We start from the raw sequence: 576,716 nt of genomic DNA on the forward strand, positions 1-576,716 counted from the left end.
TACTCATGGTTATCATGCAAACTGGACCGCACAGATCGTCATTTAAATTGTCTGTACTAGTGTTCGCCATCTGTTTGCATGTGACTTAACGCCGCTGAAATTTCATTTGTTCTGGGTGAAAACCATTCCCCAAATTCGTTAGATAAGCTGATCACCCTTTAACAGGCGTCTTGCTTGATACATTGCTTCCTACCAGACACCTTTGATACTTTCCAAATGACACCTCTAAACAAAGCCAGTCGGCTCCGATGGATTTATAATTTCTACTGGAGAGGACACTAGACATTGCCCACACTTAATTCCCCGAATTGCGAATCTATGCAATTGTTCATTTTTAGCAGGTAATACGCCCCTTCTAGCTATAGTACATTATGGCCCAATGGTCCCTAATAGGGAGGAAACCACATTCAGAGTAGAGGGAAACGAAAGAGACCCAGGAGTAATTGTCTAGCCCAACAGTGTTTCAATCTGTTTGCATTTCTCGGGGGAATGCAGACAGGTCAAGGAGGTGATAATCTCATTGTATAAGGCAGTAGTTAGTCTGCATCTTGCTAGTTCAATTTCCGATATTTTGTAGCTAGGAGAGCCGCCTCCTTTTTATACCTTACTCTCCTTCCATAATCATCTGCAAAATACAGTACAGAGTTTCTGATTATGTGTTCCAGATATACAGTTTTCCTCTTCTGTCCAAAATTTTCGGAGTATTTCTTAAAAAAAACAACGTTTCAAGAGCTTCCAATTTGTGTATTATGTCCGTTTTTAAGAGTTGGCCTCGTACAGTAACATTGATCAGACATCTGACAAAGCTGAATACAATTTCAAGGCTTAGATTTCTGGCGCCTGGCATCGATCAAAATTTGATGAAGGCCCTTCCAGGAATTTTTGTTATTGATTTCTGAGTTTAGCCAGTAACTGACACATTTAAACATTTCAACCCTTTCTTTTAGTTTAGCGTTAGCTGTGGTTGGTTTAATGGAACTTTACTTGTAATCATTCGGTTTTTTCCTTCATGCTCATTTTAAGTACCATATTCTCACGGTCTGCATTGATCCTCTACAGGAGACTTTGGTTGAATTGACCTCTGTCAAGATAGCGGTGTCGTCAGCATATTTGATATTAATAACCGTTCTATTTACTTTCACTTCTGATTTCTCCCCAGGGCTCTTTAACATATAGGAACTACATCATCTTAAAAAAGTAACATTTGTATGAAACGTGTAAGATATTGTTTGATTACAGTCATTTTGTTTGTCGCAAAGCAAACGTATTGCATCAGATAACGCTTCTATTGTATCAGCCAGTAATTGCAAGGATTGCATTAGCCGTTTATATAAATACGGAGTTGGAAGAATATACACGCTCATTAGTATCCTGTTTTGCGGAGGTGTAAGCATGGCTCCATATGTTCAATTGACCAAGAAAAAAAAATCGTAGCAGTTGTTCTGTCCCAGGAAGGGCTTTCTACACGTGCTATCGCTGATAAAATAGGCTGCCACCAGTCAACATTATCCCGGCTGCTGAAATTAAAGCGTGAAACCGGTGATATGAAGAGAAGACCTGGAGCAGGCCGTAAGAGAGTGACTACACTTTCCCAAGATCGATATTTGAAACGGCTATGCCTTCGTAATCGCCATGCTAGTGCTCCTGATCTAAAACTGCACTTTGAGATGGCCTCTGGTGTTGAAACAAGTGCACGAACTATCCAAAGACGGCTTTCGAAATGTGGTCTGCTTGCCTAGCGGCCCAAGAAGAAGCCTTTGTTGACCCAACAAATGAGGAAGAAGAGACTTGCTTGGGTTAAAACGCATGTTTCATGTACAAAAGAGCAATGGGACACCGTCATCTTTTCTGACGAATCGAAATTCAACCTGCATGGCTCGGATGGGAATCGATATGTCAGAAGCATACCATCCTGACTGCATAACACCGACTGTAAAGTTCCCCGCCGGTAAGATGGTCTGGGGATGCATAACAGGCAAAGGGGTGGGACGAATTAAGGTTATTAACGGAACGGTGAATGCAGAAACCTACATTGCTATCTTGGGGAAGTGCCCGAAACCCGTTATTAAGGATCCCCACAGAGACGTCCAAAATTGCATTTTTAAACGGGACTCATCACCTTGCGACACAGTAAAATTATTAAGTGTTATTCTATTTAGATTTAATGATGAGTTTGTCTTCTTGTCTCACAAGTTTAAAAACATACTTACACAAATGTTTTCCCTCGTTTTTCTCCCTTAAGGTGCAGTCATACCTCAGAAATGCTGGCATTAGTGTTGGACTGACCCGGCAACATACAGATTTGAATCCTATTGAAAATTGCTGGTACGTAATGTCGTCTAAAATTGCTCAGAAGAAGCCAACAAGTAAGATTTAGCTGCAGGAGAGCATTGTTAAGGGTGTGGTACCACGAAATTGGGCAACAATTTATCCAGAAGTTGATTAATTCTATGCCAGATTGTTGCAAGGCTGTAATTGCAGCTCGAGGAGGAACAAAATATTGAGCACTTATTTTGCTGATTTACAGTACATTTGTTACGTTAACTTGTCATTTCAGTTTGTACACGTAAATGCAGTACAATGTGTTTGGTTATCATGATTGCGATTTGCATGATTTCTCATATTTCCATTAGTTACGCATTGTATCCTTTGGGAAGATATTTATGGCAGTTAGGTATATCAGGTGAAGTCGTTTTATTGGATTTCCTTCACAGAGATATATATTCCATCTCATCTAACAAATGCATTTCGAACATTTCTGCAACCCACAATGCAGCGCAAAACACTTATTTGAAAAATTCACAAGTGATGCAGTTTTTTTGTCCACCACTGTATGTAATATGCATAAAGGATAACAATTTTTTTGATTTCTATTGGTTCTATTTTAGAGAAATTCGGGATGGCTTTACAAAACGCTGTAAAAGAACGAAATACAAAATTAATGAGAATCCATCTGATGGAGGTTGAGTTATTATATGGGGAAGGATGGACAAAAGAATAATAATTGCGGTCTAATTTCAATGAAATTTAAGATGGCAGAACATAACTTTTTTTAAAAGGGCCCAAACATAATTTCTGAGAAAGTTAGTTTTCCACTAACTTCCCACCAAGCTTCCATTTGGTGGAAAGTTAGTTTATCTTATTGGAACATTGTTTAACAATTACTGTTTTTTGTTTAAAAAATCATAAAAAAACTTGAAAATATGATTAAAAGTCTCAAACGATTTATCGATCAATCTATCGCTTTCTAGATACGGATGGACATAGTAAGGACATTAGCGCATTATGCACATATACTAACGCCGCTAAAAACGTTGAGGGATAACCCTTGCTCACAACAAAATTTGGACTCCCTAAAAGGAATGTTCCCATGTAACACCATTGAACACTTCAACACCTCCATTGATCCGGTAAAGTTTGAAGTCAATAAAACCTACAGAAGCCAAATTATAGACTAAATCACCAGGACTGGTGTAAAAAATTGAGCAGATTTTATCAGAAAGTTTATGACATGAACAATTAAATTCAATAATATAATGAAAAATAAATAAATCTGTTATGTTAGTTGTTGAAGAAAAGATAAATCTTCAATTATTAAGGTCTATGTTATTTCAAAGTGAATACAATTAAGTAAATGTATGTATCTATTTAATAATTATTACGATACAATGATTATATTGTAAAGACCCGAAAATTTTTATAAAAGTGTATAATGTATATTTAAAAATTTCTGTACACCCTCTTAGCCCACTACTGTACAGGGGGTGAACCTTGAGTTAATAAACTGATAATAATAATCACACAGATTCCAAAGAAAATGTTTTCTTTGTGCCAGTATTCCTGTCATTTTTGAAATTGCTTATAAAACTCTCTTCTCTTTGTTCTCGCCTTCTTCCCACGTTCATATGGGGTCGGCAGAGGAAGCCCTGGTTAGAAAGGAATTTTCCTCCATTCCTTTCTAACCAGGGCTTCCTCTCTCCTCCATCCTCTCTCTTTCAAATCCTCTGCCACCTTGTCCTTCCATCTCAGCTTAGGTCTTCCCCTCTTCCTCTTTCCTATCACCTCCAGCTTTTTACACCTCTTCCCTATATAGTCCTCACTACTTCATTCCACATGACCAAGCCACCTCAAATTAGATTCCTGTATTTTTTTACCCAGAGGCCCCCCACCTTAACCGTACCTCTAATGTAGTCATTTGTTAACCCGTCCTTCCTCGTCACACCACACATCCATCTTAGCATCTTCATCTCTGCCACTTCCATCTTCTTTTGGGCCTTTAATCGCCCATGTCTCAGAACCGTACATCAATGCGGGTTTAACCACAGTTTTATACACTCTTCCCTTATAAATTGCTTATAAAACTAAATTGGGTTAATCCTTCTTCGTTTCTGATTTGTTAAACAAGACTAAATCGTATTGGGATTTTACGACAGTAAAATACCAATAAAATTTTGTTGATCGTATTTTACGATCAACAAAAACAGGCATTGTGTGCATAATAACCAGTTGATAACCACTCTTAACCAGTTGGATCTATTACAAAATTTGCGGCTTCCAAGGTAGTAAGGATATCATCAATATCGAAAACCTGGTGGAACTCTAGCCTAACTGCATTGTTTAAACTAAAGAAAACTTTGCACAGAATATGGAAACTGTCTAATGATACACTAAATAGAATTACCTACTCGACGGCCAAAGCAATATTTAATAGGGAAAAATCTAGAGCAATCAACCACTATATGAAAGACACACTTGACAGGGGAAAGCTACCTCGTTGCACACATAAAAGTGACACAAATCAGGGACTTGACAAAGAAGCGTGGATAGACCACATCAGCAGTTCCCCCAGCATATATCATGAGTCTGAAGTCAGGGAGTTTGAGTTGGATCAATTAGTTGACAATGAGATGGAGTCTTCGTATCAGTAAAGAAGCACTAATGCAGAGTATTAACTCCCTCAGGGCAACTAAGGCAGCTGGAGTTGGAGTCCCCCACTTCATGGTAAAGTGTCTCAGCACTTCCTAGTTGAACCACTCCAAGCAATTTATAGCTCTATCCTTGCTTGCCGAGCTTTCCCCGAGAACTGGAATAAGTACGCTGTAATTCCAATACCGAAAATTACAAAGTCTAACCTTGTGGAGCACTATAGGCCTATATCTACTGAATCTACCCTGTTAAAAGTACTGGAGAAAGCTCTATTGCCAAAGTTTTCAAATCAGATACTGGCCGGGCAACCTCAACAAATTCATTATTCAACAATTACTAACCACCTGACAGTTAAAGCCGCGATATTAAATGCTTTACAAGCCAGAAAGGAAATTGCAATAATTTATGCTGATATAAAAGCAGCCTTCGATAGTCTGGATGTACATGCCTTACTTCATCTGCTCCAACACGCCTTCCAAATAAAAGGAAATTTGTTGAAGTTCCTATAGGCCTTACTTACTTGTCGGTCCATTTATTACCATACAGACAGTCGGATCGTCCAACGACAACTCCATGCAGGAGTTCCATAGGGTGGAGTCTTATCTGGACTCCTCTTTCCCGCTATGATGATCCCATTATGCAAGGGTAGGGATGATGTATGCACTTACGCAGACGATATTAAGATCCTAACACCCATCCAACCGTCCATGACCAATAGTGCGTTGTGTGACCAGATTAATTAAAAGCTTCTGAGCTTATTCGTATACTTAGATAAATTTGGCTTGGCTCTAAATCCGCAGAAGACTGTAATCATGGTGTACTCGCTCAAAAAATCGTCTACGCTCGTAGGCGATTTTTTGAGCGAGTACACCATGAGAATGAAGACCAACAGACAGGTTTATACCCGACACTGCGTTAGAATCAATTCAGTGCCTAACACATATCGGAATTGACCTACTAAGGCTCATAGATCTGAAATATAGGAAACAAACCGCAGTGTGGTTCGCTGAGGCTACTGTTGCCTAGTAGGTGTGTGAATTTTTGTCAAGAATTTCTGGCAAGTTGATTCAGTGGATGTGATGTTAAGATGAACGTTTGTACTACAATTGCCAGAACTGTAGACAGAAATGTAGTGATGATTAATAATAAATGCAGTTTATATTTCATATTTTCGTGTATATTTTACCTTTATTGTATATTTTAGCCATTCTTTATTTTTCATTTTATGGTAATCTCCTGGCATTTTCTGCCGTGAAGGGAATTTGTCAGTTACTAATTGTACACCTATATTTTATATTTGGTAGGACAAATAAAGATTTATTTAATAGTCAATAGCAACCCTTGAGGAAACGAGCAAATATTTCGACTCCGACCCACAACCAAGTTAGAGCACGTGAACGTATTTTGCTTAAAATGCTTAGGTGTAAGTGGGTGATTGTTAAATACATGAAATTTAAATAAACATTTAAAGTACGGGTATAGCGACGTTATTCAGTAACATGGTTTGTAATCCCGTGTACAGTGAGTCGAAAATAATGACACACTCGAGGCTCAAAATTGCATAGAATTATTTTAAAAAAAAACGAAAAAATTGACCTTTCACTTTCTGTTTACTTGTAAACTTTCCTTCAGACCAGGAATTCTAATGTGTATAGACCGCTGAAAGCTTACTCTTTTCCAGTTATCTTGATCAATGGAATTTATATGAAATTTTGCAATCATCTTTGGCTAAAAAGAATTCAAGTAGGTTTATGTATTCATTTATTCATTAGTTCTAAGAAATTACTTTGGGAAGGGAAATGAAGTCCACCCACCCATTCATTTTGCGGCTCTGGTCTGTCTGCGTGTTCTAAAGACTATTTTGAAATTTTAACTTCAGTGTAATAGGTAATCCAAGATTTTCTCTGGACATTCCAGTAGCACTTAGCCTAAAGGGGATAATCCGTCTTGCATGGTTAACGGCATTGGTGCTAAGACTAATAAAATTATTCCTGAAGGCAAACAAAAACAGTTGGGATTTTCTTAGTGTTAAAACCGCATCTTCGTTGCAACCTGTAACGGATAGGTCCCTGTGGCCCCATAACTGCCACGTGGTGTATGTGATGTGTGTTATGGAATACCACTGGAGACGGAAAGAGGTATACAATTTTGCAACTTTTCAACATATTTATATGGACTTTTTGCTAGATTATTTCGGAATTAGGTCTTCTTTAATGCATTGCGCAAGCGAAAGGATGCTTGTGTTTCAGCGTTTCGAGTTTCGTTTATTAGCCTTAATAATAAATGGAGTAAAACTTGTTCGGTCATGAGAAAAAATGGGACAGTGGTAGAAAGAACGTAAAACAGATGAGGAGGAGGAGGAGTAGTATTGAAGCTGTTTATAATAAGAAAAGGAGAGAGGTGAAATAATTCATCACGCAGGTAAAGCAAGAAAATGGGCACTGGGATAAGAACATATATGGGAAGTAACCTACAGAAAAAAAAACAAAACAAATACAACATGCCGTAGGACATATTTGTCAGTTGAATTTCATATTTAAATTGTTTTTAAATAATTAAGTTTGAAGCAAATTACAAATCGTTGGTTCCGTGAGGTTTTTCATATAGGACTCCTACTCTTTAACAACTGTACCAAATCATACCGTTTACCCCGTTACTTTCGGGATCCCTGCTGTGGACGACCTCGCGCAATGGTAGTTACCACACTAACTTTTTAAGATGGGTTCTCGGAATAAGGAGTACAATTTGGAGCGAAGTAAAGGGGTGCGCATAGCAGAGTCATTTTCTTAATATAATGCGGTTTTTAAACATAATCCTAACATTATTTTCTTAACATTTAATCAAGTAATTTTCTTAACATAAGGTTGCTGTTCTTGAGTTTGGGCCTGGGAACGAAGTCTATGAAGCGTCAATGTATTTTCTATAAATGGTGCGACTTCTACGACTGGTTCCGATGTATTTTCGGTGAAAATTCAGGAGAAACCCCATGAATCCAGCAGCCAACCCAGTCTGGTTTCTCCGTTGAGAGTGCGTTCGAACCGAAACATTTTCCCATGGATGCGGGAGGACAGTGATTGACTACTGAACTAGCCTTAAGAAATCATCCGATTGTAGAGTGCCAAAGGCAGCATGGAAATTTTTTGCCTTGTAGGGCCAACAACACTTCCTGAATAGGAAAAAAAAATAGTATTATAATACTGGTTCGGTGCAATGCATCTAAAATGTAACAAATCAAAAGACAACGCTATTTTCTAGGATAGAAACTTAAAAATTCAGCAGATTATTTGTCAGACACGATCTTTTGAAATCGTCTACAACAAGCTTCAGGTCTTCCCAGAAAGGAGAGAGAGATGATCAGGTCCGCCCATTATTGCCTCACCCTGGATGTAGTGATCGTTGCTGTTGTCGAAAAACGAGGCCGTTCTAAAATTCAATTTTGCTCAGACAACACCATATCACATATAGAGCTCTGAGTCTAGTAATGATGCAGATGGTGTGGAAGTTTTGGTACATCCATCGAATGGTCGAGACGCATCTCCTAGCACTGTCACCTCTTTGAGTCCCTGAAACGACATATGGGGGAGGGGATGATGAAGATGTACATGCGGCGATGGCTTAGCAGTAGCTTTAGTGCGATATCGTAGCTGGTTTTATACACCACTTCTGGTTGGAGAGGTACCTAACTTATGGTTGTACGTAAGTACGAGGGTGTTTCAATTATGAATGAGAATTTTTTAAACTAAATTTTATTGGCACCATTTATCAGTGATACACACATTGTTGCTTCTCGAAATATACTCTCTCTGGCTGTCGTTAATTAAACATTTCTACTGTCTTTCTGCTAATTTCCGAATGAATTGTTCTGAAGGACCCGGTTGTTGTCGAAACTAGAGTTACACGGCATTGACGACTTCCTTCTTATTGTTAAATTATTTTTACGCCTTAGTTCTTTTAATGGTCCAGATAAATGATAATCGAAAGGTGCTAATGTCAGCGTATGAGGGGAGAAAGGATTACCTTCCATTTCAGATTCTTCAGTGTATCCATTTTAGTCGCGACTGCCAGAGGCTGTTTGTTTCATTTTTGAGCCAAGGCAATGAGATACCTCTTTGGTTTATTTGTTTTTCTGGATAAAACTTCCGACATTACGGGGGGGGTGACCGTGTTACACATTCATGAGACGACTCATGAATGTGTCGTGAAAAAAGTCCATAATTCTTCCTACCTTGATGCGATTCGAACCCAAGATTTTTACAGATTATGTGGAAATACAGCAATCGTTTCCACTATATTAAGGCGCCTCCGTAGCCAGGTGGGAAGGAGCAGTAGTGCGAAGCACACGCTTCTTGATTAGACCGGGGTTCGAGCCCGTCACCACCAAATACGGAGGATGCGGAAAAGTCAGGGAATGACCACCGCATATCCCGGAGCAATATGGCCTTAGTTGCTAATGCTCCTAAAAACCAAATAACAAACAAACAAACCACTATATTACTGCAAGTGTGAATGGTGAGGTCTAGCGATGTTTTGGTGTCAATAGACGGAACTTCGAAATTATAAAAAAGCTATTCTGTTTGAAAATTATGATATGTAGGACTTCTTCTAATGTTTAAATATGCTGATCAAGAACATAGAGCATGGAAGAGTGGAAGTCCTATTTTTTTTTATAAGTTGTAAACGCGTGTCTTTGGACTTTAAATGTCTATGGTTTTACAATATTGCCAAAGCATCCGAGTTACTTAGTTTTTTTTTTTTTTTTTTTTTTGTCCTGCACAACATTCAAATTGGCACGATGAATGCATTCTTGTGCAGACATAATACACAATAAAGATCATATGAAGTAGCGTAACAAATAACTGGTGCATTATGACCGAAATAGTCGCTGTGAAAATCCCTCTGCCCTCAACAAAAGCAACTTGCAATAGAAATTTGAATTAGTGTTCTGCCTCTAAAGAACGTAAATGAAGATGGCAACTTTTTCTTTCCCGAAAACAACTACTCATTAAAGTGCTCATATTTACACAACCATCATTGAAGGTTGATGCATTTGTCTTTGTGATAATCATTTATCTATGGTATGGTAAAAAAATATTCGTCCACTTTCAGATTTTCTTTTCACAGGAACTTAATGACAAGTGCTAGGCAACAGAAATTGACAATTCCTTTTCAGGTAGACAGTGAATAGAGCAGAAAGAGTGTAGAGTGTGTTTAGTGTCAAACGGCGCCAGGGGGTTCCCCCATCTCATTGTGGGTGTGAAACAGAACATTGTCAATGCCAGAGGTTTAAAAGTGTGTGGATTTTGTACATGTATAGTGTCGTGTACCGTTGTTCCTCTGGTAATTTAGCCGCTGAGCCCCCTAATGGGACCCAAAGTTGTCCACACTCTGTCCCGTCGAGGCACACCAGGTACACCAGTATTATAGTTCTGGTAGGTCCTGCCACCTAATTTCCTCAGATTTCAGTAAACAGTGAATACTGGTTAAGCCGTTCTTGCCATGCCTACTATAGATAGTGGTTACTCCTTTACTTGGTTATGTCAGTATACTGTAATTGCTCTGAAGCCATACGTTTCTTACACTGGTGTGCAAAATTTAGGGACCAGCCAGGTTTTCACCTGTAGCTTCTCATAGGAATGGCCTGGATATGGGAAAAGCATACCAAAGGAACCTCGTGAGGTACAGACATCATGAAGAAAACAACACCGATACAAAAACCGAAACTAAACGTTACAGAGGGACTTTATTGAAAAATGGCAACATAGCACTGGCTGCCATGATACAGATGCATCACTGCCAAAGATGGAATAAAGGGAAGAGGTGGTCCTCAGTAATGGCCACTCCTAATGTCTATGCAGGTTTTGCACCGCATGTCCATACTTAGAACAATGTTGTTGATAAGTTCTTGCAGTAACATCGTCTATTCCTCTGTCAGCGTCATCTTCAGCTGGTGAAAATTTTCTGGTGGGTGTGGACGTGCCGCTAGGCCTCTCTTCAGAGCGTCCACTGTATCTTCGATGGGATTTAGACCGAAGGAACGGGCAGGCCTATCCATACGAACAATGTCCTCACTTTCCAAAAGCATATCAACAGCTGCAGTGCGATGGAGTGTGGTGTTATCATCCATAATCACGAACTCGGGGCCAATGGTACCTCGGAACAGACGCACATGGAGAAGGATTTTACCTCAGTACCGTAGGGCACACCGGTTACAGTACCGCCTTCCAGTATCTGGAGTTGTGTACATACATCCAAGATAACGACTTCCCAGACGAGAACACCTCGACTGCCATATCGATCCCTTTCAGTGATGTTTGCTGGGTGATACCGTGTGCCAACCTCTCGTTAGATTAGCTGACGTCCAGAATCGCTGCTGAGACTGAATCTTTTCTCATCAGTGAAGAGTACCTTAAGTAAAGATTTTGTGGTTGTAACTTTTAGAAATAGTGTTGGTCCCTACGTTTTGCACACCAGTGTAATAAACTGGCAATGGAAAGAAATTTCATTCATATTTTAATCACGGATAGAAATACACTGAGTGATCACTGAATTATGACCACCTGTATGAAAACTGATGCGACCCGTTGACGGCATGAGAGTGAGGAGTTAGTCGACCTGCGTAGCATAGATAAGGTGTCAGTGGTTCAGTAGGTAGTAAAATTCCCAGCGTTGATGGGTAAAAGGAAGGATTTATCGGGCTATGATAAAGGACAGATTGTCGGTGCTTGATGAGCACCAGCTCGTCAAGTGTACCAGGACTGGCGTCAAAACAGCAAACAACGACCAGACGGCAAAACTGCAAAGGTCAGCGAAAGATTGATGTTAGAAGTAAGCGAAGGGTCCGACGACTCCTACAGGCGAACAGGTGCAGCACTGTTGAAGAGTTGACAAACCAATATAACATGGGCCAACTCTGAACAATATCTGGCATGACCATGCGTCGCACGCTCGCACTTATCGGCTATACCAGCTGACGACCCCTACGGCATCCTCTCCTAACCAAGGTTCATCGGTAAAAGAATCGCCTGGTGAAAATAGCATGCAAGTTGGACGTTAGAAGATTGGAAGAAGGTGTGCTGGTCGAATGAGTCACGTTATTTACTCCAACCGTGTGATCGTGTATGGATTGGGCGTCAACAACATAAGACTCTTCATCCATCATGCATGATATCAAAAGTGCAGGCCGGTGGAGGCGGTTGTAAGTTGTGGGGCCTGTTTCACTAGCAGGAACTTGGACCCCTGGTCATGTGGAACAACGTATCAGTGGTCTCCGCTATCGTCACCTGCTTGCTGACTGTGTACACCCCGCTATGTTACACTTTTTCCCGAATGGCGATGGTGTCTTCCAAGATGATCATTCGCCGAGCCATCGGACACTAGGTGTACAGGAATGGAATTGTTTGAAGAACTCAGTTCTGACTTCCAGCATATCGATTGGCCTCCGAACTCCACTGATATGAAGTCATATCAGGCGTCTGGATACACCAATCACCTCTGTACCTGCATTGCTGACCGCATTACACACAGCTTGATTGGCCATATCTGCCGAACGCTTCCGACATCTTGTTGATTCCATGCCACGTCGGATAGCTGCTGTACTGAGGGAAAAAGGAGAACATACGAAGTATTAGGCAGGTGGTCATAATTCAGTGATTACTCAGTGTATAGTGCTATGATATCCTGAACCCTTAATTACAGTAATCTTTTCCTGTGTCTGAGAGAACGGCCTCGTGTACCTTGCTCTCCGGATGCCCAAGAATTATATGTGCGTATATTGTTGACATGGAAGAGCTTTAATTCCGAAGGTTTTTCTTCCAGTTTGTTAGCGAAGTGCTTGTTCTTATTACTTCCTCGCGTGTTCGGTTTCCTTCGTGCAGTTATCACCACTCCCCAGATGACCACGAATTGTCATCGCGGCTCTGTTATTTGATGATAATTTTTCTCACTGACCCTTGCTGGTACCACGTATAACTTAATTGTATCTGCTTTTGGTGTTCAAGCACTCTTAACTGCACAAGAAGCTGTTCCCCGCTGCAGTAAGTGAAGGAATTTTAGTGGTTCAGGGAACCTGTGCTTTTCGCGTCGACAGATGTATTGACTGGAAAAGCACCAGAGAGCGAGAGAAGAGGAAGTGCACAGAGCTGAACATAACGCGCTAATTAATGACAAAAAAGAAAAAAAGAAAAAGAAAAATCCTCGATCCGGGTGGCGTGAGAAAATGGTACCTTATCTTCTACAGGAACTCGTCGATGGAGTCCGTTTTATATTTAATGTCGAACTCAAGACGGCTTCGTTACCTAAAAGATCGTGAATGCCTCGAACGGGCCAGCAGTAAGTTCCAGTTGGTGGAAAGTTAGTTTACGTTATTGGAACATCGTTTAACAATTACTGTTTTTGTTTAAAACACAAAAAAACTTGAAAATATGATTAAAAATCTCAAACGATTTATCGATCAATCTATCGCTTTCTAGAACGGTTGTGGCCAACCTTTGTTCTTCCGAAATTTCTCATTTTTTTGTACCTCTTCAGTAATACTGGCATCTCCCGATAATCGTCTCAATGGAGTTAAATTGTCGGTTTCTTCATTCTTGTTTATGAAAATACACATGACATCTACACCTTAATTCTAGAGGTATCTTTTATGGATTTATCGTTTAAATCATTGCATATTCATTTCGCTGCTCCAGGTTGTACGGTTTTTAGGAACACCAGTACTTAGATCATATTGCGCCGTATATATATATTGTCTGTAAATTGCGTGTATTCAGTGGTCGATGTATGTTTTATTGATGAAAAATCGAATTTCCGGGAGAAAAACCATGCTACCCTCATGAGATCGACTTAACTCAGCCGTTGTGAATAGGCCCAAAAAATTCTTGGTCATTGAGAGCTGCAGTGCTCCAAACTTACTTCTAAAGCTGTTCTCACTCCAAAACGTGCTCAAATTTCAAATAGTGCTCGTTGAGATAGAGATTTTTAAACGACAGAAATGATCGCCAGAAATATCTCATTTCATTTCCTTCCAAAAATGTAGTAATTTTTTTAATAAATTGAATTTTTAATAAAAAAAAAAAATAAAGGCACTTGCCTCCGTGGATTATCAACAACGATCCCACTTGTGTTTTTCACGGGAGGTACTTCATACGTGGAATTTTCATACGAATGCTCCAGTTGTCACAGACTGCAAAACCAACGTTTAGAACGCACACAATGCGTTATGATTCAACTTAGTCTTGCTCTCAACTAAACATGCCTGTCACACGCACCCAATTAAGACAAGGTGTTTTTCCTAATATTTGGGCTGAATATTTCCATTTTTGCACCGATGCTCTTTAGATATAATTTTAAATATTGTTAAAATTGTCTGAATTGAACATCGTAATTCTGTTTAGAATTCTGACAGTTTTTATTCATTTCAGTTTAAACTTTAACCATTTAAAATTTAAATTGGGGGAAAAAAACGATAAAATAGACGGAAAGCTTTAATAATTTTATTTTGCAAAATGCAGGCGTATGGAAGACAATCATGATGATGCACAGTGGCCTTAGATGCCTTTACCCTTATCCTAAGCATGCTAACCCAACATCTCGTCTGCTGTTTGTTCTTTGAGGTGATGCCAAACCATTTTCTGTTGACCCACTGCTATAAATTTGCGACATAGGAACTACTACAATGAGGCCATTATTATTATCCTCTTTCTTCTCCTGATGGTTGTTTTACCACCCCACGACGGGTTCTAGAACCAAGTGCCTGGGGTGGTTGTTCTATCCGGAACTATTATTGAGTAGCAAAGTTGGTAGAATCGCCGTCCTTCCCATAACGGGTGGTAAAGACCTTACTTAGAATCCAGTCGATGATGTGAGAAAAATTTATGGGCTGTTTTCTCATGTGGTGGAGTTTTTCAGTTGAGGGGAGCATGGTCTCTCCTCTCGGAAACTCGGGTTTTTCGTCTAGCAAAGAGAAAGTCACAGAATACAAGCAATTTACAGACAATGCATACTGCGCAATATGGCTTTATTCGCTGATGCGCCTAAAACTCTATAACAACAATATTTTTGGGTGAGGAAGTCTCTAACTGTCCTCCAGGTAATAGGAGCGCGGCTTTCTGCAGTTCCATGGAAGTGTTCTCTGCGAGGCCTCTTTTTTCTAGGTTCTTTTGCAAGCTCTTTGGGACATGTTGGTGGTTGACATGGTGATTTGTATGGTCATTACTTGTTCCATATGCCACATTTATTTGACTTTCTGGCTTAGATCTGAGTATTTTCCGATCTTTTCTTCATTTTTCTGAGATTGCTAGTGTTAGTCATAGGTAGCCATTCCCTTTTTGTCAGTGCCGGTTATGTGTGGTCTGTTGTACGGGATCATCTTGTTCTTTATTATGACACAGCCTAGAATAGTTTGTGAGTAGGGGTCTCTAGTACAGCCTGAGGTTCGTACTTAATTAATCTTCATTGTACGTAAAGGTACGATACAATGTACCCATCAGGCATGGTACTAGGGGTTTCACATGGATAATTATAATAAGATATGGTAACAAAATAATAACAATGATTATAATAAAATATCAAAATTGAATCAATAAAGTCCAGTCCAGGAACAGATACCATATGAACCAATCCTCCATACATCTAGATTACGGGAATTCGTGGTTCACTGAATAGAGTGACACAGATCGAGTTTTTCACAGTTTAGAGATAGTTTATAAAACTTCGTCCCCCTGCTGGGTGGGGAAGAGATCACATGCTTTTATTAAGATCCTTCTCCTGTACTGTTTGTCGCAGGTAAACCGGTACAGATCAACGTCCAGCGATTGTATAATCGTCAACATTTGTATGGGAAGAAATCTTTCAGTTATGTGCAGTCTCACATGTGACTTTGCTCTCTGCGCAGGAGGAGAAATTCTCCAAAAATCACGTCCCAGATGTTAGAGGCGGAGATCTTTCCGGTGAGCAATTTCACATTTGTAATAGGGTACAAACTTTTTTTGATCAACTGGTATTTTTGAGCTAGATTCTGATGTATTATCATGGCAACCTGATCGTGTCTGCGACTTTAATTCGTCTAGGTGATCATTCTGCAGTGACGTGCTGAATTATTTCTGAAATAGATGGCATCGTCGACATTTGTCATCTGTCACTCCAGAAGCCTTAGCGATGTAGTTCCTGGTGTTGATCATCTGGTCTTGAATGACGAGCATGAATTATTCGATCTCCCGGAATAGCCTTCCCTTCATGAACCAAGCATTGGAAGCTATCTTTTCTATGTACTCTTGGCAGATTAGTGCTTTCCTTGAAGTAATCCCGCAAGTTCTTAATGACCTTCTTCTCTTGTTAAATGAGGTCAGTCAATCCTTTCCATCTTTCTTTCCGGGCTATAGTCAGTCTCTCAATGGCAGACTTCGGGTGGTGTTGGCGGCTCTTTGCCATCACTATCCTGGTCGATCTCATAATATCCTCCAGCTCTGTGTTGGTCCAATCTATGATTCTGAAGGACTACGTTAGTAGTGGGATTGCGTAAGTGTTTACTGCTGTAACCACGTTCCGCACTCAGCTTTGATTTTAGCAGGCTTCTCAGCCTCTGATGGTGTTTCTCCGTCAGGCGGGCCTTGATCTCCTTTTGTTCTAACTGGTGGGCCTGCATCATCCCTAGATATTTGTAGGTCTCTCCTTCTGTCATGGCTTCAACCTCTTTCCGGTCTTCAGCTGGTAGTTTTGGCAGACTGTCTTTGTTGTAACCATTGGCCTTGCATTTATCTAGATCAAATTGCATCCTGAGTCACTGACGAACTCTTTGTTGATCTGGAGTAGCTGGTGGAGTCGATTCTCGGTTGGGCATAGAGTTTAATGCCATGTCATCCATGTACATCAGGTGAGGGGATGTACAGTTTCTTCTTGCTTTCTTTTAGGGCATATCCGTACTTGCTGTTATTGAGCACGGTGGACAGTGGGTTGAGTGCTAAACAGAACCATTGTGGGCTCATAGTGGCCTTGGTTACTTCTAGGTAGTTTGTCAGTATCGGGTTGAATTTGTAGATCTTCAGTGTCTCTATTAGGGCGCCTCCGTAGCCAGGTGGGCAGGAGCAGCAGTGCGTAGCACACGCTTCTTGATTAGATCGGGGTTCGAGCCCATCACCACCAAATACGGAGGATGCGGAAAGGTCAGGGAATGACCACCGCATATCCCCGGAGCAATATGGCCTTAGTTGCTAATGCTCTTAAAAAAATCAAATAACAAATTAATAACAAGTCTATTAGCCAGCTATGGGGCACGGAGTCGAAGGCCTTGCGGTAGTTGATGTAGGCCGTGTACACGTTGCGGTGTTTCACGTTGGCTTGCTCCATAACTGCCTCGTCAATGGTCAATTGTTCCTTGCATCCTTTGCTCATCTGCTTACATCCTTTCTACTGCTCTGCCGTGATGTTTCTGCTCTCCAAGTTGTTTGATATCTTTTTAGTTATGTAGCTGGTCAGGATCTTGCACATTGTTGGGAGACAGGTGAACGTTCTGTACTTCGCTGGGTCTGTGGTACTGTCTTTCTTTAGCCATCAGGTAGGTAATTCTTTGAGTCAGGGTGCCTTATCTTGGTGAACTGCTCTGCTATGTGCCTTTCTGTCATCTCTTGTGCGTCCTTGGTTTCCTTCTGTCCTGGACTCTAGGGGGAACAGCTGTTCTGGCTAATTTTGCTGCTCCACAGGTTTCCCCATAACTCCTCGAGTGCCTTTTGGTTGGGGGAGGGGGGAAGTCCGTTGCTTTGCTTTTCCTGTTGTCCAATATTCCTGTAGCAGGCTCTCTGGTTTTCTTCAAATATCTGATTGTCTGAATTCCTCTGGGTGCTCTCCCTATATCAGTGAAGTCTCTTACTAAGTGCAAGGAGGCTCTGCTTGAGAATATCCAGGTATTCTTCGATTCTCTGATTATGGATCTCATGTTTGCAGTGGATGTTGTCTTTCTTAAGGATAATCTTCACTTTTATGATCAGCTTCTTACTTCTGTTACACAATTGGTACTGGGTCAGTTGGCCTATGTTCACTCTTAGCTCCTCTATCTTGTGCTGTAGCCTCCTTTCCCAAGCTGGTGATTCGTTGTCTTTGCCTTTAGTTTTCTGGTTTTCCTTCCGTTCATCCTGATGGCTGTTACTGCGCACATTAACTGGCGTTGTTGAGATAATCCGATATTATTCACCATTTGAAGTGGCCTGTGACTTGCCACAGGATTCTGTTGGGTCTCTGCTTCGGTATGGTGTGGATTTTTGTTGGGTCCATTCCTTCGAATTCTGCTAGAGCATTCATCCATTCTTCTTCTATTCTGGATATCGTGACCTCGTTTGTTTCCATTTCAGCTGTTTCAGTTTGTAGTTCTTGTATTTGGTGTTCTTCCTCCAGTTCTAGTTTGGTTGTGCTTGTATTCTTTGTAGTTTGGCGGGGCGCTCACATCATGCTTGATTTTTTTTCAAGATTGCTGAAGCTATCAGGTTCTTCGTGACGATGGTCTGTCTGTGGTCTGCTATTCGTTCACCTGGAACCTTTCCAACCACGTGACGCGTATCTCGTCCTGTACATTGTCATGTCGGTCTCTATCTTCGTTACTTCATAGTATACTCGCATGATGAACATATTCATTTCGATGCCCCACTTCATGCGTTTGATTTTTCTTTCTTCATTTCTTCCTGGGTGGTTACTAATGTAGTTGCACAGGAAGTACTACCAGTTGGTTGGGCTGGATGGTGTTCTATTTCCTTATGGTAGCCATAATGGTGACAGCGCTACTTGCTCTTCCTCGGAGATTGTCTCCGACTTGTCGTACCGACCCCTCTCCCTAAGGCATGAATGCAAGTAACTTTATCCTGAGCCACCCTCGATGCAGTATTTTCAATATTTCTACTTCTCATCGTCATCCAGCTATGGAGATGGTCCTCTTTAGCTTTTGCATCCAGTGGTGGATGGTAGTTATTTGAATCAACACCAGATGGCGCCACTCTCAGCCTCGGCCATCACTTCTACTTTTGGGAGGTTGGTCCGATGAAGCGACGTTCGGGATTTCGTCTTTTTCTTTAGCGATTTTTTTCTCTTCATCGGGATTCCAATTCGGGTCCCTGATATTGTTGGTCCGGCATCATAACCACTGAGTTAATTGTGTCCCTTTTTATTATTATAGTTAGCCATTATCGTTCTTCTTCTAATGGGTTTCCCTTCCTGTGACGGGTACTGGTATCAGACGTGTGAAGTGGTTATGTCCGGTTACTCTATTATTGGCTGAGCATCTATCTGGCTATTCTACAGGTGTTCAGAATCGCGGCTTTCTGATGTTTTTTATAGTTGTTCTTTGGGAGGTCTGTCGCTATTAAGCTGATATGTAACCTCTTTGGCACCATACCGGTAGTTTATACCGTATGATTGCAAATATTATAACGATAATCGTTATTATTATTATCGGTTTACTGATCAAACATCTCTGTACATAAATTTTATCTAGTAGCGTGGTACACCTACAACCTCCAATAATTAATAAAATCGATAAATACTTTTATAAATACAGCTATATACGATATTAGATGACCCACAACGATTAAATCTGTAATAGCCTTTTTCATAAATATTTTAAGATTCTTTTCAGACACTTTAATCACATTAATCAATGTTCTTTAGAGAGTTTATAGAAAGGTGGATTCTTTTCTTGTTTTTTATATTAAGTTCGTAGATTGATATACATTTCAACTGTGTATGATTCCTGGGGGTATTTTTATGGCAATACCTGGTCGAGTCAATTTTTAAGTCTCTAAAAGGTTCCAGTATGTTAGCAGAGATTGGTTTCCTTAATCTCTCTGTTTTATGTACATAAACTATGAGGACGATTATTCCTACCTTCATAACGAGGTCTGACTAAAAGGTTCTCAGTCTGGGGGACATCTTGTTGCTTGGACTACTTAGATCATCGTGAGCCAGTTCTTGTGGTACAGTACTTCATTTTAAAAGGTTTGAGGTGCATTATGCCTGTATATGTGTGTGCGCACGAGCACCAGCCGATTAGCCATATTGTATGGATCGAAAATTCTTGAACATTTCAGGCCGGGCGGGGATAAATCTTTATTTGCATAAATATTATATTTTGGGAGAAAACAAACGCCCTTCAGGGCACATACCCTATAATCAGCGTAAAACCGGGGATTTTATGCTCATTACAAGGTATAGGGGAATATTTGAACATATTTCATACGCAATATTTAAAACAAAAATGTTCAACATTCGTACTAGACGTATTTATGATTCTTTAGCACAGATTTATTATTGATCATCGCAGACCGAAATCATATATGAATAAGTATTCGCGTAAACAAATAAATTAAAAAAAAATAAGTTATTTTCAAGTCAGTTGAACTTATTTACTCTCAAAATACAAGTAATATTCCCTATTATCCGAGGTAAATGAGAATTAATTTTTTCCAGCTAACTCGATAAATGAAAGAAAAAATTTTAAATGTGACAAAAGCATGATTTTGTTTATATACGATACTGCGTTCGTACTTATAAAAGTATGCCACAGCGTGGTGGGAAGATATGACATAAAATTTAATATGTATATATTATTTTTTGGGGGGGAAAATAACAGTTTAGTTCGCTTCTTTGGTCTTGTTTTCCTTCCCTCGAATGGTACTGTTTAAATTTATAAGCATCATTATCAGCGAGAGCGGCTTCTCGTTGTTGTTCCATCCATTCGCGTAGATATCCATTAAAGTTGACACTTTAGCGCCTTTTTCATGTTTACTGATGAGCTGCACTTTTTTGCTCAATAGAAACAACAGCCCTTTCCTGTTTTAACGTATTAGATGCACGCGGACACAAAAGGAAAAAAAAAATCTGAGAAAAACTCTGAAATTAACCATACTGTAATAAAACTGAAGGATCATGAAATACGATTGGGTTAGCTATTATGCAAAAAGCAAAGGTGGAGATGCAGTTTCGGAGAAATTCGATTCGAGGGTCTTTTGTAGAGGAAAAAAAGTAAACAAACTACACCTGCAACGGATTTCACTGATTTCTTTTTGTTATTCATCTTGCACTGATTTAGACTTTCACGGGCCCTAGAGTTCACAGTTAATACGCATTCCGGATAATCGAGTATCTGCTGTATGAGTATTCTGAGAAAGTTCTATCAGCATAAGTGGGGGATGACTAATAATTTCATTTTGTTCACATTGACATTTACTAAAAATGCTGTCAATTGGAGAAGGCCTAAAACGAGGGCAAAGCAAATACTTAAGGCTGACAGATAATTATAATCAAAAATTAATCGATAGACATTGTGGGAAGACACTATTTTTCTCGATTTGAGCCAACTTACACATGTTAATCGACATTATCTGGTAGCCGTGTGTGCCAGTTACACTTCACCATCTTTGCTTTTACGACTTTAATTTTTTGAACCACGTCTCTTTTACCATTATCAGTCACTCCCAAAGACGGTTGTCTGATGGTTTAGTGGCGCGAAAAATGTTTGTAGAATTAAGTTTGTGTAAAAGTTTCTTTAAAGAAAAAGAGATGACAAAAGGTGTCACTTAGTTCCGGGGGAATTTGGTCATTTTAAACCCGTTATCCAAGAGTGTGAAGGAGGAAATCGTCTTGCCTAATAGAGATGTGGGACTAGTGATTCCCTGTCGTGATAGAAAGTTAAATGTTTCTGCTGACAATTTGTAAAGTAATAGACCCTGTGTTCGGTACTGGCGCTAATAGTGTCGGAGATACCAAAGTGTACCTGGTCGAAGCGAAGTGATGGAAAGATCTCGGAGGACTGCAGAATCAAGTTAGTTCTTGCAAGCCGGTTGGAAGCACAGTAAGTGAGATAACGGCACTCATTATGCGTACATTATTAGAGACATTCGTGTGGCCTCGGTGCACTCATTATGTTTCGGAGTACTGAATAATGTCCCGAAATCTCCTGGGATGTTATTTTTTAAAATAAATTTCAAATTTTCAGAGTTTGAAGGGAAACGTTTTCGTGACATTTTTGCGAGAAAAATTATTCTCTTGTTTCCTTTAAGCTAATAAATACCTCTTTTTAATGAATAAATGACTGCAACTTAATGAAAGGCTTAAATGTTGAATAACGAGACCCGATAGCACGCATCCAAACTTTCCAGGATAATTTAGTCCATTCTAATAAAACTTTTGATTTCTGGAAATCCAAGATTCCAACCCAAGCACGGTACTAAGTACTATAGGTTCTAAGTACTGTTTGGGGTTTTCATAAAAAAAAAAATCAAAAAACATCTGGGATTCTTGTTAACTATACCTGCACCTTGCGTGCTAAGCGTCTTAACCACATCTCATATTCGCAGTCATCACATGCTCTTAGTAACGGAGAAACTTCACTAAGAGCACATATCAGATCGTCTGAAATGCTTCTAGCGAATGTGCATGCCGAACTCGATCAACCTCTATAACAACTTTCACAGTAACAGCGAGCAGCTTTGCGCAGGCAATACATGGAATTACAGAAGATGAGGCTACTGAAGTATGCTGACGAATAGCACGTTCCAGCTATATAAATTGTAAAACTGCTTTTTATTTTTGTAAAGTTCTCTTTACCTTACCTCTTGGAACGACTTACGATTCCAGAAGGAAGATGCCAACTTAAAATTGATTTAAATAAATAATAAAAAAAAAAGATTAGACATTTCACGTAGATGAATATCTACAAAAATTGAACCACAGGGTAGCGATACAAGACTCTTTAAATTTATATAAAGATTTTTATATGTATATAAAGAAATGTCCTTTTACAGCTATGCAGCTAGAGGACACGCGTTACATACAGAGACTAAATAAAAAAATGACAGAAAAATGCATTGTGTACAGAACCCAGATACAATACACGGCCTTAATGGAAAATCTGTAGGTTCTGTCCTTGCAGAGCTTCTCAACGTATATGGCTAATCTGTTCAATATTTGGAAGGAGTTATGTGGAAACATGTTGTCCATGGGGGACATGCTACGCAGCTTCGATCTGTATGGGGATGTGTTGGTCTGGTGTCTTCTCCTGTCTGACGGTCTGGCGATGATATCCCATATATCAGGTGAGCTCAGTTTTCCGGATAGAAGCTGAGAGAGGGTAAGAAGTTTCCTAGAGATGATGTGATACCTCCAAGGAAGCGTGTTAAGATTAGTGACTAGAATAGGGTTAGCTCGGCAACCCTACTTAATATATCTTCCCAAAATCTAGTATTCCAGCGATAGGAACCTGGTTTGGTATGATGAGGGTGCTGAAGACCATATAGTCGTGGCATATAAAGGAATTGGGATTAAGCATCGAAGAATGTATTTGATGATAAGGTGCGGGTTATGGAAGTTGGATATCTCCTGTTTTACCGCCCATAAAGCCGAATAAGTTTTCGTTCGAGTGGCATTAAAGTGAGGCAAGAAGGTGAGGTCGTTGTCCCAGGTGACACCCAAATCCTTATGTTTGGCGACTTTTTAAACTGGGGAGTTCTCATCTGCTGTGAGTGTCTAAAGGGTTATTGTTTGAGGACTACAAAGGTCCAGATTTCTACTGAATTGAAGAGGGATGGTTAAATGAAGATATGAATATACTTTTGGTCGTTGTACCGCCAGTGTAATTTGCGGTGGCAAACCATGCCGACCACGCACAACAACATGGAAATGATTTTGTGGATGTCGCCGTAGACCATCATGGCACGCAGGTGATTTAGCTGATGCTGGAATGTAAGTTTAAGGTCGAAAACAATCTTAAGGGTCAGTATGAGTATTGACCCCTAGAATGAGGAAGCTTGCAATGTTGGCTGAAGATTTGTTGGTATCATTTTGTAAAATGATTCTGTTGGATCCATAATTGTTTTTTGTTGCTACTTTTGATAGCTAGAACAATTTGTGAGATTCTAATATAATGGATATTTTATTAAATGTTTATTATCCAAATGCTTAAGGGCGTTATTTTTTCAAAAAACTTGTATCCTTAGTCTGAGATGTATCCTGAAATGTACGAAAACTGCTAGAAACGTATTCCGAATTTATGACATTAAGTGTACAAAAAATGTCCTCTTTAAGCTCTTATTTCGAATAACACATTATATTGAGTTTAAGGTGGGGATCATAGTAATTAGCATCGTTGAACAGAACATGAGGGCACGATCTTAGTAGAGTGGTCTGTGAAAAAAAAGATTACCATCGCGTATTCAAATCCACTATACCATGGAATATGATAAAAATATTGTCGCTGTCTTGTAAACTGAACTCTTGTAGAGGCTGACATGGAATATAAAGAGAAAAAAAAAAATTGGAATTTCGTATGCAGCGCTCCAAGCACTGAATTTATTTGGGGTAGCGTTTTTCTTTTGTGTTTTTACCTCGAATTCGACACCATCATGACTAATTGGTTTGGCGATGCAATTAGATATAAAAGGCGCTTCCCTCTCGGTAAGTATTGTGATCTTTTATTTGTAGTGCAATACCTAGACATATGTAGTTGTGCTGCTGCTGCCTTGGGAGTTAGGGTGATGGAAATATGTTTTGCCTCCTGAAACTTCTGTTTTGTTTTTTTCTAAATTATTCCCTAAAGTAGGCTCGCCTTCTGAGACAGAAATATTGTTGAAACAGAAATCAGGATGGTTCCACTGTATTACGAATAAAAGACAATTCATAAAGGCAACTCTGGTTATAGTGCCGCTTATGAGAGATCAGTGCCATTTACGAATATATCGGATGGCGAAAGACAATTTCAGTTCGTGTAATGTAAACAGTGGTTCACATTCTTGAAGTACACGAGGACGGAATGGCATCATCATCATGAACTTTTGTTTGCAATACCGCCGACCACACATTTTTGCCTTCATATTCAAAGCTCAGTACATCGATTTTAAGAACTACGCTGATTTGCCCCGCTTCATCTCCAACCTTTTCCATTATAAGATCGCTCGCCCGGGACACCTTGAGAAGATGTATTGCAGTTCGCCCAGCAGTTCGTTACCGACTACATGCATGGCGATGGTACTACACTGTGGGAAGAACAATTGCTTGATGGACTTAATGCGTCATACGTATGAGACATGCGTAAGAGAATGAAGAAATCAGGCGCCTTATTAACTGAAGACGTCAGGCTTACCTAAGCTAATCTGCGTTGGAAATGTTAAGTTGTTATCAAAAATTAGGTTTATTAGTTTGTCTTTATTTCTCTTAAGAGACATCCTGTCACTCTTGCTGACAAGGGGGAGTGTATGTACAATAGAATGCAATACTTGTATTTTTTAAGACTTCGATGAATGGTGTATAATACAGTACTTATCATTATTACATTTAAAGCTAAATTTAACTATTGGAAATTTAACTATTTTTACATGTACAGAAAGACAGTATAAAACAACCTTATTGCAGGTACAGTAACAATACAATATAATACGAAGCCAGTTTATTTTTCTGTTTTCAGCAGCTGAATCTCTTCTGTGGTATCTCTTAATCGCACAAACATTGTATTTGAAAATACACATTTTGAAAACCTTCCGTGCTGTAGTTTTTGCTGTGCATAATCTTTCTGGGTGCACTTAGAAATTATTGTAGATCCTGATAGTGTTGGCCAGAAAAAAAATTGTAAACTTTCCTGTTGTATGGACGCACTTTTGAGTGGTTGTGGTTCTTTATGCTTGTGTCACGCAGGGCAGATTCAGCAAGTCCTCGATCTTCAGCTAGTCGGGCCTTCCAGTTTGCAGTTTTCCGAGTATTATGATATTTGCGTTACAATAATCTGCCTCCAAGACATAAAATTCAGGTTAGCTTATAAAATAGCCATTGAGATGGCAAATGGCCGTGTTGTGATTCTGTTTAACCGTTCAGGATATAGTACTGTAATCCTAGGCATGCTTCCACAGTAGTTACCTAAGTACAGTACCGAAGATACACGAGTGCCTAAAGGTATTATGACTCGCATATGAATCTAAGGTACTTAAGTACCCTAGATACTTTCCAACTCGATGATTGCGCATGTCTATTTTCTGATTGTTCCAGGTGGCGTACATTCAAAGTCATTAGCATAAACGACAAATCGCTTTTGATTCTGAGCTAGGAAAGGGTGTAGTGATGCAGCAAAAAGCATGGCAGAGAAGACTCCATCTTGTGGAAATCTCCTATTAACTTGGTAGGTTGCTTTAGAAGTTTCATTGACGGTAGTATCTTGACTCTCTCTCTCTCTCTCTCTCTCAGTATGGTTGTAATTATTGCCAAGATGTGTCCAGTCATGTGGAAATGTTCCTTTAGACGATATTAATGGCACAGATGTAAATATTTTCAAACGTGGATGCAATGTTGATCTCTCGGTGATTATTGAATGCAGGTACGCAAGTCTATACTCGAAGCAGCAATGGTTGATAGTATTTAAAATTGATTTTTTGGAAAGAGTTTCCAATAGCTGGAGACCTAGTTTTCGGCAGATATGAAATTGTTAATTTTGAAAATAGGTTTGATGTAGTGTGTTTTCCAAATCTTTGGAAAGGTGTTTTTTTTTTTTTTTTTTTCCCCTCTTAAGATGTTGTGGGGGCGATAATATAATGTTATTAACTGCAATTCACAGAAGATTACTATATTTAGAGATAATTTCAGATCTTGAAGAGCATCTTAAAATTTTCAAAAAGAGAATCTCTTATTTCTAAAAATTCATTTTTGATGAATTGACCATCAGAAAATGATTTGCATTTTTTTTCAAGAAGATGACTCACTTTAAATGATGCTACAGTTACTGTTTTAGATTGTCAATTAGGTGTCATGAAGAAATTTTGTTGCGCGAATAATCTAGATTTAAGTTCTAATTTATTTTTTCTAAGGTCACTATTCGGCGGAAAATCCGATTGGTATTTACTATGGAGTGCGTTGAAGTGCCTTTCAGATTTCCTTTTTTGGGTATAGCCACGGAAGCATTGCATATCAAACAGCTACATTTTTCTTTCACCATTACAAAAAAGTATTCTAGTTCCCACTATTCGTGAAAATGATACGTTTTTACTCTTTTTCGTAGTATTAATTTTAAATCAAAAGGTATTAAATTAATATATAAGTACTGTTCAGTTATTAAATCAGCAAAAGCAATGCTTACCGATTAAAACACTTTAAGTTGCCAGAACCGGAAAAATATTCTGTCTGAACAGCTAACGTAGGATAATTGATGAAGAGGATTCCCGAATGAGGAAGTTGTTTCCAAAATAACCGGACAAACACATCATCGTGTTTGTCCGGTTATTTTGGTTAAAAAAAAAATCAAGAGTATTCTGTTTGGTTATATCGTTATAAGAATCAGTTTTGAATGCCTTTGTGATATTTCTCTAAAGCTATTCCAGGAGGCCACGACCATAAAACAATTTGCACTTTTTCTGTTAGCTGATTTTAAACAAGTGATTTTAATGATTTTAAACAACTTTTATCGCTTTTAATTTTATATATTTTATTGAATTTTATTCTTGTTATACAACATTTATTTTATTTTGTTTTAATATTTTGACATATTTTAACATATAGTTATACGATCAGCACGCATGTATTGTATTTTATTTTATTTTATCATAATATAAAATAAAATATCACGTTTTACAGATTTGAGTCAGTATTATTTAATAGCATTGCAGATGAACTGCAGAGTTCCTGACTCCAGAGGCCTTTTCAATGTATTACTGCGACCCGTAATCCAATCTGGATCGTAAAAGAACATCCAATCTCAAATGGTGCATTGGTCCACACTCCTGAATATTCTCTGCTCTCTCCTGGGTGGCGAATATTCAAGCCTCTCGTGCACTTTGTACGAGTCAACTTTGTTGACGGATGTGATCCAGAAAGGTCAGCAAGAATTTTGTGCCTGCAATAGCATTTTTTTCCAAGACGTTCAACAAAAGTGTTGCAGTTGTGTAAGCGTAATCATCTAATTACACATTAGATGACGATTAACATGTAGATGGAGGTGTCACTTAGTAGATTACGATGTACTGTGCAAATGACACACATTAGATTACGATTTAACTTGCACTTGACGATGCAGATGATGGCTTAGATGACGATTTAACGATCTTAGATGTCGATCTAACATGCAGACTAGGATCGGACTGAAATCTCAGTTTCAATGAAACAACCCTAGCTACTGAAATCAGTTCAGTGAATTCCACTCCTACTCTGTGTCCAGAGGAGAAATATAAAAAGATTTCTTGCCCACGTGTTAGAGAGCAGTTTTGAATGATTACGAAAGATTTTTTTCTGTGCAGAGGCTGTTGATTTTTCAGTTCTGTCAGCTTTTTCGTTTCATTTTATTCCTTTGTGTCCTGGTATATTTGTGTCCCAGCACAAAAGTATTTCTTGTTTTTCTTGTTGATTTTGCAGTTCTGTCAGCTTTGTTTCATTTTATTCCTTTGTAACCTGTATCCAGTACAAAAGTATTTATTGTTTTTCTTTAGTATGTTTAATTTGCCCAAGACAGTTCTTGGGCAATATATCTCATCCAGTGATGGGATATATTGTTTGTGGTTTGTATGGCTTTTATTACACTTAATGAATCACAGTATATTATTGTTCTCAAACGATATGTGGTTTTTAAGTTCTCTAGTATTCGAACTTCTACTAATAATTCAATGTAGACACTGCATTCTTTTGGAAGTTGGGTTGACAGTGTAATGTCTGGGAAAACTGCTGATGCTCTTACATGGTTCTCTGATTTTGATCAAATTGTGGAATATTGAGTTCTATTAAAGTTGATGACTGACAAAGTATTTTTATTCCAGATTTGTGTGGAAAGTTGAAAACCTGTTCACTCATGATGGTGTTACGTGCTCTTCTGTAGTTGAATCATTATAAGAAGAAGAAATCTTTATTGTAGAGTAATGCGTTACTTATTCGATGTAGTGCAATACCATGGCAACTCGTTGTGAAGGAAGAGCACAATATGAGACACAGAGAAATGATGCCTACTAAAACAACTACTGTCGTAGTTTCTTAAGAGTTATCTATGGTGCATCTACACCGATATTATGAAATCCTAGGCTTTGATATTATATCAAAGCTTAGGATTTCAGCTAATGAATCATGACGAGAGTAACTTTTTTGGTCTTAGTTCCATTGCAGAGTCGCTACTAATTTCAGTCTTAGTGTGGCGCGGGGGAGAAACTTTTAGGGAGGATTAGAGAGAGAAGCTAAGTGATTGTCTCCCTGCCTTCAATCAAAGTTTGTCTACGTCTGTACCAAATATAGTGCTTGTACATTAAAATATTGATTAATGACTACAATTTATGAGGAGTTTTTTTCTTCTGTCTGGTTATTCGGAAAAAGGCACTTCTCACCTTTCGAACAGTATTAACTGTAACTAGTTTGTGATTGATAATTAAACTGAAATTGGAAAAAACACGGAGCACGAAACTCAGACTGCTGGTAAGGATGAAACGTACTCACATATCTGCAAAGTTTTAAGAATTATTTTGACTTTTTTTCTAGTGTTTGACTTTTTGATACGAAATATAACGTCCGTAATATTTGACACACATTTCTTCGTACTCTGTAAGAGACGGGTGCTTTTGATATTACGGTGCCTCAGCTCTTCCACATGTGGTAATTATCCACAGGAGGGGTATCCCGTAATCTGTAAATGTCCCAAACCCGGAGATATCATCATCATTCTCTTCAGTAGTCATACGCATATGTGTATATAATGTACGCGTGAAATGCTTGTGGGAATAAAGTTTCGCAATGCAGATGTTCAGGGACGCATAAAAATTGCTTTATTTTCCATAGATACTGGTGTTTGAATATTTGTTTCTTGTATGCCAGTTTAAAGGAGAAATTAATCTAAAAATTTAAATCCAAATTTCCACTCAAATGTTTTTCATAGAAAATGTTCAACGAATAAACCTATTTCGTTATTTATAACAACTGTTCGTTTGTACTGTGAGACTTCTAATCTTTCAAGTATTATTTTCACGCAGGAGAAACGAATGAGAAGATATAATAATTTTATTATTTTTATTATGCACATTTAATGTACTTTGAACTATAAAGTAAGGATTTAGCTTTAAGAAAAATAAACAGCCAAGAACGGAAGCGGGTGGTTTAAAACTTTAAAATGGAATACACACAGGATTAGGTAGGGAACAAAACAGAACCACTTTTAAAAGCTGTTAGACGGCTAGATATAGCTCTCTTAGGAATAGGTATAAGCCGACAGGTGAAAAATCTGGAATTACGGATATAGCGGTGGCGTACATAAAACGAGGGCTGTTTGAGGGAATGGCTTTAGAACAGGCGACTTGGCTGGGAAATCAAACCGGGCGTCGTGGGTACAGAGTGAGAAGACAGGCTAAAAGGAAGTAAACATGAAAAAAGACTTTCGGTAAACAAAAAGGGGCAGTAAAGACAATTTGAATAATTGTGATACTGAACGTAGATAAACAGAATTGGGATTGATGATGACAGTTGTCATTGGACAATTTATAATCGGTAAGGGAAGAGCTATGATATTCGAAAGAGATGCAAATTTTCCAGTGCAAATCCGTGGGTGGAGCTTCGTTTATCAAAGTGGAAAAAGGTAATTTAAGAGAGTAGAATATTGAGGTCTTAAAGTATACCTGTCCTGTTTCGGCCGAGCTTGAAATAAAGTAATTGAGCATTGATGAAGTAAAAAAAAAAAAAAAAAAAAAAAAGTTTATGGAGATGGAAGCGGCATGCAGTATTTTATAGGCTCCAGCGCGATTTGTCGTTTACTGCTTTTACTACTAATAAAAAACCTAAATAAAATGTAAAGTCAGCAGAGCTCTCACTAAATTGATGTACAGATTGTTTCAATTAAAAAGCACCGGGAACTATCTCGCTCATTTTTAGTTTTATTTTATTTGTAATGTGAACCTGTTTGTACATTTGTGTAGTGTAATAAGGACTTAAAAGAATTACACGTGCAAGCTTATTCACATTTGTTTATAAGGCATTTTATTTGTAAGAGAGCATTATTTAAAGAGAATTATATTGTAAAGATTTGACAGGTTATAGGGGGTAAAGTTTAAATTGAAAATATACTGGTTGTAATTATCATTAAGAATTGCGGATATTGAGAAATGGCATTCCGTGAAAGCTTGAATGATAGATATCAATGTCATAGGTTTGGTTGGATTTCGCCTCATTAATTAGGAGGTAATTTGTATATTGAAATTAAGGTAACAAAGGTGAATTTTGAGAATCCTCATTCTACGTGCGTAAGGTTGACTGATGTTGTATTGTAGCCTTGATTAAGAGAATTTTAAATGATGAAAGAACGTTAATTTATACTGTAGTCGACGCAGAGGGAAGGCAGTATTCTACAGACTTCAGTCCGATCTTGTTATTTAGTAAATAGTCCACAGCATAAACGAAGATTTCAGACCAGAATTTGCGTAGCTGCACTATTATGCAGTTAATTTATTCCCCGAAATTTTATTTTGTTTTTCGTCCCACAGAAGAGGGAAACTCCCACTGAATACATGAAATTTACAGACATGATGAGTGCATACTGATTATTCATAGCCCAAATTGTTTTAGTTCAAATATGAAATAACCTAATACAAAAAAAAAAAAAAATCCAAAACCAACTAATTTTGAAACTGAGTTTAGATTGTTTAAGGTGGAATTAGAATTTCAAAATTGAAGAAAATGAATATAATATGGAGCAGGTTTTCGTATTCTGAAATGTTTCCTGATAAAAAAGGTTCAATTGAAAAGGGTTAGAATATTCCATAACCGATTCTTCTGTGAAACTTCTGATATTGAAATACAAAATTGCCCTAATAGCTTGCGGAATAAGTACAACTATAAAAATTCGGGGAAGCACCACAAACATTGATATGCCCTTCGCGAGAGTACGATGAGTTCACTATTTGCCTCTAGGTTTACAGAAGCTTGGTTTCGAATCCTGTCTGAAACTGACGGAATTCTTAATCTTCAGTAATCTTAAGCTGTAATTGGTCGATCTTAGATGGAAGGTACAGTAAGATTTTAATCTCCTGTTGTTCGATACTTTAAGACAGTATGCAAATTACGTGAACACTCACTTATACAGATATACTGTATAATCAAAGAGATGACATCTATCATATCAATCAGCACACCATGGCCTAAAATTATTGAGGTTTAGAGAAATAATCTGCGCAAAAACATGTAAATCGAAATGGTCACATGGTGCGTGGCATGGTAGTAAAGAGCTACGTAATAAAGAGCTACATGGTAGTAAAGAGCAATTAGCTCCAAGATCAGCTCACGGACAATGAGAAAAGAGATACATCTTACGGTCTTCCAAAGAAATATGACTGATCATTCCTTTAGCAGGTACTGCCGCACAAAGTGCTGAATTTGTCGGGTGTTCAAAGAATAGTGCTGTTCCAGTCATTAACGAGTAGAAAAAACGCCCGGAAGAAATCCGCGAATAATAGACAACTGCACCCGAAAATTTAAGCTGACGGAGCGAGGTACTGGATGTCTGAAGCGAATTATTAAGTGACATCGTGCTAAACGATGGAAATCGACCTTTATATTTAATGTGTGGGAACATCAGAAAGCATTAGCACCCGCACCTTAGGAACAACGCTGTAAAGAATGCGATGTGAGAGTAGGAGACCTTCACGGAAGCCACTGGACATCAACCCGAAAACACGGCTACATTGCTGCGAAAAACGCAGGAGGATTGGAAACAAGCTGTGGTTCGACGAGTACCGATATATGCTTTTCAGCGCTGATGGAGAATTACTCTTGTGGAGGAAACCGAATGAACCATGGAAACAGTCCCTCGTGTACGGGCTGGCGTGGAGGAAGTGTAATAGTGTGGGGCATAGTTTTGGTTCCCTTAACCCACTCAGAGGGAACCGTGAATGGCGGAGTGTATCTGAACATCGTTGTCGGTTACATACACCCGGAAATGCTTCATATTTACCCCTATGTATAGATATTTTCAAGATGAGAGTGCAACCATCCGCCGCATCGAATGAGTGAAAGAGCGATTTAAAGAAGACTCTCTGAGAGTCTGTCCTGGTCAGCCCAATTTCTGGATCTTCATGCCGTTAACGTCTGTGGGATGAACTGGAGAGGCGTGTTTGTCAGTAACTGTCCTCAACCCAGGTCACTCTAAGAATTCAGAATGGTCTTGTTACATTATTGATCCAATATGCCTTGTGTAGCCCTTAGATGCTTTGATTCCATAACACGTCGTGTTGTAGCGGTGATTTTGGCCAACTACTGTCCAACACGCTATCAGCTCATCTTTCTAACACGCTATCAGCTCATCTTTCTATATGAATAGATGAGGCAAAGTTAAAAGCTTATATGAAAAAGGCATTCTTTTTTATATGGCATTGAATTTAGAGGATATCACAACGAATTGCCCCAGTACTACCTACAAATAGGTAACAGGTCCCCAAAGAGAGGTATAATCTTACTATATTAATTACTCGTATAATAATAATTATAGTTACTATAATAAGCATTGAAATAATTGACGTATGGAAAGTGGGTGATAATCACATATAATTATCGTTCTGTACTTTTTCTTTGGGGAAGTATGAAACTAATATAACAGAAGTACACTTCTATAATATTAGTTTCAGCAATTTTGTGTTTTTATATTTTAGTTTTTCACCATGGATTCATTCTCCACATTTGTTAATTTATAGCAAAGAAATAGGTGGTTGATTTAATGTTAATTTAAGTTAATAAAATGAATAATAAATGTCAGTCACGTTATTTCTTTATTCACTTTTCACTCCGAAAGATGAGTATATTTCGACGTTTGGAATATAAAGTTAATTACTCGTTGGCAAACTTCCGAATATCTATTTTGGAATTATCTTTTCTCAATTTAAATTTATATCTCAACGAAAGAGTAATGATCCCCTCACTCTCTAGTCTTCTCAACCCTTTTGAAGTCTTAAATACATAACTCAGGTCACCACTCAGATGTTCGTTTCCACCATTTAAATAGTAACCATGATTTAACCAGTTGTGCATTATAAATAACGCAACAGTATGCCATTAACTGTTCAACATTTACTAATCAGTTATAAACCAGATACATAAAAACTAGTTTTTATGTATCTGGTTTATAACTGATTAGTACTGGATAAAGTTCAACACCCCATTCTCCATACGTAGTCCTTTTTAAGCAGTGTATTCTATATACATGAGGAATACATATAGAGTGAATATGTACAAATGTTATGGGAAAATTTGTGTGTTATGTTGTGTGTCCGTTAAACGCTAGAGCAACAAATACAATAAGGCAGGAGTCTATCCTTCGGTCGGTTTTCTGGACGAAAAACTCGAGTTTTCAGGAATAATCACACAATCCTCCCCTGAGACAGACTAACTCAACCACGTTGTGAGCTTATTAAAATTCCTGGCGTCAATGACGAGACATATCCACGTGATACTTGTGAGGGTGCTCACAAAGTGCACCTAGTTACGTATTTTTATATATTCTCACGATTCATAAAATAGATTTTCCTTTCTCCCTTCTAAACAGTTTGTTTAGGAGTATAATTCCCACTTTCCGTGTTATTTAACTTTTACTAGCAAGTTTTTTGTATGCTCCATCATAAACAAGGAGGAGATAATATGTACAAATATTCTTCTGATACAAAACTCATTTCTTTTCAGTGAAAACAGATTTCTGACTGTTGGATAGCAAGCTAATTGTCTATTGTACTCATAACCTTCGTCGGGAATTCAAGTAAACTTCAATAGTGCTTATCTGAAGGTGAAATATCATAAAGAGTTCGGAATGCATGTCCATAACTATCTACAAAATGGACGTTTTCGTCTTGGGTATGTACTGCATCTTCATCGGTAGAGACGTATCCTCACCACATCGGTTGGAACAGTCCAGATATCGAATTCCCATAATGACATGGTGAACAATTTATTATTATTGTTCCATCACTCCATGATTTAATTGGTCTCAGATGAGTATAAAAAAGTTTTTTCTTCTTTTTTTTTTTTTTTAATTCCCTAAAACTTTTTTTTTTTTTTTTTTTTTTCCGACAAAACAGGCTAACCAACCGGAGGATGCATGCATTCATGTACTTAATACAGACGGATGAATTGTTATTGGTTAACCCGAATATGACAAGTTTTTTTTTGGATAAATACACTGCCCTACCATTTAATATCCGGACACCCCTCCATGGATGGGGAAACAGGCCCTATGCGTGCAACACGTCACAGAAACTGCTATAAATATGCACACTATCACAGGCAGTGGCTCTTGACATCTCAAAGGCTTTCGATCGTGTTTGGCATAAAGGTCTTCTAAACAGGCTTCCACCTTTTGGTTTGCCAACTGCTTTTGTAATTGGTTATCCAGTTTTCTCTCTGATCGCTCACTGAGGGTGATGTTAGATGGTTCTCTGTCTTCTAACTTCTCTAGTAATGCTGATATTCCCCAAGGTTCAGTTCTTTCCCCCACTATTTTCCTCTTGTATATTAATGACCTTCTTCCATTGACTGGAAATCCTATCCATAGTTTTGCCGATGATAGCACATTGCATTCAACTTTCCATTTTGAGAAACCTTGTCCTGCTCAATCAGCTTCAACTTCTCGAATATCCGCTACCAATTCCTTAAATGCCGATCTTCAGGTAATTCTCCAGTGGGGCAAAGACAACTTAGTTGATTTTAATCCTTCTAAAACTCAGTACTGTCTTATATCTCGCAAACAGGATTCTTCTGCTTCTGCTTACCTTTGGTGACACTCCGATTTCTAGGCAAAATGATATATCTCTTTTGGAGATTACCCTGACTTCTAATCTCTCTTGGCACAAGCACATTACAAATACTGCTTCCTCTGCATCTAAAAAACTTGTTTTTCTCCTTCGCTCTCTGCGTTACTTTTCTTCCGAACAGCTGTTCACTCTGTAAAAATCGCTCTACTATGGAATATTGTTCCCACATCTGGGGCGGTGCCCCCAAAACCTCTCTCAGGCTTCTAGATTCCATTCAGAATAGCGCAGTTAAGTTAATGAATGACTTATGTCTAACAGAGTATCTCCACTATCTGTCTCATAGACGTACTGTTTCTGCTGCATGCCTTTTCTACAGATCCTTCCTTGGGCACTGTTCTCCTGAATTGGCTTCTTTAATTCCCGCCCTCTCTTTCAAAACAGTCCGAACAAGTGCCGCCACCAGCGAACATCCAATTACTGTTCAAATTCACAGAATCAACTTTTCATCTTCCTCGTTTATTCATTCAACTGCCGTTTTCTGGAACAACCTTCCTTCATACGTATTTCCTGTAAATTACAATCTACAGAAGTTCAAGTCTAATGTCAAAAAATATCTTCTTTCGTCTTCTCAACCTCCAACCCATGCTCAGTACTAAGTACTCTAGGCTCTAACACCTCGTGTTTGGGGTTTTCATAAAAAAAAAAAAAAAAACACTGGGCTTTGAACAGACAATTGCAAAAGTGGGCATGCAAGATGATATGTTCAATAGAATTATCTCAACAGTTCAACAGAATTGACCACTTCAACAAATGCTGGACGCCAATTAACATGGTGTGAGGAGTGCGAATCCTGGACTGTAGAGCAGTGGAAAACAGTCCTATGGACAGACGAATCGAGGTTCGCACTCTACTAGTCCGACGGCCGTTCCTGGGTGTGGCGATGACAGGGGAACAGTTCCTTCCTGATTGTATCTTCCCAACAATGAAGTTTGGTGGAGGCAGTGTCATGGTATGGGGCTCCTTTCAAGGTTTGACTTGGGCCCATTAGTCGTTATCGACAAAACTTTGAATGCTGTGTAATACCAGGACAGCCTGGAAAATTATGCATTTCCAACATTATGGCAATACCTCGGGGAAGGCACATACCTGTATCAGCAAGACAACGCGCCATGCCACAGTGCTCCGCTCGTAACAGAGTGGTTTGAGGACATGGGTATGAAAAAGTTGGATTGGCTAGCCCAGAACTCTGATCTGAACTCTATCGAGTATCTTTGGGATATATTGGATTGTCGGGAACGTGCCCGTCGAGATCGCCCAAAGAACAAGGCCGAACTGGTGGCTTGCGTTAAAGGCTGAGTGGTGGAACATATCACCTAGCATTTACAAAAAGCAGGTTGAGAGTATGCTGCGAAGATTCTGCTGTCATAAAGACCGTTATGACAGCAAAATGTTTCAGCACAAAATATTAAATGACACAATAAAAGCTCTTTTTTTTGTCTAAAGTCGAGTGTCCGGATATTAATGGTCGGACAGTGGATATTGTATGTAAATACCACCATTTGGATTCAGTTTCTCCATTCTTGAACTTGTCGACGATTTCAGCTTGCAATGTTTCTGACAAGAAAACTACAACGTGTGTGTTATAATTTAGTAAGCATTCCTGTGATGATATTATATATCAGCAGAGAGGGGGGTATCCATAAGAAATACAATTTTACCGATAAATGCTACTGAGAAGGTCTTTAAGAAAATTTTATCCTTTGCCGAAAACTGAAACTCCGCGTGCTTGCATTCCATTTTAACTTTTATATCCATCTCCATTCCCACATTTTCTGACATTTCGCTCTACCAGAATTTCCAAGACTTATGCATGAATTTTGGCGAGTCCTAACTGAGCGTTTTTATGCGATCTTGTTTTCGATCCTTCCAATTAACAGTCGTTCATTCAGTTTTTGCATTTCACTTGTTGGTAGTTAACGGAGAACTTCGAGCTAAAATCTTGGATTTTAGCTCGAAGAGTCCATGTTATTACACAAAGGGAAAAAAAACAAACTCTAACGCCTTGAACCTTAGGACAAGAAAAACCCTTCGAAAGTGTCGATACAGCCATTTGTGATTATACTTTCGAGAATAACCCAATTTATCTCCGCTTTGGAATCACTTACCTCAATCTTCCCAGGAGTACTGTGGGTGGAGTTAAAAGACAAGCATCCAGAAGGAGCTTGAAATGAAAAGGCTTATGCTCCGGAAATGGAAAAACAAATCCAAGTCTTTTTATAACTGGGGCTTTCAACACACTCGTAGTTTGCGATACTTGGGAAGTAGAAAACACCGGAATCTGAGTAGAAACATCGATTTAGAATCTCTCACACACGTGCTGTGAAGTATTACGTTTTCTTTCGATTCCGATGCGCACTGTGTAACATTCAATAGCTGTTATCTGAATCCTTTCGTCCTCACAATTCCAGACAACGAGGAATTTGAAACGGAAAAACACTTACGTCAGTGATTTAAGACTGACGTAGATGTTAATAATTAGCTACTGCAGAGTCAGTTTCAACATTCTTCTGTAATAACAACAGGACATAAAACGAATTGCCGTCACCCTCGCTTTCTTTCAAGTGTTTAATTCTCTTTTGTGATTTTCTCTTCTAATCTACCGAAGTTCCGCTGGAACAAGATCCAGTTAATTCTTTTTCAATTATTTAACGTAGTTTTTTGCTCATTAGTCTTCTGTTCATAGTTTAAAATGCTATTTATTACACTGTTTTATTCGATCCGTTGTACTGTCGCATGGTTATCCCGAATGCATGGAATTGTGAACAGGAAGGCTGATTTTAAAATTAGCGGGCAGTAGGAATTCTTTTCTTAAAAGTAGCTCAAAATCGTTCCCTCATGAGTTTTTAACAGATGCAGAATGCATGTTTATATGAGAGCCTTTCAAAAAGTTTATATTTGGATAACAGGATTTAAGATATTGACTTTAAATAGTATGAATAGTTGAATAGACAGATCTGGGATTATGTACTAATTCTAGCTTTCTTTATTGGGCGTTTCTTTTATATGGACACTAACAGATGACTATGAAATGTAACTATGCTTAACACAAGTTTGCATTTGTTTCAAAAACTCTGAGGACTTTTTATAGTTGATTATCATCATGGATGAAATAAGAGTTCATCATTTTGACCAAACAACACAGCATGGATTGGAAAAGTGCCTCATCTTGGCCTCCAAAGAAATTTCTTGCTGTTGCTTTACCAAAGCGATACTAATGATTTTCTAGAATGCTGAGAGAGTTGTGCTCCTTAATTTCCTCAGGAGAGGAAATTCTGTCACAGACAGCTATTAGGCATAGTTATCCGGAAGAGTGCACTAAGCTATAAAGATGAAAAATCATAAATTGCGACGTGGTGTGCTTTTTCACCAAGAACTAAATTTCTTCAAGGATGAAACGGCACTTTTTCGTTTTCTCAGAGTCAAATTCTCTGCACAATGGACATAGCCACCGTCCTCCTACACTCCGGACCAGAGGGAATTTTATAGGCATTTTCGCAACGTAGATGAGTTAGTCAGGGAAGGATTGCTTGGTTTTATCAAGGAAACTGGAGTTTTTCTTACAGCAAAATCAGATGGACCGAAGACTGCCTTGCCGCTTAACGCACGCACACTTAACCCGCTCGATGCCCATCGAAATATGGTTTATTCCCGCTACGGTAAAGCCAAGTTTATCTCAAGCGAGAGTGCGTGTTTTTTTGTTTTTTTTTTGTTAGCGAACAGAATACGCTCAATTTACATAATTTCTACAAAATATACAATAACGCCTCATGGTGTGGTAGTAGTAGTAGTGGCATGTGATGCAAGGAAGCAGGTGAATGAGCTTATGCAGCATCAGCCAAAAAAAAAAAAAAAAAACACACCATTCCCTCCAAATGCCTGTTCAGTTCCTCCTTAAATTTATTCAACCTATCAACTTCCACAACGACAGATGGAAGTTTGTTCCAGCAATTAACCACCCGCTGGCTAAAGGCAAATTTCCGCACGTCTATTCTACATTTGTCCTTTCTTAATTTGAATTTATGCCCCCTTAGGTTCGTAATCTGAACAAGTGGAAGGATCCCATCAGAATTCAGCGTGCTCAACCCATTCAAGGCCTTGTCTTGTCTGCCTTTTATGCTTACTTTAAATCCAGTGGTACATTGAGCTAGAAATCGTTAGAGAACAAAAGTCTTACCTTGTTATCTCCTCAAAAATATATACCAAAAGACAATCTGTTGCAACGAAGCACATTCAAAAACATTGTATCCAAATTTCGAATCTAAGTGTTGTAATTAACTTTTCGGTCATCCAGAAAAATGCGACTTGAACTTCATCAATCTTAAATATTTGGAGATTAGCGAGGATATTCACCATTAAATTTGAAAAAGTCGTTCGAAACTACTAGTAGTTCAAAAATAACGCATTGTTCATTTAAAACGAATACTCAGTAACGCTTTCTATCTATTACAAGTCATGTATATGCTTGCAGCGCTAACAACACTAGTGGAAAAAAATTGAAACTTTCCAAGAGTGTTCTGCCTTGAGAGTAATTGCAGCAAATATAAATGTAAATTAGGTGGCTATGTTGGAAATACGGGCTTTACAAAACATATATAAAAACTAAAAGTCTAAAAGTCTGGAAGACACAAAGATGAAACTTAGTTTCTGACCTGTGTAAGAAAGAAAGAAATCCAATCCTGAATGGTTACAATACAACGGTTAAATTTGCGCGATAATCATTTGCTAATTTATAAAAACTTAAATACCTACATATATTTGGGCGCAGTCAATTTTCTAGAACCTGTTGATCATTTTTTGTACCTGTTCTCTGTAAATGGTGCCCCTCTGTTTCATGCGTTGATTTTCAGAAGTAGAGACAAAAAACAACTAATTGTCAGCTGTGCCGTTGCAGATTATTTTTGTTAAGAAAGAAGGGAAACCAAACTGGATATTTCTCTCATTTTATTTCGTTTGGAATCGTTGTGGATTTGAATTTGATTTAAGGACCACAAGTATTTGGTAACGACGCTCAGTCTTACTCGGTAATTTTCAATTGTTTTCTTGATGGTCGTAAGGATCTAGAAGAAGACGAGCTCTATGGAAAACAATGCTTCGAACTCCAGAAAGAAAAGGCAGATAAAGTTCGTACATTGATTGCGTTTTTTCAAGTCGAAAAGCCATTCGTTCGAATGACTTCTCGAATAATTAAAGAACAAGTTCACATTAACAGAACAAATTCCGACAATTCTGTCAGAAGATTTGAGCAAATGGAAGACGCTTGGTTCGTTCCGCGCTGTTTGAGGATAAACAAAAGCTGTTCAGACTTGAAGCGTGCGAATAATTTATTTAAGCTGTTGACCTTTCCTTGCTCGAAGCTAGCAAAGTTAACCAGAGTGAACTGAAAACATCCATAGTCCTTACTTTTCAGTTTTCAGTTCACACTATTTACCTTCGTGCATCCAAACTTATTCATACGCAGTTCGTATGAAATTTATTTTCACTCAGAGTTTTGTGCTCTTTTTATTCGTATGTTGCGGTGAGTCTATTTTTATATTCTTGGTTTATTTTTCCCTGTGGTATCTCTTCTTTCCATAGTATTTATGGTACGATATTTTACAGTATAAAAGCTATAACCATTGAGATAAGTTACATAGGTTCTCGGCTCTGACCGTCGAAATATTGCTTGTCAGTTTATGGATTAGCATTTTTCTGAAGGAATTTCATTCAAGACTTCACAATCCTTTTTTTTTTCTTTTTTGACGTTTCTGTTTATACCCAGGTATGACCATTAAGTAAGATAAGATTACAGTTAGTCATTTGGACAATGAATTATTTTTTAACCGAATTTAGCAGTAAGGCTTGAACGATTCATTCGAACACACCTGCTTCTGCACTCGCGCTTCACCACTCCACTACATCATTGTGATATTCCGCTTTCAAGACTCTTACTTTTGTGTTCCGTAGTCCTGTTATTTTAGCCAGGTTGGTCATTATTAAAATTTCAAAATTCAATTCTTTCCGCTGTAAATTCTACTTGCCTATGGCATTGATGTTCTCGCTACCCTCGGATTTACCTATTTAACACACTCTCTTTATCCTGAGTGAAGTACCACACAGTTAATATGTTGATTTGGGATTACTATGCAGATGCAGTACTTTGATTTGTCAATATTAAACTTCAATTGCAATTTCTCAGCTCATTTGCCTAATTTTCCGAGATCTAGAGCCACCCTACCAACCTTTGTGTCATCTGCAAACTTATACATTAAGCCTGATATACTTTCATCAATATCATTAATAAAGGAAGAAAACAACAATATTTATATTTTTATATAATTTTTTATATTTTGACGTTCTGGCAATTATTTTTCTGGCATTGGTCTCTGCTGCTTTGCACGTCTTCATCCCTGCTAGGTACTTAGTTTTGCTTACAGTTTAACTTAAGATATTATTCTTTCATTTATTCTTATCTCGTATATGTATGCTCTTTGAAAATGGATATTGAGTTCGTTGTATAAGTTGCCATGCTTAGAAGATGCTAGTAAATTAGCGAAGATGAAAAATAGAAGACCGCAAAGAATGCAGCTTAAAAAACAAACACCTGAAGCAAAATTTATGTAATAATTAAAATACGAAAATTAAAAATTCAAATAGTTAAAAGTAATAGATGAACAGTAGCGTTAATGTGTTAAGAGGGTCAAGAGTTTAATAAGCATGGCTAATGTACACCAGACTAATAGCGACATGAAATTTTAGGAAGGTCTAAAGAATGAGAATGCCATAAAACATTGATATTAGAAATGATTAATATCATGGAGACTGTCATAGTCGACATCACCAGGGGGACTACAGCCATTAGTCTATCCAGAACGCGGCTTACGCACACGCTGTGATGTAAACCACTGTTTATTGGTAGTTGCAAATGTTAAAATTTCGCGAGAAGTATATTTAATTTACTTCACACCTCTCTTTTCAAGGTTTAATGAACGAAATCGAGAGAATATCGCCAATAAAAGCCAAAAAAAAAAAAAAAAAAAAAAACCTACATTCACGAAGCGGACCATTCAATAAGAAAGGGAAGATAAAGGGGGAGGGTCTCTGTTTCCGTCAACATTACAAGACGAGATGCTTACGTTCAGGACATTAGAATGGGAAATGCGAAGAGTTTCATCTGTTCGCATCATTTATCCATGATAAAATGCTTATCGCATACAGTAGATTACATTGCTGCAATATCTGTCAGAATGTGCCACGTAATTGATTGTACACTTCATCATGGAACGCCGAGCTCGTGGCCCGTTTCATCTTCCTTTGTTAGCATTATTAATTGAATCCAGTTACGCATGATTCATGCGTGTGATAATTCACGCGCATTTTCTGCGAGTGTTTTCAAGTTTTGAGTAAAAGATTCCATTATTAACAGCGCCACGTGTAAACAGCAGGAAAACTTTTGACATGTGCGACTTTATTGTTTTAATTAAAATATAACGGTTCTCTTGGAAGAGGGGGATGTTTCTCTGTTAGTTACAAGGATTACAGAATCAGTTGCGAACACAGACGTCATTTAAGAAACGCTTTATATTTCTTATTGCTTAATGTACACCCATCATTCTATCTAATAAACTAAATATGTTAAAGAAAAAAAGAGAAGTGCACAAATTATTGCAACTGTTCGGGTTTGTAAGTGTCTTGCGCCATATGATTCTAAGTTAATATGTAATCTGTACAGAGTAATCAGAAATCCTAGAGCAGCAGTTGCAAGAGAAAAACATTAGAAAAATGAACCGATAAATAACTGTAAGTTCAATTTAAAGAAATATAAAATTTAAAAAATACATATTTTTAAAATTTTATTAAACATTTTTAAAAATTGAAAAAATAAAATAATAATACAAACAGCAGCTAACAGAATCTGAATTAGAGTTAGTTAAAGCTTATTAAAATTCCGATTAAAATTCATTCTTGAAATTCTTATTTCCTAGGTTTCTCGCGAATTAATGGAATTTTTCCTATTTGAGTGGGCATTAACTTTAACAGATTAGCAAACGATATAAGGGCTGTTCGAAAAGTAAAGCAGCAGATGCTTTCGGGGAAAAGTCGTACCTTTCCTCAAACGATATTGTATATAATATAAGGTTTTCCTCCTTGTTACAGGATGCTTTGCGCCATCGTTGACGTTAAGCAATAAAATCAAAATGGCTGCCTTTCGTGAAATGAGGATGAATGAAGAAATACGCATAGGTCCAGAGTCTCGACCATAAATTCCGAACGAAGTTGTCACACCCTTGAAAAATTATTGGCTTTGTAAAAGTGTCTGAAGACTCAGAGGAGGGGTGCTCTTGTTTTATGAAAATGCCACACCAAACAGTACGCTACGGTTTGTAGGCGACAGTGGTTACCAAGGCCGGAATTTTTGAGGTGCAGCAACTCGGTTGCTCTCTGACCCTAACGTCTTGGGGGATCCGGAACAAGGCAATTACTGTTAGCTGGGTTTCGGTGACCTTATCTTTAGAACCTCTAAAATATGTGCGCCAGGACGTTTGAAAAACATCTACCAGGGAATTAATTCAGAAATGAGGATGAAGTTAAACGGTGTGTTGAGACTTGGTTGAAAAGAACTGCATTCGTGACACAGTGGGGAAATGCTTCAATGCAATGGGCGATATCTGTTGTGTAGCAGAGTCAATCGAGGTCTGGCGATGGATGCGTATTCTTCCCTCTACACCTAAAACTCGAGACTTTTATCTAGTAAAACAAGTATACCGAACATGGGCATATACGAGGTTTGCAGGAAGAATACGCTGGCGCCTCATAGTCAAAAAAACTATATACGTGGAAAGGTATTTCAATAGTGCTAGTTTGATTGCGTTACTAACCGTGGCGATCTCCTGGGCTTACCCAAGAGCAGATTCAAAAATGTCTAGAGGAATTCGAAAATGAGTCTGGAGAGTGGACATGAATTTAGAGAAGAACAAAGTGACGAATGGATTCCTAATGAAAGAGGCAAAGAATCTAGTATGTAGTAGTGAAAGTAATACTTCTGATCCTTACATCAAGTAATACTGCTCATGATAGTACACGGCATCATAATCGTAAAAAAAACCTGTTTATCAGTGGGCAGCAAACATTTAACAACTTTGTGAAATTACGTGGTTCATAAGATTCGACGTACGCTCCTTCAACGAAGGAGCGTTTAAGAAATGATAAATTGGCTTTAGCTTCAGAAATATGGAGTAGATTTATTTCCAACTGTAAAGATTGCTATATACCTGGAGCAAACATTACAATATAGATGAGCAGCTATTTCCAACTAAATCTAGATACCGATTTACCAGTATATGGCCAAAAAAAACCCAGACAAATTTGGTATAAAGTTTTGGTTGGTAGCTGACACAACTTCAAAATATGTACTGAATGGCTTTAATTATTTGGGGAAAGACGATATGCGCTCAGAGCTAGTCAACCATTTTCTGAATATGTCGTCCTAAAAGTAATGGAACCATTTTTGAATCGAGATGAACTCGGTTCAAAAATGGTATTTTTGCTGGTCTTGCTCTTATAGGGTTAAACTTATTTAAACAAATCTTGCAGCTTTCCTCATTAGTTTCAAGTTGCGTTGTGATTGTTCAAAGAGTTTTATTGTGCATTTGACCATCATAGATAATCTTGAAGGGAGATGTACTTGTCGGGATAATAATAACGTTGTTGTAATAACGGCTGTAACGTTGATTGTAGCTTGGATTCATTTTTATGCAATCGTCGGCTGGATTTTTTTGTAAGAGGCAGAGGACATTTTTCATCAATAATAAATGATGTTGAGTTAATTTGAGGTATTTTGATTCGCTCAAGTGCTGCATTTATTTTATTTTATTTTATTTTATTATTATTATTTTGTTTTTGAACAAGTAACTCCATACCAAAAAGAGTAAGTTTATCCCAGAATAAATAAATAATTACGTAAATGAATAATCTTTATTGAGTTGGTAATCTATTAAACATTGAAAACTCATTAATTCTTCTCAGACTGAGAAAATATGTTAGGTTACAGTCCATTACCGAGAGGTGCACTGTCCTTCCAAAATTCGTGGGACGTGTGTAATTATGTTCAGGAGTGTTTATTTGGTTGTCAAAACGTTTCTGCTGACGAAAAATATTGAAAACTAGACTGAGAGCATGTAGAATTATTCTTTTAATATGTGCACTTTGAACTATTGATGGGCAGTAACATTCGCCGATGTTTTAGGTGATCTAACAACTCTTGAGTACTTGTATTCAACTAATTTGTTGATTGGCTAAGGTCTTGGGGTAACGTACGTGCTCATTGGATGTTAACCAAGGGGCTGCTGTATTAACCTCAGTAATGGTAAATACAACATGGTGGCTCTACGAAATATTAAAAATGTTTTTAATTTTTCATTAATTTAACTTGATAAGTAGATAAGCGTACTTATAGACGTTTTTTGTGTATAGCTTCATGAAAAATATTTCGCTTCATGCCCTTATAGTCTTCATTTCTTTGGCATTTGAGGTTTGCTGGAAATATCTTTTATCTTCACTTTAAACTAACGAATGACAAGGGCGTGACGTAGTTGCTCCTGTTTCTTAAGGTCCCATTGTTTCTCGAACATTAGTATAAACGACTACTTAAGTGACAGCTGCTTGATAACTTATCGTACGGCTATGGTCCGCCTGTTTTCGTTTATAATAAAAAAGCGTCATCTTACTTGAACTTATGCATGCGTTATTATGAGTAGTGGATCTCTTGCGTTTATGTGGTCCTACGTTGACAATATATCCATTTCTTCCTTTCTAAAAGGTTTCTAAAATGATGAAGAGGAAAGAAAAGAAAAAAAAAACCCACGAAGAATTAAAAAATGCTCTCCACGCAAAGAGAAAGAGGGTGTATTAGTCTCTCTCTTAACCTCTACAAATCTTCATCAATAACAGCTAGTGAGCTTTAATGGAAGTAGTCTAATGACTAATTTTGTGTTTCTTCCGTCTCATCATTAAAAAGAAACGAACAAAATACAGTTCCAGGTCGTTCTGAATCGATAAATCATAGGTTACTTACTTGTTGTGGGGTGTGTCAACGAGTGCATTACTTGGCGGCTGGTGGAGCTGGGTTTTCAGTTTAGTAGCGATAGTTCTTGAAAGGATGAACTTATTTATCCACTTACGCTCAACACAAGAAGGCAGCTTAATTTAATATCTTTTCCAAGATTTATTGAGTTCTATTTGTGTTAATGGTTTTCATCTGCAGCGTTGGAGAAATGTAATATTTGTTTGTTGCAAATGTTTTTGTATTTAATATGGTAATCCGGCTATTTGGAAAATGACCAGGAAATCGCTGTTTCGTGAGAGGTGCATAAAATCCCTCTTAAAAGAATGCAAAATTTCGAATTCTGCGGGTAATATTTCTATTTAAGTCGGTATTCTAAGATCTGGATTGTCGCTGAAGTATAGAAAGAGTAATATCCATGGAGAATAATGTTTTCATTTTGCTCACAAAATTGTCTAGAAAATTGGGTTATTGTTATTCAAGTAGTGCCAAAGACATTTCTGGTATCTCTAACTATTACGCATTCCGCGATAATATAGTGACTTCGCCACTTTTCTCTCATTTACAGAGGTCTGGGTTCGTGCCGTGTTGTAGACTGTGTGTGTGTGGGGGGGGGGGAGATATTTGAATTTTATTATTATTATTTTATCCTTTTTATCTTAATAGCTTATTCTTTATTTTATTTGCAATTCTCTTATTAACTTAACTAAAAATTTGCAATTCGCTGAACACCCTACTGAAGTCTTTAACACCCCCACATACGCAAATCTGACTACAATTTTCAGAAAAGTTTCAATTTCTAGGGTGTGCAAACCGGTTGTTAGCGGAACATTAAGGCCACACATTTATTTACAAAAATTTACAAAACCTTTAATGAGAATACAACACAACAACACTTACATAAATACAGCATTTACATAAAAGAAACAAATAATTACATACAAGCATACCAATTTCCATATACATATGTAAACAATGCTACAATACACTACACACACACTCTCTCTCTCTCTCTCTCTCTCTCTCTCTCTCTCTCTCTCTCTCTCTCTCTCTCCCCAATTATTCTCAATATGCGAATTATTAACATCAGTTTGTATCAGTTGTATTTTACATAAATTTGACTCCACAATGATCACTCAATCATTTTCTTACCTTACCAATTTCTTTCTTTTCTGTCTTTCTCTTACATCAATAATATTTACTTCAGCTCTTATTACTCCTTTAGAATCTTTGTTTCTAGCCTCTAACACATGAAACGTATTACATCTGGTACCCTCTTATCTCAATAACATTCCCTATAGGTCACCCATTCCGCCTTAATTAATATCTTAGACCCCCTAGTTATCATCTTGGTCATCCCTCTTTACTCATGAGATTTATCTATTAATAAAATTTATTTCTCTTTGCACCTCATCTGATATGTTACCTTGTTTGGCACTTGGCCTAATTTAATGACATAGGTTACCTATCCTTACAGTACTACCCTTATAAATATAATTTCTTTGCTAATTCCTTTATATTATTACTTTGATTTTGCTATTCCTGAACCACCCTTACATTTATTCATAATCATTAACAACAGGAATGTTCCTTTCTTTTACATGGACTATCACTCAATTCCTTACAGAGCTAGGTTATGAATCCTTGAGTTCAGGATTCAATAGAGAAACAAGGAACAGACTTACAATCCGACATTGCCGCTACTTCCAATGTCCTTGCGTTCAGGTTTCCCACGTGACTGACAGGCTTACTTCAGTTTCTTGGGCACTCCGGTTTTACTTCGAGGCAGACAGGCATGCTTTCACTTCTGGGGCACTCTTGACATGATGCACCTTCTTGTATAGACGATATATTCACAGGAGTACAAACTTGGCTCATTCTCTGCGGTCGGCACTAGAACCCATGAGCAGTTCCTTCGCGAGATTTCCTTCAGACTCTTCACAAGGGCCTACATTACCAAACTCGCCTACCTCCACTTCAACCCGCACTCACAACCTTCTTCCCTTTGACCACAGCACACCGAAGTCAAACACAGAATGCTCCTCTCTCCCCTTAGATCACACCATGCAGAGGTCAGACACAGAATGCTCTCTCTCCCAATTTTTCTCTCCCCGAACGTCACCCTTCCCTTCAAGTTTGGCACGCCTCTCCCAAGGACTCCAACCAATCTTCTTTTTCTGTTTAAATTTCCGTTCCTTCCTATTTGCTAACACAATTCTCCCAAGCTGTCTCCCCAGTGCACAAACCAACCCTTTTCTAGAACTTTCTTATTTTTTTCTCACAGGTAGCATGACCCTTTGAAATCCACCGGCAACCTCCAAAAACACTCATTTCGTTTCACGCCTTTCTCTCTAAATGTATCTGAACACCCAAAAAATCAGTCTGCCTGACGCGGTTTTATTTTGACGCGAACACTGGACGTCCACTCATTTCCTGTTTTGGTTCTAACGGTGTCATAGATCAAAGGAGGAGCTTCGTATAATCCCGTTTCACTTCCTATTGTTCTTCATTAAGCAACCCCTTCACGCCTATTCTCAAATGGCATCCCTTTACCTAGTCCTGCTGTCCCTGTTTGCTCTCTCGTATTATTTGAATTACTTGTTTACCCCTTTGCTACTATTCTTAATTCTCACGCTTAAAACTGTCCATTATTAAATCTAGCGTTCTTCAAACTTTAATCTTACTTTTAGCAAAAACAAATATTCTTATTTAAATTTGTGAGATCTTACAAGTGAAGGACTTTGGATAAAATAAATTATGAAAATTGAGGCGCAATTAGCCGATCTCAGGGAAGGGGGTGGATTGAATAGGGTTTTCGCTGAGAATTATTCTGGGTATTTTTTATATTGCACAATATGCAAATCGGCCCACGAATACTATGCTTTTATAGTCAGATCATATCATGGCATTGTGGATTATAAGTCGCAGATTTATACAATACCTTGTCTTCAAATACAATATAAATAAATTTGTCATAAATTATAAGCAGAATTACATTTATAATAGTTAAAGAAAAATTGCACAATCTACGATACTTTTATGTTTCTATTGCAGAAGGCTTGAGAAAAGATAGATTCACAAAACAAGCGAGTTTAAGAGTTCTGGTTTTTTATAAGAATGACTTCATGCGCTAAGGGTTCATTGAAGTTTTGCAGAAGGAGCTGCAGTGAACTTCTGAAGCTAATTACATTGCGAGAAGGCCATTATGTTGTATCAGTGTGTAGCTTTTTTTTCACCTGGAAGCATTACAAGTCGCCGAGAGAAATGAGCAGTTCACTGTGAACTGTGAGCACCTTGTGTGTGTGGCTGTCACAACAAGGAAGTTGTTAATACTCCTCTTGAAGTATAGCTTGCCCTGGAGTATAAAGTGAAAGTTTTGAATTTTTTTTATTTTTTTATTTACGTGTTTTGTTATCAGTGCTTGATAACGCTGGGGCTTATATCGTCAAGCGTTTACTGATAACGCCCGTCAATTTTCTAAGAGAAAACAAGTCAACATTAACGATTCTTTATTCTGAAATTGCGGGCTTTTTTCTTGCAGTTTTGTTCTTTCCACTTTTATAATTGCTTAAAGGAGTTTCAGGGGCTAACTTCAATTAGCCACACAATCTATTCCAAGTTAAAGTTTTGATTCTATTAATTAACATAGCGTTTCCAATCATTTTTCCAGTTCTTTGACAAAATGACTACTATTGCCATCAAGCAAGCCAGATACCCGCCCCCCCCTTCCCCACACATTCATGAGAAATAAACCCGCTCCCTCCGTTTATGATCAATTAACTGCAGCCCTAAATGACGAGGTCTTTAAGAATTTATCTATTCTTCGAAGGGAATGGAACCTATACCGCTGGGGGGGGAGGGACACTCATCCCAACAACAATTAAGAAATTACCATTCGCTTAATTTGTCCATCGTTAAATTCCAATTATTGCTTCTTTAAGTGTCTTAATTTAAGTAATAATCCATAACGTAATGCTTTCTGAGAATCAGATGAAATAATTTCTGTTATTATCGGTTCTTAAGTGAATCAAAGAAAGTTACAGCATATGGAGTCAACGAGTGACACCCCTGGGACATATTTTATTACGGCATTTAAAGCTATATTAATGAAACGCTGCTTCGGTAGACTCTAGTTATCAGAGGTACTTGCTTCATCAAAGAAGCAGTTCATCTCTGGAAACACCAATGTTCCTCTTCTGTGATCACACAGCTTGCTTGGTCTATAGGATGAATAATTTAAATATACCATACAGACTACACTTCTCTTTTTGACCCCTTACTGAATGCTGTTTGTACTCAATTTTTAATTTATTCCATTGTACGTGTAGTGTGTAATTCAGAGTTTCTTACCAAGCGGAATGGTGATAATCCGAAGAGTATTTTTTGAGATTATTCCCATTTTTTAATATTTTTCATTTCAGTGATTATTCTCAACTCACATCATTAGTCCGGATAACTTCCCTTTCGAAATAGGAACGAGCGTACTAACGAATTTCGCCACGAGGTAATTTCGGAAAACCGCAGTTGGAATGGTAGCCCATCCGCATTTTACAATTTCAAAAATAAAAGTTTGTTGTTTTCTCGAAATTATAAACATAGTGAGCCGAGCGAGAGAATTCCACCAGTTCGCTTGTAATAACAAAGTAATTTGAATTGGCTACAGAATGTTCACAGTGAAAGTATTGGTTTTGACGCTCTCCACTCTTTTGAAACGGTCAGATTGAAATTCGTCAAAGGTGGAAGAATTTCGTGAAGGCCTTTTCACTCAGGGCTGCTGTTCGCCAACCTAGAGAGAAAGGGTACAGTCTCTTATCAAGGAAAGTCCCCATCCTTGGATTGCCATCCCGCAAATTTGTAAACTGATAGCAAGATACATACTTCTACAGATGTAAGACGCAGTTCCAGTTAGAGATGCATCTGAGAGACCGCAAACAGGACACTGTGTAGCAGTACCCGTCCTCAACGTGAGGGGGAGAGATTGTTATACAATTAATTCTATATTTTAAATTTTAAAATGGATTTATTTGAATTATTTGGAGGCTTTCGGCTACAGTTTCTGTTTTGTTACGCCTTCTCTACCCTCCCAATTACGATTAATTGTTAGATTTATGTTAAATTTTCGCTCTATAGTTTTTCCATGCTACGGGCATTTGTATTAACTTTTCAATTTCAGTAATATATATACATAACACACTATTTTCTGATATATATTGGTACGCCTCACTCCTGGGAAGTAATGTTGTTGTTGTTGTTTGGTTTTTAGGAGCATTAGCAACTAAGGCCATATTGCTCCGGGATATGCGGTGGTCATTCCCTGACCTTTCCGCATTTTTCGTATTTGGTGGTGACGGGCTCGAACCCCGGTCTAATCAAGAAGGTGTGCTACGCACTGCTGCTCCTGCCCACCTGGCTACGGAGGCGCCTGGGAAGTAATGGTTAATTCCAGTGGCTACATGACAGGTAGATATCAGTACCATTAATAGGAGTACGCACTCAATGTGACAGGTAGATGGAGGAGAATGGGAAGAAGAATGGACCTGTACGCCTTCACAATAGTTGTGATTGTAGGTTTTCAAACAATAGGCATGTTTGATCACCAGATGGCAGAACGAGTGGGACAACCATCATTAACTGTTGTTTGGTTGTAGTGTTTTAGGCACATCAGCAACTTAAGTCATTTTGCGCTGTATATAATGTCTGTAAATTGCGTGTGATCTGTGGTCGATTTTCTGTTTGGTGGACGAAAAACCCGACTTTCCGGGAGAAAACCACGAAACTTTGCGGCTTTCTAGCCGAAAATTTTCAAAATTCGTGCATAACACGTGTCTACAGCACATGCTCCTTAGCATACAGAACATGTCGGAAACAGAAGCAAGTACATCGCGGTCTTCCTAATAATTTTGGTGGATTATCTCTGACGAAGACACTGAAATTGTGAAAAACACTGCAATGTATTCTTATTTTGGATCGCCTTTTCATTTCTTATTTTAAGTTTTTGCCAACTATCTGCCCCGTTTTCATATCTTACTTGGTCTCTTCATCCTAGCATATATCGCTACATTTCTTTTCCTTTTCGCCAAATTCACTTCTCGTGTATACCGTAGATTCAATAGGATTAAACAATATATCTTTTTCACACTATATATATAACACCAATTTGTAGCGTAGTCAGTTGAATTTGAGATAGCGTGCACGCTCTTCCTCCCGGCAAAGACATCGGTAGTAAAAGTCTGCAGGGACGATAGGCTTGCGATGTCTGAATCAGCTAATCCACCAGGTTAGGAGAGACGTTGGGTATTGCTCTCCCTTGGTACTCTCTGAAGTGTTCATACAAAATGCAGTTCAAAAGTGATGCCAGTTTTACCCCATAGTAGCATAAGTCAGTTGTTAGGAGACTCAGTTGATATAATTTTTCATAAAGTGCTCCGTGCCCTAATAATTTTGAAATGGATATTGAGAGGATATCGCGAAGGCACCCTTAATAAGCTGACTTCAGAGACAGTTTTCAGAAGTTGTACCAGAAAGTCTCTTCCAGCAGTTCAAGTCACCGCCTATCCGGGTTCGGAGAACAGAAGCATTGCGCATCACAGCAATGGCATAACGTGATGTGGATTGAGGAATCATGCCACACAGTCTAGACATCAGAGGGGTGCACATACGTGTGGTGAATGTCAAAGAGTTGTTTCACCCAGGCTGTAATTTCATTTTCACCCTGGGTGTAAATGAAAATAAAGGTCTGTGGCGTTAATGTGATAGTACGGGTCCATTCTGTATAATTTGGAAACACTGGTTGTTATAGATGAAATGAAATCAATCACGAATGCAATTGTTTATTGTGATATTATGAACTATTTTTCCCTTGCTGGATTTGTGGTAATTCTTTTTAGAAGAGAGAGTATTTGTCAGCCAAACAATGCTCCGTGTCAGATCAGTACAACAGTGATTTGAAAAGAATAATATGGAGAACCTGCGATTTGTAGCCCATATCTGAATACAAGTGAATATTTTTGGATGTTTTGAAATAAGAATTGAGAGCCAGAACAATATATTATACTCAAGATATCTTAGGGTTAATTTCAGCCTGAAGCAAGGTTCCAATCATCACATTCGAAAATCTTGTAGAAAGTATATCCCAGAGGATTATTGATGCCATTAAAGTCCTTTGTGGTTACTAGATAATTTTTTTTCTGGCCTGTACATACATGTTTTTGGAGTATAATGAATATGCCAATGGTACGAGTTTCCAGGCATTAGGAGGTTCCGGGATTGATTTCACAAGTTCATTTAAATCGAAGTAATTAATTAATTTGGTTTTGAATTCTTTAAATTAGCTTCGTCTGGAAGTCCACATGAAGGATTCCTTTCTGCCACAAGTGGAAGAATTTCTGTAAAAGGTTTCTGTTTATGCTCATTCTAAGCTGCTGAACCTCTCCAAAACCAAAAGTGTGACTTTCAGAAAAATTTTGATTCTTGGGAATAGAAATAAGTCAAATGCGCCAAAGTACGGATGATGTGCTGTCTGAAGGATCCATTTTCTCTTCAGAAATCGCCTCGCAGATAATGCCGCGTGATTGTTATGTTGCAACACCCAGTTTTTGGCTGTCTTTTCTCTCAGACGTTTCAGATTTCAACTTTAATGTCTGATCGACCGTCTTTTCTTGAGGAAGGCATCCTGAGTGGAAAATATTTTTATAAAAAATAAAACTATGAGAATAGTGTCGAATTTTGATTTTCTCACAGTTGGTTTATTTCGGTTTTAGAGAACTCGCCGTCGGCTACTGTTTTCTCTGTATTTTTATTACAAGATGAAATATTATATTTGTTTCTGCAGTTATGTTAACCAGAAAGTTTGTTTTGCTTTAATTTTATCCAAAGGTCCATGCAAACCTGTCCTCGCCCCCAAGTCATATGTTATGGTATTTTAAAAACATCTTTGCATATATCTAAACATTTTAATGTAAATTAACGTTCCGAAACGCACAATAAACGCTGCAACGATGGATTAAGAAACATGTACAACATCTGGAAGAGTTATGTTGGTCGCAATAGCAGCGCCCCACTCTGGCCATTGCTGGATATTTCAAGGCACATCTCTTTTTGTGCATACACAAGCATGAACTATATCCCGTATATGGTTATTATAAACGATAACAGCCGTTAGGAAAATTTACTCCAGTGAAAGCACAGATGCTGCAACAACGCATATACCATGTTAGGTGAGCGAAAGGCGGGAAGTTTTCTTTACACACACCTAAAAATTCTGTATAAGAGTGCTTATACTCGGCCCAGCCATAAAACTGGATGAATGCGAACGCCACTTTTAAAAAGGCACACTTGGCTTTCAATTTACAATGAACTTGACATTTTTTATGACTCCGTGCCGATGATTATCATATACAATGTCCATAATTTCGAACAAGCACGCTATCACATGGTTATGGCTGAACGAAGATGCTGGGTCACTAAAGAATTTGAGAAGTTCCTTGTGTGAATTTGGCAGTGTGCATTTCTTCATATTAATAAACATTTGTGGCAGCACTAAGGTGGTTAAAGAACCACCTTACGACATAACGTAGAGTCAGTCAGAAGACAGTGGGAACACCTTTAAATGGACGTCCCGTTGTAAACCGCATTCTTTCCCTCTTGATTAAGGAATAATTTAGGTTCCAGTAATAGAAAACATGGAATATCTTCGTATTGCTGAAACTTTTGTGTGTTTTTAGGAAATCTTCCAATTGTTTTAAGCTGATTTCTAACACATCAGAATAACGCTTGACCACAGTTACATTTTCAGTATTTAGAGATGGCTGGAGCGCGATCTAATAGTGGAAATACAGCAAAATTTGGCACATGTCTTCTTTGGAGGATGCAGGAGAGAACTAGAAAAAAAAATTAGTTTTAAAAATCACCACCAGAGGGAAATTTTGTGCTGAGAATGATTCGCATATTACACTCCACTCGAACATAAATACAGAATGAATGGGATAACATGGTACAGATGAGGATATAGTGTTAGGAGCAAAGTGGCTCTTAACAGAACGTGCTTTTATTGTAAAACTACTACTAGAATGGAAGCAATGCAGCAGAAGCGAAACAGGATTACAGACGTTAAAAGCACTGGCATAGATGACACCATGCTATGTCAGAAACCGGTTGTACGATACATTGTGTCTTGGGGCATGGTTCTATAAAAATGCGAGGTAGTGCTCAATTAAATTATATTTGTGTTAGAAGAAAGGCGTTATTGAGGATGTCACAGCATCGCTCTTTCAACAGAATATCATCCAACCGGAAGTGTGGGAGTGGATACAGGAATAAGAGGCAAATCTCTTAACCAAGAGAGTGCTGAGGATATTGCTTGGAAAGATTCATGGACAGTAATGTACCGATATTAGTACCGAAAAGCAAAACTAGTGGTCATAGGAAAACAGCACAGTTGGATTTCCCGTATGCGAGAGTAAGGCAAGTTTGCATAAGGGTTTGCTGTGCTACCCATTACAAACTCATTGCAACGTCTACAAGCGGTTGATATCGAAACTTACATATCTGGAGATCTGTACAAGAAATTCCGAGAGAGAATTTTGTTATTGGAAGGGTTATACGCACACGGAGTGCGGAAAAAAGTAATGAGACTGAATTTAAAAAAAAAATCTAACGCGAGTATCGCTCTGGGGGAGGGCGCTAGAGAAGTATAGGATATGACTTTGGCAATCCTATTAACCCAAACCAGTTAGCCTTTAGCGGTTTTTTTTTTATTATGGCTGTTCTTTGTGCATCGTGTCTAAGGACACTGTTAGAAACCACCAAAGACTGGAACAATCGATCAACAACAAATTTTGTGTAAAGTTGGGGAAAAGTCCCACTGAAATATACGAAATGTGACTACAGCTTATCGGGATGAGGATCTGTTCGGAGCACAAACATTTCCTTGGTTTAAGCGTTTTAAAGAGGGCAGTGAGGATGTAGCAAATAATTACTGAAGTGGACGAGAGAAAACGATCTGTAGCAGCTTCGAATTGGTGAAAAAAGTACGCAATTTACTAGTAGATGACCGCCGATTAACACTGTGAATGTTAGCAAGCGAGTTAAATATGAAAAGCAATTGATAAGGTTCATAATTACCACAGACTTGAGAAAAAGACACATTTGCGTGGTTGGTTTGTTCACTCTGCTTGCATGAAGATGAACTCAGACAGTTGGATGCCAGTAAACATTTTGTTCAAATAGCTAATAGTGAATAAAAGCCTTGACACAACAAACAGATTTGTTTCTGTTTCCTAAGTTTCATACAGTAGATAAGTTTTCCAAATCTTTCAAAAGCTTGTATGACCATTTTAACAAATATTTGATCCCTTGGGGACTATATTTGGAGAGAGAAGAGTAAGAAAATATTTTCCGTATTCATATTTTACCTTACTACACTCGTATCCAGATGTGAGCTTTTGACACGGTGGTTATCATAATTTCTGCCATGTTAACTCGAGAACTGTAGCCCTTCATAGTCATATTGCGATGCATTCGTTGTTGCAATGAAGATTTCTAAACTTGATAATACCTATCCAAGTTACGTACGAGAAATAAGTTAGACTTATTTCTCGTAGTTGTCTTTTCTGACTTTCTATTCCTAAAGAATATGTAATTATAAAACTGAGGTCGCGGTAAATTTATTTAAAAAGTTTCGGTACTTCAACTTTTAATAATAAAATTTACGTTTTATTCTCTTAATTTTAATAATTGATGAACATAATCGGTTCTGTAATTTAAATAAGATTAGTCATTATAATGAAACTCAGCTAACTGTAGTCCTTTAAATTTAAAAATATTAAATTAGATATTTTAAGTTAATGGAAAAGTGCTTTTTTATGAACAACTTTGTTTATACGATAACACAGACAAATTTATTCTTTAAACTATTTTTTAAATAATAAAAAAAGAAAACTAAATAACGTTATTTAATTTGAAACTGGTTTTTTGGCACGAAGAATTTTTTTTTGTACACTTACTAATGTAAACTGGTGCTCTGCGTCTACAATTGTAGAAAATTTAAGAAACTACGCATAATGAATTAATCCTATGAGTATATTATTACTGTGTTCGCTTTATTTGCTAAGATAGCTTTAGAGATAAAAGGCTATTATTTGCAGAAAGGTGCAAATTTTTCCCGCATAAATTGGTGTGGGACTAAACCTGCCTTTAAATACGGAGACCAATTACACTGAAGCATGGCTGAAAATGTGACGACTGTTGCGGTTAATTATGGCTCCCCGTGCTCTTCTTTTCCTTATCTCGCTTCTTCATTTCTAATCTTTATTCTCGGCTGTTAAGTCACCTGCTTGTGTACAGCAAGCCTCCCTTTCTCTATTAACTTTTATGAAGTTGTCCCAAATATACAGCTGTCGTACGAAAAGGATATCACTATATGAGAAACTGTTAAAAGCTTGGCGTATCCTGTTCGAGTTCTGAGCATGCGCTTTGCTATCTTACCTCTGCACATATGTTCCTGTGTACCTGCCTCCGTTTTTTTCACCAGATGCACGCTTTTCTCTCTTTCAGAGTAGCACTCTTGCTGGTACCGTTTGTATAGGCATGAAGCGTGCCTCGAGGAGAAATCTCTGGCCAATGACGGACATGTATCGACCTGTTCCACTGTAAGTGTGCCTCTGGCTTGCGAACATAACAAGCCCATTCGGGCTGTGGTGGCCAAGGAGCGCGTGCCGATAGTGTGACACTCTTGGTAGTTTATAGCCTTCTTTATTGTGGTGCACTATAAAAAAATATTTTTTATTTTTTTTCCAAACCTGCATACAAAGTTTGTGTATGGGGTGAATGGTCTATTTTATTGGGGAATATTTCTGTGTGTATGCGCGTAGGAAAATCATCAAGACAGGGTTCCGTGGTTTCTCAAGTGTGATTATTTTTATTAGTAGGGAAACTGTTAATAACAAGTCTGAAGTAAGGAAATAAAAGCAGATCACGTTTCGGAAAGTTTGTGGCTGAATAAGTGATGAATTATTTAAAGTAAATGTAGCTTGGTGTGATGGTTGGTATCTATAAAGAGAAGAAATTTGTAAAAGTTTGGTATCTAAAGAAATGACTACTAGGCCAGTACTGTAAGAAATTTCTTAAGTAATTATATAGTTTTGGTAACTTGATTTCAGTAATTAATAACAATTTCCGTACTATATGAGGAACATCTGTGAGTGATTTTGCGATATTTGCTTTGTGTTTTAGACCTATTTTACGACCGCTTTAGTGGGATGTCATTGCTCATTAGTATGTCGAAGTTATATTGAAAATGTTTATCCAGAAGGAGAGAGCTAATTAGCTGGTAATCGAGAAAGGAAAACATATATTCTTTTGTATAATGTCCATTCATAGCTACGAATATACAGCTCCTGTAAAGGTCGCTTCTCAGCATTCACAGAAGCATTGTGGTGAAGACAACAATGATAAATATTACAAAAACGCAATAAAATACCGATACCTACATTTCGCCATTTATCTCTGCTCGTTGTTTATCCTTTACACTGGAAAGAGTACAAAATCCTGAGAACCCGTGTTCTGTGATTGATTCTTTCTGTTTGTTTTAAAGCTAGACCGAATTCATTCACGACAACGAGTCCGAATGGAAAGTCCACAGATGGATGTCATAAATTGGAACTTAAGAAAAGGACGAACACGTGACATGAAAGAAAAACCTCGTATCTGTCCGAGAACCATCACCGAAGCCTTTTAAGAAACGAATGCGTCCCGCTAATTTTATATTATCGAAGAATTTTTCGCGCTCGAACTTAGCTGTCTAAAAGAAAGTTTGGCGACTGCACTGTTATGACTAGCGAGGGGATAATGCACACCCGTCCGCGGTTGCCCGCTCTCCGCGTGACCAAACCCTGTCAGCCGCCTGCTGTGGTGATCACGGATGATTCTGATGCTTGCAACAAAGAGGTCGACAATACGTCGGAAAGTAGCGGGAACAAGACTCCGTTGACAGACGTGGTGCTAGCCGCTGCGGTAATGGGGGGTGTGCAGAATCTGTGTGATGGAAGTGTTAAGCCTAACGGTGTGTGTGCAACCGGTATGCCTAGCAGTGGCGGGAACTCGAGTGAGGATACAGTTACCAATCCCAACTCTCCGACCGATGTGCCAGCGGATACAAATCAGTCCACTACCCCTGCAGGTAAGCTGTAATAATAATAATAATAATTATTATTATTTTTATTGAGATGTTGTCACGGCTGTGGAGACAGAAACATGACCTTGTTATAACCCTTTTATATTCCTTAAACGGTGAATATGCAAAGCTGATCAAAATTTGATAGAAACATCAAATATCCATAAACTTAAATACAAGGTAAGCATCAGAGCAAATAAATAGAATGACCAGACTCATTTCTGTTATTTGAATTTCATCAGTTTTTTATTTGTATTATTTTTTCAATTTCATGGGATTGATTTAGTTCAGCACTAATCCAGAAGAAAATACAAACAGTAAAATCTTCAGTTTTCTTTGAATTAAATGTTTCTTTTAAATAAAAGATGACCACATTTTATGGGAATAAAATGAATGATTGTCCTGGCAAGTATTGTGCATGCGTTTGGAGAATTTGATAAAAGGGATTAGTTACATATTAATTACTCAAAAGCTGATTGAAATAATATGCACTAAACGCAGGGCTTGAATATTCCACATCCTTCTAACTGAAATAGCGTATATAAATATTATTATTGTATTCAGAGTGTTTCAAATTTTTCAGTGAAAAGAATTCCAATAGCTAGTCTGTTGAGATCATTGAACTCAGTCAGAGACGAAGAATAAAGAAACCATTAGGACAAAGTGACCACTCCCTGGGTGGGAATCCAAAGTGTGGATTATAAACTACTTGACGGGACATACGAAAGTTATCCGGATCTTAGGACTGCGAGGGGAAGTAACCAATCATTATATCGGGTATTTCAAAATGTGTGCAAAAATTCTAAAGTGTTTTCCAGCATCCAAAATACGTCAAGATTTAGAATCGGACATATGCTGATATGACTTTTTATTCTTATTTTAGACCATAGAATACGTCTGAGGATATTTTGCACATGATTTTGAAACAACCTTGGGATATCAAGTTTTTGATTTGACATTGGCTTCTTGATGAGAATCGTGTTTTTGCGTTCATTACTTTCTGAATTTTTTTAAATAATAATATGGCTTAGAGAGAATACCTCGCTAAGAAAACAGACGCATCATGAATACTTTTTGGTGACATATCACTGGTGCACAGAAGAACAGAAGGAAACGAAATCATTATTGGGTAGTTGAAAGGCATTTCTTCTCTAAAGTTTCTAGAATTTAAAGTGAGCAGATTATTTCTTTTTTAATGCGCAATTTTAATTAAATTATTATATATTAAAATGACAAATAGAGTTGCAAATTTAATAAAATGCATTTCTTTAGATACTACGCGAATAATGCTTTACAAGCAGAACTGGACAATTTTTAATACAACGGTTTTCTAAAATTAACTCGGAGAATATTCTTGGAGTAGGCAAAGTAGATCAATGCACGTTTGAGGTCAGCGACGATGATAAGTAAAAATCAGCATCCTAGCAGTAGTGATGCTCAGTGAGCCATGATATAACTATAATGATTATCCTTAAAAGATAATTAATCACATCATTAATTTGCGGCCATGATTCATCGTGCATTTCCTGTCTCGCTTGTTTTGCTGGGAGCGTTAGCTGACGGATTATGCAAAGAAAACAAAGATCTGTCCACGAAGAATTTAATATGGCAATGTAATAACTAATGATGCAAGAGGGATTAAATACGCTTGAACTCTCCGCGTTCACCTGATTTATTATTCATGCAAAACTCTGCTTTCTGTGCAAATATCTGCATCATAAGTATTACGGGAACTCAAATCCTTTAAACATAGATACACGTGTATGACCGTTTTGTAAGCGCAGTAAAAGAGGAATTATTACAGTTAATTGAAGGATATTAATTTAATGTAAACTGTTCGAGAAGTGTCTAGGAAGGAGAGGTAATAATATCGGTTTTTGTGAGTACTTATCCAACTATCATTTATGTGTAATATAATCATTTATGAATTATGGTTCGCTGTAGTTCGCCCAATAGGAATACCAAATTTGGGTTTCATTTATGTCAGAGAAAATTACTCCCACATTAATACTCTGTCATAATTGGAAAAATAGTATTAAACTATGGTTGTTTAATATGTCACGTATATCACTTTCGATTTTAAATCATTCCTGGATTTCGTTTAGTTAATAAATCTTTCCGAGTCGTGAAATGTGGAGGGAGAGGATGCAATTCTTTCTAGAACAGAAAATTAGCTATAAACCCCGGTCATGTAGTACCCAGCAGTTGTTTGTGATAGAGAGTAACTTATGCGTACCACGCTTAAAATGTTTCCAGTTAGTCATTGCTTCATGAAACATTGCATGCGTCAATGTAACCAGCAATAATTTTAATTTGATATTTCATGCTGTTAATGTGTCAAAGTTTTTGTCTTTGCTTTGACAGCCGTACAGTGACGGGAGTGCGTATCCGCGAACAAACACGCTACCACACAATTACCTGTTATTGAATATTAAACCACGGAAACAATAACAACTTAATGGTGGGTATTTTTGTTACGTAAGATATCTTCTCACAATAAAAATTAGCCTACTGATTAATGATTCTGAGGCCGAAGATGTTTAAAATTATCGTTATCGTTAGTTCAACTATACTAGCCCGGTACAAAGTACAGCACAGAGCATTTTCCCTAACGAAATAAACTTTGTCATAATTTAATTCTTGCTTATATCTTATTACATTCCAATTTACGTCAAAATCTTCAGAATATTTCTGCGATAAGAATCTGCATTTATATTGGATTTTATATTTAAGGTATTTCAGGGAGAAGTGGTGGAAAGAACTTTGGAGTGTTAAACTAAACACGCCGTTATGATGAAATGCATCTTAATGTGTAAACAAATACACTACCCTTCCATTAATATCCAGTTACTTTACGTGGATATTAATGGCTGGTACTTGGCACACATTCTGTTACTTGGTCAGACACAACTAAAAATATGCATTCACAATCGCCTAGTATTACAATTAAGTACAAGATGTTGCGATCGATGAAGTTGACAGACTTCCAGCGCGGAATGATAATGCCAATATAAGCAATCGCCCTGCTTGTCACATTTCAATGGCTTGAATATCCTAACTTAGCGTTTGGTGATGTGATTTGCAAATGGAACGCACTAATGTGCTGTCACGAAACGATCCGAAAAACCTCAGAAGCTTACGGAACGTGACAGAATACCCTTGAAAAGAATAGTCCTTTCGGAAAGCAGGTCGGCATTGTCGCAGCACACAGGCATTTGAGACGATCAAGTGTCAGCACTAGAACAGTGCGCAGGGCGCTGCATAATATGGATTACTATGGTTGTGCAACCGTCCACAAGCTATTAGTCACCGACTAATTCCACACGTCATCTAGCTTGGTTTAAGGCCGACTATTCTGGGACTGTCGACCAATGGAAAGCAGTGCTTTTAAGTGGTACATGGTCTACTAGTCCGAAGGTCTTGGCGAACACCCGAGGAAGCTACCTGTCAGAGTGTATCGAACTGACAATGTAGTTTGGCAGAGGCAGCGTGATAGTCTCGGGCTGTTTATCTTGGTTTGGCTTGGTACCATTAGTTGTTTTGAAAACAAATCCATGAACTGAGGTCTCTGTGGATGTCCTGGAAAATAACGCGTTATCGCTGTTGTGACAGAGAACGTTGGTGAAGGCCCATATCAGTATCAGAGGACAACGCTCCATGTCGTACTGTTCGCTTTGTGAGACTGGTTTGAGAACATGAGCATCGAACAGTGGGACTGGCCAGCCCAAAGTCCTGACCTCAGTACTAAATTGAGCTTCTGGGATGAACTGGATAGTCGGGTGCGTGTGAGAAGAGACTGCCCAAAAACAGAGCTTAACTGGTCGCCGTTTAGAAGACCTAATGGCGGAAATTATAGGAATGTATTTATTAAAAAAAAAACTGGTAGAAAGTGTTCCATAGAGACTAAATTCCATCATACAGGTTAAAGGTTTCAGTGTACTTGTTGATTTTCCTCTAAAGATTATTTGTAGATATGCAGGTCCGGATATTATTAGTAGGGCAGTATATTTTAAACAGGTGACGAAGAAACTCGTTAGCAAGTGGAAGAAACTTAAGCACATTGTAAACTAGAGGAAATTGTACGAAATTTCTGTTAGTGTCTGAGGAAGCTGAATTTTAAATAAAATAAGATTAATATAATAAAATTAGATAAGAAAAAAAAATGAGTGTCAGCCACTAAATTTTTCCATAAATCTTTTTAACATTAATTATTTCTCTTATAGAGAAAATATTAACTAATATTTTTGTCTCAGACTGAGTCCTCGTTAATCATGCGTGCCAAGCTGTACTTGAAACGATAACTGACTACAAGCCAAAGATGAGGAGTAAAAATTAATTTTCATCCTCTTTGGAATGAGTTGTACAACTTCAGTTCTGTTTGACTAATTCGTGACTTTAATTATTCCAATGAAGAATTTCTATACATTTCTCCGTATAGATCTAAACTGTCGAATTTCAAAATAACGATTTCCATTTCAAGTGTGGATGTGTGTATTTCGTAATACTGAGGTATGAGGTCCACTTTTTCGATTGTTTCGTCGTATATTTCATCCCGAGAGTGCGAAATTCAGAAAAAGTTTCCAGATCACACTAACGTCTCTCGGAGGATGCAGTAGTGGGGACACTCCAGTGTAGACTTACGAATCAAATAGAATAAAATATTTTAGCTGATTGAATCTTGAGAAAGACTGAAATTCATAAATCAAATCCTTTGATTTATGAATTTTTATTGAGATTTAGTAAAAGTTAATGTATTTCTATTATGTACCAACATTTTTATATGAATACAATGATAACGATTTGAAAAAAGTTTGGGAGCAACTGGAAAGCATTCTGATCGCATGTTTGAACCTCTTCTTAGTCTATACGGCATTACAGAGAGGAGAAACTGTCCTTGCATATTTGCATTTGAGGTGAAGAAGCTACAATTTTGACCTTCCCTCGCCCCGTCTCCAAGCCTGGCGCAGTTCGTTTCGTCAAGCGTTTCTGAAAACATGGCATCACGACAGTCGCTTAATTTGAACGCGTCATTTTTGAATTTAACGAAAGCGTATGTTCTCCAAGACAACTTAATTGTATTCCCCTGGTTAAGCGAAGAACCAGACCACCCGGTCTAATAATGCTCCCAAGTGTTGGCAAGGGTATGAAAGTAAAGTTATGCAAATAATTACTAAGGCGGCAACGCTGGAGTTTAAAGTTAATGGAACTGTTTATTTTAAAAACTGGGTCTGCTGGTCGATGACATCATTAGTGTTGTCATAAGGAAGCAACCCCATTATTATTTTTGCGTTGCTTCATAAATCAGATCAAAAGGGTCGCAGTATTATGGGCAAAGTACTTTTCTTAATTGCATTTGTTCTCCGTCTTAAATAGAGTTTTTCTTTTTCTATAAAAATTGTAGTTTTTCTTGTTCTCTATGATAAGCACTCGATATTAGTCCATTTTCTATTTAAGTCGTCTGAACCGCACAGCTTGTACAGTTTTCACGATCGCTATCCTTCCTACCGTGAGGAAAAGCAATGAGTTCAAATTCCATCAATGACTTGAGGAATTTTTAATGGTCTTTTGTTTTTACAACGTGGCTCAGTTAGTCGGTCTAAGGCGAGGATTGCATGGTTTTCACTCCCGGACTTGTAGCGTGTGCTGGTTTAAGGTTGAGAAGACAGAAACTACTTGTTACCGTTAGACTTGGATTTTTATAAATTAAGATTTTCAGGGAATGCCTAAGAAGGAAGGTTGTTCCAAAGAACAAAAGTAGAAGAAGAAATAACGAAGAAGAAAAGTTAATTCAATGAATTTGGAACTGAACTGTGAATAGATGCTGATTACATGGTGCATATGCCCGGACTGGCTTGAAAGAGAGAGGTGGAAATAAAGATGCTAATTCAGAAGAAGAATGCCCATGGAAGGATCTGTAGAAAAAGCGCGTGAGCAGAAACTGAGTTTGATTGGGAGTGGAATTAATTTGTGTGTGTGTGAGAGAGAGAGCGAGAGCGAGCTCATTAATTAACCCGAGTGCTCTTTTGGATAGTGTCTACAAGTTTGAGAGGTATTGGTGAAATGATGTGGAAACAATATTTCGTGGTAAGGCGGATTTGATACTTGTGATGTCAGTAGCTGCTCAAGAAAAAAGTGATGAGAGAGAGTTTTGATCTAGAAAAAGTAGTATTTGTCATGTGTGCCAAGAAAGGTCATAAAGCAGGTAGGTTATCTCATTAAACGAATTCGGCAAGCGTGGGGAAACGTCTCGCACGATATCGTTCACTACTGTTTTGACTTTACTATGATGGAAACTAGTCTATGTGATTATCCTTGGAAATCATATAGAATCGTTACTCTTTATTTTTTCCTAAACACTTAATTTCATCCTTATGCAATAATTTCTTCGTGAGAAAGAAATTGAGCTAAACTTGAATCAAATATTTAACTTCTCTTTGGGAGAGTAAATTTCAGTGAAGGGCAATGCACATTAATGCAACATATATTCATTAGCTTCGTTTTGACTGCTCCAGATGACAGGAACATTCCTCTGGTAGATTCATTTTCCTCAATTCCTGGAAAGCAGATGAAAGAGGGTGGATACAACCCAAAAATTCTTTATTTGTGCTTTAGCTGTGCTGGTTAGGGTATAAAATCATTATTAACATGCTTCTGGAATGCCTTTTACATGACACAGACTCGATGATACAGTAAGTATATCAACCTTGATTACACTTAGAATCATAAACATTAAGGTCTTCCTTAACAGTCTGGGCAAGTTCACGTGGCAGTTCTTTGGTGCCAACCATGAAACATTATCCTGTTTGTTTCAACAGAATTATGCCTCATGCCATACCGCCGGTGTTATTCAAGAATGGTTCATGGACATAAACTAAGTACAAAAGTTGGATGGCCAGGCATAGTTCCGATTTGAATCCTATGGAAAACCTATGAGATGAACGGGAACGTCGGATAAGAATCAGAACAACACATACCAAATCTGTAGTTAAATTGGTCGCAGGCCACCGTTCTGCAGCAGGAGTAGAGAATAGTGATCAGTTGCTAGAAACCCTACCCAACAGGATGGAGTGTCTCATCTTTCGAAGATTGCACTGACATGCTGTTATTGTAAGTGGCAATAACGTCAATGTGAAACCGAAGTGTGTTCATATACTTTTTGGAGGATACTGTATCATTGAGTTAAAAGGTATTTTTATTTAGTGATACGCTTTTATCGTTTTGAAACATTTATTATTAAAACTGATCAAAAGAATTTCTTTTCCGCTAACACAATTCCGTGGAGAGGCACTTCATTGTGGGCAGAAAGTTTTGATTCAAATAACCTTGAACTTCCGGATGAAAGTGGAAGTTAATTAGAAGAACCAACAGTAGGTAGTGATCCAGCAATTATTTCAAATAAAATTGTACTAAATTCGCACCCTTCAGGAGTCGATTTTGGAAACAGTCTTTGACCTTTTCTTGGTTGAAAGAAGAGATCACAAAGTTTTATTGCACTGGCTACTATAAGGCCACAAAACAAAAACAAATCGCTGACAGACAAACTTCCCAAATTATATATTCAAAGATAATTATTTCAATTCATATTTTGATTATGTGATACCGTGAGGCATCATGAAAAGTTAACAAAAGGAACTGTGATAGAAGCCGAGTTTAATAACCGGGATAGAGAATGAGGCTTTGAAAGTTCAAATCTATTCACCGGTGACAAATACATGTTTATAAATAGTCTTTGCGGATGACGTTTTATTCATGTTACGCTGTGAATGCAGTGGGAGTGGCTGGAGCGTTTATTTCAAAGGGATTGACGGCTTCAAAGATAAATGGGAGCGGCTATTTGAAGGCAATGATCGTTACATCAAAAAACGAAGAAGTCTTTTTTGTGTTCAGTTTGAAAAAGTTTTTGATCATTTTCGTTAATACACGATGACATCATAGCTTCAATGCGTACCTCGTGACATTAGTGGACGACATCGCAAGAACGAAAATTAACGATGTTTCTGCACTTTATATTAGCCCTATCTGCTAGTAATAAAGATTGCATACTGTTTTCCTACACTGTTGTGGAATTCCATAATGTTTGGATTGAGATGCCTTCAGGGCGGAGGGAGCATTGATGGACTTTTTTTTTATTACGGTAGCAAAGTTAGTTTTTTTACACCGCAACGCTGATACTGTTGCACATGGAAGACGGCGGTACAAATTGGAGAGGTATGGCATTAAGGGCAAGTTGCTGCAATGGATTAAGGGACGGTTCAGTGGGAGACGGCAGAGAGTGATAATAAATGGACACTGCTCAACGTGGACTAATGTTATTAGTGGAGACCCCCAGGGTTCGTTGCTGGGCCCATTTTATTTTTTGTATATTTATCAATGATATCGATGAAAGTATATCAGGCTTAATGTCCAAGTTTGCAGATGATAAAAAAGGTTGGCAGGGTTGTTAATGACAGTAAAGACAGTATGCTACTGCAACAGGATCTAAAAAAGTTGAGCAGATGGGCTGAGAAGAGGCAACTGAAGTACTGCACATGGGTAACAGTAACCAAAGAAAAATATACTAACTGTGTGATAACAAACTCAGGGAGGTGGAGAATGAAAAAAGACCTGGGGGTAATTGTGCAGTCAGATATGAAGTTTTCTGAGCAGTGCAGACGAGCTGCGAGAACAGATCATGGAGTTTTGTCAATGATATCTAGGAATTTTGCTACCAGAGACAAGGAGGTGATTATACCTTTGTATAAGGCAATGGTCAGGACACACCTCAAGTACTGCCTACAGGTCTGGAGGCTTCATTTTAGGAAGGAGGTAGATTCGCTTGAGCGTGCACAGAGAAGGGCAACAAGATTGGTGAGAAGAACAAAGGGGTGCGCATACGAAGAAATGCTTAAGTTCTACAAGTTGCAGCATCTGGAGACTAGGCACCTGCGAGGTGATCTGATTGAGGTGTGTAAGGCCTTGAATGGATTGAGCAGGCCCAATGCTGACGGGATACTTCTACTTGCTCAGACTAAGAACCTGAGGGGGCATAGATTCAAATTGAGGAAAGACAGTTGTAGAATAGATGTGCAGAAGTTTGCCTTTAGCCAGCGGGTAGTTGATTGCTGGAACAAACTTCCTGTTGTTGTGAAGTTGATAGCTTAAATAAATTTAAGACAAATATTTGGAGCGAATGGATGGGTGAAATGGGTAGTTTATTATTTATTTTTTTGTTTTGGCTGATGCTATATCAGCTTGTTTTCTTTCATCATATGCCTCAACTAATGCTGATCTCGGGTTTTTTATCCAGGAAAACAAGCAAACCGAATACACATTAGACCTTTGCGATGAGCACAGCGGTTACTATTACTGTATATCTTGGGGAAAAGGCCTCTGTTCGAATACCTCTCGATGACTGAAAAAACTTTTATAGAATTTTTTTCACAGCGTGGCCGAGTTAGTGATTTTCACATAGGTTTATCTTCCATAAAGTCGGGACTTTCATCCCAAAAAAAAAGGGCAAACTGACAGAAGACGTTCTGTTACAGACAAAATGTACTGAGGTTTTTTTTTTTTTTTTTTTTTGATTTGGTAGTTGTTGGCGCATCGGCTTCTGTGGCCATATTGCACCTTCCAAGGTTTTTGCAGTACTTTGATCCAAGCCCGAGGCGGGAATCGAACCCGCGACCTTTGGGTTGCCGGGCAGGTACTTTACCCACTCGGCTAGCCCGGTCGGCTGTACTGAGGCCTCATGGCTTTAGTTACATTGGCCAACACGAACAAAGAAAACATTGAAGTGAAAACATGCTGGTGTATTTTCTGGGTCTTTTGACTAGGTGAAGAACTTGGTTGTGTATGAGTTTAACTTCAAATACGGCACCTTCGTCTGTTCTATATTCGAGGGCCGATATTTTATTTTCACGAGTTCTGAATGGGGCGTTTCTTACATTATAGTTTTAAAAATCCGTACTGGAAGGAAAGACATGTTTTTTATTAACTGTAATCCCACAAGTCTTGATACGAAGTAAGCTCCGTAGAAAACGTTTCTTCTGAAACAGTCCTAAGTAGAGGAACACAAAGGCATTTCATTTAAACCTTGTTGCAGGAAAGTCAACACCAACATAATGTGCTCAACGTTGCTATTTCTATTGATGCACTATAACTCAGCCTTTGGGAAATAAATGGCACTTCTCTGTTGTTGTTGGGAAAGATTGATGCACAACTGTGTTCCTGCAGTAATTTAAGAGTAATTGTTTACGAAGCCACGCTTTTCACATGTTTATCATGATAGTATTTATTTAGAGCCCCTGAAAACCGATAAGCTGGCATTGTTAGAGTAATGACATGAGCGATGTGTTTGGATCAGCCCAAGTCAATACTCGTCCACTTACTCATCTTTGTGAGATGGCTTGAAGTGGTTGCCACGTTTTGTGTATTCGTTCAAATAGTTTCAATTTTAAGCTTTTTATGTATGTTAGCTCAATTAGATATTTTTGAATGTCCAATATTGTAATTACTAATTAATTACCGTGGAGTTGTCTGGTTATTATCTTAACGCCAACTATAAAACCTCTGTTATGGTGAACTGTTTAGAGCAGAGACTGCTTAAAGCTTTGCTGGATATTGTGTAATAAATTCTCAGTGTGTATTCTAAAGCTTATTCCTTTTTTTACCCCGTTTCTCGTTTTAGATCTAACACCAGTACTAATTCAGCACCCTTAATAAAGAACATTAATAAAACTGTAGAGTTTTAAGTGTTCTATAATGTTATACTCTTTGTAATTGATAAAGAGATAATCATATGTGCTTTTAGCTTTTATTAATCACAGAAAAATAAAAAAATCTATTAATTTAATTTAAAAATTGGAATGCGGCTGAAATTTAACGCGCTGCTTATATTGACTAACTTGTTATCAAATAATCTCTATGAGAAAACTGCAAATGACGTTATAGGAGGGTTCACTTGAAGAAAAGTATGGAAGTTTGTTTTCCAGTTTTTTGAATGAATCATATGCGATGGGCACAGCAGGTAAGGTTTCACAAAAAAGAAAGAAAAAAATCAATTCGTAATTACTGTGTGTAATTATGAATTTCGGTACCTGTAGTTGCTTTTCCCCCCCTTCATTTTGTAGAGTAAATTTAAAAAAACTCTGAAATCGAAGAAAACTTTGGAAAAACAAATTGAAGCAGCTACGAAACGTGCCTCGTTTTTTCCTCATTTCAGGCTTTTCCGCTTGCATTCACGTCGGCGTTCACTGGATTTGCAAAAACGTATCAGAATTAGTAATCGGATTCTGCTGTGCGCCAGTTGAACCCTCATACTTTCGATTGCTCTGAAGTTTAATTCCCACATTAATGCAGGGATAAAAAGTTTCGACATTAAAATCGAAAACTGACTTATTAATATGTGAAAAGTAATAATAAGTTGTCTACTCCTCCTGAATGTGTGACATTTCTTATAAATGAAGCGTTTTCAACGATATGTTCTCTCAAAATATATTTTTCAGAGAATTATTTAAATAATAAAATATATATGAAATTATAAAATTAATAAATTATTCATTATATTATAAAATATATGTTAGATCAATTTATTATTAATTTGAAAGATCGATATTTAAGTAAACTAAAGCAGAATTTCTAATTCTACATTCTTTATTACGTATAACCGTGCTGCAAAGCCCAACAGAATTCATTCGATAAAATAGATTATTTTGTATGTTTTTATTCATTAGAACGAAACGGTTTGCCCCCACGTGAAGTTCGTTATAACAGGATTTTGTTATATTTTCATTCTAAATTCGCCTCGCTTAGCTTACATTAAAGATGGTATGAAAGTGATACCATCTTTTGGTCTTATTGAATACTCTTCGTTCTCTCTGAAATAGTCCTGTTTTATTACCATTTCCAACCGTCCTGTCATTTCATTCAAATTAGCCTATTTGTCCGCTCTCTTTTGGAATGGACTTCCACTGTTTACAACTTTAAAGTTTAATGTACAGGCAAGTTTAGATAAAATGGAAAGCGTTTTATTCTGAAACCCTTTCAAATAGGAGAGCACGAAGACGTTTCAGTTAAAAATTGTTGAAAGAAAGCCCACACCAACACAACTCTTTGATATTTTCTTAAAAAAAAATAATAAATATATTTATAAACATGACGTGGATATTCGAAATGTATGGTTCATTGTGGCTGTCAGCTATCCAGGGGATGTGGAATCACAACCATGAGTACGAAGATTTCAGTTGGTGCGCGTGCGAAGGGCCTGCACAAGAACCAGTGTCCGGAGTGGAGAAACCTATGGTTCTGAAACGATTATCGGTACAATCAGAGAAGATTTAGTCGGAAACAGCACGAGAGAAATGATAAGGCGAAAAGGAGCATCAAAAAGACAAGGAATAGCCATGTTATGACAGAACTGAGGCAAGACCTGTGTTCTGTCTTACCACAAAATCTTGAGTAAAATCTTGAGGTAAAAGAAAAAACGAATCGTCAGAAAAGAATACTAATATTTAACAAAGTCTGCAACTTCCAGTAATGATGTGACATCACTTCGAGATTTTCTTCTTCACCGAGTTCCGCTGTTATGTCTCGATTTCGAGACTAATAGCTTCCAATCATAGCCCAGATAGCCGTGGCTCTTATCTAACAAATCTATTCCATGCTCCTTTTCATTGCCCACTGTATCATTTATGGGCAATTTAAAGTTAACTGCACAGTAAAGTGTGCTGAAAAAATTAATTAGAAGAAAAAGCGCACAAATTTTATGACCATCAGTGCAATTTCGCTTGTTGGCGAGGCTTGCGCTGGGACTAAAGCAATTGCCTAAAAACAAAAGCACCCAGTTAAATGTTCTAATGTTGCATGCGATTAATTTATTTCTGCTGCCCTCTTTGCCCGCGTGTGTGCGAGAATTTAACAATTAACGACCACTGCATCACTCATCAACGAGCCATTTGTCATCGGATAGAAAAATCACACGGAAAACTGATATGCGTTTATTCCCCAAGAAGATAAAGGGACTTTAATTGGCTCATTATTCTTGTTTAGAGAGAGAGATTTTCAGTATTGTGATATCTTTGTAATGACTTCATACAAGTTACAGGGAATGTAATACGAAACCTTAATAAGATATTCCGCGGGTACAAAAACATTTTCGCATGCAACTGCTCTCAGATATACTGCGTATTAATCTAATATGCATTTTATGTACAATTGAGTGATAATTTCTTGCTAATTTTCAACACGCAGGGGCTTCAAACCTCAATAATAATTACCAGAATTTACTGTTTAACTATTGAATTTTAGTCCTTAACTTTTAACAAATTTTTAAATAAAATTAATAATACATTTAAAAGACCCGTTAATACGGAACAAGCTGCATTTAATTCAAATTTATATAAAATAGTATTTAAATCACATTTTAAAATCAGATCTGTTGCCGTTCTCAGTAATAAACATCGAATGACCTAGTTCGAGGTCCACTTTTTTTCGGTTAAATTTTCTCCTAATCTTTTAAATAGGTTGCGAACAGATGGTAGAGCCTGCACCTTGAGCGTACTGATAACTTCTATGTTTTGTGGCCGATATGTCTGATCCTGCCATTGTCCTTTCAATTCCCTTCTGGTCATTGACACAAGACTCAAAATGCGCAGTGAATAGCACACGAAAGCATTGCCCTCGTGGGCAGCACAGTTGGTGGAATCGCCGTCCTCCTCACACCGGGTGGAAAAGACCTGGGTTCTAGTCCCGTTGATGGCGTCAGGAATTTTCATGGACCTTTTTCACAATGTTTTTCTCCCTGAAACTCTGGTTTTTCGTCCAGCAAACAGAAAATGGACCACAGAACGCAATTTACAGGCACTATACAAGGAGAAATATGGCCTTAGTCGCCGATGTTCCTAAAACCCAACAACAACGAAAGCATTCTGTAGTTAATATTTTTCTTTTAGCTGGCTATTAAGGTAGCCTTGTATTAGCGAAATTGAGATATATCATATTAATGATCCTATATAACTCACTATTGGTGTATTTCTGTATCGAGAGGAAGTACTTCGAAATACAAAACATAAAAAGACCCTTTGTTTCTAAAGTTTATTATACTGGCCATTTATTTTCAACGTCTATTTTAGATCGTGCCTCGGAAGTCTACGTTGCGAATAAAGAAATATCTTGGTGGAGTCTTCAGGCAATAAAACGCTGAATTCTGTCCAAGAAAGCGAGTTCTAAAATTGCCAAGGACATTGGAAATGTGTAACACGATGTTTTTCAACGATTACTTTATGTCACAAACTTTCTTGTTTTGAAACGAGTTGTTCGCGCCCAATAAGAAGCTTTGGAAAATAAATGGGCTGTCAGATCTGTGCATGACTACACAGAGAGAGCAAGATCTGTTAAATTGTGGCCTCTTTGATCGAAAAGTTGTGTTTCTAAATGAAAAAAAAAAAAAAAAACTACAAGAAACCTGAAGTAAATGTGCACATTTTAGTAAAGAAACAAGTTGTTCGACTGGCAACTTTATCTCTGAAGATGGATGAAAGACTGATGTAGACTTTATGGGTTGGTTATTTTTTGTGATCTGCGTGTAGCTTCTGAAGTGTGAGATTTCTTGGGCAGACAAAAACCATTGCAAACAGATGCTCACTCTTCTTTTATTGGACCAGTTGATTGTCTTGTTTTTATCCTTGGATTATCATCGCCGAGATGTTTGGTCTGTCTGCTCCATTTCTGTTTATACGCCTCAGCTACCTGACTGCATGCGAAGCGAAAAGCATTTAACGGCTAAAGATTTGCGAGGGTGGAATCGCATTTTCACAAATATACTTAAAAGCTAAGAAATCAACGGTCTCAAGACAAATCCTTGCCAACTGTAAGAGCATCCGAGTGATATTACAAGAAAAACGACACAGAATTTTCACTGGAAGATGTTTTGAAACATTTTTCGGCCTTTAAAAATTGTTTAAAGTTCGTTATCCTCTCTCTGTCCTCCTAGGTGTATCAAAGCACCTGAATTCTAGGAGGTCGATATTGCAATCAAACGAACACAGACGTTGGTTTTAGTAAAAATTACAATTATTTTTTACTAAAACCAACCAACGTTAATTAAAGCGGTGAAAATCTAGAGGTTATATTTTAATGCGCGCTTGGAATAATTTGAAAATTGTAGGCATTTTTGCTTTGTCTTGAAGTTACTTTAGTCTCTCCAGTGAGAGGGATGTACAATTATTAGAAATGACACCGTTATGGATCGTTATGGATTGTTAATATCTTTTTAATATAAATGTCATCACCAAAGAGGTGAATCAGAGTTGGTGCGTTATTTTAATGTATAGCTGATTAATCGATTTTGGCGATGCTATTTATATTAAAAGGATATTAACAATTTAAGTTGGCACGTGGCTAATTGTGTGGTCTCTAATGTATGCATAAGCCTAAGCATAAAAAAACAGTCAGTCTCAGTTACTGAAGGAACCAAATTGTCCTCAAGCCGGAAATTGAAACTAGAAATGTGTGTAATTTTCAAATTATTGGTTAATTAGTGTCCATAAACTATTTTTAATTTAATTTCAGTTATTGTTTTTATAGGCGCATTAACGACTTAGACCATATCGAGCCGTATATATTATGTCTGTGTTATGTGGTCGATTTACCTGTTTGCTGTGTACGAAAAATTCGAATTTCCGGAAGAAAAACCCTGTAGCCCTCACCTGAGACCGGCTAACGCCACCACGTTGGAAACAAAACCACCATTAAAAATTCCTCGCATAATGACGGGATTGGAATTCAGGTCTTTTCCATTGGTTTTGAAAAGGACGGTAATTATATCAACTGTGCTACCGAACCCTAGAATATAATTCTGTAATTTCCTCGAAACTTTAATTACTTAAAGTTTGCTTACAAAAAAAAAAAAAAAAAAAAAATCTACTTTGCAATTTCCGAGTCTTCTCTAACTTCTGATAATCGTATGCTAACATAATTAAAATTTGCTTATATGATTATAATAATGATTTAATTTCGTGAAAATAAGATTATAAATCGGTTTTTTACACCCCTTGATTTTAAACATAAAATATCTACTTTCGACTAAAAAGGAACAAATTTTTATTGGCCTTGCTTTGACAAAATCCAAATATGAAGTTAATGTATTTTCATCTAGCAAATTGGAAACAAGAAAGGTGCTCCATGAATACTGGACCATGTGGGTACGCACCCAGCCGCTAACTATAAAAATGAGGCTAATTTAAATTTTATTTATATATATATATATATATATATATATATATATATAAAACCGAAAAACACACAAGCCAACATATATACACCGTCCAGTCAAAACATTATGACCACCTACCTAATAGTGGGTATATCCTCTTCTTGCCACCTTTATCACCGCCACGTGGCTTGGCAGAGACTCTATAAGGCCTCTGAACATTGCGTGAGGCATGTTGTATCATCGCCAGGATTGTGTTCAAGATTGATTCTCCACCATGGACTATTGCGATAGTTCATGGTGGAGGATCCGTCAATTCACGTAATCCCAAAGATATTCTGTGGAATTTTTGTATTCGGCGCCAAGGTAGCACCAAAGGAAATTTTGTGTTCGGCGAACAACTCTCGAACAATACTGGAAACGTAACAGGGCGCAGTTCGAACACACCTTTGCCCTCTGGGACGACACCATGAAGGGGTGTACCTGACCAGCAACAATAGATAGACAGACAGATTTTAGCAGTCAGAGTGCGATCTAGCGGTCTATGGATATCAGGGCTCCAAGAGATGTTGAAGAAAACTTCACCTATACCAAAACGCTGCCCCCCCCCCACTTTCCTGTTTCTGTTGGTCCAGAATATCTCAACGATTCCTGTTCGCAGTATGTTGCCGTACACTCCACTTACCATCCACACGGCATGGCAGCAAATGTGATTCATTGGAAAAGGCACCTTTTTTTTTTTTTTCCCAGTCGTTAATGGGACCAATAATGCAGTTCAGATGCAAACTTCAGGTGGTGATGGGTGTTCTAAAAATAGGCACCTTGAGCGAGCGCCTACTATGGTAGCACTATGGCAGCTCATACGGAGGAAGGTTCGTTAGATCGTGGTCTGGGGATCCCGCTAGTCGTTCCCTGGTCAAAAAAAAGCAGCTCAAGTCCATGGTAAAAAAAAAAACAAAACAAAACTGTCATATTAGGGCTACCGAGCGCCAACTCCTCTACCCATGTGTATTATTATGTCCATAAATTGCGTGTGTTCTCTAGTCGATTTGTCTGTTTTGCTGCACGAAAACTTCGTGTGTCCGGGGGTGGCCCTTGCTATCTACCCCTGACGCCGACTAACTCAGCAAGGAGTGAAAAAAAAAGTCAAAAGTTTCTCGCATCATTGACGCGATTCGAATTTGGGCCTATTCCACCCACTGTTGAGGAGGATGAACGTAGATTTATTGCCTACGTTCACTACTGTCATCGATGAAGCGTGATCAACCGCCATTGGCCTGGCGACTGCTGCACTGTCCGCTAACCGTCCACCCTTGGAACACGTTAAGAACTTTGCCAACAGCACACGAGATTCGCAGTGTCCGTAATACTGCCACCCTTCAAACCGGTATCCAACAATCATCTCCTTTTAGATATCTGTTAGATCACGTTCCTTGCCCATGTCAATCAAATATTTCGTAAGAACCACATGCCACAAACCTACAGTATCACATTTACCGGTTCTCACTGTGACACGTGTGCCATCCAGACGGAGAGGAACGGTCGATTACTAAAACACTGGGGTGATCATAATGTTTTGACAGGAAGTGCATGTATTGTTTCTGTTTTATGCTTTTTACATTGATCACTGAAAAATGCAAATACTCTTAGATATTCATGTTTCAAATGTTTCAGGTTGTGTGACGATTGCTGTTCTTTCACGCTGCACGGAAAAGGAGTCAGTTTGAATCCAGTAAGGATTTTTTATGAGTTAAGTTTCTGCTTCAAGGCATCTTAGTTGCTTTTGCGCAAAAGCAAACAAACAAAACGGTAGGATTATAAATTACGAAATCGGATTGGTGCAGGATTTTCGGATTGTTAGCATTAAGGATGAAGTATATAAAGGCGTTTTAATCGTATAGGGATATGCCAGTCTTGACCACCGACTACACAACAGTTGTAATTAAATGAACACTTCAGCACCGGAATGTGCGCTCGGTTTATATCTATTTATACCCATGAAGGAACTTAATATTGAAATGAAGAAGAAAACTTTATAAACCTTACAATACTGTGAGTTGCCAGTTTTGGTTTTTCTTTTAACTTTTTTACGTTTTATTATTTTTTAATTAATAATTTAATGTCTCTTGTTGATATTGCAATTGTTTATGGCAAAAATTTAAAGCAGAACAACAAGTATAACTCTGACCAGATCTTGTTCTTTAGTTTTGTTTTAATGCCTACAACGTGGATTATTTTCATTTATAAGTCTTTTTTAAAAATTCCTATTCATTTATTATTAAATTTTGATTTAAGTTAGGGATTTATACAATTTTACCTTGATCTTTTCTCATTAGTAATTCATTCAAAATTCCACACTCAGAAAAACTGCTGTTGCTATGCCAAGGTAGAAATTTCCATATTTCAGTATTTATTTTAATTTTCACGTGTCCTCAGTTCTCAGTTGTGTCTAGATAACTTGCACCTATCCTGATTTATCATTCGGTTTTTTTTATCTGTTTTTGGTTTACTCCCTTTTTAATTTTTAAAAATGCCTTTCCTTTCAGTTGTTTTTGTTTATATTCTTAATTTTCACCCTGTCATTTTCATCGTGCTTCATTTATTAGAACCACATGAGTTATTCCCGATATTTCAGTCCACAAACATCAAAATTTCTCGTAAACATACAGACATAAACACTCATAAACATACAGACACTATAAACACTAAATGAACTGGCGCTCTACGACCAAAGTATTTGGTGCACTAGAAAATCCTTTCACCCTCCCTCCCCCCGGCCGAAAAAGTATTCTTTGTGCGGAAGAACTTTTACTTCTAACGCTCTCGATTTTATCTCTCTGCTCCACTATGGACTTCGGTTCAATTTCCTGTCTTTTTGTTTTCTACTACCTTTTTTTTTTATTCTCAACTAAAGTTTTTATTTCCTCTGCTCTCTTTATCTGATAAGGTCGACTCCAGGATCGCGAGCGATACCTCCACCAATCTCTTCTAGAGCGTTACATAAATACAAGGCCAATACTTTAACACTTTCTGCACTGATTACGTTAGCTAGTGTATGCCCAACTTCCTGCAAATTTCTATAATTTCTCTAAGAAAAAATGGACAAATGTCTCAACTGATAACATCAAACATACGTCTCCCTCCTATCTGAAATTTTCAATAACTTTATGGTACCCTTTAACTGAAAAGTTTGGACTGCTGTAATCTATGTACCCTCAGCTCTATTTGCTCTATGGTTTTGGTGATTTTTCCCTGTGAAAGTTGTGCTAAAAACTTTTCCATACTTGGGTAATCCTTCATTATTCAGATATCAGACAAATCTGCAAAACATACAGACTGATTATCTGTAGCTTAGATGAATATTGAGGGCAGAGTACCCTTAAACTGGAATCTATTCATATTTTCCGGAGAATTTTGCAAATAGAAGAACAGCTTGGAAACACTTCAGGATATCTGAAGATGGATTCGTAATCGTGAGATGAATTTCGAAATGAAATAAAATGGCTCTTCCCACAATAATAGTAAAAACGATTAGAAATAAATAACATTAATTTAAACATTTTATACAGATATGGAACGAATGTATTCTCTTTCTTTAAACCAACTCTAAACAAAAATATTTACATTTCTTTAAAGTTGGTTTTCCGAAGGGAAACTTCAGAACTAAAACTGAATCTTCAGTCAGACTTTTCTTCTATTTTCTTAAACTGTATGTGCTCAGCATTTATTAATTGCAAGTCCATTTTAATTCGTTATTCGTCGTGTGTGTGGTTTCACGCGATGTATCGTAATGCACTAGAATAGGTTAAGAACGAGAATTGATATTTATTAGGGGTACTTTATGAAGGAAACACGAAAGGATAAAGTTAACTGATAGAAGACAACATGGGGAATTAAGGCGATTGTCAGAATGCCCAACACAAATACTGAATGATGAAAAGCTTATTTAAATATTTCATGCAGAAAAAAAAACCCCAGTTTTTATTTCCAGTAATTACTACAGTGAATCATTTTGATATGAATCATTTTGCGAGAGAGAGAGAGAGAGAGAGAGAGAGAGCTGCATATCCCAAAGAATAAGACATTCGGAGTTAAGACAAAGACGATTGAAAAAGGATAATTAAAATTAGAGAAAGAGCAATTCTCCTTTATGTAGCTATCAGTCGTTGTCGTTTATATTCTTGTGAGACTATGGCAGAGATGAATTAGCAGAAATATAGAACTCGGCGAGTTCGATTCTAATTAGACATGTGTAATGTATTTCAGCAACAGCTAGTAGAACATTTCGAGGTGGCACCCAAAATTATTTCATCAGAGCAATGGAAGCGTCTTTATTCATCTTCAAAAGGTTAAGGTATTGTGTCGTTAGTAGGAGAGATAATAATGACTGCTTTCTGGGATTGTCATGGGGTGTATTTTGTGCTTTTCAAGTCTGAAAATTTTGTGTATGCTTCGTCATATTGCACACTTCTGACCAAACTTTGAATCTCAATTTACAGAAAACCGCCCGGGGGCTATTGAGACGTGGAATACTGCTGTTGCATAAAAACGCGAGGTCTTATAAACGTGTACAACCCGAGATACAATTAATGATTTGGGGTGGAAACGTCTTGATCATTCTCCGTATAGTCTTTTATTTTGTCTGCTCCACTTAAGCAATAACTTGGGCAGACGTTTTTCCGGTTGAAAAGATGTACGTCACTATTTACGACGAAAGCTGAAGTATCACTATGCAGCAGTTTTTCAAAATTTGGTAAAGGGATGGGACAAGTGTATAAATGTCTTTTTGGTAATTACGTTGACAAATAACTGATATATTCAGTTCAATTTCTGCTTGCTTTTTTTCATGTCTCGTGACTTAATTGCTGACTTCTCGTATTTATGAAGAATAATCCAGTGCAGAGTAGGCAGGAATGCAACAGCGCGGTCCAGTGTCCTCCTTTTTATATAATATATTCAAATATTTCATGCAGAAAAAAACTTCAGTTTTTATTTCCTGTAATAACTACGATGAATCATTTATCTTCTTCCATTTTCTTAAGTGTTTGTTCCTTCCGTATCAAGTGCTAAAAGGCTACCTCTAAAGAAAAATGTGCCAGACAAGATGCTCATCTAACACTACCACGTAACACTGTTATCGATTGTCTTCTTAAATTATTTTGACTGAAAGACGCACGTGATTGATGTTTTCTTTTGGCTGTATCATGCGTCTTTGTGCCGGAATATGCATAATGAATGGCGGTGTCAAGTACAACAATAATGCGCATCAAATAAGAACTGGTCAGCCAAGACAACAGTTTCTTGGGCTTCTACTTTTGGATTAATGAGCCCCTTAATACGTAATCCTATTTTCATCACACTAAACTATCAATTTCAATCCTCCCACTCTGGAAGATGGAAATCGAAGCATATTATTTTTTTAATAAAATTAATTAATAATTGTGAATTACAGTTCTCATCACGGACATCTCATTCTTTTTATTTCAGTCTGCAGCTCGCTAAGGTTAAAAATTCAGCGAAATGCGAGAGCATCTTAAACAGTATGGTAATAGATACCGAACAACAGAGACCAATAAAGTATATCATAGCATAACATTAGTTCTACAGTGGTGAAGCTTATTCCCTCGTGAGCTGTACAGTTAGATAATCGCCATCCTCTCTACACAGGATAGAAAAGACCTGAGTTCGAGTCCTTCGATGAAGTGGAGAATTTTTATGGCCTTTTTCATAACGTGGCTAAGTTAGCGAGGATAGCATGGCTTTTCATCCAGCTTTTGTAAGAACCGACAACAGAACACCCGCAATATCGCCTAAGTTGCCGATACGCCTAAAATCCTACAACAACCAACCAATCAAACAACCGATAAGATGTAATATTTTAACAGCCTTCAGGTAAAACGTTTAGAAATTACGATACTTTCAAGAAACAGAAATTCAGTATCACAGATATTTTTAAGAAATAGAAATTCATTGTTAATCTAAGAATTACTTCTTAGATTAACTGATAAGAATTACTGATAACATCATAAATTATTTAATAACATGAGAGGTGTTATTAGGATAAGGACAAAGGGATTCATAATTAATGTTTTGTTTCCTATCTAAGAACGGCACTCATCAATTATACTAAGGTTAATTAGCGTTATACTTTAATATTAATAACAGCGGCTAGCTAATTTTTTATATTTCTTTGACGCGTCCCAAGAGTTGGGGGGAAGGGTGCGTAAGTTCCGAAGCGTCAGTATATTGTCTCTATATTGTGAGTGTATTCTTCGGTGGGCTTGCTCGTCTGAGACCGATTAACTCTGCCAAGCTGTGAAAAAAAAAGGCTATAAAAATTCCACACGCTATTGTCGGAGAAGCCAGAGATAACACAATCGTAAAACACTGAACTAGTCTCAGCCTTCGCAATAGGAAAGTTTTATGGAATATTGCTCTATTTTTGTTGAAGGTAACCTTCCTGACATTGTTAGCTAGTTGGTCCTTGAAAAATATGTGGATAACTTTAAGAATTTAGCATGTTTACGAAGACCGTGATACTGATCAGTATCACGATGTTTTCCGCTGCAGATCCTTTTGTTTTTGTTATTAGTGTGACCCGACAGCTGGTGAATTCAATCTTCGTTCATGTAAGAATTATAAAAATTTGCGGTACTTCCAAATTTCCTTCAACTTGACGATGAGATTATCATGAGAGAATCTTATCTTCATCTAGAGAAAAACAAACAACTTGAAAGGGTAAATGAAACAAAGTTTCTCGGAATCTGGCTAGATGATAAGCTAAGTTGGGTAAAACAAATGATAACCCTACGAAAGAAAACTTCGTCACTCACGGGAATACTCGCCAGGGCCTCTACCTAGGTGTCTCCTTCCCTTCTCAGACTAGTATTCCTCACCTATGGAATCATCTCATGGGGTACCACCTGCCAAGAAAACCTTGCAAGAATCAACTCCATTCTCAATCGATGCGTTCGTTCAATTTTAGGCCTTCCCTGGAACGCATCGGTTAGTTCCAGATACAAGGAAGTGAGACGACTAAGCATCTACCAGCTGTTGCAGAAAGCCGAGGCGGCCTTTTTTACAATGCTTTGAAGACACCAGACTTTCCCTTCCTCTCTTCAGATCTTTTTTAATAACCATAGAAGAAAAAGAAATATCATACAATCTAAAACATGAAGCCAACCTGAAGGTTCCGCTTTTCAGAAATGCCACAGGTCAGAAAAATATAAAATACAGAGGCGCTAAAACCTGGAACAATCTTCCTGAAAATTTTAAAAAATGCCACTTCACTAAACCGATTCAAGAAACTACTAATTGAACACATCATCACGGATGTCTGATTCAAATCACCTTTTGCTCAACTCCTGGATTTTAAAAACAGATGAAATTATTACCAATGTAGAAATAATGTACAAGTTTATAAAATTCTGCGCAGATATCGCATCATTTTTCTCTCATCACGTAATTGTAAAAATGTCCACAATGCAATTATAAGTAGAAATGGTTTACGAAGTCTTCTGTAAAGAAACGTACAAAAAATTCAAATTTATTTATGCCTTATCTGTTGAACATTACCCCTACCATTTCAGAACTGTATATTTGTATTCATATCGTTTTCTAAGGGAACAGCCCTCAAAAGTCATTGGCTTATGTGTTCTCCCTTCCTTTTTGCTGTTATCTCCCAAAAATGTAACATAAGATAGGGATAAATAAATCATTATTATCATTTAGCTGTTTCAACATGTGGGCAGTACTTCTGTAGAAGGAAAAAAATTTTCATCTTTCTTCTTTTTAGCAAGCTGTACACTTATGCCTTCTGCTGTTATGGAAGTTTTAAATTACATTTTTCATTTCCTTAAAACGTTCCTTACCCTATCGTATGTAATAAATAGACTTCAGGTTTTCTGTCTTTAGGGCTCACAAATATCGCTCCATGGACAATTCTAAGAGAGAATTTTGGAGAAATAAATACAAGTAGTTTCTCAATGTTTTAGCGGAATCGAGAGGTTGCCAATGGGTGGGTACTACTTTCTCATGTTATAGAAATTATGGAATTTTATTTATCAAACAAACGTCGTACGCTTTATTCTGTTCGATTTCCGATCGCCGAGAATTTTTGCTTTCACTGATGACCGAGGACGAGAATCAGTGTTATGGCTTAGGCTTATTTTCAACTGAAGACAAATACCTTTTATCCACGGTTCTGCCCAACAACGTTTGATAAAATCTTTAAATTGCACAGCATCGCCACAATAGCTGAATTCCCTATAGATTTAAAAATCAGAGACTTCGCCAGGGCAGCTGTTTTAATTTTGGGATAAAAACAATTACAAATTCCAAAAAGGGCCTCTGATAGATGTAAACAAAAAAAATTGAGGACTGGAAAGAAGATATAGCATAATAAAACTGTCTAGATGCCAAAATTATATCAGAAACTCAGCGTGTTTCAAAGCTCACTGGTTTTTCATCAACTGCCGGGTGGGCTCTGTTAACATATATATGTTGGTCTGTGAATAATGTATTTTATTTAAGCGAATAGCCAAGCGGTATATGACAATAAAACTTATATATAAACCCACAACTGTTATGTCTACCTTTTTAACCCCTGTAACTCTGCCGTGTTCACCCTACGCAGTAAGCAGCAGCCGTTATCAATACACTGTAGGATGGAAGCCTCCTCAACGATTCATGTTGAGGGAAATGGACCATAATCTGCCACGCTGGTCCAGTGCGGGTTGGCAGATCGACCTATTTAGCAGTCAGGGGCTTGAACCCCGGTCTACTCAAAGAGCATGTGCTACTGCATTCCCGCTCCTGGCCACTCGGCTACGGAGGACCCCACACAGTATTTTACTATAAGATTTCAGGAGGTGGATATTTAAACTCAGCAGATGAAATCAAATAAAATTCATACGATTTGTTGTGTTCGATTTTCGATCATGGTATCATTCCGTTCTCATTTATAGCACAGTACTTGGCTTTTGCGTATGGAAAGCGTAATCACGTTTTCAGGTGAGGCTACATAATTTAAAAAGATATTAATAATTTAGATGGAACCGTGGATAAGGCTTCAACTTCTCTAATTTAACATAAGTCGAAGCCAGAACGCTGAGTACTGGGCCTTTGACTTTGGTTGGAGTAAAATGTCACCGTGATCGAAAATCGAACAAAGCAAAGCTTAGGAATTTTGATTTCAGCTGCTGTGTCGAAATATCCGGTCGCAGTCCTATAGTATTATTTAGTTTACTACAGAACCAAACATTTGTAGACTAATTGAATCATATAAAGTCCAGAGACCTCATTGAAATTTTATATAATAAATATAATACATTTATATAATAAATGATTTTTCTGTAGATATGATATAAACATTGATAAACGTAATAAATCTGTAACACAGTAAATTTCTTAAGAAGTTTGGAAATAGAATAAATAGAATAATCAATAGTTCTTAGATGAATATAGTTATAATGCTTTCTCCGGCAAATAAACCTTATAAATTCTTGAATACACTCTCGGAATATTCGTAAATTTGTATAAACGATAAATATATATATTAAAATTGAATGGTCAGTATTCCAATACTAATAGATGATAATCTCACAACACACAAGATTGGCTTGTCTTAGTAGAGCTTCTCAGAGACACCTCGGCGGATATGCGGCCTCACCCATCTCCCCAGAACCACTTAGACAGACACAATACAAACTCTTCTCACTGCATTTTGCTGATATGCCACTAATATGCCCCACTCATTTTTCTTTCATAACTTTGCTTTCACAAACAACCAAAACTGTTACAATATCCACTATTGGCTGTTTAAGTGGCGATATGCAGATTTCTCTAACAGTGTGGGAGGCAAACGTAAATTAAATGCTAACGAAACTTAACTCTGTATTATTTATAGCAAAAGAGTTTTCTTTAAACTCAGGAATACTAAAATTTCTAGAAATGATGGGATTTCTTTAGTAGGAATAACCACGGCAGTCGCAGCCGAGGGTGCATATTTGTATTGACCGTTGTTCAAGCCTGCATGACTGCTAAATAAGATGATGTTCTTGTATTCTGCCAATTATATGAACTCTTTTGACATTGTGTAGTCGTTCCGGAGTATGAAGAGAAAATTTATATTTATTTATAATCTCTTTTGTTGGAACAAAAATATCGCTTCCTTAGTTTTCCCGACATTATTCAACGTTATATGTTATTCAATCTTAAAACTTCTTTGTTAAGACCTTCAGACGTGAAAGGTTAAATTGCGAGATATACATTAGTATAAAAACAACAAGGATTCTCTCTAGTCTCCCTCCACATGCAGTTCAACTGAGGAGTCACCGACCTGTCTTTTCATCCTCTGTTCATCCCTTGCATTTCTTTTACTTAAAACTACCTTTTATCTTCTGCATTTCCTGAAATGCCCAGTTCGGTGTCAGCAAGGTCTGGCCCCCAGTAGTTAACTAATTTACTGCACTTGCTGCACATTTCAACAACTTTTTACTGTGGCCTAATTTACCATAACACATTAGACCAAATGGCATCCAAGCATTCCCTTCTGTTCCCTTTGTCTATTTCTCAGACCCGTTTGCCTATTTACGAGATGATAATCCACGGGAAACCTTACACTTTATCTTGAGACCAGCTAATTCATCCGTGCTCCGAAAGGCCATATCACATTTCTTTCCTCTTCGATGGAATTCGAATCCGTATTACTTTAACCGAGTGTCATAAGATTATAGTCACTGTACTGCTACAAAGACAAGAAGAAAAGCAAACGCTTTGGCCTTTCGAAATACAGAACTTTTAGAACTGTATCCAGGCCTCCAAGGACGGGAAGTTTTGTTTTCATAGTGAAACAGTTTGATTTCAACACTGAAACCAAGAAAAGCATTTACATGTAACAAAGTTTAATAGATGGTATATCAAATTCCATTAATGTCAGATTAATGGAATTTTATTTGAGAGGGAGTTTCAATTTCATTCAGAAATAGTTCTATTCGGTTAATCCCCATACAGTTGAAGCGCAGAATACAATACGCATATTTTAGATTTTCTTTTATATGTAAAACTTTCTTAACTTATCTAAGATGAAAATTACTTCTTTTCGTATTTATTTATTGATCATACTTAAAATGATTATATTTTCTTTGTACGCCCACAACAGTGAATAAAATGCCTTGCTGTCTGATTATTTTCATCTTTTATCTTTCTTATCCCAATTCTTTATACTGTAATACATTCTCTGCTGGTATTAACTTTGTATTATACGTGTAGATGGAGTACAGTTCCAGAAAGCCTGAAAAGCCCAAATGCATTCAGAAGTGAACTGAAAACAAATTTCGCTCTTACTAAGTAGATAATTCTGAAATTCATGTGATGGACCGCGATGGATTCTTACAGAAGACGTAGCCTTGATATGGAAGAAGCTTAGACATCGATATCCAGCAGTACTTTCCAAAAATAGAAGAAAATTCTTGTAAGATTCGATGAATCAAAAAGCGAAAAATAATAAGATATTGCAATATTCGATCACAGCACTCGGATATCGACAGGTTTCTTGTGATCCATCGATTCTTTCACGCGAAAACAATACGGCACAGAAAACATCAGTTTCAAGTCTTCTGTATGCACCCAGAAACAAACATACTGTCATTCCTGAGATCGTTTTCAGATATTTTCTAGAGCAGAAAGATTGGAGATGAAAAAAGTTTTTCCAAGCCTAGAAATGAAATGAGACCGATGCGAAATAATTTGTTTGCATGGTGCCTTTGTAATGAGGAAGGTGGACGAATTATACTAATCATGCGATGTCTTCACATCGATTTAGAGTTGGTTCGTGATAAGTTATACTTAATTTAAAGAAGAAAATATGTTTCTTGTACGTAGACAGCCAAAAAACCAAAGACAGAGTAAGAAAAAAAAAAGAAATTCAAATTATTATTTTAATGGCACCGGAGCTTGTTGCTCATATTTGTATTGTATACTTTTGTGTAGAAGTGCACGTTAAGGGGCCGATTTACATGTTGAGCGAACTGAGAAGCTCTAAATAATTTATGGAGAAAAAATCCTACTCCCTCTGCCTCAGATTGGCCAACTAGAGCTTCTGTAGAAGAGGAATTCCTCCAGTCTTCGATGCAATTGAACGCAGACCTCTCTAAAAGAGTGGCAGACGCTGATGTTTCATGCTGACTGCTGCCATGGAAGTTGAGAGAGAGATCCCACGACCTTATATCCAGTGTCTGTATATCGGTCCATAGTGGTCTATGTATTCCTTATTGGGCACCATCAGTTTAATATACAGCAGAATAAACTTTGATTTATCAAACTTCTCACTGAACAGTGGGATTATATCATAGTTTCCGAAGATTAACGCTGTCGGAAAAATGTACAATTTCGGGAAAATCTCTGCATTATCCCAATACCTTGAGAATCGGGTCGTGCCAGCAATTTGCTCACTCCCGAAACTTCCAGTTCTGATCATCTGCCGTTCCACATACTATATAGTGTTTAGGGTCAGGTAGCACCAATGGTTTCCCACAACTCCGCGATCTCGTCTTTTGTATTCAATAGAGTACCCTGTAAAGGTCAAACAATGTTAGTAATATGTGGTTTGTGTAAAGTGTGGTGATGTCTAGCGGCACCAGGGATTTCTCCCATCTCCGCTTTGCTTACATTTTGGGTGTTCCAGTTCACTGGGAATGCCAGAGATTTAGTGTGTGGGTATTGTATAAGTTTTGTACCGTTGTTCATCTGGTCATTTAGCCGCTGGACCCCTGCTGAGGCCCCACATATTGCCCCACTTTCTCCCCGTGGGGGGAAAATAGGAACACCCAGTAGACTTGATAGTGTAATGTAGGGTTATGTTGTTTGTCTGTGGAACACCATGGCTGGTACTAGTTACTGTACCAGGCGCGGGGAACCGGGCCAGGTAGTAGGTATTAGATGCTTTGGAGGGACGAACCCTGGCATCGCCAGAGCTTACCAGGGAAGCCCCCCCAAATAAAAGTTTTTGTTGGAAGTGAGCGCGTGGGGGTGAGGAATTTAAGTATTAAATGATAGGTGAAGGCGAAGAAGGTGGATGATAGAAAGAATTCGAAAACGATTTAGGGCAGCAGAAAGTGTTTAGGGTGGTAGGGCCCACCAAGCGAAGTTTTGGGGTAAGGAGGTAGAGGAGAGGTGGGACATCCTATGCTCGGCCATGACCTTCGATTAGAGCCTTGGCGTACGCTAATGGTTCGGTCGGCGATTGCCACTCTTGTAACTCCTTAATAACAGCACTCTGCGAAGAGCCCACAAGACAGTTTTCATAATACACTCACTCTTCAACTGATACCAGACAATCGTCTGCGCGGTAGCACAGTGATATCGTCACCGTCCTCCCCACACCAGGTGGAAAAGGCCCAGGTTCGAATCCCGTCGATGGCGCGAAGAACTTTAATGGGCTTTTTTCACTCAGTGGCTGAGTTAGTGGGTCTCAGGCGTAGATAGCAAGGTTTTTCCCCAGAAAATGGAGTTTTTCATCCAGCAAACAGACAAATCGACCATAGAACACACGCAATTAACGGACATAAGACACAGCACGACAGATGAATTTAATTATTCGGGTGGCCTAAATATATAATAGTTTGGTACCAGACAATCATCACTTTTTTCGAAGTCCGTCAGAACACGTTCCTTGCCCATATCGATTAAGTACTTCGTATGAACTGATTAGAACGAACCTGCAGTATCACATTTAGGTTACCGGTTCTCACAACGACATGCGTGCCACCAGGCGGGGAGGAACGGCCGATTGCTTAAACACGGAGGGGTGGTTAAAATGTTTTGACTGGACAGTGCATTTCGGGGAACTTTGTGTTGAAAAAGTCATGTTCCCAAATACTAAAATGTGCAAGTATTTTTTCATTATTCATTTGCATCATTTTAAAACAAAATCAACAGTATTTCATAATTATTCGTATCAGTTTTATTCTACCGGGCAATATTTCAAACTCGTATTAGGGAAAACGAATAAAGTAAAACAGATTGGTGAAGGGCAACGAAATGAAGCTTTTGCGCATTTCCTTCCAGCGACAAATAAATGTCGATGGGCGGAAGGTTGCCGGAATCGTAGAGTCTGTGTTTGCGGTGGAAGAATAAACAGAAGATTCCACCAGCAAACATCTCCCTAAACTTCCTGCATTCTGAGTATTCTTTTATTGCTAGAACAAGCGGTAAAGGTTGTTATAAAACCTGCGGAAGACTACTTCAAGTAGAAGGAATTGAATACGACATCGTCAACTGTGAACGAGAATGCTTAGCGGCCACGGCGTCTACATCAGCAAATAGAATGCACTTAGCATATTAATTTTGGGGAAGACAGTGATCCTGACGGTACTAATCCCTTAATTGGTTTACCCTCCTAAAATGGACGTTGGTATTCCAGCCAGTGCAATGGTTCTGTATTAGGAATTGCGGGTTTAATCACTACAAGGACTTCAAGAGGCAGTCGATGTTGAGAAATGAAGACTGTGGAGTCATAACGATGAAGAATTTCCATTAGATATGATTAAACCTGAAGGACGAGGTCTCTACATTCGAATTACACGTATTTCTGAGCGATTTTACAGCGCAATATGGTGTTAGATGTTTTTGTGCAATGTAAATCACAATAACACGTTAATATAATAAAGGATAACATAAAAATTATTAATACTGTCCACTCCAGATGATGAATTCATATTAAAATCAAAGTTAGTGAAAGGATCGACTAGTTTGTCGTTTTAAAAATTTTTATTGGTACCTGACGCTCGACGCCCTTTTTTATTACCATGCGCTGAATTTCTATATAAAAAAAAAAAAACTACGTACGCGCGTTTAGTAATCGTTTTTTAACTGCTTAAAACCACTTTCGGGGTTGAAGAACGAATGTTCGAACGTAAATTCTACAGGGGTTCAACCGCCACGTGAAATATAAAGTCACTATCAATCTGACATGTCCATAACATCAGAGAAGTTCACTGCGTAGTTATTGGAACACCTTGTAGACATTGCCATTAATGTTCTTCGATGTTTCATGTTGAACGCTATAAACCCTTCAGTATTTAGAGCACGAAAGGAGGAAATTTTGAATATTTTTGTCGTGTCAACTTTGACCAAATGAAGCTTACAGTTCTTCAAGCTGTATAAGGGTCCATTAGGTCCCCCCCCCCCCCGCTGTCTCTGATTATTGATCGTTTCCCCGCCCAACGTTCTTGTGCCCCTAATAATCTTTTTTAGGTAAGATTTCATTTCACATTAAAATGCAAATTTATTTAAGGCCCTAACTAAATCATCAATTACTTATTCTGCCATAATGACCGCCATGCATTTCAGACAACTTTGAAGACGCCATTCCTCAATATACTGATAGAACATTAAAAATATTTATTGGGCTGATAAAAATTAAATTGGAGCAAGGATTCAACAAATAGAAATTTTAAGCGATTGAGATCGCTGTTATACATCAGATTGCTATAAAAACAGATTTAATGGGCTGGGTTGTTTGTTTGGTTTCTTTTTTTTAAGGAGCATTAGCAACTAAGGCCATATTGCTCCGGGTTATGCGGTGGTCATTCCCTGACTTTTCCGCATCCTCCGTATTTGGTGGTGACGGGCTCGAACCCCGGTTTAATCAAGAAGCGTGTGCTACACACTGCTGCTCCTTCCCACCTGGCTACGGAGACGCCAATGGGTTGGGGAATGCAACGAAAGTTTGTCTCAGCTTTATGGTAGTCGTAGGAGATTGATCAGTCATTCAAGAAAGAAGAGATGAAGAAACTTAACTCTCAAAACAATGGTAACTCCTCGGAGATTTGTACGTTTATTTTTTTTCAGGTAGCATAAGGTAGGCACTGTAATACCGTGACTACCTCATGCTACCTGAATGAACATCAGGTACCTTACGCTACATAATAATAAATATAAACTAAACCGCAAATGAAACGCTAAAGGGAATAATCTAATAAATTTAATTTAGTTATTGAAGCGGATTGTGCATATTTCTTTGGATGCGCTTTTGTGTTAAGCTCCAAAGCAACAAGACTAGTATATTGTCTATAAATTGCGTATTTCTGTGGTTGATTTGGCTGTTTGCTGGTCGAAAAACTCGAGTTTCTGGGAGAAAAAAAACAATGCACCCCTCGCTTGAGACCAACTAACTCAGCCACGTTGTGAAAAAAGCCCATAAAAATTGGTTTCATCAGTGACGGGATTCCAACTCGGGTCTTTCCACCTGGTGTAGGAAGGGCAATGCTTATATTCACTGTGCAACAGCAACGGCTGTTGCTTCGGATAACCCTCGTGGGTAGCACAGATGGTAGGATAACCGTCCTCCCCACACCGAGTGGAAAAGATCTGAGTTCGAGTCCCACCGATGAGGTGAGGAATTTTTATGGGCCTTTTTCACAACGTTACGAAGTTATTTGGTCTCAGGCGAGGTTTTCTCCCGGAACTTGGATTTTTCGCCCAGAAAAACAGAAAATCTACATCGGAAGAGACGCAATTTACAAACAATATACATTAGCAATATGACCTTAGTTGCTGATGCTCCTAATGCTGCTGCTGCTGCTTAGGATAAGTTTAATGAAGTAATGCAGTGCGTTGAAACTTTCTGGTTGTATTCATATTCAAAAGTTTTACAAGGCCTGTTCATTCTCTAGTACGAAATCACTTTCCTACACCTTCACGCTTATAGGTCTGCTAGTAACAAAGATGACACAGCGTATTGTACCTTTAGAAGAGGACCAGATAATCAGTGTGTCACACAGCCAGTGAATTGTGACCCGGTATAGGCAGCGATTGAAAATGGCACATACATAGGTTTTTATTTTCTTGCATGGATCATGAACAAGTGCCTGCCATACTATCATACTAAGAAATATTTATTGATAGATTATTTTCATTGTAAAAGATGATGTCAGTCGTTTTGAAAACTGGATGCTCAAAGAAGCTGCAGTCATGTTTGGACTCGAGAGAAAAAAATTGTGTGAGAGAGAGAGAGAGAGAGAGAGAACGAATCCATGAAATAAAAGGCTTGTTCTTTCAAACATGGTACAGACTTTCCGTTTCCTCATTCGGAAACTAAATCATTAGTTTCCTCCTGCGCCAGCTATCTCAGAAAGGATTTAGAATTCTTCATTTGTAAACGATATGTATATAAATCTGATATTTTGCCAATAGACATTGCCAACTGTCTCTTTGTCCTTGAATAGAAAAGAGATGCTGCATTTCCACTAATGGTGCAATATTGCAGTTAAGGCTAAAAGTGTTGTCATATATATTTAATAATTTCCTTATTTATTTCACTCTTCCTGTAGAATAACTGATTAGCCTGCACGTGTAGCACAGTGGTTATAATCACCGTCCTCTCCACAGTGAATGAAAAAGGCTTGAATCCCGTAAAGGACCAAGGAAACGTTTTTGGACTTTTTCACTCCTTGATTGAGTTATTCGGTCTCAGGCATGGATAATAAGATTCCCCCATCCCCTGGAAACTTGTTTTTCGTCCAGAAAAACAAGCAAATCGACCATAGAACGCATGCAATTTATGGACGCTGGTCATATTACACAGGCAGGGAGATGAGTTAGTTCTCTTGTGGCCTTGTATTGCGTTTCAATTAAAACTAGAAACACTTTTTTCATCAGCAAGATCGAACTGAATCTGAAGATATCGAGACAAATATCGGTAGGTGGAGGTGGTACTTCCCCTGAGGCTTCTGTACGGGCCTCGGTACACTGTCAGTTAATCGGTCTTAGATGGTCTGACCTAAGAATACTCACAAAATGCAAAAATAATACGTTGACGCCTCAAGTCATTGATTCCTTAGAGTTTAACACAATCTCGTTAAACTGAATGACAGATCCTCAAATAAGAATGGTTTTATTTTCTTGCAGCTTTTTTTTTTCCCCCCCCGATGATTTCTTACCCTGATTTTTTTTTTTTTTTTTTTTTTTATCGCTGATGCTAAGATTATCATTTTAACTCGTAGACAGCACTTGAAAATGAGTTTTTTTTTTTTTTTTTTTTTTTTTTCGCAATCTAATCTTATATAAATCTCTCCTGCTCTATACCCTCAAAGTTTGCCGAATCGTATTAAAATCTAAACGAATATACCTTATTAGGTAAGAAGTTACGAAAGTTTAAAAGACATTTTAACGAAGAAGAACAGTAATTCATTTTCTTAACTCAAGAGCATGCTTTCTTGCACACCTTTCTGTGTGGAAGTCAGCAGTTGCTTCTATTATTAGAACCACAATGGGATTGAGGGTTAATTTCCCTTGGTGCCTAACACGCTAACTAATTTTTATATTGCTGGTTCTATTTTGGTACTTAATGCACGCGAGATGTCTCATTTGTGAACAAGGACAGAATAGAAGACCCCATTTTAGAAAAATAATTTACGAGCACTTAGAAAACATCCCAACAGATAGTAGTCGGAAACGTATATTCAGCTGGCGAGTTCGAACGTGCTGAACTTGCATTAGCAATGCTTTGTATTCATTATATGCGACGATTGTTTGATAGAATGAGGTACAGTGACGGAGAAAGGCGCGTTCAAATGGTGCAGGGGTCGGTTGCCTGGGACGTTGAAGCAAGGGAAGCCACAAAGCCAGTTGGAGAGTAAGCACAACGCCTTGATTACATGTCCTTGTGCACACATCAGTTTTGGGAGTATTTGAATGATACCTCAAGCTCAACTGAAAATCCAGACGTGCGCGTCATGAATTTTTGTGTTCAAATCTTAGGAGGATTTCCAAAGTCCCCCCCCCCATTTAAAGGGGCTTTTTGGGGACCCTGAGCTATTTGTAGTTTATCAGTCTGCCACATTCATGGAAATCAACCTATATAGATACTTATACGGGGATAATATATGATGGCACCTCGTGGTTTGCACAGTTGGTAGAATCGCCGTTTTTCGTACACCAGGTGAATAAGACCTGAGTTCGAATCCCGTCCATGAGGTGAGAATCTCTTATGGCCCTTTTTTCCACAACGTGGCTGAGCTAGTCGGTCTCAGGCGAGAGTAGCATGGATTTTTCTCCCGGAAACTCGGATTTTTCGTTTAACAAACAGGCAAATCGATTACAGAACACACGCAATTTACAGATAATATTTTATATATACGGTACAATATGGCCTACACCGCTGACGCGCCTAACACTCTACAAACAAACAAGCAAACAATGCATGGAATATCAGCATTTGTTTTTTATAAGCGTCTTTTGCCTCTAGTAAACATTTTTTGAATGCTGCTTAACTTCAATGGATTTTTATTTTTTAAAATAAATAGTAGTTTTTGTATTGATTCTGTGATATTGATGGTTCAACAGTTGATCCTGCTCAGGTAGCTAACAAACTGAATGAGTATTTTGCATCAACATTAACACATGAGGAGTTATCTCAGAGGTGTATTAAACTCTGGCAGTGAGCTAAATGATTCTGTAATAACTGAGAGCAAAGTGGAGCAGAAATTGTTGAAAATAAACATAAGAAAGACACCCGAAGTGGATGGTATCTGTCCAGTTATATTGATGGAGGCAGCAAATGAAGTAAGCAAACCATTAGCCATAATTATGAGAGTTTCCTTGGACTCAGGGGAAGTCTCATGGACTGGAGATGTGCAAATGTGACCCCAAATCACAAAGGAGGATCAAAAATAATTAGATACCTCTTAATTTAACTTTTGTTCCGGGGAAGTTAATGTACGCCCTGGTTAAAAAAACATTACAGGATCATCTAGACAAGACTTCAGTTATATCTCGGACACAGTATGGGTTTATTAAGGGGAAGTCTTGTCTGACCAATTTGATTGGGTAGTATAAAGAGGTCACAAAGGAACTAGATGCAAAGAATAATTTTGATATCATATACGCGGATCTTAGGAAGGCTTTTGATTAATACTGTTGCCCATGAAAGACTGCTGTACAAATTGAAGCAGTGTGGTATTAAGGGCAAGTTGCTGCTATGGATAAAGGGATGCTTGAGTGGGAGAAGACAGAGTGGTAATCAATGGACACTACTCTTCTTGGTTATTAGTGGGGTCCCTCAGAGTATTGGGTCCATTGTTGTTTTCTGTATTTATTAATGATATTGATGATGGTATATCAGGCTTAATGTCTAAGTTTGCAGACGATACGACGGTTGACAGGGTTATTAATGGTAGTATGCTACTGCAACAGGATCTAGAAAATTCTAGCAGATGGGCTGAGAGGTGGCAACTGAAGTTTAAAATTGGCAAACATAAATGGGGAGGTGATTATCCCCTTGTATAAGGCAATGGTCAGGCTACACCTTGATCACTGTATAAAGATCTGGAAGCCTCATTTTAGGAAGGGTGTAGAGTTGCTAGAACGAGTACAGAGAAGGGCAACAAGATTAGTGAATGGAACAAAGGGTTGCTCTTACGAAGAAAGGCTTAAGTTTTGCAACTTAGTGTCTGGAGACTAGGCACTTGCGAGGTGATCTGATAGATGTGTATAAGGCCTTGAATGGATTGAGCAGGCTCAATGCTAATGGGATTCTTCGTTTTGTCCAGATTAATCACTTGAGGGGACAAATTCAAATTGAAGAAACGCAGTTGTAGAATAGATGAGGAAATTTGCCTTTAGCCAGAGGGTGGTTGATTGCTGGAACAAACTTCATCTGTCGTTTTAGAAGTTGACAGATTCAAGGCAGAACTAGACAAATATTTATAGCGAATGGATGGGTGAAATGGGAAGGTTTTTCTTTTTTGGCTGATGCTGTATAAGCTTGCTTCCTTGCATCATATACCTCTACTAATGCTAATGTATTACAAATTATAATCCATGTATTACAAATCTTCTCAGAAGGATATTTTCAGGAAGGAATATATAGAGTGAATTAAATTGGGAAGTGAAAATATTTTTTTCCTAGTTTTATTACAGATAAAACTGAAAAAAAAAAAAAAAAAAAAACAACAAAAAAAAAATAAGTGTTAGTCCGAGAACCTTTAAACGGGTAACCATTAAAATACCGAAAGCTTAACCTGCTGGATATCCAGAAAAGTTGCAGACGCGTGCTTTATGAATTTTTGAAAACTACAGTAGTAGGCACCTTGTGGTCACTGAAAGAAATCCCTTGTTATTATTTTTTAAGAAAGGAAAAGAACTATTGGTAGCTAGTCAGTTATTATTTTTCTTTTTTACATTCAAACACGTACGACACGGATATATCGGTCTATGGAATCTTATCTTGCGAGTTTCAGTTCATTTCAATGATATATGAAATACTTAGCGTATATGGTTTTCTTTTTTCTTTTGTTGGACAACCTTTGTGGAGCAATGTTTCGCAAAATACAACGTAAACAAAGACGGACACAGGGCTATAGTGGGGAGGACGGCGATCCTACCAACTATGCTACTCACAAGGGCCTAACGCTTTGTGTTTACCAGCATACATAATACGATACTTTTGAATATAACTCTTTCAAAACCATTTTATTACCAAATTGAATATACGAGTAATTTTATTAATCAATAAAAGAAATTACACAGTTAATACTTTAACGATTATTAATTAAATAATAATAGCAAGAGCTCCTGGTGTGCGGGTGTTACTCATAATATGGTTGGTTTAAACTGATATTATCACTAAACAGTGACATGATAGGGGATTGATTTCTGAGCCAAGATCCGATGTACAACTGTTTATAGAAACTGAATTCAAGGATTGTGAGAACTATGATTTTATAAAAGATGACAGCATATCTGTAGTTTTTGAACCTATAGGTGTTCCGTTTGATAAATCCCAGTGTTTTGAATGCTTTTGATGCCCATGAAGGACATGGGCATCAAAATTAGCACTGCTGGAGAAGAAAATCCCCAAGTCGTCAACCTGGTCACACCTTTCAATGATCACAGAATCAACAGTGTACTCTGTATTTATTAGTTGTGGAGATCTGTAGGACGAGAAGTAGATTACTTTGCACTTCGAGGGGTCAGCAGACAACCCATTCAGAGATAGCCACAGAGAGAATTTATTAAGGGCGCATTGAAGTTGTTGAGAATCGGTTATCTCCTTTACTGCTGAATAGATCTTAAAGTTATCTGCATAGAGAGCAACTTGAACATTGGTGGCGCAGATGAAAGAAGGAAGATCATTTATGAACACAATGAAAAGTAGAGGACCCCCTAGGTCCTCTAATTTTCATTGTGTTCATAAATGATCTTGAGGTACTCCACTTAGTGGCATGAAATGATCCGAGTTCACTTGATTGAAGATAACGCTCAAGGAACGATGCGTAATATAGCTCCGTAGCCATGAGAGCAAAGCATCACGGATACCATATAGCTTAAGTTTTCCCGAAATTATTTCTGCGGGACTTTATCAAATGCCTTGGATATAGCTGTGTAAATTGCATCAAATTGAAGGTGGTTTTCAAGAACTTCAGAGGTGTATTGTCAGAAAGGAAATTGAATGCATGAATGTAATGGAAAGTATGTAAACACACTTTAATATGTAAACTTAGAATATATATATTAAGATATTGATCCTAGCTACTAACAACATCATCAACATACCCACGGCTACCTCTCTGACATGCAAACTTGCAGCCAGGACTGCACCCCAACTGAATAGCAATAGTAAGTTGATGGGCCTGGGGTAGCAGTGGAGAGAGAGAGAATGGAGATGAAAATACCTCAACGGAATATTTGTAAGAATGAGTGAAAGCATGGGTATGAGTGAGAAAGAACAAAGTTAATTCCTGTTATTGCTGTAAATACTAACCCTCATTTAGTTGTATTTAAACTTTTTAATTTTATATCTAATTATTTTATCTGTAAACTAACATATTTACAATAACACTATACACCACTGTATTCTCCTCGTGGAGTGAGAAAGAAGATGAATACATGGGAAAAAATTCATAAATTAAAAGAAAATGTGAGAAAACAAAAGAGCATAAAATAGTAATGAAATGTAAGAAAAAAGTACAAAACAGAAAGGAAGCAGTATGAACGAGGATTAAGTGAATTAAATTGTCTCTCTACCACTCCCTCCCCTGGATAGAATGTTGGGCGAATGGGTATATAGTTCCCCGCCCATCCAAGCAGACACAATGCCGTAGCAATTTAGCCGGCGTGGTGTGGGACGCGCATACTGGTCAGCAAGATTAACCCCTGACTGGTGTGCGAATGAGCAGCAAACAGGCCCTCCAACATAAGGATCCCTATTCCTATGTACTGTACTTTCACTCCTACCACTTGGGTTGGTTGTTCTCTCACTCCCCCAACCTGGATGACACCCCCTTCTCCTGGTGGGTATCCCCCCCTGCCACCTGTCAACTCCCATCCCCGAAGCAGAATGAGCATTCTGTCCCGAGGGGACCCTCTTCTGTCGCCCCTTTCATATTGTCAACTGCTCGGCCCGCCTCCTCGCGAAGCTGGACTGTAAACTAGAGGTTTTTGGGTAAAAACACCGGCCCCTAGGCTAAGAGGCCGGATGAACAACACAACTCCACACTAATACTACACGAACACTCACTAACATACATAAATCTGGCCTTTACAGAGTTTTGTATTAATTTTATTTATTTTTTTTAAAATTTTTATTTAATTCAGATAAATTAAAAGTTACATTCACCCCTAGATAGCAATCAAATGCTAGGAGGGTAAACAAAACCATAATAGCAATATAAAATCTATATTGGGTAGTATAAAATATATAAAGATACAAGGCGAAGACAGATTATGCTTGACAAACGCTTGGACAGTCAGCGTCTGTCCAAGCAGAGTGCGGGGATGCTGGTAGGATGGTGTATAGGCTGATTGGAACAGGAGAAGGTCTAAAATTGGAAGATAGCGTAGGTATCTGCAAAAACTTTTGTTCTGTAGGCCTTGTGAACACAAATTGCCTCAGGGTTGATGTTTAAGCCGTTAAGAAGTCCAATCATGTTTGCTGGGAACATGACTGAGCGAGCTGATTTGGTTGAGGGCAGGTCGGATCACAGATGTTTACCGATTACTTATTCTTCTGTTATTCTTGGGCAGGATGATGAGGCTATCGATGCTGGGAGCGTCTAGTTAACCGGAAATTAGCTTAGAGAAGGTAATTATGTTGCGAGTGATGATGATTCGCTTCCACGGGCCATTCCATGCAGCGAATGTAGTATACCCCTAGAGATAGTAAGCGGATGTCCTGACATCCTATTGAGGGATCGAAGAAGATACTCAATCCCCAAGAACTGCCGCCGCAGGTAGGTTGGAGGAGCAGAGGACCAGATTTCTGATGCGCAGAGAGCCACCGGTACTACACAAGATCGGATATACTTAGTTGTCAGCTTGATATTGCGGTAGCCCACCAGTTCCTGTCGAGCTGACCAAAGGGCTGAGAAGAATTTTGTTTCTAGTTTCCTTGAAGTGCGCTTGAAAAGACAGGTTGAATCCCACACCTAGCCTGTGAGAGTTGACAAGTTTAATTTGATGTCCATTTATAGAGATGTGCATTATTCTTCTCCTTTTTTGTAAACGGCAGATTTTTCGGCATTTAGTTCAAGACCAGTATATTGAAGAACGGTGCTTATCTCAGAGATTTGTTTTGCTTCAACTCTTTGGATAGAGAGCGCTTGCTCCGACTGATCCGAAAGAATGAAAGCTTCAGATCGTCGGCATACGATGTCATGTTTTGGAAATTTGCTAGCAGAGGTTCCAAAGCTGCTTCGAACAGAGCTTCTGACAAAACGCTATCCTGTGGAACCCCTCTGAAGAGAGTAAAGGATCGTGAGAGACCATTGTGCTCAACAAGGAGTCGTCTTTCCTGCAAAATTTTTTTGAGTAAAGAGAGGAGGTTATCGGAGATCTTGAAGTAGTTCTTCAGGATGTTAAGCAAAGATGTGATGGAAATCCTATCATATGCAGATTTAACGTCAAGATAAATTATGTCGAGCTGCTTCCTGTATGTGAAACAATGTTTGAAGGAGATGCTGGTAGTAGATCTCCTAGGGATAACGCTGTGAAGGTGGCAAGGTCTGTGATGAAAACAGTGCTCAATAAGTTGCGCTAGGATCGCAGTTTTAGGGCTCGAATTCTTTGGAATAGGTTTAACGCAGTAGTGTATCCAAATTTCAGGTACAGCAGCAGATGTTCGAAAACTTTCCTTGAAGGCATGTAAAAGAAAATATCTTGTGTATTCATCCACAATGAAGACACAGGATATTTTAATGATGATCAAGGGTAATCCATCAGGCCCAACGATAGCTTTGTTTGGTAGTTGGTTGTAACTTTCATCAGATTTTCCTTCGTGCTATTTAGAGTAGACAGGGGAGTCACATAACGTAAAGGGATGGAGAGGGGATGATTAGATTCCTCCTTTACCCAGCTCTCACCAAAAGTATTGTCCGCCCATTTGATGAAGAGGCTCTCATCCATCTGAATATCCCTGTGGTGCTTTGCAAATGGCCGCTTCGAGCACCATAATTTGTTAGCTATATATCTATTGTTGGCGTGTCGTTTCTGCTTCAGAAAAAATGCACGTTTCTTTTTAAAATTAATAATTGCCTGATGCTGATGCGGAGTTTGGGGAAAACCCCTGGACCTGCATTAAAATTAACACCATGCATGTTATTACTGATAATAAAATTCATGTCTTATAGTATAAGACATGAATGCTCGATGGTATAAGACTTATACCATCGAGCAACGTTCTTTTTTTTAGTGGAATCTTATTTGGAAACGAAGTCTTATAGTGAATGTCAACAAATTTTCCACTAACGTCCCATGCATAGTTGCAGTTTTAAAGATAATAAAGAAAGTTTCCTGTTGTTTACCAAAGCATCCTTATGCAGTTTATTGCATTGCTAGAGGAAAATGAATGAGACATTTGACTCGAATAGGATGGAGTCATACCAGATGCTCAACCACTGAAATGTTTCAAGATTTTTTGGGGATCGAATCATATCAAAAGGACTCTGGACATCTAGGTTTCCTGATTTAACATCCCAGTCTTCATTTAATGTGGTTTATTAAAGAAGATAGCTAAGGAGAAACCACGAACCATTAATCAGCTCAAAGAGACCATTGAAAATTACATTCAGGAGTATATTCGACACAAGCTTTGTCGCGTCGCTCACAACATGATCAAAAGAGAGAATTTATGTATTCTAACAACAGAGGACACTTCCAGCGTTGGTTATAAACTATTAATTTGTTTTATTGAATATTTCCCCTTATTCAAGTACAAATATTCAAGAACGGTTTTGTGTAATTCGAAAATTCAAAGACGTTCTTGCTTAATTATTAGCTTCCGTCTAAAAAATATGTGCGCGTGAGTTTGTATAAACACCCACGCACACATAGAGGAAGTGAGTCTACAAGTGCACCGATATCTTCAGTAAATAAAAACTGTTTCAGTCATGGACACCTGTGCGACACTGCGACCGAATTCGCATCAGTACTAAGCACATTTAACGTGCGAGTATTTTGGCTGATAGTCAGTGTTAAACCCACTCTCTTTCCGTCTCCAAAGGAGACTTCGTATGAAGGGTATTCTTCGATATACTGTGCTGATTTTCAATCAAATAGTAATGAAATGAAGTTATATTGAAACGTTTTATTTTGTCTCAAAAAGAATTTTTAGAAATGTGAAATTTTTAGTTTTGTAAGGATACCTGTGACATCCTGAAGATGTACAGTTTACTTATTCAACAAATATCGATTATACCTGGAACGTACAATCAATAAGCCTGTCTAATAAAGGTTCAGCAGTTGAAATATCCTTAGTTCTTTATTCGGATTTATCTTCTGTCTTCAGTTGGATGCCGAGCTTTCCTGGATATTTCTTTACCCTTTTCACATCATGCTTGACTGTTAAAAAAACAAAAAAAAAGTGCTTTCTTTAACCCACACGATGCTCTAGAATGACAGTCGTATTCAGAGGTGCCGCAGCTGGATTTTAAGCGGAGAAGTATTTACTCATCTGCTGTAAAGGTACTCACTTTTGTGTGGTATTTGTTTAATAGTTAGCAACCCTCACTGAATATCAGCACTCAGACTTCTAACTGGAAATTTTCTTTTGATACTTAGCTGCTCTTTAATTATTCATGTTTACCGACGTCTGCTTTATCGGGCTGTCTGGACTCTGTCAGCGAGCTCTTATTGGTGTCAGTCTGCTCTCTTGTTCTCTAAGACGATGATCTCGTTAGAGGTGGGTAGAAGTAAAGATTATTACAGAGAAGGAAAGAAACACCAAAGTTATGGATCGTTGCTAACTTTAACTTTGTGTGTGGCATCTCATTTGAATTTGCACCTCATTTGCATACTGCCAGCAGCAATACGAGCTTAGCTCATCAGCGTGCTTTCCTTTATAATCATTCCGTTTGAGTTTCGCAATTATAGGTCTTTTTCTTTGCGTCCTGATCCGTTTACCGTTCCGTTTAGAACAAAAGTAATCGGAATTTTTCTCACGTATTTGTTGATATAATAAATAATAGGTAGTAATTCCTTTTGTTAGTACTATGAATTTGTTGATTGCTTTTGGATAGGCCTTGAAAATTTTAGGTCTACTTGAAAAGGACTACACTTGTAATTAGCTAAGTATCTAATCCCTTTCTGTACTTGTTAAAGATCATCTTGTCCTAATAAATCTTGATGAGTGGCAGATGTTTTAAAAGCTGGATAACCAACTGCAGAATATTTATTCAAAAGTTGTGTCGAAAACTGAAATGTTTAAATAATTGATTTCCAGTCGACATCATTGACTCACCATTCAGTTAGCATTCTGCTATATTGTAGTCATAAGTAAGGACTAAACCTTCCGTTCATCAGCAATTTAAATTCTATCTCTGCCTTTAGGCTTGATCAGTGTGTCGTCTGCATGAGATCTGAATTTTGTCATTTTACCATTAGCAGTGGCAAATGATGCAAGAAATCAATAGTTTGTCTAGTTCTTTCTTGAATTTATTTAAACTATCAACTTCCCCAACAACAGATTGCAGTTTGTTCCAACAATAAACCACCCGTTGGCTAAAGGCAAACTTTCGCACTTCTATTCTGCAACTGTCTTTCTTTAATTTGAATTTGTGCCCTCATGTGTGTGGACTCAGCGAGAAGAAGAATCCCATCAGCACTGAGCTTGCTCAACTCATTAAGCGCCTTAAAAATCTCAATCAGATTACCTCGCAGGTGCCTAATCTCCAGATGCTTCAATTTGCAGAACTGAATCCTTTCTTGGTAAGAGCATCCCTTTGTTCCGCTCACCAATCTCGCTGCCCTTCTCTATATTCGTTCCAGCAGCTCCAAATACTTCCTAAAATGAGACCTCTAGACAGTACCCAAGATACTGCCCTGTACAATGGGATAATCACCTCCTTATGCCTGCTAGCAAAATTCCTGTATATCATTGACAAAACCCCGTGAGCTGCCCTGGCAGCCTGTCTGCATTCCTCAGGGAACTTCTTATCTGCCTGAACAATTACCCCCAGGTTTGTTTTTCATTTTTCATTTTCCACTAACCTGGGTGTAGTACCACACAGTTGGTACGTTACTCTGGGGTTACTCCATATGCAGCACTTTGTTTTATCGGTGTTAAACTTCAATTTCTATTTCTCAGTCCATCTACCTAACGTTTCTAGATCCAGTTGCAGTAGCATACTGTCATTAACCACCCTGCCAATTTTTGTATCATTGCAAACATGGACATTAAGCCTGATACATTGCTAAATAGAGAAAACAACAATGGTCCCAACACTGAACCCTGGAGGACTCCAATAATAACATTAGTCCATGAAGAACAATGTTCATTGATTACCACTTTGTTCTCTCCCACTTAACCATCCCTCTATCCTTATCGGAAAGTTGCCCTTAATAACACACTGCTCCAAATTGTATACAGAAGTCTTATATGTGCAACAATATCAAAAGATTTCCTGAAATCAAAGTATATCGTATCAGAATTATTTTTTTGCATCGAGTATCTTTGTGACCACATAGTAGTAACAGATCAAATTGGTCACACAAGATTTCTCCTTAAGAACCCCATGCTGTGTTTGAAGTATAATGGCTGCCTTTTATAGATGATCCTGCATTACTTCTTTTACTAATGACTATTATTTTCCCTGGTAGATAAGTTAAAACAACTAGCCTGTAATTACTCCTGTCACCCTTGATTCCCCTTTGTGAATTTGGGTTACATTCGCACATCTCCAGTCCGCGGAGACCTCCCCTGAGTCCAAAGATGCTCTCATAATTATGGTTAAGGGTTTGCTTACTACCTTCGCTGCCTCCCTTAATATAAGTGGACAGATCCCATCCACTCCAGAAGCCTTCCTTATGTTTAACTTCAAAAATTTCTCTTCCACTTTCCTCTCAGTTATTACAAAATCATATAGCTCTGTGTTAGAACTTGATAAACGTCTGGCGTGCCCTTCCCTAAAGAATTCCCCATGTGTTAATGTGGATGCGAAATTCAGTTTGTCAGAAACCTGAGCAGGTTCATGAACAGTCGAACCATCGATATCAAGTGGACCAATCTGCTTCATCTCATTACGTTTAGAGTTTACATACTTAAAGAAGTCTGCTGTTTTTTATTATTTTTTTTTTTTTTGCATCCTTTGCCAAAGATTTCTCGTAATTGTGCCTTCGCTTGCCTTGACTCCCTTTGTGACTTGATTACAGACTAGTTTATATGTACCATATGCTTTTGTCGCCCGATAATTTATATACATTCCATGCACTTTTTTTTCTGCCGAGTTTCATCTGATATCCATTTTGGCCTATATCTTGAAGAGTAATTCTTAGTTGGTATGAAAGATTAGTAGCTTCTATGATCAATTACTTGAACGCCTCCCATTTAGAATTTGCTGATAGCAACATCATCAGTTGGTCCCACTGTATAGAATTTACAGAATTTAAAAACTGTATGAGACCACTGTATTCATCTTTCACAAAAGCAGAAATCCCTCCCTTTACCCTTGATGATAGTTATATCTTGAAGTAAATCCCACTGTGATTACTGCCACCTAGCTGTTCCTTTATCTGCAAATTCTTAATACATGAATAATCAATGTTGATAAGCAGATGAAAAGTATTGCACCCTCTTGTTGCGTCTCTAATACGTTGCTGTAGCAAACAGTCATCCAGTAAATCCACAGCAGTCTTGCTAGTCTGCGAGTGACCAACCCTCAAGTTCCAATCAATATCTGGAAAGTTAATTTTCCATTATAAGACATTTTGATTTACTGGCCCACTCTGTTTCTCTGTACATTAGCAGTTGAGTTCCGGGATCGAATCCCGGAACTCAACTGCTACAGAGTTGGATCCTTTGACTGCAATGAACTGTTCACACGTTGGTCATTTCTCATTGTTGACACTAATGGATATCTTGCGGTCACGTGAGTGGGAAATGCTTTTGATATTAACACGCCGCAGTCGACACCCATTCAAAGATAAATAATGCTTAGTAAATTAAATCGTGACATCCAGCCAGCAGTAATTCTCATCAGGTGTGGTGGGATTAATCCCCGAAGCAACACCACACTGCATCTGACGTCAAAGAGTTGTTGCATGCGTCTGGCACATAGCGGAAGATACATTTCTTTTACAAATATTGGACCAAGTGAGGCATCGAAATTTCCACATGGATTATTTCCTTTTCATCGTCTGTTGAAAGAATGCAGCAAAAGTCTCCACTTGAGACATTCGTCTGTGTCAACAAATGAAAGAGGCTGCAGTTGTGCGGAATGCTTTTTACTCCGTTAACCTTTCGGTTGTTCTTACTCAATGTCTGTAAACATAAGACAGATTGCATCAAAAGCAGACAAGAAAAGAAGAACGAAATACATTTTGCTATTTATTTAAAAGTATGAACAGAATGATTGCCTAAAATGAAAGCTTAGTTATTAGTAGAATATTATAATAACCGAGGTATATTTGTATAATCTTTATTTCGGTTTGGCATGTTTAACGGCAGATGCTTTTTAGCATGGAAAATCACAGTTCTCTCTCTCTTCCCATATGACGTTGTATATAACTTCTTAACTAGTAACAGATTATCGTTTTTATTGTCCTGGCAATCGACTGCTTGTCTCCTGAGACCGTGCATAGCATAATTATTAGTAGTATCGTGACCATCGTGTCGGTTTGTAGACTGTGCTAGTTTCACGATACTTTTTTGCTCTGCTGTCAATCCATTGCCCTTCTTATTCATTAAATAATAAATGTGTCCTCAATATCATTTCAAACTAGTCATTGAGATAGCTTGAATTTGAGTTCTGCAGTAGATGGTTAATTAGTATTAAGTAAGGTCACAAAATACAAGGAAGCGGACTTTCCTTGCATCAGCTAAATAATAATAAAATGAAACTGAATATTCGTACTATTTCCATTCACAAAAAATAACCATTCAATTCTGAATTTGGACTTATTCAGACTGCGACATTGGAGAGCAACTTGTCCCAGTGTTTGACAACTCGCTATCCATAGGTCAAAGTGAACTTCATTACATCTAGTCATCTGTTATTCCCGAGATTTTATATTTATGCTGCCTGATTCTTTTTCTAACCTATGAGGGAGAACAGACTTTTCTCATTCATTTTAATCAACTCCTTCAGCTCCTTACACAATTAATTCAGATTTCGCCTTAGATGTCTAGTGGTCAAAATTTGCAGTCCGTACCTTCTAAACCGTTCTTCATATGTGCATACATTTTCACTCATTACCACTCTGGATACCACTCTTCGCTCAATTAAACCATTAACCTCACCTACCATCCAGTTTGGTATGGTACATTTATGGATAAGATCAGATCTTCAGTATACGGCTGATTATTGAAAAATGCAAAGAATTCAATGTTCCAGTCGTTTTGTGTGTTATTGATTATTCAAAAGCATTTGATTGTGTTCAACATGAGAAACTATGGGAACGATGACTAATATATTATTCCCGATCCAGATAATTCAACTGATTAAGCTACTATACCAGGAACAGGATGGGACTGTAAGAACCAACATGGGAAACACAGACAATTTCAAAATTGTTAATGGTGTTAGCCATTTTGTCACCTCGCATTTTTAATCTTTAAGCTAAAGATATCATAGGTGAATCTTTGGAAGATTTAGACTCTGACATCAAAATTGGAAGACTGAAGATAAACAACCTTCGTTAGCAGGTGATACTGTGCTGATTTGAAATTCATCTTAAAGAAACTCTGAGAAGAGCATGTGAAGCAAGTAAGAAAAAGAGGACGGTTTCTGAATGTGAGTAAGACTAAAATTATGGTGATCAGTGATAATCTTGGTTCTGTAAAGTGTAGGGAAGGTTAATGAGCAAGATATCGAAGAAGTTGACGTATTCGATTACTCAGGGTCAAGAATAAATAAAAATGACGACTGCTCAAATGGTGTAAGGAGACGACAGACAGTTGCTAAAATGTTGGTCACTGATCTGACAAAATTATGAAGAGATCAAGATCTATCAGCAAAGACGAAACTAAGAATCATTAATTAGTTGTTTTTTTTTTTTTTTCCAATTGCCACTTATGGATGTGAAGGATGGAATCTGAAAAGAGTTGACAGGAAGAAAATTGAGGCATTTGAAGTGTGGTGTTACAGGAGAATGCTGCGCGTTTCTTACTTTGATCGAAGAACCAATGAGTGGGTATTGAATAAAATTGGCAGGCCTAAAATTCTTCTTTAGAGCATCAACAGAAGAAAATTCAAATTTTTTGGACACGTAGCAAGGAGGAAAAAACTTTGAAGAATATAATGGAAGGAAAAATCGAGGGGAAGAGGAGCAGAGGAAGACCTGCAACCAGGTGGAAGTATGGGATCAGTCAACTTCTGAGCATGACAATTTGCAGTGCCGCTCGTACAAGATCAATGCAATTGGAGGAATTTGTTGGTGGCCACAACGGCTCCTCAGAGAGCTACGTGACTGGAAGGAAGACGTTTATGGAACTTGGCCGTTGTACGAATTCATTTGTAGCTTCGAGCGTAAAGCCCTCGAATATCCCTATAGTATATTTGTATCCGACATCGTACTGTAGACACTAGTTAACTGAGCCCAAGAAATGTCGTGTTCTATTATAGGTTTCTTTAGCTACAACAGATTTTTTGTATTCTGGTCACTGCCTGCTATTGGTTACAATACTGTAAAATTTTTGATACAGTTAGGCTCCTTAGTTCAGAACCATATCTAGGATATTAGAGACGTTTGTAATCTTTCAACATGTTGGGATAAGTAGCAATTGCCCTGGAATGTTGTTCGAACAGGCATCCCAGTTTTTTTGCTTTCTTGCTTTTGACAACCATAATACGCCTCCTTTTAGTTCTGAATGTTTTTCCATGTGGTTTTATATAGCTGGTGGGTTTGCTTCTAAACAGTTTTCTTTAGTGTTTACGGTTATTAACTGATGTTGCAGACATGCCCTCTCAGAAAGAGGGGTGCAAGTGTTTTGTCCCGTTCCACTGACCTGAGTCTATCGTGTGGCGACTTCTGCTATTCTCGCTTCTCCCCCCACCGAACTAGCAATTTCTTTGAGCGGTTAATATCTCCTCAACAGCATTATCAAATACCCTTGAATCGTCTCTGTTTAACTGAAAAAAAATTGACTGATAGTTTTTAGTTTCTTACGTGTGGTTTTATTGACTTGGAACCGCGTTAATTTTTCATTAAATTTATTTCATGCAAATATAAATTGTCACTGCTGATAGCAAGCCCTTATACAGTATATGAAAGAGAGAGAAGCTGTTGAAGTTATTAGCTGTGGAAGTTTCTTTGTTCTTCTTTTGGAGGAAGGACAACTCGAATAATTAGTGGCTGAACAGTACAACGAACATGCAAAGCTTTGGTGTCGAGGTATACTACAATTAGGTGATCATTCTTTGTTGTCACGCGAATGAAGATTTCCTTGAATATAAAAAAAAAAGACAGTGATGGCCGCTGGAATTTTGATTTCCAGCACGTGCACTCTAAATGCCATTTGTTCTTGTAGGGTAACTGAATTTTATTGCAGTACTTCAGCAGTTTCCTTCACTGCCATAGCGATGAACTAATTTAAATGGTCTAATTATATTCCTAATTTTAATCTGTATCATCGAACTCTTTCAAACTCAATGGTGTCCGCAAAGAATTCGTACAACATTACATTTAAAAAAAAAAAAAAGCCTCTGCTTATTCGAGGGAATAATTATGTCAGATTAACCAGAGAAAGCAGATGGCAATTTACTTCACTCCCTTCAAAGCAGTTGTCAACTGCACTCTCGAATGAGACGTCCTGCTCTTATTTGGCTGTTGATTGATTTTTTGAGCCAGAGCAACGGTAGCAATGAGGAGTCAGTATCTTGCGTCTCTAAATTGTGGGCATTATATAGTTGATTTCTTGTTTTTCAAGATGAAATACCCGATATGTTCTGGGTAAAAAGCCATGGTTCTGGGTAAGTTCTGGGTAAAAACCTTCACTCATCATCATCGACTATTTTGGCCACAATGTGAATAAATCACAAACACACTTCAGGCTAGCCCGAATTCGAGTTGTTTTACATGGTGTGGAAGAGCAGCAATCGTAAGAACTGTGCTAGCCGAGGACACCTGATCTGTATTACCAACTTATCCAAGATATTTCAGAGGTTTCAACTAGGAATCCAGTGCTGGCCTGCTAATCGACACCATTTTTCTCTCATATAAAATGCCGAATAGTCCAAATTTATGGTACGAAGATTTACCATGCGGGATACATCATTGTTAAAATTTAATAGTACCTCCAGGGGTCTCAAACACGTGGTCCATATGCTGCCCTGAATCATACATGGATATTCTTTAGAAAATATATCATTCAAAAGACCTACAACGGAAATCCTGTACAAGTTTCTCCATTTTGCCGTTGCGAATTGATTTGTGTGTTGATTTGGACATTCAAATAGAAATTGACATTTTTAATTTCTTTAAAGTTTCTTCAGAGATTTTCAGCTTGAAAGCCGTAGGTTTCAAATATGAACAGAGAATTTTGATGGAAAAAGAAATTTAAGAAAATTTCTGCTTATAATGCTGAATGGCAATATTGGATCAGAGGAGTTCACGAGATCGGGACTGCAAGGCTATTAACCAACAGTATTTTATGACATATTTATTCGAACACGCAGAGTATTTAAATCTGTACTTCACTCTGGCCACTAGGGCACGGCCATGCCTATGGAAACAACTGGAGATCCTGGTGCAATCTCCTCTTCATTCTGATACTTGTCTCTGCTGACAACTTCGTGAATATTTTAAGATCTTATTGCAGTACATATCTTACTGTTTCGAGTATTACGATTGAAGACTTCATGCAGATGTGCTGTGGGTACTTACCAGTGCCCACCGCTAGAAGTGTTGATGCAGCAGTAAGTATGTATTTATTAGTTTCAGACTTCGTGTTGGCAGTGCAGAATTGAGAAAGATGTCGATGTATGACATGGTCTTTAGGCTACCCCGCATTACGTTATTTCAAAACATGAAGAGTGCGCCGATATTAGCCTCCTTGCTAATTACAATGTATGGAAATTGTAATGAGGTCTGTCGTACATTGCATCCAATACAGTGTAGGATGGACATTCACTAAGCTACACTCGATTGTTCGATCTGAACAGCGTTCGACTGATAAGACTTCCGTCTTCGTTACAGTTAGTTTTAGTGCATAGCGTATCACTCTGAAACATCTTTGAGAATCATAATTACATCGAAAGTATTGAATATGAGCAAATGAATATTAAAATTGTACTTTCCCTCTTTCATTGTTTCAGATCAGCAATAACTTTTTGCACATGTCCTCAGAGTTTCTAGAAAAGGTATAGAAAACATGTTTGTAGTCTACGTTATCATTATGGATGCTTGTGTTCTTAGATAAGTGGCCAGATAATTTCAGTTGAGTTCTAATGACGATCGTTATTACATCTGATTAGTTTGGCGTTACACGACGCACTGATGAATTACCCGTCAGGAGTACTTAGTGGTCACGCATTGGACACGTTTCCATCTCATCAGCATCAAATATTTACTACGTTTTCTTGTCAGTTAATTGATCTGAAGGTTACCGAATATCGAATTATTTTAAAACTTCATTTTCCGTTGCACAAAAGATTTATTAAAGGAAAAAAAAAACTTGGGATTTTGATGAGAGACTTTTCAGGCAGTTCATTCTTAGATTATTTAGGAGGAGGGGAGCTCTTTTCTAACCATGACCAGTGTATTTTTATGACGGCTATCTCTTCCCCTTCTCCCCCTGTCTAGCGCGCATGTGCACACATCTATCAGCGGGTAAGAACAACCGATTATAAAGGAATATGCAATGGCCTGTGCTAGCAAATCTTTCATATACGTGTTGGGAACAAACAACAACATGGAGCACTGAACTGCATATGATTGCGTGAATTGTTGATAATAAGAATCGGACCAAAACAGAAAGGAAGAGCAAACAAAACAGCGAATTAATAGAAATACAAAAAAAGGAGTAGAAGACAGTGTAAGTTCATCTACCGATTTATTCTGTGAAGAAATCAGTAGATTGTGGTAAGATGTATCTGCAAAGATGGCGAAATTTGGGACTACCAAACAGTAACGAACGCAGAACGAGGGTGCAGATGTTAAGGATAATGGATGAAGGCATCGAGAGAGTTGGACCATCTCCAGGGAAAGATTGAAACCGTGACTGTGGCACGTGACGAATTAGCACATAAGAAGGTGGCGCTAATTTCGCTCGCTACCTTTGTTTCGCTGCTCAGGTAGCAGATGTTGGCGGAGTGATAGCACAACCGCCAGGAACTCAGTCCATCAATTTTACCCCTTGTACGTAAAATTTATGTGGAGTACCTTCGCGAAGGAGGGAGGGGGGGGTGACAAAACTACGTGCTGTTACCTAATCTGAGGACAGGGACATGGGTTCACTTGTCTTGGTTCGGACTGATTGATAACACTGCTTAATCGAAGGCCGAGAGCATTTCAGATGTCATTTCTCATTAACAAATCAGCCGTTAGAGGTCGCTGCACTACGTCTCATTAATCATTTCTCTCCCAGGAAGGCCCGGCTAAATCCGTTATGTCCATATGTTGCCGTACGTGATGTACGTTAGTGATCCCTGAGTGAGCTGAACCAAATTGAAGAAGACGTGAGGTAATAGGTCGATGAATCACCACGAGATCATCCGTGTGTCGGCGAAACTTTGAGAAATGAATGCCGGATTCATTTCTTGAATATCATTAATTTTAGATTGAAGAGGTCTTATGACATATGGCTTGTTTGGAGAAATATTTGAATAAAATATGGCACGTTTCCCTTTAGTAGCCGGGCATTTCGTAGAATGATCTGATAAAATTATGGGCATACATTTATTCGTGCTTGTAATTCAGATAATAAAACGACGAATGAACAATTTTATACACACGTATAAAACAGATTAAAACTCAACTCAATATTTCATCAAAAGAAAATAAAATTTTCTTTAATTTTGTTTGGTTATATATTTTTAAAATCCAGTTAACACCAAATGCTGTTACTTTTAGAACAGCTCAAATAGTTTGTGGCATTAATTTTCAGTTAAAAATTGTAAGAGCTGTTTAAAACTAGAGTAAAAAGGATTTTTTTCAAATGTCTCAAAGCCTGTTCTGAAATGCACGAAGAGCATGTTGTGCTCACCATAACAATCAGTACACATGTAACGACTCGACCCAATGGACACATTTTTCCTGAAAAATAAGCCCATCTAGTCGGATCGTTATGGGTATGCTGAGAAATTTTTCTTTGAAGAATGTACACCTCATGTCCCACTCCCGTAAGGTGTACGGTACTGCGCTCTTCAAGAAAGGCAATGCTTGGAGACCGTAGGGTTCATGCAAGATGGTGCCCCTCCCCACATTGGTCGACAAGTAAAGGAACTGCTCCGTTCAATATTCGGAAGTCATTTCTAAAGACTTTCCGCAGTTCTGGCCAACCCGAACAGCAGATCTGAATGTGATCTGATTGTGGAAATCGTTCATTAAGAACGCATCGTTCTTAATAGCTTGCGCATCGCAAGCTATTTTAGAGATAATTGTAATAATAGTTCACCAATAACTAGCATAAAGACAAATTTTGTTAAAGTTTTCTTTTATATATATATATATATATATATATATGAAAATAATTCAAACTGAATTTAACCCTGGATTACTTAACAGCAAGTTATTACTGACCTTTAATCCGGTAGGCTGCGATGATTAAAATCATAAAAAGAAACTTGAAATTAAATAAAAATTGTTATCGAAATATGATGTCGCGCGATGTGATGTCACGCGATGCTCGCAGCACCCAGCTCGCTCCCAGCGGTAGCAACTGAATCATGTGATTTGGTATTTTTTTTAATAGGACAGAAGACGCGTGATTTAGCTTCTTTTTATCTCGAAAATGGCAAATTTATATAAATATATAACTTCAAACATCAAATATTCGGAATCTTAGTTCAATCCCAATTAATTTTATTTCCTTTTTTAAAATAAAATTAGGGCATCGTCTGCTGGATGAATGGTATTCTTGGGTTAGTCAAGAAGTGCTAGATTATAAATGTCAGCGTACAGGTTTTGATATGTCCCATTTGACTTCATACGAGTAAATAAATCCTTTCTATTTCTTTCGTTTTTAGAATCTCAGAACTCCTGAGAAGTAGATGTGTGAAAGCTCTCAGCAGTTCTTTCCCTTTCTTGTCTTTATTTTTTTCTTTTGACGTTTGCATTTCACTGCCAAAGCGAAAACATAGTTATTTCATCTGCTCGTAGAGCCGTGACCGAGTGGGATGGTTACGCAGGGGAATTTCGTCCATTTCTTGTATACGGATGTTGGGTAAATATATCATTATATGGCAGTATAGCGCACTGCCTGCCACGTACTTCAACATGTACGGATTGCTGATAGAATTCGAGCTGAGGACAACCGGACGAATTCATTTCATATACGTATAAGTTATTCATGTTTGATCCATATTTAAAGACACAACGAGAATCGCTACAAAAATACATAAGCCCAGTAAGCCTCAAACACAGTGTCCTTCTCTACGATTAGGTATTACATGCATAAGTAGTGGGCACGTTGTTAATATAAACGCGTGTTATATTAACGTAGGAACACTACCACTGCAACGCACAGTAGTGGTAATTGTTCCTTGTATTTAAATTTGTTGAAAGACATGAAGTGGTTTTCTATGGCCCAATTCTCTCCTAGATTGTGTTTAGGTTTAGGGGTTGAAATCCAATCGACGACCAAAAGTGGCTGAAAAAATAGTCTTTGGTGTGACCTATGATAAAAATATAACTGGATTCCGTAAGGTTTTAAATTTTTGTTGTAATTTTTCTGATTTAATTGTTCAGTTTTCTTTTCTTCTTATTTTTTCGATTTTTCCTTAATTTTCATTTATTACTGATGTTTTAATAAACAAAAGCCATAAAAAAAGTTTGAAACAACAGTTTTATGTTCCGAAAATTGTAATAAACAATTTTATGACGTATAAGAACTTATGAAGATTACAAACCTCCAAGGCTGAATTCCCAGCAAAACAGAATCTCACCACCTTGGGGTTCCTCGATCTGAATACTACAGTGGTGCTCAAAAAATCGCATCACAAAAATTTACCGAATTTCTGTGAAATTTGGCAATATATCGTGTGTTTTGTAATAGCATTATTTTATTGCATCATCCATCTCTAACAAGCTCTCTTAAATTATGTCACGTGCCATATATGATTGCATCATCCTAGCGGCAGTATAAATATGCATATGCCACAAGTCCAGTATTCTGTGTTATTGTAATGGGTTTTTACAATTAACACCATGTAGGAAAAGTGTTGCTGTTGAATGCAGAGGGATATTCTACGCGTGAAATAGCTAAAAGGAACAACTGTAACAGCCAACAGTGGCACGTTTATTATGAAAATTATCAGAAACTGGCAGTCTAAACAGAAGGAAAGGAAGCGGACGTCCACGAATATCTTCTTCAGCGCAGGACAGATTTCTGGTTAGTCTGTGTCCGAAACAGAAGGTCCTCATCGCCAGATTTCAAAACAGCATGGCAGGAAGATACTACTGGTAGGTACAGTAAGGAAAGTACTGGTACACTACGTAGATTCCTTTTCTGATCGGGATTAGTAGCACGTCGCCCAAGGGGAAAAAAAAAGCCACTTTTAACTCAAAAAATGAAAGTTCAGCGTCTAAAGTGGATAAAAGAGCATACTAGTTGGTCTGAGGATCAGTGGAAATGTGTTATTTTCTCTGATGGAACAAAATTCAACTTGCATGGCTCGGACAGCCAGCAGACTGTTAGACGAAAGAGAAGAGGAGAATCATGACGGTATCGTCACCACAATGAAACATTTTCTGCGTCTCAAGTGTGATATGGGGCTATATTTCACATAGAGGAGTTGGTAGTCTGTTAAATGTGGAAGATGACTTGAAGAGCCGACGTCTCGACCTTAACCAGGCCAGGACTGAAGCCATGGATCGTAAGGTATGGAAGAACATCACTGAGCAAGTCCGAAACCCTGCGGCACCTACAGCAGCATACTGGTTGCGTGGCCAACCGCCTCCCCCAGCTGCCAGCTAAGGACCAAAGAAGAAGAAGAAGTCTGTTAAATATGTGAATGGTGTACAAGGACATTCCTGAGACAAAATTACTTTCCACAATTAGAGATCACTGAGGATATTGCCAATTGCATTTTTCAGGATGACTCTGCTCTATAGACCCAAAGCCGTAAAATTAGCAAACGTTTAAAACTTATGAAACGTCACACTCATGCTTAAATGTAATTTATTTCGCTGTCTTTACTGTCCACATGTGCAAAAATGGTTGAAGGATAAATCAACTCGTACTATAACATGGTCTGAGAACAGTCCAGGCCTCAAATACAATTGAAAGTTGTTGGAACAAAATGGAAGTTTCAACAATGCAAAATGAAACTAAAAACACTTAGAGCTGCACACGTGGAAGACATTAATCCATGTTTGGTACCACGAGATTTCCCATGAATACATTCTGAACCTTGTCCAGTCGATGCTACGACGATGTGCAGCAGTAATCAAAGCAAGAGGCGCACCAACGAAATATTAGGTGGGCATTTTGTTGTGTTTTTGGTTATATAGCTGCCTATCGTCCTAGTCGACCTAAAAAAACGAGGTGATTAAATTTTTTTGAGCACCACTGTATCTAAACTATCTTATAGAACCTTTGTATTAGGCTAAACACATCCCCACCAAAAAATTGCTCTTAGAATTTCAGTTCGCTTGATTAAGTATTTTATAACTCGTATTTCAAATTATATTAATCATAGAATACCATGCATCATTAAATGTCATTCCCAAGAAAAGTTTCTTTAGTTGCCACATTCTTCTTTTTAACCTCTAAATATTTCCCTCTATTCTGTGCAGCAAGGTTTCCTCTTAAGTTAAATCGGCGTTTTATCAGTGCTGATTTTTAACACGCAACGGATGCAGTTCAAATGCCCTTATTTGAAGAGTATTTGATTCGGGAACTGTAAGGATGAAGTTGAGTCTCAAACACAAACTTCTTATAATGTTAGGTACGATGGGTGTATTTTCTGAATATTATCTTTAGAATTGCGTTTCTAAGGTACGAAACAGAGCGGAACAGTGACTGTTCGATGGCTTTCTATCTCGAGACGATAATATTGCTGTGGTCTTTACGACACTGGGAAAAGGAAAGTTTGTTTCAAATGTGTCTTTCTCTCTCTCGTCCCATATATTACAGGATCTCTTCCGCTTGTGCTGGCAGACAACTGATCAACGTTCTTCAGAAACCGATGAATATTTTATGAGAAGAGTAATGGTTTATTCGTCGAATGGCACAGAATCTTTCCTAACTTTTCTTTTTATTTGTCAATTTGGTGTTTACGAAGCACTTTCAGAGGTTAACTCAGAGATAAAATGATTTATTGTTTATAAATTTCATAAATGTGTCTGTTTTAGTGCTTGTGGCGATGGTTTTATATACCTTCTGCTTATTGCGCGTGAAATGAGTTTTTGAAAGATTATTTATGTAGAACGTTGGTTATTGCTGACCCAGTCACAGAATTTACTCGGATATGAGCCAGCTCTTTCGAAATAATACCCCAAACTGATTTCATAACAGAGTTTATGCGCTAATGCAACAAGAAAGTCTGTCTACAATTGCGGATTATTTGATTTCTCTATTTAAGAAAAAAAAAAAACTATTTCGACCTCGGAGACTGTTTTGCTCTTAAGTCATACACACAAAATACATTTTAAAGAACTGAAATGTTCCAACTGGTCTCTAGAATACTAACGGTGAAGCGTAATCGCTGTATACCAGCGATGCCTGACGATCTAAAATGTGTCATGGATTAATATATATTTACATTTCCGATTCAGTGATCTGAACATTACATCTCTAACTCACAGGAGAAACCCTACTCCGAGCTTGGCTAACTACAGCCTCAATTGAAGAGGACCGTTGAAATTCCTGCGATCAACGACCGGACTCGAACCCAGACATCTTCCAGTGAGTGGCAGATGGCGATGTATCGCGCCGACTAAGTTGCCATTGGTGAAGGATAACATATCCGATTACCCCCACTATTGCGCATTGGTGTGAATGTCAGTGGCATAACTAGAGTATGGAAAATGTCGTCCTCCAGTTACGCTACTTTAACCAAGGTAAAGTATATGTGGTCTATATGTAGGCCATAGGTGAAAATGAAGTTCACAGAACGGTTTGGATTAACAGAATTTGTTTATTTCAAAAATATGACCACGATGTTTAACTAAATTAGTTATTATAAAATCTATAGTCTTTTGGACACTAATAATTATTTTATTTTAATTTATAATTTAATTAATATTATAATTAAATATTAATTGGTACTTAAATATAGTAACTTCACTTAGTTATTAATTATAAATTTATAATTTCGTTTTTTAATAATAATTATTATTACATAATTCTGCCCCAAGAAATCCCAAATGGTATACTTTTAATTATTACATTATTTTTTTGTTTGAAGCTATTTTTTCCTGGATTTGGTTCCTGGAAAAGAAAATTCGCTCATTGGTCCATTGAAAGCGCCACCATTTCCTGGAAACAGAGCCTCTCACTTGACACAATAATTCAGGATATCATGTTGCTGTGACAGCATTACTGCAGCTGTGAAAATGGGAAAAATCTAGGCATCTTCCAGACACATGCCCTTATGACTTTTGTTTTGATTCACAAGACGAATGGGCAACGCAGAAGTCCAGACTTTCGGACAACACAAGACATAATCCAAGTAGTATGTCGGTTCCACGAAGCACTCTTCAATGATACCAGGTCACTGATTGTATCAGACGCCTCCCGCATTTTCGGAACGTGCGAAATGGATTACAGGAGATCTGGTAATTACTTTGAGGGAGTATAACCGTAAAATACTTGAAATAACGCCTTGATATAGCGAATTTTTCGCACCATGTTTTTGGGTGCAACTTTGTTGTTAAAAATACTATATTTTCCAGATTATTAGACACATCGGACCAAAAGATACACCTAGATGTCAGAAGAAGAATTTTGGAAAAAAAAAAAATTCACGAGCTCCTGCTCAAGGAAATGTCAGTGTATAATGAATTTACTCGTAGAATCTCTGAAACATGCTTCTGTCACTCTCGTCATTACTGACGTCCGGGAAATACGGTAAATAAATCGCTGTTCGTCTGCAGATTTTTCTGATTAATTCATTTGATTCCACGAAAAGTTTCTCTTCTGGAGGTTCAATAGTCTAAATATTTTTAAATAACAGCTAGGGCCATCCATATTTTTATCATCGAGCGAGTACACTGAGAATCTTCAGGAGGTTAAATCAAGAAAATGTGCAGCGTGCCATGTCTAGATTTAACCACTTGTCACATCGTAAATTGTACGCTGTTGTAAGAATTCTTACGTGATTCTGCTCATAGAAGGAATAAAGTTGGGTGTAAGAGTGGAGGAGGAAACCTGTGTCACTTCACAGGCTTCGTCAAATAGTTTCGGAAAGCGAACACTCCTCTTCTTCGACAAGAAATGCTAACTTTCCTGAACTCCTTGACAGAGTGTGCGAAAATATACAGAATCATTCCTGGAGTTGTTTTTTTTTTCAACTCGCTACAACCATCCTAAACCATGCCCTTATACAGGCAACACTGGTGAATCTCACGAAAAGTGCTCTGTCACAAGAAGAGACATTTTATCTCCAATTGTGGTGCAAAAGGAAATCCGTTCTCTGTAAAACTTCTTAATGTAAAACTACATTTTTTGTTATTCATTGAACTTCTGTCTTTAGTAAAGCATATACATTTATGTCCATTTGCAGCAATCCTTCCATATTTTAATTTTATTATTCGCCAACCCAAAGCACCAAACTATATTGTTCTAGGCAAATTTTTCATTATTTTCTTAATCTAATCTTAAATTCTCCGTTACACTGATATTGCTTGGATTCCTGCAGTGAAAGACATTATGCACCTTTCATTTGGTACTTTTAGGCTATAAAGGCAGGGTTAGCAAAATCAATAAGTTAAAATAAGTATTTCAACGTATTTACTATGATAATCGCACAGTGGTTAACTATAAAATAGTGCCTAGGCAGATTAAATCATGAGGCGAATTGTATGGAAACTGAAACTAAGAATAGTATTAGGACGAAAAGACATGGTATTCTGAATAAAAAATTATACTACAGAATAACAATGCAATGCCACCGCCTTTAGCTAGTATAATGGTTAGCATTGCCATCTTTTCACACTGCCAGGATAAATTCTTTGGTTCTAATCCCGCAAAGGTAGGAGGAATACGTATGTGCGTTTCACATTGTGGCCAAGTTATTCGATCTAAGATAATGGTTGCTTGTTTCTCCCGAAAAGTAGTTTGTATCCAAAGATCAGTTAAACCTATTATAGAATATATATCCTTTAGACTTTTAATTGGTCCTTAAATTAGTAAACTTCAGACCATCTTTTTCCCGAGACCGACTAAGTCAGTCATATTTGAAAACGACAATAGGAAATTCTCTCCCATTGGCGAGATTCGAACCCAGGCCTTTCTTCGCGGAAGGACAACGATCCTCACATTGTACTAGCCAAACGCCAAGGAATGGCACTGTCATGCTACAATATTTATTCAGAATGCAAACGTATTTTCGTCGTGATACTAGTCTTAAGTTCATTTCGAGGAAGTTCATTGCAATAAAAGTCACTATTCACTAAATTCAGACATCTAGGGGCGTTACTATCGCTCTCACGGGAAGCACAGTTGATAGAATCCCGTCTTCCCCACACTAGCTGGAAAAGATCTGAGTTCGAATCCCGTCGATGACGTGAGGAAATTATATGGACTTTTTTCATAAAGTGGCTGAGTTTAGTTGGTCACAGGCAAACGTTTCATGGGTTTATCTCCCGGAAACTCGAGTTTTTCTTCCAGGAAACATGTAAATCGACCACAAAATACATTCAATTTATAGATTGAATGTGTTTCAATATAGCCGAAGTCACGGATGTGCACATAACAAACAAACAGCGTTACTACCTTAGCTTATCCAAAAAATCATCCGACTATCTGAGCGCATGCGTGTTTGGACACATTGTGGATTGAAACCATTGCAAAAATTCGAATTTGAAATCTTACAACATCCCTTCCTTACAGCATGATCTGGTTGTTAGCTTTTTAAGACACACATTTGAACCATCGAATTGAAAGGAATGGATATTTACTTTGCCAGTTAATACAAAAAAATTCCTATCTAGTATTGTTTTTAGTAAAATTGCCTTTACTTTTGGAATCACTCTTCATTTGTGACAAAAGAGAGTTCCTCTCGTAATAGCCCATTTGCAGCTTTACTACTTTTGTTTTATATTCTGAGATTCACTTTGCCTGCTCTGAATGTCGCGCTTCTCAGCATATTGCAAACCGTGAAAGTATCTGTGGAGCACCAAATCGGAAACGTGTGCACTCCAAATCAAAGTACAAGCATATCCTTAGCCCTCAACTACCAGCCCTCTGATTTCTTCTCGAATGAGCTAATATCACGTAACCGTGAAATATCCGGAAGTTTATAGAATGGCATCTGCCATCTACAAAAGGGAGTATACAAGTACTGAGGTAACGGGCTGCATTTCGAAACCGGCGACTGATACGTCCAGGGATTCACTTATCAGACAAACACTTCCATTCTTTTGTTGCGCTCGTTTTTTTTTTTTTTATTCTTTTCTAGGAGCTTGCGTGGATTTTCTCTTGAGACGTTTTTGTAAGCAGTTCACGCTGTGTCTTGAGGACTTTATTGTTTAGGTGGATTAAAGAAAAAGTAGATTTTGCTGTCTGCCGATACCCCGATGTGACTTTTTTTTTAAGTCCGCTATTTACTCGAAATTGTTTCAGTTCAGATTATGTCCATTGTGGTTTTAAACTTTATTTGTTGACAGTTCTACGGAAAACTGAACTAGAAGGATAAATTTAAAGTCCCATTGTTTAGAGAAAAGAGTTTCATTAAAGAACAAAAGATTGAAACGGGGAAAAGGACAAGTAATGACAAATGCGCAACGAGTTGACTGGAGTAAATTCAGCCGCATTCAGTGCCCTGGAGATTTGAACAGGCCTAACTCATTTCGAACATTCGAAGAAAAAGAACTGCACGTGCACACACACACACCCATTTCCGTTTGAAAAGCAACAGTGTGCAGAGAATAATATCTGATAAATCTCATTGTGGTTTTATTGAGTAATTTATATCATGAGAAATGGAAACTGTTTGTTTTAAGACTTATTTTTTTATAGTTTACGTGAAACTAAACAGCTATGATGAACAATTTAATCCGCTACGATGTGCTATTACAGAATGGTATAGCGATGAATAGGATATATTAAAAAGTTACTTAAGATTTTTAAATTTACATTTTATTACTGATTTAAGCGGATTTGTGAATAGGAAGATAATTTGCAACATTGGACTGTGATTAAAAAAAAAAAATGGCATTTAGTTTTTGACAACTTTAAACATTTCTTTATAGAAAAATGCTTAAAGAAGGTGACCCCCGTAGAAAACAGTAAATATACTGTTTATTATATTGTTTTATCCGTGGTTAAAATGTAGAGAATGCACTCCAAGTTGTTGATACTAGAATTATTAATTAGCTAAATAATTATATAAATTATTTAATTTATAATTATAAATAATTTAATTATTAGTTAACTTAATTTATTTAATTAATAATAGCTAATCATAAATAATTTAATATTGAAATTTAAAAAAAATATTTATTTAAATTATTACTTAAATCTATTTATAAAATTAATAAATAAGTTAAATAATTATATAAATGAACTTATTTATTATATAAATTATTTAACTCCAGTTAATTTAATTCAGATCCGACCACCCTTCACTCTTCGTAAGGGTTCAATAAAAGACAAAGATGGAAATGAACTGAATGATCAACAAGGAATTAGGAAAAGATCGCAGGAATGCACGAAAGAACTGTATGCAAATAAAAACAAACATCAATAGATTGAAGCGGAAGGATTACTATTAACTAGAACCGGATATTTTAGAGGAAGAGGTAGTATGGGCGCTGCAAAAACTACAAAAGAGAAAAGCCCCTGGAATTGATGGAGTATCATCAAAATTATTAACACTTTTGCCAATTACAGTTATCACAGCTTTGTGCCGGAAGATTCGGAAAAGCAATCTGTGGGCAAAAGACTGGAAGAAATCAGTGTTTATTCCAATCCCGAAGAAGGGAGACACCCGAAATTGATCGAACTACCGTGCAATAGACTTTATCACATGCAAGCAAAATTCTATTGAAAATCATTCAAGCAAGATTGGTATAGAATAATGGAAACAGAACTGCATGATGTTCAAGCTGGTTGCCGTAAAGGAAGAAGCACTTGTGATAACATCCCAAACATCAGTTGAATCATGGGAAAAACCCATGAATTTCAGAAAGATGTATACATGTGCTTCGTCGAATATATCAAAGCATTTGATTGTGTTGAACACGGAAAATTGTGGAATTCTTTGATAGAATTGGTGATACTGGCACAATTGGAATTCACCCATAGCCAGGGCAAATTTTTGCTGCATAGAACCTCCTCTGTAAGAAATTATAACATAGTTGCACTAACTTGGATACATCGGTCACTGTGAACGCCATATTGTTTCTGCTTATGCGTGCCATTCTGCGCGCTTACAGGATATATAATGTAAGGCAAAGTGTTCAAGGGAAGACTTTAAACGCTTAATCCCCCATGAGTGTATTACCAGTTCCTTTTCAGTCTCTAGTTGTTCGCTTGTATTATGATGTTTTATAGCCCATTGTAGTTGTTTTCTTCCTGTTGTGTACAGATGGAAATTGTGTCTACTGCTGTGGCTTACATGGTGCAATGACAGACGCATCTATGCACAATTGCCTACCGTTGTATCATCTGATTGGATCGAGACGTTATTTTCCCTGACAGTGATAGATCTATTGGACCGTGCAATTCTGGAAATCTAGTTCTCCCCCAGAATGCCAATACTGGTTTTCAGGTACCGTTCGTGTCTTGTCTCGAACCTTTGTTTCCCTTGTCCGTCATTTTTTGTTCTTCCTTGTCTCTATTCGGGGAGATCACATCATTTGCATATATACTAACACACACACACACACACACACACACACACACACACACACACACACATATTAACCACGCACATATCCAGTATAGGGCTGCAGACATGCATCCAAAAACATATACACAATATCACAGTTAGACCTAATTGTGCTCATGTATTCACACTCGTGTGTTCATTTATATACTCAGGGTGTACAGAAAGGACAGGAGGAAAGTTGGAGTTATGCTCATAGTTAAAAAGAATATGAAATCTAAGGCAATGCACTCAGTCGACATGAGTGGGCAGTACAATGTTGAGTCAGTTTGGTGTGAAATAAACACTGGGAAATCGAAAAAAAAAAAGAACAGGATTGTGCCATAGGTCTAATGAAAGTGATGAATTAAATTTCTTGGATGACTGTTTTCTTCAGCAGCATGTTGCAGAGGCGAAAGAGGAAACAATACTCTTGATCAGATTTTATCAGCAGCGATTCTTCGTGCATTAGGAATCTGCAGGTAAAATACCTCCTGAGCAGCAATAATCACAGTGGGCTGGTGTGGGATTTACTTTAAAGACATTGCTGTCAAGGGTAAAGTGAAGGGTTTTTGCTTTTGAAAGGGTAACTACAGTGATGTCAAGCAGTTTTTAAATTCTACCCAGTGAGACCATCTGATAATATTACCAGAAGCAAATTCTAAATGGGAAGCATTCAGAGAAGTAAGCTTAGAAGCTATTAGGCTTTTCATTCCAACTAAGAAATAGCGTTCCAGGCCTACATCGATGATAGACGAATTGAAGAGAATTGTGGCAGAGAAAAAAAATGCGTGAAATGTATATAAAGTATCACGTGATCAGATGCCTATGCTAGATATAAACTGGTCTACAATCAAGTCACAAAGGAGGTTAGGCAAGCCAAAGCAGATTATGAGAAGTCTCTGGCAAAGAATGCCAAGAAAAGCAGCAAAGACTTTTTTACTTACAGTATATGAACATCAGAAGAAAGGGGTTGAATCGTATTCATCCCCAATGGTTTAACCGTTGATGATTATGCTCAGGTTGCTGACAAACTGATAGGTGTTTTTCTTCTACATTCGGAGCAGTGCAGATAGGCTGCCAGGAGAGCTCCTCGATTTTTTGTTTGTCCAGGATATACTGGAATTTTGCTAGTAAGGATAAGGAGATGATTATCCCATTGTACAAGGCAGTAGTTAGTTTTCATGTTGAGTACTGTATACAGCTCTGGAGGTCACATTTAGAAATTATGGATATCAGTTGGAACAGGTATAGAGAACAACAATGAAATTGGTGAAGGAAACGAAAGGTTGGTCTTACCAAGAAAGGCTTATGTTCTGCAAATTTCACATCTTAAGACTAGGCACCTGCGATGTGATCTGATTGAGGTGTTTAATGCCTTGAATGGTTTTATCAAGCTCAGTACTGATGGCATTGTTCCTCTTGCTCAGACTACACACGTGAGTAGGTATAAATTCAAACTGAGGAAGGATGTCCACGGGATAGATGTGCCATAGTTTGCACTTCGTGATTGATTATTTGAACAAACTTTCATCTGTTGTTGTGGAAGTTGGTAGTTTGAATGACTTCATGGAAGAACTAGACATTATTGGAGGGGATGGACAGGTGACGCGTTGGTTTTTTGGATGACGGTTTCTAAGCTTGCTGTTTTGTATGATATGCCACTACCACCTAATAATAATATTATCTGCCGTCAAAAACCTGCAATCATTCCAGGTTCAAAGCTCATGAGATCACGTTGTTTGCGCGTTGCGTCGTTTATGTTGCTTTCTTCATGACTACTAGGGATGCTTCAATTCACCTTGACTATATAGCTCGAATTACGTGTCACAATCACGTGCCGTATCCTCCAATTTTTACGCGACCTTCTGATGTACCTAATTTTAAACAATGCAAGTTGGTATCATGTCGGAGCGCGGATAGAGCACTTCAAAAGTAGGAATGTTTCACTTTTTTTGAGAAAATGTCAGCTTTCCAGGCAGCTAAACCCTTATGATTTCAGCAAAATTTGGCCTTATCCTAACGTGCTACATAAATAACAATAATCTTATAATGTGTAATAAAGACAGTTCATTTAGCACCGAATTTTTATAATTTTATCTTTTCAGTTATGTTTTAGTAACTTTTCAATGGCGAATGTGCATAAATCATAAAACGCATTTTACGTAGCAAGCGATTCGCTTCTGTAGACTTGTGCTCGCAAATCTGTTGAACTTTATATCTGACAACGAATTAGATCGTGTGCTGAGAACCAGCAATCATTAAAGTGAAATAAACCGACAACGCAAAGTTTAACGATGTTTCTGGTTTAAAGCTTTGCTGTGTTGTAAATGAAACTTCTTTGAAAGCGAGAAGTTATCATTTCGCTCGTTCATGAATATTTGATACAGCTTCAGCATCCTGATGAATTGACACAAACGGTCGACAAGTAATTACCGTGTGGAAATTTTAGAGAATAAGTGCATGAAATCTGTCCCGATTGTTCAGCAAAACAATGCATGAAGCCATATTTCCCTGTTCAAGTGTTTAAAACTTAGCTTGGCGCTGTTCCAGTTACCATTCCGGTGCCGGTCAGGAAATTCTCTTCTCCTGCACTCGGCAGTCAACCAACTTTATAAGCCTCTCCAGTGGGAACGCGATTCAAGTAACTGAGTTAACGGCAATGGCCTAGTCTGCTTCTAATGGCTGTATTCTCCTTAGTGCTATTTTCATATTAAAATGGATACAATTCTTGGGCAAGGAGCTTTCTTCTATTTGCATATTGTCACAGTCTACAGCAGAAAAACATGCGAGTTTCGAAGAGAAGTGCGAGTGTCTTGCATCATTTATCCGTGATATCCATCAATTATTTAACATTTGTTGGATTTCTTATTCTTCGGTTATTTACGAATTTGATGCCGCATTGCGCAGAATTTCTTAGAAGTTTGTATTTAAACTTCTCTTCTATTTAAAGATTTGGTAAGTTATTCATACTCCCATTCATTGCAGTTTCTTTTGTAGGGAGGGTGTTTCTGCTGTTTGATCTCGAAGGGAGAGTACGGTTTCCTTTTGAGTTACTCTGAGTGAGTTACCTTTTGAGTCACCCAGCAACAACCCAACAAAAAGGAAAAATATTAGCGATAACATAATAGGAATCGGCGTAATGTGATCAAAATAGATACACCAAGGAAATCCGCCCCCCCCCACCTTAATGCGCGTTCTTTGATACATCCGTATCATCATACTGGCTCAACGATTATGATTCGGTGAGTAGGGCGCGGTGCCTCTTAATTAGGGAGGGAAAATTGAGACGGCTTTAAAACGGAGTATTATATACTGTTTTTCAGATCTTTTATATTGCTCTCTTCCCAATTTGAGCTTGCAGAAACTGCTATTTTGCTACTGTCAAAATCTGGAAAGTGATCCCATAGCTGGAAAATGTTCTGTTTAAAACGTACTCCACCCTGGTAATGTAGTATTATGTAGCAAAATTTATGCTATAAGGAGTCATTATCTGACTTCAACTGCCACTTCCTGTCCCTTATGAAACGTTCTTCTACGCAGGCATGGGAAAATCGACAAATTTTAACTTGCAGAGATTTGGATTTCTCAGTTTAAAGCAGTTTCAGTCGCTTTAAATGTTCGTCCTTCTAGTCCCCCTAAACCTTATACGAGTTATAAGACTAGGCTGTTCACGCAGTCTTCAGGTCTACCTCATGGATAAAAAAGTTGAATATAACTAAATACTGGATTCTGAGATAGCTTGACCAGTATGGAACGCATAACGTTCATTACCTCATGATCTATTATGCGCAGTAACCCAGACGTCAATCTATGGCGACACATTCTGTACGTACCCGACTGAAGTCTGTAAACAAAAACACATGCATTATTCTACTTGTCAATGGTCCTCGCAAGTATCACAGTTGGTATAATCGCCGCACACCCTGACACCAACTTGAAAAGACCTGAGTTCGAATCCCATCGATGACCTGAGTTAGTCATCTGAGGAGGGGGTTTATTCAAACAGAAACTAGAGTTTTTCGTCCATAAAACAGGAAAATAAGCTACAGAGCACGTGTAATTTATGGACATAATGTTATACAGCGCAGTATGGTCTAAGTTGCTGATGCGCCTGAAACCCTACTTCAACTTCACCATGATTGTCCTCATGTAATAGCTCGACTCTCAGTGGATGTATTTTCATGAAATTTTATATTTGGGCTTTGTAAAAAGATTTATCGAGTTGTCGCAAATTTCATTAAAATGAGACCAATAAAAATCGGACAATTATTATATATATTTTTTCAAGCATGTCACATAGATTATGCATATATTGCATATCATAGTTGTAGCACTGGATATTATGTTTTTCGCCACGCGTTGATTGTAAAAATGAATGGACAATGTGGTAGATGCGCAGAAATGAAATCTTCTAAGTTTTGCCTAAAACTGCTTGCTTTTTATCCTTTTTGAATAAATAATGAATTATTACAATTTGCTAACGCGCCTGAAATGCAACTCACCGTGTACGTTAACTTGTTTTCCTAACCTATGACCAAAACGTTTCTAAGAAAGTCAACTCACCAATTGTCATTATTTAGTTAATTCATCGGTAATGTTGATGAATTAAGAAGAAATCTAGGTGGTCTCCTTTTGGTCCTTAGGGATAAAAGGGCTATAACATTCCTGCGAAGCGAATTCAATAAAACTAACAATCGTTCATTATACCTCTAAACTGGAAGAATAATATATCGTCCATTAATGGAAGATATCTAAGTAATAACTTTCAGTTTTAGTAGGACAGAGGGGTATGGGAAAGGAGTTAGTCTGTGGTACAGTAATTGCATGTTTTTGGCACAGAAGAAATTAAAGAAAAGTATATTAGCGGGCTGGTTATTGTTGTTGCCTCAATAACTTTTGTGGAAGCGTTACTTCTGCGGTAAAAACTCGTTTAGATCGTTTTGTTCGGAGCAGCGAAGCGAGAATCTGTTATCGGACGAAATAATTCATTTTAGCTCCAAAAGTTTAAATGTGAAGAAAGCCATTGAACATTTGGACCGGAGGCATCTGTATTTCTTTTGTCTTTACCATTAACAAGTAATGTGTTGGTGGTAGCTTATTAGATATATAATGGATTTTTTTACTCACGTAGTTCAATAAGTGAAGGATATGGGATTGCTGATCAAGGCTGAAAGAGATCCACCTTGAGGGATTTCTACATGTCCACTTTAGATTGTACTGTTATTATCCGAGAAGTTGTTGTTGTTGTTATTTGGTTTTTAGGAGCATTAGCAACTAAGGCCATATTGCTCCGGTGGTCATTTCCTGACCTTTCTGCATCCTCCGTATTTGGTGGTGACGGGCTCGAACCCCGGTCTAATCAAGAAGCGTGTGCTACGCACTACTGCTCCTTCCCACCTGGCTACGGAGGCGCCTATCCGAGAAGTGATATCTCCTGGAAAAAGATTTTTGAGGAGCTTGAAAATATTGCCCGATATCCCGTAGAATCTCTTAAGTGAAGCAGTGTGATTTAGACGGAATCAAATACAGATTTTAGGCCAAGAAATATAGTATGAAAAGCGTCATTGGAATTCCGAGCGTGAAGTATTTTTATATGTTAGAGACTGCAGGCAGGTTACTGTAGATCTGTTTGAGATATATAGTAGTCTGTAGATCTCAAACAGTTACAGTAACATGGCATAATGGGTGTGCTCAGGCCTATGAGTGAAGATTTCGAGCACAACATCAGGGAGGGAGAATCGTCAAGCTTTCGAGGCATTTCAGGGAGGAAGAAGCCATTGATATTGGCCTTAAATCCGAGAGTGTTTTGAATTGGGCTGTTTTGCTACTGGCACTATTCTGTACTACAACCAACTTGACGGTATTTGCGCACCTTGAATTACTTTATTGTAGAGATAAGTGAGCTATGCTGATTCATTGAAAAATATACATTTAATAAGTATTACAACCCATTATTAAAAGGTAAAACATTGGTATAATCTAAGCACCACCACTTCCGGGTATTAATAATTACAGCTTTCCTATCCAAACGTCACCACATGCTACTTACTGGCGGGAATCAAATTCCAGCCTTTTTCACTCAATGTGGATGAATATCGACTGAGTCCGCTGTTCCAGTCGTTATCGTTTCTGTTAGTTTTAGCTTTCCAAGAGAAGGTTCTCTCGTCTACCCTACCATATTTCCAGACCTTGTTTGCAGTGAGCTCCTGTACGTTGGATCTTGCTTTTGTTTCAAGGTGAATAAAAATAAGTGCTTTTATTTATACATTTAACTATTTTTTGCAATTTTTTGAACTGTCTTTTCATTATAGGACGGCTCGATTTCCAATCATTCTGAAGTTTCTTCTGAAGTAGTTGTGGCGCGCTCGATGTTCCAGCGATCTAAGGAGATTCATAAAATACCAACCGCAATATTCAGCTTGTCTGAAATCAGATTCGCAGTTATTTGCCGGACGTGATGAATCATTTGAGTAACTTCCTGTTGGTTTCCTTCAGGAATTTTAAGATTGTCAGGAACTTGGTTATTTTTCTAGACTCCTATTATGACATGAAAGAGTTTGTTTTGTCCTCCCTCAAACTAACTCTGACCTCATTGACCGGAATCTACACATCCTCTGTGAAAGGATGTGTAGAATCAAATTAACAGTTCCTTTCGGAGATTCTGGTTTCATGGGTAGAGGGAAGGACACCGGAAAATAAATGTCAACATTTGTCCTAATTTCTAAAACCAGTCATTTGACTGATGAAAGCTTTACTTCTAACTACCGGAAAACGAATTCTGTTATCGAACCTAAAAAGCTAACGGTTAGTAAAATTTTATGCATGCTGTTAATATTTAGTTGAAAACCAGGTGGATTCAGAACCATCTGACAGACGTGATCGACGCTAGCTGAGGTTTTAATGCTTGTCTATGCGGAAAGCAAGGCGGAACAATTTGCCATTAATCTTTGGATTCATAACTCGATGTGAACGATTCTGAAATTGTTCAAAATTGTACGAGGGCGTTTTATTTTTCTTAATTGGCACCGTTCTGCCACTTTCTGGCAGTCATCCAGTCTTCGTGGGATGTATTACAAAGAAGGAGGGAGGGGAAGGATAAATAGAACATTTTAGTATGCAAAATCTGTTAAGACAGCTACACCCAGTTCACACCACAGATTCATTACACACAGACACGAAAGTCGTGCCACTACAGTATATATTCACAACAGCCATCTGCTACCCACGTCGAATGGCATGAATATTCATAGACTTCCAGATACCCGTACATGCCTAAAGGTTAACATTAAACTTGCAAAAATACACATGCACAGAATTTAGGGCAGAATCGCACTACTAATGTTGCCTTATTCTGCATTTTTATTGGATCTTGTTCTAGATTAAATGCTATCAATTCTCTTTCGTGTTCTCTGTGAAGGATGTGTGGAACCAATTATCAGATTGTTCATGGTGTTCACCTCCTTTCTTCGATGTTGATTTCTTAAGGGTGGGGCACCGGAAAATAAATTTTGCTTTCTCTAATTTAATTAAGAAAACTGAGCAACTAACTTGTATTGTATGCTATCAATAACCGGTAAAGACAGCAAATGAGTTAGTAACTCAAACACGGAGTGAAAAACGCCCATAAGTACCTCGCCTTATTGATGGGTTTCGAACTCGGGCCCTTTTCACACGCTGTTGGGAGGACGGTGATTATAACTATGGTGCTACCGCGCAGACTCTGAAACTGAGGCGCATGCGTTAAACGAATCATATCAAGAAATGAAGGGAAAAGAATTTTAAAGTATGGGACTTGCACCCATCAAGAACAGCTGTTATCATGCTTGATTCCATCTAGCCAAAGAAAGAACTTGTGAAAAGCATTTGTAACGCTCTTGTAATGAAAAGTTATTTGGAAAATGAACCAAAGTTGAGCTGTTTGCCTTTTCAAGTACTCAATGAAAGTAACCAAGGTTTTGTTGACTTATTGACCTTCATGTTTCCAATTATTACGTTATTAACGTATCTTTCCACAGCATAAACTGTCTCGTCAATCGAAATATAAACGTATATTTATATTGACGAGACAATAAAAATATAAACATATTCTTTTGTTTATAGAATGTAGAACTCTGTGTTCACATTCCGACTTTCATGTTGTGCAGGCTAAAAAGGCAGAAATAATTTGGGGCGGGGGACTCTACTCCCTCCTGCTGAGATCGGCTAACTACAGCCTTGAATGAAGAGGACTTTAGAAATTTCTTCATTTGTGTACGGGAATCGAACCCTGACCTCTCGAAACCATCGGCAGGTGGCGATGTACAATATACTTTTGTGTGTATGTATATTTTTTAAAAACCCTTCAACGAGGTCTTTCCAATTTGCATCAATAAAACGAAAAGTGAGACTACTTTCGGGAGACTGTGGAACTCCATGGTAAGTAGCCTTCTTGACATAAATCTTGGATAACACAGCTGCTTTGTGCTTAGAAGATTGTGAAGCAAAGTGCTTCTTATAATTCACTGCTCTTCCGAGCACTTTACAGAACAACACTGCCATCAGTAGATAATGCATTACCAACTACGCAGCTGGCCGCGAGGGAGTTCCGATATGTCCTGCTAATAACATGGCAGAAAGTACTTTCATTTGTTCTCGACAATTTTTCTTCACTCAGCACGATATTATTTTTCAAAAAAAACAAAACAAAAACAACTAAACTCTTGTAGTATTCATTTTCCAACTCCCTGATTCCGTTAATGAGTCAATTTAACATTCACTACCAATCAACCAGACGACTTTTAATGGCTCTTCCTGTGAAATGAGTAAAAAATAAATAAAAATAAAATACAATTTGTTTGTATTCTGAGAAGGCAAAATGGGTCAAAGGAGTTTACAAGTCAGCGAGAATGCAAGAACACCACAGTATTTAACTGTTACGCAGGCTAGATCCAGTTACTCCTCTACCCTCACCTTCGACCACTCAAGTATAGTGACTGAGAGTAGTGCTAGAGGAAGAAGGTTAAGTATTATTTCGGTGTTTCTTCTGTAAAATGAAAAATCAGCCACAGATTGGTCACCTTCTCGCACAAGTTTTCTTGAATTTCCTTGGACCTAAATAAAATAGCAGAGTGTTAATTACCTTCTAAAAACAGACTTTTTAACTGATCACCTCATTTCGAATGAGAGCGTGTATACATTTGTCTATTTATAAGTATCTCCCACTTCCCTCTTATTTATACTGTTTCCTCTAACATTAAAACAAAACGTATCCCGAGCGGTTTGTGTTATGCAAATTAACAATCCTCTTTTTGTCGATGAATTCTCTAAGAAACGATTCTTTTTCGCACCGTAAACTAATTTTGAAGCTAATCAATTATTCTTGTCTGCGCTAAGACACGCCACAATTTAAAAAAAATTAAAAGCGTTAAACTACTTGAGTCATCAGCTTTCGATTTTCGAGATAGAAGAAAAATTCACTTTCTTTCTTTGGTTTTCTTTTTTCTTCTCTAATGTACCTCTATCAAAGTCCATTTTCTTAAACTATAACATATTTAAGTTTTGTGAGAGACTTCGTGAGTTTTTCTTAGGACTGCTGAATGCTTTTCATCCAGTACTTCACGAATGAGGTGCGTGTGTGTAGAGATACATTGCACCCTCGGTCCTTTCTATTAATCGAGAAGAAAACCAGGGCTCCTTAAACAGTTTTAAAAAAAGTACAACAGTACTTTTGTTGGTGCATTAAGTAAACCAAACTATGTAAAGAATTATCTCTGCATTTTACCCAGAAATTTTCTAATTTCGTTGTACTCGTTCACAACGAAAAATTTGTGAGGAATACTGTTGTAGGTTGTCATGACGTATTTACTAAAATAGCGAAGTTTCAAATATGCCAGTATACACCATATTGTCAAAAAGCCACCAGATATCCATGCGATTTTCAAGAATGAACCATACCATCCACCTATTTGTGTCAGGAATAAGTATAAAATCAACACCGTTTACGCCAGAAGGAATCAGGTCAAAAGACATAGAAGATGGATCGAGGCGTTGAGCTAAGTGATTTACAACGGGGAATCATCATAGTGTTGTGTTAGCAATCAATCTACCCGTGTCATTGCATAAAAACTAAAAAAACTCTATATCGACGGTTGCTGACGTAATTGCCAAATGGAACGTCGTAGTGCTGTTAGAGCTGAGAAACTTTCGGATGGGCTGCAGAAACTGATAGGAAGAGATCGAAGGGGTCTCAGAAGAGTGGTACGTAGATTCTGTCAGTCCACATTCTGTCAAGCAGGAGTGCAAGGAGGCCAGGAACTGATTTTTTGTACAAGGATAATACAAAAGGAGCTGCATTGGAGCGGATTTTTCGAAACGGTTGCAGCACACAAATCAAACATCACAGCATGCAATGCACACAGCCCATCGTAATTATCCCTGGAAAGTTGGAACACTGTATGTATTATGGAGTTATGAATCACACTACACGGTTTTTTTTTAACATGATGGCCGTGTTTCTGTTTGGAGGATGCCCGATGGATGTTATTTTACGAGTGAGTGTGTCGTTTAAACTGTGACATTCTGCGGAGGTACTGTACCATCTGAGATTGTTTCTCATTGATTAGACTTAGACTGTTGGCCATCGTTCCTGGGAAACTGAATGCCATGTGGGACATTGATATTCCGGACAATTATGCTTTTCCTACACTGTAGAAGCAGTATGGGAGGACTGATTTCAGTATTAGAATGCAGCATGCCATAGTGCATGTTACTATATAACTTTATTTGAAGATATGAGCATGCTAAAGCGTGATTAAAATGCCCAAAGCTCAACCTTAACTCCACTGAACACCGTTGGGATGAATTGGAACGTGGGCTTCGGAGCAGTACAGGTTTCCACAATGACATAACTGAATTGACCTCTGTGTTGAAGGAAGAATGCACAAAATATTACCGTCCTATTATCAAAAAATGTTTGGGTCTACCGAAGAAACTGTAATGTGCAGTCAAGACCAAAAGTGGGCTTATATTTCATTTAATATTGTATCAATGAAAGGTTCTTCGAAACATGGTAGATATGCGGTTTTGGCAATATAATAGTATACATTGCACATATTTACTTATTCATTTAAATTTTCAGTTGCGAGAATGCAGATTAGAAAAATATATGCACCTGAAATAATTAAAATGAATAAAAAATAACTCAGTGCGTTTGAATTCAGGCAAGGGTCTCAAATCAAATTGAGTCTCAAATCAAAGACAATCAAATTGAGTCTGCCCTCTTCAGTGGTGGATAACCAGTAGCCTTATTGGTTATATTTTATATTTTCACATGACATCTATGGATCTGTTGGAAGTAAAAGAAAAATTCCGATTGCAAGTTGCAATTCTCGAACAGACAAATTTTCATTCGGATCATGATATTTATATAGTTGTCTGTCTGCCTATATAATGTTATCTTATTCGATCCAACTTTCTGTCTTTTAGGTTAAAATGCATTGAAAATTTCTGTAATCTGTACATGTCCTAGTATCAATGAACCCCAGATATTTAAAGCAACCTCTTTATCGTAAGTTTGCGGTACACTGTAGGCTGACTTAGCACTATTCATATTCTCACGGAATGTGTATATCCCAATAGAGTCACTGGTTATTCATCGATAGAAAAGGACAGCCTCGATTTGAATTCATTTTTTACCATCGTCATCCTAAATATCATCTTCGAGGAGACTTTTTGCCTGATTAAAATCACCTCCCTGTGCATATAGACAGCGATATTTCATTCATTGAACTATTAATCTAGCTCCTACGGAACGTGAACTCAAAGAGTACTAATTCTGTATTTGTACCTGAAGCGAGAGGTGCTCTTCACTTTGTGGAAAAGTGAAGGAAACTTTGTGGAAAAACCACAATATAAGTAGTTCGTTAAGAAGAATGATTTTTTTTCGTACACCCTGTACATACTGATAGCATGCGGACTCTTTTTTTTTTCCGCCATCTTTTAATTCTTCTTTGACCAAACGAAGTTATTTTCCACACGCAAGTTTGCCAAGTACCAAACATAAACGTACATTCTACCCTGCTAGAGGCTAGATTAAGCAGTTTATGAAACATTACGAACGAGCTTTTAGACATTCATAACGCTCGTGCAAAACATGAAGTTTAAAAACAGAAAAACTGCGAATTTTTATTAATTTCTTTCGGACGTCAGCCATGCAGTAGACAGCTTGACAGGATAAACAGCGAAACCCTTATTAATTGCACTACAGAAGGTGGTTTGTATTTATGACTGGGGCGAGGTAATTTGGGAGTACAATTTGCCCTAATGAAAATGTATGCGTTGTGTATTAAGCGAAAAACTGTTTCGGCAAAAACACATTCTATGTTCGTGATTGTGTGAGAAGGCCGCAAACTTAAATAAACCCGCTCGAGGTTGGGAAAACAGAAAGCAATTACAGTTCTATTTATTATATTTGCTACGTTAATTTAATTACATTATGCTAAAGCATGAACAAAAACAACGGGAGGTATGCGCGTCGTTTGAAAAATATCTCGCGGAGGAAAGGATAAAAATTAAAACCGAGTGAAAGAGAAAAAATATCAAAAGTGACACGACACACATAATGGATCTAAACTCCCTAAGCCCAAAACCATCTCCCTAAATAAATATTTCCGAAAACAACGAGCGCAGAACGCGTCTGTGAAAGCCGATCATAGCGTGAGCAACGGTCTGCTCTTATTTTACATAAACTGATTAGTCTCAGGATAATAGAGAAGCTTTCCTCCAGGATCTCCGGTTTTAACTCAAAATGGTTATTAGCAGATTACCTGCACTAGTAACGGGAATTGGTCTGGGGATTTGTATAAAGAGGAACAAGTTGCAATTATCTATAGGCGAGTAACGCACTTTAAAATAAAGGATTAACTTTAAAATTTCACTCGATACCATGAAGAAAACTACAGATATATCAACCAGGCCACCTTATGTTACATAGGGAGCTAAACTGCCACTCATGTATATAAAAGGTTCGATTAGAACCATGCTTTTAGGTGGAACTGACTAGAAGGAAGGCGTACAATGAGTGGAATCGACCATCAAGGACCCGAAGTATCCTCAAGGACAGTACTTCTCAACTTTCTTCTTGCTACACCTTTTTGAGCAAACTCAAAATCGGCGACCGTTTATCTATCCCCTTACAGGTTTTAATTTGCCGGTCTCCTTTACTGATTTTAATTTTATTAAATTAAATTATCCCAACCCACCGGCTGAGAGACCCAATACTTTGCACTAATCCTTGTAATCTTAGAACGGGAATGATCATTTACTGTTATGACACGCTTTCCATGTAAAAGTGGTGACTGAATTTTTTATGGTTTAGTGTGGGTTCGTACTAGCCGACCTGATCATTGTTCCACTCATTAGGATTCATGGGTTGCGAGATTGAATAGACCAATATCAGTTATCGTAATCTAAAAATGAGTTCCAAATGGTATTTTCAGCAACCGTAATAGCGGTAAATACTGTCCCAGCAACTTAATTGACACTATCTTCCTCAACTTCATAAATGATTACAAAACAGATAGCAGGAGATGGACTGAATTGGATCGGCTGTTTGACTGGATCAACGAAAAATCCATATAATTTAAAATTTCAGTAGCTATCTGGTAAGGAGAGTTTGTTGGTTTTAATCACCACAACTTCCCTTATTAGTTTCATTTTAGTCGAAGAAGAAACTTGGCAAGATGGAAAATAAATGTTGACCAGACTTGATCTAATTTTAAACTGCGGTATAATTTTTAAAATGGCGATTCGTAAAATGGTGATGGATTACCTCAAATGGACAAGTTTGGTTTTCTTAGATTCCATAGAGCCTCAGTGGATGAAGGCCAAAAGGAGTTCAATTATTGCAAAATGCAATCATAATTTTACATATTTTAATGAAGTTTTTTTTATTAGTTATATAAATAATTACTTACTGGTAATATATTAATTTGTTAACATAAAGTAAGTTTTTGAAAAGAAATTTATGTGAATTCGGGTTTAAACTGATAGGATACATTACAATAAGGGTAGCAAAATACGCTGGAAATTTTAAATTTGCAAATTCTTATTATTTACGTTGATAAGAAATATTTTGCGTGAATAAATGAAAATTTAGGATATTAAGATGATAAGGGTATTAGTGTGTGGCCTTGGTCAGTTTTCGCAATTAATCCACTCAAAGATTGGTTCAAATTCATTAAAAGTTTGAATAAAATTAGAGTATTTTTCAATACTGAAAAAAAGTTATTATTTAATAACTAAAGTTATTTGCTTTAAAGTTGTTATTGTACTAGATGGATACCTAATTACTGAGATCGGCTAATTAATTAGCTCTTTGATCTCCCTTTTTGAATTATAAAGCAACTTCATTTTAAAGCATTCTCCCAGGACAAGAAGCCCATGGAAGGTATCACCAGTCCAGATATTGATAAAATACGAAAGCCCAGAGTAGTCACAAGGATGGCTCTATCTGTGTTTCTTTCTGTATTGAGAACGTTTCTGGCTGTCTCTGAATAGTTTTCAAATGACACTGAAATTGGAAGGAGTGTGAAATAAGAACATTAGCCAAAAAATATTTGATGTGGCCACTTGCCAAATGATTCCATATCTGCTCCAAGATGCAAGATTTTTAAAAGTACTAACTTCTTATTGTCCATTGTATAATATCACACACAGTACAGTCAGATATACCTTGGACTTTCATGCAGGATGCCATTTTCCCCAAAGATAATATTTAAGAACAACAGATTTGACCTAAAAATGAATTTTATTAGGACACTCATTTCAAAACTTAAAATTGTTCTTTGGTTAGACCTCGAAGAGCAAATACTGTATACTCCTGCTTATAAGTCGGTCTTTGAGGTATTAAAAAAACAAAATTTTAAGGTCTACTTATAAGTCGAGTATGAAATCTTAAACTTGATTTCAAGATAAGTTGTTGAGGTTAAAAAGACACGAATTAATACTAGTATATTTACAATTTATTACTTCTATATTTTTGCCCTAATATACATTATTGCTCACCATTTAAGATACATAATCAAAGCCTCCCTTATAGAATCCATTAGAGCGATGTTACGTTGGCACACATGCCTGTAATTTTTGGTTTCGTGACCTGCTATCTAAGGGAGTACTGTATCCGCTTTCTTTGCAGTTTACTGAAATCAGTCTCTCGGGTGCAACCGATCTATATCACTACTGCACTTTGTCGTCACTGTCCACTAGAAAAATTCTGTGTTCAGAATCTTAGGAAGTTGAAAAGACTTTGCAAGACTAGTCAATAATATGGAGCAGTAATAGTTAAAATAGTCTTAAGTTCATCAGAAGATTCTTTTCTATGTTTTCATAACAAGACAAACGTAATCTATACGTAGTTTCTCTTTTGCCTTATTATAGTGTAATACTTGTTTCTTTGAAAGATTTTTTCCCCACTTCTTCAATATTTTAAGAGCTAAGATTCTTTTAAACTAGCTTCGTACTCGTAAATAACGTAAAGAAGTACCTTTCACCAGTCTTTTTTTGACTCACTGAGGCAATCTGAAGTCGTTGTACAAAATTGCCTCCGATATCGATTGGATTAGATAAGTCATAAAGAGGTACAGCCAACAGAAATCCCGTGGGGCAATCCAGTAGTGTAGCACTAACATGTTTCGATATTTGCTATTATATTTAATACGAAATTAGAGGATTAGCCCAGGACAACGTTCAATCCGTTGCAACCGGGATTTCGAACAGGATCCGATATGCCTGTTTCATGACAGCGGTGATTAATCTCCATGCGGTTCTTCGCTCGGCAATGTGGTGCTCACACACGCTGCAGCCAGACTCATTCGAATTCACTTAGCAGCGCAATAAGTGCGCGCGCGCGTGGACTCTCCGCGTAACAGATTGTGAAACAAGGTCCGTTGTCATTAGATGCCATCTGAACTGCATCCTTGACCTTACTGTTAACGCTTTATCCCTAACTGTAAATTAATTGGTTGCGGAGTAACACCATTGCATGAGAGAGAGAGAGAGAGAGAGAGAGAGAGAGAGAGAGAGAGAGAGAGAGAGAGAGTTTGTCGAATCTGTTTACTAAACATCTCCGTAGGCTATTCTTGATGTAGTGCAGGCTTAACTGCATAAGGTTGGACCATAAGCGGTCCAAGGTGTTCTAGGACGTTTAACGTTATTATTTAATCAGGTAAAGAATTTGATTGTTGTCAAGGGGTGGTTACATCCACCCCTTGACAACAATCAAATGCTAGGAGGGTAACTGAATTATAAAAGTGAATACAATATTGGGTAAATAAAATAAACAGAGGTCAAATCAATAATTAATTACAGAAGTTAAGACAGATTAGGTCCGACGTATTTAAAGTAATCACTTTAAATACGTTCAGCGTCTGTCCAAGAAGACTGAAGGGAAGATGCTGCAGGCTCTCAGGAATAGAAGGAGCGCAGATGCCGAGAAGATGCTGCAGGCTGTCAGGTACAGGAGAAGGAGCGCATATCATCCTCCAACACAGTAGCCACGTAAAGCGATGGTGATATGAAAGATCTAAAATTGCGGGACTGTGTAGGTATCAGCTAAAACTTTTGATCTCTAGGCTTTGTCGACGCAAATCGTGTCAGGGTTGATATTCAGGTCGTTGAGGAGTCCAATTGTGTTTGCTGGGAACATATGGCTGAGCGAACTGATTTCGTTGAGGGCAGGTCTGATCAAAAATGCTTGCCGGTTAGTTATTCTGGCGTTCTTCGTGGGCAGGATGATAAGGCTATCGATGTTAGAAGCATCCAGTCTACTCGAAATGAGTTTGGAGAGGGTAATTATGTTGCGAGTGTTGACGATTTGTTTCCAAGGGATCATTCCATGCAGCGAATGTAATATACCCCTAGAGATAGTAAGGGGATGTCCTACTGAGGGATCGCAGAAGCCAATATTCAGTTCGCAAGAACTGTCGCAGGTAGGTCGGAGGACCAGTTTTCCGATGCGTAGAGCACCACCGGTACCGCACAAGTTCGGATAAACTTTGTTATTAGTTTCTTATTGCCGAAACCAACCAGTTACTGTCGAGCAGACCAAAGGGCTGCGAAGAATTTGTTTCTTGCTTCCTTGAAGTGCTCCAAAAAAAACAGGTTCGAATCCCCGACCAAACCTAGGTCCTTGTGACAGTTGACAAGTTTAATTTGGCGTCCACTTATAGAGATGTGCATTGAATTTATTCGTCTCCTCTTTGTAATCATCTGGGCAGATTTTTCGGCATTTAGCTCAAGACTAATGTATTGAAGGAATGTGCTTATCTGAGATATTTTTGTTGCAGCTCTTTGGACAGACAGCGCTTGCTCCGGCTGATCTGAATGAATGAAGAGCTTCAGATTATCAGCGTACGATATCCTGTTTTGGAAACTTGCTAGCAGAGGTTCCAAAGTCGCTGCGAACAGCGGTGCTGACAAAACGCCATCCTGTGTAACCCCTCTGAAGACAGTAAAGGATCGTGAGAGACCGTTGTGCCCAACAAGGAGCCGTCTTTCCTGCACAATGTTTTTGAATACAGTGAGGAGTTTATCGGAGATCCTGAAGTAGTTCTTCAAGATGTGATAGAAATCCTGTCATATGCAGATTTAACGTCAAGAAAAATATGTCGAGCTGCGCTCCAGAATTCAAAGCTTCCTCTATTGTGAAACAGCGTTTGAAGGAGATTGGTGGTAGCACATCTCCCATGGACAACGTTATGAAGGTGACATGGTCTGTACTGAAAACAGTGCTCAATTGGACGAAAATCCTTCCCAGTTTTAGGCCTCGAATTCTTCTGAGAATAATTTCTTCTGGAATAATTGAAGAAGATGAAAGTTATTTGATAATCTTTTGGCCCCTGCGCTTCCATTTATGAAAATTGAACAATCCGACTTCCGGTTCTTTGTGTAGGGTTCACATTTTCAAGTTAGTGAATGTGGACGCCAATTTTTCCCCACTTTCATCCTATATGATGCCACCATGGAACTGCTTCCTAGTCATCTCATCTGATAGTTGTATCCAGATAAAATCACGCTTGATATTTTTCATTTTTGTCTTATTGATTATTTCCATATCAGAATATTATTGGCTACTGCCTTTAGATTATTTCGATAATTACCTCATGATCGTAGTGATAAAAGTTAAGTCAATAAAAGGATAATTATAAGAGAAAAGTTAGCGATTTTGAATTTAAAGTATTTGGCAACCTTCGTAATTATTCTCCTAAAATATGAGTCAATAAAGGAACTGCGCAGAAAATGTTTAATATTCTAAACCCATAAAAACATTGTTAGTCCTCAACTTTTGTTCGTTGTCTGAATAATAAGCAGAGTAAACCGTTTCCTATATACTCGTTTATAGCAAATTGCCATTAGTTTAACTTCCTGTTATATGGGTCAACTCATTCTTTCATGTCCATCTACTTTTTAAAAATATTAATATCGTTTCTTTATTAAGTTCCGTGACTTAATGTGGTAGATAACATTAGCACAGAACATGCATGTTTTATGTGTACACTGTTGCGTTATTAGTCCTCCCCGTACCAGGTGGAGAAAGATGGGAGTCCAAATCCCTTCAATGACAAGAATTTTTATGAGCTCTTTTCACAACGCAGCTGAGTTAGTCGGTTTCAGAGGAGGGTTGCAAGCTTTTTTCTCACCGTGAACTCAGTTTTTCGTCAAGCAAACAAATTGACCACAGAACACGCAATTTACAGACATATTATATATGGCAAAATATGGTTTAAGTCGCGGATGCCCTTAAAACCCTAAGACAACAATTTTCTTATTTTTTAACGAAATTCTTTCAAAATATTTCGGAGTTTTCTTAAAGGGAACCGTATATATTGTGGCTTGTCAGAGATAACATTATGTTTTGCCTACTTTAAAAAAGAAAATGGAAAGCGGGCTTATGACATAACGATCTATACGTGTATCTTCCTGTTCGTATTCCCCATCCATCTATCCATAATAACCTTCGTGTTTATAGTCCGATCCAAACCAAATATATATTACATGTGAGAGAGAGGGGGGACCCTGTTTTATTCAGAAGAAAGTACTCTCATTTCGATTCACCATCTAGCTCTGTGGTTAAGATGACCATCTTTCCACGTCCTGTGCAAAAGCCTGGGTTCAACCTGTCTAGATGGGAGAAACATATATTAGATGTGGGTCGCCTTTCTCTGAAAATTGTATTTGGATGCGATATTGACAAAGAAATAAAAGTAGATATAAAGGAAGAGTTTCAGTGTGATGCCACTAAGCTAACTGAAGCCACACACACACGTCTTTGCTGTGCAGATTATGTAGTTAATCTTTATCTCTGGTGACGTGTTGTTTATATAAGTCTTCACATGTCTTTTATTACTTATTTGTCTTCATTTTTGTTGCTGACATAAGTTTTCCCTCTGCAACTCTGCTTCACAAAGAGGTTTGCCAGTTTTTCTATAGCATCGCGAACTCTTAAATCATGTTTAAGACAGAAATTGTTCGTTAAATCATCGCTCGTGAAAAATTAAAATGAAATAATGCTTGTTATTAATAGTGAAAAAAAAATGTTTTAGATATTACTGTGTATTAACAACATAAGTGCCTTGGCATTAAATTTATGGCGGCATCCTACAAAATTGGAGCTCTCTTCAATGAAACTTGTCCAGTTGAATTGTAACATAACGTTTTCGTTTTTCACGTTCTTTCAAATAGTCAAATTCCTTTAAATATGGCCTTAAATTCTTCCTCGGTATTTTGAACAATTATTTTCAAAATAAGCTAACAAATATCTACCACTGAAGCAAGTTCTTCCTTTCGCCTTCGGCCATCAGACTCAAAGTATTAAATGGGGTGTAAATTTTGCATTTCCAGCAGTTGTTTAGGATTTTTAACATGTTTAGCCCAAACGAATTAATGTTTGATGGTACTGTTATGGAGTTCAGTGCATGACCCTGTTTTACTTTCATTCTCATTTAACGATTCTCAAAATAGCCACATGGAACAGATGGACTGTGGCACGCATGTTCTGATTTTTATCTGATAACGGAAATCGTTCGACTCACGATGTTAATAGGATACGAAGGAAAAACAAGATAACTCTCTCTGTAGGCTACCTTTAACTTCGTCTTGGTATTAAATCTGGTACTAACAGAATAATTGAATTGCATTCTTTCTGTAGGTTATGTTTTGTTTTTGTAAACTAAGAATAGGAAGATTATTCTTTCATCTGCTCATTGGTAGCCCTTGTGGTAGAACAGTTGGTAGAATCGCCGTACTCCCCGCACCGGGTGGAAAAGAACTAGTTGGAATCTCGTCGATGAAGGGAGGAATTTTTATGGATATTATGCACGGAGCAATATGGCTTTAGTCGCTAATTTCCTAAAACAACAACAGCTCACTGGTGTTGTAGATACATTTCGATAACTGGATGACCTCGTTTCGAAGCACTTGCGAAAATCACAATCTCACCTGTACAGAGATATTTTTGACTACTCTTTAGTTATTGATGAGATAGAAATGTCCATTATAGAAGTATAGGGCGACACTTTTTACTGAAGATTGTGGCACCTCTAGTTAGAAAGGATTTACAATTTAGCATTAATAGAAGAAACTACCTTTATCAGAAAGTAAAATTCAGTAAACTTTTCAGCTGTTACAGCGAATATTTATTGTTTCTTTCACGAAGGACTGTATTGACTTTTTTTGTTGAAGTTTGCACCATAGAGGATAGGAGAAACACTGAAATCATAGGGTAATGTGCTGTGAAATCCAAGTAAGAGAAAATCACTTTGAGTGCAAGAAAATTATTACCAATGTTTGAGAAATGGTTGGGAAATTTACTGCTACAGCGGTGTCCACTGACAATCTTGCACTCTGTAACATTAAAAACTTGCTTCCCTTGCAAGACCCATCTGGTGTCCATGTAGTAGGTGGACAGCGTCACTGCTTTCTCATAATGCTTGAAAAAGCCTGAATTCGATTTCTGATTCCAGTCGAAGTTGAGAAATATTCTCAACTTCGTTGAACAGTCCCTTCGAGGAACAGTCCCTCCTGTTCCTCGGAACAGGAGGAACTTTTTTTTCCCTTTTGTTTCGCAACATGGTCAAGTTGTTTTGTCTAGGTGAGTTGCATGATGTTTTTTTGACCGAAATTCATTTTTTATTCTACAAAGCGTCCTTTGTAGAATGGTATTCTACAAAATAGACAACCTAAAGTGAGAAAAGTTTTTAAAATGTTCTTGTTTACACTCGGCACTCTGTTGAATTTAAGTTTTAAACTCTCTACGAACATTATATATGTGTTTTATTAAAACTTTTGTTTTGGTTACAGGAATTGAAAATTTAACTATAAATTGTTGTAAACGTTTCTATCGGAATCATTTACTTTTTATTAATTATTTTTTAGTAATTCATTGCGAGCTTCTCGGTCTATAAAAGCTATTCTCCATTTATGTTATTTGAAAAATATTGAACCATAAATCGTTTTACGTTTTGTTATTTTAGTGAAAATGCTATCAAAAATGCCACGGTTTTGTGTCATAACACAGAACAGAAGGATTGAATTAGATAATATTGCAATATTAATTATTTCCTCTCTAACAAGCTTTATCTGAAATATTTATTGGGAAAACAGTTCCATCATGACCTTTTCTGTATTTGGAGACTACTGAATGGCAAAATCGACGATTTTTGTCCACTATTGGAAATCAATTTCGCTGTCCATTGCAAAGATCAGATTTCAGCCCTTAATTTTTATATTCTTTAAATGTCACACGATCAATTTCCTGTTCTTTCAGAAAAACCTTGGCTAAAGTATACAAGTAATGTTCGTACTCGTAATGTTTAGTAACAGTTCGATTACTCGCTTCGGTCACTTTTTTCGGTCACTAGACATTTTATCTGACCCTGTCCTTCTGCTTGAGATACGTAATTTATAATGGCCTCTCAGATGTTTTCTTATAATAATACTATATTCTTGTAACTGTAATTTTACCAGCGTAATTTCACCCTTGTAATAATAATTGCTCTGCCTTTATACTCGCATTCCATCATCTATAACAGGGCGCTATGATCGATCGATAAGAAAAAATAAAACAAGGATTTACTTATTTCGAATATTACATATATTATTTTTGGCAGGAATAAAGGAAATTTTAGTGTACGAGGTCAGTGCACCTGCACCACTGAAACTGAATCTCAGATACCAGAAACATCCTCTTTGATCCTTATTTTTAAGTCTGGTAAATTTATTGCGAGTGATAGATTGAACATAACGACTTTTACAAATTCCGGCATTAAAAATATCCATTGGTTGAAGTCGAAAGAATTAAACTGTCAACCGTTCGGTGCACACCGGCCGATCCATGGACCGGAAAGTGTTAACTCAACCAGGTTGTCATAATTTGTCAGTAAAGAAGAGGTGCTTCAGATTGGTGGAACACTTCATTTCCCTCTGGTTAGTCTTTGTAATTCTGGGGAAGAAGAAAGTTCTCCAGCCTATCAAAATACGTAGTGTTCTTTAACAGTGTTTTCGATAAACAAGAAGAGGCTACAAAGTTTGTTTGCGCAAAATTTATTGACTTCAATACTATCATTAACATCGTCCTGAATAATGTGCTGGTTTTCGGAGTCTGTAAACCTTATACTATGTTTATAAATTTTGCCACTTACACGTAGCTGCAGTCATCACTGATGATGATACCCAGAGTGATGTCTTCGGCTTCTTAATATCGACGGAGGGTCTTTACAGAATTCATTGCCGTAGTACCTTATTATTGATTTTTTGTAACACATGTCATTATTGCAGCTTGAAGGCCAAACGTTTCCTTAACACTCGCCACACCGTGTCTGTGCCACTACAAGGTCTCGACTAACGGAATAAGTTGATTTGGGTGAGCAACGGCCAAAATTCCTTCCATTCTTTCAACGCTTAGTTTGAACCTTTCTTGTCATGATTTAAACAGCAGCCGGTCGTCAACAAAAGTTATGTGCCACGCAGTCATTGAGTATTGGAAGAGTCCGTGTATACTATTTGTAAATTGCGTGTTCTAGATCAATTTTCTGTTTTTTCGACGAAAAACCAGTTTCCAATGGAGAAAAAACCATGCTACCCTCTCCTGAGACCCACTAACTCAGCTACGTTGTGAAAAAGACCCATAAAATTCCTCTCTTCATCGACAGGACTGTCACTCAGATCTTTTCCATCAGTGTGAAGAGGATGGCGATTCTACCAACTGTGCTACCCACGAGTGCAAGTATTGGAGAAGACTGGAACAGATTGTAATACGAGTCCGTTGTAATACTCAAATTTCTTGCTTTTTTAGTTGGTATTGTGGCCAAGAGATTATCGAGCAATGCACCAACATGTTTCGGACTATGGAACGGAGGGGGGGGGGGTTGCTTTTAGTCGCGATTTGTGTGCGTTGCGACAGATTGTAAGATTGTTTTTCCCAACAACAAAGTAAATTTCTGTTTCTTGTACTATATTATTTGCTATACTGCAGATAATGGTCTGTTATGGCACCATAATTATATTAAAACATAGTGGTTTATTCCTCTTTTAGTATTTAGCAATTTTAATTATTATTATTATTACTGGTTTATAAGTATTTTGTCATTCATTGTGTCGTAGGAACAGTTGTAACATTGCAAATAGATGGTTATGATTTGTTGCAACGGTGATATTGTACTAGAAGACACATTTAGAGATATTTTTCGTAATTAATTTGAGAACACTTCGAAGAATCTAGAAACAAGTTGAAAGTTGCTATTGTTCAATCGGAGAGAGAGAGAATGAATGAAGTCATAACTCTGTAAAGTTTCAGATTGCATGCGTACAGCTTTCAATCGATGTTATCAGATTATAACACGATTGGCAGATCATTTAGTTATTGTATAACCAGATGAGGAGTTCAAGGCGAACCCAGTGAAATTAAAAAAAAAAAATAAAGCCTTTAGATGAATACTTGAAAATGAAAGTTTCAACGGATTTGGGTAACAGCTTTTGATAAATTGCAAAGAGCAATTTCTTGTTATTAGACAGGTAGTTCCAAAGGACGGCAATAGAACGGATAAATCTAGGTGTTAATTTTCAACTGTGGCTGCCCTGAAAAATTGTCCTAGAGTCGATTTAAGAACAACCTTGCTGTAGTTGAAATGACCTTGGCCATCCTCATTTGTCCGCTTTCATTCCGAGGTAGTTCTGCCATATCAGCTAAATGGTATGCGCTGCGTATGATTTACTTTTTGTGTTTTCCATTATAAGGAAACTTTCTGTCGTCCAGCAATTCTTATAAGATAGATTCTCATCTAAGTAGCACGTGCCGATGGCAGTACGTGCCACATTGGACTTCGTGATCAAATGCGAACAGCCATCTAGAAACTGCTCAACTTCCTGAAAGTGTGGTTTCATATATTTAGGATTTATTCACGCGGGTAACCACTGTAGTTAACAAATGAAGTAAAACACGAAAGTCCTGTGTTGCTTGCTGTACTTTACTTCTGGTTTCACGGCTGGTTTCGTACATCCAGTAATTGAACAAAACTAGTCAGCTACTCATAATGGCAAAGCGACGTCAATGTTATGTGCCTGGGCGCGATAAGAATTAAATTATTAAGATGTGTGAAATGATGAATGCAAACGTGTCTTATAAGATTGACACGTTTATCAGATAAAGGTGTCTAAGTAGCAGGTACCATTTAAAATTATTTTGACGCAATTTAAAGTTAAGAACCATTTGATTCCCTTGGCGCGTGGAATGTATCGATTCGATGATTTAATTGGACACACTGATAAGATTTACATCTACCAACTGGTGTTGCCAGGGAATCTGCTTTAAACTGCATAAACCGTGAGATCTTGATTTCAAGTATTGAGAAGCGGACCCCAGGGTTTTCCCATTAGCCGATGTTATTCGTCTTGTGGTGGAACGCCAAAGCCGGCCATTTTATGTAGAGTGTTGTAGTGTGAATGTGTAATGTTTGTTCTGTTGTTGTAGCCACCGGCACATGGCTAATAGTAGATGAGAAACGGAAACATCCGGTCGCCGCGTATCACCTTCCATCCCTGCCACGAGGAGACGCCCAGGATCTACTAATCATCTTGCCCACATTCATTTAGGAAACCCAAGTGAATGGTAATAGAATAAAAAGGATAGTGGACCTTGATTATAGCAGATTCTCTGGCAACACCAGTTGGTAGATGTAAATCTTAGTGTGTCCAATTAAATCTTCGAAACAATACGTTCTACGCCCCAAGGAAATCAAATGGATTTCCTTGTGAAGTAGCATACACATACGTGTGCATATGAGAATACTATACCAGTTTATTTTATTTTAGCTAAAATATCTTAACAGTAAAGTAAATTTATATTAATTAAAGATAATACTGACTAAGGCTGAACTTACTTTCGCTCAGCCAAAGCTGGTGCCAAACCCAAATCTGAAGTTTTTTAATTCTCATTAAAATCAGTGACGAAAGTTTTTGGAATACTGTATTGTATATTAAGTTGTATTTGCAGTTCATTCTGTTTGCGTGTAATCCATTTCTGTCTTGGAAAGTTTTGCGATGTTCGGAACTCTGGGTGAAACTTCTGCATGGGATTCGAAATTTTGCTTTGGAAAACTTGGCTATAATAATAATGAATGCAATTTTTTTTTATTGTCTTCAACTTTAAGTGAGTCGGTGTTAAGTGACTGCTTCATATACGGTAATTTTCTAACGCATCCAGTTGTCAACTTAACTACAAAACACAAACCGATACCATTTAAAAAAAAAAAAAAAAAAAAAAAAATGAAGAGTTGTTAATCGTACCAATTTGGTAACCGAATATGGAAATCAATTTCAGACATTAAAATTAACAATTTTATTTCAAAATTTGCTTCTGAACAACCGTTGCTATTCCCATTCGTAATGTGGTAAATTTCTGTATTCGATTTCCGTGGTCTGCTAAAGATGTAACTTTCATGGCCTTTTTTCAAATAGTGGTGAGTTAACTGGTGAACGTAAGCAAGACACCTAGTTCGCAATATCTTTTCCCCATATTACAAGCATGAAATAAAGGAATAATAACATGCCCTAAACAAATCAACGTGTCTGACTCCACGACGATATAGCGTATACACTAACCGCCCATTATAAAGAAGAGGATCCTCGAGAAGCGTGGTCCTCGCGGTATGTACAGTAGTTACTATCACCATCCTTCTACGTCATGCAGGAGGCTGGTGAGTCCCAAGGATATGTAGCTGGATGGGTCAGTGTTGATCGGGCTGTCATCCACAAATATTTGGAGAAGGTCACGAGAGTTTGGGACTGGATCAAATCATTGATCAGGTAATTGCTATAGGTCTATCTCCTGGTGACGGTAGATCTACAGTAATGGCCTTGAATGAAGAAATTTGAGTGATAGCACGAATGTACAGCGTACACGAATCTTGATTGCTTTCAGAATAATGTCCACCACAGAAACGTCTGTGCCTGATTTTTACCACACGGAAGACATCGATAAGGCTCCAGCCTCCCATGTAAACATTCCTCACTTCTATATCACGGAGGGGGCACCTCAGTTTTTAGACAGTATGTTACATGGATTTGAGGACAATGTCTACCAGTGGGTCCGTATTTGCTCTAAAAAGTGATTCTAAACATGCACTCAGCTGAAGAGAATCGGGAATATGGCGTTTCCTTGCTAACTTCATTGAAAGGTAAGAGAAGTCTGAGTGAGTGTGCTGGTTTGGGTAGGTACCCCTTTGGGGGGGGGACATGCTTACATCAGGCATAGTAATTGTATAGAGATGACATCCTATCTTGAAAGTCTGTTAGACTTTAATCAGGTGGGATAAAGGACAATAATGCTTAACCATATCGCTACTGGACTGACCACTGGGGGGGGGACATCATTATCAGTACGGTATGGCCAGTGTGATCTCTCACTCAGTCACTTAGAGCACATGTATGAGGTGCTCTTGAGAAAGCTCTCAAGCTTGCTCTATAATCCCCTCCACTTACAAAATCTCCCGAAGAAGTTACACGGTTGCCTGTGTGGATCTAAGGGCGTCGTTATCTCTTGATTTTTCAGCAGCATGCAGTCATTGGGTCTAATAGGCCTAAACCCTATTGATAATTCATCCTTCACTCTTGACTAGCATGCTACCCACTGTGAGTTGTGTGCGCGTGTTCTTCCATATTACTATTAGCTGTTGTGAATGAAATTAAATCAATTACATTTCCTTTTGTACTTATTGAAAACCAAATACTTGCAAAATATTTCAAGTATGTGCGATATGCTCCGGTTTGTAACTCCGGTGCTATTCGCTTTGATATTCTACGGTTTGTAACCGTTGTAAGTTTTGGAAGACAGTGTAGGCGTTTCTACATTCATCAGTATAAAGGATCACTGGGTATATTTCACTCTCGCTTCTCGATCTTTCTTTGAATTCATTCACAGGTCACTATGAAAACTAAAAATCGATAATTCAAAGTGGCTAAAACTGACACGCCAGGCTGTCTTCAACATAACCACACTTTAGTCCAAACCAATAATCATCTAGTAATATTACACAATGAGTTCGCTGATTTAACCACTTGATTATATGCTATTCTAAAGGAAGCAACATTTATCTCTTGAATAAAATCATCAAGACTTAATTCTTCAAGCATAATCAAATTTTATGAAATTCATATTGCAATATTTATTAACTACTTACTAAGGAGTAGAAAATACCAATAACTTCTCATCACAACTTTCCACAATCATAAATGACAATAGACCACATTTTATCTTCAAAATCGATTTCGAATATCAGTCTGATTTATCTAATTTCTTTAGTTAGAAAAAATCTGATATTTGTTATAAAAACTTAATAGTTATGGCTTTAGTCTTGTACTTAAATGAGCTGTTTTCTTCCAAGGTTAGATCCATCAAATACTCAAGTCGAAATTATGCATTATTCCACAATGTAATTGCTAACTAATTTATTTTTCAAAAAAAAAACAAGTTCACCTTAAATTTTACATTTATTAGGGATAGTGACTGCTTGATCACAAATAATCACCATCCCTACTAACACATTAAGCCTTTTATATGAAAATTTGGACTAAAACTGCACTTGGCTATCTTACGAGTTCCATCGGTGGTCTCATGTACCAAGGAAGTGCAAATATCAAAGAAAAGAATTAACTCCATCAACGTGTACAGAACTTGTGCGACCTGAGCTACAATACAAGGTTATATCAACTTTTGAGGAGGGAGGCTTACTTATGTTTTAATATTTAATATAAATGGGGCTTAGAGGGGAACAGGTATCCTGTGTGTTATCAGACACTCAGCCTAAAACACTGGATCCAATATCTCTCTATTACAGAAGATTTAGGAGAAGTCCGGTTGGCCTGCCTCCCTAAAATCCACTCATGCACACCTTCTCGATGGTAAGCCCTGTTACGTCACTTAGGTGGCAACAAATGTGTAGAGTGGTTCTCTTCAAGACGCCTGGTCAGCGTGAAGAGGAAAAGACCAAACCTTCCAGCGATGAGAGCACAACAATACAAATGGCCCTCAGTCCCCAGCAGCTTTCACTCTCCCTCTTACAGCAGCGAGAGGATCAGAGTGGAAGCAGAGGGTGCTAAGAATCTCTGGGTACGACCAGGCTGCCATGCGCGAAAATTGAACTTGGCCTGTTATAACGTACGATCACTCATCGGTGAAGACAGGATATTAGAGCTGGAAAAGGAATTAGAAAATGTGAATTGGAATATCATCGGTTTGGCTGAAACAAGAAGAAGAAATGAATCACTTATAAGTTTATCAAGTGGAAATCTGCTGTACACCAATGGAAACAGTGAAAGGAGTGAAGGTAGAGTTCGGTTTCTGGTCCATAAAGATTTTAAAAACAACATTTTGTAATTCAAAAGTACATCACCAAGGGTGTCAAGACTAATACTCAAGATTTCTAAGAGGTACAAGCTAAAGATTATAATGATTTATGCACCAACATCGAGCCATGATGATGAAGAGGTTGAAGAAATGTACACTGAAATTGAGAGTCTTCTAGATGAGCAGAAAACCCACTACACTATTATTATGGGGGACTTCAATGCTAAGGTTGGAAAAAGGCAAAACAGCGCAGAAAGAGGAACTATAGGAAATTTTGGAATTGGTGAAAGAAATAAAAGAGGTGAAAGACTTGTGGAATTTGCAGAATCTCAAGGAATGTCAGTAATGAACACTTTTTTCAAGAAAAGGGTGAACAGAAAGTGGACATGGAAGAGTCCAAATGGATTAACAACTAATGAAATCGACTTCATCCTCACTAACAGAAGATATATTGTGAATGATGTTACCGTCCTGAATAAGGTAAATGTTGGAAGTGATCACAGAATGGTAAGATGTACACTTGATATAGATGTAGGAAAGGAAAGGAAAAAACTGACTCGAGTAAATAATACAAAGGTCTTTGAAATAACAGAGGAGGAGAAAAAGCAGTATGTACTGGAACTTAAGAACAAGTTTGAGCTTCTGCAGACTGCTCAGGACCAAGATATCGACGAAGAATATTACAACTTTCTGAAAGTGATAAAGCCCAAGAAACCTATAGGGAAACAGAAATCCAAAGAAGAAAAAAATAGTCAAGAAACACTTGTCGTGATGAACCAAAGACGACAAATGAAGAGCAAGAAAAACACTGACAGGGCGAAAATTGATTATACTGAGTTATGCAAAGCCATTAGAAAGAGACTCAGAGAGGACATAAGAAGATTTAACACAAGGATTTAAATCAGCAGCCATGAGCTGCTGATTTAAAACAAAGGATTTAAATCAGCAGCCATGAGCAGTAATACAGAAAGACAAATGATACTGAAACTGAAGAATAGCGATGGTGTAATTATAAACAGCAGAGAAGGCATAATTCAAATAGCAGAAGACTACTATAGGGAATTATACAAGCAGCGAGGGAATGATAACAGCAGTGGGGAAGATGGATTGCAAAGTAGCAGCACATACGACATACCCGATATTCTTCCTGATGAGGTAGAACATGCATTGAAGAAAATGAAGAATCGGAAAGCCCCGGGGGAAGATGAAGTTACTGTAGAGTTCTTAAAATTGGGAGGAAGAGACATAACACAAAAACTGGCAAGGCTCTTCACAAAGTGCATTAGAAAAAGTGTGATGCCTAAGCAGTGGAATAATGCAATTATAGTTTTGCTGCATAAGAAAGGAGATAAATCAGAAATTGGAAATTATAGACCAATTAGCTTGTTATCCCATATCTACAAGTTGTTCACAAGGGTCATTACTAACAGATTAGAAAGAATACTTGATGAGAATCAACCGAAAGAGCAAGCTGGCTTTAGGACAGGATTCTCAACTATGGATCACCTTCACGTAATATCACAGCTAATGGAGAAAGCAAATGAATATAAAACACCATTATGCCTGGCATTTGTGGATTATGAAAAGGCATTTGACTCTATACATAAGGCAATGTTTCGGGCACTGGAAAGACAAGGCATAGATACTCCATATATTATGATTTTGAAGAAAATATATGAGAGTGCTACATCCTTTATTAGACTAGACAAAGACAGTAGGAAATTTAAAATCGAGAAAGGAGTTCGACAAGGAGACACAATATCTCCGAAGCTGTTTACTGCTGCCCTTGAGGAAGCTTTCAGAAGATTAGACTGGTCGCAGAAAGGAGTCAATGTGAACGGAGAGTACCTAAACCATTTACGATTTGCAGATGACATTGTGGTCATAAGCCACGATCCCAAAGAATTAGAGGAAAATCTTAATCAGTTATGCACAGTTAGTAAGGATTTTGGACTAAAGATGAATATGGCTAAAACAAAAGTAATGATGAACAAGTATGCCACGGAAAGGGAAATAATGATTGAAGGAGCAGTAATTGAAAAGGTGGAGTCATATACTTATCTGGGACAAGTTATTAGCTGGAATAATGATAAATGGCTGGAAGTCAAGAGAAGAATAAATTTTGGATGGATAGCATTCAGGAAATATAGTCACATACTGAAGAGCAATATCCCAGTTTGTCTGAAACGTAAAATAATGAATCAATGTATACTCCCCACCATGACTTATGGAAGTAAAACTTGGGCACTCACCAAAAGAATGGAAGAGAAGCTAAGAACTACACAGCGAAGAATGGAACGAATTATATTGGGAATCAGACTGTTAGATAAGAAGAGAAACACATGGATTAGGCAGCAAACTCAAGTAAAGGACATTCTTATCAAAACTAAAGAACTAAAATGGTCTTGGGCAGGACACATAGCTCGAAGACTTGATGACAGATGGACTAAGAAAATAACAGAATGGTACCCAAGAGGAGCTAGAAGAAAACCTGGAAGACAAAGGCGGAGATGGATAGATGAAATTCATGAGTTTTTGAGTAGTAATTGGATGGCCAGTGCTCAAAACAGAAGGAACTGGAAAGTTGCTGGGGAGGCCTTCATCCTGCAGTGGATTGAAAATGGCTGATGATGATTTAATATAATGTCCGTTTTAAGGAACATTAAGAATATTGATGATGCAGTAATTAACCCTTTTGTCATTGACATCACCTCCATCATCAGTAATAAATAATGATGTCAACATTATGGTTCAGTTTTAAATATTTAAACCCTTGGTTTAACTCTCTTTTCCTTTGTAGTAGTGAAATAGCTGTCACGAGTATAAGCATTACAACAACTGCAACTGGGTAACCAACATGCTGTTTGTTCATCTATTCTTTTCCTTTTCTATATGGATGAATTTCTTACTTTTACTAGCAGCTCTTCACATAGTACGACGATGATCTCCCTTGAATAACAAATCTTGTTGTGCATAAACAAGCCGAGCAATCGATTATCCATTATTAGCTTCTTAAATTACGGTTAGCAAATCCTTCTGTAGTTTAGTGATTAGGTGTATGCGTATTAAGCGCCAAAGCAAGTAAGGCTTTTGCACTTAACATAAACAAATAAATCACCAAAAACAAACAGCAACGCGATAGAAGAATATAAGCTGTTTCGAGATGAAAAACCCGAATTTCCGAAAAAAAAAAAAAAAAAACGCAACCGTCACCTGATATCGACTAATTCAGCCATGTTGAAGAAAATCCTAAAAGATTTCTTGCTACTATCATGGATAACATATGCTATTCATGCACATCTGCTGTGGATAACCGTTCCCTCATCTGGAGAGAGTTTCCTCTTTCAAATCATCGATTCTATCAAAAGTAAAAATCAAGGTAATCAATGGTTCCTTTAATACAAACTCACCTCCCTTCCTATCACAAGGACATTCTGTTTCTCTCGTATGCCTTTTTTTAAATATTTCCACAAGCAAATGATATAATCAGTCCTACTTATACAGAATGGAAAAGACCTCGGTTCGAATCCCGTCAATGTTGTGAGAAATTTTTTGGGACCTTTTTCACAACCTGGTTGAATTAATTGGTCTCAGACGACAGTAGCATGATTTTTCTTCTAGAAAACAGCAAAGCGACAACAGATTACACGAAATGTACAGACATATATTATATACGGCGCGATATATATGGCCAAAATTTCTGATGAGCCCAAAAGCCTACAAATACAATTAAATCCCCTGCTGCTTTCCAAACTTACCGAACTAATTTTTCTTGCATTTCCTTTATTTCCTCTACTTCAATTCTCTGGAACAGTCTTCCACTGTATTTACTTTCTGAAATAATTCTCAACCCTCACCCGTTCAGGATACTACAGTGGTATTCGAAGTGCTGTCCACTGATCAGTGTTGGTCCACGAAGATTCTTCAAGTTCTCCACTGTAAAGAAATTTAAAAAGGTAAATTTCTTTGCACTGTAATGCGGGAGTGAATGAGTATGTGGTCCCGAAGCCTTTTCTCAAAATTACCTCAAATTTCTTCCAGATCAGCTCTCAACTGAAGTCATCTGAGTAACAGTTTGAGGAACACTACACCAGAAAATTGTAGGTTTCGAGAAGCTTTCATATTTGAGATCACCATAAAAATCGCCCTCAATAGTAGAAGACTTAAGATTTTTCTTAAGGTCATAATTTATATAGTGGAGAAATTTTGCTTTTCGTTTTACAGGATTGAACTGTATACTTTTTAAGGTACAACGAAAGAAGCAATAATTGCAATCCTCCAGTGTAAATAATTGAAATCCATCTGTCTTCACTTGAGTACTTTAAAGTTTCTAAACAGAATGAAGATTATCCCCCAGCGAGAAACATAATGGGACAATGGCTTTTCTCTGTAAATGGCTTGTCTGCAGAGAACGTATTGTATCTTATTTGATCACTCTTTCCGGTCGTGTCCCGGTATACAAAGCAGTCTAAGCACAAGGAGTGAAAGCGAGAAAAAAATAAATAAAAATGATTTTCTTCGAGGAATCGATTTGGAGATTGTGATATGCATCAGACGAAATTTTACGTTACATCGTATTCTCTAGCAGTATCTATCTTCCAATAATGTAAGAAATCTAGAGGCAGAAATGTCTCAAAATAGAACCACATCCTGTGTCGTGTTCATATGATAGGCTGAGAACAGAGTGGGAGGTCGAGATCAATTTCTCTTTTGCATATTTCGTTGATACATACCCTTCCAGCAATAATAGTAAAACACACACGGTTCTGACATATTAGGAAGCAGATAACGCTTACTAATAACTCCTCGGCTACGACATCTCTTATTTAAATCGGCTGTTTAATATTCAGGTTAGCGTAGACGCGAACGCCTGTGTTCCAAAGATAATGCACTTGTTTGCATACCTGATGTCATCTACAGGCAAGGAATGTACTTCTGGAAGATAAATGCATACAGATGTCTGTGTCTGGGTTCAGCTGTGGGCTTTCCCATCGATAATACCGCTTGTCCTGACGTAACATCGTTTCCTAAGCAACGGACGTCTTGGCACATATTTGGATTGCCTCCTTCATGTCAAAAGTTACCCGCCTGCAGTTTATCTGGTTATAGAATGAAAAAAAGTAATTCGATTTCGTTCAGCGAACATTATTTTATTCCAGTAATAAGTACTATTTGATTTTTTCTTATTTTTGTTTATTGCAAAGTTGGAATGCCGGATGGGGGCTGTTCTTAATTTTCTGTGGGTAAGTGACAAAAAAAAAAAGTTCCTTTTGTGCACAGGAACAGTTCACAATTTCATTGCTATGTTTGATAACACAATACTTAGGCAACACTTGAGAATGCAATTTTTGTGGGGAGGGACGATTGGAATGCATGGTTGACTTTTATTGGATGTTGAATAGGAGTTCCTGGTACACCATGCTACTCGAGCTATGTATAAAGGACAGCCTTCGCTTAATCCCTTTCTTCCTGTCAACGGTTCCTCTTTGTTGACGGGATTCGAACCAGGCCTTTCCCAAATCTGATAGTGAGTGACAAATACACCGAATCACTGCTAATTTGTCACTTGTAATAATTGTTGAAGGTTACCTGAATCTCGCCAATGTTAGCATTGGATTTGTGTAGTTCAATCACTCTTTTCAACGCATTGCAGAATTTAAATATTCATTAGTAGCTATGTTGAAGAGTTTGTGCTGATTCAACCCTTTTGTGCTGAAAGAAGCTGACGCTTACTGGAAGTACAATTAACAATTTCTCTCGCTGATCGAAGCACAAAATGAGACTTATTAGTCATGTGGTGTTTAGGGGGAGACCAATCTGAACTCTGTTAGCACTAATATCGTTTACTCTTATCTACGCCAGAGTTATATTATGTTGTATTACATTTATTTTATCACTATAGTCTATTTTAAGGAGGAATTATAATCTTGCGCTGATAATAATTTTAAACTAATTATTATGAATATGGCCACCTACAATTGCATGATCTCAAAGAAACTGACCGAAATTAGTGAATTTTTCATTTCTATTAGTCTGAAACTGCGAAAATTCTGACTAAAAATCAGCGAATATTAATTCCCATTCTCTATTTATTCTTATCAATTTCTTATCACAATTTTCGAGCGTGGATTTTAAGTAAGCGCCAGTCCTAATGCAGAAATAAAGGAACAGTGCGAATAAATGAGATTCCTAGAGACTGTTATGCAAGGCTCCAACTAACGGGAGGAAGTTTCCGGTTGATGGTTAATCATTATAAAGAAAAGATCATCAAGCACAAATCGCTTCGGACTGTTTCACGATGAAGATGGAAATGAAAACGCAATTTCCAAATGGAAATTTAGGGCTCGTTGCTTCGTATGAGAAAAACATTTTATTCTAATAGAATGACTGCAGCATAAGGGTAGCCTTTAATTCTTGAATAAACTTAAAGGAGACTTCGTAATAAGATAAACAAATAAGATAATCTGCATAATATGCATAAGTAATTCCCAGAAGATAATGAATTCTCATAATATTAAAAATAATCTGTTGCTCTAAATATATAATGTATTTCAGTGCATTGTAAAATTACACAACTTAGTGATAATAACTTATTGTTTCTTACTATTTAGTCTCAAGAGCTTTCGTGATTAGTTTATGTGATACAGATGAAGTTCGGTAGGTGATTTGAGTATTAATGAATTATGAGTATTACGCGGATTTAAAATTATCAAAAATTCCTGCCAAGTTCATTAAAATCATCAAAGTTCAAAACTTAACTTTTTCTTAAATCTTGTCCATTAGCAAATACGTCTCCTTGACAGTTAAAAGCATGAAATGGAAAAATGACAAAGTTTATTAAAAGGGAAGAAATTGTGAGATCGATAAGTGTCTTAAGAACACCGAAGAACAACTTCTGAAATGAAAAGTGTGCTGATCGATATGAGTAAACATCAGCAGCTAAAATTAGCCCACTTTCTCCCTCTCTCTCTCTTTCCACATATCTAGATTGGCTGGAAAGAAAAAAATAGTTAGTCTACGTAAAGATTTTTAATGTAAATCGCCCCCCTCCCAAATCCCCGATGTGTATGATCGTTCCGTGCCTTTCAAAATGTTTCTTCTCCATGCATTAGCCTGAATGCCCTTTAATTACTTGAAACAATCAATAAAGCATTATGTTCTCGTTCGTTTAACTAAATCGAAAAACAGTCCGCAGCAGTAATGAGGTAAATTATGTTACTCAGTTTAATTAATGCCTATCACAGCAACTTCCAGGCTGTCATTATTTCACACAGACTGCGTCAAAGCTAAACAAAAATATCGAACTGGAAAAAAACACAGCGCATATGCATTAACGAGAAAAGAAGTTGGTGAACAGCCACGGATGCTGCTGGATGCACAGCAATCATGCGTTGTTAATTGTCTTCACATAGTCGTCTTCAGATAAGATTCAAAGTAAAGTTAGATTTCCTCGTGGACATTCCTTTCAAAGATGGTTATTTTATTAATATTATAAATCTGTAGATGATTTTATTTTTGTATTAATGCAGCAAAGAAACTCCATGGGGTCAAGAACCATTCCTCTAGTTTTAAGCAGCTTTTATCTCCCAACAATAATGTGAATGTACTTATAACCTACTATATATATTCATTTGTTTATAAAATCTCGTTTGTGTCTCAGCAAAATGCATTAGCTGCCAGTATGTTTTAGGTTGTTGTATTTTGATTTAATTCGTATTTAAAGATATTGCTCTTGTTTTTCTCATTGCTGTTTTCTGCTAGCTGTACCAGATATATGAACATTATTCAATTAGAAGTAAGCAATGGCCGAAAGAAAATTATAGACAACCCTAAAGGATAAGGGGTAGAGAGAAAATCGCAGCTTCCTGTTGGGTTTCCCATGACAGCATAGTGAACTCGCTGTTTGTAATTCACATGGAGAGGTTCGGATTTAAATTCCATCGGAAAATGGAAGAATTCTTAGATTGAGGCTAGACGTTCAACTGAGGTTAGACGATCTCAGGTGGAAGGGGTAGGGTGTTTTTCCGCGTGAGTTACAGTGGTTTATCAGTCCGCACAATATGCAAGTCAGCCTGTGAACACACACTTGCAGATATTCAATGCGCTAAAAACCCGCAAACAACAACTCATCTGGTGGAAGAGACAGCGACCCGAAAGAAAAAAAAAAAAGATGGAAGGAAAACAGTGTTGACCAGACAATGCCAAGTAAACAAATGCTTTCTTGGATATGTCTGGTTTACTACTTCTCGTGTTCATAGGAGCTCCTGAAATATTCAACGTGCTCGGAGGTACCCAAGTAAATTGCTTTTATTATATTTCACATGAATGAAACGGTGTTTAGAAATCTGAAAGTATAAAGAAGACATTATTATACTTTCAGATTTCTAGGCACTGTTTCCCATTTTTTTGTTATTGGAAGAACACTCGAGCAGATCAACTTTCCATCGGAAGAAAACGTCCTCCAGTGCTTGAATCCCACCTAGTCAAGTAAGATATTTAATTATTTAACAAGAAGTTAGTCATCCAGTCTTATCCAATCAGCAAAAATCTGATGTACGAACAACTTTTATTTTATCCTGAAAAGGTGAAGCCTTGTTTGGAACTTAATATATTTTTTTATTATTTTATTTCCTTTATCAGTCAGCTGTTCTGTAGCTTTCTGTTCTTGAATAGCATCCAGACACCATTATTGCCAACGCTGATAAAAATCATTCTTTCAGATTATAAGCATGTAACATATTGGCGCTTTCTCTCTACAACTAAGAAAAGAAATCTTTTCTGAGAAATGAACTGACAATTTCAAACATTTTTCTAAATTAGGTTCTTTATCCAGATTGCTTTGATCCCACTGCAGCCTCTCCGTATTTTTCTAAACAATCATTTTATGTCATATTTCTAGAAAGAAGATTAAATTTCTTCAAGAATATTTCATTTATTAGCATTAAGTAGGAATATTGGGCGACTGTATATATCGTTAAATATCAAGTTTTAAGAAGATTGGACAGTCTGCTAGTGTCGATTGGTGGGTCCAATTTCCCTCATAATATTAAAAAAAAAGAATTATTAAATCAGTTTTTTCTGCTTACTGTAAATTAAAATTGCCCTTATTGATTCCGGACAGTATTTCCACAGAACTTTCATATTTATGACTCGATGTTGAGGCTGGTGGCTGATTGAGGGGTAGCAAAAGAAATCCTAAATGTCGGGATGGAACGAACTCATATTCAGGAGTCTCCGAATGCAACCCTCAGGATTTAATCTCGTTGTGAAATACGACGTTAGATGCGACTGTGAGGTTTTTTTAGCTGTTATTTTCTTTTGAATCACAAATTGACTTTACTTGATAAGTAGTTTCCCAAATTACCATGAATTCGAGGCTACACTGTTTTCATTTCCTTTAATGCAAAAAGAAAATACCAGAAAGTAAATGAGAAAGAAAATAATAAAATTTAAAAGCTAGTTTTAATAATAAGAGCCAGAAGTGCATTAAAGTTAATTGATGAACCTTTCCTTCCGTTGATATGAACGGGTTAGGTCACTGGCAATTAGCACAAGTTTCTTGGGTGCAACTGTACGTACAATCGCACTGGTATATTTCTCTATTAAGGTTGTTGAGTGTTGTAATCTACACTCACTAGCCAAAAAATTAGAAGCCTTTGCAAATTGGCGTCAGAGTATTTATTAAACGTACGATATGCAAATATGTTTTCACATAATATGATCACAAGTTCCTTGTTTTATCCACCTGGGGCTTCTTGGTCGATTCGGTTCATTTCCAACGAAACTGAGACAACAGTTGAAGAACCTCGAGTTTTTTAGTCGTGTGCCTATGCGAAAGCTATTTCTTTCTGTAAAAAAATTAAAAGATTCGAGTGGAGTGGTATCGCGTTGGCGATACCACTCCATTGAACGGGACCATGGAACAGTTGAAGAAGATCATGTGATCTGACGAGTCTGATTTATATATGTATCTTTATTGCAACCGTATTTATGTGGTGGGGACACTGAGGAAGATGCAATACCAATAACAGACATAATGCCCGGATTACACGTTTTACACTTTTTTGCACCAATTTTTCACTTTTTGCACCAAATAGGGTGAAAGTGAAGCATGAAGCCATGCTCCAGACAGTCTCGTGTCCGCCACTCAAGCAACTGGAGGTGGTATCATGGTATGAGGTTTTCTGGGTCAGCTCATACCGTTAGAAGGTCGTCAATAGATATCTTTTTTTTTTTTTTTTTTTTTTTTTTTGTATCGGACCAATTTCACTCTAAAATGCTCATTTTTACTCGGATTGCGATGGATTCTTCCAAGACGATAACGAAACTATCCACCATGCAAATATTCTATCTGAATAGTTCCAGGAACATTCCCAAGGTTTCCAATATCTACCTTGATATTGGAAATCAGGATATTTTGGAAAGAGGAGTTCGACTTCACAGTTCTCTACCGACCACAGTACAACAGCTAACAAATTTCCTGACGGAAGAATGCTCAAATTTGGAGCTAGACACCCTCAGATACCTAGTGGAATTCGTGCCACTACGTGTACGGGCTGTAATTCGGGATAGAGGTAGCCCTACTACATTTTTAAAAATGTTTTCCAATATTTTAGTTCTTTTTGTGTACTTTTTTTTTCTGCGAAATAACAAAACTCTGGAGAAACCTCACGAACAGATTTAGTTCCACCCAGCAAACGAAAAGAAAATCCTAAATATTTGAATCACAGAAACTGTTTCTGTGATTCAAATCCACATTTGAATTTAATCTACCATTCCTCTGAACTCTTGATTCAGTTCTACTTTTCATTATTGAGTTGATGATTTTTTTTCCATTGGATAGCTCTACTCTATCGTATGCAAGACAAACACATGGATTTCTTACAGGATTTCCTTTCTTTAAAAAAAAAAAAAAAAAAAAAAAACTAACTGATATTTTTAAACCAAACCGCAAAATATTTTTTGACGTTCAACCAGTGCAAACTATTCAGAAGTGTCATTTTACCATGCAGTAAACTGTATGTAGGAAGGATAGATTGCAATTACAAGGGCTTTTATGGGGATGAACCAACATGCAGGCGTTCCCATATGTTCGGCGGCTTAAACCCATTCATTCAGGAAATGTAGCGTGCAAGTTGACCCATTAGACGAATATAAGAGGCAACTCTAACTAGGCCAAACCTTACTTAAGGAAAATATATTGTTCCAGGCACTACTTTCTATTAGATAATCCTTGTTTCTCTCGTTCCCTTTCTCTGTGGGAATATGTCTGTATCTTAACATGCATTCACTATCGTAAAGCTTTTAGGATGGTCTTCGTGAAACTTTAAGAGTTTTATCTCGTAAAAGTTAGAAGTTCTCTTCATGGGAGGATAATGTTACTCGGTTTATAGGCTGATCTCTGCGTGCTTCTTTATTCCGGGGGCATCTACGTTCTAGAGTGGGTAGTGCATTCCTGAAAATGCTGAGTTGGCACCATGACTTTATTTCGCTCTCTGCATTTTATATTGTTCTATGTTCATCGCACTATTTTGCTACCTGCCTTCTAGTTGTCGTGGTTTCTTCTTCTTTGAGATTGGATACAGATATTGTTTTGAATATTGAGATCTCTAATCAATGGAAGCGCGTAACTGGTTCCTGGATCGTGGTCAGAGACCAAAGTTCGGAAAAAAATCTTTCTTTAGTAGTTGAAAAGCAAATGCGTTGAATTAAAACAGGTGCGAGACTATTTCTTAACCACAAGTTGTTGATTCAATTATCCCAAAGTTAATTTTTATTACAAAAGGCAGAAAATTGAATTTTTTAGAAAACCTTTTTGGAATCTGAGATTACCAAGTAAAATTATAATAGGGTTGAACATAAAAGTACAAGTCATTGTCCTTTTTGGCTATCAGAGACCCAAATTGCAGGGCGAAGGTCGAAAATAAGCGGTTCCGTATAATTTTGTGGTCTTTTGGCCTAAGAAACATAAAGGTTTGCCGAGTATGGTAATATAAAGCGGAGTTAGTACTGTTTTCAGGGTAATTTCAATGAGTGGCGAATTGCGCTTTCTCAGTTCGTTTATTTTATGTAGTTTCGCTCTGCATCTTTAAAATTTTACAGCACTTAAAATTTTAGAGATGAAGCTCGTAACTATGAGAAGGACTAGCCACTGTCTTCGTTGAGAACGGAGAACCCTTTTTAGGTGCATTTTTAAAGCTCTGTGTAGTTTTATTATGCGCATCGATCTTTGACTTAGATATTGATATTGAAAATGAATAAAAGGTAAAGTCACCCGGGAAACGGACTGATCCACCTTGGAGAGTGTAGCGTGGCGCTGCTTGAGTTCAGCGAAGTTTCCGAATTAGAGTTTAAAAATGTAGCAGTGAAGCTTGAATTGATAAATTTCTTCATACTGAGCAGACAACGCTAATGGCCTAAGGCAACTACATTTCATTGGAGTAAAGTAAAATAGGAGCAGTACTAGAGGAGTAAGGAATATAGTCAGCATCATCTCACAGCTGGCGCCTCCGTAGCCAGGTGGGAAGGAGCAGCAGTGCGTAGCACACGCTTCTTGATTAGACCGGGGTTCGAGCCCGTCACCACCAGATACGGAAAGGTCAGGGAATGACCACCGCATATCCCGGCGCAATATGGCCTTAGTTGCTAATGCTCACCAAATAACAACAACAATCTCACAGCTTTCTTGGCTGGTAATTTGTAGTAATGAGATCTAAACTCATTCAATAGATTCTTTTTACAGTCTTCATCATTATAAAAGGAAATTGAAGAACCTCGAAGGTGTAGCCGAGTGGTCAAGCGTAAATGCAGTAGTACGCGCTTTTTAAGTGGACTGGAGTTCAAGCCCGTGACTGCTAAATACGATTAACATTTGTATCGATGATTTATTGTAAACGCCACTGATCTGGTGGTCGTGCCGGAGTATAAACAAGAACATTATTGCAGTGTCTCAGGCTTATTGAGATTTAGCATCACCTTTCTTCTATACGATGGCAAGAGTTTATTTCGATTTGAATTAAACGAAACATTCTGAATGTTTTGTTTTCAACTCAACCCAGCAAAAACTTTTGTGAATTAGAAGCTGTGAGTGTAGTATAAACGGACGTTAATCAATGTTAACAGCCAGTTAAGTGATGGACAAATACTCTTCCATTTCGTTAGAAGGGTTGGGATGAGTTATTTTGGAAAATCGCCGAGGACACTGAGTTGGTGCCCTCGGCGATTTTCCAAATGAGGCGCCATTTTGACTTCTATATAAATTCTGTATATCAGTTCGCCTTAAATGAACTTAGTCAGTTCGCCTTAAATGAACTTGCACTCAGATTAACTCGGCAGCAAAACCTTTTAGACGTTCTTGCACTCACGGATGGCAAGTGAACGAGAGACAAAATTTTGTTGAATAAAAAAATTGCGAATTAAACTGCTTTTACTTAGGTCGTTTTTTGATGAGCTTTTTGTTGGACATGTTACAAAATATCTGCAGCAATAAAGGGGAAATTGTCTACTAGCTATGATGCCAAGAATAAATGGTCAAAAAGGAGGTCACTCCTGTTTTTAACATTAACAAAAACAACAATGCGTTTGTGACCCAGAATTATTTTTGCTCTAAATCCAAGTGACTTCTTAAATACAATTGCGCCATCTTGGATTGGGGTATAAAATACTCCTAGATTTAAGATCGAAAGTGATTAAAGATCTCGAATAATAATAAATAAATTTTATTCATTTAGAGAAATGGTAAATCTGGACGTTACAGGAGAGTGGGAAGGGTAGCGCTGGATGATGAGCAGCTCATTTAGACGATCAATGAGAATTAGCTATCGGGTACAAGAGAGGTCAAAATACGATACAGACAGAACTGTCCGCTTTTAGGGATATTTAATTATTAACCGTATTCGTATGGTTGGAAGATTGCCAGTGCCGTTATTGGTTCGTGTCGATTACTGACCCAAAGTGTTCTTCGCAACATTTTAGTATAATTGCAATTACGGATCGGCTTTACGAATGGGAAGTTTCCAAATTAACTTCGACATTCCCTCTCTTTCTGTGAACGGGCACTTTAACGGGGGTACTGTTTGGTCTAAGTAAAGAAAGGCTCGGCTAAACTTGGATAATTAACTTCCTTAAAGTCGCGCATTAATTAAACGCGCTAGGTAAACAGATTTTAGTCTTAAGATGATACGACAGCTTGGCGATACGATAATAAACAGATACACACACCAGCAGAGACACAGTCTCTTTTATTCATTATGTATGACGACATTAATTAGGTGATGTGTGAGCAAAGAATATAATGAGCTAGTTCACAAGAGGCTATTTTTTTTTCTCTCGTTCGTTCATGCTGTTCTTATTATTTTACCCACGTTCTCAAAGTAATAAAATTCAAGATATTAGTGGCTGACACACGGTAACACAAGAAGTAAAATGCTTCTATTTGTGAAGCGTCTTTTAAGATCGTTCGTATTCTTCAGATTTTGATAGGAGCCGCTTTCCAATTGCACCATCTTAGTTATGCTGCCGGATACCGTATTTACCTTTTGTGAGGACTTCTTGTGCAAGTAACTCAGATGTTAGCAGCTTTTCCTAAAGTACTCGAAGCTCCATCTAGTGAAGGCATGTGTCACGTCATGCGCTTCAATCTGGTTATGAATAATTCCATGTCCAAGCGCTGTATACTGTGATTTAACACGTAAAAGACATTAATCAAGTCATTATTCTCCTCTGCTACTTAAGACCCGCCTAACATAAGTGCAGACACAATTTTCACTCACACGGAATATGCTTAATGGCCTGAATGCGTAGTTTGCGAATTAGAATGATAGAGAAGAAGTAATTTGAGTTTCAGTCCACCACTGAGTCAATTAGTGGTGTTTGAAAGCCATTTTCTTATCTTTGATAATCACGTTTTCAGCGCAGACATTTTTATAAACTTTATACAGAGTTGTATTGGTCATGTGACAGTGTTCCACTTCGTGATTCTTCTCTTTCGCGAAGTCTGGAAGAAAAGAAAACGCGGCTGTTCTGAAAGCAGATAATCTGCATACAATGTTTGGTTCTCTCCCAGAATGAAAGCTGAAGTTGAATAGAATGATGAAACTGGAAATGTTTAATTGAGGAAGATTAAAATAGTAACGCGCAAATATCTGAACAAAGATTTTAAAATGATTTTGATTAATATCCCAGATAATTAGGATACAGAGTTCTGGAAACAAAGGTCTGTTTTAAAGGTCACCTAATAGTTAAACGACAGCGCTAATTTGGGATATGAATGACAATAAAATCAGAAACGCAACGATTTAGAAGGCATTAGTTTGTTGTTCTTTTTTAGGAGCATCAGCAACTGAAGCCATATTGCTCCATGTGTTCTGAGGTCGATTTTTGTATGCTGGATGAAAAACCTCCTGAGTTTCCGAGAGAAAACCATGCTACTTTCGTATGAGACCGACTAATTCAGCCACATCGTGAAAAAGGCCCAAAAAATCCTCCAGTCATCGATGGGATTCAAACTTGGATTTTTTCCACTCGATGTGGGGGAGGACAGTGATCCTACCAACTGCACTACCACGAGGGCTAGGCATTAGTTTACCGTGTCTGTAAATTGCGTGCATTTTGCCTAGTTTGCATGTATGTAGACGCAAATACCAATTTTCTTCCAGTTTGAGACTGGAATCGAAACTAAACCTTTTCTCAACCACTTGTTAGGGAAATATAGCTATGCTACAGAGCGGAAATGGGAAGAGAATAATACCTGTACCCTTTCCAAGTGCTCATTCCATGGGTTCACGGAAAATATTTCTTTATTGCAATTATTAGAATGAAAGGCGTATAGAACTACTAATCCTCATGGACATAAGGCCAATGGTTTAACATGAACTGTAAATTAAGTTTTACAACTAATAATGATAATAATAAATATAATAATAATTGGAGTAAGATATGGCTATATATTCAGCAGATAGCACAATTAGTGGGTTGCTTCAAATCAACTGTTAGAAACATCCTAAGCGGTGGATGTAGGTAATATGCAAGGAACTTTTGATCAAACCCTCATAGGCGACTGTTAATGCCTCCCACTGTCGGCAGCTGAAATATGTTCAGCAGGAAATCGTACAGCTACCTTTTGACAAACTTAATATGTATTGATGTATAGCATCTTTGCAGAAGTATTGCGAAAACTAAGTGGAGACACTCTAAATGAGCCGATGACAGATGATCTCTAGAACCTTTGTGAACTATTCGTGAATTTTCCTCTGAATAGATATCAACAACAGTTATCTGCCGTGTTAGTAAGGCCACTGAATGAGAGCCATTTCCTTTGACTTATTCATGACTAATGAGTACCTCTGTTGGAGTGTTTCCAGGACTATTTTCTAAGTTCTAACGTGTATGAAACTTACTGATCTGTTTCTGCTGAATACTGATCCATATCTGTCCATAGAGTCAGCTAGAAAGGAACGATCCTTTCCTTATATTTATCTTTCTTTTTTTCTGTCCAAGGGCTCTTCAAGAACCATTTCAGATCGTCTTCTCGTGATGCAATGACGTTGCTAAGTAAGTGCAGTAAGAGCCCCCTCTTCAGTGTTCCGTAAATCGTTGGTCAGAAGACAGAAAGTATGCCGTCACTGGAGTTGATGCTGAACGCATTGATTGGCTTCACATTCCTGATGGCGCCTGTCACAACGCTCCCTCCTTCGCTAATATACCGATGTATTGATTGCCCTTGACCTCTGACTTGCGGGATCATTTATCTCAAAGATTCGCCTGTGTTCCTATTAGAAATATTAGATCCACATTTACGTTCAAAGGAAGGTGTCACTTTGTCGCGATATTCAGGCGCTTTTGCTAACATTCTCGCCAGTGTATTCGCTTAGTTAAATGACAAAATAACCCCGTTGCTTAGGAGACCCCTTATCGTTCTTGGTACTCCGCAAGCATTATGAGATAATTTACCTGTATATTGCTTTTTGTTATAGCCACAAGCCTTTAACCGAGATCATATCTGTTAGCTCCGGTGTCTTCATAAATAAAAAAAAATTAATTTTGCAAGATATTTGCGAAGAATATTGTGGTCTCTTCTGTGGTATGGGATTGAAGCACCCACTGGTTTCTGTGCTTCTATCTTGTGTTGAGGATTTTATTTATTTTTTATCAATGTTTTTTTTATTTAATTCTTCATTTTACTTTTCATTCTTGTGCAGGAGCGGAGTCCTTTCCTGTACCATTTAACCCAAATGATACGGGAGAAAGCACAATACGTGTTCGTAGATGTGGTCCGCTTCCTCCTGGCGTGGACGGGTATTGGGAAGCAGTCTTCCTGGATCGCTGCTTCCCAATTAGAAAATGGCCAGAAACAAAAGCATAGTACTACGCTCATTTCTGGCCATTGTGCAGAGATTTGTATATCATCACAGAGTAACAAGGAGGAATTGAACTAACGTTAAGGGCCCCCTACATAAAACACGCACACACGTCTTCTTATTAGTGCATTTTATCAAGAGTTTGTGAACAGCATTCTTCCAATAATTGCACAATACTTGGAGCTAATTAATGGCGATAGATTGGATTTCTCTATCCTTTTCTCTATGGAGGTCAGAACAGAACAAATCTGCATTTTTAAGCAACTGTTGCCATTGGGTGTTATGGATGTACAAGTGTCTGTTCACTGGTCGATTTGCATATTATACGGGTTGAAAACAGGAATGATTCACTGAGAAAAATCCAACCCCTTCTGAGAAAGTGCTAAATACACCCCTGATGAAGAAGACTTTAAGAATTCCCACAGTCTCCGATGGAATTCGAACCGAAAACTTTCCAAACGAGTGATAGGTGGCGAACCCGCTGTGCTGCCTGACAAGGATGAAGAAAGTGCATTGTTTATCTTTTTATTTTATGCTAACATCGACGGAATTCTTTATTCTCTTGGTATTAAATAGTTTACATCCGTCTACTGTTTATTCTGCTTGTGATATCCTGGGCATAATGATTACTTCCAAGCGCTTGTTATTTAATAGGCGTCTGCTATTTCAAAATATTAATATCAACATTAATACAATGCATCGATGAGCCCCTTTCTTTTGGTGGAGCAGAGTCCCGCTAATTATTGCAGAACAGTGTACCCATATTGATACTTCTTGTTGACTTCTTATAAACATAGTAATAAGCGTTAGCTACCATAATACCTCGGCTTCTTTGTGCAGCGAGAAAAGTCATAACATTTTGAGAACCGTGGGCTTATAGAATACAGCACGTTACTAATAGTTATGCTTGAAGAAATTACGAGCGTCCTTACGAGACTTGCCAAGAATGTAAAGTTCACTTCTGCCGCAGTCCACGTGTTGTTAGTGCCTCTCTCAGTGGAAGGATGCCAGATGATTAAACTTGTTTTAGTAGTAGAAGAAATAAATACACTCCAGAGATTTGGTGGCAGCCATTCCGACGCCTTTGTAACGCCTACATTACGTATATTGAAGAGGAAGAACTGCATGGTTGTTCTTATAACTCGGACTCCTTGATACAGAGACTCTCTTTGGATTTTTCTTCAAATAAACTGTCTATTGCCACATTGTCCCGCTTATAAATAAACCTAAGAGTTCTGTATCCTTTGAGAGAATTTGCTGGCTGTACGTTTGGAGGTTACATCCGGATTGGTCGTATAATAAACACTGAAGTATTAACCGGAGTGCCCGGCAGCAGTAGTGATCCGCAGATGGTTTTTTACGAGGTTTATTTCACACCAAATTAGATTTCTGCTTTAGGTTTATTTATTTATTTACAACTTCGCGTGTCCTTTCGGTTATCCCGCTTCTGTTATAAACTCGGAAGACCCGCAAACAAATTTGACACACGTCGGAATGTACTTTGTACGCTGCCTTTATGAAGAAGTGTATTTGTCCACAAAGAATATGTAATTTTTTGAGAAATAAATTTCAAAGCGAATTTTAATGGAGAAAATGAACATCACAAATCCCAACCTTAAGTAATATTTCCCTTGCTAGTATGAGATAAAGTACATTATATAATATATGTCTCTATTACTTTATTATGAAAAACACACACAATTAAAATGGTAACGCCAACGCATTTCCACAGAGGGGTTTAGATGTCAGAGTAGGACTGGCAGGCATCTGTGATAGAAACAAAGTCCAAATTAAAAAGTACGTTTTGATTTGTAAAATTAACTTGTTTAAAAGTAATTAAAATTGATAAACTTGTGCAATATAATAATAATCAATTGTTAACTTCTACGTCATGCAACTAAGTGTTAAATAGATGAACATTTTGTTAACAGAACAGCATTGTGTGTGTGCAATTATTGGACAAGTCAGATGGATTCCACTGTTGAGTGCTATCCGGATTGTTTTAGAAGCTTTTAGTAATTCTTTTGTTGTGGTCCAGTCCTTCACAGTTTTAGTGTACGTATTACATCTGTGAATTTCTACGTAGTAAAGGTTATCTTTAATCTATCTGACTGGTGTAACGTCCCTTAAAATTATGGTTAATCTGAGATCCTCTGTACCTCTTGGTGCCATAGAACTATTTGCAAGAACGTTGAATAATTCGTTTTACAAGCTTCATTATTTCCAGAGGGAGCAAAGAAATCGCCGAAATTTTACTTCTCATAAGGGGTAAGTAAATATTGAACGTTTAATTTAGTTAATTTATTGAAGGCATAGTGTATTCTGTAGAATTAACTAAACTTCATAATATGCAGTCTGTACGTCTGGACTCTACTTAAAAGTTACAGCTGACAGTTACAGGCTCCGCAAAAACGATAAGTGTTTGCCTTTTATTTACATGATTGTTGTTTTATATTGTACTTAATACGTAGTCATATAGTTATAGTTACGCTGGTTATTTTTTATTTTAATTTAGATAAAGAGTTTTTGTGGATTTTACTTACGATAGGTAAAACCGTTATTTTTGTTCGATTTTTGTAGCCATTGTTTTTGTATATAGGGAATTCAAAGTTTTTGTAGGGAATTCAAATTTTTTAATTGCGGTAGCTCTAACGCATAATTATATAGTAATACGCTTCACTGTTTCTATTTCATAGTTTCTATTCAAATACTACTGACATTTAATTTATTGATTTTATTAATTTAAACTACCATGCCCCAAACTAGAGCAGCAAAGCAACGGGCACAAAGTGGCAGGAGTGTTGTGACTCGGGGGAGAACTGAGGGGGGCGATTCTCCAACGCGTCACAGCCTAAAAAAATGTGCAACTTGTGAAATGTTTGCCGAACTCTCTGGAACGGAACATGATATTGCCATGGGGGATGTCTTTGTGTGTGCGCGATGTAAGGAGTGTAAGGAAATCAGGCGACAACTCAGCGTTGTTATGGGCCTATATGAGAGTTTGAAGGACAGGGTGGATGCCCTCGAAGGAAATAAATTGAGGGGCCCATCAAGCTCTCAGCTGCCCACATCAACGCCAGAGCTTGCACTTGGTCATCACGCAACACAGCGGCAGCCCCCAAGGCAGAATGCGCTGGTCCCACAGGAACTATTAGTTGTTGGTGACTCTATTGTCAGGGAAACGGGGAACATGCTATGTAAAAAGGATAGGTGGAACAGGACCAGGGTATGTCTGCCAGGGGCAAAGGTTGATGACGTTGTAGAGCGGATATCATCTTTCAAGGGCACAAAAGGTGATATAGTTGTACACGTTGGCACTAATGATATTAAGAGTAGGAGACCGGCAGAATTACTCAACAAGTACAGGTCACTGTTGAAAAAAAGCCGAGAATTAGGGTTGAATTTAAAAGTGTCTGCAATTCTGCCCAGACACGATAGGAGGGAGTATATGATGAGAGCCTTGTCGATCAATTCGGCCCTGGAAAGATTGTGCAAGGCTCAAGGGGTAGAATTTTTTTCAGCCTGGACTGTACTTGTTAACAGGAGAGATTGCTTCTACAGGGATGGGATACACTTAAATAGAAAGGGTGCAAGAATATTTGCTGATGCTATCGAGGCAGTGTTAGGTGGGTCGGAAAACTGCTAGCTTGGGGGGATACAAAGACTAATAGTTTAACAGTAACCGCAGGCAGAGGTGAAGGTGATTCTTGCACAACTTCTATTAGAATAAGAAGCGACCTGGAGCGAGGGGTGTTGGGGGTTTCAGGGACGGATGGCAGTCATCCTGGAATAGTTGGGTATATGGGATGTGTTAGGGTAATAAGGAATAGGCATAGGAGCATGTATGCTTGCATGTATACCAATGCTAGAAGTATAGTAAATAAATTTGATGAATTTGAAGTGTTGGTCAAGACATCAAAGGCGGATATTGTTGGGATAGCAGAGACGTGGTGTCACAAAGATATAAGGAATGCAGAACTGGAATTTGGGGAGTACAATGTGTACAGAAAGGATAGACAGGACAGAAAGGGAGGAGGTGTTATGCTGTTAATTAAGAAAAACATAAAATCAAAAGAAGTGCATCCAGTTGATATAGATGGACAGTGCACTGTTGAGTCAGTTTGGTGTGAGATAAGCACTGCGAAAGCAAAAATAAGAGTAGGAGTGTGTTATAGACCTAATGACTCGAATGAGTACAATGAACAATTGTACGGAGAAATAGAGTGGGCCAGTAAATCAGAATGTCTTATAATGGGGGATTTTAACTTCCCAGATATTGACTGGAACTTGTGGGTTGGTCACTCACACACTAGTCAGACTTTTGTGGATTTATTGGATGATTGTTTTCTGCAGCAGCATGTTCGAGAGGCAACCAGAGAAAGTAATACTCTTGATCTGGTTATCAGCAGTGATCATTCGTGTATTAAGAATTTGCAGATAAAGGAACCACTAGGTGGCAGTGATCACAGTGTGCTGAAGTGGGATTTACTCAAAGAGGTAACTACCGTCAGGGGTAAAGGAAAGGGTTTTTGCTTCCGTAAAGGGGAGTACAGTGGTCTCAGACAGTTTTTAAATTCTGTACAGTGGGATCGACTGACGATGTTACAAACAGTAAATTCTAAGTGGGAAGCATTCAAGGAATTAATCGTGGAAGCTACTAGACTTTTCATACCGATGAAGAAATATTGTTCAAGGTTTAGGCCTAAATGGTTATCAAATGAACTAATGAGACTCGTGACAGAGAAGAAAAATGCATGGGATGCATATAAATTATCAGGCGACGCAGAAGCCTGTAGCAGATATAAGCTAGTCTGTAATCAGGTCACAAAGGAGGTTCGGCAGGCAAAGGCGGATTACGAGAAATCTTTGGCAAAAGATGCTAAGAAAAACAGCAAGGATTTCTTTACTTATATAAACTCTAAAAGGAAGGGGCTGAATATGATTGGTCCACTTGACATCGATGGTTCGACTGTTGATGATCCTGCTCAGATAGCAAACAAACTGAATGAGTATTTTGCATCTACATTCACACGTGAGGAATCATTACAGTTTGAAAATGGAAGAAGGTTATCAAATTGTAGCAGTGTGCTTAATGATTTTGTAATAACTGAGAGCAAAGTGGAGGAGAAATTGTTGAAGTTAAACATAAGAAAGGCACCTGGGGCGGATGGGATCTATCCAGTTATATTAAAGGAGGCGGCAAAGCAACTAAGCAAACCCTTAGCCATAATTATGAGAGCATCCTTGGATTCAGGGGAGGTTCCCACGGACTGGAGATGTGCAAATGTATCCCCAATTCACAAAGGAGGTTCGAAGGGTGACACGAATAATTACAGACCAGTTAGTTTAACTTCTGTTCCGGGTAAAATAATGGAGTCACTGGTTAAAGATGCATTGCAGGATCATCTAGACAAGACTGCAGCAATAATTCAGACACAGCATGGGTTTGTTAAGGGAAAGTCTTGTCTGACAAATTTGATTGGTTATTATAATGTGGTCACAAAGGAACTGGATGCAAAAAATAATTTTGATATCATATACTTGGATTTCAGGAAAGCTTTTGACACTGTTGCGCATGGAAGACTACTGTACAAATTGGAGCAGAATGGTATTAAGGGTAAGTTGCTACAATGGATAAAAGGATGGTTAAGTGGGAGAAGACAGAGGGTGGTAATCAATGGGTGCTGCTCTTCGTGGACTAATGTTATTAGTGGAGTCCCACAGGGTTCGGTGTTGGGGCCACTGTTGTTTTGTATATTTATCAATGATATTGATGAAGGTATATCAAGCTTAATGTCGAAGTTTGCAGATGACACGAAGGTTGGCAGGGTTGTTAATGACAGTAATGGCAGTGTGCTACTGCAACAGGATCTAGATAATTTGGGCAGATGGGCTAAGAAGTGGCAACTGAAGTTTAACCTTGACAAATGCAAAGTACTGCATATGGGTAGAAGTAACCCCAGAGAAACGTACCAACTGTGTGGTACTACACTTAAGGTGGTAGAAAATGAAAAAGACCTGGGAGTAATTGTGCAGTCAGATATGAAGTTTTCTGAGCAATGTAGACAGGCTGCTAGGGCAGGTCATGGGGTTTTGTCAATGATATATAGGAATTTTGCTAGCAGGGAAAAGGAGGTGATTGTCCCTCTGTATAAGGCAATGGTCAGGCCACGCCTTGAGTACTGCGTACAGGTCTGGAGGCCTCATTTTAGGAAGGATGTAGATTTGCTTGAGCGTGTACAGAGAAGAGCAATACGATTGGTGAGGGGAATGAAGGGATCCTCTTACCAAGAGAGGCTTAAGTTCTGCAAATTGCAGTGGCTGGAGACTAGGCACCTGCGCGGTGATCTGATTGAGGTCTATAAGGCCTTGAATGGGTTGAGCACGCTGAATTCTGATGGGATCCTCCCACTTGTTCAGAATACGAACCTACGGGGACATAAGTTCAAATTAAGAAAGGATAGATGTAGAATAGATGTGCGGAAATTTGCCTTTAGCCAGCGGGTGGTTAATTGCTGGAACAAACTTCCATCTGTCGTTGTGGAAGTTGATAGGTTAAATAAATTTAAGGAGGAACTGGACAGGCAATTGGAGGGTATGGTGTGATTTTTTTTTTTTTTTTTTTTTTTGGCTGATGCTGCATAAGCTCCTACACTGCTTTCTTGCATCAAGTGCCACTACTACTACTACTACTACTACGTTAATCTGTCGTCCCTTATATTGCATTACATTGATCCCGGTATTTTTGAACATGTACTTAAGAACAGGAAATATTGAGGAAGGTAATGCAATTTGCCACATTTCAAAATACGCCAATTTTTGAATTAAAGCATTCTAATCAAATCGTGTTAAACAACTATTATTATTTAACGTTATACAGGACTCTGATTCATCATTTCAGTTTTGGATTGTTTTATAAGCTCATATTTTTGTTTAATAGGGATTGAAATCCATTTTTAAGCATAATTTAAGGGCCGATTTGCACGTTGAGCGGGATGAAAATCACAAAATAAATCATGGTAAAACTCTACACCATTGTTTGAGTTCGATAACTACATTCCCGATTGAACAGGCCTTTTAAGAATTCCTCTAGTCTACTGGATTACCAGACCATTACCAACGAGAAAAGTTTACAAAATAAGTGTAAGAAATTACCTGACAATTAATTGCATGAATTACTTTTAGTATTTATAGAAGGAAAAGGAATATTATTGACAAAATCTAAACTATTCTGAGATGACTTGTGTCCTCTTTTTTACGTCCCCTATTTAGGCATACGTCCTCTTTTATCCGGATTTGTTCTTTTTTTTTAATTTTGCGTCCGTGCCTGATTTTTCACAAATTCACAAAATGTCCCGGTTTTTTCTATTTCAATGATTAATCGACTGCTTAAACTTAAAATGTGTCTAAATCGATAAAGTCTCCCTTTATTAATATAAGTTAAATACTGTAATGAATATTCTACGATTTCCATTTATACTAACAGTTGTCTGTATAAAGTACCAACAGAATATCGCCAGAATTCAGTGGAAAACGCAAGTGGTTATTAGTTATGTTCCAAGGAAAGTCAATCGTAAGAGCAAATAGGTATGCTGGTTGAAAGCTGAATAAGATAAATGGATTTCTGTGCAGGCATAATCACAAAAGAGCACGGAGAATGCAGCAGTCATGAAACAACGAGGGAAAGAACTATTAATGAGGAAAGATAAAAGAAGAACTTAGTGCAGTACCGCACCAGAGTCGCGAAGAAACAAAATTTGCAGTCTTTTTTGTTGTACGCCACAGAGCATTTTCATAAACAAGGATTGCATGAGATGAAATTAGAAAACCGTGTAGAAAACGGAGAGAGAGTAGAGAACTGAAATAATTAATGCCAGTTGTTATAAAAAAATTGTAGAAGATTTGCTAAATTCATATTCAATTTCAATATATATACTATACTACCAAAAGTTATTTCATCCCTCTGAATGCAGGAAACTGTATGTATGTATTTCATCGAAATGTACACTGCCCTACTATTAATATCCGGGAACCTGCCTTTAGACAAAAGAAGAGCTTTTATTGTGTCATTTAATATTTTGTTCTGAAACCTTTTTTGCTTTTATGACAGCCTTCAATCATCGCGGCATACTCTCAATCAGTTTTTTTTTTTTATAAATTTCAGGTGATATGTGCTCCACTCGGCCTTTAACGCAGCCACCAGTTTGGCCTTGTTCTTTGGGCGATCTCGATGTGCACATACTCAACGATCCAATGCATCCCAAAGATGCTCAATAGAGTTCAAATCAGAACTCTGGGCTGGCCAATCCAACTTTTCCACACCCATGTTCTCATACCACTCTGTTACGACCCGAGAAGTATGGCATGGCGCGTTGTCTTGCTGGTACAGCTATAGGCTTTCCCCAAAGTATTACCTTAATGTTGGAAGTGCATAATTGTCCAGGTGGTCCTGGTATTGCACAGCATTCGTGGTTTTTTCCATAATGACTAGTGGGCCCAAGCCAAACCATGAAAAGCAGTCCCATACCATGACACTGTCTCCCCTAAACTTCATTGTTGGGAGGATATAATCAGGAATGAACTGCTCTCCTGGCATTCGCCACAATCAGGAACGGCCATCGGACTAGTAGAGTGCAAACCTCGACTCGTCTGTCAATAGGACTGTTTTCCACCGCTCTACATTCCAGGATTCGCGCTCCTTACACCATGGTAATCGGCGCATAGCATTTGTTGAGGTGATCAATGGCTTGTGAACATCTGCACGACCATTGTAACCCACATCATGGAATGTCCTTCGTATTATACTAGTGCTGACATTAGTCCCAATACTGTCACAGAGGGTTTGTGTGACTTGACACAATGCCAAATTACGATTTGCGCGCACAGTTCTTCGCAGAATTCTCTTGTCCCGTACTGTTAGTTTTCGTGGTGTACCAGACCATTTGGCAGATTCAGTCCCATTCCTCTTTCATTTGCATATGACGTCACTAACCGTTGATCTAGGGATACCCAGAGTGACTGCGATGTCTCGTACAGAACGCTTGGTTATGTGGCATCCTACTATCATTTCATATTGGAAGTCTGTTAATTCTGTTGAACGTGTCATCTTGCATGCTCACATTTGCAATTGTCTGTTCGAAGTCCAGTGTGCATATTTATAGCAGGTTCTGTGACGTAGTGCATGCATAGGAGTTGTTTCGCCATCCGTGGAGGGTTGTCCGGATATTAATGGTAGGGCAGTGTATATGCCGACTTATAAGCACGCGGAAAGAGAACGCAGTTTCAGAGGAGAATGGTGCTGGAATCAGTCCTGCTTAGTGACGAATCACGCTCTGCAGTCTTCCAGTTTGCGTGTGAAGTATGTCTGAAGAACGCTTAATACGCGAGTGTTTTACCAAATGTGAAATAAGGAGGGTGCCACAGTCTTGGGTGTCTCTCGTGGTATAGACTAGGTTCGCTAGTCACAGTGCATGTAACCAGGAATGCTGCATTCTACATTTATGTCGTGAACAATTCTGTCTAACGTTGTTAACAATTATGAATAACATTTTTACAGATTTATGGAACCGGCCCTTATGCCCCAAACACGCTCCATATTATAACAAGAATCGCGACGTGTATTTTCGAGAGAATAACATCAAACATTGCATTGGCCATCACAGATTTACATCACATCATGCAAATACTGATATAATGTAACCACACCTTCTAGCCACGTGCTGTCTATGGGTGTCTCGAAAGAGAAATAAACAGATAATAAGAAAAAAAGAAAAGATAGCAGAGCTCAACTAAATCAGAAAATCTTTGTAATAAACTGGAACGCAGAATTAGGGCAAGGCCCATTTCGTTAATGGAGCTCAGGAATGCTTTAAAAGAATGGATCCAATACCATAAACTATTTGTAGAAAGTTAGTAGGAAGTTTTCCATGACTGGAAGCAGTAATTACAGCCAAAGGTGAGATAACACGCTATTAATTGCTTTGAATGATACCTTTCGTTCATACCCAAAAGTCTCTCATGACGTTTGGCAGGATAGTGTATATAGAGATCAACTTGCTGAGCAGGTAAGCCAGGAGTGTAAATTTTAATCTGAGAAATTTTTTATTTATTTGCCCTGGTACTTGATTGGACTAGTTAGAAACTGTTGAAAATTTGTAAAGTAAAAGATAGTTTTGCTTTAGATTTAAGATACTCAAACTACAACACTTTGTATAACACAATTTATGCTAAAGCTAATAACAAACTATAATAAGTGTGATACATTCATAGCAGAATGAGCCATGGTTTGTAACTGCTGTTCAGGTTAGCAGAGAATGAATGTAAACTTAAATTCATCTATTATTAATATTGTTTTGTTAAATAAATATATATATAATCTACACTGTTGCCAAAAGTAGCCAAGTGCCCGCTTTGAGAAAATGAACCATCGCTTTCATCCGCGTGACAGGCATTAGATAAAAAAGAGAAATCGTTTTCACGCTAGAAGTAATCAGATAAACGCAATCAGTAAATGGGTCAAGACTTTGAGTTTAGTAACATTCAATGGAAAGTCATCATTGCACGCCATATTAAATTTCACTCTGTTCGTTCCATTTAAGTAAAACTGCAACACCCTTGATCAATGGTGGCTGAAGTAATCGCCAAGTGCTCAGAACAGTGGGTCATAGAGCCAATCAGCCCTTATCGAATACTGTTAATAGGAGTTCAATGAAACCACAGGAACTGATTATTAGTAAAACGACAAAACTCGGGGAACTGCATACCATCCAGTTTTGCGGAAGGATTGTACCACAGAGACCAAACGTCACGGCACCGAATGCCCTGTGTTAACTCGCCCTAGAACATTGGAAAGTTGTATTATGGAGTAACGAATCACGATACGATTTTTACGGAATGATGGCCCTTTTTTTTGGTCTGGCGGATTTCCTAAGAACATTATTATCAGTTTGTCCCAACTTTGAAGTTTACTGCTGGTACTGTCACCATCTGGGATTGTTGCTTGTGCTTTGGAGCTGGACCAATGGTCGTGTCGTCGTTCCTCTGAGAAGGAGTTTTCATGGTTTACATTGACATTCTGGACGGTTCCGCTCTTCTTATAATGTGGAAAGCATTATGGGGATGACTTTTTTATTTCAGCAAGACAGTACAATATGCCATACTGTACATTTTAGTGACTTGGCTTGAAGACATCAGTGTGCAAAAGCCTCATTAGCCTGCCCAGTGTTCCAACCTTAACTCCTATTGAATATCTTTGGAATAAAATGGAACGTCAGCATCGAGTCAGACTAACATTCCCTACTAAGTAGTTGAATTGAAACACTGTGTTGAAGGAAGAATTGGCCCAAATGCGTACTACCTTCCTCTTATCAAAATCGATTCGGAGTCTACCTAGAAGGATAAAATGCTCAATAACGTCAAATGTAGGCTGACACCTTATTAAATATTTGACCAGTAAAAGGTTCTCTGAATCATGCAGGTTGCTGTTGTTGTGTTTCAGGCAAATTGGCGAGATTGCGATGTTGTGTCTTATGCCTGTAAAAGTGTTCTCCGGTCGACTTGCATGCAGAGAGAGAGCTGTGCAATCTACTGCCGCCTGAGATCGGCTAAGTACTGCTGCGATTGAAGAGGACTTTAGAAAGCCCTTCAGTCGTCGATGAGACTCTAATCCAGACTTCTCTAATAGAGTGACAGGTTGTGAAACCACTATACTGTCACGGAGGAAAAATTCAGGTACCTGGTTATTTTTGGCAATACAGTGCGCCCTAACTTTGGTTAGTTTTGTGAAAAGATAAAGAAAGGTCATCAAGAAAAAAAAAACCTGCATATGCTTCGGAACTCTGCTCTGGTTGTTTCATTTGGCGAGTTACTTTTTTGCTATTTCGATGCCTCTTATAATGATTTATGGATAATTACTTAATGCTTCTGTAATAGAAACATTACTGCCTGCAATCTTAATGGCAATGGCAGACAGCACGCGTTCTTTCATGCAGTGACACGCCCTCGACCATGGTCATCGACCTTGGTGGAAGGTTGACGACATTCCTAAGGTAGCATTGAAGTAGTGCCAATTACCGTGGCAGAATATTCGAGAACGATTTTCGAAAATTCTTTCACTTCACAAGAAGAAATAAAACATGGGGCGTCCATTGGGTGCACCATTTTCTTTGATTCTTTTGTCGGCCTCGCGACATCACGATGAATATGATCACTCTCCGCTCCCAACTGCCGGAAAGAAAAAAATGACCGGGTTTGAGTCCCGTTGATTACGCTAGGAATTTTTATGATCTTTTTCACAAAGTGACTGAGTTAGTCGGTCTCAGCAGAGAGCTGCATGTTTATTTTTAGCCCGGAAACTCGAGATTTTCCTCCAGCAAATAGCCAAAAAAATCAACCACAGAAATACGCCCTTGGGGTAATACAGTTGCTATAATCGCCATCCTCCCCACACTGCGTGGAAAAGACCCGAGTTCGATATCCTGTCAATGAATTTTTATGAGCTTTTCACACCGTGGCTGAGTTAGTCGCCCTCAAGCGAGAGTCGCATGGTTTTTTCGCCTGGAAACTCGGGTTTTTCGTCCAGCAAACATTCAAATCGACCGAAGAATACACACGCAATTTACAGACAGTATATATACTGCGCAAAATGGCTGACTTATACACACATATACTGGGTGGTTATAAAATCAGTTTCCCTATTCAGAAGACCGGCGCCTCTGTAGCCAGGTGGGAAGGAGCAGCAGTGCGTAGCACACGCTTCTTGATTAGACCGGGGTTCGAGCCCTTCACTACCAAATACGGAGGTGCGGAAAGGTCAGGGAATGACCACCGCATATTCCCGGAGCAATATGGCCTTAGTCGCTAATGCTCCTAAAAAAACCAAAATAACTAACTAACTATTCAGGAAACTAGTGGATGAAGTTGCGGTTGCAATGATCAGAATGCGAAACACTACCAGCCAGTAGTGCCAGAAGTATGTCAAGAGACTTGAACCTTCCTTGGTCTACTGTACGTAAAGTGCTTCGAATAATTTTACGCTGGTCCCGTACAAGATTCACGTAGAGCAAGAACTAAAGTCTTGTGATCAGCAACAACGAATAGATTTTGCTCTACGATTTCTGGCTCGTATGGAACTTGACGATACATGGACTCGAAGGATCTTGTGGTCTGATGATGCACATTTCACTCTTCGTGGGGCTGTAGATGCACAAAACTGCCGAATATTATCGTCCATCTGCTGTGCATGAAAGACAGTCCATATGTTACAGTATGGTATAGATTCACAGCAGTGTTTATAATCGGACTATTTTTCTTTGAAGAATCTACACCTCATGTCCCCCCTTCCCTTAAGGTGTACGGTAACTAGTACACGGTACTGGGCTCTTCTTTATTTCCGCTCTGCAAGAAAGGCAATGATTGGAGACCGTAGTGTTCATGCAAGATGGTGCCCCTCCCCACGTTGGTCGACAAGTGAAGGAACTGCTCCGTTTAACATTCGGAAAATGATCCCATCATTTCTAGAGACTTTCCGCAGTTCTGGCCATCCTGATCAGCAGATCTCAATCTCTGTTATTTCTGGCTAGGGGGATACCTGAAAGACAGAGTTTAACTTGGTGGCATACAGACGCTTTTCGATGTAAAAGCAAGCATTAAACAGAGTTGTGGGGGTGGGTCTTCGTTTATTGTGGGGGTGTTGTGGGTATTATTGTTTTTCTTGGTTGCCCTAATTTTCTTTATATTTTAATTATTATAATTTATCCCCTTTTTTATATGTATATCCCCGTAGTCCAATCCTCCCACTTAGCATCTGACTTGTTTGTTCTCAGAAGATTACCTGACTCGTAGGGGACCTTAATTATTTTAAGTATTTCTCCACAGGATTGGCTGAGTTTCGGAATGACAGACTCCAACACATGAATGTAAAATAAAACAATGTTTATTAACATATCATACAGAAATTAGCAATAGTATTGGTCAAACTATATTTGGCTGGTGACTTGTTAATTCATTAACCTTTATATGTGTAAATATCTTGTTCAAACTCAATTGTTTCATCATCTGATATTCTACTCTAATACACATTATTATTCATTATGACATGGTGTCTCTTCATGTTCTTTACAGGGACTTCAATAGGTCGTGTCATACACTTTACATAGATTCTTCCCACTCTTCTTCTGAACAGTCTGTATAATAAATCAACAACTACCAGCCAATGAACTGGCTCACAAAAACCTTCAGAGTTCGTGTCTCAATTTGTAAGAAAAATTGCATTTATTCAATCAGACACCCTTTCTGCAATTAGGTCAACAGGAAATATTAATCAATTGAATTTAACATTACCCTTCAGAACAGATAATCCTCTATACCGTTATATTTCACTTATTAATTAGCCCCTACTTAAATCAGAAATACTCTCCACACATCTACTCATAATAAATTGAAATTTAAACCTTCAATTTCGTACATATTATAAAAACATTTCCCAACATTAATCAATTCTCAGTTATCTGTTATACCCTCTCCTTCCAGCAAGCATATATATGAGGAGCTTCACTTCAAATTATAGGCTACGTCCGTCTTAAATACCTTACACTTTTATTCATATATTCATTACTTAAACCTCCCTCCTTTCTATATATATCTATTTCTCCTAAAGTCCTCTCCTTAATAAATTAAGTACACCTATGTCGATAAACTCTCTAGCACTTACGTGTTTGGCCTGGAACTTTCCTCCCTGCTCGGCTTCCTTTCATATCGGTCATTCAGGTACTGGAATGCGGGGGCGCTCATATGGGGGTCTCGGTGATTACGGTGTTTCCCTACCGGATACTGTACGGCTGGAATCAATCAGTGTCGCATACTCTTTACCGGTCAGCATTTCTTCTTCCGTGGATAGAGGGGTTTTCGAGTAGGTCAATGGTTCGACCACTCATTCGACTGGCTTTGCCTATATTTCTCAGGGTGTGATTCTTCCTTCTTCCTCACTACGGCTTCCATGTTTACAGGTGAACATTCCTACGGGCTGTCGGGATACGCAGAATTTCTATCACTGCTTCTATCTACCTCAGGTCTGCAGCTATCACCCAAACTAGACTGCTGCTCTGCTTTGTATCGCTCTCCAGCTCCTTCAAATCATTCTCCAGACCGCTCCGAGAACTTCTTCCGACTCCTCCGAAAACTTCTTCTCAATCTCACGAAAACTTCTTCCGAATGCCACGAAAAACTTTACCCGAATGCTCCCTCTCAAAATTCCCTCTATTTTCTTCCTGGCCAATAGGAGATCTGCACATTCTTTTTCCTGTGTTCTCATTTGTCTCCTCTCCTCTTCCGTGGGCGGGTCTTCTTTTTCTTTGTGTCCCAACTTCCGCGGACCTCGAACATACCAGAACAATCCAGAAAGAGAAGCGGAAGTTCAGGTCAACTGAGAAGCGTCACAGCTCCTCCCGTGACCTCACGCGCGCATACCTGGTGACGTCGCCTACCTCTAATAGCGTTTCACCGTGAAATCTTTAGGAGGGCCAGCTTAAGCACTCTTGGCCCTTTCTATGGTGCATCTGCCTCTGTCTTAATGGGGGATTTGTCATGGTATATTACTTTCACTCACTCGTCAAAGAACTTCCATACAAACAAGCTACTACTAAACAGAGAGTGACTGGAAGGTATTTTTGAATTCCAGTGTTTCTTAATCCATGTTGTTTGTACCAGAAAACCACTATTCGTACTACAGTTAAATTCTCATAATATTTAACCATTTTTATTAATTAATGTAAGGACGGGTCCTTACATAGCATTCCTCTTCCCCTAAAAAAATTTATATTCCATATATAAATTTTTTTTTCCTTTCTGTCCTCAGACGGATATGACCTTATCCCAGATCCACTTTATCGACAGCCAATCTCCTCTAATTGCCTTTCTATATTTTCTAATTACACTTATATACCAGACATTACTTAAACTTATATTAAGCTTCATTAACTACTCCCATCCCATATTTTCGTCGAATACTGCTCCTAGATACATTTGCTGCATCCTGTTTATTTCCTTTATACACGGCTACTTATGGTACATTATCCTCTGACACCAAACTCACCTTGGTGAAGTCTCCTATAGTCCGCCCTTGGGGTATTTCGCAACTGGTACCTTTCCTCCTCCCCCCTTCGTCCAGTGGTTATTTCTCTTGACCGTGTTTGCACACATCTCCTCCCTCTTCCTTCCAAAATGCAATCATTTATTATTGGTTTCACTTGGAAGTGATACCTTTTTAACCTATCTTCGTGTTCAACCCGTTCGTTTCGGGGGTTATTTACCTGTCTCAACTTATAAGTTACGGGGGAAAGTTTCGCTATCACCCTGAACGGCCCCTTAGCTTGTTTAAGCCATTTTTTTTTCTTTTTGTCCCTCATTTTTAATTAAAACCCAGTCTCCTTCATTAATCTGCTTATGTATCCGTCCCTTATTGGCCATATCCCTCCTCCTAGCACTATTTCGTAGGCTGGCTTCCTTGGCCATCTCTCTAGCGGTCTCGAATCGATCGATTAGCTCTCTCTTGAAATCCTGAATGTCATTATATTTCGGCCGGGTGCTGTCATCCGACAAATCCCACGGGAACCTAGGATCGAACCCGAGTAGTAGAAAGGATGGCTTCTCCAAGACACTGCGGTGGATGGCTGTCCTAACAGCGAATAATGCATAGGGAATTTGCTCATCCCAGTTGTCTCCCACTCTATTACTAAGATGAGACAGTGCTTTCTTTAATGTTCTATTTAGTCTCTCACACATCCCGTTGCATTGTGCCCTATAAGGTGCCGTGAATATTCGCTTTATCTTTAGTAACTCGCATACCTGCAACATTAATTCTGACTGGAAATTCGGCCCGCGGTCAGTTAATATTGTGTCACTGCACCCGTATCTACACACCACGTGTTCTAAGTATGCTTTGGCGATAGTTGAAGCTGCCTGATCCTTCAAGGGAATGGCTTCCGGATACCTGGTGAGCATGTCAATCACCGTAAGAAGGTACCGATTTCCATTCCTAGTGATGGGCAATGGTCCCACAATATCCATAGAGATCGCCTCAAAAGCTTGATTAGGACTCAGGTGTGCTTGAAGGGGGACTCTACCCGTGAAGGTGTTCAGCACCTGACATTCGTGACAACAACGGCAAAACTCCCTTACATCCCGATCCAAACACTTCCAATAGTACCGGGTTTCAATCCTCTCCTTTGTTTTTCGGTAGCCCATATGCCCAGCCATAGGATGAGAATGGTACCGTCTTAATATCCACTCTATCATTTTCCTGGGGGCTACGAGCCTTCCCCCCTTTCCTTTCTCCCTTGACCCAGTCGTTTCATAACGGAGGATGCCTTCGCCATCCAACTTCAAACGATTGTTTTCCCCCTCCCTTTCCTTGCTGCTACCACCACTCTCTAGTTCCAGGTTTCGTATGATGGCCTTTAGGTCGGGATCTTCCCTTTGTGCCTTGCGTACGCGAACCCTTTCCCAATCGTCCTCTCCACAGATCTCGGCGTCTCCCTCGTGAGTTACCCCTAATACGTGTACCTGTTGCGTGCCCCCTAGTTCCCTCCCCTGATGGTCATATTCGGCTCTACTCAAAAAATCCGCCACCACATTTTGTGACCCCGGTATGTACTGCACCTCCAGGTCGTACTCCTGCAGTGCTATGCTCCACCGGACCAGCCTGTCATTCTTGTCCCTTATGTCCCGCAGAATTCTTAGAGGTTGGTGATCAGACAGAACGATTACCTTACGTCCATATAGGAGAAATCTAAATTTCTTCACCGCAAACACGATTGCTAGTGCCTCCTTCTCACAGGTGGCATAGTTCTTCTCATGTCTATTCAGCGGCCGACTACAGTAGCCTATAGGCTGCCTGCCCCCATCCGTTTCTTGCTCCAACACCCCCGCTATAGTCTCCCTAGAGGCATCACAAACCAAAAAAAATGGTTCTGAGGGGTTTGGGTGTGCCAGCAGAGGTCGCTGTGTTAGGGCCCCCTTTAAGGTTCTGAAGGCCTGAGCTGCCTGCTCATCCCATACGAACCTCTGCCCCTTTTTGGTTAAAGCGGTTAGCGGCCTCATTATCTCAGCACCGTTTCTTATGTGTCGCCTGTAATAATTTGCCATACCGAGCACTCTCCTCACTTCCTTCACAGTGCGAGGGGGCTTCAAATTCTGAATTGCTTCTATATTTTTTTGGTTTGGCTTTATACCTTCTGTGGAGATGGTGTACCCCAAATATTCTATCTCAGGGATCAAAAACTTGCACTTTGATGTTTTCAGGGATAGGTTGGCCTCAGTCAGTCTCTGGAAAACATCCCGTAACAGCTCTCTGTGCTCCTCCAACGTGGGGGAATAAACCAGAACGTCGTCTATGAAGCACATTACCCCTCTGTCTAGCAGGTCTGCAAAAATAGTGCTCATAACGCATTGAAAAGAGGCTGCAGAATTTCGGGCTCCCTGTGGCATTCTGGCCATCTGATATTTTCCAAAAGGGGTTTGAAAAGCAAAGTATTTCTTGTGCTCAGGGTGGAGAGGTATCTGGTAGTAACCTGAGTTTAGATCCAGTTTAGAGAAATACGTAGCTCCCTTTAGACTGCTCAGAATCTCTGACACATTTGGCATGGGGAAATCGATAGGTTTTGTGACTTGATTAATTTTCCTGAGGTCCAGCACTATTCTAATTCCCCCTTCAGCTTTTTTCACGACTAGCAGTGGACTATTCCACTTGGATTGCGACCTTTCTATAATTCCGGCCCTTTCCATCAGCGAGATCTCTTCCCTTAGTTTTGGGATTTGGGCTTGGGGAATACGGTACTGCGGAGTGAAAATGGGGTTGTCCTGGGTTACATGGACCTCGTGCTCGGTTAAATTCGTAGAGCCCAGCTCGGACACCCTTTCGGTAAACAAATGCCCATATTCGTTTATCAGATTCCTTACTTCCGCAGGCCAATTTGGTCCTTCCGGCACCCTATTTTCTTGAGTCACACATGTCTCAATCTCTCCAGTGGTTCTCGTGATACCTGAGACCGGTGAACTGACCCCTTGGTCGAACAATAACTTATTTTTCTTCAGGTCTATAACGCATCCAGCCTCCCTTAATAGGTCTATCCCCACTATCACATCGTATCCAGCGCCCATTATCCCCGGAGCTACTAGAAACTGGTATCTCACTACTTCGCTTCCCTTTCCTAATGCTGCATCCTCTGTTACTAAATACTTTGTCGGCCAATCGCCCCGGCCTATACCCTTCAATGTATATTCCTCGCAGGCCTGTACATTGTTTTCTCCCCGGATGTCCCTGTACTTTAAATAGAAATTCCAGGTCATTAGTGACCGGGTAGCCCCGCTGTCGATGAGCATCCGGCTATCCACCCCGCCGATGCTGCCGTCTACGTAAAATAAGGTATCGTTGCTTGCATTGCTTCTTACCGACTCTATGTGTATGCCCTTTCTTGGATAATGCTTCCCTATATGCCCACTTGGTCCCCCGGTGACGGACTTTTTTTGTATTAAGGCTGGCCTATCTCCTCTGTAGCCCTGCAAATAGCTGCCCTTCTTATCCGTAGTGTGTCTTTCCCCCATCCGTTGGTCCGAGTGTATAGGCCTACTCACGTGGTGATTTCTATTTTGGTGGCAATATTCTCCCCTTTCCCAGTTATCTTTGGTACCCCGTTTCACTTTGCAGTTGCGGGTCCAATGGTCTGAGTTCTGGCACTTATAACACCATTTACGACCGCCATCCTTGTCTCCCCCCTCGTTTGTTCGTGAAACTATACCCAATCTTTGTTTCACTTCCGTTTGTTGCTGAATTTCTGTAGCATCATTGCTTAAGGAGAGCCTTTCCATCATCCACTCCATCTTTCTTTCGATGCTATTTAAATGTTTAGCTAACCCTTCGATTTCGCTTCCCCACTCCCTCGATTCCTTCCCTGTTTCTGCTAGTTTTTTGTCGGTTATCGCGTTTATTTCCTTTTCTCCCGTATTTCTACTAAAGTTTTCAAGTCTTTCCTCCTCTAATGAGAGGTTGTATGCGTCTGTTAATGTTTCTGGGTTTTTTCTTAGTACTTCTTTTTTAAAATTGTGCCTGAGCCCTGTGATGAACTGCCCAGTTAGTATTTTTTCGAATGCCTGTTTCTCCGATTCTGATGTTTCTGTGTTCAGTTTTAAATTTAGGAGGCGCTGGTGGAATTCGCTTACTGTTTCGCGAGTGGTTTGCGTGTATCCTCCCAATTTTCCCACGCTTGTTAACAAGTCATTCTTTTTCCCAAATAATTTTCTTAACGTCTCAGTGAATCTGTGGACCGTTACTATTTCTTCTGCCACTGTAGCCTGCCTGTATTTTTCCAATGCCTGTCCTTCTAATTTAAATTCCCCTATAGTTATGACATCCATATCGCTTAACTCTTCCTTATCCTTAATTAGCTTTAATTTATTAATAAATTTTTCCACTCTTTCACCTGATTCCCCCTTAAATGGTTTCAAATACTTGCTGTATTTGATTTGTCCTGACCCCTTTGCTACCCCGCTTACCATTCTCACCTCTGGTTTTTCTTGGCCTTCCTGTTCGTCACTGTGGCCCCCAAAATTTTCGCAGTCCTCGCCGCGTTTCCTACCCTTTCTTGGCATTTTTATTTTATTTATTTATTTTTTTTTTCTTATTAATCTCTAGCTATCAACTTTAACTAATTAATATGTCTGCCGATTAATCTTTCTACAATTCTTTAACTATATTAGATAATCTAATTCAATTTACCATTAACATTTACCTGCTTGATCAATAATCAATTAGTAAAATTTCAACACCCAATAATTATAAAACTTATTAATTTTTTACCTATCTATCCTTGAGGTTTCCCTGTCCGGTCTCACTAATTAATTCAATTATACATAAATAATAATTTCCAGTTCAACGCTAAATCAATACTTGTCTCTAAAATCCACCGTTATTTACCTGTTCCATCTAAAATTCATTCAACAATAATCAACTCAGTAATACATATATAATTCTAACTTACGCTTTCTGGCTCGCCAGCTGAATTTTTTCTATCAGTTTCAGCAACTGGATTGCATGTATATATACATGTATATATATTTTCCTGTCGTTCTGAACTCAGCCTTCCGTTGTGCAGAATTATCCTGGCATACGCTCGCCAATTGTGGGGGTGGGACTTGTTTATTGTGGGGGTGTTGTGGGTATTATTGTTTTTCTTGGTTGCCCTAATTTTCTTTATATTTTAATTATTATAATTTATCCCCTTTTTTATATGTATATCCCCCTAGTCCAATCCTCCCACTTAGCATCTGACTTGTTTGTTCTCAGAAGATTACCTGACTCGTAGGGGACCTTAATTATTTTAAGTATTTCTCCACAGGATTGGCTGAGTTTCGGAATGACAGACTCCAACACATGAATGTAAAATAAAACAATGTTTATTAACATATCATACAGAAATTAGCAATAGTATTGGTCAAACTATATTTGGCTGGTGACTTGTTAATTCATTAACCTTTATATGTGTAAATATCTTGTTCAAACTCAATTGTTTCATCATCTGATATCCTATTCTAATACACATTATTATTCATTATGACATGGTGTCTCTTCATGTTCTTTACAGGGACTTCAATAGGTCGTGTCATACACTTTACATAGATTCTTCCCACTCTTCTTCTGAACAGTCTGTATAATAAATCAACAACTACCAGCCAATGAGCTGGCTCACAAAAACCTTCAGAGTTCGTGTCTCAATTTGTAAGAAAATTGCATTTATTCAATCAGACACCCTTTCTGCAATTAGGTCAACAGGAAATATTAATCAATTCAATTTAACATTACCCTTCAGAACAGATAATCCTCTATACCGTTATATTTCACTTATTAATTAGCCCCTACTTAAATCAGAAATACTCTCCACACATCTACTCATAATAAATTGAAATTTAAACCTTCAATTTCGTACATATTATAAAAATATTTCCCAACATTAATCAATTCTCAGTTATCTGTTATACCCTCTCCTTCCAGCAAGCATTAATATGAGGAGCTTCACTTCAAATTATAGGCTACGTCCGTCTTAAATACCTTACACTTTTATTCATATATTCATTACTTAAACCTCCCTCCTTTCTATATATATCTATTTCTCCTAAAGTCCTCTCCTTAATAAATTAAGTACACCTATGTCGATAAACTCTCTAGCACTTACGTGTTTGGCCTGGAACTTTCCTCCCTGCTCGGCTTCCTTTCATATCGGTCATTCAGGTACTGGAATGCGGGGGCGCTCATATGGGGGTCTCGGTGATTACGGTGTTTCCCTACCGGATACTGTACGGCTGGAATCAATCAGTGTCGCATACTCTTTACCGGTCAGCATTTCTTCTTCCGTGGATAGAGGGGTTTTCGAGTAGGTCAATGGTTCGACCACTCATTCGACTGGCTTTGCCTATATTTCTCAGGGTGTGATTCTTCCTTCTTCCTCACTACGGCTTCCATGTTTACAGGTGAACATTCCTACTGGCAGTCGGGATATGCAGAATTTCTATCACTGCTTCCATCTACCTCAGGTCTGCAGCTATCACCCAAACTAGACTGCTGCTCTGCTTTGTATCGCTCTCCAGCTCCTTCAAATCATTCTCCAGACCGCGCCGAGAACTTCTTCCGACTCCTCCGAAAACTTCTTCTCAATCTCACGAAAACTTCTTCCGAATGCCACGAAAAACTTTACCCGAATGCTCCCTCTCAAAATTCCCTCTATTTTCTTCCTGGCCAATAGGAGATCTGCACATTCTTTTTCCTGTGTTCTCATTTGTCTCCTCTCCTCTTCCGTGGGCGGGTCTTCTTTTTCTTTGTGTCCCAACTTCCGTGGACCTCGAACATACCAGAACAATCCAGAAAGAGAAGCGGAAGTTCAGGTCAACTGAGAAGCGTCACAGCTCCTCCCGTGACCTCACGCGCGCACACCTGGTGACGTCGCCTACCTCTAATAGCGTTTCACCGTGAAATCTTTAGGAGGGCCAGCTTAAGCACTCTTGGCCCTTTCTATGGTGCATCTGCCTCTGTCTTAATGGGGGATTTGTCATGGTATATTACTTTCACTCACTCGTCAAAGAACTTCCATACAAACAAGCTACTACTAAACAGAGAGTGACTGGAAGGTATTTTTGAATTCCAGTGTTTCTTAATCCATGTTGTTTGTACCAGAAAACCACTATTCGTACTACAGTTAAATTCTCATAATATTTAACCATTTTTATTAATTAATGTAAGGACGGGTCCTTACAGAGTGCAGCCAACATCCTCAATGTCATCAGAATGTGAAGGAAAGCACATAGAACAATATCTGTAGATTTCTAAGTTCAGATATTAAAATCTAATCCTAAGTTAAGTATTCCATCTCATGTTTACAGTGTCACTTTCTCCTCTGGTGGCGGAAATTATTAAAAACGTATAACAAACAAATACACAAATACGCAGAAAAATGCATGGCTAAAGCTTCTAAACTGTTCTTGATAATCGCGTATCATGGCAAAGTGTTAATCATATCTTTAATGTACATAGATAAAATTACGAATTTTAAAAAAAAATGTCTTCGCTGTACTTGAGGTAAAAAACACAACGCCTGGAACAAATTTCCAGAAATGAAAAAAAAAAAAAAAAAACAATGTGTTCTTCAGATCAACCTAAGCTTTTTATTTTGCATATGTGACTTTCATCGTATTCAGCCATGATAGAAATCGAATCTTTTGTAATTGGAATACTTTTGCGACGCCAATAGGGGCAATCCTTACGGATAACACCCACTCGAATCCCTTAGTGATGGATTGGAAGAGGAATTTTGGGTCTTAATTATTTATTTTGTCTATTAGGTCACTGGAATTCATAGGTGACAATATTTGTTTAAAAGTACGAGAGAGTTTCCGAGAGTCTATAATTAGGTTAAGTTAGCGGCCAAATAAGACGTGAGAGTTACCATGGAAACCAAGTTTGGACCAGTTAATAATGCTCACTGGCTTTTATCGATGCTGATGCATTCTAGGAGACTGAGACATCCTCTGCAATAACTACGAAGCCCTTTCATTCTCGAATAGCGGGCTCCGTCAAAAGGCGGTTTTGGTGGGCAAATGTGGAATGGATCTTAAGTATTCTATTTACAAAATAAATGCGATAACATTAACTTTTTGGAAATAAGTTTGGATAAATTTCTTTCCTTTTAGATTTTGTATCCAATTTTTAGATCCAATTCCACGAGGAGAAGAGTTGGCGTACATTTTGAATGAAATACCAACTTTGTTAGATATCTCAAATGGCAGTTCCTGTTATTATCTTTGTAAAATGGATTTTTTTTTTGTACTGCGATTAAGTGCAGAGAAATTAAATATTTAATGACCGTAAAGGCGCCAACAAGGCACCGTGAGAGGAAGTTAATGTACAGCATCTCGCAGTCAAACCGCTTAATGCGGTCAAGTGCAATTAATGGATAGAAAGTTTGGGTCACCGACTCCTAAATATGCGAACAATCTTGTGGTTACCATGCCAACCGCCTTATTAATTGCTACGAAGCTAATCTAAAGAACAGTGACTTTACCGGTACTATTTCTACTTGAATGCAGATGGATCCTATGATCCTTTTTTTTTTCTATCTCATTCAATGTAGTTTAAAAAAAAGGTTTCTTCCTCCCCCATACTCCATTTTTAAGTAAACTTATTTGTTAGATATGTAATGTGATTCCTGTACAATGAAGTTCGAGTTTCCATCATTCCCAATAAATTAGGAACGTGCCAAAATCGAATCTAACGTTGCGTTCTTCCAATGTCACATGTCCAAAGTTGTGCGCGTAAGCTGACAGCGGACATTCTCAGTGGCTCTTTACGGAACATCTGCGAAAGGGAAAGAGGCACGCGACATCACCGAATGATTTCGAAGGTGGACAGATTACTTGGAATCGAAGTGCGAATATCAGCAATCATTGGAGGAGCGGTCCTGGTGGCGTAGTTATGCAGAATAGTAGTAACCCTCTTATGATTAGATGTGACCCGGAATTGACCCAGTCAAATATTTTTGTTTGCTGTGGTGTTATTTTTCCCGCTAAATTTTATCGATTTAGCAGCCGGGGTCACATCCATAAAACAACCAAAACATGATTTTTATTGCTTCATACTTCACAGTATGAAGGTTTGTGTGTTCTTAGAAAGTTTTATTATCCCTTCGCAAATATTTAATGGAGAACCGATGGCAGTTCAGCTGTTCATTACACGTATTGTGAAAATGGTCGAAAAGTAGAAACGTTAAGGCCGATTTCGAAAAACTTGCTGATAATTTCTATGAAGTTGCATTTTCTGATGACAGTAGAGATGAATATTTCATTGAAACGTTCCATCCGTGTTTGCAAAGTTGTATCGTGGTTATATTTTGGTCTGTTTTGTTTTATGGTTATGGGACCACCAGAGATTACAGTCTATTTCGTTATGTATATGAGATTATTAATGATTACGAGGTCTGTAATCATTATCTTTACATCCCACATAGTAAGGTGTTCAGTCGTTTGCAGTAAGAGAAGTGCATTATGGCCACAGAAGTCGATGCGCCAACAACTAATAAATAATAACACTCGTTTGCAGCATTCTGTTATTGTCAGGCGATAAGGAAGACTGTTTTTGCATCCTGTCCTGTTTCAAAATGTTGGAGTACAGTGAACAACTTTTGTTTTAAATTTTACTTTAAAATCGGAAAAATTGCAAGTGAATCTTCTTGCTATTTTAAGATCAACATTTAATCTTCTTAAAATATATGAGGCCACTGTAAATGGTCGTGTATAAGTTTCCGACTAGCCCCATCGTTTCGTAGAAGATAGGGAGACTATAGAAAATTATCCACGATATGGACGGCCCACTACTTAAGCAAAACATGGAATCATTTCTAAGCGCAAGTTTGGTTAGAAATGACCGAAGATTAACTGCTCGTGAAATCGTTGAAGATGTTTGCATTTCTATCAGATCATGTGTCATTCCATTTCAATGAAAATTTTGAACTGAAGGCCCATTTTCACAAAGCTTGTGACGTTATAAGAGGAAAAACGTGAACGCAGCTATCGGATATTATCCCAAACAGCAGCCATTCCAGTGGAATACTCTTCCCCCAACGATGAAAAAAAGTGTGGAAAATGTGAAGCTAAACAAAACTCACTTTGTTCGGATTTTCTGACTATAAGGGCGTTCCTAACCACAAATATGATCCAGAGGGATAATCAATTAATAAAGTTCTACGTTGAAGTTCTGAGATGCAGTTCGAAGAAGACCAACCAGAAAAGTACAACTCTAAAGATTGGTTGTTTCACCACAATAATGCTCTGTCGCATTTGTTTCCTGAAAAGTGGCTCACTTGTGGTCCTAGAATACACAAAACACGTGAACTGGATCATATAAAGCTACTGGATATTTCATTACGAAATGTTAAAAGAGCGTTTCCTAAATACACGCAATAATCAACCTCAAGATCCACCACAGCAGGATCTATTATGAAAGCCAGCACCAGTCCTAAAAACTATTCCCAAGAACAGACCATTCTAATTACATTCCGGAAAGTGGGTTCATCGAGGAACAAGCTCCATTCGCTTTAACTATTTCTCTTCTACCAATTAATTGATGTACTGGGCCTTTCCGAGGGGTGGTTAATTACCGACCAAAATTCTCTTACTTGCGCAATGTTCTTGTGAACTTCCAAAGAGGACCACAGTCCGTATTTTACAACCAATATTAAAATATGAAAGTGTTTCCATTTTTCCACATCTAACCTCTGTTAGCTGAGGTGATCGATGATCACAGCAATCACGCCTAGTGTGAGTGTCTGTTCTTAAGCAATCTTGGAGCAATTGAGATTCTACAGTATAGTGGCTCGCTAAGCACGTGATAACCATCTAAGTGAACATGGACAGATACATTCTCTGATATGAACTACGTCTTGATGGAGTTATAAGCTGGATTTGGCCACTCCTCCAAATTATAGAGGAATCATCATGGCTACATTCCGGAACAAAGTCCTCTCTAACATGATGTTTAATTCTGTAGATGTTGCTTGTATTTTTATTCCTTTGTTTTATCTATTTTAATTCTTGTCTTCCAAATGCCTTAATAATATTTACAAGCATTTTGAATTCTAAAAATAAAACTCGTAACCTCTTGCGATGAAGGGTTGTTGTTCTTGCCCTCTTGTACAACAGAAAGAGTAGAATTTATTTATGTATGTAAAACAACGTCAAGGTGGGTGCTAGACTTGCATAAATGAAAAATTGATGGGTGTGCTTTTACACGTTCTGCAGCTGCAGTGCTGAGAGCAGATATTATTCGTTGTTTGGGTCACGGAAAAATTGGAGCTAAGAAACACGATGATTGCATTGCTTTCGCCCGCACAAGGACGAAAGCAATGCAATCATCGTTCGGGACGTCCTTTCAAATTATGGCAGCTCACAATTTATCTACGCAGTTGTTGGCACGAAACTGGGATACGTTACGGAAAACTTTCAGACAGCAAAGGCAGTGATGACTTCCTCCTAATGGGACCTTCACAGATCTCAACAAATTACGCATATTGGGAATTCGTGTTTGCATTGAGAAAACCGCAATTTCGTATTCAAGACTGCTGCAGTAAACTACTGAGCACTCCGATAGGCTCGTGTGTAATATCTGCCTCTATTGTGTGCTTCATTTTTCTGTTCACGTGAATCTTAGTGTATACTGGAGGAGATTCTTGGCAATAGAAATTCTCATGACAAGAACGTATTAATAGAGTTGGTCATTTTGTTTTCTTTCTTTTATTTTCAAGACGACCCATAGATATTAATGTGAAAATGACCTTCTCAACGAGTAGCTTCATAGGCATTTCCATATCACTTTTGGAAAGAGGGCATAGGAGGTGTTACAAGCTCACATGATTTACGGGCGTTACAGGATCCACTGTATTATTTTAATTTTCTTTCTGCATTGCGTCTAAGAGCAGCTTCATTATTGGATAGGATAAACTTAGGAACACGATAACAAACAGTGTCAGGTACAGTAAACACCCAAGTTATTATCGAGCAGAAAATTTCTCCTAAGAATGTACTTCCAGATGTGATATACGTAAGAGCATATTCGCTGCGTGTCTTTTCTTTTTTTAATGACAGAAATGGTTACAAATAATGCGCATGTGCGAACGATTTTCGTCTCTGTCCGCGAAGTATATTTTCAACTATATACAATAATAATAATGTATTGAGGTTTGTTTACACCTCGTTTCCATGCGCAACATTCTGCTAGGATACCGTAGCTGGTCTCGTTGTCTCCGAAGGTGTACAAAGTGGCACAACCGATTTTCGAGTGTCGCGTTATCAGTCTCCTTTCCATTTATCTTTATAAAGCTCCACAGCCCCGCATATCTGAGTTTTCAATTTCGGCATAGTTGAATTCTGTATTCCGATTTGCCCACTCTTCGATGCTACTCAGTCGCATATTTATATAGGCATACAGGGATGATTTTATTCACGGAAATATCTATGGATATTGGAAAAATTTCCAATATCCAGAAAATAAAGACTGTCAAGACAGAAAATTGAAAATGAAGACTGCCAATTTGTTTTTGGCTTACTATTTGATACTATTTTAGACGTGTACATTCTTCTGCAGTTTTCAGTTGATTGGCTTATTGTAATAAGGACATGAAGCGAGGTCCCAGACATATCTATTCGTTGGTCAAACTCAACCAGCCAACGGACTACTATGGGATGACTGCTGTGCAGTGTTGTAGTTTCTGAAAGAATATATAAAGGATTTCTTTCCGATGCTAATTAAATATCATTTTAATTATTTAATATCTGTTTTCAGTGAATCCTATTAAATTAAGAAACACATCTAGCGATATGTTAATATGTATATTTCCTTTTTCATATGAAAACATCTATAGCGGCGCCTAACAATGGAATGTAACGAAAATGCGAGACGAAAAAAGAAATTGTTGCAGTCATATGACAAATATTTGTATTGTTGCAATCATACTTCTTGCGGTAGTAACTGAAGAAAGCTGCTTGCGACGTAATACTATTAAACAAATGGCTACAATCAAATGGCTAATTAGGCTATTGACTTGGATTTCGCTAACTTCTTCCAAGCCAAGGACGTTTTCACATAAAATAAAACATTTTTCTTGCATACAAGGTACACACGCGTTTTTTTTTTTTTTTTTGTGTGTGTATATATGGAGGGGGGTGGATTATTTCTTGGCGAGCACTTATGCCATCTGGAGGATGATTTACAGATTTTATTTTAAGTGGGTATCTGTGCTTTGTACCTAACATGTACTTCCTCCCTCCTCGCGGTAGTACATGTTATAATCAACGGTTATAATCACCGTCCTGCCGATACTGTGGAAAAGGCTAGGGTTCGAATCCCTCCAATGAGGCGAGAAACTTTTTCTGGGATTGTTTTCACTACGTGGCCAAGTTAGTCGGTCTCAGGCGTGGATAAAAGATTTTTTCCCAAAAATTCAGGGAATTCGTTCAGCAAAACAGGAATATCAACCAGCGAATGCGCGAAATTTACGGGTGGCCTTCGTAAATTTGTTCTTGGATGACCTCAATATGATTTTTTAAAACATATATTTCATTATTTGAATGTTTAACGGTTGGTGAGCGAAGGAAAAAAGTTGTTTATAGATATTCACGACTTCAAATCTAAAATTTGACTTCCTCCTTAATATTCGGATGTATTCTGATATTTAGATAACAGAGCTAGATTCGCAACCTACTTCCTTTATTTTATTAATAGAGCTACCATTTATAATAAATAATCGGAGTTATGGAAAGTACTCGTTATGAAAGCCGAATTGTAGCTTCGTTATTTGAATGTTTAACTATACTTTGAGGAGATTTATGTAGCGATGGGCATAATAGAAGGGTCATAATTGAAATACTAGATTATAGTATTTCCATAATTGATTATTGAAATCGTAGTACTAAAACTTTTGTTTTGATAACATCAGTTCGAGTTCCTCCACACTCGTTTTTATTTTTAACTATTGTTTTCTATTTCATAATCGAATGATTTGCATAATCGGTTAAATTTGACTATTTAAATTTTTTTTTTTTTTTTTTTTGATTTGGTAGTTGTTGGCGCATCGGCTTCTGTGGCCATATTGCACCTCCCAAGGTTTTTGCAGTACTATGATCCAAGCCCGAGGCGAGAATCGAACCCGCGACCTTTGGGTTGCCGGGCAGGTACTTTACCCACTCGGCTAACTATTTAAATAACTGATTATTAATCATTTGTTTGTGCTCATCACTAGATCTATGCGAGATGCATATGGAATATTCAAATTGTAAATATAATTAGCCGCCATCCTCATCTTCCTTTGTGCAGTTTCCTTCAGTCAGATTTTTTAATAAATAAGCCATGAAAGGTTACAGGGTTGTGGTTTCCTCTTTATTCCAAGAATCTTCGACTCCTTATCATCAAGTTCCATGACCTCTTCCACAAGCAACAAAGTATAAGTTGAAATATAACCCTCTTAGAAGATTCGCAGCTTGTAATCCCTTTTTCAAGAGATGAGACAGGTAACATATCTAGTTTACTTTTCACTGCCAAGAAAAATTACTTGGCGAACTTTCATCACATAGAACAAATATTTCATCATAGAAACAGGAAAAAATGTTTGAAATCATCGTTTTACGTCAGATTTTTCGACTCCCACTGCGGGTTTTCTTATCACCTCTCTTCAAATCCAGGTGAATGGTTATCAGTATTTCATCCTTGTAGGCGTTGAAAAGGTGAATAATGGATGCGATAATTATACACACAACCACCCAGGCGTAAACGTGTAGAAAAAAAAAAATAGGCTTGCCCATCGAAGCGGTGATAATGGATTATTTTTTCTTGAGTGCCGTGTCACAAGCTATTAAAGTTACTTGGATTACGCAAAAGTTTTGAAGAATATTAATTCTCAAATATAATTTGAAGATTTAATGAGGTAAATTCCGCATTTAGTTTTTAATCAAACGAGCTGCATCTAAAAATAGAAAGCTCATAAAGAATAAAACGGGAAACTAAAGTACACTGTAGTTTTAAGTGATTGATTTGTTTCCTCTGGATAATCGTTGTCATCATTCATTTATTACATAGATTAACTGATATTTAAACTAATTATAAAAACTAGTCAGTTTAAGGCGAAATCTAGGGAAGAAGTCAAATGCAAATACTGTCCACACACGAAATTATTCAAATGCAAAAACAGATCAAGATCCAAATGACAATATACAAGATCTGTGTCTAAAACAATGATTTATTTTACTACACCGAAGTAAAGTAATGTATGGAAGTTATATTATTATACAAGAATAAGAAATAAGTTTGAAATAAAAATAAGAGTTACCTAAAGTTTAGATTGTCTTCTCCGATTATTTATGTCATATTTGTGCTGAAATTTTGATTTTATGTTAAAATTGGACTAGCATTTTTATGTTCGCTTTTCAGTACGCCCTTTTAGCTGGGTTTTAGAGCTGGCTCTAGAGGGGTAATAAAAATAAATACCATAAAAATAATAAAAAAAAATAATTTAAAAAATTTCATATTGGTGTTACCCGAGAACAAGTAGTTCATCCACCCCTGTGCATTATGTCCATAAGTTGAGTGTTTTCTCTGGGAGAGTTGCCACTTTTGCTGGACATAAACTCGAGTTTCTGAGAGGTTGTATAAGAAGTTTTTGGAAGAGGTGATGGTTGTTTTGGAAGAAGCAGAAGAAGATACAAGAGGGACTAGGACACAGCAAAATTTACATACATACAACATCAGATCTACTATCTTCAACTTAACAGCTGCTTGAAACCTTGGCCAATGCTTGGAAGATGTTCTTGTACGACGTAGAACCTGAATTGGACTTTGAGAGAGCTGAAGCGTCTAATTTTCGGGATACCCTTCTGAGGGCCGGCAACAAAAATGCAACTGAGAATGCTGTGGGACAGTGGTGAAGGTGATACGGACTATCAATTTTTTTTTTTTTTTGAGGGAGAGATTGCGAAAATCTTCTTCATGGAGAACAAGAGGATGATGATGACAAAGACGAAGAATCAGTTGCACCTCATTTTAAATTGTCTGATATAAGACAACATATAGATGACATCATACATTATATTGAATCATCATCAGACCTTGATGTGCTTCCTTATTATGAACATTTTACAGAATTTCGATCTACGGTAATAAGGAAGCAGCACCAAGGCAACTGTAGCTTGATGATTTCTTCAAGACCACTTCATCAACTGGACCTGTATCACCAGAACCCTCTACCAGCAAGGAATTAACCTCTCCCTCCATATGACAGTTGTTTCTGAATCTGAAAATTGTGATTCTTTCAATTAAGTTAATATCAATATTGAATATTATGTATCTTTTTTAACGTTTTTTGTATATTTTTATTCAATGGAGTTTTAAGAATTTTAAAGTATTTTTCCCCTCTGAAATGGATTTAAGTAAAAAAAAAAAAAAACTAATGTTCACATTGAAAACAACTTTATATGAGCTTTAAGGGAAAAAATGGTGGAAACACTCCATTATATAGACTGTATAGTTTTTGACGTTTTTAATTAAAATAAAGTTTGGTTCCTGTCGTAAATTTATTTTTATATTTCTAACAGAAGTTTTAGTGGCGTTATAATAGCATTTTAATACATCCTGTACATTGTAAGCTCGTTATTAATATATGTTTTTAAAATACATTCGATTTAACCGACTTTCGGCAACAGCGGGCACCCCTTCCCACAATTAGTTCGTTTAGTCTACAGTCTACCTCAAGATGAATTTCCAAAAGGCACCCAGGGATCCTTGAACCAATTATTCCAGAAATGCAGTAATACCTCGCTGTATATTACCAATAACGCTACGTATTGTGTGGATGTGATCTGCATTTTTTTCCAGATCTCATTTGGTCTTTAAATAAATAATACTCTTCCTAATTATCTGAACTTAAACACAACACACAAAGATATCAACGCTGAGAAAGCGAAGCATTCTTATTAGTCTTTATTCTTAGCGTTATTTTAAACTTCTCCTCAGTATCAACACTCCTTCCTGGCGTTATCTGGCAGATCGACATTCCACGAGTTCCTCGCGGCACTGTTTCTTTCCCTTTTATTTCTTTATGAAAACATTTCATTAAAATTCTTCCGTGAATACCCCAAATACCCACACACGTCACATATGGAAAGTGAATGGAAATGCGGTGCAATTTCCTTACATTATAAAAATGGCTTTAATTTTTGTTGTGCTGATAGAAAGTGTTCCACTTCAGCAACGGGAATGGATAATGACATCCCCAGAAAGCAGAGAGTGCCGGAGAAAAACATTGGGCGTATCACTTCTTTCTGAAGAAAATACAGATGCAATTAAGTGAGAAATTGATTTAATTCGAGGCGCTATGTGGTTAGTACTGTCACGTGAATAAGGCTTCCGCCTTCTTATTGCACATTTGCCAAGAGCAGTCGTCGGAGCTAAAATACCACGGCGAGCCAGTGTCTTATCATTTTAAGGAGAACAGAATCACCAGAGCAAAACATCACTTCTCCACTAAAGAATACACAGATTTTTCTCTTACTTCATTGGTTAAAAGTTCCATTATGTTGCCAAAGATTTCTAAGACCTTGGCAATTCCAGGTCGAAGAACAAGGACAAAATATTTTTTCCCCCTTTATATCATTTTGGACTGGTGGTTTCTTTCCCATTAGTTGTTCAATAGGGTGGCATCGTCGGTTGCGAAATCTTTCCGTATTCCTCACGAAGGGGACAGGTAATGATCTCAGAATACGAAAGTAACGGAGCCTTGATATTTGCCAATACTTCATTTTGCGTGTCAGTTATGTTCCGTCTTTGAAGAAAGACTTCTAAGTGACTGCGGTAACGAGGAGTCCATTAAATCACTGCGGAGGCCCGATTTCCGTCGTTTGAATGAAGCATTTCGCGATGCTCTCTCTCTCTCTCTCTCTCTCTCTCTCTCTCTCTCTCTCTCTCTCTCTCTCTCTCTCCCCCCCCCACTTCGCAGGCAACTACGGCTCATTAACGCTCCACTAGGTGTAAAATGAAAACTGTGGCGTTAGTCTCGGATAACTTTTATTAAATGGTTAAGTAAAAAACGTCTTATGTTTGGCTAATTACTGAGAGAATTATAGAATGGTGGTACTGATGAATACGGCAAACAGTTCCCGTTTGCTAACTAATTTACGACTCCTTACTTCGCTTTCAACCATAATTATTTTGCAACTCATACAAAGGTGTCTTCGTGCATTATAATTGATCTCTTTTGTCTGACTGAATTGATTTCCGCTGCTTCTTTCCTTCTCCAAGATTCTTATTTACTTAGGCGTTCTTTCATCATTAACGCGCTTTTCTCTGGCCACTTCTCGGTATACCCACAATCGTAGCGAAATAAAAGTTCACCGAATTTGAGAGATGAAATGCTGTTTCTTAAAGAACAACTGTAGTGGAAGGTTCATTTGGAATAGAAATGCTTGATGGCTTCTCACGATCTCACTGTTGCATAAAAATTTGTTTCAATAGGAAATTAATCTGCTAATTCTAACTTAGGAAATGGCTGTTCAAACCACTCCACCACATCTATTAAAAGGTGCTTAAAATTTACGTATACCCTAGCTTTCATTAATGCAGTCTCTTTATTAAATGACAGAGAAATACATGCTCTTGAAGTATACCTTCGGGCTCTTCAAGGAGAGACATGAATTGCACCAGCAGAGACGCAAGTATACTAGCCCAGCCATGGCTGTTGCAAAGGAACCAGGGTCTAAAGCAGAGAAAAAATTGTTTTCACTTGTCCCCACATCTCTTGAATGTAAAGTGTATTCGTGTTAAACGGCACCAGGGGTTTCCCCCATCTCCGCGTAGTATACATTGTCATGTGGAACAGAACACTGTTGAGGCCAAAGATTTAAAAGTGTATGGATATTGTGCATGTGTAATGTCGTATACCATTGTTCATCTGGTCATTTAACCGCTGGACTCCTACTGAGGCCCAACGTTGCCCACACTTAGCCCCGTGGAGGCAGACCAGGCCTTGGATGGCGCACCGAAACCAATTATTTGTTTTCTTTGTTCAGTTGCGCAGTAGTGTATACCTGTTTCTCACCTGATGCAAATCAAGAACACGCTGAAGATTTTGGCTCCTACCATCAAAGAAGACACAAAGGCCCCTACGATTTCTGCCAATTCGCAACTACATTTGGTGCTGTTTCCACGACCTGCCGTAAGATGAGGGAAAAACTACATCTACTTCAATGGATATCATCATGTAGGTGTGCGAGGATATTATATTACATCTTTTAACTCCAAGTGTGACCAAAATTTGGGAATCACTCAATTAGAAACATCTTACGTGCATTGGCTACATTACTCATCGTACGCCATTTCAATTGGTTTTAATGGACGACAACGTTTTCTATTTGCGTTTTCATGAGCAGCTATATGAGACGAATAGCGCGAACATGTCTACTTTTCTATAGCTCTCTTGGAGGAATTATTGTTTTAACCAGCAAATTATCGGGGTTTTTCAGCTCGTACAAAATGCAAAACGATCCCATACTGGTACAGACTTAACACGCTGCAAACATATGAATTAGTATAGCGTAGCATAGGGAATGATCAAAATTTTCTAAACAGAAATTAAATAAAGTTACCTAATTCCTCTAAAATATTTTGTTTAGTAGTTCAGATGGTTTCTTTCAGAAAAATGCCCAACTGTTAAGCATTATGTATACATGGAAACTAGCACAATGGTTGATATCTGAGTCCGTGAACGCCCTGTGGAAATGGCCAGTGTTCCCTTGACAGGAGGAATTTTTGTGGACTTCTATCACACTGTAGTCCATTTAGTTGGTCTCGATCGGAGTCGAATGGAGTTTCTTATCAAAAAACTGTATTTTCATCCTGCAAGCTGACTATAGAATCCACGCAATTTACAGACTCAATATGCTGACGTCTCATGGTCTTAGTTGCTTGGCGCATATTCAAACAGTCCATCTATATGATATCCCCAAAATTGACCTTAACGAGATTTGCTTTGATTAACTTGTCTTTTGTCGTGTTACAGAAAATATACTCTTTGCTGAAATAACAAACTCTTTGCTGAATCCTTCAGAACGGACGATGCGTGTCTTATGTTAACAGACACCGATTTACTGTTTGTCTGTCTTAGTGTTATGGAGATGAACGGCACTAAAGAGACAAAATGCCAACTTCTTCTTCTGGAGAGAATCATTGCTGTTGATGGATACTTGCATCCGGAGTGATATGCCTCTATAATCAGATTAGGGTATCCATTTTACTCAATTATAGACTAACCAAACCAGTTTTGATTTCCTGCTTCAGAAATCGCCGATCGAACTTGATGTGAATTGCTTTCCAGACGACACTGAGGCAAAACACACAACAGTTTCGTTGACGGTCGAAGGGAACTTTTTTATTACAGTCACGTCCATTTTAATAACATAGTCCACCGCATATAAAATCAATATGAACTCGAATGCTTGCTGCAAGAAATTTTCTGGAAAGATTGCTGCTCTTCCAGGGAATTACTCGTTGGAAGGAAACGTTCAGTATTTTATTAACGCTGCTTGATTATTTCTAGAAATTTAATTAGTTAAGTCATGATTGCTTCTTCGGAGGTCAGAAGTTCATTTAGTTGGTGTACTGAGATTGAGATTAAATTTTAAGGTGATTAACGGTTTATTTACTTGTTTCTTTTTGAGGAGATAAAGAGAAATGGTGAAAAAAGAACAATTTGTTCTAACTCCTGATGAGAAAGGAAGTAATTACGGATTCGGGAGGTTAAAGAAGATTAACAAACAATGGGGGGAATATTTATGAGTAGAGTAATTTCTTGTTAATCTTTTACACTAATCCGTCATACTTCTATCTTGGACTCGGGAACAGCATAAACGAAGTGCATCAGGTGGTTGGTTATATCTTTTTACTTTCCACTGCTTCTAAGGATTCTTTAACTAGAAATTTATCCAAACTGTCTTTCAGAATAAGCAAAGGTAGACGATAGGAGAGGTAATTTTCGATTTGCAGTCAGAATTTAATGTTATTTGTGCGAATATTTGCCTTATTACGGAACTTTCTGATCTCTTTTTGTATTTGTGAAATAAACTTTAACGTATAATGGAATGTGGCGTAGAACTCGTGTATAATAAAGTTAAAATCAGTTGTTTATTAAAAAATCGACATTTCATATCCGCACAGAACTCGCCAAGTGTGATTTTTTGAGTCTCTGTACTCCCGATGGAGATTAGCTCAATACTTTATTCACAAAAATGCATTCTGCATGAAGATCGAATTTGAGTTTTTTTGAACTTCAAACATTCGTAAAACCCCTAACATTAAGAGACGAAATGTACAAAACAAAAGCTGAATAATCGCTTCCCATTTTACATCATAAACTTTCAAACACTGCAAAAAAAACAATATTAGTTTATATGCTTCTAAGTCACTTTTTCTTTTCATAAATATCGAATGATAAAATCAATTTAACTACATTTCTCCCTGAGCATGCGACGCTTCGTGAGTTCCAGGGAATTAAGATATTTGGTTTCAAACTATTTCGTTTTCTTTCTTTTTTTTTAACAGCTCAGATATCGAATAACGACTGTACACCCAGTTCGGAAAATTGTCTACTCCAAATCATAAACAGTATTGAGAAATATCTGCTACTTCCCAATAATGTTGACAAAAACATCTGCGTAGTCGCATTCTGAAAAACACACGTTTTTTATGATACTTTTATTTTGCAAAACGGTTTATTCTCTAAGTTTTTTTACTGACTCAACGGGTGTGAAATCTGTTGGGAAATGGTTGAGAAAACAACACATACAAGAGCCTTATTAGAATAAAATGAGCATCCTAGGAGTTTCCTAGGATGCAAACTGGATTTATAAACTAACGTTTTCTCAGAATTCATTTTTATATAGCCAAAATTTTAATTCCTTATATATCACAATGCATTAGAGTGATAATACATAAATTTCACTGTTTGGAAAGGAAAGAAATGTTTTTTTATGGAAATTTCTTAATAAAACTGTTCCTTAAAATCTTACACCTGCTTTATTATGCTTCTTCCATTCGGCCAGTTAATCGAATCTGTCTTTTGTACATTCCCCCAATCCCCCCTCAGCATGCCTCTGCCATTTCACTTTACGACATGAACAGACACGTCTGTTTATGCTATATTCCTTTGTGCATATGAACAGATTTGGAATTATAATTAGTAATTGTCTTCCGTTAAAATGAATTGCAAGAATTTAGAGTAATATTTAAATGATTTACGTTATGGTGAAAGTGTTAATCCATTTCTAATTCCATTTAAACTAATTAACATTGTTTATTAGACTAAGATCCTTGTTCAATGTTCTTCACGCACTAAGAACGAATCTTGTCTTGAAACCAGTTAAATTCAGGAGGTATGGGGGGAGAGCCGCAATCTGTGTCTCATCTTAGTTACTTTATATCGGCCACCTTTACCCGACTAGTGAACATTATTGAAGATTGCTGTTGGCCACGCCATTGATTCCGTCTCATTTGTGATATTAATTGCAAGTTGCATACCCGAACTCATTATTCATTCTCCCTAATCATATCTGAGGTTTTTTCCAATTGCAGACTTCTTGTTTGTTCTTTCAATTATATTAATTTATTCTTCTTCATGCTCTTTCAATTATAATTATTTATTAATTTTTATTTGTTAGGTCTTGTTCGAACTCCGTTTAATTCATTCCAGTCATTTTCCTGGTCTCGGTTCGTTTTAGCTCAGTTGCGTGCTGTCTGCATGTTGCATCTCGCATCCATTAACCACAATCTTGTTGTCGTTTCCAACACCGGTGGCTAATTTATTTCTTAATTGGTTACTTTACTTTGAGTCCGCTTAAGGCCATTAGCGTGTTGTGTATGCGTGCTAACTAAACACTTAGAAAATCCTCCAAAACTTTAGATTACTTAGTTTTCCTTCTAGCTATCGATACTTTGCTGCTGTTAGCGATCCCAAAATATTTCGCTTTCAAATTTTACATGTTAAACATCCCCACTTTGGTTTCGCCCACAACAATTTATTAGTTTAGGCCACGTAATGAAGAAAAACCAGCCTTAGAAAAGGCTAACCTTAAAAATATATTGTTGCAAATCATAGCCATACACACACACATCGAGTGTCATCAAATCCACCAACCCTATCACATTTATTCATGTCCATTCCAAGCTTGATGTGTGAAACAAGACAGTTACAATAATATATACAAGGACAGTATTGATTTACAAAAATATTTACAATTGTTATTTGATACCTACCTAAAATGTACAGAAGATAAAATACAAACAGAATTGGATAGTTGGGACTTTAGGCCGGTGAATACTAGAAATCTTGTAAGTTGAAGATGGATTACTAAAGTGCAGTACTGAGCAGTTATACAAAATGAACTTCACTGCCGCCTCGGGTTAAGTGAGATTACCCAGTTTGTTCTTTCTTGCTAGGTATCCTCATGAGTTGAGGCACTCAAGCAAGATTGCGATACAAGTTCTCCTGGATTACTTTTTTGTATGTCTTATTTTCTGTTATTTCGTGAGGGAAACAGCGAATCCCAGTATCGCTACTTCGTGTGTTATCAGATCAGTTGGTCTGCCCATTACAACCCCCATCCTACCAAAGTATTCTCCTTCACAATGGATATCGGTTTTCACAGCTGCTTTTCGCAAATGGCAGCCCATCGTGCGTTCCTCGTACTATGCTGCCATTCGCAAAGTGTGATAAATTTGAAAGAGTTATTGTTCTTTTCTTAAATGTTACTTCTGATGTGAACGATGTATCCATTGCGCTTTTTGTTTTAAAAGTGTCATATTAGGGCCAGCCAACTGAGTTGGTCAGCCTCACACAAGTTCCTTGTATGAGGCTGACCAACTCAGTTATGAAGTAAAAATGGCCATAAGTTCCTCGCGCCATCGACGGGATTCGAACCTGGCCCTATTTCCACTAGGTGTTGGATGTCTCTGCAAGAAAATGTTAAATTCGTATCAAAATATTCCTGTTATTGGTATGTATACTGTAGGCTTGTGCCGATCGTAAAGTTCATTTTCTAGTGACACGCGATCTCTGCAGTGCGGCACACTAAAGGAACGTAATAACCCTGTTAAGGTTTACTGTAATGACTTTCTCAGAATTCAATTTTTCGGGAGGAAAAAACACCAAGTGTCTAAACAGTAAGCTCTACAAGGATGAAGATCCTTCTTTTTCGCTTCCTTGAGAGAGACGTCTTCACCGACAGAGAGCTTATTCTTTCTTTGAGACAACGTCATTTGTCTCGAAGAAACTTCGCTTTCTGAAGCCACCCCTGATTTTATTTTACCTAACTTTGCCGTTTCTGTGTGTTCCTTAATAATAGGAGTTGCAAAATATGTGGTGGTCGTACGCTTATGAGTCCAGAATTTAATGCTTTAAAACTTCGGAGAATTTTGAATATATTTCAGCTGAATTTAAATTTAATCAGTTTCATTTTAATTACTCTTTAATAATATTAACTTGTATATTTTTCCATTAGCAGAAGTGAAAAGTTCTGAATGCACCATGCGAATAATTTCTGTAACTCTAAACAGCTCCAAATAATTGATATTTGGGGAAAAGTTGACTTAGACATCAAAAATATTATTTCGCCCAATCTGATTATCTGTGAGGATCATAACAGTATAGTGGTTTCGCTATTTGTCTCTCGTTTAGAGAGGTCGGCTCGATCAATGAGGAGGCACTCAAGAATTCCTCCAATTTTCAACAGGAGATTGGGAGAATTCTTGAGGGCCCTTCCATGGCGATTATAGTTAGATAATCTTAGGGAGAAGAATAGCGTTTTTCGCTTCCGCAGAATGCAAATTAATCGCTAAACAAGTTATTAAGAACTTGTTGTGAAAACGGATATTATTAGCGTGAGCAGTACAAATCATTTTGACTTAATTCCATTCTACGTGATTTAGTGTCAGCTAAAATATGCTCTGAAAATTTTTCTGTTATGCTTCGAGACGATGACACACAGTGGAGTCTGTTTTTGGAGTCTCCACATTACGAACTCCTATCGCCCAATATAGTTGTTTAGGGTCCCAAACGTTTTTTTTTTTTTATATCTTGATAACGCTGCTGCCTTTGACTTCATTAATTGTACTTCTCCATCCTGCAGTAATCCACTTAACCCTTTCTCTTTTCAGCACTTATTCAGAGAGGGGGGAAACTGCCTATCATTACATGTGCTAATAAACACAAACTGTGTACATTTCCAATGCAGCTGATGAAAAGACTAAAGGCAAATATACTATTAGAAGCTGTTGATCAATTCGTCTTATCTCTTGGGCCGTAAATAAACCCTCAGAAATCTGGCCCCTTACCTATGACAGAAAGATTAAGCCCTTCTCTTTCTTTCTTAATATACACTGAGTGATCACTCAATTATGACCACCTACCTAAAATCATGTTGGGCCATTCGTTCGCGCGGATAATAGCCACTATTTGCATAGGCATTGACTCCACTAGATGTCTGAAGGTGTCCGTATGGATCTTCAGCCATGTTGCTTGAAGGTATTCCACAGTGCCGGAGTAGATGACGGTTACGTGTCCATACGCCTCACTTCCCGCTTTAAAACATCCCACAGGTGTTCAATTGGATACATGTCAGGCGAATTTGGAGGCTAATCTAGATGGGTGATATCTTCACTGCGTTCCTCGAACCACTTGTGTACATTGGGGACCAATTGACATGGCGCATTGTCACCTTGGAAGCTCCGTTTCTGTCTGGGAATAAATGTAAACATCGTCTCCTAAGAGCTGTCAGTTGATATCACCAGTGAAACGTTAGTCCATACACACCAGGGGTACTAGTTCTTGCCAGCAAAGCATGCCCAATATGAAGCAACCACTGCCACCTCCCTGGATAGTGGACAAAATGCACGATGGGTCCGTGGACTCGTACTGATTGCACCAGACATAAAAGCGTCCATCGGCATGTTGCACCAGGTATTTGGACTCATCCAACCAGCACACTTGTTTCACGTCCTCCATTTCCAACCAGCGTGTTATTGTAACCACAGCATTCGACGATGATCAGCGATGAGGAGAGGGTGTTTCTTGGGTCGTCTGCTGTGGAACTCCATACGTCTCAGTGTGCGGCGCATCATAATTTGGAATATTTCTCTTGCATTCCGCATATTGTATTGCGATGTCAACTCTCGCACTGAGACCTGCCGTTGAGCTCGTACAATGCGTTACACTCTTTGCTTACCACGAGCATCTACCTTGCATAATGCTTTACAGTTCTATGGGCGGAGGAAGTTTGACCGTTCGACACCATTCTTTTTTTCACTTGTGTAAATCAGATAACATGTATTTTAATGTTGTTTATAGTATTACATTCTGTAGCATAATTGAATATGTATCTTCACCTTCTGGTCAGTAGCTGTAACTGGGTGTCTCCTAGGAGAAATAAAGATTATAATGATAATTAACCACAGTGGCCGTGAGCAACCGACTAGACGTGCCGTTTCCTGTGTAGAAGCACGAGTTGCTGCGACCATTCCCTTTTGAAACTCCGTGATATCTCTACTACGTCCCGCAACTGCTACTTTATAAAGCATATGAAGCTGTTTGGCTTTTTATGGAGGACTATGGAGCTACGCACCATAGTCCATTGCGGATGGGATGGTCATAATTCAGTGGTCACTGAGTGTACGTGTTCTCCAAATTAAATCAGTTGAGATACAAAAATATGTTAATTTGGATTTGCATTATTTTGGAATAATTTACATATTATCAAGTAATTGAAATTTCTATTCCTTAGCTGATTGCTGTATTTGAACCAGCGTTTAGTGCTAATAAAATTTTCTCTTCTTCTTATAAGCCCTTCCCAGCAGCCTAATCGGCACGATATATCGCCATCTGCCACTTGGTTGGAGAGGTCTGGGTTCAATTCCTTCGACAACTGAAGGAACTTTTGAAGTCTTCTTCATTCCAGGTTGCAATTAGCCGATCATTGCCAATACAACCGATTAATACCAATATAACTTTATCTATATTAGTACAAGATTGGTAGCTTTCAAATGTCGTCACATGCCTAGCTTATGGTAATCCTTTTCGCTGTCCAAGTCCTTACTGTTAAACTATTCGGTACCATAAAGGATGCAACGCTGTTCTGAAGACGAAAACAAATAAAAAACGGGGCATTCAGTTTGCGCATATCTTTTCATTTATTTGAATTCTCTTTGTAATTACTTGTGGACAGGATCGTATCTCACTCGTTATGAGAGTATCGTTGGGAATAGCGATGAATGTTATTCTGTTGAGTTTAATTGCCTTGGCCTCCGACAACAGAGAAGCGAAACCGGAACGGTGTTTTTTTGCTTCTCCGTTTCTATTAAGTTTCATTTCTTATTGGCGACAAACAGATTAAACCTTACCTGAATATTGAGAAGTGCATCCAGAACTACTGGAAGGAATGCGCGCCCTTTTCTGATTTTCTTTCAAAGGCGGACATTTCTCTTGAATTATAAGGTGGTCTCACGAACACCTTATTAACATCTAACTGCCTCGCAGCCAGAACTGTGTGGCCAATCTCATTATCTTTCCCGAGTGTTTAATTACTTAAATAAGTTAATGTTTATTACGTTATTAAGTGTAATTAAGAAGATTAAGGAATTTTTCTTAAGAGTTCGTTCGAAAACGGTAATCTCAATAAATGCATTTAAGAAAAAATGAGGATGGCGAGATTATTTCGAGTCGTAACTGGGAATTAAGTCTCGTCGATGTAACGAGACACTCTCTGAGAATCTCCTTTAATTTATTCTGTTAGATAATGAATGAGAAGATTAAAAGGAAATCGATGAACGTATTAGAAAATATAATAGTTAATCGGAGAGAAGTATTTCCATTACCGCAAGAACTTCGGCGGCTGCAGTTCAAAAAATTGTGAGAAAATACAAATATTTATGGCTTCACTTTCAAAGTGTTCTTTCGTAATCGCAAAAACAGAGAAGCTGGTTACAAATACATGCATTTTACAGCAACGATATGTTAATGCCTCGTGGTCTTAGTGTTTATTCCAACCAATACAACTCAACAAAGATTTTTACGGTGAGAAATATAAAAGCGGATCAAATAATACTTTTAAAAACAGGGTGTGCTCTTCTTGGGTAGTCTTTGTAAACCGTAGTACTGTCTCGCCACGCAAATATTCATTAATGAATTCAAGTCTGTTAAATACTGTTAAACTAGATTTTCAACAGCTAAAAGTAGAAAATTTGTTTCTTATCCAAAATGGTAGTCGAGCATTCTGATCTCTTTCCAAAGCTGTTGACATAAATCTTGCCCGTCTCTACTCGCAATTCTGTTAAAATCTATTGGTTCTATTGCCACCTAAGCTAAAGAAAAAGCCATCATACTAGCTACTTTACTTCTAATTCTAGTATGAGCAATCTTGGTAAAATCACCTCCTGTCATTTCGAGGATACTCCACTAAGTGCCTCTTCTGTCAAAGGGATGTCAGAAGAATTTTGAACAGCCTTGATGCCAAGAAAGCGCCCAGTCCTGATGGTATTTCTCCATTGTTCTCAATTCCTGTGCTCTTGAGCTTACTCTTATTCTTTGTCGCCATTCTACACTTCCTTATTCCGCTGGTGTTTTTCCTTGTGCTTGGAAATTTGCTCTTATCCAGCCAGTTCCTAAAAAGGGTGACAAATCCCTCCCATCCAATTATCTTCCCACTGTACTGATGACTTTTATACTTTCTAAGGAAATTGAACAATCCGTTAAAAACTCTTAACGTGTCTAGAAACCTTCCATCTGATCAATGATCACCAGTTAGGATTTCACCAGCGTCGATCACTGGTGATATTCTGGCTTATGTTACCAATCTATGGACAATTCAATGGAAAAGCCTGGTGAAACTGAGGCAGTTGCTCTTGACATTTCAAAGGCTTTCGATCGTGTTTCGCATAAAGGTCTTCTAAATAAACTTCCATCTTATCGTTTGCCATTTGTCTTTTTTGTAATTGGTTATTCAGTTTTCTGTTTGACCGCTCACTGCGTAATGTTAGACGGCTCTCTGTCTTTCAACTTCTCCACTAATGCTCGTGTCCCCTACGATTTAGTTTTTCCCCCACTCTTTTCCTCTTGTTTATTAATGGCCTTCTTCCATTGAATGGAAATCCTATCCATAGTTTAGCTGACGATAGCACGTTGCATTACACCTTCCACTTTGAGAAAACTTACCCTGCACAAATAGCTAAAACTTCTCGAATATCCACTATCAATTACTTAAATACTGACCCCCAGTTAATTCTATATTGAGGCAAAGATAGCAGTTAATTTCGGTCCTAAAATTCATTCCTGCCTGAAATATCAAAAAAATTATTCTTCTGTTTCTGTGACCATCTTCAACGACACACAGATTTCTAGAAAATTACAATCTGCAGAAATTTAAGTCTAATGTCAGCATCATCTTTCATCTCCTCAACGTCCATACCATCCACGGTACTAAGTATTACAGGTTCTAATACCTTTCGTGTTTGAGGTTTTCATAAAAAATTGTAAAATTATAAGTTAAAATGAAAATAAAAGTGTTTTTATGGTACTTATGTGTATTGGTCCTTTGCACTTGTTTGTAAAGCTCTCAGTTCCAATCTTGTCAGAGAACAGAGAAACTCTTAGAGGCCTCTTCAGAAATGGTTATGGTTAACGGTTTTTTTCCATAGTTATTCCACAATTTTTAGCGCACGCGCGCACACAGTATTGGAGAGTGTCCGATTTCAATTCCTGCCAACGCCTTCCTAGATTGCGAAAGCCTGGCCAAAATGCTCGATATACCTACTCAGACATTCATAGAAAAGTGCATTCATTTTCTCGGAATTTTTTCTAGTCCGACATTTTAGTTTTTACTCTACAGTGGAGCTCTTTTGAGTTAAGAAACCATCTTTTATATTTCTTACCCTTCTAAGTAGGATAAATTATAGCTAACCGTAATTTGAAAGCAAACTTATTGATCAGAGGAAGAATTTACCGCAGCTGCAACCCCCCCCCCAAAAAAAGAAACTTATTATGAATAGTGCAGATTTAGCGATGCTGTTCATCAAGCAATTTTTGTGGATATGCAACAGTCGGATAATTACAGCCGATTTCAAAGAGACAGAACTTCTTCCTTCATTGTTTGCATGCTGTAAACCACAGCCCTTCGATTACACTGACATAACCGCGGATCCATATTTTTCAGAAAGAAAGAAAAAGCTTTAAATTGCCATTGTTCGAATGCACTGATACATCACGCGACCGCGTGGCCTGCGTGATCAGAAAGGAAAACTGAGATTGCCTTCTGTACCTGCCCAGATAATGATGGCTGCTCTTAGGGAATCGGCTCTGTGCTGCACCCAAGTTTCCGGAAGCGTCTGTAGTTTGATCTGTTTGGAAGGTCGCCTTCAGAGAACCTGCGTTAAAAATAAATCGCCATTCCTTCCTTTTACGTTGTTTAACAAGAGCCAACAATTTCGCGTTAAAATTATTAATACCAATAACATAATATACTTCGGAAAGGTTCTAGAAAACGAATAGCTCTGCTGAATGTTTTTTTGTTTATTCTGAAACCAAATATCTCTTAGGGTTTTCGTGTTAAAGTGGAGTTACGATAATTGCAGTAGGCTTTCCTGTTCTCAGCCTTTCTTAGACATTTCGATAAATGGGGCCCGATCAAGTTACTGTCAGTTTCAAAGAGAAAATCCAATACTTTGATTTGAAGCTGGAAAGACGTTGTGAAATTTCGTGTTTTATATTTACATAATGCTCAAGTTTGACATAATTTTTGGAAAAGACTTCGTTGACATAACGAAAAGCTTTTTTTTTTCACATTCTTGAAAATTGCGCAAGTTTTTAAATCTTATCTTTACGAGAAACATCCTGGAATACTTCGAGATTCTAATGTTTCCCTTTTCGTTCGAGTGGCTCTAAAATCTTTTGAATTTTTGTCTGAGTCTTAATTGGAACTGATCATCTTTAGTCATATTGGATTATTCAAAAATTGGTGGGGATATAAACAAACTTTCATCAGTGGGGAAAGCCATAAAATTTCTCCTGCCCAGAAGAAAATCGAACTGAGGCCTTTTTCAGGAGATTTGGAAGAACAGAGGTAGTAACCATTGTGCTAACTGTCGCCGAGGACTAGTGCATTGTCATCAAAAAGCGATTTGAGGTTGTTGTTGTGGTTAGCCTCTGGAATTCCACTATTGGGCAAAGGCCTCCCCTGACTTTCTCCATTCATCTCTGTTCAATGCCCGCCTCGTCCAAGTGGGGCCCATAAGAGATGTTAACTAATTTCTTTGTTTAATTTTTTTCTCTTCCTCTATTTCTTTTTCCTTCTCTTGGTCACCAATCAGTTGTGAGCTTGTCCCACGAGTCCTCTTGTTTTCTGCCGAGATGTACTGCCCACTTATATTTTAAGGACTTCGATGTCTTGATGGCGTCATTGATTTTAGTTTTTTTGTCTGGTGGAAGTTGATTTTTTTTTTTTTTCATATTTCTGCTCGCCACCAGTCAATTTCACCTACGGCCAAATATTCTAAAGAAATTGTTCTTACTGTCTGCTTGAAGCTATTAAGAAAACAAGATCTGCAAGCAGTTTACCTACAACAAGAGTTCCAAGCATTCGCTCTACCATCGAATCTCAAGTGTTTGTTGTGCGACTCAAGTGTTGTCCGTTTTTACAGTTTCATAATGCTATACCTACACTGGTGCTTAAAAGTTAAGGAATAAACAAAAAACTTTAAATAAATCAAAGATGTTTTGCTCTATTATGACAAAACATTATTGCAGCATTTCCTTTAATTTTTTTTTTTAAATAAAATCATTAAAAGTTCACAAAGGCTGGACTGGGCAGATTTCGATCCGAAGTTAGAGAGGTATTTGCTTAACTCTCTAACTTCAGATCAAAAGCAAATAAGTCAGAGTTGTCCGAAAATAGCATATGGAGAATCCATGGAAATATACTTAATAAGGTATGAGATCTCCGTGGATAGCAATTCGGGCGTGACATCGACATCTCTGCTGAGAATGAGATGAGACCGTTAATAAGCTGAAGATGTGGTTTCTGAGAAGGAACATGTGACTGGCAACCTTCTTGCCATCTCAAACATAGTCTACTGGCTGAGGTCAGGGATCTAATCTGATTGTCCGTTTCATGTGGGTTTAGTTCTCACTATAAACGTTTGTTTCACTAGGAGAGCTTTCTAACGATATGCATCTCGTCCATTAAAAGAATCGCTGGCCAATATTTTGATAAAGAGCGAACATAAAGATAATCGATCGCATCTAGATAGATTACAGCAGTGAGATTCTCCATGAGAATATAGAGATTTCGTTATCTGTTACTCATTGGGGAGGTCTGGGTTCGAATCCTGCCGCCGGAGACTAGATGACTTCTTCCAGGCTTCTTCAATCAGGGCTGCTCTAATTACACACACACACACACACACACACACACACACACACACACAGTGCAAAATTGTTTTACATGCTAATGAGTTACATAAATAATAACATCATTAGAGTTCTTTGCAACGAGAATCTGTACGGCCATTTCTAGTAAGTCCAGCCCATCCGATTAAACCATCATTGCCTTTAAGAGAATCTCTTTCCACGATGTTAGCGGGATGAACTTCAACTCTAGTTTATTGTTACCACTAGATGAAAATATATTGAGAATTAACTGTATTTAAACTCATCAGAGTAGAGCACAATGGCCCTTCCTCTTGGATCCATTCGACATTTCTAACGGCTCTTTCGAGGGAAAAAAAAGACAGATGGTCATCCATGAAGCTCTTTCCCCCATAAATCTTTCTAGAGATTGTATGCCTGGACACAATACTTCCTGTTGGTCCAGCAGTTTTCCGCGCAGTGGTGCTTCTACAGTGTAATGTTTTTAATGCTGGGATCAGATAACGATTATTTTACGTGTAGACGATACACAATAGGCCTTTCAGAAAGAGTTTTCGTGTTTTGGAGCTGACTTTGCAGTCTGGGTATTATTCAAACACTTGGTCACTCTGAATTGACTTTATGCTTTCCCCATTCTCCCAGTTGCTGACCACCTCAAAGAATCATTCGCAGCTTATGTTTATGGCAATTTAACAACGACAGATATCTTGGAATCGATAGTGTGAAAGACAAACCCAGAGGTTCCGGAAATAGACTGGTTTATCTGGTCACCCGATTTGCTAATTTATCTTTTCACATCTGTTTAAAATGTATTCTTTTGTTTTGTCTTTGTTTCTTAATCAAAATTCATATACATCTTCACGAAATCATGTAGTTACGAGATTACGCATCCTTTATCAACTGTTATTGTACTAAAATATTTGGTAAATTTATTTTCACAAATATGACTGATGTGATACTGCTTCAGCCTACATAGCCGTTCCACACCGATTGGAAAAGGCCTGGATTCGAATTCTTTTAATGACGCGAGGAATTTTTATGTGATTTCTTTTTTTTTTTCGCAAACTAGCTGATCTTCTTGGTCTCAGGTACGGGTTCCATGGCTTTATTCTCCTGGAAGCTCAAGTGCAGCAGTGAATTAAACAATGAAGTTGTGAAACAATGAATGAAACAATGAGTTTTTTTAACTCATAATAGCGATTGAGAATTCACACAAGAACAAGCATTCATCTCCAGGAGCATGGCAGAATCAGGCAAGGTAGGAATATAAATAATTTAATATACTTTAATATAGTGGGAATTTAATAGCTTTGAATATCGAAGGTTAAACGAGTGAGACTCAAATAATTCTAGAGAATATCATTGAAAGGACGAAAGGGAACGCTTAATGGATTGGGGTTGAGAGAGATATTGTGCTGAGTCAACTTTGAGGAACATAGAGAAGGAAATCTGCATAGCAGTCAGAAACATTTTGAGAAAGAGAAAATCGCTAATAAACGTGGCGGTCATAAAGTTTTTTGTGCTGGGATGTCTGCTTTTGCGATTTCTAGTTTATTCATGGACTAGGACAAAGAATAATGGTAGCAGTTATAATTCTGTGATTTCTGGGATACCACATACATAAGAAATCTGCCTTTATCTGAGGACCGAAAGCCTTTTTCTGTTTCTTTTGAAGTGAACAGAACAAAGTTAAAGAAAATTCTGGGGAAGACTGAATTCTAACTCTTTGTATTTCGACGTGATGTCTTTAGCACTTATCACCATAGCAACCAGACAATGTCCGCTTCGTCTAACAACTTCTTACAGTTCTAAACAAGAAAGAGATCTACGACGTATGAATAATTTTTGTTTCGGTTAAAATGTCATTTCTAATGTAAACTTTGTCAAAAACTATATTATTCCATCAATAGCAAATATCATGAGCTTTCGAATGGCTAAATCCGCTAAAATTCCTTGAACAGCGTCATGGACAGGCGGATGATAAAGATATTTTTCATAGCTAGGGAGTTCTCTTAACAGGGGACGAGTCTCGAATTTTGAATGGTGATTTTCATTGAGTTGTTCTTTAACAAGATGTGCTATTTGATAAACTGATAACTTCTGTCAAAAATTATGATTATTTTACTTATTTATGCTCATATATTGTAATAAGGTGCGTTCAGATGACAGCCTAAACTTTTCAATGTTTATATTTTTTTCTGGATTTTGAGGTAATGTTTGACCTCATTTTGAGGAGAAAAATGTTCACAGCTGACTAATATTTTTTCCTTTCCACTTAACCTCGTTGTGGAACATATTCGCTATTAATTGTTGGCTGAGTTTCAAATCGCTATGATCGGACTTTGAAATGAGGACATTTCTGTGATCCACATAGTTCTTTTTATGGCCGAATGATGGCTGAGCTGTTGGTTTTGGCATAACATTTCATCAGATTGATAAAACACGCTTAAGAAGAGTAATATTAATACGAGTAATAGAACAAACATATAAAAATAAATTGCATTTTTGTTTATCTGTTTTACCCAATATAAATGAAAACAGGCAAACCTCACACGAGGCAATATATTGGGGTCACCTTTATGTAGGCTAGCCTGATCGTAGTCCCTTTGTTACCACAGCGAAAGCCCGCTATGAACAGAGATGAGAAAGTAGAATAAGATACTCGAAAATCAGATAATACAATTAATTGGATATAAAAATAGTGATGAAAAAATTGGTGGAATTGCTGCTGCTGATAATGGTATCTCGAATAGTTGGTACAACAATAAAAAACATATGAAAAAGAAAAGTAGGATGGAAGAATTATTTCTGATTGAATCTGCGATTTAAACGCAAAGAGACAAAAGGTTTTTCATCCCGTAACTCGGATTTTTATCAAAAAAACAGGAAAAATCTCAGTTAATTACAGGAAAATTATAGACACAATACACTTCCTCTTCTTGGCTTTAGTTGCCTCAAAGCAAATGCTAAATAAAGTTATATAAAGAAGACCACGAATATCTTAAACACGTATTGGAAGTAAAAGTAAACTGCAGCCATTATTAATCCACTACAAGATGGAAAATTCCTCAACGATTCATATCGAGGGAAATCGACCATAATCTGCCACGCTGGTCCAGTGCTGATTGGCAGATCGACCCTATTTAGCAGACAGGGGCTTGAACCCCGATCTACTCAAAGAGCGTGTCGCATTCTGCTTACGGTGGTCGTCCCGATTGGGAGTACCAGCACTGAACTCTAACGAAACGATAGTAACTATTAGATTTACAAATTTAGAAAGCGCAGAAAACAGGAAAAATAAATAAAATGAAACGTACTGTTGACTCCATCCGAGGATGTGGTCTGATGGCGATGCGTTTAGAGAAAGACTTAATCAAAATAAGTGGTTGCAGAAGAAGGGTTACCAAAACGTTTCCTGTAGCTTAAAGGGATTTCATAAAAATTCCTTCTAATGTACATAAGAGGAAAATTACTTGCGGACGTCCGGTGTTAACGCCAGTAGTGTCCCACTAATGGGCAATCGTTACAGGAAAACCCGACTGTTTGTTTACCCTCGATGATATTTTTCTCTTTCTTTAAACCGAAGATAATGACCCGTTTCTGTGGAACGTGACGTAAGAGGCACAGTGACAGCATTATTTAACGCCGTTTGACAGGTTGTTTTGATCGTGTACCGAGCTACAAGAACAACATAAATTGTGTCGCAATTTTGGGGAACATTGCATCTCCTGAAAACAATATCAGAACTGTTATAGGTTTTTTCCAAAGGATTTAATATCGGTGTGATTTATGAGTTGAGCTGTTACTTTATAGAAAAACTACAGTCTGAGTATATCGATTTAACTTTTAATTTATTTATTTAATTGAGATTGATTATATCTTTTATGGTTTGTAAGGAGTTTTGTTAAAAGTATTAAAGTGTTGCCAATCCTTGCATTTCTGTGAATATATGAGAATGGTTTAGAAACCTGTTCGAGAGCACTTAACTGAGATCTGTTAGGCTCGTTAAATCGAACCAATCTTTAAAGACATACCTCCCGTTGTTTCATTCAGAATGGAAAACCAATCTCGTGAATTTCTTTGGTTGCCGATGAAGACAATCGCAAGACAGCCTGCTATACTTCACCGTTCGACTAGAATCGGCATTCATCGCCATTTTCAGAAATTAGAAAACATCGAAATCGCGGTGAAAATAATTTAACTTGATTTTAATTGTAATATTATTAAATATGGTGTTTTTATTCTTTTTAAATTTGATAATGAAGCTTTAAAGATACATTGGTGTGCAAAACTTAAGGCCAAATACTATTTCTAAAGATTACAACCACAAAATGTTTACTTAAGGTATTCTTTATTGATGAGAGTAAATTCAGTCTTAGCAGCGATTCTGGACGTCAGCTAATCTGGCGAGAGGTTGGCACACATGTATCATCCCGCAAGCATCACTGAAAGGGATCGATATGGCGGTCGAGGTGTTCTCGTCTGAGGAGGCGTTATCTTGGATGGACGTACACAACTCCAGATACCGGAAGGCGGTACTGTAACCGGTGCACGCTACTGTACTGAGGTAATCCTTCCCATGTGCGTCTGTTCCGAGGTGCCATTGGCCTCGAGTTCGTGTTTATGGATGATAACGCCACACCCCATCGCACTGCAGCTGTTGATATGCTTTTGCAAAGTGAGGACATTGTTCTTATGGAGTGGCCTGCCAGTTCCCATCGATCTAAATCCCATCGAACACATATGGGACGCTCTGGGGAGATGCCTAGCGGCACGTCCACACCCACCAGAAAATGTTTACCAGGTGAAGATGGCGTTGACAGAGGAATGGACGATGTTACCGCAAGAAATTATCAACAACATTGTTCTAAGTATGGACAGGCGGTGCAAAGCCTGCGTCGACATTAGGGGTGGCCATATCTGCTACTGAGGACCACCTCTTCCCTTTGCTCCATCTGTATCATGTCAGCCAGTGCTATGTTGTCATTTTTGAATAGTCTCTCTGTACCTTTTTGTTTCCGTTGTTGTGTTGGTGTTGTTTCTTTCATCATTTCTGTACCTCACGAGTTTCCTTTGGTATGGTTTTTCCATATCCAGGCCACTCCTATGAGAAGTTACAGGTGAAAACCTGACTGGCCCTTAAATTTTGCACGCCAATGTACTTATATACGTATAAGTTAACTTAAGTACTAGTGTTATTTTTTCATATATTTTTAGAATGCATAGAGTAATTTTTGCCACTGTGCGCTGAAATATTACGAAATTTTGTGTTATTTTTAGTTTTGAACTTTAACATTAGCGTTTTAAACAAAACATGTTGCCGTTATATTTTTTCTTGGGTATAAAATTGGTATATTTAAATGAATTTTTTGTTGGATCATTTGTTGCTATGACCCAATGTAGACAAAGTGATATTTTGGTTTTAGAGTTTTTTCTAAATTATAATAAAATCTATTTTAGCCAGGTCTGGAACGTTATGTTATAAATTCATTTTTATCTTGAAATACTCTTGTAATTAATTTAAAATTAGTTCTTAATGGAAATAACCACGAAGAAAAGGTCTCTTTTTAACAGTGTTAGGAAATATATAAACGACGTCAATCTTTAAGGGTGGAGCAGAAAACAACGCAGAGAAAAAGTCATCTTGCACGAGACCAAGAGACCGGAATGGCCACTGGAACATTACGCTTTGGAATAAATTTGCTTTATTATTGGAATACTCATGTATTAAGTTCTTGTTTAGCCTGCTTTCAATCGTAATTTTAGTAATGTTATTTTTAAATTTACTCTTATTTTATTGTTTAAATTTAATGTTAAATTTATCGTTAGTTAGCATATAGCTAACCAAAATGGAATTTTTTATGCTCATTGGTGTCGCGTGTCAAAGTACAAGAATTGTCTTTTTGATCTTATGTGGAATGTAACAAAAGTAATCTAGGTTTTGTTATGTCATTATCGTTGGTATAATTAAAGCGTTTCACTTCAGCTGGCTTTAGGTAGAAAAACGTTTAATGGTAGAAAGATAAAGCTTGGAATGAACACCATCCGACGCGTAAGGAAATGGAAAAATACTAAAGTTCCAAAAAATGATGCTGCTATACGAAACTGGTAGAGGAATGTTTGGATGGACTATTAGGTATGAAGACTGAGATGTTCAGTACGGTGACCATTTGTGTCCACTACATGCGGGAAGCGGATAATGGAATGGTCAACTGTTACTCGAAGCATGTCACAGTGAATGATAGCAACATGCCTTGAAATGCTTTCTTTCAAATCGGCCAGAATTTGGATATGTTCTTAATACACCCTGTCCTTGAAACATCTCCATAACCAAAATCACAAAAATGTGCCCCTAGCGTAATTCCCTAAAGGGAACCTGTACCTACCATTTGTATTTATCCATACTTTTAAGGTACGTTGAATAACGATCATTTATTTATTTACTGAGGTCCACAGATCGCGGTGGATAAACGTGCCTGAAGTGACGATGAATTATGTGGTCATCATCGAGCGTGCTACGAATCAGCTGATTTATTTGCCGACCGATGAGAAGAATTGGTTAAATACTCCCTCCTGAAGAGAAGGCATTAGAGAATAATGAAAAAGATCTCAGTAACGCTTGACCGTTACGGCACACGTCTTTGTACCGTGATTCGAACCTCCTTGAATTACATGGTCCACTTAAGAAATTCACTCTGAACGCACACCAAGTAGTGGAGAGGCACTTCGTTGATTGTACCTGGAGATGATGATCCCCCACCAGACAATTATGGACAGTTACACTGCCACTTAATTGAAAATGAGCCGCATCAGACTATGTGATGTTTCCCAGCCACATGTCATCGACGTCCATCGTTGCCTAAAACCATGAAGCAAAGTTCTTACGTTGATGTGGAACAGTTCATGTTAGCTGTTGTACCACATGGATCTGGTGGGGATACCAATGAGTGATGTTTCTAAGAACTTTACAGATCGTGATACGGCCCTGGCGCTAACGGATGAATGTTCTTTTAGCGCTACACCATCGGCCACGTCAACGGCGATCTCTACAACAAAAATAGCCACTGTTTGGGGGACGCCTTCTGTTGTGAGCTATAGATAACACAACCCTTTCTTCAAATTCTCTTATTACTTTAGGTGATAAGAGAATTGTTTTTAATTCTTTTAAATTTCGGTATTCTTTAAGCGCAGTCATGGAGCTGCTGTTGTTCTAGAAAAAAGAGCTTACCAACAAAGCAGGAACATTCTTTTGGAGTATCATTTCCATTCGAGATCTGCTGGCTGCATTCTCCGTCCCTGTTTTTAAAACCTCTGAGAAGCGTCAGTGATGGTGATAAGGTTACATTTTCGTACAGAAGCATATAGTGCTAATTTTCCTCTGGTGAAAGTTTCTACATTAACAGTTTTTCACCTATAACCAGTGAATTAAAGAAATTTATTATAACCACAATGTAAATACTATACACGTGGTGTAATCCAAAAGCTCGTTAACTGACTTTATATCTTGCGAACTAGTCGAAACATGTTTGGGACTCATGTAGGCAATTAGCGCGCTTTGATTATGTTTCGTGTTTTCCATCGCATGTTTAAATTAAGTGATTTTACTGATTGTTTCATAGAACGTGCAATGGAAGCTCAAACTGTTAAAAACACCTTTTGGATATTGTGTCGTTCTTAGACTTTTCAGTGGTTCTCACAGTTTACTTGAATTTACAAGAATCACTATAACAGTGATTCTTGCTCTGGCCACCCTTCAACTTAAAAAAACCAATGATTTGATCGTTCGTGATCTGATTAAGAGTGATTAACAATTGATCATCCGTAACGTGGCTAGTGAAATTGGTACTTCTCACGGGACATATCAATCAATTTGAACTTTGTAAATGTGACGCGTATCGAATACTCACTGATGTTCACAGAGGGCGGCCAGTTCTCTCATGTCAGGTTTTTTCCCAACGTGCTGTTACTGCTGACCCACACTGTTTTCTTCTATCGTTACTTGTCACGAATCGTAGGTTTAGCTCTGTTTTCGGCTATAACCCGGAAACAGAGGCCCGGCTCCTCTTACTTGAAGATTGTTTTCTCCACGGTCCCCCAAAAAAGCGAGACAGTCGTTCAAATGTGAATATCATACTTATGTTAAATAACCCTATTCACATACTTACTTTCATCTTAAAATTAACCTATTCATTATAAATTTTCTCCACGTGGTCAAAAAGTGAACCAGCATTATTGCAGAGCACTTTTAACACGATTGGGCATCGTTGTTTGGAGAAAATGGCCAGAAAATTGGACTTCAGGGAATTAACGTGTGAATCATTACAATGTCCTTGTGCGCTCAGCTCTTTCCGTTCGAGAATTTCTTGTCGAGCACTCCATCACTATGTCTTCTCCCATCTGCCATATTTGCTGGATTTAACTACGTGGGTTTTTTTTCTACTTTCCAAGCTTACAGCACCCTTGAAAGTTGACAGATTTCCAACGACTGAAGAAATTATTGAGAACATGACATAGGAACTATTAGGAATTCCGAAAGAAGCCTATCAGGAATGCTTCCAGAAGAATATTAATCGAAAGAGTAATTAAGCTTCATTTCCCAAATAAATTGGAGCAATGTGGCATTAAGGGCAAGCTACTGTTATGGATAAAGGGATGGTTAAGTGGATGACAACAGAAAGTATTCATCAATAGGCACTACTGTTCGTGGACTAATGTTACTTGTGGAGTTCCCCAGGGTTCAGTGCTGGGCCCGCTGTTGTTCTCAGTATTTATCAATGATATTGATGAAGGTATATCAAGCTTAATGTCTAAATTTGCAGACAATACAAGGGTTGGCAGGATGGTTAACGATAGTCATCAAGATGAGCTACTGCAACAAGATCTAGGAAAATTGGGTCGATGGGCAGAGAAATGGCAGTTTAAGTTTAACATTGACAAATGTAAGGTATTGCATATCAGTAGCAGAAACCCCAGAGTAACATCAACTGTGTGGTACTACATTCAGGGTAGTAGAGAATGAAAAATACGTGGGGGTAATTGTGCAGTCAAACATGAAATTCTTTGAGCAGTGCAGACAGGCTGCCTGGATAGCCTATGGGGTTTGTCAATGATTTACAGAAACTTTACTAGCAAGGATAAGGAGCTGATTATCCCATTGTATAAGGCCATGGTTAGGCTACATCGTGAATAGCGTATACAGGTCTGGAGGCCTCACTTTAGGAAGGATGTAGACTTGCTGGAACGGGTGCAGAGAAGGGTAACCAGACTAGTGGAGTAGTGGAGGGAACGAAGAAAAAGGTGCTCTTACCTAGAAAGGCCTCAGTTCTGCAAATTGCATCGTCTCGAGACTGGGCACCTGCTGGGAGATCATCTGACTGAGGTGTTTAAAGCCTTGACTGGATTGAATAAGCTGAATGCTAATGGAAATCTTCCATTTTCTGAGATTACACATATGACGGGCATAAATTCAAGTTGAGAAAAATGGTTTCAGGATGGATGTGTGGAAATTTTCCTTCACCCACAAGGTGATTGATTGTTGGAACAGGCTTCCATCTGTTGTTGTGGAAGTGAATGAGTTGAATAAATTCAAAAGAGAATTTATTCAACTAGACAAATTCTTGGAAGGTATGGTTGGATGAACTGTGTAGATTTTTTTTTTTTTTTTTGACTGATGCTAATAAGTTCGTTTTCCTGCATCATTTGCCATTATTACTGTTGCTACTAGTAGTTCAGCCCCCGAACTTTTTGATTACACCTCTTATATATAATTTTATTTTATATAAAGTGTAAATTATAATAAAACATATGTAAATAAAATTATTGTATAATAAAATAAAATTTTGTTTTGTTATTCGGATTTTTTCTGTGTATACTAAAAATTTCCATGCAGTGTATACTAAAGGTGGTTGGAGAAAAGGCCTCGAGTTTCGGGTTGCATAATCATTCATTAAATATTATTTGCCTCAACTGAAATTTCGGTTGAGGCAATTATATTTAATGAATGACTAAAGGTGGTGTTATTTTCTTGTATGCATGAAATTTAACAACATTTAAAAGCTGATGTTTGCAGAGGGTCTATTTTACGGGCATTAGCCATATTACTGAATCTATTAAAATGAGTTTTTATGTTCTGTAATGATTTCTATGAATTAACGAAGAAGCGACATGGTTTTGGTTTGTTTCTTTCTTAAAGAATGGAGAGAAATTATTTTAGCTCGATTTTGTTTGAATAATAATTTTGTTTCTTATTATATTTTTTGTAGTATTTTATAGAATATAACAGACTTTCTTTGACATGGCAAAGAATGTTTGTAATGTTGGTGCTATTTTATTGTTTATTTTTAATTTCGGCAGTGGCATTTGGTTAGGATTCGTTGTGATATTCATGAAGTTGGTGTTATATTCTTATCGATTTCTCTGAACAAAAGTGAAAATTTTTTTCTATAGAAATATGGGGAACTCAGTGTATTTTTAACTCTGGTTTAGAATATGTGGCCTGTCCTTTCCTAGCACCTTCAGTTTGAAAGAGATTTTTTATTTAATTATTCCCAAATCGATCTGTTCAGAATATTAGTTATAATGCTGATTGAGAAGCTCATGAGTGAGGAATTTTCTAGATTTTCTTGCAGTGGTTAGATTTCGGCAGTTCCAAACCGTTCTACCCCCATTTGCTCCCTACTTTTCATATAGTATATAAGCAAACCTCCCAGACACGTCTGTCAGGCGCAATTATCAGAATGTCAGTTAAAGCTGTTAAAGATTTTTAATGTCACTCCAGTTGAAAGTGCTTTTAAAATGTCATTATCAGTGCGTTAATTCGCCAGATATCTCTTGTTATGAGTGCGGTGCTTATTCAATTATACCGCACAGACAGTCTGAAACGCTTCTATGAAAAAGCACGTGAACTTTATTTTGGCTGCGTAGTAGACGGTAAGGACAAAAATGTGGGATCCTCATGTAAATTGCACTTTGCATCTCAAGGCATAAACGTCAAGAAATAAACGTCAATTTTCGCTACTACTCCTGTTCTCGTGGCATGGAGGGAGGAAGTCAATCATGTAAACGACTGCTATTTTTGCATTTCGCAGTTTTAATGGAAGGAAGAAAATGGAAAGAAAGAATTGAGTGTCCGAATATCTCGTCAGGCTATTAGAACAGAAAATTGCAGTGATCCTTCAGAAATGTAGTCATTAGAAAAGATAAACAGAGATAGCCCAATGGAAAGCGCCCATACGAGCCATGAATCAGAATACGAATGCACAGAGTATAGTGAACATATAAAAACAAACATACAAAAACAAACTTCATCTTATAACTCCAAGTGAATTAAACCACCTTGTGCGAGAACATGAAACTCTTCTTAAGGAAAGTATAGTAAGATAAATGCAAGTGGTACATCTTCCGAACTTTCAGAGTTATCGGAATCTTTTTAGGTCTGCCATCTGGATAAAAGATATTGTAGCTTTCAGTGCGAGTGGGACAGTCGAACCAAAAACCATTCGCTACCAAACTAAGATTAGGCTTTCCCTCATGAATCTTGTACCTGGAAAGAAAAATGGCACCTGTAAGCCCCTAGTTGATCGAATAAGCATATTTTTACCACTGCTTTACTTAAGGTTAAGCTTAAGGAAGAATTTCTTAAAAACTACGAACAGAAGCGGAGAGGGCTTTCAATATTTAAAACTAAAGTTTCCACTCATTAAGGATGCCATAATCAAAGGTGTCTCTGGGCCCCAAATCATAGAATTACTAAATAAAGAACATTTCTAAAAAGTTTTGAATTTTCGAGCTTCAAGTTGCTTTGGAACCAGGGGCTTGGAGATCATTCATAAACCTTTTTCAACAATTCTTGGGCAAAAATAGAGCAAAAAAACAATAAAATTTTGATCGAAAACTTATTACAAGCTTACCAAAATCCCATGCCTAAATGGAGAAAAACCCGGTACCTTATTTGTTTCTGACACAGCCATAGCTGTGAAATACGTGTTGAGTATCCCCCGGCTACTTTATACTGCTGAGTACTGGGCATTAGCATACCGGCGACCATCAGAAGAATGATTTTTTCAGTAAGGTACTAGTCCCTCAGGTGGATGATCCACTAACATAAAATCTGGCCCAGCCCTGCGCTAAAACGATTGTCTTGACCATAAGTGTCATAGGTTCTCCTCTCTCATAGAAGAAAGACTATTCATCATTACAACAAAGATGCTGATTGTCTTCATCGCACCTCCCTAGTTCTGAGATCTCTGCGGCTATCGGATTCTCCTTGACCGGCTCAGAAAAACCCTAGAAATCTGCTCTCTGAATTCCGCCGGCACGTTTCAAATCGCTTTGTCCCTTCTAGAATGAATCCAGATAATCGATGCCGATTTCAGTAAATTTTTCACTGACTGCCCTTACAGGAAGAATATCCTCAGAACGTAAGCAGGACATTAATCCACAGTACGATATGTATGAACGATAAGTACGAAGGTGATGTTCCAATGTCACGCCTCGGCCACAATAATCTGAACACCATAGGACCAGACCATGAGTGTGCAACAACAATATTAGCGTCCCAGAGGATCTCAACTACTATGCAGACCTCAGGGTTTCCTTCTCCTCAGTATGCATAAGTTGTAAACTCCGTCAATGCTTCCATTCGTTCTCCAGGAGTAGTGTATATTGATGTTGAATTCCCCTCGGATGTCCTTCTCCTGATCTTTAATCCCACTCTCATTTTCAATGCTATATTTATTGTTCATTCTTCTTTCAACTATAATGTAAGCCATTATTTTTTATATGCTAGTTAAGTATAATATGTATACCGTATTTGCAATCCCATATTTCCAAAGTTTGATGAAACGTTACAAAGGAAATGGAAGTCCCATACGTTGGCTGACCGTTGCCGGACATTGATGTCATAATACTTGTTAAAATTCTTATAAACTTGATCTGCATTCTTCTCTTAATCTGTGGGTGCCAGGAAATATCTGTCTTCAAATTTGGATTCAGCTCATCAAAATTCATGAGATGTACTATATTTTGGAAAGGAGAAAATCGATAACTTAAAAAAAATGCAGCTGGTAGTCCAGTGTTTTTAAAGTTATTGATTTTAAAGAAATTGTGCTCAACCTATATTTCTATTACATGTGATCGTATGTTTAAATACATTTTTATGTTCATTTGTTTCACGAATCAATAAAAGATAGTTTTGTAATATCTTATGAAATTAATTTAGCATAATAATTTGCATTGTTATGTCCTTTTATTTTTGAACTTTATGCATGTGTTCAACCAAAAATTGATTGAAAACCACTTCTGGTGACTTTTATTAATTATAATATAGTAATTGTTAATTATAATGACAATGAAGTCAATTTTATTGCTCATTCGCTATCACGTATTATCATCGAAGAATGAGATGGAATGTAGTAAGGGTAATTTAACCATGTTTCTTGTTTGTTATTAACTTCAAACTTGTAGTAAAGCGTTCGTTGCGAATTTCTTAGCTATAAAATTAATTATATCGAAAGATTTGTTGTTGTGATTGGACATGTTTAAACTCAGAAGAAATGAGTTAGTTTTAAGTAAGCTTAGAAAATAGCTTTACCACGTAAAATGTTTAATTAGTTTATTGGAAAGAAAGGACGATTATTGCAATAGACTTAAACAGTCCCAACAACTAAATAAATTGGCTACATTTCGGATTTCTGTGTTGAAATTGTCCTCTCCTTCCAATAAAGTAATTAAATACTTCACGTGGTAAAGTGTCTTTATTAAATCTACTTAGTAGTACATTCCAGGCAATGTCCTAAAGTTTAATTAGAGTTAGTTTGTTATTTGAATTAAGAAAGCTATTTATTCTGATTTTCATTTAATATTGTCAAATCTTGAGTAATGTTTTTCTTTTCTCTCTTAAAGGTAACTTGTTTAACTGTATTTTGAAGGTTTATAATACTTGTGAGGGCAAATCCAAAAGTAAAGGGAATTTATGTTAACCGACTTTCAAATGATGACAAAGCCACCATTTGAAAATCGACATCCGCGTGTTTTTTCAGAGGTCTAGTTAGTGTGAGGGGCGCCGATAGTCTTTCTATCATTTCATCGGTGTTGCAGCGGCTGAATAAGGTAGAGCATTGTCATGCTGACACAGAAACACCTATTGACAGAAAACCCTTGAGCTTACTATGAATAACTAGTTTAAACTCATCTTTCATTATGGCACAATAACTTGAGCCCTATTGATAGTCTTTCCATGGTTCCGATGATGTTTCAGAAGAGGCCCATTCAAATTCATAAAATGACGTCATGACTTTCCATGGTTCTGATGTTTCAGAAGAGGCCCATTCAAATTCATAAAATGACGTCATGACTTTCCATGGTTCTGATGTTTTAGAAGAGGCCCATTCAAATCCATAAAATAATGTCAACATGGCTTTCCTCTGGAACAGTTTGAATTTTTAGGTTGTTGGAGATTAAGTGCATTTCCACTCCATGCTCTGCCGCATGCCAATTTTAGGCTTGTATGGCCATATGCCCATTTTACTTCTCAGTTACTTAATAATTCGCGACTGGAATGCTTCTTCCTCACCTGCTTCTAAGCCTTTTCACCCATTGATATACCTTTCTTTGATTAACACAATTTTCTCCATATTCTGCTAACGATTTTCTCCAAATATGGCTGGGTTTGACCCCTTCTAAATTCAAAAATCTGATCATAGTGCGTTGTTCACTAATATTAAAACTGGAATGCGGAGCCGACATGATTACACCTCATCTGTATAAAACAGATTCAGTGCAGTAACTAGCGAAACTCGAAGACTTGTTTAACCGCATAGTAGGGGGTATGTTCTGACATGATGTTAATACACATGATGCCATTACTTTTTGATTTTCCTACTTATAGTATAAAGTATATTTGTGTTGTTCATTATCATGAATGAAAGAATATTAAAATACCGTATATTCCGATGTATAAATCGACATCTATCGACTTCTATTCTAATCGAAATTGACAATCTTGAAAGTTTACTTTCAGTGAAGTAAATAAAGTTTTAAGCGGAGGTGGTTGGGTTAACGTCCACTAAAAAAAGTTAGATGGATGAAAGAGTCGATATTAATTTTGAATGAATCTTTAGTGCTTGAAGTATCGACTTATACGCTGGAGCATACAGTATATAATATTTCATTAAGTATATATGAATTTAAGGTCTTAATTTTGTACTCGGAGTCACGTCGATTGATGGTTTTAGAAATTTATTTTTGGAACCTAAGTCGACTTATACGCCAGAAATACTCTAGTTTTGTTGTTAGTTTTTCATCATGAATCAGGAAATTATTTGTTTGTTATAAATAGTTACTAATACTTGTTAGTTTACTGAATCAAAGAGTGTAAAATACAAAGGTCATTCAAATGAAAATGGAAACAAACAACAAGGAAACTATGCATATAGTCTTTAGGGTAGTTCATATTTCTTTAGATGTACGATGTCTGTATTCCACGAGAGAAGAAGATTTGGTTGATGTTTAACCATTCTTGTACCATTGTATTGACTTCTTCATCTGACGAAAAGTGACGTCCTCTGAGTGCGTCTTTTAGTGGCTTTTTAACCACTAAAAGACGCACTCAGAGGACGTCACTTTTTTGCTGGTCTGCAATATTTTTGTTGGTTGGTGAGTCCATAACATCGTGTCTTCCAGTTATAAGTTTAGCGAGAGCAAACGATGTTTCCGTCGTAGTAATAAACATCCATGAATTGTTTCGATTTTATTTGATTAAGCTATCTTAATATCCTGTACTCCAGCTCGATGTACTTTTTCACACATGCTTGTGGGACCATGACCAAATCTCTGAAGCATAAAGCGGCGCGACCGGTGTGATGGAACTCTATTTATTTTGTGGCTAATTTTATATTTCGAAGTCCAGCTAGCTCTTATCATGGAATTTACAGATCAGCAAGACATTTTTTCTTTGTTTCCCAAAAGATGTTGCGAGAAGGAAGTGTTTCTGTCTTATACCAAAATGTGGTCTTTGTGATAATCGATGTTCCGATTTAAGATGGCACTTATAGTAAAAGGTAATGGGATCTTTCTCCTCTTTTTTAGTGTAGCTCATCTGCACCGATCTGGGCGGATTTATTTCAATCTTATTGACTGTAGTTAACCTTTGATGTCAGAAAATTTCCTTAATTGCTTTCGGAAAGACTGAGTGCTTCATCAGTTGCTTATAGGTAATGAATTTTTTTAAGGTTGTCTGCATATGATAATATATTACGGCTACTGGTGAGAAGAGTTTGGAACGCTACCGCAAAAAGGGAACTGACAACATTCTCCTCTGTGGGTCTCCTCCGGAGGTGGTAGAGTAGAATTGAATTCTTGATGAACGACAATGAGGCGTCTCTTTTGAAAGATTTTTCTCGGCAATGTGAGAAGAGAGCCTCTTATTCCGAGGTAATTCGATACTATTATTAACAAAGCAGGCAAAAGAGTTACCAAATGCAGACGTTACATCAAGGAAGTTTATATCCGGTCGTATTTTATTGTTAAGGGCTGCTTCTATGAGGCTGCTTCTAATATCAGTTAAGAGTTTTTGATTCTTGGGCTAGCGCCATCTCAGGCTAGCCATCTTTGCAGATATTACTACTGATGATTATAACTCATATCATCCAGTTCGGCCTGATTAGAGACGTTGCTCCTCTTTCTTCCATAGTAATTACCATAGAGAGCCTCATTAAGTTATTAATGGGCTGTCACCCACCTAAATCTACCGTCGGGCCCAATGGCTTCCCGGTGTTCTTGATAAAAATCATCAGTGTTTTCAGTGTTGATGTCTTTTCTGAATCTTTAACGAGGTATAAGGACCAGCCTCCTGTCTCACACCTGGACACAATAACTTCTGAAATCTATCTAGGAGTGAAAACGGAAGACTTCTCACTTATCTCCAGGATTTCATCCTTAAACTTTTTGAAAAGGAAATTCCTGTACAGATAATTGAACACTGCTTCCGCATCTAAGCTAAGTGATTCCCGAGCCGTATTGGATTAAACGAATAAATCTTTATTGTGAAATACAGAATTACATACAACACAATGTCCCATCACGGGACCAGCGCCAGAGGAGCTGGCGCCTATATAGGAGCTTGAATAAACAGACTACAAAATATAGCATACAAATACAAAAAAGTTCAGCATACAAAAACAAAATAATGAATACATTAAGGAGTATAGAAAACTGATAAATATCAGTTTGATTTATGTTCATGGAGCCTAGGGATAGAAAACGGAAGCATCGTAATCTTCTTCTAGAAGGTTAGGGATCATAAGCGACGAAGGCCTTAATGAAGTTGTATCTGTGTTTCTTGTTCTTTATCAGGCTATCAAAGTTAGCATCTACACAGTTCGGGGGGGGGGGGGCGAGCATCTGCTTGAGGAGAAACCTGCCAGTGAGTGCAAGACTATTGTGGTTAGCTACACCCACAAGCGCAGGTGACGATCTTAGGCTTGTTTGTGGAATCCTCCAAGAGCAGCCATTCCAAATATTTGGAGATGATATCTGGCCAGTGAGGAGTTTAGCCGTGAAGACCAGCCTCTTTTCTATGATCAGGGACTTCACTCTCGGGATTTCCAGTGCTTGTGCCATCTTCGTTGTTTTGGTGGCGGGCGACAGGCAAAAAAAGCTTGGTACTGGCCCATTTCAGTAGCCAGTATTCAGCGGTGTACACTCGCTTAAGGTTTGTGGACCTGGCTGAGGCACATACAATGAGTGATCACTGAATTATGACCAACTACCTAATACTTCGTAGATCCTCCTTTTGCCCTCAGTACAGAAGCTATCCGACGTAACATTGATTCAACAAGATGTCGGAAGCGTTCAGGAGGTATAGGCAACCAAGCTGTGTGCAATGCGGTCAGCAATGCAGATATGGAGGTAACTGGTGTATCCAAACGCCTGATATACCTTTCCATAGTTTTCCACAAGTGCTCTATGGGATTGATATTGGTGGAGTTCGGAGGCCAATCAATATGCTGGAACTCAGAACTGTATTCCTCAAACCATTCCTGCACAACAAGTGCCCGATGGCTCGGCGCATTGTCATCTTGGAAGACACCATCGCCATTCGGGAAAAAGTGTAACATAGCGGAGTATACACAGTCAGCAAGCAGTTGACGATAGCGTAGACCACTGATACGTTGTTACACATGCACCAGGGATCCAAGTTCCTGCCAGTGAAACATGGCCCACACCATACAACCGCCTCCGCCGGCCTGCACTTTTGATACCATGCATGATGGATGAAGAGCCTATTGTTGTTGACGCCAAATCCGTACACGACCATCCACGGTGTGGAGTAAATAACATGACTCATCCAACCAGCACACCTTCTTCCAGTCTTTTAACGTCCAACTTGCATGCTCTTTGCACCAGGTGACTCTTTTACGCCAATGAACCTTGGTTAGGAGAGGTTGTCGTAGAGGTCGTCTGCTGGTATAGCACGTATGTGCGACTCATGCCAGATATTGTTCCGGGTTGGCCCATGTTGTATTGTGTAGTCAACTCTTCAACAGTGCTGCGCCTGTCCACCTCTACGAGTCGTCGGATCTGGCGCTCACCTCTAACATCAACCTTTCGCTGACCTTTGCAGTTTTGCCGCCGGGTCGTTGTTCGACCATTTTCATGCCAGCCCTGGGACACTTTAACTACGGCGGTTGTCAAACACCCCACCAGTCCAGCCGGTCGGGAAATCGAGACACCAGCTCGTCGAGCACCCGCAATCTGTCCTTTATCAAATCTACAATCTGTCTTTTATGATAAATCCTTCCTTTTGACCCATCACGCTCGGAATTTTACTACCTACTGAACCACTGGCACCTTATCTATGCTACGTAGGTCGACTAACTCCGCACTCTTGTACCCACGTGGTCAGCTGGTCGCATTCAGTTTTCATAGGGGTTGTCATAATTCAGTGATCACTCAGTGTATTTCTGCACCATAGAGAATGGCGCGGTAGAGCGTGGAGATGATGAATATTTTAACAATGAGGGAATGTCGAACGTGTAGCAGCTGCTGCTTTGAGATCCACCTAAGGCGAGAAAATTTGGTATTGATTTTGTCGATCTCGTTTACAAAGGACATCTGTTGGTCAAATAGAACCCCAAGGTCTGTGTGCTAGAGCACGTTTGGTATTGGTAATCCTCCTAGTGAAACGTTGAGTAGTGTTTGCACGGATTTCAGGGAAAATATAACCTGAGCAGACTTCTGTGGGTTGATTTGAAGGTTGAATCTTGCAAGGTACAATTCAAGATTCGTAAGCTGCGAATTGATCCTGTTGCTGAGCTGAGCAGAGTTTCCGCCAGGGTTAACTTGCGTCAGCAGTTTGAGGTCCTTAGCATAGCGTAGTATAAGAGGCCATTCATGGAGGCAGTGATGGGCAGCAGATAGGATATCCCCCTGCAGAACTCCAGTAGTAATGTCACAGGATAGGGTGTGTTGTTCCCGACGGAGAATAAGTATTCTGTGACAGAGCAGAGATTCGAGAAAGCATAACATATCACCTCGAATGTGAAATGTTTCTTTAAGCAAGTGGAGAAAGACAGAAATTACTGTAATTAATTTAAAAAAAAATCCAATAATCCAAGCTTCCATCTGCAAAACAGAAAAGATTTTTGAAGTAAATTCTGAAAGGCTGCGGTTTTTCCATTTTATTTGTGCTAGTTGCTTGTTGATGAAGACTGTCTTAAGGTAGGCTGAAAGCCTTGGTTTCGTCTATTTGTTGATTCAAATCTTTTTGGAAGCTCCTTGAAGTGCTAAAGCCTTGAGATGCATAGCAAAGCCATGAACAGCTTCATCAGTTTTTGTATTAATATGCGTTTTATGTTGACTTTGCAGATTTATTTGCTTGATCTGTGTAGTTTGTGGTTGTTTAAAATTGTTTTGTTGTTGGCTTATTATAATGAATTAAATTAAAATCGTAATGAATCAAAGATACTAATATAGATTATTGATTTGCTATGATAAATCGTAGGTTAAAATAATTGGTCGTTTGTTATAAGGAATAAAAGAAGATTGTTTGTTTGTAATGAATCAAAAAACTTGAAATAGTTTCTTGTGGATTGAAATAGTATATTATAATGAATCAAAGAAAATTAAATATTTGGTTATAATGATTAAAGAAAGATGAAAATATTATGATGGAAATAGTTTGTTATATTGAGTAATACAAGATTACATAGTCTGTTGTGGATTGAAATAGTTTGCTAAAACATTACATAGTTTGTTGTGGATCAAAACACTTTGTTATTATCCCCAAAGAAGATAAAAAATTGTTTGTTGTGGATTGAAATATTTTGTTACAAGATTAAATTGTTTGTTGTGAAATGATATAGTTTGTTTCAAGATTAAAATAGTATGTTGTGAATTTGAAACAGTCTATTATAAAGACTTAAATAAGATAAAAAAAATAGTTCGTTGTGGATTGAAATTGTTTTTTCTGGAATGATATAGCGTGGTTCAAGATCAAATAGTTTGTTGTGGATTGAAAAGTTTGTTACAAGGCTAAAAAGTTTTTTTTTATCATAGCTCAAAGAAGATTAAAGTATTTTGTAGATTGAAATAGCTTTATAATGAATCAAAGAAAATTTAAATAATTTGTTGACTCAAAAAATAAAAATAAAAAAGGTTTGCTTTTTGTTATAACTCAAAAAAACCATTAAAATAGTATGTTGTTAATGAAAATAGTTTGTTATAATAACTCAAAGAAGATTGAAATATTTTTATTGTTAATTTTCTGTAATAAATGAAGACGATTAAAGTATTTATTCGTTTGTTATAAGGAATTAAAGAATATTTTTATTATACAATGAGTGATCACTGCATTATGACCACCCCTATGAAAACTTAATGCGACCCGATGACCACGTGAGGTACGAGGTGTGGAGTTAGTCGACCTGTGTAGCATAGATAAGGTGTCAGTGGTTCAGTAGGTAGTAAAATTCCGAGCGTGATGGGTAAAAGGAAGAATTTATCAGACTTTGATAAAGAACAGATTGTGGGTGCTCGATTTCCCAAACGGCTGAATTGGTGGGGGTCTTCGAGAGCCGCCGTTGTTAAAGTGTAACAGAACTGGCGTCAAAATGGTCAAACAACGACCCGACGACAAAACTGCAAAGGTTAGAGGTGAGCGCCGGGTCCTACGACGCGAACAGGCGCAGCACTGTTGAACTGTTGACTACCTAATACAACATGGGCCAACCCGGAACAATATCTGGCATGACCATACATCGCACGCATGGGCTATACCAGCAAACGATCCCCTACGGTATCCTCTCCTAATCAAGATTCATCGGCGTCAAAGACTCGCCTGGTGCGAAGAGTATGCAAGTTGGACGTTAGAAGACTGGAAGAAGGTGTGCTGGTCGGATGAGTCAAGTTATTTACACCACACTGTGGATGATCGTCTACGTATTTGGCGTCAACAACATGAGGCTCTTCATCCATCATGCTTGGTATCAAAGATGGAGGCGGTTGTATGGTGTGGGGAATGTTTCACTGGCAGGAACTTGTACCCCTGGGGCCTGTGGAACAACGTATTAGTGGTTTCCGCTATCGTCATCTGCATGCTGACTGTGTAAACCCCACAATGGTGCACTTTTTCCCGAATGGCTATGGTGTCTTCCAAAATGACAATGCGCCCAGCCATCGGGCACTTGATGTGCAGGAATGGCTTGAGGAACACAGTTCTGAGTTCCAGCATATCGATTGGCCTCCGAACTCCACTGATATCAATCTCATAGAGCACTTGCGAGACACTATGGAAAGGCATGTCAGGCGTCTGGCTACACCAATCACCTCCATACCTGCATTGCTAGCCGCATTACACACAATTTGGTTGGCCATACCTCCCGAACGCTTCCGACATCTTGTTGAATCAATGCCACGTCGGATAGCTGCTGTACTGAGGGCAAAAGGAGGATCTACGAAGTATTAGGTAGGTGGTTATAATTCAGTGATCACTCAGTGTATATTTTTTTTGTTTGGCATATGACTCAAGTAAGATTAAAATAGTTTATTGTTCATTTGCTGTAATGAATCGAAGAAAAATTGAAAAATAGTTTTGTCTTTCGTTCTTTATCATGAATCAAGAAGGAATAGAACATTGTTTTTTGTTATTTTTGTAGAATAGTTGGAAAATAATTAATTTATCCTTCAATTCCTTGTCGTATTATTATTCCGTTTAGTTATATCAATGGAGTTTTAAAGCTGTTGTGTTTAACATATACTTGTATTTTTATTAGCAGTAATAGTGGTATATATGGTAAAACGAGATCACTTTATTTCTGTTTATTGGTTATCTTGATTCAGCTTTGCCTTTTTCATCCAGATTTTTCCTACAACGCATTGAAGGCAGTTTTCATTAATGCTCCTCTATAAAGTTCGTATTATTTTTAACATTCGCTACGAAGTTTTGTAGATATCGTGTTAAACTTCTTTTTTATTAGTCTATTTGTCTATTGGAGAGTTAAAAAAATCGGGATTTAATAAAAAAATGAAAGTTACGCCAAAATGGTAATCGAATGTTTCGGGGCGCAAATACTTTCCCTGTCTCCATATTTTATTCTAATTGAGAACATACAGAGCCAAGGTCGTGATTGAACCAGCCATCAGCCAGACTATCACTTCAGTACCAGCAGAAAAAAAATAACGAATTCGCCTACTTTTAAGGACTGACTTCCCAGGACTTTGCAATATGTACAGACTGTGTCCTGTCTCATCTCTCCCATTCATAAATCAGTTTAGGATCGACTGTTTTCACCACCTCATCAATATGCGTATACAATTTAACTGATGAAGAAGAATACATAAAGAAATGAGCAACCAACTAGGATCCAAAGCAGCAAATGATCCAGACCTGCAGGCAGATATTAAGTTCGGAAGGATCCTTAACGTCGTGTCATGCAATTGTCTTCTCTAAACCTTGAAAGGCTTCACTGTATCTTTTCAATAAATTATTAAATAACAAAATATTATTTATTTATTTCGACGCTTTCATCAGAGAGTAATAATCGCTGTCAACGTCTATAAATACCAGTGCACGTCTTGTGGAATCAATACCAACGATGACTGCATCTGTTATTGACAGTAGTCAAAGCCACTATTCGTCTTCTGTAGTATTTCGAAACGGCAGTGTTTACCACCAGAAAACTTTACGCTGATTCATAATCAATTGTATATCCTGATTCTACCAATCCGCATGGGATCCTCTTGCTCATTTATTTCGCCTGTGAATATATACGAAGAAAGGAATGATCAAGAGGAACACGGTAGAATCGTACAGTTTTTTAAACGCTATAAACAGCTCCAGAGTGACCCAGTGCCTCTGCGCACCTTCATGTACTAGTATGCGCACTCAGGATCATGAATGAAGAGACCTATCTAGTTATTGTATGTGAGCTCAGTCACTTTATTGGGAGAAAGAGGGGTAAACGTGTTTACATTATTTGTGGGTGTGTGTTGCTCATGTATCAGGGGCAAACTGTGGGTGATGCCTGAGCTTGCCTTTTTTCACTTTCCAGAGGGTGAGGGGAACTCTAGAAAGTGGAAAAGGGAGTGGAGGAGATAGGGAAGGAACAGATGAAGATAGAGGTGGATGCTAGGAAGAATTTCCACTCGGAAATAGGAAGTTATGCCGAAACAACTAGAGCCAAGAGGCGTTAGTGTATTGTGTCTGTAAATTTCGAGTCTCGAGAGGGAAGGGTGAACCTGAAACAAACAAACAAAAAAGCCTATAAAACCTCTTGACCGAATTGGAATCTGGTGTTTCCCATATGGTGTGAAGGTCAGCGATCGTACACTTCGCTTTTCACGAAATCCATGCTTAAAAATGGAAATTCTTAAACAAAATGAGACCAGAATCATTCGGTTCATCCACGAAGTGTTCATAGCTGTGTGCCTTCCCCGTTTCACAGTGTGGTTACGGTTGAATCCTTCCATACCTCATGAAAAAGGCATAGGTTCTAATACCGTTCGAATGGGAGTAATATTTATGGATTATTTCACACCGTAGCTCGTTTAGTTTTGAGCAGGTTGGAAACTCTCAATTTTATTGTACAAAATGACAAAACAACCACCGCAGAATGCACGCAATGTACGAACATCAACGCCTGGTTGCCTTTAAAAACTAAAACAAACAAAAATCATGTTCGATATCATGGAGGAATGCGATACATTTCTGCAGCCTTACGTTGATATAAACATGAAATTTAACAGTAACATTCCTTTAGAATTTTCTGAGTTAGCCGCTGACCCTTACTGGCATTGTTGTATCTGCATTTATAATCTTTCTCTTTATGATACAAGAAAGTAAAGAACATTTTTTAATTTATTCCAAAGGTTGAAAACGGTTATCAACGACAACGCGAAACTTTTATCTTAAACCCCCCCTCCTCCCAATCTTATTCTATCGATTCTATCAGATTGGATATTCTATCGAATATCCAATCTGATTCATGAGGAAAACCACGTAACCCAGAAAGAAGTGAACGTGAATAAATGCGATGCATATTTGACGTAATTATCGCCGATAAATACTTCGTAGTCCCTTGGTAACCCACTGAACGGATTTTCGTATTACGGCATTGATAAACCGGAACAATTATTATCCCTTTCTGTACAGTAGAAAACCCAATTATTGTGACAGTGAAGAGTGGTCTCCTTAAAATTGTCGCGTGCTCCTCATTCACGACGTCATTAGAACTGAGTAATGGGCCGAACTTTTGCTGATCACAAACACCTCACGTTTCTGAGAAATGTCCAACCCAGCGAGTACTACTTCGAGAGGATGCATCACGAACATGATGTGCGCGAGATTTTTGCTTATCCACAAGACGCCGAGGTTTATACCATCATTCGACGTTAAAAGACGCTGTTTTGAATAACGACTCGTGTAGTGCCTGCAGGTTTCCGGTCCTTGATCGTATATTTCCCACAGTAATATTTTTAATGTTTTCATTCCAGTAAATCAAAGGACATTTGCAGAAGTCTCGTGTGTTTAAAAATCTCTTCTTGATTGATCGATAAGTTGATGTCTTCCTTTTTATTATCATCTCTCTTTATTATATTCGTCTTAAATGGGCATATCAAAAGTCCGTGGTGTCTGTCAGTGCCAGCTAGTCTGTGTTATGGGACTAGTAACTGTTATTCCATGTTTGATGATTTCAAAGTTAACAGAAAAAAATCTATTGCCGTATGAAAAAGACCTCTAATAGCAGCCCAATTAATTGAAGGCTTAGGAACATTGCTCTGTGACCGCTAGTATCCTTACAATCACCTTTTGGAGACGAAACCGAGGGTAGTTAGATAATACGGATAATTTTAAGATTTTCTATGTTTATAACCAGTCTTTACTACAATTAAGTTTATTGTAAATAAACTACAATTAAGTTTATTTAAACTTAATTACGCCTTACTGTAAAATTTAATTAATGTGAAATCTTATTTCCATCTGATCACAATGTCTTCACAAGTTCTGTTAATATAAAAAGCGTCATTCTGTCATCTAACTTCCATTGAGTTTGTGCACAAGATCTTGATTGTAACAATACCGGCACAATAAACCTTCGCTTTAGCGAACTATATGGTGGTATTGAAGGCCTGTCCACTAAATTTGATTGTCCCTTGAACTCGATATACATATATAAATGTATAGCCGTCGAAGTTGCTGGAATGTTATGAAAATTTTGGTTATTGTAAGCATATGTAGCAGTTTATTCAAGGACAGTGTTAGGATGCCTTTGTTTTTGCAGTAAGAGTTGGAATGGCTGATAAAAATTAAACACAGAAACGCACACTCAGTCAAATAAGTGATTCTGACCAAGTTGTACAGAAACTGAAACAGTTCAGCCTTAAACTCACAAGCGATTCCTCAGTGCCATCTCCATTTTAGAATGGAGATGGCACTGAGGAATCGCTTACAGCTTTCAACATTTCAGAAGGAACCAGGTTCTTTGGAAATGACTTCCGATTGGTCACGCGTTGTTTCCAGATTCTGTAAAGTTATTTGGTGGGGGGGGGGGGAGTTGGAAACAACTGCACAGAGTCAGAAAGACGATATAGATGAGATTAATTTTCTTTAAAGTGACAGAAAAATGAAAAGGCTGAGATTTAACTCAGACTTTTTCATTTGACAAATAGACGAAACATTTTTAGAACACACGAATTTTATAGAAGTGTAAACACCGACCTAAAGAACTCAATCCACCCCTTTCTCACCGTAAAGAATTGGGAATGCGACTCCAACAGGACGGCATGTGCTACTAGTAAATAAAGAAATAATCTTTGTTTACTGTACCATATCCTGTGAGTTAATAACGAAAGCTGCATAGTATCTGTTATGACAAGAAGCCAGCGATGTACACTAATTAGAATAACAATTATTAATTAGACTGTTAGTCTAATTAATTATCCATAATTAGATTCACAGAATCCATTTAATAATTAGACTGAGCCACCTAACAAAAAATTATAATATAGGTTGGTTTCGCAAACTTTGATACCTTTCAGACTCGTGGACTTGCTTTTGTCGGTCCACTTGTCCGAAAGCTTCTAGAACACGTGAAACACCTAAAATATTTGATACAAAATGAATATTTGTGAAAACTAGATACACAAAGTAGTTCATTTAATATAGAATTAGAAGCCTTGCATAACTTAAAACTTAATTTCGTGCTTTGAATGTGCACTTCGTTGTGTTCCTTAAGTGGCAAGGTAGCTAACAGAAGCGTCAGCGTATTGTGTTTATAAATTTCATGTATTCTTTGATTGCTTTTAAGTCTTTTGCTGAACAAAACTTTCGAGTTTTTAAATTATCAACAAATAAAATTAAATTATAAGAATTCCAACCTGAGTTTAAACAAGATTATCAAAGATTATCAAAGATAACATGTTATCAAAGATAACAAAGATTATCCCCCACAAGGGGATGACGTTTGATCAGATATCGGTCATCTACTGGTGCTATAGTCCTTGGTCAACCTTGTTCAGCAGTATGGGACACTACTGCTGTCTTCTGGAGCCTCCACTGTTGAAAAATCATATTTGACATTCCGGATTCGTGATACCTTCGCCTGCGATTGGCCTACTTCCATCGCGATGTTTTTTTTTTTTTTTGCTCAAAATGAACTGAGGCTATGAGGGGTCATTGTGGTTTGCAAATTGTATATATATCCTGTGGTCGGTTTGCCTGTTTTTCTTGATAATAAACACGAATTTCCAGGTGAGGGTATCGAGACAGACTAACTTGGCCATGGTGTGAAAGATGGCCGTAAGTTCCTCCCATCTTAATAGAATTCGCACACAGGCCTGTTCCACTCGATATGCAAGGTGTCTCAAAAATACACGGCATAACTTAAGGAATGAGTTCCTCATATGTAGACAATAAAAATATTTTATATCAACATAGTTCCGGAAATGCTTGGTTCCCGAGTTATTAACCAGAATGTCATATCTCCAGCACGTGATTTCCTTCATCACAAGGTACTGACAGAATCTGGTAGTTTTCCCTTCCGACCATGTACTCAAATCATGAGCAAGCGGGTATGCACTTTATGTACGGTTTGGTGGACGGCAATGCTCTGGAGGCTCGTCGTTTGCACCACGAAAGGTTCCCAGAACGAAGATGTCCAGACAGGAAAACGTTTGAAGGTATCCATCGCTGCCTTTGTGAACATTGGACCTTTACACCTTGTGCTGCCGACAGAGAACGTCCAAGATCTACGACTCCTGAAGTAGAGGAGGAGATTTTGGATGTTGTGCATGCCACTCCTGGAATCAGCACACGCAGAATAGCAATGACACTGGCTGTTCAACGTTCGACCATTTGGAGAGTGTTCACAAAGGCGCGATCCATCGCCGCTTTTGTGAACATGGGACCTTTACAACTCGTGCTTCTGGTCGGTGGATAGGTAGAGGTGGACCAACTGCCTGGCCTCCACGCTCATTGATTTAAACCCACTAGATTTCTTCTTGTGGGGGCCATTTAAAGTCATTGGTATATTCGACTCCGGTAGATGATGTGGAAATTCTCCGCAATCGAATTGTGGCAGGTTGTGAGACAATACGAAACATGCCAGGAATTTGGCATCGTCTTCGGGAGTCCATGAGACGTCGATGTGAGGCCTGTATTCAGGCAGAAGGTGGACATTTTGATCAATTACTATAAACTGTATTACTATAAGGTGATGTGAACAGTTAAGTGTCATAGACAGACCTTCAAAACTCGGAAACCAAGCATTTCCGGAACTATGTTGATATAAAATATTTTTATTGTCTACATATGAGGAACTCATTCCTGAAGTTATTCCGTGTATTTTTGAGACACCCTATAGATGGAGAGAGATCGTCACCACTGTGCTATCGGCGAGGATGCACCTCGGCGAATACTCTTACAGTGTGCCTGTGGCATCGAACCATGAAACTTTACTGAGACGTGCTTGATATTCGAAGTGAGTGGCAAACGGTCAGACCATCCTGTTTAAAGCTACTCACATTTAGGTTAAAGAATGGTGTGCACGTGAGTACCTGAACAAACTTGCATTCGTCACTTGATCTGTGTTCGCTGTTTCAGTTTGATTTAAGTGTGTAAGCTTGACTTACATTTTGGGCTCCAATGAATATAGTTAGTTAGTTATTTGGTTTTTAGGAGCATTAGCAACTAAGGCCATATTGCTCCGGGATATGCGGTGGTCATTCCCTGACCTTTCCACATCCTCTGTATTTGGTGGTGACGGGCTCGAACCCCGGTCTAATCAAGAAGCATGTGCTATGCACCTGCTGCTCCTTCCCACCTGGCTACGGAGGCGCCGAATGAATATAGACAAGACTATTTTTTTGTTATGATTACTTTTTATTAAGTGTTTTGCTGCTTGCTAATTAATTTTGAATAGTTAAATTAAATTTACTATCCGAATAATTTGAATGATATTGTGCGTTTTGTTGGATATGTTGATGTACTAACTCCTAAGAAGCTGGTGAGGTGAGTGTCATCTTATTTACCTTCATTCGCTGGTTTTTATCTCAGTTTTTACTGTTTATTCAATGTTTTTTTTCTTTATTTCACTGTTTTGTACCATTTGTGTAACTTGAAATAAATGGAATTTGTGTTTAATTTTAATTTCATTTACTGTATGTAATATTTTAAGGTCTCACTCGTGGTATTTTTAAGACCGTGGCGCGCTTCCTTGCTTGAGTTTTGAACTGTTGAATCTTTTCATAATTCTTTATTTTACTTTATATAGTAACAGTTCGCGTACTTTTACAGCCTTGCACAGCAATATCAAATTTAACTAATTTTAAATGCATACACTTGACGGATATCAAAATGTGTTATGTTCCGATGTACAGGATCTTCAGGGTGGTTTGTTCATTAGCAACTTCACAAAGACTGCACCGACGATACAAAGTGTACACTTTTCATATGCCTAGTGAACCCTGAAGACCACTGGGGATAAAAGAATATATTTCTCAAATATAGTCTTTGGAACATGGTGCAAATATTGAAGTGTTAGGGATAGGCCTAGGTTCTGTAATTTGGTGGAATCCATGAACGGAGATTCCTTCATAACAAAATTTAAAAAAAAAAAATGGTAATAAATGAATTATATATTTTGAGAATATAGATTGCGATGGCTTTATCCCTAGAATTTAATGGCAATTTATTTTATTATTTTATATATATATATATATATATATATATATATATATATATATATATATGTGATGTAATATTTATTTACCAAAGTTTTATACTTATTTTTTTATTATCTTTCGTTGAAATAGGGTTCTCATTAATAATTTTTGCCAGAAGGATACATCCAATACTGGCCCTAGCTATGGGTGTTGTAATAAATAATTATTGTTTATAGATTATAGTATTATTTAGAGTGAAATGAATCTCTAAGTAATAATTTCCATATCTAATTAAGTTTAATCTAGAGCGTCAATTGATGCAAAGAAGCGGACTTTTTCTAAATCTGTCAAAAAAAAAAAAAAAAAAAAAAAGAGGAAAAATGTAATCATTCACACTTACCCTATCGTCAAAATGTGATCATCCTATTTCGTTTTGGATTTAACCAAAATCTCCAATTGGACCACCTTGGCAGGTAATTTATTTAGATAATCTACAGCACCACTAGCTGAAAGCTGTTCAAGGCTGAAGCAATCTGCAATAAATTAATTGAATAATAAATATAATAACAGGCAGCACTCTGTCCAAAGATAAACTTTTAGACCCAGCCTTCTGTTACTCCATAAGGGTTTTCCCTTGTTCTTGTCTCTCCTACAATGAAAATATACCTTCCTTCATTTTATCGATCCCTTCAGGAACTTATATACCTCAACATCAGGTTCCTCTGAGATGCCTTGTTGCCAATTATTTGCAATCCGCACATTCTAAGACGTTCTTCAAATTCACATCAATTAAGACGTCTCGCCACTTTGGATGTTATCTGTATTAAACTCTTTTTTTAGGTGTTACCTTCAGATCTGAATACAATACTCCAAATGCCTCCACACCATCTTATACAGAAAGATAATAACATCCCTCTCCCTTCTTACAAATGCCGTATAAATCCTTGACAGGACTTGTACTTTCGTATTTGGCTCTTTATACAGCATGTAAAATTTCATAACTGAATGCATCATTATCCCTAAGTTTTTTTTTTTTTGTTTTTTTTTTTTCTTTCTTAAACCACTTTCAACTCCCCTCTAACTTATAACTCCTGGATTTCTGTTTATAGGTGTTAAGACCTTAGATTTAGAAGCATTAAACTCTGGTTGCCATTTTTCAAATCATACCTCCAACCGATTCAATTCGAGATGAAGTCAAATCATCCAAATCATTAGTCTACTTCTGTTTGTCAATTACCCTTCCTACCTTCAGATATTCAGCACATTTTGTTAGCTTTCTCTGTACTACTTGATCAATGAAAGAAGATTAGAAGCAGAAGGAACCCAGAATTGATCCCTGAGAAACTCCATCTACTAACATTGGTCCACTCTGAAGAATGTCTATTTATGATTATCCACTGTATTATGTCTTTCAACCTACCTTTGATTCAACAAGGGTTCTTATCAGTAAACTAGATTTTTCCCAATTAAATGAAGTTGCTACTCGAAACCAATTCTTAGATATCTTTTAGCATTAGTAGAGGCATATGATGCAAGAAAGAAAGCTTATGCAGCGTCAGCCAAAAAAAAAAAAAAGACGCTCCCATTTCAGCCCTCCGTTCGTTCTAAATGCCTGTTCAGCCTTAAATTTATTTAGGCTATCAGCTTCCACAACAAAGGATGGAAGTCTGTTCCACCAACCAACTACCCGCTGGCTAAAGGCAAACTTCCGCACATCTATCATACATCTGTCTTTCCTCAATTTGAATTTATGCCCTCTCAGGTGATTATTCTGAGCAAGAGGAAGAATCCCATCAGCATTGAGCATGCTCAAACCATTCAAGGCTTTATACACCTCTATCAGATCACCTCGCCGGTGTCTAGTCTCCAGACACTGTAATTTGTAAAACTTAAGCCTTTCTTCGTAAGAGCACCCCTTTGTTCCATTCACTAATCTTGTTGCCCTTCTCTGTACTCGTCCCAACAGTTCTACATCCTACTTAAAATGAGGCCGCCAGACTTGTATACAGTACTCAAGGTGTGGCTTGACCATTGCCTTATACAAGGGGTAATCACTTCCTTATCCCTGCTAGAAAAATTCCTGTATATCATTGACAAGACACCATGAACTCTTGCAGACCGTCTGCACTGCTCAAAAAACTTCATATCTGCCTGCACAATTACCCCCAGGTCATTTTTTTTCTCTACCACTGTCAGTGTAGTACCACAGGGTTCATACGTTACTCTGGGGTTACTGTTTCCCATATGTACTACTTTACATTTGTCAGTGTTAAACTTAATTTGTCACCTCTCAGCCCATCTACTCAACTTTTCTAGATCCTGTTGCAGCAACGTACTCTCATTAGTGTCCTTAACAACCCTGCCAACCTTCGTATCGTCTGCAAACTTGGACATTAAGCTTGATATACCATCATCAATATCATTTATAAATAGAGAAAACAGCAATGGACCCAACACTGAACCCTGAGGGACTCCACTAATAACAATTAGTCCACGATGAGCAGTGTCCATTGATTACCACTCTCTGTCTTTTCCCCCTCAACCATCCCTTTATCCATAGCAGAAATTTGCCTCCAATGCCACAAGTTTCAATTTGTGCAGCAGTCTTCTATGTGAAACAGTATTAAAAGCATTTCTAAGATCCAATAATATATGATATCAAAGTTATTCCACGCATCCAGTTCTTTTGTGACTGCATCAGAGTATCCAATCAAATTGGTCAGGCAAGACTTCCCCTTAACAAAACCATGCTGTGTCCTAGCTATAACTGAAGTCTTGTCTAGATGATCCTGCAGTGCTTCTTTAACCAGTGCCTCCATTAATTTTCCGGGAACAGTAGTTAAACTAATAGGTCTATAATTACTTTTGTCGCCCTTTGATCCTCTTTTGTGAATTGGAGTGGCATTTGCACATCTCCAGTCCATGGGTACCTCCCCTGAGTCCAAAGAAGCTCTCATAATTATGGCTAAGGGTTTGCTTACTTCCTTTGCTGCCTCCTTTAATATAACTGGATAGATCCCATCCACCCCAGGTGCCTTTCTTGTGTTTATCTTCAACAATTTCTCCTCCACTTTCCTCTCAGTTATTACAAGATTCTCTAGCTTACTGCCAGAGTTGAATACACCTCTGCCATTCCCCTCCCTGAATTTCTTGTGTGAATGTAGATGCAAAATACTCATTTAGTTTGTTAGCCACCTGAGCAGGATAATCAACAGTTGAACCATCAATATCCAGTGGACCAATCTGATTCATCCCTTTCTTTCTAGAGTTTACATACGTAAAGAACTCTTTGCTGTTTTTCTTTGCCAAAGATTTCTCATAATCTGCCTTTGCCTGCCTAATCTCCTTTGTGACTTGGTTACAGACCAGCTTATATCTATCATAGGCTTCTGTGTCACATGTTAATTTATATGTATCCCATGCATTTTTCTACTCTGCCATATGTCTCATTAGTTCATCTGACATCCATTTTGGCCTAAACCTTGAACAATATTTCTTAGTTGGTATGTAAAGCCTAGTAGCTTCCAAGATAAATTATTTGAATACCTCCCATTTTGAATTTGCTGTTGGTAAGAAGCTTGGACCATTAAGTAGCCACGCTATAATTGTAGGAAGTTTCATAATTATGATTTCAGAAGATGGTTTTGTACATTATTTTATTATATTGTCTACCAAGAGTTTTATCTTAACCATCTACCAAAAATTAATTTATACTGAACCTTACTTTTAGCATTAATGGTAAAAGGAATTTACTTATTTTTATTAAATTTATCTTTTCCTTCTAATAAGAACACCAAGAGGCAGAGCTTAGATGCATCAAGCACATATCTTGTGGGATTAAGTTACATTACATCACTTCATTTCATCCAACGCTCTTGTTAAGTCTCTGTTAACTTTCCATATTTGACATTTCGCTCGTTCTTCCCACTTTTTCTCTCTATAACAATAAGTACTAAATGAATAATACCATAGCTTATACTACTTGAAGCACTTTAAAAGTGTATTAGAGAATACATGGAATTTCCTTTAACTAATTACCCGAAAAATATTTATCTCATTCAAAAGTATTTTAACTGCACTTAAAACACAATTTATAAAACTTTTAGAAGACACCACTTATATTGTGAGCTATATTATTATTGATAGCTGTAATAGGTCCAAGCAGAGGTGTCCACATCCAGGTAATGTCGAGTCTCGTGGAAGGAAAGAAATTTCCTTTTAAACAACTTGTAAAAGAAATTTCATAAAATCTATTCGCTTTCGTAGTAACGTTCGTTATAAAGCCCTATTACTGGGATGGAGGGGAAGAGGAGTGTATGTGCAGCATGCGCTGAATAAAGGGCAGAATTGTCCCTCATAGTATAATATAATGCTACAATTCTGGAGCACGAAGTCACGGGTGCCAATAGTCGTGCGTGTCACTTTTCGAAACAGCGTCCTTCGTTCATTATAACGAGGCATGTAATGCGTGGATTAATTATTGATGGGCGTTACTGCGCGACACGCAAAATTACTCCTTCTCCTGACTAGAACAAGCAGTCGCTACACTCAAAGGACGAACAGCAAACAAGGTTTTTGTCATGTACGCACGTCAATGTTCTTTAACAGGAGACAGGTGGTTTAAACGATGTGTTATATGAAGGTACTTCAACCCATCACTGAGGATAAGTAGGTAAAGGTATGTGCCTACCGATTGGAAAAATCTAGGGTTTTCATACCATTTAATTTTAAGAAATTTATGTTTTCTTCTTATTTTTGTCATGTATTGCTGGGTCAGCTGGTCTTGCAAAGGAGTGAGTCGTAGAGTTTATCCACGTGGAAACTCTTACTCGAGGAGACGAAAACCGACCTTCAGTACGCTGAATTTTTTTAAACCTCTCTTACTGTTGAGCAATGACCTTGCACGTGCCTGATGATTTACCATTATTTCAAATGAATTAAAATGTTTCAGTTAACAAGTTACCAGTTCACCGTCAAAACTTAAGTTACTATAATTTTTGTACAATAATAACATTTCATTGTTACAAAAAAAAAAAAATAATGTAATGATTGTTGACGCTGAAGAAGAGATGACATAGTCAACTTGAAACGTTTTTGATTCTGTATTGTTGTTCTATACAGATAAAAAAAAAAAAAAAGTCTGCAGTTAAGAAACGGAGTATTAGAGTAATCTTTTCCATCCGTAAGTCAATTGTAAGACACAAAGTCTTACAAATTAAATTAAATATCAGTATAATTAAAGAAAGAACGCTAGATAGAGTGATATTATAGACCTTACAAGAAAACACTTAAAATCACAAATATTGTCTAAGATAATGGGTCTCACGCTAATGGAATTAAATTAAGAGAAGGTTAAATTTAATGTACAAGCAAATATACCGTGAAAATAAACTTTAGAAAGAAATATACGATCAGCACCCACTACCTGAAGCAGCAAGTGAAGATATCGAGACAGAACAGTGGGGGGTTAATTGATGGCATGGCAAAGGGGACGGACTGCTCCAGAGATTACAATAGGGGTACCAGGTGTAAGCGTTTTTGTTTACTGCTAACAGAGCGGGTGTGGTCATTTTAAATAAGGCGAGACGAATCAAGTAAATGGACGCAGATGTTTTCCGGATGGGTTCCGAGCTCCAGAAATTTCTGGTCATTTCTAGAAGGATCGAGAATTCTCTGGAAAACGGAAGTTCTTTCTACACCGGAAGGAGCTCGACCGTCCTGTCATGTGGAATAGGCAAATGAGAATGGAGATGGTGATGGTCAGTTAGAAATGATTGGTTGAGAAAAGGAGGGGTGTTACGAAATTTTGGGAAATAAAAAGGCAAGAGCGCGCGAGTTAAAGGAGTGATAAAGTTTTTTTCGGGAATGATAAAGTTTTTTTTGAGGGCGAGAAAGGTGTTTTTGGAGAGATAGGCTCAGGAAACAGTCCCCGGAAGCGATCCACCAGTACAACCAGTTATGGTGAGTTGACTAAGTTCTGATAGCTTTAACAAAGAGTAGATAAGTTACAGAAAGGGGAACTTTCTCGAGATGGAACATAGAAGTCCGAGAGCGTCCACCTAGAGATATATTTGAAAGGAGGACAGCGAGATAATGCTTACCGAAGAACACCGTACCGTCCTGTAGAAATAAAGTGATGGGAAGCGACTCCTACTGAATGCAGAGCAGAAAGTCACAGGCCAAACATTGTATTAGCGGTAGGACCCAAATCCCCAGAAGTAAGTGGTTAAACAACGAATATACCTCTAAGTAATTGCAAAGGACTGCAGGGAAGATTAGATAAATATTAAGTGAGATTTAGGGAAACATACAGTTAATTCAATGCATGTTGTATAGATAAGCAAGGAAATATCATAGAAATAGTTTAATGAAGGATTGTTTACAGGTGTGGTCTATTTACTGATCAATTAATGGAGGGAAAGTAATAATTTTGGACGGGTTAGCCTATAGAGCAGGTACAGTTGTATGTTATTTATATAATGTTACTGAAGTAGAGAAATTAGTCGCTAAATGCTGGAGTTTACCTGACAGAATGAAGAAATAAATAAACAATGTATATTTCATTAACATGTAATTTTAATGTGTTAGGGTGAGAATAGAATAGAATAATGTGTAAAGTGGACATTAAATTCCAGAAGAAGAATTGTGTTAACCATGAAGAAGAATTGTGTTAACCATGAAGAAGAATGTAGGATTGTGCTAGATAAGTATGATTAATAAATAAAAAATGTCAATTGTATTTAAGAAAGAGTTAGGTGAAACTGATCGTAGGAATGTGTTAGTTGCCGAATATTAAGAAGATGATGATAGGAGAGCCTAATGACCAGGAACGTCATCCATGCCAATGTACCTATATATGAAGTGAATAATGTGTAATGAATTGCTTGATCTTTTATTTGTAATTATGTATAATAAACTAATTGTATCTAACTTAATGCAAATAGTGTTTGGTCATTTCTGAACACACAGCAAAAAAAAAAAAAAAAAAAAAAATCCAAAGGAGGAGTGCACTAATATAGAAACTCCCCCAGAACCAGGCGCCTCCGTAGCCAGGTGGGAAGGAGCAGCAGTGAGTAGCACATGCTTCTTGATTAGACCGGGGTTCGAGCCCGTCACCACCAAATACGGAGGATGCGGAAAGGTCAGGGATTGACCACCGCATATCCCGGAGCAATATGGCCTTAGTTGCTAATGCTCCTAAAAACCAAATAACAACAACAACAACAACCCCCAGAACCGGAATTCTTCTGTGAGATAACAAGTCAGATGCAAAGTGGGGATTTTTAAGAATATAAATAATAATAAATACTATAGTAATAATATAAACAAAAAAAAATAATAAATATATATAAAAACGCCACCCCCACACAATCAATATTTTCTTCAGTCTATTTCCTGTCTTATTTATTTCTTTTTTCGACGTTTTCTGAGATCTTTATCCAGTCATTTGGACTGGATGTTTGGACTGTGAAAAAAGAAGAGCGGATCGTTTACTCATTTCAGATAAAAACCGCTTTCAAGCTGCTTGTGTTTAATGTAAATTACTTATGGGAAAAAATAAGTGGAAGCCTTTTTATGCTCGAAATACATAAAGGCAGTCGCATTGCCTCGTGGAAGCAAATATTTAATAATAACGGGAGTTTAATAACCCTTCATAACGTATTTAAACTTTTAAAACTTGGCAGATGCGTTATTCTGCTTTATATATTTTTGTTAATTTTTCTGTACTGTGAGCGCGGTTAATTTATCATCCTATGAGAAAATTAATGACGATTTTTATTTTATAAGATTTTTGTATTTTTAAGCGGAAAATATATAAAAGAAAAAAACGATGATTTTAATGTTTACCGTTTTTTATTTCCATAACTGTTCGTATAAGATGTAACGCTAACATCAAAAGTTCTTAAGAAATCATAAAAAAACCTCACTTCACCTCGAGACAAGCTGATAAGAAGTAAGATACAATTCGGTTTAATTACTGGAGATAGCATATTTTGCTCATGGCAACACCGCATGGTTGTAAACTGTCTTTATAGGAAGGTGATTACATTTAGGAGTACGAAATGATTTTGCTTTTCCATATTTTTTTTTATATTTCGAAATAGTTTGAGAAAATGAAGTTATTGAGGCTGTCGCATCCTTCCACAGGTAGAAACCATTGTCTCGGAACACGATAAAACCGGAAAAAAAAAAAACCACAATCGATGTTTGAGAGAACGTGAATTACCGCAGAAATAGCGCGAGCGCCGCAATAACACATCAATACGAGATAGGAGAAATATCGACAGGTAAAAGGCGGTAGTAATGTAAATTATTCGGAAAGGGAAGCTTTTTGTTAAGGGAAAAGAAGCAACCGTAAACCAGCGCAGACAGAAATGATGCGAGATGCATCCATCCTTGAGATAAAATTTAGCCAAAGGATGAATCCATACGCGGAGGAGTTCCAGTTGGTGTTTAGTCTGTTATTCGAATAGAGTGCAGTCGTTTTTTAACTGGTTATAACAGCTTTTCTTTCATCTTACTTCAATTGCCTTCAGCATTCAGTTAATCATTTCTAAGGAGAGGGAAGAGTGAAAGAAGATTTTTTCTGTTTTCTTCCAATCCCTTTAGATTTTATTCTTGAACAACAGTTGGATTCTAATGAAATAAAACGTTAGCGACGGTAGAGTAGATCGGATGTAGTTAAGAAATGGTGAAAACTTCGCCTGTCTTGCCCATAGGTTGAAGATCGAAGATCCATTTCGGGTTGGTCACGGCAGTTGGTGAATTCTGTAATAGTTTTACAGAATTTAAGAATGCATCACTTTATAACTTGCTTTTCATCTAAAATGTAAACACAGCTCTTAGGAGTCTTTTTTTCTACATCCCTCCTTACCTTCATCCTAAATGGCTGAAGGAAAAAAGGCTTCCTCATCTGTATTTTTTTATAAATCCAAGTCCTAAATTTAAGGGAGTTCCACAAACATTAAATTGTTCATTGGGCAACGCACGAATCCTCCGAGTATCATCATAAACAAATATAAAAGTAAGGAGATGGATTCGTGCGTTGCCCAATATATACAAATCTTTACTTCATACATCATATTTACGTGAGTTGTCATAAGTATAGGAAACCCAAATTTTTATATCTTATTAAGTAAGTTTATATTTAATTCTTATCACATTTAAATTATTGATTTTTCACTGTATCGGTATAAATTTCACTTTCTCAGCTCCATTTACATCTTAGCGTTATATTCAACACCCTCTTCATCCTGAAAATTAAACTACTTTGATCAGTTGAACCGTGAGATGTACGAGGGAGGTATACAATATTCATTTTCCATGCTCAGAATTATCAGAGTTTTTGTAGAATGAAATATTAGGAGACAGTAAGAGATGCGTGTTTTTTCTTATGTTCAGAGATACAGCAGTTTATGCAACAATTTCGTTTGAATAACGAAGGCCCTTTAGTACTTAAAATGTTTCTCATTTGTATCTGATTTACACGTGCATCTGTGCACATCAAATGGAATATTTCTGTGCTTAATTGTGTAGATGTTATTCATCAGTATGCTTGTAGGTTTAAATTTTAAAGAGTTAATAGTGCTCGTTTATAGGCGAGTTAGCATATATGCTTAAAGCACGTATTTTCTTCACCATGTATATTGCGTGTATTCTGCAGTTTAATCTGGTACGGTTTATGAACTCTGGTTGATTTGCTGATCCCAGTTTCCGGGAGAAAAATCCATGCTACCCTCGCTTAAGATCGATTAACTCACCCATCTTGTGAAAAAGGCCCATAAAGATTCCTTGTCATTGGACCCGAACTCTGGTCTTTTCTATCTACCCGATGATTATACCAACTGTGCTCCCCCAGGGGCGGTATGGCTCTGAAGTAGTTATCAGCCGTTAGGAGTCTTGGCCATTCTGACGAGAGTCTGAACCATAAAGATGAGTCGACGTGCTGCAAAGAGGGCAGGCTATTGCCACTGGTAAAAGCTGTTGTCAGTCGATGTATTTGGTCATGAAAAGTGAGCTTTGGGCTAAATGTTAGCTCTAGGTTGGTTTAGGATTATTAAGAGAGACATAACTTCATTATTTAAATTACCAGTTTTGAAGACACGTTTTCCTGTTGATCTGTCACATGCACCACAATGATACATAAAAGTTTTCTTCTTATTATTGTTATGAATAAATCTGTTTATTCCTGTATGGAATAATTGGTAAGAAGGATGTACATATTTTGCTAGAGTTAATCAACAAATATTACAAAGCCGTAGCAGAAAAATCGCATATGAAATCTTAAGGTAGCATGGTTTTTCTCCCAGAAACTCGGGTTTTTCATCCATCAAACAGAAAATCGATCTCAGAACACACAATTTACAGACAATACACACGGAGCAATATGGCCTTAGTCGCTGATGCTTCTAAATCCCTTCAACAACATGAAACCTTAACGTAACTAAATCAATTATACATGCAGTGAGGCGTACGGTAACATTCCCAGTTCCATCTTTGCACAGATAAATATGAAATCGCAGTTCATTTATTGCTCATCATTAGTGTTTTGATTGTTTTATATAAGATTAACGTTGTCTAATTGCCTAGTGCTTTAGGTACCATTTCTTTCTTGGACTGATTTCTAGAACAATGTTCGCGCTTCTACAATAACGGTTTTAACTCCTTTATTCACATACCGACTTTCAGCTCTGAATGTATTATTTTGGGTGTTAATGTCCTCGCGTAGTAAATGATTCCCATTCCCTTAAGCGTCCGCACCTATAATCAGTTACCGGTGTACTCAATTACGTGTTCCTTTATGTGATAACACGCATACTTGCTCGTCCACGTTCGTTGTCCCTGTGGTCTCCTCGCTGTTGCGCTGGCTTCCTTAACACCCTTGTCTTTATGTGTTTCTGAGAGCGAAAATGCACTTTGTTGTTTGCAGCTGCGCTTTTAAATGGGCGGCCCATTCCGCCGCTACGTTTTCGCTTCACTTCGACCCTGTTTAGCTAATAGCAGTGTCGTTTAACCTGGACTAAAGTCTCCATTCAGAACCTCATACGCATATCTTTTCTTCGGTATTGTACCAGTTGCTACCTTACTGCGAGTTTCTCGCATTGCAATTTTAAACCAGAATTTTGATTAATTCATTAATTCGCTGGAATCTGAATCCAGATATTTCATTACCTTTTGTATACTTACTTTTTTCTCGGTGTATAAGCTTAATAAATGATTAAATCTCGGCCAAAGCCAGTTATTGGGGGTATTTTTGATTTATTGTGACAGAGATTAAGAGAAGAAAGATTTGGAGAAGTATTAACGCCTTAAGAACTTAGTTTATTTATTTATTTACTCTATTTGAAGTATAAACTTCACCTGGCAGTATATGCGATGAGGTAGATAAAAATAAATATTAACACGCGAATAACAATTACACAGCAGAGTGGAATATATACAATAAATGAAATATAAAGTAAAATATATATATACAGTACGTGAAATATAGTACAATATATAAAAACGGCGATTGGTGGTGGAGCTGCAGCCCATGGAGTTGTCAAGAGGTTCTCCATCAACTGGTAACTTTGCTAAAAAATGGCAGCTCTTACATGCTGGCAGTTGCTTGAAATATATACCCAACCGATTCGGCCTTGTGGTTAGCACAGTTGGTATAATCACCGCCCTCTCCACATTGGGTGGAAAAGGCCCGAGTTGGACTCGCGTTCATGACGTGAGCAATTTTTACGGGCCTTTTTCGCAACGTGGATGAGTTAATCGGTATCAGGAGAGAGTGGCATGGTTTTTTCTCCCGGAACCACCAGGTTTTTCGTCCAGCAAATCGTGGCCTAAGTTGCTGATGCGCCCAAGCCGTACTGCTACAAGCAACCAGTTCACAAGATTTATGGTAAGGAACGGGAACGTCCGTTTTAGGCTTCTGAGATAGTCATAGTTGGAGTGTAGCAGTATCGTCTCGGTGTGCTGTCCTTTGGCTGGGAGGAAGAGAAATGATTTCAGAAAGGTTTGGTGCGTCTATTTTGAATGCAAGTAGTTTTGCCAGTGTTGATCATATTGGTCCTGTTTATGATTAATTCCCGGTAAGTCCAGTTAAAGGTGATATTTGAAATACTTCTTGAGATTGTGAAAAGTTTTCCAAGTGTTCTGTTTAGCAACATTACAGTTCAGTATTCTGTACTAAGGAAGCTCCTGAATAGAGCAGACGATGCAGAAGAACAAACAACGGGTGCGTAGAGTGCCACTGAGAAGACATCTCAGGACGTGTTTAGGATGAAAAACACCGGTGATTCCTTGCAGAACTCTCCCGAGTGAGTTCTGCAAAGCTCTTTTTCTTGTTCTTTGCAAAGAGAAGGTGTTGTTCATCCCAGGTGACTTCTAAATCTGGGTGATGCATGGCTCTGTTGACAGGAAGGCTATCTAGGACTGTATTGTTATTTTTATTCTTTTTGTTTGAAAACGTCATCTGGGCAGACTTGTTGGGATTTAACTTAAGCCAAGCTTTGAGGTAAGTTACAAGGTTAGATATCAGGTACGTTGCAGCCTGCAAGATATTTACAGCGTCTTGGCACTCTTGTAAGGGGACGAACACCTTTAGGTCGTCTGCATACGAAATAAAGTTCTTATACAACGATATGAAGGGGTCGAAGGATGCCGCAAAAAGGGATACAGAGAGAACTTCCCTTTGGGGTACGCCTCTCTTTATGTTGAGTTTGAAGCTATTGTTGTTATCTGTTGTTATTTGTCTTCCAGTCAGTAGCTGTCTAAAAATCTCGAGTATGCGGCATATAATTCTGACGTGGTTGTCAAGGTTTATAAGTAGGGACCTGATGAAGAGCTTGACAAATGTTGCTTTGATGTCGAGAAAAAGTATATCAATTTTTCCTGTATTATTTAGGGAATGTTGGATCCTACACAAGATCTCCAGGAATTTTGAGGTTATTGATTTGTTCTTTATAGTGAAGTGTACGTAGTCGTGTCTGTGGCCAAAGCAGTGCTTATTTGTGTCTGAGGATGGCTCTCTCAAAGATTTTTAACATATTGTTTGCTATGGAGATTGGTCTATATTCCTTATGGACGTTTGTCCGTTGTTTTTCGCTATGGACTTAGCGATATACTGTTCACAGAGTTGCAAACGCAATAATCCTGTTGAAGGTAAGCGGGGGGGGGGGGGAGAGAAGATTCTATTATGAATGGGCTGCCAATTTTTAGCACGGATAAAGAAAATCCATCGGTTCCGACAGTGCATTTGCTTGGTGGGTTGTTTATTGAGCAGACAATATCGTGTTTGGTTAGGCTGATAGAAGAAAGCCGAATTTTATTATATACCGAGATAAATTCACCCTACGGCGGGGGGAATCGGAATCTAACCCCAGAAAGGTGTGATCTGCCTAATCTAAAGTCACATTCCGGTCCAGAGAGTAAAAACCTGACTTGAGAATGAGTCGATGAGCTTGTCTCTTAGCACGCATGAAGAGCGCTCTTGTTTTTTTTTTTTTTTGTATTTGCTGAAGTTATCAAGGGTCGGTGACTTCTGTAAGATCCTGAACTCCCGTTGCTTGACTATGAAAAAATATTTAAGGTGTGGTCTCCAGAGAGGCTTGATCTTTTTTCAAAGCCTCCGCCTACACAGTTGCCCTGAGATGCCTGAAATTATTTATTTTGGGTTTCTTTGATAATTTTGATAATTCCATCAATTTTTTGCTGTCATTTTTCGAACTTGTCTATCCTATTAATAGGGAATTCCATAAATTAGAGCTAGTTTCTTGTCTAGGTTTCATCATTTCGGAGGCGGGTATTTCCTGATTTAACAGTGCTTTGTTGCCATGTTTGACTCCGACGTAAGATCTGCATTTCTTTTCAGAAGGCAACTTGGGCGGCTCAGGTGCTTGTTTCTTTTTCACTTATCTTTGAAATTTTATACATTTTTAACACATGGAACGTTTGCAGTCCTTACAAAAATTACAGCAATTTTAAATTGTTCTTAAGTGATATTTTTAATTAAAACAATGTCAGGGCGATCGAATTTAAATTCTTTTCAAGGATGAAAATTCTGCTTTACTTGTCTCAGTTTGGGAGGTTGAGGGGAGAATAATATCTTTCTTATTGTATACAACCTTCACTGGTAAGCATTCACTTTAGGCTCTGGAAATACTTCCTTTAGGAAAATTCTTAAACAGATAGTAAAGGCTATACGAAAAAATTCAAATATAAAAATTTGAAATATATGATTACCACTTCATGGGGCCGTTAATTTGCAGTGGTCTTCCTAGCAGAAATGTCCAGACGAATCCAATGGTACTTAAAACTCATTTCAACACATAAGTGAAGATTAAAAACTTTTTAGTCTTCACTCTTTTTTTTCATACATATCGTGGACTCCATATACCGCATATTGTAGCTGAAGCAATGGATGTAATGTTTGTTTTTGTCATGCACTAACTGGAGGGAAGAATGAGCAATATGGTGGGTGCCAGAAAGGAAGGAAACTTTTTTAGGTTAGAGCATAACAGTCATGAATTTTAATGATCGAAATTCCTCCAGTCAAGATGGGGGTTTGGATCAAAGCCTTATCCACACCATATAAGCTTTGGTTACGAACCATTGTTCGAATTATGGATAAAAAGCTTTGGTCCACCGGAGACGGCCTAACATTTGCAGGTGGAGTATTGAAAGTGAAACCCTAGTTGGCCCAACGAAACTCATACAACCGTACTTCATATTACATTATGGTTCACACAGCAATTTGCAAAGCGTAGGAGAAAAAGCACCCCACACCCTTTCTATTCCTATCAATCTCAATCCTTCCCCCATAGCCTTCCTCTTATGTTTGAATTTCAACCAGGCTTATTTCTGATTTACCGATAGTTTGTACAGAGTGTTTTCTCCTTAAATGTTTTAAGTAGAAATGCTTCCACTTCACCACAACACTATTTTAAAGTTTTCTGCGATTTAGTACCTAAATAGAAACCAAGGAATGATCCAGGAGTAAATGAAGTTCAAAGCCATTTTTATAAATTCACCTAGGAAGATTTCTGCTGAGAACAAATTCATAGGAGTTCAGAATGAAGACTGCTGTCAAATAAATGAAGATCAGAACTTCTCCAGTAGTATGGATCAGAAAGCAACAGAACTGTGTGAAAGACATGCGAAAGTGTTATGCAAATACTATAAAACAAAATCTAGGAAAAATGCAAGCCTGCGTAGCTGAATCTATTTCTAAATTTGACCTAAACAACAGATTAACTAACTATCATTAATCTCACTAATGCTAGTTTTTATCTGTGGAGTCTGATGTGGACTATAAACCACATTTGTAAGTCTCATTAATGCCGAATATCGTGTCTCTATAAATTACAGTTGGGAATTAAATTCACGATAATATTTTACCAATCTTATTTTGATGAAATTTGATGAATGTGCATAAAGGTTCTTTTGTATTAATATTCTTCAATTTTATTAATTTTAATTGAGTTTTTTTCCATTTTATTACTAAAAAGGGCAAATTTTTTGTTTGGATTAATTGAATAAAATTTACCAAAAAAAAGTATTTTCTTTTTTTTTTGTAAATGTTGGAAATTCTTACGAAATACAACAAAATCGATGTCAATTTTGAAATCAACTTAACAGACTTTACAAAGATGTAAAAGAAAGACCATTCCACAAGTTTCAATTTGCAGGTTATTAAATGCTAAATATCTTATTTTATTTTTTCCCCTTTTATAACGGACACATGGAGCGTTTCTAATCAACGTTATCAATAAAAGTTACACTCTGCAGCCCATTAAAAAAATTCATTTCTTTAACAATACCATCATAATTTATTTCTGCTCCCCTATTGCCTGGAGAATTGGCAGCAACCGTTTTCAAAGAGTTCCATGCTGCTTTTTCAATTGAGTTTAGCGTGGTTTTTGTTGTCCTTCAAAAGTTTTCTAATCTTTGCGTTGAAGATATATCCCCTTTGGTTTTCGCTTCGCTTATCTTCAAGATTTTTTATTTTATTTATAAATCCTATCACCGTCTTATCAATAGCATTTGCAAAGTTTTTTATTGCGCCCAATTTGAATATGGAGGTAAAAATATTTCCTCTTTGTAATCTGAAACCTAAAAACTCGAATTCATATTTTTGATAAATTCAGTTCTCTAATAAGACATTTAAATCTTATTGTGAAATATGGACGTCGCAGATGTGCATTGTTGAAAATTCGGATCCATAAATTGAGATGCTGCTGTCTGTTATTTATCAGAGTTATCGCTTGATTCTTCTTTTAAAATCCATCTTTTTTTGTTGTCGTAGTAGAGTTTTAGGAGCATTAGCGACTAAGGTCATATGCTCCGTGTATACCCTTTGTAAATTGCGTGTGTTCTGTGGTCGATTTTCTGTTTGCTGGAGGAAAAAGCATGCTACCATCTCCCAAGATCCACTAACTCAGCCACGTTGTGAAAAAGACCCATAAAAACTCTTTACGTCATCGACGAAGCTCAAACTCGGGTCTTTTCCACCTGGTGTGGGCAGACGACGATTTTACCAACTGTGCTACCCACGAGGGCAATCCATCTTTTAGCCAACTGAATTTGAGTAGGTTCTCATTATGAGGAATTTGTCACACAACAAAGACAAAGTTCAGGTACTGTATGGAACGTTTCGAATTTGATGAAAATCGAGATATATGATAGCAAAATAGCACTCACTTGAATGGTCCATAATCTTTTTTCATTCCATCGGAATGGCAAAAAGGCATTGATAAATGTAAATCTTATGATCATCCTCTCAATGACCTAGAGCATAAATATTGCAAATAGCTTTCATTTGAAATATAAAGTGTACATATTCTTAGTCAGTTGAATAAAGTTTGATTTCTATAAGAATAACAAATCAAATAACAAATACCTAAAAAAATCATATCGAATCAGGATTATTAAAACTCTTTCAAGGCATTAAAGAGCTCAGCCATATTCAAGTGCGAGGGTAAGACTGTACGCTCTTAAGTGACTGTAAAATACGTCGATTTTCTTGCATTCTCTTTATTTTGTGAACTCGTTTGACCTTATGTGTCATCGCTCCTTAGGATAAACAGAAATTATTTATTCAATTCTTCTGCAACTCACCAACAAAGCAACTGAGCAATGACCAACACTAGAATATAGTAGGCAGTAAGAGAGCCAGATATGACATGAGTCTACCGACAAATCATTGCATGATACAATCTCCTGACCTGACCAACAGTTGAATGGCATCTGGCTTTATATTAATCAAAAGTTATAGGCTTGACACTGTCACTCTCTTTAGCGAATCTTTGTGAAATGTATATAATATTTTCTAAAGATATCACAAAGGTATTTTTTTCATTTAAACCCAAACTTGATGAAACTTTATGGATGTGTCTTTTTTTTTTTTAAACTGTCGTGAATGATCTTGGATAGACGTTGTAAAGCTCTGTGATGAATTCAAATTAAAACACAAGACCTATAATTCATTATGGTCGCGTTCCAAAGGTGGACAATCAAGAATCGTTCATCAGGACAAATTGCTGCAACTCAATCATCCGAGCTTGACAGCAATATTTATTGTAACGTGGAGGTAATTTAATGGAAATATAACTAATTAAATGTAACAACCTACCTTTATACGTTTATGGATACAGAAAGATATAGGTCAGCTGTGAAGGAGGGTTTTCTGTTTGCGGGAGAAGCACTGATGATTTTTTTGTTTTTTTTACTCTGTCAACCGTAACTGCATTGGGAACTTCTTGAGTTAATAAGCAAATTAAATATTCTGGTACCGTATTTATATATTTATGAATTGGGATTCCAATTATGCATCCACACGCATCCTATAATGTATGCATAATCATTCGCAGTGGCAATAATTCTTTACCATTTACGGTACGTGTACATACATCATAAATAATAACGAAGTACGGACCTGCTTAGCCTTCCCAATAGCTTCCAGATGATAAAATATGATAAAATTTATCTCTTTATTGGAAAATAAGATTTGTGTAGCTCTGTTCTGATATTCAAAAGTAGGATAAAGGAGGCTAATAACGAACATTATCTCAATTTAACAGTCTCTTGTAAGAAGGCAGAAGGTATTTTTAAAAATCTTAATATGTACTTCAATTGATAGTACTGAAATGGAGCTTCATACAAGAATTTTCTAGTAATGCCACATTCAACTTTCTGCCTTCTTTTAATTCTTTAAAGCAGCCATCACTCTTGATCCTAGTTTTTATAATACGTTTCCGCAGCAGAAGGTCATACACAGTTCTTCTGTGGACATTTCACACAGTGTTGTTTGGCTACATTTGCCCTAGCGGCTACCTTTCCCCCTTTATGAACTAAGGGGCTTTAAACTTCTATTATCTTATTTTTTATGAGAACTCCAAGCACGAGAGGTATTGGAACCCATAGTACTTAGTACTGTGCATGGGTTGGAGAGATGAAAGAAAATACTTGTTGACTTGAATTTCTTTAGATTGTAATTTTCAGGAAATACGTGTGAAGGGAGGGTTGTTTCAGAAAACGGAAGTTGAAGGAATGAGGAAGAAGAAAAGTTGGTTCTGTGAATTTTAAGTTGGATACTAACCAGGATATTTATTGGTTGCGGCACGTGTTCGGACTGCTTTGGAAGAGAGAACGGGGATTATGGAAGCCAATTCAGAAGAACTGTGCTCATGGAAGTGTCTATAGAAAAGGCGTGCAGCAGAAACATAACGTCTATAACGAAGAGTGGAGTAATGGTTTAATGGCTTCAAAACCCTTACATCATTACTTTCAGTAATATATACTGCAGGTAAAAATATGTCTGTCGTTTTATCGCTTCTGATCCTGTGTTAAAATTTGTTCCACTGCATGCTGGAACTCCCACACTTTTCATTTGCCTCGGGTTACCTTTATTAATTGCGATACTTTGGCTGTTTGGGCAACAGGAGAGAATCGTACAGAAGATACGCTACATGTGTGGATACTATATTGGTGAATATTCTAACGATCAATTAAACACCAGCGCAATGCTTTATTTGTTATCCATTCATCCATTCCATTTTATTTTAGTATAAGATGAGAATGTCCCTATGGCTCCTTTAACAATCGAATATTACACCGAGTTTTAAATTCAAGAACAAATCAACAGCTATTTATTTATTTAATAATGCAACCAGACTGAACGATATTCCTAATACAGATCTGGATTTATTGTGTTTCTAGAAGCGTGTGATCACACATCGTTTTATGCGCTTTGTGGGATTAAAATTGCAATATTCTTCATATATAAAACCTTACACTTCAACTGAAAACTGCCAACTGCAGTTCCTATTCAGTAACATGAAAAAAAAAAAAAAGAAATTTGGAGTTTCTGGATTCCTTCATTCATACTTTTTACTCTTTCTCTCTGTCTATGACAAACACGTCCCTGTTTACTTCTCTTACTTGAGAAGGGATGAAAAATCTTTGATTCTTCGTAAATCGGATTTTGGATTTTAAACACAATTCGGTTGTTGTTGTTATTTGGTTTTTAGGAGCATTAGCAACTAAGGCCATATTGCTCTGGGGATATGCGGTGGTCATTCCCTGACCTTTCCTCATCCATTTGGTGGTCACCGACTTGGACGCCGGTCTAATCAAGAAGCGTGTGCTACGCACTGCTGCTCCTGCCCACCTGGCTACGGAGGCGGCCACAATTCGATATTTCGGGACCAGACGTTACTGCAGTATCTTGATATCGGGGAAAAAATCAAAAATTTGTGAATCTGCTCAACACATTGGATAACAATCTATTAAATACAACGATTGAGTTGGTATCTTCATTTTCGCGTGTTCTGCTGCGCGCGTTTCTCTGGTACAAAAGGAATGGTACCTTGGGGCGATAATATCTGTCTGACATACGGTAGTTCGGAAAGGTTGCTACTAATAAACTGTAACGCTTTCCTTCGGTGCAATTTACCAGACTTGGCTTCGTAGTAATTCTTCTCACAGATGTCTGGAAAGGTGAACACGACGGATTCGTGTATTACATCGAAAAATCAAGCTCACGATAAAGATCCAGAGAAGAGAATAAATCTTCGCAGGTCATTGTACTCTATTTAATAAGCTGCACCTTTTGCTATGGATGACTCAAGGGGTTTCGTTGTGCTCGATATCAAATGAGGTTCAAATCTGAAGTACCGCCTTAGGGCACGCACGGAGAATTCCGTAGCTTTTCTGGAGTTCGTATTCAATTTCATCCTTAGCGAAACTGTCATAGATAAAAGAAAAAGGAAAAAATGGAATAAAAAAAAACTGTGAAGATTAAGAGGTATTCAGCGAAGTACGAGTGGTACGCCACCGAACAGGAAATGAAGCTGCGATTTTTCGTTCAGAAAATAGTTTGCAGTTCATTCGTAAGGTAACGTCTTCAAGAGGTAAGGAAGCTCCTCTTAAACCATAGGGACCTCACGATGTCTTAATTCTCGTTTTAGAACCAGTTAATTCTAATTTAATTGAAGATTTCAACAAAACGCGTAAAATTATTTCTCATTTAACAACAAAAAAAGCCAGTCCAGAAGAACGGTTCATTTAATAGACACGTCCAGAAGGATCTTCTTTCCTGAAGTACTGCGGTATCTGTTGAAAGAAATTTCATAGTTGAATTATTTTTATAGGTTTCATACTGTCACTCATGCGATATCATTCCTTATAACAAAGTTGAACTTAAATCATTTAGTCTAAATATAAACTGATACCGGTGTTGCGTGTTAATTGCATTAATTGCGATAATAATCTCAGCTCCAAGGAAGAGCAGCACTATGGATGCTGCTGTTTCTTGGAGCTGAGATTATTAAAACAAAAACATAATATTCTTTTTGCATGGATCGGAACTGTTAAATGAATAGACACGTGTTCACATTCGAAACTTAATTGCCAAGTAGTCGTCCAGTAACTTGATTGGACAGTCCATTTATCAACAAAAGGATCACTAATATGTGTGTGGCCATCAGGAGTCAAGCCAGCAGCTTGGCCCCTGGGTTAAACCACAGTGAGCTGCCACTTCCCAACCAATTCCTCTTTCCCTTCCGGGTCCGAGGAAACTGATTTGGCTGCACCTTCCTTCTCCCTCTTGTCTATCCTGTGCATTCAGTAAACTGAATAGATACTACCTCCATTAAAAAGTGTTGTATGACAATACTTATCCAGATAAGACATGAAAGTTCTGCCGAAACATTGTAAAGTTCTGATTCATTGAACAGTTGTAAATTTGGCTCTTGTGTTCAGCGACTCAACTGTCAAAGAAATTCTATCGAAAGAATTGTTTCAGTTTCTCGCAATAATAATCATCGGTAGAGGATTGTGCGTTATTTTTCTTCTCAGTAGTTCTGGCTATTTGGCACGTGGACATTTTCATTTGGAGCCCTTGCTGACGTTTCATCTAAATGTACTTTACAGATTAAAATTGCCTGTTTCAGTAGTATTTTAGCATGCTGTAATCTTGAAATTATTTGCGAAGTTGTAGTTGCATTAATACTGCGTCACTTTGTTAAACTCAAGTGGCGCTGTTTATTTAAACAGTGAGGGTTGTAGCGGTCTTGTACTACTTCATTCTGCACTACCGTGTTGTGATAGAGAATCGCTCTTTGAAGTGGTGGAGGACCATGCAATTTCTTACTAAGTGTGGAGAGTTTCCTATATTAGAAATCTCAGGACCAAGACTAAAAAACTGGGAAAAGTATAATATCTGAAAGTAATTTATCACTGATAAAATATTTTGATATCTTTTATAATCATGTTTATCTTGCCTACCTGTATTGGAGGAAAGATACTTCGGCCTTGTCAAGAGATTTCGTGTTTATGGAGCTGCTGTTTTTTCATGTCTTTTGAAATATTTTAAACTGTATTCAGTAACATATTATACTCACATTGTTTTGTTCCTTCTTTCCCTTCGGCCGGGCGATGAACAACCCATCACGTGATGCTTTTGACGCATGTTGAGCGTTTGCTCGATGATTATGCCCATGGAACTGTTTAAGATAATTGAAAAAGGTTTCTATAGTAACCTCACTGATCATACTTAAAATAAATTAGCCCAAATTTTTATCTTTGTGTTACTGCTGCTAAACATTCTTTTTACATTAGCGAGCTTGGTAACAAGTTCGAATCTATATGCAGTCCATCTTTCCGTTGTTGTTCGCACGACTTACTGGGCATCGTAAATTGGGTACATTGCCTTCTCGAGTGAAAAAGCCAGAAGACGTTCGACGCATGCGGATTTCGCCATCCTTCCAGCGGGTCACTAGACAGTTATTCTGCTCTTTGGAGTACCTTAGGGGAAAGTTAAAGAACAGTTTAGAGAAGACAATTGGCAACCTTACTATGATCCATCATAATAAGGTTGCCAATTTCTCTCTCTAGTTTAACATTTATTACGGAAGCTTCGTTGAATTTTGTAAATGAAATAAAATACGTTTTAATTCATTCTGTGGTGTTGGAAATTTTACCTCGAATTCTTCCTTCTGCAGAAATATTTCATTTGAAATTTAATTTACGTATGTACTCTTTGCTTAGGAACTTGGGTAACTTTTGCTATCAACGTTTCCCTGTTTTGTTTCAGCTGGTATAATGTTTCACGCGTTAACAGTATTCCTTTATAACACGGGAACGTGGGATCGATATCTTTGCAACCCCAAAGATGCTTCTTCTGGGAGCTGAAAATTAATTTACGTGTAGTTGGGAAGGAAGATGATGCTTTTCTTAATGGAAAGTTAAAGTATAAAGGATATTTTCAGAATAAAATAGGAAAGCGGACATCTGACACCGACCCCTCTACTATTTACTTTTTCTTATTTACGCTTATCATTTCCATTCCGTGCACTTTTTTACATTTTCGCACACCCCCAGTAGCCCGCTTTCTGATAATAAGCGAAATAAAAGAAAAGTAAACTATTGATCGGCATCCACTTGTGTGTAATCATCATTGGGACAGCCGCGCATCTTGTCATGCAGTGGCAGGCATTGGAGTAGAAGTGAGATAGTCGAGTCGACACCGTAATCACACACACATACTGCCACCGAAGACATACGCCCGTGCTGAAAGGCGTAGAAGCCGAGTAATGCAAGCACGATTTTCTTTCTTTTTTTCCTGTTTTGCACGCGAGCACGCACTGAAACGCTAAGATAGTTTTTTGACTGAAAAGAACTTCTCAGGCTGTTTTAAAGAAAAGTCAGAGTGTTCTGAAAGGAAGCGAAGAACATTTCGCATCTTATTATTGTACTTGGTTATTCTGGATTCTTTTGGGTACCAATGCACTTCACGTTGGCCTTAACTGTTCAGAAAAGATGCAACTCGGTAGGAAATTGCAGGCTTTTCTATTTTTTTTTGATAGTTCCAGTAAAGGTTGGTGTTTCACAAGGGATGTGATGATGCTTTTTTCCAGCAGATAGGAATGTGCGCTTGTGCGCATGTCTAGAGAATGATAATCGCGGGGATATCTCTTAAAGATAGCGTCAACAATCACGGTCATGCTCACTACCAGACACATGACTTCCCCACCTTTCCCCCTTGATTGACGTTGTCTTGGAAACTGAACAAAAAAAAAACAAACTCTGCCATCCGTGATCGAGGACCGCCTTTGTGCACGAAAAGGATTACTGCACGACACTCAGAAACAAGTCATTACCAGACACGCTACGGATACAGGGGACAAACGTCGGCTGCATTCAAACCAAAGTCGAAGGCGCCAGAATTAAGATGGAGTGAGTTTCTTTCTGCTGCGGTTTGTGAGAGCCATCTAGTGACGAAAAAAGCAACAAATGGGTCTTTATTTTTTTACTCAACTGAAAATATTAATTATCTTGTAAACACAATTGCTCTTTCTTTCTTTCTTTTTGTTATTCACTTCAGCCATGCAGTCTTTGCCCGTCTAATGGCCCTTCCTTAATTTCTCCTACGCACACATGTTGGGTTCTCAGCTGTTCTAATTACGGGTGGACCCATTGTTTGTTGTTGTTGTTGTTGTAGAAGCAGCTGGGTGGAGAAATTAAAATAAAACAAAAAAAGCTTTTTTGACAGATGATGCCGGGTGTCGGTATTTATTATTATTATTTGTAATTTCAGTTTTTAATATCGTGCAGCTGCTTCCTTCACCGCCAACTTGCTGGTGTTGCGTCCATTTATTTTAAAATATCTTTATAATATTCTAGAAACATAGTTTTTTGAAAATCAGCTGTTATGAATGGACGAAATGTCACATAATGATAATGACTAGTTAGAATATATACAAGGTGCTTCAAGTAAAAGGCACAGTGGGCTATCTCGTTTATTTTTAGGGTATGGCTATTTGTCGTCTGGATCTTTTTTGTGTAATTTGCTATGTAATTGGATGACAGATTATCATATATAGATTATTCATTATAATTAAGTAATATAATGAATATAAAAACAGACGAGTGCACATAAAAAGAGCTAAAATAATGGAGTGATTGAAAACCTAGAGGATGTGAGATTAAAATATTATATATCTTATCTTTTTAAAGTCCGGTGTGTGCGTCATATGCGTGTGAAAAGCATATGACTAATGCATGCATGCAGAGACTGCAAGGATAAATAAGTGTAGAATCCTGGGATCTGTATGGATCTAGCAATGGTTTTCAGTTGTAGAGTGTGCATTAAATCACCAGGCGGACGAACATTTAGAGCAGACGTCCTCAAAGCAATCGTGGCTATTGCAAATAGTATGTTTCGCGATGAAGTCAGTGCAGCCATTAAATGGATGAAATTCTTGGCAGAATCTTCACTTTCACTAGTAGATAAGTTAGGCCATATCAACAAGCGGCACTAGATCCAATGGAGGCCAGTTTGAGGACTGCCTGTTTCTAAGCATGATCAGCCCACAAACTTGCTCGTCTGCATCATGGACCAGAACCTGATAGAGCATCTAATAAGATAGGAATTTCTCTGAGATATTGAGAGTTGTTGCAGTAGCACTTGTAGAACCATCCGGAAACATATCCCAGAATGACGGTGAAGAAATTATTCTTACCAGTAATTTTATTGGAGATACAAGATGGAAGCCGCTGGATGTTGGGGTCTTGGCCATTATTGTTGTTCTAAGCTGCGGGGAAGCTTGTGCTGGTGAGTACATTTGGGGAGCATGAATTCTGTAGCAAACAATGGTTTGATTATGGTGGAAGTCATTAACCCTCATATCTCAGCAGCATATAGCATTCAGAGTAAGCAACAGCATTGATGTATTTACTATACTTGATGTATTGAAGAGTATAGGCGAGCAATTCATCTAATGCGGCTAGCACGAAAGAGGAGCATTTGTTGCTAGCAGCGGGAAGGACGTCATCTCCCTTTACAGGGTGATGGTTAGATCTGATTTGGAATAATATATTGAGGTCTGTATTCAGGCCTCCGTAGCCGAGTGGTCAAGAGTGGGAGTGCGATAGCACACGCCCTTTGAGTAGACCGGGGTTCAAGCCCCTGATTGCTAAATATGGTCAATATGCCAACCCTCATTGGACCAGCGTGGCAGATTATGGTCCATTACCCTCAACGTTAATCGTTGAGGAGACTTCCATCCTGCAGTGGATTGATAATGACTGCAATTTACATTTTCATTCAGGTCTGGAAACTGCTCCTAAAAATGACAACTCCTGCGCGACCATATTGGTGACGAGTGCAAAGTGACGCGCATATGAAGAATGGACTAGAAGGTGTAGAGTGCAAATTATCACTTGACAACTGGATACCAAAGGAGAGATCTGACTAAGGTGTATAAGCCGCTAAATGGATTGAATAAAATGAATGAGGCAAGCCTGATTTTCCTGGTAGGTGAAAGAAGAATCGGGGAAAGGCACAAATATGAAATCTCAACGAATACCGAAGACTGGATGTCGCAAATTTTTCTGTAAGTAGAGGGTTGTCGAACATGGAATAAGTTGCATCCGAAAGTGATGGAGACAGTGTGTCTGGCTAAGTTTAAAGCAGAACTGGATGATTTCCATGTAAGAATGGTATGAAGATTCCGTTTAATTCTAATGGTTTTTATTATTTATGTATTTTTTCTTGATGAAGAAGTTCGTTTCCTTGCATTTGGCCTTTCTAATACCAATTTCAAGATGTGGTGAAAATTGAGTTGTGAGTTAAAACACCTTGATTAGTATACTTAATGCATGTTAGAATCAGTCTAGTTGATGCTGGTAGGGACTTGCTTAAGGGATAGGACCATACATTCTGTGGATTTATCTTGAGACCAAATTGGCTGATCTATACTAAATCATTAAACCCCATCTCTTGGAGTTTAGTGTTGATCATTTATGTAACAAGTACCGGGTTATCATTGGTTATAATTGGCGAGAGCATCTTAATATCGTCACCATTGCAAATCAGATCTATCGGGCCTGACTTCAACAGCTGGAGGCAATAAGTGGAGCTCGGAAAACATGCTCCCTGAGAAACTGCAGCCAAGATCAGTCTGGTAAAAACATCTGCGCTTGAATGTGAACAGCTCTCAGTCGATGTAGTGTTACTGCAACTTATCCTTTGCTTTCAAATGCAGGGAAGATGAGATGATACTGGTATCACTAATGGATCTGAAAAGACATGCATATTGGAGGGAATCTATTTAGTTAGGATGGGGGAAAGAGCTCTCTCTAGAACTTTTAAAAGAGTGGAGGAGTTTGAGATGCATCTGAAGTGCTTTTCCAGAGTGGCAAGATGAACTTTTCTTAAGTTCATATTATAAACATTCCATATAGTTGCAATTGCACTTATTTTTACTTCACGTGACGTACGTTTTGCTCGAGATTCGTTTTCAGCTCAAATTTCAATGAAATAAACGGCATCTTTCTACTACGCAGAAGTTCCAACGCCAGAATTAAACAAGCAAAAATTTCCGATATCTGTACTGCAGAAAATGTTATCTGATATAAAGCTTCTTTGGTCTTAGGCATCATATTATGATTTCCTATTGCGAGTAGGTAGCAGGTTGAGTGATTCTTTTTAATGTAACTCTTCTGATCGTGAAACTCCCCCAAATCAGTATACGACTAGTCCAAATTCCTTCTTGACACACGCTATCACTTGTATTAATGGGTCTCGACACCAAAAGCAATTTAACCTTCAGACACTGCAATTGTATTAAAGAATCTTTGTGTATGTAAATGTTTTCTTCTTTCCTTAGCCTCTTTGCCTCACTGTATTTTCAATTTCAACGCCATCTTATTGTGACAGATAAATGAACGATGTCGGTTGTATATTTTGAAGCGAACTGTTTGTTTTTTTAATAGAAATAAAATAATTGCCGTTAAAATGTTATGGCATTTAAATCGATAACGCAACTCCATATAGAATTCTCTATAAAAAATCTTCCAGAACACCCAGAAAGGGAACTGATGGTTACAAGATTATTATATTTGCATCGAAACAAGTTTATATTTTGTGCCTATGGTTGAAATATGGCTGGAATTAAATCTATTGATCCTCGTATACTAAGGTCACGAAGAACTCAATTACTTCAGAATTCCTTCACCAATTGTTATAGATAATCGGTATTATTTTGTTATGTTCAGATTTAATAATCAAAATGTATTCGTCTCATGATTTTAATCCTGTCAGTTGAAATTCATTGACCACAAAAAATCGATAAACAAGTCCACAAAGAAGATATTTTCGCTGAAGTCAGAATCTTCTTGGTTCATTTCACTCGGACCTTACCCACTGGGCATCTTTCAATTCTGTTGACAGCAGTCGATATTATACCACTTTGAGAATATACCAATCGCCGGCGAGCAACAAGAATTTTTCTTTTGAAGGGGCGGATGAGGGGTTGAGGATCACAGAACTTCTTTGATCTACAGAAAACTGTTTTTTTGGGGGGGGGGGGGGGGGGGGGGAGGGGGGGGGAATTTCTTCTTTGGATCTGCGGAGAGCTTAATCAGACATCTTTCTCTTTCCCGTGTACCTCTCTGTCTGTAGTTCAAATCAAAATAAACATAGTCTTGGCTGCTTACAGTGATATATTAATTTAGTAATAAAATATACTAAACATCATTAAAATACAGTTGGTTCCAGAATATTTTCTGTCTTTTTAGTTTAGGATTTGTAGCACAGTTACTGAGTGAGTGATTTAAACATTGATAACCTATTCAGTTGAATTCAATTTAATTGAATCTCGCATTCCAAAGATGGAAAATATTATCGACAGAAAATTTTAAATTTAAATTCAGTATGAAGTCATCTTAACATCCATATCAGTTTATTCATTTTACTGATATAACAGCTGTCAATCAATCTCCGCATATTTATTAAAAAAAATTTTTACTTCACTACCTAAAGAAAGAAAAAAAATCAAATTTGAATTTTTTTTTTTTACGAACTAAGGTTTCTGGTAGGAATTTCTATTACATTCTGCCCCATTTCGTGTTCCTCTGAAATCAACTCTCGTGACACGTTTCCATTTTCATGCTTCATCTGTCCCATCTACTTTCGTATTCTTTATTATTAGTTTTTTTTTTTTTTTTTTTTTTTTAGTGCTTTTGATCAAAAAGCAATGACTGAATTTAAAAATTTGAATATTTGACATGCGCAATTCATGAGGAAGTTTTAGCCCGTTCTCCGTGAATAGGTTAGTATTGCAAATGCACAGCAGTAGACTTTCAAATTCATTTCCTTCTTATGCGCAGAACGTCTGAGAGAAAAAAAATAATAATAATGCTTATTGGAAATACGAGTCGGTAAAATGAAATGGTATTTTGACACCGCCTTAGAAGAGCTATCTCTAAATATTACTGCACGTTGCACCGACAGATGGCAGCACTGAATAGCATCGCGTCTTTGTCAGTTTAGCAGACGACCGAAGGACAGTCATTGTTACGTGTCTGACGTTCGCAGATACGGTAGCTGAGGAAGGATAAACGGTTGGAATATAACACTTTTTTTTCCCTCTTTTTATAATTTTAGCGGTCTAAACTAATCCAAACTAGATTAGATTTCCAATTTCAGAAACATGATACGACACGAAGAATTTAATGTGTAAAATTGAATGACATCGCGCAGCAGTTGGAATTGATGAATAAAAGAGCCACTCTCGGCTATGTGTGGGTTGCTCATTATAGCAGTGGAAGAAGAGGTTTATACAACGATTTTTATATCCTCATGCATGGGTCTGTCCTGACAAATAAACTCAGTTTATTTGTTATCCTGGACTGCCTATAATAAACTGGAGTTGGGCTTCAACAGTGCTGCGCTTTGATCACGTGTTAAAGTTAATATCCGCTTGTACGTAAAAGCTGTGCGTATACACTGCATATCTACTTTATTGGCTACACTTACCTAAATAAGTAGGTTCCTTTTTAACCTTAAGAATAGTCTGGTTTCGAAGTGGCATGGACCACAATTCAAACTATGATTTTGAATTGTGTGTCAAAGACACAACTCAAAGTCATAGCCAAACCCACAAAGAAACTAAATGCGCCCTTAGAAACCATGAATTTCAATCCTCTTCTACATTCCAATTAAATGATTTTGTCTACAATGTATCTTGCAAGGATTACAACTCCTCATCCCATGGATCCACCAACTGTGCACTCAATACGAGAATGAGGCAACGTTCAACGTCCGTCCTTTCATCCCACTCTGGACTTCGGAACTCGCATTCCATGTGATCAGTGAAGGCCACACCTTTCTATGAAGCAAAAATTTTCAGCATCCAACGTGATTACACCAAACTATTAATTTCGGAGACGCTTGAAATTAAATTACATCAAAATTCAGTCAATGTACGTCGCCCCAACCCCATCTCAGATTCATGTTCCTTCACGCGCATGCGCCAAGATTGCAACTAATCTCCATGCTGTAAAATTCCGTTGCAATACCCGAGGTTTCACTTTCTGTGATTATGACCCTGGTCGGAAAGTCTTATCCGCTTCAGAGAAGTAACAAAATGCTTTAGTTTCTTAATGTTTCAATGATTCTTAATGTATTTCATGTTTTAATATTTGTTTTCAAAGTGTTAAAAGTATGGATTCTCTCACTCAAAGATTAGGGTTGGTGATTCGATGTATTTTGGGGCCCGCGGGCCTCCGATGCCGTGAAGTATTGGATCATTTATTTTGTCTGCGAGGGTGTGGAACACATGTAAACTATTTGTTTAGTTATTCAACAACGGAGAGCATCAGGACTGAAGTGTTATTGCGCCTTTGCAGGTCTGTTATCTATTAATTCAATAAATGCTAATAAGTTGGCTTTTCTTTAGCTGAAGATGCAACGGAATGGATAGAAGTTACGGCCAATAGCTTTGGCAAAAGACCAGAATGCTCGACTATCTTTTGGATAAGAAGCAAGCTATTTTACTATAGGCCTGTTCAAATTCGAGTTCAGATTGATTAATGACAGTTTTGCAATTGTTGCCCGCATTAGTGTGGGCAGAAAATGAAGCCGAAGATTTAGATACAAGCCATTGTGATAGTCTGTGGTCTTGTTTTGAACAGGCATAGCAAACTTATTGGGAAACCACGGATTAGAATAAAGGACAAGATTTTAGGACGGAATGCGAAGTACAGAATTTCACCCATTGAATAATTTCACTCGCACGAGGTTTTATTTGAGGGAGAAGTGACCATTGCCAAGTTGCGATTTGAGCTATCTAGAGGACCTCTAACATTGGCTGTGGACTTTATTGGGTTTGTAGTGAGGAAAAAAGATTCTAAGTAAATATTTAAGATTTTCAAACGGATCAGAGCTCCTGTTCCAAATTGGTAGTAATATTCCTGTAGAGGAAATTGAGAGGGAATGGTATTGAATTGAATTTAGAACCATCCCAGGGGCCAACAGAATATATGCTGAAATTTCTTAGCATTGTCATTAATGCGAAAACATAATATGCACTGCTTTACAATTCAGGCGCATTTTTAAAATGAATTGATTATTTTTCAGTGATTAACTGAAGTGAAAAGTAAATATAATTATCTCTTTATCAATTAATTATTAATACTAACTTTATAGAACACATAATAAGACGCTACAGAGCCAATTTCATGGTCCTCTTAGGGTGCCTGTTGCTGACAGCTATTCTAGGGCCAAATCTACTAGGAAGTCATAATTACGACTTCCTGGTAGGAATTTTATATAACTTCGTATAACCTTGAAGCTTTTTTCAAAGTAACTTTTAAAAAGGAAGTACGTCACTCGCGTAGAAGAACGCCAGCGCACGCGATTAAATGTAGACACGCCTCATACAAAAAGTATACACTCAAATGCTATAGTTCTCATAAGGTAAGCTTCATTAAAAGGGGAACAATCCCATTATATAAATCACTACACGAGGCTACCCCCACCCACTTACGAAAACTGAACTCTAATTAAGAACCGGTTCCATCATTAGTTCGATTCCTTAGTCTTAAGAGTAACTTCAAAATAGCCATTAGGAATTGGTTATTTTGAGCGTGTTATTCAAGTTTTGTTTCGCGAAGCGGGTCATGTGTTGGAATATGTAATTCCATTACGTTATAATTGACTTCACGCGCATAGACACTTAATTCCCCCGACAGGGTAATTTTTATTAGTTTAATTAGTTCATAAAGTAACGTTTTAATATCCGTAATTTATATATTAAGTAATTACGTGTTCATCGCATAATTTGCATATTAATTCATTACGCAACCATTTCTATGATTTCTGTGATAATTAATTAACATACTAATTTACTTTTAATTTGCTTATTAATTTACTTAAATAGTAACTTGGTTACTTGTACACAGAATTAGATTTTTCATAATATTCCTCCTTCACCAGACACGTGTCTGGAAGAACTGGAATGGATCACATATGGCTGAAAAAAAGTGTTCAGGAACGGATTTCTTAAGATCCGGACATAAAAAACAGGTTATAATGCAGTTACGAATTTTACTGATTTAGAGGGTGGTAATAATTATAATACGCCCCCCTTTTTCTACCCTGTAAGTGGAAAACGATGAATCATCCAGAGCAGAAAGACAAGGAATTGACAACGAAGAAACCAAAGGCAGAATACTTTCAAAAAATGACAGAATTGTGCATTTGGCACTGCGTGCACCCACACAGTCAAATTTATTTGATAAATTAAAGTTATGGAGATAAAACTGCCCCATTTGAAAGCCATTCTTATTTCAAATCGGCAGCCGGCGCAATACGTTATGGGGAATGTTGGAAACACCTTTTCTGATGCTTTTCTGTCGAACAACAAGTGCCTGCTTTGATAAACCCTCTCCTTGCAATATCTCCAATGACCTAAAGGCTTTGGACCTTAAGGTCCAATGATCAAGCATTGGCAAGATGCTGGTAAATGATGTAGTCATCGCCAAATGTGGCCGAAACAGCTGTTAGCAGCCCAAAATGAGCTTCATCTTCCCGCAAGCTATTCCAGTACTACATGTCCTCCACCTCCATTCTAGTCATCAACCATGAAGATCATAGGACGTAAACTGGTTGCAGCACGTGGACTTTGTAACAAAACCATTGCACTAGAGTCGAAGCACTTTTTTTTGTCTATTATTCCTGCAAAGTTTATTTATTTGAAGAAAAAATGTGTACAACCGAACATCTTTTCTTATAACAATGCACACGATGAAGAAGAAATTACGAAGAACCAATTTAAATATGCCGTTGATCTGAAGTGATAAAATATTGTAATCATCATTTTAATTGTCTTCACATTAATGATTTTTCTTTTTAATTTTTAAATTTATTCCACTAAAAACAGACCAAACTTTGCAAAATTCTTATACGATTAAAGATGTATAAACAAAATTCTTAAAAAAACTTAAAAGCTCGTGATAAAATGTATAAATAACAGTACATGAAAAAAATTATAAGTTACAAAAATAGTTAAAATACCGAAAAAAATTACAGAAAGAAGCACAAAATATTTACGACCAGTATTATTATAGCTAATTTTATGCATTAAATATCAGCAATATATAAAGATGCGCAAAAATCTTAGAACATACATTTGTCTTTGGAAGCATGCACACGATGGACAACATACAAATAGAAACATAAAAAACATGTAAAAATCCTCGTGAATGGCTGATATAAGATTGCAGTTCGCACACGTGGCGATCGACAACTTTCCGACTTCAAATATGGAATGATTGTGGAGGGGAGGAGAGGCAAAACGTGCAGGTGCCAGTATCTCGACAACAGCTAATATTGTTGTGTGCTCCCGTTCTGTGGTTTCACGAATCTACCGTGGCTACTGCAACAGCGGTTGAACAGCTAGCCACCGGTCACACGTGGGACAACCACGTGTGGCCGACGCCCGTGGTGAGCGTCGTGTGTCTCGTCTCGTGACGGGCACTATGGACAACATGCGAATAGTAAGCCACACACTTGGTGTTTTCTTTCATGTGGCACCCGAGGTTTTCTCCAGAGTAGCTCATTGATATTACCTCTTATGGGCTGTGGCAGTCGACGGCCATCACGGGTACTCGTGTTCACTGCGAGACACAAGGAACTGTACTGTACCTTGCATGGGCACGTCAGCACCAACGCTGGACAACGTATATGATGAAATCTGTGGCTTGGTCCTATGAATCCCTTTTCCAACTCTGTCATACTGATGGGCATATCAGCATTTGGAGAAAGCTATGTGATGCCTGGATGTACTGTCGGTGTTCGACAGGGTCGAGGGGCCACTGCTGGCTGCAATAGTACGCTGAAGAACGATGAAGAATTTTTGCTGTTTCAATTCAGAGTATACTACTGAAAGACATTATATTTAGGGTTGGAGAAGTATTCCTCACTTGTATATAGCACTTTCAACAAGTAATTATTATTTTTGTTTTATATCGAGATTGTTGGATCTAACTGCGAAATACATTTATTTTTCTTTGGAACCGCTGAGATCTTATTATTTTCAAAAAAATCATTGACAAGACACCATGAGCTACTCTTGCAGCCTTTTTTTGCACTGCTCAGAAAATTTCATATCTGCCTGCACAATTACCCCCAGGTCCTTTTCATTTTCTACCACCCTGAGTGGTAGAAAATGAACATACCACACAGTTGGTACGTTCCCCTGGGATTACTTCTACCCATGTGCAGTACTTTGCATTTGTCAATGTTAAACTTCAGTTGCCACCTCTCAGCCCATCTGCTAAACTTTTACAGATCCTGTTGGCACACTGCCATTACTGTCATTAACAACCCTGTGAACCTTTGTATCGTCTACAAACTTCGACATTAAGCCTGATATACCTTTATTAATAGCATTGATAAATACCGGAAACAACAATGGGCACAACACCGAACCCTGGGGAACTCCACTAATAACATTTGTCCACGAAGAGCAGTGTCCATTGATTACCACTCTTTGTCTTCTCCCACTCAACCAACCATCCTTTTATCCATTGTACCAACTTGCCCTTTAATGCCATACTTCTGCAATTTGAACAGTTGTCTTCTATGTGTCACAGCGTCAAAAGCTTTCCTAAAATCCAAGTATAAAATGGCGGCTGATTGTTCAGTAGTATGTTGACGTACTCGTACTGTACGTTAAATCTGAAGTTTCAATGTACGCGACAGTAAATATTTTTCAATTTGATTATGTCACCTGTATCAGAATTAGTTTTGCAATTGATAAATCGGGAGCTTGAATTAACTAGCATCCAGTTGCTATACTTTGCATCGAATCAGATCTGTATTTCCATTAATTCAAAATTTCAACTCTGGATGATTTATCATTTGTCACCTGCAAGCTTCCTAAATGAAACATTTTAATTATAACCACCGCCTTCTATATTTGAGTTACATCATCATGAATATGTATAATTTGTCATGTCAATACTAATGATAATATAATGGCCAAAACTTGACGTTGGTCCTAAGATTCCGGAATATCGAAATTCGCCATTAATTGCCCCCCAGTGGTTCTATGAGTTCTGCTAGTTTCAAACGACGATTTTTATTTTTACATTTTATATGACTTGTTGCGCGTCTGTATCTGTAAAAACTACTCCCAAGGGAATCATGTCTTATGGCAAAGATGCATTTGATTTTGATTTTTATGATTTAATATCTATGGGGATATCCATAAACCTTTTAATTTGGTATAATTACACATATTATAACATAATGCATTTAAATTTTCAGTTTGCAATTTTTGTTAACGCTACTTTTAGAAGAGGGCTGTTTGAAAAGTAAGTGGCTAAAATCTTTAGAGAGAAACGTCGAGTGATTAAAGGCTAATTCATAACACTTCCTTTTTTTTTTCATTTTGCAGGATACTATACACATGTAGGCATCTCGCACACTATACACATATAGGCATCTCGTGTCCTTAGTCGATGGCGCCTCCGTAGCCAGGTGGGAAGGAGCAGCAGTGCGTAGCACACGCTTCTTGATTAGACCGGGGTTCGACCCCGTCACCACCAAATACGGAGGATGCGGAAAGGTTAAGGAATGACCGCCGCATATCCTGGAGCAATATGGCCTTAGTTGCTAATGCTCCTAAAAACCAAACAACAACATCCTTAGTCGCCTTGGCGCTTAACTTATAAACACGACTAAATCCGTGACTTCAGTAAATGATTTCTTGGTTTTCAGCTACTCAATACGGCCATAAGAACAACATACTCAATAAGAACAACAAAGAGAGGAACCAGCGACATAACGCGCAGATATCTCTTCAGAAATTTCCCAAGAGTCAGTCTGTTCGTTTCAGAGCGAGTTCGTTACTGAATGACCATTTAATATATAGCGCCGTAGAGGAATGACAGTCAACTATAAATCATGCTCTGCTGCTAATAATGCAGTAATACGTACGCGGAAGTTCACCAACAGAAAAGTTTCTCTTATCAAACATCATGCATTTCTGCGTTGTTTCTTCCAGAAAACAGTTTTGCACTGCGCGGTGATGCCTGCTGCTGCTGCTGTGTATGTCTGAAATTTTGTTTTTTGAAAATTTGTAGTACTGATATTCTATTTGAAAAAAAAAAAAATTGCTATCAGCTGGAGCAGCTGTGGGTTTGCAATTATTACGGCGCATAAATCGATCAGGGCGGCACCTTCAAACCCAACAGCTCAGTTCATTCTCCGCTTAGAAATAATATTGATCGACTGTGATGGCAGGCACGTCGTACTTCTCTTTCCTTTTTCTCTTTTTAACCGAGGCACACGCTCGGCAAAGAATTAAAATGATTTTTGTTGCTTAATTGAAGAGTAAACACGACTGTTGATTTAGTTTTGTAAACTTAACAGGAAATTGATGATTCAAGTAGTACTGGAGAAGAAATGCTGTTTCGATCGGGATTCTTAAAATTAATTAATAGTTTCAAACAGCAGGCGACATATTTATTAAACGGCGATGGGGTGTATTTGAATAATGCTCTAGATTCTGCTACTGGTACTTGCAGTCTGACAAGTTTGCAGATTCTGAAATGTCCTCTCGGTGGCACAGTGGTTATAATCGCTGTCCTCCCACACTAGGTGGTAAGGGCATATATTGAATCCTGTTAATGACGCGAGGAACTTTCATATGCTGTTTTTTTTTTTTTTTTTTTCAATTTGTGGCTGAGTTAGTCGGTCTCAGGCGAGCATAGGTTTTTTTCTCCAGAAAACTAGAATTTTTCGTCCAGCAGAACAGACAATCCGATCAAAGAACGCATGTTATTTATGGACATGAGCGGATGAGGTTATTCCCGAGTAATCCTGATATGATTATTTTTTTTCTCTGAGGCGTCAGCATACTAGGTCTGTGAAACTCCAATTCGGGTAAATACCTATGAAAAGCTTGTTTGAAGGCGACTTACTCGTAAACGGAGGCTGAGAGAGGAAGCTCATAAAAGTTCCTCCAATCTGAGACGTTCTACATTTAAACTTCAGCTTGGTGATGCGAATCGGACTCAAACCTTTTCAGACGGCATACGAAAGCAGAAACTCTGTAGTATATCCGCGAAAATTGGATATAACATTCTGCATAAAGCAATTAACATTGAGAAACAACTTAGTGTCCATCGCACATTTTAATAGATAATAGAAAAGTTAATTTGAATTATATACATGCCATATTGAATTCACTTAAAATAATATTGAAATTATGTGACAACTTCAGACTATATGGCTTCACTTATGCTTTCTAATCGTTTCGCTGATGATGAATGTCGAATATTCGTTGACTCAGTGCAACAGCATTATTGCATCTTTAGAAGGCGAAAGAGACATTTTAGCATTAGCAACAGCATATGATGCAAGAAACTCAAGCTTTTACATCAGCCAAAAAAAACAAAAACCTTCTCATTTCACCCATCCACTCGCTACAAATGTTTTTCTAGTTCTGGCTCTTCCTTGAATCTATTTAAGCATTCAACTTCTACAATGACAAATGGAAGTTTGTTCCATCAATCAATCAACCACCAACTGGCTAAAGGCAAACTTTCGCATATCTATCCTATATCTGTCTTTCCTCAATTTGAATTTATGCCCTCTCCGGCGATTATTTTGAACAGAGGAAGAATCCCATTGGCACTGACCATTCTCAAACCGTTCAAGGACTTATACACCTCAATGAGATCACCTCGCTGGTGATCTCATTGAGGTGTATCCAGTATACCTAGTCTCCAGACACTGTAATTTGCAAAACTTAAGCCTTTCTTCGTAAGAGCAAGCCTTTGTTCCTCTCACCAATCTCGTTGCCCGTCTCTGTACTCGTTCCAGCAGCTCCACATCCTTCTTAAAATGAGGCCTCCGGACCTGTATACAGTATTCAAGATGTGCCTGACCATTTCCTTATACAAGGGGATAATCACCTCCATATTCCTGCTAGAAAAATTCCTGTATATCATTGACAAGACACTATGAGCTACCCTTGAAGACCGTCTGCACTGCTCAGAAAACTTCATTTCTGACTGCACAATTACCCTCAGGTATTTTTCATTCTCTATCACTGTCAGTGTAGTACCATACAGTTGATAGCTCGGACACATGCAGTGTCCGAGGTATAACTGAAGTCTTGCCTAGATGATCCTGCAGTGCTTCTTTAACCAGTACCTCCATTAATTTCCCATGAGCAGAAGTTAAACTAATAGGTCTATAATTACTTGTGTCAGCCTTTGATCCTCCTTTGTGAATTGGGGTCACATTTGCACATCTCTAGTCTATGGGTACCTCCCCTGAGTCCAAGAAGCTCTCATAATTATGGCTAAGGGTTTGCTTACTTCCTTTGCTGCCTCCTTTAATATAACTGGATAGATCCATTCCATCCCGGGTGCCTTTTATATGTTTATCCTCAACAATTTCTCCTACAATTTCCTCTCAGTTATTACAAAATTATCTAGCTCACTGCCAGTTTAATTCACCTCTCGCATTCCCCTTCCTGAATAACTCCTCATGGGTGAATGTAGATGCAAAATACTCGTTTAGTTTGTTAGCCACCTGAGCCGGATCGTCAACAGTTGACCCATCGATATCAAGTGGACCAATCTGATTCATCCCCTTCCTTCTAGAGTTTACATAAGTAAAGAACTCTTTGCTGTTTTTCTTTGCATCCTTTGCCAAGGATTTCTCGTAATCTGCCTTCGCCTGCCTAACCTCCTTTGTAACTTGGTTGCATATCAACTTGTATCTATCATAGGTGTGTCATGTGTTAATTTGTAAGTATCCCATGCATTTTCTTCTCTGCCATGTGTCTCATTAGTTCATCTGACATCCATTTTGGCCTAAACCTTGAACAATATTTCTTAGTTGGTATGTAAAGCCTAGAAGCTTCCAAGATAAGTTCTATGAATGCTTGCCATTTTGAATTTGCTGTTGGTAACATCATCAGTTGGTCATCACCACTGTATAGAATTTAAATACTGTTTCAGACCATCGTAATCGCTTTTACGAAAGCAATAACCCTTCCCTTTACCCCTGATGGTAGTTACCTCTTTGAGTAAATCCAACTTCAGCACACAGTGATCACTGCCACCGAGTGGTTCCTTTATCTGCAGATTCTTAATGCATGAAGAATGACTACTGATAATCAGATCAAGAGTGTTCCTCCCTCTAGTTGCCTCCCGAACATGCTGATTCAGAAAACAATCATCCAATAAATCCACAAAAGCCTTGCTAGTGTGTGAGTGACCAACCTACAAATTCCAGTTAATCTCTGGGAAATTAAAATCCCTCATTCTCTGATCATTAAAATCCCCAAATCAGACTCTTGATTTACTGGTCCACTCTATTTAGAGAAACGCACTCCAGTTTAGCGATTGTTTCAAATGAAATAATTCAAAGTTCTTTACTTTACAGTACCTGATCAGACAAAAACTAATATCATAAATTATTATTTATGATATCTAATATCATAAATTAAATATTTATGAAATTAGTTTTCTTTTGGAAAGTACTGATATATTTTAGTATTTTTAATACGCATCTCGGGGGTGTGACGTTCTTGTGCATGTTCTGACATTCGATTATTAGATTTTGGAAATAATGATGCCCTGGTTATTGCGAGTCGTTTCTTCAATTCATCCATATCAAATGGCCGAGGACGACTGTTTCGTAATTTGCTGTCTGTATGCACTGTAACGTTCGAATCGGCTCTTTGCACGACCTCGGTGTTAGTCGAAATCTATTTCACTGCTTCAGCTTTGATGTCGCCTTTGACTTCTTGCATGGGGCGCCGTTTTCCTCTTAAACGGTGAATTATTAAATTCCAGATGGCAAATAATAGTAAAACGGATCTGTTATATAGAAATAAGTAAATATCTTTATAATGCGCTAAAGGGGAGTATAAGAACGTAGTACATAATAACCGTTGCAGTGAAATTCCAGGGTTTTCATTAACATGTGCATAAAACAGAGAATGTGGGTATCTTAAATGTAATATAACGAAAACTAGTGTAATTAACAGATAATTTATAATACAGCTAGACTGCTGTAGAGTGGTTACGAAAGGTGATCGTATTTTGCTGGAAATGTTCAGCACATTTTGATTGTTATACTAACAAATATTTTATCCAAAGAATCATGAAATCGCGGTCAGGAAACCGCTTCAACATTGGCATCCAACTCATCTTGTTGTCGACGATTTCGCGCTTCTGGACAGCTTACGGAGGAGTTCCTTCTGAAATGGGAATTTTTCTCAAAAGTGTACCTATCGCAGTCCAGCAACTGGATCAAAGGGAGCATCTGAGTCGGGAAAAAACTTCCTGGGAGACTGAGACTGTTGAACGCGATAATGAGACAGGATTTTCATGGAGAGAACTTTGGAGAATCCTCAAGAATCAATCTCATAACCAAAAGTTAAGTTCTGAGATTGATATTACGGAATGTTTTTCAAGAATCCTTTGGGATATTTGCTTCAGAGGTTGATCCGCTAGAAGTAAATATCCCAAAAGTTAGGTTCTGAGATTGATCCTGTGAACGCTTTTTCGGAGAAGAGTACCCTTCTGCGCATTATAATCTACAGAAGACGAATAGTGCCTACCTCTCTTACCATTGAAATGGTCCTGACATGCTGGAGAAAGCAAAATTTGCAGGAGGTCCTAAGCCCTCGTGGATAGCACAGTTAGTAGGATTGCCGTCCTCCCCACACCGGGTGGAAGAGATCTGAGTTCGAATCCCGTCGATGGCGATAGGAATTTTGTGCCGGTCTCAGGCGAGGGTAGCATGGTTTTCTGTCCCGGAAGACCCCAGAACACATGCAACCTACAGACAGTATACACGAAGCAACATGGCCTTAGTCGCGATGTTTCTAAAACCCAACAAAAATCACCAGGTGGTCCATCTTCTACTCTCCAGCAAAAATCCTTTGGACTCTTGCTGCTGCAGCTGACGCCCATAAGTATGCACCGTAGAAGCGTGTTGTAGATCATTGCAGTAAACTGCTTGCTTCAGTGTTCAGGGCAGAGAGTTCGTTAAAGTTCAAAACTGAATTGAATAGGCATTGTTGGGAAGGTATAATTCGGACAAAATGTTTTCCAATTTTTAGCAGATGCAAACAAAATTTCGCTTCCTTGTATTACATCATTTAGTCATTATAATGTAATACTAACATTACTTGTCAATAATAATTACCGACGGAGAAATTCTTCAGGATATTTAATCATCTGCTCGTTCCATCCTTCATCGTTTAATATGTTTCGCAATTAATAATAGCTTCTGGAGTGCAACTCATTAGCTTTAGTCCAATTAATACAAAGTGTCTCCTGCTGTGCTGTTATTTCGCTAATTACAGCAGAAACAGTGCCAGTTGCAAGATTCTTGACAGATGGACCAATAATGCAGAGGTCATCCAGACCAGCGTTAAGTTTAAATTCCCAATTTGCGCTAACTCAACCAAGAGTTTTAAATCGTACACAATTTTCCATCTACAGTTATACCCCTCACATAACTTTAATTCCTGACCACGACTAAATGTAAATACACGGCAGCGTTGCCATTTCTTTTAACTGCTGTATTAGCACCATCCAAGAATTATCTTGTTTTCCCCTGTGTGTTGTGTCCAAAAGTGTGCGTGTTCTCTGATCGTTTTGCCTGCTTAGTTATACGTAAAACTCGACTTCCCGAGAGGGGGAAAAACATTCCTCTTGGAGAGGTCAGGGATCGAATCTTGTCAACAATTGGAGAAAAATCTAAAGTTCTTTTCAGTCGAGGCTGTAGTTAGCCGATATCAGTTGGAGTAGAACTCCCAGTGAGTTCTTAAGGGTGTTTCAGCCCGGATAACATGCAAAGAGGGCCGTGGACAAACACGTTCCTTGTGCCCTATACGATTCAATTGAATTCTTAGAACGCCGAAAGATGCTCTGACATATTCACAGTGTCAACCGGAAATGTTAAACTTCACCTGTCTAGCGCCTCACGTTTGCAATGTAGATCTTCCTGAGGTACTGGCATAGTGATTAATGACAGCAATGGCTGTACGCTACTGCAACTAGAGATTTATAAATCTGTCTTGTGGTATCTGGTACCAACACATGACTAGCAGATCCTTTAACTCCTGCAAGGCCCTGCGGCGTCTCAACCTCGTGGCTGAGACGCCGCAGATCGGAGTTGCTGTTCCAATACAAACCACAGATGCTTGATGGGTTTGATGTCTGGGGAATCAAGGCAAAATCTGGAAGTCTTCGGTGTGTCTCTTTGGTGTATCTCACAGTTAGTAAAGCCCGTAAAACGCTGAGTGAGTTGGAAAATAAAATGAACTGCTGGTATTGGCACTTACCAATGTAATCCAAGCCTAACTATATAACTCTGCAGTAAATATACTGCATTCAGGGAGAATCTACTCTGATTTCGTGGTGTTTGTAAAGACAGCAACAGATCCTACATGCTTCCTTCCTACATAGACTTCGACCTGTCTGTGTAAACTGGCACGAAGTCCGAATCCTCAGATCGGTGTTTTGAATAAAGTTGCAGGTAGACAGACGATGAAGTGGCCGACTTTCCACGGGTTTTTAAGGAAAAAGTCGCATGCTGGAACGTGAGCATGCCGGTTGAAGGGGCCGCCTTGGTGTGCGGGAAACCTTGTCTAACTTGATCTTAAGTTCTCTGAGTAGCTCTTGGACACGAATACCAAAAGGACGATTGCCACGCGGATGGCCATGTGCGAAATGCCTGCCAGACCATCCTACATGGTCTGGCAGGGATTTTAGTTTTAAAGCATATTTTAGAGACAACTGCTTGCATCAAAGCTAGAACATCTGTCTCGAGATGTTCGAATAGTAGATGGAGTTAAGTAAGATGACGATGTACTGTGCAAATGACACACATTAGATGACGATGTACTGTGTAGATGTCGATTAATATGTAGATGGAGGCGTCACTTATCAGATGAGCCGACCGGGCTAGCCGAGTGGGTAAAGTACCTGCCCGGCAACCCAAAGGTCGCGGGTTCGATTCTCGCCTCGGGCTTGGATCAAAGTACTGCAAAAACCTTGGGAGGTGCAATATGGCCACAGAAGCCGATGCGCCAACAACTACCAAATAAAAAAAAAAAAAAAAACTTATCAGATGACAATGTACTGTGCAGATGACACACATTGGCTGACGATTAACAGGTAGATGGAGGTGTCACTTCGTAGATGACGATAGATGGCGATTAACGTGCTTAACATGTTTAACACCTCCACTTGCTTGTTTAGTGGAGGCGGCACAAATTAGATGCCGATGTACTGTGAAGATGGCACTAGATGACGATGGAATCAACATTAGATCAAGATTAACATTGTAGATGGGGGCGTCATTTATTAGATTACGATGTATTGTGCAGTTGACACATATTAGATGACGATTTAACTTGCACTTGATTTCTTTATTGTGCAGTAAATTCGAGGTAGTGCAATACCATCGCAAATCGTTGTGAAGGAAGAGCACAATATGAAATACAGAGCAAATGATGCCTCCCACTCTACCATCGCAGTTTCTTAAATGTTATCTATGGTGTACTACACCGATATTATATACACAGTAAAGATACAATAATGTGTCCGCCACAGCCAGGAGGCCAGGGGCTTGACAAGGTTATGGGGTAATATAAAAACATGTACAATGTAACAAAAATATTAAATTAGGTGTCATGAAGAAATTTTGTTGCGCGAATAATCTGGATTTAAGTTCTTCTAATTTGTTTTTTCTGAGGTCACTAAGGACGGAAAATCCGATTGGTATGTAGTGAAGTGCCTTTTAAATTTCCTTTTTTTTGGGTATTTTTAAATTAGAAAAAGTATTCTAATTTAAACATTACAAAAAAGTATTCTAGTTCCCACTCATTATGAAAATGATACGTTGAAAAAGCTTAGTTTAAAAAAAATAAATAAAAAAAAATAACGCGCAGGTAGAGGTTTTTTTTTTTTTTTTTTTTTTGCGTCTCTGCGCAATATAAAATTTTGATAGTACAGTATACCTGACCGCGCAAATCGAGGGATGACTGTATATTTAAAATTCGTGATGATCGACCAAAATTAAAGCCTCGATCGACTGGTAGATCGCGATCAACTCATTGGCCACCCCTGTTCTATACGGATATGAGTAACGAGTTCTGGTGTCGTTAAAATAATAATAATTTGTTTTTAAGAAGCTTCTGTATCATCGTGTATAAATGATTGAAATTTGGTAAAAAAGGAGTAATAATTTTCAAAAATGAAATGTTTTCTTGTGGTCAAATGCTTTTTAATGATAATTTCCCTGTATCATAACATCTTCCATAACTATTTAAAGCTGCGCATTAGAATTCTGTCATAAAATAATTGTACAGTCTGCTTTCAACAGTTAGAAGCTTTTGGGAAGATCTTCAACAGTATCGCATTTTTGCCGACTGGCAGTGATTAAAATTTGCAACAACATCAGCAAGTGGTTCACTGATTGGAATCATGATCTACATGCTTCTAAGAACTTAGAATTTGTAGATACTACAGTAATAGGGTTAAATCCATCGGGCAGTACCTTATGAGCAAAAGTATGGACATAATTCCGCGCTAAACTGAGCGCTACGAAAATGCAGCTGGTCCCTTTTGACCACAATCTGCAGGCAAAACTGGTGACGCATTTTGTTCTAATTCATTTCTATTTCTGAGCTTGGTTCGCCTCTGCTGCAGATGAATAGCTTGATTAAAGTGGCTCGCTTAATCTAATGTGCCGTGCCTAATCTGTTAAGAAGGAGACTGAACCAGACATGAACGATATGCTTGTCTGTCGTGCAGAGGTCACGCTGGAAAGTCTACGAAACAGAAAAATCTGTCGCGATAGGTGAAATGTGCATCGCATTTGGACGCACTTCGTTGACTTTCTTCCTGGAATGTGAAAGCGATCGATTACTTTAGTTTCCCCACGGCAGTGACAATCATCGATTAGTTTCGGAGGAAGTAAAGCGCCCGTCTTCATATTCATGAAGAAAAAAATCGATGCACGATTTTTTTCAAGAGATGTAAACACCCCTAATTCGGTGTCGTTGATGTATTAAACTGAACGCCCGTAAGAATTGGCGATGTGGCCACGACCTTGATCTCCCCCGCGCCGCACACACACACACGACAGATGCATTTAATGTTTAAGAAACAAGTTGAAAAGTACGAAAGTTTTAACTGCGTGTGCATGCATATGGCGCATGGGAATAAACTCGCGTCCATTATTTGAAATTTTGCTTTGGTTCAGAATTCAAAAACTTGGAAAGTTATTCCAGCGTCCGTCTGTGCTTTACGTTGTGTATTTTGGGTTGTTCTTAAGAAAAATCGTACTTTCCAAACCTGGATCGTTAAAAGAAGAAAGGAAAAAAAAGAATGAAAATGTCCTTATAATTAGGAAATGACTTTGTGTGGTGATTTTCCATGAAATTTTTCTCTCTAAATAACCACTCTTATACCACATGAGATTTGTAAAGATTGATTTATTGAGCTTTATTGATTAACACACTATACAATTAGGTAGTGCTTCGGGAACCTTTCCGGAGTCTACAGCAGACCATACTTGGCTATACTAAAGGACAGAAAAACAAACTGTTTTTCTGTCATTTAGTGATAAACGATCAGCAGGTCCAAACTAATGAGTAAAATAGGCCTGTAATAAAACTGCAGCTTTTCATCCTTAAAACTGGTCGATCGGCCATAGGATACACATAGTTTATAGGCACGATATAGTGGTGACTCTCAGCCTTAACTGCCTTGATGAAAATTCTCAAGTTTTTAACAGAATATAAGCCTAAGAATTTCACCGGACAAATACACTGCCCTACCATTAATATCCAGACACCCCTTTGGATGGGGAAACAGGTCCTGTGCATGCAACACGTCACAGAAACAGACAGTTGCAAACGTGGGCATGCAAGATGATAAGTTCAACAGAATTGCCTTTACAGTTCAATAGAATTGATCACCTCAACAAACGCTAGACGCCGGTTAACATGGTGTAAGGAGCGCAAATCCTGGACTGTATAACAGTGGAAAATAGTCCTATGGACAGACGAGTCGAGGTTCGCACTCTACAAGTCTGATGGCCGTTCCTGAGTGTGGCGAATGCTAGGGGAACGATTCCTTCCTGATCGGCGGAGGCAGTGTCATGGTATGGGGCTCCTTTCATGGTTTGACTTGGGCCCATTAGTCGTTATCATCAAAACCATGAATGCTGTGCAAAACCAAGACAACAACGAGTTTCTGGGGATGGATCTCGGCGAGGTCAAGCCCCTGGCTTTTGCTGATGATCTCGTAGTGGTTGTTTATTCTGGTACAAGAGCCACATTGGAAGTACAAGCCAACTTTGCACTGGGAAAACTTCAAGACTGGGCTGCCATGCACAAATTAACAATCTCCAGTGAAAAAACAGTCAATCCTTCTAAAAGTAAAGCTCCAAATCCGAAGTCCACCAATGATGAAAATTAACAACACCAGATCCGTCTCTACACAGAAATCAAGTATCTAGGCATGTATCTAGAGGCCAACTTATCCTACCACGCTCACTTAAAAACCTCTCAGCTAAAATTCGAAAATACACTGCAATGATAAGGCGAATTAGTAGAGCGGATTGGGGCCCAAAGAATAAAGCTCTATCACTAATATATAAGGTGGTATATATCCCAAATGTGTGCTATGGACCCTCCGTCTAGTGTGAAAAGACAATCCAGGAAAGGGACAAGCGCAAGCTTGAATCCATTCAAAGATTTATGTTACTATCGGTTACCAGGGCGTGCTCAACTGTCAGCCCTCCCTGCATTATAAGTCATTGCAGGATATCCCAACGCAATTGTTGAATCTGCAGTTGAACCATGCAAATGACCCTAAAAAGGAAAGAAGGAAAATTGCAGACCACCTACAAAACCACTGGCAAGAAACATGGGATACGACGTCGAAAGGAGCAGTCATCAAAAGGTTTATTTGCTCAATAAGTCAGACTTCCCCAAGGCCTCCTCCCTGATACTCGCCTGGATTGCAAGTCACCTTCTTGCTTACACAGTGAGTTCGACATTTGTCACTCGTTTGTAGAGAACTAAGTTTGAGTCCCGTCAGAAACTGAGGAATTCTAAGGGAATCTAGTTCTCTTCACCTACGACTGTAGTCAGATCTCAGAAAGATGTAGTAGGATTTCTCCTCGAGTTATCTCCAGTTTTCAGCCTGCATATTTTGTAAATCGGTCCATGATCAGATTATTCATAATAAACTACATGAACTATAGCACTATGACAAGTAATTTAGTCAAAAAAATCGGCCTTTCTGTTTTATTATAATATAAAACGTCAGGAACAATACAATTGATATTAAATTCTTTTCTATCATAATGTAATATTCATAAAATGCCTACTTGCTGTTTCCTGTTTCCGGTTTTCCAAAATGCAAAACTTATTTTTTTTCGCAGTCTTCAGAATTATTCAAAACGATTGAGATATTTTATACAAATACTGTATTACGAAATATGGTGGCTTTCCTGGAAAGAAATGCAACAATATATGGTCACTGTTGTAGACAACAATGCACATTTAACAAAATCCTGGGATTGCAGTAACAAGAGATGGATGGCCATAGATTGTTTGATATCCGCAACAATCGAGAAAAAAGATGAAACTTTCAAGATGGTTATTTTATTGAGTAGAACAGGCCTCAGCTAGTATTTTACAAGAAATGTGAACTGAACTGAACTTTATTTCTTTGGTTCAACGATTCCATGACCGGTAAGTGTTTGCTGTTATGCAGGAGAAATGCACAACGCAACCTGTTGAATGAATGATTGGATTACTGCTTGTAGAAATTAAAATGTCTTGTCTATTTTCTGAATTTTGTTGACTTCGCTGTAGGCTTATTTAAAACTTTTTCCAGACAAGGAAAGCAGGTTTTGCAATTCTTTATCGCAGTAGATTAGACGGTTTCAGATATCAGAATGCATAGTTGTTTCGTTTTAGTTTATTATTTTTTCTAATTAATCCTTCTATAGAATCTTACTGGAAATACTCCTTTGCAAATACTTATAATGTGCTTTTGTTTAGCAGCAGTTCTAAAACATCGGTGTCTTGATTCTTCGGACTTTTTAGAGAAATTAAGACATTTAAGACAAAAAGATAAACGCATAATTTCATCAAGTTGTGCTTTTTTCTTTAAGACATAATTTAATGTATTTAAAACAAGGATATAGCTTCATTTCTTAGATTTTCACGAACCACTTTATTCTCGCTGTCATTGAAACAACAGGTTCTTGTTTTAAATTGTTTTAATTTATTTAATAAGTCCAGAGATCAGACGTCGATGTTTCAGGAATTTTGCCAAACAAATGGTCATTAAGACGGCTGTGGAGCCGAAGTCTTGGAATCACGATCTGAGAGGCACCCTGAGTTGAAAGTACCGAGATATAAATCACTTCTTTTATTTCTTAGTTTTAAATAATCATTATGGGAAGCTTTAGTTTAGCACCGATCATAAATAAGGCTGGAATCCTATAGTCCCATTCCTTGAACTAGAAGTTGTATTTTTTATTTATTTATTTAATTTGACGTTGTTGATATTGTAGTAGGGTTTTAGGAGCATCAGTGACTAAGGCCATATTGCTCCGTATCTCGTATATTATCTGTAAATTGGGGGTGTTCTATGGTCAATTTTATATTTTCTCGACGAAAAACCCGAGTTTTCGGGAGGAAAAATCATTATACCCTCGCCTGATTATTTAATTTAATTTTATTATTATTCTTTTGATGAAAATAAATTGTATTGTGTTATTATATCTGTTTCTCCTTATGGGAATTTTTCCACCCCGTGACGCTACTGGTACCAAGTGTTTGGGACAGTTGATTGTGGTCGGTTACTATTATTATAATTGCTGTTGGTTGAGAAACTCTTTTACTGTCCCACAAGTGTTCAGTTTCAGGGAGGCCTATTGTTGCTCGATTCTTATGCAGGCCAGTGGTTGACACGGTGATCAGGATGGTCATTATTTGTTCCATATGCCATATTTATTTGATTTCCTGTCCCTGCGAACTTCTGATCTTTTCCTCGTAGGTTTTCTGGAGGTTGCTGGCGTTGGGTACAGCTATTATCGATCAGGTAGATAGTCATTTGCTTTTTATTGATGAGGGTTATGTATGGTCTATTGTCCGTTATTATGGCGTGGTCCCATTATAGTTTGTGAGCAGGGGTCTCTAGTATGGCCTGGGGTTCATACTTGTAATACGATACACTTTCTATGATCAACTGGTAGGTTGCGCTAGCTTCTGATGTATGATCCTGGTCACCGGGTCGTGCGGCGCCTCCGTAGCCAGGTGGGAAGGAGCAGCAGTGCGTAGCACACGCTTCTTGATTAGACCGGGGTTCGAGCCCGTCACCACCAAATACGGAGGATGCGGAAAGGTCAAGGGAATGACCACCGCATATCCCGGAGCAATATGGCCTTAGTTGCTAATGCTCCTAAAAACCAAATAACAAACAAACAAACAAACCGGGTCGTGTCTATGAGTGTACTGCGTCTGGGTGTTCATTCTGCGTTCCGCTGTGATGTGCTGGATTGTTTCTGGGGGCAGGTGACATCGTCTACATATATCATCTGTCACTATGGTCCTTGGCGATGTATTTCCTGTAGTTCCTAGTGTTGATTACTTGGTCTTGGATGGCGAGCATGAATTTTTTCGGTCTCGGGGAAGAGCTTCCCATTCATGAGCTATGCGTTGGAAGTCAACTTATCTATGTAGTCTTGATGTGGAAGTCATTGTAGTTTCTGCCATAGAGTGTCATCTTTTCCCATCTTTCTGATTTTGTTTCATCTGAATGTGTGAGTGGGGTCACCTTGTTAAAGTTGAATGGCATGCGCAGTATTATAGTATTATCTTTCTTATGGCTTGCTGGATTGATGCTGTGTTTTCCTGGAAGTAATCCCACAGGTTTTTAATCGCCTTCTCTTGTTCAGTGAGGTCAGTCAGTCCTCTCCTTTATTTGAAATTATATACATCCAATACATGCAGCATTTATATTTAGTAGACCGATTCACACAAGTGGATGGATTTTGGGAGAGCCTACTATATTTTTAAACATCAGATTCTGATTCTTTTGCTTTTGGTAAATTGGCCACTCTTTTAGGGATGAAAAAATTCTTCAAAAGAAACATTTCTGTATGTATTCGTTGACCCTTACTCGAAAATCTATTAATATTCAACAATAATATTTCCCATTCAAACTACATAAAATATACTCTTCTTTGTCCCCCTCTTTCCTCCTACTGAAAACAGATGGTTCAGAGCACTCGTTTTTTCGGATTACGTTTTTGCTGTTATTCGAAAACCTACGTATCCATCATCTAAAGCGAATTTTTATAGTTTAACAGAAATGATGATCTGTATTTCCATATATTAGAAATGATGACCTTTATTGTCTTTCAGAAATTTGTATAAATTTTTCATGTAAGCATTCTCGTGTTAACCGAATTAGTTAAAATATTTCTTTAATTTCAAGGTTGATAAATTATCCAACAATTTCTATTTCGCAATTTTTTTGTGGATTACATCTTGTGAAGTAACCGAGCGGTCAGAAAAGAGAATGCAGTAGCACATGCTCTTTAAGTGGACCGGGTTTCAAGCTCGCATGACTGATAAATGCGATTAATGATATATTCATGATTTATTGTAAACTCTCTGACCTTGTGATCGTGCCGGAGTATAAACAAGAATACATTTAAAATTAAACGTGAAATCTAGTAATAAACGAGTTTGTCGATAAATAGATCCAGAATGGATAAATAAAAAGTGAGTTGGTTGGCTTGGGACATCGGCTACTTTGGTCATAGTGTACTGTTTCATATGGTACACTACTTGGTACGGTTTATCCCATATTACGTCCGTACATATTTGTGTCAACGAGCCGATTTGTATGTTGAGTAGAATGAATGACTTGGAAGAACTCACAGATAAAAATCCTATTCCTTCTGCTGATATCGGTTAACTACTACAACACGACTCACTATCGATTCTGTAAAAAGTACAAATGTTGGGAAATAGGCATCAGCAGGATTTTGATCATCTTTCAGCTCAGATTCTGACGCATGCTCCATGAACTTCTGCCGTTTTGTTCTAGAGTGGGAGGTGCATCGTTTGTTTTATCGTAGGCCTTATTGTAAACTTGAGTTTTTTATCTTTCACATTGAAAAACCAAAAGTGAATACGTGCAGTATCCAGATATCATATATTGAAGCGTCATAATCTTGACTGCCATGGAGCTTATTCTAAAGAGTCTGATCAAATATCTCCGAAAATTCCTTCTAAAACCAGACTAGGTCTACCTTGAAGAGTAATATTCATTGGTTACCACAACAGCAGGGAAAGCAGCAACATCTATTTACCTTAAAATAGTTTTAACAGGCTATGAAGATATTCATACAATTAGGAATATTAAAAGGTTCGGGATGGAGTTCAGAAATAGCGTTTCTCATTGAGAATAATCATCAGAGCTGAAATCTTGAACTGAATGATTTCTGTCGATAAATAGAAGTTTATAATAATGGTAAATCACTTTGAGAATTTCTGCAGCCATCAGCTCTCCAATTCCTCTGTAATGAGGTTCTGATGGCTGCCACCGTAACTCCACTATTAAAATTGTATAATAATAAGAGTTACAAGTTCCTTTGGTACTCGAATATACATAATTGCAGTAATCTTTATATGCAAATAAAGTCCCCAACTTCCATTAAAATAGAAAGGAGGGTTTCCTTCTGGGGGAAGGGGCAAATATATATTGTAATGCTGCTTGCCGTTCCTCAAGGCCATTCCATTCCTCTACCGTCGTGGTGGGAAGTAATTTTATTCTGGTAGCATTGCATTATTTCCGGAATTAGCATCTACCGGGACACTAAAAGTAAATAAATAATGGCCACCTAGGAATTGCCATCGCTGACCTAATACAATAAGTTCTATAGCATCATTTCTGGAAACTAACAAGGTTACTGGCAATAAATGCTACGCCCGCCATCAGCAGGAAAAGTAAAAATAGCAAATGAGTACCACGCAGTTGAAATAATAGTGCATATATAGTATTGTACATTGAATTAGTTGCTTAAAATTATATAAAATACCGGTTAATCATTTGTATTTACTTAACTGACACCACAGTCATCAGATATGATCGTGCGCAGAATTTATTCTCATTCTCTCAGTTAGAGAGAATTAAAATGAAGAGATTAAGGAATACAAATGAGTTAAGAATTTACTTATAGAACAATTGTTTAACATGGCTTTCATATGAGATTAACAGCTAGCAGTCAAAATCTGATGTATGGTCTGTTTTGCCAGATTAAGAACACAAGTTTCTTTCCGGAGATAAAAATCCCTTAACTCTCTTTCTGGAGACCGACTGTACCTCTTTCTGATATCCTGTGAAAAGAGCCCCAAAAATCTCCATTCTTGATGGATTCGAACCTACGACTTTTCCACGCGTTGTGGAATGATAGTTATTGTAACCACTGTGCTACCTCCGAGGGTTTTTATTAACCGAAACATATTTCTGTGGGGCTGTATGGTATGGAAGCAAAAACGGCTGTCATAAGATGATGCCACATCGCGCTGTCCACTTCTAATAATTGGCGAAGATGAAGCATTACTGTGTTGAATTACAGTAATTATAAATTACGCTTTGGAGTTCTTAAAAAAAAACTGTATTCTCATTATACGGTTTTGTCAGGAAAGACTGATGACTTTCGCTGGTACTGATACTTTATCATTTTCAACTCCGATGAGATTACTTCGCTGCTGTCTGCCTCCAACGGTAAAAAATGTCCTTGAGAAAGCATATTTTATAGAATACCTTGTTTTGATAGGAGATAGAAGTGACTGGTGCCCCCAGAGGGAACTTCTGATAAGCCAACAAACCTTTTGGTTTCACTGTAATGATGAGTTAGAAGGTCACAGCACCGGCCCATTCCCTCAGTAAACTGAAGCAATTTCATTTTAGTTTTAATACCTGGCATCTCCGGATATTAAACTTGTTTATGAAAGAGCCAATATGGAGATTCTCTCTCTCTCTCTCCCCTAGATTTAATGAGATTTGTATAAAAACTGCGCAAACTTATTTTTGTATGTGATATATAAGGTATCAAAACTTGGAAGGAAAAGAGAGACGTGGATGATTTAAAAAATAACAAAAATACAAAGGAATGTTAGCTGTCTCATAAACACTGTATAGACATTACAGCTGAATCCAAGAAACTCAGGATTATACAGTTCCTGGATACTCAGGAACTGTACAATACACTTAAAGATCTTAAAGGGCTGAAACAATTAAGCTGGCTCACCAAATGTTTATTATTCCTATATCCAAGGAATTAAAAAAAAAAAAAAGAAAGCGTCCCGATAGACTTCATCGAAATGTAATTTTGGTAGCTTAAAACTACAATAGTATGTTACATCTGTGGGGGGGATGAATGAAAATATTATTATTTTGTCTTGACGCAAATCTTCAATGCAATTCACAGAAAATTCTGGATTCTAGGGTGTGTAAGGCGGGTGTTAGCAGAACATTAAAGACATATTTATTATAAAAAAAAAATTACAACCTTTAATGAACATTATATACAGTATTATAAGGCTTTCATAAAAGAAACAAATAATTACATACAAGCACGCCAATTTCCATATATTTGAACCATAATACAGTACACTACACTATTTCTCTCTCTCATCAACTATTCTCAATTCACAAATTATTAACATCAGTTGTATCTTACTAAACATGAATCCTCGATGACTACTCAATCATTCTCTTACATCACCAATTTTTATCACTTACATCAGTAAACTCTTTTCAGCTCTTATTACTCCTTTTGTATATTTGTTTCTAGCCTTTAACACATGAAGTTTATTACAACTAGTATCCTCTTACTTCAATAATATTCAATATAAATCACCGATTCTACCTTAATTACTCTCTAATTAGCATCTTTGTCATCCCTCTTTACCACCCTTACGTTATTTCAAAATCCTTTACATTCATAACAAATTATCTCAACCTTAGTAACTAAGTTGCCTAATACAACAGGAATATTATTTAAAAAAAAAAAAAGGACCATCACTCAATTGTTAACAGAGTTCAGGATTCGAGAAAAAAAACAGGAACAGACTTGAAATTGGAAGTAGCGGCCATTTCGTTCCGAAATGGCCGCTACTTCCAATTTCCTTGCGTTCCGGCTTCCTTCGTGGTAGACGGGATTTCTTCCATTTCTTGGGCACAATGCCTTCCGATGCTGGACCAGGCTTTCTTTCTCCTCTTGGCTCACTTACTGCACAATTGGCTATTATCAGTGCCTTCCAGTACTGGATCAGGCTTTCTTTCTCTTCTTGCTTCATTTAACTTTAAACTTAACCACCGCCTTCACGGCCTATCACTGCCCTCCGATGCCGGACCAGGCTTTCTTTCTGTGGTCAAGAAAATCTCTTTACCTTAAACTTTAACACTGTCGTCACTGCCCTCCGATACCGGACAAGGCTTTCTCACGCTTTTTTTTTCTTTTTCTTCTTCATCTTGCTACCACGAGATGCGAACTCTGACCACCAAAAAAATCTACTTCAACCCGAAACTCACGACTTTCTTGACCACAGAGAAGTCAGATACAAAATGGACACTATCTCAAATTACTCCCCCCCCCCCGAACTTTACTCTTTCCCTCAAGTTTGGGTCGCCTCCTCCAAGGACTCCAACCAATCCTCATACTGTTTAATTTTTTCATTCCTTCCTATTTGCTAAAACAACTCGCCCCAGCTGTCTCCCTAGCGCACAAACCAACCCTTCTCTAGAAGTCGCTTATTTTTTTTCACACGGTAGTATGGCCCTTTCATGTTTGCCGGTCACTTTCAAAACATTCATTTTCGTTTTCACACTTTCTCTGCTAAATATGGCCAACTAGCCAAATATCAGTCACCCTTGCGCCGTTTTTTTTTTTTTTTTGATGCGATCCCTGGATTCCACTAATTTCCTAACAGTGGCTTAGTCAAAAGAAGGCGCCTCCGTTGTTGTTGTTGTTGTTATTTGGTTTTTAGGAGCATTAGCAACTAAGGCCATATTGCTCCGGGGATATGCGGTGGACATTCCCTGACCTTTCCGCATCCTCCGTATTTGGTGGTGACGGGCTCGAACCCCAGTCTAATCAAGAAGCGTGTGCTACGCACTGCTTCTTGATTAGACCGGGGTTCGAGCCCGTGACTACCAAGTACGGAGGATGCGGAAAGGTCAGGGAATGACCACCGCATATCCCCGGAGCAATATGGCCTTAGTTGCTAATGCTCCTAAAAACCAAATAACATTAGTCAAAAGAGACGCTTTATAATCCCATTTTACGGTCTTATTCTTTTTGCCCTCAGCAACCCTTTCACGCCTTTTCACAAATGTCACCCATTTCTTAGTCATTGCGCTGTCTCTGTTTGTTTTCTTGTATTATTTAAATTACTTGTTTACCTTTTTAGCCACTAATTCCCATGCCTAAAACTGTCCATTCCTAAATACAGTGTTTCTTCAAACTTTAACCTTATTTACATTAAAACTAAATATCCAATCTTAATACTTATTATCTTTAAATTATTACTGAGGCATTAATACTAATTTTTACTTTCCATCGCCCTTATTGGATTTATTTTAGCAAAACAAATATTTCTATTTTAATTTGTAAGATTTTACAAATTTACTCTATCTGCATTTTACACATCATTCTTAATAAGGTTTATTACACAATAAGAAAAATCAGTTTTAAGATAATTACGAAATGTAACTTATGATTTTTCCTCCTAAGTGGATCTACATATTGTAAAGTGCAACCTTCCGATTGCAGATCTAGTCTTGTTTTTCAACCCCCCTGTAAATGTCACTTCTTTGTCCATCCTGAGTGCCATGCACGAGAGGTAACTTACGCCCCCATATATGAACAATGAAATTGTTCTGTGCTTGTTTTTTATAACTCTTCTCTAGCAAATTGAAATGATTAAAAATGGTATTTGAAGTCAATTGTGAATAGAGAGTGTCCAACAGGTTTGATTGTTTTTCTTATAGAACGCACGATTGCAAGTTCCACTGGTTATAATGATGTAATTTAAATAAATGAATCTGTGAAAGTCCACAAAATAAATGCGTGTGTGTCAGTATTATTATTGTCGTTTTAGTTCATTGAAAAGCAGAATTCACGTACAGTTGAAAACAGTGAACTGTTTCTTATTATTCGTTTTTCACTCGCTTTTTTTGCTGTGTGTTATTCTATAAACTGAAAGGACCGAGGGGGTAATTCCAGAGTCTCTCGTTGCACAAAATAACTAGTTTTCCTAATGCATGAGAAAAAGTGAGTGAGGGTTCGTGATTCCAGCTTTCTACTGTGTAGTATTTTTTACTTGTCTCTATGGTTACTATTAATTATAACAGGACAGGAAGTCCTTAACCTGTATTTCAGTTTTTGCTATGACAAAATAACGCAGATTTTCAGTGTAACCAGATCACGAGCACAAAGCGTAGTATAATTTACATTCAATAATAAGGGAGAGTTTCTCACGCTTAAAAGGAGGATACTTTTACTTCTACGTGGTTAGTCCACTACCTGGCTAATTTCGGATCTTTTTTCAATTATAATTCATTCGTCCCTTAGTAGGTGTCATTGAACAGTGCTTTATATATTTTAGCATTTTTAATAAAGTCTCTCGAATTTGTTATGTTATTTTCCAAATGGGAGGACATTGCGTTTCTTGACTGGTACCTAAGGTTGTCATGAGGAAGGACATGGACGGATGGACCTAATTAATACACGCTTAAACGCAAACTAGCAAGCATACGATCAGAACTCAAAGTCTGCTGGACTTCGGCCTTCCGGGACTCTGACGGATTAATTTGCGCATATTTTATGGAGCACTGTGTCGCTATAAATTGCTCAGTTTTCATTTCGATGGTCCAACGAAGAAGGTAAAGGAAACGCTGGTAAAAGGCGTTATAGAAAAGGTCATAAAAAGATACTTTTAATGAAATTTTTGACCCCCACCAACACCTCAAATAGTAGAGACCTGTTTCCTTCTTGTGTTCGGACCGATAAAAAATGTTTTAAGGAAGAACGGTGGTCCAACAGCAACATGGTAGTGCAAAGAGTGTTTCTAGTGGTTGCGAACCATCATAGAATTCGATGCTGCAGAGATATTTGCAGTCACACATAGACAGTGTCAGTGTGCACATGCTGAGGAAGAACACTTTGAAACTCACCAAAATTTAGGCGGCCAGAAGAACTAGAACAATTTTCTTTATCCTATTGAAAATTATCTTATTATTCATGATTCCAGAGTACAGCATTTCAAGATATCAGTCTATGGAAGTAAGTAACAGTTATTGGGTTTCTTACTTCTGGTGAGTGGTTTCAAATTATGGTCCGATACTCTAATCGAGTATAACTTAGTATTTAATGCATAAAAGCAGTTTTATGCAATTAGTTAATTAAGAATATTATAATAACGATAATATACTTGTTTGCAGTCTTTTTAGAGGTTACTACCCAGTGCTTCATAGAAATCCAACAAATTGCCTTAAAAGGAATTTTCCAAGTTCTCTCCGCGTTCTCCACCCTCCACGAAACACAATTTGTGATCTGTAAATTATGTATAATTTTCTTATGAATTTTTGGCCCGGGGTGTTTAAATATTAGCTGTCTTCATTCCTTGCAAATAATTGTTTGTATTCTGCATACTAGGCTAGTATTAATGTATGCATTCGACATTTTATTCTTAGGTTCATACTTTGAACAATGGAAATGCAAAGTATTCTACAGATGGTAGTTGTTGGAGGAGTGGAGAAATTGCTTAAGGTTTTCACAGATGGAGACAGGAACGTTTATTGAGTTTGATTTACTTATTTACTGTTAGATTATCCACAAAACGCAGTTAGATGTTGTTACCTGTTGGGAAACTTTTAGGAAGACTTTACCATATAATTACTACGCCGTTAGACAGTCACTGCCCTTTAAGGGCTGCAGCCACAGACCAGACGTAACGGTGCGAGATAATGTAATTACATTACGAACTACATTGGTCATCTGCTGGCTAACTACCGGAGGCTGAACAATCTCGCTATAATTAGCGCTGCTTCTAGAACACCTCAATGTTTATCAAGCCACAGTATCTGCGTAAAGAAATTGCACATGAAGGGAGAAACGTCATCCGAAATGCGCCTGACGAACGAATGGTTGTCTGGAATTCTTAATTGTTGTTAACGTTCCGCATGGGATGTTGAATGTGCAGCTGCAGCGTTACAACCGAATGCGGAAAGGTCAGGGAATAACCACCTCATATTCCCGGAGCAATATGGCCTTAGTTGCTAATGCTCCTAAAAAAAAAACCAAACAACAAACAAACAAACAAACAGCAGCGTTACAGTATATTGCATATTTGTTAACATCACGTGGCTCCATTGAGTATGTTGGTTATATGCGAGAGAGTGAATTAACAGGAATGCTTAAGCTGTTTACGGATGATTTATTAAAATATTCATATTCTGGGTCGGAAAAGCTGCCTTACCGATTTCGTTTAATCTTACTTTTCGAAGTAACCACTGCCACGTACAACTGTGCAATAGCAAACTCGGATATCAGTTAATAACAAGCGAAACACTTCTTTTTTAAATCCATGTATTTATGGCGAACGTTTTATCTAGGATGTCCAACTGTCATCCTTTAGCAAAATGAAGGCCTCCTTCCTTCCCCTCTTCGAATCTTAAAAATCATATAAGGACATAAGGGGTCCTTCTTTGAGACCTTCTCAGCTAGTACAGTGGTTTAACCACTATTCTTCCACATCATGTAGAAAAGACCTGGATTGGTTTCTTTTGCGATTGAGGAACGTATATAACAGGTCGGAAACACAATTCCAGATGCCTATTCTAATCAACCAAGTCCCCGTTCTGAATACCTGTTTTGGAAATTTAGGTAAATTCATTATTTTTTTGTCACACGTATTGTCACTGCTCCTTCACTGCATGTGACATTTTTAAGATGTACACACGATCAGTATCAAATGAACAACCATCTGGAAAATTTCTGCTCATATTTGAAATTTTTAGGCCTCTCCTTCAATCTAATTTAATCCAAATACATCATTTCCTCCATATGAGGTTGCATCATCGGCATCGCTAATGCCTTGCATCAAATCATATCCATCGTCATATTCCTACGAGCAACCTTAGACTCAAATCAGTCATTCAAAGACCATATTCAATAAATGTAATCGAAAACAATGGTAGGTTTGGGGAACTCAATGAAATGGAGAAGAACGCTGAGAGAAGGGAACAGTCATGATATACATTAAGTCCTCCTTTGGTGCAGTGCTGTGCCACTCAACAGAAATCTTCCCACTGCCCCACACAATTCTCTCAAGAAACTATGGGGTTGGAATTTTCAGCGCTCAGATAGACAAACAGATGGTTTTAGTTGTATATACGACTACCACTTCCAAATATTTCTTATGCAAAAACCGCACCTATAAAACTGCAATTCTCAGAATACAAAATTTGAAGGTTTAAAAGATCTAAAGGTGATTACCAACTTTCCTATTTTACTTCTTTTATTCTCTCTGTAGAAATATTCCTGATAACATAACTTTCTACGGATTTTTTTTAAGTATAGACATTTTAAACGTAACAGAAATAATTATTATTAATATTAAAAATCATTGAAAGAAATAACATCAATGTAAGGTTAATTTTGAATAGTGTACTTTCATGAAAAGTGAAGAACGTGTCAATATTAGCCAGAAATGGTAGCTCTGACCCAAACTCCTCAATATAAAATAATCGATGTTCAGTAATATTTATACAGGAGTTTTTATGCTTGGCGAAAGACATTGCTAGCGTTGATTTAAATGAATTTAAACTGATAATTACTTATTTGCGAGAGAGGGATTAAAATAATAATAATGATGCAAGAAAGCGGAGTTTGTCTAAATTTACAGCTACAAAAAAGAGAAAAAAATCCACAATCATTTATATTTTCCCCGTCGCCAAAAAGTTATTATCCAATGTCAATTTGAAATTTGCCAAACTCTCCGCCTTAGCCATCTGGTAGTTAGTTTATTCCATTGATTTATGTCACAACACGCTGTCTAATGGTAAACTGCATTGAGATCCAATCTCTGTTACTTCCTGAGATTTTACATTTTTTCTTCTGGTTCCTCTCTCTCTCTCTCTCTCTCTCTCTCTCTCTCCCTCTCCCATTAGTGAGAATATACTTCCTTCGTTTAATTTACTAATTCCTTCGCGCTCTTATACGTCGTCATTATATCCCCCACCAAAGATGTTTAGTTTCTAACGTTTTTCAATTGCACCTTCTAAGCTGTTCTTCATTTGGATATTAATCAGCACCCCGATCGATCTGGTCTTCTCTCTTTAAATCCTCTCTAGAATGCCTAATCTTTATTCAGGTGCTATTTCTAAACGTGAATTCAATATTCACAATGTAGTCTCATCATATTCTTATACAGAGGAACACTGACACATACACTACTTGTAATATTCATATAAATCATAGCCATGTGATTTACTAGCACAATATTTCCACTGCATGGTAAATTTTATACCCGAATCTACCATATCCTCTAAGTCTCTTTCATTCTGAGCTAATTTTAAATGCTCTCCTTCCCCAAATTTATAAGCACCTTCTGGACATAAATCCAGAAGGTACTTTACCTTCTGGATTTCTGTCCTTCTTCAATGCTAAACTTGAACTTAGAAGAATTAAACTTTAGGTGTCATTTTCAGACCATATCTACAACAGATTGTCATATAAAAGCAATAAATCTGTCTGGTCGTGAACAACACCCTTTCGTACCGTCAAATCATCCGCAAACTTTGACAGCTTCCCCTTGATCTTCTTCTGTACCCTTTCATCAATGTTATTAAAAAAAAATTCGAAAGGGGGGGGGGAGAATGGCTCAGAACTGATCCTTATGGGACTCCTCTTGCTAACCTGTTCCATTCTGAAGAAGGTCGATTTATGGTTACTCTCTTATCTTTTGGTAACTCTTAATCCAACGAAAGATCTTTCCAATAATTCTTAAAATGACCTTTTATGCGGATCGTATCAAAAACTTTATTTTAGTGAAGTTAAATAATATTGAAGGTTTCTTGCATCCAATTGTTTTATGACTTCATCATAATAATTAAAGAGATCACTCAGGAAAGACTTGCCTTCACAAACTCATGGAATTATCTGCTAGTGACGCCATTCCTATCCAGATGTTCTTGTATCATGTTATTAACCACAGACTGAACATTAAAAAGCGCATTATCTTAGCCATGCATGAAGTCAAATTCTCTTTTGGGCCCTCTTAAGTAGCATAATTGCTCTGATCACCGTTTTCCCCACATCGGGTGGAAAAGATCTCAGTTCGAATTCCATCAGTGACGCGAGGAAATTTTATAGGTCCTTTTCACAACATGGTTGAGTTAGTCGGTCTTAGACGAGGGTAGCATGGTTCTTTCTCCAAGAAACTCGTGTTTTACGTTCAATAAAACAAAAAATCGATCCCAAAACACACACACAATTTACAGTCGTATTATATACGGCGCAATGTGGTCTAAGTTGTTGATGCACCTAAAACTCTACAACAACTACCACCACTGCAATCTCTTTTGCACCTTCTTTGAGGGTTGCTAGGACATTAACACTTCTCTAGCCCAAGGGAATCGTACTGAAATCTAACGAAGATCTTATTAATATTCTCAGCACGCTGGTACATTTGTATGCAGCCATTTATTAATCCAGTAGAATGTATACAAATATCATCCAAACTTGAAGTCATTTCTTCCTCAGCTTGATAAAAATGCTCATTCTGATCATGGTCCCATCTGTGAACAAATTTCTTCTTGAATCATAAGTACTGTCCTTAAGGGACATTTGCTACTTGATGATCGTTTTATCTTTCTGACAGCCGAGCCAGTTCTTTCTTATGGGGCCTTTAATTTCAGCTTATAGAACTTTTCCTATGATTTCTTACGTTAAAATACGCCCAGTAACTCGATCGATCCATCTTTTTAGATAGCACAAAAACAGGAGATGCTTTCTAATATCTTCTCATTAAGTTATGACACGTTATTGCACAAACTGTTAAAATTTCGCAATTTTCTTTTAAATCTGTTAGATTTTAAACCTTTTTTTTAGAAATTATTTTTTAAAAAAAATCTAATTCTTCTGTATTTTTAATTTTAATATATTGTTAAATGCTCTTTTTAATGTTCAGATTTGCAAAAAAATACTTTTTTCCCCAAATCTGATCTTCTCTGACATTTAAAAATCTTCATTGCACGTGTTACTTTCTTTACGCTTAATGCAAATCTTTTGAACAAACTCCGAAAAAAAAAGCACAGCGCACATGTTGGCAAATACAACTTATATAAAATATGGAACAGAAAAATATTGTTTTTTTCTTTCACGATGAAAGCGAAAGTTAAATGCCTTTAAAAATTACACGAACGGTCTTTAGTGGGATATATTTTGATAGGCGCCAGAGGTTTCAAGCAGTAAGTCGAAATAAATATTTAAAATTAATTGAATATCAAGCTGTCCGCGCACGCGTACTAAGTACATAATTTATAACAACACGATTATAAAATATAGCGATACTGGTAAACAACGGTGGTGACAACCAGTGTATTGATTTTCTTGACCTAAGACGAGGATTCTTTCATATAAGGATCCCTGAGACGTAGCTGTCTGCGAATATAGACAGCTTTGGAGACAGAGTTGTTATCAACCATTCCTCAACTTCGCTGGGAAAAAAAACATGACGTTGTTAAGAGCTGTGAAAGTTTCCTGTTGTGCACACTTTGTTTTGGATTGCCATCTTTTTTTAAATTCCACTCAGAATTCTATAAATAAGCTTCTGCTCGACGTCATAAGCTTACCAATTTAGCCTAGCAGTAGAGATTCCACAATGATTTTTCTTTTCTTCTTTGAGGCCTGTAAATTTATCGTTTTCAAAATCTGTAATTATTTTTTGCTTAAACACATCTTTAGGTTCACGTTTTTGTAACTTGCATTCCATCGAGTACCTCTACCACTGCAAGAGTCCATATTGTGCGAGTGTGGCTGCGTAATTTGCGAATGTATCACTTCCCGGAACTGTGACCCCTCTCTCACATACCCACACCCACACAATCGTCCATTTTCTGTTAGTCCGTTCCTTATCGCGCTGCCACTTCTGAGTGGCGCGCGGTTGCCTAGCAACTTGTACCCGCAGCGGACTTCTGTTATAGCAACAACCCCAACAATGTCGATAGCGGCCACTTGACAGGGAAATCGCGTGCGTCGCTTTGGCTCCCTCCTCGTCGCCTCCTTTTCCACCACATCCCCCAACTTTATTCTGCCTCTCCCCGATAAACGAAGAGTTCTTTGGCAAAAATTTTCAAAACTCAGCCGTACAAGTTGGGCTGTTTGAGAACGTATCACGTGAGAGCTGTATACATTCGCTACGTACCCTACCCATGATTCAGCTCGCACTGCTGTGACAAGTTCGGTCCGGACTTTCCGCGGGAAGGAGTATACGGCAATGATCATGTTCAAAGTAGGCTTACCGTTCAGCCGGCTCCCAGGTAAGTGTTTATCCATTTCATTGCCAGTTGTATTCAAACATCCAGCAGTCTTTTAATTCTGGAGTTTCCTCCTTTGCAGCCTGAATGAAAAACCGACGAGAGAAATAAGGCAGAGTTTATTGTTGTATAAAGTACTTCTGGGTATAAATAAGTTTGAGTGGATTCTAGAATGGTTCTCTCGTTAATTTTCCGGAAAAAGATTAAATTCAAATCCATAGTCTTGTTTATATTCTTACAAATTTGAGTTTAACCTTTTTTCTGTTGGGTTTCGAGTTTCTCACTACCACGTAAATAACAGTAACATCAGTATCGATAAAATATTAACAGCTAAAAGGCCTCTTTTTAGAACAGATTAAAATATTATTTCAGTTATGGTATTTCGTCGGTATAAGAGGCAAAATCAAAATCCTTCGTTAGATAAGATCGGCTGATGAGAAAGAGTAACTGGATTACAGTAAATCCCAAGGGCTCAGAATACTGCTTTTAGAATGCCAAAATTTAGCTTAACAGATTATTCAGAGTCACATAACTGTATATCCAACAAACAGTTGATGTTAATGTGTGTATCGTTGGTATCACGGAAATTTTCATCAGCTGTGGGCCGTTTCATTGGTTTGGATATTAGCGACTGGATTCTCACTTTGTTTTTCTGTTGGGCTTTGGGGCGAGAGGTTAACCCCTGTAGGTTGCAGATTGTACAAGGGGCGATTGTAACTAGCAATCATTTGAATAAATAAATAAATTAATAAAACAAAGTTTAAAACTGTCAGAAATCAGTGGGAAGGTTTTTGAAGCTGTTTTGAGGACGAGTTCGTTTTTATTTCTAGTTTCAATTTCTGCTCATTGATTAATGGTAGGAATAACAATTGGGGTAATGAATTACCTGATCTTCTCGCTATTGGGGAAATTTATTCAGCATCACTGACCAGAGGGTTTGTATTAAAGAATTCAACACGGGGGGATGTTATTCTTTATATCTGTAACCGCTGTGGCCACTTTCGTATTTTCTCTGATAACTTGGAGTTTTGAAAAGGAAGCTAAATGTACTTTGAGACGATATTTATGTTAAGAAGAGAAAAGATACTTCGTTTTTCAAGATGCGTATGTTTTGGTTTGATATTACATTCCAAAGAGGGTTGAGAGCTGCTCTTTCTATGACACATAAATGGCGTATGATTTTGTTTAAACTGTGATCGAATGAAAATGAATAATTCATAACGTAATAAGCTGTAATGGTATAGTTTGACAATCAACGTGCCCTTTATACCCTCGGCTGAACAAAGGTCTACGTTGCGGGTCCATGGTTACCTGAGTGTGCGAGGAATGTTCTAAAAGAAGTAAAAACTATTATGTTGCCGAGAACTGAATTAATTCCAGAAATAATGCATCAGCATAATGGGCGGAGAGGCAGAGCAGTCGTCAGTAACGGTGGAGTTAAGCCATCGGTGAACGAGAACGATATTGCCAAGGTAGCGGCAGGTAATAATCCTTGAGAGTCAATGACACGGAAAACGTACTCAATCACGGATGCCATTTTTAACAGCCCTCTTTCTTCATTAAACACCAAAAGGGCGTCATGGATGAAAGCCTTTTCTGTAGATAACCAATAGTTTTACAAGGGGTGTTTTGTAGAACGGTTCAAAGCAGTTCACGGGATGCTAATTAATAGTGTACCGTTCAGACGTCAACGCTTGCATTCCATGAACAGTAAAACAGCGGACTCGTGGTAATCGTTGTTTACTTCGATGTTGAGGACATCTGTAGCTTGGGGTACTTCTGGTGATGTTTTGGCCCTTTGGGCAATACGTGAATAATAACGCCGCCTTTTTTTATAAGGCGGTCGATGGAAATCAGCCCACAGATACGTGCTAACGTTATTGGCAACAGAATTTCTCGAACGCTAAAAAAAGAGGTGAAAGGAGTAATGTTCAACTCACCGGATCAATAGCCGGTCGCTATGACGCTTGAACTGTGACTACAACGAACAGTTTGTGTTTACTGGCATGCACGGAAAGTGCTGCGAAACTAAGAAATACCAGAAGAGTTACGCTTCCAGTATTGTATTGCATGCTGTTGAAGGATTTACAGCTTAATCAAAATTCTTATTTTATGGGACACAATACAGACCTTTAGAAACTAGTATTTGGGTGCACTCGTGACATGAGAAACGTCTGTGGTAATGTCTAGTAAAAGGTGATGATTTCATCTCAGTATTTTATCCAGTGTTGAAAATATAAAGTCACTCTGCATTGCATTTATGTGCAATTTCTCTAGCCACAAATTTTCACTTTGTTAGTCTGTCATGGGCGAGGGAATTACAATTTTTTATAGCTACCAACTAGATTTTCATCTCGCAGTATACTGCGAGATGAAATGAGTATATGCAGTAGACAAGCGTGACATACTGCCATCTGATGGCCTTGGTTTCCTTGGCGCATATCCTAAACAACCAACTTCTGAAAGAGTAAAGTGTACATTGATGTCAAATTAAAATTTGCTTTGAGCTAAATTTAAAATACTCAACCGTGTCAATGTTTTCCGTATGTTTACGATTTGGTAACCACTGAATTTAATTGTTAAAAACCGAGGCAATTAAGGCCACGAGGAATTTCTGGGAGAAAAGAAACCTGTCATCCGAGGAGAGACCGACTAAATTGATCATACCATCGAGTGAAAAAAAAAATAAATTAATAAAATAAGAAATTGAAATCGGCACTGATTAAACATAATCCGAATGCAATCTAGAAGATACATTCCCAACGATAACCGTGCAAACGAAATTCGAATAACTAAATATCCTGGAAAACATGACTTACAGCACTTGGGTTACAACGGTAAGCTAACAGAACAGCTGCGCATCTTAAGATTATTAGGATATTCATCATTTACGGTTTAATAACATTCATTTGTCACTTTCAGTGACATCGTACACGGCAACCGCATTATCGTCCAGGTTATAATAAATTACTTTGACAGCTTACGCAGATTATTAAGGTTCGCTTGATATCAATTCTGTTTACCCAATTAATCCACTCTGCCTCTCCATTTGCAAAAATATTGGAAACTTAATTATAAGAATTAAATCGTAGGTCCATACAAAATATATCTTAGGTTTGTTCGTTCGGATGATAAGGTTAAATTTTCGATATCGATTCGAAATTTTCGAATATTTGGATGACCTCAAACACGCCGTATTGTCCAGAGTATTTTGGATTGTAGTGGACTTTAGTTCTTTAGAAATCGTGAGATTTAAATCCAAGACACGTGCAGTGAGATTTACGGTATACTGAATGATGTTTGTTTGTTGTCAGGGGTTGTTTAGTATTTGTACCGAGGCAACTAAGATCATGATTTTCCATGAGAACAGACCATGCAGTTGTCATCCACGACCGAGCAGCTTGGCTCAAACGGATGCAGTGATCAACGGCTTGGTGAAAAATGCCCATAAAAGTTCCTGTTATTCCGATGAGAAGTATTCCTCAACTTTCTCCTGTGATAATCATCGAACCTAAGTATTTCGTACCCACGAAACCATATAGTAGATGGAAGCTGACTTGACACTGGCTGTGGGTGGGGGGGGGCGTGGAGACGGAAGATGATTGAGGGACTTGAGTATGTTGGTTAATAGCGCGCTGGTAGTTTTCTAGTGATTGTGTTTGCACGTGTATCTTATCTGATTCTGAGCACAAACTTAAATTGGCGATTTTTACATGATGTCTAGTGGTTTTGAGTCGGGCAAGTCCCTTGTGAAAACGTTGCAGAGGAGAGGACGAAGGGAAGAGAGAAGCCCATTGGGCAGGGTAGGAGATTAGACAGTTGCTAGGACGGAAAATATGACTTTTGACCTACCTGAGAAATTGATCAATGAATGGCTTAATTTTTTTTTACTTTTTCTGGTATTTGCTTTCTTTTCGTTGCTAATGTATGGTACTGATGCACCAGAGTGGGCTGGAAATTTTTCTTTTTATGAGTGCACTAAAGTGTTTGTGTTTCTGCGAAAAAAGCTAAGGCTACAAGGTACAAAGTATTTTCTATACATTTCGTTTCATTCTATGTTCAGTTTGCCTGTTCTGTTTGAGGAAAAACTTCCATAACTTCTGAGGGGTTAACGTAAGCTTTGCACCAATGCTATTTACTGCCGACTGACACCTGTTGTGATAGAAATATATTATGACTTGGATTTCAGTTTTAATGTTGACGTAAACTTTTGACAGCCACCGGAAAAATTATAATATTGTGAGAGTCTGTGCAACTGCTTCGGGTGAATTATTATTATATTTTTAACGAAAAACACAAATATAAATTTATAAATAATTACAGAGTCAGTGCATAAGTTTTTCAAGCAAAATACTAAGTCTTGTGCTGGAGTACAAACAGTACAATATATAATTAAAACGGTACTACGAGTTGTTCTGGTTATTTTATTCACTTTTAATTTATCGCATTTTGGAGCTGAATGTAGTATTTCATCTGCAATAGTTCAGTAATTGTAGACAAAGGAGTAGAGTCATATTTGGTCCAGTGCACAAACATACCATATTTTAATTTTTCTCGTGACTAATTATCCAGCCAAGAATTGAACGCCAAAACTAAATTTCCCAAACAGCTCCTTAAAAGAACCACTCTAGCAGAAGCTACTTTTGTGGCAAGCATAATGGCCACAGCCATCATTCTTCCACATAGAGAGGAGGAAGAATCTGTGAGTAATATTTTTTGTGGCGGACCGGAGGTGATGAATTTCATTCGAGACTTTCATGGTTTTTTCCATGCCTGGGCCGAGTTAATCGTTCTCGGGAGAAGTTTGCCCAATTTTTCTTCCGGAAGCTTAAATTGTTTTAGCCACAAATAGGAAACTCTGCAAAAAATGCATTCATTGCTTCTCAGCCTATGCATACTGTATATAGGCTGAGAAGCAATGAAACAAAAATGGGGGTCTGGTTACAAGGATCTTCACGAACTTCTTCCCTAACTCAGTCAGTAAGTATGAACCTCAAACACACTTTTTCAGTTATCATTAGAAAATAGGACATCGCCAATAATTTAAATTATAATTATATAATGATATTCTTGTTTTTGAATTGGTCAAACCAGCACGGACTTTGAGGTTTCGATGAATTGTTTGTTGCATGCATTCTAAGATTACTTTATGTTATGAGAAATTAAAACTGGGGATAGTTCTGCGCATTCTCCGAAGACCAATCAACTCAACCCCAGCATGGAAATGCTCTAACAATTATTCAGATTCAAATCTCTCTCCAAAAGGAGATGACTGCTATCATAACCATTTCTGTAACGAAGCCTGTAAACAGCACGCGAACACCTGCAAACATGTAGCGAAAAGGAGACATTATCTCCATCTGGTGGAAAGACAATTTAGCGTAACATTGTAGAAATCCACAGATCGAGAATACTAATTTAGGATGGGTGTGTGTGTGTGTCTTTCTATTTTGTATGTGGAATACTACGTTATTTGACCACCGTTGTGCGAATTCTTACTCCGTCCAGTTGAAGATTCGCATAATGCTAACCCGGCAAGATAAAATGAGTACACCTATCGAGCTCTGGTCTATTTATTGAAATATGGCCCAATTAAGTTCTCAGACTCATGGGAACTCTAAACATTTATCCTTTAAGCTTTCTGCTAAATTTTGAGGCAGCACGCGAGGAAAGAAAGAAGATAACGAACTAAAGGAGGTTAAGTTAACTGTTAGGTTTTCTAAATGGGTACAGGATCAATCGATGTTGGCTCATATGCAATTTGTTGTGTCGCTGATTAAATACGTACTCCTGATCCCTCAGAAATACGGCTGACTTTTGATGAAACTAACAAAAGATTTTCTCGGTTCATCTTTCACTCCACTGACTTTTCGAGTAAAATAATTAATTTTAGTCTGCGACAGGGAAGGAAAATAAATCACAAAACTACATTTTTTATTTTAATTGAAACTTTGCCAAAGCATCCCTTGGCAAGGAAATATTCTTCAGTAGTAAAGAAAACGGCCCATAAGAAAAATTTGTTTCTCTTCCTTTGAGACGTCCTTCTTAAAGTTCTCTTTAAATTTCTTCCTAAAGTTCAAGAATTTCTCCAGACAGTTGCTGCTCGCCGACCTGGAAAGACAAAGAAATAAAAAGATTAAGATCCGTTGCTGACAGGTACTGTAAGATGTACTTCAACAGAGAATGGAAACAAAAGACCTTGTGATGTATATACATTGTACATAAGCTAACCAGATTATAATTGAAGTTTAGTAAAATAGCTCAATACCAGCGCATTTTCAGTTACGTATTAAGCGACCTATTGAATGTTACTGTTTTTTATTTAAAATTAGCTGAGATGAAAGACCATAACTTCATAAATATTTTGTATAATTAGCATATTGGCAAAAATATAAGTTAAAATCATGGAAACTTAATATTGTAGTTTAATTAAAGATTTGATTATGATTTAGATAAACGAAAACTACGAAATTACTGATTTTATGGAGTCAACGTAAATCTCAAATTCTGAGCGTATTTTAAATTTCGCCAAGTACAAGTTGTGTGCTGATTAAAAAATAAAGTACCAAGAGAAGAGAACTTCCATTTACTTTTCACATGGCGAATAATTGAAGCTATTTCGATCTTGGTTTAAGATGGTAGATAAAAATCAGTGTCCCTGTCAGAATAGCCCTCTACCTTCAGGGTTAGCAAGATGTTAAAATCGCTGTCCTTCGACACTGTAGAGAAGGTGCGAACCAGTCTCGAGGGGAGGAATTTAATTAGATTGTTTCACATCATTGCGCAGTCCGATAGACTCCAGCAAAGTTGCATATTTTTTTCGAAAACTTGGGTCCTCATCCCGCAAAACGGGTAAACAAGCTAAAGATGGTTGTCTAGGCACAAATTCTAAAAAACTAGCTAACCTTGTCGAAATCTGTCTAATATGTTATGGGTATGAAAAAACGCTTTCCATTTCGTTACTATACCCTCCAAAAAAAAAGACCTGGTGGTATTAAAAGAAGGAATAGTCATAGTCATAAATTTTCTAATGGCGCGCAGTTTATAAAGCATTCCTTTAACATCCTCACTGACATATATAGAAGTGTATTTCCGGACTCCGTCCCATGGTAACCGGAAGTATTATTCATGTTCTTCTTGGTAGCATTCTGCAATTTAGTTTTCGCGTAGAGCCCAAGTTCACTATGAGGTTAGATAGTACATTAAAAAGGGGGGAAAATGAGAACTCGGCCAAATGTTGCTATATCTCACCAGTGATGGAAATAATTTTTAAATAAAACTTAATTTTTTTTTCTGTAACGATGCTTGTACCAGTAATTGTTGTTTATGGAGCATCCTTTTGTAATATTGTGCAGGTTCATACGGTCTTTAGCACGGGTTATATGTTTGTACGTTGATCTGCATATTGTACGGACTGAAAAATCCGAAATAACTCACGGAAAAAATCCTCCATCTTTAATCGGGACTGTCTACAGCCCTATTAAAGGTAGTTTCTAATTGAATTGGAACATTTCCAAAATGCGCAACAAGTGGTTAACACCACCGTTCTTGTCACAGGGGATCAGTAGGTTTGGCATTATTTTGTTGTCCCATGGTGCACCGAACACCACTCTCTGGCTTCTAGACGCTATTCAAAAGAGGGCAGTCAGGTTAATTAATAACCCAACTCTTACAAAGGCTACAATCTCTGTCTCAGACGTTTTTTCTGCTGCATGCCTTTCTGCAGATACTTCCATCGGCACTGTTTTTCTGAAATAGCATCTATAATTCCTCCCCTCTCTCTCTCTCTCTCTCTCTTCCAAACTAGTCCGAACACGTATCGCGACCAGTCAACATTCATTTCCTGTCCAACACCAAACTCACAGACCAATTTCTCTTCTTTATTCCTTCAACTTCTGTTTTCTGGAACAGTCTTCCTTCTTATGTATTTACTGAACATTACAAACTACTGAAATTCAAATCTAATGTCAACAAGTTTCTTCTGTCTTCCCAACGTTCAATCCATTCACGTCACTAAGTACTATAGGTTCTAATAACTTTCGTGTTTGGAGTTTTCATAAAAAAAATTCGTAGAAAAAAAACGCATTTGTTGTTGCGATTACGCGATTTTTCTATCAACCCTTTTTTTGTTCCATTATGGAACATGAAGTGAATTTGAATCAGTGCACTAAATATTAAGCTGATAACAGTTCCACATTCAGAGAGTCCTAGTTATTAATACAGTGGAAAGGTATTTAACTTCTTATAGAAATCCATTATATAAGAATGAGTAATCAATTTCCAGCTAAATTTCAAGGTTAGCCTTTTTATCTTGGCGGGTTAGACAACTAAATTGTTCTTATCTTCTACCCTTTCATTTTGAGAGTCCTAAGAACATTTTACTACTAGTTATCAGAAAGTTTTTCCTCACGTTCGTTAAGAATAGCACTTAATCTTTTAAGGAGAAATTCATCATAAAACGTGCGCATGTGAAGTGGAAAAATTTTGATATGTGGTTATTCTGGTACAGAAGCAAAGGTAGAAAGGCTATTTTATTATCACAGAAACATTTTCATTTCAATAATTTTTATATGAAAAATGTGAGAATTAAAGTATACAAAGTTTGTTTAATTAAATTCTGAGGAAGTCACAGTTAGCGCCATATTATTTTTTTAATAGGATTTTATATTCTTTCCTTCAAATAATTGATGTACGGCTATTAAAGACATTTTCAAACTCTTTAAATCATCCTAGCTTCTTCTCATTCAATATCAGTTCAAATGTTGCGGATAAACACCTATTTTGTTAATATATTTATCTAAACTTGGCAGTTCATTTTAATTACAACTGTATTAAAATGACACCACATTCACGAGTTTTACATAACAACACGCGCTAAGCTTGCACGGACTGTCTAAAGCTAACAGTAATGCATTAAAACTACGTACTTTTAATCGATAAATTTTATTTTTTACTTACAATTTGTGTGGAAAAAGGAAATAGATTTCCGGATTTATATTTGTCCAAATTTAAAGAAATTTGGAGTGGCTCGACAAATATTTTTAAGAAGCCCAATGTTCGTGAAAATACTTCCACTGGGAGTCGAATTCTTACATGCAAGGACATGGTAAAGATAATTGGTGCATATGCACATAATCTACACCATTTTTCAAAATTAAATATGGATAGGGATGCTGTTTCGGTGGAATCTCTACACTTGCTGCGCTGCTTCCTGGTATAACCGCCGTTGGCCTCTTTTCGCCCAAAACGTACATTTTGTATTTAAAATTCTGTGCTATGTCTCAAATAAATGGGCTGGTGTTGAAACAGGCATGTTGCCCGGAAGCGATTTGTCCAATCTCCTCATTGCTATGTGAAATTATTTGCTTCACATAATCAAGTTACACTTTCTATTATGTTGTAGTGCATGTAGTGGGGTAGAAGTACGTATTATTTCCATTTAAATGTAATTGGGAAAGATCTGTTTGTTTCCTTTTTCACTTATGTTGCTTCCCTTGTTATTATTTATTGTTATTTTTGGCATATCATCTCTACAAACGTGTCTCTCGCTTTCTCCATCTAAACAAGGAGTTGAGGTTTGGGATGCAGGAGCCGCTGCAGAGGTCGCTCCATATTTGTGGAGCTGTATATGATTTTTTATCATTTTATACAGTACCACGCCGAGGTAGATCTATCTCATCCAATCTTTTATATCGGACACTTTATACAAAAATGTTTAACTTTTCTGCTTTGTCATTTGTAATCTTTCATTTTGTTCCTTTGTGCCTTTTAACATATTATATAAATAAAAAAATTCAAAAATAGAATACCGTCTAGGTATTTACAATTTATAATCATTATATTTTTATACTCTGGTATAATCGCTGCAAGAATTTTTTTTAAATACTTTGCAAAATAATTGCTACACGTCAATAAAATTTGCAATAACACTGTAAGAAACATCTGGGAAAGACCTCATTTCTGAAATACGCAAATTAGTTTAGGCATACCTGAAAATGAGCAGAGGAGTCTGTAAACCTGAATTAGCGCTTAAATATGATTGCCCCAAAGAGGAAGGCAACACTCAGAACTGGCCTTTATGCTGTTAATGAGGATATTTTAGAATCCTAAGAGTATCGAAGTCCACCCTTCCGGGGATGTTCATAATTCATGTAAAGTTCTAGGGGTATTTACCCAAAATTTGTCTTTCTGTATATGTTCAGCGCGGTTCATCTGAAGAAGTTTGTGAGCACTCTCTTCTTCCAATAGATGGAACAGAAGACTTGCTGCACCTCGAAGAAGTGTGACCAATGACCAAGGATTTCATTTCAATACCTCACTGCAGTCACAGTTCCTCTTTCGAAGACTGGCATCGCTGTATGCGCATCACCCATTAAGATTTTTGCACCATGCGCTGTTGTCCATTATTTGATACGTCGGGCCCGTTCTGTTTTTATATACTAAGTCGCTCTAAATTCGTATCTCAAAGAGTTAGCAAATTTTCTCGGTTATCGAACAAGCTCATCTCCAATAATAATAATAATATAATCTATCAAGTGTTTGTAGATTCATTTCACAAATACATAAACTCCCAATTTCTGGCTCGATGATGTCAATTTTCGTCGTGAGTCTTCTACGCCTCAGGTATTGTTTCTATCAATAAATCTATTTCCTCTAACACCATTTGCCCCTTTGTGTTATATTTGTCTAGCATACGTGACAAGAGTGTCGTTTCAGTAATGACGTAAGTTGAGAGATGTTCGTATTATTAAAACTGCGCAACCAAATATAATGATCATAATACATTAAAATAATGTATAGTAAAGAAAACTATTCAATAATTAATGCATTTTATATGGACTTTACATTGTTTTAAGTGTTCTATATAGATTATTGCATTTTTGTTCTGATCAAAACCATCACGCATAGCACTGTAGTTGCGGATGCTGTTTTTCTGCACTATTTGTAGAAAAAAAAAAAAAAAGAAAGAAAGAAACCTGATCTAGAATTCCGTTGACTGTGGAAAGATTCAACTGACATTTTTAACACCATTATCGAATTAGTCGGTTTTAATCAAGGTTGCACAGCCCCTCACAAACTCGAGTTTTTCATCCCGAAAAACAAACTGAACGTTGACATGATTTAGAGACATATGATACCGGCACTTTGGCTTCTTGGTTGCAAATTTCTTGTTACCAAACAGTAACAACCAAGTATAGCGTAATTTTCGTGCGAATTATCTCTGTCTCATGGATAGCGACTAAGATGACCAGACCAGATTCGAAGTTGAACACCGGCATAACAAGCACTACGTAGATAGTGCCTGTTATGCTGCAAGCAGGAACATCAAGTCTAGCCTAGAATCCTAAATGCCAACTGAGTTAGGTTATTAATGTGCTGTGTGAATTTTTCGTTACAAGACCAAATGATTTTATAAATGTTTTGCATTAAAAACACGCGCTATTTGTTTGAGTGGAGTATATTTATGTCAAGGAATCCTTTATCTTTTTGAATAGATCCGCAAAAGTCATTTTGTGCTACATTGCTCGCCGTTAATGGAAAAAATATTCCACAAAAACCCACCTTGGAGACTATCCAGTAGTGGTCAAATATTACTTTAATCTTATATTGAAGCTGATGAAGTTGAAATTTGTTTTCGTTAGAATTGCCCAGACGAGAGTTTCATTAATTATTTTAGGTAGGTCATTTATACTTAGTATAAATGTTGAGCAAGAGGCTGCCCTAGAAAGAACCCTGGGGAGGAATCACCATGCTCAAGGAAATAAGTTCAGACCTGATTTCACTAATTAATATGCTAATATATGGGAAGGTATTTGTAAATCCATTTCATCCCGAATATTATAAGTAAGAAGTTTTTTTTAAATTAATAGTCACGTACTTATCTCAATTATTTTCTTCATGATTTTCTTTTCTTTTTTTGTTATTTTTTTACCCATTCGGTATTCGTTTGATAAAGGTCAGAGGTTCCCTTTCTGTCCAGTGCGAAGGCTGAATTATACAAAAGCTACTGTCTTGTTAGCTAGCAGTGAAAAGTTCAAACGTCTTTCAAATGCGTAGGAAGTACTAACGGAAGTATCTGATATTCTTTCCGGATCTGTGTTTAAACCTGGTTCTCCACCTCCCGGATCACTGCTGGATATTTGCTTCAAATCAAGTCTCTTGTTTCCTTCCTTTTGGGGTGTTTAAAATGTAATAATAAATAAATAAATTTCGTGTTTATAGTCTGGGACGGCGACATGGTATTAGATGAATTTAAACCCACAGCGATTTACAAAAAGCTACTATAAAGTTAGACATGATGCTTCTTTGAATCCACTTGATACCATAGATTTCGGTATTGTACGTGTAGTCGATATCTTAAATACTTTTCTGGCGTTGTGGGCATTTCGGATTATAAACGAAAATATAAATACAAACTCAGATTTTAGATTATTTAAAATGCAATGTATTATTATAAAAGCATACCTCTTATGATTTATGATAATATTTTCTCATATGAGTATCGGCATAAAAATATGTACGATATCTGGATCAGTGGGATTCACTGCTTTTTTTTTTTTTTTTTCATCGACGGTCTATTTTTAGGATTTGGGAATAAGAATTACAGAAATATTAGCACAGTTAATTTTTCTGTAATTCTTACAGAAAAATTACGTCCGTAGATCGTATTTTGTAAAGGAGGTTGAGAGCCTGTTTTATTTTCTCTGATTTGCTCAGTATGTATTTTTGAAATAATTTTATAAGTTTTTCAGATAGATCCAGAATCTGTAAACGTGCACTTGCAAAAATAGGGTACAGCCATTGACTGGCTGTACCCTATTTTTGACTGTCGTTAACTGAAAATATTGCTGTAATTAATCAATGCGATATAGCCTGGTGGTATTATTGAGGTCACATATTAGAATCAATAATGAAAGCTGTTTATACCCGACAGTACTATACACTTTAGAGATATGGGCCACGGCTGCCGAATCCCACCTTAAAAAAGGATATTTGCTGCCAAATTCTGGCCGTTAAAATGGGCCAATACCAAACTCCATCTTCCTCCCAGCTCTCAAAGCAACACGGTTAGCATATGACCTTCAACTGCGCAATCTCCGATCCTACATCGGAGAAAGAAGGCTGTTATTCTCATTCAAGATGGCCACGGGCAAAATTACAATCCGAATTTCTAAAATCACTGCTGTTGGCGCATTCCTCCTCTTTATTTCTGGTCTTCAGCATAGCTACTAGTAGACCATAACGGGCTAGTACTTACCAGCAGATTCCTGCCAAAGCAAATTCTGTCCTCACTGCAAGCGATGGACGGTGACCTCCAAGAAGTGGTCAGCAACAAAAAATACAGGAAGGGAATCATCGCAACAATAAAAATTTAGAACTGCGCTTTTGCCTTCCAGTAGTATCACCCGTGATCACGACAGATGTATCCTCGATATAGTAAACGCCGCCTGTACATGTGACCCCAGTAGACCACGCTTGTCCAGCAGCCACTCGGCCACTTAAATAATATCTCATTGGTAATTAATGTTGGTTGCGATTAATGTAATGATTTAACACTTAGTTAATTGATGGAACGTCTTAGTTAATTGATGGAACGTCTTAATGTACCCTTATTTCGAAATTAAACCTGATAAAATTAATAGCAAAGCTTAACTGACTGTACTCACCTCAAATATGAGGTGAGTACCGTCAGTTAAGCTTTGGCACCACAGTGCCATGACGGGATGATTAACTGTTCCTAGCTCATACTATAAATAAGGATTCTATTTCATTTTGTGATTAGAACAGCAAACCAGCGTTTTCACGAAGTAAACTTCCTCTGAACATCGCCCTCGATTTTCTCATTGTTAATGGTGGAATGAAATTTTCCTGATAGTCCATCCATTCTGATTCCCCACTGGACGTGTAAGTTCCACCTTCTCAGTAGTACACATTAAAATCGCTTCAAAGGGAAGGGCGCACTATATTTACAAATAGGTAGCGTAGCCCATAATCGTTTTTTATACGGTTAATATTACTATAAGTTAGGACGATCGTTATAGTTAATTATAGTTCCTTATAGATCCTTATAGTTAATATTACTATAAGTTAGACGTCCCGATTTTCCGGGTTTGCCTCTGTTTAAGTGTTTTATCCCAGTGTCCCAAAAATTTGAGAATCATTATTTTTTTCCAAAATTTCAAACGTGACGGTTTATTTCGTAGATTTTATCATCTACCTTTCCAGGAATTCGCTTTTAATCTCAAACTGGATCTACCAATACGTCTTTACAAAAAGCGTTCGCATTTATAGCGTTGGAAAAACTAGCTATGCGCGTAAGTTCACCATTAGCTGATTGTAAGAAAATATGGATGACAGCTGGGCATATCTTTGTCTTCTATCTTAGTAGTCTTAGTTGTGCAGATTTTGAGGACACTAGCTGTGCATCATGCAGCGCACTCATGTTCGCTAAAAGGCGGATACTATGTGGATAATGGACAGGCAATCGCTGTTGAGACAACCTGCCTTACAATCTCCGTTGATTGTGCTCAAGGATGTGTTGTTATTTGCGTTACTAAATCCTCGAACTTTATAATTTTGAGAGTTTTGTTCTTGCTATTATTAATATTTTAATAGCTAAATGATGCAAGGAAGCGGACTGTTTTATACATCTCATATCTTCCCCGTCGCCAAAACAGTGGATATTCAGTTCAGCTTTGAATTTGACCAAACTTTCTGTAGCAACCACAAACATTTTGGTTTCGATGTGACAATTGTTTTTCTTTGCAGCGCTAAATGAAGTGAGGTGTCAAAACAGATAAAGCTGAATATAGATCAGTGATTCAGTTGCTCTTTCTGCAAGAGAAAACACCCTAAATGATCCATGAGGAAATGGTCGTTGGCTATGGAGAATATTGCCAAGGTTACAATATTATTGCACATTGGTATAAACAATGGAAGAATCAAACGTGGAAGAATCTCAGTGCATGATGAAGAAATCCCTGGATATCCAGAAACTGCTGTAACAGAAGAGATTACTGCAAAATTTGAGGCATTAATTCTGGAAGATCGCCGTATTAGTGTCAAAGAACTAGCTGCAGAGCTCCAAATTAGTATAGGGTCTCAAGAGAACATCTATCAACAGTTGCGTATAAGCAAAGTGTCTGCTAGATGGGTTCCTAGACTTTTGACCTCTTAACAGAAAAATGTTGTCGATGTGCCAGGAACAGCAAAAGGAATTATTTTCCACGGCTAGTCGCCATGGATGAAACTTGGATCCATCACTACGATCCCCGAAAATGAATAAATGCCAAAATAATGGAAGCACGCAGAATCATCATCCAGCAAAAAGGCAACGATGTAAATCAAGTACTGGCAATGTGATACTGTTAGTTTTTTGGGATCAGCATGGTGTAATACTAACAGATTTCCTTAAAAAGGGTTATACTGTGACGGTGAAGTATTATTACAACCTCCTAATAAAGCTACATGCTGCTATAAAAGAAGAAAGATGGGGAAAGCTGTCAAAAGGCAAAGGATGTGTCTGCTCCACGATTATCTCTGCACATTCCTCATATACTGCAGTGAGGTGTGCCGACGAATGTGGTTTGAAACATTGCCACATCTTAGTTATTCCTCCCGACCCTCGGATTTCTTCCTCATTCTTGCCCCGAAGTTCTTTCTTCGTGGAAAACACTTCGCTGCTGTTGATGGGGTGATTTCTGGTGCCAAGCCGTGGTTTGAAGGACAGTAAGAGGGCTTCTATAAAACTCTCCTGTGGAAGTGTATTGAGAGTTGAGGAAAAGGTATCATTTTTTTCTGGTGAACTATGTTGAAAAAGTCTAATACTGTACATGGCGTTTGTTTCAACCTTCTATCACAACTACTTTTGGGTGAATACAAATCTTTTTAATCCCCCCCCCCCTTGTACCCTGTTGGGGAGGTAGTAATACTAAAGATTTCTAAGATAATTACTAATGTGGAAATTAAAATTGACGAAACCTTATTTGGTCAGTTTTCTTTGCTTAAAAATTTCATTTTAAAAGAGTAGAAAGAGAGAATGATGGCTGCCTTGAGAGATCTTATTACTGTCGTTTACTGCTTTTCCGAAGATTGTATTTCGAGAACAGACCTCGGAAACTGAAACATCATCTGACCTTTTGTTTGTCATCTAAGTACATATTTAAAATGTTGAAAGAATGTTTTGAAATTGACGAATCAAAATATAGAGATTTTTAAATTTTATAATCTAACATAAATCACACTAAAAACTGTATTTTGTTGAAAAATTTATTTTCCTGTAATATAGTTTTAAGAAACCACATTCATTTTAAAGTATCTGTTTAGAATTCCACCTTATCCTGTCAGTATTCATTGGTCAGATGGACGAAATCGTCTGGAATCGTCACATAACATAATGGCATGTATTAATGCCATTGTGTTATGTGAATTTAACATGAATTCAACTTAAAGATTTTTATTGACCAAATCATGAGTAGGGAAGAAGGAAGTTCAGTAAAATATGAGTGAGTAAAGCCTTACGTTTATTTAAGGTCCAGTAGTAACTCCTGTTTGGTATCTACGCTATATATCATGCATTATACAAGATTATCAAACACAGGAGATGCAATCCAATACGACTGTTATAATTTTCTGATCCGTCACCCCCAAATTTCTGCAGTACCTACAGAAGTTTGGGGGTGACGAAGTGCTACACGCCTTTGTGTGATAGACTAGCCTCTGGAAGCGCTTTACAAATGTTTTAGTAAACGTATAATTAATGCGCATGCGGTCATCAAAAACATTGCTTTACTTAATCTCTGATTTATGAAACAAGAGTGGCGTCCAATGCTCACTGTGTGCGTGCCTTTTGTTTGTTTACAGAGGACACTGGTGTTTCCAGGTGACCTTCCCTCTGTTTGTCTTTCATTGCACCAGGAACGCGGGGCCCTATATTGATCAGATACATAACCGGGTTGAGCTGTTAGCTAAGTTCAAGGGCAGTTAAAGTGTACGCAGACTTGTTTGATCCGATCAGAGACTCAATTAAAGCTTTTCACTTCCCTGATAATAAAACTTTTGAAAACATAGCATGACAGTCTTTTTATATTGCAAGTTTATGGGCAAATTGTGTGCAGCATTATATGAATAAATAATAGGAATTTGATATTCTTTCCGGAACAGAAATTTTAATGGAACCATTGAGCATAAAATATTGCTCTGTCTGTTTCGAATATTGTGCACAGTATTTTAAGTTTTTCATGTGTCCATGGTTATAAACTGGTTCATCAATCACAGTGGAACAGTCGGTATAAAATTGCTGACAAATATGCATACAGGCGAATTACTAGCTCTCTCTCTCTCTCTGGCTGCAATCAAAGCAAGCAGGGATTCTGTTCAATATGTTTCTGCATTCTTATTTATTCCAGTTCACTTGGTGCATGTTGATGAAAACCGTGTGAAAATGCATGGCTGCTTCATGTAATACAAAGGACCCCGTTCGCCGATATTTATTTTTAGAATACAAGAGTAGATATCGAAATAACCAACGCATGAATCGCACGTGCAAAATATGTATTAATAAATAGCGGGCTTTTGTGTACTTTTAGCATTCCAGCTACTCTATTGAGTAAAAGGTAACGCACCGATTTTGTTTAAATCAGAAGGAACTAGAAAGTTGCTGGAGAGGCCTTCGTCCTACAGTGGATTGAAAATGGCTGATGATGATGATTTGTTTAAATATGGAATCAGGAGATGGAACGTGTTGCTGTATATACTTTTACATGCAAATCCCCAATATTCAATGGGGCGCTGAAACATAAAAATCAAAGAAGCCCATAAAAAATCTAATGCCATTATGTTATGTAAATTTAACATGAATTCAACTTAAAGATTTTTATTGACCAAATTATGAGTAGGGAAGAAGGAAGTTCATTAAAATATGAGTGAGTAAAGCCTTACATTTATTTAAGGTCCACTAGTAACTCCTGTTTGGTATCTCCTGCATCTTGTCCCGTGTTTCCCTCGTTTATGTCATGCTATTGTTTGGAGGATTCCCTATAGCGGTGGCACATAAGAAAATTTGAAGGACAGTACTAAGATAAGGGAGAAATGGCTAACTCTGTTCAGAAAAGTGGTGGAAAAACTTTGAATAGAAATTCCAGGTACCTCAAATCAAGTCGATACCATTTGACCATTCATTTTGCGTTGACAACAAGATGTTAGCGACTGATTTGAAGTAAATGGAAATTGTATTGAAACCTTACTCACTGAATTTTGATTCATCTGTACAGTTGTATCCCTCCAAGTGTTGTTATCGATAAATATTCGTGAGTTCTGTAGCTAATAGTTGATATTGACTTATGTTGCGTTTATTGTGGGAATGTTTCTCTAATTAAGCAAACATGTCAGTCAGAAGCTTGAACTGTAGATACAGTATAGTGCATATTGTCCAGTGGCTCCAGAGGCTTACCTAAACTACGCGTTTATTTCTTTTTTGACGTATACAAAAAGGAAAAAACGCCCTAGTACTTCGTAAAGGGCAGTGTGGGTTATTTAGTGTAGGGTTATGTTGTTCATCTGTCCAGTTAGCCGTGGAACACCAATGAACCGTAGTTACCATCCATCGGCACGGGAAGTCAATAGGGAACTGTACTCTAGCAGGGATGACCTCAGAGTCGTTTGAGCTTTCTGGGGAGGGCCTGAGGGAAATAATAATAAAGCTCTAATGCACAGTGTACGGCTCAAACATGAAAGTCTCTGGGGATTTTTCATTTATTGACCATTTCGAGAGGTTTGGGCTCGAGTCCTGTTGATGGCATCTTTATTGACGTTCTTATGTCGGTGTTTTTCAGGCGAGTTTCTCTTAGTTTCTCTCACATCGAGATGTCTCTGCAAATGTCCTGGGTTTTCATTGCACGGACAACCAAACATGCCTTGAAAAAGATAGATATAGCCACTATAAAGGGAAACCTATTAGCCTGAGTTGCCATAGCGCCGATCCATGCTAAGAAACCAAATCGAAGAAAAGTGTGTCATGCTTTCTTTTAATATTCTTCTTCGTGCTTAACAGCAGTTTTCATGCACTTTCGGACTTCTCCGCATTTTCAGTCTCAGAGACAAGTCTTAGCGAAATACTTTCAAGAAATAATCAGCCCACTTCCTTTTATTTGTGAAGAGCCACCTTTTAGTGCCTGGATAGTTTTGGAACGGTGGTCACGCTTGTCTTCTGGTTACCGGAGCACATTGTCTGAGAATAACAGATGTCAAGGAAGTTATTGGCGTACTGGGTGATGCTCTTATGCGAAACTAATGCATTTTGGACACGAGGAGCAAATATTGAACAGCTACATTTATCGATGTCATGGGGGTTGCCTCTTGTACAACAATTCGTCGTTTTATCCTATTTTAAACTTCCTTAATATGAAAGTTTTTTTATTTCGAGTTTTACAGAGAGAAACAGGCGAAATCGGAATTTTTCTCTAATTTAATAATCTATATATTTACATCAAGCACATAACAGACCATAGACATATACCAACATGTAATTTAATGGTTTGGCAAATTGTGATAAAATAATAGTTACTACAAACAGTAAATTATGCATTTAAAAACAAAACAGTATAATGATAAAGTGGTTAAAAGCAACACCTCATTAATGAAAATGAAAGTATTCTTTAAATGAATTATAAAAGATCAAAAAAAATTAACAAATAAATTAAATAGTGGAATAAGTAAGGGAAATGATAAAATAATAAAAACACAGTAGTAATAAAATAAAAAGGTACCTTTATTTACAATTAAAGGCATTTAACTCGTTTAATGGAATTAGGATAGTTCGAATCCACCGTATTTATCAGTCATGGGATTGAACACTGGTCTACTCAAAGAGCTTGTGCTATTGCACTCCCTTTCCTGACCACTCGGCTACGAAGGCCCCATCCGTAGTTTTAATGCTTAAATCGTGTGTTAAATAATTTGAAGAGTTTGTTTTAAGGTATTTTGAAGGTTCTGTGGGCTTTCTGGGCTTTTGACTTAAGTTTAAGTGTACATTTTGATTCACCTGAAAACCAAACAGGGTATTTATTGTTTAGAGTTATGTATGTGGAAATTAATCTTTTGTATACAGTTAGAATTATTTATTTCTTTTACAGTTAGAATTATTTATACACCATAGATAGCTCTTAAAAAGAAAACTACGATAGTAGTATAAAGGCATCGTTTTAACTATATCTCATATTGTGATCATCCTTCACAATATGGGCCATTTCCAGGCTGTGATTTAATCGCTGCGCCCATTGATGCGAATGCCATTGCTCAGTTGTACTCTCGTGTATGTTCTCTGTATATAGTTATTTGTTGATTATTCGCATCCGGTACTTCTTCTATTTGATTAGTCCTTCTCATTTCCGATCTTGCTTCTCATTCTTCAATGTTTTATGTCCGTCTTAGTAGTTGTAGAGTGTTGTTTCGGTCTATTAGATCTTTCCTCTAATATTTCATTACCATTTCTTCTACATTTTCTCAAAGTTCTTACACGCTGTTCTGCCATTTTTACACTTCTTATAACGGTTTATTAAAATTGAAGATGAAATAAACATACATCGATAGCTTTCAGGCATAGGTTACCTTTCTTCAGTCGAAAAACGTGAGTACAAAAATGAATAAAGAATGCTCGGTATGGTGGTCATGCGAGATGATTTGCGTGAACGGATGCTTTTCAACAATTGCAGTTGGAAAATTTGGACAGCATACCTAAGAGTTCCTTTATATATATAGATATTTTGGTATATTTGATCACGTTGAACGCTAAATGAACTATACCTGGGATATTTTGTTTTTAACTATCTAACGTGAACCTCGATTCCGAATGCATCTTTAAAGCAGTTAACATTTTCTTCGGAGACTTCAGGCTCCATTCTGAAATGAAATAGGTACGATCGACTTTAATGCGTTTTTCTTGAAAGTTAATTATCTTTAGAATTGTTGATAGTGACTGGATTAATGATTAGAGCATTTTCAGTAGGAGGGGAGGGAGATTGAGTTACTTGTTCATAACATATATGTATATATTTTTTCGGAAGTTGGATTAGTTGAGGATCTCGTGATGTTGACCAGCAAGTTATTAGATATATCAGATGCAAGTAAGGAGGTAAAATCATAATTATTAATATTAGTCGGATTATTAGGCAATATCATATTCTCGTTAGCACTAATTTGCATTGAATTACTCTCTAGCATTTGTAAATCATTTGGTACAATGATGGTTTGCTTTTATTCATCCACTAGATTATATACAGCTTCCGGGGTGCCGCTTTTTAGAATCTTTTGAATTGCAATGGCGCTTGCAAATTGTTTGTATTAGCGATTCAGTGGTTTGATGGCTAACCTAACGATACGCAACTTCGGGATACCTAGATGGTGTTTTATGAGATTTAATTGTCTCCACAGTGGTAAATTCTAGGTTTTGGTGATTAGAATTACTTTAAAGACCTTTAAGACGTACCATTAAATCATAATTTAATTTAATCGGATTTATCAATTGCTTATTCAGGTCACTGTTTTGATATCCACCAGCTATATTCTTCAGTTACGTTGTTGAATTTCTCATTAAGGAAACAATAACTGCTCTGTAATTTAGCAATTGTCCATGGACAGTCAAATTTTTCTAGTAGTGAGTGCAGTTTCTTGTAGCTGCTCTCTGTTCTGTAAGTCTGTATGGAAATCCTTAAATTCTTCTAGGAAGGCGGCAATGCGCTACATGTGTTCTGAGCAGTTCATTCATGTATAACCGAGTGAGCAGGTGGAAGTATCAGTAGTCAATGTCCATATTCCTTTTCTCATTGTGAAGAATCCATCTCATTCTTTTGATCATCAATTGTAAGTTGCATTTGGTTTTTGTTACCACAATCCGGACACATGGCGTGATTCAGATAATTGTAATATTTTTTAAAAAAATTTCACCCCTAATTCGAACGAACCCAAGTAATTAGCTAAATTTTGTTTTGGTAAATGACACAGACTCGGTCGTTTTTCCAGTCGTTTGCTGATGGCATGATAGTAATCAAGAATCAACTTTAACGGGTTTTCAAACGGATTTCAGTTTTTAAATTAGCAAATGTATTATGTTCAGTCAATAATGATTTTAATCAATAATGAGCTCTACATATTTTATAACGTAAGAAGAATTTCTAAATAAGATATCTTTTGGGAACCAATTGAGAGTCCGAAGTTTAGTTAATATACCGAGATTCCGTGTGTTACTAATCCTTTTGGTCTTTCTTTTGCCCTGTTATCTCCAAAGCATTTTAGAATCTCTGCATGTATTTCATTTAGATGCATTACATGCAGAAAGAGCGTACGCATCAGACACCATTAACGTCTGTAATGCGTGGCCCACTACTTCCGTAGTAGCTTGAGGTCTTCGAATTCCCATACCGTTAATTCTATTTCTCTTTAATTTCCGTAAGGTCCTCTAATGTAGTTTGCCAATTAGGTTTTCTCTTCCAGTTCTGAAATGATTTTCCCCTTTTGTGTTCGATTGTGATGCATGCGTGAAACAGCGTATGTGAATTCTGTCACCGTCTTTTAGCTTTCACAAGTTGCCCTTATAATTGCCTATTTTATTCCTTTGCATTTTTTGTGATCATTTTACAATTCAAATCGTACAATTCAAAAAGTATAAAATGAATAGACAGTAAACAACGAAGACTAATTACAGTAGTTGTTTCTATCTGATGATTACCATTAAACAGAAGTAACTAGACACCTCGAAACCATCTTGAGAAACTGAAAGCAGCGACACGTTAAAATAAAATAAGAATATTTTTTTGCTCATACATTGGGACAAACACATAGGGTCAGCGGAGTTTGCGAGATATATAGAATGGAACAACGTCATCGTATTTAGCAGTGACGTGAGGTAAAACCACGGCTAACTTAAACCCAAGTATTACAGCATTCATTTGTTTTATAAGTCTTCTACGAGGATCTTTAAGAATTTCTTGCGTCATTGGCAGCATTCTTGTGGGAATACGGTTAATAAAATCACTGGTACTGCCCACGCAGGTAAATTTTAAGTTTAAAATTATTATTTCTACCGTGCTTGCTCCTTTTCTTTGCGACAAGGAAGGATTTATTTCATATGCGGACGATGTACTTTAATTATGGAAGTTGAAAACACACAACCCACCTAACGATAGGTGGAAATCTTTTATTCAAGAAAGTATTACTGATCTTGTAGTACGAGGTCACTATATTTCAGTTCTTTGGTCTGTCCATTAATTCTTCTAAATCGAAGTAAGTGATCTTTAATCAGTGACATTCCATTAGCGGTTCCCTTATTGGTGACCATGTCATAACCAAATGTGAAGTTGTGACACTTATAGGGAATACACCCGACTCTAAATAATATTTAAAGTACACTTTGTCTCAAAGAAAATTGAATCTCTAAAGGCCTTTTGGAACTTATAATTGGATTTCGCCAAAATTTCTGATCTAATGACCGTACTAAATGTGTGTTATATGTTCAGCTATTGATGACGTACAGAACGATCATCATGTCCTCTGGGAGTTCCATCTAACCTTAAGTAATTTTTGGACTTGAGTACATTTCATTGGAATGGCTGGAGTACCGTTAATGAGACTATGAATAGATTACATTGGTCGGGTTTATTGGCTAATATTGGAATACCATCGAAACGAAAAGTCCGTACTGGATTTCCTTGTTGAACGAGATGATTGCACGAATTTATTCAATAGAGAATTCCAAACCTGTGCTGTATGCCATCCTAGTAAGGATTACTAGGTGTTGACAGTTGTTTATTTTATAAAGTCCTGAGATTGACGTGGATTTATGGAAATTACAATTCCGTTTTAATGTTTCATTGGAGATTTTGTGCCTTGGCTAGTGGTGATTTGTATTGATCATATATTTTATTTAGTTTATTAACCTGCATTTCTTTAATGTTTTCCATGAATTTTTCCCTCTAATCACACTAAGTTGTTGGATTTCTGTTATCGAATGTAAACTTGTTATTACTGTGAGGGTTTCTGGTGCGAGAAGTGCTTAGGCCATATTCTACCCATCAACGTGATCATCGTTAACCTTAGTGAACATAATCTCCTCCTTCTAATGGGTATTTATATTTTCTTTTTTTTTTTTTTTTTTTGTATTTATATTTTATTTGACAATAAACTGATTTTATATACAGTATATTTATTTATACTTTCGTGGTATATAAACGTATGAGAGGTCATGAAACATATTGGTCCTGTTCTTGTTGTTGGTCTTTAGGCATTACAGCAACTAAGGCCATACATCTCGCCATTGTGTATTATGTCTCTACAAATATGAGACCACCACCTCCCGCCTGTTTTCATCCAACCGTGCAATGAGGTTGCAGTTGTTAACCTGCTCGCCGTTGAATATGCACCCGTTCATCGGCAGGATGGAGCTGGACCATTCATCAAACCAGGCGACTCTTTTCCACCCGTCCAATGTCTAGGAACGATGCTCCCTTGCCCACTGAACACAAAGGACTCATGAGCAGGTTGCCTACTCCGTTGTTCTGTCCATCGAGCGTCCGCTGGATAGTATGCTCGTAAATGTTTCTATGTGTGCTCTGGTTGTATTTCGCAATTAACTGAGTAACTGTGAACCGTATGCTGTCCCGGACAGTACTTGTCAGTCGCCATTCACTTCGACTGTCAGCCATTAGTGGTTTCCCTTGTCCCAGCACATTGGGTGGGTGTCCGTCTTCGGACCATTGCCGCCCCACTTTTATTACGGTGGCCCTCGAAAAACCAACAGTGCCTGCGATTGCCGAGATGCTGGTCCTCGCCTTTCTAACCTACAAATCATTCCCCGTTCAAACTCGGCCAGGTCCTTCCCTTTCCCCATTGCATGGACTTCGTACTGACGAATTGAGAGGCACTACCAATTCCGTCACTATATATGCTGCTCCGGTCGGTTACATCACTCATGTGCTGTGGGATGTGTCCATTGGTGGACATAATGTTTTGGCTCGTGAGTATTTATCTGCTTGTTGAGAAACTTTGAGCAGCTTTAAAATAACTATTAAATCTTTTATTTCAATTCTATCAAAAGGTTTTGGTATCTCTACGAAACACATAAATTGGTCTGTTATACTCTAATGATTTTTTTTATTATTTGTTTTATCATAAATATTGCGTCGGTGCATGATCTGTTATTTCTAAATCCTTGCTGCTCATCGCTTAAGTCTATAACTTCATTTAATTTTTCTGATATTACCTTCGTATGCAGTTTCAATCACGTGTTTAATAAGTTAATACTCGTATAGTTTTCTAGCAGTTTTGTTTATATATGTTATGTTTTTTCATTAATCAGTGGGTGCCTTCTTTTCTTTAAAAATCTGTTTCAATAATTATATTAATTCTGTAGTTAAATAACTCCTCCGTATTTTAGTAACTCATTATTTCCTTTATCTGTAACTACACCAATTTTCCTATTATTTCTTTAATTTCTTCTGCATTTAATTCTTTGTCCTCTTTATCAATCTTATTTTCTGTTCTTTCTAATATGTTCAGTTCTTAGCTTTTTTTAGTAATTTATCCATCTAAATGGATCTGTATTTTTATTATTTAACATTTTGATTTGATTCCATATCATTCGCTCTTTAAAAATCATGTACTACTTTAAAAACCTGTCCTAATACTCCTGTTTTGTTTTTCTTATGTTCTCATTGTTCAGGATCGTGTTTGTCCATAAAGGAGTTCGATATTTAGAATTCGATATCACTTGAGAGCCGATATGGGTAAAATCTGCAGCCTCTACAGCGTACTATTAGAATTATTATGCAGTAATTTTCAGAGAACACTATTTTTTGAATAAATTGGAAAATAAGGCATTTAGCAGGGTGGATTTTGTCTGGATTTCGAACAGTAAGAGGTGTGAGAAGTAGCTAATGGGAAAATACTTCTACTTGCTTCTTCCGATGAACATAAATCATTTTCCTTTTTCCATTCCCGATAATTTTATCTGTTTAATAAATCAAGAAGTAGAAATATTTTAGTCCTCTCCGGAATGAAGCAGAGAGATAACCTCGTGCAGAGTTTCACAGTTTAATTGAGTCCATTATGTTATTAGTTATGTTAATACGTCTACTTCTGTATGTACGCATGCGCTAGGCTTAACGAATATGTGACACTCCCCATTAACGTTTTTTGTGAAGTTCGGGGAATTTTGCTGAGAGAGGAGGGGGGGGGGAAATCCCTTTAATATCATGACGGGAAATGATCGCTGCCATGGAAACGGAGTACCTAAGCAATTGCCTTCTCCGATAAAAAAAATGAATTAATTTTAATGCCGATTTTCCCGGAAGGAGAGAAACCATTTACAATAGAGGCAGCCAAGGTACTGAGACAGAGAAATGTCTACGAAAAACTCAATTTCGAACTTGGTGTGTGTCACTGAGAGGTTGTCATTTCGATCATTGGTTGCCATGGAAATGCTATCAGTGTAAGTTGCATCGTTAGCTGGAAATACGGATAAGAAAATTTTATTCTCCAACTTAGCGAGGTGAAAGTTGGAGTTAATTAGTTATTTCGGAGAGGGTCGTGTAGTTTCAAGTTGATTTTAAGTTAAAGCGTTTGAACTTAGAATTGCTATGAGAAAACTTACTCCAACTCCATTTCAGAAAAACGAAAAAAAAATGAGCTAAAAAACATGATAGTTGAATCCCAGAATGGGATTCAACTATCATTTGAAGTTGAATTGAAATGATATTGAAGTTGAATTGAATTGAAATGAAACCGTCATTTGAAGATACTGTATTCCTCTGGAAGAGTGAAAAAACGTATTAAAGAATGTAAGTTTCAGTCAGCTGATGATGACAATTTTTCATACAAACATTGAGATATCCAGTTCTGTAAACAGAATAAGTAAACAAGGTATTTATGCTATGATAGAGATAGAAGGCCTCCGTAGCCGAGTGGTCAACAGCAGGAGTGCAGTAGTACACGCTCTTTGACTAGGTTCAAGCCCCTGCCTGCTAAATATGGTTGATCTGCCAACCTGCACTGGACCAGCGTGACAGATTATGGTCCATTTCTCTCAACGAGAATCGTTGAAGATGCTTCCTTCCTGCAGTGGATTGATGATGGCTGCAGTTTATCCATTTTTTATGATAGAGATTTTAAAGGTTTCAAGAGTGATAGGTAAACTAAATACTTAGTAGGTTTCTTCTTTCTCAGGCTACAGAATTAGTCTCTTGCGAAGATTGAATGTTTTTCTTCGAGGTAGATCACAGAATCAGAAATGCGCAATTTACACACATGGTAGAATGGAAGTTCACGACATTAGATACCATCGCGTAAATTTAAAACAACGCAGTCTTCTTGTTCAAGAAGCACAGAGAAGAGGTCAGTTTAAAACTGAGGAAAATAATTGCTAACTCGATGTAAGAAATTTGCTTTTAGGCAAGGTGTAATTAACTACTGAAACAATCATCCACCAAATCTTGCGGAAATGAAAGGCTAATTTAAATTTAAAGAGGAAGAATAGATAATCGTTGAGAGGAAATAAACGAAATAATTAATGAAGGAAAAGAGCTTGTAATTATTCAAAATGAAAATTTATTTTCCGTGACCGATGTTAAATAACTTTCCTTCCTTGCATCATTTTTCTCTTGCTAATGGTACTTGCAGTTATCATTCCGATACGCATTACACCTAAAAAAAACTTGGCTAATACTCCCACCACACCTTAATCATTTTATACATTGAATATTAAATTAAGTAATCAGAGCTGCTTATGTTTAATTTGCGGAAGTGTGAATGTCACTGAAGTGGAAAAGCAATGTAAAAGTTAAATCAGTTTATTTCAGTGAAAGGATTCGCTATATTTTTACAGAAAAGGTAATTAGAGTGAAAGTTAGAGAACGGGTCTTCTCTTGGTAGTGATAGAACGCCGTTAGCGTTTCGTTGGAATTATAAATATTTAAAACAGCAACTAAGAGAAAAGTTTAAAAAATGAAAAACATGAAATAAACAATTTGCTTTGAAGAGAAATAAGTCGTGGTAATTATAGGGCTTGGGGTTTAATTATGTACCACTCAGATATATTTATATATTTTTAAATTTATCTTCCTTGTTAAGGTTAGAAATGGTTGGAACTAAGGAGAAATTACTCTTAGGACCGTACAAAGTTTTTCATCCCTGGAATAAATTTGGGACATTTTCATGGTGTAATAGTTTTAATTGCAAACAATTATTAATTTTAGACCATGTTTTTGAATACTTATGTTTTAATGATTGGGAATAATTACGTTATTCTCTGCCAAGTAGTCCTGTCGAATAATAAATTGTACAAATGTGTATTGGTATATGATGTTGGGAAACAATCTTGATGTTTTCTTCTCTTTGTTTTAAATATTTCCTATTCTCACTGCGGACCAGTCTTATCAGATTCCAATAAAATCTTTGTTGAGGGTGTAGTGCCTAAAGGTGTCACCAGAAAGCTGGAGTTTGAAGCCATCAAAAGGTGCCTGCAATCGAAGTTTTCCCGTCGGTGGCCACCATGGGAAAACATGTGGTAGTTCGCAACCAACTGACAGCCTTGCACCGATATAAAAGCGTGCTCGTGGCTTTTATAATGAGTTTACTAGTACGAGTCACACAAGCATTGTGACATTAAAATACCACCCATTGATGAAACGGTTTTACCGAATTGACAGCGCCACACTAGAGGTCCAATTGTCTGTGAATAGTACTAAGGTGTAGTCAGAAAAACAGGTTTGTGTTAGACCTAACGTGAAATGTTATGATTAACGAACCTGTCATCCTGCCAGATGCTGGACTGATGGGGCGTAGCATCTGACAGCCGCGTTAGTCCCTAATTCTGCCTACCTTCTCGTCGATAAGGTACTAACAAACACAGCAACAGTCAGCTTGGGGATGGCACTATATCATGACAAAGTGACATCATACTTCTGTTTTAGAAAAGTGTAACATTTTTTGTAGTGCAGAATTGCAACCTGAGAGAACAGTGCCTTTGAGAAAACTTTTGTTTTGTATTTTACAACATTTTTACGTCATCTTAGGTGGGTAAAGGCAAATCATTCTCGGGAATTTGATGGTTTTATTAAGATTTCTCATTATCTAACAAACACACCACACACGCACTGCATGTGCGTGGCTTGTATGAGAAGGGAAGTAATTCTAATACCATTAATGGACAATCGGATCCATTAACGAAGAGCCGGGTTTTTTTCTTCTGTGAAATGTTCTTTTCATTTCATTCGCTGTGAAAGCACCAAATGGTACTTGAGTTGCATGCAACTGTGTTTTACGAGATTATATCATTTATTTATCCAACTTCCAAATGACGATGTGAATTATTATCACGTGATATTCAGAAAACATTCTAGTCTTCGTTATTGTTGTGGTAGAGTTCACTGACGCATCGAAAAATACGTCTTTAACACGCCGATGATGGACGGTTGGGTTGAGTTGTTCAGAATGACCACGGGGGAAACAAAATCGTGCTTTCCGTTTATGCTGAGAAGAGGTTATCGACCTTTTCTCTTTCATCTAAGAGGTTTATTAACTTGATAAACTGAATTGACAGTCATTTTATCGCTACTGCAAGTTTTTTTTTTTTTTTTTTTTTTTTTTTTAGGAATCTAGTTTGATTTCATATATGCGTTACGATGCAATTTATTATTTGGAGATTTAATCCCAAAAATAAGTTTGTAGATCCAAATAATTTATAGACTTTCAATATAAAACCTAGTTTTCGGAATTATCTCAAGTAAATCGGCATTCCAAAGGTGACACATTGCGGACAATTCAAATGGCATTGTGATCATGCCCGATAATATTTAATATTTCTTACGCCATATTTCTTACAAAGGAATATAGCGATGTTGCATCCGAACAAAACAATGATAAAAACAAAAAAATAAATAAATAAATAACTAAATAATAATAATTAATAAATAAAAAAATAAAATAAAAAATAAATAAAAAGGAAATTAAACCTATCATCCTATGCGCTTCCCTTAGCCGAAAGTACTATCCAGATGACCTTTGAATTTCCCCAAACTGTCGGCCTCTACCACCCATGAAGGCAACTTATTCCAGTAATTTATAACTCGCTGGCTAAAATAAAACTTCCTGCAGTCCAATCTAAACATTTCCCCCCGTAACTTGAATTTATGTCCCCTAGTTCTAGCATCATTTATAATCTTGAAAATTTTGTCCTCATTCATTTTACTGATGCCTCTCAGAGCCTTAAACACCTCAATCAAATCTCCTCTAAGGTGTCTAGTTTCCAAACTCTGCAACCCACATATTCGAAGTCTTTGTTCATAAGGACGCCCTTTTGCCGATCTCACCAGGCGAGTTACCCGTCTTTGCACCCTTTCAAGAAGCTCGATGTCTTTCTTTAGGTGCGGTCTCCATACTTGAACACAGTATTCCAAGTGTGGTCTAACATAAGCCTTATATAATGGGATTATCACGTCCCTATCTCTACTTGCAAACGTTCGATAGATCATCAATAGGACACCATGGGTCTTCCTTGCAACCTGTTTACAATGCTCAGAGAATTTCATGTCTGACCGTATCGTAACACCCAAGTCCCTTTCCTCCAGTACTGGGTTTAGTTGAACTCCACCAAGTGAATAAGTTTTTTTGGGATTACTGTTTCCCAGGTGTAATACCTTACACTTTGTTGGATTAAAGCACAGCTGCCATTTTTCTGACTATTCCTGAAGGTCTATCTAGGTCTCTCTGAAGAAGCTCAGCTTGACAGTGATCATTAACTACCCTACCAATTTTAACATCATCTGCAAATTTAGACATCACGCCCTCTATCCCTTCATCAATGTCGTTTATGAAAATTAAAAACAACAGTGGTCCTAATACTGATCCTTGGGGAACCCCACTTCTTACATCAACCCAATCTGAGGAATAGCCATTTATCACAACCCTCTGCCTCCTGCCCTGAAGCCATCCTTCTATCCATCTAAGGATTTTCCCAGTGATTCCAACCTGTTCCAGCTTATAAAGCAACCGCTCATGTGGGACTGAGTCAAAAGCTTTGCTGAAATCTAAATGAACAATGTCGAAATTATTCCCTAAATCCAGCTCGTGAGTAACCCTTTCGAAATAGCGAACCAGATTTGTTAAACATGATTTTCCCTTTACAAAACCATGCTGAGTATCCTTGAGAATTTCAATTCGATCCAAATGATCCTGAATTCCACCCGTGATCATTGCCTCCATGATTTTCCCTACTACTGAAGTCAGACTGACAGGTCGATAATTTCCAACTTCACTTTTAGAGCCACCCTTATGTATGGGAGATACATTTGCACTTTTCCAATCCAAGGGAATCTCCCCAGAGTCTAGTGATGCATAATTAGCATCAGTGGTTCAATGCACTCGCTTGCCGCCTCTCTTAAGATTATAGGGTATATTCCATCAACTCCAGGAGCCTTACTGGTCTGTAGGCTCGAAAGTTTTTTCATTAAATAAACTTGCGAAATTTCAATATCATTAATTACATATTTTTTAACTTCGATCCCACAATTTCCCATTGCCACAAAAGGCTTTTCATTTGTAAATATCGTATTTACATATGAAATTATATATATAAAAATGTATTCCTTTACTACAAAAATTATAAAAGTTAAGGTTATTTACAATATCCAGCGAGGTTAAAAAGACAATAAAAATCGGAAAAATTCAAATTTTACCTTGTTTGGCGTAATCGTCTTCTAAATAATCTTCCATCTTATGGTTTGCCAACTTTTGTTTTGTAATTGGTTATCCAGTTTTCTCTCTGACCGCTCACTGAGGGTAATGGTAGATGGCTCTCTGTCTTCAAACTTCTCCACTAATGCTGGTGACCCCCAAGGTTCAGTTCTTTCCTCCACCCTTTTCCTCTTGTATATTAATGATCTTCTTCCATTAGCTGGAAATCCTATCCACAGTTTTTCTGATGATAGCACATTGCATTCCACTTTCCATTCTGAGAAACCTTGCCCTCTTCAATCAGCTTCAACTTCTCGAAAATCTGCTACCAATTCCTTAAATGCCGTTCTCCAGTGGAGCAAAGACATCTTAGTTGATGTCAATCCTTCTAAAACTCAGTCTTGTCTTATATCTCGCAAAAAGGGTTTTTCTGTTCCTATGCTTATCTTCAGTGACACCGTAATTTCTCGGCAAAATCATATATATCTCTATTGGGGATTACCCTGTCTTCTAATCTCTCTTGGCACAAGCACATTACAAATATTGCTTCCTCTGCATCTAAAACAACTGGGTTCTTTTTTGCTCTCGGCGTTACTTTTCTTACAAGCAGTTGTTCACTTTGTACAAATCTCAAATCCGCCCTACCATGGAATATTGTTGCCACATCTGGGGCAGTGCCTCCAAAACCTCTTTCAGGCTTCTAGATTCCATCCAGAAGAGGGCAGTTAGGTTAATTAATGACTCATCTCTAACACTCTCCACTATCTGGCTGATAGAGGCACTGTTATTCTGAATTGCTTTCTATAATTCCTGATCTTTCTTCCAAACCAGTCTAACACTTGCGGCAACAAGTAAACATCCATTTACTGTCCAACTTCAAACCCACAGAACCAACTTTTCATCTTCCTCATTTATTCATTCAACTTCCGTTTTCTGGAGCAACCCCCCCCCCACTTCATACGCATTTCCTGAAAATTACGATCTACAGAAGTTCAAGTCCAATGACAACAAATATCTTCTTTCATCTTCCCAATTTTCAACCCAATGCACGGAACTAAGTACTATAGGTTCTAATACTTCTCGTGCTTAGGGTTCTCATAAAAAAAAATATGTAAATGGCGACGTTTCTGGACTTACTACTATGGAATGTTGAAAACAAATCCGGTATTGTTTAAAGTACTAAATAAATTTTTAAAGGAAGAGTGGCTCGCACAATACCACCAGCCTTTTATCAGATGTAGAGTGTGTTTAGTGTGAAACGGCACCAACACCGTCAATGCCAGAGGTTTAAAGGTGCATGGATTTTGTATTTGTGTAGTGTCGTGTACCATTGGTCCTCTGGAAGACCAGGTACACAAGTATTATACTCTGGCTGGTCCTGCCATCTAATTTCCTGAGATTTCAGTGACTATTACCTAAGAAGTAATGAGTTATTTTGAATTCAAGACGACCTTTCCATAAATTTAGAGATATGGTCGACCTGGCTACTTTGACTCCTCGAGCGGCCTTTAGCCACACTAATATAGGTTGGGTTCCTTTGAATGCAACGAATGGTCGATTTCTGCTATTCCAATGACTACCCTATTGTACTCCTGGGATAAAGCAAAAGTATTTATGAAAGTTAAACGTATTGAAAAGAATATTAATTTCTTTTACTAATATTTTACAACTTTCCAAGCAAATTCAATTAATTCTTTTCTTTACCTTTCCAAGTTTTTCTTTTGTTTTATGTGGTAGAGTAGTGCAATCCTTTTCCATTTCCTACTCTTCGTTTAAAAATTTGATAATTTATCATCAAACGCAACGTACTTCGGTGTTATATCTGTTCAAAGAAAGGACGAATGGATAAATCGTTCTATCTGTATATACTTCATGGATATGTTATTTCTTGTGTTGGATTCTTCATTCCGTTTGGGTTGTTTAATTACATTTGATCACCAAACTAACCAGGGGCATTTTTCCCAGAATAATAATGATCAGACTCTTCATCTTTCCGATCGTTAGCTTTCACGTGAAGTAATCGTAGTTGATCGATGACTTCATAACTTCATAAATTATTCAGGGCTTAGAAAGAGGATATAGGTTTTCAATTCCCGTAGTATGCGCACGCGCTCATCTTAGAGATCGCTGTGCATCGTCTCTTCAAGAAATGGAGGAATACGAAGTACTCCAGGATTTCTGATGGTATAATTGCTGTTAGGACGGGAGTTGGAGCAGTTTCTGTGAAGCGGTGAGCGGTTTTCGATGCCTTCATTTATTGAATTCCATGCAGGTTCGGAGAGCCTTCGACTAGAGATCTCAGCTATTTTAGAAATTCTATTGAATATTCTTTTCTTCAGCTACTGAGTGACAGTTATTTTGAAATTAACTTGAGGATTTCGTATCCTCAAGGTGAAATTAATATTCGCATATGAGGACTTCAGAAATATAGTCTGAAAAGCCTAATACTCTGTAACTAAGATAAAATTTCTGTTTGAACCATTCTCGTGTATTATCGAAATCTTTGACCTCATTCCAGTTTATTGTTGTTAAAATTTCTGTTTGAAAAGCCATCTTATTTAATCCATTGATCAACTTCAATGTAGAAAGCTGACTTGTCAACCTTTACTGCGTTCTATAGAACACCGAATATAATCTTATTCGATTCTCATTACATTCAAATATATATCACATTTGAACATCACGAGAAGTGAAGATCCCTCTGTCGCGCAGAAACACACGTATGCACGCATATTTGCAATGCAAATATACAAGGGTGTCATCTTATCCATTGGAAGAGAGATTCGGATTGCGCCTCATGACAGCCGCGTAATCCAATATTGGAAACTAGGGCAGGGATCAAGTTCGATGTCAGATTGTACGAACTTCCTCACGGATAGATTTTGAAGTTTATGCATAGCAGCTGCATTGAAATAGATAATTTACTGTGACAGGCGCAAATACTGCTGTATTTTTTAGCCTTTTTAATATGCTCTGTACAGTACTCGCGAATTCATGAAATTCGGTGCTGATATTGTGTTCCTGTTTGACAAGTAAAATTGCTGAATTTGATGAATTCACGCAAGATTTATTCGAATAATTCGCAGATTATTTCAGTCATGAATAATAATGATAATAATAATAAGCTAGGGGACTGCGCTCGCTCCTTTTGATAAAATAAAATACTACAGCTTTCGACACTAAATTCATTACATACAGAAATCAAGAATAGTACCGCGTGGTCATCATAGATAAAACAAAGCGCGTGCGCGCGAGTTTTATCTAGCACGAACACGCTAAAACAGAAGCTTGTTTTAGCATTAGCATTAGCATTAGCAGGGGCATATGATGCAAGAAAGCAAGCTTATTCAGCATCAGCCAAAAAAAAAAAAAAAAAAAACCCACTCCCATTTCACCCCTCCGTTCGTTCGAAATACCTGTCCAGTTGAGCTTTAAATTTGTTTAGGCTATCAACTTCAACAACAAGTGATGGAAGTCGGTTCCGCCAACCAACCACCCGCTGGCCAAAGGCAAATTTCCGCACATCTATCCGACATCCGTCCTTCCTCAATTTGAATTTATGCCCTCTGAGGTGATTATTCTGAGAAAGATGAAGAATCCCATTGGCATTGAGCATGCTCAAACCATTCAAAGCCTTATACACCTCTATCAGATCACCTCGCCGGTGCCTAGTCTCCAGACTCTGTAATTTGCAAAACTTAAGCCTTTCTTCGTAAGAGCAACCTTTTGTTCCATTTACTAATCTTGTTGCCCTTCTCTGTACCCGTTCCAGCAGCTCTACATCCTTCTTGAAATGAGGCCTCCAGACCTGTATACAGTACTCAAGATGTGGCCTAACCATTGCCTTATACAAGGGAATGATCACCTCCTTATCCCTGCTAGAAAAATTCCTGTATATCATTGACAAGACACCATGAGCTACTCTTGCAGCTCGTCTGCACTGCTCAGAGAACTTCATATCTGCCTGCACAATTACCCCCAGGTCCTTTTCATTCTCCACCACTGTCAGTGTAGTACCGCAGAGTTGATACGTTGCTCTGGGGTTACTGTTTCCCATATGCAGCACTTTACATTTGTCGATGTTAAACCTCATTTGCCATCTCTCAGCCCATCTGTTCAACCTTTCCAGATCCTGTTGCAGCAGCATAGCGTCAGTATTGTCCTTAACGACCCTGCCAACCTTTGTATCATCTGCAAACTTGGACATTAAACTTGATATCCCATCATCAATATCATTCATAAACACCGAAAACAACAACGGACCCAACACTGAACCTTGAGGAACTCCACTAATAACATTAGTCCACATTGAGCAGTGTCCATTGATTACCACTCTCTGTCTTCTGCCACTCAACCATCCCCTTATCCATAGCAGCAATTTGCCTCCAATGCCACACTGCTCCAATTTGTGCAGCAGTCTTCCATGTGCAACAGTATCAAAAGCCTTTCTAAGATCCAAATATATAATATCAAAGTTATTCCCTGCATCCAGTTCTTTTGTGACTACATCATAGTATCCAATCAAATTGGTCAGGCAAGACCTGCCCTTAACAAAACCATGCTGCGTCTGAGCTATAACTGAATTCTTGTCTAGATGATCCTGCAGTGCTTCTTTAACCAGTGCCTCCATTAATTTACCTGGAACAGAAGTTAAACTAACAGGTCTATAATTACTTGTGTCAGCCTTTGAACCTCCTTTGTGAATTGGGGTCACATTTGCACATCTCCAGTCCATAGGTACCTCCCCTGAGTCCAAGGAAGCTCTCATAATTATGGCTAAGGGTTTGCTTACTTCCTTTGCTGCCTCCTTTAATATAACTGGATAGATCCCATCCACCCCAGGTGCCTTTTTTATGTTTGTCCTCAACAATCTCTCCTCCACTTTCCTCTCAGTTATTACAAAATCATCCAGCTCACTGCCAATGTTTACTTTACCTACATCATTCTCCTTCCTGAATAACTCCTCATGCGTGAATGTAGATGCAAAATACTCGTTTAGATTGTTAGCCACCTGAGCAGGATCCTCAACTGTTGAACCATCAATATCCAGTGGACCAATCTGATTCATCCCTTTCCTTTTCGAGTTCAAGTATGTAAAGAACTCTTTTCTGTTTTTCTTTGCATCCTTTGCCAAGGATTTTTCATAGTCTGCCTTTGCCTGCCTAATCTCCTTTGTGACTTGGTTACAGACCAACTTATATCTATCATAGGCTTCCATGTCACCCATTAATTTGTATGTATCCCATGCATTTTTCTTCTCTGCCACATGTCTCATTAGTTCATCTGACAACCATTTAGGCCTAAACCTTGAACAATATTTCTTAGTTGGTATGTAAAGCCTGGTAGCCTCCAAGATTAGTTCCTTGAATGCTTCCCATTTTGAGTTTGCTGTTGGTAACATCATCAGTTGGTCCCACTGTATAGAATTTAAATACTGTCTCAGACCATCATAGTTGCCTTTACGAAAACAAGAACCCTTCCCTTTACCTCTGATGGTAGTTACCTCCTTGAGTAAATCCCACTTCAACACACTGTGATCACTGCCACCTAGTGGTTCATTTATCTGCAGGTTCTTAATGCATGAAGAATCACTACTGATAATCAGATCAAGAGTATTGCTCCCTCTTGTTGCCTCACGAACATGCTGATGTAGAAAACAATCATCCAATGAATCCACAAAAGCCTTGCTAGTGTGCGAGTGACCAACCCACAAATTCCAGTCAATATCTGGGAAATTAAAGTCCCCCATTATAAGACTCTCTGATTTACTGGCCCACTCTATTTCCCTGTACAATATCTTATTATACTCATCAGAGTCATTAGGCCTATAGCACACTCCTACTCTCAATTTTGATTTCCCTATGCTTATGTCACACCAAACTGACTCGACGCTGCCCTGTCCATCGATGTCGACTGGCTTCACTTCCTTGGACTTTATGTGTTTCTTAATTAATAGCATAACCCCTCCTCCCCTCCTGTCCTGTCTATCCTTTCTATACACATTGTATTCCCCAAATTCCAGTTCCGCATTACTTATATCTGTGTGACACCACGTCTCTGATATCCCAACAATATCTGCCTTTGATGTTTTGAGCAATACCTCAAATTCATCAAATTTATTTACCAAACTCCTAGTATTGGTGTACACGCAGGTATACATGCACCTGTTTCTATTCTTAGCTACCCTAACACAACCCATGTGTTTACTTGTACCGCAATGACTACCAGCAGTCTCTGAAATATCCTGCATCTTGTTTTTCAGACTTCTGCTCATTTCAATAGAAGCAGTGCAAGAATCACTTCCACCTCTGCCACTGGCTACTGTTAATCTATTAGTCCTTGTATCCCCCCCAACTAGCAGTTTTCCGACCCACCTAACACTGCCTCGACAGCATCAGCAAAAATTCTTGCACCCTTTCTATTTAAGTGTATCCCATCCCTGTAGAAGCAATCTCTCCTGTTAACAAGTACAGTCCAGGCTGAAAAAAATTCTACCCCTTGAGCCTTGCACAATCCCTCCAGGGCCGAATTGATCGACAAGGCTCTCATCATATACTCCCTCCTATCGTGTCTGGGCAGAATTGCAGACACTTTCAAGTTCAACCCTAATTCACGGCTTTTTTTCAACAGTGACCTGTACTTGCTAAGTAATTCCGCCGGTCTCCTACTCTTAATATCATTAGTGCCAACGTGTACAACTATATCACCTTTTGTGCCCTTAAAAGATGATATCCGCTCTACAACGTCATCAACCTTTGCCCCTGGCAGACATACCCTGGTCCTATTCCACCTATCCTTTTTACAAATGATGTTCCCCGTTTCCGTGACAATAGAGTCACCAACAACTACTAGTTCCTGTGGGACCAGCGCATTCTGCCTAGGGGGCTGCTTCTGTGTTGCCTGATGACCAAGTGCAAGCTCTGGCGTTGATGTGGGCAGCTATTTGTTATTTGGTTTTTAGGAGCATTAGCAACTAAGGCCATATTGCTCAGGGATATGCGGTGGTTATTCTCTGACCTTTCCGCATCCTCCGTATTTGGTGGTGACGGGCTCGAACCCCGGTCTAATCAAGAAGCGTGTGCTACGCACTGCTGCTCCTTCCCACCTGGCTACGGAGGCGCGATGTGGGCAGCTGAGAGCTTGATGGGCCCCTCAATTTATTTCCTTCGAGGGCATCCACCTTGTCCTTCAAGCTCTCATAAAGGCCCATGACAACGCTGAGTTGTCGCCTGATTTCCTTGCACTCCTTACATCGTGCACACACAAAGACATCCCCCTTGGCAGTATCATGTCCCGTACCCGACTGCTCCGCAAACATCAAGCAAACAGTGCATTTTAATAGACTGTGATTCAGAGGGCAACTGCCCCCCTCAGTTCTCCCCTGAACCACAGCACTCCCATTAGCTTGAGCCTTTTGCTTTGCTGCTCTGGTCAGAGTCATGATTCCGATTTAATTCAATAAAATTCAAAACAAAAATTAAATCCTTAAGTTATATCCCAAAACAGTTATGTTATATATATATTTTTTCGGTATCTAGTGTTTTCTACGAGTTCCCTTTATACAACTTCCGTATCACGTGTACCACTATAGTTATGTATTAATTATTTGTTAGATTAAGTCGTTATATATATAGAGTTAAAAGTACAATTTAATTGACAATAAAGTTTATCAAGATTAATAGATTTACTGATTAATTGACAATATTATATTATGCACTATACGACACTAAGCTTATGCTATCGTGTAAAAATGGCGGGAAGTCACGAACGGTATTTCTACGGACTCGTAAGTATTGATTAGCTTCCAAATCTCGCTATCTCAATTTAGAATAAACTAAGGATCCTGACTAGGTCTATAATCTACTTATAGAAGATAATTTGATATAACAGTTGGTTAATAAATCGACTAAATTTGGTTAAAAAAAAAAAATTTGGTTTGTGACACGTGGATTTGATACCGTTACCGATACTAAATAATATCTACAAAATCTCTGTCTAAGTTAAACTTTAAACTAAGTATCGTAACTAGGAATATAAAGCTACTCTAGAAAATAAGTTAATATGACAATTTAAACTAATAAAGCAGAAAATAAATCAGGAAAAACTTCTCTGTTTGAAGAGCTTTAAGGAGCAATGTCCGCACAGGCTAACCTCAAAAGCTTGTTTTGCCACAGCAAAACAAGCTTTTGTTACGTATTACACGTAACCTGCATTCCTCTTCTCCCACTGGCTGAATAAATATCACTAGGAGGAAAATTATTTTAATGTATAGAAAGATCAGTAATCACAATAAAAAGAAGCATATGCGTATTAACCACGAGTGTGCAATTCAAACTGTAAAAGGTTAATTTTTAATTTCAAAAACTTTAAGATCATTTTAAATTATTTGTTTAAATACGAGTATTTAAAAGGTATATTTCAAATAAAGGATAAAATAGAACTAGTGGTATAGACACGAACTGTATTCAACTTGATATAGCCTTTGGATTTCTTCAAATAATCCACTTTCTTCTCTTTTCAGTGAACGATCCAAATGACAGTAACGGCAGTCAACCCTACATTAGGGTCAGAGGTCGTCAGTGTTGCACGGAACACAAATGGAGAGTTTCCTACGGTGTCATCCTCACTACTATCATTGCCAGCGCGTGGGTGGGAGCTGCACACTTGCTCAAGATCTCGTTCGTCGAAAGCGCACAGGGCATCGAGAAAGTTACGTCCAACCTCAGTTCCCAGTCTTCTGATAGCAAGCAGACTACGCAAGTGGCGCCATCTGTTATCATAACAACGTACAATGCACCGTTTTTCACTACGTGGTTTTGTACAACGTGGAACTGTTTGTTTTTTCCAGTTTACCTCTCTGCCAAAGTGTGCCCCTTATCGGAAAAGACGTCGCTTAGGAAGATAGTTTTGTAAGTATTAACTGTTTCTTAAATCGATGAACATGATAAGGAAATTATACAGTGAACAGCTCATATTCATTAATGCGATTGGGAAGGTTCTGGAAGTGATTCAGCTTTCTTTCAGACAGTAAAAATACTAAGTTGTATCCTAATTTTTGCCTCTATTCTTTAATGAAAGAGACATAATTAGAAGTGTTCACTTTGATAAGAAGTGTCGGTACTGTTTTATTTTGGTTTTACAGTTTGTTTACAGTTTACATGAACTGTTGAAAAGCATGTAGCAGCAATGTTCAGTTTTTTGCTTTTTTCGGAATTAGGAATAATTAGATAATTCCTGAAAATGGCTGTTTTAAATCGTCGGCAGAAGCATGTCTTCTCTAACCCTAATCCATAACAAGTATCTGTCTTCTGAACCCCTAATCCGTAACAAGTCTTCTTAACCTCTAATCCATAACAAGTATCTGTCTGCTGAACCCCTAATCCATAACAAGTCTTCTTAACCCCTAATCCATAGTACTGTACTAGTGTACTTCAGATTCTAAATTCTTTCATGTTTAGGGTCATCAAAAAAAAAGTTTATCAACGTTGTAGAAACAAGATCAGCAACATTGCACGTGATAGATCACAAAATCAGATACAAAACTAAGTTTTTGAATATGACACGTGAATTCTGTAAATATTGCTGATATCTTTTAGTTCAGACATACACGTGCTGTTCCACGTAATCGAGAACGCATTGTACCTGCTTTTAACCTTAATATATAAATATCACTTATAGCTAACAGCCGTACTGGGTTGGCTCATGAAACGAGCAATAAACAGCTAATAATAGATAGCTCTTTTCCAGGTTGTTCGTAAGTTACGATATTGCTGCTATTTTTACAGTATGTTCCTTTCTACATTCTACAGACTCACCCGCCCCCCTTCCATGCATGATTGCGCTTTGGGGAAAGACAAATAAAGGTTAGTACCCATAAAATTCCCTCACGCCATCGACGGGATTTCAAGTCAGGTCCTTTCCATGGAAAGAACGGCGATTAAACATTTATGCCAAATGCCAAGCTTTAGAAGTGCCAAGTGCCCTTGCCACTGAAGTGGCAAGGGCACTTCTAAAAAATCGTAAGGATTTCTCCACCTGTTCAGCTAATATTCTTAGATGCTCAAAGTGATATAAAAGAAGAAGGAAAAGCTTAAATGAAACTCGACATTAAATAAATTTCCTAGAAGGAATTTCTCACACAGAAAACACGAGGTACGAAGCTCTTTATCTAATAAAAGGACCTTTTCTAGTCATCCAAATTCTAGTGGTCCTCATAAATCATCGTGGCGATACATTATACATGATTCGAAACTGAATTTGGAATCTGAAATACTAGTGTATTTCAGACTCAAAATTCATTCTGAAGTACTAGTGTACTTCAGATTCCAAATTCTTTCATGTTCAGGATCATCAAAAAACTTCGATTTGATTAAACCAAAATCATCTGGATGGACGCTAAATCGACATTAATGTGGATGGTTTAAATCAATCTAATAGGAAGTTGGTATTTAATTTGAGAAGTATTCTTCGTACTTTAAATTAAGTATTGCCACTTAATTTCAGAAGTATTCTTACTATCATCTACTAATTGTTGTAATTGTAATTTTGTTCCCGTTAAAAAAGATTTTCTACAACGGAGCCCAATTTTGTATTCCAGCGTAGGGGAAGTTTCTGTAGAAACTTCACCTACGCTGGATCATCTAGAATACACCCAATTTACAGACAGTAAATTGCGTGTGTATATACGGAGCAATATGGCCTTATATGCCCCTAAATGCTCCGTATATGCTCCTAAAACCTAACTCTTTGATGCTCCTCCAATAACATTAATACTAAAAATATTATTAGCGGTGTACATGTCTGGTGACGTCTCAACGATCTTAGGCTCAACAGGCTTAAGTATTGTGTTTAAAGAAATGTAGTGAATAAGTATTTGTAAGTGGAAAGTTAAGGAAGTTCAATGATGCCGAATGTAGTTATGATGCTCGCTCCTGGCTTTTCGAAAAGTTAGTACAGCTGGAAGAATTTAATAAATTCAGATAATAAAATATTAAAATAAGAATTCTAATTCGATTTATATTCGCTTCTAAAATGAACATTTAATCCGAACATCCAAAACGAACATTTTATGTTAGTTCTAGAACCTAACTTTGCCATTTATGTGCCTTTTGCATAATATATCTGTAAATTGAGTGTATTTTGTGGTTAATATGCTGTTTGCTGGACAAAATACTCGAGTTTCCGGGAGTAAAAACTATCGGTTAAGACCGACTAACTCAGCCACGTTGCGAAAAAGGGCACATATTTCTAAAAATTCCTGTCTTCATTCGTTCTTCGAGATTCGAACTCAGGTCCCCTGTAATTTGAAGTTATGGTCCCTAGGTTCTGGAATTCTTTATAACAGTGAAAATTCCGCCTTCATTCATTTTGCTATCTCAGACTCATGAACCTCAGTTAAGACCGCCTCTGAGGTGCCAAGCTCTTTGGTTACCAAGCTCTGTGGTCCACATAATGGAGTCATTCTTCGTGCGTTCTTTTCCCGATCTCACCATACGAATTGCATGGTTTGGATCCTTTCAGAAAGCTCAATGTCTGTTTTCAGATGAAGCCTCCATTCTTGAATACAGTATTCCAAATGTGGTCTTATACATGGGATTATGACCTCCATATCTCGACAGGATTCGATAAATTATCGATAGGACCCCATTAGCTTTCTTGGCTGCCTGTGTACACTGAAATGATCTGGGAATTATGTTTCTTGGTTTGATGTCGAAATAACGTGTCCTCTCATTGTTTTAGGCGTATCAACGACTTAGGGAATATTGCGCCGTATGTTATTTATGTATGTAAATTATGTGTGTCCTGTGGGCTGGACGAAAAATCCAGAAAATACCATGCTATCCTCAACTAAGACCAACTAACTCAGCCACATTGTGAAAAAGATCCATAAAATTGATGTCGAAATCATGTGTCCTCTCTCATGTGGATGGGATTCGAATCACGTATTGGTAAGACACCCTCGCGGGTATTATACCAACTATGCTACCCGCGAGGGTGTCTATTTTTCATAGGAGGCCCTGGCGAGTAGCTCAGTTGGAATAATCACTGTCCTCCCCATAATGGTGAGGAACGGGAAGTGAGCGTATTGACACGCAACCGTCATCTATTCCGACACTGTGGAAAGCCCTGCGGGCAGCATAGCTGCAAATCCCGACGGATGTCTTGAGATATCTAATGGAGTCAGTTCCTAGGCGAACAGTGGCTATTACCCATGCGAACGGTGGCTGAACACGGTATTCGATATGTGGTCACTAAGTGTAGATGACTGAGATAAATCATATCAACTTTGTTTTTGTTCACAAGCTTGTTGTGTATTATGTGCGCGCAAATGCGTGTTCGTTGACTGATTTAAATGTACAAAATGTTAGAATATAAATATGTACCAGATAGCATAGAAAAAAGTAACAAATATAAGTTTTTCACTCTTCTCTGTTCTAAAATGAAAAATATATTTAGCGATACCAGATAGTCTAGATCGGGGTCTCAGTTCATTCCCTGCGGACTGCGTGTTCTGTTCTGTGCATTTCGGCCGGCTGGGGGAGGATCTCACTTCCAGACGACTGCCTGTCCCAATTGGATCATTGGGCATGTTTCTCTTAGGATTTTACTGGATCCTGCCTCTATTGTTTTCGCAGTGACATACTGCGTGGCGTTAATGGTTGCAGTAGATGTGATTTTCGCCAGCTATCCTTAGACTAGAGAATTCACAAGACTGGGACTGTCAATTGGCCTTGTATGGAGTTCAGCAACTATAGATGTTCCTTGAGTCTATAAATGCCCTAGAGATGTTATAGGGCTTTCCAGCTACTCTGTTCATCCGCTCGAACGTCGATTATCGGAACTAATTGTAAATGGTTTGGTTCGAATCCGTCTCGAATAATGAGATTATTCGGATAAAAACGTGGAGTCACTTATAAAATCGACTACGTTTTTAAAGGAGAAAACTAATGATTTTTCAGTAATAATAATTTTGTTATTGGTAGAGCATTATACTTATGTTTAGTAGACATTTTTAAAATACACAGCATTTGGGGAGGGGCGCCACCGGGGGTTTCCCACAACTGTGCCATAAATACTCTTGTGAAGTATTAATTAGTGCATATATATACAGATAGAGATTGAGGAATATGAAAGTCAAGTGGGGGGGGGGGGAAATAGTAAGAAATATTGAGACATAGAGGAAGGCATCCTCAAAATTATTTGGTGGAGTAAATTCCACTAGGCAAGTGGGAGAAGGAATGGGAGTCAAAAGATACCAGACAAGAGAGTCTGGTATTGATCGCAACTTGGCCCACAAGTCGTGGTCGAGAGGCAAGGTCTTTTTTTTTGTGGTTTAGTCATGTTCAAGTAACTGTCATAATTGAAAATGAGTAGGTCACGGTTGGGAGACCAAGTCTCCTTAGCTTAGTCATGTCTAGGTTTTTGTCATGGCCGATAGGCAAGGTTCTTTCCTGTGGTTGAACCACGCCCAAGTAACTGTCACAATTGAAGATGTGCAGGTCATGATTGGGAGACCAAGTTCCCTCAGTGGTTTAGTCATGTCCAGATATTTGTCACAATTGGAGGTTCTCAGTATGTGTCTTTGTTTAGGGGTTTTAGTCACATCGAGGTATTTAATCGCATACAGGTGTTTGCCACAATTTGGTAGGTCTCGGTATCGGCAGTTGGGTGTATATTATTCACTATTCAGCGATTGCTCATCGGCATATATGTTCCTAGGATGGTTGATAGGATTGTTTCTTCGTCTTCCAAAGAGCTCCTGAGCAATATTTGCAAATACCGTATACTCCTGTATATTGTCCAGTAGGTAGAATTCATGATTGACTGACTACGCGAAGCGATACGCTTTATTGCAAACAAGCATAAATACATTATACTAACAAGTATTGGGACACCAAAAGATAATCACATAATATGCAAAATATTTCTTTCATTAATGAATTGTCCTACCGTGGTATTCCAGTATTGAACTTTTCAATTTGAAATTACGGTGAATAGCCAGAAAAAATGCCCTCATGGGTAGTACAGTTGGTGAAATCGCCATTTTCCCCACACCACCCGGTGTGGGGAAGATGGAAGAAAGACTGGGTTGGAGTTCTGTCGTTGACGAGAGTAATTTTTATGGGTCTTTTCCACAACGTGTCTGAGTTAGTCGGTCTCAAACGAGGGGAGCATGGATTTTTCTACCAGAAACTCGGGTTTCTCGTTCAGCAAACAGAAAATCGACCACAGAACACCCACGCAATTTACAGACAGTATACACCGAGCAACATGGCCTTAGTCGCCGATGCTGCCAAACCCAACGACAACCAAACATACATTTTACAGAATAATGCTCCCTGTCATAAAATGTAATACGTGATGATCTGCTTTGAAGAGAACAACTTGCTTCCACTGGAATGGTCAGTTCAGAGCTACGGACATTGAGCATCTGTGGCGTGAACTGGGGAGGAGTGTACAAAATCGATCGTGGAGGCCAACCTCACACGCAGCATTTGAAAACTTACTACATGGGAATGGCGAAATATTTCCATCGAAACTGGAGAAAAATTGTTCAAAGTTTGTCGTGTTGCTAACCTGCTCTACTGCAAAACGTGGGATTACACCATATCAAAATCGTGCTTTTAATTGTAAAGTCGTTTGCCCCTTTTAAGACTTCTTAAACGGAAAACGATTTTTTACATTGTAATCAGAATCTGTGCGATTTTTTAAACAATAACAAAAAGTATTTGCAAATCTGAACACCAGTTGGCTAAACGATTTATTCACTCCAGTAAGCAAATAAAATTATCTTCGTGTTCGTTATAAAAATAACTGCAGATCAGAGAATTCCAGTGTTTGCCCACCATAGTCTTATTCTTCGTCGTCTAGATAAAACTTGGTTACTAAGTTAAGGCAACAGCTTCCGCTCAAAGTTCGTTACAAAATGTTGCCTAAACAAAAGGCACTTTTAATTAAATTTTATTACAATATCGATAAAAGGTATTCGAAATTATGATTATTATTGCGCTTTTTTTGGTTTTGTATTCATTTACTTGCTTACGTGTCTGATTTATTTTATTCTGTTGGTCATGAAATCCGTACATTAATCCTTTTGGGGGGAGGGGGAGGAATAAATGCCTGACGAAGTTATGTTCCACTGAAATATAAATTTCGGTAAGCAATGTGTACACTGAGTGGATAGAAATCACGAGATACCTACCTATTAACGGGGAAGACCCACCTTCCGCCCGGATAAGGGGAGTCACACGGCGAGGCATTGAGTCCACTACTTCACGAAAGCGTTCCACAGGTATTTCCATCCATGCTTGCTGCACCACTGTCCATAATTCCGTGGCCTTTCTGGGTGGAGAATACAAAGGTCAAAACAGCTTCCCAAAGATGCTCCACGGGGTTCATGTCTGGTGAACGGGGAGGCCATTCCATGGTGGTAAAATCTGCGGAATGCTCTTCGAACCATGATCTAGTCATCGTGGCTCTGGGGGGGGGGAGGCACATTGTTCTGCTGGAAGAGTCCATTGCCCTGTGAGTGCACGATGACCATGAAGGGATGTAGATGGCCTGCAAGGATGGACACGTAACCTGGACCGTTGAGAGATGCGTCTAGACGGGCTCTGGCTCAAAATTCCGACAGCCCAGAATCCCGACAGTATCAAAAATAAAAATTTTAACGACAAATACTTCTCTCAATTTGAAGATCATGTTTTCTGTTACAGAAACAAACAGTTTTTTAAAATATGAACAAACAAATAAAAACGACTTAATCATTTTTTACTTTATTACATTGCATTTAATTGGTAATTTTTAAGTCGAATTTTGGTATTTGTATTTGTATAGGACGTTTGAGCAATATTTATAAGTATAGTATTGAAATGCTAAAGATAAAACATAAGAATACTTGAAATAAGAATACTTTCAGAATATGAAAATTTAGAGTAATGTATTTTGGCAACTGCGTCATAAATATCATTAGCATAACTAAAACTGTAATTATAGAGGTATTTGTTATTAGCTGTACTTTCACGAATTTCTTTGACAAGTACATTAGGCATGGGCACCGGCAGGATATTTTGAAAGGGGTAACAGATAAAAATATCCCGGAAAAATATCACGGAAAAAATATCCCATTTTCGTATTATTATTGTTATAATAATAATAAGAAGAAAATGGGATTTCTTGTTAAAAGTTCTGCATTGGGAGAGGAAAGAATTCTTCTATTTACAACAAAAGTAAATATTCAACGCTTATCATGTGCTCAATATTGGATTATGGATGATACATTTAAAAACGTGCCCACAATTTTATCAATTTTATACAATACGTGCACCCGTTGGTATTGAAATCTATCGAATTCTTCTCTTAGTTTGCGTGTTCATGACGAAAAAGAGTGAAGAAAATCATAAACTTTTGTTTCAAGATATGATTCATTTTGCCGAAGAAATTGAATTGAGATCACAGGCCATATTAACTGACCTGGAATTAGCTTCAATAAATGCCTCCAGAAGTGAGTTCCCTAACGTGTTTAATAAGGTCTGTTTTTTCCACCTGGGACAACGTGTTTGGAGAAAAATTCCAGCAATTGGACTGGAGTCTCAGAACGGCACTGAAGAATTTAGTTTGCTGCTTCGACATTTGTGTGTCTTGGCATTTATTACTTATCGTGAGATACCACACGCATTTAATGTTCTGAAGCCACATTTACCGAGGGAAGCTAATGATGTGATAGAGTGGTTTGAAGACAATTATATATATGGAAGAATTGGACGGTATGTGCTTAATGGTAATTCGCGCTCCACCATTATTTCCATTAACATTATGATCCGTATACGATTCCATTCAACTGGGAATTCCACGCACCCAAAACAGTGTTGAGGGCTGGCATAGAAGATGGGAGTGTATAGATGGACGAGCACATATTGGCGTATATAGGATCATCGATCAATTTCAGAAAGAACAGCTACAGGTCGATAACCAGGCTGAATGTATACTTCGTGGTGCATCATGTCCATAACGCAAGAAGGCGACAAGGTCAAGGAGTGTTTGTTTTAATTGCGGTCTCCAGGGGTTCTCCTATATACCACTGTAGCATTTGAAAAGGCAAAAAGCTAAGGCCCGCAAGTGTGTGTATGTAGGTGTGCAAGTATGTGTGATGTTGAGTGCCGGCACCTGGCGATTTCACAGGAAGAAGACACCTGGTCCCCTGACTCCCAACCTTGACCACGAGGATGTGCGTCAGGGACAAATTTATTGCCAAAGACACTTACTGATGTTATCAGGCAAGCTTCGGAGCCCCAAGGTGTTTAGGAAAAGGAAGTGGAGATAAGAATGAGAAGTATGGGGATTGGATAGAAGATAAGAGAAAGAAGAATAGACATCCCCTGAAATAGAAGAGAAAAGTTTAGAATATAAAAAAAGAAATAGTGTATAATGAACTATATTCTATTGCATTTAAACTCTAATATAAAGATACTTAGACATATTTTAGTAGAGCTGCAAAGCTAGTAACCAAACAGTATCAATGTAAATTATATACAAGTCTACAGCCTATAGACAGGAAGTAACATTAACGGCCATACGTCTCCAAAAGAAAAATATTCACGATAAATGTCAACAGCAAGAAAACATTAGTGTTTTTCGACACTATCTTCTAGAACAAAGTTTCCTGAAAGTCAATACCTTTTGGTCTTGACTTTCAGGAAACTTTGTTCTTTGTTCTTCAATACCTTTTGGTCTTGTACATAGTTATTAAAATTCGATACATATAATGTATGTTATTACCAGGACTTAGTTTCCTGCAAGACATAGCCATTAACCTCTCCAAAACACAAGCTTTAATTTTCAACAACAGTTCTTACGAACAACTTACAATAAAAGACTCAGTGAAACTCAGAGCCCTCTAATTCACTCTTTGGTGTAACACCTCATTAAGGATCAACATTTACAATGCATTTTCGTCTCCAAAACACACTATCAGCGAAATCAGAGAAATACAAGAAATCCTCCCTTGTTTCCACCAACTGTTGAAAATCATCGGGACTATTACATTTGTCAAAATCTGAAGCTGCTTTCTAACATCTAAATAGTGGTTGCATTCTAGGATTGCAAGAAGGCGAAATTCGAGAGACAGAAACGAGAATAATGGTTGTGAACGATCGTGAAAATAAATCTGCGATGGATTCGCGGTATGCAATACACTCGCGGTATTGCGCAGAATGTATCTTTATAAATATTATTTTATTTTATGAAGATATATAAAGTGTTTGTTGTTTATTCATTAATATGACGTAAAATATTAACATTATTATACACTGTTTGTTTGCATAACTGAAAAGTACATCTTCCACGGGTTCAAATAAAATTTTAATGATTTTAGCGGCAGTTTTGATTACACGAAAAACATTTTTTATCGCAAACAGTTTCTGAGATATGGTCTCTGACTTTGTTTTATTAAAATACAATCGATATGTCGGGATTTTGGGCGGCACCGGTCTAGACGTACCAGATGTCCCAACGTGTGCCAATTGAACACGCCCCAGGCCATTACCGACCGTCCACCTGCCTGAACAGTTCCTTGTTGACATGACGGGTGCATGGCTTCGTGCGGTTTCCGCCAGTGGCGCACTCTCCCTTCCTCTTGAAAAACAGGAAACGGGACTCATCAGACCAGGAGATCCGTCTCCAATCATCCAAGGTCCAGTGCCGATGTTCTTTTTCCCAGGTGAAGCGTAGAGTCCTGTGTCGTGGTGTTAGCAATAGGAACCTGGTGGGTCAGTGACTCCCATAACCTATGCGGTTAATGATGGTCTTGGTGGAGACGTTTCTGGCACCTTCCTCGTTGAAGTCGGTGGTGATTTGTGCCACTGTCGCTCTCCGGTTGGCTGAAACAATGCAAAACAGACAGACGTCGATGGCCATATTCATCCGTCACCTTTCTCCTCCCATAGCGCTGTCCACGATGAGATGTTATTCCGGAAATGACGTATTCCCGATACACTCTTGTTAGTGTCGAACGGGGATAGTGCAATTTCTGTATCACCTCCGCGATAGCGTGACCCATGCGTCGGGCACCCACTGTCATCCCTCTTTCAGAGTTGTATAACTCACGACGTATATCCATACTGTCATCGAATTACCGTCTATGTGAATGCAGTGTATCAGTATACCTGCCAAGCGGTAGGTTCGTCCCCTAGCGAGAGGGGTAACAGCGTCGCGTTGCCCAGGAACCAGGTATCCCACGAATTCTGTCCTTTCAGTGTACTTCGGTCTCTTAATAGTTTGTTTTCTACAGCCAACGCTCATAAGAAAATTGTAATTTGGAAACCATCGATACTTTCGTTGCAGATGGACTGAACTCGGATGACAAAATTTTTATTTAAGCCTCGTAATAGTTCTGATGGAAGTTTTCTGTTTCTTACCGTCTTTTAACAGTGATGAATTGGAGAATGCTTCCCGTATTTCATCTGCGTGTGTCGAATAAATACCATGTTACTTTATGAAGCTACTTGGCGTTTTTCTTCTTGGTATTTTCTTTATCAGCGCTGTCTTTCTCATTATTAAAGTTTTTGAACTGGCTCATACCATTCCAACGTTTCTTTTTCTTATTGCCGTCAGACTAAAAAAGAGAAATCACTTAACGTATTCTTAAGTACTTCTTTAAGTGAATTTTCAACAGCCAACACGACAGGCTTATTATTTGACGAAGAACCAACAGCAGAAACGCTATAAGCGACACTGCTCGATTCACTGAGCTAACTTCCTTCGCTTTTTCAACTGCCCCTGATTTTATCACGTGAAAGAACTGATGTACTCTCTAGAAAAAAGCTTGTAAAATAACCGCATCTTCATTTTGAAGAGCTTTATTTAACACCTAAAGCAACACGGAGGAGACGTCACCGTCCGTAAGTTGCAGCGTTGCACGTTACACTTGAGATGGGGGAGGGGGAAAGTAAATAATGATTGAAACTCCGTATGTAGGCTCTCGATGGAAGAACCATCTCGTTAAGAAAATAAGGATCGTCTTTAGATACTTCTTAAGACATCTTCAAAAATGTGTAAAAAAATAAGTTATCAGAAATTGTTTTGAATTTTAAAAAATAAATATGCTTCAGCCATACCGAGTGGCCGTAGTCGTGCTGAATCCTTGAAGCCAGAATACTGGCGAAAGTAGAGTATTAAACCTCCCACCTTAATTTTGTTTTTGTGGCAAAGCAATTAAGGCTATGAGGCGACATCTTATTGCGTGTAATCTATGGTGGATTGGACTGTTCTGCTGGATGAAAATCCAAGTTTCTGACAGTTAAAATCGTGTAACCTCTTCCCAAGATTGACAAACTCCAAACGTCCATAAAAATTAGTTCCATCTTGTTGGGATTTGAACGCAGGCATCGCTCTCCTTCTTTGTCTCTTACTTTTTCATCACAGTATCTGTATATCATCAAAAATGATAGCATAATTCAACGATAAATTTATTTCACTTAGAAGGATGATGACCTGTCATAGGTGTCCGTGTGCAATTTTGAAAGACACGCCCGCGGACTCTTGTTTTATGCTTGTGGTACGAACCACTGAATAGTTTGATTGCCGTTGTAGCGCCTCTGAACAAGATTAATTTCCCATCAATCCTTTGTTAGTTTCGTTGCTATGGGACCAGTGTGTTTACTTTGCAACTGTATTTACAAGCTCTTTCCTTTGTCGTTGCCCAATTCTTTAAAGGTATTCACAAGCAAGCTTCGTTGTCGAGGGACTCTGCCGTTGGCGTCCAGGTGTCTGCGCTGCTCCAGCTTGAGTTTCTCCCTTTGTGTGGACTGAATGACGAGATTGGTGGTGTCTGTGTTTGGGTACCTCGCAAAGAATTGCGCTTAATGAGTTATCGATTGGCGCTCCTCGCATCTTGGATTACGACGAAATGATAAGACTTCATTGTCTTCTTACTGCCTGCTGTGTCGCTCGTGGTCCGTAAGTAGGGCAGAATGCAAAATGAGGGCCGTGAATGGAGTTTTGTCTCCTTTCACAGGAAATGAAATTAATTGTCGGATATTTTTCTCAGTTGCCCTGCTCGGAAAACAACTCCAAGTTTGGCTTTCTTTAAATTGTCATTTCACGTATGTTGAGGGGTGAGAGAAAGGCAAACCTTCGTTTGAGTATGCGCCAAAATTGCAAAGAAGGGAATTTTTATTTAAGTTAAAAGTTATGAAATAATGCACGCTCCATAATTGTTAATTGTAAATCGGTCGTCATGCTTTTAATTTTAAATAAACTTGGAGCGATGAAGGTAGATAACATTGACAACAAACGTAAAACGTTTTTTTTTTTTTTTTGAGAACACCTTAATAGTTTAACTCGTACTTGGCTCAGAAGTCAGCAGCTGTTTTCTGAGTCATGGTCTGCCTGAATAAGAATGCGATAATTATTAAAAGAATTTTTTTTATGGCTTTTCGCTGATGAGTCCTTAAATCAACGAGCTGTTTTAAGTTGCTTTTTAAAGGCTGATTATTGACTGGAAATATGTTTCAATCTGATCACATGACCTTGCGCATCGACCTTAATTTCTGCAAGGTGTATTTTCGAAAAACACACACTTGAGCTTAACGCGAGTGTTTTTACTAGGGTGTCGTTGTTGAGCAGATCGTCGCTCATTAATTTTCCTTGACGGCTTCCTCTAATGGCGTCCCGTGAAGGTTGCATAATGGAGCTGTATAAAATGCGCGAGATTATGGTCTTCTTCGCTACGCTACGCTACACTGCCACCCCACCGCAAATTAAAATAAGCAATAGCTACCATTGTTTTACAAGTGGACAGTTGTTTGAAAGATTGAGGAGGGTTGGAAAAGTTTGGAATCGAATCCCGTTGAAAATTGGGAGACTCCCTAACGACCTCCGTCCTCCACCGTGAGTCATTCTTGGTTTTATAGCCATCGCAATATGCAAATATGCGCCATAAAACTAAGACCAGCTTCTTGTTATGTAAAACAGTCGTGAATTTTGACATTTTACCTCAGTAATAAATCGCCCAGAACACATTAAAAACTATTATGAGCCAATCTAAGTTGAAATTGGCATTTTGCGAACTTATTTTGCACCTGACACGGCTTTTTGACAAGTTCACCTTAAATTCCGATATTCTAACTCCTCCAACTGATATAGACACTTCTATTCCATTAAGCGTGATTTAATGGTCAATTTAGTCAGGAAAATATGCATGAAACGAACCCCCCCCCCCCTCCCCCCAATAACCAAACAGCAATTTATTGTAATGGTTACATAAACTGTCCAGCACCATCATTGTCCTAAATATTTTAATGCAAAGGGTCAGGGAGGCAAAACAGAGATTGAAAAAATCACTTGACTACCAGCGATCTCACGTCGATCACATATGATATGGAATACATGCGTGGTAATAATGCAGGAAAGGACATGAATTCTTCAAAATATATTACAAGAGACTTCCAGAGTGTCCATAAGAAGAATTAAACGTCATGAACGACCTGTTCCATGGTAGAGTCAGGACTTACTCAGCTGAGAAATGAAGTTCATGCTGCCAGAAGACATCTGCAACGGTTTCATAGGCTGAGAATGCTGAATGTGGCTTCAAAAAAGTAAAAACGAAGCGTGGCAAGATTTTGTGGAGAGGCAGACTGGATGGAAGATTCCGTGTATAAGATTGTTATAGATAAGACGAAAGTGGAGCAAATATGACATATACGGTGCTGTTTCTTGTATTCTCTGTATCTTGTGAACTCCTCTGGTCGTCCCGGAGTATAAACAGAAAATTTATTTATTTATATAGTAATTGCTATTCAAGGATACGACACTATTGGTTGCCATGACATAATAGGAAAGACCTTGGAGAATTTGTTTCCAGGAGCTTCTGAAGAATTGGAAGAATTGTCATAAGAAAGTAAGGACAGAGAATGATGAATATCGTGCATGAAAGGGATATAGCGTTTATGAATGAAGGATGAGGCTGTGATCAAGGCTGCGAAAGTTAATGAAGACTCAGGAATCGATATGATCGAGGTGAATGCAGAGAAAAAGGTTTTTAGGGTAAGATAGCAAGTTTTGAGGTCTATTTTTAATGCATATCTGAAAGGAGGTCGTTTTCCTGATATCTGGAAATGTGCTGTGCTGAAGATTTTGAAGAAAGATGCTGGTTGAGCTGGAAATGATATTGGTTCATATAGACCAATTGTACTTTATCAGTTGCTGAAAAATTATATGAGGTTAGTTATTAAAAAAAACTGCAGTAAATGAACGAAGACCAAGGATTGGTATCTGGAATGCAATTTGGTGTTGTACCGGGCAGATGTAAACGGAAGATGTAGGTTAATGCAGCATACAACAAGACCTTGATTTTCAAGTGTATGCAACGTTTAAACTGTACAATGTTATGCTATGTATTTGAACAATGAACTAAGTGCATATGGACGTTAGCTCGGAAAGAACGATATTGTATAATTAAATAAATAAAGAGAAAAAAAACTCTCACATATAAACTTGCAACTCTAGAAGAAAATTAACAATCTAGAAACAATTATAATCTAGCAACAATTATAATCTGGCAACAATTGACAATAAAGAAACAATCGACAATCTAGAAACAATTATATTCTAGCACAATTAACAATCTAAAAACAATTATAATTTAGCAAGAATTGACAATCTATCAACAATTACAATTTAGAAAATATAATCTAGCAACAATTGACAATAGAGGAACAATCGACAATCTAGAAACAATTATAATTCAGAAAAGAATTATAATCTAGAAACAATTAACAGCATACAATTAACCACATGAACTGGCGTTATTAATTGTTCCACTTTGTCCAGAGTAACCGATTTGTCAAAAACTCTCAGAACTCTTAGTCAAACTTCTAACCAGGACTTGAAGTCAGTAGCATAGAAAACAATGAAATAAGATTTTCCGGTCTCACACGGCGCTTAAAAGCTAAGGGCTGCGACCCCTGACCATCCTGTGAAATCTGTATGCTCATTTGCGCACTCCTGTTAAATGTTTGTTATTCTGTATATCTTTCCAGTTGTGAATAACGAATGCCTCGTCTCTCTGTAAGTTCATAATGCGTTTATAAAATTCATGTTTTATAGAAGAGACAGAAAAGAGACGCGAAGTCTAATGACCGACGTCTGGGGAAAGGGTAGTGCTGCATTAGTATCATAGACCTCTTTTGGAGAAGAGAGGTATTAAAAAAAATGACTCAAGGTCTTTTATAAACATATGTCTGCTACTTTTACAATAATCTCAAGCTTATCATCGGCCTCTTTGCATCGCTTGCGAAAACTTCGAAAATAACAGGAAAACAATTGACAAGCAGGGTTACAATGTGTGAATGACTGGGCGCCTGCAAAGTGCATCGCGAAGTAGAATTCATGAGAGGCAAAGAAACATCCTGAAATCCAGCAAACTGTATCAACATTTTAAACTCGTTTGTAAGCAAATCTTGAGCGACAAAACTAATATAGTGGAATATGCAGAAAGTAAAACAAAAAGTTTAACTTATTCTCACGAAAAATATTTCCCAAGGTGATTCAAAAACTGAAGAAATTACTCGTGATGAGAAAAGAAGTGGAAAAGTATTTGCCAGAAATAAACATCATAACTGATAGACGGTACGTGATATTTAATTTACATGTAATGTAAAATAAAATATATATAATTTGAAAAATAGAATAAAAATTATAAAAAAATAAATCTAAATAAATATATATATATATTTTTTATTTTATCATAAATAAAATATGGTGCATTACAGTGTATATAATATTAAATTCTTCATCGCTACTATCTTGTATGATTCAGTTTGAGTATTTTAGTTGTTTATTTGATTCACAAAGGTTGTAAAAATGATTTATTATGATTGAAGTATATTCTTATTCAGTCACAAAGTACTTTCACAGTATTCTTTGTGGTATGTAATTGAGCAGGCGACCTTCAGACTGAGTCTCTTTTAAGGTGATCGCGTGTTTCAAGATTTCCTGTTTCTACTATCATCTTCCCTAAGTACACTGCTCGACAAAATTAACAGAACAAATGTTTTCCATGAATATTTTATTGTGAACAGTGTCGCCGAAGGCAAATATGTGATATAATAGGCATCCTGGCATGCAAATTCCGAGTTTCCAATAGAAATCGATCTTCCACCTTACAGAGCCGCATATTATGCAAATTTTCATGCCTGTAAAAACACTGGTTTCGACCACATCACTTCATTCCAGTTTTTTGCCTTGCTCAATGGAATAACCACATCTCCAGCACTCAGGATGGCAGTTCATCGATTTTTTAGATGATTCTCTGAGACAGCGGGCTGTTGGACGACTTAAAGCTGGGCAGGCAAAGGTGGCACTTGGCTTAATGTGTCACTCAATATCGTCTCGGCACTATAGAAGCAGGTTCAGAAGACAGGAGCCGTTACAAGAAGAGCTGACCAAGATCGCCCGAGGGTTACGTCAACCAGAACAGACCGCTATCTGGCTCTAACAGCAAGACGGAACCCTATGATGTCCTGTCATGAACTGACTCTTGAGGTTGCTGTGGGCACAGGTGAAAACATTTCCAACCGGACTTTGTTAAGAAGGCTTAATTTCTACGTAAGAGAGCCAGTGATTTGTATCCCATTAACCCCAAACCACCGCAGAGCTCGTCAAAACTGGTGCCACGAACATGCGACTTGGGGCCCTGACGAATGGGGTAGAGCTCTGTTCTCTGATAGGCCCCATTTTAGCCTACAAACAGATTCCAGACGTTATTTCATTTGGAGAAACGAGGAATGCGGTACCATCTCCCCAATATCAGAGAAGGGACATTTACGGTGGAGGCAGTGTTCTCGTGTGGGCCGGAATTATGATCAACGGCCACACCCTTCTTCATGTTTTTGATAGGGGTACCGTAACTGCGTAGAGATACCGAAAACAAACCCTCGGACCTTGTTCAACTTTATAGAAGCGCGGTTGGCCCAGATCTTCTTTTCATGCACGAAAATGCCACTGCACAGAGAGCTCAAGTGGTTGAGAAATATCTTGGAACTGAAGATATCCACAACTGCTGTGTCGGGTGTCGCATTGCACCCCGACAGCCAACTCTTTGGTCATTTGGTGAGCCAAAGTCTGCGCTAGTGCAAGAATAGGATTTGTTGCCGCAGAATCTTATAGACACCCTTATATCGAGCATGGTTCACCGCTGTTTAGCCGTTGGAAAGGATCATACGCAGTAGTGATGTCATATGACCATATTTGCGAGCATTCTGTACGGACTTCTGTAAGTGACCTTTTTGGTAATTCTTACACAATCTCTATAAATGTCTCTTAGCTCAAGCTAACTTTAATTTAATTCTTTTTAACTTATACATTAACTCGAAATCAAGATTTTCTCATTCACTTCTCTGATAATTGTGCTTTTATTATTTCAGGGACAGTTTCCATCCTTTTCAGGAGAAGGGTTTTACCGCGGCACAGTTCTTCTGTCGCTGTAGTTTCTTTACACTACTGTGGGTCATCACCAATTATATGTTTGTACATTCCCTCCGTCTCCTTGACACCACAGACGTAATAGCGCTCTACTCATCCAACGTCTCGTTCATCTACTTGCTCTCGTGGGTGGTATTACAGGAGCAGTTCGTTGGTATCAGGGTAAGTTTACGTTGACTAATTTTAAGCACTCAAGAATTTTTTTTTCTTGTAAATTACCCAACATTTACTAAAAGATAATTCTTTCTTTTAAATAAAGTATAATTACAAGCATTGAGATTAGTTTGACTTTCTAGGTCTTCCCATCGCGTTAGACACTCCCTTGCCTTGCTCATACTAGGGAAAAAAAAGATTCGAAACTTTTGAAACGACACTCAAAAGACAATGCCTGTACCTCTCTTCGTCCGTGCATATATAGGAACATGGACCATATATGTAGTCGATGATTTGTTCGGACATGAGCGCTCAGTTCGTTTGTTTAGGCTTCGAAAGGTCATCGGGCTACGATATCGCAAATGGGACAGCAAAGAGACATCTTTTGTTTAGGTCGCTGTACTAAAAACAACCCTACAGAACAAATGCACATACGTGTACGTTTCCTATCACAAAATAACTAAACGCACGTGCCCGAACCAACCGTTGACTGCATGCATCCATAAATGTGCGCACATATCATGGATCCGCCATGCAATTCAGATGTACAGAAATGCTTAGGTGCGCCTTACCATAAAGACATGGCTTCCCTGGTTTAGGGGTGCGACCCCAGATATTGGAATTAAGGAGAAATTTAACCTTTTGGATGCTGACGAAGATATGCACAAGACAGCTTCGTCAGCAGAGAAATCTAATTATAATTATTTCTATGTACAGACATAGAAATAATTATATTTTAGTGATATCAGTAGTTGTTGGGTAGCTTGATTAATTTTTGCTTAACGTCTTTATTATTATCTTTTTTGTCTTTTGTATAAATAATGTTTATTATTTATTTATTTTTTCAGATCGTTGCGGTAATACTCTGTAACACTGGGATCGCTCTTTTGGCTTACATGGATGGAGTTTCTCGTAGGGAAACGCTGGGGGGCGTTGTTTTAGCTGCAGCAGCGGCAGCAGGTTCAGCTGTATATAAAGTAAGGACACAGTTATTTTCATGTGATATAAAGGAACACTAGTAAATGTTTAGTTAATGTTATCGCTTACTGTTAATGTTTTATAAACGAAAGCATTGGCACTGAGGCTCAGCATGTTGAGAGAGAAATGAGAAAGAAAATTCCTAGTGTGGGTACAGATTGAAAAAGATATGCATCGTTAAATCTCATAAATAACAACTTAATATTGTTTAAGTGCTTACTGTTAGTGTTGTTTAAATGCTTAGTCTCTCTTTCTATATATATATAATTCTGTAGGCCATTTTCCGGTTATTAAAATAGACCTCACTGCTGGACAGGGCCAATTTCGGAACAGTGAAGGACATTACAAGAAAAATGAATACTATTGAATAAAATTGGCATTTTATTTGCAAATAAAATAATAAAAAAGCACATTTAAAATAATAGAACAATTAAAATACAGTAAAACAAAGTTGCAGCTTTAAATGCATAAGCCGCTAGTTATTCACTGACATCTGCTTTTCCAAAACTGTTAAGTCAGCTTTCTAAAATTCGGAAAATTTTAAAATCCGACACTTCTCAATCCCAAAGAATGCCGGGTTTCAAAGAGGGTCTTCTATTAAGTATTGTTTAACCATGATTACTCTTTATATATGATTACTGTCCTCAAATCCAAAAGTCTCATGAATTTTAACTGAAAAATCATGTCTGATGTTTGTGATTGAATTTTACGGGGTTTAAAGACTAATATAGAAACAAGAGGCTACATCCATGAAGAGAAATTGGGAGGAAATTCCGAAGCATTGGAGGTTTTGCAGAGCAGCAGGACAAAAGAGACTTCATTGAACTCAAAAAATCTTCATACATTTGACACAACATTCCAAGAAAGAAAATTTATTTTCGACCATAGGTTATGCCACAACCAGCATTAACAGAGAAGTTGTTTTGATGTGGAGAAAGCGAGGAATACGAAAAAACTCGCAAAATATTGTTAAAAGAGGCATTTTCAAAAAAAGGACCGTATCATGACGGACACAATTATTTCTGAATGCTGGTCCTGGCGTATTCAAAAGAGGATCTATCTGTAACTTGAAGTAAAGATTTGTGATTATCTTCATAACATACAGTTGAGCCCTTCCACTGAAAAAGTGGTTCTTTTACCAAATCGCTTGATAAACCCACCAGTTGTTGGATATATATGCCATGCAATATGGTCCATTTCTTTCAACATGAATTGTTGAGGACGCTTCCATCCTGCAGTGGATTGATAATGGCTACAATTTTTATGTCATACAATGATACTGTGAGGAAATGAATAATTCGTTAGGGGCGATCATAGTTTCTCCGTACACCTGATAGGATTTTTCTTGTATTTTTTAATGAATCAATCTAGCAATTTTTGTTTTACAAATATAAAATATCAACTTTTTTTCCACAGCTTCACTATCAGCCAATAATTTCTTCTTACATTTTGTAGGTGCTCTTCAAGAAGCTTATTGGCGAAGTGAACTTCGGCCAGCTGTCTCTGTTCTTCTCTTTGGTTGGTGTAATGGACGTCTTACTTCTGTGGCCTCTCATACTTGCGCTTTATTTCACCAACGCAGAAATTTTTCACTGGGATTATCTACCGTGGCTTACTCTGAGTGGTGCTGCAATGCTGTCTTTAGGTAAGACTGCTGTTAAGAATAATCCACGCGTAGAAGGCGCAAAAGCAAAATTCAAACTCTAGATGAGTCATCTGGCATTTCTTCGGATTTTCTGCCATGTAGAGTGTTAAAGCATATTTTCATTTATCCAACTTTCCATTTAAATACCCAAAGAACAAAACTGTTGGGCAAATGAGGCGGCAACGATTCCTTTGCCACCTCTTTAACCAGTAGTAAGAAATTATTGTTTTTCTTTGAATTATTCTGTATAGTAAATTCGCCCAGCAGCAATTTTAAGCGTTCCCCTGTTTATAACACGGATTATTGCTAATCAAAGATGAAATTCTTTTGGAAGGTACCGGTAACTCACCCTCTTTTCATATTTCAGTGGCCAATATTCTGGGGAACTTCGGAGTCGTGTGGACGTATGAAGTTTTTCTAACACTTGGTCTCATCTTTGCCGTGCCAGCTTCTGCCAGTAAGTGTGCTGTTTCTGTAATTGCCTTAATGCATCACGTTTATTATTTAAATAACTGATTTTTCGATTTACTATATTCCTTCTTTCACTTTATATTCACAACTTTGTAAAATTAAATTAGTGAGCACAGTTTCTGTCAAATCTGTTGACAATGCCCATATATTCAACGGTATCTCTCGTACGTTTCGATGTCAAAAATTTGTTGCGATTCACGAAAACAAAATTATAAAGTTAGAATAATTATTAGTATTAGTAGGGGACAAATGATGTATGGAGGAAAGCTTACATAGTACCAGGGGGAAAACCATCCATATCATTTGTTTTGTTTCTCTAATAAATTGTCCAACCACTCCTTAAATTCACCTAAACTTCCCGCTTCTACAACAACAGATGAAAGTTTGATGCAACAACCAATTGCTGTCTGGATAACAGCATATTTTCGCACATCGATATTGCAACCATCCTTTTCTAATTTACGTCCTCATGTGTGTTGTCTGAAAATGAACAAGCATACCATCATCATTTACTCAATCCATTTATAGCCTTAAACATCTCGGTGAGATCTCCTCACAGGTGCCTAGAGTCCACACGCAGAAATTTATGAAACTTTTGTGCCCTGGACTGATTTTGATGGTCTTCTCTGCACCCATTTCGGCAGATCTATATCCTTCCAAAATGAACCCTCCAGAGCTGTATACAGTACTCAAGATTCGGACTAATCATTGTCTCGTACAGTGGTACATTACCTTATCCGTGCTAGCAAAATTCTTGTATATCATTAACAAAACTCCATGAGCCGTCCTGTCAGTCTGTCTACCCTGCTCAGAAAACTTCATATCTGACTGCACAGTTACTCCAGGTCTTTCTTTCATTTTCCACTATCCGGAGTGTAGTATAACAAAGTTGGTACGTTACTCAGCAATTACTGCTACCCATAAACAGAACCTTACATTTCAATGCTAAACTTCAACTGCCATTTCTCAACCCATTGGTTATTTTGTTTACAAATCTTTGCAGCAGCTTATCCTGACTACTATCATTAACCATTCAACCAACCTTTGTATCATCTGCAGACTTAGACTTTAAGCCTGATATACCTTCATCAATATCATTAATAAATATAGAAAACACAATGGGCCCAGCACTGAACCCTGGGGACTCCACTAATAACATTAGTCCATGAAGAGCAGTGTTCATTAATAATCCTTCTCCTACTGAACCATCCCTTTATCCCGGAGTAACTTGTCGTTAATGCCACACTGCTCTAATTTGTACAGCAGTCTTTAATGTACACGAGTAACAAAAGATTTCCTGAAATCTAAGTATATGATATCAAAGTTATGTTTTGCATACCTTTGTTACTGCATCATAGTATTCAATCAGATTAGTCAGACAAGATCGTCCCATAACAAATGTATGCAGCGATATCTGATATGCACTACAGCATTTCTTTTTGATCCAATGTTCAAGGTCTATAAGTTCGAGTGCCGTCGATGAAGTGAAGAATTTTTGTCTTTTTCACGATGCGATGTGAAAGATCGTTTTTCGTCCAGCAAAACAGAAAATCGACTTCAGAATAGACGAAATTTACAGACAATAAACACGGATCAATATGGCCTTAGCTGTTGATGCGCCTAATACCCAACTACAACAAAATAAAGGTCTCTAGAAATATTATAAGTTTATTAGAACTAATTGGAGTGTTCTGATTGTACACGAAGATATTTCGAAAGGTGGAAGAAAATTAAAGATACACTGCTGGACAAAATTAACAGCACAAAATGTTTTTATGAATATTTTATTTTGAACAGTGTCGTCGAAGGCGAATATTTGATATAATAGGAATCCTGGCATGAAAATACCGAGTATCCAATAGAAATCGATCTACCACCTTACAGAGCTGCATATTATGCAAATTATTCATGCTAATAAAACACGGATTGGGCCACATCACTTCATTCCCATTTTTTGACTTGCTCAGTGGGATAACCACATCTTCAGTATTCAGGATGGCAAGCCATCATCGTTTATGACTTGGAAACTGCTCTGATATATTAACAGGTTGGCAGGTTCCAGTGAACCACGGTTTTAGACAATGAAAAACAGAGCACAAAAACGCACAACTCTGAAGTGTGTGTATCATACGGTTGCATTGTCTATTTCCTGGATGAAAAGTCATACAAACGTTTCCTGGACTGACTAACTCGAATATGATCTAAAAGCGCCAATAAAAGTTCTTTCAGTCGAGAAGCAATTCCAACCTGGGTCTTTTCCACGTGGTGCCAGAGGGTAGCGATTGATCATTTGTTAGCCGCGAGGATAAGAGGCCATTGATGGAACCATCGATGAAGAGACAAGTGAACTATCAATGGAAGCATTACAAGTAAAATGGAAAATACGAAAATCACTAGGGCAACCCGGTCTAGTTCTTGTAATCTTAGGTTCCTAGTCTGTCATGTTCCAATGTTTTGCTTCCGACGATCGCGAACTATTATGCCAGAATGGGGAATACAAAGGATTATTTCATATTCCATAAAACATTTGTACGTGTTTCATAACTTCAGGGTATCTTTCTTATGGTCTTTCTAAGCTAGCTCTGGAGTTGCAAGTTTCAGAATCTTCTAAGTGTTCTGTTTCATTTCGATCAGTGTCATTAATCTGTGTGAGACAGACTCCTTTTTCATTTACCACCACTCTTTCGCCAATTCCAATGCCACACGACTTTCTTCATTTCCCTCCAAGCTTTTCCTTAGCTGCCCGATGAGTAATCCCTGATCAGTTCTTCTCATCCCCTTCGACGTTCGCGACATCGACTTACAGGCCTCATTTCTAAATAAATTATTACCTCAATGTCTGCAGCGAAGTCACGTGCGCTGTATGGCCGTTCATTATATGAAGAACGAGGAGCGCTTGATCGAAACGATTTCCCTTGACCCACATATCCCAGAATTCCTTAATGTCGATACTCCACTCATGAAGAGCGAAGAATTTGTTTCTCGCAATCGTGTGAGAATAAATTGCCAGCTGAAGGAAGAAATATATGAACGGCGCCTCCAATTTTCGTAACGTACGACCAATTTATGGTAGCTTCTTCCCTCGTTAATGCCATACTTCTAAAAGCTGTTCGTGCAGAATGTTAAAGAAGTGGCTGTGCACGAACTACCAGAATATAGTCGCATCTGTGAATTTAATGCGCCGCTAACCCTTTAAGAGCATGGCTCGAGTCGGCACTCGTGAAATGGCGAATTACCTTGAATGAGGAATGAGGAATTTTAATAAACGGGCCGTTTGAATTTATAATATTATTCCGCGATTCTTGCGTGTCGAATGCTAACAGGCATGGGATAAAGAAGAGAATGCAGCAGTTTGGCGAAAGAGTAGGGAAGGACTGGAATCAGAAACATCAGTTAAGTAGCCCAGATCGATTAAGACGAAAATGACAAGGCCCTTGAAATAATTAAGAAGCATTGAAAATAACAAGCAAAAGATGTGCGGGTGGCCGGAGTTAAACGGGAGTCCATTTAAGAAAAAGGCGTGGTTCTTTGGAAATAATCTAATTAATAAAATGTGCACGTTATGCAACTGTTGTCACAGGCAACCCATCTACAGCCAACAAAAGGATTACAACAACGTTTTCTTACCTTTCTCCTAATATCAGCTATTGGTTTTGAAACAAAGTCCTTAAAAATGCCTTTAACTTTAATTAAACCTTAAAGCCTTAATCTTTGAAAACAATTACTCAGGAAAGCATTCAGCTTATTAGGACTCGAACTAACCTTGGTAAAATGGCAGTTCCGCTCACCTATTATTTAATAAATTAATATTATAAATATTAATATACGCGCTGAAAATTGAGAAGGTTATCTGTGGATATAATACACGTTACAATCTCTCCTGAAATATACACTTTTGTGCGCAACTCTCTTCAGTTAAGAATGACAGTTATTATGGCACCAATGGAAATGTGACGTAACCTTTATAAATAAATTCTGCGTCCGACCCTCCAGATTTACCAATGTGACCTTTAACAACCATAACAAATCAGCCACAGGACCCTGATTCCTTGGGACCTTGTGGGTCCCAAGGAATCGGTGGACTGGCGGTATTGGTAGTTTACACTGAATCTGCTTATGACTGAAAAGGATGATGGAATGTGATTCTCCAATCTGCGCATTAAATTATAAAATTGTTCTTTACTTAGTCTTTAAATAACATAATATTCATTAAGCGGACATTTGGTATGAAATTACCCTAAAACAGACCCTTTATATATCAAAACGGGAGCTTAAAAGAACTTTGGCATTTACAGTTATTTAAGCTAGGAAAATAGAGAAGTTATATTCTTATTTTCCTTCAGAAGACTGCTACTTATTGTAGAGGTTCTGTGTTAACAAAGAATGGATTATGGTGACGAAGGAAATGTAATTCAAGATTTCATGTACAGACTTTTGTCTATAAGAGTACACTATGGTAATCTTATCTTAAAGGTACGTGGTAATAACGAAACAGATATTTATTGTCATGGCAGTTTTAGTGTTTCATCAAAAAGAAAATAGAAAAGGCGCATCTTTGTCGGCAACAATCTTTAATAATATCACAGTTAATATGCAACAATGAATAACAAATCATCGTTTATATGCTACAATCTATAACTAAGAAAATACGACTTATAAGAAACAATAACTAATATCACGGTTTATATGCAATAACAACTAACACAGTATAAATGCAACAATGACTAACAATATCACGGTTTATATGCAAAAATGACTAACAGTGTCACGGTTTATATGCAACAATAACCTAACAATATTACGGTTTATACGCAACAATAACCTAACAATATCACGGTTTATACGCAACAATAACCTAACAATATCACGGTTTATACGCAACAATAACCTAACAATATCACGGTTATTATACGCAACAATAACCTAACAATATCACGGTTATTATACGCAACAATAACCTAACAATATCACGGTTTATATACTCAATAACTAACAATATCACGGTTTATATGCAACATTAGCATTAGTAGGACATATGAAGCAAGAAAGCAAAGTTATATAGCATCAGCGAAGAAAAAAAAAAAAAAAAAGACCCTCCCATTTCACCCATATTCGTTCGAGCAGTTCTACATCTCCTAAAATAAGTCTTCCAGGCCTGTATACAGTACTCAAAGCGTGGCCAGACCACTGCCGCCTTATACAAGGGGATAACCATCTCCTTATCCCTGCTAGCAGAATTCTTGTATATCTTTGATAAGACACCATGAGTAACTCTTGCAGCATTTTTGTACTACTCAGAAAATTTCATATCTAACTGCACAAGTACCCCCCAGGTACCCTTTTCATTCTCCACTACTCTGAGTGTAGTACCATCCAGTTGATACGTTACTCCGGGGTTACTCCTACCCATATGCAGTACTTTACATTTATCAATGTTAAATTTCAGTTGCCACCTCTCAGCCCATCTACTCAACTTTTCCAGATCCTGTTGCAGTAGCGCACTATCATTACTGTCATTAACATCCCCACTAACCTTCGTATCGTATGCAAACTTAAGATATTAATCCTGATATACCTTTATCAATGTCGTTATCATTGGACCGAAAACAACAATGGGCCCAACAGCGAACCCTGGGGGGACTCCATTAATAACATTAGTCCACAAAGAACAGTGTCCACTGATACCCACTGTCTTTCTTCTCCCACTCAACCATCCTTTTATCTATTGTAGCAACTTGCCCTTAATGCCATACTGCTCCAATTTGTACAGTAGTCTTCCATGGGCCACAATATTAAAAGCTTTCCTAAAATCCAAGTATATGATATCAGAATTATTCTTTGCATCCAATTCCTTTGTCACCACATCATGTATCCAATCAAATGTGCCAGACAAGACTTTCCCTTAACAAACTCATGCTGCGTCTGAACAATAACTGCAGTCTTGTCTAGGCAATCCTGCATTGCTTCCTTAACCAGTGTCTCCATTATTTTCCCTGGAACAGAAGTTAGGCTAATAATTCTGTAAATATCCCTGTCACCCTTTGTGAATTGGGGATACATTTGCACACTTCCAGTCCATGGGGACCTCCCCTGACTCTAAGGAAGCTTTTATAATTATCACTTACTTCCTTTGCTGCCTCCTTTAATATAACTGGATATATCCCATCCACCCCAGGTGCCTTATGTTTAACTTCACCAATTTCTCCTCCACTTTGCTCTCAGTTATTACAAAATCACTTAGCTCCCTGTTAGAGTTTGATAAACATCTGGCCCTCTTCTCCTTGAATACCTCCTCATGTGTGAATTTAGATGCAAAATAATAATTTATTTTGGCAGTTATCTGGCAATGATCATCTACAGTTAAACCATCGATATCAAGTGGACCAATCTGATTCATCCCCTTCCTTCTAGAGTTTACATAAGTAAAGAAGTCTTTGCTGTTTTTCTTTGCATCCTTTGCCAAAGAATTCTCTTAATCTGCCTTCGCCTGCCTAACTCCTTTGTGACTTGATTACAGAATAGCTTATTTCTTTCATAGGCTTCTGCGTCGCCTGATAATGTATACGTATCTTCTTTGCCACAAGCCGCATTAATTCATCTGATATCCATTTCGGCCAAAACCTTGAAAAGTATTTCATAGTTGGTATGAAAAGTCAGGTACCCTCCAAGATCAAGTCCCTGAAGGCTGCCCATTTAGAATTCACCGTTGTTAAACATCAGTTGATCTCACTGTATAGAATTTAAAAACTCTCTGAAACCACTGTAGTCACCTTTACGAAAGCAAAAACCCTTCCCTTGTGATAGTAACATCTTTAAGTAAATTCCACATCAGTACACTGTTAATTACTGCCACCTAGTGGTTCCTTTATCTGAAGATTCTTAACGCATGAAAAAATTACTGTTGATAATCAGATCAAGAGTATTACTCTCTCTGATTGCCTCTCGAACAAGTTGCTGTGAAACAGTCATCCAATAAATTCACAAAAGTCGTGCTAGTGTGCGAGTGACCAACTCACAATTTCCACACACACACAATTGCTCATTATACTCATCAGATTAATTAGGCCTATAACACACACCTACTCTCGTTTTCCGTTTCACAGAAAAACTATCCTTCTGTCTATATTTTCTGTACACACCACACCGACTCAACGTTGCATTATCCACCAATGTTAATTGGATGCACTTCTTTAGATGTTGTGTTTCTTAACTAACAGCATAACCCCCTCCGCCCTTCCTGTCCTGTCTGTTCTATCAGTACACATTGTTCTCCCCAAATTCCAATTCTTCACTGCTTATATCCGTGTGGCACCACGCCTCTGAAATCCCAACAATATCCGCTTTTGATGTCTTGACCAGCACTTCAAATTCATCAAATTTATTTGCTGTACTCCTAGCATTGGTATACATACACCTGTTCTTACTCTTAGTTAACCTAACACAACCCATCTATTTACTTATTCCATGATGACTCCCAGCAGCCCTTGAAATCCCCAGTGCCTCGCTTTGCAGGCTGCTGCTCATTACAATAGAAGCAGTGCAAGAATCGCTTTCACCTCTGCCTGTGGCTACCGTTAATCTATTAGTCTGTGAATCCTCCCCAAGCTAACAGTTTTCCGACTCACTTAACACTGCCTCGATAGTATCAGCAAATATTCTTGCACCCTTTCTATTTAAGTGTATTCCATCCCTGTAAAATTAGTCTCTCGTATTAACAAGCACAGACCACGCTGAGAAAAATTGTATCTCCTTAGCCTTGCACAGTCCTGGAGGACTGTGCAAGGCTAATGAGATAGAGCAGATATATTTTAAGGGGGCACAACATCACCCTTTGTCCCCCTTAAAATATATCTGCTCTACGGCGTCATGAACATTTTCCCCTGGCAGACATTCCCTGGTCCTCTTCCACCTATCCTTTTTGCACAATATATTTTCCATCTCCCTGACAATAGAGTCACCGACAATAACTAGCTGCTGTGGGACCAGCGCATTCTGCCCTTAATGTTGTCGCTGTGTTTCCTGATGATCAAGTGCAAGCTCTGGCATTGATGTGGGCAGCTGAGTGCTTGATGGGTCCCCCAATTTAAGTCCTTCGAAGGCATCTACCCTATCCTTCAAGCTCTCATAAAGGCCAATAACAATGCTGAGTTTGTGCCAAACTTCTTTACACTGAGCGCACACAAAGATATTCCCCCTTGGCAACATCTTGTACCGTTCCCAGAAAGTCCTGCAAACATTTCGCACGTTGCACATTTCTTTTGTCTGGGATGCGTTGTAGAATCGCCCTTTCTATTCTCCCCCAAGCCACAGCACTCCCATTGCTTTGTGCACGTTGCTTTGCTGCTCTAGTCTAGGGCATGACTTCCGTTTAAATACGATTTAATTAATTAACAATGAAAATTAATAAGGATAATAAATTTAATTGATTAATTTACTACACTATACTTGACTGTACAATACAGTAATACGTATTCCGCTAAACAGTTTTACGTTATACCTTAGCCATCAAATTCGAGATATAAGTTATCAAATCATACTATACCGTAACGATCACAATGCTAAATTAGCTTTTTTCCTTCGCTAAATACAAAAGATAATGCCCACAAAGTGATTAAAACCTTCAAAATACTTATTTATTGCAATTAAAACTCTACTCTCCTTCTACGCTATTGATTACGCTACGATATTCCAGCCAAAGCACCAATACGATAGTCGTAAGAGAGGCGAGTTGTAACTTCCAAAGTGACTATCTACATTTAAAAAATATACGCTAACGAACACTACTAAACCTATTTAATCAATTTGTAGAACACAAATTAATAAATAATAATAATAATAAATAATAAATTTTCATTTATTGCAACTACAGCAAGCCCATCACAGCAGTAGGCTAGGGGCATAAATTCAGTACAAAGGAGACAAATATATATATATATATATATATATATATATATATATATATATATACAGTATATAAAAAATACATGGTTATTCTATATCTACATTAACATCGAATATGAATTATATTGATCAAAAATATATATTGCAGAACATCACATTTGGCTCTCGGATGCAGTTACTGGGTTGCAGGCAGGCAGCTGTTTGTATTTCTCATAATTTGATTGGAAATGAGACTCCTGTAGGCTTCAGAATTGAGCAACCTCTTACAATCAATGTTGTGATAATTTATGAGGTGAAGGGATGCATTGGGGAACATCCTGTCCATTTGTTTAAGTCTGGAGAGTTTGGATTTGAATTGTTGTTGGTTTCTTGAGTTTTCTCTGTTGGTGGGAGCTATTATGTTGGCTAGGTTTGGTGAACTGGATTCAGCAGTAATTAACTTTGCAAGAAGCATGACTCCAGACTCGTTGATCATCTGTTGCAGAGGCTTTGTTTTGAAGTTTTTATAAAGCTGTTGCCTGGATATTGTACGGGGAAAACGAAGTTTATTGTTCAGCCATCTAAGAACCCAATACTCTAGCGCAAGGAATTTTTTTACGGTAACTTGAGGAGTACCAGACCAGATTTCGGAGGCATAAGACAGAATGGGAAAAATGCATCTCTGAACATGGTTAATGACTGTTTTTCTATCTTGAATCGCCGCTGTTTCTTGCTTGATAAGCCATCTTGATTTTTGAATTTTTTTAGCAACATATACATAGTGAGAATTAAATGAAAGATTTTTGTCAAAAATAACTCCTAGGTCTTTGTGAGCAAATACGTTGGGAATTGAAACATTTGAAATTTTAATTTCTATGTGGTTTGGTTGTTTCTGTAAGGAATACGTTATTTGAGCAGATTTGTTTGTATTTATAGTCAGATTGAGATTCTTCAGATACTTGATGATTCCGCACATCTGTAAATTCGCATCATGGCTAACCTTGGAAACGTCATCACAGGATTTGGAAATAATAAACAACTTTAAATCATCGGCATAAGCCAGCAGATTTGGATTTTCTTGTAGAAGTGGTTGTAAAGATGCTGAAAATATAACACTGGAGAGAAGACCTCCTTGAGGAATGCCTGTTGCGGTTGTGACGAGAATATTATCAGTATTAGTGGGGAAGATGAAATTTCTATGATTTAGGCTGTACTGTAGATAGGATATAACCATTGTGTCATGGAGGAAATGATTTTTCAGTATTTCAATGGCTTTCTTGTGATCAATGTTGTCGAAAGCACCTTTGATGTCTAAGTAAAAGACATCGCATTGTGCTTTATCCTGAAACGCAGTTTGGATGCGCACAATGGTGTCAGCTAGGCTTGTTGTTGTAGACCGCCCTGTAGGACCAAAATGCATGTTTTCGGGTGCATTAGCGAAGATCACATCCCGAAGATATGGCAGCATGATCTTATCAATAATCTTAGCGATTATTGATGATACAGCAATTGGACGATAGCTTATATGGTTATTATTACTACCCTGTTTTGGAATCAGGGTAATTCTAAAAGTCTTCCATAATCTTGGAAGGAATGGCTGGGTGATGCAACTGGAAATAATATGAACTAGAGAATCAATGATGAATGGACTGGACAATTTAACAATTAAACTAGGGATGTCGTCAGGGCCTTCACTACTATCAATTCGTAGTTTGTTAATTTTCTGAACTGTATTCTTGTTTACAAGTTGGTTGATTAACAGGGTTTGATTAGGATGCATTTCATGTTGAACGCTATTTGCGTGTTTATAAGAATTGAATTCGTTAAATTTGTTTTGCATATCTTCATTGCAGATGTCAAAATTGCATGTTTCCATATTTAATTTTATCCATTCCAAAATCTGGTCATGCTGCAAGTTAGCTCTTGTTTTTGAAGAAAGTGCTCTTTTATTATGCTTGAGCCTGAACGTTAAGTAATTTTTGTACGCCTGAATTTTTTTGAGCTGAAACAGTGGTCTGCTCTTTTTATACTTTATGTATGTTGATGAAGTCCCGTACTTCTTCCACTGCCTGTGGCATTTTTGTTTCCTTTTAAAGTATGGTTTTAGATGAGATTTGAACCAAAAAATACAACAGATTTATGCCAAAAAGTGAATTAAACCCTTCAAAATACTTATTATTACAATTTAAACCTTACGATTCTTCTGACCTACTGGTACCACTATAATATTCCCGCCAAAAACACCGCTACACCTACCGCACGATAGCGGTAGATGTAGCGAGTTGCAACTTATAAAATCACTAGAAAAATTTAAAATATGAGCTAACGAACGCCACAAAGCCTATTTAAAATATTTGTTAAACACAGATTTACCGGTAACTAATTAAAAATACGATAAAATTTCAATGAAAATTTATCGACTTGCAGCAATTATAGGAGCCTACGTCTTCACCAAACGAAACCTGGCGGCTGGCTCCCCAACAATTTACAACTAACAACATCACTGGTTATATACCACAATAATTAAAAATATCACGGTTTATATACAACAATAACTAACAATATCACGGATTATATACAAAAATAATTAACAATATCACGGTTCATACAAAACAAAAACTAATAATATCACGGTTTATATGCAACTATAACTACCAATATCATAGTTTATATGCAACAGTATCTGAAAATATTATGGTATAAATTCAACAATGACTACCAATATCACGGTTTATATGGAACTAACACTATCACGGTTTATATGCAACGATGTATAACTAATAATATCACTGTTTATATACAAAAATAACTAAAAATATCACGGTTTATATGCAACAACCTATAGCTAACAACATAAAAGTTTATATACACAAGTAGCTAACAATAGTATGGTATAAATACGATAATAACTAATAACATATCGGTTTACGTGGAACAATTAGAAACAATATCACCGTTTATATACAAAAATAACTAACAATATCAAGGTTTAAAAGCAACTAAAATATAACGGTTTAAAAGCAACTAAAATATTACGGTTTAAAAGGAACTAAAATATCACGCTTTATATAACAATAACTAACAATATCACCGTTTATATGCAACAATCTAAATCTAACAATATTACAGTTTATATGCAGCAATCTATAACTAACAATATTACATTTTTTTTACCAAGCACTCTCTTACTGACAATACCATGGTTTATATGCAAGAGTAACTAACAATATCATGGTATAAATGCAACAATGACTAACAATATTACTGTTTGTAAGGAACAATGACTACCAATATCACAGTTTATATACAACAATAACTAACCATATCACGTTTTATATACAATAATAACACAGTTAATATACAAAAATAACTAACAATGTTACAGTTTATATGCAGCAATCTACAACGAACAATATTACATTTTTCATGAAACACTCTTACTGACGATGTCATGGGTTATATGTAACAGTAACTAATAATATTGGTATAAATACAACAATGTATAACTAACAATATTACAGTTTATATTAGTATTAGTAACGGCCGCATGGTGCAAGAAAGCTTATGCTGCACCAGCCAAAAAAAACAAAAGATAAAAAAAAAATAATAATAATAATAAATAAAAATAAAAATAAAAAATAATAAATAAATAAATAATGATAATTAATAATAAAAAAAAAGGAAATTAACCCTATCATCCTATGCGCTTCCCTTACCCGAAAGTACTATCCAGATGACCTTTGAATTTCCCCAAACTGTCGGCCTCTACCACCCATGAAGGCAAATTATTCCAGTAATTTATAACTCGCTGGCGAAAATAGAACTTCCTGCAGTCCAATCTAAACATTTCCCCCCGTAACTTGAATTTATGTCCCCTAGTTCTAGCATCATTTATAATCTTGAAAATTTTGTCCTCATTCATTTTACTGGTGCCTCTCAGAGCCTTAAACACCTCAATCATATCTCCTCTAAGGTGTCTAGTTTCCAAACTCTGCAACCCACATATTCGAAGTCTTTCTTCATAAGGACGCCCTTTTGCCGATCTCACCAGGCGAGTTACCAGTCTTTGTACCCTTTCAAGAAGCTCGATGTCTTTCTTTAGGTGCGGTCTCCATACTTGAACACAGTATTCCAAGTGTGGTCTAACATAAGCCTTATATAATGGGATTATGACGTCCCTATCTCTACTTGCAAAAGTTCGATAGATCATCGATAGGACACCATGGGCCTTCCTTGCAACCTGTTTACAATGCTCAGAGAATTTCATGTCTGACCGTATCGTAACTCCCAAGTCCCTTTCCTCCAGTACTGGGTTTAGTTGAACTCCACCAAGTGAATAAGCTATTTTGGGATTACTGTTTCCCAGGTGTAATACCTTACACTTTGTTTGATTAAAGCATAGTTGCCCTTTTCTGACCATTCCTGAAATGTATCTAGGTCTCTCTAAAGAAGCTCAGCTTGACAGTGATCATTAACTATTCTACCAATGTTAACATCATCTGCAAATTTAGACATCACGCCCTCTATCCCTTCATCAATGTCGTTTATGAAAATTAAAAACAACAGTGGTCCTAATACTGATCCTTGAGGAACCCCACTTCTTACATCAACCCAATCTGAGGAATAGCCATTTATCAGAACCCTCTGCCTCCTGCCCTGAAGCCAACCATCTATCCATCTAAGGATTTTCCCAGTGATTCCAACCTGTTCCAGCTTATAAAGCAACCGGTCATGTGGGACTGAGTCAAAAGCTTTGCTGCAATCTAAATAAACAATGTCGAAATTATTCCCTAAATCCAGCTAGTGAGTGACCCTTTCGAAATAGCGAACCAGATTTATTAAACATCATTTTCCCTTTACAAAACCATGATGAGTATCCTTAAGAATTTCAATTCGATCCAAATGATCCTGAATTCCACCCTTGATCATTGCCTCCATGATTTTGCCTACTACTGAAGTCAGACTGACAGGTCGATAATTTCCAACTTCACTTTTAGAGCCACCCTTATGTATGGGAGATACATTTGCAATTTTCCAATCCAAGGGAATCTCCTCCGAGTCCAGTGATGCTCGCATAATTAGCCTCAATGGTTCAATGCACTCGCTTGCCGCCTCCCTTAAGATTATAGGGTATATTCCATCAACTGCAGGAGCCTTACTGGTTTGTAGGCTCGAAAGTTTTTTCATTAAATAATTTTGCGAAATTTCAATATCATTAATTACATATTTTATTTATTTTTTTTTTTTGTAGCGTATAAATATGCAACAGTAACTAAAATATCATGGTATAAATGCAACAATGACTAACAATATCACGGTTTATATGCAACAAATAATAGCATTATCACGGTTTCTATTCAAGAATGACTAAAATATCACGGTTTATATGCAACAAAAATAATTAACATTATCACGGTTTATATGCAACAAAAATAATTAACATTATCACGGTTTATATGCAACAAAAATAATTAACATTATCACGGTTTATATGCAACAAAAATAATTAACATTATCACGGTTTATATGCAACAATCAATAATTAACATTATCACGGTTTATATATAAAAATATCATGGTTTATATATACAACAAAAACTAACAATATCACTGTTTATATTCAACAGTAATTAACAATATTACGGTTTATATGGAACAATGATTAACAATATCATTGTTTATATGCAACAAAAACTAACTATATCACTATTTATATAAAGAAAAATAACTAACAATTTCACAGTTTAGATATAACAATAAATAACGATATCTAGGTTAATATACAACAATTTATAAGTAATAATATCACGGTTTACATGTAACAATCTCTAAATAAAAATATCACGGTTTATATGCAAAAAATAACTACATATATCACGTTTTTTATGCAATAATCAATAAATAACAATATCAAGGTTTATAGCTAACAATATCACAGTTTATATACAAAAAAAACTTAAGAATATCATATATGCAAGAATAATTGCAATAATAACTAAAAATATCATGGTTTATATGCAAGAGTAACTAACATTATCACGTTATAAATGCAACAATAACAAACTCATGGTTTATTTGGAACAAGGACTTACAATATCATGGTTTCTATGGAACAATGACTAAAAATATCAGGGTTTATACACAAGAATAATTAACAATATTACAGTTTATATATAACAATAATTAACAATATCACGGTTTACATACAACAATATATAACTAACAATATTCCTGTTTATATGCAACAATTTATAACTGACAATATCACAGTTTATATGCAACAATAACTAACAATATCACAGTTGATGTATGAAAATATCACGGTTTATGTATAAAACTATCAGCGTTTATATACAAAAATAACTAACAATATCACAGTGTATATATATAATAATATCACGGTTTTTATAGAACAAAAACTAACAATATCACAGTTTATATTCAACAGTAACTAACAATATTATGGAACAATAATTAAATCATTATATGGTACAATGATTAACTATATCACGGTTTATATGCAACAAACACTAACATCACGGTTTATATGCAACAAAAACTAACATCAAGGTTTATATAAAGAACAATAACTAACAATATCACAATTTATATGCAACAATCTATAGCAAATAATATAATGGTTTATATATAAAAATATCACTGTTAATATATACAACAACCTAAAAATAATAATATCGTGGTTTACATGTAAAAATCTCTAAATAGCAATATCATGGTTTTATGTGCAACAATAAATAACAATATGATCTATCCAGTTGAATTAAAGGAGGCAACAAAGTAAGCAAACCCTTAGCCATAATTATGAGAGCTTCCTTGGACTCAGGGGAAGTACCCATGGACTGGAGATGTGCAAATGTGACCCCAATTCACAAAGGAGGATCAAAGGCTGACACAAGTAATTATAGACCTGTTAGTTTAACTTCTGTTCAAGGAAAATTAATGGAGGCACTGGTTAAAGAAGCACTGCAGGATCATCTATACAAGACTTCAGTTATAGCTCAGACACAGCATGGTTTTGTTAAGGGGAAAGTCTTGCCTCACCAATTTGATTGGATACTATGATGTAGTCACAAAAGAGCTGGATGCAGGGAATAACTTTTATATTAATACTTGGATCGTAGAAAGGCTTTTGATACTGTTGCACATGGAAGATTGCTGCACGAATTGGAGAAGTGTGGCATTGGGGGCAAATTGCTGCTATGGATAAAGGGGTGGTTGGGGGGGGGGAAGAAGACAGAGAGTGGTAATCACTGGACACTGCTCATCGTGGACTAATGTTATTAGTGGAGTCCCTCAGGGTTCAGTGTTGGGTCCATTATTGTTTTCTGTATTTATAAATAATATTAATGATGGTATATCAAGCTTAATGCCCAAGTTTGCAGACGATACAAAAGATGGCAGGGTTGTTAAGGACACTACTGACGCTATGCTGCTGCAATAGAATCTGGAAAGGTTGAGTAGATGGGCTGAGAGGTGGAAAATGTAGTTTAACCTTGATAAATGTAAAGTACTACATATGGGAAGCAGTAACTCCAGAGTAAAGTGCCTGCCTGGCAACCCAAAGGTCGGGGGCTCGATTCCCGCCTCGGGCTTGGATCAAAGTACTGCAAAAACCTTGGGAGGCGCATTATGACCACAGAATCCTATGCGCTAACAACTACCAAAAAAAAAAAAAATATATATATATTCAATAAGACGCCATATTGTATTTATTACTTATAAACAATTTATATGCAACAATACAACGTTTTAATATGTAACAATCTGTAACTAACAATATCACGTTTTTTATATAAAAATATCACGGTTTATGTATAAAAAGATCACAGATTATATAAAAAAATAAAAATATCACAGTTTATATATAATAATAATATCACGGTTTTTTATACAACAAAAACTCACAATATCACGGTTTATGTAAAGAAAAATAACCAGCAGTGTCACGGTTTATATGCAACAATAACTAACAGTATCACGGTTTATATGCAACAATAACTAACAGTATCACGGTTTATATGCAACAATAACTAACAATATTATGGTTTGTATGCAAGAAAAATTAATAATATCATCGTATAAATGCAATAATAGCTAACAATTTCACGGTTTCTATGGAACATTGACTAATAATATCATTGACTAATAATATACAAGAATAACTAATAATATCACGGTTTATATACAAGAATAACTAATAATATCACGGTTTATATACAAGAATAACTAATAATATCACGGTTTATATACAAGAATAACTAATAATATCACTGTTTGTACGCAACAATATATAACTAATAATATCAGGGTTTATATGCAACAATCTTTAATTAACATTATCATGGTTTATATAAAACAATACCTAACACTATCAGGGTGTATATACAACAATAACTAACAATATCACTGTTTATACGCAACAATATACAACTAATAATATAAGGTTTATATGCAAGAGTAACTAACAATATGTGATAAAGGCAACAATAACTAACGATCATTAGTAGAGGCAAACGATGCAAGAAATCAAGCTTATGCAACATCAGCCAAAAAAAAAAAACCCGCTCCGATTTCATTCCACCGTTCCTTCCAAATATTTGTCCAGCTCAGCCATAAATTTATTAAGGCTACCAACTTCCACAAGTTAAGGTGGAAGTCTGTTCCACCAATCAACTACCCGCTGGCTAAAGGCAAACTTCTGCACATCTATCTTACAACTGTCTTTCCTGAATTTGAATTTATGCCCTCTCAGGTTTATTCTGAAAAAAAGAATCATCCCTTCAGCATTGAGCCTACTCAAACGATTACTGTGCCCAGTTTTCAGACACTGTAATCTACAAAACTTAAGCCTTTCTTCGTAAGTGCAATCCATTCATTAAGTCACCATGAGCTACTCTTGCAGACCGTCTGCATTGCTCAGAAAAATACATATCTGGTTGCACAATTACCCCAGGTCCCTTTCATTCTCTACCACTGCCAGTGTAGTACCACAAAGTTGATGCATAACTCTGGGGTTACTGCTTCCCATACGTAGTACTTTACTTTTGTCAATTTTAAACTTCATTTGCCACCTCTCAGCCCATCTGCTCAACATTTCTAGATCCTGTTGCAGCAGCGTACTGTCATTAGTGTCCTTACCAACCCTGCCAACCTTCGTATCATCTGCAAACCTGCACATTAAACCTGATATACCATCATCAATATCATTTATAAATACAGAAAACTACAATGGGCCCAACACCGAACCCAGGGGAACTCCACTAATAACATTTGTCCACGAAGAGCAGTGTTCACTGATAACCACTGTCTGTCTACTCCCACTCAACCATCCTTTTATCCATTGTAGCAACTTGTCCTTAATGCCATACTGCTGCTATTTGTACAGTAGTCTTCCATGTGGCACAATATCAAAATCTTTCCTAAAATCCAAGTATATGATATCAGAATTATTCTTTGCATCCAATTCCTTTGTCACCACCTCATAGTATCCAATCAAATTGGTCAGACAAGACTTCCCCTTAAAAAAACCATTCTGTGTCCCAGCTATAACTGAAGTCTTGTCTAGATGATGCAGTGCTTCTTGAATCAGTGCCTCCATTAATTTCCCTGGAACAGAAGTTAAACTAACAGGTCTATAATTACTTGTGTCGCCCTTTGATCCTCCTTTGTGAATTGGGGTCACATTTGCACATCTCCAGTCCATGGGTACTTCTGCTGAGTCCAACGAAGCTCACATAATTATGGCTAAGGGTTTATTTACTTCCTTTGCTGCCTCCTTTAATATAACTGTATAGATCCCATCCGTCCCTGGGGCCTTTTTTATGTTTATCTTCAACAATTTCTCCTCCACTTTCCTGTCAGTTATTAAAACTCATCTAGCTCACTGCCAGAGTTTACTTCACCTCTGGCATTCCCTTCCCTGAATATCTCATCAATGTGTTAATGTAGATGCAAAATACTCAATTCTTTATCTGCAGATTCTTAATACGGGAAGAATTACTACTGATAATCAGATCAAGAGTATTACTCCCTCTAGTTGCCTCCCGAACATGCTGATTTAGAAAACAATCATCTAATAAATACACAAAAGCTAGTGTGTGAGTGACCAACCCACAAATTGCCGTCAGTTTCCTGGAAATTATAATCCCCCATTATAAGTTACTCTGATTTACTGGCCCACTCTATTTCCCTGTACAGTTTCTTATTATACTCCTCAGAGTCATTAGGCCTATAACACACTCCTACTCTCAAATTTGATCTCCCAATTCTTATGCCACACCAAACTGACTCGATACTGCACTGTCCGGTGATGTCCACTGGCTTCACTTCCTTGGATTTTATGTATTTCTTAACTAATAGCATCATAACCCCCTCCTCCCTTCCTATCCTGTCTATCCTTTCTGTAGACATTGTACTCCCCAAATTCCAGTTCTGCATTCTTTATATCTGTGTGACACCACGTCTCTGATATCCCAACAATATCCGCCTTTGATGCTTTGAGCAATACCTGAAATTCATCAAATTTATTTACCAAACTGCTAGCATTGGTGTATATGCAAGCATACATGCATCCGTTCCTATTCTTTGCTACCATAACACAGCCCAAGTGTTTACTTGTACTGCAGTGTCTCCCAGCAGTGTTTGAAATACCCTGCATCTTGTGTTCCAGGCTGCTGCTCATTACAAATAGAAGCAGTGAAAGAATCACGTTCACCTCTGCCAGCAGCTGCTGTTAATCTATTAGTCTGTGTATTCCCCCCCCCGGGTAGCAGTTTTCCGAACCTCCTAACACTGCCTCAATATCATAAGCAAATCCCTGTAGAAGCAATCTCTCCTGTTAACAAGCACATACAACAATAACTAACAACATCACGGTTTATACGCAACAATATATAACTAATAATATCGGGGTTTATATGCAACAATATAGATCTAACAATATCAGGTTTATATGCAACAATCTAGAACTAACAATATCATGGTTTATATGATAATATCTTGGTAATAATATATGATAATAATATAATAACTAACAATATCTTGGTATAAATACAGAAATGACTAATAATATCACGATTTATATGCAACAATAACTAAAATATGACGGTTTATATGCAACAATAACTAAAATATGACGGTTTATATGCAACAATAGCTATTAATATCAAGGTTTATATTCAACAATATCTAACAATATCACCGTTTATATACAACAGTAACAATACCACGGTTTATATGCAACAATCTGTGACTAACAACATCACAGTAAATAACAATTTACTGTTGTAATAACAATATTACAACAGTAAATAACAACATTATGGTATAATTGCAAGAATAACAATATAGTTTATATGGAACAATGACTAAAAATATTCCGATTTATATTCAACAGTAACTTACAATATCATGGTATAAATGCAACAATAACTAACAATATCTCAGTTTATATGGAACACTAACTAAGAATATCACGGTTTATATACAAGGATTACTAGCAATATCACGGTTTATATGCAACAATAACTAATAATATCGCGGTTTATATACAAAAATATCGAACAATATTGCGGTTTATATGTAACAATAATACGGTTTATATACAACAATAACTAACAATTTCGCGGTTTATGTACAAAAATATCTAACAATATCACGGTTTATATACAAGCTCAAACTGGCAAGCGTTAGTGTTCAAGCGATTTTTCCTCAGCGATAAATAGTGATTTTTTCCAGCGATTTCGTTCCTTTTATTTCTAGTGCTTTTCAAATGTTCAGTTTATTATAAGTGGTTCTGTACTTTACAGATATTGAGGTAGAACCCAGAAAAGGAAATCGCCTTTTTGGTCTTAGTATATTCATTAATTTTCACTAATAAACTAATTTTTCCAGCCGCTTGGTCACTAGGTGCCACCACTCCTGAATCCACGTAGCGGGGCCGGTAACCTGTGGGAAAAGTTATCCTCCAGGGCAAAAAGGAGCAACCATGGATATAAATGACTATCCACCTCTAGAGCCTTCAAGCTCAAAGCCAAAGACCACCTGATAATGAACTGAACTAACCCAAAAGGTTTCGTAGGGAAGCACAATGCCATGACTTGCCAATTTTTTTGTTAATTCACTCCCTATCCACCCAGCCTGTGGTTAAGTTATCGCTATTTCGAATCCAAAGATATTTGGAATCCATCGTGGGATTACCAAAAATGGTGAAACGACTGCAATCGGGAGACCTGATTGAAACAGCTTCTTCTAAACATTCTGAATGGCTGCTAAAGAAAACGTTTGGCGGGCTGCCAGTATCTGTCACTTCCAGAACACTTTATATTCATCTAAAGGTGTTATCACAGAGTGGGACCTACTTACAGTCACTGAGTAAGAAATAGTTCAAGAACTTAGCAGTCAAAAAGTGATCATTGTCAAATGAATAATGACAAAAAAAAAAAAAAAAAAAGATGGAAATCTTGTTCCTCTCGTTCATCATCTTAACATTTAGCACTCCAGAATTACCATCTACAGTAAAAGCTGGCTATTTAAATTGCCGAATTCGCCCAATTTGTGGATAAAAGGACCATGCACAAACAGATTGTTTAGTCTCAACTCCCATTTGCCCTAACTGTATAGGAAGCTACCCTTCTTTTTTCCAAATCATGTGAAATGTGGAAAACTGGAAAAAAAAATTAAAAAATACAAAATTGAACATAAATTCACATATCCTGAAGCACACAGACATATTACGTTGACCATGCTTAGTCGATCATATGCGTCTTACACCCTGAGCTATTCGTCATCTGCAGTTGAAACAGACGTGTCAATTCTTCCACCCAGCACTTCTGTTGCTAACTGAGTTAAAGCTACCCTATCAACATCTGGAAAAGACACTCCTAAATCTAAAACCAATGAAGCCACTAACACTCCAATCAGTGACATATATAATGCAAAACATCATATAATGGAAGAAGACAAAACATCATATAATACAGACGACTAAGAAGACATTCAGATGACTTGAAGGAATTTCACACCCAATTTAATCTCATAGGCGTATGTATGTCTACAGGAAACATTCCTGTCACTGCTAATCTCGCCAGGCGCTTCCGTAGCCAGGTGGGAAGGAGCACACGCTTCTTGATTAGACCGGGGTTCGAGCCCGTCACCACCAAATACGGTGAATGCGGAAAGGTCAGGGAATGACCACCGCATATTCCCGGAACAATATGGCCTTAATTGCTAATGCTCGTAAAAAAAACCCAAACAAACCAAACAAGCGAATATCGCCAAAATTTTCAAATTATATCATGTACAGACGAGACAGAAGACCAGAATCTCCTGCATGTGGAGGAGTAGCTATTCTTCTTAATTCAAATATTCCTTCGAGGCTCATCCAGTTATGAACCTCTATACAAGCTGTGGCAGTTCGTATTTAATTTGGTAATTCAGTTACCCTTGTTTCTATTTACATTCCACCATCTATGCCGTTTCCTCATTCAGAACTGGACAATCTCCTCACACAACTCCCAACACCAATTTGCCTTTTCGGTAATTTTAATGGCCACCATTCATTATGGGGATCCAGTACAATGGACGCAAGAGGCAAATTGATTGAGGAGTTTTTGAATAACAATGATCTAAATATACTAAACTCTGGATCTTCCACATACATCCACCTACCTACAGGATCCACTTTTCCGATTATTTGCACATTACAAACAGGGGCAACTGTAAATGCAGAACAACGATCCACTTGGAGTTTAGAAAGGCAAAATGGGATGGCTATTCTGCCCAAATATATCTAGACAGACTTTATGTTCAAAAACAACCGATTAATGATGTAACTGCATACATAACCAATCAGATTCTGACAGCATCCGATGGATCTATTCCACAATTCAAGGCATATCGCATTAATCGGAATCACTGGTGGAACACAGACTGCTTTCATGACAAAAAGGAGAAAAATCGTGCGTGGAATAATTTCCGAAAGTATCCTACCACAAGTAACTTAACCACTTATAAGAGGCTTAAAGCTAAAGCAAGGCAAATTAGACGGATAGCAAAACGTGACTCATGGATTGCCTTTGCCTCAACCATCACCAAAGACACCGACACCCGGCTCATCTGGAGAAAGATACAGGTCCTAAATGGCAAATTTACTGGGCTGCCGCCTACGATACTTAATTGGAAAGGGAAAGACGTGTCTACTCCTAAAGAAGTTGCTAATGCACTAGCAGGATCGTTTGCCACAATCTCTGCTTCTACTTCCTATGCATCCACCTTTCAAAACATCAAAGTAGCAGCAGAACGGCATGAAATCAATTTCTTCACACTCCGCTCTTTCCGGTACAACCAACCTTTTACATTAACAGAATTCAAAGAATCATTAAATAGATATCCAATAGTGACGCCGGCCCAGATGTTATTCATTACATTATGCTGAAGCATTTACCTGAAAAGGACTTACTTATTTTGTTGATCTTCTAGAATCGAATTTTCTATGAAAATGCTTATCCTTCTTCCTGGGGCCCTTCTTTTATTACTGCCATACCAAAACCAGGAAAAGATCCTATCTTGTTCAAAATTATAGGCCCATATCTCTCACGAGCTACTTGGGTAAAATTTTCGAAAGCATGTTTCATAGTAAGCTCACCTACATCTTGGAGTCACAGAATCTCCTTCCAGATCCTCAGTATGGTTTTCGAAAAAATAGAGCAACCCTAGATGTGCTCATCAAAGCCGAATCTCATTTCCGGAATGCCTTTGTCAGGAAGCAACATCTAGTTATGGTCAACTTAGATATTGAAAAGGGATTTTACGCAACCTAGCGTCATGGTATTCTTATGTATCTTTACCATCTGGGATTTAGGGGCCAAATGCCTGAAATAATTAAAAATTTCCTGCAATTGCGCACTTTTCAGGTCCGGTATACTTTCTGATTCGATTCTCACATTCAGGAAGAAGAAATCCCGCAGGGATCGATACTTCAACACTTTTTGCAGTTAGAATGACACGTGAGATCCCAAAAACTGTCGAAACGTATATGTATGCAGACGACCTTACTATGTTCTGTCAGTATCAAAATATCAATACTATTGAATTCCAACTCCAACTTAACGTAACCAAAATTGAATTGTGGACTTGAAGGAATGGTTATCAAGTACCATAAAATAAATGCACTGCCACCCACTTTTGCAAGCGTCGGGCTCTCCATCCTGATCCTGAATTACATATCAACAATATTCCAATCCCACTTGCTACTAACTTCAGATTTCATGGTCTGATATTAGACAGCAAGCTTAATTTCTCAAGCTCACATCACTCAATTAAGAAATGGTTGTCTAGAGCATATGAACATACTTTGGTCAGTTACTTTCTCGTCCATGTTTTGGGGAGCTGATCGATATACTTTACTTCACCTTTACAGAACTTTAATCCGTTCACGCTTAGATAATAGTTGTCTAGTATATGACTCCGCTAGAAGCACTACTTTACAACGTCTAAATATCATTCAGCCCTGAGGACTGCGTTGGGCGCTTTCAGGACTTCTCCAATCCAAAGTCTTTACATTGAAGCGCATGATCCTCCGTTATATCTTCGTAGGAAAACATTGTTGCTCCAATACGCTGCTAAAATCTAGGGTATACCATCTCACCCCATTTGGAAGAATCTTTATAATACTTGGTGGGATTTGTTCTGTGAGAGCAAACCAAATGAAAATAGACCTGCTTCACTCACAATTAAAGAGCTTGTTCAGAATAGGAATATTAAGTGATATCCTTCAAGACCTGTTTTAACCTAGACATATGTTTCTGCATATTACGATGTACATTTTCTTCAGGGGGAAAAATGTCATACCACCTTGCAATATCAGGCAGTTTCACTCATCTCACGCTACTTTTAACTGTCGTGCCTGTAAAACCTATACTGACCGATCGAAAACTGCAAGCACGGTAGGTGCTGCTGCAGTTCTTCCTTTATTTACTGCTACAGCCTCACTACCATTAGCCTACAGCATCTTCACTGCTGAATTATTATGTTATTAAAGTTAGCGCTTGGTAAAATTATTGAGCTATCCTTCTCACCTGCCATAATTTACACACAGACTCCCTCAGTGCTGTGTCTGCCTTAAGGAAGAATTTCTCATCTTCCCGTCCAGTCTTGAAATGCATTCATTCCAAGTTAATCTCCTGCAGCGTGTCCAATCAGTTTGCTGGATACCTGGTCATTCTGGCATTCCAGGAAACGAAAGTGCTAACTTTGCCCCTGACATCCTCAAACCTCTCTCTCTCACAACTTCCTCAGGTTCCTTACAGCAACTATAAGCCCATCAGTCGCAAAGCATGCTACGACAACTGGTCACAGATCTGGAAAAGTAACACCAAAATAAACTTTACCAGATAAAACAAGGTTCCAAAGATGTGGCGTTCTAGCTTCCGACCAAACAGAAGAGAGGAAGTGGTATTGGCACTACTCAGAACTGGACACAATCATCGTGCACATCTCTTCCTGCTATTGGGAGAAAACGCACCTCAGTGTTCATCCTGTCAGATGCAATTTACGGTCCGTCATTTTCTGGTTGATTGTCCCTTACATTCAACCATCCGCTCTTATACTTTCAAATCTCTCTCCACATTGAACAACTCTCATAATTTATCGCACTTCATAGGAAATGAATCGAACGTAGAAGAATTGTTTGATATTTCTAAAATATGTACAGGAGTATGTATATAAAGTGCTTAGCATCATAGCACAGGACATAAAGTGCTTAGCCTTAGTCTAAGTACAGGAGTATATAATTTAACGTCTATAATTATGTTGCCTGTAAATAAACAGAAACAGACACAATTTGGCCTCAGTAGCTCTTGTGTCGTTAAGCTCTATACCAACAACATTATACACAACAATAACTAAAAATATCACAGTTTATATACAAGAGTAACTAAAAATATCACGGTTTATATACAACAGTAATTAACAATATCACGGTTTATATGCAACAATCTATAACACTATCACGGTTCATATGCAACAGTAACTAACAATATCACGGTTTATATGCAACAATCTATAACAATATCACGGTTTATATACAACACTAATAATATCAGGATTTACATGCAAAAATCTATAAAAATATCACAGTTTATATGCAACAGTAACTAACAATATCATGGTATAAATGCAACAATAAATAACGATATCTCGATTTATATACAAGGATAACTAACAATATCTCGGTTTATATACAATGATAACTCTCCATATCACGGTTTATATACAACAATAACTAACAATATCACGGTTTATATACAAGGATAACTAACAATATCTCGGTTTATATACAACAATAATAAATAACAATATCTCGGTTTATATGCAACAATCGATAACTAACAATATCTTGGTTTATATGCAACAATCGATAACTAACAATATATCGGTTTATATGCAACAATCTATAACTAACAATATCACGGTTTACATGCAACAATCTATAACTAACAACATCAGTTTATATACAACAGTAAATAATATTATGGTATAATTTCAAGAATAATTAACAATATCTTAGATTTTGTACAACAATCTATAACAATATCAAGGATTATATGCTACAATCTATAACAATATCACGGTTTATATGCAACAATATAATAATATCACGATTTATATGCAACAAAGTATAACAATATCACGATTTATATGCAACAATCTATAACAACATCAAGATTTGTATGCAACAATCTATTGAATGTCACGGTTTATATGCAGCAGTGACTAACAATATCTCAGTTTATATACAAGGATAACTAACAATATCATGGTATAAATGCAACAGTAACTAACAATATAACGGTTCATATGCAACAATCTATAACACTATCAAAGTTTATATGCAACAATCTATAAATAACAATATCACGGTTTACAGGCAACAAACAATCTATATGCAACAATCTAAAAACGTCATTTTATATACAACAGTAATTAATAATATTATTGTATAATTTCAAGAATAACAAACAATACCATAGTTTACATACACCAATAACTAATAATATCACGGTATATATTCAACAGTAACTAACAATATCATGGTATAAATTTGACAATAACTAACAATACCGCGGTTTATATAAGAGGATAACTAACAATATCATAATTTATATACAACAATAACTAACAATATCATAGTTTATATGCAAACATCAATAACTAAAACATCAGTTTATATACAACAGTATTGTTAGTAAATAATATGATATAATTCCAAAAATAACTAACAATATCACGGTTTATATGCAACGGTAACTAAGAATATCACAGTTTATATGCAACGGTAACTAACAATATCATGATATAAATGCAACAATAACTAAAAATATCTCGATTTATATACAAGATTAACTAACAATATCTCGTTTATATACAACGATAACTAGCAAAATCACGGTTTATATACAACAATAACTAATAATATAACGGTTTATATACAAAGATAAATAATAATATCTCGGTTTATATGCAACAATCGACAAATAACAATATCTCAGTTTAAATGGAACAATCTATAACCAACAAGGTCAGTTTATATACAACAGTAAATAATATTATGGTATAATTTCAAGAATAACTAACAATATCATAGTTTTTATACAACAATCTATAACAATATCACGGTTTATATACAACAATTTTTAAAAAAATCACAGTTAATATGCAACAATATATAACAATATCACGGTTTATAGGCAATAATCTATAACAATATCACGGTTTGTATGCAATAATCTATAACAATATCACGGTTTATATGCAACAGTAACTAATAATATCTCAGTTTATATAAAAGGATAGCTTACAATATCTCGGTTTATTTACACCAATAACTAACAATATCACGGTTTATATGCAACAATCTACAACAATATCATCAGTTTATATGCTACAATTTAAAAATAACAATATTACGGTTTACATGCAACAATCTAACAATGTCAATTTATATACAACAGTAAATAATAATATTATTGTATAATTTCAAGAATAACTAACAATATCATAGTTTACATACAACAATAACTAACAATATAAAGGTTTATATACAACAATAACTAAAAATATCACGATTTATATTCAACAATATATAACAATATCACGGTTTATATGCAACAGTAACTAAAAATATCATGGTATAAATGCGACAATAACTAACAATATCTCAATTTAAATACAAGGTATAACTAACAATATCTCAATTTAAATACAAGGTATAACTAACAATATCATTATTTATATACAACAATAATCAACAATATCATAGTTTATATGCAACAATCAATCACTAAAACATCAGTTTATATGCAACAATCAATATCTACAACATCAGTTTATATACAACAGTATTGTTAGTAAATAATATTATGGTATAATTGCAAGAATAACTAACAATATCACGGTTTATATGCAAAGGTAATTAACAATATCATGATATAAATGCAACAATAACTAATAATATCTGTGTTTATATACAAGGATCACTAACAATATCACGGTTTATATTCAACAATAACTATCAATGTTACGGTTTATATACAAGAATAACTAAAAATATCACGGTTCATATCTAATGGTCTATTTCTAAAAACATCAAATTATATAAAACAGTAAATAATAATATTATGGTATGATTCCAAGAATAACAGTAAATTTTGTAGTTTATATTGAACAATGACTAACAATACCACCATTTACGTGCAACAATCTATAACTAACTATATCAAGGTTTATATACAAAAATAATTAAAAATATCGCGATTTGTATGCCACAATCTATAACAATATTTCGGTTTGCATGCAACAGTAATTAACAATATCATGGTATAAATGCAAAAATAACTAACAATATCTCGATTTATATATAAGGATAACTAAAATGTCTCGGTTTATATACAACAATAACAACAATATCTCAATTTATATGCAAGGATTACTAACAATATCTCAGTTTATATGCAACAATCTATAATTAAAAATATCTCGGTTTATATTCAACAAACAATAATGAACAATATCACGGTTTACCTGCAACAATCTATAACTAACAGAGTCAGTTTATATACAACAGTAAATAATATTATAATATAATTTCAAGGATAGCTAACAATATCTCTGTTTATTTACACCGATAACTAACAATATTACGGTTTATATGCAACAATCTATAACAATATTACGGTTTATATGCAACAATCTATAACAATATTACGGTTTATATGCAACAATCTATAACATCTATTGCGGTTTATATGCAACAATCTATAACAATATTACGGTTTATATGCAACAATTTATAACAATATCACGGTTTGTATGCAACAAACAAAAACAATATCACAGACTATATACAACAATAACTAAAAATATCACGAATTATATGCAACAGTAACTAACAATATCTCTGTTTATATGCAACAGTAACTAACAATATCTCAGTTTATATACAAGGATAATTAAAAATATCACTGTTTATATACAACGATATCTCACAATATCACGGTTTATATACAACAATCTAAAACAAAATGACGGTTTATATACAACAATCTATAACAATATCATGGTTTATATGCAACAATCTATAAAAATATCACGGTTTATATGCAACAATCTATAACAATATCACAGTTTACATGGAAGAAACAATCTATATGCAACAATCTAACAAAGTCAGTTTATATACAACAGTGAATAATAATATTATTGTATAATTTCAAGAATAACTAACAAAATCAGTTTTCATACAAGAATAACTAACAATATCACGGTTTATATTCAATGGTATCTAACAATATCATGGTATAAATGCAACAATAACTAACAATATCTCAGTTTATATGCAACAATCTATAACTAACAATATCACGGTTTACATGCAACAAACTTTAACCAACAACGTCAGTTTACATACAACACTAAATAAGATTATGGTACAATTTCAAAAAGAACTAACAATATCATAGTTTTTATACAACAATCTATAAGAATATCACTGTTTATATGCAATAACTATAACAATATCACGGTTTATATACAACAATCTATAACTATATCATGATTTATATGCAACAATCTATAACAATATCACGGTTCATATGCAACAGTAACTAACAATATCTCAGTTTATATACAAGGATAACTAATAATATCACGGTTTATATACAACAATAACTAGCAGTATCACATTTTATATGCAAAAATCTATAACAGTATCACAGTTTATATGCAACAATCTATAACTAACAATATCACAGTTTACATGCAACAAACAATCTATATGCAACAATCGAACAACGTGAGTTTTTATATACAACAGTAAATAATAATATTATTGTATAATTTCAAGAATAACTAACAATATCATAGTTTAAATACAACAATAACTAACAATATCACGGTATATATTCAACACTTAAAATGTCAAGGTTTATATACAACAACAACTAAAAATATCACGATTTATATTCAACAATATATAACAATATCACGGTTTATATTCAACGCTAAATAACAATATCATGGTATAAATGCGACAATAACTAACAATATCTCAATTTATATACAAGTTATAACTAACAATATCATCATTTATATACAACAATAACCAACAATATCATAGTTTACATGCAACAATCAATCACTAAAACATCAGTTTATATGCAACAATCAATATCTAAAACATCAGTTTATATACAACAGTATTGTTAGTAAATAATATTATGGTATAATTGCAAGCATAACTAACAATATCACGGTTTATATGCAAAGGTAACTAACAATATCATGATATAAATGCAACAATAACTAATAATATCTGTGTTTATATACAAGGATCACTAACAATATCACGGTTTATATTCAACAATAACTATCAATGTTTCGGTTTATATACTAGAATAACTAAAATATCACGGTTCCTATCTAATGGTCTTATTCTAAAAACATCAAATTATATAAAACAGTAAATAATAATATTATGGTATGATTCCAAGAATAACAGTAAATTTTATAGTTTATATGGAACAATGACTAACAATATCACCATTTATGTGCAACAATCTATAACTAACTATATCAACGTGTATATACAAAAATAACTAAAAATATCGCCATTTATATGGCACAATCTATAACAATATTGTGGTTTGCATGCAACAGTAACTAACAATATCCCTGTTTATATACAACAGTACCTAACAATATCATGGTATGAATGCAAAAATAAGTAACAATATCTCGATTTATATACAAGGATAACTAAAAATATCTCCGTTTATATACAACAATAACTAACAATATCACAGTTTATATACAAGAATAACTAACTATATATCGGTTTATATGCAAGAAGCTATAATTAACAATAACTCGGTTTATATTCAACAAACAATAACAAAAAATATCACAGTTTACATGCAATAATCTATAACTCATTTTTATATATATACAGTTTTATATATATACTGACATATGTCAGTATATATATAAAACTGTAAATAATATGGTATAATTTCAAGAATAACTAACAATATCATAGTTTTTATTCAACAATAACCAACAATATCTCGGTTTATATGCAAGAGTCTTTAACAATATCACTGTTTTATGCAACAATCTATAACAATATCACAGTTTATAGGCAACAATCTGTAACAATATCACGGTTTGTATACAATAATAACTAACAATATCACGAATTATATTCACCAATCTATAACATTAGCACGGATTATATGCAACAAACAATCTATATGCAACAATCTAACAAAGTCAGTTTATATACAACAGTAAATAATAATATTATTGTATAATTTCAAGAATAACTAACAAAATCAATTTTCAATATCTCGATTTATACACAACGATAACTAGCAAAATCACGGTTTATATACAATAATAACTAACTATATCTCAGTTTATATACAAGGATAACTAACAATATCTCAGTTTATATACAAGGATAACTAACAATATCTCAGTTTATATACAAGGATAACTAACAATATCTCAGTTTATATACAAGAATAACTAACAATATCTCAGTTTATATACAAGGATAACTAACAATATCTCAGTTTATATACAACGATAACTAACAATATCTTGGTTTATATACAACGATAACTAACAATACCACGGTTTATATACAACAATCTCTAATAATATCACGGTTTATATGCAACATCTATAAGAATATCACAGTTTACATGCAACAAACAATCTATATGCAACAATCTAACAAAGTCAATTTATATACAACAGTAAATAATAATATTATTGTATAATTTCAAGAATAACTAACAGAATGAATTTTCATACAAGAATAACTAACAATATCACGGTTTATATTGAATGGTAACTAACAATATCACGGTTTATATTCAGTGGTATCTAAAATTATCATGGAATAAATGCGACAATAACTCGATTTATATACAAGGATAATTAACAATATCTCGATTTATCTACAACGATAATTAGCAAAATCATGGTTTGTGTACAATAATAACTAACAATATCACGGTTTAAATGCAAGGATAACTCACAATATCTCGGTTTATATACAACAATATCTAAAAATATCATGGTTTATTTCCTACAGTCTATATCTAACAACATCAGTTTATATAAAACAGTAAATAATAATATTAATGTATGATTCCAAGAATAACTAACAATATCATAGTTTATATGGATCAATGACTAGCAATATCATCATTTATATGCAACAACCTATGACTAAGAATATCACGGTTTATATATAACATTAACTAACAGTATCACGGTTTATATACAATACTAACAATATATAAAAATATCACGATTTGTATGCCACAATCTCTAACAATATTGCAGATTGCATGCAACAGTAACTAACAATATCTCGGTTTATATGAAACAGTAACTAACAATATCATGGTATGAATGCAAAAATAACTAACCATATCTCGATTTATATACAAGGATAACTAAAATTAACTCGGTTTATATTCAACAAACAATAATCAACAATACCACGGTTTACATGCAATAATGTATAACTAACAATGTCAGTATATATATAAAACAGTAAATAATATTATGGTATAAATTCAAGAATAACTAACAATATCATAGTTTTTATTCAACAATAACCAACAATATCACGGTTTATGTTCAACAGTCTTTAACAAAATCACGGTTTATGTTCAACAGTCTTTAACAATATCACGGTTTGTATACAACAATAACTAACAATATCACGATTTATATGCACTAATCTATAATAATATCACGGTTTATGGGCAACAATCTATAACAATATCACGGTTTGTATACAACAATAACTAACAATATCACGATTTATATGCACCAATCTATAACAATAGCACGGTTTATATGCAACAGTAACTAACAATATCTCAGTTTATATGCAACAGTAACTAACAATATCTCAGTTTATATACAAGGATATCTAACAATATCTCAGTTTATATACAACGATAACTAACAATATCTCAGTTTATAAACAACGATAACTAACAATATCTTGGTTTATATACAACAATAACTAACAATATCACAGTTTATATACAACAATCTATAACAATATCACGGTTTATATGCAACAATCTATAACAATATCACAGTTTACATGCAACAAACAATCTATATGCAACAATCTAACAAAGTCAGTTTATATACAACAGTAAATAATAATATTATTGTATAATCTCAAGAATAACTAACAGAATCAATTTTCATACAAGAATAACTAACAATATCACCTTTTATATTGAATCGTAACTAACAATATCACGGTTTATATTCAATGGTAACTAACAATATCATGGTATAAATGCGACAATAACTAACAATATCTCGGTTTAAATACAACGATAACTAGCAAAATCAGGGTTTATATACAATAATAACTAACAATAGCACAGTTTATATGCAAGGATAACTACAATATATCCATTTATATACAACAATATCTAAAAATATCACGGTTTATTTCAACAGTCTATATCTAACAACATTAATTTATATAAAACAGTAAATAATAATATTAATGTATGATTCCAAGAATAACTTACAATATCATAGTTTATATGGAACAATTACTAACAATATCACCATTTATATGCAACAACCTATGACTAAGAATATCACGGTTTATATATAACAATAACTAACAATATCACAGTTTATATACAATATTAACAATATCAAGGTTTATATACAACAATATCTAAAATTATCACGATTTATATGCCACAATCTCTAACAATATTGCGGTTTGTATGCAACAGTAACTAACAATATCCCGGTTCATATGCAACAGTAACTAACAATATCATGGTATGAATGCAACAATAACTAACAATATCTCGGTTTATATACAATGATAACTAATAATATCACGGTTTATATACAACAATAACTAACAATATCACGGTTTATATGCAACAATCTGTAACAATATCAAAGTTTATATGCAACAATCTATAACTAACAATATCACGCTTTACATGCAACAAACAATCTATAACTAACAATATCACGGTTTGCATGCAACAAACAATCTATATGCAACAATCTAACGTTAGTTTTAATACAACAGTAAATAATATTGTATAATTTCAAGAATAACTAACAATATCATAGTATACATACAACTATAACTTACAATATCACGGTTTATATTCAACACTAAAAATATCAAAGTTTATATACAACGATAACTAAAAATATCACAATTATATGCAACAATATATAATAATATCACGGTTTATATGCAAGAGTAACTAACAATATCATGGTATAAATGCGACAATAACTAACAATATCTTGGTTTATATACAAGATATAACAATATCATAATTTATATACAACAAAAACTAACAATCTCACAGTTTATATGCAATAATCAATAACTAAAACATCAGTTTATATGCAACAATCATTAACTAAAACATCTATTTGTATACAACAGTATTGTGAATAAATAAGAATATGGTATTATTGCAAGAATAACTAACAATATCACAGTTTATATGCAACCGTAACTAAGAATATCGTGATATAAATGCAACAATAACCAACAATATCTCTGTTTATATAAAAGGATAACTCTGTTTATATACAATATCACGGTTTATATTCAACAATAACCAACAATATTACAGTTTATATACAAGAATGACTAAAAATATTACGGTTTATATCCAGCGGTCTATTTCTAAAAACATCAGTTTACATAAAACAGTAAATAATAATATTATGGTATGATTCAAGAATAACTGACAATATCATAAGTTATAACGAACAATGACTAACAATATCACCATTTATGTGCAACAATCTATAACTAATTATATCAAGGTTTATATACAAAAATAACTAAAAATATCGCGATTTATATGCCACAATCTATAAAAATATTGCGGTTTGCATGCAACAGTAACTAACAATATCCCAATGTACATGCAACAGTAACTAACAATATCTCGATTTATATACAAGGATAACTAACAATATCTCGGTTTATATATAACGATAACTAACAATATCACGGTTTATATACAAGGATAACTAACAATATCTAGGTTTACATGCAACAATCTATAACTAAGGATATATAGGTTTATATGCAACAATCTATTATTAACAATATCTCGATTTTATATTCAACAATCTATTATTAACAATATCTCGATTTTATATTCAACAAACAATAACTGACAATATCACGGTATACTGCAACCATCTATAATTAACAATGTCAGTTTATATACAACAGTAAATAATATTATGGTATAATTTCAAGAAGAACCAACAATATCACGGTTTATATGCAACAATCTACAACAATATCACAGTTTATATACAACTCTAACAATATCATGAATTAGATGCAACAATCTATAACAATAGCACGGTTTATATGCAGCAGTACTAACAATATCTCAGTTTATATACCAGGATAACTAACAATATCCCAGTTTATATACAACGATAAATAACAATATCTATTTTATATGCAACGATAACTGACAATATCACGGTTTATATGCAAAAAATCTATAACAATATCGCGGTTTATATGCAACAATCTATAACAATATCACAGTTTATATGCAATAGTCTTTAACAATATCCTGGTTTATATGCAACAATCTGTAAAAAAATCACGGTTTATATACAATACTAACAATATCACGATTTGTATGCAAAAATCTATAACAATAGCATGGTTTATATGCATCAGTAACAATATCTCAGTTTATATACAAGGATAATTCGGTTTATATTCAACAATCTATAACAATATAGCGGTTTATATACAACAATCTATAACAATATCACGGTTTATATTCAATGGTAACTAACAATATCACTGTTTATATTCAATGGTAACTAACATTATCATGGTTTATATTCAATGGTATCTAACAATACCATGGTATAAATGCAACAATAACTAACAATATCTCGGTTTATATACAATGATAACTAGCAAAATCACGGTTTATATACGATAACTAGCAAAATCACGGTTTATATACAAAAATAACTAACACTCTCACGGTTTATATACAAGGATAACTAACAATATCTCGGTTTATATACAACAATCTATAACTAACAATATCTCGGTTCATATGCAACAATCTATAACAAACAATATCACGGTTTACATGCAATAATCTTTAACCAACAACGTCAGTTTATATGAAACTGACGTAGAGGTAGAGGAACCAGTAGCAGGAAGTGATCACGGAGTTCTACGCTGGATGATGACGAGAGAGGTAGCAGAAGTAAAAGGCAAAGGAATGGGTTTTAATTTCAGAAAAGGAAATTATGATGCCTTAAGGTACTACATGGCCTCTATTAACTGGGTAGATATCGCGCAGAGAATGAATACAATTGTACTGTGGTACGCTTTTAAAACATTAATCACAGATGCCTTGAATGCGTATATACCATTAAAAAATACTCCACGAGGAGGGTTCCAAGTTGGATGACTAGTGAAGTTGCCGCATTACTTGAGTAGAAAAAGGTGGCATGGAAAGGTTACAGAACAATAAAAAGTACTGAAGCCTATAACAGCTACAAGGTGATGTGTAATAGAGCCACAGCAAAGGTTCGACAGGCAAAGGCAGTTTATGAGAAATCACTAGCAAACAGAGCAAAGAGGGGGGATAAAGAATTCTTCACATATATAAATGCCAAGAAGAGCAGGACAAACCAGATCGGACCTTTATGTAAGGGAAAGGGGATAGTAATAAATACACCAGCTGCCGTTGCAGATGAAATCAACAGTTATTTTGCATCGATATTTACAAATGAAAAGCCTTTTGTGGCAAAGGGAAATTGTGGGAGCGAAGTTAAAAAATATGTAATTAATGATATTGAAATTTCGCAAGATTATTTAATGAAAAAACTTTCGAGCCTACAGACCAGTAAGGCTCCTGGAGTTGATGGAATATACCCTATAATCTTAAGAGAGGCGGCAAGCGAGTGCATAGAACCATTGAGGCTAATTATGCGAGCATCATTAGACTCTGGGGAGATTCCCTTGGATTGGAAAAGTGCAAATGTATCTCCCATACATAAGGGTGGCTCTAAAAGTGAAGTTGGAAATTATCGACCTGTCAGTCTGACTTCAGTAGTAGGGAAAATCATGGAGGCAATGATCAAGGGTGGAATTCAGGATCATTTGGATCGAATTGAAATTCTCAAGGATACTCAGCATGGTTTCGTAAAGGGAAAATCATGTTTAACAAATCTGGTTCGCTATTTCGAAAGGGTCACTCACGAGCTGGATTTAGGGAATAATTTCGACATTGTTTATTTAGATTTCAGCAAAGCTTTTGACTGAGTCCCACATGAGCGGTTGCTTTATAAGCTGGAACAGGTTGGAATCACTGGGAAAATCCTTAGATGGATAGAAGGATGGCTTCAGGGCAGGAGGCAGAGGGTTGTGATAAATGGCTATTCCTCAGATTGTGTTGATGTAAGAAGTGGGGTTCCCCAAGGATCAGTATTAGGACCATTGTTGTTTTTAATTTTCATAAACGACATTGATGAAGGGATAGAGGGCGTGATGTCTAAATTTGCAGATGATGTTAAAATTGGTAGAGTAGTTAATGATCACTGTCAAGCTGAGCTTCTTCAGAGAGACCTAGATAGACTTCAGGAATGGTCAGAAAAATGGCAGCTGTGCTTTAATCCAACAAAGTGTAAGGTATTACACCTGGGAAACAGTAATCCCAATAAAACTTATTCACTTGGTGGAGTTCAACTAAAGCCAGTACTGGAAGAAAGGGACTTGGGTGTTACGATACGGTCAGACATGAAATTCTCTTAGCATTGTAAACAGGTTGCAAGGAAGGCCCATGGTGTCCTATCAATGATCTATCGAACTTTTGCAAGTAGAGATAGGGACGTGATAATCCCATTATATAAAGCTTATGTTAGACCACACTTGGAATACTGTGTTCAAGTATGGAGACCGCACCTGAAGAAAGACATCGAGCTTCTTGAAAGGGTGCAAAGAAGGGTAACTCGCCTGGTGAGATCGGCAAAAGGGCGTCCTTATGAAGAAAGGCTTCGAATATGTGGGTTGCAGAGTTTGGAAACTAGACACCTTAGAGGAGATTTGATTGAGGTGTTTAAGGCTCTGAGAGGCATCAGTAAAATGAATGAGGACAAAATTTTCAAAATTATAAATGATGCTAGAACTAGGGGACATAAATTCAAGTTACGGGGGGAAATGTTTAGATTGGATTGCAGGAAGTTCTATTTTAGCCAGCGAGTTATAAATTACTGGAATAAGTTGCCTTCATGGGTGGTAGAGGCCGACAGTTTGGGGAAATTCAAAGGTCATCTGGATAGTACTTTCGGGTAAGGGAAGCACATAGGATGATAGGTTTAATTTCCTTTTTATTTATTTTTTATTTTATTAATTATTATTATTTAGTTATTTATTTATTTATTTTTTTTTTGTTTTTATCATTGTTTTGTTCGGATTTATTATTTTTTATTTTTTTTTTTTTTTGGCTGGTGCAGCATAAGCCATAGGCTTTCTTGCACCATGCGGCCGTTACTAATACTAATACTAAAATACTAATACTAAAACACTAAATAAGATTATGGTATAATTTCAAAAAGAACTAACAATATCATAGTTTCTATACAACAGACTCTAAGAATATCACTGTTTATATGCAATAACTATAACAATATCACGGTTTATATACAACAATCTATAACAATATCACGATTTATATACAACAATCAATAACAATATCATGGTTTATATGCAACAGTAACTAAAAATATCTCAGTTTATATACAAGGATAACTAACAATATCACGATTTACATGCAACAAACTATCTATATGCAACAATCGAACAACGTCAGTTTATATACAACAGTAAATAATAATATTATTGTATAATTTCAAGAATAACTAACAAGATCATAGTTTACATACAACAATAACTAACAATATCACGATTTATATTCAACAATATATAACAATATCACGGTTTATATGCAACAGTAACTAACAATATCATGGTATAAATGCGACAATAACTAATAATATCTCGGTTTGTATACAAGGTATAACTAACAATATCAAAATTTATATACAACAATAACTAACAATATCATTGTTTATATCCAAGAATCAATAACTAAAACATCAGTTTATATGCAACAATCAATAACTGAAACATCAGTTTATATAAAACAGTATTGTTAGTAAATAATATTATGGTATAATTGCAAGAATAACTAACAATATCACGGTTTATATGCAACGGTAACTAACAATATCATGATAAAAATGCAACAATAACTAACAATATCTCTGTTTATATTCAAGGATACCTAATAATATCACGGATTATATTCAACAATAACTAATAATATTACGGTTTATATAGAAGAATAACCAAAAATATCATGGTTTATATCCAACGGTCTATTTCTAAAAACATCAGTTTATATAAAACAGTAAATAATAATATTATGGTATGATTCCAAGAATAACTGGCAATATCATAGTTAATATGGAACAATGACTAACAATATCACCATTTATGTGCAATAATCTATAACTAACTATATCAAGGTTTATATACAAAAGTAACTAAAAATATCGCGATTTATATGCCACAATCTATAACAATATTGCGGTTTGTATGCACCAGTAACTAACAATATCCCGCTTTATATGGAACAGTAACTAACAATATCATGGTATAAATGCAAAAATAACTAACAATATCTCGATTTATATACAAGGATTATAAAAATGTCTCGGTTTATATACAAGGATAACTAACAATATCTCGATTTATATACAAGGATAATTAACAATATCTCGGTTTATATACAACGATAACTAACAATATCACGGTTTACATACAACGATAACTAACAACATCACGGTTTATGTAAAGAAAAATAACTAGCAGTGTCACAGTTTATATGCAACAATAACTAATGGTATCACGGTTTATATGAAACAATAACTAACAATATTATGGTTTGTATGCAAGAAAAATTAATAATATCATCGTATAAATGCAACAATAGCAAACAATTTCACGGTTTATATGGAACATTGACTAATAATATCACGGTTTATATACAAGAATAACTAATAATATCACGGTTTATATACAAGAATAACTTATAATATCACTGTTTATACACAACAATGTATAACTAATAATATCAGGGTTTATATGCAACAATCTTTAATTAACATTATCGTGGTTTATATAAAACAATACCTCACACTATCACGGTGTATAATCAACAATAACTAACAATATCACTGTTTATACGCAACAATATACAACTAATAATATAAGGTTTATATGCAAAGGTAACTAACAATATTATGTGATAAAGGCAACAATAACTAACGATATCACAGTTGATATGGAACAAGGACTAACAATATCGCAATTTATATGGAACAATGAGTAACAATATGACTGTTTATATATAACAATAACTAACAATATCACGGATTATTAGCATTAGTAGAGGCAAACGATGCAAGAAATCAAGCTTATGCAACATCAGCCAAAAAAAAAAAAAAAACCCGCTCCGATTTCATTCCTCCGTTCCTTCCAAATATTTGTCCAGCTCAGCCATAAATTTATTAAGGCTATCAACTTCCACAAGTTAAGGTGGAAGTCTGTTCCACCAATCAAATACCCGCTGGCTAAAGGCAAACTTCCGCACATCTATCTTACAACTGTCTTTCCTGAATTTGAAATTATGCCCTCTCAGGTTTATTCTGAACAAGAAGAATCATCCCTTCAGCATTGAGCCTACTCAAACGATTACAGTGCCTAGTCTTCAGACACTGTAATCTACAAAACTTAAGCCTTTCTTCGTAAGTGCGATCCATTTATTAAGTCACCATGAGCTACTCTTGCAGACCGTCTGCATTGCTCAGAAAAATACATATCTGGCTGCACAATTACCCCAGGTCCCTTTCATTCTCTACCACTTCCAGTGTAGTACCACAAAGTTGATACATAACTCTGGGGTTACTGCTTCCCATACGTAGTACTTTACATTTGTCAATTTTAAACTTCATTTGCCACCTCTCAGCCCATCTGCTCAACATTTCTAGATCCTGTTGCAGCAGGGTACTGTCATTAGTGACCTTACCAACCCTGCCAACCTTCGTATCATCTGCAAACCTGGACATTAAACCTGATATACCGTCATCAATATCATTTATAAATACAGAAAACAACAATGGGCCCAACACCGAACCCAGGGGAACTCCACTAATAACATTTGTCCACGAAGAGCAGTGTTCACTGATAAACACTGTCTGTCTACTCCCACTCAACCATCCTTTTATCCATTGTAGCAACTTGCCCTTAATGCCATACTGCTGCTATTTGTACAGTAGTCTTCCATGTGGCACAATATCAAAATCTTTCCTAAAATCGTAGTATATGATATCAGAATTATTCTTTGCATCCAATTCCTTTGTCACCACCTCATAGTATCCAATCAAATTGGTCAGACAAGACTTCCCCTTAAGAAAACCATTCTGTGTCCCAGCTATAACTGAAGTCTTGTCTAGATGATGCAGTGCTTCTTGAACCAGTGCCTCCATTAATTTCCCTGGAGCAGAAGTTAAACTAACAGGTTTATAATCACTTGTGTCGCCCTTTGATCCTCCTTTGTGAATTGGGGTCACATTTGCACATCTCCAGTCCATGGGTACTTCTGCTGAGTCCAGCGAAGCTCACATAATTATGGCTAAGGGATTATTTACTTCCTTTGCTGCCTCCTTTAATATAACTGTATAGATCCCATCCGTCCCTGGTGCCTTTTTTATGTTTATCTTCAACAATTTCTCCTCCACTTTCCTCTCAGTTATTAAAACTCATCCAGCTCACTGCCAGAGTTTACTTCACCTCTGGCATTCCCTTCCCTGAATATCTCATCAAAGTGTGAATGTAGATGCAAAATACTCAATTTTTTATCTGCAGATTCTTAATACGTGAAGAATTACTACTGATAATCAGATCAAGAGTATTACTTCCTCTAGTTGCCTCCCGAACATGCTGATTTAGAAATCAATCATCTAATAAATACACAAAAGATAGTGTGTGCGTGACCTACCCACAAATTGCCGTCAGTATCTGGAAATTATAATAATCCCCCATTATAAGTTACTCTGATTTACTGGCCCCCTCTATTTCCCCGTACAGTTTCTTATTATAATCCTCAGAGTCATTAGGCCTATAATACACTCCTACTCTCAATTTTGATCCCCCAATGCTTATGTCACACCAAACTGACTCGACACTACACTGTCCAGCGATTTCGATTGGCTGCACTTCCTTGGATTTTATGTTTTTCTTAACTAATAGCATAACCCCTCCTCCCTTCCTATCCAGTCTATCCTTTCTGTAGACGTTGTACTCCCCAAATTCCAGTTCTGCATCCCTTATATCTGTGTGACACCACGTCTCTGATATTCCAACCATATCCGCCTTTGATGCTTTGAGCAATACCTGAAATTCATCAAATTTATTTACCAAACTGCTAGCATTGGTGTATACGCAAGCATACATGCATCTGTTCCTATTCTTAGCTACCCTAACACAGCCCATGTGTTTACTTGTACTGCAGTGTCTCCCAGCAGTCTTTGAAATACCTGCATCTTGTTTTCCAGGCTGCTGCTCATTACGAATAGAAGCAGTGAAAGCATCACGTTCACCTCTGCCAGCAGCTGCTGTTAATCTATTAGTCCGTGTATTCCCCCCCCCCCAGAGTAGCAGTTTTCCGAACCTCCTAACACTGCCTCAATATCATAAGCAAATATTCTTGCACCCTTTCTATTTAAGTGTATCCCATCCCTGTAGAAGAAATCTCTCCTGTTAACAAGCACATACAACAATAACTACCAACATCACGGTTTATATGGAACAATACATAACTAATAATATCGGGGTTTATATGCAAGAATATATAACTAATGATATCGGGGTTTATATGCAACAATATATAACGAATAATATCGGGGTTTATATGCAAGAGTAACTAACAATATCACGGTTTATATGGAACAAAGACTAATAATATCACGGTTTATATGCAACAATATATAACTGAAAATATCAGGTTTATATGCAACAATCTAGAACTAACAATATCATGGTTTATATGATAATATCTTTTTAATAATATATGATAATAATATAATAACTAACAATATCTTGGTATAAATGCAGAAATGACTAATAATATGACGGTTCGTATGCAACAATAACTAAAATATGACGGTTTATATGCAACAATAACCAAAATATGGCGGTTTATATGCAACAATAGCCATTACTATCAAAGTTTATATTCAACAAAATCTAACAATATTCAACTGGTGGAGTTCAACTAAACCCAGTACCTCCAGTACTGGGTTTAGGTGAACTCCACCAAGTGAATAAGTTATTTTGGGATTACTGGGAAACAGTAATCCCAAAATAACTTATTCACTTGGTGGAGTTCAACTAAACACAGTACTGGAGGAAAGGGACTTGGGTGTTACGATACCGTCAGACATGAAATTCTCTGAGCATTGTAAACAGGTTGCAAGGAAGGCCCATGGTGTCCTATCGATGATCTATCGAACTTTTGCAAGTAGAGATAGGGACGTGATAATCCCATTATATAAGGCTTATGTTAGACCACACTTGGAATACTGTGTTCAAGTATGGAGACCGCACCTAAAGAAAGACATCGAGCTTCTTGAAAGGGTGCAAAGAAGGGTAACTCGCCTGGTGAGATCGGCAAAAGGGCGTCCCTATGAAGAAAGACTTCGAATATGTGGGTTGCAGAGTTTGAAAACTAGACACCTTAGAGGAGATTTAATTGAGGTGTTTAAGGCTCTGAGAGGCATCAGTAAAATGAATGAGGTCAAAATTTTCAAGATTATAAATGATGCTAGAACTAGGGGACATAAATTCAAGTTACGGGGGGAAATGTTTAGATTGGACTGCAGGAAGTTTTATTTTAGCCAGCGAGTTATAAATTACTGTAATAAGTTGCCTTCATGGGTGGTAGAGGCCGACAGTTTGGGGAAATTCAAAGGTCATATGGATAGTACTTTCGGGTAAGGGAAGCGCATAGGATGATAGGATTAATTTCCTTTTTATTTAATTTTTAATTTCATTTTATTATTTTTATTTATTTATTAATTATTATTATTTATTTATTAATTATTATTATTTATTTATTAATTATTATTATTTATTTATTTAATTTTTGTTTTTATCATTGTTTTTTTCGAATTTTTTTTTTTTTTTTTTTGCTGGTGCAGCATAAGCCATAGGCTTTCTTGCACCATACGGCCGTTACTAATACTAATACTAATACTAATACAATATCACAGTTTATATACAACAATAACAATACCACGGTTTATATGCAACAATCTGTATCTAACAACATTACAGTAAATAACAATATAACAATTTACTGTTGTAATAACAATATTACAACAGTAAATAACAACATTATGGTATAATTGCAAGAATAAAAATATCATAGTTTATATGGAACAATGACTAAAAATATTCCAATTTATATTCAACAGTAACTTACAATATAATGGTATAAATGCAACAATAACTAACAATATCTCGGTTTATATGGAACAATAACTAAGAATATCACGGTTTATATACAAGGATTACTAGCACTATCACGGTTTATATACAAGGATTACTAGCAATATCACGGTTTATATGCAACAATAACTAACAATTTCGCGGTTTATGTACAAAAATATCTAACAATATCACGGTTTATATACAAGCTCCGACTGGCATGCGTTAGTGTCCAAGCGATTTTTCCTCAGCGATAAATAGTGATTTTTTCCAGCGATCTCGTTCCTTTTATTTCTAGTGCTTTTCAAATGTTCAGTTTATTATAAGTGGTTCTGTACTTTACAGGTATTGAGGTATAACCCAGAAAAGGAAATCGCCTTTTTTTTCTTAGTATATATATTAATTTTCACTAATAAACTAATTTTTCCAGCCGCTTGGTCACTAGGTGCCACCACTCCTGAATTCACGTAGCGGGGCCGGTAACCTGAGGGAAAAGTTATCCTCCAAGGCAAAAAGGAGCAACCATGGATATAAATGATTAACCACCTCTAGAGCCTTCAAGCTCAAAGCCAGAGACCACCTGATAATGAACTGAACTAACCCAAAAGGCTTCGTAGGGAAGCACAATGCCAAGACTTACCAATTTTTTTGTTAATTCACTCCCTATCCACCCAGGTTGTGGTTAAGTTATCCCTATTTCGAATCCAAAGATATTTGGAATCCATCGTGGGATTACCAAAAATGGTGAAACGACTGCAATCGGGAGACCTGATTGAAACAGATTCTTCTGAACATTCTGAATGGCTGCTAAAGAAAACGTTTGGCGGGCTGCCAGTATCTGTCACTTCCAGAACACTTTATATTCATCTAAAGGTGTTATCACAGAGTGGGACCTACTTACAGTCACTGAGTAAGAAATAGTTCAAGAACTTAGCAGTCAAAAAGTGATCATTGTCAAATGAATAATGACAAAAAAAAAAAAAAAAAAAGATGGAAATCTTGTTCCTCTCGTTCATCATCTTAACATTTAGCACTCCAGAATTACCATCTACAGTAAAAGCTGGCTATTTAAATTGCCGAATTCGCCCAATTTGTGGATAAAAGGACCATGCACAAACAGATTGTTTAGTCTCAACTCCCATTTGCCCTAACTGTATAGGAAGCTACCCTTCTTTTTTCCAAATCATGTGAAATGTGGAAAACTGGAAAAAAAAATTAAAAAATACAAAATTGAACATAAATTCACATATCCTGAAGCACACAGACATATTACGTTGACCATGCTTAGTCGATCATATGCGTCTTACACCCTGAGCTATTCGTCATCTGCAGTTGAAACAGACGTGTCAATTCTTCCACCCAGCACTTCTGTTGCTAACTGAGTTAAAGCTACCCTATCAACATCTGGAAAAGACACTCCTAAATCTAAAACCAATGAAGCCACTAACACTCCAATCAGTGACATATATAATGCAAAACATCATATAATGGAAGAAGACAAAACATCATATAATACAGACGACTAAGAAGACATTCAGATGACTTGAAGGAATTTCACACCCAATTTAATCTCATAGGCGTATGTATGTCTACAGGAAACATTCCTGTCACTGCTAATCTCGCCAGGCGCTTCCGTAGCCAGGTGGGAAGGAGCACACGCTTCTTGATTAGACCGGGGTTCGAGCCCGTCACCACCAAATACGGTGAATGCGGAAAGGTCAGGGAATGACCACCGCATATTCCCGGAACAATATGGCCTTAATTGCTAATGCTCGTAAAAAAAACCCAAACAAACCAAACAAGCGAATATCGCCAAAATTTTCAAATTATATCATGTACAGACGAGACAGAAGACCAGAATCTCCTGCATGTGGAGGAGTAGCTATTCTTCTTAATTCAAATATTCCTTCGAGGCTCATCCAGTTATGAACCTCTATACAAGCTGTGGCAGTTCGTATTTAATTTGGTAATTCAGTTACCCTTGTTTCTATTTACATTCCACCATCTATGCCGTTTCCTCATTCAGAACTGGACAATCTCCTCACACAACTCCCAACACCAATTTGCCTTTTCGGTAATTTTAATGGCCACCATTCATTATGGGGATCCAGTACAATGGACGCAAGAGGCAAATTGATTGAGGAGTTTTTGAATAACAATGATCTAAATATACTAAACTCTGGATCTTCCACATACATCCACCTACCTACAGGATCCACTTTTCCGATTATTTGCACATTACAAACAGGGGCAACTGTAAATGCAGAACAACGATCCACTTGGAGTTTAGAAAGGCAAAATGGGATGGCTATTCTGCCCAAATATATCTAGACAGACTTTATGTTCAAAAACAACCGATTAATGATGTAACTGCATACATAACCAATCAGATTCTGACAGCATCCGATGGATCTATTCCACAATTCAAGGCATATCGCATTAATCGGAATCACTGGTGGAACACAGACTGCTTTCATGACAAAAAGGAGAAAAATCGTGCGTGGAATAATTTCCGAAAGTATCCTACCACAAGTAACTTAACCACTTATAAGAGGCTTAAAGCTAAAGCAAGGCAAATTAGACGGATAGCAAAACGTGACTCATGGATTGCCTTTGCCTCAACCATCACCAAAGACACCGACACCCGGCTCATCTGGAGAAAGATACAGGTCCTAAATGGCAAATTTACTGGGCTGCCGCCTACGATACTTAATTGGAAAGGGAAAGACGTGTCTACTCCTAAAGAAGTTGCTAATGCACTAGCAGGATCGTTTGCCACAATCTCTGCTTCTACTTCCTATGCATCCACCTTTCAAAACATCAAAGTAGCAGCAGAACGGCATGAAATCAATTTCTTCACACTCCGCTCTTTCCGGTACAACCAACCTTTTACATTAACAGAATTCAAAGAATCATTAAATAGATATCCAATAGTGACGCCGGCCCAGATGTTATTCATTACATTATGCTGAAGCATTTACCTGAAAAGGACTTACTTATTTTGTTGATCTTCTAGAATCGAATTTTCTATGAAAATGCTTATCCTTCTTCCTGGGGCCCTTCTTTTATTACTGCCATACCAAAACCAGGAAAAGATCCTATCTTGTTCAAAATTATAGGCCCATATCTCTCACGAGCTACTTGGGTAAAATTTTCGAAAGCATGTTTCATAGTAAGCTCACCTACATCTTGGAGTCACAGAATCTCCTTCCAGATCCTCAGTATGGTTTTCGAAAAAATAGAGCAACCCTAGATGTGCTCATCAAAGCCGAATCTCATTTCCGGAATGCCTTTGTCAGGAAGCAACATCTAGTTATGGTCAACTTAGATATTGAAAAGGGATTTTACGCAACCTAGCGTCATGGTATTCTTATGTATCTTTACCATCTGGGATTTAGGGGCCAAATGCCTGAAATAATTAAAAATTTCCTGCAATTGCGCACTTTTCAGGTCCGGTATACTTTCTGATTCGATTCTCACATTCAGGAAGAAGAAATCCCGCAGGGATCGATACTTCAACACTTTTTGCAGTTAGAATGACACGTGAGATCCCAAAAACTGTCGAAACGTATATGTATGCAGACGACCTTACTATGTTCTGTCAGTATCAAAATATCAATACTATTGAATTCCAACTCCAACTTAACGTAACCAAAATTGAATTGTGGACTTGAAGGAATGGTTATCAAGTACCATAAAATAAATGCACTGCCACCCACTTTTGCAAGCGTCGGGCTCTCCATCCTGATCCTGAATTACATATCAACAATATTCCAATCCCACTTGCTACTAACTTCAGATTTCATGGTCTGATATTAGACAGCAAGCTTAATTTCTCAAGCTCACATCACTCAATTAAGAAATGGTTGTCTAGAGCATATGAACATACTTTGGTCAGTTACTTTCTCGTCCATGTTTTGGGGAGCTGATCGATATACTTTACTTCACCTTTACAGAACTTTAATCCGTTCACGCTTAGATAATAGTTGTCTAGTATATGACTCCGCTAGAAGCACTACTTTACAACGTCTAAATATCATTCAGCCCTGAGGACTGCGTTGGGCGCTTTCAGGACTTCTCCAATCCAAAGTCTTTACATTGAAGCGCATGATCCTCCGTTATATCTTCGTAGGAAAACATTGTTGCTCCAATACGCTGCTAAAATCTAGGGTATACCATCTCACCCCATTTGGAAGAATCTTTATAATACTTGGTGGGATTTGTTCTGTGAGAGCAAACCAAATGAAAATAGACCTGCTTCACTCACAATTAAAGAGCTTGTTCAGAATAGGAATATTAAGTGATATCCTTCAAGACCTGTTTTAACCTAGACATATGTTTCTGCATATTACGATGTACATTTTCTTCAGGGGGAAAAATGTCATACCACCTTGCAATATCAGGCAGTTTCACTCATCTCACGCTACTTTTAACTGTCGTGCCTGTAAAACCTATACTGACCGATCGAAAACTGCAAGCACGGTAGGTGCTGCTGCAGTTCTTCCTTTATTTACTGCTACAGCCTCACTACCATTAGCCTACAGCATCTTCACTGCTGAATTATTATGTTATTAAAGTTAGCGCTTGGTAAAATTATTGAGCTATCCTTCTCACCTGCCATAATTTACACACAGACTCCCTCAGTGCTGTGTCTGCCTTAAGGAAGAATTTCTCATCTTCCCGTCCAGTCTTGAAATGCATTCATTCCAAGTTAATCTCCTGCAGCGTGTCCAATCAGTTTGCTGGATACCTGGTCATTCTGGCATTCCAGGAAACGAAAGTGCTAACTTTGCCCCTGACATCCTCAAACCTCTCTCTCTCACAACTTCCTCAGGTTCCTTACAGCAACTATAAGCCCATCAGTCGCAAAGCATGCTACGACAACTGGTCACAGATCTGGAAAAGTAACACCAAAATAAACTTTACCAGATAAAACAAGGTTCCAAAGATGTGGCGTTCTAGCTTCCGACCAAACAGAAGAGAGGAAGTGGTATTGGCACTACTCAGAACTGGACACAATCATCGTGCACATCTCTTCCTGCTATTGGGAGAAAACGCACCTCAGTGTTCATCCTGTCAGATGCAATTTACGGTCCGTCATTTTCTGGTTGATTGTCCCTTACATTCAACCATCCGCTCTTATACTTTCAAATCTCTCTCCACATTGAACAACTCTCATAATTTATCGCACTTCATAGGAAATGAATCGAACGTAGAAGAATTGTTTGATATTTCTAAAATATGTACAGGAGTATGTATATAAAGTGCTTAGCATCATAGCACAGGACATAAAGTGCTTAGCCTTAGTCTAAGTACAGGAGTATATAATTTAACGTCTATAATTATGTTGCCTGTAAATAAACAGAAACAGACACAATTTGGCCTCAGTAGCTCTTGTGTCGTTAAGCTCTATACCAACAACATTATACACAACAATAACTAAAAATATCACAGTTTATATACAAGAGTAACTAAAAATATCACGGTTTATATACAACAGTAATTAACAATATCACGGTTTATATGCAACAATCTATAACACTATCACGGTTCATATGCAACAGTAACTAACAATATCACGGTTTATATGCAACAATCTATAACAATATCACGGTTTATATACAACACTAATAATATCAGGATTTACATGCAAAAATCTATAAAAATATCACAGTTTATATGCAACAGTAACTAACAATATCATGGTATAAATGCAACAATAAATAACGATATCTCGATTTATATACAAGGATAACTAACAATATCTCGGTTTATATACAATGATAACTCTCCATATCACGGTTTATATACAACAATAACTAACAATATCACGGTTTATATACAAGGATAACTAACAATATCTCGGTTTATATACAACAATAATAAATAACAATATCTCGGTTTATATGCAACAATCGATAACTAACAATATCTTGGTTTATATGCAACAATCGATAACTAACAATATATCGGTTTATATGCAACAATCTATAACTAACAATATCACGGTTTACATGCAACAATCTATAACTAACAACATCAGTTTATATACAACAGTAAATAATATTATGGTATAATTTCAAGAATAATTAACAATATCTTAGATTTTGTACAACAATCTATAACAATATCAAGGATTATATGCTACAATCTATAACAATATCACGGTTTATATGCAACAATATAATAATATCACGATTTATATGCAACAAAGTATAACAATATCACGATTTATATGCAACAATCTATAACAACATCAAGATTTGTATGCAACAATCTATTGAATGTCACGGTTTATATGCAGCAGTGACTAACAATATCTCAGTTTATATACAAGGATAACTAACAATATCATGGTATAAATGCAACAGTAACTAACAATATAACGGTTCATATGCAACAATCTATAACACTATCAAAGTTTATATGCAACAATCTATAAATAACAATATCACGGTTTACAGGCAACAAACAATCTATATGCAACAATCTAAAAACGTCATTTTATATACAACAGTAATTAATAATATTATTGTATAATTTCAAGAATAACAAACAATACCATAGTTTACATACACCAATAACTAATAATATCACGGTATATATTCAACAGTAACTAACAATATCATGGTATAAATTTGACAATAACTAACAATACCGCGGTTTATATAAGAGGATAACTAACAATATCATAATTTATATACAACAATAACTAACAATATCATAGTTTATATGCAAACATCAATAACTAAAACATCAGTTTATATACAACAGTATTGTTAGTAAATAATATGATATAATTCCAAAAATAACTAACAATATCACGGTTTATATGCAACGGTAACTAAGAATATCACAGTTTATATGCAACGGTAACTAACAATATCATGATATAAATGCAACAATAACTAAAAATATCTCGATTTATATACAAGATTAACTAACAATATCTCGTTTATATACAACGATAACTAGCAAAATCACGGTTTATATACAACAATAACTAATAATATAACGGTTTATATACAAAGATAAATAATAATATCTCGGTTTATATGCAACAATCGACAAATAACAATATCTCAGTTTAAATGGAACAATCTATAACCAACAAGGTCAGTTTATATACAACAGTAAATAATATTATGGTATAATTTCAAGAATAACTAACAATATCATAGTTTTTATACAACAATCTATAACAATATCACGGTTTATATACAACAATTTTTAAAAAAATCACAGTTAATATGCAACAATATATAACAATATCACGGTTTATAGGCAATAATCTATAACAATATCACGGTTTGTATGCAATAATCTATAACAATATCACGGTTTATATGCAACAGTAACTAATAATATCTCAGTTTATATAAAAGGATAGCTTACAATATCTCGGTTTATTTACACCAATAACTAACAATATCACGGTTTATATGCAACAATCTACAACAATATCATCAGTTTATATGCTACAATTTAAAAATAACAATATTACGGTTTACATGCAACAATCTAACAATGTCAATTTATATACAACAGTAAATAATAATATTATTGTATAATTTCAAGAATAACTAACAATATCATAGTTTACATACAACAATAACTAACAATATAAAGGTTTATATACAACAATAACTAAAAATATCACGATTTATATTCAACAATATATAACAATATCACGGTTTATATGCAACAGTAACTAAAAATATCATGGTATAAATGCGACAATAACTAACAATATCTCAATTTAAATACAAGGTATAACTAACAATATCTCAATTTAAATACAAGGTATAACTAACAATATCATTATTTATATACAACAATAATCAACAATATCATAGTTTATATGCAACAATCAATCACTAAAACATCAGTTTATATGCAACAATCAATATCTACAACATCAGTTTATATACAACAGTATTGTTAGTAAATAATATTATGGTATAATTGCAAGAATAACTAACAATATCACGGTTTATATGCAAAGGTAATTAACAATATCATGATATAAATGCAACAATAACTAATAATATCTGTGTTTATATACAAGGATCACTAACAATATCACGGTTTATATTCAACAATAACTATCAATGTTACGGTTTATATACAAGAATAACTAAAAATATCACGGTTCATATCTAATGGTCTATTTCTAAAAACATCAAATTATATAAAACAGTAAATAATAATATTATGGTATGATTCCAAGAATAACAGTAAATTTTGTAGTTTATATTGAACAATGACTAACAATACCACCATTTACGTGCAACAATCTATAACTAACTATATCAAGGTTTATATACAAAAATAATTAAAAATATCGCGATTTGTATGCCACAATCTATAACAATATTTCGGTTTGCATGCAACAGTAATTAACAATATCATGGTATAAATGCAAAAATAACTAACAATATCTCGATTTATATATAAGGATAACTAAAATGTCTCGGTTTATATACAACAATAACAACAATATCTCAATTTATATGCAAGGATTACTAACAATATCTCAGTTTATATGCAACAATCTATAATTAAAAATATCTCGGTTTATATTCAACAAACAATAATGAACAATATCACGGTTTACCTGCAACAATCTATAACTAACAGAGTCAGTTTATATACAACAGTAAATAATATTATAATATAATTTCAAGGATAGCTAACAATATCTCTGTTTATTTACACCGATAACTAACAATATTACGGTTTATATGCAACAATCTATAACAATATTACGGTTTATATGCAACAATCTATAACAATATTACGGTTTATATGCAACAATCTATAACATCTATTGCGGTTTATATGCAACAATCTATAACAATATTACGGTTTATATGCAACAATTTATAACAATATCACGGTTTGTATGCAACAAACAAAAACAATATCACAGACTATATACAACAATAACTAAAAATATCACGAATTATATGCAACAGTAACTAACAATATCTCTGTTTATATGCAACAGTAACTAACAATATCTCAGTTTATATACAAGGATAATTAAAAATATCACTGTTTATATACAACGATATCTCACAATATCACGGTTTATATACAACAATCTAAAACAAAATGACGGTTTATATACAACAATCTATAACAATATCATGGTTTATATGCAACAATCTATAAAAATATCACGGTTTATATGCAACAATCTATAACAATATCACAGTTTACATGGAAGAAACAATCTATATGCAACAATCTAACAAAGTCAGTTTATATACAACAGTGAATAATAATATTATTGTATAATTTCAAGAATAACTAACAAAATCAGTTTTCATACAAGAATAACTAACAATATCACGGTTTATATTCAATGGTATCTAACAATATCATGGTATAAATGCAACAATAACTAACAATATCTCAGTTTATATGCAACAATCTATAACTAACAATATCACGGTTTACATGCAACAAACTTTAACCAACAACGTCAGTTTACATACAACACTAAATAAGATTATGGTACAATTTCAAAAAGAACTAACAATATCATAGTTTTTATACAACAATCTATAAGAATATCACTGTTTATATGCAATAACTATAACAATATCACGGTTTATATACAACAATCTATAACTATATCATGATTTATATGCAACAATCTATAACAATATCACGGTTCATATGCAACAGTAACTAACAATATCTCAGTTTATATACAAGGATAACTAATAATATCACGGTTTATATACAACAATAACTAGCAGTATCACATTTTATATGCAAAAATCTATAACAGTATCACAGTTTATATGCAACAATCTATAACTAACAATATCACAGTTTACATGCAACAAACAATCTATATGCAACAATCGAACAACGTGAGTTTTTATATACAACAGTAAATAATAATATTATTGTATAATTTCAAGAATAACTAACAATATCATAGTTTAAATACAACAATAACTAACAATATCACGGTATATATTCAACACTTAAAATGTCAAGGTTTATATACAACAACAACTAAAAATATCACGATTTATATTCAACAATATATAACAATATCACGGTTTATATTCAACGCTAAATAACAATATCATGGTATAAATGCGACAATAACTAACAATATCTCAATTTATATACAAGTTATAACTAACAATATCATCATTTATATACAACAATAACCAACAATATCATAGTTTACATGCAACAATCAATCACTAAAACATCAGTTTATATGCAACAATCAATATCTAAAACATCAGTTTATATACAACAGTATTGTTAGTAAATAATATTATGGTATAATTGCAAGCATAACTAACAATATCACGGTTTATATGCAAAGGTAACTAACAATATCATGATATAAATGCAACAATAACTAATAATATCTGTGTTTATATACAAGGATCACTAACAATATCACGGTTTATATTCAACAATAACTATCAATGTTTCGGTTTATATACTAGAATAACTAAAATATCACGGTTCCTATCTAATGGTCTTATTCTAAAAACATCAAATTATATAAAACAGTAAATAATAATATTATGGTATGATTCCAAGAATAACAGTAAATTTTATAGTTTATATGGAACAATGACTAACAATATCACCATTTATGTGCAACAATCTATAACTAACTATATCAACGTGTATATACAAAAATAACTAAAAATATCGCCATTTATATGGCACAATCTATAACAATATTGTGGTTTGCATGCAACAGTAACTAACAATATCCCTGTTTATATACAACAGTACCTAACAATATCATGGTATGAATGCAAAAATAAGTAACAATATCTCGATTTATATACAAGGATAACTAAAAATATCTCCGTTTATATACAACAATAACTAACAATATCACAGTTTATATACAAGAATAACTAACTATATATCGGTTTATATGCAAGAAGCTATAATTAACAATAACTCGGTTTATATTCAACAAACAATAACAAAAAATATCACAGTTTACATGCAATAATCTATAACTCATTTTTATATATATACAGTTTTATATATATACTGACATATGTCAGTATATATATAAAACTGTAAATAATATGGTATAATTTCAAGAATAACTAACAATATCATAGTTTTTATTCAACAATAACCAACAATATCTCGGTTTATATGCAAGAGTCTTTAACAATATCACTGTTTTATGCAACAATCTATAACAATATCACAGTTTATAGGCAACAATCTGTAACAATATCACGGTTTGTATACAATAATAACTAACAATATCACGAATTATATTCACCAATCTATAACATTAGCACGGATTATATGCAACAAACAATCTATATGCAACAATCTAACAAAGTCAGTTTATATACAACAGTAAATAATAATATTATTGTATAATTTCAAGAATAACTAACAAAATCAATTTTCAATATCTCGATTTATACACAACGATAACTAGCAAAATCACGGTTTATATACAATAATAACTAACTATATCTCAGTTTATATACAAGGATAACTAACAATATCTCAGTTTATATACAAGGATAACTAACAATATCTCAGTTTATATACAAGGATAACTAACAATATCTCAGTTTATATACAAGAATAACTAACAATATCTCAGTTTATATACAAGGATAACTAACAATATCTCAGTTTATATACAACGATAACTAACAATATCTTGGTTTATATACAACGATAACTAACAATACCACGGTTTATATACAACAATCTCTAATAATATCACGGTTTATATGCAACATCTATAAGAATATCACAGTTTACATGCAACAAACAATCTATATGCAACAATCTAACAAAGTCAATTTATATACAACAGTAAATAATAATATTATTGTATAATTTCAAGAATAACTAACAGAATGAATTTTCATACAAGAATAACTAACAATATCACGGTTTATATTGAATGGTAACTAACAATATCACGGTTTATATTCAGTGGTATCTAAAATTATCATGGAATAAATGCGACAATAACTCGATTTATATACAAGGATAATTAACAATATCTCGATTTATCTACAACGATAATTAGCAAAATCATGGTTTGTGTACAATAATAACTAACAATATCACGGTTTAAATGCAAGGATAACTCACAATATCTCGGTTTATATACAACAATATCTAAAAATATCATGGTTTATTTCCTACAGTCTATATCTAACAACATCAGTTTATATAAAACAGTAAATAATAATATTAATGTATGATTCCAAGAATAACTAACAATATCATAGTTTATATGGATCAATGACTAGCAATATCATCATTTATATGCAACAACCTATGACTAAGAATATCACGGTTTATATATAACATTAACTAACAGTATCACGGTTTATATACAATACTAACAATATATAAAAATATCACGATTTGTATGCCACAATCTCTAACAATATTGCAGATTGCATGCAACAGTAACTAACAATATCTCGGTTTATATGAAACAGTAACTAACAATATCATGGTATGAATGCAAAAATAACTAACCATATCTCGATTTATATACAAGGATAACTAAAATTAACTCGGTTTATATTCAACAAACAATAATCAACAATACCACGGTTTACATGCAATAATGTATAACTAACAATGTCAGTATATATATAAAACAGTAAATAATATTATGGTATAAATTCAAGAATAACTAACAATATCATAGTTTTTATTCAACAATAACCAACAATATCACGGTTTATGTTCAACAGTCTTTAACAAAATCACGGTTTATGTTCAACAGTCTTTAACAATATCACGGTTTGTATACAACAATAACTAACAATATCACGATTTATATGCACTAATCTATAATAATATCACGGTTTATGGGCAACAATCTATAACAATATCACGGTTTGTATACAACAATAACTAACAATATCACGATTTATATGCACCAATCTATAACAATAGCACGGTTTATATGCAACAGTAACTAACAATATCTCAGTTTATATGCAACAGTAACTAACAATATCTCAGTTTATATACAAGGATATCTAACAATATCTCAGTTTATATACAACGATAACTAACAATATCTCAGTTTATAAACAACGATAACTAACAATATCTTGGTTTATATACAACAATAACTAACAATATCACAGTTTATATACAACAATCTATAACAATATCACGGTTTATATGCAACAATCTATAACAATATCACAGTTTACATGCAACAAACAATCTATATGCAACAATCTAACAAAGTCAGTTTATATACAACAGTAAATAATAATATTATTGTATAATCTCAAGAATAACTAACAGAATCAATTTTCATACAAGAATAACTAACAATATCACCTTTTATATTGAATCGTAACTAACAATATCACGGTTTATATTCAATGGTAACTAACAATATCATGGTATAAATGCGACAATAACTAACAATATCTCGGTTTAAATACAACGATAACTAGCAAAATCAGGGTTTATATACAATAATAACTAACAATAGCACAGTTTATATGCAAGGATAACTACAATATATCCATTTATATACAACAATATCTAAAAATATCACGGTTTATTTCAACAGTCTATATCTAACAACATTAATTTATATAAAACAGTAAATAATAATATTAATGTATGATTCCAAGAATAACTTACAATATCATAGTTTATATGGAACAATTACTAACAATATCACCATTTATATGCAACAACCTATGACTAAGAATATCACGGTTTATATATAACAATAACTAACAATATCACAGTTTATATACAATATTAACAATATCAAGGTTTATATACAACAATATCTAAAATTATCACGATTTATATGCCACAATCTCTAACAATATTGCGGTTTGTATGCAACAGTAACTAACAATATCCCGGTTCATATGCAACAGTAACTAACAATATCATGGTATGAATGCAACAATAACTAACAATATCTCGGTTTATATACAATGATAACTAATAATATCACGGTTTATATACAACAATAACTAACAATATCACGGTTTATATGCAACAATCTGTAACAATATCAAAGTTTATATGCAACAATCTATAACTAACAATATCACGCTTTACATGCAACAAACAATCTATAACTAACAATATCACGGTTTGCATGCAACAAACAATCTATATGCAACAATCTAACGTTAGTTTTAATACAACAGTAAATAATATTGTATAATTTCAAGAATAACTAACAATATCATAGTATACATACAACTATAACTTACAATATCACGGTTTATATTCAACACTAAAAATATCAAAGTTTATATACAACGATAACTAAAAATATCACAATTATATGCAACAATATATAATAATATCACGGTTTATATGCAAGAGTAACTAACAATATCATGGTATAAATGCGACAATAACTAACAATATCTTGGTTTATATACAAGATATAACAATATCATAATTTATATACAACAAAAACTAACAATCTCACAGTTTATATGCAATAATCAATAACTAAAACATCAGTTTATATGCAACAATCATTAACTAAAACATCTATTTGTATACAACAGTATTGTGAATAAATAAGAATATGGTATTATTGCAAGAATAACTAACAATATCACAGTTTATATGCAACCGTAACTAAGAATATCGTGATATAAATGCAACAATAACCAACAATATCTCTGTTTATATAAAAGGATAACTCTGTTTATATACAATATCACGGTTTATATTCAACAATAACCAACAATATTACAGTTTATATACAAGAATGACTAAAAATATTACGGTTTATATCCAGCGGTCTATTTCTAAAAACATCAGTTTACATAAAACAGTAAATAATAATATTATGGTATGATTCAAGAATAACTGACAATATCATAAGTTATAACGAACAATGACTAACAATATCACCATTTATGTGCAACAATCTATAACTAATTATATCAAGGTTTATATACAAAAATAACTAAAAATATCGCGATTTATATGCCACAATCTATAAAAATATTGCGGTTTGCATGCAACAGTAACTAACAATATCCCAATGTACATGCAACAGTAACTAACAATATCTCGATTTATATACAAGGATAACTAACAATATCTCGGTTTATATATAACGATAACTAACAATATCACGGTTTATATACAAGGATAACTAACAATATCTAGGTTTACATGCAACAATCTATAACTAAGGATATATAGGTTTATATGCAACAATCTATTATTAACAATATCTCGATTTTATATTCAACAATCTATTATTAACAATATCTCGATTTTATATTCAACAAACAATAACTGACAATATCACGGTATACTGCAACCATCTATAATTAACAATGTCAGTTTATATACAACAGTAAATAATATTATGGTATAATTTCAAGAAGAACCAACAATATCACGGTTTATATGCAACAATCTACAACAATATCACAGTTTATATACAACTCTAACAATATCATGAATTAGATGCAACAATCTATAACAATAGCACGGTTTATATGCAGCAGTACTAACAATATCTCAGTTTATATACCAGGATAACTAACAATATCCCAGTTTATATACAACGATAAATAACAATATCTATTTTATATGCAACGATAACTGACAATATCACGGTTTATATGCAAAAAATCTATAACAATATCGCGGTTTATATGCAACAATCTATAACAATATCACAGTTTATATGCAATAGTCTTTAACAATATCCTGGTTTATATGCAACAATCTGTAAAAAAATCACGGTTTATATACAATACTAACAATATCACGATTTGTATGCAAAAATCTATAACAATAGCATGGTTTATATGCATCAGTAACAATATCTCAGTTTATATACAAGGATAATTCGGTTTATATTCAACAATCTATAACAATATAGCGGTTTATATACAACAATCTATAACAATATCACGGTTTATATTCAATGGTAACTAACAATATCACTGTTTATATTCAATGGTAACTAACATTATCATGGTTTATATTCAATGGTATCTAACAATACCATGGTATAAATGCAACAATAACTAACAATATCTCGGTTTATATACAATGATAACTAGCAAAATCACGGTTTATATACGATAACTAGCAAAATCACGGTTTATATACAAAAATAACTAACACTCTCACGGTTTATATACAAGGATAACTAACAATATCTCGGTTTATATACAACAATCTATAACTAACAATATCTCGGTTCATATGCAACAATCTATAACAAACAATATCACGGTTTACATGCAATAATCTTTAACCAACAACGTCAGTTTATATGAAACTGACGTAGAGGTAGAGGAACCAGTAGCAGGAAGTGATCACGGAGTTCTACGCTGGATGATGACGAGAGAGGTAGCAGAAGTAAAAGGCAAAGGAATGGGTTTTAATTTCAGAAAAGGAAATTATGATGCCTTAAGGTACTACATGGCCTCTATTAACTGGGTAGATATCGCGCAGAGAATGAATACAATTGTACTGTGGTACGCTTTTAAAACATTAATCACAGATGCCTTGAATGCGTATATACCATTAAAAAATACTCCACGAGGAGGGTTCCAAGTTGGATGACTAGTGAAGTTGCCGCATTACTTGAGTAGAAAAAGGTGGCATGGAAAGGTTACAGAACAATAAAAAGTACTGAAGCCTATAACAGCTACAAGGTGATGTGTAATAGAGCCACAGCAAAGGTTCGACAGGCAAAGGCAGTTTATGAGAAATCACTAGCAAACAGAGCAAAGAGGGGGGATAAAGAATTCTTCACATATATAAATGCCAAGAAGAGCAGGACAAACCAGATCGGACCTTTATGTAAGGGAAAGGGGATAGTAATAAATACACCAGCTGCCGTTGCAGATGAAATCAACAGTTATTTTGCATCGATATTTACAAATGAAAAGCCTTTTGTGGCAAAGGGAAATTGTGGGAGCGAAGTTAAAAAATATGTAATTAATGATATTGAAATTTCGCAAGATTATTTAATGAAAAAACTTTCGAGCCTACAGACCAGTAAGGCTCCTGGAGTTGATGGAATATACCCTATAATCTTAAGAGAGGCGGCAAGCGAGTGCATAGAACCATTGAGGCTAATTATGCGAGCATCATTAGACTCTGGGGAGATTCCCTTGGATTGGAAAAGTGCAAATGTATCTCCCATACATAAGGGTGGCTCTAAAAGTGAAGTTGGAAATTATCGACCTGTCAGTCTGACTTCAGTAGTAGGGAAAATCATGGAGGCAATGATCAAGGGTGGAATTCAGGATCATTTGGATCGAATTGAAATTCTCAAGGATACTCAGCATGGTTTCGTAAAGGGAAAATCATGTTTAACAAATCTGGTTCGCTATTTCGAAAGGGTCACTCACGAGCTGGATTTAGGGAATAATTTCGACATTGTTTATTTAGATTTCAGCAAAGCTTTTGACTGAGTCCCACATGAGCGGTTGCTTTATAAGCTGGAACAGGTTGGAATCACTGGGAAAATCCTTAGATGGATAGAAGGATGGCTTCAGGGCAGGAGGCAGAGGGTTGTGATAAATGGCTATTCCTCAGATTGTGTTGATGTAAGAAGTGGGGTTCCCCAAGGATCAGTATTAGGACCATTGTTGTTTTTAATTTTCATAAACGACATTGATGAAGGGATAGAGGGCGTGATGTCTAAATTTGCAGATGATGTTAAAATTGGTAGAGTAGTTAATGATCACTGTCAAGCTGAGCTTCTTCAGAGAGACCTAGATAGACTTCAGGAATGGTCAGAAAAATGGCAGCTGTGCTTTAATCCAACAAAGTGTAAGGTATTACACCTGGGAAACAGTAATCCCAATAAAACTTATTCACTTGGTGGAGTTCAACTAAAGCCAGTACTGGAAGAAAGGGACTTGGGTGTTACGATACGGTCAGACATGAAATTCTCTTAGCATTGTAAACAGGTTGCAAGGAAGGCCCATGGTGTCCTATCAATGATCTATCGAACTTTTGCAAGTAGAGATAGGGACGTGATAATCCCATTATATAAAGCTTATGTTAGACCACACTTGGAATACTGTGTTCAAGTATGGAGACCGCACCTGAAGAAAGACATCGAGCTTCTTGAAAGGGTGCAAAGAAGGGTAACTCGCCTGGTGAGATCGGCAAAAGGGCGTCCTTATGAAGAAAGGCTTCGAATATGTGGGTTGCAGAGTTTGGAAACTAGACACCTTAGAGGAGATTTGATTGAGGTGTTTAAGGCTCTGAGAGGCATCAGTAAAATGAATGAGGACAAAATTTTCAAAATTATAAATGATGCTAGAACTAGGGGACATAAATTCAAGTTACGGGGGGAAATGTTTAGATTGGATTGCAGGAAGTTCTATTTTAGCCAGCGAGTTATAAATTACTGGAATAAGTTGCCTTCATGGGTGGTAGAGGCCGACAGTTTGGGGAAATTCAAAGGTCATCTGGATAGTACTTTCGGGTAAGGGAAGCACATAGGATGATAGGTTTAATTTCCTTTTTATTTATTTTTTATTTTATTAATTATTATTATTTAGTTATTTATTTATTTATTTTTTTTTTGTTTTTATCATTGTTTTGTTCGGATTTATTATTTTTTATTTTTTTTTTTTTTTGGCTGGTGCAGCATAAGCCATAGGCTTTCTTGCACCATGCGGCCGTTACTAATACTAATACTAAAATACTAATACTAAAACACTAAATAAGATTATGGTATAATTTCAAAAAGAACTAACAATATCATAGTTTCTATACAACAGACTCTAAGAATATCACTGTTTATATGCAATAACTATAACAATATCACGGTTTATATACAACAATCTATAACAATATCACGATTTATATACAACAATCAATAACAATATCATGGTTTATATGCAACAGTAACTAAAAATATCTCAGTTTATATACAAGGATAACTAACAATATCACGATTTACATGCAACAAACTATCTATATGCAACAATCGAACAACGTCAGTTTATATACAACAGTAAATAATAATATTATTGTATAATTTCAAGAATAACTAACAAGATCATAGTTTACATACAACAATAACTAACAATATCACGATTTATATTCAACAATATATAACAATATCACGGTTTATATGCAACAGTAACTAACAATATCATGGTATAAATGCGACAATAACTAATAATATCTCGGTTTGTATACAAGGTATAACTAACAATATCAAAATTTATATACAACAATAACTAACAATATCATTGTTTATATCCAAGAATCAATAACTAAAACATCAGTTTATATGCAACAATCAATAACTGAAACATCAGTTTATATAAAACAGTATTGTTAGTAAATAATATTATGGTATAATTGCAAGAATAACTAACAATATCACGGTTTATATGCAACGGTAACTAACAATATCATGATAAAAATGCAACAATAACTAACAATATCTCTGTTTATATTCAAGGATACCTAATAATATCACGGATTATATTCAACAATAACTAATAATATTACGGTTTATATAGAAGAATAACCAAAAATATCATGGTTTATATCCAACGGTCTATTTCTAAAAACATCAGTTTATATAAAACAGTAAATAATAATATTATGGTATGATTCCAAGAATAACTGGCAATATCATAGTTAATATGGAACAATGACTAACAATATCACCATTTATGTGCAATAATCTATAACTAACTATATCAAGGTTTATATACAAAAGTAACTAAAAATATCGCGATTTATATGCCACAATCTATAACAATATTGCGGTTTGTATGCACCAGTAACTAACAATATCCCGCTTTATATGGAACAGTAACTAACAATATCATGGTATAAATGCAAAAATAACTAACAATATCTCGATTTATATACAAGGATTATAAAAATGTCTCGGTTTATATACAAGGATAACTAACAATATCTCGATTTATATACAAGGATAATTAACAATATCTCGGTTTATATACAACGATAACTAACAATATCACGGTTTACATACAACGATAACTAACAACATCACGGTTTATGTAAAGAAAAATAACTAGCAGTGTCACAGTTTATATGCAACAATAACTAATGGTATCACGGTTTATATGAAACAATAACTAACAATATTATGGTTTGTATGCAAGAAAAATTAATAATATCATCGTATAAATGCAACAATAGCAAACAATTTCACGGTTTATATGGAACATTGACTAATAATATCACGGTTTATATACAAGAATAACTAATAATATCACGGTTTATATACAAGAATAACTTATAATATCACTGTTTATACACAACAATGTATAACTAATAATATCAGGGTTTATATGCAACAATCTTTAATTAACATTATCGTGGTTTATATAAAACAATACCTCACACTATCACGGTGTATAATCAACAATAACTAACAATATCACTGTTTATACGCAACAATATACAACTAATAATATAAGGTTTATATGCAAAGGTAACTAACAATATTATGTGATAAAGGCAACAATAACTAACGATATCACAGTTGATATGGAACAAGGACTAACAATATCGCAATTTATATGGAACAATGAGTAACAATATGACTGTTTATATATAACAATAACTAACAATATCACGGATTATTAGCATTAGTAGAGGCAAACGATGCAAGAAATCAAGCTTATGCAACATCAGCCAAAAAAAAAAAAAAAACCCGCTCCGATTTCATTCCTCCGTTCCTTCCAAATATTTGTCCAGCTCAGCCATAAATTTATTAAGGCTATCAACTTCCACAAGTTAAGGTGGAAGTCTGTTCCACCAATCAAATACCCGCTGGCTAAAGGCAAACTTCCGCACATCTATCTTACAACTGTCTTTCCTGAATTTGAAATTATGCCCTCTCAGGTTTATTCTGAACAAGAAGAATCATCCCTTCAGCATTGAGCCTACTCAAACGATTACAGTGCCTAGTCTTCAGACACTGTAATCTACAAAACTTAAGCCTTTCTTCGTAAGTGCGATCCATTTATTAAGTCACCATGAGCTACTCTTGCAGACCGTCTGCATTGCTCAGAAAAATACATATCTGGCTGCACAATTACCCCAGGTCCCTTTCATTCTCTACCACTTCCAGTGTAGTACCACAAAGTTGATACATAACTCTGGGGTTACTGCTTCCCATACGTAGTACTTTACATTTGTCAATTTTAAACTTCATTTGCCACCTCTCAGCCCATCTGCTCAACATTTCTAGATCCTGTTGCAGCAGGGTACTGTCATTAGTGACCTTACCAACCCTGCCAACCTTCGTATCATCTGCAAACCTGGACATTAAACCTGATATACCGTCATCAATATCATTTATAAATACAGAAAACAACAATGGGCCCAACACCGAACCCAGGGGAACTCCACTAATAACATTTGTCCACGAAGAGCAGTGTTCACTGATAAACACTGTCTGTCTACTCCCACTCAACCATCCTTTTATCCATTGTAGCAACTTGCCCTTAATGCCATACTGCTGCTATTTGTACAGTAGTCTTCCATGTGGCACAATATCAAAATCTTTCCTAAAATCGTAGTATATGATATCAGAATTATTCTTTGCATCCAATTCCTTTGTCACCACCTCATAGTATCCAATCAAATTGGTCAGACAAGACTTCCCCTTAAGAAAACCATTCTGTGTCCCAGCTATAACTGAAGTCTTGTCTAGATGATGCAGTGCTTCTTGAACCAGTGCCTCCATTAATTTCCCTGGAGCAGAAGTTAAACTAACAGGTTTATAATCACTTGTGTCGCCCTTTGATCCTCCTTTGTGAATTGGGGTCACATTTGCACATCTCCAGTCCATGGGTACTTCTGCTGAGTCCAGCGAAGCTCACATAATTATGGCTAAGGGATTATTTACTTCCTTTGCTGCCTCCTTTAATATAACTGTATAGATCCCATCCGTCCCTGGTGCCTTTTTTATGTTTATCTTCAACAATTTCTCCTCCACTTTCCTCTCAGTTATTAAAACTCATCCAGCTCACTGCCAGAGTTTACTTCACCTCTGGCATTCCCTTCCCTGAATATCTCATCAAAGTGTGAATGTAGATGCAAAATACTCAATTTTTTATCTGCAGATTCTTAATACGTGAAGAATTACTACTGATAATCAGATCAAGAGTATTACTTCCTCTAGTTGCCTCCCGAACATGCTGATTTAGAAATCAATCATCTAATAAATACACAAAAGATAGTGTGTGCGTGACCTACCCACAAATTGCCGTCAGTATCTGGAAATTATAATAATCCCCCATTATAAGTTACTCTGATTTACTGGCCCCCTCTATTTCCCCGTACAGTTTCTTATTATAATCCTCAGAGTCATTAGGCCTATAATACACTCCTACTCTCAATTTTGATCCCCCAATGCTTATGTCACACCAAACTGACTCGACACTACACTGTCCAGCGATTTCGATTGGCTGCACTTCCTTGGATTTTATGTTTTTCTTAACTAATAGCATAACCCCTCCTCCCTTCCTATCCAGTCTATCCTTTCTGTAGACGTTGTACTCCCCAAATTCCAGTTCTGCATCCCTTATATCTGTGTGACACCACGTCTCTGATATTCCAACCATATCCGCCTTTGATGCTTTGAGCAATACCTGAAATTCATCAAATTTATTTACCAAACTGCTAGCATTGGTGTATACGCAAGCATACATGCATCTGTTCCTATTCTTAGCTACCCTAACACAGCCCATGTGTTTACTTGTACTGCAGTGTCTCCCAGCAGTCTTTGAAATACCTGCATCTTGTTTTCCAGGCTGCTGCTCATTACGAATAGAAGCAGTGAAAGCATCACGTTCACCTCTGCCAGCAGCTGCTGTTAATCTATTAGTCCGTGTATTCCCCCCCCCCCAGAGTAGCAGTTTTCCGAACCTCCTAACACTGCCTCAATATCATAAGCAAATATTCTTGCACCCTTTCTATTTAAGTGTATCCCATCCCTGTAGAAGAAATCTCTCCTGTTAACAAGCACATACAACAATAACTACCAACATCACGGTTTATATGGAACAATACATAACTAATAATATCGGGGTTTATATGCAAGAATATATAACTAATGATATCGGGGTTTATATGCAACAATATATAACGAATAATATCGGGGTTTATATGCAAGAGTAACTAACAATATCACGGTTTATATGGAACAAAGACTAATAATATCACGGTTTATATGCAACAATATATAACTGAAAATATCAGGTTTATATGCAACAATCTAGAACTAACAATATCATGGTTTATATGATAATATCTTTTTAATAATATATGATAATAATATAATAACTAACAATATCTTGGTATAAATGCAGAAATGACTAATAATATGACGGTTCGTATGCAACAATAACTAAAATATGACGGTTTATATGCAACAATAACCAAAATATGACGGTTTATATGCAACAATAACCAAAATATGGCGGTTTATATGCAACAATAGCCATTACTATCAAAGTTTATATTCAACAAAATCTAACAATATTCAACTGGTGGAGTTCAACTAAACCCAGTACCTCCAGTACTGGGTTTAGGTGAACTCCACCAAGTGAATAAGTTATTTTGGGATTACTGGGAAACAGTAATCCCAAAATAACTTATTCACTTGGTGGAGTTCAACTAAACACAGTACTGAGGAAAGGGACTTGGGTGTTACGATACCGTCAGACATGAAATTCTCTGAGCATTGTAAACAGGTTGCAAGGAAGGCCCATGGTGTCCTATCGATGATCTATCGAACTTTTGCAAGTAGAGATAGGGACGTGATAATCCCATTATATAAGGCTTATGTTAGACCACACTTGGAATACTGTGTTCAAGTATGGAGACCGCACCTAAAGAAAGACATCGAGCTTCTTGAAAGGGTGCAAAGAAGGGTAACTCGCCTGGTGAGATCGGCAAAAGGGCGTCCCTATGAAGAAAGACTTCGAATATGTGGGTTGCAGAGTTTGAAAACTAGACACCTTAGAGGAGATTTAATTGAGGTGTTTAAGGCTCTGAGAGGCATCAGTAAAATGAATGAGGTCAAAATTTTCAAGATTATAAATGATGCTAGAACTAGGGGACATAAATTCAAGTTACGGGGGGAAATGTTTAGATTGGACTGCAGGAAGTTTTATTTTAGCCAGCGAGTTATAAATTACTGTAATAAGTTGCCTTCATGGGTGGTAGAGGCCGACAGTTTGGGGAAATTCAAAGGTCATATGGATAGTACTTTCGGGTAAGGGAAGCGCATAGGATGATAGGATTAATTTCCTTTTTATTTAATTTTTAATTTCATTTTATTATTTTTATTTATTTATTAATTATTATTATTTATTTATTAATTATTATTATTTATTTATTAATTATTATTATTTATTTATTTAATTTTTGTTTTTATCATTGTTTTTTTCGAATTTTTTTTTTTTTTTTTTTGCTGGTGCAGCATAAGCCATAGGCTTTCTTGCACCATACGGCCGTTACTAATACTAATACTAATACTAATACAATATCACAGTTTATATACAACAATAACAATACCACGGTTTATATGCAACAATCTGTATCTAACAACATTACAGTAAATAACAATATAACAATTTACTGTTGTAATAACAATATTACAACAGTAAATAACAACATTATGGTATAATTGCAAGAATAAAAATATCATAGTTTATATGGAACAATGACTAAAAATATTCCGATTTATATTCAACAGTAACTTACAATATAATGGTATAAATGCAACAATAACTAACAATATCTCGGTTTATATGGAACAATAACTAAGAATATCACGGTTTATATACAAGGATTACTAGCACTATCACGGTTTATATACAAGGATTACTAGCAATATCACGGTTTATATGCAACAATAACTAACAATTTCGCGGTTTATGTACAAAAATATCTAACAATATCACGGTTTATATACAAGCTCCGACTGGCATGCGTTAGTGTCCAAGCGATTTTTCCTCAGCGATAAATAGTGATTTTTTCCAGCGATCTCGTTCCTTTTATTTCTAGTGCTTTTCAAATGTTCAGTTTATTATAAGTGGTTCTGTACTTTACAGGTATTGAGGTATAACCCAGAAAAGGAAATCGCCTTTTTTTTCTTAGTATATATATTAATTTTCACTAATAAACTAATTTTTCCAGCCGCTTGGTCACTAGGTGCCACCACTCCTGAATTCACGTAGCGGGGCCGGTAACCTGAGGGAAAAGTTATCCTCCAAGGCAAAAAGGAGCAACCATGGATATAAATGATTAACCACCTCTAGAGCCTTCAAGCTCAAAGCCAGAGACCACCTGATAATGAACTGAACTAACCCAAAAGGCTTCGTAGGGAAGCACAATGCCAAGACTTACCAATTTTTTTGTTAATTCACTCCCTATCCACCCAGGTTGTGGTTAAGTTATCCCTATTTCGAATCCAAAGATATTTGGAATCCATCGTGGGATTACCAAAAATGGTGAAACGACTGCAATCGGGAGACCTGATTGAAACAGATTCTTCTGAACATTCTGAATGGCTGCTAAAGAAAACGTTTGGCGGGCTGCCAGTATCTGTCACTTCCAGAACACTTTATATTCATCTAAAGGTGTTATCACAGAGTGGGACCTACTTACAGTCACTGAGTAAGAAATAGTTCAAGAACTTAGCAGTCAAAAAGTGATCATTGTCAAATGAATAATGACAAAAAAAAAAAAAAAAAAAAGATGGAAATCTTGTTCCTCTCGTTCATCATCTTAACATTTAGCACTCCAGAATTACCATCTACAGTAAAAGCTGGCTATTTAAATTGCCGAATTCGCCCAATTTGTGGATAAAAGGACCATGCACAAACAGATTGTTTAGTCTCAACTCCCATTTGCCCTAACTGTATAGGAAGCTACCCTTCTTTTTTCCAAATCATGTGAAATGTGGAAAACTGGAAAAAAAAATTAAAAAATACAAAATTGAACATAAATTCACATATCCTGAAGCACACAGACATATTACGTTGACCATGCTTAGTCGATCATATGCGTCTTACACCCTGAGCTATTCGTCATCTGCAGTTGAAACAGACGTGTCAATTCTTCCACCCAGCACTTCTATTGCTAACTGAGTTAAAGCTACCCTATCAACATCTGGAAAAGACACTCCTAAATCTAAAACCAATGAAGCCACTAACACTCCAATCAGTGACATATATAATGCAAAACATCATATAATGGAAGAAGACAAAACATCATATAATACAGACGACTAAGAAGACATTCAGATGACTTGAAGGAATTTCACACCCAATTTAATCTCATAGGCGTATGTATGTCTACAGGAAACATTCCTGTCACTGCTAATCTCGCCAGGCGCGTCCGTAGCCAGGTGGGAAGGAGAACACGCTTCTTGATTAGACCGGGGTTCGAGCCCGTCACCACCAAATACGGTGAATGCGGAAAGGTCAAGGAATGACCACCGCATATTCCCGGAACAATATGGCCTTAGTTGCTAATGCTCGTAAAAAAAACCCAAACAAACCAAACAAGCGAATCTCGCCAAAATTTTCAAATTATATCATGTACAGACGAGACAGAAGACCAGAATCTCCTGCATGTGGAGGAGTAGCTATTCTTCTTAATTCAAATATTCCTTCGAGGCTCATCCAGTTATGAACCTCTATACAAGCTGTGGCAGTTCGTATTGAATTTGGTAATTCAGTTACCCTTGTTTCTATTTACATTCCACCATCTATGCCGTTTCCTCATTCAGAACTGGACAATCTCCTCACACAACTCCCAACACCAATTTGCCTTTTCGGTAATTTTAATGGCCACCATTCATTATGGGGATCCACTACAACGGACGCAAGAGGCAAATTGATTGAGGAGTTTTTGAATAACAATGATCTAAATATACTAAACTCTGGATCTTCCACATACATCCACCTACCTACAGGATCCACTTTTCCGATTATTTGCACATTACAAACAGGGGCAACTGTAAATGCAGAACAACGATCCACTTGGAGTTTAGAAAGGCAAAATGGGATGGCTATTCTGCCCAAATATATCTAGACAGACTTTATGTTCAAAAACAACCGATTAATGATGTAACTGCATACATAACCAATCAGATTCTGACAGCATCCGATGGATCTATTCCACAATTCAAGGCATATCGCATTAATCGGAATCACTGGTGGAACACAGACTGCTTTCATGACAAAAAGGAGAAAAATCGTGCGTGGAATAATTTCCGAAAGTATCCTACCACAAGTAACTTAACCACTTATAAGAGGCTTAAAGCTAAAGCAAGGCAAATTAGACGGATAGCAAAACGTGACTCATGGATTGCCTTTGCCTCAACCATCACCAAAGACACCGACACCCGGCTCATCTGGAGAAAGATACAGGTCCTAAATGGCAAATTTACTGGGCTGCCGCCTACGATACTTAATTGGAAAGGGAAAGACGTGTCTACTCCTAAAGAAGTTGCTAATGCACTAGCAGGATCGTTTGCCACAATCTCTGCTTCTACTTCCTATGCATCCACCTTTCAAAACATCAAAGTAGCAGCAGAACGGCATGAAATCAATTTCTTCACACTCCGCTCTTTCCGGTACAACCAACCTTTTACATTAACAGAATTCAAAGAATCATTAAATAGATATCCAATAGTGACGCCGGCCCAGATGTTATTCATTACATTATGCTGAAGCATTTACCTGAAAAGGACTTACTTATTTTGTTGATCTTCTAGAATCGAATTTTCTATGAAAATGCTTATCCTTCTTCCTGGGGCCCTTCTTTTATTACTGCCATACCAAAACCAGGAAAAGATCCTATCTTGTTCAAAATTATAGGCCCATATCTCTCACGAGCTACTTGGGTAAAATTTTCGAAAACATGTTTCATAGTAAGCTCACCTACATCTTGGAGTCACAGAATCTCCTTCCAGATCCTCAGTATGGTTTTCGAAAAAATAGAGCAACCCTAGATGTGCTCATCAAGCCGGATCTCATTTCCGGAATGCCTTTGTCAAGAAGCAACATCTAGTTATGGTCAACTTAGATATTGAAAAGGGATTTTACGCTACCTAGCGTCATGGTATTCTTATGTACCTTTACCATCTGGGATTTAGGGGCCACATGCCTGAAATAATTAAAAATTTCCTGCAATTGCGCACTTTTCAGGTCCGGTATAAAAGCATACTTTCTGATTCGATTCTCACATTCAGGAAGAAGGAATCCCGCAGGGATCGATACTTCAACACTTTTTGCAGTTAGAATGACACGTGAGATCCCAAAAACTGTCGAAACTTATATGTATGCAGACGACCTTACTATGTTCTGTCAGTATCAAAGTATCAATACTATTGAATTCCAACTCCAACTTAACGTATCCAAAATTGAATTGTGGACTTGAAGGAATGGTTATCAAGTACCATAAAATAAATGCACTGCCACCCACTTTTGCAAGCGTCGGGCTCTCCATCCTGATCCTGAATTACATATCAACAATATTCCAATCCCACTTGCTACAAACTTCAGATTTCTTGGTCTGATATTAGACAGCAAGCTTAATTTCCAAGCTCACATCACTCAATTAAGAAATGGTTGTCTAGAGCATATGAACATACTTTGGTCAGTTACTTTCTCGTCCATGTTTTGGGGAGCTGATCGATATACTTTACTTCACCTTTACAGAACTTTAATCCATTCACGCTTAGATAATAGTTGTCTAGTATATGACTCTGCTAGAAACACTACTTTACAACGTCTAAATATCATTCAGCCCTGAGGACTGCGTTGGGCGCTTTCAGGACTTCTCCAATCAAAAGTCTTTACATTGATGCGCATGATCCTCCATTATATCTTCGTAGGAAAACATTGTTGCTCCAATACGCTGCTAAAATCCAGGGTATACCATCTCACCCCATTTGGAAGAATCTTTATAATACTTGGTGGGATTTGTTCTGTGAGAGCAAACCAAATGAAAATAGACCTGCTTCACTCACAATTAAAGAGCTTGTTCAGAATAGGAATATTAAGTGATATCCTTCAGGACCTGTTTTAACCTAGACATATGTTTCTGCATATTACGATGTACATTTTCTTCAGGGGGAAAAATGTCATACCACCTTGCAATATCAGGCAGTTTCACTCATCTCACGCTACTTTTAACTGTCGTGCCTGTAAAACCTATACTGACCGATCGAAAACTGCAAGCACGGTAGGTGCTGCTGCAGATCTTCCTTTATTTATTGCTACAGCCTCACTACCATTAGCCTACAGCATCTTCACTGCTGAATCATATGTTATTAAAGTTAGCGCTTGGTAAAATTATTGAGCTATCCATCTCACCTGCCATAATTTACACAGACTCCCTCAGTGCTGTGTCTGCCTTAAGGAAGAATTTCTCATCTTCCCGTCCAGTCTTGAAATACATTCATTCCAAGTTAATCTCCTGCAATGTGTCCAATCAGTTTGCTGGATACTTGGTAATTCTGGCATTCCAGGAAACGAAAGTGCTAACTTTGACCCTGACATCCTCAAACCTCTCTCTCTCACAACTTCCTCAGGTTCCTTACAGCAACTATAAGCCCATCAGTCGCAAAGCATGCTACGACAACTGGTCACAGATCTGGAAAAGTAACACCAAAATAAACTTTACCAGATAAAACAAGATTCCAAAGATGTGGCGTTCTAGCTTCCGACCAAACAGAAGAGAGGAAGTGGTATTGGCACTACTCAGAACTGGACACAATCATCGTGCACATCTCTTCCTGCTATTGGGAGAAAACGCACCTCAGTGTTCATCCTGTCAGATGCAATTTACGGTCCGTCATTTTCTGGTTGATTGTCCCTTACATTCAACCATCCGCTCTTATACTTTCAAATCTCTCTCCACATTGAACAACTCTCATAATTTATCGCACTTCCTACGAAATGAAGCGAACGTAGAAGAATTGTTTGATATTTCTATAATATGTACAGGAGTATATAATTTAACGTCTATAATTATGTTGCCTGTAAATAAACAGAAACAGACACAATTTGGCCTCAGTAGCTCTTTTGTCGTTAAGCTCTATACCAACAACATTATACACAACAATAACTAAAAATATCACAGTTTATATACAAGAGTAACTAAAAATATCACGGTTTATATACAACAGTAACTAACAATATCACGGTTTATATGCAAAAATCTATAACAATATCACGGTTTATATGCAACAATCTATAACAATATCACGGTTTATATGCAACAATCTATAACAATATCACGGTTTATATGCAACAATCTATAACAATATCGCAGTTTATATACAAAAATAACTAACAATATCCCGGTTTATATACAACACTAATAATATCACGATTTATATGCAACAATCTATAAAAATATCACAGTTTATATGCAACAGTAACTAACAATATCATGGTATAAATGCAACAATAAATAACAATATCTCGATTTATATACAAGGATAACTAACAATATCTCGGTTTATATACAATGATAACTCTCGATATCACGGTTTATATACAACAATAACTAACAATAGCACGGTTTATATACAAGGATAACTAACAATATCTCGGTTTATATACAACAATCTATAAATAACAATATCTCGGTTTGTATACAACAATCTATAACTAACAATATCACGGTTTACATGCAACAATCTATAACTAACAATATCACGGTTTACATGCAACAATCTATAACTAACAACGTCAGTTTATATACAACAGTAAATAATATTATGGTATAATTTCAAGAATAATTAACAATATCATAGATTTTATACAACAATCTATAACAATACCAAGGATTATATGCAATAATCTATAACAATATCATGGTTTATATGCAACAATATAATAATATCACGATTTATATGCAACAAAGTATAACAATATCACGATTTATATGCAACAATCTATAACAACAAGATTTGTATGCAACAATCTATAAGAATGTCAGGGTTTATATGCACAGTAACTAACAATATCAAAGTTTATATGCAACAATCTATAAATAACAATATCACGGTTTACAGGCAACAAACAATCTATATGCAACAATCTAAAAACGTCAGTTTATATACAACAGTAATTAATAATATTGTATAATTTCAAGAATAATGAACAATACCATAGTTTACATACACCAATAAATAACAATATCACGGTATATATTCAACAGTAACTAACAATATCATGGTATAAATGCGACAATAACTAACAATACCTCGGTTTATATACAAGGATAACTAACAATATCATAATTTATATACAACAATAACTAACAATATCATAGTTTATATGCAAACATCAATAACTAAAACATCAGTTTACATACAACAGTATTGTTAGTAAATAATATGATATAATTGCAAAAATAACTAACAATATCACGGTTTATATGCAATGGTAACTAAAATATCACAGTTTATATGCAACGGTAACTAACAATATCATGATATAAATGCAACAATAACTAACAATATCTCGATTTATATACAAGATTAACTAACAATATCTCGTTTATATACAACGATAATTAGCAAAATCACGGTTTATATACAACAATAACTAATAATATAACGGTTTATATACAAAGATAACTAACAATATCTCGGTTTAAATGCAACAATCTATAACCAACAAGGTCAGTTTATATACAACTGTAAATAATATTATGGTATAATTTCAAGAATAACTAACAATATCATAGTTTTTATACAACAATCTATAACAATATCACGGTTTATATACAACAATTGTTAACAAAATCACAGTTAATATGCAACAATATATAACAATATCACGGTTTATATGCAATAATCTATAACAATATCACGGTTTATATGCAACAGTAACTAACAATATCTCAGTTTATATACAAGGTTAGCTAACAATATCTCGGTTTATTTACACTGATAACTAAAAATATCACGGTTTATATGCAACAATCTACAACAATATCACAGTTTATATGCTACAATCTAAAAATAACAATATCACGGTTTACATGCAACAAAAATTCTATATGCAACAATCTATAACTACAATATCACGAGTTACAAGCAACAAAAATTCTATATGCAACAATCTAACAATGTCAGTTTATATACAACAGTAAATAATAATATTATTGTATAATTTCAACTATAACTAACAATATAATAGTTTACATACAACAATAACTAACAATATAAAGGTTTATATACAACAATAACTAAAAATATCACGATTTATGTTCAAAAATATATAACAATATCACGGTTTATATGCAACAGTAACTAACAATATCATGGTATAAACGCGACAATAACTAACAATATCTCAATTTATATACAAGGTATAACTAACAATATCATCATTTATATACAACAATAATCAACAATATCATAGTTTATATGCAACAATCAATCACTAAAACATCAGTTTATATGCAACAATCATTATCTAAAACATCAGTTTATATACAACAGTATTGTTAGTAAATGATATTATAGAATAATTGCAAGAATAACTAACAATATCATGATATAAATGCAAAAATAATTAATAATATCTGTGTTTATATACAAGGATCACTAACAATATCACGGTTTACATTCAACAATAACTATCAATGTTATGGTTTATATACAAGAATAACTAAAAATATCACGGTTCATATCTAATGGTCTATTTCTAAAAACATCAAATTATATAAAACAGTAAATAATAATATTATGGTATGATTCCAAGAATAACAGTAAATTTTGTAGTTTATATGGAACAATGACTAACAATATCACCATTTATGTGCAACAATATGTAACTTACTATACCAAGGTTTATATACAAAAATAATTAAAAATATCGCGATTTGTATGCCAAAATCTATAACAATATTGCGGTTTGCATTCAACAGTAACTAACAATATCATGGTATAAATGCAAAAATAACTAAAAATATCTCGATTTACATATAAGGATAACTAAAAATGTCTCGGTTTATATACAACGATAACTAACAATATCTCGATTTATATACAAGGATTACAAACAATATCTCAGTTTATATGCAACAATCTATAAGAAAAAATATCTCGGTTTATATGCAACAATCTATAACAATATTACGGATTATATGCAACAATCTATAACAATATTACGGATTATATGCAACAATCTATAACAATATTACGGATTATATGCAACAATCTATAACAATATTACGGTTAATATGCAACAATCTATAACAATATTACGGTTTATATGCAACAATTTATAACAATATCACAGTTTATATGCAACAGTCTTTAACAATATCACGGTTTATATGCAACAATCGAAAACGATATCACAGATTATATACAAAAATAACTAACAATATCACGAATTATATGCAACAGTAAGTAACAATATCTCGGTTTATATGCAACAGTAACTAACAATATCTCAGTTTATATACCAGGATAACTAAAAATATCACTGTTTATATACAAAGATAACTAACAATATCACGGTTTATATACAACAATCTATAACAATATCACGGTTTATATACAACAATCTATAACAATATCACGGTTTATATACAACAATCTATAACAATCTCACGGTTTATATGCAACAATCTATAACAATATCACAGTTTACATGGAACAAACAATCTATATGCAACAATCTAACAAAGTCAGTTTATATACAACAGTAAATAATAATATTATTGTATAATTTCAAGAATAACTAACAAAATCAGTTTTGATACAAGAATAACTAACAATATCATGGTTTATATTCAATGGTAACTAGCAATATCACGGTTTATATTCAATGGTAACTAACAATATCATGGTATAAATGCAACAATAACTAACAATATCTCGGTTTATATACAACAATCTATAACTAACAACGTCAGTTTATATAGAACAATCTATAACAACGTCAGTTTATATAGAACAATCTATAACAACGTCAGTTTATATAGAACAATCTATAACAACGTCAGTTTATATACAACAGTAAATAATATTATGGTATAATTTCAAGAAGAACTAACAATATCATTGTTTTTATACAACAATCTATAACAATATCATTGTTTTTATACAACAATCTATAACAATATCAAGGTTTATATGCAAGAGTAATTTACAATATCTCAGTTTATATACAACAATAACTAAAAATATAACGGTTTATATACAACATTAACAAACCATATTTTGGGTTATATACAACAATAACTAAAAATATCACGGTTTATATCCAACAGTCTATTTCTAACAACATCAGTTTATATAAAATAGTAAATAATAATATTAAGGTATGATTCCAAGAATAACGAACAATATCATAGTTTATATGGAACAATGACTAACAATATTACCATTTATATACAACAATCTATGACTATGAATATTACGGTTTATAAACAACAATAACTAACAGTATCACGGTTTATATACAACACTAACAATATAAAGGTTTATATGCAACAAGAAATAAAAATATCACGATTCATATGCGCAAAACCTCTAACAATATTGCGCTTTGTATGCAACAGTAACTAACAATATCATGGTATGAATGCAACAATAACTAACAATATCCCGGTTTATATGCAACAGTAACTAACAATATCATGGTATGAATGCAACAATAACTAACAATATCTCGAATTGTATGCAAGGATAACTAACAATATCTCGGTTTATATACAATGATAACTAACAATATCACGGTTCATATACAACGATAACTAATAATATCACGGTTTATATGCAACAATCTATAACAATATCACAGTTTATATGCAACAATCTCTAACAATATCACAGTTTATATGCAACAATCTCTAACAATATCACAGTTTATATGCAACAATCTGTAACACTATCACAGTTTATATGCAACAATCTCTAAAAATATCACAGTTTATATGCAACAATCTATAACATTATCACAGTTTATATGCAACAAACAATCTATATACAACATTGTAACAAAGTCAGTTTATATACAACAGAAAATAATAATATTATTGCATAATTTCAAGAATAACAAACAAAATCAGTTCTCGTACAAGAATAACTAACAATATCACGGTTTATATTGAATGGTAACTAACAATATCACGGTTTATTTTCAGTGGTAACTAACAATATCATGGTATAAATGCAACAATATCTCGATTTATATACAAGGATAACTAGCAATATCAGTTGTATACAACGATAACTAGCGAAATCATGGTTTATATACAAAAATAACTAACATTATCATGGTTTATATACAAGGATAACTAACAATATCTAGGTTTATATACAACAATCTATAACTAACAATATCTCGGTTTATATGCAACAATCTATAACTAACAATATCACGGTTTACATGCAACAATCTATAACCAACAACGTTAGTTTTTATACAACAGTAAATAATATTATGGTATAATTTCAAGAAGGATTATCAATATAATTTTTATACAACAATCGATAACAATATGACGATTTATATACAACAATCTATAACAATATCACGATTTATATGCAACAATCTATAACAATACCAAGGGTTATATGCAACAGTAACTAACAATATCATGGTATAAATGTGACAATAACTAACAATATCTCAGTTTATATACAAGGATAACTAACAGTATCATACTTTGTATGCAACAGTCAATAATTAAAACAACAGTTTATATACAACAGTATTGTTAGTAAATAATATTATGGTATAATTGCAAGAATAACTAACAATATCGCAGTTTATATGCAACAGTAACTAAAAATATCTCAGTTTATATACAAGGATAACTAACAATATCTCGTTTTATATACAACGATAACTAACAATTTCACAGTTTATATATAACAAAAATTAACATTATCACAGTTTACCTGCAACAAACAATTTACATGCAACAATCTAACAAAGTCAGTTTATATTCAACAGTAAATAATATTATTGTATAATTTCAAGAATAACCAAAAAATCAGTTTTCATTCAAGAATAACTAACAATATCACCATTTATATTCAATGGTATCTAAAAATATCATGGAATAAATGCAACAATAACTAACAATATCATGGAATGAATGCAACAATAACTAACAATATCTCTGTTTATATACAAGATTAACTAACAATATCACGTTTACATACAACAATAACAAACATGTTATGGTTTATATACCACAATAACTAAATATATCACAGTTTATATACAACAGCTTATTTCTAAAAACTTCAGTTTATATAAAACAGTAAATAATCATATTAAGGTATGATTCGAAGAATAACTAACAATATCATAGTTTATATGGAATAATGACTAAAATTATCACCATTTATGTGCAACAATCTATGACTAAGAATATCACGGTTTATAAACAACAATAACTAACAGTATCACGGTTTGTATACAACAATAACTAACAGTATCACGGTTTATATACCACAATAACTAACAGTATCACGGTTTATATACAAAACTAACTAAAAATATCACGATTTATATGCCACAATCTCTAACAATATTGCGGGTTTCTATGCAACAGTCACCAACAATATCCCGGTTTATATACAACAGTAATTAGATAGTATGAATCAGAGCTGTAATACTCAATATGTTCTACGTTGATAATAATATTATAACAATCATTTTGAATATTTTCGTTAGATTCTTCTAATTGTGTTAAATTGATTATTTAATTATTTATATTTTACTTTAATGTACCGGTAAGTTGTCGATTTTTTCGTTTTTTCCGTTCTAATTTCTGGAGGGTATCATACGGAAGTGTTCCACGTACTATATTGAGGTAAACTCCTCTTATTAATTTACTAATACAACAGTAATTAACAATATCCTTGTATGAATGCAACAATATCTCGAATTATTTGAAAGAAAATCTAACAATATCACGGTTTATCTAAAACGATAACTAACAATATCATGGTTTATATACAAGGATAACTAACAATGTCACAGTTTATATACAACAATCTATAACAAAAAATATCTCGGTTTATATGCAACAATTGATAACTAACAATATCTTTGTTTATAGACAAGAATCTATAAAAATATCACAGTTTATATGCAATAGTAACTAACAATATTATGGTATAAATGCAACGATAAATAACAATTTCTCCATTTATATACAAGGATAACTAACAATATCTCGGTTTATACACAACAATCTATAACTAACAATATCTCGGTTTATATGCAACAATCGATAACTAACAATATCTTGGTTTAAATGCAACAATCTATAACTAACAATATCACTGTTTACATACAACAATCTATAACTAACCACGTCAGTTTATATACAAGAGAAAATAATATTATGGTATAATTTCAAGAATAATTAACAATATCATAGTTTTTATACAACAATCTATAACAATATCACGGTTTATTTGCAAACATCTATAATAATATCACGATTTATATGCAAAAAATTATAACAATATCACGATTTATATGCAACAATCTATAAAAATATGAAGATTTGTATGCAACAATCTATAAAAATATGAAGATTTGTATGCAACAATCTATAAAAATATGAAGATTTGTATGCAACAATCTATAAGAATATCATGGTTTATATGGAACAGTAACTAACAATATCACGGTTTTTATGCAACAATCTATAAAAATATCACAGTTTATATGCAACAATCTATAACTAAAAATATCACGGTTTACAGGCAACAAACAAACTATATGCAACAAACCAAAAACGTCAGTTTATATTCCACAGTAAATAATAATATTATTCTATAATTTCAAGAATAACTAACAATATCATAGTTTACATACAACAATAACTAACAATATCACGGTTTATATTCAACAATAACTAACAATATCATGGTAAGAATGCCACAATAACTAACAATACCTCGGTTTATATACAAGGATAACTGACAATATCATAATTTATATACAAAAATAACTAACAATATCATAGTTTATATGCAAACATCAATAATTAAAACATCAGTTTATATACAACAGTATTGTTAGTAAATAATATTATGGTATAATTACAAAAATAACTAACAATATCTCGGTTTATATACAACAATCTATAACTAACAATATCTCGGTTTACATGCAACAATCTATAAGCAAAAGCGTCTGTTTATATACAAATGACTAACAATATACACAGTAAATAATATTATGGTATAATTTCAAGAATAACTAACAACAATATAACGGTTTATTTACAACAACCTATAAAAAAATCACAGTTTATATGCAACAATCTATAACAATATCACGGTGTATATACAATAATCTATAACAATATCATGGTTTATATGCAACAGTACCTAACAATATCTCAGTTTATATACAAGGATAGCTAACACTATCTCGGTTTACATACAATGATAACTAACAATATCACGGTTATATACAACAATATCTGACAATATCACGGTTTATATGCAACAATCTATAACAATATCACAGTTTATATGCAACAATTTTTAACTAACAGTATCATGGTTTACATGCAACAAACAATCTATATGCAACAATCTAACAATGTCAGTTTATAGACAACAGTAAATAATATTATAGTATAATTTCAAGAATAACTAACAATATCATAGATTAGATACAACAATAGCTAATGATATAAAGGTTTATATACAACAATAACTAAAAATATCACAATTCATATGCAACGATAACTAACAATATCACGGTTTATATAAAACAATCGATAACAATATCACGGTTTATATGCACAATCTATAACAATATCACAGTTTATATGCAACAATCTATAACAATATCACAGTTTATATGCAACAATCTATAACAATATCACGGTTTATATGCAACAATCTATAACCATATCACAGATTATATCCAACAGTCTTTAACAATATCATGGTTTATATACAACAATCTATAAAAATATCACGGTTTATATACAACACTAACAATATCACGATTTCTATGCAAAAATCTATAACAATAGCACAGTTTATATGCAACAGTAACTAACAATATCTCAGTTTATATACAAGGATAACGTGGTTTATATTCAACAATCTCTAACAATAATGTGGTTTATATACCACAATCTGTAACAATATCACGGTTTATATTCAATGGTAACTAACAATATCACGGTTTATATTCAATGGTAACTAACAATATCACGGTTTATATTCAATGGTAACTAACAATATCATGGTTTATATTCAATGGTATCTAACAATATCATGGTATAAATGCAACAATAACTAACAATATCTCCGTTTATATACAACAACTATAACTAACAATATCTCGGTTTATATGCAACAATCTATAACTAACAATATCACGGTTTACATGCAAAAAACTTTAACCAACAACGTCAGTTTATATACAACACTAAATAAGATTATGGTATAATTTCAAAAAGAACTAACAATATCATAGTTTTTATACAACAATCTATAAGAGTATCACTGTTTATATGCAATAACTATAACAATATCACGGTTTATATACAACAATCTATAACAATATCACGGTTTATATGCAACAGTAACTAACAATATCTCAGTTTATATACAAGGAAAACTAATAATATCACGGTTTATATGCAACAGTAACTAACAATATCTCAGTTTATATACAAGGAAAACTAATAATATCACGGTTTATATACAACAATAACTAACAATATCATGGTTTATATGCAAAAATCTATAACAGTATCACAGTTTATATGCAACAATCTATAACTAACAATATCAAAGTTTACATGCAACAAACAATCTATATGCAACAATCGAACAACGTCAGTTTATATACAGCAGTAAATAATAATATTATTGTATAATTTCAAGAATAACTAACAATATCATTGTTTACATACAACAATAACTAACAATATCATGGATTATATTCAACACTAAAAGTATCAAGGTTTATATACAACAATAAGAAAAAATATCACGATTTATATTGAACAATATATAACAATATCACGGTTTATATGCAACAGTAACTAACAATATCATGGTATAAATGCGACAATAACTAACAATATCTCAATTTATATACAAGGTATAACTAACAATATCATCATTTATATACAACAATAACCAACAATATCATAGTTATATGCAACAATCAATCACTAAAACATCAGTTTATATGCAACAATCAATATCTAAAACATCAGTTTATATACAACAGTACTGTTAGTAAATAATATTATGGTATAATTGCAAGAACAACTAACAATATCACGGTTTATATACAAAGGTAACTAACAATATCATGATATAAATGCAACAATAAATAATAATATCTGGGTTTATATACAAGGATCACTAACAATATCACGGTTTATATTCAACAATAACTACAATGTTATGGTTTATATACAAGAATAACTAAAAATATCATGGTTCCTATCTAATGGTCTATTTCTAAAAACATCAAATTACATAAAACAGTAAATAATAATATTATGGCATGATTCCAAGAATAACAGTAAATTTTATAATTTATATAGAACAATGACTAACAATATCACCATTTATGTGCAACAATCTATAACTAACTATATCAAGGGGTATATATTCAAAAATAACTAAAAATATCGCGATTTATATGCCACAATCTATAACAATATTGCGGTTTGCATGCAACAGTAACTAACAATATCCCGGTTTATATGCAACAGTACCTAATGATATCATGGTATAAATGCAAAAATAACTAACAATATCTCGATTTATATACAAGGATAACAAAACATATCTCCGTTTATATACAACGATAACTAACAATATCACAGTTTATATACAAGGATAACTAACAATATATCGGTTTATATGCAACAATCTATAATTTACAATAACTCGGTTTATAATCAACAAACAATAACTAACAATATCACAGTTTACATGCAATAATCTATAACTCATTTTTATATATATACAGTTTTATATATATACTGACATATGTCAGTATATATATAAAACTGTAAATAATATTATGGTATAATTTCAAGAATAACTAACAATATCATAGTTTTTATTCAACAATAACCAACAATATCACGGTTTATATGCAACAATCTTTAACAATATCACTGTTTTATGCAACAATCTATAACAATATCACAGTTTATAGGCTACAATCTATAACAATATCACGGTTTGTATACAACAATAACTAACAATATCACGAATTATATTCACCAATATATGCAACAATCTAACAAAGTCAGTTTATATACAACAGTAAATAATAATATTATTGTATAATTTCAAGAATAACTAACAAAATCAATTTTCAATATCTCGATTTATATACAACGATAACTAGCAAAATCACGGTTTATATACAATAATAACTAACTATATCTCAGTTTATATACAAGGATAACTAACAATATCTCAGTTTATATACAAGGATAACTAACAATATCTCAGTTTATATACAACGATAACTAACAATATCTCAGTATATATACAACGATAACTAACAATAGCTTGGTTTATATACAACGATATCTAACAATATCACGGTTTGTAAACAACAATCTATAACAATATCACAGTTTACATGCAACAATCTAACAAAGTCAGTTTATATACAAGAGGAAATAATATTATTGTATAATTTCAAGAATAACTAACAAAATCAATTTTCATACAAGAATAACTAACAATATCACGGTTTATATTGAATGGTAACTAACAATATCATGGTTTATATTCAGTGGTATCTATAATTATCATGGTATAAATGCGACAATAACTAACAATATCTCGATTTATATACAAGATTAATTAACAATATCTCGATTTATATACAACGATAACTAGCAAAATCACGGTTTATGTACAATAATGACTAACATTATCACGGTTTATATGCAAGGATAACTAACAATATCTCGGTTTATATACAACAATATCTAAAAATATCACGGTTTATTTTCTACAGTCTATATCTAACAACATCAGTTTATATAAAACAGTAAATAATAATATTAATGTATGAGTCCAAGAATAACTAACAATATCATAGTTTATATGGATCAATGTCTAACAATATCATCATTTATATGCACCAACCTATGATTAAGAATATCACGGTTTATATATAGCAGTAACTGACAGTATCACGGTTTATATACAATACTAACAATATTAAGGTTTATATTCAACAATATCTAAAAATATAACGATTTGTATGCCACAATCTCTAACAATATTGCGGTTTGTATGCAACAGTAACTAACAATATCCCGGTTTATATGAAACAGTAACTAACAATATCATGGTATGAATGCAAAAATAACTAATCATATCTCGATTTATATACAAGGATAACTAACAATATCACGGTTTACATGCAATAATCTATAACTAACAATGTCAGTATGTATATAAAACAGTAAAAAATATTATGGTATAAATTCAAGAATAACTAATGATATCATAGTTTTCATTCAACAATAACCAACAATATCACGGTTTATATGCAACAGTCTTTAACAATATCACTGTTTTTTGCAACAATATATAACAATATCACGGTTTGTGCAACAATCTATAACTATATCACGGTTTGTATACAACAATAACTAACAATATCACGATTTATATGCACCAATCTATAACAATAGCATGGTTTATATGCAAGAGTAACTAATAATATCTCAGTTTATATGCAACAGTAACTAACAATATCTCAGTTTATATACAAGGATAACTAACAATATCTAAGTTTATATACAACGATAACTAACAATATTACGGTTTATAAACAACCATCTATAACAATATCACAGTTTATATACAACAATCTATAACAATATCACGGTTTATATGCAACAATCTATATGCAACAATCTACCAAATCAGTTTATATATAACAGTAAATAATAATATTATTGTATAATCTCAAGAATAACTAACAGAATCAATTTTCATACAAGAATAACTAACAATATCACCTTTTATATTCAATGGTAACTAACAATATCATGGTATAAATGTGACAATAACTAACAATATCTCGATTTATATACAACGATAACTAGCAAAATCACGGTTTATATACAATAATAACTAACAATATCACAGTTTATATGCAAGGATAACTAACAATATCTCCGTTTATATACAACAATATCTAAAAATATCACGGTTTATTTCAACAGTCTATATCTAACAATATCAGTTTATAGGAAACAGTAAATAATAATATTAATGTATGATTCCAAGAATAACTTACAATATCATAGTTTATATGGAACAATTACTAACAATATCACCATTTATATGCAACAACCTATGACTAAGAATATCACGGTTTATATATAACAATAACTAACAATATCACGGCATATATACAATACTAACAATATCAAGGTTTATATACAACAATATCTAAAAATGTCACGATTTATATGCCACAATCTCTAACAATATTGCAGTTTGTATGCAACAGTAACTAACAATATCCCGGTTCATATGCAACAGTAACTAACTATATCATGATATGAATGCAACAATAACTAACAATATCTTGCCTTATATGCAAGGATAACTAACAATATCTCGGTTTATATACAATGATAACTAATAATATCACGGTTTATATACAACAATAAGTAACAATATCACGGTTTATATGCAACAATCTGTAACAATATCACAGTTCATATGCAACAATCTATAACTAACAATAGCTAACTATAACTATAAATAATTTTGATTATGTTCTAGTTATTACTGATAGTAGTACTATCCAAGACATTTTACTTTCGTTTAATAATATTCATTCTAGACTCAAATTTACATTGGAAAGGGAAGATACGGATACTAAGTCATTACACTTTCTAAATTTTACGCTTACCCGGGACTCGAACAAAATACAATTTAGCATCTATCGAAAACCCACAAACACCGGTATGCTTCTACATTATAAAAGCTACCACCCGTTCACCTAAAAAAGATCGATTATCTTTAATCAATTTCTAAATGCCTATATATATTCAACGACGGATTCTGCTTTGGACTCAGAAATACAAAGATTAACTAGCAGATTCTTGAACAGGGGTTATCCCATTAACACAATAAATCGAATTAGGGTACAAGTTAAGGATAGGATAAAAAATACTACACCAATCAACAATAGTAATATCAAAAAATACTTTATTTCTGTCCCATATGTTGAACAGTGGCACAAACAGCTTAACAGATTCTTTAAAGATACCGAATTTAAAATTATAGCTAGGCCTCTACGGAAGTTACACACTATACTGAACAATCGCTCGGTTCTTTCCGCGTTCGCAACACAAATTAATGATCTAGTATACAACATTTCTTGCGGTGATTGCGACTCGTCTTACCAGGGTTCGACGCGGTTTTCTCTTAATATTCGTGTAAATCAACACGAAGCCTCAGTTCGTGCTTCTCGTTCAGCAGCGGCAGAATTAGCCTTTCATGCCATTAACGAAAAACATACTTTTATATTTAACGAGGCCAAAATACTTAACGTTCAACGTAATTATATGCAACTATTAATTGCAGAAACCGTTGAAATTAAATTACACGAGAATTCTGTTAATGTTCGGCGGCCATATTTGATCTCCGATGCGTGGACCTTCACACGCATGCGCGAAGACATATAATCACTATTTAAGTTGCAGGTTTAGCCTGATTCGGTAATTTTCATTCCTGTGATCACGACAGTCAGTCGAAAAGCATTGTCAGCTTTAGGAAGGAAAATCGTTTTGAATATTTTCGTTAGATTCTTTTAATTGCGTTAATTTGAATTTTAATTGTTTTGAATTGATTTTGAATTGTGTTAAATTGATTATTTAATTATTTATATTTTACTTTAATTATTTAATTATTTATATTTTACTTTAATTATTCAATTATTTATATTTTACTTTAATGTACCCGTCAGTTGTCGATTTTTTCGTTTTTTCCGTTTTAATTTCTGGAGGGTATCATACGGAAGTGTTCCACGTACTATATTGAGGTATACTCCTCTTATTAATTTACTAATACAAGAATAACTAAAAATGTCTCGGTTTATATACAAGAATAACTAAAAATGTCTCGTTTATATACAACGATAACTAACAATATCTCGATTTATATACAAGGATTACTAACAATATCTCAGTTTATATACAACGATAACTAAAAATATCACTGTTTATGTACAACAATCTATAACACTATCACAGTTTATATGCAACAAACAATCTATATACAACATTCTAACAAAGTCAGTTTATATACAACAGAAATAATAATATTATTGCATAATTTCAAGAATAACTAACAAAATAAGTTTTCGTACAAGAATAACTAACAATATCACCATTTATATTCAATGGTAACTAACAAAATCATGGTTTATTTTCAATGGCAATTAACAATATCATGGTATAAATGCAACAATATCTAACAATATCTCGATTTATATAAAAGGATAACTAACAATATCTCAGTTTACATACAACGATAACTAGCAAAATCACAGTTTATATAAAAAAATAACTAGCAAAATCATGGTTTATATAAAAAAATAACTAAAACTATCACGGTTTATATACAAGGATAACTAACAATATCTCGGTTTACATGCAACAATCTATAACCAACAACGTCAGTTTTTATACAACAATCTATAACAATATCACGGTTTATATGCAATAACCTATAACAGTATCACGGTTTATATGCAATAACTATAACAATATCACGATTTATATGCACCAATCTATAACAATACCACGGGTTATATGCAACAGAAACTAACAATATCATGATATAAATGCAACAATAACCAACAATATCTCTGTTTATATACAAGGATAACTCTGTTTATATACAATATCACGGTAACTAACAAAATCATGGTTTATTTTCAATGGCAATTAACAATATCATGGTATAAATGCAACAATATCTAACAATATCTCGATTTATATAAAAGGATAACTAACAATATCTCAGTTCACATACAACGATAACTACCAAAATCACGGTTTATATAAAAAAATAACTAGCAAAATCATAGTTTATATAAAAAAATAACTAAAACTATCACGGTTTATATACAAGGATAACTAACAATATCTCGGTTTACATGCAACAATCTATAACCAACAACGTCAGTTTTTATACAACAATCTATAACAATATCATGGTTTATATGCAATAACCTATAACAGTATCACGGTTTATATGCAATAACTATAACAATATCACGATTTATATGCACCAATCTATAACAATACCACGGGTTATATGCAACAGAAACTAACAATATCATGATATAAATGCAACAATAACCAACAATATCTCTGTTTATATACAAGGATAACTCTGTTTATATACAATATCACGGTTTATATTCAACAATAACCAACAATATTACAGTTTATATAAAACAATAACTAAAAATATTACGGTTTATATCCAACGGTCTATTTCTAAAAACATCAGTTTACATAAAACAGTAAATAATATTATGGTAAGATTCCAAGAATAATTGACAATATCATAAGTTATATGGAACAATGACTAACAATATCACCATTTATGTGCAACAATCTATAACTAATTATATCCAGGTTTATATACAAAAATAACTAAAAATATCGCGATTTATATGCCACAATCTATAACAATTTTGCGGTTTGCATGCAACAGTAACTAACAATATCCCAGTTTACATGCAACAGTAACTAACAATATCATGGTATAAATGTAAAAGTAACTAACAATATCTCGATTTATATACAAGGATAACTAACAATATCTCGGTTTATATATAAGGATAACTAACAATATCATGGTTTATATTCAAGGATAACTAACAATATATCGGTTTATATGCAACAATCCATTATTAACAATATCTATATACAAAATGATATTTTTATTTTGTATATAGATATTGTTAATATCTATACACAAAATATAGATATTGATATTGTCTTGGTTTATATTCAACAAACAATAACTAACAATATCATGGTATACATGCAACAATCTATAAATAACAATGTCAGTTTATATACAACAGTAAATAATATTATGGTATAATTTCAAGAATAACCAACAATATCACGGTTTATACAAAACAATCTACAACAATATCACTGTTTATATACAACTCTAACAATATCATGAATTTTATGCAACAATCTATAACAATAGCACGGTTTATATGCAACAGTAATTAACAATATCTCAGTTTATATACAAGGATAACTAACAATATCTCAGTTTATATACAACGATAAATAACAATATCTCGGTTTATATACAATGATAACTAACAATATCACGGTTTATGTACAACGATAACTAACAATTACGGTTTATATAAAACAATCTATAACAATATCACGGTTTATATGCAACAATCTATAACAATATCATGGTTTATATGCAACAATCTATAACAATATCACAGTTTATATGCAACAGTCTTTAACAATATCCGGTTTATATGCAACAATCCATAACAATATCACGGTTTATATTCAAGGGTAACTAACAGTATCACGGTTTATATTCAATGGTAACTAACAATGTCATGGTTTATATTAAATGGTATCTAACAATATCATGGTATAAATGCAACAATAACTAACAATATCTCTATTTATATACAAGGATAACTAACAATATCTCGATTTATATACAAGGATAACTAACAATATCTCGGTTTATATACAATTATCTAGAAATAACAATATCTCAGTTTACATGCAACAATCTATAACTAACAACGTCAGTTTATATACAACAATAAAAAATATTATGGTAAAATTTCAAGAATAATTAACAATATAATAGATTTTATACAACAATCTATAACAATGTCAAGGATTATATGCAACAATCTATAACAATATCACGGTTTATATGCAACAAAGTATAATAATATCACGGTTTATATGCAACAATCTATAACAACATCAAGATTTGTATGCAACAATCTATAAGAATATCACGGTTTATATGCAACAGTAACTAACAATATCTCAGTTTATATTCAAGGATAACTAACAATATCAGGTATAAATGCAAGAGTAACTAACAATATCAGGTATAAATGCAAGAGTAACTAACAATATCACGGTTTATATGCAACAATCTATAAAAATATCACAGTTTATATGCAACAATCTATAACTAACAATATCACGGTTTATATGCAAAAATCTATAAAAATATCACAGTTTATATGCAACAATCTATAACTAACAATGTCACGGTTTACAGGCAACAAACAATCTATATGCAACAATCCAAAAACGTCAATTTATATATAACAGTAAATAATATTATTGTATAATTTCAAGAATAACCAACAATATCATAGTTTACATACACCAATAACTAATAATATCACGGTTTATATTCAACAATAACTAACAATATCATGGTATGAATGCGACAATAACTAACAATACCTCGGTTTATATACAAGGAGAACTAACAATATCATAATTTATATACAACAGTAACTAACAATATCATAGTTTATATGCAAACATCAATAATTAAAACATCAGTTTATATACAACAGTATTGTTAGTAAATAATATTATGGTATAATTACAAAAATAACTAACAATATCACAGTTTATATCCAACGGTAACTAACAATATCAGGATATAAATGCAACAATAACTAACAATATCTCGGTTTATATGCAACCATCAGTATCTAAAAATATCTCGGTTTATATGCAATATTCAATAACTAACCATATCACGGTTTACATGCAACAATCTATAACCTATAACGTAAGTTTATATACAACAGTAAATAATATTATGGTATAATTTCAAGAACAACTAACAATATCATAGTTTTTATACAACAATCTATAACAATATCACGGTTTATATGCAAAAATCTATAACAATATCACTTTTTATATACAACACTACCTAACAATATCTCAGTTTATATACAAGGATAGCTAACAATATCTCAGTTTATATACAAGGATAGATAACAATATCTCGGTTTATATACAATGATAGCTAACAATATCTCGGTTTATATACAATGATAGCTAACAATATCTCGGTTTATATACAATGATAACTAACAATATCTCGGTTTATATACAATGATAACTAACAATATCACAGTTTATATGCAACAATATCTAACAATTTCACAGTTTATAAGCAACAATCAATAACAATATCACAGTTTATATGCAACAATTTTTAACTAACAATATCATGGTTTACATGCAACAAACATCTATATGCAACAATCTAACAATGTCAGTTTATATACAACAGTAAATAATAATATTATTGTATAATTTCAAGAATAACTAACAATAACATAGATTAAATACAACCATAACTAACAATATAAAGGTTTATATACAACAATAACTAAAAATATCACGATTTATATGCAACGATACATAACAATATCACGTTTATATGCAACAGTAACTAACAATGTCATGGTATAAATGGGACAATAACTAACGATATCTCAGTTTATATACAAGGTATAACTAACAATATCATAATTTATATACAACAATATCTAACAATATCATAGTTAATATGCAACAATCAATCACTAAAACATCAGTTTATATGCAACAATCAATATCTAAAACATCAATTTATATACAACAGTATTGTTATTAAATAATATTATGGTATATTTGCAAGACGAACTAACAATATCACGGATTATATGCAAAAGTAACTAACAATATCATGATATAAATGCAGCAATAACTAATAATATCTCTGTTTATATACAAGGATCACTAACAATATTACGGTTTATATTCAACAATAACTATCAATATTACGGTTTATATACAAGAATAACTAAAAATATCATGGTTCATATCTAGCGGTCTATTTCTAAAAACATCAAATTATATAAAACAGTAAATAATAATATTATGGTATGTTCCAAGAAAAACAGTAAATTTTATAGTTTATATGGAACAATGACTAAGAGTATCACCATTTACGTGCAACAATCTATAACTATCTATATCAAGGTTTATATACAAAAATAAATAACAATATCGCGATTTATATGCCACAATCTATAACAATATTGCGGTTTGCATGCAACAGTAACTAACAATATCCCGGTTTATATGCAACAGTACCTAACAATATCATGGTATGAATGCAAAAATAACTAACAATATCTGGATTTATATACAAGGATAACTAAAAATGTCTCAGTTTATATACGATAACTAACAATATCTCGATTTATATACAAGGATTACTAAAATATCTCCATTTATATACAACGATAACTAACAATATCACGGTTTATATACAAGGATAACTAACAATATATCGGTTTATATGCAACAATCTCTAATTAACAATAACTCGGTTTATATTCAACAAACAGTAACTAACAATATCACGGTTTACATGCAATAATCTGTAACTAACAATGTCAGTATATATATAAAACAGTAAATGATATTATGGTATAATTTCAAGAATAACTAACAATATCATAATTTTTATTCAACAATAACCAACAATATCACGGTTTATATGCAACAGGCTTTAACAATATCACTGCTTTATGCAACAATCTATAACAATATCACGGTTTATAGGCAACAATCTATAACAATATCACGGTTTGTATACAACAATAACTAACAATATCACGATTTATATGCACCAATGTATAACAATAGCGCGGTTTATATGCAACAGTAACTAACAATATCTCAGTTTATATACAAGGATAACTATCAATATCTCAGTTTATATACAACGATAACTAAGAATATCTTGGTTTATATACAACGATAACTAACAATATCACGGTTTATAAACAACAAGCTATAACAATATCATAGCTTATATACAACAATCTCTAACAATATCACGGTTTATATGCAACAAACAATCGAAATGCAACAATCTAACAAAGTCTGTTTATATACAACAGTAAATAATAATATTATTGTATAATTTCAAGAATAACTAACAGAATGAATTTTCATCCAAGAATAACTAACAATATCACCTTTTATATTCAATGGTAACTAACAATATCATGGTATAAATGCGACAATAACTAACAATATCTCGATTTATATACAAGGATAACTAACAATATCTCGATGTATATACTACGATAACTAGCAAAATCACGGTTTATATTCAATAATAATCAACAATATCACGGTTTATATGCAAGGATAACTAACAATATCTCGGTTTATATACAACAATATCTAAAAATATCACGGTTTATTTCCAACAGTCTATATCTAACAACATCAGTTTATAAAAAACAGTAAATAATAATATTAATGTATGATTCCAAGAATAACTAACAATATCATAGTTTATATGGAACAATGACTAACAATATCACCATTTATATGCAACAACCTATGACTAAGAATATCACTGTTTATATATAACAATAACTAACAATATCATGGTTTATGTACAATACTAACAATATCAAGGTTTATATACAACAGTATTTAAAAATATCACGATTTATATGCCACAATCTCTAACAATATTGCGGTTTGTATGCAACAGTAACTAACAATATCCCGGTTCATATGCAACAGTAACTAACAATATCATGGTATGAGTGCAACAATAACTAACAATATCCCGGTTTATATGCAACAGTAACTAACAATATCATGGTATGAGTGCAACAATAACTAACAATATCCCGGTTTATATGCAACAGTAACTAACAATATCATGGTATGAATGCAACAATAACTAACAATATCTTGAATTATATGCAAGGATAACTAACAAAATCACGGTTTATATACAACGATAACTAACAATATCACGGTTTATATGCAACAATCTGTAACAATATCACAGTTTATATGCAACAAACAATCTATATGCAACAATCTAACGTTAGTTTTAATACAACAGTAAATAATAATATTGTATAATTTCAAGAATAACTAACAATATCATAGTTTACATACAACTATAACTAACATATTCAACACTAAAAATATCAAAGTTTATATACAACAATAACTAAAAATATCACGATTTATATGCAACAATATATAATAATATCACGGTTTATATGCAACAGTAACTAACAACATCATGGTATAAATGCGACAATAACTAACAATATCTCGGTTTATATAGAAGATATAACAATATCATAATTTATATACAACAATAACTAACAATATCACAGTTTATATGCAATAATCAATAACTAAAACATCAGTTTATATGCAACAATCAATAACTAAAACATCTGTTTGTATACAACAGTATTGTTAATAAATAATAATAAGGTATTATTGCAAGAATAACTAACAATATCACGGTTTATATGCAACCATAACTAACAATATCATGATATAAATGCAACAATAACCAACAATATCTCTGTTTATATACAAGGATAACTCTGTTTATATACAATATCACGGCTTATATTCAACTATATCCAACAATATTACAGTTTATATACAAGAAAACTAAAAATATTATAGTTTATATCCAACGGTCTATTTCTGAAAACATCAGTTTACATAAAATCGTAAATAATAATAATATGGTATGATTCCAAGAAAAACAGTAAATTTTATAGTTTATATGGAACAATGACTAACAGTATCACCATTTATGTGCAACAATCTATAACTAATATATCAAGGTTTATATACAAAAATAACTAAAAATATCGCGATTTATATGCCACAATCTATAACAATATTGCGGTTTGCATGCAACAGTAACTAACAATATCCCAGTTTGCATGCAACAGTAACTAACAATATCCCAGTTTATATGCAACAGTAACTAACAATATCGTGGTATAAATGTAAAAGTAACTAACAATATCTTGATTTATATACAAGGATAACTAACAATATCTCGGTTTATATATAACGATAATTAACAATATCACGGTTTATATACAAGGATAACTAACAATATCTAGGTTTATATGCAACAATCTATAACTAACAATATATCGGTTTATATGCAACAATCCATTATTAACAATATCTATATACAAAATGTTATTTTTATTTTGTGTATAGATATTGTTAATATCTATATACAAAATATAGATATTGATATTGTCTTGGTTTATATTCAACAAACAATAACTAACAATATCACGGTATACATGCAACAATCTATAACTAACAATATCAGTTTATATACAACAGTAAATAATATTATGGTATAATTTCAAGAATAACCAACAATATCCCGGTTTATATGCAACAATCTACAACAATATCACAGTTTATATACAACTCTAACAATATCATGAATTTTATGCAACATTCTATAACAATAGCACGGTTTATATGCAACAGTAACTAACAATATCTCAGATTATATACAAGGATAACTAACAATATCTCAGTTTATGTACAACGATAAATAACAATATCTCGGTTTATATACAATGATAACTAACAATATCACGGTTTATATACAACGATAACTAACAATATCACGGTTTATATAAAACAATCTATAACAATATCACGGTTTATATGCAACAATCTATAACAATATCACGGTTTATATTCAACAATCTATAACAATATTCCGGTTTATATACAACAATCTATAACAATATCACGGTTTATATTCAATGGTAACTAACAATATCACGGTTTGTATTCAATGGTAACTAACAATATCATGCTTTATATTCAATGGTGTCTAACAATACCATGGTATAAATGCAAAAATAACTAACAATATCTCGATTTATATACAAGGATAATAAAAATGTCTCGGTTTATATACAAGGATAACTAACAATATCTCGGTTTATATGCAACAATCTATTTCTAAAAACATCAGTTTATATTCAAGAGTAAATAATAATATTATGGTATGATTGCAAGAATAACTAATAATATGATGATTTATGTGCAACCATCTATAACCAAGAATACCACGGTTTATATACAACAATAACTAACAATATCACGGTTTATATACAACAATAACTAAAAATATCATGGTTTTTTTACAACAATAACTAAAAATATCACGATTTTTATGTCACAATCTATAACAATATTGCGGTTTATATGCAACAGTAACTAACAATATCACGGTTTATATGCAACAGTAACTAACAATATCACGGTTTATATGCAACAGTAACTACAATATCATGGTATAAATGCAACAATATCTCTGTTTACATACAATGATAACTAACAATAACACGTATTATATATATCAATAACAATATCATGATTTATATGCAACAAACTGTAACTAACATTATTACAGTTTATATACAACAATAACTAACAATATTATTGTTTATATGCAGCAATTTGTAACTAACAATATTACGGTTTATGACATAGAGTAAAAAAATATGTGGAGGTCCGAAAGTCTCGAAACTTTATTAGACAGTTGGACAGACAACTTGGGTAGTCGAGACTCGCTAATTATCGTAAAATCGGAGAAATGCTAATTTGTAATTTTTCCTTGTTGAGAATCTGCATTCTCATTGTGGATTTAAAATAAACTTTTTGATTTTTTGAAATGGGTAGTATAGGTTATTTTCGGAAAGTTTAAAGGAATATTATTAAATTTCTGAATATTATATATTTTATTTTAAGGCAGAAGAATACTCTTACCTAGGGTTTTCTTCAGGGTCGGCTGCACCCGGGCGAGGTGTAATTCCGAAGGTGTTGAAATTGCAATTAAATGGAAGGAGGATGAAGGAAAGAGTATTCTTCTGCCTTAAAATAAAATAGATAATATTCTTAAATTTAATATTCCTTTAAAATTTCCAAAAATAGCCTACACTACCCTTTTCAAAAAATCCACAAAGTTTATTTTAAATCCATAATGAGATTGCAGATCCTCTACAAGGAAAAATTACAATAAATTAATAGAATTTGTCCGATTTTACGATAATTAGCGGGTCTCAACTACTCAAGTTGTCTGTCCATCTATTACGGGTTATATGAAACAGATATACATTTTTGTAAATAAAAACAAGCACCGCTGTGGAAATCGTCTCTATCCTACAGGTAATGGTGCGAAACTCTTTGGAAGACAATATGCACCTATGTCTCATCTAACATTGCTCACCAAAATGTATTTTATCTTGTATTTTTGTAGTAAACCATTTTTTAATAGTTATTAGTGTGAACAGTGTGGTCTCCATGGAAATACTAAATTGAAACATTCTAATTCTTTCAGTCCTGGACGTGTATCTGTACGGAGTGGTGTTTGCTGGTATGAAACTCGCCGGAATTTTGCTCATTATGATGGGATTTTTACTGGTCCTCCTGCCCGAGAACTGGCCGGACTACTTGACCTTGTTGCTGCGTTGGAGGAGAAACAAGTACGCCAAAGACAACCAGCTCAACAACCAACAGGACATAAGGGCGGCCAATCGCTCCCGACTTCGAACAGAAAGTGGAAGAGTAAAATAAAGAATTTTAAAACGCAAACTGTTATTCATTTGTACACGGATGCAACTCTCCCGGGTTTGTGTATCTGCTGGCGAAATTACTCGCGAGGCAAGCGGCACCTGAGAGGATCAACAGGCAACGGACGCACGTTCCTCGTGGTTTGTGCTGCCATCTTTCGTCAATACGTCGAAATATATCGTATTATTTTTCAAATGGGATTATTTTAAATATTTTTAAGAGCTGCTTAAGGGGGGAAAATAAAACATTAAAGTAAAATAGCGTGCATTCGATAAAAAAAAAGAAGATAAAAATGCCGAAATAATTTTACAGCAAATAAAAGTGCCAGAGACAATTTTTTTCACATTTTCTGAATTTCAAGCGAGCCTTTCTTTACGATAAGCGCGAGATAAAAGTGAAGCTGAATTTTTCTATGAGGTTAATATATTTCTACTTCCTGCCTGTACATATTCTTTAATAAGCAAGGTGTAAAGTGTTTATTTTGCTGAGGAAATAGGGACTTAGCTTTTGCATAGAATATAGTTTTGCCACATTGGCTGTAGTTGGTTTGTAGTACCAAAGAAATGAAGACTCAGTAATTTGAGTGTGCTTAAGTTGCAGCAATCGACAAACACTAGTTAACTCATATATTTATTGTTCAATTTTTATAGTCCTTGTTTTAGAGAGAATAAGTATTTAGAGCTGCAGATTATTAGGAGAATCGTAACTAGATTTAAGGCTTCAGGTTTCTTAGAAATCTCCAGTCTCACCGTTGATTTAACTGGCTGATATTTGTAGCAGAGAATTCAAACGGGGGGGGCGGCTTAGAAGTGGCATAAACTGACATCGTCCCTTATTTTATAATTTATTATTCTCTAAGTTAAGGAATCCAATTTATTTTTAACTAAACACCATCGCATAACGAAGGAGTGGCAGCAATACCTCTTAAAAAAATCAAACTTTACACAGTGAGTGTGCGCAGACGATAATCCGTCATTTTCGTTATGTAATGAGGTTTGAATGTCCCCGAGGCGTATTGTTTCTTCGTTATTAGAATTAAGAGGAAAATTGGACAGTTTTGTGACTACGATAATCGAAGGGAGAAGACGTATTTTTAATAAGGTAAAATGAGGGTTTTTAAAAGGTCACTGACATATTTAATTCGTTGGCCCCTTGTCAGTGGAAGGTGCGATCACCATAGCACATCGAAAAATCGAACCTACGCCGAATTATCAAAATGAAATCCTGCCATTGTCAAAAATTCTCATTAATAATGAGAGGTTACTATTTTCAGCGAAGATTCTATCCTGAAGATTGGAGAGACTGCGCGTGACAGCATGCTAATCTCAAACAAGGGCTTAAGAAATTTCCATCGTTTTTAATAAGGAAGCTGTGGAGAAATTTTAAATATTTTTTCTTACCCAATGGATTCAGGAGAGTTGTTATTTCCTCTTCGGTATGCGGGGTGTTTTTCTTTTCTTTTTTTTTTTTTTTACTTCCTCTCTGATGTCAGATTATGTCCTTAGCCGTCTCTCACCAATCACCTCTACGCGAGCCCTGCCTAGGTAGCTAAGTACAGCAAACTGCGAAGATAAAGAGGAGGTTTTTTATGTTACAAATATTTCTTTTATTTTTATACACATTACGTTTCTTACACTGCACAATGTATAGATTGCAGTAGATGATATTTTCCATATGGCCTTACATTGGTCTCACCTGTAATGACTTGCTTTGTTGAAATATTAAAGTTTACAGAACATGTCGGTGTCTTTGATTTCACCTTCTTCACGCAGCCAAATGAGAGTAAGTGAACACCCGGGGGAAAATTAACGCTTAAGTAAATGGAGTGTCCGAAAAGTTTACAGAAGTTGATGTTTAAGAAACCATTCTAAAATCTTTAAAAACTTGTCCATCATCAAGTTCTTAAGATGCGAATATTTCATACAGCTTTCTTCAGTTATTGATCGACACGTTTTTATCTACCGCAATCTAACTTTTTCTAAAAATATACATTTTTATTAATTTTCAAATTCGCGATCTTTAGATTTAATGTATGATATCACAGCCGAAGACCGAACTGGATTCCAGTTCTGTAAACGAAAATCAATTAAAAAGGTACAGCTTTCAAGACAGTAGAGGACTGGAAAAACATTGAGAAGTTTAATGACTCCTGGTTCCTCCTGTTCCATGCTAATTGGAGGAAAATAATATGGCGGAAACAGCAAGGATCCATAGATCCCACCTGGATCTATGGATCCCTTGCTGTGTGAACAATACAGGCTGGTAGTGGTGGCGGTGTAATGGTGAGGGAGTGTTTTCGTGGTGCACATTTGGTCTCTTGATGCAAGCAGAGAAACATTTAGATGGCACGGTTTACGTAGAAATCGTTTGATGCTAGACTGTCTCTTCATTGCTGCTGTGTATTTCTTTGTGAATGGGCTCTTACGACAGAATAAGGCGACAGAACTGTACAGAGCTGATTGCAGCAACGTGAAAGTAAATTTAGCCTACTGCAGTGGCCTCCCCAGTCACAAATCTCAATCTAATGAATTGAGAGCCTGTGGAATGAGGTAGAACAAGCACTTCGGAGTAGAGAGCTGCAATCATGAAGGATGCGCGTATTCGGAAACAATTTCCAGATACCTTGTAGCATTCAAATGTTTCTTCTCAAATATCATGGGACCAAAAAAAAAAACTATTATACTAGCCCACCCGAAGACTGCATTATTGGAAGGATGGGTCCGTGGACTTACTCCGTTTCCACTCTAATCTAGTTCCCCCATCAGACTGAAACAGGAAGAACCGGGATTCAAAAACTATGCAATGCTTTTACAATCCTCCAGTGATGGTTTTCCTGAACCCACCATAATCGTCTCTATTATTATTATTATTATTTTTTTTTTTTTCCTGGCAGAAATGGACCCCACCTTGGCCATCGGCTGCAATACCGCACCGTGACAAGTTACGATAAACTGTGCATTCCAAAGTGCCTTTCTCATTATTACTGTTATACTGGGTGGTTGGCGCTTCTGGCGCCGATTACCATATCTCGTTAAAATTCACTTAAATCTTCATCTTACCCTTCCTTGCTCTGAATTGCACGCCCTTGTGAGAAGCACAATTGGTAGTATCGCCGTCCTCCACACACCGGGTGGAATAGACCTGAGTTTGAATCCCGTCGATGACGTGAAGAATTTTTATGGACCATTTTCACAATGTGACTAAGTTTGTTGGTCTCAGGCGAAGGTAGAATGGTTTTTTCTCCCGGAAACTTGTACTTTTAATTCAGCAAACAGAAAGTCGTCCTCAGAACACACGCAATTTACAGACAGTATACACGGAGCATCACGGCTTTAGTCGCTGATGGTCTTAAAACCCATTAATAATAATAACAATTGAATTGCACACATTCAGAATCCACACGTATCCGTCCATCTTTTATTTATCACATGGTTAGAACACGTGATACTGTTTTTGGAGATTTCCCTTCCATACAAAGGGTAGATATACCTAAGGAAGTGGTCGCTCGGTGTATTATACATTTATTTAATAAATTGTTTCACTTTTCCTTATGTACATATTGAGTACTCTGTGGTACGTTATCCACACTCTTTTATCTTTTATGCGTGATCGGGTGCGGATAACGTATAAAACTGATCAAATGTACAAACAGGAATCTGATTTGTTAGCTGCGATTAACCACAGTAAAATCTGTGTATTTATTCACCAAATCTGGCTGTACACCATGAACTTTTATGAATTGATGTCCACGTTAAGCGTTCTGTGATGCTGCAGAACTTTGAAAAACCAGTCGGTGCCGGTTATGTGAGGACTGTTTGTACTGTTTTACAGGTCATTTAGCTACCGGGAAGCACCATTGCCAGGAAAGGGACCCCCATCATCCGTACACAGCACGGGAAGCCGGACCAGGCACGGAAGAGCGGGACATTAGATGGATAGCACAATTATGGGCCACCTGGCAAGAGCGAAGCAATTTGGATGTAGCTTCAGGATTAGATAAGAGGGAAAATCAAATGCAGGGACGATGGAAAAGTCATCCCTCAGGAGCTGGGATCGAAATCGATACAGAGCAAGAAAACCCAAAGGAGGAGGGCAGTAAATAAGGTAGAGAGGAAGAAGGTTGGTATGCAGTTAGCTGCAGAGCACACTTGAAAGCCGCGTGGAGCTAAATTTCACACTAAGAAAGATTTTGGTGTAAGCAGGTACCCCATTCCCAGGAGGGCATCGGAATCAACCATGGAAGTGGTGAATCACCTAGAGGAGCATCGCAGAAGTAAAGCCGCAGCAGAAAACGAAAACATCCTACTATAGACAGTGGTTAGCGGTTTCGAAGAGTCAGCAAAGGCATCTTGAAAAGGAGTTAGAACCCACGACAGAGGGAATGAATAATACCGTCATCTGCACTGAGTCACCGTTCTCCCCACACCGAGTGGAAAAGGCCCAGATTCGAATCCCGTTGATGATGCGAGGAACTCTAATGGGCTTTTTTCACTCCGTGGTTGAGTTAGTCGGTCTCAGGCGTAGATAGCAAGATTTCTCCCCCAGAAACTGTGAATTTTCATCCTACAAAACAGGTAAATCGACCAGAGAACACACGCAATTTACAGACATAATACATAAACTGGTATATGTAATCATTTACGAGAGACCCTAATATAATAATAATTTCAGTCCTACCCAGGTATATGTAAAAAATTACCGAGTGACCCTAATATAATAGTTTGGTTTGGTTTTTAGGTCCTACCCGGGGTCCCCAGGTCAGCAGAAGGACACCACTGGAATGACACATTTCGTTTCAACGTGAACATGTGCGTTACAATAGCATGGTTGGCATATCGCAGCCGATGAACAGCTGATGGCCTGTCAAGCACATACGCTTACTGCTGACATACCATGAACACGGAAGCGGAATCATTGGATAAAGTGCGTTAGCTATCTGACGGCACCAGGGGTATTCCCCCATCTGCGCGTTGTGTACTCTGTCCGTGAAGCACAGTTCTCTGTGGAGGCCAGAGATTTAAAAGTGTGGGGATATGGTTATGTTGTGTTCTGTTGTTTCTCTGACCATTTAGCCGTTGGACCCCTAGTGGGAGGCGCCTCCGTAGCCAGGTGGGAAGGAGCAGCAGTGCATAGCACAGGCTTCTTGATTAGACCGGGGTTCGAGCCCGTCGCCACCAAATACGGAGGATGTGGAAAGGTCAGGGAATGACCACCGCATATCCCGGAGCAATATGGCCTTAGTTGCTAATGCTCCTAAAAACCAAATAACTAACTAACTAACCCTAGTGGAACACACCGTTGCCCAACTTAGCCACGAGGAGGTAGGTCAGGTACACCCAATAGATAGATTATTTTCGTACTCTGGGAGGCCCTGCCCCTTAGTTTCCGAAGATTTCACTGGCAAGGGCCTTAAAAAAATAGGGCTGAACGCTGGAAGTTCGAAAAGGCCGAAATGGAATTTACGCGAAGGTGAGATTAAATTTTTGGCTTTGGCTAAATTTGCAACATTAATTGTGCAACATATTTCAGGCAGAAATATGGGGGACTATAGGGAAGGCGTTCCAGGAAAAGTCATTGGGGACGAGCCCCCACCAGGAGAAGAGAGGGGGAAGCATTGGTAGGGCAGACAGAGACCTGTCTCCCCTTCCCGTCAGGAGAAACGGAGTAAAGGCATCACACAAGGGAGCGTGGTGCATGTCGCCTAATGGCGCGTTGGCAGCAGGCTGCATCTTGTCTTGATCGGTGGTTAATGTCAAATCCTGGTAAGTCGTTAATAGTCTTGTTCAGTGGTTGATGTAAAGTCTGTCAACTCCGTATTTGTTGTCACTTGAAGTTGGGGTTCCCCCACTTGGGATGGCCGTTGTGCTGTACAGTCGAGTCCTAGAAAGCTGCTGTCTGAAATTTTGTCATTTTGCTTGTCAAGATATTTGTGAGTTGTGTGGTGGCACAAGATCAGTGGCGCTCCATCGCGATGAGTGTTCGTCTTCTTGTGAAGAGCTTGGTATTCTTCTTTCGGGTCCATTATGTGGTGGTGTTGTCCTCTGGGAGAATACATTATCTTTGTTATTAATATTCTGCAGAGGTCGTCATAGAGCTGGCAATCGTACATTAGATGCTGCCAGCTCTCTAAACCGCCGCAGGCGGAAGAAGGCTCTTCTTCGATTCCAAGTAAGGAAAGCTTGGCATTGACAGCACCATATCCAGTGAACAGGTATGCTGCTTGCAGGCCAGGTGAGAACCAAGTCGGGGTTCTAGGGAATACTCGGCCGACGTCTGGGATAAAATTCCTGGTGATCTTCCCGGTGTGGAGGTTTGCCCATCTGTCCTGCCATAGCTGCAGCAAGCGGTCCTGAACCACCTTAAGAATTTTTCTCTCAGCAGGTCGGTTATTTGCAGGATCGGTTGTGAACCGAAGGCATATTTTGGTGGTGCCCTTTACCAGATTGTGCAACAGTCCTCTACACACAATCTCCAGGTCCAGAGGAAGCACCCTGGCCAAGAACTGAAGGGCGTAGGTGCTCACCGTTCTGCAGGCGCGGGTGATGATGAGGTGAATTGTTCTTTGGGTCGAGTCAATGATTCCCCAGTTTATTGCTGCAGTGGCTCTGTTGTACCATACAGGAGGCATATGTGATAATGGGTATGAAGACAGCTTTATAATATAAATGAATCATTGGATAGTGGACTGTCGGAATCAAGGTTCCTGGTGGATAAATCGAATTTCCCACTGCATCACACTCAAATTGGGTATCTCGAACCCCTCTACACAAAGGAGGTTGTACAGATAGTGGAGATGGCGTAATAATCTGGGGCATGTTCGGTTGAGAGAGACTCTAAACTCTTGGTACCAATCTATTTGTCTCACTGGAGATTGTACAAATCTATCATTTCTGGCCATGTGACCAACAAGCCATCTTTCAAAAGACAACCCTCCGTGTCACAGGACTGCAACGGTGCTGAAGTAGCTTGATGGGCTATCCAGAAACTTCTCCATCTCCCCATGGCTGGGAAATTTTCTTGAAGTCAACCCTTTTGAACAAATTTGAAATGATATGGAACTACTTCCATACCTGGATCCAATGGAAACTGTGGGATGCTATGTTGTTGGCAAAGATTTCCATACCTGTTAACCCCTTGAAAAATTTGTGGAATTGATGTCAGATGTAAACAAGAATCTCGTTGCCACAACCAGATACTAGGAAAGTATATTGACAGGACTAAATCCATGGGATATCTGCTTCCTGGGAAACACGAAGCTGTTATGTCTCTCGCTAATGAACGACCCCCACCGCATGGCAGGTATATAGGTACACTGAATCACTGCATCCACGTTGATGGTAATTCAAAGTCAGTATGGACGTCATGAGTTAACCAACTTTGAAAGTAGGATGATAGTCGATGGCAGACGCATCGGTCACTCTATCGCGGAGGGTACAGGAATTGCAATATCCCCATTCGACAGTATCAAGAGTGCATCGGGAATACGCCATTTTCGGAATAACATCTCATCGTGGACAGCACTGGGGGAATGGTCTCCCCGTTCACTGGACATGTACCCTATGGAGCATCTTTGGGATGCTGCGGATAGGTCCGTTCGAACTTTTGATCCTCCACCCAGGAATGCGATGGAATTATGGACAGCGGTGCAGCAAGCATGGATGGAAATATCTGCGGAACGCTTTCATGAAGTCGTGGACTGAATGCCTCCCCGTGTGACTGCTCTTATCCGGGCGAAAGGTGGGCCAACCCGTTACTAGGTAGGTATCCTATGATTTCTGTCCACTCAGTGTATTCATAATGTAAACTGCACTGTATTTCTGCTGAAAAGTATCTAGCTCCAAGCCATCTCAAGTTAATAATCATTTACATAAATTGCTAACTTAAGATAATTGATTAATTGTTTTTATGTATTTTGCCTGGGATTTACTCGGTTCGATACAATTCATTGTACGACAGTTTGGTGTAACAGTATGTTCAGTATGACGGTTCAGTGTACTTCCTGTATCCCATATAGAACATAAGTAAAGGAAATGAATGAATGTTGTATTTTATCAAGGACTACTCTTAAAACTGTACAAGCTTATGAGAACGGATGAGCTCAGGGTTTGGAGGCAAGAAAGTAAGTGATGCAATCAAAAGGAATGTCATTAGCTTCTTTTCTAACAGCGTGGTTGGTTTACATAGTTTTAGGTCAATCAGCGACTTAGGCCATATTGAGTTGTATATATTATGTCTGTAAATGGCGTGAATTGTGTGGTCGATTTGCTAAACACGAAACACCCGAATTTCTGGGAGAAAATACCCACCTTGCTGTCCTTGCTTGAAACCGATTTACTCAGCCACGTTGAGAAAGAGATCCATAAAAATTCCTAGTGTCATTGAAAGGATTAGAATTCAGGTGTCGTCCACTCGGCGTGGGGAGGACGTTGATTATACCAACTGTGCTACCCACAATAATTTCGGAAACAAGATGAAGCTGCGTGAGTTTTTCTGAGTTGGGAAGTGAGAAAACATTAGTTGAGATGTAAAGATATACACTAGATGTAAAAAAAGTAGATAAATAAATATTATTAGATCACATTGCTACCTCTCTCTCCCGAAAAAAATAAACAATTCATGCCTTCAACGTGTCAAGAATTGATATAAAACTATCTACACTTAAACAAGAAGCAAGCAAATCATCGAAAGACCGTAGATGAGAGTAGGCGTTTAGCTTAGCGAATTCTGTTGTAGCAGGAAGGCCCTTTTTCTTCGGAATGATAATGTAAATCGGACTAACATGCTTGCAGTTAGTAGCAGAATTGACTGCTACGTTGAAAGAGGAACAGACCAAAGTATTAGTTATTTGGCGCGAATATCTTAGCACGTAACCAGTAGTAGTGGAACTGTAGGGTTTAATTGTGATAATGAGTAGCTCGAAGTTTCTAACTGCGTAGGTTGACATATATTTTTTGTTTTTAGCTAAGAAAATTTGCTTTCAGTAAGGCTATAACTACCTTAAAACGCTAAGAAAATAACAGCAACGTATAACGTAAAATTGATAGCGTAACACGTATTATTACGTTTAAGTATAGTGTAAAATTGTCAATTACACTGAATTTAAACTCGCCCAAATCTTTCTGGAAGAGGAACATGATACAGCCAAGGAGAATGTTTGTTTTTGTGTGTGTGCTCGGTGCAGAGAGTGTGAATAAATTAGATGCCAACTCAGCGTCGTGATGAGCTTGAAGAGTAGGGTGGATGCCCTCGAAAGAATTGAAATGGGGGACCCATCAAGCTCTCAGCTGCCCAAATCAACGCCACAGCTCACTCTTGTGCATGAGGAAACACAGCGGCAATCCCCAAGGCAGAATGCGTTGGTCCCTCAGGAGATAGTTATGTTGTTGACTCTATTGTCAGAGAAACGAAAATAAAAAATATTTTTCAAGAAGGATAAGTGGAATAGAACCAGAGTACGTCTTCAAGGGGAAAAAGTAGATCATGTTGTAGAGTAGTTATCTTTTAAGGGCACAAAAGATGACACTGTTGTACACGTTGGCGCTAACGATATTAAGAGTAGGAGATCTGAGGAATACTTAAAAAAAATGAAGGATAATGTTGGCAAAAAGGCGTCAGTTAGGATTGAATTTGTAAGTGTCTGCATTTCTGCCCGGACACAATAAAGGTAAAGGTGAAGTGCAGCCAGTATCAACCCACTGCAGGATGGAAGTCTCCTCAACAATTCATGCTGAGGGAAATGGACCATAATCTGACACGCTGGTCCAGTGCGGGTTGGTAGATCGACTGTATTTAGCAGTCAGGGGGTTGAACCCCGGTCTACTCAAAGAGCGTAGGCTACTGCGCTCCCGCTTATGACAACTCGGCTACGGAGGCCGTTCACACAACAGGAGGGAATATATGATGAAAGCCTTGGTCAAGTCTCCACTGAAAGTTTTGGGTTGATCACTCACAGACCAGCAAGACTTTTGTAGATTTATTGGATGACTGTTTTCTACAGCAGCAGGTTAGACACGCAACAAGTGGAAGCAGTAGTCTTGGTCTGGTAATCCGTAGTTATGCGTTAAAGTTCTGCAGGTAAAATCCTCACTAGGTGGCAATGATCGTAATGCATTGATGTGCAATTGCCTTAAAGACAATTACTGACAAGTAATTAGGGATAGGCTTTTGCTTTCATAAGAGTGACTACAGTGGTCTCAGACAGTTTTTAAATTGTGTGCAGTGGGACCAACTGACGATGTTACCAACAGAAAACTCTAAATGGGAGGCATCCAGAGAAGTAATCATAGAAGCTAGTAGGCTTTTCATGTAAACGAAGAAATACTGTTCAATGCTTATCTGAATAGTTATTTTTCATCTGATGACACTTGTGGCAGAGAACAAAATGCGTGGGATGTATTAAATAAACTGGTGATACAGAAGCGAATGATAAATATCAAATCTGTAATTAAGTCACAAAGGAGGTTAGCAAGTTAAGACAAATTACGAGGGGTCCCTGGCAAAGAATTGACGCAAACGTTTCTTTAGTTATAGCAACAGCAGAAGGAATGGGTTAAATCACATCGGGAAACTTGATGATGGTTTAACTGTTGATGACCGCGCTCAGCTTGCTGGCAAGTGAATAGGTGTTTTGCATCTACACGAGTAATTCTGGGATACCAGAAGTTAATAAAACTCTAACAGGGAGTTAAATGATTTTGCAATAACTGAGAGGAAAGTGAAAGAGAAATTATCGAGGTTAAACATAAAAAAGACATCTGGGTGATTATTCAGTTATATTAAGGGAGACAGAAAATGAGGTAGTCAAACGCTTATACATAATTATGAGAGCATCTTTGGATTCAGGGGAGGTCCCTGTGGACTGGTGATCTGCAAATATATCTCCAATTCACAAAGGGGGAGGGGATAAAAAGGTGACGTGTAATTACCGACTGTTCCACGGAAATAATAGAGTCACTGGTTAAAGAAGTAATGGACCATCTAGAGAGGAATGCAAATATACTGCAGTCACAGCAAGGATTTGTAAAGGGACATACCAATTTCATTGGATATTATGATGCAGTACAATGGTACTTCATGCGAATAATACGTTTTATATCATATACTTGGATTTCAAGAAGATGTTTTATCCTGTTGCCCATGAAATACGACTGTGCAAACTCGAGAAATGTGGCATGAAGGGCAAGTTGTTGCTATGAATAAGGGGATGGTTGAGTGGGAGATGATAGAGAGTGATTACTAATGGACACTGCTCTTCGTAGAATAATGTTATTAGGGGAGTCCCCAGGGTTCGGTATTGGGCCAATTGTTGTTGTCAATATTTATTAATGATACTGATGAAGGTTTATCAGGCTTAATGTCTGAGTTTACAGATGATACAAAGGTTGGCAGGGTGGTTAACGACAGTAATGAAATTATGCTGCTGTGACAAGACCTAGAAACGGCAGATGGGCTGAGAAATTGGAGTTGAAATTTAACATTGACAAATGCCTGGTACTGAATATGGTTAGCAGTAATCCTCGATTAACATTCGAACACTGTGGTACTACACTCATTGTAGTAGTAATGAAAAAACCTGGGGATAATTGGGCAGTCAGATATGAAATTCTCTGAGCAGTGCCGAATGATACAGAAGAGGCTTCCAGGACAGCTCATGGGATTTTTTAAATGATATACAGAACTTTTTAGCAGGGATAAATAAATGATTTTCTCTTTATACAAGGCCATGGTTAGACCCCATCTTGAGTACTGTATACAGGTTTGGAAGCCTTTCTTTAGGAAGGATGTAGACCTGCTGGAACGGGTGCAGAGACGGGCACCGAAATTGGTGAAGAGAACAAAAAGGCGCTCTTGCCTAGAAAGGCCTCAGTCGTGGAAATTGCAGCGTCTGAAGACTGGGCACCTGCGAGGAGATCTGACTGGGGTGTTTAGGGATTTGAATAGATTGAGTATGCTCAATGTCGATGGCATTCTTCCTCTTTCTGAGGCTATACACATGAGGGCGCATAAATTCCAATTGTGGAAGGATGGTTGCAGAATAGATGTGCAGAAATTTGCCATTAGACAGCGGGTGGTTAATTTTTTGAACAAACTTCCATCTGTCTTTGTGGAAGTGCTTTGTTTGACTAAATTTAAAGAACTAGACAAATTCTTTGAGGGGATGGACGGGTAAGGTGGGTAGGTTTTTTGTGTCTTATGTTCTATAAGCCTGCTTTCTACTGATACTAGGAACATTTATTTTCATAACGTTTCAAGTTATCTCTATACATTGTTCTGTAAAGTGTTAAGCGGGTTTCACTGATCAGCGCACCTCAGCCCACAAAGCGCAGTATTTTCTCATCTGCACTGAAGTCATTTTCATATGATTGCCTGTGTAACGAGATGCAAGTTTGTAATATTTTGCCCAATAGGTGTAGACATGGGCGATATTTTATTCTGATTATTTTGCCTTGAACACTGTCGGCTTGTGTCCTGAACTGCGTTGGTCTAAGCTAAATAACCTTGAGCATCATTAAGACATCAGAGACGTTTTTTTTCGAGTGTTCCTTCAAGTACTTCGAAATCTTCAACAGCTCTGAAGTTTACTTTCACCGCATGAGTAACTTCACTTAATTAGTTGGCCTCATCCTATCAGAAAGCGAATTATTTCTTGCTTTAAATGCTAACATAAATCCTCCAAGGAAAATTAATATGGACTTCGAGCAGTTGGAAATCGGCTCGAAAATTGTCTGTTGCTTGTAATCACTTTGGCGTAGGCGAAATGTTCTTTATTTTCAGCAGGGAGTAGGGGGGGACCCGAGCTCGTGATTTCCGTACAAGAAGTCTCAGCGCACGCTTCGTGGAAGAAGAATTGGAAAAGATTGGTACCTAGCTGATAATTAAGCCGTACGCCAGATATGAAGTTTCTTCACGTATTTATGACGTCAACTTCTAATTTAAGTATAAAAGCGGAGTAAGTCTCCGCATTGGTTTCCTCGGGAGAATATTACAGAACGACCTCAAGAAATGTATAAAACAAACTGCGTAATGGTAATGGATTGCTATTACGTGGAATGGTTTATGCAATCTCCGAAAATTGCTCTTTTGAAGATGCTTGGGGGATGTCAGGAATGTAATCAATTCACTGCTCGGTTAAGCTGAATTTTGTTTCCAGACGGTCCCAAAGTGGCCAAATATGGAGCGCGCTCGCGTGATTGTGTTTATTTCGTTGTCAGACTGAGAGGAATTTTTCTGCTGACAACCTAGTTAAGTGATCTCTGATACTAATTGCGCTTTCGAGTGGGGGAGGAGCGCCCTCATTTCCGTAGCTTAGATAAATAAGCAGTTCTTAAAACATAGGGGAGCAGTATACGGTAATGGTACATTTTATACATACTCTGCCCACTCGGAACAAAATAAACACCATCACGCGAGTGCCCTCCATATTTGGCAACCTGTTTGATATGTTGCAAAAGTTGCAACGTTGTCAATAACAAACACCTTGACTCTCGCCAAATTTCGACATCTAGACCTACGAAACAAAAGGAGTCAAAAACTCTGATTTTGGAATGTACCACCATTAAAGTCTTCAATCCATGTCTCTGTCTGGCATCAACCCCATTGGTTTCTTCAATACTACGGAAATTGACAATGAGTTACTTCATGTGGACAAAGCGTACCAGACACTCATATTTCACTCCCAAGTACAGTAGTAACTGGTACTTGAAAACAGACCTTTTATTGCTTCAACGATCCATCTTGGAGTTCACCACCACCTTATTGTTGTTTCCAAGGTAAAGTTTGAAATTATGAATTCTTGTAATTTGCTAATCTCGTTTTTATAGTGATCCCAAACACAAAAGGTATTAGAATCTACCGTACTGTAAAGCACAATAATCGTGCAGATAATCTTTCTCCCTCCCTTCTATTCCTCAATAGCCTTAGTCGCTTTGGTGCTTAATGTACACACACAAATTGTGTTGGGCTCTTATTGAGTCTGTTTTGCAAAAATTAAGGGGAATACCACTACGCTCGACTGATTATTGTATTGTGCATATAAAATTTACGTTAGAGGGCGCTTTAGTTATTTGTTTCATGGTTCGGCTTGAAGACGCATGTGTGTTAGGTCGAATTTGTGTATTTTTTGGTGTTGTGTATAATGTGATATGCTATGGTGGATGTCCTGTTTTAAGTCGCGCTTTTTTGGTGGTCTCAGTGTTTGTGCTTCTTCAAGGAATGTTTCCAGTGCGTGTTTGTGCAGTAACGTTTACTCTGTTATATTCGTATTTCATAAAACCACTTTTGTGTTTGCCGTTCCGGTTGCTAGGAATTGACTCCAGCTCCAGAGTTGAACGTTACTCACGGAATCCGAAATAAGCAAAGTCAGTTCAGTCGAACAGTTCAGGTATGCATTTAATATTTGATAAAGTTGAAGATTATTTCACTTAATTCAATTGTGTTTTCGAAATTCGGGAAAGTCGTTATGGCGGATAACATTAATGTTGAATACTTTTGTCCCATTAAGTTATTTTAAGCGCAGGCGTATTCCAGTACGCGCTGCTTCACTACCCCACCCCTTCATACTTTAACGCGAAGTAAATTCGCTGTTGTTCAAAGCTAACAACATAAGTGAGTTGCTTTTGCATTGCACGATAACTGGAAAGTTAATCGAGAGCTGTTTAGTCCAATGATAGACTACGGGAACTGATTCCTCAAGCGATGCAAAATATTTATAGCAAAACACTGATCTGATATTCTATTCAACAAACAAATGTAATTTAGTTTCATAAAGAAATATCAGAGGTTCAGTAAAGCATAAACATATACTAATTTGCATCTTTCCGGTAAGTATCTCAGCACGGTAATCTTATTTGACGTCATGCATAATTACTACAGCCGAACTCAATACACAGCTCCTGTTAAAAATGTTTGGGAAATTGAAAAATTTGAACTGACCAACAGATTAAAGTAGTCGAACTTAGATGGTTTTACAAAAGTACATATTTTATAATTAAATTCCCTCTTCTCTTTCAAAACACGACACATTCTCATTACTACACTAATTTGCAAAATTTTTATTGGTGCCCATTATCAATTTCATTTACGAAAATGTTTTGGTTAGGCATTCGAATACGGTGCTGAATCCCATGGATCTTTGCGACAAGAAGTAGAGTTGGCCTAGCTCCTCCTAACCGATGCTGGGCTCGCACTGATTGGGTGATCTATTTCTGTGCTTAACTTTGTTTCCCGATTTTTAAAACAGCGGCAAAGGGGGTGCCATCGGCACAATTTTCCCCCTTTGACATTGGTTTTAAATCTGGAAATGATCCCCCCCCCCTTTGCCTCTGGTTTAAAATTGAGAATAGATCGTCCAGTCACTGCGAGGAAAGGCATCCAGTAGGAAGAGCTAGGCGAGTTCTTCTCACCTTATCTCAAAGATCCAAGGGATGCAGCGCCATATTCTAAAGCTTAACCAATGTTTCTTTGCATTTCAAACGAATGCAGTTTTATTAGTATAAGAAAATTGTGGTGGGAATGAACCCCAGCAAGAAATATTCCTTTTCAGCAGTGAGGTGGGGAAAATCCCGAGTTCGAAAGGAGCTGAAACCCGACATATATCTGTTCAGTTCGTACCTTGCTGAGGAAGACCGATTTATTGTTAGTAAATTAAGTCACTGTTTTAAACTAATTGCGTGTTTTAATTAACTAGAAAGCCATTTTATGTTAACACATGCAGAATATCGGTCTGGACTAGTGATGCCCAATCTTTGATGTGGAATGGTTGCATGGAGAATTTAAGAGGCTTCTTCGAAGAATAACCTCGCAGCAATATATGGTTTGTTAATATATTTTGATAAATATTATTAATCACGATGAATAATCACGTGTTCAGCTGGTGTATCTTATCTAAAGATGCGCCAGCTGAGCTCCAGCAATTCTTATCATTAACCTTACATCATTCTTTCTCGGTTTTAAACCGTTGCAGTTGGACTATGGCGCGCTCTTTTAAGAAAATTCCATGATTCTCTAGGGTACGAAATATCTTTAACTGCTGCAAATTAATACTATTAGTACCACTGTTGCAATGTTCGAAGATTGAGAAATAGTAGTTGGCCATAGTCACATATTGACTGCATACAATATTTGAATAAAATCAACTACAGTTTTCAAATAATCACCAGCGGTTAATAACACATTATTAACCGCTTGTGGCACTTGTGGTCAGTGCACTTCGAACATCCCTGAAGTGATTTTAAAAAGACATATTGGAAGTGTAAATACTATTCGCTTTATATTTAAATATTAAGAGTAATTAAATTCAAAAAAAAGTCATTTTTGTTATACAAATAGAAAAAATCTCAATGGAATTAAAGACGAATAAATGGCTTCATTTCAAAGCGGTACATTTAATTGCTGCTAAATTCGTACTGTGATTATTATTTAGTATCTATGACGACGAAAGTTTAGTCATCATTATTGCTACGAGATGGCAGCACGAGTGAAGGCGTGCAATAGCGGTAAACATCGAATGTGAATCAGTACAAAATTCAACGTAATATATTCCGCATTAATATTGAGCAAACCGATTTATTTAAAAATATTTATTGCTTATTGATCGAGTAGGTAATATAAGCGAAAGACCGTATCACAGTAATGAAATTTGGTTTACAAATGATGATTTAAAATTTTACTTTGGCATATATTTCGGACATATATTTTATTTTGGAATATATATTTAGGAACTGAATCGTAATTCAGTTCCTAATAAAAACAAAAGCCAAATGAAGAATTATAATGCCAGTTATTTACTTTACTCTAATGAAATGCTTTTACACGTTTAATTTATTAAAGACATTTCGAAATATTGAAGATGCAAAATACGTTATGTTTTGCCATTATATTTGAAGAGCGCATGCGCAAGTAACTACCACAGGTGCAATGAACTAGATGATAAATTGCAGTATTTCCAGAAATCATTTTTGCGAGGCATGATTTCTAATATTATTCGAACTTTACTCTGTGCGAGATAAAACTTTTGTAAAATTCGTTCTTTTCAATTGGTATTTATTTATTTATCTATCCTTCCTTGATGTACTTGTTTCACACATAAATCAATCTGTACATTAAAAAAAAAAAAAAGCTCAATCTCTATGAGGATGAGTATCATGGCCACTAGAGGTCACTGCCAACAGAGTTCTTTATGTATTGTCAGAATTTCTGATAACCGCTAACTTCGATAAATCATCTTAACACGAGTGCAAGTGGCACGAAACTGACGTTGTCGCAATCATTAATAGCTAACTGTTAAAATGTCTCCAAGGTCAAATGGATCCATCACGTGCTGTTGTTATTTGTGTCTGTGGTGATTAATTTATTCAGTATTCATTCTCGTAATTTTATCCTCTGTCTTGACATTCTCATTCCATATGAAAAGATTCGAAAGAAATTGAAATGTGTAATAAATAACTCTCATCTTTACTTTTAAATTTATAGTATTCATACGCTATTTATCACAGAGCAGATTTCATTCAACCTTCAGCATGGATAAATGGCAAACCAAAAATCGTGACCTTCCTGTTGCATTTTGCTCGCTGCACGTGTCGTGCCACGGAGGATGAAGCTTTTAACCGGAAATGCGAACTGTCGCGACTGTTGGTCACGCGAGGTAATGACTTCATCTGAAATCAAAGTTAAACGTTGGCCGATGGGAATATTTTTCATTCATATATGTACTCTATTTGAAAAACTGTAATTGCTCTTAAAATAAAATAAGTTTCTTACACCAGGTTTAGAAAGAACAAAAGAAAACGGATATTTAAGAATAAGATTTAGACACTTATAAACATTTTTATTAAAAAAAATTAATATTTAAAATATTTAAATATTTTATTAAAAAAAATTAATATTTAAAATATTTAAATATTTTATTTAAAAAATTAATATTTAAAATATTTAAATATTTTATAAAAAAAAATATAAAATATTTTATATTTTCTTATAAATATTTTAAAACGGTAGATACCATTGTCGATGTATGTACTGTGGTTCTGATCTTTGTGATAATAAACTTCACCTTTAATGGCTGGAGATCCAGTCAATATTTGTATGCGTTCTGCTTTGTGTTTATAGAATAAATTAGCCGTTCTGTGAATATAAATGACACGATAAGAATGTTTCTTTGTGGATGTCCTCAGAAGAACTCAATCGAAAATGTTAATTGGAGATCAAACTCAGTTATTGAGCGCATCGTTTCACTATGGATGTCGAAATTGAAGATTCTCGGTTAGTCCGATTGCGCAACGAAATATCAGATCGGATGTGGAAAACGCAACACGCGCGTTTTACTTTACTTTTGAGCATAACTACAGAATATTATAGTAACTGCTTATGTGGAAAGTACCCATGTTCTGGAGCCTAACCGAATTTTTTGATCTTTTATCCCTCAAACGCAGAAGCCAACCCTCGAACCCTCGAAGCCAACCTTTAAATTTACAGTGATCACACACTGGAGCCCAGTGGTTTAAACCGCCCCGATCGGACTCGAAATGTACTTTTGTTACTTTGCTCTGAAGAAACTGCCCACAGATCAGATGCGTGCTCAATATATAAATGCTTATATTTCTTGACCTGTTGTACTTAAGTACAGCGGATCGAGTACGATGAAAGGAAAGACACGCCATATTTACCAAGCTGAGTATACAATTGTCGACTGGTAACATTGCCCATGAAATGCGCTAAGGAATCATCCAGCATGAGCAAATGGCGCATGGGTCCACTGAGATATTCTTTTCAGTCTTAGATAAGTTGAGATTTATTTACTTGAGGGACATTACAGGAAGAGACTAATTACGATTCGGGGTGTTTCAATTAAAATGCACCGGGGTTAATCTCAGCTATTTGTCATCTGCTTTTCTTTTTTTGTCATATTTGGGCTGAAACAGTGGAAAAGTTTTATTTGTTTTGTGATCTCTTCTTGGGGGATTTAAATGAGCTCTGAGAGGAAAAGTCTCTCCATATTATGTACGCAAAAGAGTATACTTTTCGTTTTAGTTTTTTTCAGCGTAGAAAAATTCTTATAAGATTTAATGTAATCGAAATATTGAAATGAATAATTCATTCTGAATTTAAATACTTGATTATTTGTACATATTGCATATAAATTGCATCGATACTCCTAATTTAAAATCTAAGAACGGTAAGAATAAACGAACTGAGGAGGATTTGTGCATTTTAAGTGGATTTCAGGTAGGAACCTGATTTTTACGTTGTTGGACAGATGATTTTTTAAAATAAATCTTTTAAAATGTCTTCTACAAGAAGGTATACGAAGCACAACTGTTTATTGCAAGTAAAATTAACAACGGTGCTTACTTCCGATAGTTGCCTCGTGATAAATTCCCTCGCGTATTAGTGTTCGGCGTAATATGGAATTGGAAACTCACTGATCCTTGATGTAGACGAAATATGTAGCTCTCCTTTTAGAAAAATAACTGAGCTCGCTCGCATAGATAAAGAAACATAACAAGACATTCCATTACTCAACCAGTATTAGCGGTTCCCCGAGACGGAGGTAGAAAAAGATGACTAGACAGAGTTCGGCAAAATAATCCTCTCAGAGATGGGGATTCGACATGTTGCAGTGGAGACAGCGTAAACTCTCCACGTGCGATTCTTTTTCGTGATTTTGTATATATTTCTCGGCGCTTTGTGTACGCCTGAATTCAAAAGATAAGCAACAAATCGGATATTTTCGATTATGAACTGGAAGTAAATAAATCCTTTGGTAGATGTAGGAATATACGTTGACTACGACGTAGTTATTTCAGCCATGTAAAATGAGTGACGTATGCCCGTCATTCTGGGCTCACTTCACCGTAGGATTTCAATTTAGAACTTCTCGCTATTAAATTGTGTAGCAGCAGGGCCGGATCTCGGTTCTTGGAGTCCCAGCGCTGGAGTTCTTAGTTGGTCCCTTTTAGGGACGATGTGCATGGCACAATCAGTTAAATCAATGTTGTCATTTCCTTGAATAACATAATCAGTCAATTAAGAGAAGCTGTTAGTTCCTCTCTCACTAATATTCCTTTTGTTATTGATAGTAAAGATAACCATCACGGTGTCGATACAATATTTTAGAACAATGTTGTTAGACTATGAACAGTGGAAGCTTGGTTCTACCAGGGTCGTCTCAGAACAAGTGCAGTATTCACTAACGTTCTAATCGTGTAAACCTAGCGATTTGTAGAGGATTTTGATTGAAAAGCAGCTTAAAGGTCGTAATAGCCGTTAATCATTTAAAAATTCAAATGTCAAGAGTGGATGTATGTACTGTAAATAATAAATAAAAAATGCTTTTACAAATTAATAATAATAATACATTAACACAAAAAATACGAGCATTGTGGGCCCCTGGACTCGAAAGGGTTAAGGGTTCAGGCCATATTAGCCGTGGCTGGATCTGCCCCTGCTTAGCAGTTACCAAGAAGACTCAAGAAAGCTCTGGTCCCTATGCAAAGTGATTCACAGATTGCAGCCTTCTAACTCCAGTGCGAAAAGAGCCTGCTTGAATTGCAGCTGAAACTCCTCACCTGTGATGACCTTAGTCAGATTGATAACAACAGAAAGGTCTGGGTCATATGCCGTTCAGCGTAATGTCTATATCACTGGCCTCCCCCTTGGAAAAGCGGATTCAATTTCCATCTGCGGTCTTCAGGAACTTTTATAAGAATTTTCGAACCATGGCCGAGTTGGGCCTAGGTGTATGCAGAGATTTGTTTTCGATCCATAAACTGGAATTTCTTATCTCGAAAAAAAGATATGTCTACAGAATTGACACAGTAACAGAATTCATGGGATACCTGGTTCCTGGGCAACGCGACGCTGTCACCCCTCTCGCTAGTGGACGAACCCACCCCTTGGTAGGTATATAGGTACGCTGCATTCACGTAGACGGTAATTTGATGTCAGTATGGATAAACGTCGTTAACCGACTTTGAACGAGGAATGATAGTGGATGATTCCGGAATATCATCTCGTCGTGAACAGCGCTGTTGGTGGAGAAAGGTGGTGGATGAACGTGGCCGCCGACGTCTGTCTCGCATTATTTCAGCCAACCGGAGAGCGACAGTGGCACAAATCACCGCCGACTTCAACGAGGGAGGTGCCACAAACATCTCCACCAAGACCATCAAGCGATCATCAGCCACAGTAGGTTATGGGAGCTGCCGACCCACCAGAGGCCCATTGCTAACACCACGAAGCAGGACTCTACGCCTCAGTTGGCGAAAGCACATCGGCACTGGACCTTGAATGATTTGAGACGGGTCTCCTGGTCCGATGAGTCCCGTTTCTAGTTATTTCAAGCAGACTGGAGGGTGCGTATCTGGCGGAAACCTCACGCAGCTATGCACCCGTCATGTCAACAAGAATTGTTCAGGCAGGTGGATGGTCGGTAATGGTCTGGGACGTTTTCAACTGGCACACGTTGGGACCCTTTGGTACATCTAGACGCATCTCAGAACGGTCTAGGTTACGTGTCCATCCTTGCAGAACATTTACATCCTTCATGGTCATCGTACACCCACTGGGCAATGGACTCTTCCAGCAGGAAAATGCGCCTCCCCACAGAGCCGCGATGACTAGAACATGGTTCGAAGAGCATTCCGCAGACTTTACCACCATTCATCGGACATGAACCCTGTGGGATGATCCCAAATGGATGGAAATACCCGTGGAACGCTTTCGTGAACTAGTGGACTCAACGCCTCGCCGTATGACTGCCCTTATTCGGATGAAAGGTGGGTCTTCCCGTTACTAGGTAGGTATTCCATGATTTCTGTCCACTCAGTATACTTCAGCCTAATAGCCTTAATTGCCCTGGCTGTTATTCGAAATAACTTCAACGCTCCTTAGAGAAGAATAAAGGTCCGAACTTAATAAGTTGCTATCATTGTGTGGGAGCTTAACAGCCAGATTAAATCTTGCATACCAAACATTACTCGAAATCCCATCTTCATTTTCAAGAGTAGCAAATACATATTTAAAAAATGCTACTTGTCGTAGTTATTAAAAATTTATTTTTGCTTCGTATCAAATTTACTCACATTCTTAAAAGTTATTTAAAATATAATGAGTGCTGTGTATCGAAAAGTACAGGCATACAACAAAACCTTATTTCAGTAAATCACGGCGGATTTTTCTCAGCGTTTCTTATATCCAGTCATTGAATATTGCATTTAAAATAGTTTTCTGAATGCGGATTTGTTATCGTAAAGGAAGCTCGGCTTGTTGCAAGAAATCTATTACTGAGCCTGGAAGAGCATCTGAAAACTCCCGAGACTCTAAAATCTCTAGACTCCATCTGCTCTTGAAGTATTATTTTTATCTTATAACTCCGAGTACCCAAAAACACACCGCTGCGATGCTTATTAAATTCTTTTAAGGTAATCCGAACATCTCTTTGTTTCATAACTATTTTATTTTCTTTTATTGTAATGCTTCTTATGAACAGATATATTCATTTTGCTCCCGTTTCTTTTCTCCATTAAGTTGATAGCTTTCGAATCAAGAAGTATATGCAAGTACGTCGTTAATAATTTAACGATGTTAATTTAAATAATAATTGTAATTGCAATTAATATTTTATTTTCTAAAACTCAATTTTAACGAAACATTTTCATTTTTGAATTTTTTTGAAAATATTTCTTCTAAATCTTTTACTAGATTAGTTCTTGGCGGAGATTGATTATTTATAGTGTTGTCAATGATGTATGCATGATTTTTGAGAAGGTAATTAAAAATATTTTACATTTTTCTGTATTTATGGAAAGATTTTCATTAGCCCAGACAGAAAAAAATGTCTAAATTTTATTTCAAATCAGTGATATCTGTGCGTGAATACCAAGACAGCAAAGAACTTTTATAACCTGCATAAAGCAGTAAATCAATTCCATCTGTGAGTTTTGGTTAGGACACTGATGTAAATGTTAGAGTAATGGTCCCAAGGAGGAGCCTAGCGAGACTCCTGCAGGAAACGATATTTGTTAAGATGTCGGGCCATTACAGATGGCCCGAAATAGAGGACAATTTTTTTATGTATCTAAAGATTTTATCTCTCGTTGATTGTAATAATTACTCTCCTTTAACTTTTACCGATTTTCATTATAACCACAGTCGCTTTTGCGCCATTAAAACTAAAATCAAACCAAACCATCCCATCCTTTAAACTTATTTTCCTTTTTAGTCACGATAAATATTTCAAATTCTAAGAAATTAAATAAAATCAATGAAGAGTTTAAAGATAGATCACTAACCAGTTTTTCCGAAGATGCCACCGAAATGCTACTTCAGGATATTATTACAAAGTGGAAAAAGAAATCATGAAGATCTCTTCCACCAGCCGTTTATTTCCATAATGTCATTTGACAATATTCTTCAGGTAATTGTTTGTTACCCGGATGGTACACACGTTGGGATTATTAAAACTTTATCTAAGACATTGAATTCATATTTCCGATATGAATTTCGATTTTAGCTTTAACTTTTTTTTTTCAAACGTCATATTCACAGTCGCGCCACCTTTTCTACGATTCCACCTGCTCTGCCAAACAGAATATGACTACGAATAATTCAAGCCTAAGGTTTGTAGAGTAAATATATTTCCCGAAGTAATGTCTAAAAATTTCGGATCTTAGGCAGGTTGAAGAACGCACGTCAAGAATGGCCACATTTCTTTCTCATTGTAATGTCTCTATCCCCGTTTATTTCCAGACGAATCTCCCTTCGAAAGAACGCAGTGAAACTTCTCTGAACTACACACACACACATTTCCAGGTGCAGCGTTCTCATATTTTCCTGCGTCTAACCAGATGGAATCAATAGATAAGTACACTCATCTGACATATTACTTCCTCCCGGGTTTGTCACATCATTTGTCTTTGTGTGACCTAATCTTCTAAAGAAAAATGTATGTGGGCAGTAGCAGCCAAGCTCGGAACTCCAGGGCTCGTTTTTTTACGGCTTAGTAAGAGGAAAATCACTGCAGTGAGCGATTTAAGCTTCTTGATTAACGGGGGAATCTTGGGAAACGGTCCAATTGACAAATCCCACTCATCCTTTTAAGATTACGCTTCTTTGGACATTGGCTTTGTTAATATTACTTACAGGACTTTACACTTCACGGTAAAGTATAAAGAAATAGAAAAATTAAACTATACAGCACTACCGGATATTAAATAATTGGGCATATCGATATGCAATGGAGTCTTATTGAATCCAAATTGGATTAGATTGGATTGATCACGCTAGCAATCAATGAAAATGAGCCTACTTACAAATAGTTTGTTAGCGAGAAGTATGTGGCATCATGGCATATCTATCATAATCGTTGGAGTACATGCAATGGACATAATGAATGAATGAAGAATCTTTTCTAGTCGTACCGGACTGGAATATACTCGTAAATCGGTAAGAGAAAAAAAAAATTCACGTAGGTACAATGACCAAAAAGATAATAATAAAACGCACAAAGAGTGAAACAACATTTTAGATGAAGAGTGACACTTTGAGGTCAATTCCGATAGTGAATAAGCTGTAAGAATTGGCTGTACAGTCTTTTTAAGAGCATGTCAGTATGCTTCATAACTTGAGTTTGGTGTAAAATATAATTCAAACTTTCCATTGGTGTAGACGGCTGCAATGGACACGTCATTTAGAATAGGCTGAATGAGTGCTTATATGTTTTTTAGGGAGTACATCACCATCAGTCTTTTACGGTTGAAGTCCAAGAAAAACTGCTCTAAGTACGTACATATTTTCAAAGCTTACTGTTTATCTGATCACATATAGTTATTGTAAGTGCATACACCACACCTACCCTTGAAAAGTGAGTTAGTAACCAGCAAGGTAGTTGTTGTAGAGTTTTTTGCGCGTCAGAGACTTAGACCGTATTGCACCATGTACATATATTATGTCTGTAAGTTGGGTATGTTCTGTGGTCGAGTTACTGTTTGCTGGAAGAAAAACTGAAGTTCACGGTAGAGAAAAAAATGTGCTGCCCTCGCTTGAGACCGACTAATTCAGCCAAGTTGTGAAAAAGACCCATAAAAATTGCTCCCGTCATTGACGCGATTCAAACTGAGGGTTTTTTTCACTCGGCGTGTGGATGGTGGTTGTTCCAACTGTACTATTCACTGGGAAGCAGTCAGTAAAGAGAAGTCCAGACAGGACTCTCCCTTGTGGCACGCCTGCATGGATGGGACGTTGGAGGATCGTCGGGAACCCTTTAACAATATCAAAAGCCATAATATATGGTAACTTGAAAGTAGCTCCGTGGATTCAGCTGATCACTATACGTATCATCTCCATTATTGCTCAACTTTATGAAAGGCAGTCTTTTATTTGAACTGCAGTAGCTGTCTAAATAAAATGTAGTAAGGTACTCTCAATATCAGCATATTGCTGCAACTTCATTTCTAACTTGGAAAGTGTTGAATATCGCAGTAGGAGGTTATCAATGGTTGATCTGTTGGTTATCGCATAATTGAGTTCTCCAGTATTTTTAAGACCGTGGAAGCTCTGAATATGGCATTATTCCGATTCTTCATTTAATAACGTTGAAAATACATCATTTTGTTCCAGATTTCAGTAAAAAGGCTTTTTCCGAAGACCGAGTTATAAATTGCTTGGAGCAGTTCTATTAGGTAAGGACTTTGATATTTTATTATGGAATTAAAAAGTTGATTAACTCCAGAGCTGTCTTATTGGTTCTTAGGTAATTAAAGTCATATATCTTTAATTCTTTACTGATAATGACAGAATTTATCTCATTTTCAACTAGCATGGCTCATTCAATCCCTATTGCACAAAGTGTTAAATGTTGTAGAATCTACCAATATGATCCATCCAATCTTTATAATCAACCTCTGGCAAGTGCCAGCATTCTGTACTACTAGAGGTAGCTTACATGGTTAGTAAATTACTGTATAACTTGGATTATCTTTATATACTCTATATACCCGTATACTTCACATACATGCTCCTTTATTTTTAACCAGTTTTATATCCGTACGCGTATCTTGTTAACTCAAAGCTAGCGGGCACAGTGTCTTTTCTTTATAATTATTGGTTGCCTTAGATTTCTCCTTATTAAATGTTGTTATCGCCTTTGAGTAATTAATTCTGACATGGATACCTTTCGACCTTTTTATTTTGTTAAAACATAATCGTTAGGCTAAGGTTCCATCAGCTTTTCGATCTTGATGATAATCTCTCTACTTTAGATGGCAAAAATTTAGCAATGGAGTGGACCAAACTCGTCAATGAGTGGTACGCCATACAGCTGCATATAAGCATTTATTAGGGTACATAAAGGTTGGTTACGTGATAAGATGGTTCTTGTATTCAATTTGATGTGAAATAGTATTATCAGGATTGTAATCTGATGGAAAATATTTCTGGCTTTGCATCAAATACTGTGTACTTTTATCCGGTACAGAGGGTTTAGATTTGAATCAATCGAAATCTGGATTGAGTTCTGGCGTATTCACTGAAAAGAGAAGAACGTCTGTTGTCCATTATTTTGCAGACCATTGTACTTAGTTCGGATCCTAACTTACAGAAAAATTCCTACAGATATGAATCAACATCGGATAATATAAAACCAATTCAGAATTCGTGCTCTGTTTACTATCCGTATGATGATATCTCCAGGATTATTTATTTTGCAATTATCTCCAGATGGCCCCTTGCGAATAACGTCTGAGCAGTTGAAAAAGAGAATAAATTATATCACCTTCTTTATATGTAATTTAGGAAAGCTGAGAACTGTTATAGGTGGCTTAACAGGTCCTCGAAGGTTATTACATTTTAACATCGAGTGCTGCAACGCATCTGCTGTTCCCCACGTGCATCGCATATCTCTGAAGGTTTAAATCTTTCGCAAGAAATTAGCTAGACAGCCTAATAAAGTTTTGGGTCCTCCGAGGAAGAAGAAATTATTCCCATTTGTGTGAACCGGCTAATTACAACTCATTACTTCCACATGAAACTGTGAGCAAACCAGATCTGCCCACTACAAACGGCCCTTGTTTTGGCTTCGTTAAGAACAAAAGGGTTTACAACGGATATGAAGATATTGTGGTCTACTTCAGAATACGCAGTAAATTAAGCAACATTTAATGAGATTAACGAGGTGATATGTGGTAAAAGCGATTTGGAAGACAAATTGGGTGCTTATTTTTACTTAACACACATGCCGGTGAATGGACCGTAATGAGTACGAGTTAATGAGCAAAGACGTTGGGATCGCGGAGGTCAAACAAAAAGTAGCACGGCATACAGCGAACTTTCCCATCCCCCCTTATACTAAGGACAAAGGAATTGTCACGTATTAAACTTGAGGGAATTATCCATTAGAGAAGCGAATCTACCTTTACCTGTTTTACTGTAAAAAAATAACTGCAATATTGAGAGCGAATATTTGGTTCTGTGCAGCGCACTGGATGGTATAGAATCATAATGATTGTGTTTTCACAATCGTTATGATCTCGCAACCAATAAAATCAATAACTTTCTAGAGTTTGATTGACAGCTGGAGTGACGAATGGAAGCAGTGGAAACGAAACTATAAACGATGGAAAACTCGTTCCCGAAGTGGCTGATTTAAAATGCGTGCTGTTTTTGTTTTGCTATAAAAAATTCTTGAATAATGCATTTGATAAGTGGGTTGCCCAATTCCATTTCAGCATATCTGCCATCGTTAACTGAGAATAGTGCTTTTTCATGTCGGATATATTTCTTTACCTTGGTGTAGTCTGAAATATTTGATGCCCCGTCTGTTCGTGTATTTCTATTCTTAAGCTATTTGCAGTAGACAAAATGTACGAGGAGGCGCTGATAATTTCTCGGCTATTATAAACAGAAACGAGATAATCCAATTATAAACATAGTTTATCCAACATATTCGCCTTTCAACTCCACACACTTTCCTCAGCAATGTTTCAGCATTTGTAAATCTCCCAAATTTAGCCAAGTTCAGCCAATTTGGCACGTGTGTACGCCAGAATATTGTTCTGAAAAAACAGCACTCTCAAGCGAGCTTTCCCCTACGTTTGCCTTCAGTTTGTTAAAAAGTGATGAATAACGCTCAGCAGTCATTTTCCAGGTAGTCAATAAACAAAATTCCATCCTTGTCCCAAAAGATAGAGGTCATGGACGATAGAGGTGCCTAACTTCTTTGGACACACTGTATCACGTAACAATGAATGAAACAACTATGTTTCATGGATGGTCGCAATTCACGCCAAAAATCATTGGCACTTTGCTTTGAATGCTGATCAAAAGCAACACGCTGTTGCTTTTATTTGGGTACCCGCTACCCGCTTGGCAGAAAACTTCGACATGTCCAAAATGTCATGAATAACATATCCAGCACCTTCCCTGGACACGCTTAGAGTCTCAGCTATTGGTTTAGCAGAAATTCGTGTTTACAGACAATACCATGGTGCGGATAGCATAAACGTTTTTCAGACTCTGTCGCAGAAACTGGTCTTCCTGCTTTCTATACATCTTCAGTGTCAAAAAAAATACTCATTTTAAATTTTTCATCCCAGCTCGTGATGGTTGAACAGTATGGACGCTGTTCTCAAGGGTGCTAACGTATCAGCATGATTTTCTTTGCTGTTTTGTCCTTTAGAAACAGATATTTCGTAATCGCTCTATCTTCAATTTTTCCGAAAGGGATGTTTGGCACTGACATTCGTTGATCAAAGTGTAAAAAAATAAAAACGGATATTACGATTCTTTTAGATAAATGGGCTCTAACATAAAGAGTATGCTCTTTCATAATTTGACATCCATTTGTCAAAAAGAATTGAAGTGAGTCAGACCAAGAAGTTATCAGTACCCCTATTACGACATGCTTTTAATTCAACTATTTGACTGGTACAGAATACACCCTGGCCTTGCTGAACGTTAGTGGGACAGCAACAGGGTAGCTAGCAGTTATTCCCAGCTTTCAAAGTTTTCTGATTTTGCGTGATAACGGAATTAAACTTGGAATCTGGAAGCGTTGCCGATTATTAAGCAGTTGTATTGTGTGGAGTTTTCATTTTATACACAGTTCAGTTCAGTTCACAAGATGATAATTCACGTAATTTAACCACAGTTGTGAGTCATTTTTGAAAACAGTCTCAATAGCAATATTTCCAAAGGTTTATCCCATTTTTTTCCCTTCCACCAGGGCTACGTACTTTGCCGATGTCATGTATAAGAGTTTTCATTCAACGTATGTGGAAACCTCATGTACTTAGTTACCTCGACACTTACTTTAATCATCTAAACCCATTACAAAATCTATTCCTTAATTTATTCCCCTGTAGCCAATTCTTAATAACCGACTTCGTGAATGCTTTTAACTGCTGGCAATCTTGCTTAGATTAACCGCAGTCACAGAAAGTCAATGGGGAAAATCTCTCGCTTTCATTCTCAACCGATACCAAAAAATAAAATAAAAATAAAAAATAAATAAACCCATAATTTTTCTGCGTACTTTGGCCAACACCGTAGTCAGCGGGAATTGTGGTGTTAATCTCACTCCGCGAGTTGTTAATATACTGAGTATCTCTGTCGCAGCTGGAAATCTCTTGGGATGGAATAAGATGAATGGCATGAATACAAAAGTTCGAATTTAAGAAGCATCCTTTGGGATTTCTTTCCACTTCGGGAGGGTTTATCACAAAGAAACGAAATTCGACTGAATTTTTGTTTTCTTTTTAATAAATTCCAGTTAGGCCTCCGAATTAGCGTTAACGCGTGGAAGGGTAGGTTTTAAGTTGTTCGCCACAGCGGGAGACAAGGAGAATGATGTTAAATTTGTACATCTTTTATACGTGGAATTTGACAGTGAATGTTATAGTTTAATCCACCTGTTGGCTTCATCTTCGGCAGGCTTTGCTGGCCTGTCCACAGGAGGATTAGAAGAACAGTAGATAAGTGAAAAACAACCTCTGCACTTTCGGCTCTAAGAAAATCCCAAGAATAATTAATTAAGGCGAATTATCCAGATGTAGGTTAATGCATCTTTTCCACTATAGGAGTTACTGATTTTCTAAAGATAAAATGTCGTATACTGACAGGCAAGATTGCCCTTTTGGCCGAGAATACATCACTTTGTTGAACTCTTCAGAGCGATTAACATCAGCCATCGCGGAAATATTCGCTCATCCGAGTGAGCTACTAGACTATTCTTCACGAAAATTTAAAAACAGAATGTAATTAGGGTTCACTGATTTATGAACTGCCAGTCGTGACAGAATACGGGTAAATTATCAGCAATATTGATAGCATTTAAATAGTAATGATACAGTCCTTGGATGACACGTTTAGAAACGGAGAAACACAACTTTTTTTTGAAGAAAGTCGCTTCCAGCTTATTTAAAAATATAACTTTTATAATGGAAGTACGTAATTATAGCATTTGCAGTCGTATATAGGGAACACAGTTATTAATGGCTCGCAAGAGTGGATTAATTATAGCTATTGTTATATTAAGCCTGCATAATAGTTGATGGGAATTGTGAAAGGAACCTTATTAGATATTTTAAAGTATTTTCAGAATTGGCGGACTTAGAAGAGGGCAGTCCAAATTCATCTTCATTAGCTTCTTGCTCATACATTTCGAAATTCTTCTCTTTTTTTGTATTCTTAAATGGCGCCAGTGTTCAAATTAAGGTACAAATGTACGCTAAGCTGACATTTGCGTGCTGCGTCTTATATGGATAAGTGCACCTAACGTGGAAAGAACAATTTATGAGTACAGAGGATGGACAAACAGTGAACACATATCGCTGTATGGTAATCGTATACGGAAAGGATTGGTGCTTATTGAAATGGACCATGGTTTTCTAACAGCGCAAGAAGTCCACATACACAAGAAACAGCCTACCCAGACCTTTACATTCCGGGCAAGCACACAATGTAATTTCGTGATTACATTACTGGTCTTGTTTGACGATTGAATTGCACCAACTCAAGTTAATATGCTGGTGAAGGTCAATCGTCTTATAATGCTGTTGCTAAAACAATCGTTATTAGCAACTACCATTTGCGGGACCTACTTCGTTATCGAACTATTTGTGCTACTTGGTTGGAAAAATATTTGAATGGGGAATGTGGTAAGCATGGGTTTGTGTATGGGACATCTCGTAGTGCTGGACATGGTGACGCCTCCGTAGCCAGGTGGGAAGGAGCAGCAGCAGTACGTAGCATACGCTTCTTGATTAGACCGGGGTTCGAGCCCGTCACCACCAAATACGGAGGATGCGAAAGGTTAAGGGAATGACCACCGCATATTCCCGGAGCAATATGGCCTTAGTTGCTAATGCTCCTAAAAACCAAATAATAAGAAGAAGCTGGACATGGCACATTATGGTCAGTGTTGCCCATGTACCAGTCGAATCATCAAAGAACAACCACCACGTTTTGAGTCCAATCACCAGGATCTCCAGATCATAGTGCGATCATGATCTGGAGATCAATGGTTTGAATCAAAAAAAATGAAGGCATCCCATTTACTCCTAACCAAAACTCATTACAAAATACACAAAAGTCCGTCCCCTCCTAAATGGCTAATAGGGACCAGGGGTTTAATAAAAAGGTAAGATATTCACTCCACATCCATTGAAGGGAAGGTGATGTTAAAATTCATTTTGATCGACACGGACTGCTACTCAAAGTCTAGTTGCCCCATGGTGCTACAGCGATACAACGGAGCACGGACAAAAGTAGCCGACGGCTTAACTATATCATCGTGGTGGTCCATGTCGCGCAAGGGTTCATGTGGCCCTTGACAACCTACCTGAGGTGGGATGTCAAGGGCCGAATGAACCATCCCACCTCAGCCCTGACTCATCCTCTTGAGACTACCACATTCCCCCCACCCCTCCGAATTTTATGTAGTTTCAAAGAGGGATTAGATAAAATATTTAATTTTTTTCCCATTTTATTTAATTCCATGCTTATTTATTTTATCATTTTTCCCGTCAGATACCACATAAGCATTGTTTCCATTTCTTTCCTACCTTAAGGTTGCCGATATGAACAAAGTAGAGAAATTTATATTGGTATTTAACAATTTGGGAAGAATATATGTAACTAAACTTTCTTATTTCATGGCAGGAGATGGGATTTTCCCTTAGTTTCTTTGACAAGACCATTCATCGATGTTAGTTATTGGCTCATTTAGGTTTAAATTATTTACAAACGTCATATCGGAAATAAAAGTTATCGCAACAAGTTGTGTTATCCCAAAAGTTATCCCAACAAACGTCAAAGGCAGCACAAAGAAGACTTCATGCAGTTGATCAAAGAGATATATTACCATTACAAATAACATCTTATTGTGAAAAGAGAGTTAAGAATGAGTTTTAATTACTTTCCTAACTCAGTATTCCGCAAACTGTATAGAATTGTAATATATTTTTCCAATACCAAATACTTTCAAGTTTCAAATAAATACCTAAGCTCAAGAACTGTTGAGAATCGGACCTATGCTTACATCGCATTTTTTTCACCCAGAATGACTTCAGGAATCACTTCGTAAAGTTATGACAAAGTTACACTCCCACGCATATCTGGTAGATATGCGTGTGGAAGCAAACATCTGGAGCATGAAACTTCATTTGTTTCAAACGTGAAAGTCCTTAAATTCCAAGCATTTTCAGAATTTTTGAAATTTACAGACTCAATCCATTTATGGCCTTGTTACTAACCAACTATGGAATGCACAGCCAATTCATTTATGCTTTATTACTAAGGCATGGCTTAATATTGAAAACCAGACAAAATACTAAGGAATTCTAAAACATTCTTCATGTTCACTCAGATTATCAAAACCCAAGCGCATCTTGAAAGGAAAAACGTCTGAAAACGTTAAAAAAAAAGAACAATAAAATATGTCCTTCCATAAGCTATCGGCGAAATCTAAATGGCAAGTTCAATATATTAGTTAGTTGTAGCAAATTACCATTATTTGTTAATAACGAGAATTTGTATTGATAAATAATAGGAATATCAATTTTCACGTTTATGGCACTGTAAGGTGTTTAGCTCTGCGTTGACAGTTTTGGGCTTTAAAAGGTTTAGTTATATACGGTTTGTTTGTCTGTTTATTGAGGAGTCTGTAAAGGATAATAGTTATGCGAAAATATCCGGTGCACAAGAACAAATACCTTGGATTGTGCTTAATTTTGATTAATTCTCGTATCTCAGTGAATACAATAAAATAATCCTTTGAAGTTCAGTATTATTATACTGAACTTCAGCAGGTCACATGACATCTCAAACGACATGATGGAAATAGTCACGAATACTATTTCCACCACACTATCCTTCTATTTAGACTTGTTTTTCCCTAATCTCACGTATTTTTGTCTACCTCTGTGTTAATTTTTTGTTCCGGTATTTCGCAGTTTTACCTTATTTTTATTCTTCACTTTTATTATCTGAAATTAATTTTGTTTTATAATTATTTGTAAAACCTTTCTGCGAAAGAAGAATCAAAAAAACAGTAAACAGTTCACTCGTATCCTCCACATTTGTATCACGAGCTGCAGCTTCTGGGCACGAGTGTCTACAGTTAAAAAAATGTTAACAGCGCATGGCACTCCTCGAGGACACATCTAACTTGATTTTATGGACCAGCCAATCAGAGGAAATGATCGTTTTAATTGTGTGTTATCCTCTACGTGGTAGCATGCATTTTATGACAGTGGCTAGAATGAAATAATCCGAATAAGAAATGCTTATGTTAAAGGCAAAATGAACGAAAAGTAAACGCTTTATGGTAAATGCCTTCGTGCATTTTGAAACTTCGACATATTCCTTATAAAGTAATTGGAAATTTGACGTATATGTACCATTCCAAGCGGGGCTTGTTTTAGTACCTTCTGGCGATGATTTTCACGACTGAAACTGAAATATCAATAATGCTGTTAGCGGTGAAGAGTACGTCAATAATTGCTCAACTTCAGTTAAATCTAATATCGTTTTCGCTCCAGATCGCATCCCTCTCGCGTGCTTCATGCGTAGCAAGTGCACGGGAATAACGGCAGTAGTGCGCATGTCAGCTACATGACTATTTCGTTGTCTGTGGAGAGTCTACTAAAAGAAGACAATGCGAGAACTCCCGCCGAAAACAAAGATGCTCTCCTACAAATATCTGAAGAAATCTGGCCAACAAGAAGTAACAGAGAAATACTGAGCACGAAGACAAAACTTGACTCTGATCCCTGGACAGCTCGGTACCAACAGCAGCCTAATTTTATTGAAGAATGGTATTATAATAACCAAATGATGGGAGGAAGGAGATTTTTTTTTTTTTTTGCATCTGCGAAAAAAAGGAAAATATTTTCAATCACCCACAGTTTTCCCACCGCTAAACCTTGTTATCCAAGTTCCCTTTGAACTTGACGAAACTCTCCCCCTCAGCAACGTACTGGACATTAATTACAGTGATCTCCAACAGGCTTTCCAAAGGTAAACTTCACGAGATCCAGCTTTCAGTTAATTCCTAAGAGTTCATAACCCCTAGTTCTCGTTTCTTCCACCAACGAAAATATACTTTCCCCATTTCGAAGATTCGTCTTTCTTGGGGTGTAGCCTCCAGACATGAACGCAGTACTATAAATGCGTTCTCTTATATAAAGGGACAATGGCATCCTTTCCCTACTTGCGGAGGTCCTGTATATCGTGATGTGTCTTCCTAGCCGCCTGTTTACGCTGTATGAAAATTTCTTGTCTGATCCAATCATAATTCTCTCTTTTTCCATCCTGAACCATTCTTAACTCCTGTCTCCTCCTAGCTTATAAGGAACTACTGAGATGGCAGAAATGCAATTTACAGCTCGCATTATATCTTTTTGTCCGAAATCGTTGACTTCTAGGTGGTTCCTTCACCTTTTGGAACAAATACAAATTATAAGGATTCGTGTCAGGAGAACAGGAAGAGGCCTGTTCAAAGATTTTGCATTTCCACCACAGTAGCAGCGCCTTTACAGCACTAGACATGTCTTGCAATGGTAAAATAAATAAATTTAATCTTTTCTTGGGACGTATACAAATACAATACGTATACACGTATTACATAATCGTGCAGAGAGATGGAAAGGCCTTGGATGCCATATTGTGTACAAAACAGACTTAATAAATAATAAATGTTAACATTGAAAGGGTTCGGGTACCCGAGCGAAGTTTATGAATGAATAATAAGGATGGTGTTTCATACTTAGTGCGGGCTTTTATTAAATATGGATATGACGAGTATAATGAATCGATCCTGGGGATTGTGGATGCGGACTCTTATACGCTGTAAAATTTAGATTTCATTTTTGTTTGTTTTTCTTTATTTTTGTTTTCCTCTTTTCTTATGGAGTGCGTGGAAAATTAATCTGATTTTCACGCACTCCTGTCGACATTACGTTAATTATTTTTAATGGAAATGCAACCAAATTATGGCGTGCCACGCCTCAAATTACGATCCAGCAAAGTAAAATTTTATAAAGCCTTAGGTAAACATAAATTATTTTATGGATGTAATTTGAAAGGAGTGTGAAAAGTAAGGTACGAACGAACTTAACAGGAAAGTGGTGCTCGAAATGGAAAAACACCATTTTTTGTAATAGTACTGGAGTTATAATATGTACGGTATTGTACATGTATTCTGTATACGTGGCATCAGTACATATGCGCCATTGTCTTCACAACGTCTGTCTGTCGTTCAGTAAGAAACAACTCCATTCCAGTGGGAAGATTTTCATAAAATTTTGTATTCGGACTCGCGAAAAATATTTGTCGACATAAACCAAATTTCATTAAAATGGGACAAATAAAAATCCGGCAATTATTATTTCTCTTTTATCCATACCATTTGTATGAAAAAAAAAGAAAAAGAAATTCATACATCAAATGTAGTTTTAATGCAGTATTGTTAGCTTTAGCCAGTTCGTGCTTATTTCGTGCTATGCAGGGCTCGTGAACGTGATGCTATTTGTGAAGAGTTACATATGCTATAGATAGAAAAGACACTTAATGGGAGAAGGGAAATAAATATTATACAATTGCAATTAAATTTAACAGTTAAGTTGTAGAGAACGTAAACATGATACAGTTTCATTGTGTTCTGTATAAAGTTGTAATATTGACAAGGAGATAACTATTTTTACTTTTCACTTATTATTAATCACAAAAACAAAAGAAAAAAATCAATAAATTTAAGGGGAAAATACAACGCACTGTGTATATTAACTAACTTGTTATTATTGGTGGCTGAAAACAAATTTTTGTTGATAATGTAGTGTGCCGGTGACTATTTAGCAATGTCCATAAGTAAAGAAAAAAAAAAAAAAACAAAACAAGAATAATCATTCTTGTTCTTAAAGTTTATTTATTTCAAAAATTAAAATATGTACCTTGTTAAACCCCGGATGACGTCCCCTCTTGATTAGGCTCTTGTGCAATGCCCAACCGGCAAACCGCAAGCTGCGGCCCTGGTTACATCATCCTCTCTATTGGGTAGTTAGAAATTCATTTTCCTGAGCTTACTACTCGTAAGATGGTAGAAGTTTATAAATGTAGATATTTATCAAGAGCTTCTGAGGGCACTGAAAAAAAAAAAAAAAAAAAAAAAACGTTTTCCGAATTTAGAACTGCGGTGTTTGAAAACAAACAGAAAGGATTTTCCTCTTTGAGTTATGCAGATCCCAAAAAGTCGTCTCCACACTACCACTCCGCTGAAAGTTCGAGAAAAGAAATGCTGGAACGTCAATAGCTGGCGCAGCGAGTAAACCCCACCTCTCGGTAACCGAAAGGCCCCAGACTCAGAACCCGTAGTAAGCCCTCTCCGGTCAAGTTGAGTGAATTTTTTGCCTTTTATGGTCGAGAAAAAATATTCTTTCTATCGTTTGTGTTATAAGGCCGACATCACGAGAAGTCAATAAACACAACTTTGAATGTTTCCGTAAATATTTGCCACCTCCTGTTCAATAAAATGAATTCGTCTCATCGGTATATTGATACCCTTAAACTCTAACTATATCCTATTCATTATTATCGACATTGCGCCCCTTGGTGATATGTTTTTGTACCAACCAGGGAAACCCCCCCCCCCAGCATGACGTCACTATTCATTAATCTGTGAACCGTTTTCTTTTTAACCATGTGATTGAACTGGTCTTATAAGCTGTGGCTCTGTTTTAAAATCTTTATTTTTTTTTTTTTACATTTCTTAAGAAATGTAAAAAACTATCACACCTTAAGATTCAAAACTAAGGGGCGTATTCAGCTATATGAGTCACTTTCCCCCCACGTTTGTTCCTTCTCGGCGTTATCAATGACTTAAAAGTATCTGCAGATCAGTGTTAAATATTGGATTAACATTAATCCCCTAAAGCAGAATTCGACAAATGGTAAGTTGTATTAAAAATTTAAATTCGTTTCTATTACGTAACAATCTCTTTCTCTCTCTCTAAAAAGAATTAATGGACCCTGTATTTTAAATTAAGTCGAATGATTTACAGTTGATAGTTATTTAGAATTGCTTACCCACTCGTCTTTTGTTTTCCATGTTTACTTCCGTGACCTTAAAAACGACAATTGCATCAAGAAAACGATTCAAAAGTGGCTATCTAACTATAAGTAATACTTCGTGGATCATTATGTGTGTGCGCGGGCGATTTCTGGTTCCCCTGGAGCATTGAAAATACTTCTGAAGTGAAATACCATACGTTATGACAATAGTGTTACGTCAGTTGCCTTTATTGTTGCGTGTAAACAGTAGCGCTCGTGAAATGGCAACAATATGTTCACTGGGAAAGTGCTTTATTATTATGTGCGAGTGGTGTATTTGTTGCGCAACAATAAGACAGCTTTAGAATTGAAAAACATTCTTCACTGTCTCTAGCAGAAATAATATCATTTGTATCGTGGAAATAACGAGATCACGCGAGAGAAACTTTGGACTTCATTTCTTCTTTAAAATATACGGATGCGTATATTAAGGAAACCAGACGGCTCAAAACATAATTTGCCATTATGGTTTTAACTGGGAACCTTTTTATTATAGGGGAAATGAGGTCACGGTAATTCAGAAGCATTAATTCGCTTCTTTGAGAAAAACAACATTTTCTTTGTCTTCTAAATGCTTAATAACAAGGAACCTAACATATATATATTTAGAATTTAATTATCCAGATTTTTGTTATTATACGTTTCAAGTTGGCGTTTTAACCACTTTCGTCATTTTCATATTTTCAGAATGTAAGAAGTTTTGACCTTTACAAACTTCTTTGTGCGTCCGACTCGTTACAGGACTCTTTCTCAGCGCAGAATGAAGCCAATTAAGTAGAGAGTTCACGAGGAAAATCCAACTGGGCTCTTGTAGTGAGCTGCAGGTAATAACATTGCCGAGTGGATCCCGTTTTCTTCAAATAGCGTAAATGGAAAGAAAGGCACAAACTGAAGTTGGAAATTTCTTGTTTCGCGAGGTGTTTTCAAGAAGTGGATGTTGATCTGCCTCTCAGTGGTGTTTCCTGGCGGATCGATCTCGAAGATTCTTTTGTCGTACACGTCTCTCGGATGGTGTTACGACTTTGAGGAACGTGAGTTCGTGACCATTTCGTGATCACGAGGTTCGAGCACACACTGTATAACGCAGATTTGTGCTAGCACAACGGGAGTTTTGTGAAGTCTTTCTTAGCGGATAGAATCAATCGATCTTTTCTTCCCTTGTTTATAGATTATTATGGCAACGTAGTTGGGCGTTTTATTGGCAAGAAAAGGGGATGCGTCCAGCGCTTAGTTAATTGTATTAAGCACGCGACTGTTTATTTGCTTTAAGACGATACCTGACATCGAATTTGTGACGTTGAGCTCGTGCATAAATTAAAATAAATCTTTTGGCAGTTTCCAAAAGATTTATTTTGCCAAAAGATTCTATTAAATATTTTTTTTTCTTCCTTTTTAATCACGCTATAAAGAGTTTGCTGCATCACCAGAGCGACTAACATCTCGGCAAGCTTAAAAACTACCTTATTAAAATATTGCGAACAGAAATTAAGTTTCACGCGCTTGCCATCGAAGAAAAATTCATAATTTCGTTTTCAGCAACGACAAGAAATCTTAAAAGGAGAAATGTATTTTCGAAATTTTTCTAACATTGTTGGGGCAGACGATTATGTCCCCCCATTTATGTTACGGGTGTGAGAGGGGGGTATGTAATGAGATTTATGAATATCACCAGGCGGTAACGTGCTACATATTACCCACTCCTGAATAAACTTGCTATGTATTGAAAGTTTCTTTTGGATCGGCGTAAACTTTCTCTCCCTCAAGGGGATGAAAGTTTACGGCTTCTCCTTACTTCAGAACCCATAAAAACTTGCAGTCAGGAAGAAGAAAATGGAACGCAATGTGACAGCAGCTTCCGGTTTAATAAAGCCGGCCTTTTATTCTTTGGCCATAAAACTAGTAACGTTAGCGGGGCTGATACGCCCTCTATCTGTGAAAAATCCCTTCAGGGTGATCGTAGCTCCACTGACTGTTATCATTTGTATCAGTAAATCATCAACGAACACTCAAAGACGCGAAGACCGTTGTGCGGTGTCAGAATCCGTCCCATAGGGCTGTCAAGCCGCTGTGCCCCCTGGCTGAGGACACAAATGGCGCCACCAAAGTTAAAAAGGCAAATGAGAAACGTCCGGGAGTAAGACACGTTTTCAAGAGCACCCACTGGATAACTGAAAAGCGATTTTTTTTCTCTGTTTCTTTATTTTTGGATTTGCAGCCTCGGGACATGCGCTCTGGCATCATTTACGCGTGATACCCTACTTATATAGAAATAGTGGCGCTGTATCCTTGGTCTTCTTCATCAAAGAATTCGTTAAGAAAGAGTTCTTAAACTGCCTTTTTTGTGTGCCGGAAAGCAGTTTAAAACAGGCTATTTCTCCGTCTTTAGGTCATTATCTTGGCGATATCCATCTCTTTCGGGGCAGTTTTATTGAATGCGTGTACGTTGATGTACACCCGCGCTGTATGCCGTGATGGATTACCTCGGCAGAGTTTAATAAATGCAAGTAACATTTTCCTGCTTGTTAAACTGGAGACAGATAATTGGAACTTTACCTCGAGACTCTCAGGATTAACACTCGCCACTTAGTGAGCGCTACAAATAGCGCGCCTGCTTATATGACGTGCATCTGAGTATTAATTAATGTAAATTATCTTTTAATTATTTTCAGGCCGGAATTCTTTTGTCAACGGAAGGATAGAAATGTGTTTTTTTAATAATCCTTCCCGATCTTGATTTAACTTTCGATGAATGGAACTAAGAATAGATTCAAATATTGAGATTAATAATCTTCTGTTGCAGGCGCATTCATTTTATATTTAATGTTAAAATCCGATTAGCTTGATGGACTTCGCTTCATTAATTTTGTAGATAATGTTAACTGCGCTGATTGCAATTGTAGTTGGCTTGGAGTTCAGATTTATGGATGACACAAGGGAAGAAGAATATCGCCGGCTTCAGTTCCTTCAGTCTACAACAGGATTTGAATACAAAGCTCTATATATATATAAAATCATTTATTGCCAACCGAAATAGGGGAAATGTCATGGTACCTATAGACAAGATAGAGGGAGCTTGCACCGAATGAAACCAGATGCAGTGGTTTATATGCAGGAGACAACGTACAGCGTATCATGGATAGAAAATTTCCAATATCTTAGTCAGTTTATTCAAGATATGTATTTTTTTCAGTACTTCTTAAGGGTTAAGATAGTTTTGTACACAGTTTGGTCTAGAGCTTCTTCTTCTTCTTTGCATTTTCATCGATAATGTTGAAGCGGAAGAGATAGCCCTTCTTACGCCATCGTCATAAAAAAAAGGCGGATTTTATCGGCGAGAGAGAGAGGCACGTGACACATTTCCTTGATGGAGTTAAGGTTGTTTCCGAATAGATGAAGAAATAGACTTCACAAACAGCGAAAAATTCTTTTCTTTTTCATGCGATTTAATGGCCAATATTGAGAGGAAACTGGGGAGGAGGGGGAGTTAGACTTGATTGAGAAGGATTTTGGATTAAAAATTGATGGCATCGTGGGAAGTATTTTGAATAACCAAATAACCCATTGTCTGATCAATGGCATCCCGAAACATCGGGGTAACGGTGAACTGCGCGAGCGATGTACGAGTGTTCAGCTTTATAAAAATGATCTTCTACGGCATAGTTTACTATTTGGGAAATTAATAGTTTCTTTGTCCCTTTGTTACACCGGAAATGACTTCACTGTTCCCATCGTAATCTCAACTGGCGTGTTAGCTGCCAAGGGGCCCGCTATCAGTCAAATTCGGTGACCCCAATACGCGACGGCTTCGATTCTCCTCCACTCTTAATCCATCAAAACTTGGAAATACTTCTGTCGGCTTAGATTAGAAAAAGCTGTACAGACTGAGTGCAGCATTATATTGATCGCGTGACTGCGGCCCACCCCCATTCGCCCCTACAGAAGTGCCGCTCGAGAATAAAAAGCTTCTTTAAAATGTTCCCGGAGTCGTGAAATATTCGGAGATCGACGACAGAAGTGGTACAGCGGGGTTACTAATCACCTGAATGGATAATGACTTCGACAGGGGGGGTGGCGTAGTTGGACGACGACTTACTTTTCGCGCGACTCGCGCAAATATTATCAACCCGAACCTCTTTCAGAAGTGCTTCAAAGTTGTAAGTTCCCGCGTAATGGGGAGGGGCAACTGTATTCGCAGTCTCGCGCTTTTTCCCACTTGAAGTATAAGTTGGGCTTCAGATTGATGTTTAATTAAAGGCATCGGGCCATTTCTGTTTCGCTCGTGGATGCACCTCGCGACGCGCAGTGAAGAAAACTGACTTCTGCTTATCTTAAAGAAGCTTTTCCCCGTTTTCATATTAGTTGCCTCGCTGTTTTAATAATACGATCGCAACGCTGCTTTGGGGATGTCCGCTGTCTCAAGCGTTCCGAAAGCGCTAAATGGAAAGTGATGGATCGTTGCAAATCGACCATCTTGAGTAATGCATGGATTCGACCCTAACCAGTCAGCTAAAGAATTTCGATTAAAATCTCAATCCATTACAGAGACTTTCCGTTTGTCATTTGCATGTATGCAGCTCGTGTTGGTTACTTTTTTCATTTCTTTTCTTTTTTTCCACTCCGAAATCCCATTATTCCTTTTAATCCTCATTACAAGACTCGTGGTGTGTTCGCTACTGTTTTTGTCTTTCTCTGAATTCTTATTAATTAAAGAAAATCTTTTGACCAGGAAGCTTATTCGAACTGTAGGGATAATTACTTTTGTATTCGTTAGTGGGAAAAGTGTGGACTCTCTTCTGGCATTATTTTTCTTATTCGCAGTTGATAACGCTGTAAATATCTTAAACCTGTCCTATTATGGAATATTCTTTTCATCTCAGACGCGTGTTCTTGTCTAAGTCATTAAACTAGCAAATTAGACACGTGCAGTGTTATGTCTCTCCTCCCTACAAATCAAATTTTGACAAATATCCGAACGCTGCTCGAAAATTATCTAAAATGTTTCGGTAGATGAGAGCTGGAACTGGGAAGATTCGGAATTGGACCAGAAACCTCTAATGGGACAAGACTGGCGCTGCCCAACGGTCAACTAGGTGACTTCCTAGGACGTCATCATCTCGGGCCTCCCATATTGTGAACAAACTTAAATAAAATTGCATAATCTAAGTAAAAATACAAAAACTTAATTTAATATATGAAGGAATAGCTGGGACTAATGAAAGATTTATTTAAAAACGTTGAGGAAGATGTTTTATTAAACCGATATCATTTAGCTCCTAAATGAACCCATCAAAATTTACTAGAGATGTAAAACGTGTCAATATGGAGACTAAAATATAACAAAATCCTGTCAATCGTGTTAAAAACTTGTTAATCGTTTTTATTTTAATAATGCCCATACTTTGAATTGATCCTCTTTGATTGATCCCACTGGAATTGATCCTCAAACCTTCCTAGGACTAACAAAATGCACACTGAAAATTTGGTATCGAGTAACTCTCAAATATACGATACGTACAATGAGTCGTAACTATTATTAGAAACACTGAGTAGTTTGCCTTTTCAACTGCTAGAATAGCCTGGATTCTTCTTCGTAGAATGCACTCAACGAGATGCTGAATGTGTGCTATACGGATTTCATGTTGACTCAATTGCGTTCTACAATTGGATGGTTGTAGGTCTCAATTCCAAAGAGCTCGATCCACCTTAAGACTCGTGTGCTCAATCTGATTGAGAACTGGGGAAGGGGAAGACCGCCGCAGTAGGCTGAATTCACTCACATGTTCCTGGAACCAGTCTTATACAACTCTTGCTAGTGACATGTTGCATTATCTCGTTATGAAGGGGTCCGCCTGGTCGGAAACAAATCTCACATATTGTATAGAATCAAAATGTTGTTCCACTCATATTAAGCGATCCAAGTGCACCATGAAAACTCACTTCCTACCAATAGCCTGCATTGTTGATACATGGCAGGTTGGGTCCATGGACTCGTGCTGTTTTCGTTGTACTCTGGTTCTCTGCTTGTGAAAACATCAAAAATTGGGATTCATAAGACCAGGCAAATTTCTTCCAGTCTCCGCTATCTGGAAACTCAGTATTCTTTCAAAGCACTCACTCGCGTAATAAAGAGGAAATTGTCTTCAGGAATTTTCTTTTAAAGCTAGCAATCGGAATTTTCAGTTAGGAAAAAAAGTTATCCCACGAGCATCCTGGAATTTTATAACAAGGAGCTAGATGAAGAGAGGGAAGGGGAGGATTTGGCATACTTGTTTAAGTTCCTACTGTTCTGATTCGAAACTGTGCATAGTGTATGACTTGTATGTCAGGACTCATTACTATATTCTGCTTTGTTTTCGAAGGAAGACCCACGATTCTGAGTGTTTTCTTGTTCAGTTAGTGAGCAGGAAAACAACAGTAAGACGTATTTGAATATGAGATGCGGTTGAAAGATCGCCTTAAGAACTGTTTACAGTCTTTCGAAAAGGAAGAAGTCCTCTGCGCCTGGTTGCACAAAGAACCATGCAGCTTACGTGGCCTTTCATAGTTAATTAGCGAGATGGCTGTGGAGGGAGAGAAGTGGAATGTAAATTAATGAGAAGCACGCCGTTTTTTTTTCTCTCAAATGGAGGTAGTGGTCAAAATTAAGGTGGGAGTAGAAATTTACGGGAAAAACAAAGCTGCCTATTTCAGAAAAGGTTACGCCAATGTCACCATGACGATAAGAAGCCAAAAAATCTGTTTATACTCGGGAATAGTGCAAGACGGGCTCTTAATTAAAGTTCGTGCATTCTGAGGTAACGTGCACGATACCTCTGAACAAGGGCTTGCCCCCTGGAAAACACTCCTGTGGATATCAATTCCCGGTTGTCCCGTTAGAAAACAGAATACATTTCTTTGCAAATATCTTCAATTCAAATTTTAAAATTTATTTTTCTGGTTGCTCTGCGCGTGCGCCGTACGTTTAGTTATTTCTCCATCATGGAGGTGCGAGTTAAAAACATGTTATGAAACAGATGATGCATCATACAGAAGTGAAGAATTTGTAATTGAAGACAACCAAAGAACACCGGATTCTTATCTGTGGAAACTTGCTCTTCCAAGTCAAGGAAGGTTTCATCAAAAAAATGTTATTAGTTTGAAACGCACATCGACAAGAACGAGCGATATATAAAATTCCACTTAGAAAATTAAGTTTATTTTTAGAACAGAAATAAGAAACTTCAATTTAGAAGAAAAAAGAACGCATAGTTTCTTTATAGCCATAAGTTTGTCACCGACATAAAAAAAGAAATATGACTATGGCGAAAGGTGCCAGAAGAAATTAGAAAATATTGTAAGTATGAAAAACTTAAAATGGCTGCAATGACTGCTTTCTGTCTTTTTAACAGCTTAAACGTTATCTCAAACTAATCGTAAAATGTTAAATTTAGAGTAAGGGAATATGAAGGCCGATTAATAAAATGCTGTTGTGAATTATGTACCTCATATAAAACAGAAATGGGCATACCTGTTAAGAAAAAAAATGAAGTGCGGTGAAACGAGTTTCGAGCGCTGAAACTCCATCTTCAAGTTGTTGCCATAACTCTGAAATGACCATTTTTGATGTGCTTAAAGTTAGGGCCATCAAAGCGATCGGCTCTTTCCATTATCGTGTTTTTAGTCATCCCTGCCTCCTTAATATCTTCTAAATGTCTTACGTTGCATTCTGTCACCTTCACTGTGTACCACGTTTCTGTTTAAAGTCTGTAAAAAATCTAATTTTTCTTCAAACCAAATGGTTTTTATTTATTTATTTCTTAAAGAATGATTTCAAACTCTTTGGACGTTCAGTATGAGTTAGTCGAAGTCCGCCGCTGTTCATGATTAGTTGTCCCACCTCTTCGTGGTGTACACGGGCTCTGGGCAGGCTTTTCATGTGATTGCCATGTGATATTCAAACTACTACTCTCCTAAAATGCAAATATATATTGCTAAAGTACAAAAAAATTCGGAGCACTAAAAAATGCTCAGATACCTCTCCTACTGACTGCGATTTCCACCATCATTTTTTTCTATCCTGATAATTTTGGCCTACCGCAAGGTAGGCCAAAATTATCAGGATAGAAAACGCTGATCCTTGAATAAAGTGGTAGAAGCGAATTTGGAAAACATTAAGATGCAGTTCCAGATGTTCAAATGAGTGTCCGCATTTCATCTACCATCAATAGAAGTTGTCCCTGCATGGATTTTGGTGGCAGGGCTGCTCCCAAATTCTACATCACAACAACGAACTCCAGACATCGTTTGTAGCGGTGTCTAACTAGTCTTTCTTACTTGTTCCTATGGATCGATGGTTCATGTTCACAGACTTCAAGTTGGACGATGTCGGGTGTGGCTTTGAAAAACGAATGGTTCAATTTCGTCTACTCAGTGCTAGATTAACCATTAGGCACGTCTGGATCTTCCTCTAGTTGACGTATATAGGAAGTATGATTGAAATATAGTAAGCTCTACTTGTAATTTAGACGCCTCATTTAACCAGTACACAGTTCAAGTGGTCCATACATTACTCCTCTGTTACCCATTTGATTTCCGCTCTTGGAATCTCTAGCCTCTGCTTGCTGATTTATATAGATTTATTTATATGTACGTAATATGTCACGCGATTACCCTGTCCCTGTTAATGATGCATTCGCGGAGGATTTTACCTCAAAATTCTGGTGCCTAGGGTATCTCAAGGGGTCTTAAGCTGTCACTGCATCTACCGCACTAAAAATTCTGACAAATTCGGTTCTGCCCAGATTATGGCAGTTCTATTGAAATGAGTCCTTCCAGTTTCAGCTCGATATTAGTCCAAAGTTATGTATATGTCCACAATGCTTGTGTATTGTAAACAAAAATTCGACTTGGAATAACAGAAAGCACATAAAACGCGGATTATTTTAGAGGAATTAGGTTGCACACCAATAAAACCTTTAGTCGAACAAAGAGAGTATCTGTTTAGATAATATCTAAAGGTTTTTCTAATTTACTTTGGAGCCATTGACCAAGCAACATAACTATAGCTAAAATTTGAATTAAATACAGTAGAAAGGGGGCATTGTAGGAACAGTACCACTAGATGGCGCTGCAGTAGCTGTTACGTCATAGAAATGCCTTGGAAGTTGTTACTCGTAATTAAGCCTGAGAAATTCCGAAGCGATTAATAATCTAACAGAAAAGTAATGTTATTAATTTAAGGGGTACTTTGTTTATTCAGGGAATGTTTTTTCTTAGGAAGGCATCCTGAGTTTGTTTTTAAAGACAGAAACACGTGCGTCCTATTTCTTGCGCAATAAGTACAGAGTAGCCATACAGATGTTGCACGAAGACGCTTTAATTTTATGGCGAAACCCGCAAAGAAAGCTAATTAAGTAATTAATTAGCTGAGGTTAAACTTCGCTCTAAATCCCATAGGTCTTTGGTGTTTTTTTTTTGATTTTTCTTTCTGTTTCCCTTTTCGTGTACGAGTCTTGTTTACTTTTTGGACATGTTTGAGGACCAAGCAACGTAATAATCAAAGTAACCAGAAGAAAAAAAAGAAAAGTTCTGCGAGTCCCCTTTGAATAAAACCCCTTTTCTTGAAGGTAATTTTGGAGATGTTAGAAGTTTCTAAGATCTTAACCTAGAGAAGATTACGTCAGCGGTAGAGCACTGAGAATAGAGCTTCGGATGCATTAGAGAGTTTTCCCAGGAAAGCATTTTAATGCACCCGTATAATGTTAGAAGGAAAATAGAATCTCCTCTTTCTGAAAGGACGCAGCAGTTTTGGAGTTAGGCCACTAATAATTTCCCTTGAAGAAGAAAGTTCAGTTGTGTGCAGTAGCGAAGATGTTACAGCCTAAATAATACTATTCGGTTCTGTTGTAAGTAAGCACAGAAATGAAGTAGAATCTGAATATTTGTATTTAACGGTGCGCTTACAAGCTCTAATTTTTGGCTTGTTTTTGAAATTATCAGAGAACTCTCAAAAAAGAAATTAGTCCTAATTAGTACTAAACACATAACAAATATCCAGTTTATTCGACTTAAGATTTCGTTTACTTTTCAGTAGTTAGAAAATCTCAGGTGCAGGGAGTAGAGTTTTCCCCGTGAGCTGTTACGCGTTTTGAAGCCAATATAAGATACAGATCTACCGGTGAACACACGTAATGGCACAATATGGCCAAAGTTGTCGATTCGTTTAAAACCGAACTACTTTTCCGCAACTAATGGAAATGATTCAGATTCTGAATGTTCAGCCACTTTTAACCGCCTTTCTGAAGGGAAACCAGATTTATGTGATTATTGAGTGTCCCCTAATAACGTCTGTGTTTATATTTGGCCTAATAGGGGAGAGGATTTAAAAGTACCGTAAAGAGAGTACTTTTATTTCGAATTTTCAAACTTCAAATAAGATTGAAAAATTTCCGTTTTCCGCTACACTGACAGAATTTAAAATAGACTCCATGATTTCTAATCCTCAGGCAGTCACGGTGGTTACGATCGCTGCTCTTCCATACTGAGTGAAAAAAGCCGAAGTTTGAATCCTGTTTAGATGGGAGGGATTTATATGGGCTTCTTTCACATCGTGGCCCAGTTACTCAATCTCAGGACGGTTTAAATTGCTACAAAGAAATAGTACTTTGGCAAGATTTGTTCATAAACCGACGTCCATATCATATTGCATTTGGTCACATGTCGGTTCCACATGGACGTCACTCACTTCAATAGTGTTTGTCCATCTTTGGTCGCAGTGGCCCACTATCCACTTGGGTAAGCTTTCCACCAACGAACGATAGGCAATAGTTCGTGTGCTGCATTTTGACCTGGCCTTCACCCAACGTGCCGTTGAATTCTATGTTCAAATCGCAACTCTGCAGATGCATTCCAACTTTTGTACATTTTTGTCCATGATTCTTTCTCGAACAGCACCGGTAGTATTGTTCGAGGTACCATCATGGAGCAGTATACTGTTGAAGCGAATCGGATGTGTATCAAAGAACTGCCACATCGTAAAAAGCACTGGATTCAAAATGTAAGGCTGGTGTTGGTATTCATCGCTCTCTGCACAACCACTTAAAGTCATAACATGGGAAACAGTGTCTCAGTATAATCCCACTTTCTTGGAACTTCATTGTTGGTACAATGCATTCTGGCAGCAGACGTTCTCCAGGAATCCTCCATACCACACTCGCCAATCTGACTGGAACGGGGTATAGCGAGATTCGACAGTATACATCTGGTTTCTACTGGTGAATTGACCAATTATGGAATTTCCTGCACCATACAAAGAGAGATCGCCCATTGCGGGTGGAGATGTTTGGTTTATGCATCCCCGCTGTTCTAATAAAACCGATTCTGTTGGAGTTTGCGTAGTGGGTTCGTACAGATCTCAACCTCTGACACATTAAACACGTGGTTAATGTTTTTCAGGGATATCTGACAAGATTTTTTGATGTTTGAGTATTCACGTGTGATTAACTTCAGTGGTCTTCCTGCACTTTTCTGGATGTAAAGTAAAGTGTAAAGTGTGTTTAGTGTCCAGCGGCACCAGTGGTTTCCCCCATCTCCGCGTTGCTTACATTATGATGGGTGTGCCAGTTTACTGGAAATGCCAGAGATTCAAAAGTGTATGGATATTGTACATGTGTAGTGTCGTGTACCGTTGTTCATCTGGTCATTTAGCCGCTGGACCCCTACTGAGGCCCAACGTTGCCCCACTTTCGCCCCGTGGAGGCAGACCAGGAAACACCAGTAGACTAAGATTTACTCTGGCTGGTCCTGCCACCTAATTTCCTGAGATTTCAGTGGCTACTTTTCTGGATGGTGGTAGTACCGACAAACTCCCATTTAATAATAACATCATTAACTTGAGATTGCGTAGGCTGTTTACAATTGCACGAATAGACAAGCCAGGAACATCATGTCCGAAAATAATACTCCTCTCTAAATCATGGCACTAGAGCCTCTCAACTTTATGCGCCATGACGAGAACAACCAATTTAGGTGGTTCACACGGCTTATTATACACTGGTCTGAGTCACTTCTCAATCCGGGAAAGCCCAGGGGACTGTGGATGCAAGGGTTCCTGAATACTATTTCGGAGGGTAATACACAACCCATGTGAAGAAGTTTCGGACAATGCCAACTTGTATTTCATTCTTTAATGGAGAGCTAACACAGTATTTAGTCTAGTGTTTTCGCAGGTGGTGCGATGATTTTTCAGCTTCTTATAATTTAGAGAACTGCTAAAACCATTGCCCTATTTTTGTCATAATTAGAACTGCTTATCTCCCATTTCCAGTCGATCTTCAATGTTATTGGAAACGTTATCGTTGATATTTTAAGACCTTTGATTGTTGTCACGCAAATGACAGTTTCAGTGGGGCGCATAGTAATGTTTTATTAATCTAGTGGAATTTTTTAAGTATATGTTTTTGTTTTCACCAATTGAGTGCTTGATAATCCAAAAGGGAACATGCCAGGAAAAGTGAACATCAGAATTCGTGCAGCTCCATTGTGCAATTGTACAATGAGATTCATTGTACAATTGTGCAGCTTCTTTTGTACAATTTTCACCTTGGAGAAAGAGCAGTTTCTGGTATCAATTCTTCGGGCACGTCTCGCATGCCTCTGTTGGTGCCACTGTCATATTTTTCCTGTGAGTTTTCGGCTTATCAGGAAGGCTTCGAATCAACCATCTGCAATATCGCTAGTATAACTCAAGTTGACCTTTTGCTGGTTGAAGAATCTGAACCCCCAACGTTGACAGATTTATGGATAAGAATTCAGTTGAATTTTTGTATAGGCCCCCATATAATAAATACATATATGGGTCCTTCTGTAGGTCCCTTATATGTAAAGACACCAAAAGTAAAGTAAATTGTTAATTAACAAAAGGGCAATCGATGCACATATGGAGAACGGCTTAAAAGCGGGAGGGCTGCGAAGTTTCAACACAGGACGTCCAAGTGAAGATCTGATTGAGGTTTGTGAGGCGATGAAGGGGCTGACTAACCAGAGTGAGGAAGATTCGTTCCTTCCTCATGTGAGACAAAAATCTGGGAGCACATTTTAGAAAACCTCGAGGAATAACTGAAGATTTGGTCTCACGAAGTTCACCCCTGGGCAGCGAATTGGCGCACAATGGAGTAAGATGCCCCACCAACGTGGTAGAAGCAATTAATTGGGCTAAGTCCAAAGCACAATTGTATGGTTACCTTTTGGGAATAGGAATAGTGTGAATATTCTGTTTGGTTTAATTTTTTTTAATATTTTCTTTTTTATTTTATTATTTTTCAAGATTGTACTGATTCTAACACTGCGATCCAAAGAGCTCTTATTTTGTTAATAAGGGTATTTTTATAATATCCACAAACTCAGTTCCTTTATCTAAGTGTATTTCCATAATAAAATAAGTTAATTCGGTTATTTTAACAAAGAGATTATTTTATTATACGAAACTTTTTCTGCAAACATTTTTCTTTGTACTGCTCACTCACATCAACGCTGTATTTCCATTGACAATTACGATAATCCACAGCAAAATAGAGCATCTCTTTAACCCATTCTGCTTTATTTATGTATACGCAGCCTACCTAGTGCATAAAAACATTCTCTGGGCAAATTTCCCTTGCCTCCTAGCACTGAGCGTCTTGTAGTTATTGGACTTTTGTTGGGAAAAGAAATCTGCGTTTTGCATCACGGAATTTCAGGTATTTTGGCACCTGTAGATCAAGAATGATGGATGGCCTGATCATCTCGATGTGCAGCGGAATGTTTAGACTGATAAATGGTCTCGAGCTATTGTAGACGTCCTCTCAGAAGGACGCATTGTTGTTTGATGCACCCAGACGTAAAGAAAAGATTGCCACTGTTATTAGTTGTGTTGTGTGTGACGGGCCGCAGTGACAAGGAAGGATGAGTTCCCGAAACTACCCTCCGAACCTACCCAGCCATTATATGAAGAATCTCTTGCAGAGATTTTTTTTTAAAAAGCGACGAATAAAACTTTCATTTTTGTTTTTAAAAGGAAATAGGTTAGTAAAATAGTACCGGATTTAACTAGGCAAGTTTTGGAGTAGGATAAGAGCATTAAAGATTGGATTTCTCCACTTAGGAAATGGAGGATTGTTAGTTAAGCTATGAGTATATTTTATTTAATTTTAGGCAGGTTCGAAAAGAGCCTATTGGCTTCACCATGTTCGTTCTTCCGCATGTAGCAACTCGACTTCGAGTTGATGAGTTTTAGTATTAGTGTGGATGTTTTAAGATTCATCTCTGTTCCATAGTTTTCCGGTTGTACCCCGCATAGATGGATGGCCTGATCATTCGATGTGCAGCGGAATGTTTATGAAAGTATGCTGCCGGTGTTAGTCTAAACATATAGTCGATGTTTTTCTGTGTGGGGAGGGTCCCCGTTGCCCCCCCCCACATACAAAAACATGGCGATAAATTAGGAAGTGCTGCGCCAATCTTTTTCAAAATTTTCTTTTCAATACCGTCAACAGATTACCTCACGTTCCCCCTGTGCATCTCCCACTCTTAAATTCTTTTTGAGTATAGTGTAGAAGATTTAAGTATTCTATTTTGATAATCGAACTCGCCTGAGATTTAACAATGCGTAACATTTCAGCTTTGAAATTACCAAACTTGTTTATTTTCATTGAAAATAACATGGGGGAATTGAAAGTATTACATAAGAATCACCGGCTTCATAAAAATTAATCCTCATTTTCTTAAAAGTTTCGGGTTCTTAAGAAACTAATAAAAATGGTGGAAACTTCCCCTTTAACACCCATCACGGAATTTGTAATGACTTTGCTTCTGGAAAATTAATTTAGTGCAGCATGTAAACTGGGTCCACTGGACAGAAACATGTCAGTTGCTAAGCACGAAAAAGAAGTGGCGTGGAAGAAAACAGAGTAGCATGATGAAGGAAGAAAATTCATTCTTCCAATTATGATAATTTAAGAATAAAATTTATTAAATCATAGTTATAACTAACTTCTCTCGCCTTAATAACTTGTCTATAGAAAACGTCGTATTTGTTAATTGAAATTGCTCATGGAAAGAATATTGCCAATAGTATCCAGCAGATTAGTTCCTGGGAATTACTCTCGAATTAGTCGGATAGCTATTTAAGTGGGTGGATCGTGGTCTACGGAAAATGGGGCGAACATAAACCGCAGTCACCGCTCTCTGTATAATCTCAATCTACCAGATGTGGAGGTTCATTCCCTACTGCATAAATTGCTTTGGGGTTGGTACGTAGTCACTTCAGGACATCAAACTCATCAATCACTTTTTGAACTTGCAATCTCTAAGTTCACCCTAGATTTGTTCAGATGGATGATGATCGCAGTAGTCAGTCTTTGATGACAATTTTAGTCGATGTTTGCCATTGTCCTGTTCAGAACGTGCAGCATATAAACTGGGTCCACTGGACAGAAACATGTCAGTTGCTAAGTACGAAAATGAAGTGGTGTGGGAAGAAAACAGAGTAGCATGGTTATAGACCTCTCGTCCAATTTCTGGCAGTCTTTGATAGTCATACTGAATCGTGATGAACCCTATCGCAGTAGTCAGTCTTTGATGACAATTTTAGTCGATGTTTGCCATTGTCCTGTTCAGAATAGCATGTAATACATCGCTGTAATATTAGGCATTTGCCGTGGCTCTATGTGCAAGAAATATTCGATTGAGTCGCAGCAGTTACGGAATGACTCAGATGGTTTACTGATTTAGAACTTTCTTTTAATCCTATTTGTACATCGTTATGCGTGACTAGTATGAATCGGCATATTGATGGGCTAATCTAGCATAAATTAGGCTTATTTATTTTCTTAAATCCAAATCTTCATCATAGAGTGCGGTGCTCTTCCAACACAGAAAAGCTGACATTATAAACTAAGACAATAGGCGCGTGCATAAAGCGCCTATTGTCTTCACTTTTTTTAATGAAATCATATAAAATCGCACTCTCGTGTTTTTACAAATGCGCGTTTTATTTTTGGTAGGGCAGTGTAGTTGTTATTAGATTATTATCTCGATGTTTATCAGAAATCCATATACCTAGATCGATATAGTCTTGCAGAAGACTGGCGTGCTCCTCAAACTTTCTTCGGTGAGGATGTGGCAACTTCTGATTGCATTTCATCTTTCCCACTACGTTACTGTCTGTGAAAATATTCCCTCATTCGTTTTATTCTCGCCAGAGGAATGACAGCATCTGTCTTAGGACAGCCATCATGAAAACGAAAAGTGATCATCATTATCGAAGGATGTTCTTATTATTCATTATGCTGCAGTCTTAAAGAGTTGGATTCCGTCCACGTATTTCAGGAATAAACTGCTCAGTGGCTTAGTCATGGCAGAATCCTCCTCCACTGGTACATCATAAAAGGAAGGCTTGTTGATGTTGTCGTGTTCGATGCTCAAAGGCTTACTTCGAAAGCATGCAAAATAAGTGCAACGCTCTTGACAGAAACGTGCTAAGAAACGTAATTGTACGCGTGAAAGAGCGTGGCAGTCTCACACTAACCCTCGGAATAAATAGATAAGAAATGGAGAAATTTTATGTACACGTACCAGTAGGATTAAGAAACCATAAAATATGCCAGCAATTATTGAGAATTTTTTTTTTTAGAAATTATAAAACCATTTCTTTCGTTCGAGTTTTTTTAAAGTTCTAATATCTTTATTATAAAACCATAAACATGTTTTTAGAAGGATTATGAACTTTATCTGAAATTGCCAGAATTAAAATTACGTTAATTAACAGTCATTAAAAATTCCTAAAATTATAATATCTAGGTTCTATACGTATAATTCTCTGCAGTCTGTCCTTCCTCCCTTACGCCACCATCTGACGCTCATTGAACAACCATGCGTGGAACTTGTACCAACATTCCGTTGCACAATAAATAATCTTCATCTAAAACCGACATATATGGGGTTTTCTAGATTAACCAATGTTTTATGGCATATGGTATTGAAAGAATGGTATTCTTTAAGAGATCTAAGAGTAGATAAGTATACCAGAGTGGGTCGTATTTGTTACGCTGGAACCAGGGGGGATGAAGTCTTCAGGAACGTTGTTGACTCTAGTTAGTCTCCTCCTATGTCCTCATGGCCTTTTTCTTGCATCTATCTCCTTGAGCCCCCTAATCACACAGCGAATTCATGTCACCTAGTGTATGGTAGGACAATGCCTTTCCGCCCTTTGCTCAAAGGGAGCTTTTGTGCACCCAGTGAGCCTTGTTCTTTGTCATCACCACGAATGCGAGAATGTAGACACTCCAACGTCAAGGATCTTAGCAGTATTAAGGCTGTAAAGAGATATAAAGACTTTAATTGAATTTTAAATACATAAATGGAAGTGATTTTTATGTGATCTATTTGCTTCTAATAAGGCTTCAAAGTCTTAGTCCGTACTGGAGGCGAGATTAACGTTGTAGTTGAAGACATTGCTCGAGCTTTCCAGCATAAGTGGTTGTTGTATAACATTCGTAGTAACTGAGAGAAGTATTCACTGAACACGCAAGTGCAGGAGACTGTGGACAGTGCTCCCGAAGAGCGAAGGCGTCATCAGAAGTGGAAACAGTAAATAAAAGAACATGCACTTTGCTCTTTTACGAGAGCATATTCTTTTTATAAAGCTGTGGGAGTCCAAATAGCACATCAAATATTAACAACGCTGTTGACACAAATGATTGGGATAAAGGATCTCTGCGATGCCGAGAGATACGTCCTGAACATTTGTTAAACAACTAGTTAAAGAGCATGAAATATTCATCACTGAAAGCATTATTCGAAAGCGAGAATTTCTGGTGACTTGACTAGATGATAATATATTTAAAGACTTCTACAGGTTCTTAAGGAACTTGTAGAATAATAATGCGGTAAGCGTAAACGTTTCGGGTTATCTTTGACGACTCTCCGAGCGAGAAATATTAAAGATTTGTGTTGTATGCTGCGGTCAGGAGAACTGAAGGCCCAGAGTGGGTCATCGCTACCTGTTCATAAACTACCTTGAGCATGGTTTAGCAGTGTAGATTAAATGAAGATTCGAGTGTAAAACGTTATTTTAGTTTTATGAAGAAAATTTATAAGCTTTATGGTCTTTTTATTACTCCATGGCTGAGTTAATCTAACGTGTTGTCTCATTTGTGTTATATGACTGGCCTCTTAGAAACCGACTAGTAACCCTGACCTGGAAAATTGATGGCTGGTTCCCATCTGTGTCAAGTGGTAGCAGGCTAGCTACTCAGACGAAATTTTGGGTTTATTGGGCTACCTTCATTCCCTTTATTGGGACTTCTCTACACCTCTGGTGTTGCAGTAGATCAGACCTTGAAAATTATTGGGAAAGAAAGATTGGAGATGGAATGTGGGGAAAGTAACAAACAGCAATACTAGAAGGGAAAGAGAGAGATCAATGCCTGGACGAGTTTATGTCCTCATCCTTAACATGCAAGGATAAGAGTTACAAGCAGATTAGATTCTGATAGAGTATAGGTCTAAATACACGCATTTTAGTAACAATTTCTGTAGATACAAGTATACATGGAATTTTCTTATTTAATCTAGACGAGTACTATCCATCGACACGAGAGAAACTAGTTCGGCAATGAGCAACTTAACACTAAATGGAGTTTTTAATTAGATAAATTATTTTGACTTTGAAACCTTAAAATTGCAGGGCAGAAATATTTAAGTCTATCCAATTGTAATCTAATGAATACAACTCCTCTTTGACATCAAGTAAACATCAGAGAGGATTCTCAAACTCAATTTTTAGAACAAATCGCAAAGTGCGCATATTATGACTGCCTATGACAGATCTGTTTCCAGTCTAGTCCCCAATTAAATATTTGAAGCTTTGTATCCAGAAATGAGAAGACCTCTTTCTTCGCAGACGAAGAAACCCAGTGAGAAAGAACTGTAATGTTGACATTCATCATATTTTATTCATGTCATAATTACAATAAGATGTGCACTTCAATAATATTGTTCGTGTGATACTAAGTCACACGCATGAGCTACTCATTGTATCGTTGACAAGCGTAACATTTGTTCGTTTGGGAGTCTCAGAGGTTAGCGTTTTGATGAGCGTGTTGGTTCCATTTAGTTTTAATTCGCCGAGCATTCTGTTTACATTTAGCGTGTTGTGTACTGTGCAGTTGTTCTATCCGGTAGCTCGGTTATATATAACTGAATGCCCAGTGTTATTAGATTTCAGTACTACGCAGACCAGACAGTATATGAGGAAAGGTTCTTCCTATAGAATTCTGATCAGATTATTGTCATTTCGATCCGCCATCTTGAAAAAATGGCTGCCACTCAAATTATAAGCAGTAACAATTTAAAACTCTGCACCTCACAGTCCGATACAAAAGAAATTTACAATACACTGGAAGATCGAAGGAATATCTTGGATGGTAGAAGATTTTTTTTTAACCTTGATCTGTTATCTTGAAGCGAAGAACTAATATTTTGTATTCCTTCTCGCTATTCACGCATCAGTCAATTTTTAACGCGAGAAAAATAACAAAAGCGATTTATATAATAGGAATGTCCCTCTTTAGAGATACTTTAACATGCCACTAGTTCTCCATGTTGCATCAGCAAATAGCGTATTGCATTCCGAAGATGGCACACTTGATTAATTTAAGAACACTCGGTTTTCATTTCCCCCTCTGCCAAAATGTTTCACGCATCCTGTAATGAATAGAAACTGCTGCAGACATCGCCAAGACAGGAGTTGTAAACATATTCTTCGGAGGACTTGCACTCATTCACGCGTCGGTGATGCTGAAGTAGTCCAAGAAGAGCGTTCCAGTGAACCGTCATGTTTCCCGTATCGAGTGCCCCCTAGAGACGCCTGTCGATAATATCTGAAGGTAATCGTTCTGTGTTACGAGGCGGATGCACTGTCTTCCTGGTAACAGCGACACAGAAGACGTAGCTTGGGACATATTAGAATAATTTTAATCTCATTTATCAGTTTCGTGTCATTATGTTCAGTCACGCAGATTGCGCTGCTCGTTCGAAGTGTGCAATGACAATTGCCGGACTCTTCGTGTAACTGTCAGTAAAAATTATGCCGAGTTCGCAAAGGCTGAAATATTTCAGCAAATGCCATTTATCGGCTCACATAGATTCAGCATTTCTTCTGCACTTAAAAGGGTTTCTTATTTGAACTTTAGTAATGTAAGGATTCAGGGATATAAAAGATTCGGAGATTTTTGTCAGATTTTAGACAGGTTATATCTGATGCAGTGAACGCAGCTTCGTAGTGGTTATATCAGTATAAAATTGTGTCACCCGGTTCTCAGTATCCCTCTTTACACGAAAATATTTGCCACTTAAAACAAGAACAAGTTAATCCTTTATTTTCCGAATGATAAATATTAATATTTCTGTTGAATGATATGGAAGCCAGGGAGAAGGATGATATTCACTTATATTTTATCGACAATCCTTCACTCACTGATAAATTACGATGATCCACTATAATTGCAATAGACGGACGAGTGCAGGGTTCTAGAGACTATGGTGTCCGAGATTCATCAAGCTGAGTAAAGAAGCTGCTGCAAGTGGAATTGGCACTAGGGAACCCCAGCCATTAGCAGACACCTGGAACTTTCGGTTACAACTAATAATTTGAATCATTTTCTCATCAGAAATTTTTTTACTGTATATACGTAATGTTAGTGGTCCTCCAGGTGCCTCAGACGATGACTCGGTTATGTTTTCTTTTCTAATGGAGGCTGTGTCCCACAGATCATCCATCTCCAATAGAAATACCCTCATGGATAGCACAGTTGTAGAATCGTCCTCCTCCACAAATCGGTTGGGAAAAACCTGAGTACGAGTCCCGTCGATGATGTGAGGAATTTACACGGAGCAATGTGGCCTTCTATGTGATTTGGTTATTGGAATGGCTGGACGTTCCAGGGCTGATTTGGAAAATAAACTGCAGCTTATATTGGAGGACTTCTTGTTGTGGACAAATATGAATAAATTAAAAATTTCACATAGTAAAACTTGTTTCATGGTGTTTCGAAAGCATTTTTGATTATTGTAGGCCACCTCGTGTCATTTTGAAAGGGGTTCAGGTTCCCTAAGTTTCCCAAACGAAATAGTTGGGACTGATAATTGATGATAGATTGTCATTTTTGTCACATGCTACTAAAATGAATGAGAAGGTAAGAAATTTTACAGCTTCAATTACTCAGATTTCCAGAAAAGAGTGGGGATTGAGTAAAAATATTTTATCCCTTTATAATAAAACGATATTCCTGCCGATAGTATCTTATGCAGCTGGATGTTGGTTCTTTAGGGTGAATATAGTTAAGATTGCACCTAAGCTCTTATCATTACAGTATACAATGCTGTTGCCAATAACTTCTGTTCCTAGAACAGTATCGAATAATGCCTTACAGGTCCTTGAAGGTTTTTAACCACTGGACTTATACATTTCTTACCTAGGCTTGCTGTATAAACTAAGAAAGGGCATCTCAAAATATGGACAGGGCATAAACTGCCCTGTCAATATTTTCTCAAACGCCTGTTTCTCTAAGTCTAACGTTTCTGTATTTAGTTTTAAATCTAAGAGGCGCTGATGAAATTCGCTCACGGGTGGTTTGTATATACCCTGCTACGCTAGTTAATAGATCGTTCTTTCTCCCGAATAATTTCCTTAGTGTTTCTATAAATTTGTGAAACGTTTCAATTTCTTCTGACATTGTGGCCTGTCTGTATTTTTCTAACACTTGATCCTCTAGTTTAAATTACCCTATTGTTATTATATCTAGATCGCTGAAACCCTCTTTATCCCTAATTTTCTTTAATTTACTTAATGAATTTTACCACTCTCTCACCTGTTCCTCCCTTAAATGGTTTCAAATACTCGCTGCATTTAATTTGTCCTAACCCCTTGGTTACCATGTTTACCATTCTCACTTCTGGATCGTCTTGGCCTTCATATCCATTACGCTTGCCCCCAATACTTTCACCATCCTCACCGCATCTCCTACCCTTTTTTGGCATTTTTATATTTATTATCCTCTAGCTATCAATTTTTATTAATCAATAACCCTTCTGTTGATTCCTCTACAATTTATAAATTAAACTCAATAATCAGTTCAATCTACCATTAATAATTTACCTGTTCAATCAATAATCCACTCAATGATACATAGACAACTATAAATCAATACTTGACCGACCCTTAAAATCCACACTTATCTTTAATTAACTTATTAATTATTACACTTTCAATATCTCAACATTGCTTTTTCTTTGCTTAGTTATTTCTCCCAAATGTATCATTAAACTTTCTGGCTCGCCAGCTGAATTTTACAGTTTCAGCAATTGACTATAGTGAATCTTAGTTATTCTAGAGAGAGACAGCCTGCTGATTTGCCGTTTTGGGGAATTATCCTGACTGGCGTATCGCCAATTGTGGAAGGAGATAATATAATAGATAATATGACTGCTATACACTGTACATCTCACAGAAGATTCTCAAGATCATGAGGTAATTTCCTTTGTTCCCCCTTAATCAGTTTCCAGAATTCTCTCGCCATATATGCGTTTCTTAAATGTCAAAAAATTCCCTTTCCATATCAAGGATTTACTATGTCAAAGAAGAATAATTTATTCCCAACTCACAAAAGAAATTCTCCCCAGCTCTCCATATTTGTAAGATTCACATCTTACAGTATGATCAATTGAATCGGCATGCTAAGAGAAATACTCGCAGGAAACATCAGCCTGCTTTCACTGTTAACCTCACTAGTTTCTTTTTGTGTAGGAGGGATCATCACAGTCCTTATAACTTGAGTCCGAGCAAGCCTCATCTTAATCATTCTCAGGATCATGAGGTAATTTCGCCGCCGAAGCCTAGAGGAATGACGCCGCCGTAGCCTAGTGGTCAGGCGCGCGGGTGCATAACTACACGTGCCTTGAGTGATCGGGGTTCAAGCCCATGAATGTTGAATACGGTGCTGTTTCTTGTAACCCCTGGGTTTTAGCCGTGAAGGGTATTGTGTACGGCATGTGCGTTTTGTATGCAATAAAGAGTTCTTCTTCTTCTTCATCTATTTTTGTAAGGGATGCCTACTAAATATTGAGTTGTAAAAATTACCAGTTCCTATTTCAAGTGTCTTGAGCACTGAAAGAGCAAATGCTCATTATTTGTACCAAAATGGATCACCCTGTACATAAATTGGATTAAATTCACATCCAATTATGTTCAGACCTGGTCCAATATGACCCAAGTAATCGATAAAAAAAAAATCAATAGCCATTTTAAAATTTTAAGTTTTTTTTTTGAGACAGTACAGCTTGAGTGTCTAAAATTCACTTAATGAAACGAGAACAGTTTAGTTTAGTCACACACAGAATGATTTGAAATAAAACTTTAATTTGGAGATGGAAATGTGAAATTTAATGAGAGCAAGAATTTAAGAATACCTGCATTTTTAAAGTAAATCAAGATTTCCGTCTTTCTTTTTTTTTTTTTTTTTGAAAGGAAGATTTGACGTATTTTTTTCAGTCTGTACTTTCATGTTTCAGTGATGAAGAAATTGTGAGATGGCACGAGGGTTGCAATCATAGCCAACGGCTTAGCAACAGCGAAATAATTGCGATTGATTTAGTTTGGACGGGCCATTTTTTTTTTTTTTTTTTTAAGGATCAACTGTAATCTGAAGAACAGAGACGTTTCTCTACTATTCCATTATCTAAGTTAGCAAGAATATTAATTTGGAATAGATAATTTTTGTTTCATGGAGTTGAGATCGGATTGGAACTCGTATGGACGAATACAGATTACTTTTATCAAGTAGGGGCGCTTCGCTTATATGAGGAAAATGGTATCATATTGATTTAAATTTTTCAAAAAGGGTCCCACAGTTCCTTTAATTTTGGATAAAACCTGCCACAAGATCCAGGATGGTATTAAAAATAACAGCCTTTTGGTTTCATTGTTTTGGCACTAATCTGAACCGAACTGGTTGATGTTTTAGGACTGGCAATTTAGCTCACTCAACATTTTTGACTTTCAGATACCGATTTCCTTACGTTCTTTGTTAGAAGTTGGTGGTCCAAAGTCTGCAGGTTGAAATCCATACCACTTTTATTCATACCACAAAATCTTAGATACTGTTCCTGCATGCGATGTAGATGTTATCTTTCTGACGCATTTTCTAGAACTACAATAAAACGTTATCAACTCAAAACTCAGTATAACAGTGCTCTCAAGGGTACAGTCATTTCATCGGTTAGTGAGCTTACTGTATATTACGATAATCTTTAAAATAAACCAAACTTGGAGTCGTATTTGGTTATTTATCCCTTGCTTCATGAATAATTTTTTCGTTACCATCCTATTTTCTAAATGCCGATGTTGTGTAGTGATTCACTGCAATTCCTTTCGAGTGAGACACTGAAATTTCCGGAAACACTTTAAGCTGCAGAACCTCCTCCCGATGCATACATCAACTTAAGGAATCTGCATTATGCATCGTTACAACTCGACAATTTCTGTCAACAGCGAAGAACATTTGCCATTACTTTACTCAATAAAAACGAGCACTATTACACCAAGAGGATGGGAAGGCTTAACAAATATGAGGGCATTTCATAAATTTCCTGCCATCATTCCGCATCTTAAGGGATTTAGCTGCAGCTGTATATCCAGCCGATTATTATTTACGACCATAGAGAAAATCTGTCATTTATTCACCCGTTTGCTCGCCACTTACACCGATGGTCCTTTAACGTTCTCTGTAATACCCAATATCAACTATCTCCCTTAATGTTCCCTCTTATAGGTAGTGAATTACCGCGTGTCTCCGAGGAGCACATCAGAAATCTGCAACGCATAACTCAGGATCAGCTTTCGCTGACAGGAAATCAAGAAATTATGGGAAGTTTTAGTTTTTGCTAAGTCATTAATCCCCAAGGATTTCTTCTGTGACGTACAGCTATCATTAATGAAACTGTAGAGACCAAACCTTGGGAAATTTAGGAAAGTTTTATATACGGAATGATGGTCCATTGAGAAAGATAATATGAGGTGAAGGTTTATCGACACTTCCGTGAAATCTTCAGGAAGTGCTGTGACGGAAGTTGAAATGAATTCGTTTATACATCAAAAACTGCTAATAAATTAACAGTGCAAATCGCCAAAATGATCTTGCTTTCCTGTTCTGTTGTCAAAATAAATGATTACAGTATATGATAATGTCTCGAGGAGTAAGTATGCCAGCGGTATAACAGTGAGATCTTTGGAAAAGGCGATTTTTCCCCTTTTTTTTCTTGGCATTTATTCTATCAGTCTGCTCCGTCCCTACATTGGACAGTGAATGAAGCCTTTTCAGAAAAATAGAGTCGAAAAGATGGAATAGACATTGGAATCAGCAAAGAAATATAATGCTTTCAATCACAATTTTTAATTACTCGCATAACTTTTAAGAGGACAATAGACAAATATTCAAAACAATGGAATGGATGTATCAGATCGGAAACTGAAGGAACTTCTACTGTGTAATTTGTCGTTGTCAGATATTTGGGTTTCGAGAATAGCTTACCTTAAAAATCCTCCCAAAGCCTCATTTGCTAATGTTCGCCTTCCTAATTAACATTTCTCTATCATCTGGAGGACTAGTAGTTCGCGATAATGCCGGTAATCGATCGTACACTCCATTATAAGTATCACAATTAACAACACATGCGATTTATCAGACCTTTGTATGGATCGTTGTGTAGCTTTTCATTCCAAGAAAGTGGTTATTTGTTTGAGTGAAAATCTATTGCATTCTGAAAATATACATCCCAGGGATGTATTTTAAAAGATTATTGTAACTAAACTCTAGTAACTGGTGAAGTTGGCAATTTCCAAAGATTATATCTGCTGTGTAAGAAGGACAAACTTTAGCAAAAGGTATAAAATTATTATTACTTGGAACAAATGAACAGGTAAGGTCTGAGTTCGCTTCCTTAGCTATATAGAGGTGGATTTGTTTCGTGTCTGAAACACTATAGGTAATTAAACAAATGCAATTGTGTGATTCAAAATGGAACAGCAAGCTAATCTTTAACAATTCTTTGATCTGAAAAACAAAAAAAAATTAATGAATATTGTTCTGTTGTGTATCATTTTATTCATCATCATCATCAGCCATTTTCAATCCACTGCAGGATAAAGGCCTCTCCAGCAACTTTCCAGTTTTATGTTTTGTGCAATGGACATCCATTTACTACCCACAAACTCAACTCATGAATTTCATCTATCCATCTCCGCCTTTGTCTTCCAGGTTTTCTTCTAGCTCCTCTTGGGTACCATTCTGTTATTTTCTTAGTCCATCTGTCATCATGTCTTCGCGCTATGTGTCCTGCCTAAGACAGTTTCAACTCTTTAGTTTTGATAAGAATGTCCTTTACTTGAGTTTGCTGCCTAATCCATGTGTTTCTCTTCTTATCTAACGGTCTGATTCCCAATATAATTCGTTCCATTCTTCGCTGTCTGGTTCTCAGGTTCTCTTCCATTCTTTTGGTGAGTGCCCAAGTTTCTCTTCCATAAGTCATGGTGGGAAGTATACATTGGTTCATCATTTTACGTTTCAGATAAATTAGGATATTGCTCCTCAGTATGTGACTATATTATGGTTTGCCCACTTCAGCATCCAGAATTCTCTCGCATATATTCTCCTAATATGGGTAGGGGTGGCTTAACGCCCACAGTTCGGCGTCATATAAAATGGCTGAATACACTGTGGTTCTTAAATATCGTGCGGTTCTTGTAGTCTGTTTCACATGCAAGAGGTGCTGTTTTGTTGCCCAACGTAAGTAGTTCATTTTCTTTACAATCAGATCGATATGCGACTTTGAACGTAAGTTTAGTATCAAATGACATTCCTAGATCTCTATACGTCTGAACAACTGGGATAGGTTTGCCATTTAGTTTTGGATGTACGAGCGTAGGCGATATTTCGAGCGAGTACACCATGATTACAACCTTCTGCGGATTTAGGACCAAGTTTGTGATCGTGTCCAGAAATTCAAGCCTCGAGGATGGACTTGTGAGCAGCAGATTATATGTTTTTGTTGAGAGCCAAAAAGTATCTTCCCCACCGGAAGATTATCTTTTTATGATTTGGTGGTTGCTTTCAAGATTTTTTTCTATACTGCAATAATTAAAGACAAACACTAGCCAAGGAATTAAAAATTTACTATAAAAATAAAATATACAGAAATAAAATATAATGAAAACACTATCGGAAGACTAAAATATTACAATAAATTACGATAAAATAAACTACGATAAAAACGTTAAAAATACCGAAGCAATAAAATTATCTAAATTAGATAATTTTATTGCTTTTATCTAAATTAGATAATTTTATTGCTTCGGTATTTTTAACGTTTTTATCGTAGTTTATTTTATCGTAATTTATTGTAATATTTTAGTCTTCCGATAGTGTTTTCATTATATTTTATTTCTGTATATTTTATATTTATAGTAAATTTTTAATTCCTTGGTTGGTGTTTGTCTTTAATTATTGCAGTATGGAATTTCCCAGCCCCATAGACCTGTTTGAAGATAAAAGATTTTTTTCTGTATGTCTAGGGCACCATCATACTGGAAAAAGTGGAATGAGGAGTGCGATCATTAGCATTTGTGGATAAGATTTCAATCGGAGGAAGAAAGTCACCAATATACACAAGAAAAAGAGTGGGACAGAACTTTGAGAAAAAAAACAAACATTAACTAAGAGGTTAGAAAATGGAGATCCAACCTGTTACCACAGAGGTAACAGGTTATGCAACAGAATAATATTATGCAAGCTAACACACAATAAACATGTGTCAGAAGAAAGCTAGTAATTACGCATATTTTAAAGAATTAACTGGACAAAACCAGAAGTGAAAATCTGTATTAGCACAATAAGGAAGGCGGATTTCGTTTTAAATATCCCAATCTAAGAAAAATTGCTCTTCATAACATCAATAAAAAAAAAAAAACAAAACTCAATAAATTCGGCCTTTTCCTTGACAATTCTGCTGTCCTCAGCGAACTCCACATATCTTGCTAACCGTCATGAAGCCGACAACCTTTGTCACAAGAAAATCTCAACCATAATCCTACGGTAACGGGAGACCGACGAACAGACCCATAAACGACACGCCTGCCATTCGCTAGACACCAATTCCCGCCGAAACCGAGTCATAAAGACACTGGGTGCACGCGCCGGAGAAGCTGCGCTTCAGGGCCTAGGAGGCCTCTTCCGTGCTTTCCCCTCAAATCAATCGCGATTCGTGTTTACCTCCAGTTCCTCTGCAAACCACAGCTGTCACGCTGTACGGATATCCGAGGCAATTTGCCCCGCCAAATCGTACTCGTCCGGACTCCTAACGTTGCTTTAATGAGGTTTTACCTGCTGGACGGGCAGTCAAACCTCAGTTAAGCCGCCCGTTTGACCAGAAGTCCTCCGTCGTGATAGCGTTACTAATCGCATTTGATGGAGGAAATGGAGTATAAAATGGGGCGTGGTGCGGAACCTGTCTAGCGACGATACGAGTTAATCGAACTTTCCGTTCAGAGGTTGTAAAACAGTTACGATAGCTACATACGATGTCATGATATAGAGTGCTTTATGGACAAAACGCACAGTAGCAAACTGATTATCCGGATGTAATTGTATTTACAACACGGCGTCAACACGCGACGCATCATACCATCAACCCCAGACGCAATATGTGACCCCAAGCAAACACCTGGAGATATTATCTCCCAGTTTACATTTACTTTGCCATTAAACTAAAATGGCAGCTCTGCGTGAGCTCGAAATGGCTGCGTCGCTATAATTGCTTGCATTCTCTCGTGCTATCAGGTATCGAACGAACAACAAAGCACGCGATAGTTTGGAACAGTGTAATGAGTTATTTTGACTTAGCATTATAAAGGTCGTATTATGTCACAAAAAGAAATAAATAATGTCGTAGTTTGTGCTTATCCTCGAAGAACTTCGCGGAATTCAGAGGAATTTAGAAGATGGAACCGTAGTTATGGTATCAACGTCTATAGATAATATATTATTTTTCCTGAGAATTTAAATAATGCATTATTTTCAAATGTTGATTAAATTAAAATAAACTTTCATTGAAATGGTAATTAATTATCCTCGTTTTATAAAACACAGTAGACACTCGCATAAATAATCTGTGATAAACAGAAGTTCATCACAGTATTTATTAAAGTGAAAATGGGGTTTAAGAAACAAATTAATCTTTTTTTAAAAAAAGTTAGTAAATAAAGAAAGTTCACTATTTGTAAACTTTCAGAAATAAATGGTATTTCTTTTGCTGTAAAGGAAATACTCCTCTGGCCGTATGTGGCTTTTATTTAATTCGGGAAAAAATGCCACGCAAAACGGGTAGATTATTATACCCCGAAGCGAACAGAAAAAGTAAAGAAATTTGTGTGATGGTGAGTAGAATGGCCACTTCGATAGAGAAGCCCGAGGAGGAAGTTTCCTTAGTTGTCGTCACTTTGCTTGCTTACGAGATGACAGAACAGCAGAGAGCAAACTTTTTTCATGCTGGCGGGCCGCACTAAGATCTTCATGGGGGTCTCGAGAGCCACACACAATGGCAAATTTATCTTTTACGGTAGAAATTCAAAAGGGCTATAATTTGAAAATAGGACTCCAGTTTAACACATACATTCCGAATATCCCTTGTCAAATATTTTCCAATTATACTTTTATTTTCTTTATTATACTTTTAACTTTGCAGGCTATTTTAATTAATTAATATTGTTCATTTCATGGATTTATAATATTCGTTAAGTTTTTTTTTGTTTTTTTTATGAAAAATATTCCTTTATGTGGGAATATAATTTTTTCCCCCCAAAGATGCAGGTCGCACATTGCTGCGTTAAACTGGTTATAACACCTCGAAGATACCAACTTAACTAACCACAAACTATTATGACAATGCTACTCATTTGATTGAAACATGAAACAACTTTCACACACTCTATTTGGACTTTAGAAATACATTTGACTGTCAGCAAATTGCTATATACGTCGGAACATATTGAGACAACGGGAAATATTCTGATGGATGATCACAAGATAAGAGAAAAGTAAGGTAACTCTTCGGTGTAGGCATTAGTGCCAAGCAAATAAAGCTATGAAGTGGTAGCACATTGTCTGTAATGGCCTGTATTCTTTATCAGCTTGCTGGGCCTAAAACCCATGTCACCCCAGCCTGAGATCGACAAACTCAGCAACGTTGTGGAAAAAAAAAAAAAAAAAAATCGCGTGTGTACCCTACCCTGCATGCACGAGAGATGTTTTATGTGTAAACATCTTTGACGACACCTACTAAATTTCGAACAGCTAGAACCGAAATCATGAACGATGTAATTTATGCTCACGCCCGCTACTTCCTCTACAGAATCAACGTTTGGAAGAGTCGATATCCTAATTATCCATTTGATTGTAGCCATTTGTTGAATAGTATAATTGCAACAGTACAAGTATTTGTATTGTTACAATCATACTATCATGTTACTCTGTCATGCTTTGTCGCAAATTACACATGCAGCGCTAACAAGATCTTCAAGAAACGACAGCACTCACGCATAATACGCTACCGAAACTTTGACTTTGGCTCAGGATCTCAACGAGAAGAACACGAGATGGTAACGCTGCACATTTCATTTCGCAATGAGGAAACAGAGATACTGTCAGAAATTAAATATGCCAAGATCTACGACAGTGAAGAGCTCATACTAGATTGTATATTGTATGAATCAGACTTGGACATTGGCAAAACGATTGAAATATGTAAGACGACGATGACCCTGACGAAACAAGCGGTAATGACCTGCATAGCCTTGTAACGCGACTGCGAGAGGTAGAACCCTTCGAAACTTTTACAATCATCCAAACAGCGAGAAGAATGAGGATCTAAAGCTAGCCACGCCAACCGACTCAGCGCAATTGCAAAGAAACGCGAAAACTTGATGACCAACGAGGACTTCTGCAACTTAATGAGAATGGCCAATAACAAGCAAACGATTGTACTCATACATGTAATTTGTAGTCTGTTATCTCCCAATCGCGAAACGATTCAAATATTCTATTCGGGGCCAGCTGGTTGCGGAAAAACGTTTATGATTCGCCTCTTGATGGAAATATACAACGGCTTCAATAATACGAAGGGACCATTTGTTTCTGATTATAGTGGAATGGCTAAGCTATAAAAGGGCTTGGAGTACCGCGGTGTTGTTTACGATTGATATCCATATATCGTCATAAGTATCTGGAGGCTCGGGGGCGGGCAGAGAGGGCATATGTCCCCTTAACAAAAACCAAAAATTCGAAATTAAAGAAAATGAACGCAGGAGGAGTTTAAAAAAACCTCAAAAACCTGGTCGCCATGCCCCCCCCCCCTTTATGATGATACCTGGATGGTCACCATGCCCCCCTTACGATGATCCCTGGATACGCCACTGTGACTGGAGGTATCATTTTCCACCATCATAACTACAGCTGGATAACATCTCAAAAGGATTGTGCGAGAAGCTAAATGAAACTGGAAAAATATATTAACAGCTGTGAAAATAGCTTGAAGGTGCATACAAATACACGCTTTGAGTGACCGTGGCACAAACCCTCATGACTGATAAATACAGTGCAGCTTCTTGTTTTCTCTCTTTGTCTTGAGAACTCCTCCGATTGTCTGGTCGTCCCGGAGTATAAATAGAAAAATTATTATTGCATTTATATTGTAAGTTATCCAGTCTTACAAATTTTATTTTTAGATATAGGAGAAAGGAAAGAAATGGGGAATATAAGTATGGTTACAATTTCTGTGGGATAAACATCCAAATAAAAACGAAATGATGTGTTTCAACTTGGGACAACTAGGATAAAATGCAGAAGATAGCCGAACTTTTTGGAAAGCTTTTAAGACGGCTTGAACCCTTTACAATAGATATGTAACTGCTGTGTACTTAAAATTAGGGTTCCTTTATATGTTTTTGGACAAATACTTAGAGCGGGTGTACATCTAATGCAGCGTGGAATACGATCAGTGATCAAAACACTTGGTAAATAAAGAAATTTTAGTATTTATAAAATTTAGAGGATTGAACAACAGCAATGGGGCATATTGAAAAGAAACAGTTTTATTGTGGTAGATTATAATGAGTTTTGCGGAGATAAGAAATTCGGTGGTAAATAAGTAACTTTTGGAGCGGAAATCGAGGGGAGAAGGGGAAGAGTAGTAGATTTGGAGGTCGTGTAGTTATTCTGCCCCGTATTACTTGTATTAAAATCACCTCCAAACTGAAAGAACACACAGGAAAGTCTCGAAGAGAAGTTTCTTATAAAAGAAGGAAGGATCAGTTAATTGATGAGCCAGAAAAGAAAAGAAATGTAAGTCATCAGATTTAACAAGAGAGAGAAACATTCTACCCAATTTGTATACAGAAATATAATCATCAGCTGTTTGAGTCTTGGTTGGTTGCTGTAGCGTTTTAGGCTCATCAGCAACTTAGGCCACATTGTGTCGTGCATATAACTGCGTGTGTTCTGTAGCCGATTTGTTGTTTTGCTAGACGAAAAACCCGGTTTCCGGGAGGTAAAACCATGCTACCCTCTCCTGAGACCGATTAACTCAATCACGTTGTGAAAAAGGCCCATAAAAATTCCTTGAGTCATTGAATAGATTTGAACTCAGGCATTTTCCATCCCGGATGGGAGGACGGTGATCATATTAACCGTGTCACCCATCCACAAAAGCTTTCTTTGAGTCTTCTGATCACTGTAAGAAATCAGATTGCATTGTGGATCTTACTGCTATGATGACAGTTGTGATCACATAGACCACAGCTCTCTGTGAGGACGATACTAAGGGAACAGGAACAGAAAGATAAACAGTAGCATAAAAAAGGTACAATATGGTCGGTTTATCCTTTCTGTTGGATGAAAAAGCGTGAAACTCTTCACCTGAGACAGATTAATTCTGCCCTGGTGCGAAAAAAATACTTAAAAAACGTAGCTTTTCTATTGTCTTGAAGGAATTCGAAGTTATAACTTTCTCGCAAGGTATGGAAAGACAGTGATCGTACCGCAGCGTTTCCAGCGAGTATTTTGTACTGCTACTTTTGCTCTAAATACCACAGCGTCTTTCAGTCTATTACGGTGATGCTACAGCAGCATACCTTACTTGATGCACGTTAGCCACTGTAGCTGATGTCCATAGAAACTAAAGACAGACAGACCTCCTTGCACTTTGCCGTCCCGGGTTGGTTCCTTTTGTGGAATAAACAGATGATAAAAATAATAAAGACAAAACACAGTTTACGCAGTAACATGCATCATTCGTTTTTGATATTAAGAAAACTTTAAAAGAGATGAGGTTGCATTTCTTCTTCTTCTTCTAGTCGATTAGGTTCAGGCTGACAGTCTATGGCCAAATGAAAGCCCACAAACTCGTTTTACTTTTAATAAATTATTTCAGCATTTTACAACAGTTTCCCCATTTTTTTCTACTTCCAGGAGTTTCCTACTTCCAATATTCATTAAAATATTCACTCAGATATTGCTAACAACATTACTTTTGCATCATAAACATTTAAACACCGGCTATAACGAGATGCTTTGCGAACATCTGACAACATGGACACTATTACCGTTGGGACAACTGCGCAATGCATTGATCTACGTGACATATTTAGAAAATATGGCTCCAGTAATATTACCTTCTTCAAGCGGAAGCTTTAATTACGTCAAGGGAATGGCCTAACCTATTTTAGGGTATATAAAGAGGGGTCACGCACTATCGGTGCAATAAATATGTAATGCATTATAAGAAGAACGCTGGCGCATGATTATTACCATCAAAGTCAGCTTTTTTCAAAGCGGGAAGTTTTCACGTAAGATTAAAATAACCACATTTAAAGCACCACTGCTAACACAGTTTTGAACATAGACACACAGGCATGAAGCTACCCAGAATCGTGCCACACGTTCAAATATCTTTTTCTGCTTTATAAAAATTGATGCAACAGAGAAATTCATAGTTGTTACGCCCTTAACACGTATTTTTAATTAAAAGTACAATCCAGGAATAGTAAAGCCAAACTCTCTAAAGGTTCCTGCTGCTCTGAATAGTTAACATCTGAAATCTGGCACGCATCCACGAGCCAGTTCTGTGAACGATATTCAGTCACTTCTAATATGAAAAGACGTAGTTCGCATTCAATTAATTGATCTGGAAACTTGAAATAACTTTATTATGTTCTTCTATCATCCGCGGTCTACTCTCCGATCAGTAAATTATTCTCGTAGAACTTCTTTCGTGCTCCATCACAAGTCTCCACATTCTTATGACAGCTTCCACTAAAGATTTAATCTCTTGCAGTACCAAGGTGGAGCCAAGGTGGCGCAGGGAAATACGCCTCTCTATGGCAGAGATGCTTTGCCACGAAATTTCTTCGTCGGTTCACTAAAACTCTAGCAGAACGAAGGAGACTTGCATTAATAACGTCACACAAGCCTCGGATGGCTGACAAATAATTGAATGTCAGACTAGCTGGAAGCGCTATAATGATGTCAATGGTCGCTTTTCGTGCAGCGTGTCCGTCCCCTTTTCAACATGCAGCGAGTAGAGTTTCGATATTTTTCACCACTCTAATGCACATGTAAGGGAATTTTTTTTCCTTCACAGTTTTGCACGGGCATTTCGGTAATGTTTCCAGCATCGTAGCTTCCTCAATATATCGTTGAATTGTTGTGAATGATCCACGTCTGAAAGTGATAAAATTAACAATATATGATAATATGCTGTTTGTTCACTGTGGGCAACGCAGTGAACTCTAATTACCAATCTTTAAAGTAAACGTTATTAGGCGTTATATGCATATACCTGCAGTTACTATTACCCCACAAGGCACAGAAATATTCTTGACTGTATATTCTTTAGTAATAATGAACTGATTTTTTAAATATATATCCACAGCCGTCTTGAGTTAGTTCCATTCATTAAGGTCCAATTAATGCTACATGGGTTTATACATCTTTCTAACAGCTTTCCAAAGGATATGAATCTGTTGAATGGAGGGAAGAGGGATCGGTCGCATTTCTATGGACCAAAAAGCAGCATGCACAGAAAGATGTAGGGAGGGTCCTTACTAATAAAAATAAAAAAAAATTGGACCTTCTCCAGAAACTCAGCCCCTAACAAGGAGATTTAATGCAAAAATCAGTTTCGAACAGCACTTAACTTCGTTATAAAAAGTATTTTTTTTTTCTTCGCACTGTAATCGGATTATGAACGTTGAGAGCGAGGGGAAAACGAAAAGAAAGCACCAGGGATTCACACCGTCTAATATCATACTGACTGCGACTTCACCCTGGCTGCTTAACCTTACATAAGATTATTTTTAACCCCACCACTTTCGGCAGCCACTGCAATTGCCACAAATGCACAATAATTGAATCAACGCAGGGAGCCCAAAAGATCGAATAAATATAAATTCCTACTAACAAGATGTAACTTGTTTACGGAGGGCAAATTTCGTTGAAGTGTAGAGAAAACAAATGGCTTGGAAAGTGCTCCGTGACAGTGATATACAACTCTTTCAACGTTCTTCGGGGTTAATGACCCTTGAACCTTCCCAATTGGTACTTTTTGTGTTGGCTGAAGTGTCTCATTATCAGCCATAATTCTGATCAGTCGTGCTATTATATCACCGAGGCTTTAAATGGGGTGGAAAACAAGGCTGTCACCAATATCCCAGAATCGAGATGAGAAATTTGACTCTTTTTGTAAAATATTTCCAAAACTAAAACTCCAAAAGTTACTTTCAAAATAGTGCTCGGTTACTAAAAGTGAAAAATGTTGCACTGAATCATTCAAGCGTTACGGCTGTTTATCTGTTTGATAGGCATGGAAAGAATATTCGGAAGGAAAGAATGCGTAATAGATACATCTCGGAAAACATTTATCTTGCGAACGTTTTATTTTTACATACAGAATTTTGAGATACTTTTTTTTCCCAGTTTTCCTTTTTAATATGTTCTGCCATTTATAGCAATCCGTGCGCGTGCGTCTTCGACAAACGTGCCACTTGTCAAGCGGAATTCTATTTCAAGAGTATTTTATGCGATCTGAATTGTTCGTCGGTGAGATTAAAATGATCTGGGTCAAATCATTACCTGCGCAAAAGTCGATTAACATGAATCCTTGATAAGAAACTTCATCCCAATCTAAACACGTTCTATTCATAACTTCTTTTAAATTTGTCACGAGAAAGATCAAAAGAACATTTAGCAATTTGAATATAGGGAAGTATTTTGATTATAATGGCATTTATTCTGTTCTGTTTAAAGCGTGTGTGGTTCTTGGAGCACGCATTGCAATGTGATGGATGGATGGTTTCACCGATTTCTCTGGGTGATTTCTCTGATATGTGAAATGGTTCGAGTTCTAAGGACCGAGAACCTCTCCACTGGCAAACTCCATATTTTCATTTGGAGAAAATTGTGCTTTTACTGGGAAAATAGTGATTTCATCCATTGCGACTGCACGTGATGGACAAACGATTCTATGTTTAACTCAGAATCTAAGGTAGATGTTGAAAAGCATTCTTCCACAATAGGAAGAATGCCTTAACATGAAGTGTACGATTCCGTCTTACGGATTAAAGGACGTATTAGTAATAGCTATAATCATTAGCTGTAATAGTGTATAGTGTGTTCGCGTCTAACGGCACCAGGGGTTTCCCCCATCTCCGCGTTGCTTTCATTGTAGGTGTACCAGTTCACTGGGAAGGCCAGAGATTTAAATGCGTATGAATTTTGTAAGTGTAGTGTTCTTTCGTTGTTCTTCTGGCCATTTAGCCGCTGGGGCCCAAAGTTGCCCACACTATGCCTTGTGGAGGCAGACCAGGTACCCAGTAATTTTATGTTTTCACTCTGGCAGGTCCTGCCACCTAATTTCCTGAGATTTCAGTGGAAAGGACCTAAAAATAAAAATAATAAAAATAAAAAAAATAAATAAATAAATAAAATAATAATAAATAAATAAAATAAAATAAAAATAAATAAATAAAATAATTTAATAGTATTGGGAAGTAGTCACTGAAAGGTAGGCCGAAAGGGATTTTCGTATGCATTTGGAATTTTGACATTTTTTTTTTCTTTTTTAAATTTTGATATTGTATGGGGCATTCGCTAGTGTTTAGGCAGAGTAGGGAGAAGACTGAAGACAGGGGAGAAGCCAGAAATATGGAGCCAATAGAGAAGGTGACCCCAGGTCAAAGATTTAAATTTAGACTATGTGGGGTTACGCTTTGAAATTGGACAGAGTAGGGAAGAGACTGAAGGCTAGGGGGAGGAAATAGGAAGTAAGGGGTCGATAGAGGAGGTGACCCCTGTGGTCAGTGGGGCAGGCCCATGTCCCACCAGGAAGAAAAGGAGGGCGAGGAGGGGAAGAGACAGTGTAACCATCTCCTTCCCTCCCCAGGGAAGTGGAAAGAAAGTACCGTGCAAGAGAGCACAGGTATAGCCTGTGGCGTTGGCAGCAGAGCTGCAATGAGGTTAAGTCCATGGTAGGTCTTCTTTTTAAGTTCTACTTCTTCTAAAGAGATGTCAACTTCTAGGGTTGTAGGTCATTCCTGGGACAAGTCCTGTATTTGCAGTTCAGGTTGTTGAGGTTGTGCTTGCAGTCTATCATCAAGTTTTTTGGTGTTAATCTTCTTTCATTTAAAGAGGAGAATGCTGGTTGGTGATATGTTTTGTCTTTGCGTTGAGTGACATTTACTCTTTTCCTCAGTGTATGGCAATTTGCACCTTTCTTCTCGCGAAGAGGTCCTGGGCGAATCGTGACAATGCTTTATAATCCTTATAATAATTATGATAATTATAATAACATATATAATTATAATAACAATGCTTTATAATCCTTATAATTATAATCCTCTTCGGTTTCAAGGAGGAGAAATTCTTGTCCTCTTGGAAGATATCTCACTTTTGCAATTAGAATACATCTTAGGTCTTCATATATGGGACAGTCAAACATAAGATGGTTCCAGTCTTCTATTTCTCCACAAGTGAAATGTGAGTTGTCTGTGAGTCTGAAGCCAGCGAGCTTTGCATTGAAGGGGCCATGCCCTGTTATTAAGTACGTTGTATGAAGTCCTGGGAAGAACCATGATGGTGATTTCGGGTATACTCTATTTGTGAGTGGACAAAACTTGCGGGTCATCTCTCCTTTGGTGGTACCAGCCCATCTGTTTTGCCACTCCTCTAGCAGGTGGTTCTGTAAGCGTACTTTTGCTGCCTTCCTATTATTAGTGGGATCAGTTGTAAAATTCAGGAAGGTAACTGGGACTCCTTTGGAAAGTTAATAGAGCATTCCAGTTCTAACCATTTCTAGGTCTAATGGGAGCGTTCCTGCTATTACTTGTAAGGCTGGTGTACTCACTGTACTGCAGGCACGGAGGATGGATCGCTGGGTAGAATCCAGCATTCTTCTATTCACTACTAGCGTGGTCTTATTGTACCATATGGCCGAAGCATATGAGATTGCTGGGATGAAAACTGTCTTATAATAGTGCCAGCGTTCTCTTGTTGAGCTGTAATAATGATAAACGGCTGGAAGTCAGGAGAAGAATAAATTTCGGATGGATAGCATTCAGGAAATAAAGCCTAGTGGTCAGGCGCGCGGGTGCATAAGTACACGTGCCTTGAGTGACCGGGGTTCAAGCCCGTGACTGCTGAATACGGTGCTTCTTGTATTCTGTCTATCTTGTGAACTCCTCTGACCGTTTGGTCGTCCCGAAGTATAAACAGAAAATTTATTTATTTTTATAAGCACCATCACCCTCAACAGTTAAGGACCATGCAGCTCTCTGAACAGCTTAAACAACAGCGTTTACCAGACATCATTGCCTGGAAATGATTAATACCACAATCAAAGTGATGACTGGCCTTCTGCACACCATGCTTCTGTGCAAGGTATTAATCTTACATGTATGGGCTATTAGAGAATTAGACGGAAACATTTGACTAAGAAAGCGGGGGAGGGGGATTTATATGCAATTTGCAATGCGACCTAGATAAAATTAACGAAAATAAAATTAAAGAGATTAAAGATAAAGGTAATAATTGAGTTAAATGAATAAATTAATTCAAATAATTTGTTAAGTTAGTGTAACACACAAAAGCAACAAAATCTGGGCTAGTGGGAAAGATAATCATGGTCACGCCTGAAGATACCCTGAATCATACACCAGGAACGCGAAAGGGAGAGAAATTCTTAGATAAAAGGGAGGAGGATCAAATTCCAAAAAACGGTATGGAGAATTTTGTGGTATTTCTACCAATCTTCAAGGAAGAAAATGAGAAAAAGTTGAAAAGTTTTAGCAAGGACTAACTAACATTCTACAACTAACAAATTGATTCCATTTATACACATGTATTTTGTACATGTACCCAAAGAAGAAGAACAGATACCAGAGTGTATATTACAGATTATGTATTTTAATCAAAGTAATGTTAATATAAAGTGGGACGAATTAAGTTTGGAAGTATACTAGAATAGGTAAAATCATTAAGGTAAAAGATAGTTCGGCCTCTAAGTAAGCGTTGCTTATACCCCTAAAGAGATTCTAAGGGAGTTGTGTAATATTACGTTGATGAGAATATTTGCTGCATTCTAAGGCAGAGCAATTATATGACATATGCCGACCGGGCTAGCCGAGTGGGTAAAGTACCTGCCCGGCAACCCAAAGGTCGCGGGTTCGATTCCCGCCTCGGGCTTGGATCAAAGTACTGCAAAAACCTTGGGAGGTGCAATATGGCCACAGAAGCCGATGCGCCAACAACTACCAAATCAAAAAAAAAAAAAAAAAAAAAATGACATATGAAGTATGACTTAAACGTATAGTGGGTATCAGAAAATCAATGAGGAATAATTAATGGATACATAGCTACTGCCATATTGCCGTTGATAGTTGACTTAACTTTAACCCTTCATTTGTGTGAGATCTTATGAAATTGGCAAATATGTATATAGATATATTTATCTAAGGTGTAATTACTCATTAATGTGCATTAAAATTGTTTTTATCATATTTGTTGTTATTCACAGATACTGACACTTGCTTGCTGCTATAAACAGATTCCATTGAATTTAAGGGGAATACTTAACCCTCCGACAGCCAGGAATCCCTGAACTAGCTTAGAATCCTGCAGTCAGATAGCGCAGTGGGAATAGGAGAAAGGAGGGTAACTTTTCATAGCTCAAGTCCAGTAGTGCTCCAATTAACGCCTCTATAATATAGGCAATGAAACCTACTCCCACATCCCGCCATCTGCATTAAGAAGCACCAAATCCTTGAGAATGAATACCAACAGACTGAAGATGGCGTGCTACTGAAAGAGATGAAGTTATGACATCGTTTGACATTATTTCCTTTTTCATTCCATAAATATTCGAAAATCTGTGGAATGTACCAACATGACCTCCATCAGAGAGGTCCATGACCAATATGATGATCAACAGAATCCAACTCTCCCCCCCCCCCGATCTATGCAGCGTCATAGAAATATCTTTTTGCAGCAGCACAAACTCCAAATTATTCTTTTAACGGCACCGAAGCTTGCAGCTCATGTCTAGTAGGGGGTTGAGGCAGATCTTTAGATATAATAGTTGCTACTACTAGATTAATCTGTAACTTGCTCTTTTGATCGAATATTTTAGTTAAAAAAAACAAAACTATAAACACTGTATATTATCGAATTTAGGCTTACGTACATGGTAATAGTACATATACTATCGTTTAAGTTTCAAATTCTTTCGAAGTTTTAAACCGTGTCAAAATTTTCCATATTTTGTGACATCACGTGGATTCGAACAGGGATGTGCGTAACTTCGTTTACGCTGACCACTCGGCTACGGTTATGTCGTCTCCTCGAGCAAAATGCAGTAAACTCGAAGAGAAAAGCTGTATTTTGTTTGAATACTTAAAAGATGTCTCGAAATAAAAAGAAAACAGACCGACGAAAGAAATCTTTATTGAAATATAAATATTATTGCCAGCAATGCATAAATATTGCTACTCAGTTTAAATTTCCCCCAACTTCTAAATAAATTACCCCGCTTTTGGAATATCGATTGATCATACATAAGTAACCTGGGGAAGAGTGAATATATTTCTCTGCATTCAACCTCCCTGCAAGTGGCGGAGAACCCCCAAAAGACGGGGAATTTTATTGTTCCAGGCACGGTCTCATAAATAAAACACGAGCTGCAAGCCCAAATAAATAACTGGATAAAGTATAAATGTCCCCACCTAAAACCATAACTAGGGGTATTCACTTCTTATTTATAAGACACGCTTCGGGGTTATCTCGTTTATTACGTAAAACAGGTCCGTGCGTGCATCCCAAGCACACACGCATCCTGTTTCAGGCACCTCATTTATTCGTTTCTGTTAACTGCTGCACACGTCACCGCGTGACGTTTATAGGACAGAGCGAAGCGGGCCTTCTTGCTTACTTGTCTTCTGTCGGCCATCTCGTGTTTACATCTTCCAACTTTGGTGACTTCCACCAACTTTTAATGGCACGCGGTGATTAATGGACTGCGGCTTCTTCTTAGAACAACTTTCAACTCTTCCTTCGGGCTAAAATTATGGCGAAACAGACAACAAAGATACGCGATGTGAGTTTCTCTAATGCATCCTCTCTTTCACCTCCCTTCCTCTTACTTCCCGTTTGTGTTTTGGTCTCATTCTGTCTGTGTGCGCGATTTCACATAACTCATGCCGGCCAGTAATGGTGAGGAAAAAAGATTTTAAAAACATGTCTGGACACAGTTCGGCAACCATAAATATTTCAAAACTTGGCTCTTTCTACATTGCAGTTCATTTTTCTGAATTTTTAATCTCTTCGAAACAGATTATAAAATCTGATTTTTCCTGACCTTTTTGAAAAACTTTGTGATATTGATCCTATATTTAGGACAGCAAACCTCCAAACGCCCATGATTATTTTGCAATATACGCCATTGTTAAACATAAAACAGCATTTTATAATCTTTTTAATTCCTACATTTCTCTTTGGTTTCTATAAGATATTCTGTCAGAGCTTATAAATAAAACACGAGTGGCAAGCCTTTATCATCTGGATAAATGTTCCCACCTTAAAAGCATAACTGGGGGTATTCATTTTGAATAACACACGCTTCGAAGTTAGCTGCATTTATGATTATTCAATGTCCGATGATATACGCAGTTCCCTCTTAAGAGTTGTGCATTTAAAAACCTCTTAATTTTCGATTGAATTCCAACAGCGGGAACTGGATTTCACTCGATTAGTTGCTGGCCATTGTAATCAGATAAGGTCATTAGGGGAAAGTCTAAAAGCAAGTTCCACTCCATTGCTGTAGCAAATAAGAGAACTGTAAGTGATTCGGCTGACATATTTCTATATTATTACGTCATATAAGCAATAATACATTACGAGTCTTTCCATCATTCAAGATTTAATTGCTGACTGAAACTGAGTTAGAAAATAATTGGTTTTGAGACTTCCGTGCATGCTTCCACTGTTTTGTCCGTTGGTTCGTGGCTGGAAGAAGGAGATTCCAGATTCTCCAACAGTGATAAATTGCTCAAGAACTCTACTGGTTCTGCCCTGTGGTTGGGCAATTTGAAATTAAATTAAATGATAGACAGATCTGCATTCAGTGTTCATGCGTGTTCTCTTACTACGAGCACCTGGGTCATTGGGGTCACGCCTGAGAAAAACTCTTTGACGATGTACTTGGTTAGACTGGTGAATTGAGATGGCACTTCACCACTTCCTTGACAACTGCTTTCATATTTATAAATTAATTTTATTATTTGCCTACATATGACTACGACCTAGAAAATCAGCAACTTTTAGTACATCTTAAAACAAAACTATATATAATAATACCTCAATCTTACTTATTTTTATTACGCGCAATGTTATACAGAGAAGATGGCGATCTTCTGTCTGTATAAGACAATTCAAATTATTCTCATGTAGAAAAATTGCATAAACAAGAAATTGTAAGGATTTATGATCCTCCACTCTCCTAACCTTTATGGCTATGTCGGGGTGATTTATAACAAACAGATAAAATAAAAACAATATTCATTTATATTTTAAAATTTCGTATATCTTTATGTGATAAATCGAATTTTTACTGGTTGTTATCAAAGGCTGAATAAATAAGGAAAAGAATGCTCGCGGAGTAGAAGCGAGTAGATAGTTTCATATATCTTATGTTCATGCATGCGCACCTGATATATGCCTAAGAGGAGACGCTTAGGTGTGTCTTTGTTCATGGAACTTTTCCGAAAATGAGAAAAGGCTACCGAACCTTCAGAAACGGTTCTCTCGTTTCAAAAGTAAGACCTCCGCATCTTCTGTGGTTCTTTTGTTATTGTTCGTATCATATAATACTGCTATAGATGTTTGGACTTAAAATTTCAGAACAGCTGGTGATTGCATATCATGCATCGTAACTGAGAGTATTCTGTTCGAAGTAATATTGCATTGCAATGTCACTAGATAGAATTTTTGTGCAGACTTACAAGGGATGTATTCATTTTCTTGTTTTATTTTATTGCATTCGTACCAAAATACACGATGATCTTCATAGATAAGGTTTTTCCAGTTTTAAAATGAATCTATATACGGACTTAATGCTTGAATTTCATTCCAATTTACTGTCTGCGTGTTTTGAAGAATATAAAATAAAAAAGTTTTGAAAGTTCTAAAAATTCCCCAAGAGATTCACTGAATATATAAGTGAATGAATTTGCGTTTCTGAAGGCAAATTAAAAACAATAAACAGTGGTCGCTCTCTGCATCCATAAGTGTCTGCTTCCATATACAATAATATAACGATGTGCAGTCCCAAACCGTAAAGGGGTGTGGAAGGACGAATCGATCGCAACAAGATCCATGGCCGTACCAGTGTTACAGAGATGGTTATGAAATTTGAAGGAGCCGAATACCAGTGTGTGCATAATTGGTGGGGATGAAAATCAGCAGTACCACTCATTGTCGGGAGACCAACCAGCATGCAAGGCGGTAACAGTGCTCTGGATGTTGCCCAAATCACTATGCAGATTGTAGAGATAAAAAACTGTTGTCCAGGACAGGTTCACCATACACAAGTCCTCCTTACTAACGATTCTGAGAAAATTGACTGACCCACTCTCAATACTGAAGTAAATGATAACATTCTGGATTTCCGGATCATCATACTACACCCCAATAATGTCTCTATACTTAGTTTAAATTTGCCAGCGGATATTCATACCTTTGTGGGTGGAAATGCGCATTATTCGCCTGAAATGCAATGGCCCGCTATCTTGCTCGTTAAGGCATCGTTCTCAATGCTCTTAATGAGTAAAAGATTCACTGGAAGATTTGGATTAGCGATAAAACAATTCAGATCATAAGGTGAAAGTTTGTTGTACTTTTAAATGTAGTGTGTTCTTAGACAGCTTTCTATCTCTACGGAATGTGCAAAAAAGCGGGGCATTTTGACCACCAAACTATTTTCTTTTTCCTCAAACTAGTCAAAGCAAGTACCTTGCTTACTTTGTTCTGGTGACAACGTTTTCACTTAGTATTCATTTTCTTTCGCATCATTTGAAAGTATGCAGATAATAAATTCGACCTTAGTTTGTTATGATTGTTTTTAGTTTCATTGGCAATGTTTATAGTGTCAATGCAACTCGTCAGAAAACAGTCGACCAGAAATAAAAGAAGCAACGATTATGAATATAGAAAACGTACATCTTTCAGCAGTATTTCGTGACCATCTAATCGAAAAGGCAAACTGATGAAAGAACTTGTAACCATAAACTTGTCATGGATAATATTGGACGACTCAATTACTGTCAAACAGATCAACTTGCTCCTGCATCCCATTTCGCATGCATTATCTCTATTGCCTTGGGTATTACATTCCATCGGCTAAAACACCACTTCCAACTAAACGTCAATGATGAAAGTTAAACCAGATTGCTGAATTCTGCCCACAAACAGTGTTATGCATCGGGGTTTCCTTTGTTTGATGGCATGCTTCTTGGGTTACACTGGGAGAAATCCGAGCCTAAATTGGCTTGTATATATCTATTATCATGATTAAATGTACATCAGTTCCAGCAAAGGTTGGCCACTGTTCACCATCACGACTTCATATCAAACGTGTAAATTTTCAGAGTAATTTTATGTAATTTTCTAAATAATTATGAGTACTTTTCGCACTTCTGAGTGCTATGTTTTAAATCAACGTGCTTCTTCCTGTTTATTTCCAATTATATTAAAGTTTTTAATAACTTAAAAAGATATCATACAAATTAATTTGTTGCTGTGATTTCTGATTTGTATGACTATCACGACAGATGTCATGAGTGTCAAACAAAGTCAGTCTCTCCTCTCAATTAGGTTAAACGTATTTATACCGCTGTTCCTATCACAATTTGGCGATTTCGTTGTTAATTAGAATTCATTTTTTTGTGCTGGGTACCTCTTTAGCAGGTAAGAGAGCAACACGCAGCTCAAGATCACTTTGCTAGGCCTCGATCATAGAGTTAGTACTGAGTAGGAGCCAAATGATTGACCTTGAGCAGCCTGCAGTTTTCTCCATACTTTAGTAACTTCGATGGTCAATATTTTATGGGATTTAGATTTTCACTTGAAAGCACAATGTTTTTAAGAAGTTTATTTATTGTGGTGAGACAAATAAAGAGCAGTACAAATGCACATAAATGAATAACTTTCGTGCTTCCAAGATTGTGATAAATGCAAAGGAAAATGCCTTTAAAGTCTTGTTTATCACTCATTGCTGTAGCTAATAGACTATTTGTGGGACGGCTTATTGTGCTTCTAAAGATTCGTATGTTCCAAAGCTAGTTTGTGTATTTTATAGATGAGAAAAAAAAATAGTTTCTTAAGAGTCTTAGTGAATAAAGTTTCTTAGAGTCAAGCCGTCATTCAAGGCTGACCTTTCCGTACGAACGAACGTGCATATTTGAAATTACTTTGAAATATAGTCTTGTATTAAGTACAGAATGCATTAATATACTTAAATAAAATAAGAAGGGAAGCAAGCATAAATTATATCAAAGGAAGCTTTTCATTCAACAGTTCCTCGTAATTTGAAACAGAATAATTCAGTGGATTTAATTTCAATAAGAAACTGTTAATTTTCCTTCTTTTCCTACCAAGTAGTTTTGTTTATAAAACCTCGAGAGCAGGAAGTTCTTACAAATGAGAGGGTGCAGCCGAGCTTGACATCTAAATTGGCAATCTCTGTTACTAACACATATAGTATCGGAGACGTTTAGATCGCCATTAGCCGCTCGCGTTGCAAGTTAGTGCGTGTTTTGAGAATAACATGTCAAGCACCCTTATGACATCCAGACACCGAAATCGACACGAACATCTAATGACAATTTCATGCTGCAAGTCTCTGGCACTCTCCAGATGGGAAAGCTACACGCCTGAGACCGCTCTCGACCATGTTCCTCACAAAAGTTATGCTATTGACAAATGGAAGTTGATGTAGTGGCTTCTCAAGGAGTTGCCAGAGTTTCGCCTTGTTTATCTTGAGTACCGTACTTATCCCGGTGTAATCAGAGAATGCAAAAATACATCTCTGCACTTCCGAAAGATGATGGAAGCCACCATCAATTGAAGATGGGTTTCATCTAAGAGAGAGGTTGCGAAATAATTAATGCCTTGTATTGTTACATTTAGAATAGCTAATCCAAAAATGCTTGTCGAATATACTCAGCACCTTGAAGGTGGTATTATTGGTTTCATTGCTTGTAGAAAGTGAATATCTGGCTTATCCGAGGCTTTATTGTTTTAGTATTTTAAGTAATATTAAAGTAAATTATTAATATTATAAAATAAATAAGCTAAAAAATTCATTCTTAGTTAATATTTTGTCCAAGTTACTCTTTTGACTTTACTTGAAACACAAAGATGAGCCAAAAGTGAATCAAACCTTAGATCCAAAAGGATGAGAACTTTCAATATATTCTTGGACAATCTGCTGTTCAGAAACAGTTGATCGATCGAAGGCTGAGTGTCACGTTTTGGCCATTGAAATTGGTATTTTGAACAATGGAAAGTCCCATAGGGAGTGATGAATCATTATTGTACAATGGGATGTTGAGGACAAACTGGATAAGATAATTGGCTGCTTTTGGAAAATGATTTAATATAGTTAGTAACATTTAATGACTTGTCAGATGGGTTGAGTCGACGTAGAGTTTGTGTCGTGTATGATAGCAAGTAATCTCTATTGAATAGATGCAACAGTTAGTGAAGAATAATTCATTTCAGTCTGGCAAATAAATTTTGAAGGATCTAATTAATCCTGGAGGATGTAAGAAAATTACAGTAATCTCCCTTAATGCAATGGTATTCCTCATATACCTTAAAGTGCATTAATAACAACTCCTTTACCGAACTTTTTAGGGATGTATTAAGAGATTTTCTGTATGAAATATCACTTTCGTGTATCCATCGGCCAACTACATCGACATTCATCGACAAAATTAATAGAACAAAATGTTTTTCATTAATATTTTATTGTGAACAGTGTTGTCCAAATCAAATATTTGATATAATAAGCATCCTGGCATGCAAATTCCGAGTATCCAATAGAAATCGATCTACTACCTTAAAGAGCTATATTATTCATGACTTTAAAACACGGGTTTCAAACCTTTTTTATTTTTTTTTTTTTTGGCTTGCTTGCTGAGTGGGACAGCCACATCTACATTACTGAGGATGGCAAATCATTGTTATTTAGATGTCTTAGAGATGGCGGGCCTTTGGACCACTTGAAACTAGGCAGTAGTAGGCGCAGGTGGCACGTTGACTTAATGTATCACGCACTGGGTCTCGGCACAATAGCAGTTTCAGGAGACAAGAAACTTTGCAAGAAGAGGTGGCCAAGCTCACCCGAGGGCTATGTCAACCAGAATAGACCGCTATCTGGCTCTATCAGCAAAAGTGGAACCCTACGATGACCTGTCATCAACTGTCTCTTCACTTGAGGTTGCTGCGGCCACAAGTGAAAACATTTCCAACCGGACTGTATTAAAAGGCTAAATTCAAGTGGACTGTACGCAAGCAAGTTCCATTAACCAACAAAGTTCAGAGCTCGTCGAAACTGGTGACGACGCCTATTTTAGCCTACAAACAGAATCTGGAGACAACGCGAATCTGTATCCTCCCTCCAACATCAGAGAAAGGGACACTTACGGTGGAGGCGGAGCGGAATAATGGTTAACAGCTGCATCCCTCTTCATGTTTTTGATAGGGATACTGTAACTGCGCAGAGGTACCGAGAACATATATGCGATTTTTTATGGGTGCGGTTGCCCCAGATCTGCTTTTCATGAACGATAACTCCACTGCACGTAGAGCTCAAAGTACTGGAAAAATATCTTCAAACTGAAGATATCTAAAGACTGCCGTGGCCAGCACGATCACCAGACTTAAATTCAATCGAACATGTGTGGGACGCCCTTGATCATCGTGTTGCACGCCGACAGCCAACTCCTCGGTCACTTGTTGACTTAAGGTCTGCGGTGGTGGAAGAATAGGATTTGTTGCCATAGAATCTTATAGACACCCTGATATCGAGCATTGTTCGACACTGTCAGGCCTGCTTAGTCGTTGGAGGGGATTATACGCCGTATTGATGTCATGTGACCAAGTTTTCGAGCACCTTGTATCGATTTCTGTAATGTGGCCTTTTTGGTAATTCTTATACAACCCCTATAAATGTCCCTTATACGTGTCCGACGTTTCTCGCTCTGTCCTCATTTCATCATCTTTAAGTAGTGCACCATCATGTACCAGAGACCAGTTATCATAATGCGGGGCATTTTTTTGTCTTTCACAACCGGTGGAGTGAGCTAGTCTCAAGCGACGGTTGTGTAGTTTTTCGTCCTGCAAACAGGCAAATCAACCACACTGTAGATGCAATTTACAGACAATATGTATTGTGCAATATGATCTTAGTCACTGATGCGCCTAAAAAGATTACAAAATTTCTTCAGTCTACCCGAATTCTGTTCTCGCAGCGCCCCAGAAAACTGCGAAGACATTCTATACCATTGCCATCAATACGTTGATCTTTGACAGAACCTTTTTGTCTTTACTGGTGTTGCTATCTCCGGAAATGAACCGAACTTCCTCAGTACCAAAGACATTTTCCAGTTTCTGCAAGAATTTGGTTGCCATGCCTTTGACCTCTTTTGCCTTCCTAGATGCCTTTTTTCCGGTCTACATAAGATACAACCTGTGTCCAGTCTACCTTATCCAGCTGCCGTACATCATGGCGCTTCCATTTAGTTACTACGACAGCTACTGTTGATCTAGGGCGTTGCAGTTTGGTGCAATGGCACCCACAGATTCATTCGTAATATGGCATCCTTTGATGACGGGCTGTTGGGGATTTTTATGCTCAACACCTTGACCCATCTACTGTATTCTTTAATTTGCTCATTTCATTAGCTAAGAGGAAAAACGTGGCGGTTAAAGTCACTGATTAGGCTTTCTTTTAACGTTGGTAAGAATTCCTAAAGCTCAATGGTGTCAATGCAGTGCGTATTACATATGCCACATTGATTTTGTTAGATCACATTCATAATGAGTCGTAGTTATGGTGAGCATGCTCTAGACATAAATATAAATGCATAAAAACAGCCAGCCTGTTTTTGCATTTTATTCTTTGAATCGAATTCCTTGAAGTTTATTTTCTGACCTTTTCACTTCAGTATTCCTTTTTTTTTTTTTTTTTTTTAAACAGTGGCGACTGACAATCACCCGATGTAAATTCCAACCTTTTTTTGTGTGAATCAAAAAAAAAAAAAAAGAAAGAAAGAAAGCGAATGAAATACCATTTTAATTACCTGTCACATCCCGAATAAAAAAGCCACATCTGTCTGAAACTTTTTATCAAGTGTATTCCTTATAACGTAGCTGAATCTCGAAATGACACTTGTGCCAACGGTGGATTATGAGTGATAACAAAAACAATATTTTCTTTATGTTTAATATGCATTTTGTAGTAAAGAATAATATTTTGGGCAGTCTTTCTCGCGATCTGTAAATATACACATACAATAGTTATCGTTAGAAATCAATAGTTAAAGATAACGAAACATTTTATAACATTGCAAAGCAATTTCAATAATTTTAACATTTTATGTACACAAACTTTAAGAAGCAGCGTTTCTTTTTATGCTTTGTAAGTGCACTTTAGTTCGACTTTGATATTTAAGTAATTTGCGCGTAATCTTTGTAAAGATTCAAGTTCTACGAAGTTTCGCAGTCACTCCCTGTACTTCAACTTCATTAATTTTTACGCCTTCCGAGTTGCTGGTGTTGTGCCAACTCACGAACTGTTGATGTCATTTTACATGAAGCTTGTATACAAACTGGTTCTACCCTAATTAAGATGTCCTCTGAGAGTGGAGTACTCAGATTAAAATAGCAGGATTTGTGTAATAATCCTAAGCGATCCTTTTCAGATTGAGATTACGAAGTTACTCCCTGATTAATTGTAAACAAAAGGAATGGACTTAGGTGAAAATTTTTCTCTATTTGGGTACATTTGGTATCGAATTTCTCTACGGTTACAAACGTTATCAGTAGAGATGAACCACATAGATTATGTGGCTGTTGTACTATTCAACTTTCTATTCTTTTAAAATCCATAGTTTTTAATAAGTTTATGTATTTGGCTAAAATATTTATTTAGAAATCATGCCATGTGAATATTAGTTATTATTATTAAATATTATTTATTATTCTGCTCACCGATTGTTGTGACAAACGAGTTAATTAATGTACGTAGTGCATCACAGGATATAATTCATGATTTATAACAAAAAAAAAAAAAAAACACCAAACAGCAACGACTTTATGCGCCAAAGGGGAATATTTTGTTTCTGCGCATTCGTCACACTGCCCATTCATTCTTCCAACCAGCGCATGACAGAACGCATAATCTCCAGGTGCTTCATCTGCAATGTAAAGTACTTGGATCGCCTGTGTGAGTCGTATGAAATAAATAAATAATGATTTCCAGATTTTTATTGGTTTAATTTTAATTAAATTTTAAGGCCTCAACAAATTGCCCTAAAACAGAAAGAGTTGAAATTTCATGAAAATCCATATACTGGGAATTGAGTTATTACATGCGGGAGGGAGGACGGACAGACAGAAAGTGAAATAATAATTACCGAATTAAATAAAATTAATCGAGCCTCCCTTCTGAAGGCTTGATAAATGTTTCATTTAGAGCATATATTACCTTAAATATGGCGAAGTTCCCGGTTTCCTCATTTTTTTCCCCTCCTTCTCGGATTGGTTTTAAAACGTATTTTGTTCCTGTTGTGGCTGTCTGCTTTTGTTCATCCTAGGAATAGGATATGCCTGTATTCAGTCATCGCATCATAATGGTCTGTGGCTTTGAGAATCTTCTAACACCTGAATTCGTTTGCTGTTTTCCGAGATATATACTTATTTTCTCTTATACTTATTATACTCAAATATAAAGTTATAGAATTCTTATAATACCGTGATAATGGTATAAAATATACCATTATCACGGTATTATAAGTATAAAAATATAAAGTATAAAAGTATAAAAGACTAAGTATAAAAATAGCGAAATGCTTAAAGTACGGTACTCACCTTGAATGTAATCTGCAATAGTTTTATGAAAAGGCTGATGGCTAAATTTAAGGTGGAATGGTTAAGTTAATGCATTAAGGTGGGATGAGATTTAATTTAACGGAATTTTAAAATAAGCGCAAGGAAGCAGAAGTGCACTACTCCGTCCCTGGTTGTCATAAAGTAGAAAATAGTTAATCTGGAACATAAAAGAATTGATAGTGCCAATAGTCGCGACGACAGACTTTCATTAAGTTATAACGTCTTCAATTGGCGGTGTTAAGTGAGAAGTAACGCGTGCTGTATTTTTAAAGAATTTTCTATACTCTCGTGATGCTCTTTGGAACGCGTGGGAATCTCAGATGTGAGCGATTCCAAGCCGAGGAAAGGTGAAAGGGAAGTTTTGCGTTTAGGATGTTGAGATTAGTATTGTGTCGAAACCATTCGATAATGAGGGTTTCATATTGAAGAATTTTGTGGCTGGGTTTTAGTCTTATAATGGTGACAGCGGAGTCAATTAAAGGCGTGTGATTGTGGGTTTGAGCTTGTATTGTGAGTTCTGTACTAGCTTGTCCCGATCTAAGACTATTATAGTGGTAGTACGCCCGAGTGTTGGAGAATTTGGTAGAACCAAACTTGGTAGTAGTACTACCAATATAACAGGCATCACAGTTTGGTTGACATTTAATCGAGTAAATTATATAGTTCAAATCGTTGGTTGGGTGTTTGTGTGTGTCTTTGTAAGTGTTGAATAAGGATCCGAGTTTATTATAAGCTGAAAAAATAAGGGATATCAGTGCTTGTAAACCCACGGCGGAATTGTCCGGCAAGTTCATTATGGTATGGGAGGATGATGCGTATATTTGCGTTGGTGGTGGGTTTTGGTGGATTGTTAATTTTACTTTTGGCGGTGGAAATAGTGTGTCGAATGAGTTTGGGTTGGGTAGTTCCTAGCTGTCAATTTTTCTGTGAGGTATTGAAGTTCATTGGTTAAGTCATTTTGTGAGGTGCTATATTTGAGGGAGTTATGTATTTAGTTGTATAAAACCGCTTTTTTTTGTGCAGAGGGGGTAGTGCGAAGCAAAATGTAGGCATTTGCCTGTATGTGTATTTTTCTGAAAATCTTTGTACCTAGTTTGGTACCAGTTTTGTAAACAGTGAGGTTGAGAAAATTAATTTGGTTGTTGGTTTCAATTTCAAGAGTGAGTTTTAACCTATCATATGTTGAATTAAAATTTAAAAAGAGATTGTCTGTAGTGGACCTATTGCCTATTATGAGTATCTCATCAGCGTAACGTGTGTATAATTTTATTTCTGGAGGGAAGGGTTGTAAGATTTGGTTCTCTATTGTAACTAGCTAAATTCGCCCGCAGTTTTCCGAAAAGCAGTTGCAAAAAATACCCACATATCATACATCGTACTTCCATCGCCATCATACTGGAGGAACTTAGAAAAAGATTCAACAAGAAATACAACCTTTTACATAGTATACATCAATTGAGATTTCATCTTAAAAGGGAAATGTCAACCCAAACCTGGACAGAGTACTCAGTTTTAACGATATACGCATTCACGCAGCCATCCATAATGTAGAACAACGACACATCAAGAAATGGCATACACTTACATTAGGATCTCAACCAAAAATTTCTACCGTCAACATCTCTTCAAAATCCTTCACCCCAACTGAACTTACCAGTTCAGAATATGGCTTCCACTTAGCCATAAAAGATCAACACTATCCCATCAAGGACTGCATAAAAGAACTCCAATCTAAATTAGAACATCATTCCGACAAATGGCAAATAATACACAAAACCAATAGCATAATAAACTCCAAACTTTCCTCCCAATCCAACGTTAAAAAGCAAAAACTTCTAGATATACAAAAATTAAGCAAAATTTCAGATGTTATTATACAAAAAGCGAATAAAGGAAACATGATTGTCATCATAGACAAAAACACTTACACTCAGAAAATGGAACAAATTTTAGCCGACCAAAACACATAAAATTGATAACGATCATAATATCACCAAACTTAAAAATAAACTAGATTTAATCTTAAGAAAACTCAGACAAAATAAAGAAATCAATTTATACACTGCAACAGATAGGAATCCGCAACAACATCCTTCTCACATGTTTGGCATCATCAAACTACCCAAACCTGGCCACCCATTAAGACCAATTATCTCTTTCAGTAAGTCAGCCTTTGCAAACCTATCCACCTACTTAGTTAAAATTATATCCCCTCTTACCAGATTCTCAGAATTCAAAATCAGCAACACCAATCAGGCCTTTCAGAAAATAAGCAATACCACAATTTCTGATGGAGATATCCTAGCATCATTCGAAGTAATATCTCTATATACCAACGTGCATATCCCATACACTTTACATCCTTTACGAAAATTGATAACAACACATAACACTTTGACAAAACGCACCTCTCTTTCCATTAATAACATCCTTGAACTCACTTCACTATTACTAGATGCCCAATACTTCAGATTCAATAATAAAATTTTCCGACAAATATTCGGTTTACCCATGGGTTTAGCTATCTCCGCCCCCCCCGTCAGAAATTTACCTAACTACAATAGAGAACCAAATCTTACAACCCTTCCGTCCAGAAATAAAATTATAGATACATTACGCTGATGACATACTCATAATAGGCAATAGGTCCACTATAGACAATCACTTTTTAAAATTTAATTCAATACATGATAGATTAAAACTCACTCTTGAAATTGAAACCAACAACCAAATTAATTTTCTCAACCTCACTGTTTACAAAACAGGTACCAAACTAGGTACAAAGATTTTAAGAAAAAATACACATACAGGCAAATGCCTACATTTTGCTTCGCACCACCCCCTCTGCACAAAAAAAAAGCGGTTTTATACAACCAAATACATAATGCCCTCAAATATATACCTCACAAAATGACTTAACCAATGAACTTCAGTACCTCACAGAAATATTTACAGCTAGGAACTACCCAACCCAACTCATTCAATACACTATTTCCACCGCCAAAAGTAAAATTAACAATCCACCAAAACCCACCACCAACGCAAATATATGCATCATCCTCCCATACCATAATGAACTTGCTGGACAATTCCGCCGTGTGTTTACAGGTACTGATATCTCCCTCATTTTTTCAGCTTATAATAAACTCGGATCGTTATTCAACACTTACAAAGACACACACAAATACCCAACTAACGATTTGAACAATATAATTTACTCGATTAAATGTCAACCAAACTGTGATGCCTGTTATATTGGTAGTACTACTACCAAGTTTGGTCTACCAAAACCTCCAACACTCGCACATACTACCAATATAACAGTCTTAGATCGGGACAAGCTAGTACAGAACTCACAATTCAAGCTCAAACCCACAATCACACTCCATTAATTGACTCCGCTGTCACCATTATAAGACTAAAAACCAGTCACAAAATTCTTCAATATGAAGTCCTCATTATCGAATGGTTTCGACACAATACTAATCTCAACATTCTAAACGCGAAACTTCCCTTTCACCTTTCGTCGGCTTGGAATCTCCCACATCTGAGATTCCCACGCGTTCCAAAGAGCATCACGAGAGTATAGAAAATTCCTTAAAAATACAGCACGCGTTACTTTTCACTTAACACCGCCAATTGAAGACGTTATAACTTAACGAAAGTCTGTCGTCACGACTATTGGCATTATCCAGATTAACTAATTAATCCAAATTAATCCATAATTCCAGATTAACTAATTTCTTCTTTATGACAACCAGGGATGGAGTAGTGCACTTCTGCTTCCTTGCGTTTATTTTAAAATTCCATTAAATTAAATTTCATCCCACCTTAATGCATTAACTTAATCATTCTACCCTAAATTTAGCTATCAGTCTTTTCATAAAACTATTGTAGATTATATTCAAGGTGAGTACCGTACTTTAAGCATTTCGCTATTTTTATACTTATTATACTCTTATACTTATTTTCGATGACAAGGGCAAATATGTCTATTAGAGATTATCCCCATTTCTAATATTTCTTGTGATAAGCAAACCACAAATTTTGCTTCCTCTGCATCTAAAAATAAGCGGGTTTTCTGTTTCGTTATGGCCGTTACATTTCTTCTAAATAACTTCTCACTCTGTAAAAATCTCAAAGCTGCCCTACCATGGAATGTAGTGCCCCCATTTGAGGGTTCTTGACTCTCTCCAAAAGAGAGCAGTTAGATTAATTAATGACTCGTCTCTTACAAAGTATCTCTACTCCTTGTCTCATAGACGTCGTGTTTCTGCTGCATGCCTTTTCTATAGATACTTCCATGGACACTGTTCTTCTGAATTGGCTTCTATAATATCCCCTTACTCTTCAAAACTAGTCCGAAAACGTGCTGGAACCAGTCAGCATCCATTTACTGTCCAATTTCGAACTCAAACAACCAACATTTCTTCTTCCTCGTTTATTCATTCCAGTTCTGTCTTCTGAAGCCACTTTGCTTCACATGTATTTATTGAAAATTGCAATCCAGAATCCAAAGTTAACAAGTATCTTTTGTGTTCTCAACCTTCAACCCACACACTGTACTAAGTAGTACAGGATCCATACCTTTCGTGTTCGTGATTCATAATAAATAATAATAATAACTGGGAAATGCTTTACAGATGAGGAGCATACAATCCAAAAATACTGAAAATTAATGTCCAAACATCGGATTTTTCAACTGAAGTGCAGATAACTTTAAATAGCATATATGAAGAAAAACGTCTGCAGGGATCCAGATTGGTAAATGAGCAGATAAGCAGACAAAAAAAAAAAAAAAGAAAGAAATTGAAATCAAAATTTAAATGGCCTTCATCCAGGGGAAGGTCCACATTTAGGGTCCAAATTTTAATTCCCAGAGTGTCCCTCATTGAGGTCCAGTTGGCGGCAACCAATATCGTTTCAATCAAGTTATTTGAAAATTTTTATATTAATCAAAAACATTTTACCGAGGAATTGTTTTTTTTTTTTATAATTTAGAATTGTTAAAAACTTTTATAAAGCAAAATATAAGCTAAAAGTGGAATCCAAAAAGGCATTTTGCAACGTCCCAGATTGATAAATCATCGTAAACTATTAGGCCATCAGCTAGTTAAGTATATTTTGAGATTTAACTTTAAAATTTAATTACTTATTCATTTTTTAGAATTGTTCCAAAGAGGAAAGGTTTATATGTTATCTTTTTTAAATTTAATTGCTTGATTTTCGTACAATTGGAAGGCTAAACTTTGTTAAAACACATTGTTTGTCATTAATGTACAGTATATTTACTTAAGCTTGCGTTTGTATTTAATTATGTATTCATTTTATTAATTACAGTCATTGTAAAATGAATTGAATTGTGCGCCTTCTCTCTCGCTCAATCTAAAACTATGCTCAGGCCCATTTCATACAAAAGAGTAAATAAAATCTTTTTTTTGTTGATGTATTGGCAAAGAAAGAATTTATTACAGAACTCTCTGTTTGTGATAACGTTTTAGCTCTTTGTTTGGCAGCAAGCACTTGGGAACATTAAGCCAACGGTTTGGTTATTCTCGAGGAAATTTATTTTATTGGTGTACGTTAAAGTACGTGTGTCTGCGTAATATTTCGATGCTTACCAAGTGTCAAGATACGGCCGATCATTATTCCCTTGATATACACTGATGAACATCGCCCGAATTTTAAAGTAAAATGTGTTTAGAAAAGAGAGACGGAAATTTCTTCATTTCTTATGCAGACTTCGGAACTTTTTGTGTATTCTATAAATTGCTGCGTCTGTGGACACTGCAGCGATGGCGTTTACTGATAAATCGAAAACACTTTTCAATGCAAGAACTTGAATCTTAAATACAGACCTGATTTCTGGAAGTAGCGAACTGAGATGTTTTATTGGAACTTTGTTGTCCTCGTGATGGATGCTCTTCGCTAAATGAAGTGAAATATTCTTGTTGTTCTCCTGCAGAAACCACTCTTGGAATTTTATATCCAAAAAGTTCTGTATACGAAAAAAAAAAGGTTTCTTTTGCTGATCAGCCTATAATCAAGGGAATGGTTGCAATGTCGTAGTCTGTACTTAGAGATATCATCTTACTTGTTAAATAATTGAAATGAGTAGGAAAGAAAGGAAGAGTACTTTTGCGAGTACCACCCTGGTAATAACCAACCTCGTGCTTTTACAACGTTATGGAAAAGGCTTTCTTTTGTGGGAGATGTCGTTTCTTTGTTTTTCTATTATTATACTTTTTATTTTACTTACATTTTGTAACCATAACATCTTTGCCCACGCTATCTGACTGATGATCAGAAGATTACAGTTCTTTGGTTACGATGAGAGTTGCATAGCTTTCGATAATTTGTTTTCTTGGGCAAAATGGATGGATAACTTATGAGCAATTTAGAGAATACAGAACAACTAACAAAACATTTATTAAGATAAGGTATCTACATATGTACATAAATAAACAATCGGTACAAATCATTATTTTCAAAAATTTCACTAGACAATTCACTCTCCTCATACGCCAATGAAACTCCTAATTAAATACTACAGCTTTAGTTAATCATAAAATCAGAGTCCTTTCTCTATCCAGTTCCTTATAGCAAATTAGAAACTCTATAGTTTTGTTCACATACTATTCAAATCCAAAGTTTGGATTTAAATAGTATAATTTATTCTTATCATTCAATTTTCATACTCATGAGCAACAGATTGCCAAACTGTCATACACACCCTTTGTTTCTTTTCGCTGCACCATTCTTCCATTTGGAGGGGTTGTTCTAGCTGGGCCCTTACTTTCCTTATTATGGCGGAGGCACTTGTTATTGGAATGTCCCATCAAGAATTATAGCCCTATTCTCTATACGCATTTTAATGAACCATCTCTTACAAAGTCTTTCCACTCTGTCTCATAGACGTTATGTTTATGTTGCATTCCTTTTTATAGATACTTCCATGGGTAATGTTCTTCTGACTTGTCTGCTACAATTCTCTCTTAAAAACCAGTCGAACACTTGCTACAACCAGTCAGCATCCTACTACTGTCCAACTTCAAACTCACAGAACCAACTTTTCTTCTTCCTCATTTATTCATTCAACTTCCACACTGTACTAAGTACTACATAGGTTCATATTAGATTATGCACACCATAGCTCTAAGCATACACGTTTCAAATATCCCACTTTCAGATTGTTCGTGAGTGACGCATGAAATCCTGTTGAAAGAACAGCAACTGAATGTTACATAAACACATCAGATTTAGGTAAATCTGCTAGATTAGATCACTGGCTGCAGTAACCTGGTGATATTACGTTGAGTGTAAAGCAATATGTGATAAAGTGTTCTTTTTATACATTCCAGATTTATTTTATAACTCAGATTAATTCTAGCTTGCGTGGAACTGTAATATGCAAGTCTTAGTGCTGTACACAAAGCGTCGTGTTCATCTAAAAGTTCGGTTTTAAGAAAACATTCCCTTTTAAGCTACTCTTTTTGAATGGTTGTTGGATCATTCTAAGTCGACTTTGCATGAAGATAACAAAAACCGTGATACAAAGAACACCATTTGAATTTACAATTCACGTGCGCCTGTATAATGAAGTCTACTTCGGTCCTGTAATTAAAAGTTTAATGAATAACGAATATTTAGACGTAGTCCACCAGACGAAAGCTTCTGATACTGCAATCCCAGCGAGAATGCTTTGCAGGATGCTATTAATAGGAGCAGATAATAATCACAGCTGGATTAAAATTCAAAGCGGAATTCATTACTTTCTCTTTCGCCAAAGTAATTCGGCCGTTCTAGCCAGCTGTATAGAACAGCAGTAATCCTATTTGCCTTTGTACCTCTCTGTGAAATTAGGTTTTCAGTCTTCTTTATGCGATGGGTAAAAATCTGTTTTCTAAAATAGAGCAACATTATGGGGATTAAGAAGTTGTGTAAGTTGATAGATAGCCTTTCTTTTTATTCCTTACATGTGTCCTTATTTTTTTTGCAATTTTTAGTGGGAAAATTTTACCTGGATTATATTCTTAAAGAAGAAAATGCATTCTTTAATATTTATCTTACTTATCCTCGCGAAAGTTGATCCTTTCATATTCTCTTCACTACCTTTTGTACGTGGTGTGTTTATCTAATGTATTTCGTAAGGAAAGGCTCATTTGCCTGGCTGATTTAACCTTTTTGCAAGAAATTGTTTCCTCTCTCTCTTTAGAACCCAGAAATTCTAGTTGCTGTCCACAACCGATAACAGAATCCCTTCCGTTTATAAGAGGATATGTTTCGGTTTCTATTAAATAAACCAAAGTGATGTACTTATCGTCAGGAATTAAATGAAAGTGCTAAAATAAGTTTTGTTAAGAATGAGCATATCAAGAATTCCAAATGTTTTCAGAAAAAAGATGCTTGGAATTTCTGAGGCCTTATTTACATTACTTTTTTTTCATTTAATGAACAGAGTAAGTTGTATTCCATGTGCAGTCGATTTCTAGTGATGAGGTGACAGGTCTTTCCATTCTCGCGCACTTATGTGAGCTTCAGAATTAATATAGTCTACACCTAAAACTCCATGAAGATAGCTGCATGACTTAAAAAGTTCGCTCAGTCATATTCGTGATAGGTTGAAGACAATTTATCTTTACAATTTAATTTTAATAAATACACGAGACGAAGAAATATTTCTTCCATTCTTAGAGAAACTCCTAAAATGTTTTTGTTCATATGCTGAACAAAATTTGCAAGTGGCATCCATCGTGTGTCCACAAGGGAAAGTGCAGTACTTTAAACGGTTTATTCAGACGAAATCTGATGCCAAAATGCAAAAAAAAACATTGAACAACCTCCAGGGGAAACTGTCATTTATGACCATGAATCCATACTTAATATAAACTGTTTTAAAAGACAGGAAATGCCCTTGTAGACGACCGCATGCCGTGTCAGAACATCTCGAGAGAGAACGACGCGTCCACCTTAGTCCAAAAGGAAAGCGCGTGTCAGTTATAAATGAAGGTACACAAGGTGTTGCAAAAGTGTCTTCATCTGCATGCATTCAGGCTGTTCGTTACCTGTGAAAATGCCAGATGTTAGAGAAGTCACTTAATTTCGCGATAACTGTAGCTTGATTGAATGAAGAATGAAATCTTTAATAGACTCGTATTTTTCATACCGATAAACTTCTTGAATTTCTTTAGACATTAAAATGAGCCATTTTTTTAAAACTTGCATATCTAGTTTAAATTTGAAATTCAAAAATACATGAAATGAAAGAATTAATAAGTATAGAAAGTATTTCGTGATATGAAAGCGTTAAAATGGTTGGAAGTTGTCAAAACTGTTTTATTCATAACGATATAAGATAATTGTCAATTTTTATTTCTCTATTCAAATTTCCCAATGCCTCTGAAGAACGCATCTCGCAACCAACTCAAAATACAACTGGAATTACAAAAATGTCAAGAAAGAGATCAATCGTTTTGAAGATAACGAATTAATTTTCGCAGGAAATCAAAATAATATGCTGCTTTCAAAAATAAGTTCAATTCTGGCAGTCTAATCCAACGACTCATCTGGTACATCAAAAACCTCCTACCAGTACTGATTACAAATCACAAATCTTAACCGATTCGTATAACACTCAGTAATCACTGAATTACGATCACCTACATAATACCGTGTTGGACCACCGTTCACACGGATAACAGCCGCTATTCGCCTAGCCATTGACTCCACTAGATGTCTGAAGACGTCCAGAGGGATCTGCAGCCATGATGCCTACATGGTTTCCAAAGTATCCATATGTCTCATTTCCGTTCCAAAACATCCCAAAGCTGTTGAATTGGATTCAGATCAGGCGAATTCGAAGGCCAATCATGGTGGATGATACCTTCACTGCGTTCCTCAAACCACTCGTGCACAGTGCAGGCTCGATGGCACGGCGCATCTTGAAAAATCCCTTTTCAGTCCGTGGGAAAAATGCAACATGGCATGGTGAACATGGTCTCCTAAGAGTTGCCGATAGACCTCACCAGTGAAACAATGGTCCTAGTTCTTGCCACCAAAACATATAATATTAAACAACCACCGCCGCCTACCTCGAAAGTGGGCACGATGGGTCTATGGACTCGTGTCGCTTTCGTCATACACGTCGGCGTTTTGCACCAGGTATTTCGACCCAATCGACCAGCACATTCGTTTCAAATCCTCTAGTGTCCAACCAGTCTGTTATTGACACTACAGCATTCGGTTCCGACAATGATCAGCGGTGAGGAGAGGGTGTCTCTTGGGTCGTATGCTGTGGAATCCCCATACGTCTGAGCGTGCGATGCATCGTCGTTTGAGATACTGTTATATTCGTTATATTATACTGCGATATCACCTGTAGCACAGTGAGCTGCCGTTGAGTCCGTGCAACACGCTACACTCTTCGCTCACCACGAACATCTAACTTGTATAACCCTTTACAATGTACGGTTGATGTTTTAGTATGCTGCACACTTCATTTAATATCCTAATGTATTCATTGTGCTTTATTTAATTCAGTTGTTGTCCAGAAATTGTCAGTAAGTTTTTCTCTAACTGGCTATAAATTTTAATTGATTTTGTAAACTGTTGATATTAGTTTATTACCTTTGTAATATTGTTAGGCCTAACTCAGGAATCGCTGACTGCCTCGTTTAACCCTAGTTAGTTGTTGGCGCATCGGCTTCTGTGGCTTTAATACACCTCCCAAGGTTTTTGCAGTACTCTGATCCAAGCCCGAGGAGGGATTTGAGCCGCGACCTTTGGGTTGCCAGGCAGGCACTTTACTCACCTAGCCCAGTCGGCTATTTAAATTAGGGCGCTGATACTGGATGTGAACGGCTGATTTTGGCCCCACGATTTCGGCAGAAATTAGAATTGTGCCACTTGACATAAATAATATTGCAAGCACTGGTGTAACTTAATACCATTATAATGACCATATGGATGTCATCCCAGGGCAAATAGCACGTGACAACAGCACGTAAATCCTATTGGTGGTTACTGTTCTTGTGTAGCACTTCTTAAGTTGATTCACCTACTAACTTGCAGTGGGTATCATCTGCACTCATTTTCTGAGCTCCTTCTGTGAGACTGTCTCGCCACTCGCTCATCCGCAGTGAACTCGCCAATTCGTATCTGCTCAAAATGGAGGGTAAATCGAGGAAATCGGCTGTAAACACAACCCTGCCAGTGACCGACAACCCTAAAATAGCAGAGCAACACGAAGAACATGAGGGATCTCAAACTGAACTCCCCATTAAGAACAAAAAATCAATCGGTACCAAATTTGATCGAAAAACCAGGTCAAAATCTCAAAACAGAGGGACCATGGAACCCCCCCTCTCCCAAACCGAGTACACAGATATGAGACAACCTGACCTCCCCCTTGACCCCAGCATGCCTGAGGGGACAGTTATCCAACAATCGCTACAACTCAAAGTAGCACTGGAGAACGTGCTCAAAGAGCCAACTAACAGAGTTACAACACTTCTTAGGGCAGAAATTGTCACCCTATGGAACAAGCTAGAATCGCTGCTTATCCAGACTCACCTGGAAAGCGAAAAGGCAACTGCAAAATTGGAAGCCTACACTGACTGTGGAGTAAAACAAATGCGACAGCGCGACTCCACATATGCCCATGCGCTGAGGAAGTCACCACCGGACTTTATTCCCGAATCTCAGGAACTGAGCTACCAGACAAACAATTCAGGTGCCAACCTACGGACTACACTGAAGAAAACGCTATCACCCAGACCTAACTTTGTGGTACTTAAACCCCTTACCAATGAAGGTCGTATGTCCAGTGAGGAGGTCAAGAAGACCATCATGGATTCCTTGACAGATGACTTAAAGAACACTAAAATCAAGTCAATTCGCAAAACGCGAAATACGGGAGTAATTATAGAAACAGCCACAAAAGAGGATGCTGAACTGATTGTTAAGAATCCTAAATTACCATCTCTGGGACTCCTGGCCGAGCCCCCTAGACAAAAGGGCCCTTGCATACTGGTACTAGATGTGGACAAGGATCTCCTTCCAGAGGAATTGCAAAGCGAAATTTTCCACAGAAACTTGAAACAGGAACTCCCAGATGAAGAACCAACTTCTCACATAATTCCTAAATTCCAAGCAAAACCCAGAGCTGGGCACACCATTAACTGGGTCTTTGAGCTATCACCCAAGGCCTGGAAGATCCTCTCCCAACAAACAAGAATTTACATCAACTGGGGCAGCCACCGCTTTAGGGAGCATGTAGCCGTCCCCAAATGTTTCAGGTGCTGCCGTTTCGGCCACACCACGCACACGTGCAGGCAAAATCTGCCCACCTGTGGCCACTGTGCCGAAATGGGGCATGAATACGCTACATGTCCCAAAAAGTCTCAACCTCCCACATGTGCCAATTGCAAGGCCCTAAAGGTGCCAGCCAACCATTCGCTCCGTGACAGCAGTTGCCCAGTTTATCTCAAAGCCAGAAGTGCTCAACAATCAAGAATAGAATATGGGGAGTAACAGACCAAACCTAAATACCCACACC

At 36.8% G+C, this 576,716-nt stretch overlaps 1 protein-coding gene across 1 annotated transcript; it reads left to right on the forward strand.

Moving 5' to 3' along the window:
- Window positions 1–59,528: 59,528 nt before the first annotated feature.
- On the forward strand, window positions 59,529–474,847 carry LOC150084456 (solute carrier family 35 member F3-like). Its single transcript, XM_090375235.1, has 7 exons — window positions 59,529–59,896; window positions 352,832–353,219; window positions 370,734–370,953; window positions 371,793–371,921; window positions 373,378–373,567; window positions 373,935–374,024; window positions 474,493–474,847. Exons 1-7 carry the CDS (start codon window positions 59,548–59,550, stop codon window positions 474,726–474,728), a joined length of 1,602 nt encoding a protein of 533 aa, XP_090231361.1. The 5' UTR covers window positions 59,529–59,547; the 3' UTR covers window positions 474,729–474,847.
- Window positions 474,848–576,716: the final 101,869 nt, after the last annotated feature.

The sequence above is a fragment of the Mastigoproctus giganteus genome, chromosome 6 (assembly GCF_048544385.1).
Source record: "Mastigoproctus giganteus isolate SK-2022 chromosome 6, ASM4854438v1, whole genome shotgun sequence".
Taxonomy (NCBI): domain Eukaryota; kingdom Metazoa; phylum Arthropoda; class Arachnida; order Uropygi; family Thelyphonidae; genus Mastigoproctus; species Mastigoproctus giganteus.

What these genes read in the sequence shown, in the direction of transcription:
- LOC150084456 (XM_090375235.1), top strand. Translation starts at nt 59,548, where the DNA reads ATGACTAGCGAGGGGATAATGCACACCCGTCCGCGGTTGCCCGCTCTC. An exon ending in AGCAGTTCGTTGGTATCAGG is followed by an intron (nt 370,954 to 371,792) that starts GTAAGTTTACGT and finishes TTATTTTTTCAG; the next exon opens with ATCGTTGCGGTAATACTCTG. An exon ending in TGCCGTGCCAGCTTCTGCCA is followed by an intron (nt 374,025 to 474,492) that starts GTAAGTGTGCTG and finishes TAATTCTTTCAG; the next exon opens with TCCTGGACGTGTATCTGTAC.